Here is a 539,757-nt window from a genome sequence, read left to right as displayed (position 1 = left end):
CGAGTCTGAACAGAGTGTAATTATGCCGATAATTCAGATCCATTGCATTGCATCTTTGAGCAATTTGCCTTGTACTTTATGTACGCGGTGCATAGGCTATAATATACATATATTTTTATACATACATGTGTGAGCGGGGATGCGAAATGTTGGCAAATCGCGTGCCAACAGTATTTGCAACATATCACCTAGATATATAATATATTACTCGAATCGCATAAAGGCGCGTACAAAACGTTCGTAGCCAATACATATAATAGCTACGTACGCAAAACGTTGCATTATAGCCGTGCGCTTTTGAATTACGTATGCGATTCACGGACAGTTTATTTTCTAGCCACTCGTGTGATTTCATACCATGTAACTCGGACGGAGTGTCTGCTAGCTCTCTCTGGTCAAATGACGAACACGTTTTCTTGTTTACATTCGAATGTAGCAGTAGACTGTACCAATAATTGTAATAATTACGACAAAGAAAATGATAACCGTAGAATACACAAACTAACAAATTTCGGTCATCATATAGTTCTATTTTTACATACTTTTCTTAAAAATTAGAGGTAAGATTCCTGCAAGAGTCTTCACTGCTTATTATCGTCTCATTAAGGCATTAATTTGATTTTTTGACTGAATGTCCCTGAATTTTATAGTCAATAAGCTTCTTCAATATACGAAATTCATTGGTAATTCAGAACATTGTGATAACTGAACAAGTCTCGCGAAGCTTGATTCAATTTGCTAATCTGCCGGAAGATCCGGAATATTTTTTTACATAATTTTATGTAATAAACGACTTGATTTAAAATCGCAACATGACATGAATGTGTATTCCATTATTACGGGAAAAATTAAACTGGAAGTGAATCTTTCTTAGACCGTAAGAAATTTATAGTTTTACAGATTACGATGCACAGTCCTTATCTACTTTTATTTTTTACGATAAACGAAAATACAGTCTTGGATACGATATAAAAATGCAGATTTCTGTACCTGAAATCATGATATTTAGAATATAATAATATTTCGAATGAACGGTCGCATCGATTTGATTGAAATTCAGGAAAAAATATTCACTATTGGTTGCAAATCTGACAATTTTCTTAAATCTTTATCCACTTCCGATTATGAAATAGTAGCAGCTTGACTTCGAAATAATTTATAATTCTCAGAATTGTTCATAAATTATTCTGAAATGTTTTACATGACCTTCCCTTTTCAATTTAGATGTTATTACATATTTTATCACATGTTATACATGTGTATAAATTTTTATCAGTGTAACAATGGGTCGCTGAGATGCGAGAAGTACGTGTTTGAAATCCCGCAGACTTTGCTTGTGCCTCGACGTGTACGTATTCACTTTGTACAATTGCGGGACTCAGCGCTGCGGAGAATTCCTGAATATGTTATTTTTCATTGCGGAGACGAGCTCTCCGCACGCAGACTCGGAATCTCTGTGAAAATGGGTCGTCGCACAAATAATATAAGAGATTCGTGCATGAATTTTGTAGCACAACGGGCTGGAGAATTAAGTCCGGCAAGACTAATTACTGATTAACCTCACCGATCCTAAAATACGCGAAAAACCTGTTTCCTGGTAATTTTTTTTTTCTTTCCTTTCATAAGAAATGAACTGCACAAGCCCCTGAACTCTATAATTAATATATAATTTCGGTGAATATGCAGGGTTAAATATTGCCGGTAAACGATTTCGCGTTATTAATATTTTTGCACAGCACTTAATATAGTTGGTAATTTGTATGATAATCGAATGACGGCAAATCGTTGTTGGCAATGGTATGAAATTAGCGCGGGTTTTTAATCGAGATGAGAAACCGTAAGCGATATAACTTCTTCGGATTAACTTCGTCGCAGATAACTGTTATTATATACAGTGCGTCGAATCGGAAATTCCTCCTGGACCAAAATGTATCGAGTCTCCTGACTGGATTTCTCTCGAAGCTATAGAATACGAAAATTTTTTACTTCTCTAGCAAACAGTTTTTCTCTAATTCTCTCCGTCAAATAGTGACACTGACATCGCGGCGACAACTGACGAAATATCAACGGCAAATATATCAATCGCTAATTCGTTCGTTAGAGACTGGATACTTATTGATAAGTGAAACACAAAATGTTTATCGAGTGCGAAACTATCCCCGGCCATTTCCACCAAATGATTAATGATCACCTGCTCGGCCAAGTAGTCTCGCGGTTATGAAACTTCCCGACGTTATTTTTCATTCTTAAACTTGGGCCTAAAGTCATTAGAGTAAACTCAACTCATGACTGATGTAAGCCGCTGACAATTCAACCCGTGATTTCTCAAGGTGTAAATTCCGAAGGCTGTGAGTGTTTGTCTTTCTGTTTACCGAGCTGAGCGTGGGACGAAAAACGTTTTAATGCGGATCGAGCCAATTACGTTATAATGTATTCGAATTTTTAGCACTCAGGAAATCGAATTATATTTTGTGTATATGTATATAAAATGTGGAATGTATCAGGAAATTTACATTTAGAAAATCCGATCGCTTATCTGAAACGGGAGAAATTTCGTATAAAAAATTTCTCTTATTTTTCTTATCTCGATCAACCATCCTCCGGAGATGTTATCGTGTCCTCTGCAGAAAGCCAGGGCATATCGACGACGCTCACCTGCTACTCCGACGCTGTTCTAAAGCTTGACAAATCTTCGCCACTTACCGTGCCGCATGGAAATATAAAAGGGCCAGAAGCACCTATCTCGTGGCAAAAAAGGTGCTCTTAAACCTGGACACTGTGAATATTCCAGCATTTGCAACGAGTGTATGGATTCTGTGTGTTCTTATCCTGCAGGAATTTGAAATTAATCTAAATTCTGACTGATTCTTATCGGAGTGAGCTGAAATAGAAAGCATCGTAATTATTATGCAAGAAAAGTTTGAGCCTGGCGAGGAAGTTTAGTTCGAAGTAGATTCTCGAGACAAGATTTCTGAAAGTAAAATTTTCACATTTTCTCGTTGACAGATTATTATTATGCAAATATAAATGAGCCGGCTGTGCTTGATATTGTATAACTTGAATGAAAAACCGGCACTCTATTCCAATTTATTCGGCAAAATATAAAATCCAACTCCTTGACAATTCCCACGAGTTCAGAAAATGGTATACCAAAGCTAATTACCAGAAAATTGCGTACATTTATTTTAACATCTGCCGACTTTTCAGTCTTTCCAATAATCCGAAACCTGTGCCTAGTTCAGAATTAATCGAATCGACTGCCTGATCTAATTGTAAGGTTAGAAAAAGAGAAAATACAGCGAATTGTCTAATTAATATTCAAGAATCATCCATAGTTATAACGTACGACTATAATTCTCGACGAACATCTGTCGCACCCTACTTTTACATCACTTGTGAAGTAACTATTTGTGAAAAAATGTCCCCCCTCCCCCATATCTGGAGATCTTTACGTCCAACAAAACGCGTCCAAAAACATTAAAATCGGATCAAAAACATCAGAATCTAATCATTTCTAACATCGTGGTTGTAAAACCTTTTTTCAAATTGTTGATATCTTGATAGTCGTTACGTTCAGCCTGCGTTATACGAATTTGCTCACATTCACCGCCATCGAGGCAAGTTAATGACTTGATTCAGACTCCACAGCCGATTCATCCATTTGATAAATCCCGGTCCCCGTTCGGAGAGGTCGAAACACTGAGAATCACCAAACCAAGGCGGCACCGCAAGAGACGAGGTTCTAAAAATATCACGCCATCCAAAAATGAAAATTGAGCAGGGGTGTAGGGGGTATAATAATCCTCCGGTCGCGTGCAGGGAATGAAGTCTCCACCGGGTGGCGAACGCTCACCGTCACGGAGGCCATGACTCCCTCTCAGCAATCGATTCAGCAGCGCAGCAGAGGCCATGAACATTGACTGTTCCTCCACCCCCGACTACCCGCCACCCTCTGCGTCCCTTCGTATAGGTATTCCGCCGCCACCGTCGAGGCCGGCAGGTATGACGGGTCCTGAAGGCAGCCGGAGGTGTCTGGAGGGCACACGTACACGAAGCATAGGGGTGAGTATATCGATCGGGTAAGCCACGCCCACCACCCCCGCCACGCCACGCCCCCGGCCTCTTTGTCCTCAAGGGATGACGGGGGCGGTTGAGGGTCGAATGGATTTCTTCCCCTCTCGCCGCGCTCTTCTTTCATTCTTCCTTGCTTGTCTACTGCAGCGCCAATTTGTAACACGGATTCTGGATACTGGAGCGGTGTCCTGATCAAGGAGCCACGGGAAAAGGCTAAGCGATTCGGATAAGTCCAAGGGCTCATCTTGCACCCTTCCGTTTCTCTTAACCGGAGATAACAGCCGGATTCCGGTTTCTTGATTTTTCCATTTTTTCTTTTTTTCCGTGCCTTCGGTTCCCCTTAACTCAATCTTCTTCTTATCCAACAGCCTTCTATACAAAGTCCTTGACTTCACTGTCGGCTTCGATCTGGTTAAAATTAGCACAATCATTCACGCCCAAGGGCGGAAATATATTCTTTGCCTCCTTTTTCTTGAGCATTCATTCTCGATTGTAAAAAATCCTGTTTTTCAAACTTTCATATTTTTCTTACAGTGTACACTACCTACATATCATTGTGCCAGATCGAATTTACGATTCACTAATAAAGTTTTTAATTTTCGATTTCATATATTTTTAATTCTTCGCTTGAATCAGTTTTGGAAACTCTGTACACCGAAAAAATCTAACATCGACCAATTTCTACATTGTCTAACGGTATGGTTGAACAAAAGTTATACGACTTTTCAGATTGAATTTCGCTTAAAGGTGCCAGGTGCAGGACCTCTTTGAAATAAAATTAACAACTAATACGGAAAGCTGATTTCAGTCGCGTTGAAACTTTTTGATTAAAAAACGAAATATACAACGGCAGTGTTTATACTAATAATTACGTAAAGTAAATTCATTGTGGAGATGGACAATGCTGAACAAGAAGTAAAACGAATGGTCCGTAGCGAGCAAAGGTTTCGACCTCTGCCGTGTTTTCCTTGCAATATTCCATTACGAAATCCACGCGGTCACCTGTTATACATTACGAAAGTTTCCGCAACGCTGGACGCACGTGACGTTAATTTATACTTAATGGTATAAGCTTTATCGATCTAATGTTATTTATGGATGCCTGGTGCTACGATGTTCACAGTACATCGAACGGTCAAAGAAGCCTTTACGTCATTGATTGCAAAGAAGCTGGGTTCCTACAGGAATGTGATGAGAACGTACACGTATTATACGCGCGCAAACCGGAAGAATAACGTCGTCGGAATCGATCCTTAGATCAATCTAATTACTGATCAAGCTTTCCAACGACAAATTATATCCCAGCTTTTTGCCCGAGTGCAAACTACGTTTCATCTACCTGTTCATGCGAGGTCGTCCCGGGTGCAGGGTGCGAGGTGTACGTACTCGTATGTACACATACATAGTGATGCAGTATGTGTGTATAAACATGTAATAAGTGATAGACGTACACACCATGCACTGTTTACATACACCGTTAGCCGTGGAACAGCAAACCCATGCATAGCCAATTACCATAATACTTTCTCTGATCAATGTCCTCTTTTGTATGATGTACCTTCAGCCAGCGCATCGCTGCCACAGAGATATCTTTGCCAGTCCTCTCCGGAGAAAGTAACTTGCGGCAGTAGCTTTTCCTCCGAGGATCGTATTCTTGTGTGTATATTATCTCAGGTCGCAACACGTGTCGCACGTGTTGTGCTCTGTAATATCCTCACCCTTCATCGGGGTGAAACAGCGGCGTTGAAATCAACCGCTAATTGCCAAGATCGTTTTTCGGAGGAGACTTTTCCTTGGCGCGTTAATTTTTGCTCTGACGTTTTGAACTCGTGAATTAAAAGTATTATTTATATAGAACTTTTCGATTTTTGTATCAATCCCCAATAACTTGTTATACATATATGACATTTGATTTCAATTTGTAAATAATTTTTAAACAATAAACAATAACTTTCGATCAAATTTACGTTCACGTTCCAATATTTTTATACGTTTTCAATTACATTTTACCAGTTTTTTAATTCTTTCATACCGAGTTTCACTCACAACACATATGGGGACTTTCAAAACGTCACAAACTTGAATTTAAAATGATCGATTGCAACCTTTAAGTGAAAAAATATTACAGATCAGAAGAGACTACTCTCACGGAATAATCGCAGTCATCGTAAACTTACATGTCAAATTGAGGAGGTCAAATTTAATATGAAAAGTGAGAACGTCTATTTTCATCGAAAACATTCTCAAATGTCACTTGCAGAAATTCTAACACGTCGCATATTACCTGAACTATGAAATACTCGCAGCAATTTTTCACCTTCGAAAATCTAAATACGACTCTACGGTCGCCTCATTGTCAGTCTTGAGGTTTAGTGCGAAATTTAATTTTCAACTAAAAAGTGACGATCAAGCCGAGGACCGATCTCTACGAGAAAACTAAAGAAACTAATATTGCGGTAGGATTTCCTGTTGCGAACCGCACGGTTACGTACAATTTCACCGCTGAGGGGCTCGCCGAATGCTTATATTCAAACCGTTACATCTCCATGCAGTAGCATCGGTGAACCGGATCGAACAAGATTTATGAGACGGAAGCGACGGTTAGCGTGAGGAATGTTCTATTATTCTGTCAAAGATGCAGAGACGCGTTGGCAGAAGCCGCATTAGAGAGTGGCCAGTTGTTATCGTTGCCAGAAGCGATAATTATTTACAGAGCACAAACTGATTGGGCCTAAACAGCCTTAAATCCGTACAGTTTACGCCGTTTCACTTCTTTTACACGCCGGGTCTCATTCATGGATCCGTTTCTGTCCTTAAGAGGGTGTGTGTGTGACGTGTATTACCTCCACATCGAAGCCGCGTATTTCAAACGCAAAAACGGGCTTAACAACCCCGTTCTATACGCAATCCTGACTAAAAACACTTCAGAAAATTTTCATTTGACACAGAAATAAAGAAATGGCATGAACTCTACAAATTTGTACTATTCCGATTGCGTTTTTCGACGATATTTCTTTCTTTGATCACAACTTATTTCACAAGGCAATACATGGTGTAGGTTTTTTTTTTTATTGAAAATCGTACTTTTTCGCATTCATCTCAGCGTTCAATTATTTTGAAATCCTTCGGCCAATCACGAGATATACAGAATCGTTACTGTACTATACATAGTCCTAGTACAATTTCGTTTCCACTTGTGCTTAAGTTAATAACTTCCTTCAGATCAAAGACTGAACTAGAACTTGCACGACACTCGCATTGTCAGCTAGAGCAAAGGGATTTACGTTAGGTCCGTTAATTGCACGTCACGAAACCTCGCATGGCATGCCTGGTGCAGATGTTCGGTTTGGAACTATAGACATTGTACACAGCTAGAAGTGCACGCCACGTATATCTTGCCGTGCGTTAGTGCAGTCGCTGCAGGGGCTCCGATGCACGCAACAAAATCTCACGTCGTCATTTCACGTCAGTACCAGACGGCTGTTACTGCACGATTCATTCTCCTGCGCTCGATTCAAGTTTTCCGATTACCCGCTCAAAACACGAGTGTTAATACTGTTATATGACTGGTCATGTAAATTTTCACGTAAAATGTACGCTTGAAAAATCGCATGAATATCGTCACCGAAAAATTCAGACATTTACAATGGATCGCGACGATGACGATTTGACGTCGTGAATCCAGACGCTGATCATCGGCGAGAATTTTGCGACCAATAACAACGTTGCGCAATTCGTGATGCTTGACCTAGAGACACTGGCACCTCATTGCACCGATCCAAACCATACTTTGCTCATAACTTGTGACTCATCGTGTATAAGCCAGTTATTGGACGCCGGCGGTCTTAATATAACATGGTGTAAATTGAATAGTATAGGTACCTATGTAGTTGGGACGGAATTAAACGGTGATCAAGAAAGCGGAGACTTCGTCGAAATGGTCAACTTTTATTTTTCTTATTGTCGATTTTCCATACCAAGAAAGGTGAAGATTTTGAGGTTATTGCAGAAATGTGGATATTAGGATGTTTTGGAAAGAAATAATTTACGATTTTTCACCGTGGTATTGCTAAAAAGTTTTTTTGGGTTAAAGGGAAGATTCTATGAAAAGATGAGTGTTCTACGTTATATGGAAGAACATGCTCATTTGATTTTACAATTTTTTTTTTTAATTTGTAAAGAAACATGTTGTAGCACTTCAATATTTATTTCTTTCCTAACATTTATATTAAGCCCAAAGATCATGATCCGTAACCGTTATTCTTCTGAATTAAAAGTTTATATTAAATTATGGCTACCTTATAAGATTTAATTATTATTGAAAAAGTCGGCAGATACACTTCTCAAACATCATTTAGGGACTTGGTATTACAAGTGAAGGTCTTCTTTGTGGTGACGTAAATTGATATTACGATTGATGTGAGCAATGAAAAATAATTTTACTCACGATACTTCATAAGCTTGAAAACATGTATAAAAATGAAAAATCAACTGAGTGCGATCTTTCATTTTTTTACAGAATCTTTCGCTTTAACCGAAACAAACTTTCTAGGGGTTACCATGGTGGAAAATGGCAAATTATTTTTTACCAAAAAACCCTAGTGTATAATGAGTGGAGACATTAGAATACTGTTCAAAACGTAATCTAAAACTTGTTTTGGCAAAAATTTCTTGAGGCACACGAATTCGTTAGCTTTTCATATTGTCGAAGGCGGAAATTTTTTCTTTTTTTTAATCGTAAATGCACGCTACCATAACCTACAAATTTGTCGAAGGAATTTTACACCCCGGACTTAACGTAACCTAACCTAACCTAAGCTAACCTAAAAATTTGTCGAAGGAATTTCACACACCGGACTTATCCTAACCTAAAAATTTGTCGAAGGAATTTCACACCCCGGATTTAACCTAACCTAACCTAAGCTAACTTAAGAATTTGTCGAAGGAATTTTATACACCGGACTTGTTTCGATATGAAAACGAATATCCAATTAAATCGATCATAAATTTCACACTATGATGACTTGACCAAATATACCTACGTATAATGTCCATTATCTTCCGATTCTAAGAATTATTGTAACCCGGTTTCTCAACGCTCCGGATATCAGGGTAAGTCTATCCATATAACAAAACATACGTGTAACCGACGTGCGTCTGGTATAATAAAAAGTTGCATGCTAGGTATTCGATCATGCAAAAGTCGACTTATTCAATTAAGCTGTGTTACGAAATTGTCCGCATGTCAGGTTTTATTCGAGGGAAACCTTGAGAGGTGAGCACCTCTCTGTTAGTCAGCATTTTCTCATCGCGAATGAATCTTTCTTCCGACGTACCGCGGCACACTCGAGAGGCAGCCATTGTGCTCCTTAACGAGAGCAGGTGACTTACTTACCAAGTCTAAAGTAAAAAGTTTCTTGTGCAATCTCGACGCATTATATCTGTCTACGTGCCGCCTTATAACAGAAACTGCCATAGCGGCCAGACGCAATGTTCCTTCGAGCCGAGATAAGACAAACTTGAGAAACTCTTGGGACGTTATTCAAGCGCCCATCGAGCCTCGTGCCAAAGCAGCAGTAATCGCTTCTTTCATCTATTCATTCTCGACGTTGCACGAATTTCGAATTGCAGCAGATAGTAAAATCCCGCAATTTCCTTACCTCCTCATTTCAGCCGCTGATACGTATTCCTACCTTTTTTTTATATCATCGAGGTTAATTTGTTTTGCTTCACTTTTTTCGTTTCTCACCAGATAGAAATCTGCTTTGTTCATTGTGATAAATAAATTTCCTAACGGTCACGCGCTGTCTTCTGAACCCTTTGTATTAGTCATGGGGCACAGAAAAATAAAAATTAACCTCTATTTTAGCGATTTTTATTAATGAAACTCATTACTATTAACTCAGCAATAACAACCAACGATAGTAGTCAACGCTGTTCAAGAGGCCTCATGAGTTGCTATCGATCTTCGGTGACAAATCATCGGATCGTTAAGTTTTCAATTTTAAAACATTGAACCGATATTAATGATTATGATTAACAAACGGTAATATCGAATTTACTGCTGAAAAAATTCTTTTCTTTAACTTACTCTGTAGCAAATAGTCTACTGAAAGAAATGAACCATTATAAAATGACGTCGAACAAATTTTATAAATTTTTAACCATTTCAGGCGTTTTGAAATAAAGCATTATCATTCAAGCTTTTGTTTATAGTTCTAGTATTTTTGATTTTCGTAACGCATGAATATCATAATTTGAGAAATATTCTACCGGCGACTATTTCGTAATAAAATTAACAAAAAGTGTCAACTTTTCGCCAACCAACCTCTTTGATACAAGTTCTTACATTCGGTATACTAACGACTGCTTAAAGTTGATCATAAGTACTTAGATTTTGACACGGTATAAATTAAAGAGAAATATTAAATGTCTACGCGGACGTTCCATACGTCGAATTTAGATTTTTTGATCACTGAATTAATCAAGTCTACTACATTCATATCAGAAAAGACAAAGCATGTTTTTAACGAACTTTACACGAGGTCGAATTTCCAAAGAGCTGCAATCATCGATTAAAAGGCAAGGACTGTGTCACTGAATTCGTGTACCCCGCAGGCAATTACAGGGAAGAAAGTCTGTACTCCCCAGATTTTCAAGGAAAATATGTTTACTGGTGCATATAAATCTTGCCGTTGATAGGCACTAATAAACATTTATAGGTACCTTAAGCACATCCGTAATCCTTGACTGATTTATTTGACGAGGGGTTATTAGATGTCTGGTACTCTCAAGATTGACCACACATTCATCTTTCCGCTTGATTCAATGCCATCTCTCATCATTAAGTAATCGCAGATGTGTTCTTTTTATTCGACTGTCATTGTAAACTGCTGTATTCGTCAACAGATGGCGGGAAAAAATTCAAGTACACTCGAAAGTGTTTGTACTCATTTCCTGCTCTGGGTTCGCTCAAACGTACCAAAATAATGAATATTTTCACTCAAGTTCACACTGTGAAAATTTCGAGAGTCGCAAATAATGGAAGACACTATTCATACACTAAAGTCGATCGAAGTCGAGACGTTTGGTCGAGAATGCATCGCATGGCAATCTGGGCTAAATTTGTTACCAGACAAGGTCACAGACCAACGGTGACATAATTCTTTTAAAATCTCTCTACTCCGGGTCATTTGTCCACTGCACCTGTCTTCCTTCTGTCAAGCCGAGTGAACGTGCATGAGAACAAGGTCCATGAGATATGCAAACCGCATATAGACATCACGGTTGCACGTGATCTTCATAGCGAAATGATTCATAACGTTTCACGTATAAACCAACGAATGTTATTTTGGGACAACATTCACGGCCAAGCCGGCCAAAAAATATTGTAACCGCTCACCGACGATGGGTGATTAGTCGGTTAAGTTTTCCACACTCACGGCGTAATTGATTGAATATAAAGTGTCTATGAGGCATCGATCAAGCAAATGTTTGAATATGACGTATGGCCATAAGTAATTACACGGCAATTATTTAACAGTCGTAAAATATTCGACGGAAATTGCATATGAAGGGATATCGAGAATGTCGTTTCAGAGATACAGGACAATTAAATGAGGTATTAGCTCTGACAATGGCTCGTTTCTCGTTCCAATTTGTTACAATTATATGTATATTACGAATAGCTCGGAATATTGCACATGGGTAATTAAAGCCGCATGTGAATAGTGAATGCATTGCGGGTACTTATAATAAATCGCGGGTGAGTATATGTAGCAGCTTGCTATTTCAACACCATTCTGTGCAACCCAATTGCGACGAGTTGCCTCAAGATTCTTAGAACATTAACTTATAGATCACGCGTACGTACTGCATTATAGAATCCTTCAGATGCAACGGCGAAGCGTTTTGTAATTGAAAGGCACGAATGCAAAGTCGGCCAAATTAGTCGAGTGAAAAAAATCCCAAGACTGAACCGTCGTCATAGACTGTATTAGAAAGAGGTAAGGTTACACGGGATAATCTAATTCTGATGTTCGAGCTCTTGTTTTTCTTTATTAAGCTATTTAGAGAATTCTTCCGCATTCAAATAGTGCTAATTAATGTGTGTAATTATAATTTCGCACCATTATGCACGCGTCTCTTACGAGCTGGGAATACGATACGTACAATTAAACTCCGATCGGTATTATCTGCGATAATTTTAATTACTCAGCAGACAACCGACTAGATTTGTTTCACATTTCCTCAACTCATTCAATCACTCTGTTTCCCATTCTTTTTTTCACAACACCTTATGTGTACTTATTTTCTTCTCATGGTACAGGCTGTGATTTATAAACAAAATCGAATTTACCGTAAGTGAAATTTCTGTAAACCAGTTCGTAATTTGACACAACATAGCGCTTTGCTGCAGGATAGAATGCGACGTGATCTGGCAAAGCAGACCGAGTGCAGCCGATGACGAATTTCCAACTTAAGACACCTTCGACTCGCCGTTAGGAATATAAAATGTCTATGCGATGGCTCTCAGTTGCGTAACTCAACATATAACCGATTCAATTAGGTATCTAGAGAAAACGTTAACCTGTAGAACTAAAGCGAATTTGAAACATTATGCCTGCTGCAGCAGAACGCATCGGCGACTCACCGGATTTCGCGTTCACCTGTAAGCAAAAAGCCTCTGCAGCCAGCCAAGTCATGCAGACATACTGACTGTGAGTGACGGGAGAGTTTGATGCCGAGCAGTTGAATATTAATCCGGATAACAAATGCCGAAGATCTGTGCAACCCTTTCTAATACCACTAATTGCATACGTCTTGCATCAGTCCTGCTTGCTTGTTTTACTCGCGCAAATTCATTAAAACCGCCATCTATAAGGCTTAGGACGTAGTTTAAACTGAACACACTATTCCACAGTCTTGTAATAGCTTAATTTTTTCACCCAACAAACGAAGACTGCATGTTGGTGGATACTTGATGATTTATTGTGGCAGATTATTTAAGACGATCCTCATACAATGTAGCACAACGTTTGTCCATGACTCTCAGCAATGATAGTAACTAAAAACTATTCATCTGTTTATACGTCATCAATAATACGAATCAAAGCCTTTGTGTCAAGGGTAAGTACGGACCTTATGAACTCAAAATACAGTGAGGAAACATAAACCAAAGAAGGAGCAGATCAGGCGGGATTTTCACGGTTTGTCGAATTATTGATCTTTTTTTGTATAATACAGGTTGGAAAAAGCGATTCCACGCATAATTTTGACTGACGATACTGGCTGGCATGCCTTGAACTCATTCGAGCAGTTCGAATAGGAGATGAAATCTGTAATACACGCGCACGTACAAATTCGTTGAATGATTCGTGAATTCTTCAGAGCAGCGAGTTCGTTTTTTTATTTTATCTGTAGCGTTCACTTTAGATACTCAAGGAACCGACAAAACCAGGTTGTTAACTTGATCAAGATAAGAAAAAGATTCTCCTCGTATTCTACGGCTGCTAAACGACCGACAAGATGATATCGGAATTTTTTATAATCAGATGTAATCTTGAAGTTGTAGATGTAATAATTATTCGTTCGAAATGTTCCATAACCGCAAGCGTTGGATAACAAATTATTATTCGTTGAAAGTTGGAAGTGAAAATTCCGTCTTAATTATTACACATTTGCATGATAATCACAGATACTAAACAATAATTTTACACATTTTTTTGATATTCTCTTACGGTCTTCGAATATTATGCTAAAGTAAAATAGGAGAGAAAAAATTTAGACACGTTATTTCGTGATGGTTAAAATTAGATCGAAGCTGCAGTGAAATGTGTGATGGTTTGTTCTCTAGGTCGAGGACACGACGCGCATACATATTGCAATGAATACATGAGGCCGTTACGCAAGCGTTACCAAGTGCAAACTTAAATTTTACTTTTCATTTGCGTACGAATTGGAATGGGAGACTGTAAAACAAATTTCGACCGTTAGCAAACCGATCACGATCTACTGTATATCCTAGACGGTAATGAATCTGGAATCACCATGGATGAGCAAGGCTCTATAATTTCTCGTTACTTCGTGACGAGCGTTGAGGGACACGTACGCCTGTGTTTCATTCCTCATCGGATTGCCTCTGGTCTATGAAAATCTTGATTAAAATGCCAAACCGCTTTGATAATTGGGAATGGCTGACCTCTGCGGTTCTGAGACAACAGTTCTGTGGCATTATGGACACATCGCTGCAGTAGAACGAGCAGTCTGTACTGCCATTAGAGAGTGAAGAGCGTATAATATTGAATAACAGCATAACGGAGTGCGAAAAATGTGGAAATAACGAGTAGAATGGTGAAAAAGACACATTCCCTTTCTTTCGGTCTCGGCAGTGTCACGGCTGAAGACAGCCGACACTTAGTTCCGGTGTCCGTACGCCAGAATTTCCCTTTCGTAAAACAATCTTAAAATTTCATTCCGCAGCTGACACATACGCTAACCTCGTACCGAATGCAAATCACGTATTTCTCTTATTTCAGTTCCTAGCTGTTCGCCTTAATAACGCCGGGTAGCAAATTATACCTGGCAAATTGGCGTGACCGGTGCGACAGTTGAATTTTTTTTCTCCTATTTTTACTCGTTTCATGTTCTTTAATACCTTCTTGGTGTCACGAAATACCGGAAAGCACCGTCTCCACGAATTTCTACTGTCCGTCAAGTTCAAGCAAACGAGTAACTTGCAACGACGAATTGATAAAAAGTCTACGATGCGTCTGTTCACATCCCCCTCAAATTCATCGGACTGAGTATAAACTTCGAATCTACTGAAAGTATACAGAAGCAACATCTTTACCGAGAAAGATTTGCACTTATGTAACCGCCAAACAGTCCTTAACCTTTTAATGGCGGGGAAATATCAGTCCAAATCGACCTTTTCTTAGACCTGAAATTTATAAATAAGTTCAATGAATTTATTATGTGGAGTCCTCAACCTGACGACTGGTCGATGTATCGACCGGCCCCGCCGTTAGCAGACTAACTATATTTCCATTGCTTACCACACTGAGAAATATAGCTCAAACTGTTGCGATAATCTTATATTGGTGCAACGACAAATCGATGTTATCAAACCGATCAATTTATGAAAAAAGAGATTTGATGTTGCAATAATTAGAAATTGTGATATTCACAACTAGAATCACACCAAGTAGTTACTAGTTGTTCCAGAATTACTTGAACCGATTTCGAACCGATACACATTTTCCTAAAATTTTATTTGTAATTATAACAAAAGAAATTTTTCTCAGTCTGGTTGAAGTTTGATCAGCACCGATGCTACGCTCTTTTATCGTTTCGTTGACTGTGTTTTAACACCCTTGGACGAAATTTGTCAGGGATTTCGGCCACTTCGATGGATAAACCTTTTGCCCTGAAGACCAGGAAAGAAGACTCGACTCAATCGTCTCTACAGCGTAACCAGAGTGTGGAATATTGAACGCGGCATGATTCGAGCGTAAGGAGCGCATCTTTCCCCGGTATTCTGGCGTCCAAACACCTCGACGCCCCGCGTCCTCGCCCCACTCTCGGAGGTGGCATCCTCTTGTAGCGCCGAAGACTTTCTCCGAAAGACAGCCAACTATAAAAGCCAGATACGAACTCTTTGAAGCATGTTAGAGCAAACTAAACGCAGCTTCGAAAACACGTGGAGGATAATACTGAGTTTTTATACAGAAAAGTGATTCGGTCAGATTTTGTAATCGACGCGTCCAAAAGTTTAAAGCATGAGGCCTGCTAAGATGTGGGCTCTTTTGGCTGCTGCTCTAGTGGCCACCGCACTTCTACCTTCCAGTCACGCCGAGGGTAAGGATTAGTTACTTTAATCAGATGCCGAGAAATTGCAGTCATAGACAGATTTCGTGTAAAATTCTTTTCTCATCACGACTGCAATAATGAGAGAATTTGAGATTTTTGGTAGCGTTGAATCACAATTTCTTGAGGAAAAATTTATACGACCATACGGTGATTGCTTAACTCGTTAAGAACAAAATTACTGTGAATAGATAGTAATCACGATAGACTTTCTGAGACCTTGAACAGCTAATATACGTTATTCTTCCTCACTTTCGCTATCATGCATACTCGATAATCACCCGTGTAGTCGCGTGTTACGCGGTTTTTAAAACTGACTTATGCCCCATCCGCAGTGGAATAAGGCAAGTAGGTAAACCACGAATAAGCAAACCCCCACGAATTCCACATTCTGTTTGCTTACTGCACACTGTGACTAAATTTGGAACTCGTTTTATTACAAAAATATTAAAAACCGGTACCATATATACGTATATTCGTAAAAAGTCGTTACAATGTCGTACATAATGAGACTGACCATGTTTGTGTAAGTATAGGTACACGTAGCGCCGATATAAGGACCAATTAATCATATACCCCTCGAGCAACCATTACAGAACAAAAACATGACTCGGGTACATAATAATTACCATTGAACATTAAAAATCCTGAAGTTAGTTATTACGATACGCTATATATCTGAATAGGAATTTATTATGCATCTGCTGCTGCAGAAGACATTAGTACAGACCTCATGGGTGTTAACTACGGTAAAAATTAGCCGAAAGACCGGTGAATACATTCCTTCGTGTCAGGAAACAGAGAATTATACCAATAACGTCAATTTCAATCAGCGCTTCAATTCACTCTTCGAATCGTCGCAACTATAAGTATAATTTTTTTAATTTAACGAATCAGTATACAAGAGGTACAAAAATCACATCAACGTGACTATACTCCGAATGTGAATTTCTCCACAAAGGTGAAACACAGATTCCGTGATCGCGCACGTTTCCGCACATCCGGTGTCGAGATCTTTCAGTAAAAGTGGGGGAATAACGCATAAAAGTTCGAGTCGAGCGAAGGCTAGAGAGGAATTGGAGAGACTGGGATAATCGCGGAAACGACAACGGCAGAATTGCGCCTCTGAACAAACTGTACAGACTCCGTTGCGACTCCCACACTTTCACTGCGCTTCGCTCCGTCCATCTATTGCCCCTCGTGACATCCCCGTGACGTTGTCTCGGTTTTCTTTTGCACCGATATCGATCTACTTCCGAAGCAAGTTGTAATCCGTTGCTTGTACTACTATATATACCGATTCAGCTAGAATTCACATTTTCGAAAAGTTCATCAATCCGCTTCCCACAGCCTTTCTTCTACAACAAATTACTGTCAGCCTCATAGTCAGTTTCAGGAGTTATTGTGAAATTGCCGACTCCGCTGAAATCCCTTTGTGGGATGATTCTATTCCGCAAGATTTCATACAATTAGCTTGCTAAATCCCACTACTTGTGCTTACCCAGCTATCGACTTTGGCATAAATTCTACGAGCCTCTCCTCAGCTTCTAGTTCCATAAACACAAACTGCTTCTTCCGTTTTATACTTTCTCAAATAATTCTTGATTATTCCGTCACTTAACATGTGAATGCGACGGGAAACAGAGGTCTTTTGTACGGTACATGTAAACTACAAACCTTTGATGAGTGATTTTACTATGAACTCCGTGGTAACCTTCATTCTCACCATTTCGAACAATAGCAAAGCGCATGTGGAGCACTAGACTAGATTTATTCCACATATTACAGACAGCCTCCTTTTGGGCAAGGTCTCTTTCCAAACAAGGAACTGTCGCGTTTTCATTAGCAAACAATGGCGGAAGTCGTAATGGAACCTGGAGAAACGATGCATTTAATTGCCACGTGAACAGTATCATTATGGGAAAACTAAAGTTCTCATATCATGCTCGACTCGAGACCTGCACGACAGTGCTGGGATTAATATTTCGGTGTGAAGCGTTACTTGTGGGAATTCCAGACTGTTAGCTACAAAAGTAAAATTTCCAAAGTCCAAAATTAAAAGAGACGTTTATGACTGACGTGAATTTTTGGTATCTTTCATAAGATTTGGGCCTACAATCCCAGCATGATCTCGCCATGACACTTTACGACCTCGGAGCACTTTCGCCCTCGTTAATTCGCGGTCGTCATACTCCTGCACCAGACACTCTCCATGACTCGGCTAGTCACGTTCCGTATTCACGGGTTAGGGTCAGGCAATCTTCAACCATTTTAGCATTTCAGTTTAATCAATCTCTCGTGGTGAAACTGCAACGTCGAGCAAAATTCGATTTCATTTGGTGCTCTCCACTTCCGAGTTGCGACAGGTTGTGCATTACAGACACAGCTGCACTATGCCTTCCACAGTTCGTATTTTTCTCTCTTTTCAAATTGCTCACGTGCGACGGCCCGCGGCATAACCGCGTAAAGAGGAACGTTGAGTATAATAAGTAGTATCCGGACCTTCCGCAATCGTAGCTCTAAAAATAGCACCGTCTTGTACGCTCCAAAAGTTTTGTAGAAACGAGATAATCATCTATGCTCACTATATGTATTGGCAATTAGCAGTTTAGTGTTAACGATCTTGAAAGTTGATAACTTTATTATTCATTTAAGAATCCGTTTGAGCCTGCACAGGCCCAAATGCTACCTTTTACGATTCCGGAAATATTAGTGGTTATTTGAAGTTTTTTTATGAGCTATTCAGGATAGTGGAATTCGGACAAAACTGTAAAATTTTATCGATACTTCTTTTACCGGTTAGATTACATTCTACAAGAAAGCTACAAACTACCGTATCTAAATTGTCGTTTAGGTACTTTCGATCTCGTACAGCTAACTTTCAATTATGAAATTCGTATTCGATGTATACCTATCGCTCATTCAAGGTATATTAGGGTACCAAAGCAGTAATTCGAGTCCTCAATCGAAATCGAATTCGAGATTGATTTTCATCTAGCTAATCCATTATTACTAGCAATATCTATTATACTGGGTGCTTAGTTGCACAAATATTTCGAGTTTACTTGGGCTAGTGGGTTTGATGTAGCTGAATGGTGAAACACATCTTCTTGTGATATGACGTACAATGCTGATCTAAGATTTTTCATCTCCCATGCGAACATCATGAGACATTAAGAAGACCGTCGTAATCGTAAAATGGAATCAAAGTATCTACAGAAAATTCACAAGCATGTGCACAGATACTGTTGATCCACTGTAAAGATTAGTTCGTAGATGGAAAGTTTTAGTTCAGTATAAGGACACGTTTGAGAAAAATTATTACTGTATCCATTATTCTTTGAACTCCTGTTATATCACACAAAGCGTCAAATAAGAAAATTATCGTTATCATTCCTCTCACGAATTCAACGTTGATACAACGGAACATCCAGTTTATCTAAACGAAATCCAAGAGATATCGTATCTTTTGACCATTCGTCAAACATCACGAGTAACTTTGTATAATCATCCCACATTGACCGTGAGGACAAGTTCATTAACTGACTCATTCTTCAACAGCGCCGCTGACTGGCAGCTACTTGCCACCATCAACGAGCTACGGAACTCCCAACATCGGCGGAGGTGGTGGTGGTGGATTCGGTGGTAGTGCTCCATCCAGCAGCTACGGTGCCCCATCTTCCGGAGGCGGAAGCTTCGGTGGCAGCTTCGGCGGTGGATTTGGAGGCAGCGCACCGTCCAGCAGCTACGGAGCTCCATCATCCGGTGGAAGCAGCAGACCGTCCAGCAGCTACGGTGCACCGTCTAGCAGCTACGGAGCTCCATCATCCGGTGGAAGCAGCAGACCGTCAAGCAGCTACGGAGCCCCGTCTTCAGGAGGTGGTGGCGGATTCAGCGGTGGAAGCAGCAGTGGAGGTTTCTCAGGTGGATTCGGCGGCAGCAGCGCACCTTCCAGCAGCTACGGAGCACCGTCCAGCAGCTACAGTGCACCATCTAGCAGCTACGGAGCCCCGTCTTCAGGAGGTGGTGGCGGATTCAGCGGTGGAAGCAGCAGTGGAGGTTTCTCAGGTGGATTCGGCGGCAGCAGCGCACCTTCCAGCAGCTACGGAGCACCGTCCAGCAGCTACGGAGCACCGTCTTCTGGAGGTGGAAGCTTCAGTAGTGGATTTGGAGGTAGCGCGCCGTCCAGCAGCTACGGAGCGCCATCATCCGGTGGAAGCAGCAGACCGTCAAGCAGCTACGGAGCCCCGTCTTCAGGAGGTGGTGGCGGATTCAGCAGTGGAAGCAGCAGTGGAGGTTTCGGAGGCAGCGCACCGTCAAGCAGCTACGGAGCACCATCGAGTAGCTATGGAGCCCCGTCTTCAGGAGGCGGTGGATTCGGTGGCAGCGCACCTTCAAGTAGCTACGGAGCGCCATCTTCCGGTGGCGGAAGACCTTCGTCGAGCTACGGAGCTCCCTCGTCAAGCTACGGTGCGCCTTCCAAACCCTCAAGCAGCTACGGACCACCATCAAGTAGCTATGGAGCCCCGTCATCAGGAGGCAGCAGCAGCTTCAGCGGCGGGTAAGCCAAAGTTTTATGTCCGAAAAACACCAGAGTAAAAAAGCAAACCCGAATCAGTGAAGAAACGTTTCCACGCTTTCACTACTGCAACCTCCTTCTTCCTCAAAGTCAATCCAATTCATCAAAACTACAATCTCCAACTACGATGACACGTAGGGCATTGTCTTATCACGAAATCTATTCCTACAGCTTCAGTAGTGGACACTCCAGCGGCGGCGGTGGCAGCCGACCATCCTCCAGCTATGGCGCACCCTCTTCAAGCAGCGGTGGTTACAGCTCAGGCGGCGGTGGTGGATACAGCTCCGGTGGATCCAGCGGTGGATACAGTTCCGGCGGCTCCAGTGGTGGATACAGTTCCGGCGGCTTCGGTGGCGGCTACAGTTCCGGCGGCGCTGGTGGATACAGCTCTGGAGGAGGTGGTGGATACAGTTCCGGCGGCAGTGGAGGCGGTTACAGCTCCGGTGGTAGCAGCGGTGGACAAAGCTACGCCAGCAACGGCGGCTACCAATACTAAGCTAACGATAAGATCTATTAACCCATCAACAAGCGGGTAATCACCGATGAACTTGCTTCAATCGTTGCTTTTCTCTAACAGGAAATAAGTTGTTGAATCTGCAGGCATCAATTCTAACCATGACACTCAAAACTACAGATCCCAATTATTTTCTACTCTAACATCGATGCCGGATTGTTCAAAAATCATGTACAGAGAGGTTGAGTATTTTGTTCGAACCCTGCGCTATAATGTTAAATTAATATTCTTGATTTCTTTCTCCCTCTCTGTGACCCTCTCTTCAGCTCTTTCCCTGTTATGTTTCCTCTCTTATAGCTTGGATCCCGACGATGATGAATGAAGTCCATCAGGAGAAACCCGCGCTTCGATCCCCATTTCACTAACTGAGCTGAATTAATTATAGATACTAAACTATTTAGCTTCCACAGTAAGAAAAAGATATGTACATTTTTATATTTTTATACATGACAAAAAAAAAAAAAAAAAAAAAGGATAGAACAATTATCTGATCCAGCTGATAGACAAATAATTGTTTTGCACTGAATATGATCTATTTATTATTTTTGTGAAAACGTTTTTTTCCTATCAATAAAGCTGGTCTGCTGTGAAGAATTTTACTTAGATTACATTTTGTGTATCTTACCCTGCCCCACTTTGCATCGAAACTAATTGTAAGACTAACGCTACTTCACAAGTTAAAAACTACCAAGCCGTAAGTCACGTTACACTGCACCTTTAGCTGGTGGAAACTTTTCATCCTCCTGGCGAAAAATTGGAAGTAAAAACTTTTTGAAAGTATTGCAGTGAAATGACTTCCTGGAATTGAGGATCGACGAAGTAGAGCAATAAAATTGACTTCGTTACTCGGCTCGCGTAATGAGCACACACTAAATTCCTTCAAACCAAGATTGTCTATGAGCAATGTGACGTAATTTCATACCAACCGTGAACGCAGGTAAGAATAGCGGTCACGGTACTGATCAAAATGTGGGTAATGAATAATAAAAGAAATAAGAGTAAACACACGGAAAGAAATCTACGTGAGGAATAAAATTAAAGGACGAGCACTTTTTTTATACACCGTTTATTTTTAACATTTACAATCAACATCTTGTTTACGTGTTTATTTATTACGTGTTTTTTTTCTGTCGTATAACTATATTACGAGTAGTACATTATTAAGTAACACTTCGATATTATATATATATGTATACATGTGTAATATACTTTTGGTATTAGGTTTTTACAGGATTCATTTGATATATAGGACGCTTTTCTGAGAATACAATACATGAATTTTCAAAATAGTCGTTTTGAAAATTGTCGATACGATGTTCGAAAGCCTGCAAAGCTTCATTTCAATCTATATAGCGGCTTATAACTCGACTCAGTGCCGTACGAACGAACGGATCACGTGGATGGGTAATACCTATACGTTTACGTATATTACATATTATGTGCTAGTTTTTCACCAAAATTTCAATCCCCTCAATAAACTTTAAAAAACCTGCTTTCGAGTGGGATTAATTCATCTTTTACAGCGACATAAATGCATTATATTGATATGTTTATACATATATTTTTGTGTACTTATTATATGATATGTATATACCGTTTATTACATTGATTTGATGTAATTGATATGTAGGTGACACATGATAATATGTGCGTTCGGGGTTTCGCGTCATGTTACACAGTTTTATTATTATTAAAAATGATGAGATACACATATATACCTAGATATACATATATTATTACTGCAGCGCGCTACCGAAACCAACGCTATACATAACTTTTTCGTCATAAGTGTAAAACACAGCGATGTGAAGTTAATTTCAACATATACGTATCTATTATGTATATTGTATATACGTGCATGACGAACATTCCTACATAAAATAACATGCGCTGGATATACATATAATATTCATTCTGCTGCAACTATACAATTAATTCATTATTTTCATACCGCAATTGAATGCTATTGCACTTGCACGGCCCATACTTCCGTGTCTTGGAATTAAATAGTTTTTATTAAAAAATAGCATTTGTAACAAGGTAATACGAAAATTAAATATTCATTCATATTTCATAAAAACTCTCATATTTACTTACATTATAGGTATAATCTAATATCAACTATCTTCGATATGCACTTGATATGTACGGTTGGTAATATGTATACTATAGTATAGTCTTGTCATGGATATGTATAATTATACTTACTGGCTATTCATTATTTCATTCAAATAATATGGCAATATATACTATATAATAAACATAACTGATCAGCTGACTTTCAGGGCCTTGTGTCTATTACACGCCTAGCTGAAACCTAGAATTGTACACACACGCGATCATTAACACGAATTCTATATATAGCTTTCAAATTTAATACTGTTGCACGTCAAAAGATTCCCAAAATTTTCCGTCTCAATTATCGTATAATATAAGCTTGATTACTACGATCATGCGACGATTACGTAGAAAAGCTTCGATCTATAATCGATATTTTCGAACGGTATATTATATTAATACATACACCGCAGCATGCTCGGCAATAATTCCGAAATAAATGCCAATACACACATTCGGTGCCCAACTCGAAAGTCCACACAAGTAATTACAAATGACAGGATGATATGTATGTACACCGCTCGTTGCATGGAGCACGTTGTGGACTGTTCAGTAGTCTACCGTAAATCTTAGATAACACGTCATCTACTCCAACCAACGCCCGCCGGGAATTCCTTGCTTTTGTCTATTACCGGCAGAATTTATTTCAAGCAAGTACTTTCGAACGTTACATTGATCACTAGCGGCTACAATGGAGTCTTCGCAACGCGATCCACGATCGAGTTTTGAACCTATGAACTGCCCTGAAGCTCAGCCGATTTCAATATAATTTTTATCTATACATGTAATATGTATATACATATTTGGGTACGTGTGTGTGTGTTTGTATGTGTTGTGTATAATATATTTATTTTTTTATTTATATTTATTTGGTACTAAATATATTTAAAAACAAAATCACTAGGCCTAATAGGCGATGCGGTGTTCTCATTTCCCCGCTGTGCAAACAGCTAACAAGTACGTTATATGTATGTAATGGGTTACCTCCAAAATTATTGCTTAATTGAGACTACGATAATTGTTCTTGGCCACAAGTAATATGACCTCGGCGATGACCTCGACTCATTGATTAGACGTACAAAACGCGGCGCGGAATTTCCGCAACCATTCCCCCGTATTCTGCCGATCTTTGTACGAATCGTATCACGATTACTGTCGTCAGGACCACTATGCTTGAATCTCTATCGCCAAAAACCACGCGGTGTTATCACTATACTATACACGGAATCGCAGTGGCTTTAGAGAACCGTTCATCTTAAGAGCACCAGAAAGCATCCTATACAAAATTGCAGTATAGAATCTACACACTACACCTGATAAATTACGCAATAATGAAAAAACGAAAAAAGAATGAATGGAGAAACGAAGAAACACCGCATCACCAGAGTTATTGTTGGTCACAGCATCCGATCATGGAACCTGGAGTTAGAACGCGGTGCTGGATTGCGGCTGGCGATCGACGTGAGGTCCCAACTGACCCAAAACGCTGCACCCGCCACCTCCGCCCACGCCACAACCTGGTTCCATATCGTCGTCCGGCTCGAGCGCTTGATTCACTCGGCCGTTGGATTCATCTTTGCTGCCGTAGAGTCTGGCCGACCCGCCGGCCAGCACAGCCATTTGTTCACCTTCCGCAGGGTCGGGACCCACGCGCTCTACGTCCTCGGGTATGTTGACCACGCATCGAAATATATCGTAACCAGGCGCAAGCTTGCCGGTCATGAACGCGACCTGAGTGCCGTACGAAACACCCACTAATGTCACCAAAGACATCAACATTGCCATTGTCCTGAAGGGAAATAGCTGGGTGTCGGTCTCCGGTTCGTAACCTGGATAATGAATGAGTGCCGGCAGTCCCATCAGAGGCTCGCCACCACTGATTCTGACCATGAAAGCAATTATATACGCTGCAAGACTGCCGTAGGTGTTGCAATACGGTTTAAAGTGGACGACCATCAGCAGCTGAGGGAACAAGATGACGTACACCAGGTCGGAACACATCGACCAGAGCCCGTATATCGAGGGTATCGTTAACGCCATCACCGTGCTAAGGACCCCGACAACACCGATACCCGTCCTCATCACCCAGATTATCTCCATCTCTGAAGCCTACGCGAATAAATCAGCTTTAACCAACCCCAACCGAAATACGACTCCGCGAACGAAGTGTGGATCGTACGAGAGAGAGGGCTTGAAAATGGTTCGAAATTTCTGTGATTGTGACTAACATTCGGCTACTCACCCTCTGGCGAAAGATGAGCTTGTAGACGTTCCTAGCGAACATGGAACTCGCTGATAAAATGCTACTGTCCGCCGATGACATCACGGCAGCTGAGACTGCTCCCAGGCCGAAGAAAGACACAAAGTCCGGTGTCAGGTATTGGAGAACCATCGGCAGGATCATACTTGTCTCCGTTTCCGTCAACGGATAAGGTCCCGTGTACCCGGTCTCGTTCCACGCTGGAACACCATCGTAAATCGGTTCCATTAAACTTCCGAATAATACTTTCGCATTTTTCGTTACACCCGAAAAAATATTTATGCACTTCCAATTAGTTCCGGGGCACGGCTCAGCACCGTTCTTCTATCGACTATTTATATTTATGTCCCGTCACCCCAAGGCGCATTATCACCGCCGCCCCGCGATGAGCCACATGGCTCAGTCCCACGCTCACCACCCAGTCGAGCACGGTGCTATTATCCTTGCACGATCTCCCCTCCCGTTCCTCCCGCTCATGCGTACATTGTAAATACCAGCACCCTCCACAACAGCAGGGATCTCACCCACGCCAAATGTCAAGTAGCCCCCAAAATACCGCGGGATGGGCTGAAGGGTCACGAGCCCTCGCGACCTCCCCTGGCCCCAGACAATTCCGCAACGAAGCTAATTTAATCCCGTTACAATTGCGACGCAAAGGACCGTATGCCCGTGGTATCCTTACGCGGTATATTCTCAAGCTGTGCGCTATACGTGTGTTTGCAACGATGACTGTCGAAGGGCATTCCGTTGTCGAGTAGTTCAAACATCTGAGAAAACAACTTACGCGTCGCCTTGGCTATGGCTCCGATGAGAACTGGAGGAATGGCCATCAGGATGCATCCTACGGCAGCCACGTAGCTCAGGATTTGAGCCCTGCCAGCGGTCTTCGAGGAGAGAACTCGCTGGAAATAGACCTGCCAAGGTATGCCTCCGAAGACTAGTAGAAGCCCGTAGTCCATGTAGTACCAATATTCCGATGGTTTTACTTCGCCGATCCAATCCACATCCATCGAGCTAAGTGACTCGACCTTGGGGTTCATCCATGCAAAGGGAATGCACATCCACTGGAACAGACGTGACAGAAGTGTGTAAACACCTTTCCTTCTTTTGGCAACCATTATCATTACCGGGTTGGCAGATCTATCGAACACCAAGTCCATAGCATTGATTCGCAAAATGTTCGAACAAGGTGAAAAAGTTGAAGGTGGGTCTGATACGATAACTTGACTATAGGTGGTGCGTGTTCTTTATCCCTTGGAAATCTCTCTGTCCAAGAAAGAAACACCCCCACCCTTCCCCTTCGCCTCTCTGACCCGGTGAATGGAACTATTCCGAGGGATTAACTTTCTTTGACTTCAATCGAACTGTTGGCTCTTTTCATGTTCCTGGCAAGGGAACGCTAACTGCACCCAGGAGATCGACCATGAAAAGACTAATCTGAAAAGCGCCACCTAAAAGGTTTCCTTTCGGCACAACCCATTCAGCTACGCGCAACGTACGATAATCAAAATATTTCATTGTTAGGCAGGCACGGTGGGCAAGATTTATCGAAACGTACAGCAATCTTCTTGAAAATGGATGTTGCAGCTGAAATAGTAATTTTTCAAATTACGGCTACGGGACGCATGGTAATTTTCAACATTCAAGTATATCGCGTGATCCTGTAGAAGGCGGTGTGTATTTAAACGTGAAATGGAAATGAAAGGGTGAAATCTCGTGCTGCGGACCTTGGTAATTTGAATGCACGGAGAAACCGAGCCCTCGTATCGACCCGAAACCTCCGTTGCAATATTGCTGAACTCCGCCATGTTAAATTCAATATCTACACTTTGGGTGAATAAAGAGCCACCCACTTCAGCTCATCAATACTATTTGTAGGTGCATAGCCGTAATCGATAGAAAGAAACCGTCGTAGCAAAGAAGACTTACATTCTATGGAGTTAAGCAATTTATATCATTGTGAACGGTGACTGCTTATTATTAATACATTCAATGTACGGAAAAAGCCAGAGACTTGACAAGCTGTCTACCGAGGAATAATTGCGAGCCTTTTACGTCACAAAGATTGCACATAGTTATCACTTTATCAATGTAGAACACCTGCATTAGACAATTCCTGCTTAACAGTTGCATATTAGCTATCCAGAGAGACCTCAAGGTAGATTTTGTTAGACTTTCAATCTTAGGTATGGTATTCGGCTAGCACATAATCTATATTACTATGTGGTAGTGGAATAATCGCATTAGGCTGATTCTGATATATGTACGTTAGGTAAAACAATCTTGTTAAGCAAATCCAAATTTCGTTCAGTGCTCTCTAAAGGTATCATTTCCTTGTGTTCGGACGACCTCTATCCCATTGGATACTCAAGGTTACACTAATTCCCGACGGATTTTTCTAATCTATTTGCGGTAGGACATCGTAATAGAAACACCGAAACATGCGTTCACGACATTACTCACCAGGCCGATAAAAATGCAGAACAGTTGGATCACGTCCGTATAGGCGACGGAGTAGAGGCCGCCAAACAGAGTGTAGAATACCGCTATACATGCACTCAGAATAACGGATGTCCCCTGGTCCATGTCGATTATTACTGCCAGGGTGGCCCCGAGAGCAGCGAGAATTCCTGCCGCCCAAAAGACTTCGCCACATAGTGCTGGTAAAAAAAGCAAACCACCCATTCTCTCGCCAAATGCATCTTGCAGGGGGTCCAGCATAGTGATGTAACCCTGCTGCCGCATCGGGTTTGCAAAGAATATTCCTCCTGGAAGGAAAAATCTCGAATTAGAAAAACTGAGTTTGCAGCTTGATGCGGAGGCTACCGATTTCGTACGTCTGTTTACGGAATGTGTAAACTCACCGAAAACGAGACTTAGGGCGTATCCGAATGGTGCCTGACACCACACCAGCCCTTTGGTGTAGATAGCCTCGGCTGTTCCGTTGATGTAGCCTCCGCCGACCCACGTGGCCGTCATCGTGAAGATCCCGACGAAAAGGCCGATGGACCGTCCGGCCAGCATCACCTCTTCCTCGGAATCGTTTCCAGCCTCTTTTTTCCTGGCCGCCCATATTCCCACTCCCAAAATTAGAAGGTAAAATAAAACGATGGAAATAACCCCTGCGATGTTGATCATGTTGTTGGGTGATGATAGATCAACGGGCGTCAAGTCAAGTTGATGAAGATGCAAGTCCAAGAGGTTCGGTGCGTTCTCTGTTTTGGGAACGTTTGGAAACCTACGGAATATCAAACATTCAGTCATTACATTTACCAATCCACCCACTTGTTTACCAAACCGAATTCAACATGGCCACGCAAGGAACGTGCAATTATCCGCCATGTTGAATCCTAAGGTCTTGACTCGCGACGTGACCTTCGATTGTGAAACGCACCTCTGAGCACCTCTGGGTGTACAGTCGCGCAGCAGCGGAGGGCAGCCTCACACAGGTACAGGTGGCATGGCCAGGTGACGGCTCTTGGGTATGACCGATGCCAACGAGGATGCTGCCGTCGACGAGGGGTTCGGGTTCGGAGGGCAGCAGTCGCCCCACCTGAGCGAGGTCTTCTGGGAGGGGCTGTTCCTTGTTCTAAACGCGAGGCCGCCCATGGGCACTGATGGCCATCGATTCCTCCCAAACTTACTTCTCTTACTTCTCACTCTCTTACCAATATCGATAATCAGAGAGACCAAAACTATGCCCGTAGATTTTTACGTGACCTCAGATTGTACCTCTGGAATCAGGAAATATGAAAATAAGTTTCTAATTCCATGGTAATCGTTGGGTGTACCGTGAAACTATCTCGACAAATTCTGTTTTCTCGACTTCAACGGGCAATCTAAACGGGCGTATTCTAACAAGCCTTGCAATTGTATGCACAATTTTCGATTACATTTGAATGATGTCATAAACTGATTTCTGCAAGTCCAAAAATCTGACTAATAACCTCGTGGTCGACCTACTTGAGTAACTAGTTAACACCGCTAGTGTAGAATTAGGATTATTAGTGATATGAAATTTCAAGTACGATCTGTGATTTCAACTTTTCAATGTCACACTGAAATGCCAAAAAACTTTATTTATCCACTAACTTGTTATTTCGATTATAAAAAATAACCAATTGGTTGAAATTGGTGGTTTCATTCTGGTAAACTACAATTATATTACCACTACACATATCAAATTGGTAATCACTGCCTCATGAGGATATTTCCACATGAATAATTTTTTTATACCACAACTTGGTTTGCCGAATGTCAAAATACTTCGTATTTAAATCCTTCAGGCTATGTGTAGATAACCCGACAACCACGTGAAACATTCCGTTAAATACCAATAAAATTGATTAATGAATTATTTAAACGTTTGAATCCAAAAACAGTAGCTAATGAAAAATGGACCAACAAACAAACAACGTGGTCAGCCCATGGCTATATTTAAAATATCCCGAGACGGTTTGCCGTCGGGAATCGTTGCTATATTTTCTTGAATCAGCGAAAGCTGCGTGAACGTCAAAATTAAAAATTGAAAACGGTGAATGGCGCCTGCGATAATTTCACTTTAACAAAATTAAATATCCGTCGCTGTCAATCAAATGACTCACATTCTATTCTCTATACATATGTGGACTGGATAAAAATAGACACAAAAAATGATTACAATAAAATACGTATTGATAAAAATACGATAAAAAAAAAAAAAAAAAACTTTCCGTAAAATTTGAAAGTTGAGAAAAAATTTACTTACATTACGATTCTTGAACTATGGCGAGAAACACAGTCAATTGTCACTGTACTTTGACACAAGGTAACGTATAATTCCCTTTTTATTTATTTCATTTAATATATAACCGAAATAACTGAGAGGAACAAAAATTTACTTTATTTTTATTAATTTATTTTTACTCTTCATTGTTTTTTTTTCTGCTTCATCACTCAAATTCGGCGCCGGATTTCCGCGAAATCGTCGACGTACCCGGGCGGCGGAGAGACGGAGCGTCGGTAGGGTCGGCGTCTCTAGCGTCGCGGCGGCCTCCCCGCACTGATAGCTCCCAGCTCGCAGCTAGCTTCGTCGGGCGGACGGATGGAACGAGATATTGATTCAACCCCCGTGACGTCACGGGGGTACCTTCCCCTACCTCGCAATGAAGGGGGTGCGGGGCGTGGACTGGCGAATCTCGAGTCTGCGCACTGGAAGCAGCCCTCCGCGATGATGGTGATGAAAATGAGCAGAATCCCTAGGTCTGTGATCCTCAGCCAAGGAGGCAGCTTTCAGAATTTCCCACGACTCCAATATGGCGGCATATTTTACCTAGAATCGCATAGTTCGTCAATTTATTGCCATTTTTATTGCAGCACTTCTCTATCTATCATTTCTAAAAATTTCTTCTTAATAACTAAACGAAATATATCGATGTGTTCGTAGCCCAAACGTGAATTATTTATGATTTCGTCACTTGGTAATCGCTTCTCACGCTGGTTCAGATTCTGGTATGGCGGCGACGCCGTTCACCAACGGTGACTTCATTTTCCAATTTTATACTCTGGCGAATAGATTTTACGGTTGAGGTGCAATCCGTCAAAACGGTGGCGATGTCTGGAGTCGTAAATGAAAAAGGTTGATTAACAATGCTGAAATTTACCAGTAACTCGCCATTACTTTTTGGAACATTCCGAACAGAATACACAGTCAATTCTGAATCAATTCAATAAAAATGACACGTGAAATGATTGTTATAGAGACGAAAAATGCCGTGGTTCGGGAAACTTCGTTTTTAGAATAAATATACACGGTTAGAAAAAAAAGTCCCAAATAAAAGTTTTGAGTTGATATGACCATTTTTCAATGCATTACTAAGTAAACAGAAAGTAAAAATTACAAATTAGATGTTGCAATTTTTTAAATTTGTGCCATATTCACTAGCAGAAATGATACAAATAACACAAATATAAAACGGACTTGCTGGGATATTGTGTTTAGTTAAATTTTTCCAACAGTATATTATTGAATTACATAGGCTATACTTTTATTCTGAAAAAACTTGGCCTTCCCTCGAAATTCAAGTACTTGGAGATGAAAAAATATTTTTTAATACGTGGGTAATAGTTTTTAAAACGGTCCGCAAAGTTTTTATTTTGAAAAATCATCTTATATCTGTAATAAACGGAAATCACATTTATGAAAAGTAGTAGTCGCAATGACTCAAAGGAATAAGAAAACTACGGCTTCAGGTCCTGGAAGAATTCCACAAAAATTGATTTCCCTGGTGTAGTTTACAGTCGAGCGACATGAAACTCTCATGCAAGCTATGACGTATTAAACGCATGTGGTCTCAGAGCATGGCGTGCAAACTCGACTCCCAAGCTCCCGGGTGAAACTTGTTAAATCTATTTTTAACTCATCCAGATACTAATGTCGTTTTCTGGATTGAAGCAATTCGCAGAAAACTCACGTTACGTGAATTCGAATCACCACATCAAGCCCTTCGGATACCCAAGGATATACTTCACCTGGCGAATCCCCAGCGACGTTAAGATTCTGGGGAAAAAAATCACGCCCTTGGGTATAACGCAAAAACAAATTATGGCAAATTTGACTTTTTTTTATCACGATTGATCCATCGAAATCTTGCCACTCTCCTCGACAATCACTCTTCGGATTATCGCACGCGGACATGGTATATGGTCGGGTACCAGAGTCCTTTAATACTGACGTCAAGACCTAGCTACGGATCGCATATGGGATCGTCACGAACAGAAAGAAAAGACGTAGGCAGTCCATTAATACTCTACTGAGGCTATCTCAAGTCCTCCTGCTCACCTGGTCGATATGACTTGACCTAGTACTCGTGCTTCTCATCGACTCTTGGATTAGATATACAAGCAGGTTTTTCGTTCGATCTTTTTCCAACGTCTAAGTTGCTAGAGATTTTGGGAAACTGTGTTTATCACGGTTGCAGGTAAGCACGGCATTGCGGTTTCGAAAATTTTTATGATCGCAAATTTCCGCTGCACAAATCATGGAGACTGACGGGCTGAAAAATTGATGACAATTTTTCAATGAACATGTACCTACTTTTACAGGGCCAACCATTAGTACAAGTTAATTGTTATAGGACAATTGGATACGGAAGGATGGAGCGATTACTTAAATTAATTTCGGATTTAAACATATACCATTTATTCGATTTTGCAATAAATCTAGAAAGCGTGTAGCGAGTTCATAAAACCAGAAAACGTGCATTTCATGAGGAAAAGTTATTTCATACATCATAATGTGAATTAAATTTACATTGGTTTAACGTAATCTAATCGTGGGATCTATATAAATCATTCGGTATTCTTCCATATTAATATTATACGAACTTTTTACTGACTCCTATATTTAGAATGAATAGTAAACAGCTTAGTGATCTATGATAACTGAAGTTTAATGAATGGACCTGTAATTTGAGGGACCTGGTTACGTTCAAAAAACTACGCCAACATTAAAATACACATCACCCTTAACCTCTATACATCTTACCGAGTTTTTTTTTCATGAATTTTGCTGAAGATATTCTGAAAGGGGAGTAATGTTTGAAACGGGGTCTACAATGAAAATCCAAAAAATCTTATTGTGAATTCTTCTTTAACAGCAAAGATGATATGAAGAATCTTGAAACGCTATTGTACATTCATCTAAAGAGGCTTTTGCTTAAGTTGAACACTCGGTTTCATATTTTCAGGTACACTGCCGCTTTATAATAAATCTTCTCTTCCCACTGTGCACCACGACAAAGACTCTAAACCAATATAGTTTGTTATATCATTAGACTGTACCCAAACTACATATTTTCGTGACTCTTGAAAGGAGGAGAATTATGAACATTGCAGCCCACAAATATTTGAATCCCTTTGAGGATCCAAGTTAACGAGGTGAAATTAGTCGTGAGTGTTTTTCTCCGCCGCTGGTTAAGCCATGGCTGCGACTTTCTCCCAGGTCAAAGTTCAAAAAAACGAACTCCAAGTCTGACGCGTGCCTTTTACCCACGATGGCTCGTGCCGAGAGTCAAACGCGGGTCGCAGCTGCCTCCAACCCCCGATATCCCGACCCCTAAATTGTCCTCGTTGGTGGACAAAGATATTGAACCCAAGCGGCCGTCAACTTAGGTGGATTGAATTCTGTCACGTGGCAGGTGAAGTGGTGATACCAAGGAAGTACCGGATGTGGCGTTATGGCAGTCACGTGGCGCACTATATGCAGGTAAGACGATAACTTCAATCCCCACATTTGCAGTGAATAGAACGCGGGAGATTCGGGCCTCGTGAGCTTTGTAACTATTATTGATTCACTGTTGTTCCAAAGCCAGGAACGGTGAACTCCACATGAGCCGGCCACCTTTCGAAATCGAACGAGGAGCTAATTGAAGGGTCGGTTATGTCGAGTCACTTATTTTTCCGGAACATTCAGTGTTGTCTAAAAATCACACCTTGATAGTATACCGACCTGGGAATATGAACAAGATATGAACAAATAATGGATGAAATTGTCTCAGCTTATTGTTAGACTGAAATCATTGAAAGAATGTGCGCCGTAATCAGCGGGGTTGATAAAATTTTGATTACTAGACCTGACTGTAGTTACTTCAGACGATTTGACAAGTGAGTAAACCAGTAATGTAGCGAATTGGAGAATGACCGTCAACCCAAAGAAATGTTAAAGCTGTACATTCTTCCTACAACCATAAGCATCTCTCCCTGATGTCACAAATTCAAATCGACGTAAAGTAAGTTGTGGTAGTTTGCGAATGTGAACACAGAGTGCTACTTCAAAACCTCATCTCTTGCTATGTAGTATACTATGATCGATCCAGTATTTTTGACTCATCTTAACAATGTTTATAATCCTAGTCAAGGGCTGCCTTGAACATCAAATGAGACCATAGAGTAGATGTACCGGTTTTCGTCACCTTAGTCGGTACTATCCTGGCCATATTCATTACGGGTGATCGAATTGTATGGCCACAAATGGTACTCAAGGTTCTCTGATTTCCGTAAACACAAATTTTTCATCGATAAAGTGTATCAAGTATCAAAAAATTTGGTTTTGTGATAAATCGAGTGATTGAAGAGATTGAAAATCGCATTAACAAATGCAGAATTTAACTATATTTATTCATTCGCTTATAGTAATTATAAAATGATAAAACGAGATAAAAAAATTTGGACGATCTGACTTGAAAATGAATTGAAAAACATGTTTCACATTCAGATTCTGAGATATAAACTTTTGAAAAAATGACTGGCCAAACATTTCTTCGTTACTTTGAGGAAGAGCTGTAAAACAGTTGAGAGGCTTCTGGTTCTACACAAATTTATCCTACAGAATCTTTTCAGCAGAAATTTTATCCAACAGAGATATTCCTGCGCAATAAAAATCTCACAGAGTGCGGTCCTACGGAAAACATTTGACCTAAAAATATTATGTTTATCATTTTAAGAAGTGCCGTATAATTGTATAATGAAATTTAATACACGACAATTGGCCACTGTACTCCGATAAGTCATAATAATTATAAGGCGTTCCTAATTTCAATATATTGCCAACGACTACGAATATTTCTAAGCTTTGAGTATGAATATATTCCGTTTACTCTTGCTATAATTACAAAAGCTAATTGAAATACTAATTGGGACCATGTTTATTTTTAAGCCAGTATGCCTTCCACAATTTCTACCTACAGGAAATGAATACCGTCTTACATCGTGACCCCATTGAGGTGGAAGTGGCCCTCGATGGCTGAACTAGGTCAGAAGCTTCACCCTTTCCTTTACCTGATGAGTTTTACTCTATGTCACCATTTAATTACTCACACAGGTATTTGCACGGTAAAGCAAATGCAGAGGCAAAGGCCAGATCAAAATTTCGACTCTATGAAACCACGTGGAATCCGTTGATTCCTGAATTAGCTGATAACTAAATGAAAATGTTAGTATATCATAAGACATGATCTGAATGAACTGGCCATACTCGGGTTGAATAAAATAAATCCACCTTGATGGAATTTAGAAACGTCAATTTGAATAAGTTAACAGTCAAATTGGATTGAAAATCAACTGTGAAGACAGATATTATGCGAATTCTTCGTAACTCTAGTACTCGTTTACATTTATCCCGAAAAATATAGGTCAGATTTTTGATGGGAATAAAATCATTGGTTTCTTGAAAGTTTCTCCCCCACTACGCAATTATTATTTACAATGTATACTATATTTCTAGGATATTCACACGATCGTTATTTATTGTGATATATAAATGCATTGACAATGGATTTTTATAAAAATTATTGTCAGATTATTGGCAATTACGGCACAATTTATTAAACTATTAATAAGGATACCCAACATCGAATATCATGAACGAATTTGCAATACAACTTCATACGTTTACATAACACAACAGGTTATTTATTCCCCTAAATGACATTTCTTATCTACCTGTAACACACGATAAAAAGTCAACTGAATTGCTTAAATGCAGGCGCGTACGCGCTAAGAGTATCTCGAGTTGCCTAATTGCGGGCGGAATCACCGTGTCGAATGTACCATCGTACGCATTCGCAGAAACACATACAGGGTATTTCCCAGTGAACGCTGCGGTATGTTGGCTTGCCTACCACTGAGGAGAACAAGTATTTGAACCAGTTATCGGTACGTGGCACGTGTAAAGTCCTCTAAAGTGAATATATGACTTGACGCGGCTAAAGTGATTCCGACTCGGTAGGTATATCTGTTATAACTGTAAATAATCAAAGTTTGCGTAATTTTTTTTTATAGGGATAAAACAATCAGTCATTTCGTGAATCGACGTTAAACTCACTGGAACTGCTGTAAGCTAGAAACCAATCGATGGAAATTCGAATTTAGTAGTCAACGATTTAAATACGGCATACGTTCCCTCGATTCCAGAGAGCATAAAAACGACTGCATAATCCTTTCTATTCTATCTTGAATACCTATTATAGAGGAAATCAAGATCAGGAATATCGGATGTGGTTAGAAGTACTTCAAAATTACATTCCAAAGTCTGTTCGACTTCCACTGCCGTCACAGAATCCATCCCTAGTTTCGACAGTGTTCTGTGCAAACTGATAGCTTTGAGGTCCTTCAGCCCTATGAAAAATTAGACACAGTTTGAATAAGTTTTCGAGTTTACGAAGAGGAAAGAAACGTACACATAAACATAAAAGGGTAGTTCTTAATTTGGATTTGAAGTAATTATAATCGCAACACCTCCCAGACTTGTACTGAATTGTTCGAAAGTAATGTCCTTCAAGTTTCGATCTCTCGGGTTAATGAAAACCTTTGCGCGATGAAATTTGGAGTTTCTATAATCAAAGATGATTCTGAAATGTGAAAAGAAACTCAAGATGACAACATTGGTTTTTCTCATTTTGAAATTCAAATTGTGTGGTTACAAATATCCTTCGGCAGATCTACCCGAAGTAAACACAGACATATACAAGAAGTAAATTGAAGTTTAGATCCAACTAGTGGAAGAAACATGTAAATATTAATCCACCTCCACCAAATTAAAACAGATAAATATTTTTGTTATATATTTCTATATAAGTCAACTTCACATAGAGAATATGGAGACGGGCTGGCCATGTTCTACTTGAAACATCATACCAAATAAGGAACAGATATTAAATTTGGCCAACATATTTGAAATTCATACCTATCTGATCCACACTGTGCAGAATTCACCATCGCATCGTATTTTAACCAAAAAATGTATAAAATATTACGGCATAAGAATTTTTACTCGCAGATTACGTATATCTTCCGATGAAAAATTTTCATTTTACAATGAGAAATTTCTTCTTCCGTCCAAAAATTTTTCTCATCTGCGAATCAACCCTGAGTAGTGCACAATCTATCTTAACGCTGTAAGGGTTCTCATTGACCTACAGTGTTGGGATTTCAGACACATTATTTTTCAATATTTTGTGATGGTTTTGAGTGACGGTAGTCGTCCCGACTAAAATTTCTCATCATCCAAATTATGGACGACCTACCATAGTACATGTACTTTCAATAAATTACATCAGGCTGGACGTTGTAGGTAGAGGAAGAAAATGAATACTTATTGACTTGCATGAGTCATTGCAAAAAAACTGTCATTGGTGCATCTATTCGAACAACAATACTGAAAAGGATAAGACTGCAATCGCGTTACCATACCCATTATATTTAGGATTGCGTTGACGATATTTCCAGCCCCATGACAGTGAATAACTTTGTCAGGAACCACCATACTTGATACAACTGGACAGTTCTGTTGTAAGAATCCATTGAGCACTTGCAGACATGAGATAATTCCCTGTTGTAGGGTATCGCTCATAATAAGCTCCTTTAGATTTTCATTAATTTCAGCGACGAGCGACATGTCCAACGTTACCAATCGTCCCTCATTGAACGGCTAACCCAGGCAAGTATAACCGAGGCAAGTTCTCTACTGCTCTTCTCTCGCATATTCTTAACACGATAGAATTTGCCACTCCGTAATTAGTTTGTCCAACATTATCTTTACCACAAGAAACTGACGAGGATATCACAAATTGCTTCAGTTCTGGGCACAACGTTCTTGACAATTTATCCAACTGCTTGGTAGCCTCAGCTTTGGCTCTGAAGGATTTGTTGAATGATTGGACCTGCGGCCCTGGACCCGCTTAAAGAATAGACTCGAATGTTAGTTTTAGAAAAAAAACGATGGAGGATTTGTGAGAAATTGTTTAGCAAAAAAAGTGAAAAAAATATGCAATACATGCATGGGGTCTCTGAGACCCCAAAATTTTATCGTTACTTATATTTTACTAACACAAACAGCCATGATTCAAGCACTCTGACTTCAAGTACGCTAAAGACGGTATTAGGGTCGACTGGACCCCAAGGAGGAAAACACAAACTGCCCAAAAAGGGCACCACCCGCTCGCGCTGTGGTCAACATAAAACACTCAGCTTCTGTGCGTGAGTGATTCCCACTTTTTGAGTCAATAGATGTTACCACGGTTGAGTCAGAAACAAAGTCCTTTATGCAACACAGGAATAAAAGTCGATTATTCCCTTGTTGAATAACGTGCTATTTACAGTCAATTTCTGACTTTCTCTTGCAGCCTCAAAAGACAATGCCCTATGGAGACAATTTTCATCAGGGATCATGTTAACTCTGGGCCATTTTGAATTTTCCAATTTCGAGTTGAGATTCGTAATCAGAGAACTTGAAAACCCCCGAGTACCGAGTTTCATTAGAATCGAGTGAATATTTGAATTTCAATCCGCCATATTGGATCCGCCGTTTTGAATTTTCAAATTTCAAGTTCAGATACGTAATCAGTGACCCAAAAACCACTTACATTGTGAATGCTTCAAGTTACATAAAAAATGATTTGCTCTTACCAGTTTTGGCACAAGACGTTGATTTCGGCTTCACCAGCGGACCGGTTAATTCAACTCATATTATGTGCAGGCACGGTGAAACCACAGTATGGTAGGTGTGGAGTATTCCACACCTCGACATTTAATAGGTATAAATTCCATATCTCACAACCAGATATTTTCAGTTTCGAAAAATTAAATTTTGTTTCAGTTACTTTAATATCAACGATTCTGCGATATCACTTCGACGAAGTAGCTATAATCCATATTCACCAAGGTATAGCTGAAGACTTAGATTTTGATCTTCTTATAAACGAATTCGTCAACCTTAACAACTGCAGAAAAGCAACTTTCAGTCTATTAAAGTAAAATAAAAGTGTACTCTGTATAGAACAAACTGAAAAGTTCAACAGTGTTATTTCATGCTAGTCCAAATCACCTCCCCCCCCCCCCCCCCCCACACACACACACACGCACACACGCACACCTACACTCAGCTCCACACTTGGGAAATATACGTTTCGCCGTACCCGATTGCGTGAATAAGAAAACAACATGCGAAAAAATAATCAGATATGATCATACATGAGTGGATATGACGATACATCCCGTGAAAAAATTTTCTGATAAGCCCTGATATGGCTATGGGTAAATCGTCCATAAGGCATGGATATGAAGATTGGGTAGATCTGGCCTCATATCGATAGATGAAACTGTATGTGGGCATATCTAACGATATATGGACAGATCAAATTATATATTCTATATACAAATATTTCTCACATTTACGGAACATAGACGTACACCCTACACAACAATATCACGCAATAGAAAACATTTAAAACTTCAACTTAGTACAATACATTATACAGAACTACGATACACTTATAACTCAAACGAAGAAATGCATAACGGACCCAGCTATCCTTGTCTGGACGTTCTTATAGGTATAGGATTGATTTTATTCAAAAGAAAGGATGCTTTGTAAATCAGGATCATAGATTATGACAGCTTATATATATATTTATATTACATATTATGACACAATAATTACTAGGTTTACGGTCAGTTCTGGTAAGAGCAACGAATGATTGACACTCGTAGTGTCACGTCACGCTATTGTTCTACATATTTATTTGTTTTTTGGTTGGACAATTAACATATTATCCGTCATATTATTAACAAATTTTAAATTGAGGAAGAAAGGGGGAGGGATTAGAGAGTGAAGTAGATCGCATTACATTGAAATAGGAATAAAAACTGCGTGCCGATAATTAACCTGGATGCCGGCGGGGGAGGGAGTGGGATCCAAAATGGCCGAAACAGAGTGACGTAATATTTGAATGGTCCTGTAAACAGAAGGAGAATTGTATTCCACCAAATATTATTTTCACACTACCAAAAAGTTTTGGTGACTTTACAGTACGCAGAAAACAAATTGTTTTAGTAGTTTCTAAGAAAAACTTTAGTATGACTGCGAAATCAGATATATGCTGTGAAATCATTTTGTAAAGATTGAAGAATGATTTCTCAATTCTTGTAACTGAAAAAATTATAGATTAGTTGTAACTTATACTATATGAATTAAGTGCCACATCAAACAATGACAGAGAAATATGCCATTGTCAATTGACAGGCTGATTCAATGCTATCAGACCACGATTGATTTAATTCTGCTAGATAGATACCTGGAGCCCGTACTAATAACTGTTTACCTTACTCCTCTTACAACGCGCTGCAAAGAGTATTGTGCTACTTCAATAGAATTTTTTTTTTTTTTTATTTACGTAGCTCTGATGATTTTGTAAATTTTACCAATCTCTATCCACCAAATATACTTAGTGAACTGCACGAAACGATTTACTTGAATCTACTAGAGGATATTCAATATTTTGATAATACCATTAAAAAATTATTTTTTCATTAAATGGACTAAATTAAAACCGAGATTTCGTATTTATAGGTATATTTTATTCAATTAAATTTTTTTACGTTTTCGAAACAATTATTTAACTAATTTTGGTATATAGATAGAACAAAATATCGTGTTCCCACGAAAAAATTGTCTACAAAATCCATCTACAAATTGATTTTTTTTTTTAAAGCAAAAAGTTCTCTCTGAGTGTTCCTTATATTATTGACAGATTCCTACTTATTCTTTTAATTTTTTGTCATTGAAGTGTGATAGTCTGATCAAAGCACTCTAACTTCCTTCACTACTGCAATTTTTCGTGATAATTTGAGTCTACGTGTGTCACAGGAACTATTATATATTTGTTAAAAATTCAAAATACCTACTGTAATGGTAGTATCTCTTTATATCTATAAAGAGATCGTGTTACACCCCTGAAGTTACCTTTTTGAAAACGGAAGATGCATGAAGTTAGCTGTTTAAGACCCTCCAAGCCAGCCGTTTCGCTTCGTGGTTTTCGGCGTCCTCGTACCAGCGCTTCGTAGTATTCGTGGTCCAGATCGCCAGGACGATGTTTTTCGTCGTCCAGGTTAACGGAGCCAGCGTATTGGTGGTCCAGGTCGCCAAGAAGGTGTCTTTCGTCGACCAGGACTAACGCTTTCTAGTATTCTAAGGTCTTGTTTCTGCTTCGTGGTTTTCGGCGTCTAGATCCTGAGCGGCGAAGTTTGATGCTCCCAGGTCTGTCCAGGTCCTCCATAAAAAACGTGGGGCGCAAAAGGCCGAGGCCGTGGAGTTCGCAAAGGACGAGGCGAAGTTTGCGCGCAAAGCCCCTAGTTTGAACACAAAGAAATATCTAACAAGGTCACAATATTTGCAGACTGAAAATAACGAACCTCTTCGACGATGAGAAGATTACCAATGATTTTTTTGAAACGACGAATTTTCAGAATTGCAGCAAGCTATTCTGTAAAAAAATAGCCGTGTTAAAATTGACCAATAGTGGCTGGTGTGGACCACTATAGAACAATTTTTGTCGTCAATTCAGAACTTGAACGTCGAATAGTGTTGACACGAAAAAATATTCCACGGAAGTCCACACCGAATTTTTTTTACAGTGTACCAATATTTTTCAATATCATAATTGCGTACCCTCAGCTGCAAATAATAAAGTATAACAAAAATTGTTTGTATCAAAAACAAGGAAATTTTTTGTCGAACAAAAAAAATTGTGTGAACATATAAACGAGTGATCTGTTCTCATATTTGATTGTATTCTGTTACCCTCGAAATGTGGGCATTGTTACGTATTGTTTAATGATTTGAAAATGTCTAAATTTCTTTCCTAAGGGCTGCGAGCGACATCTCTGTCCCAGCCGGCGTACTAGAAAAGTTGTTAGTTTATGATCAATACACAAAGGAGGTAGCAACGCACCTCCAAAACTTTGAGTAAACTTTTGTATTTATTATAAATAATTGAAGTGACTTAAGGCTAGTTTTATAACGACGTAAAAATGGCATTATATGACAACCAGCATTGGCTTTTATCGCATATACGAGACAGCTTTATATTCACGGATGACACGGGTAAGTCTGATACATATTTAAGAAAAATGGAAGAACCGATTGGTTAGGTTATGAATTGAAGCCAAATAACACGTTGTCTTCACCTCGCTTTGCAATCAGCCCAACGGCAAGGTAAACATATCGCTGTCAAGGCCCGTATGAATTGAAATCAACCAATAACGTCGTATTCACAATCACAATTGTACAAATTTGAATAAACATTTCGACCACTGTACTCGATCTTTTGTTTTTCCGGCTCCAAAGGTGCCTGTGAAATGGTAATGCTTGGGGAAGACTTACCAAAACAACTTAAAGCCAACGGGATCCTTGACTGCTATCCAGGAATGGAAGATAGTGACGACGAGGATATCGATGCGATGGCTGAATCTTACGATATACAAATGGGTAAAATAAGTTTCAGTCATTGACACAATTCGACAATCAAGTTTTCAAAAGTGTGTAGCACATCAATATCCGAATTTCTATAACCTCATGTTCACTGATCAATGAATCAATTGCTGCCCTTTTCATATTTCAAGCTACTCCCTTTGCTTTTGCTGATGTAATTCCTGGGATTTGAAAGTCTATTAAATGCATGAATTCTTGTTGATATCGCCTGGTGATTTTAAATTCCAGTTATCCAGTGACACAGGCAAATTAACAATTACTTAAAAATCCATAATATTGACGTAATAAAAATTTGAACTTGTCGATACCAAAAAATATGCCATTTGAAGTGTATGAACCTAATTCAAATGTATTAAATTATAAAATAGTACTTTCGTCTACCACAAGAGACCATTTGAGAAATATATTCTGGAAAAGTTGCAGAATCCAAATTTTTTAGCACACTGATAAGATGGCAATCAACCGGACAAAACTTCGTAGCTTGCTGGATGATTTTGATAGCTGACAAAAAAAATGATGTAATTTTTAGATATGGAATTTGGGCACAGGCAACGCTCAAACACAGCACAGCGTTTAGAGAAAATGGATCTTGAACGAAAAAAAGCTGCAGAAATAAAACACGTAAAGTGGGAAAATAATCCAAGTACTATTTCAGTTGAAACCCAATCCGAATTGTTCCAACGAAAAGATTTTCGAAAAAAGAAAGAAACCAAGACTGATAAACGCCACTCACTATTAGCGGAACAATTGGAAAAATGCCCGAATCTTCCTCAAAATCCTTTCACTGACTATGCTAAATTTGATGGCAGTGTACGTCTCTCAACTACTCAAATTATCATACAAATTTCTATTTTTGTTCATAATTCTTCAAGACTACTTATACTTGGAACTCGGATTGCCTACACCATTGATGAGAACGGATTGTGAACGTAATAATTTCAGAATTATCGCAGTTTCAAGGTATACCTTGGATAAGCTTTCACTGTATAGTATCTAACAGTATACAAAATTATAGAAAATAATTTAGTGACGAATACCTCAGTCATTTACAGAAAAACTGCTTCGTTTTAATTTGTTCAAGAACCACTTATACAAATCAGATAAGTCTTGTAAAAATATTTAAGAAAGTTGGTCAAACAGATTATAACCAATCATAACTATAATAAACAATCTATTCAAGAAATATATTTGAACAAACGATTGAAAAGAAATCTCTCAGTTGCAAAAACTATTAAAATCCGAATTTGAAGTATACGATACAAGTCGCTGAGTAAAATATGTATCATACATTGAAGTAATATAAAAAGATTGACGAATTTATTATTCCCTCAGGAACATATTGGTACACCTGCAAAAAAGTACAGAATATTTATGTCTATGTTGCCCGAAGAACAGCGTATGTATCCCATGCAAATTGTGGTCGTTGCTACAGCCAAAGTACAAGAGTTTATTGGATTAATATGTTACAAATATGCTGCTGAGCATCCTGATAATCCTCTCAAGTTCGTAAGAGAATATTGATTACCGTTACTATCTTTTTTCTTAAATTATACATGTAAGGTGCAACACAGGTATTACCCTGTATAAGGTATCAAACAATAATTAGATAGGTTGTTCAAATGCTATTTTGAACTAAAATATAAATTATCTTGCGTAGGTTAGATATTACTAAATATGGACTGTACATCACGGAAGATGACGGGGAAGTAGATTGGGATTTACCTTGTTTAGATCCAAGAGAAACAATTGCCAAATTTGGATTCACGTGTCTTGGGCTGAAAGAAATGACAGCCAATGACAGAGCACGTCATAATACAGTTGTTCCAAAGACTGTGAGGTATGAAGAAAATCCTAAGGGAAAAGATATAGAACAGAAATCTGTTGATGAAGATTTAGCAATGATGGAAGATCATACAACTGCTATGGAAGCTCCTTTGTATCAACTATACAGGTGTGGGTTTCTATATAAACTTTGCCGAGTAATGTTAAATCACGAGTTGCATTAATGTAAAAGCACGTGGAAATATAATAATTTGTTTGATCTTAACAGGGTGCATATAATAAATAAGTTGAGAGCAAAGACTGAAATTCATTTAGGAATATCTGGAGAGAAAATTGAAATTGACCCAGTAATAACTGGGAAGGGAGCTGCACGCTTTTGGAACCGGCAGCGTGCCGTAAGTTACCACATAGACAACATCGCCTGGTGCGAAATAGTCGAACATAAAGGGCCAAAAACGACGTTCACACTTGTTTACACATCACATGCTAATCATTTGGATTTCCATATGGGTTTGTAAATATCAGATTTCTAACAAAATAATAAGTGAATTTGTTAATCGAGTGAATTTTCTTTATTCAACTTGTTGCACGTTTTATTTATATTTATAAAATAATTCAACTATTCGCAGAACTATTCCATTTTAATGATCCCCAATTTTTATGAAACAGGGTCATCCGGGCAAACCCCTTCTCTGCATCAATCGACATCGTTTAAAAATCACGATTTTGAAGCAGACTCAGCTACAGCAGAAGAAATAGTCCGTAAAATTAATCACATCCTAGAAATACGGAGCGGTACATCGAGAAAAGAATACCTGGCCCAACGGGAGAGAAAAGCTGCTCGGCGAAAAAATTTCCACTTGCACAGATGACAGCTCTGTCAATTATTTTTGTTTATTTTTGAATACCTAAAAAATTGACTTGCATAGGGTGCAACATTGTCGTGATAGAAATGAGAATATTGCACGTCATTAATAAAGAGTGCAAGAAATATCACTCCGATAGAAGATATTTCCGAAATTGGCAGAAAAACTTTCCTGCTAATAAAATCCATGTACGACTCTGAATTAACATTTGATAGAGGTTGTGAATGAATTCTATGTGTATAATGCACCATACCCGATAAGTTATTAATTACTATGTAAGAGCATTATTGTAAAGTTGATTTACAAAGTAATCCATACTCTAAAAGCATCAATATATCAGAAAGATAATTGTAAGTATGGTACACACTTTTTAACGCACGTAGTTTGCATTTTATTGTAACACCTGTGATATATTACGACTAGAAGTTTTTTCATCATTTCAGATTCCACGAATTATTACTTGAAATAATGAAAGTCATACAGAATGTGCTGATTACCTTTGGTAAGACAGAGCAATTTTTATACAACAACAATTGTACATAAATAAACGATTATTTGTTTTATGACCAAAATTTGTTCATACATAAATGCATACATACCAACGGATCGTGAAAGATATGCAGTTTAGAATCCGACTACGCACAAGCAAGATTTGTCTTATTGCAGGCTGGCCACCTCGAACTTTAGCTATCAAACATAGCTTATGATCGGTGTGTAGGTGATGCGAATTTTTGGAGCTAAGCAGACTTCAAATAGTTGTTGTAGTGATTTGGGAGGGCTTGGAAAACTTATTTTCAACTAACTAATGACCGCAACGAGCTATCATAACATCATTTCCATTTGCCACTCAATACTCGAGAATTTGACCTCACATACTCCGCTTCGAGTAAGTTGCTTCCCTGTCTTACAACGGGTAATATTTCCGCAGTACAATCTCCTTGACTAATAACATTTCAATTATTTTGCGCATGGACAGTTGCTCACTTTAAATACTTCACTATACTTGTGTTTGCAAACCATCGAATTTTTATTGGCACACTCATCACTCACTCAACTTCAAACAACCATACTTGCCTTAGAATTAAACAATTGATTAATCATATGCAAAATTGGATTGGTGTATTGTGCATTCCATAATATCCAATTTGATTTCGAAGCCATTATTTAATACTTAGGCTTGCATATGAAATAAAATATAAATACCATAAAGCAAGAATCTGTTCCAACGGTCTAGAGAAAGAAATTTTTGAATTCACACCATGAAAATATTTCAAATAGACTAATTATCATATTTGTGACAGAATTCTGGTTACAAGCTTTTACTGACTCACATAAATATTAATGTTTATGTTCATAGAGACGACGCATGAAGTGCTGGAGTTTGGTACATTGTCAGTCACCTAAGATATGTAGTCATCATCAAAGTTCGATTTCTGTAATCAAAATGTAGTAGCTGGGCAAAAAATTTAATATAAATCTTCAATTTTTTTGGTATATCATTCAAGCATCTAAAATTTTTAAATCCACATTTTAGAATTTACATAAGATTAAAATTCTCATTATGGAATACTATAGAAACAAAAAAGTTGAATTTGAAAAATCATTTGGAAAAATCTGAAACAGGTATCTTCAAATCTCATTTTCTACGACCACCCTAGACTCACTATCATTAGTTAGATATAAAAAAAAAAAAAAATTTCCAGTTATAATAAGCATAAAGTATATTGATAACAATGGAATTATAAAATCATTTACAAAAATACTTGGTAATTTTACTTAAAAGTCAAATTATAGATTTCCCCCCTCTTCGCCAAACTGGTAAATTATATGATATTTTAGTTTTATTAAATTAGACCACCTAATAGTATTGCAATGCACCCAACGAATGTAAAGAGTATTTTCTAAGTTTTTTACATGCATCTTTCACGTAGTACTTTGCCTTGCATAAAACCAAGTGAACATCTGATTCAATAAATGATCATTCAAACTTCAGGATTGTTGTGATTAATCCGAAATTGAAGCATTATTTCATTTCATTGTTACTGTTTTGATAATGACAATATTGCAGAGGCTTTGTCCATTCCAATTGCACACAATCAATCATTGAGATTTAAGATTTTACTTCAATTGTTCCAAATTTTTGTTTACAAGAAATGAGGAAACTGTTTATCAATATTATTCAGTTACCAATTGTGAATATTTCGGAAAATCTATACCTTATATAATAAACTCAAATTAATTCGTAAGCATCGCTCACGAAAATTTGATAGTTTTGTAGAATACATTGGCTTACTATTTACACACAACAAAAGTTACAATCTTTCATCTGAGGAATTATTTTCTTGGCTTTTTTGAGAAATGTGGTGTACGTGCCATAATTTTGACATACTCAATATAAAATTTAATTATATAAAGACCATTTACACTAAGTTAGAAAAGACATCCAACGGTAGATAAATTCTTGTATAGCAATTGAAATATCTAATCCACCATATCAATAATTTTTGTTGTGAGAGCATCAAGTTTTCTTCGGGCTCTTAACATGCATTGGTTGTGCAAATGTGTCATTTGGTTACAAAATATTCTAGTTTCGGCTGCCATAATACGTAACTTTTTAGCTTTCTCACATATGTGTTCGTAGTTTGGTCGCACAAGCAGAAACGTTCTCTCAGACTCAGATAACACATTCAAATCTAGATCCTGTTCACAGCGCTGCAGATTTGATGTTTGTTTTGAGATACTTTTATGTTGCCTTTTCCGATCCAGCAGAGTTTGTTTCCAAATTTTTCTTTCTTCTTCAAGATCAGCTATATATTTCTCTATATCGAACTGTGTCCCGTCAGTTTTCTTTTCAAGATCATCCGGAACAACATTTTCAATCCTTTCTTCCACTTGTATGCCATTATTTTCATTGTCACACGCATTCTTCAATCCATCCTCACCTGAGAATATACAACACTTATTTGTTTAATCATAATTCTAGCGACACTTCAACTAAATCAATAGGACAGATGTATAATCTAATTTCTAATTTGTAACAAGTCAAAATTGGATGTAAGATTTTATTTCAGTTATAATGTGAAGGCAAGTCAAGTTAGTTCAACTCATAAATAAATTGGATACTGAATTTCTGTTGTAAACCTCAAGAACAAATATACTGTTTACACCCTATGCATGTCTGGTTTACACTGTCACAGCACGGAACGAAATGTCTACATTCTTAAGACAACGTAGAGGTAGATCTAGAAAAAAATTCCTCCGCAGATTAAAAAGAAGTTTGACCGTTTTAGTTTCATTATCAAGACACAAACTACTACACACGATCTACATACAATTTCTAACCATCAAAATTTAACCTCAATAGAGATCATTCCTGAACTTACCCGGAACCTGAAGCGTTGAACGTCTTCGGAAAAATGTAGATCGACGTTGATTAGGTCTTTGCCGACACGGAGTCTCTTCCTCTTCAATCCTAAAGGAAGCAATATTATCTTCACTCATTATTAAAGCAAAATTGTTTGTTTACGAACGGTTACACCATTTGAGTTTTGAAATTCAAACAAACAGTCATGACAAACGAATATACTGAGAGGCGAGACTTATCAGGGTATGAACAAATAGTTCTAAGCATCGCCGAAGCCACTGTGTAGGCACATCACATACCGATGTGACGTCCTAACGGTCAATTCCGGACAAATAAAAGTTAGACTCGAAATTATTCTACAGTTAAGAATATTCTTAATATCACATAAGTAAAGTTAAGTAGTGGATTATTACAATGATTGCTGAATTTAATAATTGTGTGAAAGGTTTGCACAGGTGTGTAAGATTGAACAGGTTTTGGGGTGTATTGTACACAATTATATGTATAGCAACGTTTTACGGGGCTGCTTGACCTTCAAGGTTTATTCTTAATATTTTATATTCAGTATTAAAAGTAACGTGATATTGGCTGATAGGTTTTTTCATCTACGATTGAATATATGCTAAGTATTAATTTTAACGGTTGACACAATAACTGTAATTATTGGAAAGTAGTTAGAAGAGCGTAATGTAATATCTCTAGTAACTTTTAAGCGAGATTAAGGAGGAATAGGTAGCTTTTGAAGAAAAAATTCTCAGATAAAAGATCTAGGAGTTTTTTCAGAGAAAATTCGAGAAATTGTCAAATTTACGCTTTGCCTGCTAACTTCCCAGTTTTTACTGACTTTGTTTATTATTTTTTTATACAACAAGTACGGTGAACGAAAGGCGTCCACCTGAGGGGATAAGAGATTCTATCGGTAAAGCAAATACTAGAATTACTGGTAAAGTAGAGCATTTCAAATGTAGGAACGGTTTATTCTAATAGGTAAATTTTATTTCCACATGCCAATTATATACAAACTTGATTCAATGACATTTTTTGTCGGTTAAAAATTTTAGTAGGAAAATTAGGAGGATTTTCTTTGTGGGTAAGGAGAATCTTGGAGGATTTCAAAGTTACCCTAGGAGATTTGTGCAACAGCCATCTGGCAACACTGATACGGCATTGGAACTCATTGTCAGAGCAACGTGACGTGAAACGTAGAAAATCTAATCACGCATTTTGAGAAAAAAGTATCGGTAACGAAAACAATTAGAAAAGTTTTACCCGACTTTGAAATCAGTACAAAAAGAAAATGTCACCATCTAAAATCGATGAAGTAAGTACGCAGACTAGAATCCTAATTTATCTGAAAAACTCTTATAAAGCTTAACGTTCATAGAATGTTCTACGGCTTTCGGTTTCGATCTGTCAAATTTATGAAATTTGTCTTACTGTGAATTTAATATTTAGTTATTCAATTTACGTCTCAAACGTAAATTAAAAACTAGATCTAAATATTCTACCAAAAATTCGGTTTGCATAGTTATACAGACTGGGTAAATTTTCTGTGAGAATTCTTTATTAAAATGATTAACATTACAGATCAAACTGGATATTGAGGAGCTAAATAAGTTTATGGAACAAGCAACTCGACAAAAAACAAAGGATGTTCTTACATTGGAGCTTCGAAGACTTCAAACAGAATTGTCTAAGCACTTGGAAGAAAACAAAAATCCGGATGCTAAACCAGCTCCAACGCAAGTTTTTGGTAACAAATGTTATGAAGTTAAACTGAACAACTACGCATGGGATCAGTCGGAAAAGTTTATCAAAATATACATTACACTGAAGAATGTTCAATCTTTACCAAAAGAAGCGGTGTACTGCAATTTCATGGAACGATCTATTGACCTTCACGTCTTAGGATTGGACAGTCGAAATTATCAGCTTCCTATTAACAATTTATGCGAAGAAATAATTCCTGAACAAAGCTATACAAAAGTTAAAACTGATATGATTGCTATATTTTTGGCTAAAAAAATACCTAAGAATTGGTCCCATGTTACTGGTGTTGAAAAAAGAATAAAAGAAGCTAAGGCACCAGCAGTACCTGAAATGAGTGAAAATAGTGATCCAAGCTCAAGTTTGATGAGTCTTATGAAGAAGTTTTACGACGAAGGTGATGACGACATGAAGAGAACGATTGCAAAAGCATGGACTGAAAGTCAAGACAAACGGTCATCCGGCCTGCCTTCTGTTCCACCGCTTTGAATTATATATCATTAATATCATAAATTTATGTTGATATACTGTAGAAATTAAAATTTCATAATATATAAGGGATCTTTGGTGAAAGGGTAACCTCTTAAACAGGCGCGCACCGTCTGCGCCAATATACACACAACTTTAACGTGAGCCCAGCTTAGCAGACAGATGCTGTGATTGAAAACTTGTGCATGTGTTGACACTGACGGTGCGCGTGTGGCTCGGAGATTCCCCTTGCACTAGATTCCCTGTATGTGTACTGCTTTACAGTATAAGCTCTTATCGTTTTTCTAATGATCATAATTATCATTCAATCAGCATCGTGAAATATATGTTTCTGCTGTGTAGGAATATGTAACCTTGAGGAAGACCAATACATTAAATAAGTTATAAATATTATAATCGCCTTGTTGTTAATATTCCCGAGAGTTTATTTGTATATCTTCCTTCGATCACAAACCCCAGACAGCATTCAACTACTTAAATCCTATGGAAATGCTAAAATTTTAACGATATACACAAGCAATTTAAACGAGCAGAACTGTATTAAAGAGGACTTAAAATAAGTTTCTTTTTACTTTAGATTGATGATTACAAATTTTTTTAACCGGTGGTACGATATCTAAAATTTAAGTAATTTATTGCTAAAGAAAAAGAAGTTTGAAGTTCTAAATTTTCGATTTTATTTGGTTTCAAATGAATACAATTCGCTTCAGTGTATAATTAATGGCTAGTATAATTGGAATTTACAAAATACATAGATGCAGTATGGTATTTTTTACCACAGTCTAACCGAGCTACAAAAACTAAAATCCTGTTCAACCGATCATATTTTTATGATGTAAATATATATAGTTACATTTTCAGACCAGACTATTCATATTTATAAATAAATTTCATAACTCAAGACATGGTGGCCACTAGTCAGGAAAAACCGGGAAGTCCGAGAGACGTCAGGGAATGTTATGGCAATATAATGGGATAAAAAAGAATAGTTTTTTCGGTGGAAAAAATTTGAAGAATTTTTTTGTTGTGCTCCATTCCATGACCTTCATATAAATCATAATCGTGTTTTGAGGTACTGATTGATTCGGAGCTTCATTCATCAGATATTCGCATCTACACTATGACTTCGATTTCCAGACAGGATAAAATGATAATTTATTTGGTCAGAGAAAGTCAGAAAATCTTTTCGATAAGGTTGAAGTTAGTCAAGTAATCTTAATGATGCATGTTAAGGAAGATTCTTTTTGTAACACATGCACGAATTTTACGTTATTTTTTTTTACCCATTAAGTGGGACTAAAGTGACAGTTTTCAAACCGGCAGGCAAAAAAAAAAAAATTCACTGAAAACGCCTGCTACAATATTTTTCAATACTTAAAAAAAAATCATAAATAATTGAGATAAAATATGTTTTTTTTTTTTATTTTCCCAATAAAACTGATTAACAAATATCCACCCACTCTTTTTCTTTCTAATAAGTGAAATTCTTTCAAATAATGCGGCTGCTGTGTCAGAAAACGGTCATATCAACCCTGCTTAATATGCCGAAAAAACGGAAAAATAGCATAACATAGTCATATTTTGAAAAACCACCTATTTCAAAACTATTTTGTAATTGCATAGTAATGACCTAATATTTCATTACATTAACGGTACTAAGTTCAACGTAGATCTTTGCTGTTATTTTTCCTGGTCACCATGCAAAATAACCGAAGATCGAAGTTTCGGGGTTGAACAGGATTTTTTAAACTTGAGATACACACAATGGACGTAGATTTATGTTCTATTGATTGATGTCCCAATTGAGATAGTGTATCTTTTATTGAATATTTTTATTATTTTGTAATCTGCTAATTGAAATAATACGTCAAATACACAGACATGCGCGTATTTATATTATATTCACAACTTTCGATTTGTCAAATTGTTCCATAGACCATTTTCAACTTCACCTTATTTATGTGAAGCTGTATTTCATTCTAAATAATCCACAAATATAATATTGATCTATTTTACAGGATATCAGAATTTCAGAAATTTTATACCTGGAATCACCAATTATTTGTGAAAATAAACTAAAAAACGTAACTAGCCTGTCATTGGCACATTTGAGATCAATTTTCATTTTCACACACAATTATTGTTAAGTTGCTAGCAATCTTGATCTAAAATGAAACTACTTAAAAATGGAATATCTCCTTTGTCCTAAGAGTTACATCGATTGTATATAAGTTGCTTACAAAAATTATTAATCCTTAATTAAAAAAATAAATCTGTACTCCACCTACTTAAAACAAGTATTAGCCATTTACTTTCTTGGCAGAAAATCAAAATTGTACAAACTAGTAAAGTAAATAATTTACGAGCAATAACTATCATTGATAATAGTCCTAGAAAACATTATTTTTTAAACACAATTTACAATTTAAAAATGGTAAAATAAAAGTTTTCAACCATTTTCCGATACTGTAATTAATTCTTGATTAATTAACATATCAATTAATACTGTTTTAACAAGAGACATAAATATAATAATCAATTTAATAGAGATATTGTAATTCAACAATATCAAAATTTATAATACAAACAATTTTAGCAATTATCTTTGTGGAAATAAATTTACTTATACTGAAAGCAAGAATATTTCTCTTGAAAATTGTAAAGATTTTTTCATCCCGCATTGAAAATAAGTAAATAATATACTGGAACTTGCCCAGTTCCTTTCAATAACCACTCTTTTTATCTGATTATCAGTATACTGTATAATAAACTACAAAAAACTCGGTGATGGCTTTTTGATATTTCGCCTATACTATAGCTAATTAAAATCATTCATTGTAAAGTTTGACAGAACTATGCAAGTCACGTAAACTTATAAATTATTTGCTAAAGAACAAAGTTCACGTACAATAAAAGTTCATTATATTGTTTGTCTAATTGTAAGATTACGCAAGTTTGGAAATTATAATACTAATCCGAAGCTTGGGTTCTTAATCTTTGGTTGATTTAGTGAAACGCTTAACATTGTATTTTTTGGACCTGAGATAAATAGGGTTCACTCTAAATATAGAGAATCCTCTATCTTGACTATATTCGTACACATGATACTAAATTATAAGTCCAAAGTTTTATAGAAGTATGAGAATATTATAATTGATTTAGGAACATATCAACCCGAAGCAACCAAGAGTACTAAAGTCTTTTTCTAAGTCATTTGTGTATAACCTAAGACTAACTTATCAAACTACAGAAGATTGAGAACGACCTTTCTCTTTGTAATATAACTAAATTCTTCAGAAAGAATGCAACCTTTGGTCTCAAGTAAATTGTACACAAATAATTATTTTTCGCCAATAACTTGGGTGTAAACAAAAATATTTCCTAAAAATTGACTTATTTGCGTAATTAGAAAAAATTAAGATTTCAACCTTTTCATTTCACATGTTGTATCGATGAGCGCGAAGCCTGCACTTCCAGGCTTGTAGCGTGGAACACTTCTGACATAGATTTTCTTGTTTTATTCATCAAAGCTTCAATATCTGCTTTACCCAAGCCTTTGGTAGATATTGGTGGTAATGTTGTTATAACAACACGTCCTTCGAATAAAACCAGATATTTTATTATTTGTAAATAACTTGGAACACCTTTCAAATGTTCCATATTCATGAATTTTTTCTCATAAAACAGAGGGTGTAGATATAACTAAGATGAGTTGCGTTGGTTATTAGAGCTGGGTGTTAAAATTGTTGAGTATTACATGAAAAATTTGGTAACGAAATTTTTTTTACCTGGATCAAATCGTCTGTCTTTCGCCGATAAAAAATAATATGATGAGAATACAACAGGCAAAATGGGTAACTGAGAGCTTATGGCAACGTGAAATGCGCCCTTTTTGAAGGAATGTATTTCGCCGGTGTTGTGTCTTGTCCCTTCGGGAAATACCCACAGTTTAATCTGTTGTATAGGAAATAAATTTGAAATACGTTGTATATACTTGATTATAAAGTAAAGGTAGGAAATAATAAACAGTAAGAATCTAGCAATAATGGTTGAAAACAAGAAATACTACCTCAAAATAATACAAATTTGAAGATTGCATTTTTCTTTACCTTCTGCTCTATGATGTGATTTGTGGCCGTATTAATGACGAAGCGAGCCTTTTCTGAATTCATTCTATCTATGAAAATTAGACCACTCAACCATGCTGCAAGACCAAATGGCCAAGCATAGAATATTTCTTTTTTAGCAACTACGGTACATTTATCCATTATTGGCCATATATCAAACATGCCTAAAATATCTAAAGAGCTCTGGTGGTTTGCTACAATGATGCAGGCTTGTTCTTTTTCCAAATGTTCACGACCACGAAGTTCCCAACGAAGGCCAAGCAAAGTGCTAACGTGATGGCATACTGACGACGCCAGTCTAAAAATATAAACCTTGTTAATAAACGTAAATTTGCTTGACATGCAGGATAAAAATAATACTTTATTAATTATATCAAGGAATTTAGATGGTGCAGCATTATCTGTTCTCTAAACTATATAAATTATTTTTTAGTATGTTCAAAAAGATGATATTTAAAAATAAAAAACAAATAACTAAATAATATGATACGACAACTAAATTCAAAATCTAAGAATAATTTTGCTTACATGTAATGTATAATGGTTTACAGACCTATGACTATACATGGTAATCAATTACTGCGTAATGAAAATGATTCAATAATAACTCAAACATGCTATTGGTGGTCAACAATGTTACAAATAATGACGAAAGAAAGATGTGACATGACTTGAGATTTAGATAGTTTTTCTCTAGTTAGTTCATGATACCGATGATTTCGGGTGAGATGTACCGGTATGATTCATATCATCATTCATATAATATGATAATTGGTTAAATGTAATGATTCAAGAATGATGTACGTGTTAGTATTAAAAATAATTTATAATTGATTCCGTTCGTTATCGGTAAAAAATATACCTACTTTAAAAAAGAAGATAGAGCGTTCCGTATTGAAAAATCATATAACACCGCCATACGTATATTTATTGTTCTAATCAAAGCATCCCCTATTCACGCCACATCCGCGTCACTTAGGGAAAAGTCGCAGGCACCAGTAGGGAAAACACTATTTTTGCGTACGACTTCGCGCGTGTGTAAGTGTCGAATTACGAAGAAAAATACTTTGAATAACGACGTCACTTGTCACCGAGGAACGTTCCACAAAAACTGTGTCTACTGAGAAAATAAAGAAAAGTAAATACAGGTAAACAAATATTAACAATGAATACTAACAATAGATTTTTGACGTCTCCCGGGCGAAACATCATAATTGGTATAACCATCACTGCATTTGCCATCACGATACCATAATACATCAAAAACTTGAAGTAATATCTAAAACTTTTGCTTGTTTCATAGAGAAATGGCAAAACAAGTATAAACAATACTAATAATACTTCTAAACAAGACGGTGCCATTATTTCTTGCTAAAATACCGGTTCACATATTAATCTCACTCCGGGACATGGTGGAAGGATTACATCATGGTATGAGGAAACAAGGTGTACGCTAAATGGAGATGCGCAGTAGCAAAGTCACGTGATAGGCCGCGCGTGACGTCACGACAATGATAGGTTGAATATAAATGACGTCATGTGCAGGCATATTCTCAATGGCCGAAGCGGCAGTGGATAAACACCATGAAGTAAAAGGGATACTTCATGATAAGCACCTCTATTTGGCTAGAACCAAAGAGTATGGGATAGAGCGGAAGGTACCCGTATCACCCTATTACAGCGCCCCTAGTGGCTCAGAGGAAAAATATAACGCGTATGTGTAGCGTCAGTGAACATGCGATGTATGTAGTATTGTCGGTGTGATGACGGGGTCGCCATGGTCTTTGAGTGAACATTGGATAACAAACGAACTTTTTTCCAAAGATCCCAATTTCTTGTGACGTCAAATTATGTGACAATAACAAATATGTATAAAATCAAAAGCATAAGTATCATTTAAATTAATCATTATAGGAAATTTGACTTCCCGCACTGTAGAGGGTACGCGAAATGGCCCATTTCCAAACAGGCCAGACACTAGGGTGTGAGGGAATATATATTACCGCACGGTCTCTGACACGTTCGAGACTTGTTGGCCACTTCCGCGCATTTCCGACAGGAATGTAAAGTCAATCTTCCCATCACAGGCCTTACAAAAAATAGGATATGCGACTCGTGCACCGCCAACTTCCTGCATTCGTATCACTAAGTCTGAAATTACTAGGCTTGTGAAAATTGAGTACAAGATAACAATTTACAACTACACGAGCAGCCTCTAACCAGTTTCTTCAAATTGCATTCATTGTATTCATGATAAAAACAAACTCACATGAATAAAGATGATTAAGCAAATTTATTAAATGCTTTGTTATAAGTGCACGGTATGTGAATATTTTTACTGACCCCTGCGTGCTTTAGTAGCATCTTACAAAGATAGTTTTATTACGTGACTTTTGTTTGTTTCCCGGTTTAGTAAAGCTATTTCGTCTAACTCTTCAAGAGGTATAATTACTTTAACTTCCTCAAGCGGTTAGAATTAATTTTGCAATTCACTGATAATTCGTTGATCTCACATATTCAAGAACACAACAGCTTCATGGAACAAGACAGTATTTAGCAGGAAGTCGAAAAAACGATGTGGTTAGCTGTGGCTGCATTAATTCGGGTTGTGGTGCAACTACAGTGCAACCAGCATTTCATTTAGGGACATTCATTGAACGCAACGCTAGCTTCGCGACAGGCTTCTGCTTGGCTTTTGGTATTATAGTAAGTGATCCAGCATCAAATGCGGCAAAAATATTCCTGACAATTGTTGGTGATTAAGTCATTTTCTATTCAACTGTTTCGTAAAATGATTCCGGTTGATTCCAGTATCCTATTTTATAGACCTTTCTGTACTTTTCTTTTCGTATAGTTGTGTGAAGAGTAAGGCAATTCCTGAAATCGTAATGACATAAGTATATCCCGTATATGTCATCTCTAGTTGAATGTCGCGTTTCGTATGGAACGTAAAATCGGACGTGTACCATTTTTACTTCTATAATCTTATATCTTATCTTATATCTTATATATATAGTATTAAAGTTTGAAACCAAATTTTGGATGTCCGCATGTTCGGATGTTCAGAAAGTGACGTCACCGGAATTTTTTTTCTATTTACGTCATCGTCGATCTATAGTAATTGGCGGGGACAAAATTTAGCGAGCCGAAATTCTCAGTCCGGAAACGACCGCGCAGTCGAGAGGACGTATGAAAATCGCGCTACGCTCCAGGTACTTGACCTGGTGAATTCCGACTTCTAGGACCAGCGCACCGTAGTTCCTGTGCTCCAGGTCCACTACCAGGTGAATTTCGACGTCCAGAAAAAGCGCTCCGTAGTTCCTGCGCCCCAGGTCCAGTACCTGGTGGAACTCGACCTCCAGGACAAGCGCTCCGTAGTTCTTACGCTCCAGGTTCACTACCAGGTAAATTTCCACGTCGAGGACAAGCGCTCTGTAGTTCCTGCGCTCCAGGTCCACTACCTGGTAAAATTGGACCTCTAAAACAAGCGCTTCATGGTTTTGCCTGTCCCGGCCCTTGACCCGGTGACTTGTGGACCCTTAGGACTAATTTTGTGACGTTCTAGCTGTCTAGGTCGTTTATCTGGTGACTTCTGACCTCCAGGACTGATTTTCCGTCGTTACGGCTGTCCAGGTTCGCTACTTGGTGAAATCTAATTTTCACTGCCGCTATTTAGAAATTTTCATTGAGCAGATTAGATTTTTCATATTATTCAATAATACATGTTTTTGTTAAATAGGCCAGCAAAATTTTTGCTCAATTCCTTATAATCAACTTTCATTTTCAAAAATATCATCTAATTAAATATTAGCTCCACAATCCGGTGAAACTTGACTCCCTGTGAGGATTGAACTTGAGGACTGATAACAGGACTAACTAACAGAAAAGGAGGAAGAAGGCGTTCTGATAACGTATGCTTAGTAGTGTAGTATCGATGTGTAATAATCCTTATTATACGCTGTTTGTAATTTATGACCCATCTACCTCTCCATCGTCCCATGTTTTCAATATATCATGAGCTCTAGGGTCAGTTGACTAGTGAACTCTGGAAAGAATGGTACGACTGCTATACTTACGGTAAGAGAATGCTAATTCATATTTACAATCAGTTAATCAAATCGATCATCAAAAAATTCATGCCTTTAATATTTTGTTGTAGCAAAGCCGCATCAACGTTTCACAAACAGTATTCACCATCAAAATGTCCGAGGACTTTGAAACGGAGACTGCTGTTGGTGAGTTGATATACAATCAGTTTAAACGCATGGCAAGAATGAAATGTTTGCATGTGAATGCGATTTCGCGTATAGCGCGGAATTTCTGTACAAGTTCGACTGATAGTTAGCGTTTTATTCCTTGCATGGGTTGAAAGTGCTGGAAATGAAAGGGCGTAACCGCCAGTTTTTGCGACCTTTTATCGTTAGTTGATTAGTTTTGCAATTTTAACGTTAATAAACACATTTTCAATTTTTTCGTCGATACACGAAAAAAAAGGATTAGCCCTTTTACCATTATACATGGTAAAAGGTCGTATATTGGCGCATACGATCTTACACCATTAGACACGCGATAAATTGTGTTCATTATTTTTTACCATCGATCGTATGAATGAGTTAACTTCCATTTCTAAAATTGTTATTTTCTGTGTGCCAAAATAGCGGATGACTTAAGTCTCGCAGCGACCATCGCGAATCTTCCCGACGTCGAGAAGCATCACGGCGCGAGTCCTCTCGAGCCATTGGATGTGAGTTATCAATTTATCTATTATCATAAAGTAGGGGAAAGGGGGGTAGCCCCGCCGAGTTTTCTATTTTTATGATCATGCCTCAAATTAAGGGTGGAGAAATAATCGGAACTGCACAAAAATTATAAGCAAGATATATTTTAATGAAATATCGTAGAAAAAAAAATTATAAATTATCAGAAACTTGAATAAAGATATTTTTAACTTTGGCTTAAATTCGACCTCTCCAGAAAAGTGGCGGATAGCTCCGCCCACCGTAATAATTAACTGCGGAATCGATCTTTGGCGATACAAACGTCACATGTGTAATACAAATCGCCTGGATTTATATTAACACATGCCTCATGAGCCCAGTCTTCGCAGTTGCGGCATTGGATCTAGTCTTCATCAAATGTTTCGCCAAAAATGATGCATTCAACGTCTTTTTTTTTTTATCGCTATTTTCGTATTTTCTTCGCCCCAATTTCCTCGATTTGTTGTTCTCCCTTCGAATTTAGGCATTTTGACGCCCACCTACGATAAACAAAAGACAGGTAATTTAAGTAAATTTTTTGAATGAACTTTCGAAAAGGAATAGGCCTTTGAATAAATGGGTGGAGCTACTCGATTCGATTTTGAACAAAAACATGGCTTTAGTATTGAAACTAATGTTAATTTTTCCAAACGAAAAAAAAACTTGTAAGATATAATTATTATACTGTATTTTGGCCCGGTAAACAATATAATAACTTACGTTTTTTCAACGGTACACTCTTTTTAAAGTTGAGTGTGATGTGATCGTGTCGCATACAGTTCAGTACTGACACTTTCACGAGCAAACGCAAAGACAGGTCGAGTTCTACGAATTGCACGTTCTTAGTAGGACAAAAGCGAACACAGGAAAACAAAAACATTGGTACAAAACAGCAAGCGAGCATACATTTTAGACATGGTCGGGGCTACCCCCCTCTCCCCTACCAAGTAAATGCTACAAACGTCAACACCGTAGGAAAATAAAGAATCATCGTTATTGGTCATTTTGTTTATGTGATTCAATCAAGTTATTTCTATTATGGGTTATGAGATTTATATATTCTGTATATCATTGTGTACTATCGATCGTACGAATTACGAAGATATGAATATGGATTCCAATTTCTAAGATTTTCATTTCTTGTCTGCGAAAATAGTGAACGACTCTACTCGTAATGACCGCCGTGAATGTACATACATACTCGAAGTGAGGGATCATCACGGCCTGAATCCTCCCGAGCTATTCACCGTGAGTTACTGATTTATCTACTATTATAAAGTACCAAATAAATGTCATCAATGTTATCAGTGAGAAAATTAATTCTTTCCAATGGTTTTTGTGGCTATCCAACAAAATGATACGTCTCTATATATTATATAATAGAGACGGTTAAAGAGTTGCGGAAATTGCATGATGATTAGGATGTTTCATTTGAAACGAACATTTTGCAATGAAACAATCGATAAAATATGATAGATATCAATAATTTGCAACAAAAATTGATTCAACGTGTTCAATTCAAAGCTTTTTCATATTTGTATAGCAAAATTCAACCGCCGAGGGACGCGTGCTGGCGTAAGTGTCCATACCAGCACTATAAGCACAGGAGGGCGGAATATTATCGAAAACGTGCGGTAGCCGATAATTTTGCACTATTGCTGCATAGTATGTTCGCTAAGAAGAAATATTGAAGGGGTAAGAACTCAGCTTTTGCAAAATAATATTAACAGCTAAAAGAATCTGTTGAAGGTATCATTTTCTTACTTTCAAGAACTATTACAAAAGTCAATTGTCAATTTTTGTTTTTCAACTATTTTGTGTGCGGAGAGAATTTTATATCAGCGCTAACGATACTTGTTTTGTAGATTTCACTACCTTAGATGGTAATTAATTTTGTAGTAGTCAAGATGATATTTATAATAATTCAAATATTATGGTCAATACAATCATAAGATGATAATTCCTCAAATGGAACATAAATAATACACATTACATATAATGGAACATCTAATAAACTACACAGTAAAGATAAACACTGAATTTAATGATATAATAATAATAATAATAATAATGATATAATAATAAATAAGCCATGGCGGACACAAATTAAATATTTTTTACATCTCTATTGAAATTAGAATAGAAGTTTTCGTTCGGTATCGATAATTTTATCAAGAATTATATATCACTATCAAATAATTCAATTTAATTCCGAACTTGAAGATATTTTTTCAATAAAGCTAAAAAAAAAACAGTTTCAACTACTTTTCCTTGGATATTAATTTTATAGAATAAAGAGTCTCTTATCTATATCCATATTTTGGCTACATAGATTTTTTCATTCAAAACGTGAACGTTGGCGGGAATAGAAAGTAAAATAAAACGAGCTCTGATGGTAACGATTACGATCATTGATTATAGAAGTTTCAATATGTTCTTAGAAGTTATTATTCAGATATTGATTATTATTAGAGTCGATAGTAAAGGTTATTCACGGTTAAAGTCGAACTTATGCAAATATTCAGATTTTCAGACTTTTACGGTACAATTATTATTAATTAGATGAAATTTAGTGATTTATTTCTACAAATGTATAATCCTGACGATATGAGGGCAAAAAGTTGTGGAAAAGTTGAAAAATGTATAAGTCGAATGTAATTCGTACGACCTGAGTAGTACTTATTGTCAGTAGTAGTACTGAGTACGAAATTCATTCAACTTGTACATTTTTCAGTTGATTGTCAGGATTAGAGATATACAGAAACAAATCACTAAATTTTATCTGAATAACAATAATGTTACCGTAAAAGTATGAAAATCTGAATATTTACGTACATTCGACTTTAACCGTGAATAACTTTCGAAGGAGTGAATTAATCGAATAATTATAAGAAACCTATTTTGTAGAATAATCAATTTCCTATAAGAATATGCCTTTTTCATTGCTGTGTGTTCACTTGTGCGTGAAAAAAAAAATTAATTCAGAAAATTGGCGAATTCCAATGTTATTCAAATGGCAAATGTATCGTCTTTAGGGCAAAGTTTTACATAAAAATTAAGGGCCTATTCTGGTCTGATATTGTTTTTCAGATCATAAACAAAAAATTTGAGGAGGGCTGCAAAGAAACAAAAAAAAATTGGTGAATAACGGACACCCTATTGCATATGGTGTGTTGGAAATTGATTGAAATTTGTTATTTTCGTATTTCAGACGCACTGACAACATTTATTTCTCCGGCTAAAGAAAAAAGTGAGTAACAATATCAGTGCTGTCAGGTTTTATTGTATTGTAATCACTGTGCATTTATTGCTTTAGTTCGATTCCCTAGATTAAGTTGTTTTTTTTTCTGATTCCAGAATCGCGTAAAGTCTTTGCGCGGGCAGCTTGGCTGGCCATCGCTGAATTTAAAAAAGGTAGTGTGTGAGATTTTAAAGTTGAATTATTATAGGCGGATTTATAGTGTAAATCATAGCTTGATTTCAATAATGTTGTGATAATTCTTACCTTAAAAGAAACAGCTCATACATAATTAGAATCACCGCATGAATTTTGAAAATATCGATAACCATCGAAGGTGCGCATTGATAACGTTTTTTTATTTTTCAGGAGGTGAATGGGACGAAGGCATGGCCAACGCCAAAATTGAAAACATCATATAATGTGTTAATTATAATCGAGAATAACACGTTTTGTAATTTTCAAACTTAAAAAATTAAAATAAATAATTCAATTAACAATCATTATTTTACATGAATTTGAAATGTTTTTTCCTGTTGCTTTCAGAACAAATCAATTTAATGAACAAATGATTATTTTCAACTTTCAATTTTTAGTTTCACTTCTCATTCATAAAATATTATTTAATTTTGGCTACGATGATACAGTGTAATTAAAAACTTTTTTCTTACATTTTTTGACAAATTCGAATTATTATCATCCCCTATACCTATGCATAATTCTATATCAATTCTGAAATGAAATAAAACATAGGTTATACTGCTGACGAGGAGTTTATCGAATGAAACTTAATAAAGTCATGTATACTATTAGGATGAGTGTTTTTCACAAAGGTCAATTTTAGTTTAACCCTTCAGAACACACGTCCTCCGTACCACAGTCATTACTCCCGCGATGAGAGAAATTCTCACAGTTCTGCGCATTTGCTGACCGCGAAATATCAGATATAATAATAAGATATTAAGCTATAGGAGTTATAGGTATTAGGTATTAGGTATTAGAAGATGTCGAGTCGGTTCTCAGATTATGCGGTAAATGCATAGAGTATTTTAGAAACGGCGGTTGTTCAGCAGCTATTCTCCCTTGTGGGTAATAGCGCTTCGCAAATCAGCTGTCACTGCCCTATGTGGAGATGTGTGCGCTAAAAACTTTGGCTGCTATTTCATTATGTAAGTTGGTGGTGTGTATTGATCAACATTCATTACCGATTGAACAATCCTCAAGCAGTATGGGCGTGAGGTAACTCATAAATTTCGTTTCATTTGGTGTCACTGACAACGAGTAAGCGAGCGCAGCGAGCGCATGCACGAGCACAAAAATCAGCCAATCCGAGCGAGCTTTAGCGAGCAAGGGAATATTAGCAGCTAGTTTCCTTTAATATCTTATTTCCGCTTCATCCTTCGAGGAACAACACAAGGATAATCACTGAATCTGAATCCATTCTTGGGTGCGAAAATTCAATTAAACGTCTCTTTGGCATGCCTCAAAATTTAACATAAAGGTACTGGTATATATATATATATATTCAAACAAAAAAGCATAATTAAAAAAAAACTTGCACAAAATTCGAAATTTACATCTTCAATAACTTCACAATTATTAAACTTCAATTTGAAATTAATGAAGCGCAAATACACATATTCGGTATTCAGATGTTATTTGTAACAATCATATGTTACTTCTAACATATTTCTTGACCATAAATGTATCTCGCTAATTAATCCAACCGTTTCCAACTTTGTATAGAATTTACAATTGCTCATGGACATGATTGACATTGGTGATAGCACACGTGATCTAAATAGTCATTTTGGCTCACTATTGAACGTGTTAAAAGTCTTGAACAATTGAAGCTCCGGAATCGCCACCATGTTGGAAAAAAAGTGCTCTTCAATGGTTTTTGGCATATAACTCATTATTTATCAACTTTATCGGAAAAATTGTAGTTACAAAAATTGAAGATCATTATATTGTCTACAAAAAAGGTTTAATTTATTTTTCCCGTAAAACCAATATTTCCTAAGTAAATGGACGACGAACTTGAAGCAGATCGATGAATTTCCCCAACCGTTGGAACTTCAACCAAGCTTTCTACGCGTAAACTTACAAAGTAGCCAAAATTACAGCATGTTATATCTGAATATGGATAGTTTTAGGTTAGGTATAATACCGTTATAGCCTGTTGAAAGTATTGTCGTGTGTTTTTGGAAAGTATATAACTTGTAGCTCAGGGATACGAACTTCTGAATGATAATGTACGAAAAGAGCTAGTCTGGAAAGAAAGGATGACAAACATTTAGTGCTTGAAGGTTTAAAAACTGTAACAGTTCATGTCGCTTGTCGTAAGAATTATACGCGACCGGATAGCATAAGAGCTGCAATAAACAAAAGAGATATCACCGATTCTACGTCATCGTTTGCGATCCTCGTTGCCTCCATTTGATTTTAAAGGAAAATGCTTTTATTGTACACAAAATGTCATTGACGAATTTTATGAAAGAGAAAAAAAGCAGCCTATCGGTAAGCGCAGAAAGTTTATAATGTTCGCAGTATAACTTTGAAGGGAAAAATACTCGAGGCGGCAGAAAAAAGAAACGATAAATGGGGAGATGAAGTTAAGCATCGTGTTATGAATACTACTGATTTGGTTTCTGTCGGTGCCATATACCACCAATCCTGCTTCACCTCATTTTTTTTGCATTCTACGCCAACCGGTAAAAAAAGGGGGCATCCTGAGGACGAAGATGTGACAACAGCTATGGAAAAATTTTATTTGCACCTCGATTATCACGAGGATTCTCAAGTATCGCTATCCGAGTTGACATCCCAATATACGGAATATGTTCCCAACGAATTAACTGTGAAAAATAAATTGAGACAAAAATATGGCGACAGAATTATCATCACGCAAAATCAAAAAAGGGTTCCTGTCGTTCGTTTCCGTGACACGGGAATGAAAATATTGACTGATTCCTGGTACAAAATGAAAAAAAATTATGAGCGTGAGGAACGACTGCGCATAGTTCAAACTGCAGAAGCGATTATAAAAGAAGTCATTCAATCGAAAGTCTACGAGAATGCTGCGTATCCTCCAACTGATGATTTTTTCAGTAATGCGAGTACTAACATTCCTGAAACTTTCAGAATCTTTTTAGACCATCTTGTCGTTAAGAAGAAAGATAAAAGTAATGACAGAGCCAATACAAAAAGTGTTGCCATAGCTCACGCTATTATTTCAGCAATGAGACCATGTTCTTTTTGATCGCCTTTGCAAATCAGCCTCACTGTATTTGTATACAGGAAATATGAAAGCAAACATTTGGTGACTCTCCTCTCAAATTTGGGCTTTTGCTCCTCATATCATGACGCTCAAACATTTGAAACGTCAGCAATCTATCATCCTGCACAAACGATCCTTCCAGGATCATTCTGTCAATTTGTTTTTGACAATGCCGACTTTAATATTTGCACAATTGACGGTTTAAATACATTTCATAGCATGGGAGGCATCAAGTGCATCACACCTAATACATCACTTATCACTGGACAAGAGATAAAAAAATTAACAAAGCTTCCATCTACGAAGGAAACTTTCGAAAACTGCAAACGTTCGAAAATGTCGGAGGACCTCGATTGGAGAACATCATGATTGAGGATCTATCTTGTTTAAGGCCTTTAGAAGAAGAAGTTCCGTCACCTCAACCGCACGACATTTTATAGATGTGTGAAAAATTTCTGGATATCCCGTTTATTCCTGAATGCAAAGGATTTATGCGTAGTGCGAAAAACCTGCCCTATGAAGTAACGAAAGTAATTCCACTTCCTTTTGTAAATTCTCCACCAAGTAATCACGACACCGTTTACACCATACTCAATTATGCTGTCAAAGAATGACTCAAATTAGAACAGCGAACTCGTATTGTCACTTTTGATCAACCTCTTTATATAAAAGCACGTGAAGTTGTTGCTGCATCTTCAAAGGACTCATGGTTGTCCAATATTGTGGTCAGGCTTGGTGGGTTTTACCTTTTATTATCCTTTCTCGGCTGCATCGGATATATAGTGGCAGGAAGTGGGTTGAAAGAATTGTTGAGTAGAATTAATGCTCCAAATTCTCTAGATGAAACGTTGCAGGGCCATGCTTATGCTAGAGCCGTCCGAGCTCATTCATTAGTTCACTCAGCTTTAGCTAAATGAATTTTAGAGAATTTGGACATCTCTATTGCAAACCAAGAAACTATTAAATAAATTCTGAGAGACTTCATCATCGATCCTCCATCGGCAATGTCATCAGTCAGAACGACGTGCTGAAGAAACTTCAAATAAGAGTGAAGGAAAAATTACAGGAACTGAAGACAAATGGACCGACGGCTTCTTTCTGGGTTCAGTACTTTGATATGGTGACATTGATGAAGGAATATATCGATGCAGAAAGGTCGGGTGATTGGAATGAACATCTTCGTAGCGTCCAGCAAATGATTCCATTTTTTCATACTAGTGGGCATCTACTATATGCTCAATCTTGTCACCTATATCTGCAGGACATGTTCAAACTTCAATCCTCGATGACGAAGGTAGAATTTGAAAAATTTGTCCATGAAGGATATTTTACGATGAGAAGGACAAATTCGTTTTGGGCTGGAGTCTGGTCCGATATGACAGTCGAGCAGAAACTGATGCGAAGCATACATAGCTCAGGTGGTCTCACTCGTGGACGAGGAATTACAGTGGTTCAGGTGTTCTAAGTAGATGGATTCTAGGAACAACTGCTACACTTGAGGTTTCCGCATCATTAGAAGATTTCTGTAGTATAGTTTTTGCGATTTTTGAACAATACGTTGATTTTAAGGACTCAAGGATACAAAGAAACGCGATGGATACCAAAAAAATTTCCGATTGGTTTTCAAATCATCATCCATTCCCAATTTATAAAGACATTATGTCATTAGCTACCAGGCGAATTGACAGTACAACTATAAATTGTTACAACGCTATTGAAGTTGGTAAAATAGCAATGGAAAAGATAATTGGAAAAAAATTTTTCGATCTAAAGTTGTCCCGAAAAGACAAAGTTCTGTCTCTAGCTACTGTAAATTCTGCAGTGAAAATTCACCGGGAGGTTGTACCACTTGATCCCTTACTGATTGTTCAAAGAATAGCTGTTTCTAAAAAAACTAACAAAGAGCTCGAAAACCACTTGGAATACGAGTTAGCTCCGTATCCATTGTCGCTGTTCAACAATGCTGGCATGCGAAAAACAAAAAATTCCTCGCTGTATCATTTCTTTCAGTTATCGAACGGAGATATCATCCTACAAAATTGTGCTATCATTGTGGATGGTCGATTCCTCCTACATCGAGTCATTTGGAAACAAAATTCAACCTATTCAACCATTTGCGCGGGGTACATAAATTATATTCAGAAGCATTACGGTCGAATTTGCACAGTAGTATTCGATGCATATTCAAATACCAACAATAGTACAAAGAAAATGGAGCAAAATCAAAATTAATTTTGAAGAAGATATAGCGTCACCTTTCGGCAAGATCAGTTTTTATCAAACGATGAAAACAAGAGCAGGTTAATAGACTTGCTATCAACCAAGTTAAAGGATCAGGAAATAGGCTTTCGACAAAGCGCAGATGATGCAGATTCTTTTTATCATTAATACTGCAATCCAAGTTTCTTTGTCACAAAATAACGTTGCTATTATTGGTGAAGATGTTGATATTTTAGTTTTACTGATAGCGTTGACTCTATCGCAAAACAACATCTTTTTTGTTAAACCGGGAAAGGGAAAAACTCCGAGAAAAGTGTATTCATCACAGAAGTTGCAATCATCAGGACTTACGAACACCATTCTCTTCTTACATGCCTTTAGTGGCTGCGACACCACTTCAGCTATTTTCAATAAAGGGAAACTCAAGTGTGTCAAATTGTTCCAAAAAATCAAAGAATTACAAGATATCGCTGGAATCTTCAACAACCCCAATTCTTCGTACGATGTAATCGCTGAAGCTGGACAACGTTTTTTCCTTGCACCTACGGTGCACGGCCTACAGATAATCGTTTGAATAAATATCGATTTCATTGTTTCACTAGGTCGGTGACACAAATAAATCCAGATATTGCCTCACTACCGCCAACAGAAGTAGCATCCAGGCAGTATTCTTTCAGAGTACATATATAATCAAGTGCAAAAATGGCAGGGGAATGAATTACCTCCTGAATTATGGGGTTGGAAACGAGTCCAAGGGTACTTCAATCCAATTACAACGATGGACTCCATTGGACCTGAGGCTTTGTCGAATTTGATTTTTTGCAAATGCACAACTGGCTGTGCACGTTTATGTGGATGTAGAAAAGCGGGGATTGATTGCACAACGGTTTGCAATAATTGTCATGGAGTTACTGTCATCTTCAATGGACCCGAAATAGCCAATGATGAGAATGAAGATGAATACGATCACGATGATGCAGATGAAGAAAGGGCATCATTAATAACCAGCTTAAGACGATCTTCCAATGCAGAGAGCGTAGATTCCTATCCTGATGTGGTCGATGAGGATAGTCCCAGTATCAGTCGAACTGCAAAAAAGCTGCGCACGCGAATATGACACTACAATGATTATTATATATAAAGATATTTCAAAATTGAAAAATAAATAGTTCTACATTGTTTAAATTTTACGTAATAAATATAAATCTCTTGTTGCAGAGTTGCCGCATAATGATCTATATGGAGCGATCTGCGTCACGTTCGTCGTTCGTTTACTCAAGAAATATTAGTTTTACGAAAGAAACGAACTGAACCTTTTTCGTGGACAATTTGATGACCTTCAATTTTTATAACTACAATTTTTGCAATAAAGTTGATACAATGAGTTATACGCCAAAAACCATTGAAGAGCGCCTTTTTTCCAAGATGGCGGCGATTCCGGAGCTTCAATTGTTCAGGACTTTTAACCCGTTCAATAGTGAGCCAAAATGAACATTTTCACCGATTTTCAAAACTTTCGTATTTATTATTTTTATTTTCACTTCGTTGTCTGAACTAAAACGCAACTTCTAAGAGTTACTTCAGAATTTGATTAGAAAACTTTAATTTTTACACTGAATTCAACTTGATGAAAAGAGTGAAATTCGAGTATTGTGCCTGAAAATCTAGGTAAAAAATTATAGTAGAAAATATACCTATTAACATGTAAATAAGCTGGACATCAAGTGTCTATGATACACATAATGCAAATACATAGGTGTATATTACGAAATATGTAGATTACGTAACTAAATGACTATCAAAACTACGTTTGTTTTAGCTATACCATTAATATGGATAAAATAAACAAATAAATAGTAATAGACATATATTTCATGTTGCGTACGTAATTTGAATAGTCCAACAAAAAATATACATATATTACACATGCATGTATACATACCCATATACTTAACTCGACCACCCTTCAGACTTTGCCTGATTATTGTTTCTTCAATATTTGGAGTCTAAATCCGACATTCTCAGCAGTCAAACTTCAGCAAATGTTGAAAATCAATAATTTGCAACTACTGATATCTCGAAATTGAAAATTTAACATTATGATTGTTCACTCCATCTTGGTTTCATCTGTTTGAAAAAAACGGTTTATGAATTGACGCTTGAATTTTGGATGCTAAAATTTGAATAAAAAAAGAAATATCGATATTTTCGATTCGTTTTCTTTTTTCCGAAATTTTTCGTAGCTAAAAATTTTTAAATTCTATGCAAGGAGTCTTCGATGGTTCGGACGTTATAATATTTTTTAGTGTGAAAGAGGGCTAAAGTATCGTCAGATTTCTGGCAATATAATATACGTAAGCTTTACAGTTTATTGTATATTTTTAAATTTGTGGGATACAGCGTTTCAACTTTTTTGTTGTGAAGCAGCTATTACTTCAGAACCATTAAAGATATGTCCTAATTTTCCAAACATTACTTTTAGTCTTTCAAATCAACTTTCGGCAACAAAACCGTCGTTGCGAAATTATAAAATCAATTTTTTTGCTCCAGAGGTATCACGAACTGAAAATTATCGGTGTCAATAATCGCCAAATTTTGGTTGTGGACAGGTCCGAAATGAAGGGCTAAAAAAATCGTGCGCACAGTCGCATTGTATTACAGAATCACAAAAGGAAAAGAAAATCGAAGTCATTGACGTCTAAAAGGTGGCCGAGTTGAGCTGGATCAACAATTTCATGATATACGTATATCAGAATATATGTTGGTACTTGCGTTATTATGCGGAAATATGTCTGCCCGAGCGCGCGCGCGTGTGTGTGTGTAACAATATATCCGTCTCTGTCAAAGTTTCAATAAAGCACTTACATTAATATACACAATCATATCAATTCATGAATATACAACAATTGTATTTTAAGCTAGGTAAAAAGCTTTTGTGTATATTGTATACAGTAACAGTAGTAATTTAGGTACAAGATCTTCTGGCACTTGTCTGCAGGTATTCTACATATTTGCATGATAAAATTATGTTAGTATATAACTGAAAATATATTACTATTAAATCTACACTTTCAATGCATTTCTTTGTCATACTGGACTGGGTTTCGTACTGGTGTATATATAAGATGTCAGTCTTGAAGTGAATTAATAGAAAATGATTTGAAATTGTTTGAAAGCTGTATTAGAGAAAACTTTAGCTTATATAAAGGTATAAAGAGAACCGATGCTCTGCTTGTCTTATAATAGTTACTTCCGCATCTTCAACTAGATAGGATAAAATCTGCCGTAAAATACATCTCCAGTAAGTTTCAATTTATGGTGAAACTAGTTTGACTTGCTCTTCAATTTTGCTGCATAAAACCTAAACAGATTTGGAAAAAAATATTTGCGATTAAATTGCTTCATCACTGGAAATAATTAAAATCCTCTATTCAGATACTAAAATACAATTGTATACTATGCATGAAATTGTCGCGATGAAATTAAAACCAACTCTGTGGATCGACAATAATATTGCATGGATTGCATAGAACATGGTTTTCCTAGAAAATTTTTTAAACTAACCTGTCTTGTTTCGGGGTCTGAAACTAATATGATTTTTCCGTGATCAGTGCCACTGAAGAAGTTTCCAAGTTTCTTCTTCTTATGAGACTCTTTAACTGGAACTTCCACTCCTCTTTCGACTACCTTCGGTGTATTACCAACTTCTGGCCATGTGTAAGACCACTCAACCTGATTTCAAAACCAAATTACAAAATTAATATCACACCTCGTATTATTAATGAGATTTAGAACACAAATGATGGATAAATAAGGTAAGTACACCAACCTGCCAGCCGCCAAACAAATCGTTGTGTACAAGGAAGGCTATGCGTTTGTCAGTGAGCAAAACTACATCCTTGTTAACGTTGACATGATACACATAAATGTCGGTGTTGGCATATTTCCCTTTCTCCAATTCCTAATAGATATATGTTACATGTATTTTTTGAATCATTCAGTCCACATATTCAAAAATTCATTTATAATTAGCAAAAAACGTAGAAGGGATGTGTATAACATCTTTAACGTAACCTAATATACATTAAAGGTGATGAATTCTGAAGATAATCAACAGTGAATTTAATAACTTACGAGAAGAATTTTGTTGCCGTCCGCTTCGTGTCGAATATATGGTCTAACAAGACTATCCAGTTGTAGGAACCTTGGTGGCCTTACTCTTTTCACTTCTTCACCCATTTCTGTAGCCCTGTAACGAATGAGAAAAACTGATGTGCAATCGAAAAGTACATTGAAACTTATGGCACATTTTCACACATCTCACATACTTCTTAAATTTTACTTCATATCGATGGTCCTTCAAACGTCGAATTTTTGTAGTAGACATTCTTTTAACCCCTTGGGTACGGATTTATTTTAGAAAATATTTGCATGTGGAACGATTTATTTTTGGTTTGACGTCTTAAACACGTCATCCGCTCCTAGGGAAAAAAAGTGAATGACGTGTCTCAGACGTCAAATGTACCCAAAGGGTTAAATGATGCAAAGCTCATCGAGTTATTTTCCAAGTTATGAATACAAAAAAAAAATTAAGGAAAAAACTGTAAAAGTTTGTAATTGAAGCAGTTCAATAAATTTTGCACTATTTGACACGCGTTCGCATATGCATTAGCATAAAATTATCGACTGTATAAATAGCACTCACCGCTTAACAGCACCAAATGAACCACTTGCAAAATCTATGACACCGGCCGTCGGTCGTGTAACTAATCCAACGACACCTTTTCCAAATCCTTTAAAGAATCCTTCTACGCCTTCTTCTTTTGCACCTGATATTGGTTTCATGACAACACCCGTTACACCATCGAATACTCCCTAAAATTTTGTATACTTTTAATTTCTGCACTTCCTTAAAAGTTATATTTGTATTTTATTCCGAAATACTGCTTATGTGTTATGGTTTCGATATTCAGTACTACATTAATTTATAATTACATTTGGAGTTTATGGTATAAATGGATGAATAACATTACATGCTGGACTAATTGTATTAAATGACATAATGACTATATTTACCATGACCAAACCTTTGCCACTTCGTGCAAGACCTTCCTGCAAGTTAGCTGGCTGTTTATTTAATTGTTCTTGCCTCTTACGTTGATAGTCTTTGTCGAAGGTAAGGGCAGCAATACCTTTGCCTATGAATTATTGTAAGTTGTGATTAACTCGATCACAAATAATTGTTACTTCGAATAAAGTATAGTTTTTCCATGCAAAAAAATATTAATGCAGCATAAAATCAGAAGTATAATTATCTTGAATAGACCATTTTTCAATTACCCATGGCTCCAGTAATTTTTGATACAGCTCCTGCCATGCCGCCAACGGTATGTCCAAACATACTTCTGACTCCGAGCATTAAACCTTCAGCAAATTCACCAGGCCCTTGAATAGCACCTTGGAAAGGTTCATAGAACAAATCTTCAATTCCTTTCATGGTACCAACCACCAAACCATACGGGTTTCCAATAACGTCTAAGCCCAAGACAAGAACATAAGCCTGCTTGATCGCTTGTCCTACATAATGATTTGTTGCCTCTGCTGTCAATTGATTGTGAGTCATAAAGGTGAATTGTCTTTCAAAATATGCTAATCTGTAATAATGAATTCATTTTGTATTGTTCTATCTTTTTCGATGTAGTAAATTATTGGTGACATTGAAAACTTACATGATATAAAGCAAAATATATGGCGAATTTGAATTACAGAAATGCACAGTAAAAAAGAGTGCAGATTCTTTAGTTTTCAGCCAATCAAAATACAAGAAAACTATAGAACCCATATTCATTGTGACTGCACACTTTGACTGTAAGTCGAATTTGGTACTACTCACTTGAAAACAATGTCGTTTATATCGGTCAAAGTAACACCGATTCCTTGTAATAATACATTTAATACTTGTGGTAATTGTGTGCTACTTCCAGTCATTGAAAAACTTATATGAATCTGCAATAAGAAATGAAAACATGAACTCATGAAAAAGTAATCTGCGCCGGCGTTATTATAACGACAAATTATGTCGATCTATGTCTACAAATTATTGAATAATAAGCAAACCTTAAGTGGAGAGAAATGCAAGAGATCAAAAAAGTTCTTTTGTTCAGCTGTAGTTATTTGACTGACATGATACATCAGAGGTTCCGTGACTAGCTTCATGTCTTGTTGGAACAGTCCACTCTATAAATGAAAAATGTCACCTTGATTACCAATCGATGCCAATCAAATTGTGATTAAACGTCGCATAGGATATAAAACATTCACCTAGGATATCCAGTTTCAAATTGTTAAGGAAGCATTACATTGTTTTTAAAACTCAATAATATTGGTGGTCATTGTCAAAAAATAAAAGCAACATATATTTCATAACTACATACAACAGCTTCAGATATTTGGAGAAGTTATTCAATTTAATAGGTACAGAGATGGGTACATCACTTTCATGCAGTGAATAATACCAATGCTATATGCTTGAAAGGAAAAAAGTACTTCACCGATACTTCGGCTCGATTAATCGTTCAAATGAAAGTTTTCAGAAAATATTTTACAGTATCATTACCTCTTCTGCATCACTGGCCTCATCATCTTTGAATAAGTCCGTAATTGCACCAATGAATCCGATGTCGACCTTGATGTGGAATTCTTGAATGAGTACTTTGAAATATTTGAATTGTTGCACCGTACTGTGTTCCAGTAGACGTTTGAGAATGCTTAGTTCAGCAAACGGTTTCATCACTGAAATTATACGTATGTAGATACATTGGGCGACTGAGTTATTTTGCAATAGCAGAGCAGCAAAACGACCAGTTATTTTGCGGACATAATTGCAAATTCGTATGCCGAACTATTTGTTGCTTATGTAGCCATCTTACCCGAACTGTGAACAACACTCTTTGGAGGTGGAACTGGAGCTAAGATCACTGGGAAGACGCAATCAGATAATTGATTATCAATCTGAAGACGATTTATTTTGGCATGCAACTGTACTTGATGTACGGACGAGCGATATTGCATCCATAATCCTGTTTGGAAAGTGCGATGGATATATCGGCGATGTGGTTTCATCATCTGCATGTTCAAGTAATCAACCTGAATATGTATAGAAATTCGTTATTTCCTGAGAAATTTTGACACAGCAAATTTACTAATCATAGTGTAATTTTATAGATAATGTGATATTGCGGTTGAATCGTGTGTATATGTAAAATTTTCGCAAAACAGACCTCTAATTTAGGCTCCAGCATAACTCGATAAGGCGGATCTCTGCCAATTTGAAGTTCACGAAGATAATTTTGGTATCCATCTTCGATAGCAATTACATCTTTTGTACTCAACGCACGCCATTGACTGCCAAGAGATTTGCGTGTTTCCCAAATAACACCAGAGCTGAGAAGTCATTATTATGGTCATGTAATAATCATCGATTATTCTTTGCATCTCTATGCAATAAATTTCAAATAGCTTTTATAATTTAGCACAAGTATGCACAAACTGAAAGTTGATTACTGAATGAACTATGCAATAAAATCTATAACTTACCTGGCAATACACATGTATAGAAGTTCGGTTCTACTTATATTGTTCACTAAAGATAGTCCCACACCATGAATATTTAGTGTGATTTCTTGATCATTAGCTTCCAAAGCTCCAGCCAGTTCACAGTCTTCGGCAATTTTTAAATTAGCAGTAAACAACAGTACACGTTGAATGCCATCAAGAAACGAAACGTAAAATACCTCTTGCTCTACCTCTGGCAAAGTAAACGGACCTAGCTTATCCTAAAAAGATTCAATAATAGCACTTTGATAATAATTGAATAACGGTTTCATTTTTAGGGTTCCATACCCCAGAAGGAAAAAACAGAATCCTTGTAGGATCATTTGGTTGTTTTGAATGAATCCTATGCGGAATATCACTACTGGTTTCCTGAAATCTTGTAAATAATTGAGCTTACCTGCCGGAGATCATTTTCAATTTCTTTTTTATTTCCATCTTCCCAAACTAACGTTCTTGATCCAGCAGGGTTTTCCCACGTATAAAACATCCGGTTATACGATTGAATTGATCTGTAATTATTACATTTAAGTAACGAAACAGAAATTCTCACAATGCATTAATTGTGCCCTATATGGTATCTTAGTTGAGGTACCTGACATTCATGGATCCTTTTTCCCAAAGATTGATAGTATGCGAAGTATGATTGATGATAAGAGCGGGAGCATTTCCAGGAGTGTATCCAGACATAGAAATATATATTCCGCCCTCATTGATCTGCACGTCAACATTTATTCCACCATACTGTTACACAAAAATAAAATAATTCATCAGATTCTGTGCTCAAAAGTAGAAGTTGTGCTTTGAAATGCTAATACCTTATTTTCAAGTTTTAATAATGTTGTGTGAACGTCGGTGTAGATGAAGGCTGCTGTTGTCTCTGGATGACCCACTACTTTTGCTTTTAACGTTTTCACTTCGTGTTCAGAACGAGGCCAAAAAGCAGTACATTCACCAGGAGGTATCTATATCGGTTTAGATGTTACAGAGTGGTAGTTATTGTAAAGCATCCGTATTTTTTTCAAAAGTTGTTTTACTGACCTTAAACAAAGGGTCAGCGGGTCTCTCGCTTTCTTGGCATTCAATAAAGAAATCGGAGTTATTTATCAAAACATAATATGGAGTAAACGTAATTTGTTTCGTTAATGAGTTGTAAGTCAGCTGGTTATGAACGCCAATCTAAAAGAAGATATACAAACTACGTTACGTCAGAACCATTCAGGTATCTATATTATTTATATTTAATTACAATCATACTTTCTTTGAGCTATCATTATTAAAACATTAAAATCTCAGATCTGAATTCATTTCAATTAAGCGTCATCAATTTGTATTAAAATTTTTCGAACCTGATAAACGACGCCTTTGTATTTGCAAGAGACGACACCCTTGCTTCCAGCAACATCAATAGAAAATTTGTCTGACCATTCTCCCTCTTCAACTCTGATCATTGCTTTCTTTTTTCCAAAGAATGCTTTTTTACTAAACGAAAACAAAATAATCCCCTTGTAAGTTTCCGGGTGGTAGAGAACATTCAAGTTGTCCTCTGAACTCTGAAAAAGAAACAAAATATTTGAGAAAACATTATCAGTTCAAATTTTCTGACACTTATAGAAGCAAATCATATTTCAGCTGTAGAAATTCAATTAATTTTACATTCAATGCCTTTTTCCATAAACAGCATGGTGTGTAATTAGTTGTTGCAATAAAATTATGAAAACAATGAAAAAACAATCATCTTACAGCATCTGCATGTTTGGCTATAAACAATAAAATAACAGCATTGTAAATGTAACAAAAAAAAAAACGGTGATTTCATACGTTATTCAACAGTAGATCTTAACAGACTAGAATTTCCTAAGGCATATTATGGCACATATTGCAATGATAAAACCTAAAAATTGCCGAAATAATAAACATGCAAATATAAATAGGAGTTCCGGTATACTAAAAATGAATCAGGTAGATGTTAGTATCGTTACAGAGCTTTCCATTAGACTTCATGCTGCAAATGGTAGGTTTTCACTACCAACTGATTCTAACATCAGGTTTGGTCATCTTGTGTATGCAATTATCAAAGTATTGGTAGAATATGCACTTGACTCGTAGCTTTCTGGATGAAAAAAATTGGAAATGTAATTATAAATATTTGGAAAAGACTGTATTCAAAACTGATTGGAGAAAGAAACTATTATTTCAAGATATAATCTCAGTCTGTTGTACACGATTGGAAGATATTAGTATCTACATAACACAGCAGTTAAAACATCAATGGTACAACGATGTGGTAGAATGAAGTGTTATGGGAAAAGCTGTAATAAATTATAGCAATGTTGGCCACTTGCTCAAGAAACACTGTAAATTAAATCAAACATTTTGGCAAAAAATACAACAATAACTAATATTCAACAAACTACTACAAACTATGCGAATATGAATTGCCTGGAAGAATAACAGAAAATTGGGATTGTTAAGAATAAACCATTTATAAATCAAAAAGAAAAATTAAACCAACATAATCAAATCATATGTACTCAATCACCGATTTGCCTTTTCTCTTGCCATATTCACCACGGCGTGGATGAGGTTTTAAACTGGAAATCCATTTCTGAAATGTACCTTTCAGCATGAATTAAACAACAAAAAGATGTTCCTGAGAAAATTTTTCAGCCTAATGTTACATGAAAGGAAAATATTTAGCAATATTAAGTATAAAAAAACAATAAACTTTATTTGTACCAAGTAAATGATAGACTTGGTTTCTCGTCACAATTGTCCACATGCAACTTTTCAATTGCACAGTGCGATGTATAACCTACACCAGGAAGTGCACCTACACCATTCATATGCAGAAGCCGCCATCTCAACCTATTCTAAGTTAAGCAGATTAACACTGAAGAGAGTATATTAATTTCTACCTTGGTGGGACTTGAATGATCTTTGCCTGCGGACTTACTCGATTTCTGCAAAATAATTGTAACAAATAGTTATACTTTCATCGATTACTTACGAATGCTAACAACCACAAGATGAGTACAGATGAAAATTTATCCTACCAAAGTTTCTACAGAGTTAGTAACAACCAAAGCTAGAATAGAATATATTTAAAATGTTTACGTGACACGCTCAAAGAATTAAATAGTTATGATAAATTGAGGTAAGTTTTATACAAAGCTAACAGAATATCATAAATAGTGGAAAAATTATTCAAGTAATCATTATCTACTTATACTCGTTAGATTTAATGAAAAATTTTATTTACGAGTGATGAATACCATTAAAACTAAATTTTTTAATGTCCAACAAAATGCGTACACAGACCAAGTTAGCCAACGTTATCTCTGGAATTCTCCGTCAAACTAAGTGTATTTCATGAAAACAATGCACTAATGCATAAGTAACATGTAGCATTAGTGTAACATGTTAGGTACTTCATCAGCAATTTCTTCTACGGCGCTTAAAATTAAAAGGACTAAAAAAGAGGAATATTAATTTTATTATACAATATTAGTGTATTTAAAAATTTGAAACGCAAGCATAATTAAAAAATCGATAAACTTACCCTGTAATACAACATTAATCCTGTCTTATTCAACATCCAGAATGGACAGTACAATGCCATGATTAAAGAGCCGTGTTTAAAAGACGTATGTATGCCCAAGTCCATAACAACCTTTTGCGGACTGTCGTATGATTCAAATGAGCAGACCGAGAACTCTGGTGGATTCGCTTGAATTTCAACTCTGCATGACCAATCTTTTTCTAAGTACTGCGGTAACTGGTGTACCAAAAACATATATTAAAATGAGAAAATTATAATACATTATAAAAATTATTTATAAAGTAATTATTAAAAATAAATATGATATTAGTCTTAAAAATCTAATTACCTTGATAACGATACTAGACCGTCCAGGCTCAATTGTAGGTATCTGTAAAATTTTGCTGGCCTCCACAAGCTTTTCATCCATAATACCGGGCAAAGAAATGACAATGTCTATTGGCAGGAAATTTTTTAGATACACCGAGGGGTATAAGTGTATGTTATAAGAAGTACTCGACATAGTATGTCGACTTGTATTCTCCAAGTAAACTTGTTCAATTTCTCCAACTGCCTGTAAATTCAACATCAGTATAACTAATACAATTATATGAATCAATTTCTTTTTTTACTATTGTTGGTGCAAAACTCAAATCTGAAACATATGTATACACTAGCAACTACACACCGTTTGATTTACAGATACTTAATAATTAATTATCTGAATATATTATTACATAAATAATATGAAAGTGAAAAGTAAGAAAGCTTTGTCATGCGAAACCATCGTTTACCAAAGCGCACATTAGTTACAAAATAAGAAATTAGAAAAGATTTAGTTAATTACTTGTATAATAAAGGAGCACAAATAATTTTTAATTTTTACTGCCTTTGATGGCAAATATATTATACATATATATGTATATATATATACATTATATGCCATAGGCAGTAAGGTTCATGGAAAACATTTTCGTAATAGGGCCACCCATTAAAAAAATTTTGTCCACTTTATAACCGATATTAATAGATGATAATATACAACTTTGATTTTAATTTTTCACCTTTACATCGAACACTCGAAAATAGAAATGTTGCAGGCTCTTGAGTTTCATTACGACATTACTATTTGTTAGTCTCAAACTGAGAATAACTTTCGGAATTTTTTTCAGTTTTCAAAATCTAAAAATAGTTTTGCAATTAATTTTGGATTCGATCTTCTAAAATATGCAATAAAAAAAAAGTGAAAAACGAGCCAATTCAGCAGGCTATCAAAATATGCTAAGTGTATTTATAATTGGAATGTTTTTCCCTAATCTTTGTCACTGTTTATTCACTCGTCTCATTGAGGGTCAATGACTTGGAAACTGTCCAACAGGATGCAGAAAATTGTAATGCGTTAAAGTACGATTGATTTAAAAAAAATTATGATCGGCTTAACGATATCCGTAGGAATGTTTACAAAGATCCTAGGATAAATGAAATGAATATCACCGAAGGTATAGAGAAGAGTTATCAAAGCGATGAAATATTGGATCAAAGCTATTATTCTATGTGTTGTAGTGTTATTGAAAATCTACTACATGCGTAAAGATAATTATTGAGTAGCTCAGACAACTCTAGTAAGCTAACTAAAACTATCAAATTATCTTATCCAAATTGTCTAATCATCATTTAGGCAGTTTGAGGAATTGTTTACATGCATAAACTTCACACTCCATATTACTTGATAATCAGGGTGCATAGGCGCTGAGCAGACATTGATTAATGGAAGGTGGTACCTGGATAGGTCCTTCCAGATACTTGGGTACTTCTGATTTATTTAGACTTGAACATCTATGCTCGACATAAGATATAGAACGATTTAATATGTTGTGCCAGTCGATGACGTCTAGTAATAAACCAAGAGTGTTGTTATTATAGAGGATACTACCGACCATGATCATCATGAAAAACATCTAAAAATGAAGAATAGTACCGGTAGAGAAGTTCAAAAAGCTTTAAGAAAAAATTTTTTCATCACAAAAGTTACCACGCAAGTGTTAAACAAAGGCCAGAATGATATAAATGTTTATGTTATTCATTCCTTACACAATAAAATGCAATTTATCGTCTGAAAATTCTACTACTCGATTACAGCTATGAAAATTTCTGAGAAGTAACGTTACCATTTCAGCACAACAGTTACTGACATATTTGTAACGATATCGATTTTTTGCATTTCACATTAAGCAATACATCAATTTCTTAATACAGATGAGAGAATAAGAAGCCAGAATAGAAAATCGGATAAAAATATGTATTTCATACATTCCATTTTTAACTATCAAATTTTGAGATACGCGGTTGTGCACTCCATTCCTTACATAGTTAGCTATTGGTTTGGTTCACATTACACAATAATTTTAATCACTTTCACATTACTCAATAAAATTTTGACAGATATTTAATACCATAACACTAACTAAAATGCTGATACGGTCTACACAACGTCTCATTGTAGACTAGTGCGTTTTATATTTCACTTAAGTTTGAACCAACTTCCATTCGATTTACGTAAAATATGTCATTGCGAATTTAGTAGCGACAAACATTTCGAGTAGCATATTTACATCTCACTAATATAAAGAAAAATAATGCCTTAGCAAGTGAAAAAACATATAAAGGTATTTTTGGGAAGCACCAGGTATAAATATCTAACAGTATCCAGGTATATTCAAGGTATAGTTAACGCGACATGCATTATTTTTCATGTATACCTGGGTACTGTAACTATCATATAGCTGATGCCTCTGGCAAGAAAGTGCAAGTGTGCAAAGAAGGATTTTAGTAAAATGAAAACATTAGCCAATGCTCGTGAAGGATCAAAACCACATCAGAAATTTAACAGTGAATTCGGCGAAATAGAAGTTAATAAAACGGTCATTTAATGATCTTTTTTTTTACGTAATTGACTTGGTTTGATGAACTATTGATGTATTGAATTTACTTTTACAATTTGCTAAATATCATCACATGGCATCCCGATATATTTTTAATGATTATTTCGAGTATGATTGAAGGTGATATGATATCCAATGTGGTTTTGAACACACCTGAGAAAGTGAGTTATCTGGAGATCACGAGGTCTTACCTTTATGTAAAATGGTTCCACGTACTCTTGGCGGGATCGGGGCTCACATTGCAAAAGCTTTGTCATGGAAACTGTTTTTTGCAAATCTTTCCAGATAAATGGAATTATTGATACTGTGTATCTGTAATGAGGTTACAGTCATGTAAAATATCGACAGTTATTGAAGTTAGAAAAAAATTGATGATAATCGGTGCCTCCGATACATTTTACAAAATCTGCACAAAAATGCATTCAATTTCGAAAATGGTGATAAATTTACATACCCTTCAACGCTGAAGAATAACTCATTGGTTGGTGTGTAGACAGCATCTATTGGAAGGTTGAGACATTGATCAGGTTCTACGGTACCAACGCATTCAACTTCGTTTCCCCTTTTTGTCATGTAATAAACCGATATCGGCTCACTGAAGTGATTGTGTACCTATAACAATATTCGGCACAATAACAAGAGTAACGATCATATAGATAACGATAAATGCTTACCTGAAGTACACTTCTAAGAGTAATAATGGTGCTTCCACCCTCTACTACTACATCAGATATTATTCCCCACTCATCGGCTCCATCGCCACGATGCTTCAATGAGAAGTACCTCTTATCCGCCCTTAATACTGGTACCTCTAGTTTGTTTTCGATCCCTTTAAACTGCAATTTATTTAATAGACGTGTGCATAAATATCTTGAACGAAAATCTCTATGTTTTTGGATATTGATTATCAAATTATCAATGCAATACATTATTAACGACCTATAACAATATCACGATATTTGTGTAATTAGGTAAATTACATTAACTGTAACAAATATTATTATTGATAAAAAATCACTACTTTAAATTAATTACTTGGAACAAAAAGTCTAGTAGTTAAACAGAGTACTTAGATTTCAAGGAATTATGATTGTAGACTATATAAGTTGATCGAAAAAGTACCCGAAATTTTATTAACCGTTATTAGTGGAAATTAAATTATTACCGATACAACAAAGGTGTTGTCACTTTGGATTTTCACAGATTCAGCTTTAAGGTCATCAAGAATATGTGTCTTTGCCGATTTTACAACTGTAGGAGCCAATTCCACAGAGGCTCCAGACTCGAGGACTACTTCCATGTAAGATCCAGTACTAGAATTAGTTGCTGCTAACGGATCATCGATAACCTGTAAAATGAAATAACTCATCACTGGTTCTGATTTTTCATGAATTTACGCACTATTTTCCACATCTTTGCATACGATTATCGGAGTGCCAAAATAAGTTCGCAATTGATGCAATTCACTTCTTTCATTGGAATTAAATAGTTGTGTTTTTTTACCTTAAAGTAACCATGTTCCAAATGCAGAGTCATTGATAGGCCAGTCTCATTCTTCAATAGGTACGGAGCCATTTTGACTACCTGCATTTTGCCCGGTTCAATAGCATTTGAGAATGCATTGCCGAGTTGTTTCAGGACATCAAGACACGTCTTGGTGACGGTTAATTCTAAATTTTCCTATTTAAAAACGTATGAATTTAGTATTAATGATCTTATCGAACCATGTTCGTTAGATTGAAACGTTAGATACTTGATGGCAAGTAATGAGAAGCTTATCAAAAACCTAATCGATGTATTTCATGAAGTTTGTAATCACTTTTGTAGACTTTTATAACTTACCGTCGACGAAACATCTATAGACATTTTAGCTGATTGCTGAGATACTTCTGGGTCAGCCTCAGAACTTGGGCTTGCAAGACTTGCAGGCGGTGAGTCTATCGTAAGGTCGTGGAATTGAATCTAAATGAAACAAAGTGAGTTGAATAAAAAAAAATTGAAAAGCCCTGTTGTCTCAGAAAATTTTCAATAATTTACCTTGGTGTTCAGCTCCCACGGCGATGAAAAGCGCTTTCCATGTTTTCTTGATTCCATGGGTTCAATCAGGGGCTCCCATAAAGCTAAACAACTATTGTAGTACGCCACAGCCAAAGTCATAGTGCATTCTATACTCATCTACAAGTTCATTAACTTTACTTAGCAGTAACTGAACGACTCTGTGAACGATATTTCGTATTGATAATTAGATAACGTCTTACAGTCCTAGTGCTCCAATCGTTGACATTACTTTGGAAGCCGAGATAGAATAGTAACATAGGTAGAGTCTTGTTTCCGACTCCAGCCTCCAGAGTTAGAAGAATAGTAGGTGCGCTAACAACGGCAAGTTCATGTTTATAACCGCAATCTGTTTCTGAACCTTCATTGGCAGCCAAATCTTCAAATGCTTCAACCCCCGTTTCTGTAAATAAAGTAACTAACATTTCAAAACCTTTCGAAAAGTCAAGTGACAAAATGTGACATAAATTAGTATTTTATCTAGACATCTGTTACTCTTTCTATTTACTGTTACATAAGCAGTATATTACCTGCTTTGAGGAACCAATAATCATTCTCTCTGAAAGGAGTGATTGTCCAAACTCCGCTGTAATTTGGTTCTGACTTTACCAAATCTTCATTGTCGTCTTGCGTTTTTGTCACTGTCTGAACGACTTTATTTAATATCTCAATAACACCTGTGAAAAAAATTTTTTTTTGAATCTTAATACAAAAAACTTAGTTTTTTTCGTTTATCCAAGTGGTGGGAAACAGATTCTTGTTGATATGTAATGTGATGAAAATAAAGAAAACATATTTGGAACTTAACAAGATAACAATCACGATATTTTGAGATTTATCTTTACCAGGAGAAACTGAGACGTGTATGTCCGTACAGCAAATGTCGACGTGCAAACCCTTTCCTTCCGGTGTAGAACCTGCCAAACTAATGCTGCAGGGTCTTAATACCTTTAAACATGCCAGTTTTATTCTAGATTAGATAGATTTCGAAGTATTATCCTGTACAAAAGTCTGAAAGTTTAAGTTTGTAGGAAAATGTTGATGAATTAAAGTTCAGAGTCAATGCTATACCTGATATATGGAGTCTGATCTTCGTGGCGGATTGTAGATTCCAGTAAGAATTGACATGTCTTTGATCGAGCCTGAAATAGTTTGATGATCACCGACCATTCGCAACTTCAAAAACACCTCAGTCTGTGAAAGAAACAAATTGTCATCAATAATATTGAATTTTGTGTACTTATTATAACTAATGAGAAAAATCACTACCATTTGTATGCTGCATTCTCAAGTGAATTTATTTTCTTGTTTATATCGAGTTTACTTTTTTTCATAACTATCTAGCATATACTGATAATTGACGTGACCCTTACATTCAGTATGATGCAGTTAGAGTCAATATTGTCCATGTCTTCAAGGAGAATTATATCCGGTTTCTCAATGTGGAGATTTAATGTAAACATCGCAGCAATCGGTTGGACATTTATAGATGATTTATTTTTTTTGCTGTTTACTTCATTGACGCCCTTTTGTACAACGGTTGGGGGAATTTGGGCTGGCGGTGGTTGTTCAACATTAAAGAAATCTTTGACTTTCATTAGATAATCCAGCGACACTATTATACTGAACGAAAAAACTCGAACGTCAACTGTAAAATAAATTTAATCATATCGTTACATTTACTTTACCAAACTCGCAATTCATTCCAAGTTTATCAACACATTCAAACACTATCTGTTCGTTGAAACTGAATCAATTTTACTGAAACATAAGCCTAGTATATGTTCTAGCATAAATCACCTACCAAAAGTGTCATTTATTCCTTTTCGTAAAGTCATGTCCACCATACTTCTGATGGGTTTAGCTTCTTTTTCTGGACTTGATTCGTCACTTTGAAGTGGTTGATCGATCCTTTCCATTATTCTAGTCAGAGACCCTTCTCGGTTTAGTCTAGTGTCATCCAAAGTGCAATTCATCAAAAGAACAGACGTTGCTAGTAAACCATCACCAAACATTCGTCCCTTTACAGCGAAATGAGACAAACTAAACTTGGCCAGCCCATTTTCCGCCAGATGCAAAGGAGACGTATCAGACGCGAGCTAGAAAACAAATTTTATGGAGAGTATCAATAACACAAATTAATAGTGAATTATTTTACCAAATGAAATAAGAGTATAGTACTTGAAGATTACGGCGTACATAGTCAAAAGAGAGATTTGAGGGCTATCAAACAGAATGACATAAACAATAAAAGTTTAACTTCTTCTTGCAATTCAGTGCAAAAATAAAAATCTTGGACAAGGGGGTTTTATTTTCACAAGAAACTCGGGGTGGTTGGGCCGATTTTTTTCAAAGTCCGCAAAGTCTAATCAGTTCTAAGTTACATGAAGCCAAATAAATGGACCAAATTCCATTTAAATCGGTCTATTCATTTCCGAAGGGATCTAGTGAAAACTCAACTTGTCATTTTTGGGGTGATTGGAATAACTGCCTCTGTTATCTGAGAACGGAGAAGTGAAAAGTCAAAAAACAAGAAAATAAACAATTCTGTAAGCTACGTACCAATTTCGATCCACCACTAAACAAATTAATAACTAGACTGTCCATGATGAATTCGAATTTCACGAGAGTGTGTATTTGTTTTTGCTCCTGTGGTTTTGTCACTACACTTTGCCTTGTAACTTCTAAATCTGGCTTGACTGTGGATAAATGATGATATTGGTAATGATTCGTAAATTTGGTATTTTTAGACTTAGAAGCAAAGAGTTAAATAATACATATATCAAAAGAATGACGCATACTTTGATTCAATATGTGAATATATACGGACGTAGAATAAACTTCTCTCACTTGATTGTTGTCTATTCCATTCCACTGCTGGTGGGGCTTTAGAAGATTGGGCAATATCAGGTTCTGGATTGTCTACCGTTTCTCCCAAGTTTTCGTTCAAAACTTTCATTATTGTTCCATAATCGGCCTGACTGACTGACAGTTCAATTTTTTTCAATCTACCAGACATGTCAATGTCAGGGATAGCAGTGAACCATGCTGTTGATAGGTTCCGTTTAATTAGGAAAGTGAAGCTGAGAGGGTGCAGCAACAAAACTTCATTATCAGCCACAAATTCGTTTTTATTTAACTTGACCCTGCGAAAAAAGGAAAAATTTTGACTGTACGAAATAATAATATAGTGGATACTTACAGTTACATGGAATACAGAATATAAATTTTGATTTAAAATACAAAAAAAACTTATTGACAGATTAACAGGCTTAAGTTATATTGATAAATAAAGATGCACCATGTAATGGAACAAAATTTGATACCTTGATAGCTTGATATCTTGTAGATCAATTTTCATTTCATCAACTACAGGAGAGTTGCCATCTTCGCTAATAACTTCTAACTTTTTTAAAGTATTGGTCACAGTTAGATTACCCATATCGAGCATTAATGCATGTTCACTTTTAGAATTCATCGGTATATAAACTACTGGCGCCTATAAAATAACGAGAATAATAATCTTGATACCAGTGATATTCCTAATATACGTATTCACTAATCATCATGGACCAATGGAAAATCCTGAATTGAATGTTCCAAAATGGTACCTAGGGTTTCAATCTTAAGTACATCTGAGTTAGACGCAAGTATTCAATGAAATCTTTAGATTAAGAAGGTATATGCTTATTGCAGACACCAATAAAATATTTACAGATACTTGACAATGTGATCAACAATCAAACTTTTTTGATTTACTACCTTAATTTTGATGCCCAGTTCAATGCGGGTTGCTCCTTCTTGTACATCTTGAATATTTGTTTTCGCCGCTTCGGCAGCAGCAGCAGATGCCTCTTTAATAGCTTCTTGAGCTGCTTGAAAATGGTTCAAAAAGTTCTGTAAACAAACATTTTTAAACTCTCAACTGAGTTTTACATTTAGTCATGTAGCTAAGAAGCGAGACTAAATATTTCTATATTTACCATGACACGGGTTACGAATGAATTGAGAAACACTACTCTGTGGCAGCCCATAACTACTTTTATGGACATATTATTTTTATCAACCTCCCATGGTTCAACATTGTAAATTACAGCTTGAACTTGCAAAGACTCTGATGACGTTACCGAGATGATCTGGAAAAAAAATACAAAATGTAACTCTTTAGTTTATACTTTTTTGATCATAATATACGTTGTGTCACTTTTGAAAGGAATTAAAATTATTATTATTAATTAATGTACAAGACAATAGATGCTTACTAAATTTTTGCGAGGAATAAAAGGCATTCATAATTATTCTTTCAACCAAAGTATTTCATTTGAAATATTTTAAAGCATGAGCTACACTTACGTTCTCATAAATAGACGTTGGACTGTGATCAGCAATTTGAATTGAACCAATATTGACATTTGCTTGTGAGTAAGATGTCTTTACAATGTAACCGGCAACTACATTTTTTATGAGGAATGTACCGATGTCCACAGCATCGCTGGCCATTTTTATTCCTATTAATCCAACTCTTGCTTGAATCTTGAGATCTATGCATTCAACGACTATTCTCTTCTTACCTGTATAAGAAAAATTTAATTAGCGCTATAACGTGTACAATCATGGTACTAGGACTGAATAAACCAAAAATATAAACTCAGACGAAAATAACTCATGATAACAATAACTGAAGACAAAAATAACGCATGACAACAATAACTCACGACAATAATAAATCATATTTAATTTTTGTATTATTGTATACAAGTCCACATATAGCTGCTATATGTATGCCGAACTTATTCTACAGTGGTATGTTGTAGTTTCGGTGGTACCCCTGTCTTACGGAGATCGAACTTATTCTAATCTTGGACTGCGACAGTCACTTTCCGCGTTTTTCGTAGGAAATTGTATGGTTTTGGTTCTTTTTCTGAATAAATGTAACTTATAATTTTTTCTTACCTGATTACAAAATACAAATGTCATTTGTAATTTAAATATAATTAATTGCAAATTGTAACTAGGCGGTGCTTAACACTGTACATAGTGCACATGTACAGTACAGATCATGTTCCGAAGAAAACCAGTTGCTTGAAAGCAAAAGTACTCACGTTGGGTTGTTGCCTTAAGAATCTTTTGTTTGCCCACATTTATCAAATGAGGCCCCTCTTCGTGAATTGTCGCAAACCGATTTGGTGTTGATATAACTGCTTCAGTTTCAATAGTCTGTTCAGTAGTTGCAGATATCCTGCCCTGAATGTAATAAAAGATTTACATTAAGACAAATATTTGTCTGAAAATACGAAAATCTTGGTATATTACTTTTTGATTAGAATAAGCGGGAAAGACGAAAGTGATAAAATGTAATGAGTATTTCGATGAAGCAAGTTCCCGTTATTATGACTCAACCAACCTAATCTGTAACCTAATCAGCGTGTATACTGTATCGGTTAAAAAAATTCTCTAATTAGAAGTGTGTGGGATTCTCATAATGATTTTTTTTTACAAGTAGAAAACAGTTACCTGAACATTTGAGATAAATTTAAGAACATTGATGATGGCTTCTTGATGAAGCAATACATCCAGCTTGGTAAAGTCCATCTGTAATAACTGGAGAACAGAACCATGGACTGTGGTGAATTCTGGGGAATGCTTATTTACCTGAAAAGGAAATTTACATTGATTAAAAGTACCAGGACAATCCCATTGGGGGTAATACTCAGGAGTAATCCACTTACAGTTACATATTGAATGATAATAAGATATTCTTCAATGCCACTAGCCATGGGAGTGTTTATCATATAGATCTCTCCCTTGTCATGATATTGTGTGACTTGTATGCCCCCGAGTCTTAGCTTTACATCTTGGTCAAACGATCGCTGAACCATCTCTGCCTCCAACTTCAATACTTCAACTTTAAGGAAAGGCTGTTGTGTCTCAGAATCTGCAGAGCCTTCTTGTTGCATGAGTGTGACAACGAATTCTGCAAGTAAAAGGTAACAAACATTGCTCAAGATTGAATATTTCGAGCTGCAGAGATGGTTTTAGAATTTTTTAAATATTCAATTCTAATCTTCTTTTACAATTAAAAAGATTTTCATTCTCCCACCACACAGTTATACATAAAGCAATATAATATGTCTTGATGTCATTACCTTTCATTACAAACTTGGCTTCCAAATCAGTTGTTTGTTTTAGAGCAACCTTCGACTGTTTTTTCTCAATCATAGAAGGAATTGCAGATAACTCTTTCTTCAATGATAATTGTGAGGCTGATTTTGTCTATATAAATAAAAATGAAAGATTTACTTTGGTAACAAAAAAATTAATAAGATGTCTATTTCTATTATCTAGAGATTTGAAGGCTTCAGTCAGTCAGGTGTTGAAAATGGTTAATGAAAAATTAATTTGGGCAGAACATTTTTTTTACCAATGACCTGTGCAACATGCAGAATCAATTATGAGTAAATATTTTGTAAATTGCTCAAGAAAAAAAGTAATACATGATAAAAGTTTGGAATCTGTGACATAGAAAATGGAATAACATACACTCAATGGTTGCGGTACAGGGACATCTTCGTTTTGCGGTAGAGGAATGCTATGTGCAATTGTAATCGCTTCCAACAATCTTGAATCTGAAAATATCCTAAATCATATGAGCTAACAGTATATTACCTCGCTAAAGAGCGTACCTTATTATTCTTGTTGCATTAGTTATTTCACATATCCGTAATCATCATACCAATACAATGATAATCGCTCAACATTTACAGGCAAATGGATTATTAGGGTATTTGAAAGGAAAACAAGAACAATAGTGGGGTACAGAACTTTTCAATCTTTTGTTGTACAGTTATATAAATACTTTTGATAATGAGAAAGACGTGATGAAGCTTCAAATCACTCACCAGATATGTTGAGAGCTACGGATGGAAGCTGACCTAGAATTCTCATTTTAGGCAGTAAGGGATCGTCGAGAATCAAACATTTGTCAAGCTGAATTTCCAAAGTAGTTGGTTTCAACACGGTCATGCAACCCACAACACCAGTAGATAGAGTTTCACGCCAATTCTCATTTGGCAAACATACGAGTGCCTGTAACATTTTCGATAAGCATCAACAACGAAATCGCAGAATATAGCTGTAGCCTTATTAGTAGATCACTTAGTGTATTGCATTACCTGAAAATTCACTATTTTCATAATAAACTTGTCATAACTGTAGGTCCTGAGTTGTGCTAAAATATCTTCTTCGGATTTTCCCATGCCAACTAATTGCTTAACAGTAGCAGGTGCTTCGCTATCTCTTGGTTTTGCTAGAGAATTTACTTTCAAACTACCCAAGTTGAGTACAAACAACGATTCATTGCCTGTATAAAAACCTTTGTGCGGTACAATCAATTGAGATGCTTGTAAATCAACCTGTAAAACAATTATTACACCTAAATTGTCAATTTATGTATGGCAATGCTATCGCACTATGGACAGATCTGTACTTGAGAACCAGTAATATATTCAATTTTCATGACAGTGCGATCCAAAACTTCTCTGTCACTATTCATACCTGAATGTCTAGTATAGAGTGCTTCTCGATAGCATATTCTAAACCTAATGCAGACATCTCTTTCAAACCTTCTAGTTGCATAGCAGCTGCAGCTTGAATTCTGTGACAAAAACCAAGGCATTTTTCAAAATAGTAGCGAATTACGCCCAAGTTACGAAAAGTTTCAAAGCGAGTATAAATTCAATGGCGAATTATTTAGTACTTACTGACTCAACGTCGAATTATCCTGTACTTTGAATACACTAACTAATTCGATAATGGTATGTGCGTCGTAGACAACTTGTACGGAAGTAGACTTGATTATAACGCGATCTCCACACAATTTATCAATTGGATTTTTCTCGTAAGTAACAGCAAATAACATACTGTCAGAATTTTCCTCTTCGGATGACAATAATACAGGAACTGTTTCCTGTTGCCTGACACCAAGCAGCTTCAAATTGTTGATTGAAGCAGTAGCCCTAAAATTGTTAGTAAAATTAAGTGACAACATCTATAAAACAGCATTATTGGTAGTATTCGTCTATCACAATGTTCGTCTAAGCTAAAACTTTCTTGAAATTAGAAAACTTGGTAAGGTGAAATTTACGCTTACGTCATGCCATTACCAGATGGCCGTGATTTGAATCCAACCTGAACACCATTGAACTGCAAATCCAATACCTGAGGGAATTCTTTTTCAGTATCAAGTACAAAAACCTCGAGTCCATGTAGAAAGAAACGACAGTCAATGTCCTCGTATGTTTCAGGATAATGAGTTAAACCAGAGTTTTCTTGATAGTCTATAGCTCGATACAACTTTTCTTTCTCTTGCGGTGTCATTGCTTCTTCGAACTTACGCACTGGGAAATATTGAAATTTATTTAATTGTTTAAAATTCGAACAGGAAATTTGTGACCATTGTTGAACACCTTATAACTATTGTTAGCAGTTTTTGCAAACACGAATTCATCCAATCGTCTTCTGCCTTTTGATTAATAGACTTTACTCATTTTAATTCAAAACATATGAATTGACAATTAGGAAAAGAAGTGACAACCATATAGCTAAACTCACTAATAGCGGCTGCTGAAGTAAGATCTTGTTCCTCCTCTGTTTGACCGCTTCCCCACAAAAAACCAAACCAGCCTCTTTTTGCCTTAAGATTTTTTTCCTTCTCTGCTAGTCGTTCGACCTACAGATTGATATGAAATTAATAGGTAGAAAAAAAAACAAAAAAACTATTCACGCAATGAATTTATACCTCTAGTTCAATTTGCTGTCTAATGATGACCAAATTGAAGATGTCCAAGGTTTTCTCACATTCTGTAAGCTGATCGATAATATTCTGTGCAATTTTTTTGTTAGTTAGCTTTGCATGATAAGCTTTTGCATAGATACGACAGGTATCCCTGTGCTGTTTCATGTGACTCCAATCCCAATTTCTTTTGCTCCTACGAATTGTTTCCTCCAAAATGCAGGTATATGCAAATTTCCACCTGAATAACATGATTATCATTGGTTGTATGGATCAATTTATGTTGCACATAAAAGTGTCAAAACATAACGCCCAGTTTCTATTGATCCAATTTCTCATTACTTTCAAGGCAGCAAATTAATTTCGCAGAAATTTATATTCATTTAAAGAAATTTTTTATAAGGGCAAAGTATTCACTGGACTAGCAAAAAAATATTCGAAATATATGCCATTACCATTCTTTATAATGACCCCGGTAAGATGTTAGATTTGGTCTATATTTTCTATACGGGGCAGCTTTTTGTGCCCTGTCCAAGCCTTCGCCCAATCGCATTATTGTTTGATACTGAAGCTTTGTTAATCCTATTTTCAACTTTTGCATTTCTGCATCCATCCATACTTTAGGAATTGTATAATTACTTCCATCCGTTTCAGGCTTTGGATTCAACTTCAATTTTACCTTAGCATTTATTGGTCCCAGAACTAAAGTGAAAGTTAAAACGTCACTGAGATGTACAATGAAATTATGCTGTTGTCGCTAATAAAAATAAAATAATTATTTTCGTCGCAAGTGCGCATAAAATAGGGATTCGTTGACGAGTTTAAAGTGCCGCACACGAGTCAAAAAGTCCCTAGCTGCGCACATGCAATACATTCTATTTTCTGTGCTACCACCTATCAAAAACGAGAATATTGTGTAGTTTTTATAAGCACCAGTGCTTAAAAGTTGACGTTTAAACACTAGTGCTCTTAAAATCTACAAAGTAGTAGAGTTGTTGATGGAGGTAGCGCAGAAATAATTACTCACGATATTGGTAGCCTAAAGGTTTATGATCCGTTGTAGCTATTCCTTGTATAAAAAGTTCGGTGTATCGTTCACTGTATTGAAGCTGGTTACTAATCTGCTCTGATGTTGGATTCAGATAAACTCCTAATCCATCCAAAGTGCATAACTAGATGAGTTAATTATATATTAATTATCATAAGAACAAGTATTGCATATTATTCATGTTATTAATATTACAGCGATCAAAAATGAATATAGCATTCTGCGCACACCGATAATCTTATATAACTACAGATGTAGGAATTTCAACTCCAACTAACTTTGTAAATTTGTGCGATGGCATGCATATCTTTTAGATTCCCACTTGTTGTCCATGATTCGTTACAACTTTCAACAGTAAAGTTGTTCAGAGTAAAACCAACGGCAAACGGAGCGTCTTTGAATGACATATGATCTTCATATCTGACATGTATCTTTTTTATTTCTACATGAATGTTTTTTATCATCCGAGCCACCAACTTTTCGACCATCGAATCATCTAATTTTTCTGGACCTGTGAAAGTTGAATCAGCATGAATAATAATTCTGTAATGTTTAGTACTGAAGAGTAGGAGCTGAAGAATTTTACTTCTTTGTCGATCTAATAGAGTTTCACACTTGACATTGATCAGAGGGAGGAATTCGAACACTTCTAGACTATGATGTTCAATCTAGCACCTAAAGCTAGCAGTTAAACCATTTTCTCAACATTTATTGTTTATATGCCTCTATGTTTGAGGTACTTGATTGGTAGATTTGGCTATCATTTTCCGGGTTGGTAGATTCTTTATGAATATTTACTCTATGCACCTTTAACTTCGGCCTCGCGTTTTGTTTGTTCTACTCTAGCAATTTCAGCTTGCTTAGCTTCGAGTGTGGTTTTTGCTTCCTTTTCTGCATCATATTGCGTTTGACTACCAGGTACAACCAGCAAATAAAGTTCTTCGATAATGGCATCCACCTGGCCATTCCACATATCCTTGAAAGGGATCTTCAGGATTAATTTTCCTTGAAATTTGAAAAGGTCAACTTAGTGAAAATTGATAACAAGTTTATACAAAGAAAGATGTTTCGAACACAACTTAAAGTATGCAGTGACTTCGTGCCCAAAATATAACAAAATACTTCTTGAAATATAAATGAAAAGTCACAATTCTTAACACACTCATAGCTATATAAAACTTCATGATCTCAGTATTTGATATCAACATCGTTTTTTTGTACTATAAATAATCTTTGAACAGCTTGGACTTGAATTTTATGATGATCTCTATTATAAATTAAAAAAAATGCATTTTGATCGTACAAATGGTTAATAAGACTTTAATGTTAATGTAATGGGCGATATTTTTCCCCTGAATACTGATAAAGATGGAGTTCAGAATTTTTATTAATATTACAGGTTTAAAGACACCTGTAGTTGAAATTATTGACTTATTATTCAACGCATGTCTGAGTGCCAAATAAGCTCAGTATTTGATATCACGTTAAGCTACTTAAGACGAAGGTAGGACATGACGTAAAAAGAGTGGCACTACAAGCTAGACACGAAACATATTCTTGACCTATGACTCATCTGAATTACATCATTAATACTATATTAACTAACATAAGTGGAAATATTTTGGAAGTAAATAAGATTTTTGAACTCTTACAGCAATTAGAAAAACTAAATTGTTCATTAAATGCTCAAGGTGTGCTCATTGGAGCACTTAAGCAAACATTTAAGTTTACAATTTATACTGATTCAATCCTGAATGACTATTATTGTCTATTTTTAATGTATACTTACCTAGCCTGCCGTAGGCCAACTTGATGGGTTGGTCAAGTTTATCAAGAGCCGATTCCTTGATTAATAAATCTTTCAGTACTACATCCCCTGAAAAAATTACCAGTAGTCAATTTAAATTTACTTGTTGTATTCTAAAGTGTATTCAAGTGCAACTAATTCAACGAATACATTATTTAGAAATAATTCTGAGAAATGTATGATATTCTAAAATTAGCTCAACCGTTCATTTTACATCTCTGCATATTATACCATAAATATGTGAATATTATTATTATTGTCGTCTTAAGCTTGAAAAAAAGTTGAGAATTAGTGGTTATAACAAAAATTACCACCTTTGCAAATTGGATCATCTCTTTCATCTATTAATAAACAAAAAACCATGTAGGATCATTCAAAATCATGTCATGAGGCAAACTTAATTTCATCATGCTCGCCGTCAAAGAAATTTAGCTGAGCAAAGCTCTCAATTAACAATGCAGACTTCAAAGATATATGAAACATAAATTATAATAATCTTTGGAAAATTGATTACGTGTTATATTGACCAAAGTCAGAACATTTGGCAGCAGGAAAATCCAAAAAAACTCGTTCCAATTTTTGATTCTTGTTGCAAGAAAAGATAAGCTGATAGAATGCTAAGTTCATTAGTATGATAAGAATTTTGACTTTTATTAGCATCATTTTATTTATTTTTTTTTTTTATTTTTTTTTTTTTTTATTGTGCACCCAATGAACAACTGCGAATGAATGTGAGTATGCTTTGTCAATGGTGTGTACAAGCCTTATAAGAAAATGGTATTAAAGTTCTGAATTTCAATCTGAGACCTGATACTGTGACTCAAGGTCTGGATGAAACAATCAACAGTCCAATAACACTTCTGTAATGAAAACCTCTGATAAAGTTCTTTTAACATGAAGTGTGCAATTTATTTTTAATTTGGACTTTGGGCCAAGGATACGATTAGAGTTCATAAGAGCCACTCCTGGAGTTGGTTATGTACTATGATTTGTTTTTTAATACAGAGACAAGAAGAAAGGTAGAAAAAACAATTTGCAATACGTGCAGTATAAAAAAATTCTAAAACCACTTATGTAAGGATTGATCAAGGCTTGGGTCGGGTTACATTGGGAAGATATATTAGAATTAGTTAGATGACGTACTTCTTTCGATATTAGGAAATAAAGTAAAATCTTGTATTTATTTGAATTTATGAAATTCGACAAGCGAATTAAGTATACATCGTGCATATCATGAGTTCCATGCAAAGTTTATAAATATTTGTGACGATTAAATATAAAATATAGTTCTTATCCAGAGTTGTAAATATAAAGACATTGAACTAATTTAGAGCCAGCGAAAATATAAATATAAATAATAGTAATCTCCGTTGCATAACTGGGTTCAGTAGATAAAACCAGTTTATTAGTTAAATATTAGTATTCATAGTCATATCAACGAAATAGTTTTTCCGCGTGCCTGATGCTTTGCTCTTTTGACATTCAAAATGCTACTCGCTACAGTGCTACCAACTTTGCACGGAACGTTGACCCACTTTCGGTTTATTATTGAAAGCATCGACTGTGAGCCACAAGTCTTGTAGCGGGCTAAGAAAACCATTGCCAAATAAAGGTTACGATGCGGTATAATTCAGAAATTATCCTTACCTCCCCACAAGCTCAGCTTGAGCTGTTTATGGTCAAGATTTTCAATGTAGTCGCCCAACACCTTGTTGAGGAGTTCGGCGACGACCGATTCAAAAACCATTTTTGACGTATATTCGGTAAACGCTTCAGATTACGCAAAGTTTACTCGACGGTTCGCAGATAACTCATTGGGCAAAATAATTAGTTTTGCCCATTACCGTTGAGGTTAACACACACGTAAAGCGCAAGTTGCAGAGAACATTTCCGCATGAGTTTTAACTCATACAGGAAAAACTCGTGCCGCACACATCCGCACAGTTCTAAATTTGGGGCTGACGCGAATTGTGCGTTTCACTTCCAAGTTATTTCTAACCAATTACGCGGTCACGCTTTATTTGTGATGATACAGACCGTGGATCATACACACCGCACAGTGGCCCGTCAACAGTTCTCGATTTTAAATACAAGTTATTGAACACTTGAACAGCTGATGACACATTCACCGTGGCTTAAAAAATGAAATCAAGATATATAAGACAGCTGAGGCACTGCCGGCACTGCTGAGCACATGTAATCCGCCAATATTCGGCTCACGGCACTCGCTGCAGGTGGTGTAGGATTTATTTTTTAACGTGGAACGCCGACAAAACTAAACCGCCCTGTCAATGGCGCGTATAGGCATGTATTTACGCATAATATCCTTGCGTGCACGATGACCGTGCGATGACGGATGCAACATGTATAAAAATATCGAGCAATACAAATGATAACTTGACCGCTTCTAGGCCAGTAATTACCAACAGTCGGTAACATCGTTGTTATACACATCAGCAGATAACTGATGGCACCGGTCATCTCTCTATTGCTAAGGTAGATGATTATTATACCGACGTTAGATATAATTTGAACTAGGGATGGAAACGGCGCGAAAAAAGTCGCCTTTTGACTTTAGAATCGACTTGGAATTTTTTGATTCTCAAAGTCGATTAATCATTGCTAAAAGTCGACTTTTTAACAACTCATTATTTCTTTATTGTTAATAAGCAATTTATTTATCATTTGCTCATTTTATTTAAACAAATCACACACCAGCATTGTTCTTATTAATTTTATAAAATATATTTATTCTATATAAAAATTGCACGTAGTATGGCACCAAGAATAAGTTTGCAGTATTTAAATTGAGCATAAGTGAGACATTAAAATAAATATTTAATATTAAATATTAATAAAACATTAAAATATCAGCTTAGAATTTCAATGAATTATCCATGAGACATAAAAATATAAAAAATGTGTAATTTAAATATCCCACATATGGTGTCGTTCAAAAAAAGTCGAAGTCATCGAGTGAGAATCGATTTTAATCGAGTTGAGACAGGTTCAACTCGATTCCAAAAAGTCGATTATTTTGATAAAAAATCGATTCTTGACTAAAGTCAGAGTCGACTTTCGTATCCCTAATTTGAACTCCGATTAAGGAGTATGTCAATTCAAAATCTTGGCCAATTCTTTCTGAACTCAAAATAACTCCAATTCATGCATTCAAGTTCAACCAATCCATTCGAGTCGAACGATTTAAAAAAAAAATTGTTTTATTCGGTATACTCGCTCTCAGCTAATTACAGTAATTATGAATTGTTTTAATTAATAAAAAATAATTTTACGTGTTAATTTACCAAGTTATGTTCCCACGACACAGCTTAAGTTGTCTTTTTATGCAGATAACGTATTAATTCTAATTTATTTACTAGACTTTATATAATACATATTACATGATATATTTTATTGTACACAAAATATTACATCAAGTATAATAAAAAATACATCCTAAAATTTCAAGACTTGTTTTAAATCATTCAACTCAGAGTAGGTCTCAAATCATACTCTAAATATTATTACAAACTCAACTCAATAATCTCAATAAAACCCACATTCAGACGTTGGTAGTTTTAATATAAGTTATGATTGCGATAAATATTTGTTTGAATCGGTAAAGGGTGTGGTAATTTATTTGAATTTATAGATATCATCATACTCTCTTTTGCACATTGAATGAAACAAGACATCAATGTATTGATGTAGGATTATTGAAATCGAATTGACTTGCGATTAATTACATTTTTTAAAGATATTTTCACTGCCAGACCCACTTCAATTTTTCAAGATTCAAATTAATCATATCTTCAGATCTTGCAAAACTTGGATCCATCCTTCTGACGTATACTTTTCTGTTCCCAAGCTCTTGGAGTCGTCTGTAGTTATCAGCTAATGTTTCTTCCCCGCTGGAGAGCATCCTGAACTTATTCATCTGAAAATTGAATGATAACATATATTACAGATATAAGTCGCAAGAAAGTACATATTATGACAATTACAGAATTGTAAGAAATTGAAATCGCACATACTTGTTTGAAAGATATTGGAACAGGGGTAGGAAAAATATTCCATGTTACCACCTCGTAGCATGGGGGAGTAGTTAGCGAACCCCTGTAAGTGTAAAATATGTCGGTGTTTTCCGGCATGAGGGAAGCCAGAGTAATCGATACATTCATTTTTACTGTAGAATTAAACCATTGGACTGCTGGAAATGTGTTCAGTATTGGAGAAAGCTTATCATTGTCTTCTTCTTGTAACTGAAAGAAAGAATAAATATGTATAACTCCTCTCAATTGAGTGCATAGACAAACATTCTGACAAGAAATATTGTGCAGACACTACGATGTTGTATGTGAAGTACCGTTTTCAAGAATTTCACATTTCCCTAAGTATATTACTGGTATACGTATAGATACGGCTAATGAGAAACATTAAAATACTTTTGTATATCTTAATAATGAAATCCCTTTTGAAGCCTTTTTCCAACTAGCACGGGGTAAAAATCAACAGCAGGCAGAAGAGTTACTTCCAAACTTTTACTCTCATTATTATTATACTGTAAATGAATCGGCAAAATATATATATATAGTATTAATTTCCTGATTACATACATATTTGTTTTGCAATTTATTGATCAACGTGATTTGATCCCGGACTTTTGTTAAGAAAAAAACGCAAAGTCTAAACATGTGTTACAAAAACTGTGATGCGTGCTAAGGGCGAGGGGTCATTTGTGCACTTGGTGCTCAATATACTATTGCTTACCTGGAAGAAAACGGCCAAAACAGTAAGACCATCCTCATAGGAATATGCTTCATCTGCATTGGCATATTTCATATTCCTATGGATAATGTGCATCTCCATTGGAAATCTGTAAGAATAGACACATGAATTTTAGTTTCTGTGAGGGGTAAAAAAGATATCTAGTGTATTATCATTGTACTATAAAATTTAGTTAATGGTAGGAAGAAAAACTTTTGATCTTTCTATAATTTTGCCTCTTATATCTACCAGCCATAGTTTACATCTCAAAGATTTTCAGGTTTCATGTAAAATGCTGCAGTCATTATTTAATAGATACACAATAACACATGAAAACAAACGGGTTGTCCATAAAAAAAATTTCAAAGTGGTTCTAAAAGATTCATTCCAAAGCGATTGAAGAATTTAAAAAGACGAAACTTCCAACTATTAAATTGGCAGAACAATCCTTGAGTGAAATACCAAAAGGACTGCGATTTTACAAGATATATGCAGATGTTATGAATAATAAGCACTGTTACATTATTTTCAAAAATTGCTCGATATATTTCGACCCTAATTCTTTACGATAATGTGGCTACGTAAGTCAGCATACCTAATTCCATTTAGTATGTGTTCGGATCCTCGATTATTCTTCATACCCCAGTGAAAATGAAGTCCTTCAAGTTCATAGTTCTGACCTTTATTAAGTAATCCGCCAAATACGTACGGTAGACGTTTTTTTGAGAGATCCTTATGGATGGATAATGCCACTAGAAACATAAAGATTGAACATTACTGATCATGAGAAAGCCACACTATAATATTCACTTGCAGCCAGTATACATATTGAGCTTAATTCTAGCTGTTTACCTGAATGTCCATTGTTAGTCAATTTTATTGGACCAGATAACAGATTATGGTAACTAATTGTTTCTATAGCCGGCAACGGTAATTCTTCGGCATTGGCTGAGGATAAAGCTATAGGAGATTGCCACTTTCCTGCACAGTGCTTGTGTTGTTGCGCCCACGTATGCTGATCTAATCGAGATAATTATCAAAGTGTAAATACCTGTTTCATAATTTTCATAAAATTCGTTATTTGTTAATGCAATATAATTATTCAACACATAAAGATTATTATTATTAAGGTTTAGTCAAGTGATACTGTATTTGAATGTTTAACACTGTTACTTACGTCGTTTGCTATACCCGAAACCTCCATGCACTACCTGCACTAAGGAATTTCAATAATTACTGTTACAAATTCAGTCCTCGAGGCTACGAAAACTAATTTAAAACAAGAACTTACGTATTGCAAGTAGAGCAGAAGCTTGATATAGCAGGTACATGACAGTCTACTGGAGGAAAATTCTCTAACAAATCTGTTAAATCTAAACAAGTACAAAAGTAGAAACTTTATTTATATATGTTTTAGATGAAAATGAAGATTTTTCAGGCCGTAGCATATTATAGTATGTTTTCATGTATTGAAATAATTATAAATGATACGCATGGCAAACTTTCTTCATAAATTGAATGTAATTCAAAATAAAATAGACTGCGGACCATCTGTGTTAACAAAATAATTTTGGTCTAAGATATAATGAATGTGACGAAAGCTTGATTTAGCTAATTGTGCAAAAATTGAATACATTATGAGGTAAGCATATAAAGTGATAGAATTGTAAAAATCAAAATAAAGTACCTAAATATAAAGTTCATTACTTGTATAATTTCACTGCTTGCGATTCTTTGAAAAGTTAATAATAGCGGACAGTTAAAGGATCTATTGAAAATGACTTGTGAAATATATTGAAATTTACTTAAATAAAGTTGAAGCGTATACTATTAAGTACACAAGTAGAAGTAATTCGGCATCGAAAAGTATAAATACTCTTTTGACACAATTTTGAGAAAGTGAACTCTAGTTAATTAATGATCAATTTTATATACGGTAGTATATTGTGTTGTGTAAAATAAGTGTTTAAAATAATAATTGCTAATAAACAGAAAATAAAATTGTGACTTATATTTTTGTTGTCAGTGTTAAGGAGTATTGAAATATTTATGTAACGAAAGGTAGATCTCGAAAAAATATCTAAAGGAACCGACCTTATCCCCTCGAAGGTGTGAGGCTGACTGTGATAGCATCGAATAATTGAAACCAAGCTAAATACATTCTGGTACACATACCCATTACCATGCGTGTGAACCGATTGGTCAGTCTTCGTTCTACCAATCTAATGTAGATACATATAAAATTGAGGTGCCAAAAATTTAAGTCAACGTTCGGCATGAGAACATCAAATGAATGCTTGCAGGAAGTAATTTAATATCAAGATTTATGTTCTTCCACATATCTTCAATCGAATTTCAATACTCGGATTATATTTAAATACTTTGTGATGACGTTGATGAAATAATTAAACATGTGAATAGAATAAGATAAAACAACAAGAAAAAGAAACAAGAAGTTTGCACTATCATAAATCAGATCTGCAAAATATATGTGTTACAAGCATTTTTTTATGGAGTGAATCAAGGTGTATTAGTATTGAATTAAAAATATTCGATTACAATAAAACGGAAGTTAAATCTTGAGTGGTTTTGAGTATAGATTTTTCCTGAAGCAACTCAATTCGAAAGTAATACTAATTCGTGACATAACTGCTCAAATAAATTCTATATAGAAAATGTTTGCTTACCGAAGTTATCACAATATACACTCTATACGTATAAAAGTGTACATACCTATACAGATATTCAATTTGCTGTTATAAACTGTACTGTAATGTACTATATAATACATCCACATCAATATCATATTCCCAATTTCGGAAGTACAGACTTATTATTTGATAGTAGATCTGGTATAATGAATTGGATGAAACAATATTGGTACAATACGCTAATGATTAATTAAAAGGCACGATTAATAACGATATTTGTAACTGTGGATGGAGTTCATAAAAATAAGAAAATTCACTACCTCCACTAGAATTATCATGATGTGCAATGCGAATTAGAATGCAGAACACCTCCTGTTATGCAAGATAAGTACGCAATGCAGTATGTATCAAGGTTCCACATCATCTGTTAAAACAAATGGTTCTTATGTTCTAATTGACAGAATGCAAGGTGTTACCGCATCTAATCAACATGTAATGATCCAATTATAACAGATGCAAAAACAAATTTTAATATATAATTATAAATATTAATAACGTAGTAATTTTTTTCTATTTTATTCTCTCATGCAGTTTGCAAAATATAGATACAACGAGAATACAATTCAAATAATGAATCGATTTGATATTTTCGTAATTTCTTGGAAAATAGAGAAAAAATGTAGAAAAAAAAATATATACTTCGATAATACTTTCCTGTAATGATCTCGTGCCACATATGAGTACAAGCAAATTAAATTAAAATCTATTTCCTAAACTCAATTCTTATATTGAATTAAACGAATAATAAGATGAACTGCAATTTAAAGCAATGCAAGATTGATGATCAATTATCTGAACGCAAATAGCTAATTAATTAACATTTGTATGGTATGATCACAGATTGTTATACTCCAATAAAGAGCGACTTAAACATTTGAATGGCCGCGTGTGATTAGCATACGTAATCCAACTACAGGTATGTAGAATCTGAGATGAATAATAACGAACCTGTTGAAAATCTCCATACCGTTTCAACCGAGTATTTTCGTCCCAAGTTCTAAAAGCTCCGACCATCATTTCTGAGCAATCAGATCCATTTACATCTTAGAATACAATTTGTGCAGTTTGCACAAAATTAATCTTAATTGGATATTAATGTCTTGACTGGATCATTTTTTGACCCCATCATTTTAATTTAGTTGAAACTTTATCAGAGAATAGTAATAGTTTATTCGTACGGCGGTTTTTGAATTCTCAACATTAAAAAATTTTTGTCATTCTACATTTTTGAAAATCACCAAAAAAATTTTGCAAATTTGTTTTTTCAGCTGAGTATTTGAAAAACAATCACACGACGAAACGATTGTTTGTTACATTTTTTTTAGCACTTCTAAAATTTTTTATTTGTAAAAGTTAGTGCTAAATCAAATTTTAAAGGTTGAAAAAAATTTGCGTCATGTTTGAACCCATAACGGTCTTCAGAAATTGAAATGATAAAGAAGTAGAAATTGGTTTTAAACAAAATAACCATAATGAATACGACAAAAAGTGGCTGGAGAATATGTTTGTTATCGCGCCGTAAATATTTGAGAGAAGTTTTTAGAAATTTTAAAAATTTTTACAAAACGGATTCTAAAATGATCGAAACAATAAATGAAATTTCAGAAAAATTTTCGAAGCTTTTAGAATAATATGAAAAAATATCGAAGCATTCATAACTCAAAAACTGTATTATGAAAAAATGACAAATTACAAAATTGGGAATTGTAAACGCAATAACATGTGAGAATTTTTCCGACCAAATTAAAAGTGGTGAGTTTGAAACCTGGTTGAATCGGCATGGAATGTCGCGAAACACTAAACATTTTGAAACGATTGAGTATCCCATCGCGAATTTCGACCTGTTGAATGTAATTTTAAAAAGATGTTATCTACAATTGAGAGGTATCTCCATTGGTCTAGAATTGATACAACATACTATAGCGTTGATATTATACTACTCTTAATTTCAATCTGTGAACGTTATAAGTTTCAGTAAGTAACGTCAATTGAAAACGAGAGGCTAATTTAATATGCGACTCCTATAACATTAGCTTATAGACTGTATCTGAACCAAACAAAAGAAATATCTGCATATAGAATGGGCCCATCACTCTCTCAGGATGACAAAAATGTCAATGAGGGCACAGGTTGTGAATTAAAAATATTTCGACAGAGATTTCCGTCGCATTATGTGGCGATGATGCGCGAAAATCGAGGGTACATCGGAAAGTACGAGAGCTTTGAACGAACTCTATGTAAAAAACAAAAGAAAGAAAGAAAAAAAATTAAACGCTTTGCACATGCACACAAATCCATTCTAAGAATTTTGTCAATTGTAAAAATTGTATATTCGATGTTAAATATGGAATACTTGTACACTGAAAGAAATTTGCCGAGTTAGTATTGGAAAATGCCCTCATGACGTCAGAGCCTGGTTCTCGGCGCGATTTTATCATCACATAACCTAAGATCTTAATTTTAATCGAGAAAAATCGTAATTGTTGGGGTTTCAAATTACTCATGTTACATAAATTTATTAAACATAATCAATAATATATCTGTTCTACCATCCACACGTGGAAAAAATAAGGTCAACGGTCAGATATCAGCCTGGTTGCATTAGTTACATTTTTTTCCACCAGATGACGCATTGCAAAGTGACAATCGCAATAATCACTTGTAGAATATTTTCACAGACGGTATCCGTGAAACTGGGAACTAATATGGACTCCCGAAAAAGTGATGAAAGACTACTTATAGAAAAAATTAATAATTTTTTTCAGGGCGAATTACCCCACTTCCCCCCACATTTTCCGGGGCGAGATAACGCATACCAAATGGCTTTACATCCTATTATTAGTATGCAAAATAGTGGATCACTATGTAAGCAATGATATTATTGGATTGGAATACATTAGAATAGTCCAGTAGTACCTTGACCACTCGATGATCAGAACACAAAGTAGTACGTCATTCCCGCTATTACTACCCTCGGCATGAAACGATAGGCGCCGTATAATGCGCAATAAATGACTGCATCTTGATAGATGCCTCGTTAAATGTCTCTACGTTCTTTATGTTTGCGTAAGGGTACTGAATTTAAATCAGCTAGTTTTTTGTGGCCAGCTTCACTACATCAAAGATAAATTCGTCAACTATATTTGCTATATTTATACAAAAATATTATTTATTCAACAGTATCATACAATTTGTTAGTTCCGTAACGCAGATAGATTAATCTCATAGGATTATCATACCAGTTATCAACATATTACATTATTCCAGTACATTAAAAAAACTTAACTTATGAATAGTTGCATTTTCAGTTAAACAGTGCCATAATTTATACAATAGTGACGTCACACAAGTACTATCCTACAGGGTGTATACGGAAACCAGAAAAAAGAATACCGGCATTTTCTTTCATTTCTTAACTGGACATTTTTTCCCGGTACCTTGGCATCGATTACTGGTATCACCGAACCTATTAGCCAGGGCCCATCGTGATTACCTAACTTTTCATGATAGACTAAATTCCCTAACTTGTCCCGGTTTTGCCAGGCTTTCGCCACCGTGTTATCGAATAAAAAAACAAACATTTAACGTATTCAACCATTACTTTCGCGAGTATATTACAGATAATGCTGTATAACATTGTACCGGAAGTCCGAACACGTAGAGATTGATTGAAATTAGAAAAAAAAGTCACTTCAATTTAGTCACAGATTATCGATTGCAGCTGTTTTCCATTAATGACCAACCAAGAATTGAAAAAAACATGGACTACAAGAATATCATTTCGTCTTTTCGTTTTAGTTTTTTTAATCTACAATAATAAATCAAAAAATTGGAGCAAACAGAGTTTCTGTAGGCCCTGATTCTGATTCGACTTTTCCAAATACGAACAAGTCATGAAAAATTTGAAGTTTCCGCTAGTAAGACAAAATTTCGATGAATACTCCGAGGTACCAGTAAATTACCAGATTTTTTGAAGTAATCTCCTGGAGTGTATGCACCGTGTTATCTAGTATTTGTTTAAAATAGTGAATAAGTATGCATGTATTTAGTGTGTATATCAATTATTCTTAAATACGTATTTATCACAGCTCAATAATGACCACACGCATACTTATTGTGTGCTCATCAGGCTACATATAAATTTTGAGCGATATGCGTGACATAATACATTAATATCAATTCTCATTACATTTTAAAAAAGAAGTCATACAGCGAACCACAACGTAAACGATTAAGGGGGAAGGCCACTGTGACGGCCGAAGAAATAACTGATTTTTAAGAATACTTTTCACAGGGATAACTATTTAATGAAGAGATCGAATTGTTGGTATTTTATTAAGGGAGGTGGTGGGGGGGGGGGGGGGCACGATTAAAGTAGCTACCAGAACTATAGATCGCAGATGGCTGGCAATTTTTTTCTGAATGCTGTTTCATGTCCCAAAAAATATGCGTAAAACTCACGACGAGAAAAAAATGATTTAACCCTGGCCGATTTTGTACATACGACCTGAAACAAGACATCAAAAATCTGAAACGGTCGATTGTTCGGAACAGTAAACAGTGTCTGCAAACCAAATTTCAGCCAAAAATATTGAAAATTGTAGGAGGAAACACACTTTGAAAAATCCAAAGTTTCGATTTTTAAAGATTTTTCAATGCCACTATTTTTTTTCATAAGGTATAGCCAATTTTGTGTAAAAAAGGTCTGATACTGTTTATAGCCATCACGAATAGTTTAGGAGATATGAATTTTCTAAGATAAATTTTCAGCACCTGAAAAGTTTCAAGGATGTATATTTATTGAACATAGAAAAATCATTCTATAATACATCAAATTTTTTTAATTTCCCCGCACCGTAAGTAGGTCCCTATTGTTTGCGTAAATTCTGCTCTCGCCTTGATATTGGCAAATTTTATGAGACGACGCGCTCGCTAAAATTTTGTGATTCTTCGTTCGGCATATCGTGTAATACGAATACCCATAACGGCACGATGAAGAATCCGATCACAATTGGAAAAAGGTTTACAATTGCCATTAGACTAGAATTTATTTTTGAAAATTCATACCGCCTAAACTATCCGTGATACCTATAAACAGTATCGGACATTTTTTTTACATAAAATTGGCTATACTTTACGAAAGAATAGTAGTGGCATTGAAAAATCCTTCAAAATCCTAACTTTGGATTTTTCAAAGTGTATCTCTTCCTACAATTTTCAATATTTTTGGCTAAAATTTGCAGACACTGTTTACTGTTCCGTACAATCGACCATTTCAGATTTTTGATATCTTGTTTCGAGTCGTAATCGGCCAGGGTCAAATAATTTTTGTCCCGCAGTGAGCTTTAGGCATGTTTTTTGGAACATGAAACAGCATTCAGAAAAAAAATTGACCAGCCATCTGCAATCTATAGTTATGCTAGCTACTCTAGCCGATGGATCCCCCCCCCCCTCCTCCTTAAGTGTATTTTAAACTTGTTTTGCATAAATTTTTCTTCAAAAATATGTAAAATTAACAAAGATATGAGCCTTGACTTAAGGACTGATAAAAAAAATTTGTCTCCAACGTGGCATTGAAATGGTGAAGGGCTTTGAAGGCTTGGTGAAGGGTTATCTTAGAATATAAAACAAATTTTCGTAATTATCTATACAAATGTAGCTATGGTTATGCGTGACCGTTTTTTTTTTTCTTTACTATTCAATTATTTCCAAAATGCTAACGGCTTCAATAAAAAAAGAGCCTTGAAAATAAGACATTTTTTAATCCATCGCCATTATGTAAAAAAAAAAAAAAAGAAAAAAAAAACTGTCACGCATGATAGCTCAACATGTATACAGATATTGATAAAATTTTGTTTTTTATTTTTAGATTGTTATTCGGCCTTCCCCCTTAATTTTAGAAAAATAAGTGCTGACGAAAGCAATTACGCAGAATATTCAATATAGTCGTAAAATTAAAATACATCATACAACAACTAATTTCCAAACTAGCATTGACTGGATTATAGTCATTTTACACAAATAAAAGTTATGTGCATGTAATCTGCTGTTATAAATTCTCTAATATATTATACAATTATCGATAACAATTGATCTAAGACAAAATAAAACAAGTCCAGTTATAACTTTTTGGCGATAACACACGAAAAAATTCATAAGCAATATCGATTAGTGAAAAATTTCTCACATGACTCATTTTACCCATATATTACATTTGCTGCTATTATTGAGATACGTGTCAATGAATAAATTATAATTCTGCAACAAACAAAAAGTGCCAAAAATTCACAATATATGCGCAAAAAGATGAGAACTTTAGGCCATATCGTGAAACGCGTCCAAATTATTGAAACCTTTGAGCGTTTAATAACAAAATGAATCTATAACAGTGGCGTTGTTTACTTTGTATAAATAAATAAAATTGTTTCATTTACTATCTCATTTCCTACCTTCTCACGTTTTTGGAGTATTCTGTGGTGTTCTATGGGTAACCTGCAAGGGAACAGAAAAAAGATCCTCCCATGGTGGCTGGATTGAATTTATAACAGTTTCAACAGCGCCTGAGGATACAAACTCAATGGTCCACGTTTCTTCTGTACCAGCTACCTCATCCAAATAACTCAGAGTCAATGAAGTGCCATTGTGTTCCTAGCAATTTGAAGTGTTACAATCTCATGATTATCATGTATTATAAAATAATGAAACATAAAGTATTACATGTGAATGCCAACGAATAAAATTTTATTGGTGTAAGTAATGTACTAACCACTTCAATGAGATTGCTCATTGCCTGTTCAGTTTTTATTACAGGTTTTTCCGAACTTTGGGGTATCAGCCACTGCATATTGTCCTCCATTACCAACAATGCGGACATCGTCACTAGCAATCCAGCAACTTTAATTATTGTAGTTTGATTTTCATGTTTGATTGTACAGCGAGAAAATAAAGCAAGCAATCGAATTGCATCACCATCCTGATGACTCTTGGAAAATTTGAGGAGATCGTGTAATCGAGAAGTGCAATGTTCGGGAACTGAGTATTCGACTTCACAGCTACCCGGCAATGATAAGTCTGTGAATCAAAGATATTTATCTAAGTCATTATTGACTAATAGCTTTAAAATTCTACTTAGATGTTTCTTGCGCTCGTTTTAATTAAAAAATATTTTGAATACAAGTTATTACTGTAAAAGCCGATTGGCTTTATGTTACTTAGCATTTAAGGAGTTCAATAAAAGACTTGGTACCGGTGAGATATGATAGGAAGTTTGACGTCCTTTGAAAATCTTGAAGAATACACACTAGGGTTGTATTCGACGATACCTCTTCAAGTGTACCAGGTTGATAAAAATCAACTAGAATTCCCTGTTTATAAGGTAATGGAGCAAATGTCCGAAGTCTATCCATCGTCCAGCTACATTCTTTTTGTAGCCATTTCTGAGGATCTTCTCTGTTGGTGATGACAAAAAATACATTTAGATTTACACTCACTAAATAGAATAAAACGTAACAGATTTAGAGTGTTGATTATTGTTTACGTCTTTTTATTTTCTAGCAAAATGCCGTTTTCCACGCGTCAAATTTGCCATGAGATACAAAGCCGTGGTTAAACTTACCCTTCAGGTCCAATAATCTTCAAGAGGTAAACTTTAGAAGTAGATAAAATAAGACATCCTGGAATCGTTCTAGCCATATCTTTTGTCAATATATCTGCCTGCAGATGAAAGCAAAAAAAATTAGTGAAAAATGTCTATAAATTCAATAACTTTACGAATTTATGAACGACTTCATTACTCACTTTAAGAAGAAGAACGAGGTCTTCTTTTGGGTGTTCGAAAACGTGCAGAATAATGTGAAGCTTTACTCTGTGATCAATGCTGCTGTAATCTGTATATGAGTACTGGATACTACTGCCGACAAATGCTGAATCCGTCTCAGACATGGGTGATGATAATTTACTTGGTCCAATTTTCATACTGGATAACAGTCCTGAATTCAAAATAAAATAACACCCATAATCATATTTACCAAGTTCAATAGTTTTCATTGAACCGCTTTTGCATTTTTAACATAGTTTCATTATTTATTTATGACACTACAGTGTTAACTGGTTTTATCGAACACATTGGGATACACTACTTTGCACATACTCTTAGTAATTCGTATTCAAGTTTATTTACCCCCAAGAATAGAACTCAGATTGGTAACAGGTTGGGGAGTTGCATCTTTTTCGTCAACCATCATATCTGTTCCATTTCCATTCAATGGGTTTATAATCAATTTAGTGTTAGACTCTGCAGGCTTTAGCCGTTTATTCTCATATGTAGTGCACACACTATCGGTTAAGGAACCTATTAGGAGGCATGAGGACATCAGAGGGTAGATTATTAATTAATCCATCAAAATGCAATATTCCAATTTTTTAATTAATCCATTCAACGATATTCGAATAGTACTGACCAGAAGAACTGCTTTCTGTCAAGCCTGCGGGTAGAAGATTCACATCTGGGATTGTTAACAAAGAAGGAACTACTGCAATTCGCCTTTCTTCTGACGACCTTTTCCTACTCGGCGTTGAGGTTGATCTAAGGTAAATTTGAAATATCAGGTTCATATTTTCTTATTCAAGTTTTGAAGGTGCCAGATAAAATAAGAATACTTTAAGGCTGTAACTAATAAAAGTTACATCTCACGTTTGATGTACAATGTGGGATAGCACAGGATGTAATTCAAAAAATTATTGAAAATAATTTACTGTGGATATAAATCTCAGTACTAACTCCTCGATACTCACATTGAGTTTTCTTCCAATACTTCAATACTACTCTGACTCGGATTGCTCAAGATTTCAATATCACTTTCATATTTCTTTGTCACTGTTCCAACTGACGGGGTCGATTCTCTTGAGTCATCTAAACTAGTTGCTGAACCTGTGTTGAGAAAAATAAACTGCTTATATTTTCTATTACGCAATAATTATCGACATTCACAGGTCAATAGTAAATGTAACACAATTTTTTACATCCCCCACAAAATTCTAATTATTCTGTGTAATTTTTATGAAAAAATCTCATCTGCTCTTATGCCTTACAGAAAAAATTCTGTTTATAGCTAGGGTAGAACAGTATTGCATAATATATGTAACTAAATATCAAGAATAATAAAAATACTATTACTTCAAGGTGTTCAATACAATTGTCCATCTGTAATACAGGGTGAGGAAAAAGTATGGAAACCCCTAAAATAATCGCAGGGTTTGGTAAAAAAAAAAATTACCAAGGTTAAATCTTAGATAATTTTCAACAAGAGATTCAATGGTGACCTTTGATTTGACCTTAAACCTCATCTTCAAGATCATTTTGAGATCAATTTCAGAATCGGAAAGAGCGTGAAATTTTTCGAGCAAATATGTGTTAAGGTCTAGAGTCAACGTGACTTCTACAGGTCAAATACAAGTCAAAAGTAAGCTTTGTAACAATAAAGCTGTTAATTTTGAAAATCCACATATCACGCAAAAATGTTCCCAAAAAAGTTGTCAGGGTTGGTCAGGACGATCTGATTAGTTTTTGAAAGTTGATCTTGAAGTCAAATTTCAAGGCTCACTATTTTTTAATAAAAGTTTTGATTTCCATGGCCAGCATTATTCTTTTGGCACAACACAGCAACAACGACATGGACGTCGAAAGATTCTGTTCCCCTTGAGGTATTTTTTGAAGTGAGTTCCCCTTGCCTCTTGCTTTTGCGTACGTTTTACAATGGGATTGGTTATTGTCAAAAAGTTTATGGAGAATAATTCGAGCATCTATTGTGAATTGATTCATCTATTGCGACGCTCTACAAAAACAGCCAAAAGTGAGAGCCAAGGAAAACTCACTCCAAAAAACACCTCAAAGGGAACAGAATCCTTTTACGTTTATGTCATTGTTGCTGCGTTACATTTATAGAAGGATGCTGGTCATAAACCTTGAAGTATGACTTCAAGATGAACTTTCAACAGCTAATCTGATCGTTTTGACCAAACCTGGCGACTTTTGTGTGAAACATTTTGCATGATGTGCGGATGCTCAAAATTATCCACGTTATTGTGGGCCAAGCATACTTTTGACCTTTATTTGACCCGTAGAAGTCACTTTGACCATTTGTTCCATTTAAGAAATTAAATTTGATTTCAAAATGGCCTTGAAGATGAGGTTCAAGGTCAGATCAAAAGTCACCACTGAATACCTTGTTAAAAATTACCTAAGGTTTAGTTTTGGTAATTTTTTTTTTACCGCACCTGCAAGATTTATAAAGGCTTCCATATGCCTTCCTTACCCTGTATAAAAGTCAACCTGTAATGTAAAAAATTTCTGTAACGTCAATCACTTGACAGACAGATTATAATGTTATTCTACACAGTAAGCATTATTTGAACGCTGTTGTGAATTTAGCAATAAAATTATACGGATTACATAAGCATGCAAATTATAGCACAGAATAGGGTAAACACAGAGCAGAGAAAGTTTCTGTTTGAATAGAATTGACTACATAGAGCATTTTGTTAATATCTTAGGAATCCATGCTTTGAACCAATGTTAACAATACACCAAAAAAGTGGTTAACTACTGAAATTAAATTACTGTTATTACATTTAGACCAAATAATTTTCTGACATTGATTGATGTGAACAGTGTTTGACAAACTAATTGTTAAATAATATTGTACAAAAATAAACCTGAGCATTAAAATTAACGAAACTCAATTTTAATTGTGGTCTATTTGAATATTTAAACTGTAATTATCAGTTTAATATATCAATTAATCATATTATATTTAATGGTAGTAAGGAAGAGTTGCAATATTAAAAAAATCAATTTTCTGTTTAATATGTATATTGGGGCGTTTGAAAAAAAAAAAAAAATTCGATCTTTCAACGGGCCACACCTGAAATAGTTAGTTTAGGTAGAAACAAAAATTCTAGCGAAAGATAGGCATTGTCGGTTGAGTGGAAGATCGGGCGCATTTGATTATGCATTTTTTTTTTCCTTTTTATCAAATTTTTGATGGATAATTGTTAGTAAAAATTTTTTTGTGCTTAGAGCGGCCGGTGGATCAGTTTATGTCTTGAACGAGATGCTCCCGGAATTTTAAATCTTAAGTTGATATTTAATAGGGACGTCTAACGAATTTTCTAATTATTATTATTTAATTAAAACATTTTACGAAATATTAGGCAATTAACTCTTAATATCATTAATAATTGAACCTAATTACTTCCTAATTATATTGTAATGGGAAATGTGTAAATATTGAATAAAAAATTGAAATCCGAGTAAAAAAATGGTTTTTGTTATCTATCATAAATTCGATAAAAAAGGGAAAAAACATTAAAAATCAAATGCGCCCGATCTTTCGCTCAACCGACAATGCCAATCTTTTGCGAGAATTTTTGTTTTTACCTAAACTAACTATTTCAGGTGTGGCCCGTTGGAAAATCAGAAATTTTTTTTTTTGAAACACCCTAATGTATATACAAATACCCTATTTTTTTGGATCAGTTTTGACTTTATGGATAAAAGATATTATGAAGATTGTAGAAATAGTAACAGATTTTATAAAAGTATGCTTCCCATAGATACTAAATAATTCCGATACAAATGCGTATTTTTTGCAGATGTCAGATATAAGTTGACTACATACAAAGCAAAGAAGGAAAGAAAATGTGGAAAAATCCGAGGATCCAAGGAAAGTATAACATATGCGGTAGGAATGATTTGGATGACAAAAGTCTACAAATGCGTAAGATTATGAAATATTTCAACGGTGGCTTTCTTAAAAATTTTCCAAACACCACACTTTTCAATCTGATGGAAAATTTAGCTTTCACATTTATGGTTCTAGTAATTTGAAATTTTGCCATTACTTTCCACTATCAATCCTCTAGTAAATGAATCATAAAAATCCATATACTTGCAATAATATTCTGCTTTAGAACTGTATTATTGATAATTAGAAGTGGTTAATAATTACCCGAACCATATTTGGAATGTATAACAAATTTTTATGCTACCTCTAGTATTGGTGATTCTGCCCAGAGAAGCGTCAACACGAAATACTTTTACAGAATTTCTCTTTCCTCGTAGCAATAGATTTGTGTATCAAGAAATTATGGAAAAGAAGCTAGTCTTCTTGGCAGTAAATATCAAGTGAAAAACAAAGAATCAGTTGCCCTTTGCCCCCTAATGTGTATTTGGAAAAAATGCAGCGTATAATCATATTATCTGGTGTAAACATGAATCAAATGCGTGGATATATAAAAATTAACAAGAGGATAAAAATAAAATAAATGCAGTTTACGTGCATTTATTCCATTTATTTAGGGATAATTCAATTTTCAGTATAAAATAAATATAACTTCAATCAATAGGAACGGGTTTTAGGAATTTCTGTAGTTTGAATGTATCGTGGCATAAATATCTAAATCTTAAAATCGTGCCATCGTTTCATTCGTGATGTTATTCATACACATGTTTGTAGGTATAAAACATCGACAGACGAACAAGTTTAAAATGGAAAAGTCCAAAAGTGAAGGGCAGGAGGGTGAAATTTAATATTCATTATTATGATTAGGTAGAGCTTACACTGCACTTGGACTTTGGCTTGGGTGTGGAAGTCGGGGTACACCATAGAACTGAGAACAATTTGCATGTCACTTTCCATGGCACCTGCACCAGGGATTAGTAAGTTATATTATGTACTACAAATTAAAAGCACTAACAGTTTAGGAAGGCAAATAAGAGTTTAGGAAAAGTTTATTCTGAATGAACTTCGTAAAAGATGTCAACTTAACTGTGGATTATTTTTTGTATAGTATTGCTATGAGTATATAAAAATCCAAAGATAACGTTACAAAAAGTTCAGCTAATGCCTATGTAAATCTGACCACACCATATTTAAAAATTGCAAACCAATACTGATTGTGAGAAATGCAAATTATAATAAGCAAGATATTTAAATTCGCAATTTGTGCAAATCTGCTAGAGACAAAGTTAATTGGTTATAAAATTTTTGTATATACAAAGACCTGTCTACCTTAAATCAAAGCATATCAATTCATGTATAAAAGACTCACCAATACTCGAATGAGATTCTGAATGTTGCAGCCCTATATCTCTTGGCGGTTCTAGTGAGTGTTCCTGCGATAATTCATTGCAATCTTTTCCTTTAACAGCAGCACTCTTATCTACTTCAGGAGTCAGAATTTCATCCTCTTGAATGACTAAACTGCTTCCACATGTAGGGCACTTTGGTCCTTTCAAATCTGATTTAAATCATAACTTAGCAGAGTTGTTTAAGCACATTTTACTACTTTAAAAACATCAAATTAATCTATTTGATACATTAACAGTTAGAGTTTTGAAAAGTGATTTCATGAGCAATCGGAAGATGATCAATTACACATGAACTCACCTGATATAAAAACTGAAGCCAATGCTGTGCGATCTACATCCTGCGAGAAATGAGTCGAGCACTTCATGCATTTGAAAATTTTCAATGCTATTTGTTGTGCATTCATTATTTCACCAACAGTAGCTACCAATTGCTACAAGTATAATTCAAAATACACAATTATTATTATATATATCAACACAAAGGATTGCTTTATGTTTAACATTATCGGTACATGTGTAAATTGTACCTTAGCATCATTAGGTTCCATGAAATAAGTCCTATTTTGTCGATCTCTTTTAGATGTGTCAAAAATAATATCTACAGTTGTTACTTCCCCTCTACCCATTACACAAGAGAGAACCATGTTGGTTGCCCAGCGACATTTTACCCTGCCAGTCATTTCATCTCTTTCCTTTATATCACTGTAATATCGAGAAGAGTTGAAATTAATCAAGTTAAATAAACAATTGATTGAAGATAATTCGACCAATTTATAGGATGATTAACATACTCAGGTGTGACTACCAAAAATAACCGTTCCGTTTCATCTGTGGTCTTCTTTTTCTGCACTACATATAAATCGCCTTTCTCTAAACACAGAACAATACAGATAGTTAATCAATACTCGTTCTGAATCAAAATCAAGTATGAGTACTTTTATTACCTCAATACCTCACTGCTTGTGTCACAAGTGCATTTTATGTCGGATCATGCATATGTAGAATGAGAAAATGACTCACCTTCGTCGCGTTCATATGCAGGCTCCTGTTGAGAATGCGTAACTGTGGGTACAGCGACAATTTCATTCACAAGTAAATCATTACTGTCAAAAGTTTCTTTGTATTTCTCATCTTCGGCACCAATAGAGTCAGTGTCATCTTCGTCTGTTTGCTTAAATTTTTCTTCTATCAAGGGCTCAGGGGTGAGTTTTAAAATTACGCTCGAATTATCCAACTTTTTAGAAGGTGAGTCGTTTGCTGGTATATCGACTGGTGTGTTTGCAGAGTTTTCAGCTTGCTTGTAAGACAGTAGGGGACCAGAGGCACGTTCCAATCCCATGATGTCTTGAACAAATGTTCCCGCCTGCTCATGCAGCCAATCATTTTCACCATATTTTTCACGCAGTGCCTCGACTTGTTTTTTTATGTCCAAGTGCTCTGTCGATGCTTCTGTTTCGCAAAGTGTTACACGATTATTATCATAATTTAGAAAGGGATGAATACATGTTTATATAATTTGCAAATGCCTTTACCTATGTTGGAAATTAAACTGGAATCCAACTTGACATCTTCCTTATTATGATCAATATCTGTAATGACAGCCTCTTTTACGTTCTTCTTTTTTCGAGATTTTGGACGCTCGTCTATCGTTACATCTAAACGTTGGCTCTGAGTCAGAGATTCATTGAATATTATTGTCTCGGAAGAAGTTGATGTAACATCGGATCTTATAGAATTCGTTAATGAGGCTAAATCGTCACCAGATACAGAGCGTGTAGGTCTGATTGAGTACAAACGATTTTCAGTGACAACTTGCTTTTCAGCTTTGGAGAGTGGTACTTGATCCAGTATAAACTAGAACAAAAATAAAAAATTACTGTCATACTTTTATAGTGTAAATTTTAAATTCATATCCAGACATTGACATGATGAAAATTGTGTGCATTGTTTACAAATTAACCGGTTGACTGGCACGCCATTTTTCACTACTCATGCTCACACTAGCAAAGTGAAAAAATGAAGCGAATCACATAATACTTGAAATATAGGGATGTTTCGAGTCACTCAATCGTTTTTGAGAGTTTTTAATACGATTTTTAAATTTTCCCATTTCATCAGAAAACGTTTTTAAATTTTTCAATCGGAGCAATTGCAGCAGATACTCTAATTTTGTCTACTACTCTCCAAAAATTGGGGACAGGGGTGAAATCTTAAATTTATTCAATACCTTCGAAATTTCAATTTCTCCTCTATCGTATTCAAATATTTTGTACTGATGGTTTTTTGTGCATTTAATTTTATCGCAGTAATTATTTTTTTATCTATCATTCCTAAAAATTAAAAAATATTATTAGGAGTTGATTTTAATAAATCTGATTGAGTAGTTGAATAGAGTATACCAAAAACAGTTATACATAAATTTTCGTCCAAATAGATTAAAATTTGAGAAAGTTATTCAAGTTTGTACACTTATGATACAATACCAGGATTGGCACAGTTTTTTTTTCTACATACATGATACAATACCAGTCAACCGGTTCCCGAAACGCATACTATTTTTGATATTGGAAAAAATGAAATCTTCAGAGAAGTGTTTTCCAATCATTTTCTGCATTCGATTAATATTTTGCATTCTAAGAACATTAATGTTGGTACCTTTATTATACCAATTAGCATTTAATATAATTTTGTGCATCCAAATATTAGGGAAGTTGAAACATGTGGAGACAAAGAATATTCAAAGTATAATTAGTTCAACAAAGGATTGAGCAGACAGGCGTTATAAAGTACATGTTAAACTGTGTTCTAGATCAAAGGGTTCAAACATGACAAATAATAATGAAAAATCTTATATCATACCTTACTATCTGCCACGCTTGGATGCAAATGTTTGATAGAAAATATTCTGTGTCTTGGATGAAAAGCAAGAGGATTTCCTTCCAAAGAAACCCACAAAAGTACCGACATATTTTCTAAGGGCCACAATACCGAGTGATCCGTCAAGCAGTTATACGACAAATCAAGCTCGGAGAGAGATTCCAATCCCTTGAGTCCTAAAGAAATGTGATCAATAAATTACTCATATGAATATCAGCAGAGTAAATATTTCCCCATAAAATCTGAGGTTTCTCCAAATTGCTTGCTCACCGCTAATATTCTCTATGTAGTTATTTTTCAACACGAGGACTTGCAAGCTGTGAAACACAGGCTTACTAAATTCTGGTACTGATTCTAATTTATTATATCCCAAGTTGATGTTTCTCAAATTTGGTAAACATTCTATTTCCTTTGCCGATGTTATTAAATTATGGCTTAAGTTCAATGTTTGTAACCATGGCGCTAGCTCCAGAGACTTGTCTATTCTGGCCAATGCATTGTAAGGTAATGTCAGAGATTTTAAGGATCCCCATATGAAATCTGCACTTGCATCTCCGCCACAGGCAGCTATATAGGAAGACACAAAAAATGCATAAGTAATATTCAATTGATTTTGGTTTCTTAGTTACAACTGCCAGTAAGAGGTGTACAAAAGATTAATTTTTTCAAACATACCTAGCAGTCTTCCGACCGAACCAACTCCTCTGCCACCGGCACATACAACGTTTTCTAACTGACCTCTGACCCCTTGTAATCCTCGGACAGATTCAATGCAAACTTTTTGTAGTTCAAGGTATTTCAAGTGTCTAAATTTTGTTATATCGACATTTGTTTTGCGATCACTGAGTCTGTGGGTAATTTTCAAGCTGATTGTTTTCTGAACAAAATCATGGAGAAACTTGAGGTCTCTGAATATATCAATCTTTGAGCTATTGCATACTTGAAAGGAGGATTCCAAGTCTTCATTCTCCTCAACAATTAAAGTAAACGCTTCGTTTAAATTGCTCAAAAGCGAGGTTGACAAGGACAATTTGCTTGTTGCACTCAAGACTTTGTCACCATTCTGTCGCAAGAGTCTTGCCAGCTCTATTATTTCTTGCCTACCAGGCATATCCCGAGGATTGTATGAAGCTGCAGACATTTTTTTACCTGCGTTGCTCGAGTCGTTCAATTGTGCTTTCGTAACCTCGACGAACAGGTTATGTTTTTAAAAATATCATTATCTTCAGAGGTGGAAAGTAACTGCTGCTACAGAGATAACATCCGTCAATCATTACGGGTTAATATCGAAGACAAACCATCAAATATGCTATCATACTTGGAAACAAAAAATTACTTTCACCAAATGTCACAACAATAACAATGTAGTCTTTTTCACTTTTGTTATGTAATTCCATAACCTCAAACAACTAATCGTTGCAAAAAGGCAGACGTGTCAGGTAATTCCATCGTCGTTTGCAGGTCCTATGTAACTCCTTTCTTCCGTTATCCCTAACGAAGTATTATTACCATTCCACAAAACTTAACACCCCTCCGCACGCCGCGAACCGCTCAAGGGTCACACGCCATGCGCATTCTTAGGTGCGCGTTGAACCTGTTTCTTCTTTCTTTTAATCTTCTAGACCCTATGCATGAATTTTGGATGCGTTCCAAAATTAGCGGGCATCGCTGAAAACTCCCTAGGACAGAGACAGGATTACTCATGGACTCGGCAGTGCAAGAGATATGAAAGATTGGATTGTTGACAGCAATATCGGAATGCACCCTTTATAGAGGTCATTTAACAGTTTTAAATTGACCGCCGTTGTGACGTCACTGGCGGAATTATGGGTTTATTCATCAGATGTTGAAAAATTAGTGTGCGAAAAATCCAAGAGAGGGCAGCAGTGTATACCTTAGCAGCTAGCAGCTGATCCAATTGGCATGTGGCATCACGTTTCTGTCTGGGCGACTGGTGACATGTCACCTGACTGACGTCTGTGTACGAATTTCCCGGCGGGAACTGCGATCCATGACTAGCAGGCTATGTTTATACTTACATATTTGATGATATTTGTGATATTATTTTACGTTAAAACTATCGGATTGAATGACATTGACGAGAGTGATGACGGCGATCCTGGATGGGGTTTATTTGTCTCAGTTTCACAAGGATATGACGAGTATCCAAGCTACAACATTGGGCATTGGACCCAGCAGCTACATCTCCAACATTGTGCGTTCGTTGAAATTGGTGAAGAATTTTGCGCCGTATGTATTAATTCTCACATACTTTACTCCGATTGTCCGTAATTCAGTCTTCCATCATCTGGTAGAACCATTTTCAAATCTTTACCTTAATCTCACCAACATTTCTCTTTCAGTTATTCGTCGAACTTCGGAGCATTCCAGTGGAGTCAAAAGTCTCTGACAGTTCTGAAGTCGGCGAGTTTTTTCTTGGCATATGTAAGTGCGCCACTGTTCGTTCTTGGATTCTGTGTTCTGATCAGCTGATGCGACGGAGAAAATCAGACTGTGTTTTCACGGAAGCTATACCATCGGCCAATACCAGCGCACGCGTTCACAGAAGATTATGCGACGTAACACTGCTTACTAGATATGCCAAACCCTGCAATTGCTCCATACCAATGGCCAATCAACAACTTTATCGGACTGAAGGTTCTTGCTGTTTTAATTCATTACGATTCACTTAGATGTTCATACTTTTCATGAAATAGAATAATGGACAAGTTCCTTCAACAACAAATTGAGGCTGTGTTTATCAGAATTCAACTTTGCTATATTCATAAATGGAAACGTTTCACAGATCCCAATGTTCAGATTACTCTATTTTGTAAATCTTAAGAAACTAGTGTAACATAATTGTATTATTAGAGATTTTGATTGGGAAGGTTCAGTATATCAAAAGCTTTCTGTAAAAAAGTTTTATGGGTAACTGCAATAGATGCTTGTTCCGGAATAGACGTATCCTAGATTTCAGAGTTCATAATTTTACAGCAAAATGCAAAGAATATTTCAACTTATTCTGGCAAACGTACAAAAAATGCAATTTGAACAAATCATACGTTTTTATACTGTTTCTGAAGTTACGATATTTACGAAGAATCGAAAATATATAAAAACAGTTACATAAATGGCTTAATGTAAAGTACTGCAAGAATCAAAACAAAATCTCAACAATGTGCAATTTCAAAAATAATTTAATTTACAGATAATTGCTTTCAGCATTTTCGTGATAACAAAACTGATTTAATTCAATGACTTATGTTGTAATGTACAATAGCTGATTACTTTACATCGTTTTAATGTAGGGTTTCCAACTTGTTTCCGTACACCCCTACCAGAATCTCTGTGTTCACCACGAGGAGTTTGCGGAGTGGCTCAATGTTATGCCACGACAATTAGAGGAATTCATTCTCCACAATGCGATCCAGAATGTCATGAAAAACAGCCGGTACTGTTTTTCACTTGATTAAAAAAAAATTTTGATTCCAAGTGAATCTTGTGTAGACGGTTTTTTTTTCCACTTATTCCATACGTACATCCTCCTAGCGCAAGTTGTATTTACTTCTTACCATTGGACTTTAAGTTGGGCAATGATTACTTATTAGTTTTGCGAAGAGTTTGGCCCATGGACCTCGATCCCTCCTGAAATAACGTCTGTTTGGTCCCATTGGTCTGCTCCAATTTGTGAAAATAGGGACGGTAGAATTTTCTCAACAGCAACCGCGATATGCCGTAATCAGCTCACGTAATTACGAGATTCATACAAATTGGTTGTACAATTGATAAAAATGTTTACCAATGAAATTATTGTAATTTCTAATATTACAGAGGTAAACCAGCCATTGACTGTATCGGTCCAGGTTCATTTTGGTACGTCTGTTATATAGTATTTTTGAATAGTAAAATATTATTTTATTAAATTGTGTTGCTGATGATATCAAATTTTATTCCCCTTAGCTGCCCAGCGGACACCAAGAGGTGTACTTGCATTGTTCGGAATGAAGATGGCATCTTGAAAGCTACTCGCATAATTGAATTTGCACCTTGTCTAATTAATCTGAAAAAAGACAGTGCTAGGTCTTCTAGTAAAGCTCATTCACGACGCCAAAAAAATCACAAATCAAGATATGAATCCGATCACTTGTATCAGGAAAGACTGGGGCGTAAGTAATTCTCATTATTCTGAGCTAATGACCTTAATTATTATCAATTTTAATTATTTCATTGCACTATTACTGAACCTACAAAATCAGATGATATGAGGTTTTCTGATATTAAAACTGAATTTTCTCCTGAGACTTTGCGAAATAGAATTTTGATACATTGCAACAAAATGCGATAGTTACTCGGGTTGCATTAGTCAAGACGATCACTATTTCTATTTGAATCCTAGGTGAAGTACATGTTTCTGATCCTTGACTCATCTTTGCTTCAGAACGTATTAGATATCTGTCTGATATCGAAGCTGAGAATCCCGGAAGCCCTTTGCGTAGGCGTTTGATGTTTTCGAGCTACAATTATTTGGAAGAACACAGTTCAACTCCAGACACAGATGCAGAGCTTGGACCTCCAGAAATTAAACTTGTTGCTGAAAGTGATAACGATAATGTTGATAATGGCGACAATGACGATACTAAAAATAATAGCGAAAGTGACGATAATTACGAAATTGCCGACAATGACGATAATGACGACAATGACGATGATGACGACAATGACGATAATGACGACAATGACGATAATGACGATAATGACGATAGTGACGATAATGACGATTATACCGACAATGCCGATAATTCCGATACTGGCGATGACAATGAAGACAATTATCAAGAAGACGAGACCAACGACCCAAACGAGGATGATGATGGTGAATTGAACGAAAATGAGGATGATGATTCAGATGACACGGAGTCTCAGGAGTTTGGGGACTATGGTTAGTATGAGAGTCGTAATAATTTTTAGATCTTGTGTGAATTTGGTGTGGATCAACTGTCGACTGCAGCACGGCGAGCTCATAATCTACGTATGAGGAAGACTCACTTCAGAGGGAGCAACATAAGCCCACTGAGGTTTGTGCAAAGTAACCTCTGCGAAGTGTGGTGTACTTTCTAAAAGAGAATATAAACCACCTGCAGGGAATCCTGCAGGATAGTATGAAGCGGAAGAGGACTCAACTGGTCTGGAAGTAGCACTACAGTATTCTAATTATGGTGAGCAAACACTGTGATAATTTTTGCTGATTATACTCTCTTCACTAAACCAGAAAATTGAAGTATGTAGTAAAATTTATGATATACTCAACTTTCAGTCTATTGATTGGTTTTTCAACTTTGTAATTACCGATATATACAGTAATTGAAATTGGTATAAGCTGTAAATTACATTGAGTTTTCTCTTTGAACAGTTAATTATGAATTTGAAGAAATTGAAGTACTAGAAAGTTAATGTTGTGAAGAAAGTTTAAATTTTTTCTCATTGGTGTGCGAAGAGAAACCCTGAACTTGAGTAGTATATTGGGTACAGTATTTTACAGATACAAAATGAACAAGCTGGATGTGGGATAAACGGATCAAGAACAGTGTGAGCCACGCAGAAAATTTGAGTTTCAAGAATAATTGGAACAAACCTTGCATAGTATTGCATATTGTACATAGATAAAGAGAATTCGTGACCTTACCTATATCACTATATATACATGTGTACTTACGCCATGTGCATAAATTAATTGCAGTATTTCATTCAATTTAGATAACATACCATCGATATCTATTCATAATTTCGTTCAAACATTCGCATGAGCCCAATATAAAACAGTTTTGTACAGCCAGTTGTAACCAAATGAACAAATTGTCTTTATTGAATTCAATTTTCGTCCATTACTGTTGAATAAAATTTGGGTTCAATCTTTGTAGGATGATAATATGTGGGATTCATATTGGGACTCATCACATGTTGGATGTAGCTTGGTAGTGTGGCACCCAATGCAAGTAATTAAGTGATCATTTGAGCTAAATAATGGAAATATCAAGGCACAGTAAACTTTATGAGAGTTATTAGACTCCTATTCTGTTACTTTGGGTTATTATACTGTAATAATTAGTTCAAAAAGTAATTTTTACAACCAAATCTACCTGTTTATAACCAAATCGAGAAAAACAAGGCCACTTCCCATATATTAGATCCTAATATATACTGATGTTAAAAGTCTGTGAAGACTAATCAAAGTGTTAAACTAATAATCGGAAGAAATTTTATCCCGCTGAATTGGGGTTCTAAAAATACTGATGTAGTGTATTTTTTATGATTTTTCAGACGATGAGGAAGATGAAGGTCATGGTGACGGTGATTACAATTTGGAGATTTCAAGCGTAGCGGTAACTGGACGAATTTTACCACCCTGTTTGTATTATTTTCTGTTAACTTATATCTGTGTTGCTCCAGTTTACTTAATCTGAGTTATGCAGCTTACTTTGTACATAATAAACACATTAAGTGTAAGCGACGGATTTCACAGCCTAGACGATTAATATCTTCTTTGTGCTGTTCGTAAAATCTGCATAAACCTGAGTTTCATAACTTTAGCGTCGGACCTCTGGTGTTTCATTTTTTCCAGTAGGTATCTGTCAAAAATAGGCATCGAAAATTGAAGGGTATGCAGCTGCCGATCTCAGCTATGTAAGCATTAGTTTAGTATGGTTTGTTAAGATTGCATCTAAACTCAAAGAAAAAAAAAACTACCGTCAACGCGCAACGGGATATCGCAATCTCGCACAATTTGAAGGCGCTGAAAGAACACCGTCAGATCGGTATGCGGAACTCACAGGATGGGCTCAATCGATACTGCCATTTACGATGGTATTTCATTCCGCGATGCTGCCCCACCAGAACGCTTATTGACCTGTTACAGGTGACGCATGACGTCGAGTTAATCTATGTAATATTATCCAATTTTGAACTGAACTGAACGAAAATTAAAAGAAAAAAAAACAGAAGTCAAGTAGAATTGTTATTCTTGATCCATATTTATAATGATCTATGGTTTAGAAAAATCGAAATAATCTAATTTTTTTCAACTTTCGTACCGCGGTATATCTTACAGACTATGATCTGTCGTAAATAAGCGTAACGGGTTGTATTACGCATCTCATTAATTATTACAGAATGCGTTATCCATGTCCTTTCTTACAGTTTTTACAATATGATAACGATTTTTTGTTAAATATGATAATCAGATAAAGAAGCCAGACGCTTTTATTTATACATGCAATAATATAGTCTAGAATATAGTGCCAACTAAAATCCATACCGTCTCGGCAATCTCAGGTATGTTTTGCATAGGTAATTATCAATCTGTATTATACGACATAAGATATAGTATACTAACATAAAATCTCTCAAATATTTATTATGTACACGACAGATGAACGTGATTAATACTGGTTATGGAACTTTCATAAAAAGTGTATATGTGTATAAGTATTATTCTAAATTATACCATTTCGCGTATAATATAAAGATGAAACTTTTATTCGTTTCCGCACGTGTTCGTCGTGATTCAATTATCACTTCAATTCGTGCGTACAGTGTCTACGAACCTTCGTACTCGTACATATTTTTCCCCGTAAGTCTTATCGTTAGATATTCGGTGCCTCGCATATTTCACTGTGAATTGTTCTGCTCCATTTGTTTGATGCTTAATCGGTAGGCTGGACGTAACCGGATCCTCTCTAAGAACGTGTAGATAAATATATAAGTATACATATAACATACATCTGCCCGTCTTGTGCTATTAATTATTCACCACAAAGTGAATTAAAATTTCTTCTTGAGTAAGGTTCAAAAGTATAAAAGAATATCGTTGGTATCAAACAAAATAATAATAATTTCAAGTTCGAAATAAAATAGGGGATTCTGCGAATAATATAGTGCAGGATCTCATCACCGATCTGATACCCGTACAAATCGTATCAAGAAAAACTTGTTTACAATTCGAGAGAGCTGACATGGTGCTATGACGTTGGATAAATTTACAATTATTATCGGAAACCCAATTTCCAGCACTCGAATATACGCGACTGACGAGCTCAACGACCTCGAATATCCTCATATACATACTTACCACCTCGCGGTCAGTTTCCGGTCCGTAGTGTAAGCTGTTACGCAACAGCAACGTGCGCGTATGTACTCGTATGGCCGATGTAGGTACGCAGCTGCTAAATGCTGTCTGTGAATGAATGTACATTTTTAATGAAATAAACCTGTACTCGTGCGGATATTCCGAGCGATTTTCTCGTCTCTCGCACGCAAAGCTCTGTGGCAACAATCTCAAACGCGCTCGCTGCTGTAACGTTACACCGCTACTTTCCTGCAAGATCACACTCTATATTCATTGCACTAGATGAGAGGTTCGCTCTCTGATTACGCATAGTTTGTGCTATTTATCGCTTCTCAGATGATTACCAAATCCATTCACCCCTAACGAGCCTCTGAGGGGTCACTGACTGGTAATCAGATAATAAAAATACCTTTCAACGAAAAATAAACTCTTCTGGTTTTGGATATAGGATTAGTTATCATGCCTTCAGATTCCACTAAACGGTGTAGTTGACGAGAAAAAAATGAAAATTTTGCTTTGAGCAGGCGCGGTTATTTCCCGTGGAAGTGACTCAAAAAGATGATAAAATATCGATGTGTAAGAATACCGAGGGAATTCTTTTGATGGTTTTCTAAATATAACGTACGCACCATTTTATTTGCAAGTTTTTTTTATGTTTTGAATAAAGTTTCGTTCAAACTATCGTCATATTGTTGCATGCAAGGCTCGAACCGTATAGCCTGTGATACGAATAGCTGATACCACGATGACATTTGAAATAAATATCTCTCCCAAACTGTGCATCTATTCCATCTACTTTACATCTTAAATTGTGATGTTGTACCTACATACGGCCAGATGAAAGAGAGAATCTCATTGTTTCATGCAGATCACATCAAAAATTCGTTTCACGAAACCAGAACTACCTATTGGTTTAAAAGTTGCGTCTCTCTCCGCTACCACTTGCAGAAGTTTCTCATCCGAGGTCTACGCAATTAATTTCATTGAAATCAGTTCATTGTTTAAAAGTTATACACTAAAATATAGACTGACAACATTCGCAGAGAAAATATTATACATATACGTGTAGACTGTATTAGAGATAAACATATATTAGTTACAATATTCTTTCACACACATTTTCGTCCAGTTCTCATTTTTTTCTTGGTAATCTATGAAAATTTTTCAGCAATTCTTATCCCAAAATTAGGCGTAACAAATCAAAATTTCTTGGGGTGGGGTTAAAAGTACAGAAAAATCAAAAAAAGACGGGTCACAATATCGAATATTTAAAGACGCTCAAATTTAGCTTGCAGAATTTATGAATGTAGAAAGTCGAATTATGGCGAGTTAAAAAGCAGAAACATCAGAATATATAATGCCAAAATGTAGAATCCTCAGAATTTGTTTCGATAATATATCGTATTCAGATTTTAAATTTTGCCGTTATATGTTTGGACCTTTATATATTTTGTCTTTTTGTATTTCTACTTTCTATATTTTCAATTTTGTATACTTGGACTTTCCACATTTTAATAATTCCACGAATTGAATTTTTGCGTTTTTGAAAATGAGATATTTTGGTCGTTCTATCAATCGGCCATTCTAGTTTTTTACCTCCACCCGTTTTTTTAAATTTATTATTTTTTTTTTTTATGTGGAACTTAGAAATATACGACGGATACACAAGTTTAATTTGCCAAAGTTATTTTCCTATTATTTGTTTATTTATATCTATTATGTTATACTGAAATGTAAACCGTGTATAATCAGTCTCTAGTAGGACTGATGATCGACCTAATGGCATACATATTACGAACTGACACTATACATACCAGATCAATCAAGTATGCACTCGAAGAGACGAGTCTTGAATGCATGAATGATCTCGTGACTGATAAAGCCGTATTCTTAATGTTGGGGATACTTATTGAAATAAAAATTAATGTGCAATATATATTTCATAGCCAATCGAATGAAAACGGTACATGGATACAGCAAGACTTCTGTCCGTAAGTACAAGAGAATATTAAAGAACAATAAGTAATAATAAACAATGAAACCGCGCACAAGTTTAAAAATGTTGTTGATAGTGTACAATTGATTTACAACGTGACTAATTTTCGAAGTATTGAAAAACTGTATTCTCTGATGAATCGGGGACTAAAAGATATTATATCCAAGATTGAACCACGACAACCGTCTTTGCACCAAGATTTCCGAGGTTCCTTAACAAGCCGATAACAGCGAATACTTCAACAGTCAACGAAATTTCTACATCGCAATAAAACTGCAGCGTTATCAATAAACTCCATTCAAAACGAACACGCGAGTTCGTTGAAGGTGCCGAGGTATCTCATTTGCTCAATAATAACGGATAAGACATGAAGAAGAAGGAAAAACAGAACGGTAGCGTGAAACGGTATAAGTATAACTTGCGATAGTTTTCGAGGATATGACGATCCCCGGATAACCGATAACCGGATAAGATTGGCGGTGTATTTTTCGCGTAGACGAAGGCAGACGAAGGTGGGCAGAGCGGCGATGTGATGTGGTAAGAAAGCCGCATAACGTCGCGAAGCGCCGGAGGCTCTCTCCGTACTCCGCAAGACGCAACGGGAGTCGGCATTCAGGCTCTGCTGATCGTAAGCATGTTTCTTTGTATCGGGGAGCTCGCGACTCGGTGTGGCGACCTGTCAGAGGAGCGAGGCGGCCCCGTAATTGGCTTAGGGATGACCACGTGGTGCATTCGGCTCGGAGGGGATTGGCTGTCGGCTCGGAGGCGAAAGCAGTTTTGTTCTAGTATTTACCGTAGAGTAAACCGACTTTACTCTCCGGTTTACGTTCATTGTTTGACGCATTTGACAGCCACGGCGGCTGGCGATGGTTCGTGGAGCGAGTCGTGCGTTCGTCGCATATCCAGGGATTTGTATCGCAACAGGTGTGGTTTGTGCTTTGCAGATAATAAAATAATATGGCCGTTTGTTTGTGAGTGAGGTGCGATAATTACCTGCGTTATTTAACGCCAGTATCCGCGCACTCGTGCCACTCTATTCCGGCAGCGCACGTAGTATGCTTTGCGCAGAACAAGTGAGGAGCAGGAAGCTGTACCCTGAAAACAAGTGAATACAAACATACCAACCCCGGATCTGCGCCGACGATGCGGTCGGTCACGTAGCGCGCCTACGAAACACGCCGAGGAATGCGTCTCGATGCATGGAACGCAGCAGGTAAAACGCACGCTCGCTTGTCGGCTGATATCTACATCGGCTCCTCAACCGCGCGACACCCGCCAATCATCCTGCAACACTGCCCAATTTCATGTCGCAGTCGCATTTGTTCACCCCACTGCTGGCTGGACGGCGATTAGACCCGTCGCGCAGTGCGTCGAACGGTATATGAAATCGTTACGATCGACGATTCGCGCTTGTTTTCTTTTTAAACTCGGTCGCGCCGTTGCACTGCGATGGTTATTTTCGGCGCATTTCACTCCGTTCGGTCAAACTTTGAATCCAACTTCTTCCTGCGTGATTCATTTGCGCGAAGGAATGTTTATACATAAGACTTTCAAACGCTGTCGGGCTATTGTTGAAAGATTTATGTAGCTATAATCGCGGATCCATGATCGCTGCAACCCGTAAGGGAATAACAAACGGAACGTTCCAACCCGAGAAAGAATCTAATTAATTGCCGATCGTTGGTCAGTTCTAAAGTTCAGGTTTACGTCCTCTTGCCAATTATAATGAAAGCAAAGCTTCGATACTACATATTTCGTAAGGTTTCCGCGACTCAGCGACGTTGCACAAGCGCGTATTTACGATGGCGCAATCGTCAACGCGATTCGAAAAGCTCGTTTGTTATCTCACGTGTTGCATTGTACCAACCGCGCGTTAGAGAATTTTCCTCCTTCTTTCCTTCACACTGTTTTGACCAATTTCCCATCGTAAAGATCTTCATGTCTTCCACGCTATGCACGCGGGATATGTATATCGGGTGTATATTCTAGCCTCGAAATATACAAATACTTACACGAGATTCAACTTAACTGTACTTCGCTTTGAGCCGCTGTAGTATAAAGTATAAGCATCATGTGCGTGTGACTATACATGCAGCCGCGTTGTTACGGTAAACCAGAGAGCACGTTTCACCTTCTGTGACAGACTTGAAAAATTATCGGTTCGATAACAATTGAGACTCGGTTGCGCCTAAATTATTGCTGGGGGGTGACCGTGAAACTGAAACAACTCGAATTTCCGTTAACGATAAGATGACAAACGATGACGGTGACAGCCTGACGGCATATATTTCACAGCTGATAAGAGAGAAATGAGAGGTAAGGAGAGAAGCGGGTAGAAAAAAGATTTGTCGGTTTTTATCAGATTTTCGTCGCAATTCGCGTTCAGTTATTATTTAAGACCTGCTTTCCGATTTTACGATCGGAGATTTTTAATCAGGTTTTCTTATCAGTTTCAATCAATCAAGTATGATGCTTCTCGTGTTTCTCGCGGATTTTATTCGCTTTTTTCAATTCTCCTCTAACTGATTAAATATTGTTGATCGAAAAGCAGTGTGGAACGACGAGCTTCCGACAAAATTTTGTCCTCGGTTTTGATCCACTTTTTACAGTTTTTATTTGCATTCATAGATTGTGATGTAAAGACGTATCGATTGTTATACAAACCGGTAAAAGTCAGATCGAATTGAAATCCGCGTTGATTTATCTCATTCATTCTTCATTAAAAGAAAAAGGTTTATGCAACAATTGACAAAATCAATGGCAACTCATATTCAATCAAGTTTTACCGGTTTATTTTGTTTGCTACCCGGTTTTTTTTCAAGGTATGTATTAGAGAAATTATAACAAACGTCAGGGCTTTAGTGGAAATTCTTTTACATACTCAATGCACAAAATAGTATATAAAATTACTTGACCCTACAATCACTTGAACGAATCTTTTTCTTTCCAACATTTAGTCGTAGATACAGTTTTACAAATTCGCAATAAAAATTCGCGAAATGAATGACGACTTTTAGACTTTGTGACGCCTATTTATAGATAGTCGATTATCAATCGATAACCCGGTTGTCTACGATGTGACAGTATATGATAATTTTTCAGATTGAGCGTTCATTTCATCCGAATTGTTTGTTCGAAGAAACGTTCCACATCTTTTATAACATGAATACGGAAACAATTGTGTATAATAATATAGGGTTTAAACATCGTGAATTTCGATATATAGAAGAATTATCGAATTTTGTATATCAATCATGTGAAATACTTGATCCTACTTTATTCTGCGATAAAAAAGTTGAATATTGCAAAATACCAAAATTGGGAGATTTTTGTTATTTTGCTGTTACTTTCAATATCACTTTCGAACTTCCTTTATCATTACTTTTTCCTCATAGAGAGAATAAAAGTTCGGTTAGTCTATTTGATTTCCTTCAGGTATTTTTCTGTTGATCTTAACAAAACCGCCTTTTGTTTCACGATAAAAATATTTTCCCTGATTACTGCTGTTGTTGCTTTTTTGGTCTATTTTATTTCTAAATTTTTATACCGAAAGGAAATAATGAAACTTATCGTTAGCCGATTGAGCGTCCGAGCTTTGTTATCTTTTGATGCAGGCTGGCCAACCTAAGTATCAGCTGTCAAACGCGGTTTCTGGAGGTTATGTAGATGATGCATTTCTTGTTTTTAGGTTATGCAGATCTCCAAAAGTCGATTATAGTGCTTCGGAACGTTTTGGCAAACTCTTATTGTGAACTGATTGATGAATATTTCAATTGTTGTAAATCGTTTTAACAACATGATTTCAATACGCCACTCGACGTGAGGGAATTTGAAATCTCATACCATGTTTTTTAGTGAGTTGGCTGCCTTGCTTTGCAGACAAAAATATTGTCCAATACAATTCAATGATCTCGCGCATGCGTAGTCCGTCATTCAGCCTGTCAAGTTTCACCGTTTCCTCTCACTGTAAAACGTACCATTTCGAGTAGTCCTTAAATGGTCATTTTTTAATTTTGCGCAGAATATCTCGAATAATCTCGAAATATGTTTCCTCTGAAATGTATAGCCGAATGCCCAGGTTCTTATCTCAATCCTGCAGAGAATAAGTTCCACCGTAAAGCCTTCAAATTTACCTAATGAATAACGGAGGTTTGTTGGTGCATCGCGGTTAATTTTTTTCCTTTGTTACAACAAAACCTCTAAAATTTTCATCGAATACTCGCGCTTACAGTCAAAAAATGTACCAAGTTTCAAATATTTTGATGCAACGGTTTGGTATCGAGAAAATTTTTTTTTTTTTACCCTTATTCAAATAGGAAAATTCGAAGGCTGTCGACTAGAACTTGAAACTGAGATAGGTGCCTGGTATTTTGGTTTACATTTGTTCAAATATATTTCAAGATACCTTAACTCATGGGGCAAACAAAATTCGAGAACGACGACATCAAGGATCACCCTCAAAAAGCACCATACTCGTTAACAGAGTCGAAGAATGTGATGTGTGATGATGATACATGTATACTCTGCGCAGGAGATATGAACGAAGCAACGAGCGAATCGGTGCCCCTGCAGCAGGAAACGACTACGACGACGACGACGACGACGACGACGACGACGTCGTCGGGATCACCCTCGGCCTCGGAATCGGGGATGGAACTCGGGCTGAACTCGTGGTTTCCGGCCTACGGCTTCCACGCTCCTCAGATGCAGCTGCAGATACACTCGGCGAGTCATTACCAGCCCAACTTTCAACCTACGCACGAAGATCCACGCTCCAATGGTTCGTGTCCCCCTTCGTCTATTTTGGCCAACGAATTATCCCCCCCCCCCCATCGCCCTTTTTCCCCCTCCCAATCCCCTCGGGCATATTGCTTCGTTTTATTTATCTGCAACACGTGTCTAGGTATACTATGCTGACAGGCATATGTTGTGTTTACCGCTATAAAGCTCGGTACTAGGATAGACTTTGTTATAACAATGCGGCATGTCAGCACTAGCGTGCACTTTCTACTCAAGTGCCCTCCATCTTGCACGATCCTCACGAGGTATTTGGGTTCACTATCTCTCACTTCGGGATTTTAACACCCCCGAATTATTCTCTTTAACGACTAGAGAAATTTTTTGAGTTTTATTTTTTCCACGTGTTTTTGACTATTTTCAGGCTTTACCGTTACTAATATTGAGTACAGAAGTTCAGGGTAGAATAATATCGAATTTTGTAACTGTAACCAGAAAATGGAGCTACGTGTTAATATTCTATTTGATTATGGTCATTCGTACTATATTTTGATGCGGGTGTAACAATAAATTAATCGAGAGTCATTTGCCTGCAAAAATGCAGTAAAGAACGTACGCGCGTCTGCGCTGCTTCTATTGCATCTCAAAGCAGATAAATTCGAGTTGATCCATGGGTGGACATAAATTTGGCTATTCCGGTTAATGGCTGCAACATTACAACGTGTATTTGGTTTGTTTTCTCTTCATTTCCCCTTCATCCTCTACGCTGAGTACTAAAGCGTGTAAATATACGAATATACGGGCTAAAGGATTTCCGCGCTAATGATTCTACGCGATTCTGTGTACCTGCTTATTGTGCATTTCAAGCGCAGCTCACAGAATTAATGAGATATTAGGAATATTTCCGTATTTTCCGAATCATCTTTTATACGACTATTCATACTGCATGCTGTATTATACATATTTTCACTTATTTGTTTTGATTGAGGATGAATCAAAAGTTAGGAAGAGAGACAAAATAGCTATTTATGTGGCATGCCCGTAAACCGCCTGTTTTTTTGGCAAGGATAAAGATTTCAGGACGAGCTGAAGGCGAGCCGGAAGCGAGTACTGAAATTATCCGAGCCAAAAAACGGTTTACGGGCATGCCACATACAAGATTTTTTACGGTATGGGCATTGAAAAGCAAAACGAAGAGTGAGGTTATGTCACGATCTGTTCGACGAAGCTACTTTATTCGGCAGTTTGGGATGCGCACTTCGAACTGCGCATCAAAACTGCGGAATAAAGACCTTATTCCGCAACTTTGTTCGCTGCCGTATAAAGCGTCACTTTGCGGAACGAAAACTGCCACAAAAAGTGGACTTTTGAATGATGATAGTGAAAACGAATATGTAATAAAAATATACTCTGAAGTTAAGATACAATTGAGCGAATCCGACTATCACAAGTCAAGATATCAATAATTTGTGAAGAGATTTTATAATTAGAGCGTACAAAGTGAATATAAACGCTGTTGTTTTTTGACCGATTCCAATGTTTTTGCTCTCATTTTCCTAACTGAGAAATGGTCTGAACAATATTCAAAAAATCTCAGGGTATAGTAACATTTATCCTTGTGAATTTGGTTAAACCGTGAGAGTATTCTCGATATTCAGTTACTTTCAAAAGATACGTTTTATACCTACATGTATCGCAAACGCAGATCTCTACCGAGATTCTGAATAATCTGAAAACGTGTCGGTTTTATGCTCTGAATATTTTCGTCTCTTTTTCTTTATTATTCTCCCCTTCCGATTCGCAGCAGGAGGTATCATTATTCCGATTATTATTCCTATAATACATGAGTGTAATAACACAACCATCACCACTGCAGCAGCAGCAGTAGTAGTATTCCAATTTGCATATAATTTCACGTTGTTATAATGCCAAATCTAGGCTACTTTCTATAATTGTGTATACACACATAGAGGACGCGCTGCTGAAAATAATAAACCCAATTCATGAGGCTTGTCATTCATATAAAACGTAAGCACAGTCCATTGCAAGGTATTGCAATGCAATTGTCATCTGTTATAGTATAAGTATAAGTATTAAATTTCTGCAGAACCATTGCCGTAACTAACAACCTTTGCTTCTATATGATCCGTGAACAAGGATGACGAAGTTTACCTCATTCCCACAGCAACGTCGTGCAGATCGTACAATCTTGACAATGGCGCTATAATATTAAAAATAAAACAACACAACAACAGCGATGATTTTCATCGTTCCATGGCAGGGAATCAATGAGCGGTGACAGCTAGTCGATAGAGCTTAAAATTTTTATCAATTTCAATCGCTGCTTATTATCTGGATTATATTATCGGAATAGATGGGTACACTGTAAAAAATATTCTGATCTGGACTTATATAAAATACAAGTTGCTGTCAATTCAACAATATTGGTATCCATCTAACACTATCTGGTGCTAAATTTCCGGATTGACCCCATAGTATCGCTTGATTTGCCATTTTTTTACGGATCTCTCACGATGCGGTATAAAATTTTCGACCAATATTTCGTAGACTGGTGGAGAAGGGAGGGAAAATTGAGAGAAAGGATAATTGGAGTTGAGTTAAGGAAAAGGGCAGATGTTCACACGGATATAACAATTCTCTGAACTCATGTTGCATTTATTTCTGCTGATTCGGGTGAAATTTGCAAGAGTTTGTTTAATCGATTTGGAGAACTAAAACGCTTGAACATTTTGAACAGTCCCACAAGGGGTCTCTGGATGGATTGTCTTATTCCCCGGGTTGAAAAGTTTTCATCATACGATCGCGGTGAGGTTCCGTTTCCTGCGAATAACGGTGCGTGTTCTTTACTACGTTATACCTTCGTGAAATTAGAAACTAACCAGCATGATAATACAAGTTGATGGAATTACTCAGGAAGATGGTCGGTCTGCTGATTCATGGGGATTTCACAAGTCTTCATGTTACTTTATGACGATTTGAAAATATTTCGTAAGACTTCACTGAGGGGTTGCATAGGATTTCACAGGAATACAATTTAACAAATGCTGCTTTTATTATACGGTTTTGATAAAAAGTATCATATACAAATTACTGGTAAACGAATAAAACAATGCAATAGCAAACAATTTTATGAAAAAGAAAGATATCATTTAATCATAAATGATGCTACTTCCAGTAAATTAATTTGTTTTGGAAACTGATAAAAAGTACCACGAAAAAAATACTTTTTTTTTAACAATACACAACTGGGCAGTTCCAAATAGTTATCCACGGAATTCTTAGTTACGTCACAGAGTTATTAAGTATCGCCACTGGTTAAAACAGGGACATGTTATTACTCAAATACGAACACGGAGAGAATGCCAGAGTAAATTTTACTAAAAATTGCAGGAAAAGAGGGACAAATCAGGTTTTTTGGTAAAATATACTTCTTAAAGTGCAGAATGTATAATGTACTTTAGAAAAAGGGGAAACCACTGTGTGCTGAATAAAATTTGCTACAGTTACAGTGGAAAAATATAGTTAACATTGGTACTTGTTTTACGAAAAACCTCTTTTCCTGCTGTTTTGATTAAAATCTATTCTGTTTCTCCCCACCGTGTATTTCAGGAAAGATGACATTGCGAGAATCCACGAACCGCTTACCTATCGAGAATTGCAATGCCAATGACGAGTGTTGGGCAATTAAATTAAAAAACAGTCGCATGATCCATGAACCTAATATCTTCAGTTGAGGAGGAGGAGGAGGAGGAGGAAGTGAATTCTTGGCAGTTAAGTTATGCGATGAATAAGTATAACGCGAGTGCTGATTACGTGAGCACCTACGTAATTCAATTTCGAAGAACAGCAATGCACGTTGCATTGAAAAATTGCACATTTGCTTTTACAATTGAAACGCATTTGCAGAAGAAGCGAATGAAACTATCTGCAGTTTCTTCGATGATCGCCAAGTCTTAACACTCGTCAGCCACGCGGTGTTATGTCATCATCACTAACTATAAAAATTCTATCCTGTCACTTGTATGTACATACATTATACGCAAGCGCACGTCACATACACGCACGATATTGTTATCCCATCGAATAGTCGAAGGTACATATATTTTGCGTGGGCATGTCAGCCTCTATACTGCAGGCCAATGAAAATAAGCAAAGAAATCACCGATTCCTGATTTATTTACACAAAATCCCACGCTAATTCCGAAATAACGTACACGAAATTCAATTTCGTACGTACGTTTTCATCATTTTCGTATAGGATTTTCCATCTTTCAAGCTATACCTACGATTATATTGCTTTTTTATTCAGCTGATCGTAGTATAATGATTTTTCTAAACACCATGTTTAGCGACTGGGCTTCTCTAGCTCAGGATCAAAGATAAATTCAATATATTGATGAGTTTTCTACGAAACGATTGATATTGTGTCAGCATACATACCGTCCTAACTTGATACCGTTTAGTTGAGATAAAGTCATTCGATATTTTCTGGCTGGGAGTGAAGAGACCAGTTTGCGACTATCATCCTATGACTACGTATGACTTTGAAATTATATATTTCAACGAACTTAACGTTACGGAATAAAATAACGGGGTTCGTTGAACGAAAAGAAATGATCCAACAGGCACAAATAAATTTTGTAACAATATGTATAATATATATACATATATTAACATTGGACTCGTGAGGAGAATTAAACATAAAAATAGAAGAGCTAAGGTAGTTAGTGAGTTTGAGAGCGGGATGCGGTTAACTTGTCGACGTATATCAAGTTTATGACAAATAATCAGCAAGTTTCGGACGTTTCCTTTAATGTATATGGCTGAAAATAACTAGATTGGTATTCTTTTTTTACTGTTGAGTAATTTTTTATGGTTAGAATATATATTTACAGCGATGATCTAATATTTTTTACTCATACAGTATATTTTAACATGAATTGTGACGAGAATTTTTAAGCTAAAATTAATGTTATTTATTCCGTTTCTGCAGTAGCACGTGGCCGTCGAACGATTAGAGTTTCGAGGAGATTATAAATAACAATTTGTTTATTGCCTTTGTTTCTTTTAGAGTTCATTTCTCTGCAGGCGATAACACTGCGACGAGTCTTATTATTAGGTATCATCATCGGAATAACTCTTTAACAGCATATCACTAACCGTGCTTTGATCATTCTAACAATTAAACTATCGATCGATCTTATTACAATAATTCGTAATTGTAACCAGATGTGAGTAATTGTCGCGGACTTTTGAATATGGAATTTGAATCTAACGATCAAAAAATTTCCGCAACGTTATTTGTTATTATTTTTCTTTTCTCGATACACATTCAATTAGAAACCTACGGGTTTCTAATAATTATTATATCTCTAAAGATATTGTTGATTAGCAGTTTACAAATCGATATTGATGGAAGAAAATTAATGAATAAAAATACTGAAATCTGGAGCCCCTTCGGAGGAAAAATTCTTGGCTATAATTTTCTGCATACATTTATCGGTATTTGCTTGTCAGTAGGATGACTCAGTGCTAGTTAAACTTTACTTAGGTCTGTAACTTGAGTTATAAATTCCGCAATGCTTGTCGTTACACGTATGCGTTATACGCCCACCGCATACATCGCACTTGTAAACGTTCGATAAACAAACAATATCCATAAATGATTTTTTCTAATTTTAGTCCTAAGCGTTATACAGGGTGGTCCATTTAACTCTTTCTTCTCGAATAATTTTGTCACTTTCGATTCTACCGAAAAGTGTCATATGGAAAAGTTTTTGCATTTGAAGAGGGAAAATGAGTCAGTTAGACCCGTTTCGATGTCAGCTTCCTTGTAGTGAGCAAGAAGACAGGTAGTCCCATTCAAAAAACCATCGCGACTTCTTTCAGATGACATTCACTTCCAAAAATCATTTTTCCCCTACAATGGAAAATAAGCAAGTTATTCGAGATGAAAGAATTAAATGGAACACCCTGTATATGCGTGTAAACGGGGAGCAAATAAGTTGCCAATTGACTCGCGTTTCGATACTTATTGTATATCCATCGTTTTCATATGCGCGACGAGGTGCATCCCTTCGCCTCAGAATTACCTACCAACGTATCTAGTTATCTTCAAAGATTTATTGCTGATCCTGACCCCTCGAGTTGCTCCTGAATACAAATATTCCCTGATTATAGAGTTAAGTGTGACAAATACGGAACGACCCACAGTGAATTCGTGATTATACCAATATGTTCCATATGATACGAGAAACTAAGATCAGCTTTTCTTATCGTTAGCTCGGTTTTATCTTTCAAACCGATTTTTCCGACAGATTTGTCCGTCCTTTTCTATGAAAGAATTCTTTTCGTAAGAATTCGCACTTATAGAACTTTGCTGGAAAACTTGAATTCGATAGCTCCTTTGTTTAATAAAAAGAAAAAAAAAGTATAAAGTGAAAAAAATTCTTTACACAAGCATAGATTTTGAGTTGATTGTACGATCGAGGAATGCTGCAGTGAGGTTTATGTAATCATCAATTGAAGTTGAGAACTATAGGTATTTATGGTTGGCTGATATACGAAGCTGAAGCAGGCTCCAAATATGGAACTCTCTTGAGCATGGTCTCTTGAGATGATATTTTGATATTCTCTTGTCCAAGCAGCTGCCACCTACGTGTATTTTTTGTGCTGCGTAAATATGCAGGATAAATCAAAATGCCGGGTTCAGATATTTCATGATATGTATTTCTCTGGTGTAGAAAATTTTTCAATTTTCTTAATATTTTCTTCAATATTTCATTTCTTAAAGTTTACAAGAATATTCTAGTAAAATACGTGCGGTTACAAGAACCTTTCAAATATCGTTGGAATTGCAAGAAAATTTGAAACAATTACTAACTGTTCAGTGTATAAATTATGGTTGTCGTTGTCGACGCTTCATTTTTTACTACAAACTCAATTCCATTTTGTGTCCAAAGGACAATATAATATGGAACAGATTTTTCTCTCCTAACCTAAGCATGGATTTCGTACACCTACGTTCGAAGGTAATTGTTCTGCGTCCATGTTTAATTGCTCTGTGCTTGTAGGAATTGTAACACATGTGTGCACGATGTGCGATGCGTTGTATACACAACCCAAGTAACGCGAGTTTTCACCTCTGCTCTACACTCCGGCACGACTTCCTGGAAGCCTTTCACTTTTTGTTCGCTACTTACGGTGCCGAATATTATATTATATTATATGTATACATGATTCAGCATTCGCTGAGCCAAGTTTCTTTCGAGTCTGTAAGTATCCTTGACTCGTTCAGAATTCGTCAAATTCAACAGTATATATATACGTCATAACGATTAATCGTTCTATAAAGGTCGGCTTCGAAGCTCGTCAGAAAATTAAGCATAATTAATATAGACCTCATATATTTCTTGTCAACGTAATTATTTGTTACAGGTTCTTGATACTTTGGTCAATATAAGTTATATAGAAATCAGTAAATGATATACAAGATCTACGAAAAAACCTGAAAATCTTTTGGCACATTTTATAGACTGCTTGCAAAGTTGGATTAAAGTTAAGATTTTTCGCTTTCTTTTGTAAAGTCATACCTAGATAAAAATAGAATATGGTTTCTTGTCCGATTTCAAAACTTATGTTAGAAAAACTTAAGACCCAGTGAAACTCAATAGATGCCATTTTTCTTACCATCATTCTGATCACGTTGAAGTTAGTAACGTTATTGTAACGATTCCTACTGAGAAACAAGCTTTATTCCACGATTTTGGATTTGGTTGAAATTCGGTAAACCGTAAGCACAATATATATTCATATTTTGAAATTATAAATCCTTTAAAGTCGTTGTAAAAATAAAAAAACAAATGAATTTATTTATCTCCCAATGTTTCGTTACGATAACGTTGATGACTTTAACCTCGTAAATATCCAGCATTTCTTATTAATTATACGATATGGCCATTTCTGTAATATCATTGTAATGATTTTCCATTTTCCACTGTATCACGTACGTGTTTAAGTGGTAAAGTTAAACACACACAGTTAGGAGGCCAAAGAAGGCGATTTTTCAAGGATTTTTCACGAAGAAACTTTTCAATTGATTAATACAAAACTTTATATACTTATTGGGGTAACATTGAACTTCATTCTGACATTTTTTATTCGTAAAAATAATGATTTTTAAAGCTGCTATAGCCGAATTCCGGGACTACCTAAAAAAAGGTGTCTCGCAGTGAGCAAGATTGGATCTCTGGACTGGATCATCGGAAATGAAAAAAAAAAGAATTAGTTAATATAAGGTATTATATAGTCTTCAACCAAAAGAATATTTTAATTTTAACAAAACGATGGCTTCTCGAAAACCAAAAAAAATTCGACATTCCCTAAAAATTTTCGCTTTAATTTATTTATAAAATGGAAAATATTTATCGACAAGAAAAAACCTTCGATCAAGGACAGAAAAATGTGTTCATGTAACTTTTGTAAAAATTCGAGACTGATTGGTTCAGCCGTTTCCGAGAAATCTTGTTCACAAACTTTGAAAACATAGTTCGGAGAAGAACGCTCGTTCAAAGTTTCAAAAGCACTGTCAAACGATCCGGAGCGTTTTTGCAAATGTGCGCGTAACTTCGAAAATATTGGTTAGATCGACAAGAAATTTTCTGTGTATGTACTTGAATATATGCACATTACAAAAATGAAATGGATTTTCGAAAAATCCTTACTGCATAATAACTCCTTAAATTATTCCGACGTAAAAATACGTCTGACTTCGGGACGTCTGTAACAACAACAACAACAATAATAATAACAGTAAGCTGCTATCGAACTTTCGTTGAGATAATTATGATATTTTCCGTTGAACTCGTAAAGCCAGCAGGCAGTGATGAGATCGAATTTACGAATTGCACTCTGTAAGTATCTGCGCCTTCTTCCCAAGGGAATGTTAAGGATGTTGGTCGTAACCGACGAACTTATTGCACGACGTGCACATGGTGTGACCTCTATAAGAGTAGTTACCTCGAAAGCCATGGCACGTTGTGTGAAATAGGTGCGCGGAAGTGACGGTGGCAATAGGGCCTTGAACCGAGCTGGATAAACCGTGAACCGTGAACCGTGAATCGTGAACCGTCAACTCTGAATTCAGAGTGTTACTATTGCTTACACACATGCAAAGGGCATCAAACCCACGGAATGTGCCGTACGCTATGCGGCTACCGTCTCTCCCTCTCTCTCTCTTTCTCTCTCTCTGGCTTTATCCCATGATCAACCGCGTACTGGCGTATTCTGTATAACGAAGCCTCAAATGTAACCCAAGTAACCACTCTTACCCAGTATGGGAACGGCAGCAAAGTACGTGAGAAAGCGTGTTTAATCCTTCGATTACACTCTGGATCATCTGGACCTCAACTGTAGGCTAAAACAAGGATTTTTGACAGAATGAAAGAAATGGGAACATTTTTCCAAAATACTTGAATTTCTTTTGTGGAATTAGTTTTTCATTTATGTGATTTCTTGTTGTTGATACTCTTAAAATACACTGTCACATTTTTTGACAGTGAAAGTATATTCCCGAATTTTCTCAGCTTAATCGGACACGTATATTTTTACTCAGAGTTGTGTGTGAATGGACCGATCATGCGACATTTTGGTTTAAGGCGGTTGGTTGGCTAAGAATCGATACTTGTCATTAATTTTGCTATACTAGTCTTTCAATAATTTACAACTAATGAAATGGCACTTATTTCAGAAATCGATTTAAATTCCCAATAAGATGTTTGCTCAGTCGGTAAAATGGTGAAGGAAAGCAGGTTTAGTTTATTGAATACGTCGAGCGCGGTTCGTTCTGCAACATCTAAATTGTTGATTGATTAAAGGAAATTCGATTTTGATATTCTGTTCAAAGCTAATCGGAAAACTCGCAATCGTGGTAATTTGCTTGAGTATAGCATAGCTTTGAAAAAAAAAAACGCAGGGGGAAATGGCTTGAATGAATAAGCTTCACTTTTTTGTCGCACGAAGCGTTTCACAATCACACGAGTTGTCCGTGTTCTTATTAATAAAGTTATTTGAAGATTTCAAGTCTTTCATGCCACTGTATAATTATTTTATCATTTTGAATCCTGAAAGTGATTTTTAAAAGTTTCGTTATTCGTACAAAAATCGTAATCGTATCTGTCGTAATCGATGCCTGTTTTTAAATCGATCTTCACTCCGTTCCATCGCTACCTTATACGGTTTACGTTAACCGTAAGTCGTACTTATTTCCTGACTCTGGAAGAAGATTCCATACCTATGAATCTGACGCCCTCTTCGTGACGGATGTCTTATGCATACTAGTCAAGAATTTTTTTTCTTTTTTTTCCGCCCTTCTTCAACAATAATCGCTTGGTGGTGAAACTGCCTTTGACGACGATGATAATTTCCGATCGTACTGACTCTCGCAATTCGTAAATATATATGTATAATTGTATATATTATATGTATATTTCATATGTAGACCTACTATAAAATATATTGGATTCAATTTCCTCATGGAATGATAAATCTTTCTCTCTGTGCACAGTGAATGATGACGAATGATCCACCACGTGTATTATAAGAAAAACTATAAAGAATTGACGGAAGCAGTCAATTGTATGCGATACAGTGGAAGCAAAGTACCCTGATACACTGATATGTAGCCGCCTTGTTTAGGTCTGACATTGGGGTCGGTTTAACGATGTTTAATTGGATCAATTAACTCGGTTCTATCAACCATGCATGCGCACATTTGACCCGACGCTTCGGTCGTTTAGAAGATGGGGAGATGGAAGATCTTGTGTACGAGCTTTTAAGGATGAATCGGCCGTACCGTCCGAATCAAAAGTTAAAATGGGAGAAACAAAAAGTTGAGAAAATCTTCAGATTCATGTTATTTGCGCCAATGATAATGACGTCGAACGAAACAACATCACGATCATGCGATAGAAATGAATCTAAGAAAATTCGAATGCCACTAGCTATAATGATAACAATTTGAGAAAAGATTTTATAACTAAAACGTTTAAAATAATTAACCGCTGCTCTGTTTTTAATCCGATTCTCACGTTTTTCACACATTTTTATTCGTATCTGTACACATTTATTTTTATTGCATATTAAAGATATTGTTTAATTCGTGCTAACCATTATTGGAACGATTAGTAACATTACTGGAAATAATTTACAGGTTTTTTTTTTATTTTCCTATAACTTTTTATGCAGATAATCCAGCCAATTCATCATTAAACTTCCGTTATGCTGTGTAGAGAGATTTAAAGTGACTTAGGCAAAAAAAGTGAATTTTGCTTCGTCACATTAGAGTCCTAAAAATTCCGTGGCATGAACGAAAATTCCGGCATCTTATTGTTTTAATCGTGCAGATAATATCGCAAATAAGAATTTCCTTGCTCTTAGCTGTTTATTTTCTCGTATTAGAATTCATTATATTTTTTATTGTCTTCTGGAGAAAATTCCTCCGCGGCAGCCGCAGCGAAGCTCGGCATCTATATCGCGATTAAAGATCGTTAACGTGCACAACCATTAACACACTTTCCACGGACTTATAAACTACACGTCTGTGACTATATTATAACGAAAATCAAATATATTGATCACGATCACAAAAATTCTCGTAAAGACTTCTGTATAATATAATCTTTATTAATTCTTTTCAATTTATTCGTAAACTTTGACTGTCAGATAAGATAACGAGAAAAGTTTATTGAAACTTCTGTAACACTGAAATACAAAGCTTATTTCTGCACCATCACATTCACTTTTGACGTAGATTTTTCGACAATTTTTTATCATCTGATTTATCAATGGTCAGAAATAGCTTCTGTATAGTCATTTTTCAGATTAAGATTGTAAATGTGTGATTTTTAATTTTCTCCATTTCCGTCAGAGTCATTATGCCACTGTTAAAATCAGGTCAATTTTGATGCTTTAATGCGCTCCATTTCATACGGAAGTGTATCAGCTGAAACTTCTTACGGTTGTATTACGTTCCCTTATTCCTTACTATAATAGCTATTTATGTGGCATGCCCTTAAACCGCCTGTTTTTTTGGCAAGGATAAAGATTTCAGGACGAGCTGAAGGCGAGCCGGAAGCGAGCCGGAAGCGATACTGAAATTATCCGAGCCTAAGAAACGGTTTACGGGCATGCCACATACAATATTTTTTACGGTATGGGTATTGAAAAGCAAAACGAAGAGTGAGGTTATGTCGCGATCTGTTCGACGAAGCTACTTTATTCGGCAGTTTGGGATGCGCACTTCGAACTGCGCATCAAAACTGCGGAATAAAGACCTTATTCCACAACTTTGTTCGCTGCCGTATAAAGTGTCACTTTACGGAACGAAAACTGCCACAAAAAGTGGACTTTTCAATGCCCATGCCGTAAAAACGAATGATACGTATCTTTCTCGTATCTTCCCACAATAATTGATTATCGTAGCTTTTTCTTATTTACAGATGCTCTTCTGGTACGGCAGGTCGAATTTCTGGAGACGATCCTCGAGGAGACGTCGGACGATCTCCAAAGCGACTCGGACCGAAGCGGGACAGCTTATTGGCTGGGTTCCGATTCTGAAACGGAAAGTGTCATTCACGTACGAGCTCGTCACGCAGGTAAATAGCGAAATTGCACGTTTGGTGCTTATAATGATGACTGCACGTTTGTACCTACGCAAGGTATATAATAACATCCGAGTCAATTATGCTGTGATGAATCAGCCGGTGATTTTCAAGCGGAAAATTCATGCTGTGACTGCAATATTAAATAAAAGTACAGAACGACGTTGAGAAAATTTTCTTTGCTAACAAAGAGGGAAACTTCAATTATATTAGAAACGGTTGACCAACCTTGAAATCTGCTGTGCACCACTCGTGAAATCTTGTGAAATCATTTGAAAAGCCTGAAATCCTGTGGAATATTATAAGATTCTGTAAAATCTTGTGACCGTCTGAAATCTTTGAAATCACATTGAATCTCTAAAATCCTATGAAATCAATTGACGTCCGTCAAAATCCATGTGAAATCCTAAAGAATGTTTTAAAATCTTAGGAATTTTCTAAAGTCCGTTATAATATTTTGAAATCCTTTGAAATTCTATGAAATCTTTTGAAATCCTTTAAAATCCCATGAAATCCATTAAAATCCTGGAAGATTCTTTCAAATTTTATGCAATCTTGTAAAATCTAATAAAATCATTTGGATTCTATAAAGTATTTGAAATAATGTGTGCTATTTTAAAAGTGTGCAGTTTTGAAATTTGCCGTATATTCACAAGATCCGTTGACATCGCTCGTTCAATTTTCTTGTCGATTATACATGAATCAAACGCAGTTCGTTTCCACACTGATAATTACGGTCCTTCTTCACTATTTTTTTTTAATATATTCACTCACAGTTGACAGCTGCAAATTTTTTTCATATCTTTGCTCTACATGTGAAAGAAACTAGGCGTATTATTGATATTTATTCATGGCAAATTATACTCTCTTCTTTTTACGTGCAGCATAAATTGGTAGGTAGATTATGTTCTCAGGTGTGAAAGAATGATGTTATTTTCTCTCATAATCTCTGCCAACTGCTGCCAGCAGCTACTTCGTATAAAACTCGTATTTCTCCCGTTATATGATGTATTGAGTGAATGCGAGTTGCCGTCTAACGATAAGCAGTCGAGAAAAACGTATTATTCAAACACCTGGGAGTAACTCGTCGGTAACTTCGAACAGATAAACTTCGTATCCTTCCGAAAAACACGATGGAAAAATAGCCACATTGTTAAATTTCACGTAATGAAACGAAGTAAATATTTTTCTTCTAAATATTCGATGCATGTAATTGAAGGAAATGTACGTGTGTTACATTTGCTCGGCATTCGAAACCAGTAAAATTCAACGATTTGTTCAAGTAGTTACTTGGACCTAAACTTGAACTTACGATACTTAACTAGATTTAAAAATGTATGGTTTTACCACTTGGGCGGTTAAATACACCCTAAATAATTCAGAGTTAGGATTTGTAGTGAGGAAAAAAGAATTCATACGAAGCGAAGACTTGCACAGTTTCGAACTCTCAACGTTGACCTCTTGCCGTATGAAATAAACCTGGGAGTTTTTTTTTACGAATTAGGAGAGTGAACATTTTTTAATTGTTTTTGTAAACTTTGAATGTATAGTTGATTATCGAAAAGTTCATTCAAATCGCAGACGGAATCTAGATCAAATGTTCTTCTCTTGTAATGAACGAGATTCTGATTCCATGTGCAACGGATGAATTGTGGCTTTGAACTCTAGTCTTATATATCAATAATAGTTCGTGGTATCGAGGTCAGAAGGGTGAGATAGTACGAAGATCATCAGTTTGTCAGTCTTTGGCTGCCGGCTGAATCACACCACTTACAAAAAAAAAAAAAAAATTATAGTCCATCGACGTTACGAATGAAGAATTGTTATTACATTTGTGGTATGAATAACAAGCTGCAACGTTTCATTTCTGCATAAATGTAAAAAAAAAGTCAAAACTTTGCTAACTGTGCAGAAAAAGTAGGTATGTGTTTCAAAGTCTATATTACTTCGTTACATCATTCTGATAAGAAGTCGATAATGAAGAACGATAGCTTTATAGTTGTCTTAATATGCTGTCAGTTTGACAATTAAATAGAACTCTCTATACCTTTTCGATAGGATCACCTTATGAGCCAGAAAAGCTCCAAGGACAGGAAGTTACGAAGAGTTGATTGTACAAAATGTGTGTTGAAATTTTTTCTCAATTCTCGATCTCTCTGCGACGAGAAAAGAGAGATTCTTTTGTAAACGGCTGACGGAATACAGCTTCAAAGTTGACTGGAGATAAGATGTCAAGTGCTGCTCAGAAGGCGGACGAACCCACGTATAATAAATACTTGAGCGACAACGGTTCACGGATGGAAACGCTGCAATAAAGATCTTTAAATATTGTACAAACCATTTCCGAGTTTCCAGGAAACAAGATAATTTTATCAGGACTCAGCGCGCGCATTTACCTGACTGTTTTAACCCCTCAATTTTCTCTTTGAGCTTACGTGCATGTTTTTCTTGTTGCTTCTTTGAAAATGCAAAATGTCCAGCGATCCTAGATTCGTTTTGGAAGCTTCCGCTCGCCTGGATAGGCGTTTCTATAATAAACACCATGCACGTAACACACTTTCGTATATATATACAAGTCGGGTGAGGTATACGATTTGGGACCTAGCCAAGTTGTTCGCATTAAATTATTCGCGTGAATCCCGTCCTTCACTTTGCTTCATGTTCTCTACTCTGCTCAGCGTGAGTCTTTGATTAAGCAACTCGCGCTCGAAATTACTTCCTAATCGTTTTAATTAATTCACTAACTAACCAGTGAGCCAGTCCACCGACTTTAAATGTATTTCATTCAACTCTTTTTAGCCCATAATTTTTTTTCCTATTTTTTTTTCTCTGTTTCACCCTGCTCCGCCTGTCGTTTGTTAGGAAGTTTGAGCCGACTTGAGCCGACGCTCTCATTACGCACGTATAGTTATAGTACCAATACCTATACTCAAGCGTATTTATATAAACCTGCAGCTAATTTAAGTCTAGAATTTAATTAATCGTTTCTCAAAATAGAAATCTCTTTAGCTGCTAAACAATGATCAGGAGTGAATTAGTTTTTGTTAATTTTCTTTTGTTGATGCAATTTTTAAATACAGATCTATCAATTTCTCAAACTAATCTTTTTCCGTCTTTGTACTGTTTATTTTTCTTTTGTCAATTATTACAACGAAAACGTCAACTTCGTTTCGACAATAGTCCCTCTCACGTTGTGTTGTGCCTTATCTTAGGCATCCAGACATTCACGGTTGATTCTAGACTCTCGACCCCGCGACGCGTGACTGTAAGTTGAGTTGCATAATGAAAGGCGTCCGATTGCACACGCTGATCTCTAGGTATACTAACAGAATTAATTGAATGCGGTATCTCGTGTTCTCCGTGTTGTTTTCTTCCGATGAATGAAAGCTATGAAGCGGCCATGCTGCTTGTAGTCAATTCGTGAAAAATCGCGGGAAATACAAATAATCGTCGAAACAGTTCCATGGGAAACGGTGAAAATCTTGAAAACTGATGGTATTCGGAGAATTCTTTTTACCTCGAACATTTTACTGAAGTTTTAATCGTACTTACTATCAAATTTGAAATGAAGAATACATTTTCAATTAATAAACTCTTTAATTAAAAGTGTTTTAGAACTTGTAACACGGATAACTAGAAAATAATATAATTTTTACCAAATCTGTTGATTTTATTTATGATCAATATATAAATATAATCACTCCAAAAAGCACCCCTGATGCAAAAACCTTTCGCCAAGTACATTAAAAATGTGTTCTCATCGTTTATTAAAAAAGATTGAAATGACATACTACCGCCAAGTACATGTCTGTTAACTCACAATAACAGCTTGATTGGAAAACAAAATAAATCCGCATTAATGAAATTCCATAAAAAAAAATTAAATTAGTAAGTGACACTTGACAGGCCTCTTTCAAGGCATGATGCATACATGAAACGATAACGATAGAATTTGATTTATTCCTTAAGATATTTTTCTGAAAAGGCCCATCAAATGCCACTCACTAATTTAATTTTTTTAATGGATTTCCATTCATGTATGAGTTAATTTTTTTCAATCATGCTGTTATTGTGAGTTAAAAGACATTTACTCAGCGGTAGTATGTGATTTCAATCTTTTTTGATAAACCATGAAAACACATTTTTAATGTATACTTGGCGAAAGGTTTTTGCACCAGAAGTGCTTTTTGGAGGATATCATTACTTTTTGTATAAATTTATTTCCTACTCTTCCTTTAGTCTCATATATAAACTTGAAACTACTTTTGGTAGACATTGATAACTTCGGAATGCAGAGAATTGTTTCGCGCTAAAATCGTGGTTATATTTAGACGGTTTCATCGCAAGATCTAGTTGATTCAAAGGTGCCATAGAATGTCAAACCAAGTTTACCCGATTACATAAGCATAAACTTAGACTTTGCAAGACTACTAACGTTGCGTTTAGCCTCATCAAAAGCTCCGCTGTTCATCAAATCAAGTTAAAGTAGTCCAACAATGATGAATAATTTGTATATTTTTAACTAGTTCTGAACCTATGACTATGAAACACATGAGCATCACTTTCTTACATAATATTACACGAATTAAATCAGTGACCAAAAATAATATTAACACTGTGACCAGTTATATTTGATGGAACAAAGTCACTCTACGTATAATTGAATCGCTTAAAACAACTTTTGTTTAATGTTTGATCAATAATTTGTTCAGTTCAGTTGTTTGTAATATCCTCATTAGAAAGCTGTGTTTATAAATTTTATTCAATTCTTTTATTACTGTGAGTTTTATTCTAATTTGATAACCTTGAATTATATTGTTTCAGTTACATATTTATCATGAATCTGGGTATCAATACCGAATTGAGTTTTTTTATTAAATTTCATCTATCGGAACTCCAGGTAAATCTCGTTTATAAATCAGGCACTATGAAATAAAGAATTTAGTTAACAAATGTCATATCGCAAGATTTGAATCTTCGGAAGCTACACAACAGCAAGAGTAAACATGTTAGAATTATCTTCAATCGTGTGAATTTTTACCTCAAAGTGACCAGCATTTAATTATATAGAAATCGGTACACATGAAACTTTACTGATAAATTGGTATCACTATAATCTTGCCGAAAGGCTCGACTTCAACTTCTGAATGTGTAAAGATTTCATATCTTCCTAAAGCGATATTATAAAACTACTTTTGATGCGCCTTAAAGTTGTACGAAAAAACCTGTGGACAGATTTTACGATGATGGTCGAAGGGGCCACGCACTTTGAAATTATCAACCATTTACGAGTGACTTCCTGGTGATTTCCAATATTGAAAAATAGTTTCAATTTCACTAGTTTTTGAGTGGTTCCTAGGCGTTTGAAGATGTTCGCTATATTACTAATCAGCAAGTGATTTTCAATATTAAAGTACATCTTGAATTCCAGTGATTTTTAACTAATCTCTCAAGTAAATGGTCATATTGCATTGTGTAACATAAAAATTTCCAACCCCTATGATGATAAATGAATGAATAGAAAGAGAAGAAGAACAGACCTGGGACTATTTCGCATAGAAAATAATACAATCAAATTTTTCGGGGTAACAAAACCGAAAAAGGAGACACCAAGGACAGTAAATACTTGTACGGCAACACATTTGACGGATTGTTTTTGAAATGTGCTGTTCAACGAGAGCACAGTTTTCTGTATATTCCAACCCTTATCCTTCGCATTTTGCCAGTATCACTTGTTGAACCATCGTCGGTTATGATTTCGCAAAAACACTTACTTATACGAAGCAAAATTACAGAAAGACTTAGCCGTGTGAGTCCGCCTGTATAAACAGCACGTATTGCAAGTAGCGGTACATTGCTTCGTTACTGAGTTGGTTTGAAAAATAAATATTCGACTTCTTTGGGCCATCTTAATGTACACATGCCCGCATAGGTTCTGAAACTGCTAATTTTTTCTCCAGTCCATAAGGTTGGCAATGGAGAATTTCAGCCCGTAACGTTGCCGCAGGCCGCATTTTCGATATTTGCAGACATAACATAATTCATGACCGTCGAATCTAACTCAAGAAGAACGTCCAAGAAAACAAATGATCTTACGTTTACGAAGATTGAGCCTGTTTCGCACCGGCCGGTGGCGGCACTGCGGACTGAAATTCACCATTGCCAACGTAATCGACTAGAGAAAAATCAGCTGTTCCAGAATCCATGCGGTGACGTGTACATCAGACAGGTTTCTTTAACTTCTTTAGTTCTTCTTGAGCAGGCCAGTGACACCTGTGCAATAATCAATTCCACCTCCGAAATTCTTAAGTGTCATATTCGAGATTTATTATTATATGTGTCTAATATGTATAATCGACAAAACCTTGCGAAATATCCGTACTGTTTATTATGACAAATGTGTCATTATCAGCTATGACTGTACACTGTAGTTTTGTTCGAACAAATAGACTAAACGAGAGTTAATTTCTAGAGATAATACGTGTTCTGGAGCACAATGTACTATGTTCATAAGCCTTTCCATTGTGAGACAGTGGCATAATCTCGGATGGACTGAGCCATAAATACCAGGACTTGCAACACATGTCAATGGCTTTGTGTATTAATATCATAATGACACATTCGAACCTTTAGGTATCGATTGTGAAAATTGGGAAAACACGGATTTAGTCGTATTTTCCCATTGTTTTTCTTTCGAGAAATTTTGTTGTTGCGTTGTAATTAATTTTTATCACTTAACTATCGACAATTACTGCTGCAGAATAATGTAAAACTATTTTCATAAAACTCGTACATTCTTCTCCACAAATTACCGGATAGTTTCATGAGGCAGAAAACACACACACGCACACACACAGACACCACAAACTCGTCTTAATTATTACGGAGATGATGAACTTTAGCGCGTGCCGCTATCTGCGTGATTCACGTTCGTCTTAACTTCGTTTCGAAATACTGCACGTGGGTCGTTCTGACACGAAGGAGAGGCGTCCGATAAGACCAACGACTTTAACCACGGAATGTTAATGAGATATGACTGTATCGCCCACGTTAAGGATCGCGGATTACGCTGACGTAATTCAACCTCGTCTAGCGTTGAACCGTGACATGCGAGACATTTAGTTCTATCTTCGAAAAACACCGGGAATTTCAGGTAACGGTGGAGTTTTACATTGTCAAGGTCTGTCTGCAGGCGGAACGACGCGACATTCGGAACCAATTGATCAAATACTTGGCATTATTGTTTTTTTAAATCACCTGGAGAGACCAGACTTTGACTCGTGGCATGGTTTTGAACAGAAAAATCATTTCACATCATCTTTCGCAAACCGCACGTAAATAGGAGTTAAAAAAATTTCGAAACTTTTTACATCACGGATATATTCATGTGTTTAAAGGTTTTTGGATTCTCAATTCGGTGAAGTTAGATAATGGTTAGTAGGATTTTAAATGATGACAGTCACTTTGGACAGGACATTATATTCTTTCTCTATTACTTTTTACAGATATTTAATATTGTTGAAGTGTCGTTCACCTAAAGAGTCACTCGAAGTTTTTTCGGTACGTTTCTTTTACTCACTTTCTTACAGATAAGCGGTTAAGTGTTACGCTGGAAAAGCATGTCTTTGAATTGAATGGATAAAAATCTAAATGCGATTATACGTGTAACCGGTTTTTGCATTGAGAGAAATTTATTCTCGTGCGGGTTAGCATATTTATATTAAATTTTTTCACCATAACCAAAAAATATTGTTTTGAGTAAAAAAACTGTAACACTTATGCCATTCGTGGAATATACCTAATTCAATCCGTTTCTACCTTTTCTTTTTTCCTTTGTTTTTTTACTCTTTTTAAAGGTCAATTTGCCACAACGGACACGCAACGTGCGGACTCTCGTCTTGTTTCCGGAAATACCGGAAATCTGGACAACATTACAGGACATTATTTTACCTCTTTAACGGCACGCGTTGAAACTTTAATCGTTGCGTGTTGATTCAAACGTTACTGAAAATAAAGAATAAAATACTGGATCGTTGATTTCACGCCAATTATCTATAGCAGTTATACAGAAAAGTTGCGTGCAATTTATTCTCTATTTCTCGTACAGTCTCGATCGGTATCGTTTCACGCGTGCTTATCGCTCGTGTCGAGCTTGGTTACATAATTTTTCCCAACTTTCCCACTGAGAAAGCGTAGCTTCCGGTTCCATGTGAAATCGAAACTAAAATCTGTGATTAAACGATAATTTTCGTTTATTATAATAAAAAATAGCACAAACTGTTTCTTTCGCGATTTTAAAACAAATGCAATATTTGTTAACGTTTTTTCAAATTTTTCATCAACTAACAACATATTTTTACGAATGAACACGAATACAAATTTCTTTTCGCATAACGTTGTGATACATTTTTTGCAATATTTTTACCTTTTCAATATAGTATAATATACGTTATACGTTGGTACAAAAAAAATCGACTTTTTTACCTAGTCACATGTTTAATAGTTGCAGGAAGAGGAAATAAGACGCCCGTTTCAATTTCAGCCCTTAATATTAAAATTTAGAGGTTCCTGAACGCAATTTTTTATTTTCCATATGATTAACATTAAAAAATACTTTTAGTTATTTCGGAATTTTGTAGCTTAGTTAAAAGGAAATATAAATAAACGTCCGATATATATTTTTGTAGAAAATTCAACGCTCTACAAAAAAGGTCTGTTATAATTTTTTGACAACTCAACTCTGTCAAAAGTTATTCGAAGTGTAAATTTGAAATCGTAAAAATTCGCTTGTTTCGAGATTTGCAGCGAAAATACTAGACTTATCACAAATATTGTGGGATTCTTTTGTACAGCATTTCAACCGCTATAAAATCATGTCATTCAATCAATTTCATGCACCGTAGACAATTGCACATGCAACTTATGATGATCCACCTTCAACGTTTATTCGTTTTCACTCATGCGATTTATCGCTCCACCCTTTTTGGTATCCTATAACATATTGGTGACAGGATAACACAAGTCTATGGTAATTGTCGACTATTGTTTCCGCCTCTACCGTGTCAGCGCGATCGAACGCGTGTATGTACATATAATATATAGGGCATTCTATGACAAGTTGACCAGGTTTTAAACTCACCGTTTTCAATTTGGTTGAAACAATTTTAGGCGATTGGAGTGCCTCTAAAACCGTCAGTGAATATTCAAGTCTTTCCATAGGCTCACGGATTTTTGAAATCCTGAAAAAATTATGAGACAGAACAATTTTTTGTTTTTGTCATTTTAAGATTGGCCTCGCAACGAAATCGTTTCTCAAATACTTTTTTCAGTACTTTGAAAGTCTTAGATAGAAGAAAATGCATGTTTCAATATTATCAAAATTTTGGCAAAATTTTCAAAACCTTTCGTCTCTCTTAGCATAAACATGCCGAAATTGAGTAACAGGTGAAAATGCATTTTTTATCGTCTTATGATTTTTTTTTTTCCAAAACTCACTTTCACTTTATATTTAATGTGAAAATGTTTGTCACAAAATCGAAACAGTTCGGGAATTTTTCAGTATTTTTAAACGTTTTTAATATTTATATTTTTAAATGCAAAATTGTCGAAGTGTTGTAAGTAGTTGAAATTCTCGAGCTAATATTTTTTGTGAAAATTTAAAATTGTTTTAAACTTAATGTGAAATGGTTAGAAGAAAAAAAGGAATTACCACTGCCTGAAAAAATTTCAGCAAAATAAAAAATTGTGAGGTCAAAACCTGGTCGCGTTGGCATGGAATGGACCATATAGACAGCCACGTTGCTGTAAACACACGTACGATACTCAGGACTAACACAGAACCGGCCACAGGTTCGACTCAATCGTATAATACTTATTTCTGCTCACCTGCGGCGCCGCTCGTGTCAGCTAATTTCCAACCAAGGAAGCGGCTTCGAGTGCCGACGCACCCACTCCCGGAAGCCCCTTAACTTGGCCGGAAGTATCGCTTATAGAGCTGTAATATGCTATTCCAACAGATGATCAGCCTGCAGCCACGCGTCGCGTCGTCGCCTCGTTGACAGTTGATCATCATTCCGGCCATACCTGTAATGTTAATAATATACCTGTACAATCGATATGCAGGTTCAAAATTTTTTGTTTACCAAATGTTTTAGAGATTGAAACCCCCTAAAAATCATTGTGTATACTTGATGTTTTCTGACGCACCTGCCAAAATGATATTGTTGAATTGGCAGATGAAAACAATAATTTCATCTAGTTTAAATATAGTATACACCTTGGACTTCTAAGTATATCGTCATTGTAGAATTAACAAGACCCGATTGTGAGACTCGTGACCGCAGATATTTAGTCTCGTAAAATCGCAAAACACGTGCCAATAATACGCAGACGATGATGATAATGATAAATTGCGAAGGAATGAATATACCCTGTATAACTAACATGTGTGTGCCTGACATGTATGTATACCTTATTCCGGGGATTCCCCGTTTGTCGTTTGCTTTACAGAGGAACGATTGGACGGTAGCGGAAGCGAGTGTAATTCGGTGGTGCCAAAGAAGCGTAGACGAAAGAACGGGGTCGAGGGGGATGAGGACACGGTGATGATGTACGGTGACAACGAGGAGGAAGAGGACGAGGAGTTTTCTTCCTCGTCTCGGTCAAGTTCCCTCCTACAATTCGAGACCTTGGAAAGAAACTGCGCGACAACGTGCCGAGACTCACCGTCCAGCTACAGTTTCGACTCCCTAGACTTTGCGAATCGCAGGCCGAACGGCAACTTCGGCAACACGTCGCCGGACAGTCTGGAGGGTCGGAGTCTCGACAGTGACACAATCGTGACGATCGGTACGTCGCACCACGGAGGAGAACGTCTGGCGAATGGTATGCAAGGTAAGATCCGTCCGTATCGCAGCTTCGAGAGCCTTGAGACCTGCCAAAAGTTGGAAGACCATAGACTGGCCAACGGTGGGTTCGCCATTTACGCGAACAACGAGAAGCATCGACTGGCCGGCGAGTATTCGGACGACGAGTACGACTACGACGACGACGACGAAGAGGAGGATGATGACGTTTGTCTGGGGAGAAGACTATCGGCACGTGACAGGGACTTTTGGCAGGGTGAAAACGGCGGCGATATAAGCGAATTTAATTGTAAGAAGTTCGAGGACAGTCTCGGCTTCGCCGAAATTCCATCCAGCTACTCGACCTCTGTGGACTGTCGGAACATAATCGATCTTCGTGAGATCGGTATTGAAACGAAGCGTGACGCCGTCCTCGAACTAAGGTCTGGCCAAACTCTCGGGTCGGCCGCTTTGCTGCAGAGCAGGATAAATATAGCCAGCGGCATGGGTCGAGGCGGCGGAGGCGGCAGTTGTGGCGGCCAACAGGGGTGGAGCGAACAGGGTTTTAATTTTAGATTCACGGATAAATCTCAGAGCGTGCCCAGTCTGGCCAGCGACGTCTCAACGCACGGTGCAGCGACACGTCGTTGCAGCATATCCCCGTCCCAGCTCCACTTCGAGGCACAGGACTTCGAGAATTTTGTGCAAGTATCCAGCGTTCCCGTCGGGCTTCATCTCTGCGGGCTGGCGGCCCAGAATGTATTTCGGTCAACGTCCGAGGAGCCGGGTGTTACCGATCACGAAATGGCGGAGATCCGTGGGTGCGAGGAAGAAGCGACTTCGACTTCCTCCCTCGAGGAGGAGCCTAAACGACAGGTAACGTCGACAGTCAGGACGCAGGACAGGACCGAAACGAACCTGGTCTTGGTCCCAGTCGCAATGACGGATCTGCAGGTGGATTCCATCGTCGACGAGGCGATCAGGCGGCTCGAACGCGAGGACGAGGCTCAGAAGCCTCAGGATACCGGCCAGCAGCGTCCAAGAAGAGTGAAGAACAACGCGAGCTACGAACTCGCCCAGCACTTCGAAATCGAGGATTTTGCGAGGAGGTTACCCGCCAGCTGCTATCCAACCGTCGCTGAGGGAGACGCCGAGGCCCCAAAACCGACACCCAGACGTCGCGTTCGCAACAACGCTAGCTACGAACTTGCTCAGCAGTTCGATTACGTAAGAGCTTTCTCAGGACAGAGACCCTTCCAGCGGATGGACGCCTGTGACGAGCTCGAGGAACCCGGGACCTCAGGGCTCAAGGTCACCGACCTTGTTGAGGAGATGACGAAGAGCTTCGCCGGCACCGGTTCCGAGACGAATCTCACCACCGTTAATGGGTTCGGACCACCCGAGGCCAGGGTTTACTCGAAATCGAGCGAAAACGTTGCCTCGGATCGAGGAAGGAACGTCCCGATTAGTGAGAACCACGTTCAAGGCCACGGGAAGATTTCGGAGGCAAAAAAAAAAGCTGGTAACGCGATGTTGTTCAATCGTGACGAGAAAGTTGAGGGAGAAACGCTTCTAAGTCAGATAAAAAAAAACTTGGATTCATTTTCAACGTATGGAGAAAGTGCTAGCGCACAAAAATTAGACGACGAACCAGATCTACCGTATCTCGAAAATAAATCCATAGCCGCAAACGTAACCGATCATCATCATCATCATCACAATCATAACAGTAATAATCACACCGATGACAATCCACAAGAAATCAACCTCTCGGAGGACAGTGACAGGGAACTCAAATCCACAACAACAAATCGCGAGAACGTGGACGAAGGACACGTCGAAGAGGAGGATGAAGAGGATGAGGAAGTCGAGGTAAGAGTCAAGGGCGAAAAACCGAGGCTAAAATTGAACGTCAACGCGGTGAGTGACTATCTGAGTAATAACGGCGGAAACTGCGGTGCAGTGGGTAATGCGGTCACGGATATGTTCATCGCCGGAAAGTTATCGAGCCTCGAATCGTCCTCATCAAGATCGGCAAGCAGCACGCCGAACTTGCACAAGATGTCGTTCATAAGTGAATTTTATCCGGAACAAAACGTAACGACAACGACAACGACGACGACAACGAATCCGGTTCACCAGAGTTCCGGTGGAATTTGCTGCAACGATGATCCTTTCATCGATGACATCGATGAGGGAATCGGCAGCGTCAAAGACTACGACAGACTGTTTCTCCACGGCTCGGTGAGGTCCGAGTCAGCCATTGATCTGATGAGGTCCTCGAGGGATGGGGGTACCGGAAGACCGGAAACCGATGACCATAGACGAGACGACGTTGGTGTTGCCATCAGACCCGGGAGCAGTGGCGATAGGAATACGGAGAGGCGATCGAGGGCGGGCAGTTCCACCACTAGCGGAAATACCAGCCTTGGAGAAGGCAGCACGGCCAGTGAATGGCCGCAGAGACCAGAGGCCGACAATGTTTACCCCCCACTTCTGCAAACACAAGCCTCAGAGCCGCTCCAGCGGATCACCAGTCTCAAACGGAGTGGGACCGTCGAGGCAAAACAAACCCAAAGCAACGCGACTAGTTATACGGGTGTCACAACGCGCGATATGTCATCAAAGTTGTCGTCATCCGGGGTGTCGACGATGCATCAACACCAGCAGGACTCTAATGGATCCGAGAAAATTCATCAGGAGAAAAAAAAGGGTCTCGGTGGTTTTCTTCAGAGGTTTTCAAGGTTACGGTTTAGTGGTCGTTCAAAAGTGCCAAGGTCCGAGTTGGTTAAGAAGGGCTCTAGTGCCACCGAATCGAGACCTAACAATATTAACAAAGTGCAGAGTAAATCAGTGACGGATAATAGACAGACCAAGGAGCCGGAGTACGTTATCATACCGCTCCATGGACCAGCAGACGAAGAACGAAACGATCATCTCGCCGTCGTCGAGTCATCCGCGCCAGATTCTACAGGAAAGTCGACCGATGTGCAGAGGAGCGGTTCAAATTTGAGGTAACTCGTTTTTCAAACTATTCCTAAAGCTCATCCGAAACCTAGAATTTATGTCATCGTCTATGTTCTTCCTTCAGATTACACGTCGGCCACGTCGGTACGCCTAATTATAATCCGATTGCCTAATTCTTGAGTTCAAAGTGCTCTGTTTACATCGTCATTGTTTATCGTACATGAATTTCCTCCATCAAATTCGCAGCAATTTTTTTTTTCTTCTAATTGTTTTTCAAGCTACCCGTCCGTCAATTCAAACATCAATCTTCACTCTTATTCCCCATCGCGACGTTTATGCAAAGTGTGACTTTGCTGAGGCGCGATAATAGAATCGATTCATTATACAATGGCCGATCAGTTTGTAGCTAATTATACCACCGTTAAATTAAATTGGAATCCATCAACGAGGCGCAACAAAAGAAAACCGAATTTAAATACAACTTTTCAAACCGATCCGCAACAGGTATCATTCCCACCGCTTTGTAACACCATGCACACTTAGTCTTTCAACAATGCAACTGGGTTAGTCGTACATGTGCGGCATCGTCTATCGACTCGAAGTAGGTTCACCGTTGTATTGTAATAAAATCGAACTCGAGTAAATCATCGCTGAATAGTGGACCCGGTTTCAATCCATTGGTATCAGACTATTGCATTCTCAGCTGTGTTTTTGTTCGGAAAATTTTAGATCATCTTGAAAGTACGGACATTGCGGGAAACGCATTGTCGAATAAGAAAAACTCGTGCTGCACTTGCCACCGGTGAAATTTCCGAGGTCGATCGAACAACGACTGCGTAACTAACGTATTACCATGTGTCACGTGTGTCACGTTCAGTCTAGAAACAGCTGGGTACTCTGTACTGGTAGCCCCATTCTCACAGGAATCAAACGTAATTGGTTAACAAGCTTTTGAGCTTTTGTTATTGTTCCACCTCTTTAATAAATAATCATAAACCGCGCATCAGTCCTTTCCGTATCAAATAATTCACTCGGAGGACGAACAATGGCTGATATATGTAATATGTAAATACCATAATACCGTTTTAATCGTTCTTTACATCAAGTTATTCCTTTGAAAAAAGAAATCTGGGAGATACGCAATCGTCGGAATGATCGCCGTGATTTCATCGCTATTTTCATCGTCCACTCTCGTTTTCACCAAAATACGATTCTCGAGCTTTAGTTATATGATGTATGTTTACATTTGCTGCATAGTTTCCACGAACGTCAGTTCACCGTTAAAACTTTTGATTTATATAAGACTTTTCCTGTTTAATTTTCGTACGATTTGTAACGATATTTCCATCGTTCAAATTTTGAATTGTGCTATATACCGGGTGATTCAAAGTCAACAGTTCAAGCATGCTCGCAGGATATGATTTGATTATCATTTATATTGCATTCGAGTACATTTCGAATATACTTATGTAGGTATAATGAAGTATAATATCCGCACTTTCAAGGTAAAATTAGCATTTCATGGATTTATATTGTACACAAAAATGAGTGCGAACAACAATTTCATTAGATAATAGATTGATTCAAGTAGTACTCTAAGTAGTCAACCGCAAACACTACTCTCTATGCTTACATCCCGGTCTCTGACCTCATTCCGGACATTATTTAACAATACAGATCCGAACGCGCGGCACGAATTTAATATTCCAGCGTAACAGTCTTGCGAATTCTTTCTAAATAGTCGAGGACTTTTTTTTTCCTATTACGGTGAAAATTATTTCATACTGGTGAATGCCTAGATCGCTCGCAAATTTTTCTTCTCTCATTTTTTTTCTTTTTTTCTATCTCTTAATTTCATATACTCTGTAATTATTATTCCGTTTCAATTCTCGTCGTTAGTGCAGCGATTCACTTTGTGTTTTATTGTTTCACGTACTATCGCAGATGTGTTTTTCTGATGTTTATATTTAGCACTGGCAATAAATTATATTCAAATGAATGATTTTCCATGATCAAATATCGTGGCTTGCGTGTACAGATGATAATCATTCCTACAATACAATGTAGAATGTTTCTATTACACATTTATATTTCTTCATAACACACAATCATTTCGTGGTATTAGCAGTAAGTAAGAACGTTGCGGTTATTACGTTCACAGGCTAGCGAAAGATGCGAGGGAAAACCAAGAATTATAGTCAGAGAATCGCGATCATTTTTTCTCTTTTAATCGGCATCAAGCTTCGGTAGTTAATTTGTTATAAAATTTTGACGAATATAAAAAATAAAAGCTACATATTACGTCCGAAAACGTTATTTTCTGAACGTCGCGTGTACAGAATATTTTTCTTTTTTTTCTCTTTTCATTCTACTAGTTTACTTTTCTCCAGGCTGGAAAGTATCACTTGAAACTGAGTCGTATAAAAAATTACATGTGGAAAATCTCAAGCGATCGTGATACTTTTTTACTCACTGTTTAACATACCCGCAGCCTTATCTCACGCACTGTCCATAGAACTACTCAATATCTTCTAGTTAAAAACACTTGCAAGTTGGGTATTGGAATCATTTGAACATATTTTCATTTTGAATATTGAATGATTGTTTTTTTTGTAAGGCTTTCATTGAAAGTGAAGAATAATATACACACGTTTATACTTCAAGCTGAGTTATTTCTCTGTAATTTTGGTCGACATGAAACAATGCTCGGTAACACTGTTGTTGATTTTCTGCCAGAATTTGAATTCGCACGTCAAACAGTTTGCAACTACATATATTGTTTCCGCGAGACTAGCCAAGTTTCAAGTTAATCCTACCTCCCTTTTTTTTTTTTTGCTTAATATCTGTACCTTCGAAATCGAATTTCGGAACTATTACAGACTCGTAAATAGTTATGTATTCGTTCAGTAACGGAAATTTCATTTCTGAGTAACTCACACGAGAATATCTCCAAGTGTATACATTATATTTGCCCCGAGTTAGTCGGGGGTATGGTTCCGAGTCTTAAAGACGCGTTGGGTGTACAGTCTGCTGGGGAATTTTCCGAGGACAAAACGGAAGTGGGATGAATGAAATTTGAAAAATGTGGAACTAGAATTTGTCGGAAAGATGAATTTGGTTAAAGTATTCCTTCAATGTAGGAATATATATAGAAAGAAGAAAAATTGAATTTAAACTATACCAGAGTCCAGCTGTAATTTCATGGAAGATTGGTCATGAATTCTTTGAAAACTGTGTTAAAAACCTAGAAAAAGATTGGATGTGAAATCGGTGTGAAGTATGAAAAATCGATTTCTATTTGTCTATGTGAAATATGAACGAATTGCAAAGAATTTACTTATTGATATAAAATATGGCTCGTCAATGGTTCTTATAGTAGGTATATGTGACATTTGAACAAACTATATAACTTTGATGATATGAAAAAAATGTAATGACTAGTTGGGAGATGGTTTGATTGAAACAGACGAGTTTTGAATTCAGTATCTTGAATAATTTTTTGAGCGGACTGTACACCCGACGGATCCTTATAGAGCCGAATAAATATTTACCGGGCAAACAGACCACGATATGCCTATAGCCTAATGAAGGCTACGCCTAGAAGGTTCACTGCTTCTTGAAAGAAATATGAAGAAGGAGGTGAGAGGCGCAATTGCAACTAGGGCGGTTGTGGGTCGAAGCATACCAGGGTGTATAAGAAGGGTTATTGATGCGCGTAGAAACGTGGAATCCTAAGAAGGTCAGGAAATTTGACGAATAATCTGAAGTTTATATCGGGGTTTGATTATTTTTAAAAACCTCCTTGACTCCCGTGGCATAAGGATAAATTATTAACTTATTTCTCTGTCCTAGATGATCAGACTTCATTTTTAAACTATGGTTGCAGAATTTGAAAATTTAGGAAGTCGAACTATGTTCAAAGATTTATTTAACTTTTTGTGTTATTGCACGATCCCGAGACGCGCGGTATTTTATAAATGATAAAAAATTGCTTTTTTATTTAATTCGTACAGTTTAATAAATCCTTGTGTGTAATTGAAATAATGAAAGCTTATTGTTACTTAGTATCTTTGCACAGATCATGCGTATAATATAATGAATTATGTTTTACAAAAACTGGATGAAAATCAAAATCAAAGTAGTCTACAATTTAAAATTACGATGGAAATATACACAACGCATAAGAAATTTGGGTACATGAATAACAAAACGTTGCTAGTATTACTGGATAGGTTGAGTGCAAAGGACCTTCTGTGACAAAATTGTCTTCTAGAATAGTAGATGTAAAAAATCAATTTTCTATACTGATATTGATGATTTTATGACTTTTTAAGGAGGTTTTTTAGATCAATCCACCTTAGCTTCATAAAATCGTTTCATGCGGCCTCAAGAAAAATTTTGATAAAGCTGCCCCGCTGCCCCTTAAATAATAGCGGAGTTTGATGTATCGAATTAATAAATTGATGATGCATGAGTCCAAATTCAATACCTATGATTTTAATTGATTTTATGGGAGATATTCGAACACTGACGATTTATCAAAGGGCATAGCCGAATAAGCATGCCAAAAGTGCCCTTTCACCAAATGGATTCTTTCGATGACCAACTGTTTCCTCTTGGTGAATGACCCACCCATACCAAATTTTAGCCTTCTACCTCCATTTTGTTCGAAGTTATCGCAAAAAACGTGATTTTCAGCCGTTTCGCGATAACTCCGCTATTTCTACTCGAAAAATTCCAGAAAAAATCACAAATCCAGCAGACGTTCGTACACATATTGAGAATTTTTTTCAGACTTTTTGGTATCAACCTGGATCTTACAAAAATTTTTGAACATTTAGATCGCTGGTTTCCGGTGGATTTTGAAAAGGTACCACCTTGTTCTTATTACAGTATACACATCTGCATTTATGTGATTTTTTGTAATTTTTCAGATTTTTACGATTGGTGCGTCATTGTCAAAAAAATCAAAAACTGACATTCTTAACTATTTTATGGGCACGACTTCAAGATAAGGGCACAGCTAGATAGGTCGGTCGAAAGTGCCTTTTCGCCACACGATTCGCGGATCTGAATTTCGTTCCGAAGCAAGTGAAATACATATTTTCACATGTAAGTTGATGACCCCCTCTTCTCAATTTTTTTTCGGTGCGACACCTATCATTAGAAAAAATCGGCCAGAATAAAAATGTTCCTGTTTGTGGAAAACGTGAATGAGTGAATGGAATTGTGAATACGTGATTCACTAACAGAATCACACTATGCAGATCGGCATGGCACATGCCCCTAGAGGGCGATAGCCATGATTTTCTGGAGGAAAATTGGTCAAAGTGCAGCTCCTCCAGATGGCATGTCGAACCCCATCATGGCTATCGCCCTCTAGGGGCATGTGCCATGCCGATCTGCATAGTGTAGTTTTGTAAAATTAGTGAATCACGTATTCACAATTCCATTCACTCATTCACGTTTTCCACAAACAGGAACATTTTTAATCTGGCCGATTTTTTCTAATGATAGGTGTCGCATCGAAAAAAAATTGAGAAGAGGGGGTCATCAACTTTCACGTGAAAATATGTATTTCACTTGCTTCGGAACGAAATTCAGATCCGCGAATCGTGTGGCGAAAAGGCACTTTCGACCGACCTATCTAGCTGTGCCCTTATCTTGAAGTCGTGCCCATAAAATAGTTAAGAATGTCAGTTTTTGATTTTTTTGACAATGACGCACCAATCGTAAAAATCTGAAAAATTACAAAAAATCACATAAATGCAGATGTGTATACTGTAATAAGAACAAGGTGGTACCTTTTCAAAATCCACCGGAAACCAGCGATCTAAATGTTCAAAAATTTTTGTAAGATCCAGGTTGATACCAAAAAGTCTGAAAAAAATTCTCAATATGTGTACGAACGTCTGCTGGATTTGTGATTTTTTCTGGAATTTTTCGAGTAGAAATAGCGGAGTTATCGCGAAACGGCTGAAAATCACGCTTTTTGCGATAACTTCGAACAAAATGGAGGTAGAAGGCTAAAATTTGGTATGCATAAGTCATTTACCAAGAGGAAGAAACAGTGTAAATTCAAGGACAACAAATACCTTTCTTGTAAGCCTGAGCTTGGCCATCTATTTTTAATTTCAAATCGCTTTCAGGATAGTTATTAAATCTAGTAAAATCTTTTGATTTTAGTCTACGATAACTCATTTTATTCAGAAGACTATTTTCTATAAATTTATTGAAACATTTTTTTTTTGCAATACCATCGTGAAATATTTAATTTTATAACATCGCGTCGATTATAATTACAATCAAGAAATTGTAATACTCAATTGATTTGCGGAAACAAAAGAAAAAAACAATTTCAGTGACTATATGTGGAAAATAGTCTTGTGAACGTATGAAAGATTCTATCGCAGAGTAAAATCGAAGGAATGTACCAAATTTTTAGCCATTAAAAAAGCGATTTGAAACAAAGCAAAAAAAAAACTCGCCATATGTATTATTTTAAGCATTTATTTACGATTCCAGTATTTTTCTAATGACACACTTTTGAAGATATCTTCGTACTTCTTGAATATATAATAATTTGATAAATATCGAGTGTAGGACTGTCTCGTATTGAAACTACAAGTAAGGTGTCTACTGCTCCATAAATATCCTTAAATCCTGGAATTATCCTTGAAAACAAAAATTGCTCCTTGAGTCCTGGAAAAATCCTGGAATACTTTGATTTACTCTGGAAATTTTTGATTGAAAACCGCGACATTTCATTTGTAATACGCAGCCTTGAATGCCTCAAATTTTAGCAGACGACAGACCATGCATTCGTTAGCACTTCACTCCGTACATTATATAAACTAAGGTATATATTTTTTAATTCAAAGCTTAACCAATTTAAATTTACCTTAAACCTTAAAATTCATAATAAATCGAAGTCAACTGTCTCGAGTACTCCTGTAATAGTCCTGGAATCTGAATTCTCGATTGTATTAGAGTAGCAAATAGTGTCTGTGCAATTGTGTAGTAGACACTAGTGCTGTGTAACCAAACGATTAATCGGCAGATTCGATTAATCGAACTTTTTTATTAATCGTTTTTCCATTCAATGGATTAATCGACGATTTCAGTTAGATAATCAATTAATCGATGATTTCAGTCAATCGTTTTTTCCAATTAATCAATAAATCAACGTTTTCTATTAATTCCTTTTTCCGATTGATCGATTAATCGAAGTTGCCTGTTAATAATTCTGCAGGTCAATCATTACACCGAATAAAAAGCATCGAGTAATCGATTAATCGATTAATTGGAAATACAATCAATCAATAAAAAATTGAATTAATCGAAAAACCGATTAATCGACTCATCGCACAGCCCTAGTAGACACCCAGTATGAGGTATCGACTTTTGGCCAACCAACCACCTCAACGACAGAAACCCTGAAGCGTGTATAGTTCCATTTTCTAATATCGCATTCATACGAGCTTGTTTCAAGGGCGAAATTAACGATGTAATACACTTTTGTCCGCAGTTCGAATTCGCGGTCGGCGATTTCCAGTAAACCACCCCTTCCTCCGCACCCGCCACGAGCGGGGGCGCTGATGGCGCGGCCACCCTCAGGCGTCGGGACGCGCCGACGCGCCGCAACGGACCTCGGCAGCCCGACGGCCATCGAGATGGCGAAAGCTCGCGCGATGCAGGCTGGCTCCGAGCGCCCGGTCGGCCTGCTCGAGACCGACCTCGACGCAGCCGACGTCGCCGACGCCTCCGTCGACCACCAGGTGGGCGTCGCGACGCCCGCGACTTCCAACAACAAGAAAACCCGGAGTCTCCTCAACCTGAATCACAGTCGGGCTGTTCCTGGTGGACGAAACGTACTTCACGCCCCCCAATCGCCGGGAGGTACTAACGTCGAGGGCGCCGTTTCCTGCGGCCACCAACGCCCCCACAAGTCCATGGAGTTCCTCCTCGACAAGGAAAACCTCCACTTCGTCAAGGTCAGTGTATAAACTCTGATGTCACTCATCCCCCCTCGAATCTTTTTACCACCACCTTTACGTCGTTCCGTCTTGCATAATTTTTAACACTCTATACCTCGTCGGATACACCCTTTTTTATTATATACAAATTCTTGATCGTCTTTACTTCGTACGTCGATGAATAATCGCTGATCTTGACATACGAAGTAGGATAGAAAAAATCTTGAAAAAAATCAAAAAGCGATATCGTAAGCAGTATAGTCGCAATTCACTGGTTCAAACGACATTCTTCGGTTGATTAAAGTTGGTGTATTTGATAAATTCGAGTCTGTTAAACTGCGTAGAAAACTACATTTCAGAATATTTTCATTTATCGATATATTCTTTCGACAGTTCAAGAAAAGTTGAATTCTTAAAAACACATCATACACATTCTTCCGGAAAACTGGCGGAAATGAAGCCACCATTAAAACTGTTCTTGGAGTACAAACGTTTTCTAGAAGTTTGTTGGTACGATTAATCATCGTACAGAAAACATTTTGGCATCCATAAATATACATACAAATGCAGAAGTATAAGGTGCCCTTCCATTCACTTGATTCAACTTTGTTACAAATGCTGTAATATCGTGAATTTTGTCAATATAGCTCGCGAATCTGGCACAGTTCCGCGGTTTTATGATTGGTAGGTGAGTAGTCAAATGCAGTACGAGGTTTGTGATATTGTATATGCGCAGCGTAATGGGGTCGCTGCAGCGTTTTATGGCTTTTGATATCAGTATACGTGTAGGTACGAATACATATATTTATACTTATAATGCATGTAATATGTGTTATATATACTGGTTCATGCTTCGAGACGTAGTTTAACGTCGTTCACGCAATCCATACGTGGAGTCTACTCTCATCTTGAATTTATGAAAGGAAAGTACTAAAGTGTACTATTATATGTGTATTATATATATATACGTTCGCTTTAACAACGCGTTTCATTCATTTTCGAGAAGCTAAATTATACGAATCGTTTATTCATTCGTTACTCTTCGTTATATGTTTTCTGCTTTCAATTCTTTCACTTTAATGTACCTCCCATGTCGTCACTAGAGTGTATAAACCGGTATTATAACTCTTAATTTGCGATTTACCTATAACCCACCATTCAAACAGGATAAAAATTTGTGCGGATAAACCGTTGTTGAAACACTGCTAAACGATATGTCCTTTGCGCATCACACTTGTGACTAATCATTTTTTTGATTGTTTATATTATCGTTATAATTTATCATTTTACGAATTACTACGGAGGAAGCTTTCGTCTATCATTGAGTAATTGTTCCTCTCATAAATAATGATGAAAATGCTTTTCGCAAGTCACTTGTCAAATGTTACCGACCTAGTGAATTCTTCGAATAATCATTAACTCGTTTAACTACAAACTGGACAATCTACTTTGTAGAAACAAAAAAAAAAAAACAATTTTTCATGCTAATCCGTGCTTCAACTATACAAATTCACCTAAAAAATTATCAAATATAGGTATATTGATGAAATACGTGTTCTGAAATTATCATAAAGACCCTTTCCGAATGGTAAACCATTGATGTTGATTTTCTGCTTCTTATCTCATGCTTCTTCTCTAAAGATAGAAAATCCAACGAGGTGACCTAGAGACCAGAATTCTTTGACCCTTATGACACTGGCGCTCCTCCACGTAAGCAAGAGATATTACAGTGCAGCTGTTGAAGCGAAGTGCTTTAGTGAGGAAATGGGTTAAAACTAAACGCTATTAATTGAAATCCTCAACTACTATGGCCTTGTGCGTGCCTGGTGTACAGGGTGAAAAAATAGCATTCAATGCATCCTGCGATTTTAATAGTCATTCTCCGCCTTCGTATTTTGCATGCTCTGCCATAAAATCGCACCATTTTAACATTTGAATTCATATCGCTGTTGGGAAAACCAGACATTTCACCATTTTGATATCTGTCAGGTGATTTCGAAAAGAGGAAAATTCATTTGTTCCAAATTATGACCGCAAAAAGGTTTTGAAATGGTTCGAGATACCTGAAACTGTCACGTGAATTAGATCAAATAAATTTTTTGCATCAAATTGCGCGATCCCGACCCCTACTGTGTAGTGCCTTCGTTGAAAAATGATCCCGTACAAGCTCCAGCAACCAGTTCTGGATGCAGTAAGTATACGTCGTGTCAGCAAATTTACCGTCAAGGAGATCCTAAGTTATTGTCAGGAGAAAGTGCTGGCTCAACTTCTTTATGCAGTATACATTCTGAAGTAGGAGTGAGATTTACAGTTGAAATGTCAAAGCTGCATTGTAGGCGGAAAGTAGGAATTGCCTCTTTCCAGTTAATACCGCAGGGATAGATCCGTGGTTTAGCTGATTACTTTTGGTCGATAAAATCATCGAGATCGAACAGGGCCGGTTGAACTAAATGAAGCGAAAGTTAATAGACGTCTGAAGACATGTTGCATTAGTCAATAGATTAAGAATGAATTCGGGGAATCGAATTACTTTTTTAAGTAATCTGAATAAAACGAGGGGATAAAAAATATTTACAATTATATCCAACCACGAATGCCAGAGTTCAAGCATTTTTAACAATCTGTTAAGTAATTTTTCTCAATTGTTCGTATCATGGCTAACCATGCTATCAGAATTTGTTCAAAATCATTTCCATTGCATAGTAGGAGAGATATCGTTTGATTCGTGTTTACCATCATTGACACAAATGACACTTTTTAAGATCGTTGAAAGGTTTTTTCTGCTTTCCTGACTTTGGATTCAGACGATAAGCCTTACACGCATCATCAAGTAGTCTCAACGTGCTCCACACCTGCGTGTTGACGTGTGACAACAGGATGTAGTCGCCTGTCACCAGTTATTTCCTGCCGTAAGTGCAATCTCCGTCTAACTGCACCGCCTCCACGGGTTGACAGATTGGGCTTATAATTTTCCGAAGTACAACGCGATGTTGCTCTTTGGAAGCTAATCAATAACACGTTAACAGCGTGGTAATTGGTAATAAGAGGAAGCCTGTAACTATGTACATACATACCTCGACTTCCTATACATACGACACGAATTCGTGACGTTTAATTCAACTTGATATCCCCCCCCTCCCCAATCGGATATCTTCTCTCCCTCAACGTCAATAAACTCCTGTTGGTCCTACGCTTCTGCTGTATTATAGCAGCATTTCCACATAGCAGTCCAAATAAATTGTTCAACTCTGATGATGATGCTCCGCTGGCCGTCACCACGCAGTCTTGTCACGCAGTTATCGCTCAATATCACCCGTTTATTAATACCGCACCCCCAAACTCCCCGAATACCCATACACAGCTATACTCATATTAGTTTTCAGAAGTTGGAACCGCGATATATAGGGTAATATCCCCTCGTCACTCTGCGTGTTCCGAACGATATCCTGCAGTACCTACGTCGGGGATTATGCTATCAGGGCAAAGTGCCCGCGTGCTAACTCAATTCTCCCTGAAATGTATACCCATATCGTGTATACATCTTGCTATTGCAGCATATCGATCATCGGCAACTGACAGGACAGTCACAAGGTGGAAAAATGGCTGGTTGGCCAATATTCGCACGGTCAAATTAAGTCCAAAATCCTTGGTTTATGTAATAGACTCTTTTCACATCAGTATTGAAAATTTACTTATTCAAAAAATAATTGTAAACTGTCCGAATTCGGATTATTTCCAATGCATTTTCGCCAAGCCGGTGCTATTGAAGCGGGATCGCGTTACAGACCCAAAAGGCAATTAATAGAAGGAAGCTTGCGGTAGGCAGATGCATTCGTTGCTTGTGTGTTTAACTAGAATTCCAACCAACTGATAATGAGACGAAAATGTTGATGGTGCAGACACGACGCCGGATGAACATACAATTAGTGATTTGCGGAATATTCTGTCGAACCGATCATTTCAAATCAACAACCTGAGAGAATGAAATGTCCAAAATACCGTGCTCGCAATTCTCCGCTCTTATTCATCATCCCCCTTCTCTTTTTAACCTTCCATTTTATCCGGCTCACGGCACGTATTTCATTTCCAGAAGCTGAATTATACCTTCGCTCATTCATCCAGCGTGCAAACATCTATAACCTATATTATCGTCCACTCGCGAGAACACAATTTGTTACATAACCTTATACTTTCATCTGGGACACGCTGTGCACTCTGGTTGACTCAGAAGTCTCAAAGTCACAATACGAAGGTACTTTACTCCGATTCGTACAAATTGATCAAGTCAAATCAAGTCGTGGAAAATTAAGGACTTGCAGTAATTACTATGCATTATAGAAAAATCTCAAAGCTCCTCAGATGCTGCACCTGAAATTAGTATTTTTCAATTTAGACTCAGTAGACGTTATATTCGGAAGTAGAAGTGGAAAATGTGGCGGGTATCATTTATGCAATGTACCTACTCCGTAAAATTGGGGACCTCGCTGGGAACTGCTCTTCTCGTCGAATCTGACCTAGTTCCTCCCCGACGTGCTATTAGTAGGTTGTTGTTAGGTGGAGTTCTCGTCTTTTAACCTCCCTCTCCCTCACGTGAGAAAACTTATCGAATAAACAGTTCGGCGAAACGTGATCCAACTCCAAAATTCTTTCGAAAGGATCACTTTTTTTCCTCGACCATCCATTTCAGCTTACCTCACTCACGTTGCTGGGTCTGAACAGACCAGAAACATCAATCAGAAATATCACCTGACAGGTACTCAATAATCCACTAGAATGCCCAGAGTCCTCTACTCTTGTGATACATCGTTTTATTATGTCATTGCTCGAAGTCGGAGGATATAAAAACTCACTTTTTATACGACTTGAAACACCGCACTGATATATTGCCATCCCTAGGCGTTCATCTGTTCAAAAGTAACCCAAACTCTAGTTACCTGCATATTTTTCACGCTATAAGTACCGTAAGGTTCATTACTGTCTTGAGCTTCCGACTAACTTGTTTTCGGCCCAAAACAAAATTGGAACTCGATTCTATACGAATTATGTGACAATGACTGGCGATGAGATTCGGAGTCAGATCAAAATCGTGTTAGTCGAAAACCCAATGCACTAATGAACACTACTGTAAACAGAGAATAAAAACACACAAAACCCTCGTATCTCGCTACGTTCCTTTACAGTCTTGCCACATTTCTTGGTATCCTGAGATCTGGACCAAGGTGCAGGTGATAAATATTTCAAAGGGTTAGCGGATAGCCGTATTTTTCATTCTGTCGCTTTATCCGCGATATGAACAATGTTCCTGCCTACATGCTGTATTGATCGGCCCTTGACTTGTTCCGGCGCCGCACTGTGGGTACTGTATGTTGGGTACTGTACGTACGGCATGGAGCCCACTCTGAAGCCTCTTGTGTTGTGTGTATGGATCCACCAGTACAGATATCCTAACTGCGATGGAGTGAGAAACTTGAAGCGAACGTGTATCGTCTAGAGGTTCAAGTATAGACGATCTATGTGTGTCACGTGTGCAGCCTGCAGGCGCATGGCAGGTTTCACGCGTGGGAAGCACGATAGGGACCACCGTGTACGATAATTTGCCTTGGTGATAATCTTCGCATAAACTAACCGTAACGCTGCTGCTGCTGCGTGATGATTTCTCACAAGGGAGCTGGAAATTCGTTGTCACGTTACCTTTGGTTTTTTAATTATTGTTTTTCATAACCATTCGAAGCCAAGAATCGTTGGGAATTCGATGGACTAGTTGCGGAATTGTAGTGGTGGATTTGCTGTTTTGAATAGACCAATCGTTCGACTGTTTTAGAATAACCGCAACAAGTTCTTATAAAAATGAGAAATCCTCAAATCACACAGCCTTGGAGAATTTCATATTCAACGCGAATTAGGCATTTCGCAAAAAAATGTACTCTTGCAACGTATGAAGAATAAAAAATGTTTTAAAAAACCGCAATCTCGCACCGAGTAAACCTTGAATTTATTAAGACTTCTGGCAAGCTAAAATGTTTACTCTCGTGCTGGTAAATTTATATGAGGCATTCCACAACAAACCGACCTACGTATGACCCTCATCGTTGGTGATTATTTTTATTTTTCAGTATGGTGTAGAGTGTACAAGAAACATCTTACACCGGGTTTTAGATTTTTTAGACCACTGGTTTGATTTTTAATGCTCAAAAAATAAAAATTTTCACACTGAGATGGAAGTGGGAAACAAGTTAATTGAAAAGTGAGAAAAATCGAATGAATATAAGTTTTAAAAAAATACCAATTTATATTTAATTCGATTTTTCTCATCTTTGCGCTTTTTGTTTAAAAGCTACAGGCGAAAAAAGCAATTGAAAAGTAAGAAATAACGTATAAAATACAAATTTGTACTTTTGGAATTTATATTCAATTCCACTTTCCTCACTTTTTAATTATTCGTTTTGTTCGTATTTTCTTCACCAAAAACTTGCCCACTTCCATCTTGGTCTCCTAGAATTTATGAAAAAAATTTAAAGCCAACTGATCAAGGCATGTATTTTTGGAAGCAGTAAAAATCAAAATTCCGCGAAAGATGATTTTTTTACACTCTACACCATACTTAAAAATGAATAAAATCACCGATAGTGAGGGTCAGACGTATGTCGGTTTGGGGTGGAATGCCTCATACATCATCGTTGAATTCAACTTCATTAACACCTTCAGTTCTATCTACTTTTCGCACACATTGCCACGTCTCATTTTCATTTCTGTACTTTTCTTGCGCCACAGCATACTAAATTATACAGTCCAATCACCCTTGTGTATCCATATACATATACTATAATTCCATAGGTATGAGCAACTCACCATAAAAAAGGTTATTCTTAATTGCAATGACGTACTTTGTCACATTGTAGAGAATAAGGGTATTTTCGGATGGGTTAGGTGCGGTCGAAATCCTCACGAGTATTGAAAAGACTCTTCCCTTTGAGGGACAGCACGAAGAGTGCTGGTGGAAGGCCTAAATCCAGGACAACCCGTGGTGACTTCATTCCTGGGTCTCATTGTCATTCCGATTCTACGGTTGCCCTGCTGGCAGGTATTCTTTTCCTACATATATTTGCGGCCATAGTATTAGTCATTTACAAAAATCCAGTAGATAGGTATGTCTGAGTATTATACCTACGAAAACAATAAAGTTTTCACGACGTAGCAAGGCGCTTTATACGTTGTTAAAATCGGATAAAACCGTGTTTGTATATTTTGTTGCTTTCACAGACTCGACTCGACTCACCGTCGCACATTGATTATGGTTTTTAACTCGAAAAATGAAGTTTTCCGTTACTTCAAGGATATCGCTAATTCGTACTACGACCGCACTTTATGGCCTGAAAACTTACATTTTTAGATGCTAAAGTTCGTCCGAACAACGCAAAATGCCAATTTATGAACGATGACTAATCTATGCGAACACGCACGTATAGTTAACGTACACATATATATACCCATAATTATTACATACCTCCCATGAAAATAGGCGGCCATTATGGATATACGACGCGTTGAAATTTCACTCTCCATGTATATGTATATACGCGTACATATGTATTACATATTGTATAGCAAAAGCCCGATGATTAAAGGCTTTGAAGATTTAATATGCAATTAACGTGTTTTATATTCTTATTTTTTGTTTCATTCGCAAAAATTGTTTGTTTGTTTTGTTTTTTTTCTTTGCGAGTGTAAAAATATCTCATCGGTATATAACGTTTATGTCAATTACAAAAAAAATCCAATTGTAACCGGCCACTACGGAATATAAAATTATTCAGAAGTAATGATAAGAAACTTTGGTAATTTTATAGAGATGATGACATGTGATCATAGGAAATATGGAAAAGCGCATTCCATGTATCGCAAACAGTAGAGCGAGAGCAAAGGTGCGACAGAATGGAAAGCATGCTGCTGGGTTCTTTACGCTTTCTCTCTCCCTCTCACTCTCCTCTGCAGCATCACGTCTTGCCTCTTTAGCCACAAGAAGCTTTGCACTTCGTTCAGATGCAGGAAATTTTGCAACTAATATACGTGTTTATAAACAATCGTTGCAAAGGCAGAGGAAAGCTTTCGCCTATGATATTGTGCAGTTTTGATAATGTTTAGTATGGATGGTTTAGTTACATTTGTGCAAGTTTCATTCGCAGCCTGTGCCGGATTGAAATGATCGCTTGAGACGAAAAAGAAAAACTGTCACGTGGGCATGCGGGGAAAAAGAGGCTCGAGAAAAGATGTATAAAAATATTTTCTCAGGCATGCATGTATCATGCGAGTGAACCAGCACCAAGGACGGTGGGAAGGCTTACAGCGTAGGCGTCGCGACGCAAACTGCACATTTAGCTACAACGCAACGTGTTGTGAAAAGTTGGTTCCAAGCAAACTAGAGGGGGAAATGAATTTCGTGTAATTTAATATACATCGGATCATTCGAAAGCTCTATTCGTCAACAAAACGCTGTTTTTTTTATCTCCTCTAAGATGGTGGGTTTGCCAAAAATCGATATTACGAGACAGTCGTGCATCGAGTATTTGCCAAATTATTATATGTGTGAGCTAGGAAAATCTGATTAAAAATAGAAAACAGAAAATACTGGCATTGTAAACGAAAGCTTAGATCACGATGCTCATTTTTAAATCACATGAAAATCGTTAGTAATCTTAATAGATTCGTTTAATTTCAATCTACGATAGCTGATTTTATTCATAACACTCTTCAATGCGAAGACATATAATGCATCAGATTTTTTTTCAGTATTCAAGTCGACAAACAATATTAGTACAATGTGATAAAATTGAATATTCAATGATGGCAACATGGTGAAGAAAAGTGTTCCAGCAAATCTGTAGAAAACCGTCTTCAGAATAAAATTCTGCAGTGAAATCGAGCTAATCGAATAGTGAAGCAGTTTGAAACAAAGCATCGATATCTAAGCTTTTATTTGTAATTCGAGTATTTTTTTAATTAAGCGAAACGAAGTACTTTGGTTTCAATCACATTTTTAAATTATTGGTGGGCTTTAATGAATCGATCAATGAATTCCCAAGACTGATTACGAGTTTAGCGATCTACTTTATTGTGACAATAGGTACATGTAGACCCGGAAGTCGGCGAAAAAACAGGAATTATCGAGCCAAGCGACACATTTACTTACCATCACTAAGTAAATTGTCTCAAATATCAATGCCTCACACTGTAACGAACAACTGCAATTGAACACACAGCTTACACTTCGCTGAAACTTTTATTCGGATTAATTACACTCGAGAAAAGTGTCGATTTAACATCTGTTCAATCCGACGTGTATCAGCTACGTAAAGCGCGGAAAGAAAGCTCGTTGGAAAATATCTGTATCTTATATTTAATTTTGTTTATACGTGTACATATTTAATCGTGTATTTTGAATATTTAATGAGAAGATAAATTCTTGCGAGTACGAGTGACTGCGAAAAAGGCCTTCGGACGTAATGTATTCCCACAAAAGGAGTCACCGATCATACATAGTGAAACTTGTTTTGCTTAATGGCTAAGCGTGTGTCAAGAAATCATTACTTACAATCAAGTATAATGATTGTGCTAATGCCAAAACGTTTCAATGCAGGAAGAGACTATTCGAACGAGCTTCCTCTGCCAAAAAAACTCTTTCATAATTTAATTTATCATCCAATCTGCTCGCAATCAGTACCATTCAAGTTTATAAGTAGTTGAAAATTCTGAAGATCTGCAGAAAATTATAAGCATCTATACCGTACATAGGAGAAGAATGCATGCTAAATGAGATTCTTTGAAAGAGTCATTAATTATTTGCAAGTTCTAAAAAATGGATACACGAGTACGGATAAAAAAATCTTTTCAAATCAATCAAGCCAAAAGCGTGTTCTGATTTATTACGCAACAAGAAGATTTTTCGCTAACGAGACTTGCGCAAGAAATCCGATATGCGTAATTCGACTCGATTAATCCTTCGCATTTTCTAACGTACGTGCAACGGTGAATACCTACATAATAATTCGACAGCTTCTGCAGGGAATATATTGCAGTTATTTTTCGTCGATCGCAGATTTCCGGCAACAGGAAATTAGATGAGGAGGATTGTTAATGTCCGGATCAGCCATTCGTGAAAATATATTATAATAACACCTCTACTAATGTTGAGATATTTTCTGTTTTCATCGACTGTTATAAACAACAACGAGCTGTGTAGGTAGTAGGAGGTTACTTCTAACTAACAACATCTAGGAATGTTAAATTGTTCCTAGTAACCGTCGTCCCATTTTGTCTAATCTAAACTCTAAATATAAACTCCGATCTCGCTACTAATCCGTGAACTTAAATATACTGCGAGTATCAATCCTCGTCAGAACGTGTTTATTCCTAATTTACTTTCAGCCAACGTATCGATACTAACGAAGTAAAGGGTAACGGGACTTTGAAAGAAAACAAAGGGTATGCTGCAGTGCAGGCGGACGATAGCCGTACCCACGTTTCTCGGTTTATACACACCGATATTGTATACCCAGTGCTTCCAAATTAGGAACAGTTGTATAAGCCATTCAGGCTTTCCAGTTGTCGTCATACAATTACCCCAGAAAATCATGAAATTTTTCCTTGGTCAGTAGTTTTTGTCCTACCCGAACGATATCGAAATTGAATTAAGAAGTCTTGAGGTTAAAAATTTTTTTTTTTCAAATTTGTAGAATTTATTGATCCACAAACTTTCCAAATTTGAACTCTGAACTTGTTTTTCGTGCAGAGGATCGTTAAATCCGACGATAAAACGTACAGAAGCAGACCATTTTCTGTTTCAAATATATATTTAACGGGATTGAAGTTATCTTCGAGTAATCGCAAAGAGCTGGCGTTACCATAATATTTTTTGTTAATGTTAATGTGTACACTGGGTACACTGCAGTAATTATGTGGAGTGAATTGATGCGCTATGTGTACGATAGATGAGACATCACATGGGCCATCAGCTGTAATTTGATTTCTTCGTGCTTCGTTCGAATCTACTTGTCTGGTATTAAAAAAATATCATCTAGTATCTATGACTCTACCCGGTGTTTTATCACCAACAATATGATTCGCTTTTCATTATACCCATACTAGTGAAGACAAGTTGCACTGTCAGGGTTGAAATCCTTCAACAAACGAGGCAAAGTAGTTCCTTCTTAACAATCAGATCCTCAATTCAACATCCGTGTAATAAATGACAAGTTTTTAGGTTAAATCATCGACATCGATATCGTAGTCGCTGGCTTTCAACTACTCGAAGTATAAACTACATCGCAAAGTTCCAAATTTTCGGAACGTTCAAAAAAGTATTCACAAAATGTCTTCTCTCCGATATTGTATTGATGGTATTCAGATCCAACATCGATTTCCGGACAATCTTAAATTTACGTATATACATGCGGCGCGTGTAGAATCAACGTGTCTGCAAACACAAAACGCACTTAAAATATATGCGTACATTTAACGTGTACGTGTAGTACAACAATATGGTCGACCAGTGACGAGGCCAGGCAATATCATGTATCGGCACAGGCAAAGTGTAATGGTGTCACAGTAGGCGGATTAGCTGTGCGTTGCATAATGATGCGCGTTCCCTTTGTATGTCGTCATTGTAGCGACCTGATGGACGTCACGTACTACTGGATAAATAATATTTAATGGCTGTTCTTTTTTTCCTTTAACTTTAACACGCGTCTACACATTTAATGCCAGCTGCAACAGATGCTGCACAGTTGATTCATCTCTGTATATGTATATTGTATGTACATACCTATAACCAGTGAATAAAAAAATATCAAGAATGACGACAGCACAAATTTATTAGATTACTTCGGACCAGCCTCGTTTATCTTTACTCCTTATTCTTGGTTTTGTTTTCGTTAATCTATCATCGTGTTTCTTAGGATCGATCAGAGTACTCGAGCAATTAGCTAATTGACTTGAACGCCATGCAATGCCAGCGGAAAGGAACCAAACGGGTTCGTAACGGTGATTGCTGAGCTTATTATCTGATATACATGTATGTACATTGTACATACATGAACAGATTATAGCGGAAAGGATCAATTCGTTTTTGTAATATCAACTGAGTAGATCCATCCTGCAGTGGAGAGCCAGTCGACCAACCATGGGGAAATTTATACGTTAGATAAGCTACGATCGGCATATTTCCTTCTCATGGACGGACGGATCTGATAACCAGATTGCTGGTGGGTGGGCTCGAGGTCTTGTTAACGTTAATAAGCCTGCACGGAGATATTGCAGACTCCTGCAAAGAGTTTAGAGCGCGAATTTTGCGCGCCGTCTTATCCGTCTTCTCAAATAATTAATCACACGTTTTTGAACGAGCGGCAGTTTTCATTACGACACGTTATCATGATTTTTGCATTGAAATTGTATACTGCAATTTCATCGATGTAATAGTGATACTCGATTGTCGATTGCGGATTGGATGACCAGAATGAGTCAGCGGTCACTGTTTGCGGTGACCCGATGTTTGTTTCAATGTTTTCCCGCGGACTATAGAGGCAACCTAATAATAGCGACTGGACGCATATTTCTACACAGAGACGCATGAGTCAGCCATTAGGAATGTCGTATTATAAACCTATCAAAATTAATGTATAAGCTGTGAAGGTAAAATGTATAATCGAAAATTACATTAACGAAAACTAGGCTAGTACAAGCATGCGATAAGTAATTATAACGCGATGTAAGTACTCGCTGTGTCATCGCGAGCGACGAAGCTGAAACGGAAAGTAAAAGTAAAAGTCATTACTAACATTGTCTGCTGCACAACATTTTATATATATGTGTATGTACCTATATTTGGGCCCGTCTCCGATTCGATCCATTTTTTGATATGTCGTTGATCTAACTCTAAAATATTTTTCTGAATTTCTTTGGATTTTTTTTTTACGGTCTGGAGGTGTGTCGTATTGAGGTGGATAGCCCCATATACATACACCTATCCATATACCTATAATAAATTGTATGACTACTGCGGCTACTACAGTATCGATCTCAAGGTACATTTAGGCTAGAAGCACCAGTGAATAAACTAACATGTTAAAATGACTTCATATAAGTATACTTTTCTGTAGTTTGTTCATTTACTGGTGCAGTCACTGTATAGGGTATTCCCAACTGTATTATTCATTGGGTAAGGTAACATTGGCTGAGGGTTTTCTAGTATAACTAGTCCCTATAACAGTCCATTTAGATCCCATTTTACCAACCAGTTCAGCACCCATGACCAGTAAGCAAACCATTGAACAACTCCTGGGATAAGTAGACCAACCCCGAAGCACAGTTAACTCACTTACAATCCATCTGTGAAAGTGCTCCTATGGAGGGATGAATTGTTCCGCATATGTTACATAGTCGGATTACTGATTGCCATGTCTGATGGCGTGCCGTAACTTTTAATCGGAAAATACTCTCCACAATCGGCATAGAAATGTGTAACAAGAAAACATCGTTAATAACAGCACGTCTCTTGGGTAAGGTTACGTCACGTACCTACTGCATGTGCGTATGACGTAAGTGAAGTTTAACTTATCACGCACAAATCTTGTAGGCAGTATGTATGCCGATGTTTACGATGAAATAGAAGAAGATCGAAGGATCTTGAATTTTCGCTATACCTACCTGTACTTCGTTATTCATACCCTAATATTCAGATATGGTCAACCGAACCGACAGATGGTTTTATTTATATCAACATTAACGGGAGTTTTATTGAAGTGCAAATCTTCAATCTTCTGTTACTAACGTATGCATGTAACAAAGTGTCCAAAAAGTACTCGCACGTTTTTTATAGGTATATATAAAATGAATTCATCGAAAAAAAATTCATTCAAGGATTCACAGAACGAAAAGTAAACGATAGTACAATAAGTATAAGATGATTAATATTTTCTATCGAACGAATAATGAGGTTTTGATACCAGTAAAGAAATCCCTAAAGAACGATTGCATTAAGATGACCTCGTAGACTGAGAGCAACGACATCCTATCTCAGGTTTGATTCATCAAAACTCCATCTCAGAATTTCGTACAAGAACGTCGTTTGCCCTCGGAGATCACATTGGACATACGATATTGTTTAATGTAATTCTAAGATGGGGTTTTGTTGAACCAAAATCTAAAATGAGATCTTGTTGAACCAAATTTTGAGATAGAATGTCCTCGCTGTAAGCCGACGATACGATACATGTCACCATTTTTACGAACCTAAACAATTTCATGTTTTTCTCTAACTCCTCTCAACTTCATACAACACCACAGCTTAAATTACGATACTAGTCTCAAGTATTCAAAAACATGATTATGTCAGAAATGTCAATTCTCTCGACAGCGCACGTGAGATACATGATATTGGCACGATAGTTGCACGCTGTGCTTTGCAAACACCCGCTATATTTGTCTACACGAGTAGAACGTCACTGCAAGTGCCCCTCAACTACAAACAGAATATCAACGATGAGGGAACCGCCGGGGCTAAGCGACTCCGAAAACATCATCAAGACCAACATGTCTTCTCGTATATACCCACACGTCGTGTGATTTACAAGTTGAACATGCAGGTTTAGTAGATCTATGCATGTATGCGGTGTACACGTTGAGGACATGAAAGCCTTTGGATCTTGCAGTTACGTATGTACATCATGGTGTCCCTTATTTAAGGTGTTGATGAATTTTTGCTGCCCCACCCCTAAATCAACTTCAAATAATTCGAAAACAATTGCCTAATTTTTTCAGATAGTAAGTAAGGGACACCCTAATGTACATACATAATTCTATTATCGGGTTCCTCAGCGCTCGGTTCGGTGTTGAAACTCGTGAAAAGTGAGCTCCTTTCGTTGGAATGAATCATTTATCGAGACATCAGAAAACACTGGGTGAGTGAAAATTCATCACGTTTTGTTCGATAACTACGTACAGTTATGATTCATAGATCATCTTCGGAATAGATTCATACCTTCTTAAATAATGCAGGGGTACGAGCTTGGTATAATCCACCAGCATGTAGCATTAATACCCTGGAATTACCCTGAGAACATGATAGCGTGACTGAAAACGCGCGTTCGGCCAAGTCCGTATTTTCATTTTCCGGCAAATGAAACAGTTTGAGGATGAATAGGTGTAGGAATGACTGGAACATGGCGAAGCAACGTGTTCAAGAAACAAAGCTCAGCGGCGTGAGTTGGCAAACATAGTCGTGATTGTACGTAACTCTGTATGTTCTTTCCGGAATAAATTGTGTGTCTCGTATACTTGGAAATACTAAAACCTCGGTGAAATAAAGCCGGAATTGGCAAGATGAAATATTGCTCTTGTGAAAGTGTAATTGAATATCTCAAGGCGGATTTAGAATCCCTTTATAAGGCTCTTGGGGCGCGATAATGGTCCAGCAATCTGGCGAAATCAGATACTATTTTAAGGCAAAATACGAACAGTCGAATAAAAACTATTTCCGTAGCTGTATAGTTGAGATGTAACTGACATAATAATTTTTTGAGTTGAATTAATTTAAGCTAATTCGTGAAATTGAACTTGATTTTTGTATTCTAAATTAACTTTTTTTAATTCAGATTAATTTCTATTATTCATTTCAATTCATGAATTACCATTTTTTTCCGATAATTCTCAATAATTCACTCTGATTCAAGTGAGTTTAAAAAAATTCAATTCATTCATTTGTATTTCCTGTCAATTGGAATTATTTTATTTTAATTCAATCTAACTTTTTCTCTTGAAAATTTTATAGTATAATAATATAATCGTTATGGATCATGGACATTTGTAAGATCGACATTATGCGAACGAGTTTTATTATTCACATATATTATAATGCGAATGTGACTGGAAGGTAATCAGTAATTGGATATCCGGAAAGATAGTATACGTTTCAAAGTAGCGTCTATGCGATACTTATCCACGTCAAATAAATTTGCATTTATTGTATGATCGTCCAAGGTTAAGCCTGTATGTACAAAGACAAGCGAGGAATAACATGTTGAACGTAATTCTCGAATACTAATCGGTGCACCTTTTTTCTGCAGCTTTAAACAACGATTTCTGCACTCATTTATTTCCTACTCTCGTTCGAAATATTAAGTAAATCAAAAAATTTATCTCAAAATTCACCCAGTATCAAATTTTACTTCTGAACAAGATCACACGGTCTCTTCAGGTTTCATTCAAACGTACTTGATCCATCGTAATTCTGGCTGGAAGCATTTTTCGGAATGATACGTGTTTCTACCCTCAGTGGGTCGAAAAATGTCAGATACAAAGTAATTCAGATTTAGCTGCTCGGACGCACATTTTCAACAGCGAATAAATATTCACTGAGGTGTGCTTGTACAGACAATGAAATGATAATATCTTATACTTGAGATGGTTGTTTTGTCCTTCCTGATTTCAGTGTTTCTCTTTTTCTCCGTCGCTTTTTCTCGTTTCTTTTTTTCCTTTTTTTCAACCCCGACTCGTAGAACACAAGAGACCGAAAACATGCGTCAACCCTTTAAGAGGCAGTGGGACTATTTAGTCTCAGTTGTTTTCATAATTCTAATATATTTTTACACTTTTTATATGCACATAAACGCTTTTTAAACTCTTAGTTGCCTAAGTCATTAAAATTTGATGGGAAATTGCAACAATTTATTTATTTACATGCTTGTTATAAATAATTAACGTGAAAAAACTCGTTTGGTTTCTTAAAAATAGATTTTTCTTATCGTGGTCAGCTGAGATTCTGAAATTTTTTTTACGTAGTCTCCATATATAGTTTCATAGTCCGTCTTATACAAAAGAATTTTTGATACACTACTTTTTTCAACAAAGCAATTTGAATGTTTCTGAAATTTCTCGCCATTTTGACTTCAGAATCGTAATCGGCGACCCCGAAAACCTATAAATCACCTAAGATTTTCTAAATTTGTTTAGTGTAAAAATGTGTGTCTCAATGGAGGTTAAAGTAACTCGACGTAATACCTGCAGCACGTGACGACCACTCAGGTCTCTGATTACGTTTGCAACTCGAGCGAAATCTATTCTTACGCTATTATATTCCAGCAAGTGAAGTGTGTTCGTTGTACTCACAGATGGCTGGTGAAGTTTGTTACGTTCAATTTTCTTTACTCGTACATTCGTTTACGCTGTTTTTTTTTTTTTTTTTTTTTTTTTTTTATCATTTTTACCAAAAAGCCCATTTCTCTGCCCTCGGACGGTTTAATTGTAATTTTTGCATTAAAGTGAACAAGTTACGTTAACTTTCAAGTCGACGAAATTCTCTTTTCATGATGAAACACCCCATTAATTCCAATCTAATCGGTAAAAATCTGATTTCCCGGAACTTGATGAATGTATACGTCCTTGTAAAGTTCACTCATTCAATCAGAATACGGTTTGAAATTTATCTTCGATAATATTACCAGCCGATGAAATAACTGAAGATGAAATTGCGTTACCGTGACGACGTATCACAGTGTTAATAATTGCTAACGGTAGACGTTACTTTCGGTTGAAATCACGCCGTGAACTTTATACTATACCTATGTATACATAATACAATAAAATCCTAACCTAAATTCAAACATTCTGTGTGAACATCTCGTCTGTATTCTCGTGCCTAGGTATAATTTTTTTCGCTCGAAATGAAAATGGAGTCCTCGGAAGCGGCGGTAAATTACGCAGAGTACTCAGTTCACTTTCTTTTGAAAGCAGGCGAACGGAAATTCGTAACGACGAAGGTGAGGCCTACCGCAACTTTTGCTATCCTTCAGAAAATCAGAAATCCTACGGACACGTCGACGCTGAAAATAACCTCGTTCATATTATACTCCTCATAATTTCCACATCGGTATGTGACATTTATAGAGTAGATGCATTTACTCTCATCTCCATATCCGTCAGCCGATTTCTCCGTCAACGTTACTCAAGCCCCGTCGATAAGGACACATTTCGCCACTCGTGGCGCTACTCATAGGGTAAGTGTACCAGTTATTGACACGTTTAGACCCAATTATTGACCCTTTTATTTTCCAAAATTTGAACTTTACGGTACAAATTGCAAATTTCTCAATGACTAAAAGTAATTGCTAAAGAGTTAGACGCTACAAATTTATTTTTTGGTAATTTTACAACTAAAGATCACGGAGATACAACCAAAAAAGGTCAATAATTGCGACAGAGTCAATAACTGGTACATACACTTACCTTGTTCGCGATCTGTCACTTATCCCGGTTCTAAATGAAATTAAGAGGGTATTTTGGTCCAGACGCCTAAATTTGAGGTATTTTTACAGTCAGATAAAAAAAAAAGAAAAAACATTTTTACCATCCATTTTTTTATATAATATTTATTGACATTTTAAGCACACAAAAAAAAAGTCAAAAATTGGTAGAGTTATAAGCTGCTGATGTGGGGGCTACAAAAAAAGGGTGCATCGTGGTCGACGTGATTCAAGCCCTTACAGTAGTCTGAAACAAAAAAATTTGAAAAATTCTTAATTAGTAAAGATCTCGCTACGGTTTAACCCTTGGAAGAGAAAAAAAAAGAAAATTCACAAAATGGCGATGATATGAAAAAAAAAATTTCTTTACCCGTTTTTTTTATCTTTCCGATTTTTTTGAAAGTACTAAAAAAAACTTTCTCCAAATCCAAGGGTCCAACTATAAAGGGATATATAAAGAATATTTTCACTAAATTTCGAGATAATCGTTCGAGTAGAACTTGAGATATCATGTCGACCAGCTCGAAAAAAGTAGTTTCGAGAGAAACGCGTTTAAAGATTCGTTCCGGCCGGACCGGTTTAGTTGACGCGTCACAAAAATAACTGTACTCAAAAAATTATTTGAATTTCCAAAAATTCTCGTAGAGGCTTATTTTTAAAGGTCTAAACTTTGAAACTGTGGAGAAAAAAAATGGATTTTTCAAATTTATAAACCAGAATACTCCCGTAAGGGCAAATGAGATGTACCATCTGGATCAAAGGTTAGGATAGGAGAAAAACTAGTTTGAAAATCGTCAGGAACGTCGTTTTTACCGAAGACAACGAACGTGAATAAAATAACATATTATAACATGATAGGAAAATTCGAACGACAGCACAAGGCTGAAATACGAGTAATTTGAAAAGGTTGAAAATGGTTATACTCTGTTGTTTTTAGGGTCATTTTATTCATAATAAAACTTTCCAGAGTGAAAAAAATTCCAAATAGCTATTTTCTTAGTGAATCAAAGGAAATGTTTATGCGTTACTATACGTCAGATTTTCGTCGACAATTACAGTCGTTCGTTATAACATTATTATAATGTAAAATTTCTCGAATGTATTTGCGGTGATCTAGATAACAAGCAAATTATAGTTCAATTATTTTGAACATTCTGATTATAAAACTTTTTATCAAATCGTTGATATCACAGTTTGTGATATTTGAATTCGTTGGAAAAGCTTTTCTCGTACATAGCGGAAATATCGTTTTATTCGTGTTTATTATCACTTACGTAAATAACAGATTTTTTAAACTGTTTTTTTTTCTCTTATTTTAACTTTTAAATCAGACAGTTCGGAGCGTTCATCCTTTACCCAAATTCGAATACGTTCTTTACGCATTAATATGTTTGAACCAAGTCATTCCTGTGTGAAAAGAAAATGATCTACTGTCCAAATTTTCAGCTACACAACTTAAAACTTTTAAAATAATTTCTTTTTTTTTTAATGATAATAAATGAACATGGTTTACTGCGATACAATAGCAACAAAAGTACGCGTTAGCTTTCGATGACATATCTTTTGTACGATAATTTGATTCTGACAAGCCGTTTGTCGTAATTTCAGTGAGAACGAAAAGAGGGCACATTTCTCGGTACTTCTCACCTTTAGAGTAGTCACCTTCTACCTCGGCACGGCATGTCCGTTATACTGCATGCTTGAAGATTCCAAGAGCGAAGTAGCGTTTAACCATGCTCGTGTTTAGCTTCCTCTCCAAGTAATGTGCCCCTTCAATTCTGGCCTTAAAACGAAACGCTAGCTTTTTAACCTTATTTTTCATTATACTTTCTCTTTCATCCAGATAACGCGTTAAAAACTACTGCGAGACTTTTGAACTGACAGTTCGTGCTTGTGATAAAAAAAAAAGGTAACTTGATGCGATTTTTTTTTCCTATCTAACAACAAACTTGAAACCATCAGTACTGGCCGGTTTTATAATATTATTCTTACAGTCGGTGGTCTTGCTATAAATATAAAAGTAAAGACACGCTAATACTCTCACTCTTTTTATCCTTGTTGTCAATTTTTAAACCTACCTTTATACATACATATAATACCAGTAAATGTAGAACAATGGGATCGATTTCTTTCTTTGCTCGCGTACTATTATTATTATTATTGTTATTGTTATTGTTATTATTATTATTATTATTATTATTGGCAATGTGAAAGTTTTTCGGCCGAGTGTGTTATACATATGGCACACGCGTTAGCACCCAAAATTTCGCAATAACTACGTATCGGTCTGTGATAGTTTTTGTTTTACCTTTTTTTTTTTTATTCCTCAATATTTTTTGCTTGTTCTTATTCGAAAGTTGGCGGTGACCGCTCACCGCTAAATCGTTGTACGGACTTCGTTCTCATTTTAATACATCGTTATATGCATGGCAATAATTTTTTAAGATTTATCACTTCTTATGTACTTGCTGTGAGATTCGCGATAGACTGTAGTTTCGGAATGAATTATGCACCTTAAATATATGTATAATAATTTTAGCTTGTAAGAAAAACATTTATGCACTGTTGCATATATACAGGCGATGAAGGAGAACAAGAAAATATTTGCAAATTTAGAAAGAAAAAGCGCAATAAAGTGACAAAAAAAAAAAAAAAACTATAGGTATATATGGCTTTTGGTATATTTTACATTTCGCAGCTGCCTACCGTCTGTGGAAAGTAAAAACAACCGGACGCGTATACTACTGCGCGTAAAGTAAATACTCGTGCTAAATTCAGGCCCCACCGCAAGCATTTCAGATCCAAACACCTCTGCATGTCTACAATGTACCGTTTAAATTTTTCATTCTCTCCCGATGGACTTGACCTCGTCCAAAGTCGTTTTATATGTATAAATGCTAGCTGGCCTGGCGGACGTTGTTCCGTCCTATCCGGTAAGTGTTCGATAATGTGTTAACAATATGAAAAATAAGTTTAACAATCGCCACTCAGCGGATCTTAGCATAGCTACGAACCATCGGATCGACAATACAAATATATTGTATGAATATGACTTTAATCGGTTAAATCGTTCAGAAGTTACACGATATGAAGATATTAAATAAGTTTGTAATGTTCAATAATTATCTATTCGCTTTAATTGAGCTTTGTATTCCATTGCAATTTTTATCGCAATATATTGCATACTTATATTATAGACACAGGTGTATAGGTATATTGTTTAGATATTTGTACCTGCATCGATAATGAGGTGAATATTTTAAAGAGATTGGTTCAACATTATGTTCCTCTCGCATTGTGGTGCGAGAGGAAGTTATCGAACTATAGGTGTGGCTGTACCTTTGTTATCGTAATTCAATAATGACATTCCTCAGCAGCTAGAAGCTTTTCTATGGTAAGGTTCGAGAGGAGACCGAATCTAATTTATATTAAAAGCTCGATCAAGGTTAAAAGCTTCGGGCTGCTGCTAAACACGATTTTATCACCGTTCTCGAGAACGGATTCCTCATGATATAGCCAACTTCCGCTGCGGCAAGCAAACCCGGAGTACGTAATCCGCGATCTTCTCATTCAACTTTAAATTTAATAATACCAGACCTCGGAAACGTGATTCCCACAACCATCGATCATCCTTGATCGCTAAGGGTTCAGATTTTTCCTCTGCAAAATTATCATCTTACGCAAGTGGATAATGCATTTTCATAGGAATTTATCGTTGATCGAATACCGCAGATCACATGCAGATGTACACGAATTTACTTGCCCCGTATTGAGGGGATGCTGTGTTAAAGCTATCGCCAGTGAAGTTTACCGATCGAGTAAAATGTCATTGATATATTTTTACTATCTTTAGAGCCTTACACGCATCACCGATACGTAATAACGCCGCAAAGAGCGCAATTCTACCGAATGCAACATGCCGAACGAAAATATGCAAAAACTTTTTTTGATCATTTTGTGAGAATTTTGCCAGAAAATACATTCCTGTGATTACTGATGCAATTCGATTGCGGGAATGCATTTTCTGGCACTATCTTTACGTGAGACATAAGATTTGCTTTAGATTAAATTTGTTTGTGGCATTGCATGTATAAAATTTCACTTCGAGCTGCGACTTTTTCGAGTCTACGATACACAGGCTCTTCAATAACAACCAATATAAGTGACATTCTATTCGGATGGTAAACACCGACTTCATGTACCTGTTCGGATCGATCAACTTTGATCGAAAACTCAAATTATCACTAATGCCAAGTTTCAATAATTGGTACATGAGGTGTCATTGAAACCTGGTGAGCATGGAACAGTGAACTTCAGCCCAATGACCTGTTACCTACTTTTGGAACACGGTATTGATGACCATTCGAGTCTTAAATCGCAACTTCAGGTTGATCTGACTATATCATCCTCTTAAATGTTCAACCGCACTTCAATACCTCTTCTTTTTCGACATAATAAGACATGTTGCACAGCTTGAGTCCCGATGTTATTCGAATTCTGTAACGATTTTTTTTATTGCTGTTTTGCTGTTAACAGTTTTGCGGTTGATAAAACCCCCAAGACACACACAAGAAGTCGTATCTATGTACGAACATTCACACGATCCATCGGGAACTGACGCTCGAGTCATCGATCAGAGACGGACTAATAAACCAAAATTTATAGTCAATACAATTGTTGATCACTCAAATACGAATGTAGGTATCGTTTTTGTTCCAGCCGCCAGAGAACGAGTTGCAGAAGGTCGGAGAACGCGTTCCTAGCGAACACGAACTACGAGTACAGCGATCATTGCAGAGGCTTAACGTCCCTGAATGGTACAAGAACTCACCCGCGGCTCGTGACGGTTTCCGGCTGAAGAGGCATTCGGACGCCTCGCAACATGGCGGATGGCGCACTCTTGGATCGAAAACTACCTCCTTATCCTCCCTGTCCTCTTCGAACAAACCACCACCTGGTGAGTATTCTGTCCTTTCGTTTTATTCGGCATAATTTTTTTATTCTGTAGTTATAGGCTGGATACGCCAAGGAAGGTAGCCTTGACTTTTGCATTAAAAGATATAAAGCCAGCAGAAAAGTTACGCAGAAAGCTTATCTGCACGTTATAATTATAAGCGGGATTATTCAAGACACTTTACGCAATTCAAACCGAGGCTAATTCGTCTCTCGCCTAATGAATAATTATTGTAATTTTAAACTCTCAACTGAACTCTATCAGACACTTTGTAATGCGAATGCTGTAATTATGGATTTATCCATTTTCTCCTCTTTATTCTATTTCTGAAACGTAAGTTCTTAAAAATTACTCATGACACGGAACGGTGATGATCGTTGAAACAGCTACATATAGATGTCAGTAAATCATACAGAATAATATTCTTGTTTTTCCAACGCATTCCGAATGTATTCAACAACCTTGTTCGAGTCAACTATAGATTCATATTTTTGGAATGTGACATGATATAGTTTTTTATCTTCGTCTCATTTGCGCACCGAATTCACGATCTAAAACATCCGATAACACTCGGGGTCTCAATGTCGATAAGCCCCAATTCTGCACTATGTACTTGTATAACAAAAAATATGAGATATCTTAAAATAAACTCTTTATCTTTTCATATTTCTCAATCGTTAATTCTGTCGCGAAATTGACGGTGATTATTCCGGGTCATACACAATTCCTTGGTAAATGTTTTGTGAATTGGCAAACTAACGTGATTTTATAATTAAATTCTGAAAAACAAGCTGTTGAAGAAGACTGCTTTCCAATTTGTTTCCAACTGTTTTTGTTCCTCGTTAAATTTCTTATTCGTGAAATGCTGCAATAATAATTGTCAAACAGTTGGAAAACGTACTTTGTGCGTTACTTTATTGGGTATCAAGCATAGGCGTCTGAGATGCAGGGAACGCATTCATGGCCTGCAAGGTTCTATAAATAGACTCCAGCAACAGCAAAGTGTATAACGTAGCCAATCTTGAAACAAGGTTTGCTTTCAACTTTATCTCGCGTTCCTTATTTTTGGGTGCCTTCGCGAGTGGAGTAGGATCGTGCTTACTGTATGTGGGATGAGCCAATGTAAAGCACAAAGAGATCAGACAAGCGCCAAAGATCGAATATTACAATTGTGACTTTCTCAGCGGAAAAGCGGACGATTACCGTGCTTTGACTGTTTCTGCACCATCGGTTGTTTCTCAGAAAATGTTTTTCAGGTTATGTAGAAATTTATTGGTAACATAATATTCCGGCTGCAAATTTCAAGAGTTATTCCATGGCAATTAATTCGTGAAATTTCGTCAACGTTCATGACATGCTGCTAATCGTATGATCATTTATGAAGGTTTGAGTTGTGGTTTCATCTCCTTGAAGTTGAAATCTTCGAGCATATCGAAGTCGATGAAATTCAGAGTCTATTCTTCTACACTCGAAGTTTGAGATGTACAATGCAAAGTCAGAGCACAGCTCGTTGACTCGACTTATTTTGCCACCCTTTTATAGGTGCCTCTACTCTGGACAAAACAGGACAATAGTCGGCTTTTTTTCATCCTCAAATGTCAGCTCAGTTTAACGGATTTCATCTTTGCGACGTTTTTAATCCTGCGGGGTTCCATTGAATTTCAAATATCCTTGGAATGTTACCAGAGCCTTATTCGATCTCGGCAAACAGAGAGGCGACTGCTATCAGAGCTACACTGTTACATAACTTTCAACTCGATCTCTGCAGTACCTTCCTACTTGTAAAAGGATTAACAATTTCTCGCTGCTAAGTACGGACTATATATTATAGACTAACCGTAAAAGATCAGGATTTGCGTTTATTTAATTTAAACGACGTCTCAATTCTCCAGATTCCACTCCTCAGTCCAGGAGAAATTCTCGGTCAAGTATCTTGGCCTTTTCACTTTGAAGACAACTTAATACAGACAAAAATGGGAGTACGTTTGCCGAGTCAAGAAGTTCTGCTTGTAAACTCCGTCATTTTATTCTCGGGTGAAGCTGAATATTGTACAAGAAATGGCGAAGTGGCTTGAACGGAATAAATTGACTTCTGAAGTATTCATTTTGTGTAAAGAGAGAAACGCCTTTACTGGTCTCCCTTTCTCGGGTTTAACGAAATACCTATTTTCTTTACGTTGGAGATTCAAAGGGAATGTAACTGCAGTTAACTTTACTACACAGAGATTTGCGATGTTCACGGGTCATATATTTTCGTTATCTGTCCTAACATTAATTAAGACGTGTTATAATATATTATAGTTTTGAAATGAAAGTTTGTTGCATGTTTACATTTGAAATGATAAATCAAGGTCTTACGATACAGACCGATATAGATTACACATTTGTCATCTGATCCTATTTGCCCTTCTCACAGTCAAATCCGCTTGACTGAGTGACTGCGGCAATCGCGTTGCGAACTAGTTTTATAACGTTCATGTGTGTTTCGTTGGACCCGATGACGCGTGTCCGAAACTCAGATATAGGAAATACCTCAGAACTTTATTGGGGTAGATTAATTTAATTAATTTAATTAACCCTGACCCAGTTCTTTCCACTCCAACTATATTGAATTAAACCCACGGAACTATTACTTCGTGGATACACGTAGGAATGTAAAAATCGAAGCCACGTCATCTCCTAATCATTGAAACGATGCTAAGTATATGTATACTGTGCAATCTCAGGAACCTAAATCTCCAAGCGCGCATGCGCCAAGTTTGTCGTCTGTTCTGACAGGCTGGCCAACTCAGTTTAATTAAACCGCGGCAAAAACTGTCAATACGAACAAGATTTTCGAGGTTATATTGAGCTAAATGCTGATCTGACAGATTTTGGCTACCCGGAATGCTCAACGCAACGTAACCTCGAGACGCCGGCTAATTTTGATAGCTATAAGCATTTTGTAAACCTGACAAGCAGACGAAAAACTGCGCAAATCAGTTAATCAAATCTACGAATGAAATCATACGATTTGGCGTGTGCGCATTTGAGTGTTCGTCTTCCTGAGTCTGTCACAATGGATTTTGATCGAGAGTTAATTTCGTTCGAATGCCCAAAGTATGCATAACTATAACAGTATAAATTATCCTCTAAAAAAATCTTGATTCCGGAAAACTATCAAGACATCTTATTTTCTGTCGAACAGGCCCACTTTTGAGTCCAAGTCCCACGCCACCAGTATTTTCAAGATGGAGCACAAGTCTGCTGAACAGTGCGGGCAGTTCTCCAGCGAGTTCTGCGAGGTCGTCGTTCAATCACCGGCAGCCTTACCTCGGCTGGAGGTCACAGGAACGACTTTCGAACCCTCGGACCCCGGCGGAACGACTTGCCCAAGGAATACTGCCCAACGTGCCACCTACGTCTAAGGTCTGTATCATTATACGCTGCACATCATCGAATCATTTTTGGCTCTTACAATCAGACAAAGACCGGTATTCCTTTTTTCTCCTCTCACCACACTTAACACACATTGTCATTCCTGCCCTAAGGTGCGTTTGCTTTGTGATTATGACAATATTTTTTTACTATTTTCTTGTAATAGTCAGTTTGAACAGCTTGGATTTGAATTTTTTTGTCCTAACATATCCGAACCAGTGTTAATACCTTTGTTGAAGAACCTGGGAGACTTTTAAGTCGGTATTCGTATAATTCAAATTTTTTCTTCTTTACTACGCGGTATTATTACCTATACGCTGCTCGTTTTCCCGCCCGTAAAAAGAAATATGTTTAAAGAAATTCATCAAGATTAAAATATGCCAGTTATAGGTAGTCAAGTAATGAAATTTCATATAAATTTGTTGACTACTATGGAATGAGTATTACTAGAATCCTTCCTTTTAAGGTGTAACACCACTCTAGCGGCTGAAAAAAGGCCTAACTTTGACGATTTATTTTGGAAGTATGGAAAAAGGAATAAGATTTCTTTTCAGAGGGCTTATTTAACATATATTGAAGTATGAAAGAAATCTTTTTCATTATCATTCTGATGCAAAATGGCGTCGATAAAGCCAAGCTTATCTTATCGAATCGCTTTTTTTAAAACTCATTAACGGGAGGACGGACTTCTCGTGAAGTATAAGACCTGAAACAAATAACAAAAAATTTTTATAATCTATATACTATTGCCTATAAAAGTGCGAAGAGGTTTTTTTTTTAATGAAATATTGTACAAATGGTGCACTTTTAAAGAAATGTATCAATTTTTGACCAAAAAACAAGCAGTAAATTGCTTGTAAAAAAAGTCTACACTGAATAAGAAAACGGCTACATAATTTTATAGAGAATGTAATTGTGAAGCTATGGTTGAAATTTCAAATCAATCCATGCAACGGTATTCAAGTAATCTGTCCTCCCAGTTTGAAAAAATTGGTTCGAGAAAAATGCTCCGAGGCACTATGGCAAAATCAAGAATCGAACCTTCTAAAAAAAATTTGTCACTATAAGACCAAATGGATATTGCTTTCATGACCCTAAAGTATCGTTTAATTGTAATCCAAAAAAAAGCGAATTTTCAAAAATCCTAGAATGGTGTTACTCCATAATTCAGCACCGTATTAGATTTCCACCCCTTTAAAACGACTTTACTTTGAGATGCACTAAAATTCAATAATTCCCGCGGTTGAAATATTTTAATTCCTCTTATAGCGAGGGTACGTATAAAGTGAGTTGCTCAATTCCTGAATTTTTTAAACAAACACGGCAAGTAGGTCAAGCAGATCGTTTCATTCTCGTAGAGTGGTTGCCGAGGCGAAGGAGAGGAAAAAGGGCAGCGGGGAAATAATACAGAACATAAAATTTCAACACACGAAGTGAATTCTTAACGACTGCTGGCCGGTCGTCTGCTAAAAAATAATGCGTACGCACTACCATCTGACAGCAGCCGTTTGCCAGAGCGACCAACTGTATCTAAACTAAAAAATTTCGACTTTTGTAAATTGAGCACACAACTGCTACCAGCAATTGTAAAATTTTTTGAGGTTATGTACACCGCGGCGAACTATCGTCTAAATTTATGACGGTTGGTCACCCTGGCAAAGAGCGCTTCTCAAATTGTAGCGCGTGCGCATTAAATTTTAACAGACTGTGGAGCATGCGGTCGTTAGAAATTCACTCTGTACACCCTGAGGCTGCAGCGAACGACTGGCTGACGTGAGCAGGTATATACGTACAAAGTTTGCCAGTAAAATGGATATACAGACACGAATTCAAAGATATCATGCCAAACGGCTATATTATTTTATTTCTCAATAGAAACGCGCGTCAAATCCTCCGTCAGAACAGTTCTCGATCTTCCGCGTCCTCGTCCTCTTATTCTCGCACGTCCCGACAAATCTCTCTCATACGTATTTTTAATCCGTGCAGACGCTACGTAAATGCGAAGAATTATTTTTAGCTCGACTCGACTCGTCCGCAAACGTACTTCTGATTTTCTGAGACGTTGTCGATCCATTCATGCTTATATTGTCACGAATAGGGTGAGCTTTGCAAACCTTGAAAGTAGGCGTGCCCTACATTAGTCTATCCAAAATACCACCCTTGTAGCGAATTTGGGCAAGTGTGATCAAGGTGAAACGACGCGATGACGTTACAACAGAAATTATTGTGATTCAACACTTGTTTATAATAGTGAATAGTTACAATAACTTTTAGCAATTGTCTTTGTAAATTATATCTGATTTCGAGGTTTCATAAGTTCTCACCCTGTGTGTATGAGTTTCGGTTATCGAATAACTTTGAAGAAAGAAGCCTTTGGTGTAAAATTTCGATCGAAAATTACTTGAACTATTCGCGTTTGTTTGTTTTTTGAAATACAAATTTTTTCTTAGCACTCATTAGTACTTACACATCGGGATGGTACATAAACATATGTATATTATACATTGATTGTAAAAAGCATTAGATTATTATTAAAAAGATATTTCGAAAATGGCATTAATTATTAAAAAATATTATTTCGACCATTGTAATAATCGCTTATTGTTGACGAATAAACACCAGTAATAATGATACGTAATACAAATCAATATTGCTGTTGTATTCGTGCATATGTAAACGAAGTTTTAAAAAATTTCTAGGTCGGGCGAACGTTTTTATATGCGCATGAGAATAATAAAGCACCTAATTTATCGAATTTGCCACATACAAGAACTTTATACGGGTTATTATGTTAATCGTTTCATTATTCGCTCATGCTGCCAACAGCTTGTTATCAACTCTTTCAAATTGTATGATATTTGCATTACACTCTGTGTTTATCTTACATCTACATAATATGAATTTATCAGGTGAACAATTCCGGCAAAACAATATGTCACACACAACAAAAGTATCACGACATAAAGGATGAAAAATTGCGAAACAATGCCCAGTCAGTATGAAAAAACGATAGAAACAACGGAGAGAACTCAGTTATTAACATCTTTTCAAACATCATACTATATGGTCGTTTAATTTAATGAAACACTACATCAAATATTCAATTTCAAAAAATCATAGCTTATTTTGTTTGTAATTAGACGGCTCAAATTTGAATTCCTATTATAGGTCTGATGTTCACTGTAAAACAACTTATATAAAGTTATTGCATGTTGGACCAAACTTGCGAATTTTACTACAAAAAGTGAACGCTAATATAAGCCGTCTTGGATTATTAATAACTGAACTTGTTCCATAAAAATTCACGGATTTCCTTTTTTGTTTACATACCAAGGTTAAATTCTCTCACTCAATTTTTTTTTTTGCCAAACTTTTTTCAATAGATCGTGCATCAGATACATCCTTAATATGTGATATTTGTTGATGAAAATATTTTAGTCACTGGAACCGGGGATAATTATTTCAATCGTATAAAATATTTAAAAAATAAATTTAATTCATTCGTTTTATACCCGCGGTTTTCAGCCTTCAGTTAATAATGTAGTTTATATTCACACGAATTCCGAATTTCGTTTACTTGTAAGATCCGATATTTTAATTTTATTTAAAAAAGTAAGAAATCTTACATCCGATATAATTCATCCAAGCCTGCATTTTAAGAGCCACCCTTTTAAGAATCACACACATACATAAGTGAAGCCGTTTGAAAAAATAAAATAAACAAATAAATAAATAAACAAATAAATCGAACATTGGGTTGTGTTATTGACAAACTACAGAAACAAACAACGAGCTTTGGACCAGCGCAACAACTCGAGGTGAGGAATTCGATAAAAGAAGTGACGTCGGCAATAGTACACTATGTCCAAAGCGGGCAGGAAGTGAACGGTGGTCGTCTTTCCCCGCGACCCGACAATTGGGAAGGCAGGGGTGGCGCGAGGTCGACAAGCCCCAGAGGTGAGCACTAATTCACCCCCGAAACCATCCCAACAGACCAATATTCAATGCGTAAACAAGGTAAATTTTCGTTGTTTCTTTATCCTACGATTATACAATATTTACTGTCGGCCCGACGGGCCAGTCTACCGCTGATTTATCATGACCATGATGATGATGATGATGATGATGATGATGATGATGATGATGATGATGATGATGATGATGATGGTGCTGATAATACTGCTGCTGCTGTTGCTCCTGCTGTTTTCACTACTACTGATGCACTTTCAACCACTTCCGCTATCACTAACAACGATTTTCCTCCTTCATCTACTGATTTCATTGAGGTATCTCACTCTCAATGGTGCTTCAAACCACAACAACAACAACAACAAGAACGCTTTCGTTGCATGCGTGCACGTGCACTTAACATCAAGGAGTTTATACCTATAGGTATTCGTATTCAAGAATCGGTACAGTGAGAAACATTCCATTGTTTATGGTTACTGGACAATTCCAATAAAAATGGTATCGTTACAATGACGGTTTAAGGATTGTTGGATTTACCAGAAAATATCATACAACTCACTATTTAAGAGTGATTAGCATTTCGATACTTCATTTTCTGGCTATTACAATTGTAAATCTATGGTTTTTTTTTTTTTGGCTAAAATTTTTTTTCAGTCAAGTATGGCTTCGAAATTAAATTATCGTTCCGTCAATATAAAATCATCGCAATAGCTACAAGAGTATATAAACGTAGTACGATTGACCGAGATAAAAACAAATAAAAAAAATAGTATGACATACTAGATTTCGTACGGTTATAGCTACAAAACTAATTTGGATTTTGTATCCAGAACTGCTATGTAAAAAATCAGTTACGGTAAAAATGGAAATACACTCCGCGCGTTTCCTTCGTTTCTAAGTGAATTTCAAGAACAGTATGTCCCCATTCAAACGGAGACTTTGGCTTGGATTTAACTTCGCAGAGCAGCCGAGCTTATGAGAGGTCGCGCAGCAAAATAAAGAGAGAGACAAACGAAGCAGAGAGACGTAGGGAATAGCGCTGTCAGACTGTACTTAAGGATTGTATCATGACCAAAACTAGAATTATTTTTCGGTCTGCATCGAATTGACCGAAATCTCTCTCTTTTTTAATCATCTCAATTATGCCGAGCAGCATAAACTGATTCGTTCAGAAAGCGTCAAGGCGCCGAATCTCTGGAACGTTTTTGAACCTAAAATTTTTTTAAATATTAAATATCGCAATAAACAATTCCGATTCGATAAAAAAAAAAATTCTTGTTACCCTGTTTCGCCAGAACTACGGCATCGATTTTTCAAATGATTTCGCAAGTTTCCACGATTTCTTACTGTTGGGTATCGAAATTAATGTTTATTCAAACCCGTGAGATTTATTCACATCAGTATCGTTATCCTTAATTTGTTTAACGTCCAACTGGAGCATTGATTTCCAAACTGAAAAAAATTATTAACAAGGAATAACCTTGAGAGCGAACTAAATTTGCCGACGTTTATAATTGATCTTAATCTGATTTGGCATTTGATTTTATTTATAGCGAATGACCGTTGGCAGAGAGATTGAGAGCGAAACGACGCGTTGCATTGTACGTGCACACAATGATTAATCGTTTGATTGTCGTGTGGCGTGACATCGCAGGTCTTCTCTGTATGATACAGCTGCAGCATGCCAATTGTATTATTCGTCGAGATCACGTTGCTCTCCGCGCATCCCCGTTATTATTACGTCTTCTTGAGTCACAGGATCCGGCTATTGCAATTCATATTATAGGTTACACGCATTTTGTATTTTGATACCAGCCCTAAACCGGGAATTATTTCTCCTAAACTGGGTCTGCCGTGTGTAATAAGATTCTTTTACATTCACATCCTAGATTTGAAACGATTTGAAAAGATGTTTACCCTTGTTTCTTTTTCAAGGAATTCATATATAAGTAGTTAACTGCGATCTAGCAATGTTGGAAAAGCTTTTTTTCCATAAACTCGAAAATATACAAATTCTCTGTCTGAGGAAATACTTGACTTTGGGAAGTTGATTTCTTAATTATTTATTAAATGAATAATTTTTAATCAAATTTAATCAATAATTTAGTCAAATTAAAAAGTTTTCTTGCTCAGTGAAAATGACCTCGAACAAAATAAAAAACAATACCCTTCATTTAAAAAAATTTAGGCCAAAAATCTTACCCCCGCAAGTCTACCAATGTACAAATTTGAAAAAATATGTCCGAAGCTAAACCGGTGAAAAGGTGAATTCGAACTGTATTAGAATGTCCATGATTGAAGACATATACATAATAACAAATGAAAGTCACATTTCTCGCTGTCTCTGCGGTAGATGAAATTTAAGTCTATGAATGGAAAACGCAAGTGTAAATTAAGAAGGCTGAGCAACACTGTGAAAGGTTTAATCTGTTAACGAGGACAACTAGCTGGCTGGACGGCTACTAAAACGGTTTTAAATGGCGCAGCCCCCTAACCGAGTCAACGAGACAATAGAAATACTTAATTTCGTTCTCTGCAGATACCGATTATAATCTCACCAAAGTCAACTCTCGAGTCTCTCGAGTTCCTTGATCCCCTGAGACTTGGACTAAGTAATTATTCCTCAGGTCAGGGGCCAACTGATTCCGGCTAACAAGGCCCCCTTGTGTATAACTTAATTCTGGAAATCTATACCTACCTATGTATTTCGTGCGTTTATGTAACTCGCTCCAGAACCCGAACTTGTTTTACTTATCAAGAAACTATAAGAAAGTCGAATCGAACGGGTTAGGTACGAATAAACTTTTCCGCATTGCAAGATCGTAAACATCCGACACAAAATTCTTTAGCTGGCAAACTTTAATTCGAAATAGTTATAGCAATGGTATTTGATTCTATTTTATTACCATCGTGCGTCTCCTTGGCTATTAAAGTATTATTACAATTAGATAACAAGCTATACTATGATTCCGAAGTGCGTGAACCAACAGCAAAACGACGACATTTTTTACACCGTCCGTTAAGAGCGTTTTATATTACAAATCTCTCCTCGTATTTCGAACCATCTGTCTGGCGATTTTAGGTGAAAAAGAGGTGAATATTTCCAATATATACAATTTATATTTCTCATCGTCTGTTGAAAAATTTATTGGAATGGATCAGCCGTTACAAATTATCGGCAGGTGCCTGCAGTGAGTAAAGATGTTACGTATCGCACGAGAGCGAGAACATATTTGAGGCACGATTCAAAAAGAGCTAAAGCTCGCGGATCTATTTCGGTACGTGGCATTGTGACGACTGAAAATAAGTCACCCTGAGATTCAAAGTCTCGGTCCGAGGTCACGGGGTAGCAAATTTGACATTATACTCTTAACATGCTCGTTTCTTTTGAACAGATCTAATTTTGTACCACTTGAACTTTGTACCTTCGCTTTTGATTATGCGACATAAAATACATATAAATCAAATTTTCCATGCAATCCGCGCATTGCAGTTTGGTTTTAGGTTCAACACAGGGATTTTTTTTATCGTCCATTTTCTCGTGTACATTAATTATTTACAAATTACGCTATTTACACGTTTACCTCGCACGTGCGCGATTGGAAAGACACATAAAAACCATTTCATACAATACGAGTATACATGTGCACAAAAGCGTATCATATTGGATAATCACATTTTCACTGGAACGCTTTGTTATTAGATATTATTACTCACCTTTACTCTACCTAAATGTACGTTCAGTTACTAATGCTATTCTAATCACGTCTCACACATACAATTTTCTTTCAGAATCTACGACGCAGTTGTGTTCATTAAAAATTCGCTTAAATTGCTTATAAAGACTTGTTGTACACCTCGAAACCGCGGGGATGCAAAACTCCTATACCGCTGATGCGTTGAGAGTAAAACTTGGGCAGTTAATGCCTTATTTTAGCAAAAAGTGGAGCGTCTTTTTACTTTTTCAAAATTTGGAAAAAAATTTTACAGATTGGTTACCACCCACAGAAATTAACCAAATTTTCACAGTTGCACTGAAAGGCTCGAACTATCCGGTACGATGCCACTCGGCGGTGACGAAACACACATTTTGAGCGCAGTCCCATGAGATTTGATGGTGAAATGACGAAATGGTAGCTGATCTGGCTTTCGATTACGAAGTACACGGAAAGCTCATTTTGCGACATTTGTTACCGACATTACGCGAATGCTAGTAATGTATGCGTGTAATGTCGGTAAAAAATTATCGACATGCATGAAAGGTCGATAACAAATGTCGCCAAAATGAGATTTCGGTGTACTTCGTAATCGAAAACCAGATCAGCTGCCATTTCGTCATTTCACTATCAAATCTCATGGAACTGGGCTCAAAATGTGTGTTACATCACCGCTGAGTGGCATCATAACGGATAGTTCGATCCATCCCGTGCAACTGTGAAAATTTGGTCAATTTCTGTAGGTGGTAACCAATCTGTAAATTTTTTTCAATATTTTGAAAAAGTCAAAAGACGCTTCACTTTTTGCCAAAAGAAGGCATTAATTGCCCAAGTTTCACTCTGATCGCTTGAGCGGTTTAGGAGTTTTGCATCCCCGCGTTTTCGAGGTGTACAACGCGTCTTTATAAGCACCTCAAGAATCTGGGTATTATCCTAATTTTTCGATCATGTAAACATACGTCATCAAGCATTTATCCAAACGACCATTATAAAAATAACATACATGAAAATATATGCACTAATGCTATTTGCTTCTAATACTATACATATATTATTGACATTGTTTCATCTCACATTACTGCATTTTCGTATACAAACTAGCGCTGAGTCTTTGTTCCCCCCCGATACGAATTCATTTTACAGACAATCGAGGTTCTACTGTACATAAAATTCAAATGTGCAGTTTATTGCAGATTTTCAAATCATAATTAGGGGCCATTCAAGTATGAGCTAACGTTAAAACAGAGGTAGGCATCCAGAGAAGCCTTATCGGTACGCATTCCAGGCAAGCTTTAGCTAACGTAGGAAATTCGAAATGCGTACTCAAAGCCAACACGCCTCTTGCTTGAGAATAATTAAAAAAAATTCTTTAAAAGGAGGCGTTAGTAATGCATGAGTTACTCAATAACAATATCCTAGCGAATATAGTGCTTATTACAAGCATTTAATAAGAAAGACAATATATAATGTACTTAATACTCAATGAATAATAAATTCACGTTTTACTGAACATGTTGATGTAAGTTAACAGTTAATAATAATTAATATTTAATAAAGCAGGATTAAATTGATGAGGATGTGACTGCAAATGGCATTTCTACTATTTTCAGGTATAACGAATCGATTTGCCAATAAATTTTTCAGAAAGTATTAGCTAACGTTAAAAAACAGTAGCGGGCAAAACAAGCAAACGTACAAATCTTTATTACTAGGGGCGGGGTGCAAAAAATTGCAAAAAATGTATTAGCTAATACTTGATTGGCCCCTTATATAATGCAATTGTGAATCGACTATCGACACGGTTACCTAATTCATTAATACATATGTAATATAAACAAACACACTGTCATGATGAGGAAACTATGGGAAATTATACATTATATTAGGCGTGCAAATATTTTTCACCTCAAAATACGATTTTATTTTACTGCAGAAAACCAAAAACACAATAAAAATTAATTCGAGTTGTAAAAGTTTTCCCATCACGACGAGATAAACTTTAAACTTAGTCGAAAAATAAATTTCGAATTAGTTTTCGTAACGATATATAAAACATATTTTCATTTCGTTAACTCTGTAAAATACATGAAAATGACACTTGTGGTAATTCAGGGAACGTGAAATTATGTTGGATGGAGAGTTCGTTCGTTGGTATGAGACCGGTGGACTCGCCGAAAACCCCGATCACCCTGACAACGGATGTGGAATGTTGTGCTGTATGCAATTCGACGCTAAACGAACCCTGCACCTGCGTCGACACCGCGGTTTCCGGTCTTTTCTTGGACCTGACACCGAATGATGGTCAGAGGATGTCGCCGTCACCCTCCTCGCATCATCATCACCATCATCCTCACCATCGTGGTGAGTTACTCCTCGCATAGCGAAGTCCGAACGGGCGAGTTTCAATCGATTCGACTACTTTATCAAACCGTTTTCTCTTTTCCGTTGGTATTTTTCTTTTTCGATGGGACTCGATCGTACAGTCAAGAACTCGTGTAACGATGTGGAAAAAATTTGTTGTCCAATTTTGCCGTTTCGTCACGATGCCAATTAATTGTTAATTGTTAATTGTTACGAAAGTTGATTTTTCATCTTCAAGCAGATCTTAATTTTCTCGGCTTAAAATTGAGGCGACGGATGGAAAACGGGGAATGATTAAGTTGAAATTACCTTTTTCAAGCTTTCAAGCAACACGATTTAGTGCAACCAAAATTAGCTTTATTAGATCAGATCTCGTTACTTGTTTCTAAATTAGTACAACAAAGTAAATCCTAGTAAAATCGCACAGTCCGAAGCCTCGAATCTTCACTTTCCTCGAGTTCTTTAAAGTTTTTGTACACATTGAAGCAAAAAATTACTGTATTTTCGCTGCAACTACCTGAAATTATTACTTTGAAGAGTCGTTAAAACAAGGAAACAAGCCGATTAAGTCCAATTTTCTATCCAATTTTTAAATCATCGTAAGAGTATTTAGAAAAATACTTAAATTCCGATTTATGATTTAGAGAAAATACGCAACAAAAACGCGTCTGTAGTAGTTTGTCGGAATTTTAAAAATCCAGAAAGGTCGTCGAACACCAAAAAAACACACGGACCTAAAATTCCTCCTTTTTTTTCCTCCCACCTAAATGGCCTCGTGTCCAGTTTCCCAGCGTTAAAAACTTCGCCTGTATTACTTATACCAACCCATGCAGTGCCACTATGGCTTCTTCTCGTGCAAAACCGACCCCCGACGACTTTCATCCCTTGGCGAGTGAGCAAATCGATATTTCTCGGTGTTACGGCGCCCTGAATCCCTCTACCTGTACCAATACGGGGCGACTGTCGTGTAGGTGATGCGATCAAGACAAATCCGATACTCAAATTGCAAAGATCACCCAATTTCATCAGCTATATATAGAAACGGCCTCCGGTCACAATTGCATCACGTGATTGACACGTTTTACTGCTGCATTTACGACTTTGCAAGGTTTAATTTTATCCAGATAATAGCAGGAACTTCACCTGGGCATCCTGCCTATTTTTCTTCCTTCTTTTTTCCGCGATTTGTTAAAGACGCATGTTATTATTCAGGTCGTATAATTGTACATTACTGTAACCTAATTTATCGTTATTGAGAATTTCTGCTGTTATTCCTTGAATTTTTCCATGTCAGAAGCGCGTATCAATAATTACATCGCGCGTTTATAAAAGCAATATGCTATCGATTTCTATTGATTACCGCCACCGCATTTTTCTTTGGTGCGAGTAGAGTTAATAAACGACTTGATGATAATCTTAATCTTTATAACGTATTTATGTACACATATACATTATAGCCAGTATAATATTAATTAAGTATGGGGAATGGGTTTTATAACTTTCGAAGGAGAAGAAAGATTGTTGTTTTTTTTTTTTGTTTCTTTTTTTCTTCCAATTCGTGCTTCTTCTTTTTTCTAAAATCATATATACCCAAGTCTTTGCCACTTGAAAAAGTTTATCGAAATACAGCTACGTTATACATGTTTACAAATTATAATAATATATATGTATATGTGTTATTAGATACGAATACATCATACGCAAAACATTGAGAAAGGCATGAAATCTAACACTAAAAGCAATATATACAAATTTTAAAGAAAAACAAATTATCTTACATAGATTTTAGTAATCGTAAATAGTGTTTAAATTAATAAAAAAAAATAAAGTAAATAAAAGATTGGCTGTAAATAGGTGCTCGAAATCGTGCAGATTGTTATGCTCATCAGTATAGGATAGGTGCATAAAATATCCTCAATTGTACATAAATATCGTCAAAGGATAAATGAAAATTAAAAAAAAAAAGAAAAAAAAAAGAAACTGTTCAAAAACGCGAAAAAAGATAAGATTTTCAAAGAATATTTATTCTTAACAGCTGAAATTTATATATCGGTCATCATATATATGTATTATATATACTTACCTATAAATATAACGTCTAGATTAACACCAATAATGGAACGAAAAATTACAAATTCGTCATGACAAGTCAAATTAACAGTTAAATTATACATTGAAAGAGAATATAACGGTATTTAAAAACGAAAAAGAACAGTGAGAACGTTATAGAATATAACATGACGTAACGTACACGTTTTTCTATAGTGTATCTTCGTATAATTACTACACTCGACCCGGTTTATTTCACCAGGCCAATGACCCAGTGTTGTCTTTGATGCATCATTGCACGTCATTGCTGCACACAAATAGTGGTTTTATTAAATTTTTTTTCATCTTCTTTCTCCTCCATTGTCCTATCGAACGTAACGCGAGACGATTATCGAGGACGCCCATCATCGTGCACACGATGAAATTGACCCAAAACACTTATCAAATCGACCATTAAAATTTCAGTCCATTGGCGTTGCAATCCGTGTAAAATTTGATTTACTATATTTCGCTCTAAATAATAGAGACCAGACATAGAGTGATGAAAAATAAAAAAAATTAAATAATATTTAATAAAACTTTGATAAGAACGAGGAAAAGGATTGAAAGAAATTTGAGAAACTCTACCATCGACACTGTCATTCCATATGTAAATTATTTTCGGGTTTTTTTAAACGTTTTACACGATATTGCACTCTCAGGTTATACAATAACTGTTGCTCATTACTTATCGACCGATAAACCTGTACATTTGACAAATTCCCTACTTCTTGTTCTTTCTTTTGACGATTCAATGTCATTCACGAAAGATGATGATCGTGTTTTAGGTATACATACATATAACTACTTCTTTTGTTGTATAATCTTATTTAGTATTTCATAGATTGTGTTTTATGTACGTTTAGACTGTAAAATTTCTCCGCTAATATCTTGACGTATACATGTAATATTATACATATTATTACACACTGACCTTATTACTGTGTTGCAGATATGTTATTAAATGATAGGTATATATTATTTTAATTTTGGCTCATTAGTTTTGAAACTTATATACCTATACACATACCTTCGTATGTATCGTTCAAAAGATATATATACATATACATACATATATATATATAGGTACGCGCGCATAGAATAATATTGACCTTTTAATTTATTCTACACACAAATAACATATCAATCCAATTTCATCTGCCAATTTCAAATACGGATAATTCTTCATCCTTTTTTCTCAACTAAACGCACTTCAGTTTCAAAACTAATTTGCAACTTTTAAGTATTCTGTACTTATTGTCAGATATTCATTTATCATTTTCTGTAGATGTTATACCTTTAAAAATAAATTATTGTTTGTATTCTGCGATGTTTCATTTATTGTTTTATTGTTTTGTCCTATTTTGTTCTCCCACATGTATGTTGTATGATTTTTTTAGTTTAGCACACACGGTAAGTGGCCTTTTATATTTACTTTTCTTACTTATTACGTTTGCAGAACGTTTGTACTTACTTGTTTATTTTGTTTTATTTCTTTACTTTCATTTTTGTTTTCTTGACACATCTGTATAAATCACACAACTTTAATGTGGAAAGACATTACACACCCAACGAGTCAAAGCTATTATTCGCGTGTAGTTATTATCGTTTTGGGCGTCGTGGTTACAAAACGTGAATATTTATTCAGTCGTAAAAACAGTCTGAATCATCATGATGAACTTGATCATGTGTAATGTTTATTTGGTACCTAATACACAGGTGGGGTAATCGAACGCGACATTTATCCTTGAATTTATTGTATTATTATTCCTTACTAGGAGAAAATAAAAACTCGGAGTGGCGACGTTTTTTCTCAAATACAATTCCCTGAATTTTCCCTGACTTTTCCTGTCAAAAAATTCAGATTTCCTTGACATTTTCCCAAGAAACTTGAGTAATGTTGGGCAGCTTTTACGACCAAAAGCTCTAGAAGTTGTGTACTTTAAATATACAAATTTGGAACTAAAAACACATAGCATTGCTTTCTTTCACATAAATAATTAGCCATTGAAAAGTACAATTTGCGAAAGTTAGCTTAACTGAATTTACGAAGCATAGCTGAAGTTTGAAAACCCTTAATAAGAAAAGTCCGTTTTTCCCTATGGGTCGTCATAATTCCCTAACTTTTTAGTGACTTTTCCCGATGAACGAAATTCCCTGAGTATTCCTGATGTTTTCGCGGTCTGTCGCCACTCTGGAAACGTGTCGCCCCAGTAGATCGTTTATTTCCATGCAGCTACAAGGAGATTTTATCGGATCTAGTCATCCTTTATCAGTCGTCGTGTAAAAGCAATCGCAGCGTACTCATTTGCGGAATTCGAAGGTATAGCTAAAGCAACCAATTAAGCCTGCGAATAGAAAATACAATAAGAAAGTTTATGAATGGCGCAAATTATGTATCTACAAAATTGTTCGACAACAATTTGCTTTTGGACAATTTTACCACTTATTATAGATAAGAGATCGTCTGAAAAAATTCCGATTTTACTGCAATTTCCATGTGTTATCAGATATACCAAGTAAATCGAAATCCCCCAAATTTTAGACCCCCTTGCAGACCTAACCATTTACGAGAAACACTTAGGCTCATTTTGTCATCAAATTTTTAACAATTGCAACCGACATCGGAAAGAAAATACTGTCCGTAGTACTTTTTCTACAAATTTTCTGAAAATTCTAATCTTTCGAAATTTGAGATCCAGCAACAGTCATAAAAGCGGTAAAAAAAATTATGTGTACGGTTCCATCATAAATTTGGGTCTTTTTCCGTGCGGATTTCAGGTTTTTCAATTCCAAAAATGATGACTGATTATGAGTTGAAAATGTGGTAAAACAAGAAATATTTTTTTAGGCTGTTTCTGGAAACCTATCTAAAAATGAACTTCTCATTTTTAAAAAGAAGATTTTCCCACAAAAGATAGAACCGGTCATCTTTAACTTTTTTCCCGACGCCAGCAAGTGCTAAAATCGCAAAAAAATCAACGTAAAAATGAATCAATGATAAGTTTCTCGTAAACGGTTAGGCCTGTAAATCTAAAATTTGGGGATTGTTCATATCTTGGTACACTTGATAAAATCATATGTATGAAAATTTCGACCCCTTATTGCTTGCACCTATAATAATTAACGAATTGCTATTTTATATAAATTAAAACTAAAGAATAAAGGTCAACGCACACTGCTGCAGATCCAATCCGATGTGTCCGAACGAAACAGGTTCGACTGGATGCGCACTTTCGGTGTAAAACAGTAAGTAATAAGATCGTTAGAAGCAAAACGATATAGTTCATTTCGCTATAACTCTAACTTGTATGAGACCAAAGATTTTTTTTCAAATTATATTCGCAGCTGATCCCAATAATCAAAGATGAATCGGTCAATCATACCATTTCTGAAGTTTTCACTTTGAAAATGATAAAAAGAATTTCAATCATGCCAACATGAATTCTCTGCGATGCCCATCAATCTGAAATGTTCAAAAACGAGATTCACCAATTCGTCTTCGACTGTTGGAATCCGCTGCGAATATTAATCGTAAGAAATCTTTGGTCTCATACAAGTGAGAGTTATAGCGGACTGATCTACGTGCGTTTCACTAAAAGTGCGCAGCCGATCGATCCGTTCTATTTCGTTTGAAGCGGATCGGATCAGCAACAGTTGGCTTTAAATCGATTTCAATTCTCTTCATCATTGATATTGTAATTTACTGTAAGATTGAAAGGCGTAAATTGAGTGTGGAGAAAAGATGAACTAAATAAATAACCGACTGAGCTATAAAAGCTGAACGGATTTCTAATAACGAATATTCGTTGGGGGGATGGTGGGTGATTTTTGAAAACTGCTAGGATCAGGATCAGGGCATAGTGAGACGGAGGAGGCTATGGCGGCGGCAGCTCTTTTGCGGAACAAACCAAGCCCAGGGTCGACCACCCTGGAGGACGTCCTCGACTCCCTCCTCGGCCTGCCCCCCGCCTCTCGCACCCCAAGCCCCGGCCCTGGTCCCACCCGCCGATCCACCGCTGCCGGGAAGAGCTGCAGCACCCTTCGCCAAGACCTCCAAGGTAGGAGGACTATGTAAGTTTTGTTCAATTTGACAACCGTCATTGTATCATAAATCATTGAAAGAAATCTCATGAGTTTAACACCGATGAACGGCGATGATGATGAAAGGTTATATGGTTATTATTTCAAATTTGTTTCACACGTTGTCCATATTCGATGGAAAACCGCGTTATCAATCTTTCAAGATGTATCTTGTGGTCAAAAACTACTCTCTGGTCAAAAAAGGTACGATGAAAGAATATGGTGAAATTGAGTTAGTTTTTGAAGGTGCAATCACGAAGTGAATCGAGTTGAATTTGATTCGGGGCGTGCCGTATTTGGCACATTGGAAAAACGACTATTTTCTTAATAAACTCGTGGATTTCAAATGAATCAAGGAATTCTTAAGCATGACCAAACAACTTCTACAACCAGTAATGCATTAAGAAGTTACTTTATTCAGGTACAAACATTGATAATCCGAATTTATCAAAACTAACTTTTTTCACATATTCTAACTCGGGGAGATACTTTGGTATTGAAAAAAAATAAGTCCTTCTTCAATTGAAGTAGATAGTTGAAAAAATCGGTTAAAATCATTCCTCTCAAATATAAGACGAAAGAAAAAAAAATATGAAGTTGGAGTAGCCGAGTTTGGTCATCAACGTTAGAAACATCACGTTGCCTTGTTATGTTTTTATAGTAAATTTGTCCAGTTTATTTTTGTTTCTTCTTTTTTTTTAATTTTTACGATGATGAAAGCTCTATAAATCTGTTTTTTTTTTTTGTTTATATTCCGTTTCTCCACGGTTAACATAAAAATCGAAAGTTTCAATACACAAGAGTATACAAAACCTTCATCAATAATAGTGTGATCTGGCTGAAATTGCAGATAGGATGTTGATCCAACCAAATTCAACTCTGTTAACTCGATTGTTAATTGATCGTTCTAAACCGTTTTCTCATATTCAATACGCCGACAATTTTTTTTACCGGGCAGCTGCACCACCGATAGATACGGAAATCGGTCAACTATAACAATAAAAGTAATAGGCTTGTAAAAAATGTAGGAAGAGTAAACTGGGCAAGGTGTTAATCGAGACGCTCGTTTGTGAAACAGACATAACAAGGGAGGCGATCGCGTGCGAGAGAGGATGGAATGAAACTTAGCATGTTGGAAAGCCGAGTCCTGTCCGACCTGTTCGCTTTTCTGCCTTAGAGTCCGCTAGCACGATGCTCGAGGCAAGTCACTTGGGGGATTCGACGTCGTACTTCGCCCAGGGTGGTCAGCTGCAGACCCGCCGTAAAAGCGAAGGCAGTGACTCTCTACCTCCGAGGAACGCGGCGACGTCTTCGAGCCTGCGGAACCGTCGCGTGTCCTTCGACAACGCCCAAGAAACACCGGAGAACACCAACCACCACCACCATCACCATCACCACCACCAGCAGCAGCAGCAACAGCAACAGCAATACGACAGGGCGACAGTGCGTTGCCGATATGGCAAATGCACGAACTCAACCTCAGCCGGCGAAGCACGCAGGAGTTACAAGACCTGCCATAATTGCTCGTACGCTTATTGCTCTCGAGAGTGTCGCAGGGCACACTGGGAGCGACACAGACGCACGTGTCTCTACTCGAGGGCTGGAACTCTGTGCCGGCAGGTGTTATCCGCGGCGAAACAGGATGGACACAGTCTTCAGCACATCTCGAACCTGGCACGTCGTGGATACGCATCTCATGGTCGCGGTGCCGTCAAGTGCTTTTTCACGAGCCCCGAATCGGCCGAGAAATTCATCAGCAACGGCTTCATAGACCTCGGAGAGCCCATCTATGTTCGGTGGTCGGATCTCCTGCCGAGCGAGATGGGAACCGAACTTCACGCCGAGCTTATGAGGCTCTGCAAGTTGTACAACCCGGAGACGAGGCTTGTGCTCTACGTCGCGGTCTGCGTCGTCAGCGAGGTGCCGACCTCGGGAGCTGTCAAGTGGGAACGTCAGCTCGTCTCGAAGTGTGCCAAAATCCGGCTCGCTGGATGCTGCAGGGAACTTCCGACTTCCGTTAACACCCAGCAGCCCCAGAGGCAGTCCTCACCCTGCAACATTACGCGAGACATGGACTCGCCGGAGACTCTCGTCCTCACCTCCTTCCCCGGCAACAATGGTCAGAACACTCCGCAACGCGCCAGAGAAATAAGTTTCACTAATATTCAGAGGCAGCTCAGACTCAGGGGCGTCTCTCTGCGGAGACACTTTCCACAGGTTTACAAAAAGCTTTGCTCATACGTCGACGGCTCCGTCGACAAGTTCGCACCCGTCACTATTTATCCCCGTGATCAGGCCTCGGGTAAGAGCTTCATGTGCATCATTATGCTCGACGCCGAACCTGAACGACTTCAACTACTGCCTACCGACTCTTCGAGGGTCAGGACGGTGGACATCAGCATAGAGCAGGAGTGAAGCAAGTTTTATGGGTCTTGAAAGAGTGGATAAGGCACTCTTTGAGTGGACATCCATTGATCGCTCTAGTTTTTAGAAATGTCGTATGTCGAATCAAATATCATCTTTATGGGAAATTAATTCATTTTTCAACTAACGTTGAGTGATTCGTTTTCGTTCACTGGACGTGATCTGAGGGGTCGTTGTATCAGTTTCAAATCGTAATATCAAATAATGGTCGTATGGTTAATGAATTTCATGCACCAAGGTGAAAGCCGTGCGATTAGACTTTTGTCTCCCGGACAAACGATTATTAATTATATCAGTGAAAATTTGAATGCATGCAGCGGTTCTACCAAAAATATTGGCATGTGAAAAATGAACCGCAATTGTCACTCTGATTAATCGAATCCATTTTGTGACGACATGCAATTCACTGATTTACATTCACACAAATCGACTGAACAGCTGATAGGAACAAGAGTTCAAGTTTATCAATTTTGTATTTAAATAATTTTAAAATGGGTCAATTTTCCCATGACAATGTGCCAATAACAAAACTTTTCAGCGACCCCATCCCTCTCTTTAAAGTCAAAGGCACCTGATCCAGCATTATTTACGGGTATACGAATTGCAAATTTTTCTTGTTTTTGATTGCGTCGAATTTGACTAATTATACGTCTACTAGTAACCTCTGACGAGAACGAATCAGATTCCTAATCCCCTTGAAGTCTTGTCATTAATATTGAAAAGCTCTGTGAACTCAAAGTTTGTAAAAGCTGACCAAGGTCGATCTATTCAACGAAAGGAAGTAAATGGCAGCATTAAATTTACAAAAGTGGTGGCTAAATATGTATTGCAGTTCGAGTCGCAGAATTAATTCTTCACCGAGTGAAACTGACGCCAACGAGAGCAAATTACGAGTTCAATATTATCTCGATAATTACAATCACGCAAATCGGTTATTTATCGTAATACCTGTTTCATTTACGCGGTGTTCACAGGGATTTATAAACCTCGCGGCACAAGATTCTATAAACCGGATGATAATTTGGTTGAGCTTATATACGATAGCTGTCGGCATGGAAAAGAAAGCAGAAGATTTTCTTAATTAAAAATTTCGCTCTCTATAAACATAATTACGGTGCATAACATTTAAACTTTTTGAGATGAGAGAAACTCTGTAGGATATCTACCTGCAAGAAGGACACGTGAAAAATGTTGTAAACTCTTCAAGGCTTCTTGACAGCACTTTTTAACACTCTAAATCATCGACTTGTTTAGGGGAATATTCATTGTAGCTTGGCTTTAAATATGCCTTGCTGTTTTCTGCGCAGACACGTAAGTGTATTTATTTCACCTGTAAAGTATAACTTGGACGTTGGCACTTGATTTTATTACATACCGATTCAGTTGAATCGCCTCTATGATTCACCGTGTGATGCTCACTTTATGAAAGTATTGTGATTTGATTACGCTGCGGGTGTTAAATAGACAACAATATTATTATTACTTAGTATAATAAACATTGCAAGATAACGATTATTCTTATATGCCAGATCTATTGAAACCCTAGAAATATTATATTATACGTGACATAAAACGAATTGTATTAAATTATGAAGAGTTGATAGGTACTGCTACTTGCATATAGTTTATTTGTAAAAAGGTTCATTTAATAAATTACGTTTATCTACTTGAGTAGTATATTTATGAAATTCTTTAGAACTGTCTTATCGTCAATTGCACGTAACGATTTGCTGCGTCAAATTGCATGTATTGCGATTCTCCTAACGCAATTTACAATACTATAATAACGTATTAAATTAAGTTTCAATCTTATGAATAATATATTATAATATCTTAGTTATGGTCTTTGTATAAAAAATATCCGCATTATTGCATACTGCTGAAGTTCTTTATAGTTCCTTTATCTATCTACATGATGACGTTGGACGTATTAAAATTATGTATACTGCAACTATGATTAATTATTTTATCTAAATATTAAAACATCGCATTACTTATGCATACACGTATGTATGTATATATATAATATTATACTGCAACATACCTACTTACACGGGCTATTTATATGTACCTGTGTATAAAAATTATTCATGTTGTGTCAGCCGCGCTCTCGATATATACAAATCGTAAATAATTCTAGAAAGTACTATATATACATATGTATAATACTCATCGTATTACACAATTTAATCAACGATTAACATTCCTCGTAAACGATACAGTAACGTACTTGTTTCACGTTTAAACATTAGACGGAGTATACAAAAATGTCCTTCCCAGCGATGATTTTCATCTCTGTCGAATATACGTGTAACGAGACGATATATATATTATACATAGAATCCGCTTCTTTTAGATTATTATACATCAAGATTAGGCGATTCAATATGACATACATAGTATATTAAAATATTAAATAAACTGCGTTTGAACCCCTCAATACGAACGTATAGAATTTTCTATAAACAAAAATTATGTAAATATATCTTCGAAAACAATAAGAAATTTATCATTCATCGCTTTGAGGAAGTTTTAATCTCTAGTGAATAATCAACAAAACCTCGTGAGTCATGTCGTAAGTCACCGCAAACGGTTGAGGTATACGTATTATATAGCCGTTATCATTTGTTCATACATGTTAAGCATATACCCATCTATAATGTGTCAAGTATTATACGTCAAATTGAAATTTCACAAATAGGACAATTTTTTTCCACTAATCCACGGTGAAAACTTTCTCACAAACTTCTCTGCATACACACTCTTACTTAAAAAAAAAACTTACGATTGCAGAAATTTGTAAACTTATAACAATTTGTACAAGAAATATCGCAGTTACATTCAGAGAAATACTACGTTAATTTTCAAGGAATGTACATTCTTGTTCGATATATTTTTGTTCTTGTTTTTAAAACTTACTATAAAATTCTATGAGTTTCTACAACACTGCGTGAGATTTTTTCATTTTTCTGAGGTTTAACCTACTTTACTAATGATTTTTCCTTTTTGGGCTAAATTATAAGTTAAAAAAACAAGCGTAAATCGTGTTTTCAATTTTTTCGAGCAAATTCTGCATAGAACGATGAATGCACTGGTCAGTTTCACTTCTTCATGAGGACCTTTTTGACTGATCTGAGGCCTATAGATGGAGCGCGAAAACTGGTCCCGTAACTTCGGTAACGAGACCAGTCATTGAATTTGAGAGAATCTGACTTGGCAAAGTCTTGCAGAGAAATCGTAATGAGCATTTGGAGAAAAAATCTTCACCGAGGATTCGATCCTTTCGATTTATATTTTGTATTTTTATAAAAGCAACCGTTGGCTCAATAAAATAAGTGAGTCATATTATAGTATGCTCTTTCGAAATTCATACCGAATTATTAGCTTATGTCTTTAGTATCCATTTTAGAAAAACGTATGAACTCGCATTACGAGTATGTATACCATTTATCTTGAACCAAATGACTATGTGGAATTCACATGCTCAACAATCTATAAAGGCGTATAACAATACCTGTTCCGACTTCTTATTATCTGATGATTACATTAACTAGACGATGCAGCGTTAAAAGTCATAATATAAACGCTGGCATAATGTAATAGCTGAATAAATTGACCTGTGTGTGCCAAATGAAGAGCAAGCAAAAGGAGACAAACCTGAAACTATAAATCAAAAAACAAGTCTTCGGAAGTGGATGTAAGAAAAACTGTAGCTAAATTTATTTGTCAGTTTTATACCCTGGTGAAAATGATTTCTGCAATCTTTGAACGAATGTTCAGCGAAATTGAGACATTTCGTACAATTCTGTAAAAAAAATTGTTTTCACCCAAAATTGTAGATATGCATAGTTACTCATAAAAACCTGTAGATTTTCTTGAAAATTTGTATTTTTTCAGTAAGAAATCTACAAGCCAGTACTATTTTCAAAGTAAATTAACAATTCTTTACGAAAAACAATGCATATATACAATTCTGCACGAAAGAATACAAAATGTTACAATTTATCGAAAAATTCGTTGCAGTAGAAATTTTCACCGGGGTAAAACGTTCACTGCATGTTTATGACTAACCAGAGAGCGCCGCTTTTAACAGAAAATGCAAATCACTGTAATACTCATACCGTCGAAAACTGCAAGTGAACCGTTAAGTGCTAAATAAAGACGAGTTCATTTCCCTGAAAAATATTGGCAACGTAGTATACAGACTTCTCTATAGAAACCTTGTAATGCGTAAGCCGCAAGAAACTCTTTGAAAACCCATTGATAATAATCGATTAACGATCTCAAGTCGTGCAAATAAAATTACCGATAATATAAATCTATTATTTTCGCATGTAAGAATACTATAGTTACATACTGTTCGCAATGATGCCACTCACATTATTTTAATATATAACATTACATCAAATTGTATTTATCGGTGCTATCAAGTGCAACCACTTTGTTCTTGCATCTATGTATGTCTCAATTAATACTTTTCAAATAAAACTTTAATTTTACTAATATTATGTCCATAATATATCAAAATCATGATAGATACTCGAGTGGATACTAGCGAGTCGACTTCATCTACTGCTAGATTAGGAATAAAATAATTCGCGAACAAATTTGAACATTTGCTAAACCACAAAACATCATTGAAACGTACAAGCAAATCAGTTGTAATAAGCACATGGATATAATTACCGACGTTGAAATAAATTTGGAATTTTTATTATACGCTCAACACTGTGACTGAATTATTCTGCCTTTATTTTACGTGTGTAGAATTTTGGAATGTAGAAGGGTATATTTTAAAATGTACGACGAGTAAAAGTAGATTGAATTTATTGAAAAAACTTCATTGCTGATGAAGTATTATCGACTATAAAGAATATAATATTGAATATTTAATAAACAATTATTATTTATGGTACAACTAACGTATAGCTCTACAAACTATAAAAATACAACACTAATCATCACGAGTATCAAAATGTAAAGGGTGATACATTTGTGGGGAAGATTCACGATTTTCAGAATCCTAATAATAATGTCCATTTCACATATGCCGTCTAATTCGTCTATATAATTTGATAATTAATATTATGTAGGGTTTAGATAATTAAATAATTCTTGTCTATAATGTTAGTATAAATCACTCATCCAGGCACTCTATTACTTTTCACTAGCACTAAATCATTATCATTAATTTGATATTTATATTTAAAGCAAAATTCAGCTGTTTCGGTGCTGAGCTTATTCAAGTCTGCCGTTCGACTCGAAAATCGTAATAATACTGAAACAATGAAATCGATATATTAAAACCAATTTTTTTTCTCTTATGCAATCTTTGGAACATTTGTTTTATTTCGAAAAGTAGCTGTACAGTTCCAATAACAAGATGCTTTCCACCAATAGGATTCGTCGAAAGCGGCCAAGTACCGGAACTGTCCATCTACTTGTACGTTTACTTTACACAAAATAGAAAAATACGAACCTCTTTATCCAATTCTTTTTGAGTTCGGACTTTTATTACTGGCAGGTTTTTCTGTAAATACAAAATAAAATTTTTGTCCAAGATCACAAGATAAAGTATAATTTCTAGAATAATTCCAATTTATATCACTTCTTAGTCGATCTACTTTGTTCCACTTACAATGGCAGAAGTTGTCTCTCTACTGATGAGGGGAGTAATGATAAAAGGCACCCCATCAAGATCCGATGTTCCAGACATGGTAGCATATATGGAGTTGCCAAAAGATGACGTAGGTGGAGGACGCGGAGCAGGCCTGGTAGGCCTGATTTTCCCTGCACCAGGGCTAAGCACCTCATAATCAGAGTCTCCGGCCTCATCTGGGTTTGATTTGATATTGGGATAAATTGAACCGTTTGGAGGTTTCGGAGAAAATTTGGGCTTTGGAGGCCTCTCTGGTGCTGGCCTGTGAGGTACACCCGTTGACGGATTTGGAGATACGTTTTGAAAAGAGCTGGAATTCAATTGTTTCGAGATGTAGCTGATAAATCGTTTAATTTCACATCATGCATCTAATCTCATTACAGTCACTTACTCAATGTTGGCGTATGGCTGCAGAGAACTGGAATTGTTGTTTGAAATTTGACTCGTTTTGTAGCACACTGTAACTCCATTTATTTCTCTGAAACAAAGGTAACAAAATCAGGATTGTGATTAATCTTAGAAATACAACTCTCTCGATTTGCAGGGAATTGCGGTATCAAATTAAGTTTTCAACTTTTAATTTGTTTTCACTTATCAATCTAGTTATTTCCAATGAGTGGAATAGAAACACAATGGTGATTGTTGTGAATATTGATATTGGACGTAATAATACGAAGATTTTGTAAAATGAATTTATAATGAATTCGCAAATATAACTAGTGATTAATTGTTACAAAAATTCGTCAATGGAATTGTTGTTATTGAAAATCTCGTATAACTCGGTGTGGTAACTGAATTATTTTATACTTTCATACAAACATAAATAAATCTTGAATGGACAGAAAGAAATTATTTAGATACGTTTATTCACTTATATTGACTAGTATATTTGATGAAAATCACATTACTAAACATCTTCAATACTACGTTGTAAGCCTATCTATGATCGAGGAAAATACTCACCCAGCATAAGTAAAACCAGGTGGTGCTTTCTTGATGCGACTACATATAATGATATCAGTGACAGCTACCGAGCACAAGTCTTTGTGCCTAACTTTGTAGCACAACTGTCGTTTCCGCCAAGCTTTTTGATCTGTAATCCAAAATAATAGAGTACAAAATTTCGGTGTAACACTTTTCGGTCGAGTTATCACACTTCACTTCTGATGAAAATTTAATCAGTGAACCTGAATGCTTAATATAAGAACTTTCACCAAAGTACAATCTGCACGAGAGTGTACAGTGAAGTGTATCAATGTTTGCTAAACTCTGCAAAAAAAATCAAAATTCTCATTCACCGACGTATGTTTGGGTCATGACTTTTCAATTAGGCATTAAAAAAGTTACTGACCAGAATCAACGGTACGAGCAATCATGGAATATCCTTCCGGAGGTAAATCTCTTTCGTTAATAATAACAATGTTTTCTACAACGCAATCGGCTAATCCTTCAGTCTTGGAAAGGCAGATATACCTGCCCTTTCTTTTGATAAACAACCCACTCTCTCTCCATAAATCAGCATCAGAGTCTTGGTCATAAGTTCTTGATACCTGGAATTAAAGAATAATATAATATAATATAAAATAAAAATTCCATTACCCATTGAGATTAAATACAAAGTCTGAGCACAGCTAGAATTCTAGAATGACAATCGCAGAGTCACATATAAATGTGAATTATGTAATTTTGCATTTAGGGGATACTTCATTCTCACAATTTTTTATCACATTACAAAAACTTTCAATTTTTCTGCACAAAATGATTATAATAATGGTAGCTTTTTGCTGACAAGCAATCTACCAATTTACCAATTATCTTAATAACTTGACAAACCAAGGTGTAATTTACAGGAAAGCTGTATACTAAATAACATTGTTAAAATAGCCATATCATAAAATGTCAAACAAATTACCACAGTAAAGTTGGGTGGACACTTTTCAACATCTTCGACAATGCCGATGGCACTGATTGGTCGATCGTCAGGCAGCAACGAGGACAGTTGGCTCAGCATTTTGTTATTACTTCAACGCGATACGTAGCTGTCTGAAACTTGTTTTAAAGTTATGAAAATCAGCATGTTCACATGAATTATTAATACACTACACCGATGGTGCAAAAACATTCGTGATAATTTCATAATTGACTCTTCCATTTACCTCACCAGTCTCGCTCGATTGACAACGCAAGACACGACAGATGACCAATAACGCATGAAATATAGAAATACCAAGTAATGAATAGATAATTGGGAAGTTACGGAACATAGATTACTTTAGAATTGCAAGATATTTCAATCAAACCTGATTATTTTCTTTACGTCTTCACTTACATTGATCGAGGTTATACTTACTGTACCACCTTGCGTGTCAATGAACTGAACTGAGAGCTCTTACCAAGGAAGGAGTGAAACTTTGCTGCTGCTGTTTATGGTAAGTATAAAAGAGTGTTTAAAATATTTTATCATTATTATTCATAACAAGTGCTTAGTAACTATAACAAGGAAACACCCTCAATTGCCATGGCAACAATCAAATGAAAAAAGCCAAAGTTCAGATCAATCTTGCTATAGGTGGAACGGGGAGGGTCGATGATTACAGGGAAAACTTATATTCCATTATTTAATCACTCGATATGCTGGCGAATAACTGATCGAGAGCCGTGATTGTAAACTCTAATTATTTGCGGTATATTTATAGATCGTGAGATATGTATGTATGTACAAAGACCGCGCGCAGGGTTTATCTCGACTGCAGGAATAACAAGGAAATTTTAGCAGCACGTCTGCAGCATAGTTATAATCTATAAATAAATATCATGTAAGGAAGAATTTCAATGTAAACTTACCCCACGATAACAAGTGCGATGCAAGGATAAGATCTATTGGTCCAATGTTCGCATCTCCGACGATGTCTGGTACATACCCCCAGGTAATTGCTTGATTAATTTCAATTAGACGATCCGCCAATTTGCTTCTCAGAAATTCGGACACCACTGAGTAATTCAAACCACACCGAATCTACAAATACACCACAAGCTTATGCGACGACGAAGGAACAATAGCACCTATTGAGCAATTCCTCTAACCAAGGGTCATTCTGCCCAAGTTAAGTTCTGCCTTTGTGTTACTCAAATTGATCGGCACTCATGTTATAATTGGTCGGGTACCCTCTTCGGCGGATAAGACGAGGAACCGTGTTTCATCGAGTAAAAAAGGGGGACGGGTTTTCACGCGAATGACATCACCTGCACCTTGCCCGTTGCCGTAAAACTGACGGACTGGTGTTCGATAAAAGTACACATCCCTACCTCACCACGTCCCACCGTCTCCACGGCCACGGCTGATACGTGCTAAACTGCTGCATATACATATACGCGATGTGATACTTACGCGATACGCTGCTTGCCGTGCGCAAGAAACCTAGAGAAAGAGAGCAAGGAAAGCTGTTGCATTGAGACGCAAGTGGGAGAGAGACGTCGTCCAGTGCTGTTGCGTCGAATGGTGTCCTCAAACCTGTCTGTCCGTGTGTTCGTTTATTACTCCAGAACTGCTGAACCAATTTTGATTTTTTTTTCCTGTTGATAGCTACAACGTACGGTCAGGTTTCAGGCTATCTCTTGATACAACCAGATCAATAGTTTTGGAGATATAACGATGTTTGTGAGCCAAGTCGAAACGGGATCATACACTTATTCGAACGCTGACTATACGCTTGCAGATGGAGGGGAGTTATCTTCAAGAGTGTCAAAGTCTCGATGAGTTCTACAAAAAAGTCCCTGAAAGCATATAGCTATGTCTAATAGTTTTGCCACAAGAATCATTTGAAAATATTCGCGATCGGAGCCTCAACTGGCTGCTAGTAATTCATATGCGTCTGTATGTTGAAACAGTAGAAATCTGTTCTGTTCACGGATTACTTGACCATGACCGCATAGCGGAATTCGCAGTATTTGCACCCTTGAATTCATTATCTTATTGAATTCCTGCTAATGGGATTGCGCAAACCAAATATACGGACATGCGGGCGTGCAATTTATCGATGAAATCATCGCTACTTCTTTTTTCAGTGGTTTCTCATAGTTTTCCTCAGTCAACGTGGTCAACGTATTGAGTAATACCAAGAGTAAGACACGGAGAAAAAAATTAACAAATCTCAGAACGCTGCATAGTTTTGATCCTGGGAAACGTGGCACGTCACCAAAGTAATATAACTGCTTGCTAATGACATATGACATAGATATTTTCTAAGCATTGGTTGAAACAACGCTTTGATTCTATAGGATCCCTGTCATCAATTTAAAATTGCTGTATTAATCGTAGATTTTCGTCATTACATTATATTTGCAGCCAAGCAGCAGGTTGTTAGCAGATTGCTAGATCAACAATTGTGATCCATCAATTTAAAAGAAATGAGACCCCTAACCGCGGTATTCGACAATGGTAGATTTTTACCGACCGAGCGAACTCATCCATATTCTTCCTATATTAAATAAACAAACGAACGGAATGGGTTGAAATTTCGACGGTGCATAGCTCACTTGTAGCGGAATCGAAGAAGGCTACTCATATCCCGAAAATCGTCAGAGAAATGTATGGTTTTTTGACACGTATCGCTATTCTCATATTTACCGCATTTCAGAAGTGACAAACTGCATATTTGAGGAACTTTCCGCCAGAGCGAAGATAATGAGGATCAAAATGAGCCACTGCGAGCCTGTTTTCATGCAATATTGAGGCCGCTAGAAGAAAATTAGTGATTAGATTCATTTCGTAAATGAAAGATGCTCTCGCCGTCAGCTGGGCGCACGCACTGAAACATAATGCTGATCGCGACAGCATCTTTTATTTGCAAAATTAATCTAATCACTAGTTTTCTTCTAGCGTCCGCAATTATTGCATGAAAACAGTCTTACGATGGCTCATATAAGATGGAAATATAAGATCGCTGAGGGGATTTGGAGCTAATTTCAGAACGCACCTAAAGTCACAAAGTCACGTTCCTCAGCTCTGTAGGATTTTGTCACAGATGCAACCGATATGCATTTAGGAACGTGATTTCAAGTGTCTAACTGTCAAACATAGAACTTAAAGTTCTATGCTGTCAAAACAAACTTTTGTGATGTGACAAATTTGTTCTGTATTCAACAGTAAAATAAGGTATTTTGTAATACAGCATCTACGACATACAAGTGACACAATCTAATCGCTAAATCAGCAGCAAACTCGTGAGTTTGCAGGTTAGGTAAAACAATGATTCCCGGTATTTCAACGTTCAAATTATTGCACGTGCAGAACTTTTCGAGTTCTTCGAGAACGAATTTCCTGCGCGCATTTGAAAGTTTAATTGACTTTGCGTTCTTTCTCTCAGTACCCTGCCAAAATAAGGAGAATCATGTGATTTTATTGTTGCAGTAGACAGAATGGAAAATGTTTTAACACAGCTGTATGATTCGCTAAGCCAGTTACGCTATCCTGAAATAGCAAAGATAGACTCGAAAGACTTAGCGACAGTGGTACTCGCTGGTCATAATCGAATCACCTTATTAACATGGCTTTTATCCCGAGCATCTCCCACACTTTCAACACACCTTGAAAAGTTTCAAGGGCAAAAGTTAAAAGGTTTGTTTAGTAACAACGTACACTGATATTTGAAAATTTTGTTTATATGTCGTGTGACGGCAGAGATGTGATTAATCCATGTGTTTTGTATTTATTCTTTGACAAATTAAAGAAGAAATAGTAAAATCTTACTTTCAAATGGGAATTACAAATGATGAAAGTGTGCTACTGGTGAGTTTTCAGAGATTTATTAAGAAGTAATATTTTATATTTATTATTAGCGAATAGAAAAAACTTTTTCTGAGATATACTTAAAATATAAACTATATTTGAGTTGTTTGCAGGGTAATTGTTGTATACAAAAACAACTGTCATTTTTAAAAGCATTATTCTTGTTCACGAAGAGTTTGGACAGCACAGATAACTTACCTGATGATGAATCTGTTGTTTGCAAAATCTTGGACGTGAGTTCCTCGTTATAATTAACTGTGTGAATTCATTTAATATGATCGAGTATTTGGCAGATTTGAACAAGAATATCTCATTGAAATTATATATTACCAGGAACTTGTAAACAAACCTGCTAACATCATTCCTGCAACGTTTCATGTGAGCACAAAACTAACAAAGTCCAAGGTAAAAAAGTATCTGGATGAAGTTGGACGAAGCATAACAGAGGCGACTTCTGTTTCGCCCGTACGTGAAACTGCAAAAGTTAACGCTTTGGCAATTAAGGTAAGATGAACATGGATTATGTAGCGCGCAACAAAAAGTATTTTACAATACTTGGTGTATCCATAGAAAATCTTGGTCAAATATAGTCCCACCACACCACAATAGTAATTGTTTAAGACATATATTCCGTTGACAATCTAAGTCTATCAGTTGTTACCTCTTCCACCAGATCAAAAGTTGAAATGAAATAAACCGCTGCACATAAAATACCCCCTTTGAAATGGTTTCCAATCTTAACGCCATTACCTTGATTGTTATGCTCTGCTCATTTCTAGGATGAAATTGATTCGGATGATGCATTGGAAATTGAAAATGGACAGACGCTATCATTAGAGTCTATGGCAGTGACATTCAGTACAGCTTTTGCGTCCGCTGAATTTGTGCAAAACACAAAGCAATTGAATACCACAACTGAGGAAATACTTTGCATAGACGAAACTATTCAAAATCTGTGCAAGGATTTGAATTCGTTTGCACAGGTCAGTACACGTTTTAGACATTATTTCATTATTTTGTTTCTAAAGAACAGAAAATGTTTTTGCAAATTAAGTTTTCTATTCTGTAGATATTCGAATCGAAAGAATCAATTCTGGGAAAGAAATTGCCAGAATCTTTGGAAAAAAGTGAAACACCGCTGAGTCTGTTGATTCAGGATAATGTGATACTTTCTGAAGAAATAAGGAAGTTGTATGATCATAGCCATCTTGAAAACTAAGTACGTAATGCATCGCTACATTAATAAATTATTCAAATATCTAAGTTAAGAAAACAGTAGACTAATTGAAAATGGCACAAGCTTTGGTCAGGTGATCTATCTATTGATAGGTGTACATTGATATGTAATTGCATCAATACTTTTTCCATTTTATGCAAGCAAATGTTCACAATTTACTAGTTTGCCTGGCAAAATTATTGACCTTTTTTCACTAGGCAGGGTAATTTTTATACATCTGAGATAAACGTGCAAAGACTTTATTCTCAAAATAATTTATTAAGTTGTCGTACTAATATTAATTATCACACTTATGTAGTTGTATTTGTATACTAAATTTACTTATCCAATAATCACAATTTGCCTTACATATAAAACTGATCATACATTCGTATAAAACCTATTTAGTTATTAGTCACACTTTGTATGGATACTGCCAAAATAAAATAAAAAAAATCTTTTTCAATCAGTGCGTATAGAATAATAACTAGGTTTTCACAAGTGTTATATTTAATTCAGGTTTTACCTCTAATTATCTTACTCGTTCACTTAATTTAAAATTTTTAATGTTTACAAGAATATCAGTAAGAAAGAAATAGTTTAACACATTTCAGTATTTAAATTCTACGTTTCATTTATAGAAATATACTTCCGCACTTTCCGAATTATTTCCAAATTTAATTAGGATTAGCCAACTACAGAAATCGAAGGGAAATCCAAATGATGGTCTAAATACCATAGGCACGTGTGATCGTTTTGACAACTTAGAATTGACCAAAAAACATTTGTAAACATTGCGTTGGGAAGAATGATTTGATCGGTTTGATAATCACTTTTATGAATAATACCTTTATACAAAATGTCGTTATAGTACTGAAGAGTAGATTTGGATATCGGCCTAAGGCACGAAAATGTAATGCGAAACATCATTCGCGTCCTCCATAACTTTGGATTGTAATAATTTAATTTCAAGCCTCAGCTTCTCTTTCTCCATCTCCTGTTTTCTAATTTCGTTTGAGTAGCAATTCATCTGTATCTTTAGTTTATCCTTTTTCAGCTTAAGCATTTCAGTCTCATGGTATAATTTGCCCCGCTCAGCTCTTAGCACTGCCAGTTGTTCTTGTAGAAGTTGATGGCTAGTTTCTTCAGATATAATAACATTCGTAGGTTCAACATCATCTTTGTAGCTCTTAGGCGACTTGATCATGTTGGACTCGCTTTCTGGACTACTTTCTGGCTCTGTCTCAGCCACCGCTGCTTCCTTCATAATCCAAATTCTAGACTCTGCAGGTTCGCTGAATGTTTCAGATGATTTTGGGTCAAATTGCGATCTTGGGGACAATGACCTATGCCTTTGCATTTGATTAGGAGATGCTTGTGAAGTTGTTGTTATTTTGTCGATTTCCGAAGTCCCCGTCAACGAACTAATGTCTATAACTGTCATGTACACAATTATGGATAATTGATTTACTCAAAAAATATAATACAATTTTTTAACATTTTACTGCTGGGTGAGAAGAAATTCACATTTACCTGGTGGAGTAGACGACTGACTGTCATCAACAACATGATGGGACAAATGATTATCGCAGTAGCTGTTGAATTCCCGTTCATCAACAAACACAGAACCGTCTGCATTAACAATTGATTCGACTATTACCGATGGATCGCCATCCTCCATCACTAATTCTCCAACTATTTCCCCATCGGCGGTCATTATTTCCCCTTGATTATTTGCTGTTAGTAGCTGTTCTTCAGATACATCTATATCGTCAACCACTTCCTCTTGCGTGAGCTGAGCCGTGTAGCAATCCTCTCCGTCATTTTCCTCACTTGCATCCAGCTCCGCCAACCTCTGTTGGGTAAATGAACATGATTCTTCTTCTGAAGTTCAATTAACTAACAAGGATAAGGTCAGGTGTCCAGTCGAAACTATGATCAAATCTGTTTGTTTCATTTGTGTGCAATATTAATCGATAAAGCCCAGCTCTAGATTTTCTTTACATGCATTTAAAATTTAGTGTGCTACATCTCAAAAATAAAACTGTTTAATGCATTTATGGAGTTTGGATTTGTATATATAAATACTTTGATTCTCTCAAAAAGGTCCGTAACAAAAGCAAACAATTTGCAGAACATTATCTGTAAAACTAATTAGTAAAATCAGATCTCGGTTTCTATTAGAAAAAAATAATGTTCTCAGAAAAATACTAACGAAAACAAAGCTAGCGGCCAAAGTTTTTAATAAAACGTCCTAAACTTCTTTAAGTGAGCTAATGCAGTACATTTTTGAGTTTCCAATTCTGTAAAAGTATTGTTTTACGATATTTTGGAAAATTCTCATGGGTGTGCTTCACTCCCCCATTTTAACTAACCATACGTTTGGCTGTTAGCTTTATTTTCATAGCAAACTATGATTCTAGTGATGTTGATCACGTGTTCATTGAAAATTCTTACATCCTGGCCCCAAGGTGATTCATGTTCCTTTTTAATCTTCTTAATGCTATCTGATATCTCATCTTCAGATTCTGAGTACCGTTTTGATCCACCGTCACATCCCTGCAACTTTTCTATATCGTGAATCTTTTTGAATAACTGGTAGGCTCTTTCTGGGGTAATTTCTCTTTTTTGCTTGTTCGCAGCAGCGATGTTGAACAAATCTTTAGATCGCAATACTTTGTTCGTACGTAAGCGTACGTATTCTTTGAGCCTTTTTCGGTCAATGTGCAACTGCATGAGATCTTGTACTTCCTGCTTTATTTCACCGCAAAGTTTCCTTTCCTGCGGCAAGTTTTTGAAGAGTTCCTAAACATTGCACACGTGCATATACATCAAAATTAATGTACATTGTTATGGAAAATACAAATTGAAATCTGACGGCACAATCCTCACCTCTGAAATTTCATGATTGTGTTCGTTATTGACACTCGTCACCTCTAATTTTTTTCCATCTTTCGATGCTCTGAGCATAATGTGTGCAGGACAATTGGTTCGAATAGACCTAGAAAATAGAAAATTATCACAATGTAGAGGAATTATATGGGAATCCCACAGGAAATGATATTTATTTAATAAACAAAGTTTTGAAAATTGTCGCAATTTTGGTACTGCTCAACTTGCTCTTCGAATTATGCAATGAGAACTAAGATTTTCATACGTCATTTTACTTGTAGCGTTTTTTAACGTTTTATTGATATTCTTAGGGTGTAACATTTTCTTTCCAGCAAAAGGAAAAGTTTTCTAGCAATAACACAAATCATGTGGATAATCCAGGACAACACATGATTGTTGATAACTTTCATTTTCAATAGCTATTACATACATCTTTTGGATTCTGAAAAATGTTATTGTTCATAATTTGCACTGGAAATTTTGATTCAAGATAAAGCATTGTTTGAAATGTTGAGGCGTTTAAAATTTTGCTTGTGCGTTGGATGTAAATAAATGCAACCATGTTATTGCCATTCCTCGTAGTATGTATGTGTAATTTCACTGTTTATAAAAATTGAGGAAATTGAAATATTTTTTACAGACTATACCGAATGCGATATGACAGTTTTTATCGATAATTAACTAGATAATTTTGCGTAAAACAAGTATATATGATGAAGATTTTTTTTTCCAAGTTATACACAAGTCTGGCTTTATTTAAAGCTCTACTAATTCAAAATCAAAGTACACGTACTAGGTTCGAAATGAAAATTACTTAGAACCTTAAAATTCCAGTTGAAGCGATAAATAGAATAATCGCTAGGCTGTTTTTCGAGGTATTTTTTACCCTGATCTTGACATTGATACGTGTGTAAGAACATAATTATAGTTCCCCTGCGATATCGTCGAGGTAACGTAGCTCATTGCCTTTTACGAAGTGACCATGATCAGGTGACGATCAGTCAGCGTGCGAGAGAAATGAAAAAAGCGAAGTATGTATCGAAGATTTAAAAACTAACTGGGACTGCCGACGGCCGGCTCCCCGTGGGAGGAACTTTTGGCCGCCGTAAATACAGGCATATTTGACGGAGTAATAGCGTAGACGTTCGCTGATCGGTCGTGCTGTTTTCATGTGCGCGCCGCTGACCGTTCTGCTGTCCCTTCGCCAATAATGGACCAAACTCCGCCTAGAAAATGATTCTAACTTTTGCTCGAGTTCTTCATAGCTGTCGAACATTTCACCGAGTTGAAATGAAAGGTCCTCCTCCACCGCTAAATTAGCATCCATGCTGCTACACTCGATTTTCCCCTGAATCGGTGTTTCGGTCGAGTTTAGGGGTTATGAGTCATAAAATAGTAGGCCGTGTGGAGTTTGATTGGCGTGGCACAAGACAAGATGGACGACCGTGAAAATAGACGAAATGATTTTTCCTCCGAGACTGCGACCACCGTTCCAACGGCCATCCGAAACTTCAGCTCCCGCACTACATTCTTGTTTTACTTATCATTTTGCCGAATATCTTGACCATTTTTAAAATTTTTATAGCCAATCGGAGTACCGTTTATTTTATACACTTGACTACTCTGAACTATTTGACATGGATCGCACACCAGAACGATACTCGACAACTGGCTAAGAACGTCTTGAACACGGCGCATCCATACAAGCTTTCACATTTCGATATACAATTTTATGAGAAATTGTGCCAAGTTTCAAATTTCATATTTTCGGGCGAATTTTCATTTTTAAACTTGAAAAAGTGTCATTTACCTTGCGATGTATTAATATTTCTTTCTGTTTCTATTTTATCCCCGATTTACGATTTATTTCATTCGGCGTAATTAATCTATGAATTTTAAACGGCCCTAGATCATTTTTATATGTATGTGCGTATGCCTAACTAACGAAATTACCGCTTAAACAAAGATCTTTGTAATTAGCGGTATATGTTAACAAGGTCCGTGAATTTGGCTACCTGCTGAGGTGAATATCTGAGAATGAGATCGCAAAAATTGACATTCGCTTAAAAAGCCCGTTTTCTTGTATAATATATAAGTTTAACTTTTTTTATTGCTGGACTTACAGTTATTTTTTTTTTTCCATACGTTATTTCGTTGTTAACATAATAATATTTAATATCTTGTGATAAACTATGTATACATTTACTGGAAAAAAAATAAGTATTTCTATCAATGTGGATAATACAATATTTAAATTCGATATCACATTATTTGACAGAACGTATTGATGATGTTCACGGTGTACGTTTTTCACTGGTTTATTGCTTCCACGTCAAACTTTGGTACAGGTGGTGGTTTCTTCCCAGATTCTGAAACAGTCTACAAACCACATGATAAATTAAAAATTCTCGTTTTTCAACCTGTAGTTATGATATATCAGTTTACATATTAGGTTTACTTGGGTTCTAAGATTCTGACTACGTTGGCATAGTTTACCCTATTCAAGAATTATTTAGAACTCAGGTAAACATAGTTGTATTAGTTATATTGACATGAGTTGCTGATAAATTTACACTGTCACTTGATATTGCTGGTAAAGACAATTCTTCTAAATCCTTATAATTATTGTCATTTCTTGCAAATTCTATGTCTGGCTCATTCTCTTTGGAAGTCCCACTGATGTCAGATTTCGATATTGACGCATCAGTGTCTTTTTTGCTTTTTGTCTTCTCTCTTTTTTTTTCTTCCTCCTCGCGGACTATCCTTAATGTAATGCTCTGTAAAATAAAATAGTATCACATCTTTTTACACGTTTTTACGCAAGTATTTGCTCAACATTCATTGTATTGATTCATACCCTCATTTTCTTGTAAATCACTGACTTGACATAATCAGTCGTATATTGATCCTCTGTAAAGCATTCGTACAATTCTTCCAGCATTTCAGTCATTATCTCTTTGAGTTCTTTGGATTTATCGACCCACTAAAAGTAACAACAAACATTTTTAGCTCGGTTGTTTAACATTCGTAAAAATTGAGGTCATATTTTATTTAGTCGCACATCATTCGTCTCAGATTTCCACATGTTCTCCATCCCTTCGTATTTCGATGTTAATTGTGCTACGGAATTCTCCAACTGTGAATTCTTTGCTAGGTATTTACTTTCTGCATCTTTATATCGTTCACATTTGCTGGATAATACTGCAACTTTACTCTGAGATGACATTAATTCCTTTTCTAACTCTTCAATACGATTTTTCAATGTTAAGTTAGTTTGCTTCAAAACATCATTGTCACAATTCAATTCGGTGATGCGTGATGATTTTTCGTTCAACAACTCTGCAGAATACAAGATTCCTCTAAATTATAATGGTACTAATGATGCACTGTATTCTAAAAATTCATCAGAATGAAAATAAGTAACTACCAGTTGCCTGTTCTAGTTCGTTTTCTAAAGTGTTTAGTTTTGATTTCAGTTGTTCGGTTGTTGTAATTAAATTTTCGTTCCTTTGAGTTCCCTCTGCTTGTAATGTAGACTGTACATCACGTTCCTTAGATTCAACGTTCTCTTTGCTTTTATTTATGTCTATCAACATTTTCAAAGTTGCGTCCAGTGACTTATCGGTTGCTGGAGTCGATGCTTGTTGGAGTTCGAGAACATGGAACTGTTATTTATTTCGATTTAATATTCGGAATCGCCAATGAGGCATTCACAGACGTTTTAAATGTTTGTTGATTTACCTTGTCAAGAAGTTTCTGAATGTTATCACCAATCTTAGCTAATCCCATTCTTAGTTCAGTGTTCTGTGTCCTGGTTTCTGATAAAAAAACGTTCAGACTAGGATCCATTGATGGAGGTATTGGTTGAGCAAAAGTTTGTTGCTGCATTGGTAATAGTTGACCATCAATAGACACATATTGCTGCTACAATTACAAACGATTTTCAACAAAAGTAAGTGAAATAAAACTCGCTTATCCTATCTGCTTCCTTACCTGAATTTGACTAGGAGCCCATTGAGCTGCAAAAGTAGGCACAGACATGACTGGCCTTTGTGTCGCTATTGACAGAGTTGAAGACATTAGTTCTCCTCGGTTCAAAATTTTTTTTTGCGATAAAGCATCTAATGGTGGGTTAGAATAAGAGTGTTTTATTGGTAACGTTGACTCTGCTGATTCAACCTATGAACCAATGTATAACTATTAAAAGTCACTGTCTAGCACTAACGAACTTAGTTCTTATATCAATAAAAGTAAAAATAACATGAAATTCAATGTTTGTCTAATAAGGGTAAAAAAAATTATATTTTTTTAAATACCTACTTTTTTGTGTCTGGTTGTCTTATGAAATACTTCTTCCTAAAAAGGAAAAACGAAAATGATTTTGAAATTGTTTTTCTCTTCCCATGCTGCGTATTATTTCAGAAACACATTCGTAATAAAAATCAGTAGAATTTAGTTAAAATCCTTCATCTGCACTATTTAGAATTTTGGTAATATTAAGGTACCTCTGTATCTTCAGAATCGGTAGTAGTAGATGTTGGTAATTTAGGAAGTATAGACTGTCCCATCTTAGCCATGCGTGATATTATTGTTGCTTTTTGACAGACTTCAGGGGTCTTTGTAGTCGATAATGGCGGTTCTGCTTTTGCGAGTATTGACACAACTTCTATCTCCATAATTATTTCCTTATCTTTCGGAAAACTAGGTCCTAAACCAATCTGGAAAAAATAGATATGTAATACGCTTGTGAATTGACTGCTGTGGATAAAAAGTGAAAACTTTAGATAATATAATTGTACAAGAATATATAGTTCCTTCTACATCTAACAATATGTAAGAGCTCTGTACACACAGTAACATGTAAAGAAATTATGCACTTTTACTGGTCTACTGAATTTAACCGTATGAACAGTTCAGCATATACCTGTTTACTTGATGGCAAAATCATCATTCTCCTCAGTCCCGTACTTGTCCCAATAAGTAATCTTTCCCAATTGTCATCCTTAGAAATTTCCAAAGTTACTGTTTGTTTAAAATTCATGTCCATTTTCAATGGCTGAACTATATCTACGTTTGTGGTATATTTTATTGAAATACCATCGCCTTCTTTGGCAGTGGCGATGTCCTTCATAGTTGCGTTAAGATCTTGATGTATAACATTATTATCTATTCTAACAGGTCTGGAAAAATACCTAGAGAGACAAATCTCCCTTGCAAATTGAATACTTGATTCATTATTCTCAAATAAAATTGACCAATTATCTTTGTTGGTATCATAATATGATGCATAATTGTTGACTTGTACTGTGTAGATGAAGTCAGGTGTGATTGTAGCCACAGATAAGTAGTTCTGGGTACCTTTGTATAAAATAACATCATACTGTTTAGCTGAAACGTTTCCTGTCAGCGCTATGCCAACTTTTCCAATCAATACATATTGTCCATTTTGTCTGAAATAGTGCAGAACTTTAGTTTATTTTTACATACACTTCTGAATTAAGAAAATATTTCAAAGGCATATATTTTTTCCTGAAGTGTGAAGAAACTTTGCATCATTTGTTTAATAATAAGTGTTTGCACAACTCTTCAAAAAATTTTCTTACAATTTAAATGCATGCACAGCCTTTGCAAGTATGACTTCTTTTTTAGCTGTCAACAAGGAAGATTGTGATTGATTCCGATCACTGATGGACTGTTTCATAGACCCAAGCCGCGATGGTGAACTACGTGCACTTTCTTGAGTGTTTTGTGGGGTATTAAAAATCATGGCTAAATTGGATCTGAAAATATTAAACGACACATTAATATGTATACATTTGAACAAACAATATATTTTTGTAAACAATCTTATCATAATATAAGCAAATTATTTAAATCAGAAAAATAAATAAGGATGTAAAGGGAAGTAAGTAAAAGTCGAATTTTGTAAAAAAGTGTCCACGTTAACCCTTTGCAGGGCATTGGCACTCGGAGAGAGCCGTTCCATTTTATGCTATTTTTTTCTTCATTTTTCTGTAAATAAAGCATTCAGAGTCGCTGCTTTTCAGTCTTTAGGATAGTGATTAAACATAAGTTACTTGTTATTTTACAAAAGTATTAATTTTTCAATTGTTATAAAGAATTGAAGTGTGAACAATGTGATTTTAAATTCTATGAAAGATTCGTGATCAGCGACCGGAAAAACGCCCCTCTACGAAATTCCACCAAAATCCGTTCGGTAGATTTTATGTGCCTTTGAAAGGGTTAATTGAAAAACGCTTTCTAAAGCCTTATCTTATAATTAGCTGGACAAGTGTGTGGTATATCTCGTGGGAATTCATATAGACACCTTTGCGACATATTCATGTAATATACGATGCAGCGGTGCGCTTATTCTAGATCAGGTTACAGTGAATAGACATAACCTAATCGCGACGTTCGATACGAAAAACGCTGAATCAGTTATATGTAGAGTAATGATAAAGTGGAGATGTCGTTAGGTTTCGTCTTCTGAACATTCTTTATTGTTAATTGAACCATTTATAGCGTATTACACGCACCCTGCGGGAGATGTAAAATCGTCCTCATCTTCAAGCACTTCTTTGAACATTTTTTTAACATTAGGTAATTGACCGGTACCGCTCATTTTCGCTCGGTTATTCATATCTACATTGCAATTGTCTTACTGAAGTTTTGAAACAGAAAATCGACTAAGATTTGGAAAAAAATTTTAAACCCGTTAAGAAGTTTAAATTCTGATACAGAGACTTGTATACGCAATATACTTTTGACAGTTCTACAAAATCACTATCCATCGAACATCCGACTGCAAGATATGCTATCTGCAGGAACCAATAATCTTTTCAGTGGCGAGTGGCGACAACCTTTGGTTAGCCCCTTATGATTGCAATTAGCGATCGAATTCAGTTTTACTTGTATGGAATCGTTTGTAGGTTGTTTGTAGGTGATTTTAAATGATTTTGCGTCGTTTGTAACTCAATAATTCAGTAGTTATTCAAGAAAAAAATTCACCTAGGGAGTTCCCGTGACATCACCTTCTGATAACACCTGCAATTTGCGATTGAAATTAGTTCTGCAGGTTCTGCTTGCGCGGAATCATTTGGAGTTGTTTGTAGGTGATTGTGAGTAGCTTTTCGCTGTTTGGAAGTTAATAGTTCAGTCGTTATTGATGAAAAAAATTCTTCTTGGGAGTTCGCGTGACGTCGGGTGATTGTGAAATTTCTCGACTTTTGTAAGTCCATGGTTCAGTCGTTATTAACAAAAATTTGCGATCGAAATCAGTCTATCTATCATGTAAATTTTCACATTTCGCATTCGCACATTTCCCACCATCCAAGCGTTCTGATTGGTGTGCAAAGTTTAGTCAATCAATCAGAATGCATGGATGGTGGGAAATGTGCGAATGCGAAATGTGAAAATTTACATGATAGATAGACTGATTTCGATGATTATCATGTAATTATTCACATTTCACATTCTCACATTTTCCACCATCCAAGCGTTCTGATTGGTGTGCAAAGTTTAGTCAATCAATCAGAATGCATGGATGGTGGGAAATGTGAGAATGTGAAATGTGAATAATTACATGATACTGATAGATGGCCAGTTCTTAGTTCAGTCGTTATTGATTGAAGAAGTTCGTCTAGGGAGTTTGTTTCAGCCCCTTACATCCCTAGAATAGAAATTTTACTTACTCCTACAATTCACGATCGAATTGAGTTCTGGCTCGCACGGAATCGTTTGTAGGTAGTTTGTAGCTGATTCAATGAACAAATTCGTCTAGGGAGTTCGAGTGATGTATTGAATTTATTATTCAGCATTATAAAACCGGTTTATAGTTATTTGCCAATTTGCCAGATATTCAAAATTTGGTAACGTTTCGTCATCAAAGATGAATGAGACCTTTCAAAATAAGTAATTAAGGGCAAAATCTTGTTTGAATTTCATGTCCTTAAAGTTGATTCTGGGGACATATTTAACCCGATTTCAATAGGGTTTGAATATTAGATTTGCGAGAAGATTTGTATGAATTGAATCTAACCCTTACAATTGAGGTTCTCTAATGAAGATTTCAGATCATACTAAACGAATATTTGAAATTAACACGAATACAATGTCAGAATTAAAATGCTCAGGAATTTTTTATTATACATTTTGTATGATACGACAATACTGATAAATGTTATTAAACTATTAGAAATCAACAAATTAATACACACATAAAAATTATTACTATCTTTCGTACCTGAAAGTACATGCTTTAGACCTAGTTCAAACGAAACATACATAATGCTCTTATTTATTAGACTTATGTAATTACAATATAATGGACAAATTATCGGATTTCGTGATATAGTGTAAGGAGTGGTGATATATTGATACTGCCTACCGAGTGACGTTATCAACACCCTTCATTTACAACGTACAACCAACAGACACAGTTTTCGCAACAATCATCGTCAGTCCGTATCTCGACAAATCAATGACAGCTATCAATAATCGTGTGTACGTGAAACTAATACTGTAAACAATAAATACACAAGTATTTTGTCACAGTGGATAGAATAAAATACACAATATATATAAATAACGAATCCGATTTCATCATCCTTTGATGCGCCAACTGGTCGATTTTTACCGTTAAATGCCATACACTAATCCTCAACTAAAATACGATACATTTAGGTCAAAATTCGCCCACGTCGCCAATTGAGGATTAAGGTTGAAATAAATATGAGTCAGAGAAATCTGACTTAACTAGTTGCCGGCGGTGCGTTCACAGCTTCCGTTGTCGTACTATGGCTGTCATTGACTGGCTGTTCCTGTAGTTCTAGCCATGGCAATCGTTTTTGCAGCTCCAGTCTAGGGCATACATCGCGATTTGTTAACTTTCTTTACAAGTTATTCGTACTAACTAACAAATGACATTGAGGAATGTAATAAATGTAAAACTTATGGTTAGAATTTTTAGAATGACAAAAATCTTGAACAGATGCTTTGAAATGCAACTGTTGGCAAACGAATAAGATGACATTGCTGTACAGGTATTCTTCAATTTCGAAACGTAAAATGATTCCAATTTTCATATAAATGAATGACTTACTAATCAACAGAGATAAATTTTTAATTTAGTTTCTACTTGATGGAAAAATTCATCTCTGAATACTATCAAATGTCTGTTAGAAAATTTATTTACATACAAAGTAAACCTTAATTAGCACTACAGCAGGCCAAACCATACTTTCGGTGTGCTGAAAAGAGTTGCGATATGATCTCTAAGATGCTGCTTCAATATTCAGTGACTTGTAATCAAAACTTGGCGTGTTTTATTGCTTTTTTTTTATTATGAGTAAATAAAATGTTGATATTATCATTTTCGATTTGATGAGATTCTATAGTTACAACTTCTAAATTGGTGCCGCATAATTTTATACTCATTATAAATCTTATGCATTTTCAAGAAAATCCAATATTCAATTTCAAGATGGTCCAATAATTTCGACTCACCTGTATCTAGGATGGCTTATAGCGTAAACGTAGGGGTCAAGACAAGCAACGAATTTGCAGGCACATGCAGGGAGCATTGTTACTCCCGGTGTTAACAATGTTCTGTTCCCAAACGCTCCAATTAACGCAGTTACACCATAAGGTGTCCAGGCAGAGACGAAAAGGAAGCAAATTGTTATTGCAGCCTACGAGAAAACGAATTTCGTTCACATTAATGATTATTCAGTTTACAAACTAATCACAGCTGGACATACTTTGATTCAAAATCACATAATAAAATTCTAAATGAACAAAATATGTTAATAATTGCATATTGTACAAGGCACCTTTGCAATGCGAACTTCGGCGCTTTGCGCATTGGCATTTGTGTTGCTCCTTAGACTGTCAACATTCATCTTCTTGGCCTGTTCACGTAACGCTTTTTCGTGGTTTACCACATGGCTAACGATTTGACTGTAGTAATAGATTATCAGAGACATTGGAATTGCGTATGAGAATGTGAAAATCGTCGCGACAAAGTAACGTATTTCGTTGGTGTCGGTGAGATAATCGAAACTACAACTGGTCAGAAAACCTTCGGGAACAAATCTTCCCCATACCCCCATGAGAGGCATTAATGCCCAGGGTAAAACGTAGAGCCATATCACTGCTATGAAGAGCATCACTTGTCCGCGTGACAATTTACCATCCAATGGATGAGCTATGGTGCTATTTTTGTAAGAAAAAAAATCATATAGTTTAGAATCATAGAACAGGCATCCACAGAAGATTCAAGCGATAAAACTATTAAATTCAATGTATGGCGTTACCTGTATCTGTCGTAAGCAATTGCAGCATTAGTCATAGATGCTCCAATGCCTGATAAGGAACCAATGAAGCCAAATATTTGGCAGCCCAGATTGCCCAAAGCGAATCCAGTGTTGAAAGAATTGTAAATGAAAATAGGAGTCTTCAGCATCATGAAAAAGTCGCACAATGCAAGGTTCACTACAAACATGTTCGACGGAGTCCTGAGTGACTTGGCCCTGTTAAAAAATGGAAAAAAATTTTTGTCTGTGGTCGTTAGCTGATGGGATAAAACGGTACAAATACTTACGAACAGAAGATCCATATCACCAGTCCATTGCCGAGAAGAGCGACAAAAGTGAACAAGATATAAAGGAGAGCCAGTAGGTAGTGAAGGGAGGGGTTTGGCTCTGGGTAGACTAGCCAATGCTCAGGTATATGTATCAGCTCTTCGGGAGGAACGTTCCATCCAAGCAGGCGTGGTGGTCCCGCTGGAAGAATCCGTGCTTCCCAGTGAACGCTGATATTTGACATGTTAGCCTACTGGCAGCCAGCCCCTCACCCTATCTGCGATAGCCCATGCTGGCAGCTTTTATATCATGTATTGAGTGCTCACCCCCATCCGAGTCTTTATCCATGCCTGAAACCCTAATCCAGTTAACCCAGGTGGTAGGGCTTCGCCCAGCTGAGCTTAGGATTATCTGCTCTTATCCCTGGTCAGCAAAAATTCTCAAAGTCAAATTCATTGTCACTAAACTATGCTAGGGGAGCAATTCTTTCTATCTGTTGTCTGTTGTTAGTATGATTTTTTTTTTTTATGAGAGGGAGAGAAAATTAGAATCCAATACTTCAACTATCATACTGTTTCATTTAGTACACCTATCAGCTACTCTCAATTTGAAACTATTCATACACAGTCTCCATATATGTTAATGATTTTGATAAGTTTTAATCGTAATGGTCATTAAAAATCATAGTATTGCGGAAATTTAAATCACTTCTCTTTCTTAACCAGTGACAAATGATATTGAAAACATGTGTTAGTTTTCGTCAGGATTGTTTACATCATAAACAGGCAAATAATCAAGACATCAGATTGTGACATCTAATGTACTGTATCATGTATTATCAATTTCTTTCGAACAGTCTAAAGAACAGAATGAAGAATTGTTCAATTTGAAGATCAATTGATTAACATCATACATATTGCTTTAACGTAATAATTAGGAATAGGTAACTCTAATAATAAGACAAAAATTCAAAATTATACTTGCATCCAGAAACTGCAATATTTATTTAGGTACATTTTACAGTCCAGACAAAAAATCCGATATTAAATGTAATACACAGAAATTTTATCTATTTGTTCATTTCTATTAATCTATTGCAAAACAAAAGTCTGTGCAGTGTAAAATTCTGTCCAAGATGCAACGTGCTTCACAACCAGCGCAAGCTCGTGCAATAATTAAATAACTATTTAAAATGAAAGTTCTTTATATCGCATAATCCCAGACAAAAGTTCAAGTGTCTTAAGGATCAGGCATTGAAAATACTGTAATTTTATCCTCTGCCATGCCGTTCTAGAGAATCATCAGTCAATGTATATGCTGGCAAGTATTGCGTGGGATTATCGGGGTCTTTTAACAAAGGATTTGGCTTTGTTGTTGCTCTAGCACCTATACTGGTATATCCTTGATCGTACAAGGAGCAATAGGACACATTGTGTTTAATCAAAAAGTCCCACACCTGTTTATACGTCCAATCTAAGATAGGATTGACACGTACCATGGATGGCCATCCATTGTCTGTTGGTGAAAAAAAATCTAACTTATCTGCGCCAGGATCGCCTCTCCGCATCCCCATTATTCCAATTTTAAGATTTTTATGACTATCAAGAAGCAGCTGTACGGCTTTCCTTATCGAACCTTTCATCTTCAGTATTTTTAACCCATAAAAATTCACTGCATTGTCGACAAACTCGTCTACCTAAAAATATGTACTCAAAAGTTGGTAAGAATATTCGTAAGAAACGGCAGACGATTTGATAGTTTTCTGTCACGTACCTCAGGAAATGGATCGTCTGATACATAAAGGCATACAGGCGTTGGGGCTCCTCTGAGCTTGACAACGGTAGCTAGGAGATGAAGTACCACGGTACAATCTTTACCTCCGTTGAAATTCAGGAATATTCCATCAGCGCTCCTAAAAAAACAAATAAGTTGACATTTGACATTGGCATTATAACACGATAAACCTGTTTCTCTGTAGTCTTATCAAGTTTTACAGAGTTGCATAATTTATAATTTCAAAAAATTTTGGGCATTGACGAAATCCTGTAGATTTTAGCAGAATCTTATGGAAATGTGAGACACTTATACAATAATGGATTTGATGCAGGTGTGCAATTTTTTGAAGTAATTAATTCTTTCATAATACACACTGGACTTTGTTCTCAGTATTACACTTGCAGGTATATTTACTCGTTATAACTACGCTGTAGAATATCCAATGCAGCTTTGATATGTGGTTGCTGTTTGCTACTCGCTTCAACGGCACGTGCATGACTGACAGTAAAGTGTTTGCTAGAAGAAATCTCTCTAGACATCAAAGCAGACTGGAGATCCATTTTTGCTTTTTGAACTGCAGATTGTCTTCCTTCAATTGTTATCCTAGTTACTGTGGTAGATTCACACTGTGGATAACTTCCAATGCTAAGCTGGCCCTCCCATCGCTTAGCAAAGTCATCCAAAATGTCTACAAATGCCAACTCTTCAAGATTCACGTCAATAAAATCTGTATGCACAGGTGTTCCCCCCTGTAGTTGGGGAACGATAACATCAACCGCTTGAGAAAAGTACAATGGAGAACCAGGCAAAACATAGATGTTGGCAGCTTTTATCACAGGATACGTTTTTCCTGATAAATTTGTCAAAGCTGTAGTAAAAACGTTGATATGAAGAGTTACAGCTATTATTCACTTATGTTTCAAGTCATAAAACAAGAATGCAAGTCAAAACTAACGAATGTAAAATATAGTATACCTGATGAGGGAACGTGAATTATTTCACATGGACTGGGGACCTTGGCAAGTCGCCTTGCCTCGGTTTTTCCAGGAAAGAGTTCCGCATAAATGGTTACTAGTTCTTTGTTTTCTTCCAATTTAAGACCTAGACCCTTGGCAACTGCTGAATAGGTAACGTCATCATGAGTAGGTCCAACTCCACCAGCTGTAAAGACTACTGAGAACTTTTTTGACACAAGTTGGACTTCGTCAGCGATCTCATTTACCTGTGAGAAACGTACTCGTTAAATTGATTTAAACGAGCATAATGATTTGAGCAAAAATGTCTAGCTATAAAATTTTTTCAAGAAGAAGAAAGCATATTCTTAAATCATCAGTTATTGATGTAATTTAGTTCTTTGTAAATATGGGCATAATAATATATTGGGCAGTTTCACTGCAAGTATATATTTCGGTCACCAGTTTCTTGGGATGATTATGATTCACGATCTTTCAGTATTCTGGGTTCTAAGCAAATCTAATGACAATCTCGGAAAGACCAATATATTCAAATTGAATATGCTGTAAAATAATATTGCTTTGTTTTACATACCAAATGTCACGACTGTCACATTTGCTAGAACATAAAACAACTGTTTCAACTGGTTGCTGGCAGTAAAAAATATCTTCCAATAGATATGAGCGATACGTGTAATGAAAGTTTGGTTGTGTAACCAGAAATCAACGTTGAACACTTTGTGAAAGATATAAAAAATGTTTAATTAAAATATAAATTCTTTGTCCCGTATTGTACTTTCCTAAGATATGAATCAGTTCTGTACCGAAACTGATGATCAAATTTTAACAGGTAATTAAAAGTAATGCGTACTACGTCTGGAATGGTGACCACTTTGCGCAATTTGATGCCGATTGCTGCTAGTCTTTTTGCCAAGTAAGATGTGTTTTTGTCTATTACTTGGCCACGCAAGATTTCATCTCCCACAATTACAATACCAGCTGTGTGCTCCTCCATTGTGTTATTCAATTTATAAATCAAGATGGTGCAAGCTGCTAAGATTAAATCACGTGAGATGTCAGATCATATAATTATTATGATCTACATACACATAACAGTAAGCGAAGTAATATGCTAAGTTCTGCAAACAAGAATGAACTATTTATTTCAGCAACATGAGATAGCAATGATTCTTTTCAAATGGCAAGCTAAGATTTGACTAGATACCAATTTTAAAAATATTTCCTGAAAAAAATTCCAATGAAGTCATTAAATTAAAGTGAATAAAACTTGATTTTTTTACTGGATTCAAAATAAAGGTGCGGCTCAGAAAAATGCCGCCAAAAATTGTAATCAGTTTATAATTTGGGAGCAATTACAAAAACAGTATACTATATAGTGTAGAAAATGTTGTACGAGCTGTTGAGTTACTACTTTTTGCCGCAGACAATGTAAAAATAGTTAAAATAAAATTATAGGAATTCGTTTATTTTCGGTAAGAAACTAACGGTTTCTTATAAAAACAAATACTTCTATTTGTTACCCACTGAAGAAACTGTTTGTAATCTTATGATTCAACTGCAGTAATCATAGTTGTAATAATTTATTTGCTGTTGCTAATACACTACCTGAGTAACTAATAATACACAGACTGATAGATATTGGAAAATGGAATGCAACAAGTGTAGAAGTGGAAAAAATTGTTATACATTTGATAATAAAACTAATTTATTTATATAATCATTTATAAATATATGTATAGAAACGCAAAACACCTCAATTAGCATTCAATTAATTGCAGAGTACCATTTTACGAGAAAAACATGTAAATTTCACCTAATTAATAATAGGTGAGCGTTATTATAATCATATCGGAGATCCACTGCCATTTTATATAAATTTATATTTTTTATGTAATAACAATTAACAGTAATGTATGTATAAATTATTTTTACATATTTTTAAATCGAAATAGAATACAAGTGCGCTTTGACATGTTTATTTATATTTGCATCCCCTCGACTAAGTTGGCCGCTGCTTCAGTTTGAGCTCTTGTCGCCATTCGAGTGTTGGCCTTTGCATTCTGTCTGGCTTTAGTTTTTTTCCCCGTTTCTTTGACAACCTTTCCTGGTTTTCCCTGCAGCATTTCTTTGCGTAGCTCCACCAACTGTTTGTCCACCTCTGTTGTTTTTCCTACCTTACCAGATTTCTTCTCAGATTTTACGTTCAACTGTGCAGAGAGATTTGGTTCATTTCAACTTTCATTATCCAAAATGACTTCAATGTTATTATTAAAAAGTTTGTCTTAAATTTTGAATCCCCAACTTTTGGTGTCAAATATTAAAAATAAAATTGCAACTTTATTCACATTCTGACATTATTGGTCCAAAAATTTTTGTAAAAACAAATCCGTTTTATTTTTTTATCTGTCTTTCCCAAGGTGCATTTGACTTACTTTCTTCAGTTCTGTGGAGACCTTCTGCGCTTTAGCTTTTTTATGCTTGAGGCTACGAGCTCCGGCTACCTTGAACACATTTTTGGTCTTGTGGTGTGCCTTGTTCTTTCCCATCTTTTCCTATAACATTTTCATCAACAAATAAACCTGTATTATCAATTTTTAACTTTTTAGCCACTGGTTTGTATCCGATTAAAATATCTCTAATCAACATAAAGGACACTCTCATCATTTCCTTGTTGGGAGAAACATTTCTAACATTGTGTATAGTTAGTAAGGACTCTGGGGTCAAGGCATGGCCAAGTTTTTCCTCGACAAGCAGTTTGGCAAGAGCATGAGGGTCTTCCTCTTTTCCAAGTTTCACAAAGCAGTAAAGGTGAACAATTGGGGGGTTTGTGCAAACTTTTTCTGCTTCTTCTCTATTGAACCAATCTGTGAATACATCTAAGAATTCGACAGCCATCCCTGGAAGGTTCATTGCAATGTGCTCAGAGCCTTTGGCTCCAACATTGCGTCTCTTTAATATATCGTTACGTACTTCAACATTTAGAAACTCCCTCCCATCTTTGTTGAATGCTGTTATGTTACCACAAGTCTTGTTTAACTTGGCATTCTCTGTCAGCCACCTATAAGATTCAGGATTTAAATCATTGGCCATAACACGGTTCCCTTTACAGCCAGCTGGAATAGCGAATGGACCAACACCCGCAAAAACGTCGTAAAGCACATCGTGAGGTTTGATGAATGACACTAGGGTTTTGTGCTCAGTCGACAAACGAGGGTTCCAATAAACCGTAGCAAAATCAAACTTGTACTGAAACCCGTATTCAGACACGGTAACCATCGTGTCCTTGTCCCCAGCTAATACTTCCATGGCAAAATGTCGATACGTCGTATCAATCGTATTCAATTTGTTGACCACTGTTTTAGTGTTTGGTACTTTGTCCAAAAATACTTCTCCGATTAGATACTTTTGCGATAGTTGACTATCTCGCAAATTAAGGTGCACAAGGTGGCCGATTTTGCTGTAAGAATTTGGGACCTCTGCTCCCTCTGGAAAAACTGCTTTCAGGACTTGGTCATAACGCCAGTTATCATAATTGAAAGAGATATACTTGTTGCAAAAATCAGTTACATCATTATCACTGAGCAGCTTTTTGTCTGCTTGATCAATGTCTTCAAACTTCTGGACTTTGACTGGATCCAGATAAGCTATTTTGCCGTCATCGTCATTGGCGTCGTCGTACTTTTGGATTGGCTTGAAGTTTTGCATCTTCAACGTGTACTTTTTCAATACGGGCATTAGTCTGCCAAGATTGACTTTACCCAGACGCATCACGGGCAACTTTACTACTATTGTAAACTTGCTACGATCCAGCTTTGTCATTCCTCTCACCGACGCTGGTGGTACAAGCAACGAAGCCATAACGGTATTGCATATATGACGGGGCACGTCTCTTCAGTTACAAGTAGCAAGAGCAGCGACCAAATATCCAACCACAGCCATTAACTGGTACCAACACTGCCCAAAAATACCAAATATCTACTACAGTCAATATTCCGACTTTTTACGTCGATGTAAATTAATTACAAACTTCATTTTGAAAGTCTCTTACTCTTTATCAATACTAAATATGATCAAAGGTCCATGCAAGTCAGGTTTAAATATTCAGTTCAGACGCGAATTTTTCAACAACTAGATATTTGAAGCTAGGTTGTAAAGCAATCTGAACTATAACCTATAGGATACTAATTCGGTACAATAGCTTCTGATATAAACAAAATGTAAAAAGGATTAATACCTTTACGAAGTTAGTAAATAAAACTTTGGCATTCTAGAGCAGTGTGTCTCGTGATTTTGACAAACACACAAATTAGGCTCAATTCATTTTATGATTATGTGCAAAACATTAATTATATTTTAGAGACAACAACAGTAACTTATTACTTTTTTCTCATTCAGTTTCATTGTTATCTTTTCACATAAGGCTCTCAGGTATTAGACATTGTCGAGGAGAGCTAAATCTTTCGTTTCATGAGTGGAAATGAAAGGGCAACCCCCAGAGTTTATGCGTTAATTATATTAAATTTAATGAATGTATTTCGCCATAGTTACCTCAATTTTTGTCAATGAACTCGTTTAGTGGCGGTACCGCGACAACTGGACTGATCCTGTCCACGTGCACGCGAGCCAGCGAGCCTAACGATTAATCCAGCATTCCTGTTTATATTCCTTCGTTCCTTTGTTTACCGGTGCACCGAAAACGCGCGCTGTATGAAATTTTCGACACAGTCTGTATTCTTTCGATAACGCATTCACCGAATATTGATTCGATTGAAAATATTGAAATATTCTTTTTATACGAATAGTGTCGATATTTTTGACATAGGAATAATCAGAATCCATCTCACAACTCAATAAAATAATGGTATAACGCAAACATAATAGGAATTCACCAGCTAAATGCTGTTTGAAAATATCAATTGTTGACTGAATACGTTCATTCTAACGCGATGTAGCAGTCCTACCTTTACTGACCGAGCGAACTCATTCGTTTTCTTCCTATATTAAATGAACAAACGATCGGAATGGGTTGAAATTTCGAGGGTGCCTAGCTCTTTTGTAGCGGAGTCGAAGAAGGTTACTCATCTTCCGAAAATCGTCAAAACAATTAAACACATGAATGTGTATCATTTATATTTACCTGCATGTATCAAATCTTTTATAGGTAACAATGGCATCTCTAAGATGTTCAACTTACTTTTTAAAAGTTTTTTTTTGCGAAGTCAACGTTGAGATGCAAATACTATGGAAAAGTTTTACACTGCTTCATTTTTAGTTCCAATCGTTTCAAGAATATTCGTATGAAGAATTTTCTTTGCATTGTTGAGCACTATTAAAGTTATGAATTGAAAAAATTCAATGTGTTAACCCTCCGCCCGTAATGTGGGTCTTTTAGAGAACTAGCCAAATTTTCAAATCGAATATTTTCGGAATTAGGAGAGGGAGGATTTTGGCTCCCTTCCGTGAAAAAACTAGGTAGTGGAGGTAAGTCGTACGCAGAAGGATGCCAAGATCGATCAGTTTGTGTCTGAGCAGCAGAGAGTGTAAATCATAAGTGTGCCCTAAAAGAACCATATTCCGGTCGGCCACGGTATTTCGTGCAAGTAAGTAAAATGAAATTTATGCCCTTTTTCGACATTTAGAATAATTTTAACGTCCTTGAAATGATTTTTATCGCATGCATATGTACGTACAACATGCATGTACTGTATGATTCTAATTAAAAAATATATTATTTTTTATGTGCATTTTGATGGGAAGGCTAGAGAATATTCGTTATTGGTTGAGAGAACTACCCAAAATTGTTGAAAACGAAGTTTCGGAAGGTGGATCAGACCACGAAACTGCCGAGGAGCATTTCTCTGACATCGAAAATGCTAACGAGGATTCGATTAAATAATTGAAAGCAGGTTTCTATCGTAATTCCGTAAATTAATAAATTACTCTGACTTTGAAGAAGATTTTTCATAAATAAACTGAAAATAAAGCAAAAAGTATTATTTGTTCTGATTTTTTTTTATCATAAAAATACGACCTTTTCGTTGATCAAAATAATTGTAGTTTTTGAAAGTAGCACTTTTACTGTATTTTTTCCTAACAGTACATATATTTAGCTCTGCAACCCCGCAAGAATTTTATTTTTACATAAACAATTGATTTAGCTATGATTTTTTGAATGAAATGAAAAATTTTCTCCATTTTCTTTTGCATTCATTTTTTTTTTTACGAGAAATTGCTAAATCAATGATGGGATAATAAAAAAGGATATTCTAAAAGTATTTCAGAATTTTTTTAGATTTTTTTGACGTTATTTTCTAAGAAACAGTATTAGCCGAACTTTTAGGACCCATATTACGGTCAGTGTACCAAATAAAAATTTCATATTACGGGCGGAGGGTTAAGTTTTGAAAACATCCGAAAAATTCTGAAAGACTCTTCTCTTTGCTAGAAGTACGTTGAAGATATTTCAAAGGCTCAATCTATTTGATGAGTTTTCCTCAAAATTTGGAAACGATAATTGGGTTGTAATTGAGAAAAATCACGCAAGTCCTTGAACGAATATGAAAATGAATAACGAAAATGAATATACCATGAAGTATATTGCAAATTAATTGGAATGCAGAATAAAAGTCTTGTCAATTTATGTTAAATATTGATCAGATGTTAACATTGTCTTTCAGCAAAGAACTTTTTGGAAATGAAGCGAAAAATGGCTAAAAAAAATTTATATTACCTACTGCATAATATTGAGGCACTCATCAAACTACATTTTTCTTCTGTGTTATTGACATGCTGAATATTCATTATTGTCAATTCATGGTTTTACATAGAGGTAAAAAAATGGGAAAAAATCGTTCCCTCGAAGGGGATCTTTGAAATGTTCAAAATTACATAAATAACATTATTGTAAAATCAACGACTGTTTTTCATTAACTCATTTTCAAGCGGACTAATCCGATGGCTTTCAAATCATTAAATTCTGTTTCCAACGCCACATTATCCGTAAAGTCAATTTTCAATCTGTCGGCTGTACGTACTACCGTTATCAAAAGTTATTCATAGTTTTAATTTACTATTTCGCATCGAAGGAAGTTGAAGCGGGTATACGTAGTTACACCTCACACTGTTGCACATTCATTTAATTTCAAGAAGTGAGAATTTGACTATATTGTCACGTATCTGAAAGGCAGAGTTGAAAAAGTTGAAGAGGCTGTTAAAAAAGAAATATGAGGTTTGTAGGCACCTCCAATGAAAAAAGTACGAAAAACTGTAATCGAAAGTAGTATAGCAAAAAGATAAACCGAGAATTTGTCTGCACATATTTATAATTGAACATACAGATCACTTTGTCACAAACTATGATCTTCCTTATTATATGAAAATATTTTTTCTGGAATATTAAGTGTTACAAGCACGCGTGATAGGTTTTTACTATTGTTAAGTGAGAAACGTGTCAGCCCAAAAAGTATAGACACGTGGCTTTGGAATTTGATGTACGTGTCAAAAAAGTAGATGATTGGTTGCAAAATATTCCGAAAGCTTGGAGTCTACTGTGTCCAACGATCCCTTGCTCATCTTTGAGAAAAATTATCGACGCTAGTTATTGCCACCGATATGTCGGAGACGTGTTTTTGTTTGCAGAACTATGCGAAAAATTTGAGAAACGTTAGAAACCTACACTTTAAATATTACTCAAGGCTCGACTCAAACTAATGCAATTTAAAATTTTGAAAAATCTCGAACGACTTAACTTCCAGGAGTTTTGTCCGAGGTTTCGTCAGCCCCTGCAGCAGCTAATTGGCCCCACCCATGAAGTCGGGCCAGCGAGCGTGTCAGCTAACATATGTTAAGTTGGCCCCCCCACCTTGGATTTTTGGACTTTTTTTTACTCGTTTGGTGGTGTTTGGTGGTCCACTTTTAAGGTTTGGTGGTAAATAGTTTGTTCCAAATTCGAAAAACAAAATTTCAGCGTGAAGTCAGCCCCGACACTATGACTTTTTGCAAATTTTTTTGTTTGGCATCGTTGGTTGGTGTTTGGTAGTCGAATTTCGAGGTTTGGTGGTGCATGATTTTCATTTTAATACCGAAAAACAGTAGTCGATCTAACTCTAGTCCCTTTTCCAATTAGTAAAATTACTCGTATCTGCCGACAAATATTCATTTTTCATCAACATATTAATTTAGCCAACTACTATTGCCAAGTACGTAGGCGAGAGCGGGGCAAAGGGGGCACCACTTACTTACTGAAAAAACGATTTTGATTGAAAGATCGAAAAGCTAAATGAAGTGAATTTGAATGAAATCGTGTCCATTGTGGCCCGATTCTCCCTGTACAGCTGAGGTTCAACATTGCGCCGTTCTTCCCTAGGGATGTGCAAGTGGTTATTATTGAAAAAAATTTCGGAATTTGTATTCAACAAAATTTCAGGCACCTGATACTTGTCGAATTGACCACCAGAAAATCTAAAATAATTCAGGGAGTCTTTTTCGGTAGTCTTTTTTTTCATATAAAAAGTTTCAAAGAAATCGGAAAAGGTGACGGTCAGGGGGTGGCACAGATGACGTGGAACGCCCCATATAATGAATCAATAATCAAATTCGAAAAACTTCAAGACAAGAAATTGACGAATTCCTAACTCTTCTTTTTTTTCTTCCTTAGTTTCTCTCCATGCACTCCTACATGAAGTCTTTTACGCCTTATTCCATGTCGATTTGTCTGATGCTATCTATAGGCTACAGACTCCAAGAATTAAGTCAGAATTCGGAAACAGTTTTTTTTGCACTGAAAACGAGGAAAATCGAAGTGTTACGGAAATATGTTAATTGATTCGAATCAGACTATTGCTTCAAAGTGAAATTGATACAACGTGTCTAAATTCTGAAGTGCTATTATGACAAAACAAAACTTGAGGTTCAGATATTTTTTATACAACTTTCTTACTTTTGTAGAAAACGAAACGGTATTCTGAATCTCAAAAGTATACGGATTGCAGATCTCACTTACCTTAGGTTTACGTGCACTGCCGTTTTAAAGTTAATGAGGAGAGTCGTAAACGAATATCTCATGTTCCACAAAAGTTTGCTGAATAATGGCGTATAACTAAAATCGATATTTGATTTGTTCTCAGATTTGTTGACAATAAGCGTTCATTATCAGTAAAAAATTCGCTGAAACTTTCACATACATGTATTATGTGTTTATGATTCTCACAGTTATACGCTATAGGCATATGTATGCAATTATGCATATACTCACGTTGTAAATAATTTTCATTGAACTCGCTGAATAACACATTGACTGATTACAATGTTTTAATAATTTTTCATCTCAATATTTCCCGGCTGATTTTTCAAAATTCGTGTAGAGACGTAGATATATGTTCTAAGTTCCGAAAATCAAAATTCAACGGCTGTGCCGTTGCCTACGTCGAATATGTAGACATTCTAGTGTAAAATGCGTTTCACGTATGTTATGTATTTTTCAGCGATTGTTAATATTCTTCAACATACACGGTGACCCCAAAGATCCGGCTCATTTTGAAGTTTGAATGAAATCTGAACATTTGAGCTGTGGATCAAGAATTTACTTTCTGGAAATAAGAGGAATTATGCATTTGTTTTGTATGTTAAAATTCTGAAAAATCTCTATACATCCCAGAGATGCACGCTCTTGAAGATGGGTTTTTAAAAAAATCGCTGCCGGGACATCGAAAAATATTTGTGGTTGAAAAATAAAATATGCAAGGTTTTTCATTTTCGTTTCAAATACCGGACAATTAATGAATTTTGAAAAAGTTTAAAATTTTTTCTCATTAAAAATAAACTCGGATTTTATTCGAAAATTCGCATTTATGTTGAAGAACAACCTTTCTTTTACGCCAACAGCAACGTTGTTGAAACTCATTTATCGCAATTACGCTCCGAGGAATAGCGCAAACCTATATTCCCTTCTTACGTAATAGGTAATAGTTCAGAAGGTTATTCAATTTTGCAATGAAAAATTATTCGATTCAAATCTTTCGGCATTAGCCCTCATCGAGTTGTTTACAACCATAACCCAAGCTGGTCCTGGTAGTATGGAATATACCGCGATTGCTTGATCGAACGACCAGTAGAAAAAGAGAGAATTATTGGTACACTTTCCGATCGATTATTGTTTTTCGGTATTAAAACGAAAACTATGCACCACCAAACCTCCAATTCGGACTACCAAACACCACCAAACGACGACCAGACGATAAAAAAAAGTCCAAAAATCCAATGTAGGGGGGGGGGGGGGGGCAACTTCACACAGGTCATCAACTCGCATCACGATGTCGTGACATATAATGTGTGCATTTACACAATGGATATCAATCGCAGCTAGCCAAAAGATGTTGACGTGAAGAGGTATGAGGAAACCGTTTTGGCGGGCCACGGACATAATGTATAAAACTAGGATGGAACCCACTAAAATTATATAAAAATATAAAATATACTAATATTGTTACCAAGGGTGAAATCACCCGTTTTACCCCCGGTTCTAATGATCTAGTAGCGGGCATATGACGGAAGAAAACTAGGCGTTCTAGTGTAATAAAATGAATAGGGTTGCTGTATCAACCACTATTATTGTAAAAACAGACTTGTTTTAGACTTTGATCTGAAAACACAAAGCCTTTATTTTGTACTCTTTAATTGCTCGCTTAACTAATTAGCTCCGTACCCATACTTTATTTGAAGCACAGTTGTTACAATATATTAAAATATAATTTCAGTGGGTTCCACCATCCTGGTTTTATGCATTATGTTACGTCATGACAATCGAGAGAGAACAAGAACAGCGAGAACAGCGTGAGCTACAAGAGGCAATACTCGAGGCGCATTCACGCTCCGAAGACAGGATGCACGAGTTGTTCCGAACCACGCTGGCGGCTCTTCGAACCGACAGAGAGGCCGGAGGATCCGAAGGAAGTCCTAGAACTCGCTGCCAAGGGCGTGACCGAGAGACCCGTTCAAATGACGTTAGAGAAATTCCCCAAATACCTCAAACTAGGATTGCAGCGCCCGTAAAACCTCCTACTTTTGACGGACAGATTTCTTGATCGGACTTTGAAAGTCAGTTTCTAGCAGCCGCTTCCCATAATAATTGGAACCCCGTAACTAAAACGACTAATCTCGCATGGAGACTGTTCTCCATAAGCTAACAGGAAAAATTTGCCTCGTTTATTTGGACGACATAATCGTCTTCGCGACAAACTTCGAGCAGGAAGTGAATCACCTCGAACAAGTCTTCTCCAGGTTGAAACAGGCAGGCCTGAAAATGAGTCCCAAGAAATGCCATCTTTTTCAAAGAGAAGTAAGCTTCGTCGGCAATATCGTTTCGTCTCAAGGTGTGAAGACCGATCCATCCAAGATCGAAAAGGTCTCTGCTTGGCCGGCGCCGAGGAATAAAGAACAAGTTCAAAGCTTTTTAGGTTTGTGTACCTATTACCGAAGATTCGTAAAAGGATTTGCCGCCATTGCCAAACCTTTACATCATTTGACCGGATTGAAGATTCCTTTCGTCTGGACACCCGACTGCGAAGAAGCTTTTAAGAAGCTTAAAACTTGCCTAACTTCTTCACCTATTTTAGCTTATCCCAAAGTCAGTCATCCTTTTATTTTAGAGACTGACGCATCTCTCTCAGGGATAGGTGGAATTTTATCTCAAGTACAGGAAGGCCAAGAGAAAGTCATCAGTTATTATAGTAGAGTTCTCAGTAAGACTGAGAGGAATTGTTGTGTTACCCGTCGAGAGCTCTTAGCCGTAGTTAAAGCAATAGTCCATTTCCATCATTACTTGTACGGGAGGAAATTCTTGATTAGAACAGAGCATGCTTCTTTGAAGTGGTTACTTTAGTTTAAATCCCCCGAAGGTCAGGTAGCTAGGTGGATTGAAGGGCTCGGACAGTACGATTTCGAAATTCGTCATCGAGTGGGTTTGCAACACGGAAACGCTGACTCTCGAAGGAAATCGGGAAAATCTAAATCGAGCTGGCCAAAATGATCCGGGAAGAGGACCACGGGGACAGGAGAGGTTCGAGCGGGAGTCTAAAGGAGGTTTCGGGGCGTTCTCACCACTCTGAGGAACGAAAAAGAGGAAGGTGGCGGGCCGGTTCCAGGTTTCCTCCGGAAGCTGCACACCCTAGATTGGGAGGACAGACGTGAACGGTGGTCGAACGGTCAAAATTCGCTTAGCGAATTTGAAGATGAATTACTCGGATTTAGATATTGCAAGTATAGATATTTGATAAAAGAATGGCCTTATCTGATTGAATCCGGAACCGTTGACCACTGTCCTCTGAAAGAGCAGAGGGGTGACAGAAAAAAGGTTGTGTCACGAGACCTGGAAATTCTCGTAAAATCTGCCACATGGGTTAGAAAAATACTAAAATCAAATAATCGCTTGTCGACCACGAAAAACAATCGTGGCTCCATTCAGGCTATAAAGAAATCAGAGCCGGTCCGACACAAAACTCGATTCAATAGAAGAAACTTCTAGAAAGAAACGAAATCGAGAAAAGAAACAAAACCTAATCACATAAACAATCTTAGAAGATTGAATCCTCGATTTGGAAAGAAACTGTCAGGAGCAAAAGAAAATGCAGAGTACTTCCCATACTTTTATTAACGCCGGGGTTTTGACGACCAGATTCAACCTGGCCGCCAATCCATTATCCTCCTTCACTAACTTGGAGGAAAGACTCGAGGAGGAGTGGGCGACGTTTTGCTGTGGATTCTTCCACGGCCTGGTAGTGGCTAATGAGCCCGGTTTTCTGTGTCGTTGGTGCCTTGAGCGGTAAGGAATCAACAAAATTGTTTCATTTATGAATCTTATCAAGATCTTTATTATCTTCAGTCGGAGTTCCGTGACTGTTGTCCAGGACATGGCGCTTCACCTCACTTTCGGGAGACCAGGTCCACTCTGCAGCGGATGCAGGGGGGATTTTTTCCTAATCATAAAGCCGACGGAGGGATGCCATGCCTGCACTATATGACGCGAGAAAACTAAGCGTTCTTATATCATAAAATGAATAGGGTTGCTGTATCAACCACTATTATTGTAAAATCAGACCTGTTTCAGACTTTGATCTGTAAATATGTTCTTTGTGATTAAACACATTTTTTCCAAAGCCTTTATTTCGTGCTCTTTAATTGCTCGCTTGACTAAACTCCGTACCCATACTTTATTTGAAGCACAGTTGTTACAATATATTAAAATATAATTTCAGTGGGTTCCACCATCCTGGTTTTATACATTATGTCACGTCATGACAGTCAGCGAAATCGCCAGGATCGACGATCGACTCTCCCCAGTTCACCGAACATCAGTGGCGACGTCACACGTGCCTCTCGTTCTACCTAATTTCTTCACTAGTCTGAATCAGTTTTACCAGTATCTCGATGTTTTCTCTCTCTTTTATCTGAACATCTCTGCACTATCGCCTCTGCATTACTATTCCCTAAGGCAAGGTTTTTTCGATCTTGTGAAGCCACGAATTTACTTGAGCATATTTTTTACTATTTTTTTTCTTTGACGTAGCTTGACTATACCGACGAACCACGAGATCCAATTATCGCAAGTGACTTCGTGACTAACTAGCTCTCTCAATTTTATCGTAACTTCTGTTAACTTTGGACTTCAGGTATAGGTGATTCTCGGATTAACTCTCAATCTTGTCTTCTTTTTGCAATTTAGCACTTGATCTTGTGATTGCTCTTGCCTAATTTCTGCTGTCTTATCTTTATCGCATTTCTTGTGCCTAATCTGTCAATTTCTTTCTATCTAATGCCTCACTTCTTTACTTGAAATCGTAGTATCTAATTGTCTCATACCGTATATAACTTCTCTTTAAGTCTCGCATGCTTACTGTATTTTGCTTACACTTAAGTTTACATATAATTTCTATACCTGATAATTATCTTTCTCATACCTTGATTTATCGCTAATATCTTGTCTATAATAAGTGAGTTGGTTTAGCCCAGAACATCGGAACCCCTGTCGCAACTGTGGCCGTAGATTAATCGACTTTGTAATATCGGTAACAAAATCATGCAGCGTAACTTCAATATCGTTTCTTCTCGTATCTATTGTTAATTCTCTTTTCTGTAGCGAATTCTTCAACTATCGCAACCGATTCCTTACCGTAGTCTAGATTTCGACGGAGCACAATCGTTAATTAATAAGTTTACGCGACATTTCGAACGTTCCGTATCGTCTGTTAAACAATACCTTAATACTCAGTCCGTAATTCAAATTACTTAAAAATTCGTGAATGCTCCCTAAAATTGATAACATTTCTTAACAATACCGTGGGTGTTTTAATTTAGTATATTACTCTTTAATCATTTTTCAAGCTATGTCAATTAATCGTATTTTTTACTTTTTTTAATCCTCGTTGAATTTCGAATCGTTGTTATTCTCGATTGTATAGAAAGAAGATGTATGGGACATTTCATTCTAGTGCTCAAGAATTAAGTACAAAAAAAAGCCAGCAGAAAGACTCAGCGCTCAAAATAAAAGTCTGAAAAAATTTATAGATTTGTTTTTTTTTTACTTGAAGCCGATCTACGAGCATCCAACATTGAAATTCCAAAAAAAAAATTGACGACTACCCTATATACACACACGCGCGCACACACACCAAGATCGGCGGTAGCCGACCGCGTCAAGTTCACTAAAAAAAAAACATGAAGGCGCGCGAACCAACACACTATCTTTTACCATGATTCGATAGTCACGACAGGGGGTGTGTTTTATTCGACACGAAAGAACTGAAAGAAAACTGAAAACCTATATGATTGGTTAATATGTATTTAAACTGATTAAAAATCAGTCAATCGGCAGCTTCTTCAAATCTTTCGTTTCCGAAAGATTGCAAATAAAACACACCCAGGGTTTCAACCTTCTTACACGTGAAGCGTCATCTGTCCTCGGTTGCGCTCAGTTTCTACAAATACTCGTTACTGACAATTGGTACAAATGTAGTCTTGTACTACCAAGGACGATTTTTCTTACCGACAGCGGTAAACGGACATTCCTGCTGCACACGATTCTTCCTTGGTCATCTATCAATTAAGCTTGTATGGTTAGATTCTTCTATATTCTTACTCATTAGTAAAATTCCTACATTTGCATAAAAAATAATACTGACGGAATCTTCCGACCCGTACAAATTCATAAAGAACGGCATATTTCAACTTGTTTGTTTGGAACTGAGATTGAAAGTAAACCTACGAATCTACAAAGAAAAAGAAAAAAAACTTCGCTGCTTGTGATTTTTATTAGACTTTCATATAAATGCAATAGTAATGTTCGTGGAAAATGAGCACTTCGAGAAAACGGAGAATTTTGGAGAAGAAGTGTTCAAAGTCGAGTAAAATTTTATCCAGATTTTTTTCTTATATGTGCTTACTAATAATAAGTAAAATGAAAAATTTTTACTCTGTTAGATTTACACTAAATAAATGAAAACTTTCCTGACTTCACCACTAGAACAATTATTTACGAATTAAATAAAAAAAAAAAAAAAAAAAAACATTCAAAACACCTGATTTTGTTCAAAAATAAATTCCTCTTAGTTTCGAAACCTTGAATGTATAATATAATCGATCAATCCGTTTTCGTCGACCAAAATGAACGAGCATGTCGTGCGTAAGCGACGGTGGAATCTGGGACCTCGTGATTGCAGTGCTACCGGCAGAGTAGGCAGTTGCGCGGTTGTTTCAGTTGTTTGAGGACGAGATGGGATATATTATTTTAGTATCGGGTTTAAACAAAAGGTTCTTCACGCTGTTTATTTAACTTGTCCGTCTATCCGACTCGCGTTCATCCTCCGCAAGATTACATCCTTCTCTTGTCCCTCGCCGCCGACCTCACTTCCATTTTCTTCCCTTCTTTTCCCTTCCCGTCGACCTCACGTTCCCCTTAACACATTTCCGGATACATACTATGGTAATACCTTTGACTTTTTTTTCATCGCTTTCCAAATAGAGTAGACACACAACGATTAGTTCAAACGCAACGAATCAATCAGAGTATGCTTGCATTATGTTTATAAAGTTTCTTGTTTATAAATTGTGTGTTTTATTCGACTAGCTGCAGCAATCTTTGGTTTTACATTCGTAAATATAATATTAAAATTACGGCTTTACTAATAATGATAGTTATTGGTTAATAAATAAGGCACACTGGAATAAATATAATCTAAGTGTAAAAATCTTCGTCCCGTTAATTAGTAGTATTAATAATAATAGTAAAAATGGTAATAGTAATAATAATCTTCATATATACGAAATATTCTTCGTCGAATTATGAGTCTATATCTTTTCACCTCTATAAAAGCCTCTAATTTTACTATATACCATATACTTACGATATCACTATTGCTTAAAATTATTTTTTCATAATTCGCATAAAAATATTTGACCTTGGAAATTGAATTTTACCACCATTTACAAAAATTTTAAACGACTTTTGTAACAGTACTACGTTTAAATCAATCTGATTCCTATTTCCTTGTTCTTGTGAAAATTTAGAACATGTGCACCGCAAGTAGTACAAAACTTGGATTATTTTTTCTCATAATGAGACGATGTAGAAAAATACGTGCTTACCAAATTGATAAATACGAGAGGTGCTCGAATTTCTCGTACCACTAAAGAAATATCTAATAATTGTAACGTATGTATGATCAGCAATGATACGAGTAACCCAGGAAAACATCAAGGAGTAGAAATCATCTGCTTTCGTACTTGCTCAATATTAAATGATGTAAACGAGTTTTCATAAGTTTTTCTTGCTTAGTTGTGTCTTTTCGTTATATTCTATTTTACTTTTTGGCACCATAATAACTTAGAGAAATTATATCACCAGAACTGTGTGAAAAGTCGAACAGTTATCAAAATTCTATTTTTGTTCTGATTTTAAAGAATAATAACGTGATCTTGTCAGCTTGTTCAATAGTAAGGAAGCTGTGGTTCATGATTATGACGAACGTGAATGGGCTGGTGATTATGATGATGATGATGATTGTGCACGTTTGGCTGAACGTCGAGCGGCGACTGCTGGTTTCGGTATTGTCCGCCTGGTGATGAAGAAGTCGAGGATGATCCTGACGTGCAATTATTGTTCATCAACATCGGAGCCCCGGTTCCTTGGATCGCAAAAGGCCACGACTACGACGCAAAATAAGATTTTTAATCATTTAAATATTGACAGTTTTCGCAAATTCTGGTGAAAATTTTTATGCAGAAATCGGTTGTTAATCAAACACAAGCACTTCCAGGAATTATGCTGAGGGTAGAATTGATCGAATTACCCCGAAGTGTTTCGTCAATTTCTGAATCTATCTAAAAATGTATAAATTTCTTTGAAAACGTGTATATTACTTTTTTATCAAAACATAAATTCATTTTTTTAATTCCGTAAGTTCATTTACCCTGATACTATTTTTGAGATTTCAATGTATCGAGTTTTTTTTTTTTTGTAGATAAGACATTTTAGCCAAATTCACAGATCTTACGTAAATTTCATTTATTTGGAAAGAAAGGTTTTCGCTTATGATAATAATTTATATTTATGGAATAAGAATAGTTTTAGAACATTTCATAGTACTTCCGAAATTCTTTCAGAATATCGGTAAGCATTGAAGGAAATCTGCAAATAGATTTTCAGGAAATGGAAGTCCACGAGTTTAACAATAAGTAATATTCAAATTCCACAAAATTGAGAAGCAATTCTAAAGAATCTTCTGAAACATGCGCTAGAGTCGGGTAATTTATCCGGATATAGCAGGAGAAGTTTTTCAAAAAAAGACGTTCATTAATACTTGTTAATCGGACGATTTCAGATAATTGCATAGTTGCATGCGGATGAAGTTTTACGCAGTCAGGAATTATCGGGCAATGTGAGTGAATTGAACTTCTCAATAGCGTTTGTAGAACATTTTCGTGTAAAATTTTTTCACTACAAATATAAGTTTGCAGTGATTTTTTTATGTCAGTTCAATTTTAATAGAATATTCGAAAAAAAAACTGCTCAGAGTAGTTGAGTAGAATTTTTCCACCCCTCGAATAACGAAGGATTAAGGCCGGATGAGGAAAAGCGGTAACCTCGAAAGTAAGAAAGTAAGTTAAAAACGGATTTTGTAAGCAAAGGGATTAAAAAAGAGGGAAAAAACGTAGTGAAGCGTCATCACAGGGGAATAAATAAGACGCGCGTGAAATGTGATGCATCGCATCTTGCGGGGCAGTAAAGAACGGAAAGTCGAACAACGGAACTATCTTGGAATTAATGGGCCGAGGGAGTGACGCTGTGATCTGGTCCACCTGGACAGACGTAAACAGGGAATGCCTCGGTGATGGCTGCCGCACATTGCGCCTACGTCGCGACGCCGATTGGAGCCACCTGGCTGCTCTCCTCGCGCCAGCTCCTGGTGCTCGGAACCAATCTTTGAGCCACAGACAAACTCGCACTTATTGTATTCCCGAACAGCTCACTTGGAATTGTTTTTTTTTCTCGCGGTTTTTGCCACCATGCCAAAGAATGCGCTTCGCGGATATGCAAAAATAAAGAGGGGGAGTAAGAGAAGATTGGAAAAATACTCGGCGGCCATGTAAAAGTTTGAGGAAAGTAAACCGAGGAGAATTTTTTGTTGAACAGCTTTTTCCTCTCGCATACTCATTTCTATAGATATTCACTTGCATGTTATTTTGAGGACTATGTTTATACAATGCTTTTAAGTGAATTGTATTGGTAATTTAAACGTGATGTGATTTGTACAATTGTACACGTGTAGAATTTGTGTAGAAAATGATTTATTTTTGTGACGATGAATTGTTTCGAATTTTCGGAAGTAAATTGAATTAGGTGAATATGAAATATTAATTTTGACAGTTAAATCTCACAACATTTATGCAACTTCAACATTCTTTCGGAGAATTGACATGAATTTAATAACGTTATACCGACAGTTAGAAATACTTAACTTTTTGCGCGATAAAAGGAACATTATATCTTGATTTTGAATTCGCTACATATCAAAGACGGACAGAATCTATTCGAATTTCTATTCGCCAATGTTTTATTTCCGATGAATTATTTAAATTATTGTGAATATTAAACCCGTTGAAAGATTAACACGAATCAGGAGTGAAATTTTGCATTAACAGAATAATTTCAAGTTTCATTATTTACATCGAAATTCTTAGTTGAAAAATGTGAAATCAGAAGCTCACATCAAGGATAATAATTCTTTGCGTGATCTCAACAATCCAAGTTTTTCGAGAAAATAAAATTCAACTACAGTCCTGCCAATTTTTACCAGACACTTCAGTAGAATTAAGTATTTTGTCTATATTGTCTATAAACATTTTAATGTATGCATCTTGGACCGTGATGTGGAAGTTTTACTTTTTAGCCTAGAAAATTGTCCCTGTAAATGTTTATGTAATCGACTGTCATGAGAATTTGACTGAATAATACCTGTATTGTTATTCAAATAATTGAATACAAATTAAACTTGAAACAATTAAATTGTAGATTATTTCTCTCTATTTATCAACTGCCTTTTAAAAGAAGTATTGTTCAATTTCAGAAAATTCTTCTCGCTGCTAATTATTTATGGTTCTGATTTCTATAATACGTTTTTTATAGGTATTACGCAAACATGTATATTCATTAACTAATATTTCAATGGCAATGAGAAATCAATCTTGGAATAATTGACTGACCGAATTTTTTTCGGCAATACGGTATACAAAACGGATTATACCGTCGCTGGCACGAGCCAGATGATGGTGAAATTATTCGCAAGTTATTGAAGTTCTCATAAGTAACGTAAACTTTAAGAAGTTTAAAACCCGAATTTCTCGAGCTATCAATTTGCAAATTTGTAATCAATTTATAAATTTAAATAGACAGTTCTCACTTGATCAGAATAAACTTGAATACATCTTCGTTCTTTGTGGGTTTTTTTTGTAAAATTTGATCATACTTAATAAGTTCAGAATCTAACAAGCATTTATTTATTGCAGTGGAATTTTTTTTTAGATATTGGAATATAATTCAATTTCAATAGTACGATCTGTAATAGAAAATAAATTTGGTTTTTAATAATGAAAAAAATATTTCTTGGAATGTTCACATCAAGAGAAAAAAAAAGTTTAAAATCACGGACTTGCAGATTCAAAATTTACTAGCTGATTAAAAAAAACGTTATTAAGTATAAAAAAAATCGAAATTAAAATTGAGTTCATTCTAGTAAAAATAAAACTGTACACGCTCCATGTAATATCGCAAGTAAAAAAAAAACAGAGCCTGATTTATTCCAAGTGGGGATTTGTGGGCGTCATTCTTAAACTTATCGAAAAAAAATGTAGGCAAAATTTTAGATAATCGAAAATTAAGATAATTGTATCCAATTTTCTAGCTCACCAATGCTAGGGAGAGCGATCTGGTGGTTTCCGGATGGGATTCACCCTCGTCTCGAAGAACGGCGCGAAGGTGCGCGATGTAGGTAGCGGCGAGCCTGAGGGTGTCGAGTTTGCTGAGTTTCGTGTCTGCCGGAACCCAGGGAAGGGTTGTTTTCAGCCTGCAGAAAGCCTTGCTGAGAACTCGCATCCGCGCCCGTTCCCTTGCGTTGGCTGCGTTCCTCGGCGCCCTCACGCCTTCCATTGCATCCTGGATATGGCCTCTGCTGCTTCCTCCGCCGTACTTTTCTTCCGAACAAAAATCGTCATCCTCAATGTCCTGCAGCGAAACCGTCGAGGTGCGTCGTTTTCGAGGCATCCTGATCCGGATCCAGAAATCTCTCCCTATTTCTTCTTCTTATTTCCGATAAAATATATACACGGTTTTTGTTACACAAAATATTTCGCTTTCAAATTAGTATAAAACTATTCTTTTTTTTTCGTCCTCTTTGTATACGTTTAGCTTCGCATATTTACACTTTTCTTTACGATTTTATCACTGTTTGCGTATTCGACTTATGTTACTTACGTAGATATTTCGATTGTAAATTTTGGGAATTGTGATTCTGTTGACGAAAATAAATCGAAATTTTCGACAATCGGGCTCATACGGTAGAAAATTCTCGGTTAAAAAGCTTACAGAGGTTTCAATTACCGAATTCTAATAAAAAATCTATTAATCCATAGAACGATATTATTAAATAACAAACCAGCATCGTTAAAAAATGCTCACACGTCTATTTCTGCATTAGAACTGCTACATATGTGTCGCTGAAGATTAGTAAATTAAAACGGAACCTTCGTTCATTGCACCGATTTTATTCAATGATTCGCGACACTAAGTTTCTCCTTGATATATTTCAAACTAAAATATGAATACGTCTCCTCCAAGGTGTAAAAAATATCGAATAGTCTAACGCATTCCAAAACTGCGATTTTTCGTCCCTGTTACATCGTCCTCTTTTTCTGTGCATAGTTTTCTCCCCTACAGAACAGCGAAATGAATGTAGGGTGCGATATCAACGGTTTGTCTACTTACGACCGATTATATGGGATATATATCCTTCCACCCGCGCAAACTGCACCGATCGCCAGTCAGGCGGAACTAATTGTTGGCGCTAAGAGATTTCCCTTGACGAAGAGGGAGCGACGGGAGCACGCGAAGACGGGGCCGAGGAGGGGACGAAAGAGGAACGGGAGGTGGGCGGGGGCGGGTGCGAAGAATACACGCAGCAGTTAAGAGGGATAAGAGAAAGAGGAAAAGGAGAAGGATGGAAGAAATGGGGAAGGGAAAACGAACAGAAACGGTCTCGGACGGGGTTTGGGAGGTCCCGGAAAACGGGCGGGGCTCTTTGGATGGCGAGCCGCCGCCTCTTATTCGGTCGCGATGCGCCGACGGCTGCGTCCACCTGGTCCTCGCGCAATTTCCGCCTCGGGCTTCACGAGCCATCATCCACGCCATCGCCATCGGGTGGAACTTCCCAGACAGCGCCGAAGCCAGAAGTTGAAAATGTCTTTGCATTAGGCCGAAGGAAGTTTTTCAAGTTAGTTGAAGAATTTTCTTTGCGGAGATTGGTTGGCCAGATATTGATACTTTTCATTAATTTTCTCACATAGAGAGAAAGTTTTTATGGTTTGGTTATTAAAAAGAACCACCATAACGTGCACCGTCACAATAACGATTCGAATATTGGTAGAATTATCGGAAAATGTGGTTCAAGTAACTATTTAGCGTCATTATAGTTGACAATGCTATATTTTCTGCAGGTTATTGCAACGTTACATCTGTTCGTTTATTTTTTGTCATTTTTTTTTCTTTTTCAGTTAAATCAAGCCTTAACGTCAATTTATTGTTGTAACAATATCAAATTCTCGCATAATAGTTATCAGATTAAGAATATATTAGTTATACTACGAGTGTAGCGTGATAAAAAATAACAGTAACACATGGGTACTAGATTTTCTGGTTATATCTACAAAACTCATTTTTGTGTAGTACCTAACATTATATTTTTCGATTATGGTAAAAAATGAAGACTTAAGTTAGAGGTTGTAATAGTGTAACCACGGTTGCTGGAAATATTCTTACTGCACGAAATTGTTATACGTTGATTATTTATCAAATTATTATATTCATAAGCAACGGACGTTTGTTCGAAATTCACAAACACCAGAAAATACCGGAATTGTAAACCAAGGCTCACATATCGATACTTCATTTCCAATTATTTCACAATTGTTAAAAACCCATCAGATTCATTCAATTTGATTCTACGAATATGACTCATTTTATTTAGAAGATTATTTTCAACAAATTCGGTCAATACTTTTTATTGTGGTGGCGCCGTTAAACATTTAAATATACAACATTGCACCAATATTAATAACGATCAACAAATGGTCGTATTGAATTAAGGCCTCACATACGTCTAGCAGCGCCAAAAATGTGGGACAAGAAATTTTTTTTTCAGTAGGTATAACAATATAAATTAATAGAAATAAATAGTACACATTGTTCATTGGTATTTAAACTTTATCAAAAAATTATATTTTTTTTATTCTTACAAAAATTCCTATATAAAAAATCACGTTATCCACAACTCTATGAAAAAAAGTTGTTCCACAGTCGACATCAAATCTCCGGTGAATGTTGATCAATCTAAAAAAATTTTTTTAATTCTTGTAAAATAAAGTTGTAGCCTGTCGAGCCGGAATTTTAAATTTCGAAAAATTTATCAATTTATGGCAGTTAAAAAAAAGTATGCGTTGTACGTCATAAATTTTACACTTTAATTATTTTTATTAAATTTTGGAATCAAAATATCAAAAATCCGACAGACTACAGATAAAACTATTTCGAATATTTAAAAAAAAATCGCATCAAAAAATATTAAAAACTTTACGAGTTATCGTGTCGACTGTGTCGGAAAAAGTAGTTTTGAGAAAAACGCGTTTAAAATTTTAAGTGCATTTTGCTCGAAGTCGCGGGCAGCTAAAGCAAGAACTTTATGAATTTTTTTATTTGTTTTGTAAACTTACGTTTAATCTCCCATTACGACCTCGTCTTGTGTACCTTCCTTGTCGGCAGTTAATTGTTTTTGTTTATTTTTTTACAATCGACGAGCTGTTCTGGCCTCTTTCGTCAGACAGTCACATTTTATACCATAACTTTGGATCTATGGGGAATTTTTGCAATCGACTTTCACAGAAATAAGGCTAAAACTATAGAGAACAACGATCTGTTTAAAAAAATTTTTTTTTTTTTCTAATTCTGGACGTATATAAGGCCTTAACGACTGAAGCTAAAAAAATAACGGTTTCAGTGATTTTGTAGGGAATAGCTTTCTAAGTAAACTGAGCCACTGTCAGTACAAATCTGCTAGATTTCTAACAATTTCGAAGTGGTTTGAAATGAAGCATGGATATCAAAACTTTTGTTCTTAAGGCAAGTTATTTCTATTTTTGTATTTTTCAAGAGATTTTCGTAGGTCACGAATATTAAAATTTGATAAATACTCAGCGTCCGATTTTCTCGTGATACAATAAGTAAAACACATCGATTCTTAGCCAAACAACTTTCTCGAAAGGTTACGTCAATGAGACATCAGACGTGAAATTTCAACTTCCCATAAATCTTCATGCCACAAGGGTTTTCCAGCCTCTTTGGGTCGTTTGTATTCAGAACAAGTTCATAGTTATTAATAGGTTCAAATAACATAGAAAATTACGGTAATTCTAAAAAGGCTTGCTTCCCACTTTTCCCCATCAAAATTTAAAATAATTTCACTCATATTAAATTTTTTATATTTATACGATATACTTTTCAAAGGAAAAAGTATAGATAATTCGTGTAAATGTGTATGAAAATTTCTGCAATTTCATCTCTAATGTACTTACGTATCACGGTATAATAGAAGTTATAGTTTTTCACCAGTATAAAGACTTGGGAAATTCACTTTACTTACACACATTTTTTGTGCCGTATATATATGATCGAGTAAACTATACGTCTCACTTGGTCGGCGGAACGCCACCGCGCTTCGTCACTTTGAAAGTTTTTATTCTTCAAAGCTAGAAACGAAATCGTTAAATCTCTAATTTTTTTTCCTGCTAGCACTGAATGCCGGTTTTAAGTTACTCGCTTTCTTCACTCGCCGTCCGCTGTTCAACGCCGATTTTATCAACACAGCCTGCGGTCTTTGGCGATCTGCCTTCCACGGTTCGCATCAAATCGAATTAGTGTGATTTTTCAATCGAAAATCAATGAATGTCTCGAATTCTGTTATGCTGATAGAACATGAATGGGCAGGCTCGCATCGACGTCTAATCAGAAATATCTTGAACGAGAATTATTCACTTGAAATCAACCGTAAGACTTTAAATCATTTTGATTCTGAGGTATCTTTATGGAAATGGAAATCAATGCAAGGTCAAGACTAATTTTCGTCCAACCTGATTTATGTTATCCAGATTTATACAGAGATATCCAAAATTTAACCATTATTTGGCCCATTAAGTGCACTTCATTCATTTGATTTTGACTTGGATCTATTTTTTGATGCCGTTACGTGTGAATCAACGACATATCATGTAATAAAAACCACTTGCGAGATACGAAGTCGGAAAGGTTGAATACACGTCTAATTTGGTGTAAAATCCAACTACAATTTGTGTTTTTACACATAAAAAGAATGTAAATAATGCATTTAATCAACATACATTATTTGTTCACAATTGTGAGTGCTGTTATAGTGCGTAATACTGTATAGTATCTTATACCGTGCTGCTCTTGGTGTCTCAGAATTATAAAAACAAGAAATATAAATTAGAAAATGAAAATTCCAAACTGGAAACGAATGATTCTTAAATCATAGGTATATAAAAATTGAGATTTTGTATAAATTTGCTCACTCTTGTACACTTATAGTCACATTTAATTACAGACATTCATAAAATTGACTTGGAAACAAATAAACGATTCGAGAAAATTTCTTTTCCTTGAAAACTTGGGAAAAACAGTTTTTCTTAATGGATGGGCTTCCTTTTTTCTGACTCTCTTCTTGCCACGGGTGAAATGGAAGTGTCCCGTGTCGTGCGTATTAATCCGACTAAATACCTCATTGACGTAGTGTCATTCGTTTCTTCGAAACAAGGACCGAGGGAACCGGGTGCGAATCCTGTAACACGAGGTGGAGCATGTACTTCTTCGGATATCTTAAGACAGGAGTAGACGTGGAAGGCAGAGCCGTAAGTCAGTCTGACACGAGCTAGGGTTCTAGTCTAAGCTCGACCCGGAGTTTAGCGGTTGACAAATTTCGGAAGAACCCCCAGCAATCCGACACTCTCTTCACCCTCTACTTTCACTTTTCACCACAAAATAATAAAACATCGGCCTCCTCTCGTGTTTCTAAAACGGCCGACAATCCAAATATGATATATGTTATGTATATGTAAAGTATATACGCATATCAGCGTCTCCTGATGTGCTATTTATGACTATGCAGTGCAGTTTTATTCATTCACATCATTTTATTCATCAATCGAGAAGTAATAATCTAGAGCATGTTATCATTGTTATTACTACTTTTATTATAATCCTATACTCAATGTAATGAAACTTTTCAAAAAAATTTGTCGGATGCCGGATGCATTATTATGCATAGAAACCTGACTTACCGACGTGGAATCGATGAAGGGTTGCGCCTAGATGGAGACATTGCAACTTTCAAAGCACCTGTTGCTTATCCCTTTAATTCAATATGGCGGCATCAAGCTGACAGAGTTCAACGTCTCCGGCAACGCCATAAACAACAGCTGATGACTAGATTTACCTATTTGAATTTATCAAAAAATTGGAACTTTTGTTGCTGCTTGAATTATAGCGAAAGTACTAAAATTGCAATCGCTCTACATATATTTATTGATTATTATTCAATAATATTTCAAAACTTTGAGGTAAAAAATAATCGAAATGTTAAACACTAAAAACTATATTTTGTACAGAAATAAAATAATACAATAATGTTGAACGAAGTTTACGACGGAGAATAATTCCGCTGCGTTTTCGGCGTCGTGAACTAAAAATTCGATAAAAAGTTATTTGAAAAAAACATACACGTAATGAAAAAATATTATACTGAGTTCGTATGGTATCAATAATCAACAAAATGCTGATTCTAAATAAATATCATGTTATATTACATACATTCAAAAACATTAAATAAAACTGAGTTATAGTATTATAAAGTACACATTAATAGTGTACTTGGGCATTTGTTACCCAAGATAAAACTATTTGCCATTGTTCTTAACATGTAACAATATTTTGTGACAAAGGTTACTAGAATTTGCATCCCAAGTGAATAATAAAATAAAGAGGAAAAAAGAAACTTATAGAATGTAACAACTAACTTTATACTACACATAACATAAATTACGTGGTTGAAGTTAGTAATTTTATTACAACGCAACATTGGCAAAAGATTCACTATTTTCCAATTTCAGAAAGAATGACATCGAAGAAGCTAAATTTTCAAAATATGAACAAGTGTTATTTTATTATGAATTTACTGAATTCCTGAAAATTATAAATTTACGAAATGACGGAATTCCTGAACATACATCAGTAGAATAACTTTACTCATTTCGACACGATAATAACTTATCTATTTAAGCTGCCTTGAAACTATATTCAGTAGTAAGTTTCGTACATCTCCTACAGTTGAGAAATGTTAATACTGTTTAACGTTCGAAATAGTATAACTAAAACGACACATTAACTATGTAATAATACTAGCTAATACCATCTCTAAAAAATCCATACAAAATAAAAAAAATTAAATGTTGCGAATTACTTATGAACAATACATGTTACGAATAATAAGAAAATTTAATTAAGCACTTCAAATTGAGATCGCTGTAGCTCGAACAGCTGCGCTAAGAAGTGGATTAGGATCTGGTTCCTCGGTTAGAACGCAAACCTTAATCCATTCCCTCCTTCTATTGCTTTGTCTAAGAGCATCAATAACAGCTTGAACATATAGACCGTCCTCAAAAGTAGCTGCAGAGGAAACAGGCTCCTTTATCCAGCCTTTCTTGTCTTCGACCGGCTGAAACGCTTCCCGCAAAGCTCCGATCAGCTTTCTCAACCCTTTGACATAGGGCAGTGGAATGGAGTCGGTGACAGAAAGACTCTGCTCTTTAATATCATCGACATCAAGATACAGAATCTCCTCTTTACCGTCATTGTTCACTCCTTTCTCTCTGAACCCATACAAATCCCCACCACGTACAACTAGGTGGTCACCACCCCCGCAGACCAATACTTCCTGATTTAATTGTCCAGGCAAGTGATTACTGAGGGTGGCTGTGACCAGTGCTCCTCCGCTGAGCTCAAGCTGGAAGCTGCAGAAGTCTGGTGAAGAAATATGCCTGATTCCATTGATGAATTTTGTTGTTCTTGTGAAAGTTCGGACCACAGCGTGAACCCTGATAGCGCGCTGCCCGACAAGGTGGAAAATCAAGTCGATAACATGGCTTCCAACGAGGGCCAGGATCCCGCCACCCATCGTATCGTTGCAAAGCCAGTCATACCCGTCGTGCAGCAGGCTGCCCATCTGCACCCGGACGTCGATCACAGTGACAGGTCCCCTGAGGTATCCTTCGTCCAGCGATTTCTTCATCCTGACAAAGGCAGGAAGGAAGCGGAGGCTATGGTTCACGATGCTTATCAACGAGGGGTAGTACTGGGCTGCACGTACCATCTTGAGTGCCTCATATTGACTTAGTCCTGCGGGCTTGTCACAGACGACATGCTTTCCGATGCCCAGAGCCTTGACAGCAATCTGAGCGTGCAGGTTCGGCGAACACATTATGAATATCAGATCGACGTCCTTCCGCAGCAGCACATCGTCGATTCGACTTGTGTGGAACGGAATGTCCAGAGCGTCTGCTACCTCTGCCGCTTCTGACAGAGTTCTTCCCCATACTGCCTCGATTTTAAAACCCTTCTCCCGCAGGAATGGGACGATTACACGAACCACATGACCCGTACCGAATAATCCGATTCCTGGCAGCATTTGAGACTAAAGGACTTGGCGACGTCAACGTTCACCGCGAACTGTGGTTATTATCTACGATTTGTCCTGTGACGCGAGTCATTGATTCAACGGTCGACAAGATCGTGACGAATTTTCAGCTCAACATAACCTCAAAGTCTGTTTGAATCATTCGCAATCTGTATTCCTCACTGACGAAGAACTATAATAATACAGTTTCGGTTTTTTTTCAGGCCACAATTTCCGCGGTTATCCGTTCAAGATGATCGCGTCATGAACATTCTTGCCAACTTTATTGTCGAATGAATAATGTTCGTAGAAATTTGGGAAATTAGCAGAAACCAGACATGGGTATGTTTCATTCGTGGTTTTATTGCTTGTAACCACGGACGTAAGAAATATAAAGACGGAGACTAAAGTGCCAATATTGGCTCGGCGAACGGGCTACGCGGAGGGCCGGTCGACCATATATCCTCCAGTCAACGCAGTCGAAAAGTAGTTTCACGCATTCGCTTCGTACCGACTCGATCTCGAGCTTCCATACCGACATTACTTTGGTTGCTACGAACTCGATACGAGCCCGTTGGATAGAGTCGATAGAGCAGGAACCTCCCACGCTCCCAGACCGACCTTGGGCCGCTTGCCCAAGTTTTTCTCCGGATCTATTCGGGAGCAATTAATAAAAAGTACGGAGCAATTAGGAGCAAATCGGGAGCAATTTTTTGGTACATTAATTATTTAAAAAATCTTAAGTTGCAGGCCAGCTTCACATAGGTCGCTTGCCCGCCGAGAACTGCACAGAAATTTACCCACAATCCCCACAATTAACAATCTTTATATTCTTCAGTCAACGACCTAGTCAATGGCGATAGTGGCGTCATTGTCACTCGGGGAACCCCTCAGATCTGAAAATGAGCTAAGAATACACCCTTAATGAAGATTCGAAAATGCAGAGATGCAAAATTCCTATACCACTAGAGCGATCGGAGTAGAACTTGGGCAGTTGATGCCTTATTTTGGCAAAAAGTGAAGCGTCTTTTTACTTTTTCAAAATTTGGAAAAATATTTTACAGATCAGTTACCACCCACATAAATTGGCCAAATTTTCACAGTTGCACTGAATGGATCGAAGTCTCCAATATGATGCCACTCGACGGTGATGAAACACACATTTTGCACCCAGTCCCATGAGATTTGATGGTGAAATGACGATGTGGCAGATGATCTGATTTTCGATTATGAAAAACACCGAAATCTGATTTTGTCGACATTTGTTACCGACCTTTCACGCATGCCGGTAATTTTTTACCGACATTACACGTATGCATTTCAAAATTTGGCCAATTTATGTAGGATAGGAGTTTTGCTGTTCATAAAACGCGTCTTTATAAGCACCTTTAACAAATCATACTACCCTTAAGTTGCGTTATAAAAGATTCACCTGTTCCCTGGACTATTATAGTCTTTATAAAAAAAATGGACGACTCAGATAAAAACACACCATCGAAGAAAAATGATTTGTACACCGTCTAAATACTAATGAATATTTATCAATATAAGTAAATAAAAATTAATTGACCTGGTATGTATCGATACGTTTATAAATTCAATTATTTATACTTCAACCTACGTTACACAATTCTATCCAAATTGACGATAATTTTTTCAAATATACTATAAGTTTGCCGCTCTCGTAACGTAATCTTGTTCCAAAGGTTGCCAGTACTGGCATGAGTACACGATGTACACGTGACCAAAGTGATCGTGTCTGTGGCGGGCACGTGGCGGGTAGAGAGAAGGACGCTGAACTCGGTGCTACACGTGATGCCAAAACTCAGAAAATAGTCATTACTCTTTTCGCCGCTACGTGGCGCCTACAACGCTTTTTCTCAATGTGCGTTGTTGCGTTCCATGCATTCCACTCTACTGCCAGTCGCGTCGGTATACAAGAGGTTCAGTTAAATTCTTTGCGCCAATTTACGTGTTTTTTGACTCGGCTAAAATGGAAAATCGCTTAGCGGAATTAGCTGTGGAACTATTCGAAATGAACGCCGTGAAGTTTGGCAGCTTTGTAACTAAAGCCGGCCGGCAGACACCCGTCTACTTTGATTTGAAAGTAATCATTTCACATCCGCGGTTGATGGTAGGTAATTTATATTTTGTTACTTCTATTCCAATGATGAATTTTGTGTGAAAATACACATTGGTTGAAACGTACACGAAGAAAAACATCGTGTGAAACGAATGATCGACTACGGATCGCTAGACAACGCAGCCTCATAGGACTTAGATCCCGAAGTTCTTGTCGGTTAGACCCACGTGAAGTCATGTAAAGCAGTTACAGCTATGAAGTCTCATAGTGGTTTCAGCTTGCACTGTTTTGCTATGTTCTCTGCTGCACAGAACAGTAATTATGTGTGTAAAATTGGTGTTTCGGTGCAGCAGAACAGAACACAACAGAACGATGCAAGCTGAAAACACTATTAAAGTTAAATATATACCCAACTTCCGGAGTGGTTACACCTCGAATGTCCCTGCATTCCGAAAAATGTGCAAACTATGAGTTTCGATCACCAAATATCTCTACCCATTGCAATGTTCTGTTGAAAGTAATGTTGCTTGGTATTCTTAGACCACACTTCTTTAACTGACGGAACCTAATTTCACATGCTGACTAGTGTCCGAAATTTGCAGAAGTCTGTATCCACCTTACTCTGGACCCTGGCAGAAAATGGCAAAAGTGTATCACAAATCTGTGGTATGCCGTATACTGTGTTGCCAATTGCTGCGTTGATGTCATCAGAATCAAATATACCTCTGCTAATAAGGACAGAGACTGAATCCTCTGGGTCAAAAAAAATAATTGAGGGCCAATTCAAACAGGGCGAAAATTGCCTCATAATTGGAGACATTGTGACGACTGGGATTAACGTATTAGAGGCTGTAAAGGACCTAACTGATGTAGGGTTGAAGGTTAAGGAAGCTATCATTATTCTGGACCAACAGCAGGGTGGTGATCACAATCTACGTACAAAGGGTATCCAAATGAGGAGCTTATATTCTCTCACTAGTTTGATGCAACACCTATTGAATGCGGGCAAAGTGACGTCCGCCATCGTCGAAGACATCAAATATTATGTGGAACAAAATCAGGCTCAATTATCCTGCAAAGGTAAGTGGTGTAATTGAAGAATCAGACACGGCCAAAATATAAAAATTTACCTTGGGCTGACTCGATGTTATTAAAAAAAAAAAAAATCAAACTTTTCCAACCTGGGTACTGTCAATTATTACTTATCCGCATAGAAAATTAAAAATTGACGAACTAGAAATGACTCATATTCTAGCCTTTTCTTTTCATCAAATAGGGCAATAATCTCGGTTGGGGCATTCTTAAGACACGTTATTAAAGTTCAAATATTTGACATTTTTTTCGAAGCCCAGCAACTGAAGTTTGAACATAACTGGATTTTCTCTTAGGGAACTCAGTAAGTCGATTGAGACTGGACTTCGCATCACGAGCAAAACTTGCCAAGAACCGAGCAGCAGCAAATCTGTTCAATATAATGTCGGCAAAGAAAACTACTCTGTGTCTAGCAGTAGACCTGACAAAAGCTGATAAAATTTTAAAATTGGCTGAACTAGCAGGACCGCACATAGCTGTTTTAAAAACTCATATTGACGTAGTTGAAGATTTTACATCTGAATTTGTTGATAAATTGAAACAGCTATCCAAAAAGCACAACTTTCTGATAATGGAGGACCGAAAGTTTGCCGATATTGGCCACACAGTGTCCTTGCAGTACAGAAATGGGATTTATAAAATAGCTGAATGGGCAGATTTTGTTACTGCCCATACCGTTCCTGGTTCCGGTGTCATCTCTGGCTTACAAGACGGACTGAAGGGGATTAACGAAGATCGGGGAATATTTTTGGTCACAGAAATGTCTAGTGAAGGAGCCTTGACCATAGGAGAATATGTGAAACATTCTGTTCTTTTGTCTGAAACATCAAACCTGATAGCTGGTTTAGTGTGTCAGTCTAATACGTTCGACGATCCAGGTTTGATACAGCTCACACCAGGTATTAGATTGGAAGAGTCCCGCGATGATTTGGGACAACAATACAGGACTCCTCAAATGGTGATTAATGCTGGGGCAGATTTAGCCGTTGTCGGTAGGGGTGTTACAGCTGCGCAGGACAAATTGTTAGCCATCATTCGGTACAAAGAAAAACTGTGGCAAGCCTATAATGAAAGGATTAGTAGTTGAAATGACACGCATCATTCTGTTTTTTGTGATGTGAAGTATGAGATGAAAGTTGAGAAACACCTACTTGACTTGGACAAGGAGACGATTCGTGTTCACCTGGATCGGAAGAGCTGACAGCTGATCATGTACAATATACGTTGCAATAAGTAATTTGGAAATGTATTTCTTATTCAGTGTTTCATCAAATGGATATACACACAGCATACCCAAGAGAAATTATTTTTAACAGAATAAATCGATGAAAGGAAGCATTTACGGAAAGTATTGGTCATGAAGTTCCTCTGCTAATATGTCACAAAAGATTGGGATGAGGAACTTCAGTCACTCAAATTAATTATTGTAACAATAAGGCATGGAGTTGAATGGTGTTGGAGAAATTCACGATGAGATTTACAGTGCTCCACCTTCACATTGTGTAACAATTCTGAAGCATTATCGTACATCAGACATAAAATCTTTTGCTGGATACATGCAGTTATTTTGAGCTTCATTGTCAGTTGAAAAGTAAATGTCTAAATTTACACCACATTGTTCACTACAGTTAGAAGCTAGTCATCAAATGAGATCACCTATTTATAAATAATGGATCTCGGTGTACTTGAATCCAACATACATACATGACGTTTGTACTTACTCAGGTGTTGCAAAATTCAAGGGGGAAAAAAAAAAGAAAAACGGAGCTCACTATCTCGGATCGGCGAAAACATGATCAAATGTAACAAAAATATATTTTTTAAAACATTGATTGAACAATCCCTGATGAAAATAGAGTGTGAATCAAAATGTGAACGAAGGTTCAATAAAAAGATGTTTGGTAATGTGACCAAAGCGTTACAGAAGTCTTTAGTAAGATGTAATGGAAATGTAAATTGGAACAAGAAAGGTGTGACAAGATGTGCAGGCAGAAGTGTGCACAAAGTGTACCTGATTGTAGCAGAAAGTGTGCGCAGAATTTGCACACTGTAAGACCATTTGTGCGAATAAACGGTAGAAATATGTCAAAGTTTCATATGTTTTCGTTCGAAAGTAAATGGCATGAGAGTCGAGATCTTCACAAACACATAGAATCTCATAAATAATATAGATAGACACGTGTACTCCACGACAGTATCATGCAACACTAAATTCAAAACAAAATTCAGAACAAAATTTCTATTGCAGTGCTAAATGTATGAATTGTTACATGCAAATGTGTTTTCTTTTGATAACTGCATTTTATATTCCTGTATGTAAATATCACCACACTACGATAACATTACTTGCGTTTCTACCTTTTACCTTTGTTATTATAAATCAACTTCAATGTCATTACCTTTGAAAAAACACCCCTAAATGACCTAGTTGATGTTTCGGTTGTTCTTCGAACGGTTTTTCAGAGATGGGATTTTCGAATTTTTCTGACCTGTCTATGCATTTGCAGGTTGATAAAATGTATCTGACATCACAATTCACCTCCAAAAACAGCCCTTAGTGCAGCCAATCATCCTAAGCAGTCGAATCTCATATATTAGATTGCGCGAAAGAACGGAGTAAATGTGCCATCTAATATTGATAGAGAACGTGTTCGGCACTAGACACACTATTTCCGGTAGTACGATAGCATACAAGAATGGCGCGGGTACATCCGGAACGAAAAACTTCCGTTCGAGAGCGAAAAACCCGTTTTTGAGTATGACGCGAGTGAAGGTGGCATCTAATATTGATGCGGAACGTGTGTCGGAACTAGACACACCATTTCCGGAAGTATGATAATTTAAAAAAAATGGCACGATACACCTGGTACGTAAAGCTACCGTTCGAGGGCCAAAAAACCGTTTCTGAGATAGAAGCCGGTGATTGTGCCTATCAATATCGATAGAGAATGTGTGTCGGAGCTCGACAAACCTCCATGGGAATTTGAATTGCTCACAAAAACCATGGGATTGTACGAATCTCCGACAGGTGAATAAGAGCTCAGTTATGCATAGTCATATTTATTTCAAAGCTTTAATTTTTACGTTCCATGTATTATTGTTCCATGTATATATATATTATTCTTTTATTTTGCAACATAATACTTGTAATTATAGGTAATTGTGTTTTTATAGTATGTTGACGCCGCATACGGCCGATAATGCCCCCTCCCCCCTTGCCCACTTCCTCCACCACCACGCGCACCTCGTCCTCTCCAACCCCTTCGACCCCTTCACTTTTCTCGTCCTCTCCGCTGTCCCTGTGCTCCCCATGCACCTTGGTACCCTCGCCATTGCCCGCCATACCCTCGGACGTCACCTCCGTAGGTGGAGCCCTCTGCCTCTTGACGGTTGATTTTCCCCGCCACCACGGCCTTGTGTCGATGGTTTGTGGAGCTCGCTCGCCTCCATCTCACTTTCATAGCTGTCCTCGTTTGCAAAACAATTTAGAATTCATAATTGGCACCGCCAAAGTGACCTAAGGTTTATTTACTGACGAACATTTCCGGATAATTCAAAATTATGCACCAAACAGGCGGAATCTACAGGTTGAGGACAAAGTTTGGAAGCACTTGAATAATTTGTCAGGGGTGGCCGAATGAAAAATTGTCTTACGTCAGGTCTCTTGTACTTAGCAACAAGCTACTGCATGTCAACTTTGGATTTAACCCCGAGGTACGATTCTAAGGCCATTTCAAACGACACTTTATTCTAGCAGAAGTCCTGTCGAAATATGTCGTATCTTTAATTAATTTGACAAAAATGAAAATTAAATGGTACATTGTGTAGCAAGGGAGGAAAGGTGCATTCCGCCCGTGGTGCACACGATACTTTTTGTCCGACCCCTTTTGAAAACGTGAAATACTGAGAGAAAAAAAACCAGCAACGGAGACCCCCCACCTAATAATATACTTTTCTAAGCATAGAATGAAGATGAAAAAAAAATTAAGAATGCAACAAATCGTATTTTCTAGTAATACGTATTTGTAACGTTCAGACGCTGTATTCGCTGCGGTCTGGTTACATTGCGCCCGCTGAAACGCGCTTCTCGTCCGCTTTACATACACGAAATGACGAATTTTCAAAGGAGTCATACAAAATATCCCTTTCTTTGATGAAATTAAAGGGCTACATTCATGCAAGGATGAAAACATTCCGAAAAAAAAATAATTCAAATTTAGAATTTTTTCTATAAAAAATCATCAAGAGTCTTCGACTATCGTCATGCCTTGCGTGACTAAAATGACCTTGTGTTGTAGGTCACTGAATTTGACTCGAAGTCAGTAATAATATCATCAGAAAAAGTGCATGGCTGCATTTAAAAAAGTGGAGTTGGCCTTGACGTAGATTCAGGACCTCCACCTAAAAAAAAAAATTCGGATCGTCCAGTAAGATGGCTTGTAACTTTCATCTGAAATATTTTTCGATATCATCAATAGTTTCAGTGCTACTGCTCTGTAACACTCCAAGTGTCTCACCCTATATGTAAGACATAACCGCTTATATTACTTATATTTTAAAGGGTTATAGTTTTTTTCATCAACAGTGTCAGCTGAGCGTCATTCATCGTTATTATAGGTGATCTAATAAATACTATTTCTTCAAATTCCAGCAGAATATGTATTTGTTTTTATCTATCGCAGAACCAAAAAAATTAATATTAAATAGAAGGCGAGGAGATTTTTTTTCTTTACGCAATACAATCATTGTATATTAGTGATTCCGCGGGCAAGATACTTTCCAAGATTCAAGAAGTAATGATTAGTCAAATAAGGTATCGCAAAATCATTATCATATGATACTGGGGCCAGGAGGAGTGAGCTGTCGAGATTTAGAAAAACTTTGGGCGTGGGCGGCGATGAGCCTAACATCTGCTGTCTTGATCACCTATTAATCGAGACTAATGACCCAACTGCAAGCAGTACTTCGTGTCGCAGCTTTTACGCAAATCAAGAAACCGCCCAGCTGAGCGTAGTTTATTCGCAAAATTATTATAAATCGTGGTTAAATTCTACTTCGTATTACTTATCAAATAGTGGAAAGTATTTCACCCGGAGATCTTGCTATCCCCAGAAACTGTAACAAACGAAAATAGCGATATGTAGGAAAAAAATTTTCTTCCGTTTCCGGGTGATAATGGTATTACCAAAAGTGATGCAAGAAAAAGGAATGTCCTGTCGAAATTTGCATAAATTTCAGTTACTGGCCCAGCTATAGTAACAGAAAACGAGACTTTATAGGCACATGCTCTTAGCTCTCGGAGTACGCCTTTTTTTAATTACGGAGTACACTCTCTTATTCTGTAGGACTCAGTGCTTTATTTACGGTCCACTATTTTAAAACTACTTATCCGATCAACTGAAAAAAAAATCTCAAATTTTCTTCAAATATTATAGAAGCAACCCCCTCAGCTCAAACACCTCGCTATAAATATTTAAATATCAAAAAAAGAATCCCGGAATAAAAATTTTCTCTAAAACAACAGGACATTCTGCAAGAAATGTGCTGATGTAATTTTTCATGTGTTGGGTAGTAAAATTTTTAAATTCGTCCAAAATAGTATTACAGACCCAATGTGTTCTCCGAGGGTTAACTTTGTGGACAAGGCTATTTTCTATAGAGTTCACACTGCGTACAAGATTCTGATTCGACCGATGTTAGCACACGTGCTTGAATATTACACATACCACTATTCACACACTATTCTGGTATTATCGCCAATCATAATTGAATTTAATCGTTACACGGTTTCAAATATGTATAACTAGAACTTGATTTAAACCTTTTGCATACAAACGAACCACACATAACAAAGTATGCCACCGAAATAATGTGACAATGGCATGATTTTCATAATATTATTTTTACGATATTAGACGTCATCCCGAGAAGTTCATTTATCGAGAAAGAGTAATCCACGCAGTCATCTCCGAGAAAAAAATCCTGACCTTCGTCTCTAATTTCGCGCCGAGAAAACAGTGGCCCACCACAATGTCATCATTATAGCGGCAGGGGCACTATGGGCAGTCGTAGCGGCGACTGTGCACGCACAAATCACCCGGAATATTCGCGATATTTCAAATACAAAAGAATATTGATTGACTTTAATTAGAAAAATTTCCCTATATACCTTTGCTCTTGGTATCCCAAGTTTATCAAAAGTTAATAAAATGCAACATTCGGTTTGCTTGCCAATACCCGACTCTTCTCGCCACGCCATCAATAATTATGAGGCTGAAGTTAGTAACGCTATGGTAACGAGATATCAGTAAAAATCATTATTGTGCAACGTTAGAATGACTTTTCAAACTAAGAGTATGCTTTGTGTATCATAGTTTACTAAACTACGAACATTTCAGAAGCTGCAAGGTAAAGATTTTTCCCGAACATGCATCGTTGCAGTAATGTAATCAACTTCATCCTCATCAATATACTTGGAGTTGGCGTACTCATATAAGCTTATCGTAGAAGAAATCTCAAATCATCTGGAGGCTGGGGGTCTTCCTCAGCAGATGTTTGCGTTTTTTCTGTAAAGGTCGATAAAATTTACAATGTATTCAACTGAAGGTGATCATCTGATTGTTCATATCAACGTCACACAGAGAGAAAAATCAAGCTTTGAAACGATGAACCTTCATGCTTTCGGACCTTGTAATGTTTACATGCTTTTAAAGCATGAATTTCACGAGTTTAACCGGTGAATTCATCGTTTAAAAGCAAGACACTATTCACGGGTTAGAAGGAGGAGATCCATGCTTTAGCCGCATGGACTTTGTGGTCCGAAAGCATGGAGTCTATCGTTTGAACGCTCGGAATGATTCAAGCCTCCATACCATGAACTCCACCGCTTGAAATTGCTTGAAACTGTGAATCTCGAGCGTTCCCCCTGCCTGCTCCAGCGGCTCGCGTGGCCCTAAAGGTGCATATAAAGACCCGTTGTACACCTCGAAAACGCGGGGATGCAAAACTCCTATACCGCTCAAGCGATCAGAGTGAAACTTGGGCAGTTAATGCCTTATTTTGGCAAAAAGTGGAGCGTCTTTTTACTTTTTCAAAATTTCGAAAGAAATTTTACAGATTGTTACCACTCACAAAAATTGTCTAAAATTTTCACAGTTGCACTGAATGGCTCGACCTATCCGGTATGATGCCACTCGGCGGTGATGAAACACACATTTTGAGCCCAGTCCCATGAGATTTGATGGTGAATTGACGAAATAGCAGCTAATCTGGTTTTCGATTACGAAGAACTAACCGAAATCTCATTTTGGCGACATTTGTTACCGACATTACACGCATACATTACCAGCATACGCGTAATATCGGTGACAAATGTCGCCAAAATGAGATTTCGGTGTTCTTCGTAATCGAAAACCAGATTAGCTGCCATTTCGTCAATTCACCATCAAATCTCATGGGACTGGGCTCAAAATGTGTGTTTCATCACCGCCGAGTGGCATCATACCGGATAGGTCGATCCATTCAGTGCAACTGTGAAAATTTGGCCAATTGCTGTGGGTGGTAACTAATCTGTAAAATTTCTTTCAAAATTTTGAAAAAGTAAAAAGACGATCCACTTTTTGCCAAAATAAGGCATTAACTGCCCAAGTTTCACTGTGGTCGCTTGAGCAGTATAGGAGTTTTGCATCCCCGCGTTTTCGAGGTGTACAGCGGGTCTTTATATGCACCTTAACACTCGAGGCCAACAGATTCACAGTTTAGAACCGTGAAAGTCTTGCTTTCGGACCATCAGCTACTTCAAGCTTCTGCTCGGTGGTATTCATGGTCCTAAACGACGAGGTTCTTGCTGCAAAAGCATGAGTTTCATGCGTTTCGAGCAGAACACCTTCCAAGCTTTAGAACGGGCCTGCGATGGTTTCCCCCTCATAAAACTGGGTAGTAATCTCGGTAGGAATTCGGTACGTGGTACGTAGGTAAGAAAAATATTTAAAATAATTCTATCACGTGAATTTTCTCAGAAATTTTTTTATGTTTACTTAGTAGTACTTGAAGAGTTAATTTCCAACTGCTGTGTTAAACGCATGTATTAATGGTAATCTTGATATTTGAATATTCGTCAACTCTCACTAGTTATTGTTTATGGCTATTTTGAGCATATTTAGAGCTCCGTAAGTACAAAAAAAAAAAGATTGAACAGGAGTCTTGATGAAAATAGAAAAAGATGTCATGTCTTTTTGATTGATCTAGTCTCTTGAGTCTTGTTTAAAACTAATCCTTAGCATTCAGTTTTATAAGTATATTCTTTCTTTACAATAATCGATCAAAAATCTGTAAATATACGAATCTTGCATAAAAATAAGTATCGATGTGTTGTAAAAAAATAGTGCTATATTTTAATTCAACATACCTAAATACTTTAAAAAGAGGTAACTCGGCGGCGATTCGCTGCCGCGAATCTTGATATAATTTTTCTGCGAAACGTGTAGCAATTCGAAGCTGGTGAAAACATACTGGAGGATATATGTAGAATGTACCATACCTTGTAATATTAAAGGTACGGAATCGTTATGAATTCGATTGGTATGATTTATGAAGATTTCAATTTTAACAATAAAAGCATTTAATTCCCTGAAAGGAGCAAAGCAAAATGTAGCCTATGATCTAAGTAACGAATTCTTATAATAGTATGAATGTATATTATATGAAACACCTTTGGATTAGAGTTTCGTATACTTGTGCTATAGTACAACTGGTAGTATAGTACACGTGGTAATTACAGTGGTATATTATAGAATAATGGTATTACAGGTTGGAGAATATTTGTTAGATTTTGCCCGACACTTAGTAATCCAGTGCCCATTCATTTTCTTGAAGAAATGCGTCAACGACTTCTTTCATGGATAAGTTAGGTATGAGCTGATCTTGGGTTAGGCGAACTCGGGTCACAGGATCAAAATGACCCACCCTCTGCAAATGTTCCTCGATGTCCTTTCGTTCATAGGTGATACCACTTGGCGTTATCACAGGTTCTTGAAGGATTTCGAAACTGATTTTGCCACAGAGGTAGTCTGGTACTTCCCGCACCTGTTTCCCAACAATCAGTGTAACTTTATCAACTACTCCAAGTGGAACATTTCTTTCAATACATTAACTTAAAAACAGTCTGAAAATGTTACACCGTGAAAATTAATTAAAATAAATACGTATTATATCAGAATTTTCAAATAATCAGTGGACATACTCTGACGAACTATAACAAAATCTCAGAAGGAAAAAAAAATCGAAGACGTCGAGGTGTGGGGGGTAGATAGGTGAATTTTATCTTTGTTAATTTGTCAAAATGTCGAAAACAAATATGTAATGTTGCATGAGAAAATATCTTGAGAGTGTTCTAATCAAGATCTTAATAAGAAGGCCGGAATTGAACAAAATATTTCGAAATATTTTCTCATTTATTTGTTTAAGAAGAATGCTATACACAACCTCAAAAGCGATTGCAGCGTTTGCAATCAAATGTATGGAGTGGGGGCACTGAGATTCATACAAAGAGGAGACGAAAGATAGGGAATTTTATGTATAGTGTGGTCTATCTCATTCTCTCTCTCTAACTTCTTAGCCGATTTTAGGTGGAATTACTCTATTTTCACTAACAAGGGGACCCCCAGCATTGCAAATAATGGACTTCAATGGGACTGAAGTATATTGTAAAGGTATTTGCCCTAAGTACCAGACTAGCAGGAAGTTCCGCAATGCGGCTTGGTTTCCGAGAAAATAATTTTTTTTTGTATGTTTTACAATTTTTCTTCTAATTAGTATGGCTTTTTTCTCGTTTGGGTCGTAACTTTTTGCATTTCGGCCAATGATCAAATAAGCGTGGTTTGCATTAAAATTAATTGCTCAAAGCGACATATTTTTTAATGTAAATGATCTTTGTTTCCTCATCTCACTCTTAAAACAACCATGCATCTGCAAAGCAGAAGGCTTCATAAAATGTGCATGGAGTAACACCGTATCATGCTTTGCGTGTTTTTACAATAAATACCATTGGAGCGATTGTTCATCGAATGTACACGGCGATGACGAATAATTCGAAGGCCTGCATTTTAGAATTTAGGATATAACTGTTATTGTTGTTGTTTTTGTTATTATTATCATCGTCATTATTATATACAATAAATAACATGAAAACGGCACGTTGCTTATAAATTTTTTTCCCCGCAATGTTCTAATGCATTGTGTGTTATTGGGTGTTTGAGTACGTAAACGAGAGAAAGAACATACTAATTGGAAGTAAATTTATAAAAATTAAAAAGAAAAAAAAATTATTCTCTTGGGAACCAAGCCACATTTCAAATGTTCAAGCCAAGCAAATTTCTGTTAGCCTGGTATGTAGGGCAAATACCTCTACAACATGCTTGAGTCCCATTAAAATCCATTACTTGCAATTTTGGGGGTCCCCTTGTAAGTGAGATACTTTTCATCATTCCATTCCGCCTCAGTAAATTAGCTTTCACATTTGAATTAATTCCGTTCATTAGTTTTATAAAAAAAGCTGGTAAAGAAGGACGATTGCATACCCTTAATGAGATTTCATATATGAAAAATACAATCACTAATATGTGAATCACTAAATCGACAAAAAGCAAATTAGCAATTTTGTAAGGATACTAACTCTTCTTCGTTCATCCACTTTAGCAAATAAATCGTTCAGATGAGCAATACAGTTGTCTCGATACTCTTCAGCCTGTTCTTTTGTCCTTCCTGTTCTATTAGTATCTTCTTCATTCTCTGTGACTTCACTGTCGTTGGCCTCAAGACTAGCAATGTTCCGATCCGCGTCCTGAATGATCAATTGATTAAGATAGGATTGCAGTTCAATATCTTGTGCCACCCTTTGTTCTTCCCGCAATTGAAAACGTCGTTTTCTTGCCTGCCTTAGCACAGCTGTCACGTCATCTCCATAATTCAGCTTTTGTTCTTTGGCTAGGTCCACCGCTAAACATGAAACAACAATTTTTAGCCTTGGCATTTCTGCAATAATTTGAAGTATCATGGTGGAAAGAATACCAGGTGCACCATTGCTCATTATCACTGATCCGGCCAATGAGTAGTCATGCTGTCAGGCGAGAATGTAGCCAAGTTTTTTGAATATAACATACACTATGTTTACGTGCACCGAGTTACTAATTGTCGTAACTTGTGCTACTTGCCAAAACATAAACAGTTCGTATTTTTATGAGCACTGGGTTAAATGTTATGAGCCAGTGATAATCGGTAATGCTATCTGTGGAACATACTGTACACCTCATTCAAGCAATCAGTGTTACAGCTTTCATTTCAGGTTGAACATGTATCCCGCCACGCTCATCCCAAATGCTGTCAACAGAAATAGTTTCCGGATGACTGTGGCAGGATACGATGCTCAACTTGAACATGAGTTGTAACTCTGATTGCTTGAATAAGGTGCACACATTGGTCCGCAGATAGCAAAACGCATAGTATATCCAGCTATCGGCTGAGTCATATGGGATGCGCAAACCAAGTTGAGTTTGGACCCCACTATTGCCATACCTGGTATTCTTTTAACCATGATAAAATATGTAAATGTGCTGTAAGGTGAGTCGGAAAGTAACTGAACGGCTAAAGTCAGTAATGTTAGCTACTACTAAGAAATTCAAAAAACAGTTTTTGGCACAGACTCAAATGTCAAATACAAACAAATAACATCTGTACAAGTAAATTTAGAAACAATGTTTAGAGAGTTGTCATAAAACCGCATAATTGTCTATCGAATTGAAAAATGTATCTGCCAAATTATCGGAGCCTACATGCAAGTAATTCACTCAAGGAATTCGATTTCACTTAGTTGTCAACATTCTGACATATTAAGATACTAGCATAAGGATTTAGTCTAAAAAATACGTCAATTTTCAATATTCAATTTACGTGGATATTAGAAGGACAAGGTCGGATTTTTACACACAGTTGGTACAAGGTTTTTGAAAGTTTCAGTGTTTTTTATTGTTAGTACAAAAAAGATATTTGGCCATAGTGTGGTCCAACGGTGTGGACTGTTGTAGCTGTTATGGTGATCTGAGATCGAAAAAACCAAACATTTGCTTTTCGCGAGGTAATAAAACTGCAGTATGATTAGATACTTTGTAGAAAAATTTAAACTGGAAATATGGTGACCAGTGAAAAAAATGTTTGATTTTCGGCGAAAAAAACGACCTCAATCGTTTATTATTAACAAATGAATGAACATTTTGTAAATTTGATCGGTCATTTTACAGAAAATGTTATGATTAGAGACCTGATTTTTAGATTGATGCTGTGTGTGTGTGATCAATTTTTTATTCGATGAAATCTCAAGAACCAATGAACAGATGTCAACGATTTTGATTTTAATCGATGGGGCTTCTCTTAACTTAAAACTGTATATATTTTGATCTAATCAATCCAGTAGTTTTTGAGTTATTCGAATGACAAAATTGCAATAAGAATTTGATTTGATGTTTTATGAGTTCCAAACAGATTTGATTATGAGTGAGAAATTCTGAGGCTAGCCCATCAAAGTCAGTGAGATTAACCATTTGTTTTATATGATATTTAAATGGGAAATAGTCATATAATGTGAGGCACCTCCTAGTCTTGAGCTGAGAATCCATTACTTTGGGAAGATGTTTTGTACATCACTTTTAACATTACAAAGACATTCAATCAACTAACCCGAGAGTAGTCATCCAGATTCGAACTGTAAGCAGAAACCAACAGCTAACATGAGCTAGCAACAAGTGTGGATGTGCAAATTATTGGTTTTACGAAGTCAAGAATATGTCTTATGTACAGAACAATGCAAAAAACTGCATCGTGTCATATGCATCGGGAAAGAATCCAACTACAGTGACACAAGTATAAAAGTACCTAAAACATATGTATGTGAAATATCTGAAGAAAATACCTTCAGAGACTGTGAAAATGATGGTGACACTGATATGCGCACCAGACAAGGCGCTGGAAGAGGCAATACTGATGTCGAAAACATTAAAGCATGCATGGCACAATGATCAAAAGCCTGGGTAGTGAGCAAGAAATAAAAGAAGTTGTCATCGCAGGCAAAAATGAAAACAAAGTGATGAAAGTCACGCTTAATGCTATAAAAGAATTCATGAAATTTTATTTTGACAAAATTGATGATTTAGTGAGGAAAATAAGGAATTACGGTCACGCAAATAAAATTCTTTAAACATCGATCACAAAGCTCAATGACAGAAATTTGTAAACAAAAAAAAGATGCGAGATTCTTATTGCTAAAGTGGAAGAACCGGAATAAAAATTTAAAAAGTAACGTTATCAAAATAGTCAGTACACCAGTCACTAATAATTGCAATCTGAGAGGAGTTATTGGCAATATCGCCAAAGCTAGCCAGACAAAGTATGTTAACACAGACATAGTTGATATCTATTAATTGGGGAGCTGGTGGTTCCAAGCTACAAGAAATTTTAGAAAATCTGAAAAAATTCGTGTAGCTTATGCTTGATGTATAGGTTAACAATACCCAGTCAGTCTGCAAGATTTTGGGACACCTGGCCATAGTCACCTGGTGAATATGTAAAATGACCGATCCTATGCAAAATCAGGAAATAAAGGCTGAAAATTGGCATACTGGTGTATAAAAACATCACTAACATACATCCACTAACCAGTCAGTCAGCATTTCGATGATACGCGCATACATGCATACATACATACATATATACGCGCATACAGCGCAGTAAGAATTTTAGCCAGCATTTGCGTTGTAAGATTTCTTTTCATTATTCATTTTTAGTCTGGTTTTATCGACAAGACATAAACTGAATAAAATCTTATTTACGAAATTATAAGAGATGGGAGGAGGTAGCTGAAACGTTGGTAGTTAAAGTAAGTTCTATCACCTCAAACAAGTGCGAGTTTACGAGTTGCCATTCAGAGTCTCATTGACAGGCCGGGGACTTGAACTCAAGTCCTCCCGCTCCATGGACTCGAGTACTAGCACTTGAGCCACTGCGGTCGGAAGAGAGAGAGAGTTAGAAAGAGGGATGTAATATATCACAGCCGCCTTGTCTGGTCTTACAATTAATAGATGAATTTTTAATATACTTCAAATTATCTATATATTTGTTGAACGTTGTTACTAATATCACCCGCTACACTAAACTACTCAATACTGCTGATCACAGTATTAAATTACTTTAGATGAACCTTGCTACCTGGAGCGCAGCCTGCTTTCGCCCATCATCGAAATGCTGACTGAGTAGGCTCTGTCTCAGAATCAGACTGACCGACACGTGCATTCAATACAATGACAGACAATACGAAAGAAATAACAGCAGCAGTATTATAGACGGTGATAACCGATCACTACACGACCATAATCTAGATGGGAAGAGAAATGATGAAGTAACTTTACTATGGACTCATACGTGCCATAATAGAATATGGAACAACGGTCTGTGGAAATTGCGTACAAAAACCCATTAACCGCCTACAAGTGATCCAAAATAACGTTCTCAGGATATTATTGCACAAACCACAAGAGTACCCGAACCAAGACCTATAGGAAATAACAAACATTCCGGACATTAGGCGGACATATCTAGCAAACATAATGAGGCTTAAGGAAAATTAAAAGGAAACTCAGGAAAGACGAATACAGCATGAATATACAACTCGAATAAGCGTTTAAGGAAATATTGCACATCAGAGGGTGTACACAAGCACAAGACTGCGCCATAAAAAAACGGATTGCAGCAGAAATGTATAATGACTTACCAGTGGAAATATGACACAAATCTATGGAACCCTTTAAAAGAGAGATCAAGAATTGGGTAATGAGGAAGATATTACGACAAGACATTCAGAAAAAACTAATAGAATGGAAAACTGCAATGATGGGAAATTTTTTTTTAATGTTTACTTTACTAACCAAACTACACTAGGAAGGAACAACATTAAAATAAAATGAGTTAAACAGACAGTGTCAAAACGAAAACTCACCACATACAAGCATGAAATAGCTCATGTGGGATGATAAACCACATCTTGGACAGACAGAAGAACAAAAGAAGAATGTAAAACTAAGATAATCGCAAAACACGAAGACAACGTCAGAAAACTCATACCAAATGTATCTTATAAATGAAATAAACCTCAACTAACGTAACAGAACCTTGAACAAAAATTCACTAATTTGCAACTTCACAATGAATTTGAATGAGTTGAGAATGGAAGATGGAACTACATTCTGCTGCGTTCCCCTACATTAATTACATTAACATCACTAACTTCGACCTCATCTTGTAACCGCTTCAAAATAAAGAAAGCAAGAGATGCAATAAATTCAGGTGCGCTAATGGACCATACAATAAAAGTGTCGGAAGATTTAGGACATTTGTATATTTTGAAACACCTATCACGGCAATGATCGGAAAAGAGATACTAGGGCGCATAATGTAAAAGTTTTTATATGGGGGATGAAGGAATTAAATGGAATATTAATTACAAGATCAAGTTTTTAAAAATAGTTTCAGTAGACATTACGAATAGCTAATTAGCTCTGCAAGTTACTTTACTGAGGAAGATTTGGTATGTACAGTTAGCTACGTGTATAATAGGTCAATTCCTTTAAAACAGTCATAAGAGTCTGGAAGATAAGAATTCTACATGGTTCAAGATTTCATTTACAAACTAGTCAATTCTGCTCAACAATAGTTTTTAATTCAGCAACCGTAATTTAAAAACTGTGGAGGTATGTAATTTTAAAAACTAATATGAGCTGTTACCTCGTTGAAGATGCTTGACAGCCTCGTCAAATAATTCCAATTCAAGGAGTGCTTGACCCAAGAAAAAATGACCTTTGACCAGACACGGATCTATGTCAAGAGCTCTTCGACAGTCTTGACAGGACGAGTCCCATCGTTTCAGTTTAAGGTGGCACAGGGCACGATTTGTGAAATATGTAGCTTGAGTTGGATTTTTGATCTATAACAATGAGATGTAATGAATAACTGTCTTTGAGCAATAATGTGAACCATAATTAACATGGGAACTGAAGTCGAAAACTGAACCAATGATCACAATAAAATGTTGGTATTTGTGGTGGCTATTGCACACCTCTATGTTTTGAAAGGATCCTTGGTACATCATGCAGCGCGAAGTGGCATGAGAAAGTTATTCCACTAATACAAAATTGAAACATGTATAAAAAAGTCACAAGGTTGAAGTTTGAAACATTTAAATAAGGCACTGAACAAACAATAACTCATACGATCAGACTGACTTTAAAATAGCCAAGTTTACAAAATATGAGCATGTTCCGCTTCGTTACGGTTTATCAAATGTTTTTTTTCTGATACTGTATTATTACATCAATGCCATCAAGTATGGCTTCATTAAAAGTTAGTCATATGCAGTTATCATCGGCTGGTGTGTTTGGCATCCTTCAAAATATGAAGGCGTACAAAAATACGTACACTTGATAAAATAATCCAATATCTCTTGCTTATAGTCATCGAACAATACCTACGATTGCTTTTGTATAACAACTGGCTGCATCCTCGTATTTGTGCAAATTGAACAAGCGGTTCCCCTGTTCTTTCAACTCCTTATCAGAAAGGTTAGTTGTTGAATACATCTTACTCATGTCGATAGGTATGTCGGATATAGGGCAGATGCGCAATTTTCAATAGAATATAGTGCTATGCGCGGTTCTTCCAAGGAATATAAAACTGGATTTGAGTTAAATCTGTCATTGTTGTATAACCTCAACCAAGCTCGCTTCCATTTTGTTTATTCATAACAAACCATCAGCATTATCCGCTCCACCCAGTCACCGTTGATTAAAGGTGCGTTTCCAAATTAGATCCCAGTAAGATCCCAGTCTTGTCAGCAACCTTTTATCTCTTTTCTGCTAAGTCCGCAACCACGGTGTTTCGTACAGGTTGGAAACTCTGGTGGTGGGAGCTCCACATACTTGGCCCTTCACTAATAACCAAATGAGTTGATTCTTTTTTCAATCGTTAGTAGGTCGTTTGTAGGCGATCGTAAGATGTTTCCCGCCGTTTGTAAGTGAATAGTTCGATTGTTATTAATAAAACAAATTTCGCTAGGGAATTCATGTGATGTTAGCTCCCCTATGATTGCAATTCGCGATCGAATTCCATTCTATTTGTATAGAATCGTTTGTAGGTCGTTTATAGGTGATTTTAAATAATTTCGCGTCGTTTGTAAGTCAATAATTTAGTGCTTCTTCATAGGACAGAAAGAATTCCGGTATTTTCTAGTTTTTTTTCTCGATGTTTCTCCGCGCATCTTATTCTAGATCTTTTCTTACTACTATATCTACTGTCTAGATTCTGGATCTAGATCTTTTCTTACTACTATATCTACTGTCGGTAGGTTAGTTTCTTTTCTTACCCTAGGATAATCTGTATTGCTTTCTGCATAATTAATGTTAATTAGTATGTACTTTTAATAGTTGGGTGACAACTATGATAATATTATGCTTCTGTATGAGAATCTTGCGACGTTGAGGTAAGTCCAGCTTTCAATTAATGATACGTACTTAGATGGAGATATATTAGAATAACTAGGCGCTATCTAGTAACTTTCGGTTCGTCGCGAGATTCTCGTACTGAAGTCTGAAGTTAGGCGTAGTTAGTCGGGCTATGAAATAGAAAAGGAAAAAATTATAGACGACCGTTGGTCGTCGGATGTGTAAATATACTTATTACTTAGGTCAACGCTTCTAGTGCACGCAACTAATCTTTCCACCCCGTGCGTGTTCCACGGAATGGGTTAAATTTACCAAACGTATCCATAACCTCCACGTGGTGTACCCTAACCCTAATCCGGTGTGACCGAACGTTTTAGAAGATCGTTCAAAATCCATGGTAATTCATGGAATTAATTAACCATTTCACATCACGCTGGATAAAGATACCAACTCAGTGCAATTAAGCCATCTAACAATGAAGTCCTACTTTATGTGTATTGTGATTTCCACACCTGTGCTTATTATGTATTTACTTGGTACTGTCAAGTTTATCTTCGATCATGAGGGTAACTCATGCGAGATGACCTACATGTTTGAATATCCTGAATATGTGGTAAGTTGTCAGCTTCCATGGATATTCAATTTTTTGTATGTAATTACCGCTCACCTATCTCCCCTATTTTAATAGCATATTCCACTACAAAAAGAAATCCAACAGCAGTATCCAAGATATGGATTATACGTATATGGCGAAGGCTTCACTGTATCGAGACTTCGAGCCATGCACTTCTCTGGTATTCCAGTATTATTCATTCCTGGAAATGCTGGTTCACATCATCAAGGTGAGATTCTCTATCGTTCAAGTTCGAATTTGTGATACTTTCTCAGTTCTGCCAATCATCTGTCCTTCGTGAAATATGAAAATCTTCTTGTACAGCAAATATCCAAAAACGAGTCCAAAAACTCTTGAAAAATGTAACATCATTATAATCGATTTATTGGCAATCAGTTAAGTCCGGAAACTTCAACACAATCATTGCATTTTCTTAACCCATATACTACAACTTATACCCATTAAGAATTACTGCAATAATACTCTAGTCGAGGCGTGACAGACTTATCAGGAAAAGTTAGCGAAAGTCAGGGACTTATGATGGACCATAAGGAAAAACGTACTTTTTTATAAATCGTTTTCAAACTTCAACTATGCTTCGTTAATTCAGTTGAGCTAATTTTCGGAAATAGTATTATTTAATCCCTAATTATTTGTGTGAAATAAAGCAATACTATGTGTATTTCAGATCTAAATTTATATATTCAAGGTGCACAACTTCTAGAGCCTTTGGTCATGAAAGCTGTCCAACATTACCTAAATTTTGTGTACATGTCAGGGAATTCTGTATTTTTTGTGGGAAAAGTCAGGGAATTTCATTTGAACAAAAGTGTCACTACCCTAATCAAATGAAACATAGGCATCCATATGTATGTGAAGTTTCAATCTATCAAGCTAGATCGAAAATAGTTCTGATAAAAATAGATACATATGTGACCTTTTAGAATTTGCTTATCCGAGCTCAGTAACAGTGGAAACTTTGATTGTCAATAGAATTTCATCGATCAAAACTTCAGGTATGCCTCTCTACTGTCTCAACTTACCTCACCCTTCAGTCCTTTAATGGTAGAGAGCTTACAAAGATCTGATAATTTCTTTAAAGTAACAAAATTCTGATACCAAACCACAGTTTGAATGAATCGAATAGAGCAGGACTATTAATTCCAAGTCGGAGTTCTGCATATGGAGAGTAAGATGTTTGCAGGGTTGAGTAATGTGGATCAAGTAAGAGAAGTCACTAGTACATGCGTAATTAAAGATACTTGCACTGAGAAGTTGCTTGAGTGAAAAGGTTTTTCAGGTTTGACAATTTTTTGTAGCCTTTTTCTTCCTCGTACTTGACTTCTCAACCTAATTCTATCTGAAATAGAAACATCATCTGTTCTTTCGACATTTTGGCTCCTTTCATTTAAAGAAAACTTGAAGAAGCTATTAACCAATAATGAGAAGTTGTTTACCAAATTCTAAACCTAATTTTATAAAAAATGAAAAAAAATTTCAGTTTAGTGAAGTTTGGTAGTCATACTGTATTCTATGATTAGAAGTTACCTGTCATAGGTATGTACCTGAAGTTACTTGTGTTACTGCTATTTGTCAGAATATTGCAGCTGCAGTCAAATCTTTTCCAGAGACTCCAACATCCATTGCAATAATAAGGAAAAGTACAGAGAACCATGAAATTGAAGTTTGTGACGTAATAGTAATGATGCAGTTTTGGAAAAATCGTTTTTTCACCACTTTAGGATTGTTTGTAATTTGGTACACCAGCGCAATGCAAATCATAACCATATTTTTGCAAAGTTAATTCCTTCAAAGTCATTCTATCTGAGGTTTAAAAATATCAATTTTTTGTACAGGGTTTCTATACGCTAACGTTATTAATTTCAACTTTGTTCGTGGAAAATCAGCCACTGTAGCAGATTCGACTTCAAATTTCTGATTATTGGTGTGCTGCCTGATTGGCTGAAAGCCCACAGACGACTTCCAAAAACTGGAAAGCCTCTTGCCATAACACCAGTAAAACCTTAATTTTACACCAGATTTCATCTGATGCAGCTAAATAATTTCTTCGAAAATCAGAATTTCGGGTAAATACTTTTTTTTTTTTAATAAACACATTTAGCAGGTCCAGAATTTTTTATTGCATTCTTTTTATGCTGATGTAATTATTGTATAAAGCAGGGTGCCGAAACGAATGTAAAATCTCCTAAAAAGCCATCATTATGAGTGTCCTAAAATTCGAAGTGTAAAGTTGAACTCAATGATTCGAGGCTTGAGACAGTGACTGACCATAAAAGCGGAGATCTTCCGCTACTGAATTAACACCCCACAGAACATCAAGCTCCAATCCTGCTCTCGAAGTAAGTTAGGCCAAAGTACATTCACACCTATCCACATATATCGATTTGGATTTTGAATTGTGAGGCCATGATAAGTTTGATGGTATTGCCTACATTCTTACTTCAGTTAAATCATTAATAATTGAATGTCACAGTACACATTTTTGGCATGAATTGATATCGGAGATTAAAAACCAAACAGGCGCAACTTTTAACTGTTTTTCAGCCTTTGATGTCTGTGATCTTACTACCATAAGGGTGTATGCCCTGATTTTTCAAAGTGTATCTCCTTCTACAATTTTCAATATTTTGGCTGAAATTTGGTGTGCAGACACTGTTTACTGTTCCGAACAATCGATCGTTTCAGCTTTTTGTTATCGTGTTTCGGGTCGTATATACAAAATCGGCCAGGCTCAAATAATTTTTTTCTCACTGTGAGCCTTAGGCATGTTTTTTGGAACACAAAACAGCACTCAGAAAAAAGTTGACAGCCAGCTGCGATCTATAGATCTGGTAGCTACTTTAGTCGATGCCCCCCCCCCCCCCCCCCCCCCTCCTTAATATAGACTTCTATAAGAGAAAAATTGAGCAGTTCTCAGTGAGAAGGACATAGATCGTACTTATTTCGGTCACGATACTGCCAGAAAAGTTTAAAAAACTAGGGTTACGTCTCGTTCACAAACAGCCGGGCAAATGTTGTTGAATGGAAGGAGGAAAGGTGGAGTAGAGTGGTGAGATTTTAGGCTGGGAGATGAAGTGACGGGAGGGATGTATTGGGAGAAGGAGGAAAAAAGGAAGTGCAGGATATGTGGATATTCTGGTGGGAGGTCAGCTCGATTCTGAGGGGTGGGCGAGCGGGGGGGGGGGGGGGGCAAGGGGAGAAGAGTCTGATGGAATTGGAAAAGGTGCGAAAGGCAAGGGGGGAAAGTGTGATAGGGATCAAGGTAGGTGTGGAGGAAATGAGCGGCGGAAACGGAGGTCAAAGATGAGAACGACGATTGGAAGAATGAGAGAGACCGAGCCGAAAAAGAGTTTTTTTTCTTTTTCTTTACCTTCTCTGGGTTTCTTTGTTTTTCTCTTTTTCTGTCTTTTTGCGTATGAAAGCATATCTGTGGTATGTGATGGGAATAAATGAAACGAGAGAGAAGATATAGATAGACTAAGCTTTGTATCTTTAAGGAGAGTATATAGGAAAAGGTTTTATTTTATATTATTATGTAACTTTTACGATTTTAGATATCGTTTCATTTTTATTCTATATTTTTACCTAGTTATTTGTCATCGTGTTTTATCCTGTGAACGGAGTGGAAGTCCGAGCTGTACCCCGCAAGGGAATTAAATAAAGTTACTATGATGATTAGAACTGGAGATAACGGTGTTTCAGTTTTATTTTGTTTATTGTTGTTTTAATTGATATTGAGGGGAAAAAATATCCGATTTCTCTCAATACCCCAAGAAATTACCGTGAATTTTTTCAGATTTCTAGGTGCGTTTTGTCTAGTAAAAAAAATGATTGAAGTTCGTCGAGCGCCGTCAGTTGGGGAAATGCCGTCGGGCGGCGCGGTGGGGGGGGGGGGGGGGGCTTCGCGCCCCCGGCCGGCCGTTTTCTTAACAAATTGATAACTCCTTTGATAATTATCGTACAATGATTTTTTTTTACAACTATGCTACCTTTTTCTCAACAATTCGAATCAGCAATTGGATTTGCAATTTTTATGATATTTTACTTTCTTTTATGGTTTAGTCATATTCTTAGGAAATATTGCTATGGATAAGTTTAAATACATAATATCTGTGAATTTTAAAATAAAATGAAATGAAATAAGACTTAATTGGGGTGGTGTGAGTATATATACATATATAAAGGAAGAGCGAGAGAGAGAGAGATTCAAAGCGATGTAACGGGTTTCTGCTTTATATTACCCTGTCTTCTCGAGCTGGAGGCAGATGTTTTCCAGGAAGGGTCTTGACATAGTCCAATTGGAATAGCCAAAATATGAAATGACTGTTATTCAAAGACACCACCACTCCGCCAATTTTTTTATAGGTTTTTTTCGACCTACAAGAACCCTCAAGTTTTCGACCACGTGCTAGTTACATTCTAGCAATGAAAAATCATTAAAGATTATAAATTCGATTCTTTTAAGTTATTTTTTTTAAAATGCGTTTTATCGAAAATGTATCCCACAAAAATTGTGCGTTATAATGTCTTCTATGAAATAGATCCTATGCAAAATGACTTAACATTGTTTGTTAAGCAGTTAATTGCAATTGTAAATTTTTTTTCTCATTTTGGTTTTTGCATTCGTTATTGGTAATTTATCAACATATATTATCAAAACTCATCCATTATATAAAGGAAACCTTCCACAAGAGATACGTGCAAGTTTTATTGATTTATGTTATATAGTTAAGCTACGATCTACGAAAATCAGGAGTTTTAAAATTCCCTTTCGCGATGAAGGCTCACAGAGTCGAAAAAAATCGAGGAGCTGTGTTTCGTCATGTATGTATGTATATTCACGGCTAAAAAAAAATTTCATTTTCGTTGAAAAAAAACACCGTTTTTCGACGATTTAAGATTTTTGCTTATAGATAAATAGAAATAACTCCTCAAAATATCTAGATATTTGAAATATTCAGCAAGTTTCTGATACATTTTTTTCAAGACGAGCAATTTCAAAAAAAAAAAACTTGCAATATCTTAATTACAACCAAAGATATTGATGTTTAAACGTTTTTGCAATTCAATATTGTTGCAATCATGATACGTGAGCCTTCTCTACACTTTCGGGCATTAGATTCAATATATGTAATACCAACTCTTTAGAGAGTTGGTCTTATTGTAGGTGATAATTGATTCCGATCGCCCGCGCGCGGATCAGCGAGCAGCGTCGGCCGCTCAGACAGGCAGCACGGTGGGGGCAGCGTTGCCAGCCACAGATTATGGGGCGTACTAGATGGCGCTCCGAAGACGTACTAGATTCGACAGTTCAGTACTAGATTACGAGATGTCAGTGGAGCGGTAAAATTAGAAAAGAGCGTAGCCAATATTTGGTTGGTATAAGGTTTTTTTTGTTTATTTTTTATTTTTTATGAATGCTAAAGCTTGCCTATGCATTTGTTATATTATTTAAATTTATATGACTCTCACTCTGATATAGAGTGCCGCGCGAGGCTGCCGTCGACCGTGTTGTCGGTGACAAGAATACGCTGCACCGGGAAATAGAGCATATCGAATGTGCGCATGCGCTACGAATCTTCCGCACCGGGAAATAGAGCATATCGAATGCGCGCATGCGCCAACTCTATTATTCAGGAATAAGGCACTTCACGCACGCTACACGACCCTCGAAAATGACACTTTCCATGCAGGTGTTACAAAAACATAGTTTCGTCCAAATTGCTTTTCATGGAACCTACTATCGTCCAGAAGCTTACAAAATCAAGATCGCGATACTGCTCCAAATCCTCTATATTTGGTAATAGTCGCCACTCTGCATCTAGCTTGTCGAGATCAGTTATTTGGAATAATTTTGGGAAATTTTTCATTGTTGCAACGACGATGGAGGGAATTTCCCCGTTTATTACGTTCGCAACAGAAAACATTTCAACAAACTTCAGCATTGGGCTATTGAAGTCAAAACGACGCTGTATTTGAAGACCAAGCTCGATGTAAAAATCAAGGGCACGCAATTTAAAGTTAGCTAGTTCTTGAGCTTCTACGTTTTTCTCAGATATTAAAAGTTCTACTTTTGCTCCAAAATGTATCTTTTCGATCGGCAAGAAATTACGGGGACCGTTTGGACATATCTGATCCAAAGGGGTGTTATTAATATAAGATTTCAGCATAAAGTTCCCCAGAATAGTCTTCAGCAGTTCAGACACACGCTGGTTGTGAAACTGAATTTTCGGCGCCTCACTCTGAAACTCCAGATTCAGTTTGTTTACAAAATCTAAGATGTATGAAAGAAAGTTGAGGTACAACTTATACACAGGATTTTTCAAACAAGCAAGCACATTATCCGTGCTGTGCAGATTGTTATTGTACGCTGCATTAGTGAAGAACAAAATTAAGGCATCCCAGTTCTCAAGAACTCGATTAACTGCAGCCTGCAAACAAAAAACAAAAATGTTCAATTCAGAAATAGCCAAGCACTATTAAAATTACTTGTATATATTTATATAGACGAAAATGCGGCCAACAATAACGTACCTGGAGGGATAACCATCTCGTTTGGCTTGGTCTGAGCATTTTATTAGGTTTCAACTCAACAAATGTCTGATATTCAGCTAATTCTTCCACTCTTTTACTGCTGTTTGAAAAGTGATTGTATATGCTTCTGACAAAATCCTCTATAGCTCTAGGAAGTTTTAATGCAGCAGCCGAAGCACATAAATGAAAGGAATGGCAAACACATCCCAACACAAGAATGAGTGGTATGATTTCCTTGAATCTGGCCTGAACACCTTTAATATTCCCCATCATTACTGACGCATTATCTGCGGCGAAACCAATCAGTTTATTTATGTCAATCCCCACTTTCTCCAAACACTTCGTAACTTCTTGAAAAATACTCTCTGCAGTAGCAGTTTCAATCCTGATCAATCCTAAGAAATGATCGACAACCAGTTTTTGATCTTCGTCAAAAAACCGTATCACGATAGCCAGTGACTTTGCAGTATTCACGTCAGTGGTCTCATCAATTATAAGAGAATAAACATTATCTTTTAATTGTTGGCGTATTTCCTCAAAAGCCTCTGGAGCTAAGCAATCTTTTGTTATCGCTGTGGCTTTGGTCCTGGCGCGTGTTATTTGCTTGGCAATTTCCGAGTCAGGACAGATATTCCGTATCAATGATGGTAGGTGTTCCGCGATTAAAAATGGTAGATTATGTTCGTGTAAAAACATAACCATTTTCAATTCACCCTCTTTCGCCTGTCAGTTGAGCTGCTTTTGTTTGTTGTTTCTGTCGATGATTGTGTTGATTTTCGGGGTTCTTGCACTCTTTTCTAAGTTTGTCAAGTGCGATTTTGTGAGAGCATGACGCTGTATATGAGAATAGCCACCTTCGAATCGTTTATTACAAAATTGGCATTTCGGCTTTCGACTGATGGGGGACCGACATAACCAAGATCCGAATTTACCAATCCATTCGTCGTTAAATTTTTGTCTGTAGATTTTTGTGTCTTCGTCTTTTCTTTTGTTTCTTTACGGGATGATTCTGCGTCGGATTGATCCATGGGTGAATCAGATTCTGCATTACTGTTTTCAATCATTTTTCACTTCTAATTTATCTCACAACACAAGCAACACAAACACAGGATGTCGATCAGTTGGTAAGGTTAGTCCCCGTATTCATTTCGTAACGCAAATAGTGGGAATCCCGCGAAAGCCAATATGCAGTCCATAGTCTAAGTTGTAACGAGTTCAGCCAATCAGATGCCCGTTTGTAGACGGATCGACGAAATACGGAAAAACTGAACCGGAAGTACGGAACGCAGACGAATTCCACGAATTCCTAGTAAATCAAGTTTGCATAGCATAGGGAAATGGAAAAAAGTACTAGATTCCATGTCGTCGTACTAACGTACTAGAGGAAAGCGTAAAGTACTGGATCTAGTACAAATGTACTAACCCTGGCAACGCTGGGTGGGGGTACCGCGTCCCGCCCGCAGCTCTCTCGAGCGGCTGCATTAGTAACTTCAATAACTTCCTTGAAAATGGTCCTAGATAGTTGTTTTTCTTTCAATTTTGCTTATTTTTTTCTCGCGAAAACGATAGTATTCCCCCAATAAGTATTGTGTTTCCTCGACTTGAATACGGACATGCATATAAATAATTTTTCTATGAATGGGGAAGGGTATAATAGTGTAATTATATTTTTTGAAAAAAAAAATCAATTATGAATTAAAAAACTAATTGAGATATTTTTTCGTTTCAATTACAAATTAAAAAAAGTAATTGATATTTCTCTCCGATTTAATTACAAATTAAAAAAGTAATTGACACTTTTTGTCGAATCAATTACATATTATAATAGAAGATAATTGACACTTTTTTTCGATTAAATTATAAAGTCAAAAAGCAATTGACATTTTTTCGATTCATTTACTAATTAAAAAAGTAATTGACATTTTGTTCGATTCAATTATACATTAAAAAAGTAACTAACTTTATCAAGTTTCATTTCTTACACTTTTCGTTATCCTTTTTCGCTTAGGGTGTTTTCTGAAACTGGAAATCGGTCGTCAATTATTTTTCAGCTCAGTCGGGCGCTGACACATGCGCGTTTTTATGGAAATCGTTTAGAACTCAAATTTCGCGGATCTAAGAATCATTATTCATACTTTCCTTCGCCATTTTCCGCCTGAGATGTTTCCCGAAACTCGGAAAGGGTCGACAATCGTTTTCTAGCTTCATTATGCGCTCATACACATGTGATTTTACGGAATCCGTTCAGAAGTCTTCTCGGTCCTCAAAGTCACTTTCTTCACGCTTATAACATCATTAAGACTGATGACTATTTCAAACTTCGAATAATCCTACAGTTCTTCTACATTATTTTCGTTTTCTTGTACACACGTATTCTCAAGGAATTCGTCGAGATCCCAAGCTCTGAGCTTCTAAAAATGAATTCCTCATACATGTCTCACATTTATTAAATTTTTACCCTTCATAAAAATCATAAATGGACGTTGATTCATCTCGTGCAATTCTGAGTATTGAAACTAGATACGAAAAAGTTTTCGAAATTACAAGCCCATGTTAGTTCTCCGATCCGCGATCGATCCAAACTTCAACCAGCTACAAAAAAGTGTGAGATACTTTTTTAATGTGTAATTAATTCGAAAAAAGATGCCAATTACAATTGTAATTTGAAATTGATTTTTTCAATTACGAAATACGATTATAATTTGTAAATCATTAATTTTAACTTCATAGACCTCTAACATGTTTTCAAAATAATATTTTACACATAGAGATAGGAAAGGTGTTACGTGCAGACGATGATCTGAAGGATCTCGTCCACCGTAATCTTAAAAAAAGGAATATATAATATATAATCTATTTCCGAGCGGTTAGAAATAGATTACTTTGGGCTTCGCTCGCATAAAGTGTAAACACACCTGCTGTGATGAACGCGCACTATTCTATGTGACAGGAATTCAGTGGTATGGGCTTAGACAAATGAATGAGAATTCGGGATTGCCCGTTAATAGTTTATAATTTGGAAAAATGAAGAAACGAACGAAATCAATTAGACAAATACAAATATAAAAGAGAGGTTTAGAATAACCAAGCTAATCGGTCAATGAATTATCAAGAACAAAAGAATTGAGTACTAAGTTACAGTTTTGAAAGAGGTGAGTCAGGGAGTGGGCCACCTTGGGTAACGCGAGGGTGACTCTTGAAATCCTGAGTCTCCAAATTAGTCAAAACTTGATGGAAGGCCCCTCCAGTTAACTGGTTCTAGCAATGGGGTGCACCGTTCGGTTACCGCAAGGCTGGGATCTCGTTGAACCCACACTCCCCAAATTGGACTGACTCGATGGTGTTGATCGATCCAGAATTACGATTCGGTTTTGTCGGCGGTGGGGTGTTTTTTTTGTCGAGGCGCCATCGCGCCCGTGACAATGCACTCCCTGACCGACCTATAGTCAGCACGAGGAAGCGGCCGTCGCGTCGCAGGAATGCGCCAGGCCAGCAGCTCGACGTTTGGCGCGTGTCGCGTGTTTTGAATGCCGTTTGTAACAGAGGTTATCCGTAAATTCAAATTTCTGAACAAACAGAGGATGGACGTTCAAAACTTTTATTACCAACACGTCACTGGTAAACAATTATTTAAACCCATAGAAACTGAAAACCGTAGATAGAAAAGTCTATTTCAATGCATTAAAAATAGCAATGCAAAATTTGACAACCTTAACAACCAGAACGTTGAAGTTGATGTGAATGGTTGAATTTGTAGTACCACTGATATCGAGTTGACTCCACCTGTTGGACACTTTTAACGATGGGTCCTAAACATGGTATAACTTTTGTACCAAGCAAAATTCCGATAGACGATATGATTTGTGGCACTGAATCTGGTTTGAAACGTCCTGATAAAAATACAAAAGATATTGTACGTAGCAAAGTAACTAATGAAATTTTAGCACATAAAAATAACTCATAATTAAATATAGACCAGAAAATATCCGAACATGAATTTAAGGCTTCAAAAAACTTTTTAGACAACATCCGGAAATAACGGCTACTAAAACTGACAAGGGGAATAAAACAGATGAATATCAAAACAAAGTTTCCATAATGTTAGATGATAACAACACCTACAAAGTACTAACAAAGGCTCCTACAAAATCTTTTGAAAGTCTGTAGCTGAAATAATAGATAAAAATTTGAAAATTTTGAAACCCCGAAAAATGTACTTCCTTCTGAAGATACATGAAGTAGGCATACTGCATAGACCGATCGTATCAAATATCGGTGGGCCCACTTACAAATTAGCAAAATTCTGTGCCTTAGCCATGATTTTGGGTAAATCAGAATTTCATATTAAAGATTCTTGGCCGTTTGCGGAGTTTATCTACAACAAGCGGGTTCCAGACAATCACGTTTTAGTATCTCTAGATGTATCGTCACTTTTCATTAACGTACCACTGAACGCAGCCTTAGGTTGCATAAATGATAAATGGTATGATATCAAACGGAATTCTTCTTTACCAAAAAATGAATTCTCGAAAGTGAGGTTATGTCTCGATTCAGCCTTTTTCATATTTAACAACAAGTTTTACCAGCAAATTGAAGGAGTTCTTATGGGTTAACATAGCTAATTTAGTTATGGAAAAATGAGAAAAACAGTCATTTATACTTTAGATTATTCCTGCCCATCTTGTAAACGGTATGTTGATGATATTATAAATACTGTACAAGCCTCAAATATAGATAACTTGGTTAAAAAATTTATAGTCCAGGAACTTTAGACAAAAAATGGGCTAATCTTCGGAAAAAGTCCAACCAAGCTGAAAATTGGTATACACTTACCTTTCAGCTCTCCGAATAAGGTGTAAAAAGTCCCCTGAATTCGGTTGTACGCATAACTTGTGACAGCCCAAAAACGGTGAAAAACATGACCTTTTTTAGGTTTTTTGCGAATATCTCTGTTCCTGTCGGTCTTACGGTTATAAAGTATACTTATAAAAAATAAAGAGCGGAAAATTTCCTACAACAAAGGTCGAATAGAGTTTATTGATAGAATTAGTAGTTTTCACGTAATCTGGTATTTAAACTGCAATATAAATTTTGTATGGGTATCTAATTGCACGTAATAATCGAAATCGAGGTTTCCGTGCCGTATCTTCTCGTTTTGATATTTTTATAGACATTCGGGTATAAATAATAGTAAGTTTAATAATAGTATATAAAAATAGTACTATAAATAATAGTACAGTTGTCTTAGTCTAACATTATATAGATGTTAAGGTTTACCGTATAAAAATGGTATATTCAATTGTGCAATATTAACGTTCCTGTTTATGATCTTCTTATTCTAACACTGAAAAGATGTAAAAGAGTACCTCAAAAAATAAAGCTTGTCAGGTTAGGTATAATCTAATATTTTTCTTGGTGAATATTTAGGAATAGATAACTAAAAAAAATGAAGGTTGTTTATGTAACTAATTTCTGACAGCTTATTCTCTTTCAGTTTCTTCCTTTTCTCTCTCGAATTGTTCTTAATTTTCCCACGAGACTAGTGGGAAATTCCGAGATTGCTCAGAATCATCAATAAAATCGGTTTCTGGGTCTTCCATATCGTCCGCTGAACTGTTACAGATTCGTCATCTGCGAGTGTTTTGTCACATATAGCGCACAACTGTTCCATAATGAGTCATTACACTGAAAAAAAAAAATTTGTTGAATTTATAAATATTTACTTGAATACGCATGACTAAATATTTTTGGACTTTTTTGGAAAATGTTGTTATTCCAACAGTACGTGTATCATTCCAACAAAATATACCGTTGAGATTTCAAAAATTTAGTCAATATCGACAAATATTTAGTTGTGCGTATTCAACTATATATTTATAAATTCAACAAATTTTTTTTTTCAGTGTAATGACTCATTATGGAACAGTTGTGCGGTATATGTGACAAAACACTCGCAGATGACGAATCTGTAACAGTTGAGCGGACGATATGGAAGACCTAGAAACCGATTTTATTGATGATTGTGAGCGATCTCGGAATTTCCCACCAGTCTCGTGGGAAAATTAAGAACAATTCGAGAGAGAAGAGGAGGAAACTGAAAGAGAATAAGCTATCAGAAATTAGTTACATAAACAACCTTCATTTTTTTTTTATTTATCTATTCCTAAATATTCACTAAGAAAAATATTAGATTATACCTAACCTGACAAGCTTTATTTTTTGAGGTACTCTTTTACATCTTTTTAGTGTTAGAATAAGAAGATCATAAACAGGAACGTTAATATTGCACAATTGAATATACCATTTTTATACGGTAAACCTCAACATCTATATAATGTTAGAATAAGACAAATGTACTATTATTTATAGTACTATTTTTATACACTATTATTAAACATACTATTATTTATACCCGAATGTCTATAAAAATATCAAAATGAGAAGATACGGCACGGAAACCTCGATTTCGATTATTACATGCAATTAAATACCCATACAAAATTTATATTGCAGTTTAAATACCAGATTACGTGAAAACTACTAATTCTATCAATAAACTCTATTCGACCTTTTTTGTAGGAAATTTTCCGCTCTTTATTTTTTATAAGTATACTTTATAATCGTAAGACCGACAGGAACGGAGATATTCGCAAAAAACCGAAAAAAGGTAATTTTTTTCACCGTTTTTGGGCTGTCACAAGTTATGCGTACAACCGAATTCAGGGGACTTTTTACACCTTATTTGGAGAGCTGAAAGGTAAGTGTATACCAATTTTTAGTTTGGTTGGACTTTTTCCGAAGTGAAATGCTGAAGTTCCTGGACTATTAATAGATTCCACTCAAATTTACAATTCACGTTCGGAACAGAAGTAAACAACTCACTCAGTTTCTTTGACATATTAGTCACAAGAAAAAACAATTCAATGATCACCGATTGGTACAGAAAACCAATATGGTCAGTCGGTATTTGTATTTTTTATCACGTCACCCTTTCATTTACAAAAAAAGTGTTATAACAGGATTAATTGACAGGCTCTCAAACTTTGAAATCCATCACTCAGAAAGAGAAATCTAGATTTACTTCTAGATACTTTAAGAAAAATTGGATACCCATCTCAACGTAGTAAACACTTGCAATCAATTAGAGTAGAAAAGTTATATAACTCCAAAAAGTTTGAAAAATCACAAATAAATAGTTTACCCAATTTCAACTCTTATACTGTAATACCATACCTATGTAAAAGGATTTTCCGAAAAATTCCAAAAAATTATGAACAAACAAGGGGTTCAGTTAGTATACAAAAACCTCAACATCACCTCGATTATTTACTAAACTAAAGGACAAGATTTCAATAAAAGACGTCTCAAATATGGTATACCAGATTGTTTGTATGAATTGTGATGAATGCTATATTGGACCAACATCCCAACACCTACATAAACGAATTTACTCTCGTAAATACGATTGCAAGTGCAAAGATTTTGAAATATCTGCTCTGGTAAACCATAATCTTACTCTTGGATATACATTCGATTTTGAAAATGTAAAAATGGTCGTTTCTAAAACTAATTTTATTGTTGGGATAGTCTATGAATTATATTCAAATTATATTTTTGGCGCCATCTGCCCTCTTTGGTACAAGATACGCCAGTCAGGCCCACGCGGTGTAAGCGAGAGGATAATCTCCCAAGATAAAAGTAAAAATTCGATCTCCTATGACCAGAACTGTATTCATTTAGTACCAGGTTGTCCATAAATATCCTGAACAACACTTACCACAGATCGATACAAGAAATAAGAAGCATTAAAAAAACATAATGCAGTCGACAAAAGATTGAATAGTCGAAGTAATTTATACCCTCCATCATTCTAAATAAGGAATATTATATGCAGAATATTTGGTAACCTTCTTTTAAAATTTCGTGCCGTTACATTTCGATCGTATGTACGACCATCGATTATCCAACTAAATCGTCACTTCCCTGCTCAGCCTTCAACAAACAACACCTCAAGCGCGCAAAAACGTTATTTTTGTCAGTTTTAACGCAGATAATATCTCTAGAAATCTATTCACAGCTCTGTTTTTATTCATTATCCAACTTGTTCATATTTTTATCGTGTTCGAAGAAATTCTTCACAATATACGTATATTTCGACCATGTGGGTGATTATAACCTCTCAATCACTTTCGGTCCTTGTTTCGATATATTTAATCATGTTAACCTTGATGATAGATAAAGAAAATTTATTAAATCTTAATTTGTGTTTTAACATTTTCCTCCATATGTTTATAATTCTTAAAAAATTCCTTCACATTGTACGTAATTTTGGTCATGTGGCTGATCATAACTTCTTACTCACTACCGGTCCCTACTTCAATCAGAAATGTTTATAAATTTAATTATGTTAACCTCGTTCTTATAGATAGATTGTGAAAATTGTTAAATCAAACATTTGATTTATTGCGGCTACAGTAACGTTAAGTTCCCTTCTCAATTAATGGAAGAAAAAAATGGCATTATGTACAATTTCCTTCGCAGGCTCTGGTGAAGGTCGACCTTTTGCATTGACCGAAACGTTAGCCAAGTTTAATAAACAATTGTGAGCGTCCATACACACGAAACTTCTCAATTAATGGAAGAAAAAAATGGCATTATGTACAATTTCCTTCGCAGGCTCTGATGAAGGTCGACCTTTTGCATTGACCGAAACGTTAGCCAAGTTTAATAAACAATTGTGAGTGTCCATACACACGAAACTTATTTTTTTCTCATCACATCCACGGTCAAGATTGCGGCCAGTTCTACGTTACTCCTCTCGGAGTGCACCAAGAGGGCCGCGTAAAGTAGCGGGAGTTCTTCTTTTGGGTGTTCGGAAGCTTGCTCATCGATTCTATGCACTCATGCTTACTATGGACGGGGTCGATGGGGGAACGGATTGGTAGAAATAAATATTCGAATTATCGCGAATCAGTCGGGCTCTAAAACACTTCACGGTCACTTACATGCGGATGATAATTTGTTTTCTTTTTAACAATGTTCACGGGTCCAGGCTGCAATGGGAACAGGACGAGGAACAGGAGGCTATAGACTAACCGTTAGCTAGCCTCCGAACTTCCCGCTGTCACACCTCAGGTTTCAAGGTCACGGAACAAAAAAATTATGATATCAGATTTGAATTTCCAACTACGATTTCAGATTGAAGATTCAAAATCCCTTCGATACCATATTACGTAAAAATATTAAAATTTTTTTTATTTTGAATCAATACAATAGATCCACCATTATAAATTTTTGAATTCTCACCTTGGATTCGTTATTGGTAACCCAAAAAACCTCCGCCTACTAATTTACATCAGATTCCGAATATTTGTAGATTTTTTTCCCACCATATTGAATTTGGCATTTTGGATATTGCAAATCTCACCTCAGATTGGTGATCAGCGACCCCAAATTTCTATGGTACTAATTTTCATTCGAATACGTTCATCCATTTTCAAGATATCATCATTCTTATTTTATTTTCTGTAAATTCATTATTACACCTATACATTGTAACACGGCGATTAGCGCCGCGTTATGTGACCTCCGTCATCCCCGTTAAATAAAAGGTACCAAGGAACACAGTCTGTCGATATGGTCACCTAGGCAATTTTGAGTACTATTACTAACTCTTTTGATTCTGTTTCCCTTTCTCCACCTATCCTGAGTCATTTATCCTGAACACGGAGGTGGAAGACGGAGGGAAAACGACGCAGATACCGGCATCCCGACTCCGAGGTACCTCTTTGAGGATGAGACCTATTCTGGCAGGTGGCTCAACGCCTCGCAGTTAGTATCCGTGCCTCCCCCGCAACTGTTAGATGTCATCTGCGGTGCGAATGATCACCACCAATCTCGAGCGAGCTGGCTCGAATACCGGACGTCTTGCATCCCGTAACTGCAATCGCCATGGTCCGATACACCCAAAATCGGCCAAGCTAACTAACAGAAATATCTCGTGACTAAGGATGTTTGTACCATACCGAAAAACACCAAAGAGCCCGCTACCGGCTTAACACCGTCGGAGCTGTCGTCCACGCATGCGCGAATACTGCGAGTGCTGCGAGGCCTGCCAGAAAACATATTCAAGAGGTGCTGCCATCTAACGTACCTATTGAGAAGTTTTGGAGGACGACGACGCTATGACGACGACGCTGCGCCGAGGAACCCCCGAACTCCCCACTTCTGTATCGTCTTCGCTTGAGTGCAGACGTGTTACTTTCGTACCTTGCTACCTTTTTGTATCTTATATTCCTTTGTTTTAATTCCTCGCCTGTTGCCGTATTTTACCTTTCCGTTTTTGCATACCTGTGAGCCTGTGCTAATTACTAACAACCAGGGCTCTTTTGTTCTTGTGGATGTGGTTCCAGTCTATCTAACGTAAGTGAGCTTTTGTTACTGCTCGAACCCCCGAGACGCTTTGTCTTACCTTGTTTCTTTGTTGACCGTTTAGCTCGTCTAATTCCGTATCTCCGGTTTTTGTGTGGCTTATTATTTCTGTTTAATGACCATTTCGACGAGCCTGCTTAAGATTGTATACCCCTGATTTTGTTCTCGAATTTTATAACTCTGTTAATTTTCTCCCGCATGGCCCCCTCTCTTCGCGTCCGCGTGGCGACGGCGTCATTATCTTGATCTCCTGCTTTGGATTAATTATCTTCTGGCTAGTTTTGGTATATCGTTTTCGCGTGAATAATTATCGTAGCTGATCTCGTTCTCTAATTCCTGTAGCCTGAAATCGCGTACCGAGTAATTGCGCAACGGTTGTAAATTATTGCGTCATAGCGTCGGTCGGCCATCTTTGTAGCATCTCCGTTTCAAATTGATCTCGCGCTAACTTCACGCTGCCGCGTGGCGCTGCTTCGAGATATCGCCGCCGTAGATCGACGCCGTGCTACACTCATGCGCTTCCTCAGTGTACGCGCCACCGTGCGCTCCCCTCCTCTTTAACCGAGTCGCACGAGCGTACAACGTACGCTCAGCTTTAAGATACGACAGACGCCTGCGCGTTATGCTGACTCCTTGTTAGAATACTCTCTAGCCGTCTCTCTATTTTATTAGAATAGTCCAGTCAAATTACGAAATAAATAAACATAAAATACCCTTGTTTGGGGATTATGAAGGATCGATAGGGGGGTGTATTCTGAGCATAAATTCCAATTTGAGGGGTTCTCCGTGAATAAGGATTAGAAAAAAAAGTAAATAAATAATTGAAACTGTTTCACACATTTATTCATGAAAAATAGATCATACAATTCGTAAAATTAAGCACCCGAGGTGGATGGAAGTGGATGGAAACAGTTTCAATTATTTATTTACTTCTTTTTCTAATCCTTATTCACATTATTATCCCATTGAATGGAATAAAAAATACCCAAATTGAAGAAGTACAATATTTAAATGATATTTGCATAATTACAATATTTAATATTTAAATGAAGTACAATTTTTAAATAGTTTAATCGATTCACCTTTCGATACAGGTAAGTTGGCTAATAAATGATCATGGAATACTTTAATATTTCTTTCAAGTACTGAATACCCACTGATTTCGATGATATTGCGACATTGGCGCGGATTTCGCTCGGTAAAGTAAGGTATAACTCCGAAGATATTGGTATTAGAAAAAAAAAGTTACAGGAAAAAGTTGTTCATAATTAAAGGATCTACAACTTTGATAATCGGTAAAATTTCATAAAATTGAACGGTTGGGGAGAAAATGGCGAAAAATGAAAAATAGGGAGAAAAAAAAGTAAAATTTTTGCCTTTCGGAAGTAATAAATTGAAAAGCATTGATGATAAAAAAAAAGTTTCAGATAAAAAAGTTAGTTAATTTAATTTAGAAGAGAAAAGATCTCTACATTTTTTTGCCTAACACTAACCGTTCTCGAGATATCGAATTAAACGCGTTTTCATCGGAATGACGTTGAGCTGACCTTCGGAGAACCCCTCAAATTGGAATTTATGCTCAGAATACACCCCCCTATCGATCCTTCATAATCCCCAAACTAGGGTATTTTATGTTTATTCAACCCATTTTCAACCGTAATTTTACTGGACTAGAATACCTTAACTAATGTTGTATAATTTTACTTTGCCTACTCCACTCTACTACTGTCATTTGTTACCGTTTGTGAAGTAATTATTAGACTGTTTGTCAGATTCTATCGTAGTTCCCGACTGATTAAATACCTCTAGTCTCGCGACAGCTGACTTTTGTATCCCATCTCTAACTCAGTTGCATTGTATTGAGCCTTTTGCTGTCAGCTGTCACGTCTTTATTATTTCGTACTTTAATTTGTTAAGTTTCTTTAACGTTAATTCCGGAAATTACCTGTAGTCCGCTTTTCTATTATAACTTACTCGGTTAATTAATGTCTTGCTATTACGCTTGTTATTACCAGTACCTTTAGTTTAGCCACTTGCTTGTAACTAATACTTGGAATCGTGTCCTTTTGTTTTCTTATTGTGTTCTCATTATCGAGTATCTGTATTATAATCTACGTTATTATTTTTCGGTTTGTATCGAGTCCTTTAAACTATCCTTGTTGGTTAACACTGCTTGTAGAAGGCTGTGTACGATTTAGGTGGTTTTGAGACTTGTTTCTTTCTCCCTTCTGATAAATTAATTTTAGTTCACCTCTAATTTGGCAATTCAAAAAAAAATGTGTCTAACGTTCTCTATCTGGCCACTCCCCTCCGCCGAATACTGAGCTGCTGAGTTCCCTTCTTCCTTCGCATCTTCTCCTAGTCTCTTCTTTTAGGTTATGGTGGTACTTCGTACCTGCCCAACTAAAATTCCTTTTTTTTTTTTAACTTTCTTGGATTTTTAATTTTTCGAGTGATTACAGTAACTTCCTTTTTTCTCCGATATAATAGAAACAGGAAGTCAAAAAAAGAGAGTCAACGCACGGCGCGTCCCGCAGACAATTTTTATATACTATATGGATATGAGAATAAAATATAAGAATTCGTATATGTATAAAATTTAAAAATCAATATAAGAATTAGTATAGCAAAATTGATATGAGAATGAAATATAGGAATATGAGATTTTAAAAAGATCGTAATCCCTGAAAACTATACACACAAACATTATGTAATATCGTAAATACATAAAACTTATTATGAAACTCAGTTATAATTTTACAATTATTATTACGCCCTGTATCCTTTAATTTGACAAGAAACATTCGTAAAGTAATCTTCTACGGACACGGGTAGATGAAAAAGAAAAAAGAAAAGAAAAACACCGGGTCTTGAACATGGGGCGCAAAAGTATGAAGCCGGCACGCTAGTCGCTGCACCACCGCTTTGGTTGAACATAATGCACGCTAAAAGGCACGTAAGGAACGTCGAAAACTTTGATCGTCATTTTCTCGGAAACGGTTGACTGTCTACGGATAAGCCGAGACACGTGTCCGCTTATTTTGACCCCTCTTCCACGATACGAAGTTTCCAGGAAATCGGGTTAGTCCAGTCCTGGTGTTCTCCTCGTTAGTCCGATCACCGACAACAGAACATATGACATAAACAGACGGTTTATATTAGCATTCCGATTGTTAGGAATTGGCCTAAGAGAAATGCATCATGGATTTACCAAATGCAGCGTATATCAGTCGTACTACGATACTGTCATGCGTCGGGTCGTGTAGGTCAGTGGATGGTGTTTCTGGACCTCAGCCTCACCTCGGAGTCGGAGTCAAATAGATGGAATTTGTAACAATGATTCCGGTCCCTCGGTCTCGTTGAATTTAGAATTTGTGTTGTGCCGAAAGTTATTGTTCAAAATGTTCAAATGTTTCACTGGCGATTGATTAATATAAGATGATTGAATTACATACTACTTTATTGGAAAAGGTTATCAACTAGAATTCATAATGAAGTTAATTATTATAACAATCACCTAATATTACCTGATTCTTATGAATCAAGGCCAAACTTGATTTGCTTTAAGGAAAATGGAATATCATAAAAATGTCTATTCGCGAAAATATGAGAATCAGTAAAGAACAGAAAAGATTTGAAGTTAAGAGACAGTAAGTCCTTTGCAGTTAACAGAGTAAACTGAATACTCAATTTTAATCAATTAGCGAGAGACTTCAGGTCGGTCACAATTAAGATTTTCCAGACACTACTATTGCTCGGAAGGGCTAACTCGGGTTGAAGCCCACGCACCTCGCGGCTTGACCGACGAAAGACATAGCTTTCTGGGGCCTGACGGTCTAAGAGCCCTCGGTTGCAACTAAGTTGTAGAGTAATTAGCTAATGAGGCGCGAGGGTGATCCCCCGGATGCCCGAATCCACATGGTCAGTGGTACTCCGACTGCTTCGACGGTGTTCCGACGATTCTCAATCTAGTCATTAAAATAATGACGAAAGATATGTTAATGTAATTTTCACGGTCTAAGAGCCCTCGGTTGCAACTAAGTTGTAGAGTAATTAGCTAATGAGGCGCGAGGGTGATCCCCCGGATGCCCGAATCCACATGGTCAGTGGTACTCCGACTGCTTCGACGGTGTTCCGACGATTTTCAATCTAGTCATTAAAATAATGACGAAAGATATGTTAATGTAATTTTCACACATACATCCATACTGTACATGAATTACTTTATTATAATTTAGTGCTTTCAATGTAAGCGGCTTGTCCTAATTATTGGTGGAAAATACTTCTTAACAAAAGAGATTTTTAGGTTAAGCTAATTGGTACTAGCTCAACGTTTCTTCGCGCAGTTCTTGGTACCAGTCAATCCGATACAAAGTTAAAACTAATACAAGGGACTATACGTGACTTTTTCTAGGTGGGGTGGAAATATCCGTGAAATAAATATGAGCTTCAGCGTTATTTAATACGCTGTTTATTACGCTAAAATTGTGAGAAATCATCAAGTACTGTTGAGTGGACCAAACGTCTGCCATTTGGTTACAATTTAGTTTTTAAAAAGAATTTGAAAAAGGTTCGCCAAGGCGTTACGTCCGGGCATAACAGCATCAACGGCACAAGTTGGCACAATTTAGCACAACTCAGCACAATTTTGATAATTATTATCTTCAAAAAATACTGGGCCAACTTTACACCCTGATTTAAATACCTTGAAAAAAAAAATATAGAATATTATTACGCAAAAGATCTCAACTTGGATGTAAAATCGTGTGTTCAAATTTTTTGTGTAGGAGGTTTAACATCATCTACAAGTTGACGGTACGAATGTACAATTGACAACCAGGTTGCGGGTTTTTTTCAAGGACCGTGTGGAGAGCATAAATTTTACTATGGAAAGCTTAGCCTGTACGTTGTATTGATTGTAGAAATACGGAAACATGGTTTGAATAAAAGTAGATTTAGCTTCGCATTGAACTGATAGAAAACAATACCACGTATAATATTTGCGAATACGTATTATTATACCTGTCGGTGTGGAATGATTCGTTGAATAATTTTTTTGTGAGTCTGTAATTGTTACGGGCAATGGTTAACGACAAGGAGTCCTATTCATATCTTCGAACTTTCCTAATACTCTTATCAAAGTATAATTTTCAGCCAAATTTCCAAATTCATGAGGTAAAGAGTATCATGCTATATGTTATTTCTGATTATTTATGTTCACAGTGAGATCCTTGGCATCGATTAGTTTGAGGAAAAGTCTTAAGGACCGGACTCCCTTCCATTTTGACTTTTTCACGGTTGATCTGCAAGGAGAATATTCTGCATTATATGGTGGTAAGTAGGCCAATATCTTACTTTCTTTGTGTTGTTTCAGTATATGTCAATTCAATGAAGGACAACTAGTCAAACCACTTTTTAAAATATCACAATTATAATATTATAAGTGAGTAGTTCATAGTTCATAGTACACACTAGTAAAGCAGATTCCGACCCGCCTCATTTGAGCGGGACAAAAATAAGGTTGACTCAGCGGCCTCTTAACGAATCGCAGCGGCACATTGCACAGCTATAGGGGGTGTGTTATTCAATAGTCAGAACTTTGACCATGTGTGTAACCAGGATCTGCTTGGGGGGGGGGGGGGGGGGGGGGCAGGTATATAAAATACTTATTTGAAAATGGTTTTATTCGAATTTTGAAATCATTAAAACTACCAATTGCGATGCTATTCCAACCAACCTAAATCTTATCTCCGCACTAGCTTACTAGGCTTCTGGCGAAATCTTGGAAAAATTTCTTGTTCGCTTCCAGAACCCTCTTTTGATGCACGCTCATCGTACAGATTCTGACAAGCTGGCTACCTGTCACTGTTGACCGTAACGAAGTTTTTCATCCTGCGCAAGGTGCTGATAGATCTCTCGATAGTGGACATTGTGCAGGACTGTGCAAGTGAGATGTGTAGCACCTATTTTATGGCTGGGTAGAACAATTGCAGATCTCTCACTAGTGCAGTCACTTCTATTTCCGTCAGTTTGGTCTGTGACATTTTTTTCTTCATCGTTTGTACCAAAGTTCAGTTTCACCGCGGAAACCATTTAAATTTTAGTAACCACAAAAACTTGGGAGTTCTTTCTTAAAAAAACTTTATACGTCATGTTAAGCATTACCTGAGGATGAAACCTAGGCAATGAGTATGCGGGTCAGTTCTCCTCCGGAATACTCTGTTCCAGAGACATTATTAACGAATACGGAATGATTAGTGATCTTTTCCAAAACTCGCTAGGAGTCTGTGCTGGAGTATTTGCATGATGGTTTTGCCGATTTGTGATTCACGACATTCTGAACTTTGTTCCAAGGTGCTCAGCCTCTACTATAAACCTTTGGCTTTCGACATCGGCATTCTCACGGTTTCTTCTCAAGATGTCTGTGATTCTAGTTATATAATTTGCACATTGAAATCAGACAATATTTTTTTGACTACAGATTTTACTGCCGGTTGCAAAAGTGCCGAACATTTTGCTATCAGCCAAACACCAACACTGAATTCTCAATATGTGGCAACGCAATGCATTTGAAAGACGAGTCATGACGATTTGTACATAATGTTTATTGAATATCCCGATACTTTCATATTTTCGAGACCAAGTAGCTTCGCTGCGAATTGGTATATTTGGTATACATTTTTGACAAAGGGCCGGTTATTATCGAAAAAATTTTATTATTTCATTTATTGTGGGAACCGTGTTTCGTATCACTGTTATTTGGTTGAAGTCACAATTAAATTCAATTTGTGACTAGCATATTGACAGCAGCCTAGTATACAGTAATACCTCGACCTACGCGAATCCGAAGTTGTGTGATTTTTAAACCTTCTCTCGTGGATTTTTCTTTTGTTTGAGCGCCGTGCTCCCGTCGATAGATTCACACCATTAGGCGCTAACAATTGATGAGCTCAAAGAAATGTGTGAGCAAGAGCAAGACTTTGAAGAACCTGATTCTTCAGACCCAGTTCGATTAGAAGATCTAATGATAGTGGGAAACTTGGCAAAATGCCTTAGTTCAATTGGAAAAGGGTTACAAAATTTGGACAACATGGATTTCAACAAAGAGCGCATTTCTGCTGCAAAACGAGGAATATGAATATCATTAGCGTGCTACGAGAAAATTTTGCGTGAGAAGAAAAAATCTTTGATCCGTCGGATGATTTTTTGAAATTTTATGAAGCCTACGTCAAAATAACTTCGATTTAAGTTTTTGCAATTCATCGTAATATTTGTTGTATTATTTAGGATTTTATTACACGTTTTCTCTCTAAATTATTGTTTTCTTCAGTCTCCGGTCCAAATTAAACATAATATGTATGTATTTATATGCAAAATTCTATTCCGTATTGACCTTGCAGAATGTTTGTGATACTGAACGGTTTTCGGTTCGGTCATATACACCTTAGAAATGGTGGTGGGGATATGCAAGTGATTATTAGAACAAAGCGAATCAGGTAGAGGATTACAGTTTTCCGGTAATAAAATACTTTCGGCCATATATTGGTTGCGATGCAATCTGAAATTGCACTTCTTTGCATATAAAGCGGTCGACGAGGTCAATGTGAATATCTGAGTTGCGGCTGAATGCATATAAACGACTAACCATAAATACAAATGACTGAAATACATTATAAATTGGAAGCGATAACAATGACCATGTACACGAACGACTTATTAATAACCTATTTTAAAGTATACGTTGCGACCCGTCAATCGATGCTCGCCTACTGGGGATCGTGTCAGCAGCAAGGATGAGAACAAATGAGGCTTACGATACGTCACAAAATTAAGGAATTGTTAAATCGGTGAATCAGGCTGCAGAGTAATAATTCTCCGAAATAAACAGAAGGAAAATTTGTTGGGCGCCAGGTACGCTGTACCACGATAATCTGAAAGATAATAGGGAAAAAGGGAAAAGGGAACTCGGTAGCTCAGTATTTGGCGGAGGGGAGTGGCCGAATAGTGAACGGACAACACACTTTTCTATTATAAAAATTGCCCAAAGGTAATGGTAACGAAATGTTAGTTTATTAATAAAAGACGGAAGTATGTTTCAAAAGTCTACCTAAATCGTACACAGTCCTCGGTGAAGGATGGTAACAAATAACGGGTAATTCCACAAACTCGATACAAGAAACGGAAATAATAACGATAACTAAAATTGAAAGACAATCTTCGATAAGTGAGATACAAGATAGCTTAACGGAATAAGGTACGGAATAAACGAAACGTGACAGCTGTTAACGAAAGACTCGATATAATCCAAAGGAGTCGAAAACGGGATATACAGCGTCAGCTGTCACAAGACTAGAACTCGTCTAATTACAAAATAATGGTAACAAAAATCTTAACGTTAAATTATAACCGGTAACGATATTTTAAACAATACGAGATATACTACTTATTGCGCACGCGCTGAGTCTACATTAAAGAGGAGCGTATAGTCGCGCGGCCACGTCACAACGGGAAGAGGGTACGGTGGCGTAACCACTCAGGGAGCGTCCGATTTACAGCTCGACAGCTCTCGAGAAGCGCACTGGCGTAGCGCGGCTTCGATTCACCGCGATATTTCGATATATCGAACTTAGCGCCACGCTGTAGCGGGAGATAGCGCGGGGACGATTCAAACAAGGACGCCACAAAGATGGCCGCGACCGACGCTATTGCGCAATTATACAAGATACAATTTTTAATGCACGGTAACACGATAATGAGATCAAATACAATATTTAATTAAACGAGAACGATAACTGAAACAATATTTCTTCACGATATAACAGTTAAATTACCCGAAAACACGAGAAAACTAGAATGACGCCGTCGCCACACGGACGCGGGGAGAGGGGGCCATGCGAGGTAAAATTAACAGAAAATTCGGGAACAAAATCAGGGACGTTAAGCCTAATTAGTTAGGCTCGTCGAAATGGTCATTAAATAAATTAATAAGCCACACGAAAACCCGAGATATGGAAAGTTACGACCCAAACGGTCACCAAGACAAAAGATAAGCAATTGCGTCTCGGGGGTTCGAGCGGTAACAAAAGCTCACTTACGTTAGAAGAACGGGATCGGTGTCTCACACACAATAATTAGAGTCCTGGTTAATAGTTTATGACACAGGCTCAGCAAACGACACAAAACGATAAAATAGAAAAGTTCGGTAACGATAAAAGGGATTACGATAACAAAAAGGAACGATAAGAAGGAAAGCTAACGGCAAAGGTAGCAAGGTACAAAAAACACGTCTGATCGGACCAAGTCAAGATGCAGAAGTAAAACGTTTGGGGACTCTTCCGCGCAGCGTCGTTGTCGCAGCGGCGTTGCCTGCCGAACTTCTTAAGCGGGACGTTAGCTGGCAGCACCTCCTGGGCATGATTTCTGGCAGGCCTCGCAGCACACGCAGCTTTCGCCGTGCCTAACCCCGTCAGAATGCGTGGGCGGTACTTGCAGCGGTACTGAGCCGGTAGAGGGCTCTTTGATGTTCCCGAGGTTGTTGGCAATCATCATGTTATGGCCGTGGACATCCCTCATGACTGACCTGGCCGATTTTAATTTCATCGGACCAGGGCGACGAAACAGCTGAGTGGGCATGTCATTCAAGCGAGCAGATTCGCTTGCATTTCTCGGCTCCGTAGATGATGTTGTTGGCGGCAGCCTCGCAGCTCTCGGGAACGTATGCGGGGGAGGCACGGGTACTAACTGCGAGGCGTTGAGCCACCTGCCAGGGTGGATTCATCCTTGTAGATGTATCCTCGGAGTCGGAATGTCGGTAGCTGCTCTTTTTTCCTCCTCTCTCTCCGCCTTTATCGCTCAGGATAGCTCGGGATAGGTGGGAAGAAGGGAAACAAAATCGAAAGAAATTAGTAATAGTACTTAAAATTACATAAGTGACCATATCGACTGCCAATAATCCTTGCTGCCTTTTCACGATAACGGGAATATCGGAGGTCACATAACGCGGTGCAAATCGCCGTGTTACAACGTATACTGCGGCAGCATTGGGATGACTGCACCACTAACCTATTTCGAAGCGGATACTGCGGTACCAATAAGACCCTGTTGTAAATGTTGAGTTATGATCGGTCGAGTACTTGTGCGAACTTCTGCTCAGCGATTCCGTATGCTGTTCCACTGACTTGACTTCACTCTTCGTAAAAGTGTGCTTTCAGGGTCTCCGGTGCATGTCATCTGGTGTACCCCAGTCTAATTTAATTTGGACGCGAGGACCCCAATGTTGATTAATCGATGTCTTTCGGTAGCCATGATGAGGTTTAGGGAACTAATGATTTTGAACTGAATTTGTTCTCATCTTGATTGCTTTTACTTACTGCAACGGTCTGTATCGAAGGGGAGTGAAAATCTCGGCACAAGTTTATTAATTTGGAGCGGAGCTTGTTGCTGGGCGAAATTGTATGCGGCTTTAGGTGTAAAAATAACGATGTTAGGTGGGAATCGTTGCTGTAAAAATGGCGTGAGCAAATTATCGAGGCAACACTGGTGACATCACGCGAGATAAACAAAACGATTTACTAACCCTGAATCCATTATACACTCTACTTACCATGCCGGAATGGTAATTTGCACTCTATTTACCGTGGTGGGATGGTAACCTCACACCCACGTTCACACAGAAAAAATCCACTCCCACCACTTCGTCGGATTCACTCATAAATGCATAGCTCACACGTACATGTTCTAACACTAGATGTTCCAGAAATCCCGTACCCACTCTACTGATGCATGAAAAGGCATACTTGCGGTGCACGTTAAAGAAAATGGTACTTTGACTCGAGCACGCCCGTAAAATGAGTGTTTTTAGTATGAGGGTAATGATTTCAGCACGAGCTAAGGGCGGGCCGAAATCGATTACTCAAATCATCATTCAAGCCGAAAACACTTTACGGGCGCGCCGTATACAATGTTTTGTCCGATACAGGAACGAATTGTCACTTTGACGCCAATTGAGATCCCTACGTTAAACTGTGCAACAGAAATTCGACCTGCCATAAAAAGACTTTTTATGGCAGTTGTGAGATGCGCACTTAGAACTGCACATCAAAGCTGCCATAAAAAGACTTTTAAGGCAGTCTGAGGTTAACGGTGTAAAGTGACACTTGACGGATCGGGAACAGGTGTAGAAAATAACTCTTTAATGCCTCTGCTGGAAAAAGACTGTTTTTTCGGCACAGGCATGGAAAAGTCGCTTTGTGGCATCTGTTTTCGTGCCGCAAAGTGTCACTATATATGCATGATTTCAAGAATGCAAATAATAGTATATTGTGTATTTATTGCGGGAAGTTGGCGATTCCGGACGAGTGTGAAGTATGCATTCACACAATAAATATTAATCGGACACTTCGTGCAGATTTTACCGTGCGAGAAATCAAACTCCCTATGCAGGTGTTACAAAAATAGCTATTTGTGTGGCATGCCCGTAAACCGCCTGTTTTTTTGGCAAGGCTAAAGATTTCAGGACGAGCTGAAGGCGAGCCGGAAGCGAGTACTGAAATTATCCGAGCCAAAAAACGGTTCACGGGCATGCCACATACAATATTTTTTACGGTATGGGCATTGAAAAGCAAAACGAAGAGTGAGGTTATGTCGCGATCTGTTCGACGAAGCTACTTTATTCGGCAGTTTGGGATACGCACTTCGAACCGCGCATTAAAACTGCGGAATAAAGACTTTATTCCGCAACTTTGTTCGCTGCCGTATAAAGCGTCACTTTACGGAACGAAAACTGCCACAAAAAGTGGAATTTTCAATGCCCATGCCGTAAAAAAGATTTTATACTGCAGTTTCGATGAGCAGTACGAAGTGCACATCTCAGACTGCCGTATAAAGAATTCAACATTCAAACCAAAAGAAAAAACACAGGAAAATCAGAAACAACATAACGAAGTATATAAAAAAAAACGAAATGCGACTATTACAAAGATAAAATCACGGACACCGAGAAAGACAAAACGAGGTTATGGGAGATCATACACGAAAAAAGAAAAATAGACAACGACCGAACACATACCAAATTACTCGATATCAATATAAATGAACGAACCACATCAGACAACAAAGAAATTACAAATGGATTCAATGCTGTTTTTATCGTGATGGGACACAAAGTAGCGCAAAAATTCTTAAAAGCAGAAAAGATACCTCGAAAAACACGAAAACACTCCAACAAAGTATATTCCTTATCGCGATAAGCGAACCGAAAATCGCTAAATACTTACAAGAACTTGAAACAAATACAGCTCCCGCGGCACAAAACAAGCCGAAGACAGCAATACCAAAAGAAGTAACTATCACAAGGCACCATTCTCCATGCAACATTTAAAAAATTCTACGCAAACGAACTGACAGAAACAAAACTACCAGCTGATTTTATAGCATACGCCGATGACAGTAATCACCACAAAGGTAAGCACATCGGAAGAAGCTTGCTAGGAAACGAACTGCAGCATAACTGGAATATACCCCTAGCTGAAGAGCCTTAGATACCTCTTGATATCAATAAAACAAAATACGTGATTTTCGAAATCAACTAAGGAGAGGCTTAAGAAAAATGAAATGAACAAAACTAAACAAGCATGCACGTCTGCAATCACGATGAATGAAAAAATACAAATATCTCGGATTAGCGCCAACCCTGAAGTGCCAACACACATCCAAAATACTGCCAATAAAATTAGACAAACACACTCTATTCTCGACGTAAGAACCCCTGTAAGCACGGAAACAAACGCTACACTAAAAGAAATAAATACGCCAGATGTCCGACAAACATTTATGAAAAACATGCAGGCAACAAAAAGTAAGACAAACAATGAAAAAATTACAAACACCATACTCAATCAGTCACCAATGAAGAAGTAATATTCAAGAAGATCCACATTGCCAAATGACAACTGCAAGTAGAGTACATAGCAGCTAAATTATGAAACCATATGCAGGTGAATATCAGAAAAAAGGGTAAGCTGGCATTCGAGAAATAGATACAAACATGGATAGCGGAGAAGGGAGCAGGACGTTTCGGTGCAAGATGTTTCGGCGTTCCCACTTTAGCGCGGGGACGATTCTAAAAAAACATTTTTCTACGCAATATTTTTTTTTACAGAACATATTCCTACATTACATTTCTATCCGAGGTCAGAGGACTAGCTCTACATGAATCGGATCTGTAAATAAAAAGTTATACAGGTTCGTTGTAAGGAGCAAAAAGAGCATCGTTTAGACGTTGTTATTTATGAAAGATTCCAACATGTGGATGATGACTATTGAAAAATATGTCACTAGACATGTGAATGACAAAAGTATTGCATAGCAGCTAATTGCCGTGCGAATATCATGCCAAAACGTTTTTGCGTTCAAAGAGGCCGTGTGCCCAAATATTACCGCGCCGAAACGTCCCCTCACCATAACGTTCTCGCGTCGTAACATCTCGCATCAAAACGCTTCGCGCTGAAGGGTCCTCGTGCCAATATGACTGCGCCAAAAGGTCCTGCGCTAAAAATGTCGCACCGTAAAATAGTGCACTCAGCGGAGAAAGGTAGAAACTTCTATGAAATACTATTTACTTATAAAGTTAGACCTAAAATGAAATAACAACTGCATCAAAAGTAATAGTCACTACGATATACACCTAAACTTCACACTAACCTACAAGACCAAGAATAAAATAGTAAAAAACAAACAAAATAAAGTTGTCACGTTCAGACGATGATCTGAAGGATCTCGTCCAGCGTGAGCATAAAAGAAGATATGATCTACTCCCGAACGGTCAGAAATAGATCACTTTGGGATTCGCTTGTATAAAGTGTAAATACACCTGCTATGATATTTGTACACTATTCTGGGTGACAGGATCTCAATGGTATGGATAAGACAAATGGATGGAATTCGAATTGTCCACAATGGTTTATATTTGAACAACGAAACAAATCAATTCAACAATTAGAACTACCAAAGAGAGATTTAGACAACTAAACTAATCAAACAATGGTAAATGACAAAGAGAGAGAAAGACAACTAAGTACTACATCACATTTACGGGCCATCTTGGATAGCGCGAGGGTGACTCTCAGGACTCAACACCGATTAATCCAGCCGTACCGTTAAGAATTCTGAGTCTCTACGATTGCCTTTGTGCGTGATGGAAGGTCCCTTCCCGTGGCTGGTTCGATCGATGGGGTGCACCACTCACTTGTCTCCAAGCTGAGATCTCGTTGATCTCACATTCCTCAATTTAGATTTATTCGGAGGTGTCGGTGGATTGCGAATTACGGTTTGGTTTCGTCGGTGCTGGGGCGTTATTCTGCAGAGTAGCCATTACGCCAGTTTTCCGGTGTTAATGTATTCCTTGACTCATCTAGTTGTGTACGGGGATGCGACCCTTACAGAAATGCGCTTGGCAAGTAGCTTGACGTTTAGCACGTGTCGCGTGTTTCAAAGGGGCTGTTCGTAACAAAGTCAATATATATAAAATGAACCCGAACGTACGACAAAAACACAATCCCTGATACGAGTGACAGATTAAAAGAAGGAAGGACAAGAATTTGTAAGATCGATGTAGGAAAGTTAATATTGAGTGGATAAACAAACAAACAAACCTCGAAATCATGAATCACGGAACAAGAACAGAAACTTGAAAACAATTATACCATAGTAATAAGTATGGTACATCTCAGTCCCCATCGCGTTATTACCGGAATTTTAGATAATGCTTAGTGCCAGAAAAGGTAAAGGAAAAAAAAATGGCTCAATTTTTTTTGACACGTAACTGAACATTCTGAAGCATAATCATTTTTAGAAATACATTGAATGCGAGCATAAGTAGTATACCAAGGGGCATTCTGGCTGAAGATTCTTGTTACCGACACTTACCGACATCTTCCCGAGACTCAAACCCTTTTCCGCGATGGAGTCACAGTCTGCTGCGCCGACCGAAAGTCAAAATGGCGTTGCCTTACCAATAATTTGATCTACCGAAGGTCGAAAATGCGCCGGATAATTTTATCGATCGAAGGTCGAAATCCCGCTGTTTTAGCGGCAATCTCGCTGTTATCCCCACTACCGACGATCGAGGTGTAGCGAAGACGCAAACCCTTCTGTTCTCCGTGCGATCAGCCTGCCAATGTCAGGAGAACCTTGGGCGGCTTTCGATGTGATATCAGACACCCTACTGTTATCAACCACCCCACATTCCGTCCCCACGGGGCTTCCCAAACCACGTGACGTTTTTTTCGAGTCCAAAGTCCGGTGCGTTATCAACCACGTGACATTCTTAGCAAAAGAACTGTTCAGTCGAAAGTCCGATGTGATATTAACTACGTGACATTCTTTTTCCAGAACTCTTATCTAACGAACACTTGTGTTTATGTTTTACAAACGAAGAAATGTGATATCGTATGGTGGTCCTCATGTTCACCGAATGTCACTAGCTCGCTTTTCAAGCATATATAACTCCACGCGCACAGATAGACGTACAGCTGGCCCGATAAAAAGGATTACTATCACGGCAAACGATCATTCAAGTTTCAACTTGTCAAGCGCACGTGAGAAGTAACAAAGATGGAATCCGTGAAATGTTTGAAATTGATCAACATTATGGAATCTGCTTACAAAATTTTGGACAAATCATTGTCAACAGCAGAAATTAAAAAATGGATTGAATTTGGAATGCAAAATATCCGGTTTCCAAACAAAATTCTGCAAAAAGCTTCAACGATGGGTAAGAAAAACGAAAATGATCACAACGAGAATAGGGATAAGAAGGCTGTCGTAAACATTGAAAACAAAGACTCCTACTGCTTTCTTTGGTTGGTCACCGCAACCCTGTTCAGCCAACAAAAATTCCAACAGAACCAGCCTGTACCCACATTTCAGCCCAGTGCTACGGTATGATGGTATGAAGTTTCCTGTATCTTATATAACAATTTACCAAAATAATATTCCGTACAGTATAGCATATTACCTTCACTGTACTTTCAAGGATTCCATTTCGACGTGCAAAATTAATCGTGGAGAGACTTGCATCGAATGGCTTGCGAATGAGGTGGAGAAATTTGCACATTCGTTGAAAACGTATTGCGAAACGGTTGGACCTATGGAACCGCTGAATCTTAATCAACTTGACGAATTTGATTTAGCAACGGTATCACATTTGCGAAAAACCGTTCATGGTCGAAGACGTCAAACATCTTGATCACTGTCATTTTACAAAAAAGTACCGTGGTTCTGCGCATCAAAGCTGTAGTCTTAATTATCAAAACTCACATACTATCCCAGTGATATTCCACAATCTGTCAGGTTACGATTTACATTTTTTGATTAAAGCATTGGCCACGGCTTTCAAGGGTACTATTTAGCTTCTACCCGCGAACAAAGAAAAGCACATTTCGTTCACAGAATTTGTTAAAGGAACAGACGTAAAGTTTAGATTTATAGATTCGTTCTGTTTTATGCCCGGCAGCCTCGAAAAATTGGCAACGTATCTGGGTGATGGTCGAAACGAAATTATACGTAAATTTAGCACTAGATCTGAAAAATTCGGGGTATTAACCAGGAAAGGTGTTTTTCCGTATGAGTACATGGATGATTGGGGGATGCTTGAGGACGTAAAGTTGCCACCTAAAGAAGAATTTTATTCAAAATTGATCAAGCAAAATATTTCGGATAAAGATTACGCACACGCATGTAAAGTTTGGCAAGCTTTCAATCTTAAAACGTTGGAGAAATATTCACGACCAATACACTTCCGTGGGGCTACAAGGTCTGCAGATAAACTGAACCTCACACTAATTAGATTGTAAAATAGAATTGTATGTCTATATGTAGGGTGTAAAATAAAGACATACATATTATAAAAATAATTTCGTTTATTCAATGTTACATATCAGATTCATTTATCCAACTGTTGTGTGTATTGTCAATACCTAACCACTTGACGTATAATTTTTTTCCGCGTTTCTTGAGCACCTTCTCCACGAGATAGTTGTCCGGATGTTCAACCTTGAGGATCTCCTGTTGGTAGAAACCACCAGCGATGGGTTGATTTTGATAGTCCTTTGAGCTTGTATGTACGTCTTAGGACTGGTATTTTCCACTTGGAATATTATGAATATTTCAATCGTCCAGATGGGAGCGTAACCTTTCTCAAAGACGTTTTTGAATTTGCTGATTCGAACTTTGTCACTGGTTTTGAATTTTGCCGGTTTGGCAGGTTTCGCTCGAAGCCTTCCATGCGCCTGACGTAATATCCTTTCGTTCGCAACGGTGACCTCCGTTCGTTTCAATCTTATGGTTCGGTGTTTGGTGTTGTTGTAAACTGACACCAAATAAAATATCGAGCCACTTGTAGCTTCCTTGCATACTGAACCGTTTCCACATCTGAGTTTTGAGCGTACCATTAAAGCGTTCACAGATCGAAGCCTTCAAATTACTGTGCGTGGAGTAAAGTTTGATTCCATAGCGCGACACAAGAGATCAAAATTTTGAGTCGTAGAATTCCGTTCCTCTATCGACGTGTAATTTTTTCGGTACCCGTCCTTGGGCTAGCACAGATTCCATCGCCTTTGTAACATTTTATCCCCGGATTTGCTCTTTATTGGTCAGCTCACGCATACTTTCAAAAGATATCAATCTTAAAATAGAAATTTATAGAAGCGTATCTGCCGTGGTTTGAGGTGGGACTGAGTTCGGTTGCAGTCAGCGCCATTTGCCTTGCCGTGGTTGTGTGCAGTATTAAAAGATCAACGAGGATTCAATGGCGGGAGATTCGAATTCAGAATAAAGGTATTGGTTCAGTTATTTCCGACGGATGGGTATAGGTAAAATATTAAAAACTTCAACAGGCTGATTAATTATCATTACGTAGTTATTTATATTCTTTATAATCAACAATACAATCACTGATTTCTACATTATAAACTACGTAATAAACGTCAAATATGAAAAACTTCAAGAGACTGATTAATCATCAATAGAGTTATTTATATTCTTTATAATCTACAATACAATTACTGATATCTATATTATGAACTACGTAATCAACTAGATGTTTGTAAAATATGAAATACAGTAACAGAAATACAAATATTTTTGACCTAATCTATACATTGAATAACGAACCAAGTAACTAACCAATTAGACTAAACTAAACTAAAGCGTAGTAAACATATTACATTGCAAGGAATAGGTAGCCTGAGGCGCTTGTATAATTTGACGGATACTAAAGTGTAGCTATGATTATGTAATTAGATGGCTTGAATTCATACATATGGATTATATATAATCTATCATTACTTAATTGCATTACTATTAACAGGTATCTTAGTTATTATTTTCTTTTCTTAGTTTTCAAGTACAAGTTGTGCACTCGTTTCTTCAGTTTCTTACTGTTGGGGATTTTGTCTTCGGGTTTGAAATGTGCCCCGCACATCGTATATACTTTGTAAATATGGTCATCGCTGATTTCGTTGAATCTCGGATGTTGTGCTCGTTGTTTCCAAATTTGAAACACATTTTTTTCGTTTTTCGGAAATCTGTGCCGGATAGATGTTTTATCACAACAGTTTAGCACACAGCACTTTGCAACTCGAGACATTTTTGATCTAACACTCTTCGTCAACAAACATTTCAAATAATACGGCAATGCGACAAGCAACAGGTGATTCCAAGGTGATTGTCGAAAGCAGAATGGCTGACAAAATGGCGGTGGCTGACGTTGAGGGCATCCAGGAAGTAAGAGGGAGGCGTCGCACTGGGATTTGGCCTGCGACTGCAGCGCCAAGGAGTGTGCCGTGGTTGTGTGCAGTACTAAACACGGTATCGGTCGGCCTATCTTAGATTCCAGGCCCTGATATCAATGACTGTGTGCATATAGTTGAAGCCTTTGTTTTGTCCTGCGTATAAAATCATATTAACAAGACTCGCCTGCCAGGTCTCGTCGATGCCACGCACGTCTACACGGTGACGCGGGTTATTCTGGCGTGCAGGCTTATGCAATTCCGTTACCAACGCTAGCTTTTCATCGTTCACGTACCAGTGCTCTTAGTCTGATGTCCGATTTGGAAATGATTTGAGCGATTTGAATCGACAGGTCTGTGACTGTTCTAAAATCTACGTAGAAGGTATCCAAAGCTTTCCCCGTGGTGGTCTCTGAAGCTTTGATCATTTGATCGAGGTTGTCGATTTGTTTTTGCAGCAAGTTGAATTTTCGTCGTAAGATTTTCAAAGTTACAGCATTGCTTTGCTCAACTGGTTCTGCGACATTGCACAGTCTTTTATTCTGTAGATCGTAATGCTCGTCCGCGATGATTTGAAATCCGACACCGGGAGAACCGAGACCACCTGCAGCTGTGTTTTTATCCAGGTGCCGTCCAAACACGTCGACGCTCATCTCAGAGATAAATGCAAAAGCGATGGGAGCTGCTTAATAAATGATTCCTGCGTCGCGTGGTTCCTCGATAATGGACATTATTTCGTTGTTGTGACTCGAATTTCCCGCCGCCTGAGATGCTAGGAGTAGACGAAGACTCCATTAACTCTTTTGGATCATCCCAGAAAACGTATTCCGTTTGAACACCTTGTCGAGCAATCATAGCTTGCAGAAATAGACCTTTACCCTTTTGCTGAGGCGATGGAAAATAATTCAACTATTCGGCAATGACATTTTTCAATATGTAATTGTTATCGTTTTGTACAGCCACATCAGATGAGCAATACTTTTTATGTGCGTTCGTAGTGAGGATTATGTTTTCAAAATTTCCCCGATCTCCGGCGCTAACATAAGACCCGCCTGGCCTCTTTTTGAACAAAAGTTCCAGCAAACCCTACGTCTCCGGGTAAAGCGTATCGCTAATGCAGATACGACCACTCTCCAAACTTATCAACGAATCACCAATCATTAGTCCGTTTGACAGGTTGCGTACACCGCACACGTTGTCCAATTCACTTTTCCTCTTCTCATCTCTCATAATTTCAAAATACTCATTCTCAGTTTCATCAACAAGTGTTTCTACGATTGTTTCATCTCCTACCGAAGCAAAGGAATTTTCTTTTCCATCCATTTCTGAGACTGTGTCATTTTTCGATTCATTTCTCACCTGCTTAATTTCTTGTTTAATGTCTTCCACTTCTTGTTTCACAGGTTTCCTCTGTTTTGTAACATTCACCAGTTTTCGCAACGGAGTCACTACTGGTTTGACAACGTCGCTCAATTTCTGAGCCGTAGGTTCCTTGCCCGACTTGAGCAATCTGTGTTTTCGACAGATCATCGCACTTGCTTGAGCGACCTGATGTAGGAGTTCTTTTTGCTTATAGTTCGGGAGCCCATTGTCCAAATGTCTACGTCATAAAACATCTGGTTCATTCATAGTTTATTTGAAAGGATATACATATACCAAAGAATATTAAACCTACGTTACAAAACATCCGGCTGAAATTCATACACAATATAGATAAATACCAGTCATTTGAAACTGTCTTGGTCTGCCTTGCTTCACCCTGGCGAAAGTGCTCGGCAGACCACCCTAAAGGGGTGCATTTTCAATATCTCACCTACGTCATCAAACATCCGGTTTTTTTTTTATGGAAAGTTCTCACTATCTAGAATAAAAATATTTTGGCCTGTCTAAGTAAAAACTGGCGCATGTGCGTGGCAGACCAGATTTAAAGGAAGATTTGTCTTATCGAGAATTTCAATTGAAGTACTGTTCATCGTGCAATATCAATATGTAATCTAAGTGCAATATTATCATGCGATTCAAGTAATGAAGGAACATAATATTTATTAACCTAATTTTTATTCAGGACATAATTTATTATGTATAATAATTATACATTACCGTGAAATGAGTAAAATATACAAATATTACAGTATAAAAATTAAAATTATAGTTTTATAAAATATGCGAAATATTATAAAATAACGAAAGACGTAAAAATACATTATTATCTAATAATGACTTAAAACTAATTTTTTACACTTATTCATTACTGTCAGAATCGTAAAAATGTAGTGTATAAGTTTTCAAAATGTGTAAATTCAAGTATAAAAAACCTAATATCACGTGAAAACGCATTTGGTCTATACGTTACGGTAAAAGGAAATTATGCTGAGCTGGAATGACGACAAGCGTATCGTATTCCCAGATAGTACCGGCACACTTCCATGAGGCTACTGGTACAAGCTGTGCACCTAAGCTATAAAACCAATATTGTGCAAAAGACTAAGGAAATTTTGTTCTTCAAGTTGAATGAATTAGATAATTTACAACAAATTATTAGTGAAAGATTTACCTCTATAACTGTATTTTGTGAGTATTATTATTATTATTTAAACCTGTTAGTATCTTGCCAAAATAAAAAATTGGCGCCTATATTGGAATAGTTCAAATAATTTTATGATACCAAGCTCAACCACACTTTAAAATATCATCCCATCTTTGACAGAGCTGTACTCGAACCGAATTATATTTTGCATTCCGAGAGCGATAGTAACCCGACTGTATACTACCTCAGCTGTTGGTCAACCTTGCACTCTGTCCTTAACTGTGCCCGTTCAAACTTTATCGTAGAGTTTACATTAGAGTTATATTAAAATTACACGTAAACGAATTCAAGTCGATTGAACTTCCCGCCCAGATATCGCAGATGTAATCGAAAATCATTGGTGGCTGTCACCATCTGCTGGAGCAGCTTTTCGTCTTCTTGAATGGCTTTTGTCAGTCGGTTCCGTAGGAAAGCCGTAAACGAATCCTCCAAGTCCATAACTACTATATCCCCAAATTTTGATTAAACTTCACGAATTCCGCTTACACGGTGGTCAAAGTAGGCTTCCAGATCTGCAAGCTTCTTTAAAGGGAGAGATGTCTCCATCCGTGCGACCTCGTTAAGTTTCGCCAAATCCATAATTTTGATACTTAATGTGCAGTTGATCCAATTCTCCAGGAAGAACAGCTCTAGATTGACGATGAAATTTCAGGTTCTGGCTTTAATAACGGGCCAAACCACATGCATTTGGAGGGGAAAAAGAAGGTCACATTGTTGATATCACATCGCACTTTGGACTGAACAGTTCTTTTAGTAAGAATGTCACGTGATTGATAAAGCACCGGACTTTGGACTCGAAAAAACCTCACGTGGTTTGATATCGTGGGAACAGAATGTGGGGTGATCGCTAACACGTCGGCATACGGGTTAGTAAAAAACAATTCTCAGAACTCTTAATTGTAGAATATCACGTGGTTGATATCACACCGGGACTTTGGACCTCACAAAACAGTTCTTGGTCATGGAGAAGGAATGTCACGTGGCTGATATCGCGGGAAATGAATGTGAGATGGTTGACATCACCATAGGTATATCGGTTAACGAAAACAATCCTCGGAAGTATTATTATTGAAATTTAGGGTGTCTAATATCACACCGGAAGCCGCTCCAGGTTCTCCTGACATTGGCAGGCTGATTGTACGGAGAACAGAAGGGTTTGCGCTACACCTCGACTGTTGGTAAGAGGGATAATAGCGAAATTGCTGTAAAGCAGCGTGATCTCGACCTTCGATCGACAAACTGGCCGGTTACAACACGATTTTGACCTTCGGTAGATCAAATTGCTGGTAAGGCAACGCCATTTTGACTTTCAGTCGGAGCAGCAGACTGTGACTTTATCGCAGAGAAGGGTTTGAGTCTCGGGAAGATGTTAGTAAGTGTCGGTATCAGGAATCTTGAACCAGAATGCTCTTTGTTATACTACCAGCATTAACCAGCATTAGTAAATGCAATATTTTTGGAAGTGGTGACTGATCGAGGCTGAAGTTAATAACGTCACCGTAACAAAATTAAAGGGGCAAGTTCATTATTGTGCAATTTTAGGATTACTTCGAAGAGTTAACTTTTCAAAAAATAAGTATGTTTTATTTATTATAGGTTACTAAATTTCAATCCTGTACTTGTGAGATAACGATTTTTCCTAAACGTGCATCGTTACATCGCGTTAATACCTCTAAATACCTCTGTATCAAATTCATCTACTTCCGCATCTTCTTAGACGCACTAATTTTCCTCCGATCGCTATTGACACACGTCCGAGGGGTCGGCCGCTTAGTAAAAATTGACCCTACCGGGATTTTCGAATTTCACATAATTGAGATCAAAGTTTTAAAGACTCCATGATTATTGTAATCACAATGGCTACGATATGATTGCAGATGATTAAATTAATAAAAAATCAATGTTAGATTGCAGACGTTTTCATGATTGTAACGCCGTCAGAATGATTACAAAATGACTACAATAAGGGGTGACACAATGAATGCTTTATCCGCTGACCCCTCGCATACGAAATTAATTTACATGGTGACTGTATTTTCCCTAGGGTATTAGTTAACATTCTTACATAATTCAGTTTTTCGAAAGTGATTTTCAATTTACAGAAATGTGTAACATTTCATATCGTACCATACTACCACATAACATATCTGTGTAATCACGAAGTTTTTTTCCCTTTCAGGTGTCTTGAAAGAACAAATTGAATTTGTGTCTCATTGCATACGGAAAATTCTAAAATTTTATGGAGGCAAGATAGACAGCGTAATAATCATCGGACATTCGATGGTACGTATTTTTGAAGCATCCCAATTTGGTCCAACGATATGAAGTATTATTTATTTCTTATTTCCATGCATACTATTTCAATTTTTTATAATATTGTTCTAGGGGGGCATTGTGGGCAAAGGGGTCCTGCTTGATCCGAATATGATCAGTCAAGTCAATACAATAATTATGTTGGCCACGCCCCATGAAGCAGCATTAGTGTTTGACACTTCTATAGCGACGATTTACCAAAAATTACAAAGCTCCGGAGCACCTACTAATAAGTCAGAAATGTTGACTATTTCTGTTGGAGGCGGGCCGCGTGATGTATTGGTTAATAGCAATCAAATTATCGATCGGACAGCTGATCTCAACGTCCTCACGACGCATGTTCCTGGTGTTTGGAAATCTACTGATCATGTATCCATACTTTGGTGCAAGGAATTCCTTCTGGCCATAATACGTGCTCTATTCGACTGTGTTGACATGGTTGCAAGATATCCCAGAATCAGTTCAAACAAGCAACACAGATTAGAGGTCTTCAACTATCACCTCTTACAGGTTTGTAGATACATAATTTATCTAAAACTCTTAGAAGGATCTCCGATAAATGTACAAACTCATACTTTAAAGGGGGGACCCCGGTTTAGAAGGTCCAAAAAAAGCTTTATTCGAGGATTTCTTTGTAAGGGAAGAAAACAACTTAGTCCAGCAAAGTTTGGGGTATATATTCTTATGTATTTGAAGTGTAAAAATAATTTCTTTCAAGTAGACACAATAATTAACTGCAGAGCAATCAGCACTTTCCGTGAGCCCTTGCCACTTTAGTTTCCAATTGGCGAGAATGATGCAGTTCGTCATTCTTTTCTGATACAAAAAACGAAAAAATCTCCAATTATCATTTATTTTTTTTCTGGGTGAACCAAGAAAAAGTTTAAACAATCATGAACTCACAACATTTTCAGGATTGAAAGAAAAATGTCTTGTCAAGAAAAAAATCAATTTAACATGCTGTAAAAATTATTTAAAAATATTTTTTTAATAATTTGGTTGGTTCTCTTGGAAGAGAATTTAATACAAGAATGAATAAACTTTGGTTCGAGTCGATAGGTCGTTTAGTCTTTTGGCTAACATTCACCTCGAATCCAGAAAACGCGCCTTAAATTTTTAAATAGGAGAAAATATCAATTTTTGGTTTCTTACGCTAATGATCGGCTAATCAGCTATTTTTGGTCCATGCAGTAGTCCCTCTGCGTCCTCAAACAACTCGTTCCGATGCATTTGTCGAGTCTACGAGCCGTACGAGCCTCCTTGGTGCTAAGAGACTGGCGCCTGGTCTCCATTTCGATCCGTTGCGCGTCAGCGGTATCAGTAAGCCATTGACACATAGTATGGACTGCGCGATCCCAACATAAAGGCCTTGGAAAAGTGTCCGCTAGAAGTACACAAAGAGGGAACGATGTGGCTGCCAATCGCTCTCTCTTTCTAAGAATTGTATTGGCTGTGTGGATTGTTGAGTAGAGCGCGTCAGGAACGTAATAGACACAAAAGCCCCCCGTTGCCCCGTATGATATCAGTCACGAAACGATTTGCCGTGCGTAAATATAAGTCCTCGAACATTTTCGAATAAAAATTATAAGTTCTCGAAAATTTTCGAGTACGAAAAAAAATTGTGGTCGGTAGTATTTCGATGGCTGTAAGCTTTATTTGTAAACAAAGATCGGACAAATCAGAAGACTTATCATTCCATGGGTAAGTTGTTTATGTTACATTTATATTATATTCAGGTTATGTTTAACTAATTCGGAAACTGTTCATTTTGTTGCGAATTTTAGAATTCCCGTTTACTCGCATAATAGACAGCAATGGCTCAATTGCACGAACAATGAGAATGATACATTTTTATTTATCTAAAGCCTGCTTCTGGGCGCAAATACTTATTTAGCTCCCTAAGTTTGTTATTTGATTAAAGTTCATTCAACTGGGTCTTTCTGTTTTATGGGCTTATCGTTTTATTGCAAATCTCAAAGCGCAGTGCGCGGGCCAAAATTTGTGTTGCCCAGCGCGAGACCCTAAATCATCTTGCTACGTTCCTGAATAGAGTGAGACGGAGATTGGCAGCCACCAGTCGCTATCTCTTTCTACCAGCCGTACATATTCTACACGCCTAAGCGTAGTCCATACTATATGTCGATGCAGTAAGCATTCCGCATTACTGGTCAATATTCATATCCAGTAACTCTATGGTATTCAAAATCGCTGAATACCCTTTGTTGAACATGCCTGCAGCCAAGTAGGCGTCAATTTTAATGATTTTTTGGTCAGAATGCAGGTGCTTCGGAGTCATGCATCAGACAGTTGATTTGAACGAGCCATTTGAATTTTGCATATGATCGTCTAAGCATCATGTGTGCATTCAGCTTTGCGCCATTCTCACCAGCTGTCGAGCCTGCTGGACAATTATCGTGTGAGGGGATTTGTCTGTGGAGCAATAATAATCCAGCGTTGCTATTACAGCTTTGTTCATTTATTGAACACGATAAATATTTCTTATAATTGCCAAACCATAATAAATCGTTAGATTTTTTTATGATTCTTTCCGTCAGTTGCTTCTTATCACCGAGCTTCGCGCGCCACAAAAGGTTACACAATAATCCAAATGTTTGCTGTACCTACCATTTGATTGGATATTTTTCACTTCAAGGAAAGAAAAATTGTTCACATCAAATTTTGAATGCGTCAATAAAGCTATAAGTAATACAACATTAGCATACTAAGAAAAAAAATGGAACATCTTCTTTTGGTAACAATTGTAAGCATTGTAATTGTTACATTATTGCTGACGCGGTCGCCGAAAAAAGTTGTCATAAAATTGAACATATCAAGTTGTGTTTATCTCAAAACGCAAAAACCGAAAACTCGAATAGAAATCTGTTTCTGTTCAGCTCGTCATTTGAAGGTTCTAATGCATAGATACTTCGCACTGCTTAAATTGCACGATAGGATCATGATAGGAGCCTAGGTTTGTCAACTTCTATCCTCCAGATTCCCGGGTTTTGTGTAACGTTTTCGTTCGCCTCCATTCATAATTTTTTCCGTGCCCTCATCCGGAGCCATGCGCAATTGTTCAGCAATTGTCAAATGTTTCGAAATGTCTCTCATATGATCTAATTCGTTAAGTATCCTCACGCAATGTATTTTGCAAATACGATCCTATTCGGAATTTAGAAAATTTTTAATTTTTTTTCCATTTTTCATCTTATCACTATTATCATTACTTTATTTTGTTTGATTTCGTTTTTTTCAAAATTATACATATTATTACTATTTTTTTTTTCTTTTATGATTTGATAAATTACACATTCAGAACTTGGGTCCGAACACGACCACAGTCTTTAAGCAAGTGCGCTAACTACTGCGCCTCTGACTTGCTTCGTAATATAGTCTAGTCAACAATCACCTTTTTACGATTCTCCGTCGGACTTCTCCGAAAAATATGGTTGAGGTTTCATTCTATTCGGAATCGCGTGCAGAAACTTTTTGAAAAAATTCAATTTGGGGAACGAAAAATTGCAAAAGTTATTAACAATTTAGTGAATTAAAAAAAAGAGTTTTGTTTTTCGCAAATATCTCGAAAACTACTGCAGACATCACAAATGTAGAAAAAGATTCTTAAAGAGCAGGAAATTTCCCACAAAAAAATCTAAGCTCCCGGAACTCTACCTCCAAGATTTATCCGTCAGCCTTCTTGACTTGCTCGGTTACCGCCGGCATCTCTCCTATTTCGCTGGCCTAGGCTGGGCACCTGATCTATGTGGGGTCCAAGTCATCCACTTTTTCTTGACAGTGGTGGCAGCTTGGTATAGCTTCTTTTCCGATTCTGAGACTGGTTCACTTGACCGTTTATGGCATATAACATTGGAGACTGATATCTGTCTCTCCATGACTTTCACTAAGAGGGGCGGGAATGGTTCTTACAAGAATATGAGGATAAAAGTATTCGCGTGAGAACATGCAACGTGAGAAATTATTTTGAATAAAACGCAATTTTGAAAAAGGTACGTCAGGGCCATTGATATACGTATATGAGGTATTACATGCGGTTTTGAATAGTCAAAAAGTTCTCCCCTCTCAGAAAAATTGAAATATTGTTAAATTATTTAATCATATGAAAAAGAGTAGTGTACATTTTTTCAACATTTTTGGATCGCATTTTTTTGAGTTTTTCAAAAATTCAATTTTTTCAAGTACCGTTATATCTTGAAAGCATACGATTGAACAGATATTGTCCAGACAAAAAAGTTGCAGTCTTACATAAACTTTGTGGAAAATTTTGTTTTATAATTTTTCGAGTTGATAATGTTACGTCCGACGTCCCGCCTCACGTCTCTCCCACCTTCCTCGACGCTTGTCTTTACCTACCATTCCCACACTCCATATCTTGTCATCCTATTTCCATCTTGGCTTACACCACTTGCTATCGCCCTTACCTTGCTATTTCGATCCCCCTCTAACCTGTATCCTCGCTCATTTTCTCATGCAAAAGACTCTCTCTCATTCCAACGCTCTTACCTCTTACATTCAACTTCAACTCCCGTTCCCCAAAACCATTGCCTCAACTACTCCTCATCGACTTCACTCAATTTCCAAATCAAAATAAAAGTTATAATCATTCTCTAATTACTGTTCTTTCCGTTCCGTTCCCTGAACGAAAACGGCGACGACTACGAACCTACAAAAATAGCACCCGAACCAACACCATCGGGTGGGTACATGGACTGCCGTCCCCCTGTACCGTAACAATAAAATGACGAGTTCCATCAAAAATATAAGAAAACAAATTTTTTTGGTTGATATGGCCGTTTCAATTTATATAAAAAAAATTCAGAAAATACTCTGAAGTGTGTACAATAGACACGTATTTTTTTTAGATGGCCCGATTAGTTGTTCCACCAGTGTTAGCACTCGATTTTTGATTTTGTTTTTGTGCCCTTTTCTATACGTTTCTTCTTTTCTTCTTCGAATACATTCTTTATGGGTGTACTTGTCAATATTTCAAATGTTGCTTCTGCCTTCTAGCTTCCTCGTAGCGATCTGAGGTAATAGTTTTGGGTCTAGAACGGAAAGAGCAGAAGCAAAATCAGACAATGATTGATCGTCACCAATAGCGGGTTCAGAAGGGCCTGGGTGTGATTGAAGTTTTTTGAACTGTCAAAAGTTATAATAAGCCATAAAAGGCTGTTCAATGGCTGGCTCCTGTTGCGTTTCATTTGATGAAGACTGTATAACAACATCAACGTTAGCCGAAGCTGCTTGTTCGATATCGTCAGTATCAATGAAATCTTCATCATAAAAAACTACAGAGTCCATGGGAAGCATTCTCGTTGCTTTGAAACCTGAAATTCACTTTTCCAAACTTGCAACTCTACTATAAGCCTAATTGAAAGCCCTGCGATTCCATATGGAGTAACTTTTACGATATTTTTCATTTAACCTACACATAACAATCCTTGTTGTATGCATCGTTAGTGGCTCAAAAAAAAGTAACATCTAATAGTTGTAGGCGGTGGGATGAATGTGGTGGAATGGTTAATTTGATTGTGTGATGACTCTTACCCAATCCCCAGGCTTCCAAAGTAGCATGACTCTTTCGATTATCAACCACAAGCAAAACTGGTCTTTCAGCAGTAGGCTTTGCGTGCTTTATAAAGTGCCTCAATCACAAAATGAATATATTTTCGTTTGTCCAAGCATTATTTGAGCAGGTGTAGGGAGCTCCTCGTGGTCCATCTTTTTCCAGATGTAGTCAGTGACATTGGCGTGGAAAAATGAAAATTGGAGGCATGAACAATCCTGAAACGCTTATGGCACATAATACTGTAATATTCTTTCCCCTCTCCCGCGATGTCACTGCTCCAACACGTTTCAATCCTTTTGGAGCTTTAATTTTTTCCATCTCTTCAACTGTTATTACGTCAGTCTCATCTACATTGTAGTTTTCTGCTAGTACGAGAGATGTCTAAAACCCTCGGTCATCGCTTCCCGGATAAAACCATATAGAATCGATAGATTAAATCACCCTGAACCCGACTAGGGGGGTAGCAACCTCCAGAAATGCAGCAGGGTCGCGGGGGGGTGATTTCTGCTATGCAAAAAAAAGCCGATCTTGGTCATCACTTCCCGTCTGATATTGAAATTGTACATATATTTTGTTATTTTGTTACTAACAATGCTGTTTTCAGACATTTTGTGCGGAGTGGCTAACCTAAGCCCATTTTCAAAAATGTCAAAAAAATCTAACCTCGGTCATCGCTTCCCAGTTCAATTTTTTTTAAAATCTTTCGTATTGCTACCAATATTGCTGAAATACAGTTTTCAGACATTTTTAATACCGCTTATTATGTTAAAAACAATAAAAACGTGTCGAGAGCGCCCGAGAAATGCCTCACCGCTTGTTACGCTCCTGAGATTTTTAAAATATTGATTTTTGTATAATTGGCAAGCATTTGAAAAAAACTTGATTTTTGACAGAAAGAAGGACAATTTTTCGTTAATAATGTTTAATTACATTATTTTATAATTAAGTGATGAGAAATCCCGTACGTAGTTCATTTCGGAATCTTATTCTAAGGATGTTCTCAAAATTTGGAGTGAATAGAATGAAAATTGTTCGAGTTATGCGTGCTGTTTAAAAATTTTGTGTTCTGAGAAAAATGGGTTTCAACGCGTTTCAAATTTGTAAAAACGCGTTAGAATTTGTTTACATGTACCAAACTTTTTTCCCCTTATTAAACATGGTTCAAAGCATCTCAAGCCAATAAAACAAATCGATTTTTTTGAATTTCTACAGTGGTGTTACCCTTTAATACATCTAAAAACACCATTTTTGAAAAATTTTTGCCATCGAAAAATTATCTGATCGAGCCCGTGCTGTACTCGATTTATCTGAAAACGATTTTTTCTATATTTGGGCAACTCATTTTATCATGTCCAACTGTTTTCAGACGTGAAGCTATGGCCGAGTTCGGTTAGATTTTTTAAATGCTCTCAAAATGGCCGTTGATGAGATTTTTGTCTGAGAATGGGTTACTTCGCATTAACTAACCGTAATTTACTTTACACAATGATTTTCAGACGGGAAATGATAATCGTATTGTGCTTCGGTCATTTTTTTTTATACTTTTATGGGCTGCCGCTGCACGATTTACGCGAAAACCGCGTTTCCGGTATCTCAGGGCTACCATTCAACTACATTTAGAATATCAGACGGGAAGCGATGACCGAAGTCACCTTTTTTTTGTACATTTTTGAAAATGGGCTCAGGTCAGCCGCTCCGCACAAAATTTCTGAAAATCGGTTTTTTGAGTTGACGGTGGTCTATTCTATCGATCTTATATGGTTTCCTCCGGGGAGCAATGACCGAAAAATCTTGGTCGTCATCTCTCGTACTATGCTCTGAACTTGTATTTTACCATAACTGCCTCCAAGTTTTCAAAGAAATGATTTAGTTCCATTTCATTGAATCTGAGTATTCTGTTAATACTTGTTGCTTCCGGTTTTCTGAAACTAAAATCGCGATGTCCATTCCAAAAATCATAGAGCCAATCTCTACCTGTTGTTTTATTGACGTTACGAAACTTTTTTACAACACCAAACTTCACGGCCAGGTCGTAACATATTTCTCTTTTTCGTGGCATCTAAAAATACAACAGAAGTTACATAGTTACGTGAAAACTAATAAAAATAAACTAGAAACTATTGAAGGCATAATATTCATTGTCAGTACGAACTGGATGGAGTAATGAGAGCTACAGTAACTTCCATTACCTGCTGTGACGAGCAGCTGGCCAGGACGCTCACACTGCCAGCTGAGCCGCATACATTAGGAGGTGCTACGAAGATACCCGAGCCAAACCGACGGTTCACGACCGCACCCCTAGTTGTCTGTGACCGCACCGGCGAGAGAGACCACCGAGAGGGTCCGAGATGGACGACTCGACCAGGACGACGACGCGACGCACGTTCAACCTTACCTAGGGACTGACAGTGACGACGCCACTCTTGACCGGTCCAATTCCGTATAAATAGAGGTGCTTCGCTAGCAGTCGTCACCAGTAGGCAGCACAGCGCTGAACTGGTTGTGAGTCGTTTCTACATAATCTTGACCAGTGGGCAGTAAAGCACTCCTTTACCTAATGGCTTTGAAAAAAAAAGAAAGTAAAGCGCTCCACTGAGTCAGAACTGATTTTTGTAGGGAAAAAAGCAGCGTAGCGCTCCTCTGCGCCTCTGATTTATTATATAGACCTAGCAGGCGCTACAGGAACCTCTCTACGTCACCGACCAGTAATGAGTATAGAACTTACTGTGTCACAGATAGATATAATAGGTAGTAGTAAGGAGTATAGCACTCCACTGCATAAAGGTTAGATCAGGAGGTCAGATGCAGCAGAGCACTGACTGATAATAAAAATTCTAGTCATTTCATTCAAATCAAGTTCGTAGATTGCATAGTACATTCGTTTCGAGTTAGCTTAACTTTAACATATGGGCCAATCTAGCAATTTTCAACGAATGATATGGCGTCAAAAAATTGATTTTTCTGAAAATCTATTCTCTTTTAGTGTCGACTAAAATTGAAAACTTCACCAAGTTTTAATATTCTAGAATTCACCGTTCGACAGAAATGCCACATCAAAGTTTATCATTTTGTTTCTTATGTGAAAAACTCTGACTTTTCCGATTGTATTACTCATTTCTAGATAACTTTTCAAAATAAACCTCAAAACACGTTTTTAGACAGAAAACTGCTTTTTCTCATGTGCCACCAAAATTCATCTTATTTTGGAGTTTTTCATGTGAAAGCCGAAATTTTTTCAGTAAGGAACGCAAATGGCCATGAGATCTCACGTGAGACACGTTTAATTGATAAAACTCTGTTAATAATCCGCTCTTTTTCACATTTAACGGAATATCTTTATTTCCTCGATGACAACTTAACCTGTGACGTGATGGTTCTTAACCTGTGATCAAAGGCCAAATCTTTCCTTATTTCATTTTATCAAGTTATAGGTATATAATATCTAGGCAAAAACATTTGAAATGTAAAAAAATCCGCCAAGTTACCCAAACCAAATCACAATAAAAATTCAAGGACAACTTAGATATGGCCAGTCTCTGTCGTGAAATCAGGAAAGAACCGCAAGCCCTACGATCTCTCAGCAAGTAGGTATACCTCGTCAAGTCGGACCTCGCTGTTTCGTGTAGTGATATCGAAACATCATTCCAAGCGCTACGAACTTGGCGGGCACATTCGCTTGACATTTTTTGTATCGAAACGGTCTTACTTGTTCCTGAAGTGTGTAATCCCGTCCAATAATTCCGTCTTCAAGACTATCCATTAACAACAATAAATGGACTCAATTTTGTTTTTTAAAGGAATAATCTGTGACAATATACGTCTCGATTTTCTAATAAGTAGTGAATACACAGCGAAGTGAAAACGATAGATGACAATTTTTTTTGTGATTTCATATTTTCAATCGCCTAACGCAACAAGTATAGCTAAAATTTGTCAATCTCAGTACATGATTCTATTTTATACAGTTTTAAATTCTTAACACTAATTTACCAATTAACAATACATGTCGCTGTAGCATAGGTTTTTTCGTGAATTTACATTTAGAAATTTTGCTATAGCTCTGATAAAAAAATAACAAATCGTAGTAAAGGTTGCCATCTTTCTGTTAGAACACTACAGTGAATAGTCATGATAGTGTATGTCTAAAGTACAACACCACAAGTGTTAAAATAACTTTAAAAGTAACACAGTACCTAATACATATTTAACCAGATACTACGGTGAACCGAGAATTTAATGTATGTGTAAAGTACTATAACAATGAGTACTGTCCGTATTATATGTATAATCTATTTCGTGTGTTACTTCGCAAGTATTACAGGACCTAATTCAACCGATTGGAGAAGTCTCATAGAGTTTAGAAGATTTCATACCATTCTGAATGATTTCAGCATTTTCAAATTGATTCTAGCTTTGATTATACTTATTTTAAATAGTTCCACAGGTTTAAAAATATCAGCTATTTCAAATGCTTTTAACAACTTCCAGCGATTTGATGTAAACATAGGTAGTTGAACAACTATAAAGATGTCATATGTTTCAAGTGATTTTGGAACGATTTTTCAAGTTTGTCGGTGATGTAGAACATTTAGAACAATTTTATTTCAAATACAAAAACCATCGGTAGATTCTAATATGACAAGGTTTTATATATTTTTAAAACAATTCGAACAATTCTGTCAGAATCTTTATGATTTAAATCTCGCAACAGTTTATTTGATATTCGTTCAGCTTCGAGATAAATCCTACTACTTGTGTCTTTGATTTGCCAGTGTATCAACTATGACGATGAAGTTAGTGATGTTACGGTAACAATGAATGTTTAAGAAAACTCGTCAGTTTACATCAGCAGAAATGTCTGAGACTTAGGGAACCATTATGAACAAAGTAAACTTTAATTTTGAAAAGCCAATTCCACAAAAGTAGTTTTTAAATTGTCTAATAATGATGATTTTTTAGTCTGAGATTTTGCTACACTATAACTTGTGACGAGGTTTTTCGCCGCTCTTGTTCACCCGGAGAAGTTCCCAAGAGTTAACCTGGTGCACAATGATTCGGCAACCCGCGATGCACTCTGCAGCTTACCAAAGCTATCGCGAAATTTTGTTGGGCGCCTGGCGTGATAAACACGCCTCGAATCTTTACCTTCGCAATTCCTCGGCTATCCTTCTCTATGCCAGGTAGCTCAGTACCGCGGAGAGGGGGGTGGGTAGTTTTGCGGAGAGAAAGAACGGACACTCGACACGATACAGAATTTAACAAAATAAAATAAAATAATATATTCAAAAAAAAAATTCGAAGCGATACAAAACAAAAGAAAAAAAAGAAACAGATACTCAATTCGCCTCCCGCGATTCCACGAACAAAATAGAAAGAAAATCAACTCTTAAGTAGACCTTAAATCTACGTGCGCTAGTAGCGTTCCTCGTCTCAACGAGATCAACAAAACCAAAATCAAAATACAGAAAATCGACAACGATACGAACACGCTACTCGTGATCGTCCTTCCCTTAATTATAAATATCGGCGCTATTCGTCAAACCCTAACAGAATTATCGCGCTAATCGCAAAACATACCCTACAAGTACTCGACAGTAATTCTTACTTAACAACTTAAATCGAAGCGATTAATCGCGACGCATCCGAAACTTTACTATCTTCTGAAACAAATCAAACAAGGAAACCAGAAATAATAACCCAGCCAAACAGAGCGCTCACACTTAGCGATACGCGACCTACACGAGAGGTGACACTTTCTGAACACGCGAACGCGACTTGACCCTGTGCAGCGGAATTTGGGCTGCTCGCAATTAACGAAACGACTGACTCTACTCAACATGTACTATAGCCAAAATTGACTCGATACGTTATCGCAAAACAAACAAAATAAAAATCAAGCTCCGGCCACCAAACAAGGAAGTCGGCAAACGAATTTCGAGTAATTTCGCAATTCAGTCTTACAATGGCCAACCGTTACTCGGTGCGCCGTTCTAACTCGTTCTCGAAATTAGTCCGCAGAAATTTATAAGCGCTTACCACTACGCAGCCACGCCAAAAATGCCCCGACGCGATAGTCTGACATTTCCCGGGTTTCTTTTTTTCTTTTCCTATTCATCAACTTCTTTTACTCGCTCAATTTTCCTCTTTTTCTCATGGACTTCGCGTTGCTTTCGCCACCAGGACTCAAGTGTCGAGCTTCCGCCACGCGGAGCCGGAATTCCAGCTTAGCCTCCTCGTTTTCGAAATTCCTCGCATTCCATTGGGTGGTCGGTTACGCAATTCTTAAATCTAGCTTATCGCTAACGTAGGTTTCCGCTGTCGCGGGTCGCTGATTGGCCGTCCGTCTCCCAGGTTCTCCGCCGTCGCCAATGACGTGTGGATCGTGCGGTTGTCGACGGGATGGTGTGTCGCAAGGAAGGTAGGCTACCGTTCGCTGGCCAACAGCGGGAATCTCGTCCGCCTCGGTTTCCCTCGGGGCAGAGCTCTACGTTGGCGCTCCCTCCGTAGTCTCGTGTGAGACCCTCCGCTCGTGATGTACCCTCCGTCGAGGTCCTCCGTCGTGACGGTCTCGAGGTGGTCGGATTCGTCGTCCATTTCCCTGTTTGGTGTCGTATATGCTCGAAAAAAAAAAATAAACAAAAGAACCTGTAATACTTAACTCGCTAGCCTGTAAAGTGTCCTCTCTCAGAGTTTCGGATGCGTGACCCTTGTCCTGGCGCTCTTTACGAATTAGATAATCATTCTTGTCGCGAAATCCCTTGTTAGAGTCCCGCCTAAGGTTCGGGGAGCTACTGGTAACGAGCATCACAAAAAAAATGCCAGGTTACAAACTTTACTATCTTCAGCCTGATTATCAAATTGTGTGTTGTACTTTCTAATACAACACTTGTACTTTAAATGAAGCTGAGGGTAGCAGCTGAAGTTAGCAGTCAAACGTGTTCAACTTTCTGAAAAAGAATGATGCAGTTCAGTTTTATCCTCATAATTCTATAATAGTGTTGAGGATTCAAGTTATATCACAAAATTTTGATTTTAGGACTTCACTACCTTATTGGAATAAACCTTAGAACGTTTAGCTGCTAGTTTTGGCTGCTAGCTGCAGCGGCGTGTACTTCGACAGTCGAAGTAGATACACACACTTGAAAGATATGATTAGACAAGAGTTCCTAATCCGCACAGAAATTCAGAAGTTCTTAGTGGGGCATTCACCATATTTCATGGGTGTTCAACTCGTTCATTCAAAGCATCCAGTTAGTTCACATCCTAATTTTCACTGTCGTTAACACGGAGCCCAATTTCTGTCACAAACGTGTTAATAAGAATAATGGAAGTATCTGTAAAAAACAAACAGAACAACAATCACATACAAATCGACAAACATGCAATTAGTCAAGCATTTGTACTACAATTGTTTATAAAGTCTATAGTTCGTTTCATATCGTAACAGGCGGTTTATTAGTAATAGTATTGTGGTTAGTGCATACCCCTTGTTGCTGGAAAGTTAATGGTGCTAATAAACTAACAGGTTGTGCATTTGGTAGAGATGAAGAGGTTGAGGCTAAGCTATTCATATATTAAGTGTTCTGTGTATAAATATAATCCAATGAGAATTAACAAAATAACATACCGTCCGATATGAATGAAGCATCGTGAGTATTCTTCCAATAGTTTTGATTAGCATTGTTTTATGGCAACTATGATGAATGAACAACCTTCTTTTGGCATTTGCTGAATAGCCATGTATGCATGTCACAAATGTGGATGATTATATTTTGTTTGTTATTCAGGCTGTTTGTTGAATTTGTATCCGATTGCAGAATATCTCATCTTTTCTTTGGTTCGATTCTGAATTTGCACCTACCTCGGACGATCCGTTTCGTAAAATCACAAGAGCCCGCAATGCCCCTAATAATTGACATTTAGAAAGCTGGACTGGCTCTTTCAGAAGTCAGTAGATAACTCGGAAACTCCACGAGATGTGTCGACTATTTATATACACAAATCATACCTCTAAAAAATATCGAATTTCAAGGGAAAAATGCCAGCCCTCTGAAAGTCAATGATAACATTCTGCTTGAAACCACAGTTCGTCATTCTGTTTCCCTCTTACGACACGCGATCACGGATTCACTCACTCACTTATTTCATAACACCATAGGCATAACCGATTTTCACGAACTTTGCAAATTGATTCTAAGTTTCGATGATGTAAATAAATAATAAGTTATCATAAACATTTCACATTGACAGCGTGACAGTGGCATGAGGCAGCCATTTTGGTTAAGCGTGGGCAGCGCCATCTGGCTGTTACATTATTAATTAATAACTGCTTCACCCAGCGGCCATTTTGTTTTATTTATATATTATCGACCCACTTCGCAACTTTATAATATTATAACGGCCGAATACGGATTCAGATCTGTACCAAAATCAATAGGGGTCGAGATTTCGATGCCAAAATTCTGTGTTTAAAATTTAGATTCGATTCATACACGCGTTCGGGCGGAATCGTGTCTACAAGGCGCTCTGGCGTGGAGAAGAAGAAGAAGAAGAAGAAGAAAAATAATTCTCATTTTCATCATCTTTGACAGCTAATATTGCGGAAACCACTTGACAGATTTCGATCGGACTTTCACACTGAGGTTATATCGGCTGAGAGTACCAGCCGTGTGAATCTCATTCAAAAATATTCACGTCTTCCTGAGATATAACGATATGCTTATACACGGGAAGATAGGGAAGTAGTTAGGCCGGGTAAATAATTCTCGGCTAGCTTTCGCCTTTAAAGTATATATACCGGGACCATCTCTAGAAACTAAACAGGAACTGCGCATGCGCGAATTTAAATCCGCCGTCCGTGCAGTCTGGCCACCCCGAGACCCTGCTGTCAAACTCTGTTTCTGTCGGCGATGTAGTTCACATGCATTTTTGAGGTTAGAATCTCAAGTCATTGAGATAGTCACTCGGAAAGGCTTGGGAAGCATTTGTTATTGAAAATTGATTGTTCAAAGAACGGTCGGAATTTAATGCTGATGCTCTTTGAAAATTCGTCCTATTCGATTGAAACAAGAAATCTGTTCAAATGTTGGGTGCTTGGAAGAAACGAAGCAGGTAGGTGGGGACAATTTATTCAATCATTTTCATTACTTCATACATTAAGAATAACAATGAAATTTTTTTCTTTCAACAGAAAATACAGCCAAAATAATAGCATCTCTGCTGTTAGCTGATGTCTTCTCTTCCCATTCAATTCGTGACACATGCAGAGATCATCGGCCACTTTTGTTGGTTGGAAAAGGAAGTTGTAGATCTTACGGTTTCTTTCAATTTCAAATCTAATCTCAAGAAATCTAATCCGAAGAGTAAAACTCAGAAACATTCTGTGACACAAGTTAAAAATCAACATTTTCAAAATGTGCCTAAGTAATTAACTTTAAGGATAATCATGTTTTAGAGTAATGTTCAGAACATTCATATGAAAATATTGACTTATCGGATTCAACATTGTACCCCTTGTTCCTTTGAAACAAATGAATATCTAATTTTCACTGAAGTTCATGAAAATATTTACTTAAACCTAAATCCAATACAATATCTTGTTCATAGTGCTCCGAACATCATCCAGTAACATGAATATCCGGAAGGAATCCCTCTGTCGCAGAAACCGTTATAAGGTTCTTTGTTTTTAACTTGTGCCACTAGATAACTTTTGCATTGCAGATTCCATTTCCAATCTTAGGATGAGATTTTTTGTTTCGAACAGTGTTAACATGGGATGCAGAATTAATTGTAATAAATGGAGATTCACAAACTCTCAGTTTCAATGAAGGACCATTGTAAGAGTATAAAATTGAATCTGGTTTCAAGCTTTCAATAAGTTACCGGATGACTCCCTGATAAAGATTCATCATAAAAAAGTTAGCCAGCAAGTAAGTCCTATTGTAGACAAAGTGATCATTTGTAACGTGTACTAGTAAGTGAATGCATTCCTTAGACCTTGCTGGGGTTGAACGAGGCTCAAGCACGGATGATAGCTGCAACTAGCTAGTCAGATGATACTGTCGATTAATATTGATTTTAAAGACATTTTCAACTGAAGTTATCCAACATTTTTAGATTGAGATTGGTTCAGTTTACACATCAAAATTCATCCTTGGAATCTGATTTAACACTTGAAACACTATTCATCTGAATTGAATACCAAGAGAGTGAAAAATAAAATATCAAAACTGCCGAAAATAAAATTTGAAAAATAATGCGGGCCAATAATACTGCTTGGATTACAATGGTGCACGGAATGATTGCTCTGTAAAATTAGTTAGCAGCAATTGTTGAATAACAAACTTTTTACTATTGGCTCGATAGATCTAAAATGATGGAATATTCAAACACCATGATCTGTAGTGTGTCGTGCTCTTCAATTTTGCCACGACTGATGTTCAGAAGGTGGCGATGACCAGAAGAAATTCCTTCGGATACCTGTTGTCTAATGGAACAACGGAACAACCAGGTTCGATGGTTGGAACAGTGGCACCAATCGAGAAACTAGGGTCCTAGCCACCAAAACGTTTTGACCATCAGGTAAGGTATGATTGTCATCCTATTATCCAAACTTGAAACTTCAAGTCTGTCAGAACAAACGAATTTTATCATTGAATACATGTGAAAATATTGTAATATGCAAATATCATAGTATCAGAAATTTACTTACACGCTTCAACGCCTGACAACTTTAGTCTCGCTTCGATGATGTTTGTTTCCCACCTGAAAATATTAAAAGATATTATCATCAGACAAGAGCTTCTAATTGTTTTGAATACCACTAATTTTCAATAAATTGCGACAGAAAAACGAATTGCTACTTTTTGTACTCCTAAGCTTTGTGTTTCAAGATACACTATTTCTTTTATTCCTTGTTACTGATTTTATTTTAATATTTCATGTTCATTGGCACTGATTACTGGCTTCCGGAGCACTGCACTGTAACAAATTTACTCTGGAGCAACCCTCTACTGGGTTTCAACAATCCATTTATTTTTAATTTTATGTAAATAAAGAATCTGTTTGAAATAAACAATATTTTTACTTACCTGCCTCAGTTTGTCTAGACTCCCACTCGTTGATGACGTTCCACATTTAATTTCAGTTTTCTTCTTTCAATAAATAACTGATCCAATTTCTGTAGCTTTTGATATTTGTTTCTCCATTGACGCCTTTATTGTGTCGATTAAATATCTGCTAATATCAACTACGGTATTGCTGAATGACACTTTTCTTAGAAAATTCACGATAAGTAGGAATAAATAACAACCTAACCTCAATACGCTACTTTACGCGCGAGATATTCAGAGCCTTGTCACATTTCGTGTACGTTGGTCGCCTTGGTTAGCTGACGAAAATTACTCCGCGGGGCAATTTCGCTGGCCAATGAAATTGAATCATTTGGCGCATGCGCAGTTCCTGTTTAGTTTCTAGAGATGGTCCCGGTATATAGATTGATGTCATATTCATGCTTTTCGTTAAAAGATGCTATACTCAACTGGTTAAATGTTATGAATAGAGTTTTCGGTTTATATCAGACCAAAATTACTGTAAAATAGATAACCTGTCTGGCATTCAACAGTTTAAAACTATTTCCGGAATGCCCCTTGCTGCGGGAATTTATCGAAATTGAAGAAAGAAACTCAGCCATTTTTGACATCTAAATTCACAGTTGTAACAGAAAATTGTGACGAAAAATGACTCTTCACCCTGTCCGCGATCGAACGGCAAATATCCGAACGTGTGCACAGGCACAAACGGGCCGATTTCTCGTGCGCCGGCGCTCCACGGCTCGCCAGCATGATGCTTTTTCTCACCTTACCTCTTCGTTGTTGAGTGCCAGGTTGGATTAGAATTTTCTTACCTAGCTCCGCGCCAAAGTAGGATAGTCGCTAGTTTAACTAGCTGCAGTCAGTTGTCCGAGGGTCATGTGTTAGTGATCGGAGCACGGCTACCGAGCGATGTATTTGTGATAATTTGAAAAAGGAGTGAGGAGGAGCAGTTCGGAATCCAAAAAACTTGACACAAGGTATAGCGGTGATTAATTTATTATTTTATTACTTTAACTTTGGGGTAATAACCTGAAGGAATAATTCCCTGCAACTGACACACTCAACACAATTGCACTCCCGATACCGATTGTTTCTTGACTCCGCACGAGGATCTTACTTTGTAGATCGCAGACTGACTGACTTCCTGGTCAGAGGTGCCATGAGTCGTGGGCCGACCCCCTCCCGGTCCTCTCATCCGAAGGGTACGCGGACTCGAACCGCGCTGACATTTGAACATTTTTACGTTACAACATAGAAGTATGTACTGCTATTGGAAGAAAAGTTTTGTTGAAGATGGTCGTTAAATAATATTTCTTTTGTTCAACGTTTCGGAACGGATCTGGCCGTCCATCTTCAAGCTACAAAAAAATAGAAGGTAACGAAAGATAACAACAATGCGTTGTTTCAATAAACCCTTATACTCGGTATTTGTAGAACAAAAATCATAGAAATTGTTCTATCATATGTCAATTTTACCAATTGGAAAGAACAGTGGAAAATGTAATTCTAAAAACTAGATTTTCGCTAGCTGTACTGCAATTTCCATACCTTGGATCAAAGTCTCTGAAATAGGGATTGAATTCTTGACGCACTGATCAACCTAGGCATAGGTCGTCTCTTCCAATACATCGGAAGATGATAATTTTTTACACCTTATTTTATAAGCTAGTCAATAAGATAAGCACTGTCTTTTTTTAACTTTGAGCGATTTTCTTTCCAGCCTCTTAACGTGCTCTCCAGAATGTTGTTTTTCAGAAACGTCTTTGATTGATAGATTTTCATCTAAATATTTTGAAATGGATAATTTCTCCAATATGCTTACACTTTTACGTTTTCTTTTTTTTGATACACTTAAATTACCTTCATTTGCATTTATTGCCTAAAAGTGTAATCAATTGTTGCATTTGTTTTCGTTTGCTTCGATGTACAAACTACCGGTGGGAATAAGCTTCGAGGAGAAATTTACCAACCGCCATATACCGAGGCGCGATATATGGAGGGAGCACTGTATAGAAAACGTAATGGTTTCAGTCGAAAACAACTTTTTTTAAAATTTAGATGAATGTTTACGTTTTCAAATTTCTACATATGGAGAAAGGATTTGTTGACTTTGCGAATATGGCAATCAAATACGGACAAAGAAATGTTTTTTCGATTCAGAGAAATATTAGTTAACCTAACCACGAATTGGTCGGAACAACAATTTGTTGAATCGAATGAAACCAAAACTTGATTTGACAAAATTTTTCATTTGCTGTATTTGATCGCCATACGTGGTAAATACAACAATTTTACTATATTACTTCCAGTAATTGAATCGGCTCACAAGGTAATGAAAAATGCAACAAAAAATATTATTTTCACCGCTTGTTTTCATTCCTGATCACAATGAACCATTGAAAATAATTATGCTTAACGAGGTTGAAGTTGGTTGCGTTAACGTAACGAAACTTTACATAAAAAAATCTATTTTATACTATTAGAATAGCTTTGTAAAAACTGAGTTTGCAAAATATGTTACAAAATATGATGTGATGTGTTCAAATGCAGTCATACATAATTTTCGTAAATTGGTTTCAAGCAAAGGTCATTTCTACTGACTTCGATGCAATCGACATGACTCATACTTTGATTCCCGCTCGTTTAGTTGACGCGTCAATCGCTACAAGTTCAAGGTATGAGTCATTTTCTGCGATCAAGAAATGCAACTACTTGTACCAATGAAAACATAACTTTACTTACATATACCGTGAGTAATTCTAACAACGGAACGATCCATGTATCTTAGGCAGGCAACGGGAGTATCAGCTCATGTTCAGGTTGAGTACCGCATCCCACCACAGTCATCCCAAACGTCAAACATTATCTGTCAAAATTGAGTCCGGACAATCCAGTGAGGCCATATTGAGGCAATTGAGAGTAAAACTGTCATCAAATTCAATTTGATGTTCAGGGTGGCGGTGGCGGGATACAGTGCTCAAATTGAACATGGCTGGAATTCCGGTTGCCTGCCTCAGGCATACAGGTTATTCCACTGATAAAAAAAACTTACAGTATGTACATATATATACATATATGGCTATGGCACGCGCGCGCGCACACACGCACACACACACACATGCGGACACGGACACGAACACGGATGCGGACACGCGCGCGCGCGCACACACACACACACACACACACACACACAAATTTAGTAATGGTAATTCTAGTACTTACTGTAGTTGAAATATATTACAGAAATAGGATAAAATTGATTTTTCCTTTATTCACCAGCGTTGTTGCGGTAAAAAGATGGATCAGTATCAGGCCAAAGTACAATTTCGACTTGGTGGTGAGTGGGTCGAAGATATTCGTCGACAGTACACATGGAAAGCCGCAGACCGAATCGGCTCTAAGAATATATCGCAGCTTTATTTAATGATCAGGTTGATTGGTATAGAAGATCACTTAACCATTCAGACAACTAGATTGGAAGTCAAAGATTGGTTGTTTATCTGCTCTGCATCTGCTATACAAGGTCATTCTAGAGTATGGTAGGTTGAGAATATAATTATATTTAAAATATTCGGAAAAGATTTGTGATGAGAACTGATGGAGAGGTTGAATTTTTTAAGCATATTATATTAATGATTCGGTACTGTAAAAATTAAAGTGCTTTTTTTTCTAATCTTTGAAAACTTGGCGCCATAAAGATGTGGTCCCTAAACTTGCAAACAGATTTCATCACTCCCACATTTCTTTTCTAGCAGTATACAACATTTATGTACGTGTGCGTGTAGATTTATATGTGGGTGTGTGTCTGTATGTGTACATGCATCGTGTACGTTCGTTACATTATTACTTCGTCAAAGCCATGTATTAGTGCGCGCACTGACCTTCAGCTGATACCTACTGCAAGAGTATACGACTTTCACTGTTACAGACTTTGTACCTGAAGCACAACCAACAGCTGAGATAAACCTTTTCATACATAGTGCATTAGCCTACAGAAACTCCAGCCACCATTTGTTTCCAAACGGCCCGTTTGTACACACGAATATTTAAACACAGAAAATCTAATACATGACGTTTTTACATATATCGTATGAGACACACAGAACTTGTCTTTCGTACGCCCGCTCCTTAAGAGCATGCTCTATGACAATTGAATCGTGAATATCGATCTAATAAGGGTTTATCTAATGAAATATGAAGAAAAGCCTGTGAAATTCACCCCAATATAGAAAACCGAGCGTTTTTTCTATCGTCAAGTGTGGGCACGTCACTTGTTTTCACTGAGAACATGGACTACGGCTCACGGACGCGGAAAAGAAGATGATAGCACCCTACAGAATAAAATACCGAACATAAATACATCGAAACCTGATTGTTTTATCCAATAATAAAAGAGAGATAGCGTATTCTACCGATGTTGGTGATTTTCGACTGTCAACTGCCAAATGACGACATTATCCGTAGTTTTCGAAGCCCGCGACAGACGGCGTTGGGTGTAAATTACTGCGAGGCTACAAGGATAGAAAACCATAGAGTACTTGCAGCTGTTGCGTTGGCCCGCTTGGCACGTACCAAGTGATTCGACCAGCGGAGATAATAAATATGAAAACACGAAAACGTGGATATTATAAGATAATAAATGAAACGTGTATATTGTAATATATATGTGTATATATATCTTGTCAATAATTTCTTGAACCTATTGGTAAGTAACAATTAAATTATTATTTGTCGAATGGTGCCTGAGTATGTATTGAGTATGCACAGTTGTTCTTATTACATTTATTTATTTCGATAATTTTGTTGAATCATTTTATAATCACAACATTATGACCATTCTTGAATACAATTGTAGTTAGTAACATGTTACAATATTCATATACATGGTTTTAATACATTTGGTACATTCCATGACATCTCAATCAAGATTCTCAGTGGATGTTGTAGATTGGTTTTATAATTTTTCGTATGACGAAAATCGCCATTGTCTGAACTTCAAAAGATGAATAAGAAAAATAACAAGTCAAAAAATTATTATTAATCGATTGCATTTTTTCATAGGAATGAACGTAAAAGCTCATTACAATGGGGGCCGAATAATTTCTACTCGGACAGTTACAGGGAATGACTCATATTATGAAAATGTTTACATTTATAAATTTTTATTTATATTTAAGATAATTTATAAATAATTATTTATGATATTCATGATAAAATTTATATTTACAAATTTTCTTTTATCAATATTATCATAATGTATTTGATTCCCTGTAATTAACAAAATAGGCATTTTGCGGCCCATATTGTAATGCGCTTTCACGTTCATTCTTATGTCAAACATGCAAACGAATAATAATTTATTTTTCGTCTTATTTTTCTTGTTCATCTTTTGAAGTTATGAATTCTCCGTCTTCAAAGAGATGTTCAAAATTTTGTTACGTTTTATACGATTTTTCCGTATTTTTTTCAGATTCTAAAAAGTGGTGGTTTCTTCTCTTCGAGTTTTTAAATTATACTTCAGATACCCTGGGTCGAAAAATTCCGAAAAAATAGCGATTGCGTTGTACGTCATGTACTTTGATACAAAAAATTATACAGCCAATCTGATACATCGACTTAGAATCTTGATCGAGATGTCATAGAATGTCCCATTCGCATGGAAATCTTGAGAGCAAACTAAAATTAGTGAATAATCAGCTGAACCAATATTTATATGTTTCGCAAACGAATGCGATTTTAACAATGTGAGAAGCGGTATTTTCTCATTTTTTTTTTTATAACTCGATGCACAAGAACCTTTAAAGCTAACTGGGTTCGTTCAAAGCAAACATTTTCTCTTTCCACTGAATTCAAGATTCTCCAAGAACTTTTAAAGAGAGGATCAAAGATCTAAATAAAATTTTGTCCGTATCCGGAACTTCGAGGCTGTTTGACAATTAGTCATACAGATATCGTGCTGACCGTGGATGTATCGGAGTTGGCGGTCAACGTTTTTCACTGATAGTGCGTTCGACGATAGTCGATAGTGTTATCAATATCGTTTCGGCTTTTGCATCCTTCGTCGGCAGATTCGTCGTTGCTGTTTCAACAAATATTACCTGTAAAGCGCCCCAGGTCTGCGGATATCCTCGGTTGAGATTCAGAATCTTCGCATCTATTCAATCAAAATAAAATTCCTCAGACACGATTCCTCTTGAAAGGGGTCCCATAGTATATTTTGACTATAGTATATTTTGACAGAAATAAAAAACTTCATGCATCTCCGGCACAGTACATACTAAAATAAACACTCACCTGTGTTCTAAAACCACCGTCACTGCTATATCTTCGTCGACAGCTTTTCCACCAACTCGCCCACCTACATTGTGATTATTCGACAATCCTTGACTTCCTTTCCTAACGTCGCAGCTCCTGTTGAAATTCTTTCTCGTTCACAACTTCTATGTCAGCTGTCAGAAGAACGGACTTACAGATTGACACGAATTAGCGATCGCAAGGCTCTGCGAGATTCGACATGCACGCGATCTGGTCGATCCGAACGAACGTTGTGAGAGACGTGAAGGAGACGTGTCAAGGTAAAGCCACAAGATGGCACAGGGGTCTCGTTTTTATTTACCAAATTTACCAAACCCACCTGACGAGTTGCTCTCTTTATTTCAAACTAATCATTTCAAGTCAAGGCTCTTGACTTTAATTTATATTTATCTTAATTTATCAATCAAGTTTAATGTATTGTGGCGACACTTCAAAAAAATTAAATTGAAACGAAATATGCGCGTTTTACCATAAGAAGTAGAGTTTTCAAAATTTTTGATAGATCTTGGCGATTGGGATCTTGGATTTATATAACATTTCCGGTACGTTGTATTATTGATCAAAATTTGAACATAATAAATATTATATATGAAGATTACATAAGAGAAAAACGCTTCAAAAAAGTATCAAAATGTGCAATACCTTCGGCCTGCAATGTCGATTTTGATCAAATGAATAAAGAAGTTGTAGAATTACTTGACTCCGATATTGAAAAAATACATACCAGCGTAAATAATATTGAGAAATCTGCAAATAACGAGAGTATCGGAGAAACAATTTTGACTGAATACTTGGCGACTTTATCCCCACCTGCATTACCCCCTCATGAATTACGAAAAAATACCATTGTCATGATCATCCGAAATTTGAGCATACACAAAGGTCTTTGCAATGGTACAAGAATATTAGTTTTTGAACTCGGAAATCACTTGCTGAAATGTGAAATTTTAACTGATGAAAATTGTGGACAAATCATATTTTTTAATCGAATTACTTTATATTGTGAGGATGTATATCCGTTTACATTTAAAAGACGACAGTTTCCTATTGAAATAGCATTTGAAATGAGAATAAATGAATCTCAGGGACAAACTTTTGAAAGAATTGGAACAGATTTGAGAAAAGACGTTTTCAATCATGGACAGTTGTATGTTGCCTGTTCAAGAGTTCGATCATGGAATGCTCTAAAAGTTTTCACAGGAAAACAGAAAACGGGAAGTGAAATAAAAAATTATGTTTACAAAGAATTTTACAAGGATACATAATAAACGTTTTTGTTTTTTGATCAATCTTAAAAACTGGATTAGATTTCGATTGTTTTTTTGTCATGACGTCAAATTATATCACACATCTGAGAATTAGAAAGAATTATAACGAGAGTATTAAATTGATGGGAATTGGGATATCAGGTGCGAATAAATTCAGACTGGTAGCAGAGCGTGGTTTCTAGAGTTAAATATATTTATTTACGATATCGCATTCCTGAGCAGTTGAGCGCTATAGGTCTGAGACGCGACTGACTACAGTATCCATACAATAGATCGCGTTCGAACCATGTACACACACATGCGCACGCATGTACGCTCCTTATTAGGGGATCCAATCGCTCACATGCTCCGCATTTTCTCAACATAAATGATGAATCATACAGGATTGGTCTAAGGATGAAAAAGTGACGTGTAAGATTTTTTAAATTTGTAGTAAATATCAAAATCAAAACTGAATCTATAAAGTGTGATGTATCAAAATATAAACTGAGAATAGAACTCATTTTATGATACCAAACTCAAAACCCATGCAACAGAATTTATAACAGAATAAAAGAATATCAGAATCAGAACCTACATCTCAAAAACCATATCAAAATACCATAATTACATATTCCAGAATCTGTCAAAGAATTAAAACATGATGATTCTTCAAGACTTAATTGAAAGGACACAATAATTAGAGCAGAAATACTGTAATCATTAGTTGCCAAACATATATGAGTACCTAATGATTGAAATAAGTACCACAATGAGAACGATGTGTAACCTTTGAACCTTCACGAGTTCGTTCATGGGACTTTGAAAATTTACGTCAAATGAACAGGGCGAGAATATTTCCACACGATTTTTGTGCAAATTTTGTCACTGTATATATACATAACGAATCATTACAATTTCCCTTGTTTTGTTTGGCAACTGTAAGAGACAAACTGAAATCTGTTATTAACATATAATTTTGAATATAATTTTCAATAAGACGGATAACAAATGTTAAATCATAAATTGAACGAACGGTGTGGAAATCAAAATGAATTACGGAGCGTCTACAAGCACAAGTAAGTATATTTTAAATGAAAAATGTATCTACTCGAGTTATTTCATTATAACCGTATGAACTTTTTCGATTTATGTGCGTAGAATTGTTAGAAGACTTATAATTGAAAGAAGATTTGAACGATGATACTGAAATAACGGAGGACATGGATCAAGCAAACGTGGCAGACTGCGACGTGAGCGATATTGAATACACCTTGGGAAAATAACTACGAGCAATTAAAAATTGAAGAAAATGGTAGAAAAATAATAATTACGACGCGACTGTGTGAGCATATCCTGAATTTCAAATCATTTCGCTATTAACAAGATAATAGTTGAAAATAGAGAGGTTCTTTTCTACGTAAAAAAATTTATACAATTTTTTTTGTACACCACAATTGTTCTACACGCACCGGTTGTACACAATCAAATTGCAAAAGAATCGTTAGTAATATTTAATAATTAATATCCGCATAAATACAAAAAATATATAACAACTGCTCTCGTAAAAACCTAATTATATGTGATGTGTATGTGTATTTCAAAAATATAATGTCGTACCGTAATAAATATGATATCGAACAATATCATTGCAATTAATTTTAGAACAACAGAAATAATAATATCCATAATACGTATATTTTCGAGTTATATTTGAAAAATTTGGAAGAAATGTGAAAAATAATAAACATTCAAAATCGATAGAAAATCTGTGTATCTGTATGGAAGTGAAATTCAAACATATTAGTTGATTCACCGATCATTGACATCCAATCTTGATGTTATTAAAATTCATGTGGAACAGAAAAACCAAAAGCAGACGCGCGCGAGGCACGCGGGTGACCTGGTATATCATAATATCCACGTTTTCGTATTTTCAAATTATCTCCGCTGGTCGGGTCACGTGGTACTTGCCAATCGGGCCAACGCAACAGCTGCAAATACTCTATGGTTTACTATCCTTGTATCCTCGCAGTAATTCACACCCAACGCCGTCTTTCACGGGCTTCTGAAACTACGGATAATGTCCTCTTTCGGCAATTGACAGTCGAAAATTACCAACATCAGTAGAATACGCTCTCTCTCTTTTATTATTCGATAAAACAAACAGGTTTTGATGTATTTTATTCCGCAGTGGGCGAATTTCACAGACTTTTCTTCATATTTCATTGAAAAAACCCTCATTACATCATATTCAGGATTTATTTGTCATATGTCAATAAATCGATCATTCCGTCGGTAAAGACTGACTAGAGCATGCTCTTAATATATTGCCGCTACCGGTTCATGCTGTATAGGATTCACGTTAGCATAGCCGACATTAATTTGTCTCAGAACAATGTGTTTTCTGCCTGCCCGCTACCTTAGCCTGCCATGTGGCTTTTTGGTGTACCTAGTCGCCAATGCTCTGTACGGAACTTACCTATAGTTGAATACAAATATATCACATCTCTTTACCGTATATGGCGATAGATACATAATAGACCAAGAATTTTACACATAAATACGGCTTCTGTTCGAAAAAAACTGGAGCTGCAATTTTTTTTTTTGATTGCATTATTTTGACGATCTAAGAACATATTAAAAATCGAGAACGAGTTCGCGTTGGCGTTGATAAATATTCAAGGTCAAAGGTCAACAAATTTCGTTTTTTCTGAATATCTCACTTTCTGTGGCTCGGAGAACAATTAAGGTACTTATCAAAATTGAAGCTGAAAAAATTTCGCACTAAACAAGTCCTTTTCATTTTTTGAGTACAATGGACTTACGAAATATAAGGCGAAGAAAATCCATGACATTCGTAGTATCCGTGGCCGCACCACTTTTTACGTATTTTTACGAATTCTCGCTTCCCACAGCTCGGATAAAAATGGAAGTAAGAGTGTAAATTGAAAAAAAATAAATTATAATAGTAATTTTTTATAACAACAACAACAACAATAACACTACCAATAATAATAAAAAGCTACGTACAACGATAGCTCCATTTACACAGGTATTGTTTAAATTCGTTTTCTTATTTTCAGATAACCCTTCACCGAGATTTCAGTGTCACGATGGAGGGAAAATTTTTTATAAGTCATTAAGTGAAGACCCATATTCCCAATTAATTTTGAACATTATTTAATTGAAGTTTGGATGAAATAAGTTTAATATACACTCAATAAAATATCAGCAGTCCGATTCCTTTATTAATTACTTATCTCTCTGAAAAAAAGTCTTAAGAATTGGTCATTTTTTCGGCCATCACAGCGACTTTCCCCCTAATATGGATTAGGCCTACTGGGGAAACCATATAAAAAAACATTCGTCGCTCTATATCCCGTAGATGGTCCACTGTACGTGAAAAATGAACACAATGTTTCTGACGTAAAATTTTATAACCTTTAATTTTGATCTGATCCTCAATTGGTCTCCGAGCCATAGGAAGCGTGATATTCGACAAAATAGCTCGAAAGTGTTACGAAAACGGATACTGCACACGTTACAACGAAGCAGGTTTTCCGATAAACACTTTGTTGTACGTAAAAAATGAATGGAACCTTTCTTGTGGGAAATTCTAATCTTTCTTTTTGATAGTCACCTCAATTTGTCTCCGAGTTATGGGCAGCACGATTTTCGTAAAATCACGTAAAAATGGTGCGGCGACGTATACTACCAATGTCATGAATTTTTTTCGCCCTGTATTTCGCCCATTGTACGTAAAAAATGAATACGAGTTGTTTGGTGCGAAATTTTTTCAGCTCCAATTTTGATAACCACCTTGATTGGTCTCCAAGCCATAGGAAGCGAGGTATTTGCAAAAAACGGAATTTGTTAACCTTTGACCTTGAATATTTATTAACGCGACCGCGATCTCGTTCTCGATTTTTAATATGTTTTTCATAACGTCAAAATGAAGCGGTCAAAGAAAAAAAATTGTAGTTCCGATTTTTTTCGAACAGAAAACGTCAAATTCCCGGACTATAAGCTATCTACTTTTAATTGAATATTAAATTGAAAAAAAAAATTTTTAATTAAAAATTGGAATATTAATTTCGTTTCAAAAGTGGGTTCTTCATAGTGGTGAGTTGGTCAAGTTCCATGGTTTTTTAATGGTGTTGATGTAGCGGCTAGGTACAAGAATTACAGATAATTACCCTGCAATGACCACCTCGGCATATGGCAACTATGTGGCTGAAAGATATTGACATTTTGTGGCAGTTATACAGCAACAATATGGTAAAACTCATCAAATTATAGGTAGCCGCTATATAGCAAGTTCAATGTTTTATGCCGGTATACACCGCCTACACATGCGGCAACGACAACCGAACTTATGCCTTCTAAGTGTTGGCAAGATGGTCAAGATACATACATGGTTTTGAACTGGCTTAGCGGTGGCAATCAGATTGGAAAAATTTCTAACATCCAGGTGTCATCGACAAAGTAGCCTGATACTGAAAACTTGTTGCAGCCTCAGAGAAACTTCATAAACACCGGATAATTCTTTGCCAAGTTGCCACCTTAAATCCTTGAATAAACTATAAATCTTGGTAAAGTGGCTACCATCTAAGAACCACGAGTGTTGGTTGTCATTGTCGAGTACATGTCAGGATAACCCGTCAACTGGTCACATAGCGGCTATCTTGGTAGTTGGGTTTCACCTTGTGGTCATCACATAGTTGCCACTTGAAAATGGTACCTAGAATGATTTGATTTTGTGTGAGAATACATTTCAAAGCAATTGTTCTCGCAGGTTTTTCTTGGATCTATGCTGTGTTTTTCCCATTCAACAGTGGTATTTTCTGAACTGACTCACTAATGCCACAATAATGCTGTCGCTAACTCGTTTCCGATAAAAATGGACTAAAGTAGTTTTTCCCCTGGACCATTAATTTTAAAATTATAGTGAACCTTGATTGCATGAAGTAGATAAATCAAATTTAGTTTCATATTTTATTGTGCACAACTATTGATGATAAACTGCAGCGTTGTTCTGATAAATGTTGATACGTCCCTAAAGAGGAAACGTTTCATGGTACACTATAGTCAAGGTAAAACAGTCTCCCCCACCTGGTAAAAAAGATCTCGTAACCATTCGCAAAGTTAATGATTTAAAGACGTAAGTCCAAAAACAATTAATTTGTTTTAAGCTGCATATAAAGACCCGTTGTACACCTCGAAAACGCGGGGAAGCAAAACTCCTATACCGCTCAAGCGATCAGAGTGAAACTTGGGCAGTTAATGCCTTATTTTGGCAAAAAGTGGAGCGTCTTTTTACTTTTTCAAAAATTTGAAAAAAAATTTACAGATTAGTTACCACCCACAGAAATTGGCCAAATTTTCACAGTTGCACTGAATGGATCGACCTATCCGATATGATGCCACTCGGCGGTGACGAAACACACATTTTGAGCCCAGTCCCATGAGATTTGATTGTGAAATGACGAAATGGCAGCTGATCTGGTTTTCGATTACAAAGAACACCGAAATCTCATTTTGGTGATATTTGTTACCGACCTTTCATGCATGCCGGTAATTTCCTACCGACATTACACGCATACATTACCGGCATGCGCGTAATATCGGTAACAAATGTCGCCAAAATGAGATTTCGGTGTACTTCGTAATCGAAAACCAGATCAGCTGCCATTTCGTCATTTCACAATCAAATCTCATGGGACTGGGCTCAAAATGTGTGTTTCGTCACCGCCGAGTGGCATCATACCGGATAGGTCGATCCATTCAGTGCAACTGTGAAAATTTGGCCAATTTTTGTGAGTGGTAACCAATCTGTAAAATTTCTTTCAAAATTTTGAAAAAGTAAAAAGACGCTCCACTTTTTGCCAAAATAAGGCATTTACTGCCCAAGTTTCACTCTGATCGCTTGAGCGGTATAGGAGTTTTGCATCCCCGCGTTTTCGAGGTGTACAACGGGTCTTTATATGCACCTTAAGGGGTACCACTAGTGTTACTGTCCCAAAAATGGTTATGTACGGAAATTCATTGAAAAAACGTTTTTGCATCGAATGTTTAGAAATTCTGAGGCTATATTTGTGTACGAATTATGTGTGTACAGTAATTGTTTTGTTTTTTTGTTTAAAAACATTCAATTTTCCGCAACTAATGCGCCGTCTCCCGAGACTGTTCTCCCACTGCTGCAGTGATTGCGGCCTCCAGAGTGCCTGAAATAGAAAAATGAAAAAAGTCCGTTAAACTAGAAGGTATTCCTAGAAGGTAGAAGGCCTGTACAATGACGCAGGGTTGTAAAAAAATTAAAATCAAATATAATGACGGAGTTTTGGAAAAAAGTTTCCAATTACGCTAAAACATCTGATCGCTTTTTGCATGGCAAATTGAAATTTTTTACCCAATCGAAAAACTGGAGGTTTATTGTATGAAGAAACAAATACTAAATACTCTAAAACAAGATTCGAGTCCATCAGATGATTTGTATTCAAGTTAGAACTGCAGCAAATTTGAGAAATACCATTCTGAGAAAAATGCATTGAGAGATAAAAATATTGATTTCATTATTATAAATCAATAGATCATACTTAGAGATAATCGGCTATTCCAGGCCCATACAATTCACCTTACTCTTCGTTGAAAAGCACCTGCTGGGCTGTTGAAGCTCTCCTTCGAGGTATTGACCCTCTTTTGAGTCAGCCCGATGACGATACTCTGCTACACGCAGCTTCGTTTGCTCGTTAGAAGTCTGTAATTCAAAAACTATTCGAAATTCGTACTTGAATTTTAGTATGTTATTCTTGAAAGTATAGACGGTCGAAAAATGAAAAGTAAAAAATAATCTCTTCAAAGTGTCACACTTAAGATGCCCCTTAACTCGAAAGAAGCTCACATTCTTCTCAAACAGAAATTTCTAGATGATAAACTTGGTTTCTCAAAATTTGGTGAGTTTCGCTCAATACAGTGGTTTTTCGGTCAGGCATCAGAAGCGTGTAGCTCTTGCATTTGCAAAACTCATCAGAATATTGAACACATACTGTCACTGCAGTTCACCGAGCATCTCAATAAGAATTCCGAGAATCTATTTCACTTTTAGAGGAGTGTTCGACTGTAAATAACCAGTATATGTAGTCCAAAAACTAAGTCATAAATTAAAGATTTATATAATTATTTTTTAACTTCGTGAACTTTGAATTGTCAACAGTGAATGGGGCTGGAATTTGACGAACAAAAGTAGAATAATACCGGATGGCACATATAAGAAAAAGACAGCAGACTTGGATCTGGTGGAGCTAAAGACGCAACGCTTGACACACATCGTCATCAGAATACCATCCTCTATTTTTCATAAAGGGCTATCCATTGATGTAGACCTTCATCGAAAGAGTGACAGAATATTAAAATTCCAAAATCAACCTATGGCGGCGTATTGGGGTTTCGGAAAATTAGGCACAATAGAATCTAACATTGGAGATGTTAGATATGAAGTGGATCTGGCCAGCGATACAGATTCCGTGTTGCTTAAAGTAATCAACGTCCAGTGCGAACAACAGAATCATCGCCATCACGCAACAATTGAGCTTCTCGAGCCATGCTCTAATGGTATCAGTCAAGTTCGGCACTTTGCATATGAGTAAGCTTTCTTTTCTCTATTTAAGTGCATGCATATACTAAAGTCACCTTCTCACCTTTATTCTTTGCATATTTTTCAAGTATTAGATTTTGCTTGTTTAAGTTTCCGAGGAGTTTCCATGTCAGGTATTTTGTCCAATTATATTCGTCTATTGTGCTAAAGGTATTTGATAACTGTACCATATCTTAGAGTCATATTCTTGAATGTTATCCATTTTGAGGATAACAATCAGTTATCCCGGCGTCAGCAGCGAATTCCGAAGATTTTAGTTCTGATAAGTTCAAGTTTCATTGTTAGCCTCATTTCGTAAGTCACTGTGTTCTATCGTTTTTACATAATGTCGCACCGTCACCATGACCAATTTTGCTGCAATTGTAGAAAATAACGGTACCCGTAGGTATATTTAAAAAAATTGTAAAATCTAAAAAATCTGAAAAGTGCTGCTCTTCATTGTGATCACTTTGGTATAAGACCCATGATGGCAAACGATCTTCCTTTCGACGGAAACGTGGGGATATGTTATTTTTTTTAATAATTATTAATAGTACATTGTACATATATTAATTATAACACAAAATTCAAACAGGCGACAGCTGTACACGAAATTGATATACTGGACAAATGGGTGCCTGTCTACCTCACTGTGTTTGACGAAATATATCTATGTACATACAATTGTAATTGGGTGCCAGGAAGGAAATTTTCTATTTTGTCACCTTATCTTGGCCACGTGATCGGCTGTGCTCGCGGTTTGGACGGCTCCCGGCAATCGAAGTTTAGCAAATTTCGGGAAAGATCGGGAAGGTTCATAATGAATCAACGATTATTTTATGATCACTTTACCTTTTGTTCGTCTCTTGGGGTTCTGCGTCAGTTTACACTTTCACCGCAGACACTCGCACCGTGCTCCTATTACTTTTCCTTTCATAACGTGAAAACGTGCGCTCCTGAGCTGTCCGAATACAAGTCAAGACTCCTCGCCCAGCCGTATTGCAAACGCAACCCCGGCGTGTCGTCTGCTCCATGGAGATTAGAGTACAGGAGTCCAATCTCTGTACATTTGATCCGGTATCAAAAATCCGTACAATAAGGCTTGCGCAGGCTGACGCTGAACGGCGCTGATAACGCAAAGATCCAACAAGTGGTGGAAAGACTAGGCAGAGACAGATGTACGCATTATTATTATTATGCATCTATTTCATAGAGGAAATGCTTCAACATCACCATAATAGATATAATTTTAATTTTAATGCAATTTCCGGCATTTTGGAGTATATAAGCAATAAGAGTGCGGCATAGAGTCGCGTGTAAATTTGCTGAAGTTTCTTTTTTAATATTTCTAATACTTGGCGTCGAGACTCTGCTGCGCAACTTATTTAACACGTTGTACTGTAACTAGTATCATGGTTTTTTTCTTCCTATTTTTCAAATAAATATTCATTTTTGTCGCATTTCCGAGCGTATAATAGTCATAAAGAGAGAAAAAATGTCACATGTACAAACGATGTTGTTGAATTCATATTATATAAAAAACATATATTTCGAAATCGCAAATTTTCCTGACCACCAGAGACTTACCTTAAATCTAGAAATCATTTAAAGTATCGTTTAAAATTAGTATACCCTCTTATCTCTTATCGGCTATTATAGATCCTCCGCCGTTGTCACTGCTTTCTTGAACGGCATCATCATTTATTATATGCGTTTTCCTATCCGCATTCCTGACTGGTAAGGCATTTGAGCTTAGTAGCCAGTGAATACGGGGTATTACATGTTTTGTGCCATCTGATAGTAATACACTATCAACTTTTTAAATATCTTGGTCCAAAAAGTGGAGCTCGCAAACGAATCCTGAATCAGGCAGATGACAACCAAGGAGATTACTCCACTGCTTCCGCTTTTTCGGGCTCTAAAAATACAGGATATAAGTATCCGTAAGCACATCTTGTCTTATCTTGTCATAACCTCGGGTGTCTTGAATAGTGATACTTGTCGGACTGCTTGCTCCTTTTGCTGTATCCTGTTAGCACAGCTGCCACTGTGGCAGTGTGGCACAGCGCACACTTTACCCATCAAACGAAGGACCGTCAATTGCTAATATTATCGACAAATTCAAGTTGTTCAATTGAATTAATTGCTCGGACAATGATTAAACTTATTTTACTTAAGAGGAGTAAACACATACTAGAGCAAGAATTGGACCCTTCAAATTTTTAACTAATATTTCTCCAAACAATTCTATGAAATTAAAAAAAAACGAACATTGAGGCTGTCTACGTGTAAGAATTTCGCAGAGATCACACTATCCGCGTTTTTTCTTTGATGAAGCCGTCTTCGCCAAAAATGTGTAATGAGTTTGTGAGGTTATGTTGATCCTCAACTTCTACTTATTTTTTTAATAAAGATACACAATTAAAAATCATTATTTTTTGCTATCTTAGCTAAATAATATTCGATTGATTCAATTCCCTACCTCAATATAATAATGATCATTAACACTAATTCGAAAATAATTAACGTGGGCACGCGTGCTTACCTGTATGTATATCAAGTGAGGAGCAATATCATTTTGCTCATGATCGATGTTTATATATATTGTAACGTTAAATTCTGTTACCCTCTGACGAGGACTTACCGTTGACACTTTGGCGCGATTCTATAATTATGCGATACGGTATTTAAAGATAACAAAAGGTACTCGTTGGGCGCCAGACGCTTCAGCGTCAATTTTTAAACAAAAAGGAAAAGATACGATACGGTAATAATAATTATAGAACCCGTTGTATGGCTGGCTAGGTTCAGGTACTCACACGAACTGGTAGAGTGGCGGTATCCAAGGTAGTTACAATAATTAAGGAAATAAGGGAAGTAAAGAAATCAAGGAATAAGCTCGAATCAAAGAAATTGGCAAGTCAATCAGTCATGTATTATCAATCAGTTCACAAGCTTTAGATTAGTCAAATTGGTTATGAAAGATAGCAATAAATAATTAGTGAACGAGAGCGGTTTACAAGATTTTTGATAGATCAAAGTTGAACACTAGCTTGAACAAAGGTGACAGTCAACAAAAGGAAAATTAAGCGTAGGTTGGGATAAGCGATATAATGCAAAAAGACTACTTAAGCTAGACGTCACTGGGCGACCTGATTTTACCCAAGTTTTCGACGAACGACATTACAAGAATTATTAGTTTGTTAATTTAAAGCGAGAGCGAAACTTTATCGGAAAACAGTAGTTGACGGAATTGACGTTAGCTGAGAACGGTAGTGATAAGAACATAATATAGAATTTACAATAAACGGTAAATAATGAGAGAGATTGACATGGTTTAATAGATTTCACAGATCGGTAGCTTAGACGAGAGAATATTATTCACAATAGTTGAATCGATAATTTATAACGGTCAAAATTACGAGTTTAAATTAACAAGGAAATTCAAAATTACAATACCGAGAGAATACAAAAATTATGCGAGAGTGAGAAATTCAGAGAAGGGTTCGCAAGATAAAAGTAATACACTAAATACACCTGATTACAATAAGCAACTTAAGATAACAAAGAAATACGATATTCGAAAAACAAGAAAATATTACGAGGTAACAAAAAATACAAAATCAATAATAAGCGATAGAAACAAAGGTGCGGTAGTATTTAGCGGCTTAATTTACGCTCGGCTGTATTCCAAGTAGCTTGATTTACGATACAAAATTTCATGCACAAAGCAAATAAAATAAAACAAGCGATACGATACAAAAGCGGTAGGCAATACTAGTACAGAAAATAAAGGTAGCGATAGTAAGTAATGCTAGAAATCACAAGGCAATTCTAGAATAAAATTACGAGAAGCAGAGAAAATCAGAAATACAAAAGATATTCATTCGGTAGTTACGAGGTCGCTCAACGATAAGTTTTCGGAAATTAATTACTCAACGAAATCATGTAGTCACATGGCGGCTTACAGCACCTCAATGTCCGTGGACCATGATTCACAACGATACTGGCATCATTTGATGCAACCAAAACATTAATTAAGATACGATTAGTGCAACAGAAATAAGAGCAACTTTGTAACGATACTATATAGAGGCAAAAGCTTTACCTTAGTCGGTGACGGTGTTAAGGGACACTGATTTTAATTTAAATTAAACTTAACAGTAGAAAAAGTGGAAGAAAGGAAGGAGTTGAATTCACTGAAAGGAAGAAGCTAAGCAGTAGATCAAAACGCTAGAGGACGAAAAGATAGAATGGTAGCGATAGAATGAACTATAAACGATGAAAGGAAACGGAAGAAGGAAGGTTAGAGAGAATCTTGGCACGAGAGTGAGGATACGACATGTTTCCTGGCGGGTTGAGCGTAGAATAGCCAGAGTTCGAAGTTCGGATCAGCGATCTCGCCGTTGTCGTCAGGTGATTCTTCCTCCCCTTGATTGGTCATTCCTTCCCCACCATAATTGGGTCATCCCCCTGTGGCGAATATCGGCTACGCGTTGTCGATGATTACCGCTAGATGATGCGTAGTTGATACCAACACGTACTCTTCTCCGGCTGCTTAGTTATACTGTCCAGGTTGCCTATCACTGGGGGTTTCCTTGATGAAGGCAGGTACGTAGGCTACCTCCGGAAGGATACCGGATGGAGTGCAACTCCTCGTTGTTTGTCTCCACCGGCTTCTTCGTATAGGCAATGGCCTTCTGCCCACGATATATCACGGAGACCATGCAGTCGCACGGCGGCTTACAGCAACTCAATGTCCGTGGCCCATGACTCATACTGATTGTAGCCCTTACTGATAGGAAGGCTGCGTCGATCCTCAGAACGAGGGCTCTATCAATTCTGGACGTAGTGTTTTGAGTTCGACCCGGCACCTGGCCGGTAAGTCGGGGGACGACAGGCTGCGGTCTGCCCTTGATGTCGACCTTACGGCATCCGAAAGAGTTGGCAATCAAAGTTGTACGGGAGGTTTATAATTACGGAACGGTAGTTGAATTCGTCGGTAGATGGAACTGTAGTTTTCGGTAGATGTTGATCTCTCGGTGAATCAAAGAAATGTGTTTATCCCTCAATGATCGTGGTTGTGGTCGTCCTGGTACCTGGTTAGCTTGCGCCGAAGCGCGGGATTACAGAATTTATACAGAAAATATTAGTAACTAGTATTTATCGCCTGTGTTGTATCGAGTTTTCTCGGAGTACCCCGCCAGGGACGCGTTTTATGATAGTTTCCTTTAGATTTTTGGCCTTGTAACGGGCCATTCCAAAATGCCACGTTACAATCAAAATTTGATAATAGATTTTGTACAGATATGAATTTAGCGATCAAAAGATTAGAATGACACGTCCTTCCACTCTAAATTTTACGTGAAAATGTTCTGTTTCAAGGACGAAATGTTTTTTCTTGGTTCACTAAAGTCAGTTTAGGAATTTTCAAGATGGGTTTCAAAATTCACAGGGTAAAGACCGGTGACGAAATCGACGTTCGTGGATGCGCACAATTGAAATCGTGTATTGTACACGTTAGGGCTTTGTTTGGCATATACGTACCTCCGAATAACTAATTTTTATGAATTATTTTATTCAGCGTGAGTTAATTCACCCGAAGTCTACGCGCTCTCAATGGCACGTTCTGTGCTTCTTGAATCAAACTTACTTTCACAGGGTTTGGAAAAAAATAGCATGTGTTGCTTCGGGTCCGTTTGGGGGATCGTACTGCGTTCATATACTAGTATCTACTTGTGCGATTATAACACTCGCCTTTACGGCTCAAGCTACAAACTTCACACTCATCGGAAATCGCTTACTTTCTGCACTTGTAACAAAATACATTATTTTTCATGGTTCGATAAAATAAAAAATGTCCTTGGTGGCTCGACGTCTAAAAGAGATTGATTACCATCATGGGTCGTGTGCCAAAATGATCGGATTGAAATACAGAAGTTTTAGTAATTTCTCAGCTTTCAGCAAATTTGACAATCATTGCTGGTAGGGCATTTTTCAAAAACGAACGAAACAAATCGTGACGACAGATTTTTTTAAGTAGGAGAAATATGATACTGATAGAATTTTTTCGTATTATATGGGGAAATTTTTGTTCAGCTAATTTGATGTTGTTTTTTAGGGAATTGGAAAATTAACGACTAAACTAAGAACCTGACCTATTATCTATAATATTTTTTCCAGAGACCTACACCGAAAAACTGGTTGTTCAAAATAACCAAGCCAAAAATCTGCTTGCCTATCGCATTATCGAAATAGGTTATTAGTAAACTGCAGGCCGTTTATTTTCCAAGTCAAAGAACAATAGTACGTTCGAATATACTCAAGTTCGAAATGCATATCTCATTGCATTATATTCTGGCGACGCGACGTACAGTGTTAATAAGTGCGTATTGAAAATGGTTTTACTATTGTTTTGTAGTTCGTACACGCGTATTATGTACCACAGTTACAACCACATTAGTGGCCCATTAACCAGACCTCCACTATCTTGAAAGGTATCCGGTTCCTAATTGTTTCGGAATATAATAAAGGTTTGAATGTTGAATATCGTTCTGTATACCTACAGTGATTCTCTGCATCGTATTTTCAATGGTCACTAGACTATAATGTGGTATTGATAAGATTGATTAGTTCGTGTTTAAATACACAAAATAGTTACATTAGACAGTTCGTATATAAGATTTTTTCAATGATAACTCCAAACAACAATATTTCATTTCAGAAATCTGATGCCAAAGACACTAAAAGTGCAAACAAAAAATGCGGTGGATGGAGGCAAAGGTGTTGGCAATGTACCTCTCAAGCTGAAATTCACATTAGATCCAAAATGTAGATATACTATTGAAGTGTTCAGTGGTGGGTACATAGAAACCCTAAGCACTGCAGTGAGAGATCGTTGGCCAAATCTTTATGGGGTCATGGCTGGATTACTACTGCTTGCTTTAGCAACACAACTAGATCACGAAGCAGGATTGTTCAAATCTACCATCACCACTGTGGTCACGTTAGCTTTATGCGTCGGTATTGGCATTGGTCCAGAAGGATTTGTGTCCTTAGCTCTTCTACAGATATTTGCAGTCGTCATTTGCTGCGCTGTTGTAATATTTGGATCAACGGTGTACAACATGGCTCAACGGTTTGTATTCAAGCAAGCATGCACATACACATAAGTACAGAAATAGATTCTGCGATAGATCATTTTTGTGCCAAGTCGATTACGTTAACAATGGAGAATTTCAGTTCGCAGCGCGTTCGTGCTTAACGCATGCGTGGCGCGGCGTGTTAAGAGCAGAAGTTTTCTATAGCCAACGTATCGACTAGGGAGGGAAATTGGCTGTCGCAGAATCAAATTCTGTATGTGTACACTGATACCAGTTTTAATAATACTTTTAATCGCTCAATGATTTATCGAGTGCATGCGCAGCAGAAAGCTAAGTTAAGACTCATCTTTCCGCAAATGGTTATAACGGTAGAAGAAAGATATCCAGTGATTTAATTATGGCAAGAAAGAATGATCAAAGTTTCAGATTTGAGACAAATTGAGTGTCTTACTGCACACGCGTGGATTTTGTCGTCTTTTCATGCATGTTGGCCACTTTAAGCTTCAGCTGTTTACCGTGGCTTATGGGGGTTACGTAGGTAAGGCGAATTTTCTAGGTTAAGTAGATATACGCAATCGATTGAGTGATTCAGGAGGCCTTGGAAAACTTTTTCTGTTAACTGAATGATGACTAATGACTGCTGCGAGTCATTGTAACAACATAATTTGAATTCGTTATTTGACACGACAGAGTATGACATATCATATCTCGTTCCAAGCAAGGTGTCTCCCTTGCCTCGAAGACAAAAATATTGTCTGGGTACGATTTCGCCGACTAATAGGCCCATGTTGCTCATGCTTAAGTCAGTTACTCAACCTGCTGAGTTTGACCATTTTTTTATCGATGTTAAATTAGAGTGCTAAAATGAAATTGGAGGAATTTTTATGAATATTAAATTAATCAGCTCTCATAGATATCGTTGCGTCCTGTACACGGACGTGTGATGTATGCTACTACACTGAAACAAATGATATAAACTTATAAAGTCGGAGAATATAATTTTGTCAGAAATGCCGGAATGTAAAAGGCTCGTGGTTTACTCTCTTTACTAAATCATCATGTGTGTTGGTTTACGTCAAAAACTCGCTTACTCTTTCAAGCAAGTCTTGATGCAAATTTCTAATGAAATGCAATAACTATCTAACGTTTCAATAGGTCTAAATACAGTCTGAATACCATTATTTATAGTATCATGTGCCTTGAATAGGAGACAAAAAAGGAAAAACTCATTAGAGTCTGTCAATAACAGCACATGAAAAATGAATTTTTTTTTTTGCGAAAAAATAGATACTGGCGGCTTTCTACTGTGTACCCCCCCCCCCCCCCCCCCCCCCACCACAGTGAATATTTTCTCCTATAATTAATTGGTGTCATTCCTCAGGTTTTTAACCCGCGCTCTGAAGTTTTCGCCGATGTGGTCAGAATGGTTGATAGGAGCCTTAAATCAATTACCTCTGATTGCTCCTACAATATTATTGTCTATGGTACCTGTCACGTGCGGAGCTTTATCCATGTTCATTTTCGTTGGATTACAATTCCTCAAGCTCACAAGAATATATGAAGATTATCTGGAAGAACTGTTATTAGCCTCGCTGCGATCTAATTTCATCAATAGATTTCGAGATAAAACAAAGAAGCCGAGTAGTGGGGAGCAGATTCAAGGTGACACTCATACGGATGGAAAGCAGATTGTATTTCAGTTGATACTATTTCTAACGTGGTGCATCGCTGCCATTCCTGCCATACCTTCAGTCCTCACATGGGCCAAGAATTACAGGTGATGAATTAACCCGTTATATACGAAATTATTTCATAACGTAGAGTGATTCATGAATTATTCAGAAATGGCATTTTGTAAGTATCATGGAGTTTTTAAGGTGCATATAAAGACCCGTTATACACCTCGAAAACGCGGGGATGCAAAACTCCTATACCGCTCAAGCGATCAGAGTGAAACTTGGGCAGTTAATGCCTTATTTTGGCAAAAAGTGGAGCGTCTTTTTACTTTTTCAAAATTTTGAAAGAAATTTTACAGATTGTTTACCACTCACAAAAATTGGCCAAATTTTCACAGTTGCACTGAATGGATCGACCTATCCGATATGATACCACTCGGCGGTGACGAAACACACATTTTGAGTCCAGTCCCATGAGATTTGATTGTGAAATGACGAAATGGCAGCTGATCTGGTTTTCGATTACGAAATACACAGAAATCTCATTTTGGCGACCTTTGTTACCGATATTACGCGCATGCCGGTAATGTATGCGTGTAATGTCGGTAAGAAATTACTGGCATGCATGAAAGGTCGGTAACAAATGTCACCAAAATGAGATTTCGCTGTTCTTCGTAATCGAAAACCAGATTAGCTGCCATTTCGTCAATTCAGCATCAAATCTCATGGGACTGGGCTCAAAATGTGTGTTTCATCACCGCCGAGTGGCATCATATCGGATAGTTCGATCAATTCAGTGGAACTGTGAAAATTTGGCCAATTTCTGTAGGTGGTAACTAATCTGTAATTTTTTTTTCAAAACTTTGAAAAAGTAAAAAGACGCTCCACTTTTTGCCAAAATAAGGCATTTACTGCCCAAGTTTCACTCTGATCGCTTGAGCGGTATAGGAGTTTTGCATCCCCGCGTTTTCGAGGTGTACAACGGGTCTTTATATGCACCTTAAAGAGAAGTGGAGAATACATTCCTACTGTCGACTTAAAGGAACAAGGCTCTCTTAGTTAAGTTGACTCGAGTGTCAAACTCCAGCACATCGGGTAGCAAACAACTAGTACTCACGAGAAAAGTACCCGAGCTGTGACTCACTGATTTTCTTAATTTTGTGATAAGTTGCCATGCGCGTAGAGAAATAGACGGAACATTTCTTCGTGATTCTTGCGTTATATTATCATGAGTCTTGAGTACTTTTTCTGTAATCAAAATACACCAAGGCCATCTGCTGAAGCGGTTAAAAGTCTGCCCCTACACTTCCTATTTGTACTTACGATGGACTTTCACCGCAGATTAAACTGTTCACGCAGAAGGTGTTTTTCACAATTTTTTTCAGTTTTCGAACCACGAAACCACTTATTTATGCCAATGTCTTATGCATATTCAGTTAGATTCCCATCATAGAATATAGTATTCCATACAATTTATTCCAAATTACAGAATATGTTATAGTAACCGTAATCGTCAATGTCAATACTGAAATCATGCTCAAAAATGTTGTCAGCGTCCCCTATTGCTTGTGCAGAACTGTTATCTATGTGTAAAACTACAGTCTGCTCAATATGTGGGCTGCTAGCATTTTCCGAAGCCTGTATAACAGCTCGCGCAAAGAATCTTTTGTAGCCATTTTTGAATTGCCTAACAGAGGGATTTGAGTATCATGAGACTGAAGTTAGTAATATTAACATCAGGGAAGAAATCATTATTGCGCAATTTCACCATGGTTTTGAAGGCGCTGGCTTTTCAAAATAAGAGTATGTTTTGCTTATCATTATTTACTAGATTTCGGACATCGCTAAGGGTCCGAATTAACCACTTTTCCTAAGCTTGCATCGTGATAATAATGTTACTAACTTCACCCTCATTATATATCGCATGTTTTCACCTTGAAATAGTATTTTACTAATTCCGACAATACTTTGTAAACACACAATCAATACAATAAAACCTGTTTTTCTTTTTGAAAATGATATGGATCCGTCTGGTCCTTGCAAGGTGGTTAGAGCCAAAACCAAATCCGAAATTTTGTTTCAAACTTTTCCTAAATTTTCACTACGTACACACACTTGTGTGGGATTTTTACATAACAAATTTCTACTACTCAACATGTCCAAAATGTTATTGATAGTCAAACAAAATGTAGCGTAGCTGTGGAGTTTTCGAATTCGGTAAGTTGCAAGTCTACAACAAAAAGTCAGAGCTTTGGCCACACTTGTGCTCAAAATTTCAACTGCGTGAGAAACCGTCAACTTCCCTTTTTCAAATCAGTGGTGACGTTGGCGAATCTTAATACCAGCATGGCGGGCCTCTTTTACTGAAATTTGACCAATCGTTCTTGGCATTCCCAGTTTATATTATCATCCTTGTCGTCTATTGAGATATGCAGGTTTGAAAATGCATTTTTGACCAACTTTATCGTGTGAGAAGCACCCAAAAGAATGTGTATTCTTATAGGTATTTGTGACTGAATGTGAAAAGAAATGTTTGAGCTCTGCACCCATGGAATTAAGCATTGCAATTTTATTCGGTACATTACCTACTGTTACCCCAATCAATTGGGATTCAGTATTATGCAATTCAAGTAAACATTGTCGCTGCACTTTACTTTTACTTTAGCCCGTTCAGTCACAACTTTAATTGAATGATAGGCAATTGAAATTTTCCAGTGGCCACACATGAGCGAAGAAACTGAAGCATAAGAAGCTATTGGGTGGTCACAACTATTGACATTTGTTACTATATCAACATAGTCAGTGTTCTATTACATTTAGTTTCTTTTTATTGATATTTCATCGATAGTCAAATTAAAGTTTAAAATTTTCCCTACTGTTTTACTTTTAACTTCCTTCTATTGAACAGCATTTAGAGCTTGTTTAGTAATGCCTCGATTTCCATCAACACTAGTGTACCATTTTGAGGTTGTTTTCCGAGGAGGCAGCAAATTCATGAAGGTTTGGCAGACGTAGGTGTATACTCTTGTTGAGAAGAAGTTTGAGGTTGTTGCGTACGATTTTAATTTCTTGGGGAAAATTTCTTTGCATTTTTTACTTATGATTTGTTGAAATATTTTCTCGACAATACCGGTTACAGATTTCTTTGGACAAAAAAAAAAATTAAACCGCGGTCACTCGTCATTTGAAGCATTAACATTAGTAGTTAATACAATATGTCAGTATCTGATGTGTTAGTGAGTGTGTACGTATGAGTTACCGACCGCAATGGTAACCGCAGTGATAATAATCGACCCAATTGTAACCGCAGTGCTGATTACCGATCCAATGGTAATCGTAGTGGTAATTATCAACACGAGCCTCAACTTCAGTGGTAATTTCACCATTGTAAAATTCGTGAGAATTCACAATCGATTATAGCGTGCTTACTTCCTTGTTGACCCTCCGATAGCCACCTAGGACAAATTCGTCAACTCGTACTTTCACCAACTTCGATATCTCGCGCGTGGTGCATGGGGGTTTCCTCGGACCACCCCCTAAAAAAATTTCTCTCACCACAGGGCCTCATGCCAAAGCGCAAAGCTGCAAATTGCAAAGTGCAAAGCGCTTTAGTTTTCGTGCAGCCATTCTTGTACAGTGGGCGTTTCAAATTAGCGAGAGAACGAATTCGTCCTAGGTAGCCAACGACGTTAGGTTTTTGCGTGAGTAACAGTTTTGTAAACTTTGTATTTCCTTATTAAATTTGAAATTTTTAACAGCATTAACCAACTGAAAAAAAATCATTTACAGTGATCTATACGAAAAAAAATAGGTATGTTTGAAAATATGGAGGATAAAATTAACCAAAGTTGTTACCTTTTGCGGCATCATCCACCAGTAACGTATGATGAAGTAAGCTTAGCAGAGAAGAGTGGATGTGAAGAAGAGGCTCATTATTCATATAAATTTTATGATTTTTTTCTGTAAACATTTTCTTCTAGATCTCCTCACATTAAAATTTACTCTTTATAAATAAGAATTAAATTTTTTTTCTAATAAAAAGTTTATTCTTTGAATAATACTTCAATTTTATTGCAATTTGTAGCTAAAAAATACCGTCTTTTCAGACAGCTATATATAAACAGGTTTTTTAAGCCAGGATCAATACCATCAGGTTTATTTGAATGAACATATTTTCGAATGTTAATCCCTAGAATATTTTTTTCAACGCTTTAGATCCGAGATATAGATTGTTTTAGTAAAATGGTCACTCCACTCGATTTTTTATTGTTATTTATTACATCACTAAATATTTTATTATCATGGCTATCGGAATACTAAAAAACAACCTCAATTTTTCTAGAATTTCCGCTCACCCATAAGTGGGTAAAAACAGCTTAGGACGAAATGTTCCTAGATGGCCAAAGGCGTGATTGAGAATATAGCTGGCCAATGAAAAGTTAAATGAAACAGTCGCCATAATAATACTAAAAAAAAGATTTATACGCATGCGCGGACAGAGCGAGGGCGTAAATGTTCTCCCGCTTGTCCTCCTCATTCGCTGGATTAAACAACTTACATACAAGTGGGGGTCCATGCTCTATTTATTCCTCTACGTCAATGCATGCTGCAGTATATCAAAAAACATTAGACACATATTATTTTACGTACTTTTTCGGCTCTTCAAGAGGTCAAGGCTACTCTTATAGTTTACCCTCAAAACAATAAGAGATGTAACCCCTAAAGATAATTCCTAAAACATATCACAGAATGCAGAAAATCAGTAAAGTACACCTGGGTTACTGTTCTTGTGAGCTCGAAGATTGAAACGAGCAAGGAATTTTTCCCTGCTTCACTGGTAATGTAATTATCATTACATTTTACCCAAAATGATAATTTTGCATGTAATGAAGCTTTTCTCTGGTAATTGCGAAAAATTTGCAGATTTTTCCAAAATATATTAGCTAAGAGTATTTTAAAATGTTCTCAGTGACAGGATTTTTTTAAATGACGTTAGCCATTATTTTTCTGTGTTCTCTCGCCCGTTATAATCAGGTCATTTTACACCATGGCAAGCTTGGAACGTATTTATAATTTTTGTATATTAGAATCATAAATATTTTCTGCAACTGATCGATCTTCACAACATTCCTCAGAAGCAGATACATAAAAAAGTGAATATCGCATAAACACCTCACCTAAGAAAAAGAAATATCGTCATCGGATTTGTGTGCCATTCCTCTGGGGACATGAAAATGAGTCACTAATTGTTATATACCATAAGTAGCAAAAGCATTGCATCATTTCTCTGGCAATAGTATTTCTGGGATGAACGATAATTCTCTCAAAATCAGAAAATCAGTTTGTCCACGGGATAATTAAGCAGTATTCAATTTAACCTAAAAACATTTCGAGTGTGATAAATGAAAAAAAAAAAAAAAATTTCTTTGGTACTTAATGCAAAATGATCATCTCGGGAGAAACATGAACACTGTATAATAAAAAAATATCATTTTGAATACCGGTATTCGCCATCCATCGAAATCATTTGAAACTTCATGAAATTCGTATCTAATCCTCGAGATCTCTGGAAATTACAGCAAATCATTGCAATCTAATGAAATCATACAATTCACTGATAATCTCTTGGAATGCATAAAAGTCATTCTAATAATGTAAAATATTTTGAAGTTTATGGAAGTAATTTTATGAAATCGCTGCCATCATTTACAAGTATCTGTAATCCGATATAATCTTGAAATTTTGTGTATACCAAAATTGATGAGTGCATTAGACTCAAGTCGTACCTTTTTTCAGATTCAGTGTCAAATTGAGCACAGAAGATCCTCTCTTAAAGACTTGCTGGATAATTTTAGTTGGTTGTGGTTCGACGGGCATCAAATGGATTCCTCCCAGCACACCTGATTACTATTCACAAGCAATCGCGATTATAATCCGAATACTAGGATGGACAGCGCTGGCAGTCACTGGAATTGGCTATCCCTCTCAATACCAGTATTTAATGCCTCCGCTCATTACAGTAGCCGTTGCTCTTATTACCATCCGTTCTTTAATTAACATTTCCAGCTGAGCGTAATGACAATTTTTAAATATTATCTGACCGGGGATCGATCACGTAACTTCAATTTGCCCAGAATAATTATGAAAATGAAACACTGGCGTAATCACGTCAAATTTTCATTTGATGAGAATGAGGAAAATATTAGATTCACGAAGTCAAAGTCGAGTCGTGTTGTGTAAACGTCAAATACAAGAACTGACGTCTTTATTTGAATATACGAAGCAATAAATTCTGATTTACCCAATACTCTGAAAAAAAAACTGGACATTACACAAAAATTTGAAGTCTGCTGGATTCATTTTTTGAATCCCTAAATGCAAAGTGAAAATGATATCTTTGGCGACCAGCTGTAACTGTTTTTATCTCAATAAGTGGTGTGACGTGCATTTTCGTGGGTCCAGAAAAAATATTTCACGACTTGAACTGGACCGGAATTTGAACCTGCAACCTTTGGCTTTCCGGGCGACTGCTTCACAGTGGGGAATTTTCACGAAAACGTGCCTGGCCATAAATCAGGGTATCACCGAAATTTCGGAAAATTTGATATACTTGGTATACGTTTTACAAGTACCTCAAAATTTGGAAAAACAAAATGGCGTCTCCAATGAGGCTAGTTAAAACAAGAATTTCGGAAAAAATTCGATTGCAAATTTACTTTGCCCGTGTTTCGGGGTCACTTATTATAAATCTGATACCAAAATTTAGAAGACGAGACAAAATGCAGGACTCAAAATATGGGAAATAGGTTCCCAAATTTTCGAGGAAAATCATTATTCTTCGGTAATATGGTAAACAAATTCTTCATTGCTCTCTAAGGCCAAGTACTTCTGCATTATTGAAAAGATCTCCCTCCGTTGGAATATGATAAGGGTAGTTTCAGAATCTACAAGGAAAGAATAGCATTTAGCATTAATTATAAATGGCATAGTGATCGGAAATAAGATTAGAAATATGCGACTCCTTTGTGCATTTGGTTATAATTCATTAAAATAAGGATTTGGCGTTCTGAATACATATGCTAAAATCAGGTATCAGAATTTTCATGAAGAATATATTTATGTTTCAAATCTAGTATCAGAATAACAAGGCGACCTATTCCGTGTATATAGGGTAAGGCAGCTAGGGGTAAGCGCGCAAGCTCGGAGGGTTTTCTCGGAACACGCATACACTTACAAAACATGCTCTGGAACGCGCCTCATACCTCAGCGCACTCTCCGTGACACACCATCGAAAGCTGATATTCGAAGCTACAATTTAAAAAAAGAACAAGGACCGGGTCTCGCCGCACTACGTACTAAAAGTCTACGCAAAGTCAATTTCCGAACGAAGACACTTTTTAGGATAATCGTTAGATTATAACGTAAACGTGGATGAAAAATATTTTTTTTCGATTGTATTTGATTGATTGAATAGGCAAAATTGTCTACATCATACGTTGATAGTCTAAGAACTGGCTACAGAAAAAAGCTTTTCATCATACAAAGATCAAATCGTTTTGTCTCCCAGCGTGAACTCATGGCTTAAAGCGGGGGCGTACGGCAAAATAGGTCAAATTTCGATATTAAAATTTTTATAAGATACGTGGGTTATAATTATGAAAATAGCTTTTACTTATTATTAAAAAACGTGAGAAATTGTTGACCGACAATCTGCTAATGGCTGAAGCACTGTAAGATTTTGAAATGAGAAAATCATTACATACATCAATGCCGATTGATTCAATATTATATTTATTCATTTAAAAAGCCCTATGCAAAATAGCAGACAAAAAATCGTGACTAAAATCGCGGTAGACATAGTTACCAACAGCGCGCTGTTGCTCGAATGCTTTCAGCGAACGCTCGCAGCTGATTAGATTATATGTAAATACATAAATACAATTTTATATTACATATATTTATATTCTTATTGTATAACAAAAGCGGTAGCTTATATGCTGTTCGGCTTCACTATTTATATCCAACTCATAGTATTGCAGATTCTCGCACTCGCAAACGGAGTCTTCCTCCAAGTCGACTTTCGCACCGTCACCTTGAACATATTATAATTTTTAAGTATTTAAGCTAAAAAAAAAAATTCTGTGACATGTGTAAAAAATATTTTACCGTCAATGGGCTCTTCATCAATCACATCCTTCACTGTGCTTAGTAACGGCCGACCATCAAACCATTTGAACATGTACTTTTCATCGGTGATTATCTACCCACAATTCTCTGGCTTTGAACATATTGGTACTTTCTTGTACGCGCTTCTCGATATTGTTGTAATAAACCACGATCTCAACAGATGTTACGTCAATTCCGAATGAAAGGGTGGAATGATGAAGCATCAAAATTGTGTAACTTTTTTGACGTGATAATGTCTTATAAATCGATGAACGCCGGCTGCACTTACGAAAAAGCATGACTCATAGTAACGTTCCGCCTGAGCCGAGCGTGCAAGCGAGAGCGAGACACGAAAAAAAATTATCGGAAAAATTGTAATTTTCGATTCACTCCTTCTTTGTATTATACAAAATAATGATAATTCAGTGATAATAATTCAATTCAATTCATAAAAGTATGCAATTTTTCATCAATGTTTTCTTATGACGTTATCACGTAAAATTATTGTCCGTAAACCGACTTTACAGACGACCCGTTTTTTTTTTTTGAAATGGTTCATCTAGATTGTTGCTCTCTATTTTTTCAAAAATAATGCAAACCGAGTGCTATTCACTGAATCGAGAGTTGTGAAACTCTACAAATTGCAGATGACTTTTTCAAGGACGGGAAAGAGCCTATTTCGTTGACTGCTTTTTGGAAATCTTCGCTCTTTCTGAGTACTTGTAAAGGCCGTATCTTTCCTTTGCGAAACACTGTCGGGTTGAAATCACATCCAGTTAATGCGTGAAATCCTGCTAATTTGCAAAATAATTCCCCAAGCTCTTGATACAACGCCAAATTTTAATACCATCTTGTGCATGATTCATATTAGCTAACATTATAATTAATATATCCATATCGGAGCATTTTGTTGTAATATTAGCTTTTGATTCAATACCACATGCAAGGTATACAACTTTTGTATCAGCTTTTTCGTGACACTCAAGTGTATATTTATCGTTGATTGAGAATGAAACGTTCTCATTAACAACCTCATATTGGTAGCATTGATCGAAGTCAAGTAAAACTGTTGTTTTTCTTGGACGCTGAACTGACCGTTTAAATGAAAATTGGGTTATAACAACAATAATATCAACATGACAATTTATTAAATTCTATTTTATTTATTTATGTTATTATTCACGTTTTATACTTTTATTGCATTGAAAATAACAATCAATCTATAAAAATTAATTTACATCGGCATATTTATTAAGCTTTAAAATAATAAACGAATTTTTTGTACTTACATTTAATTTTTTATACTTAAATCGAAAATGCAGTGAAATTTCGCTGAAAGCGCTCGAGAAACAGCACGCTGTTGATAACTGTCTGTCGCGGTTTTAGCCACGGTTCTTTTGTTTGCCATTTTGCATATGGTTTTCTAAATAAATATATATAATATTCAATCAATCGCAATTGATGTATGTGATGGTTTTTTCATTTCCAAATCTTACGCCACTTTCATGCTGACAGCCAGCACTTTAGCCATTAGCAGATTTTCCGCGTTTCTTAATAATAAATAAAAGCTATTTTCATGATTATAACCCATGTATCTTACAAAAAATTTTAATATCAAAATTTGACATATTTGACCGTCCGTCCCCGCTTTAAGCCACGGAGCCACGCTGGCAGCCAACACGATTTGAACTTTGCTACACCAAGGGGACCCCTTTTGAAGTAGGCATAAACCATGTTATCGGTGACAAGCGATTTCATGTAGCCAGCTCTCCGTCTATGAAGAAGAGTATCCATTTTGTTAAAATTGATTATCACTTTACACTGTTGAGTTACAAGTGTTCAAAGTTAGCTTCAAGAAGAGAATGACGGGTAACTTTGAACTGAAATATCTGAAAGACTATGTTTCTAGTAAAAATAAAACGTCGGGGCAGCCAGGACTTTGGACGGAAACTAGTTCTTAAACAATACCTCGGGTTTTCATACCTGCATGGGAAAGTTCGTTTTGTGACTTGTGGCCACATTTTCGTGAAAATTCTCCACTGTGTGCTCTGACTACTAATTGTAAGCCTCCCAGGCCGCGACCGAAACACTTGCTTGGACCACTTTCCGAATAACGTGAGAAATGCCACGTTACAGTGGTAAGCAATTAAAATTGATTGAATTCAGACTATCGCAATCAGCAATCAGTTTACACACAGAAGGTGTCTACGATTCATGGCACTGTATTACTGTGGTTGCAGTAGATTCAATAAATGGACCCAACTTGTGGAGTACACAAAATTCAATCCAACCAACATCCAATATTTACACAATGAGATTATCGTACCGAATGTTTACTGACCTAGAATCGTTTCGCCTCAAAGCGGAACACAAAACATTACAACCACATGTATGCGAGTGTTCGACTATAAAAGTACAGTATTTCACACACCGACACAAGGGCAAAAGTAACGCATTCCTAACTCCACCCAGAAGCGATAAAAACGAGGAAGGTACAATACTTCAAAGTACCGAGTAGCTTAGACTATAAGAAAGTTATTGAGTAAGCTACTATTTTGTTTATTTTCTTACTTTGTATATCATACTACGAGAACTGTGTTTGAGATCATCGTATCGTGGAAACTGAAAACCGCATCGCAGAACTTCCAAATCAGATCGACACGAACGTACAACCAGTCAAAAAACTATTTCAACTGTGTACAGAGTCGTAAGTGAAGCACAGCAAAAAACTCCAACTACATAGACTTCTAAGCCAGAAGCCAAATCAGCAAGATACCGCTACAACCGCTTGAATACTTCGTCAACGGCGTACAGGGCTGTGCTAAAAACACGTCAAAAGCCTCCTACTGTCGAATCTTATTAGACTGGAACCGAATAAATCATACCAGCTACTTGATTATCAAGCAAGTCGTGATTGTATTACCGCTCATGACTTATCAATGGACTGCAACGTGACGGCAAGCTTATCGTAACGGACCACGCTAGCCTGATGGACCCAGTATGGGAATTAGGGATGAGGACCATCGCCATATAGGTTTCTCAGTACAAGGACTTCAATGAGTGAATGTCGAGGTGCAGCATCGGAGAAATAATCAGCACGGAGAATACCAACGGAACAAGAAGTTGGATAAGGATCTTTCCCTGTCGTCGATACCGCAATACCGAGAGCAGGAACATTTTTCTTTATTGTGTCTCAAAATAACCGACTGCACCCTACTTCTCGCTTCAACTATATATATATATTTATTCAAAAGTATATTAAAAAAAAAAAAAAAAAAATATACAGTATATTTCAAAAGTAAAACAGAGTGGTTAAAGTGCATATGTATACGTATATATATATATATATATATATATATATATATACGTATACATATATACACATATGTATATTTCAAAAGTAAAACAGAGTGGTTAAAGTGCATATGTATACGTATATATATATATATATATATACATATATACACATATGTATATTTCAAAAGTAAAACAGAGTGGTTAAAGTGCATATGTATACGTATATATATATATATATATATATATATATATACGTATACATATGCACTTTAACCACTCTGTTTTACTTTTGAAATATACTGGCAATAATACTAAATTACGAGCACAATCAAGTAAAAATACGAACGTCCAGGAGTTATTAATTTAGTAAGCCTATTTTTGAATGAGCGTTGAAGTGGTACGGTAAGCTTTTATGAGTGAAATGAAAACGTGAATGCTAAACAAACTCTTCGAAGTTACGTGATTGATTACCTGGTTAGTTGAATTATAACTCAATTCATCATATCATAATACAGAAAAAAGTATCATGACCAAAGTATGAATTATCAAGAAATCAATATTTAAGGGTAACTGGGCGTGAAAAAAGGCAATTTTATAAGAATTTTTTTTAAAGAAAACTCTAAATGATACTGTACGGATTTTTATGTGTTTTATAAAAAGGAAACCCGGTGAAAGAAAAAATTATGTCGGTTCATCAATTTGTATTATTTTTGTCATGCCTTGTTAACAAACAATTGGAACAGCAACATTGATCACCAGAAAAGTAAATGCTTCAACTAAAATATTAATTTTATGCTATTGTTATTATATAATTATATTAAGACGATTAGTATAGTTCCTTGATTTTTATGTAATTTATAAAAAGGCAACCCGGTGAAAGAAAAAATTATGTCAGTTCATAAATTTGTATCATTTTTGTCATGCCTTGTTAACAAACAATTGGAGCAGTAACATTGATTACCAGAAAAGTAAATGCTTCAACTAAAATATTAATTTTATGCTATTGTTATCATATAATTATATTAAAACGATTAGTATAGTTCCATGATTTTTATGCATTTTACAAAAAGGAAACCCGGTGAAAGAAAAAATTGTGTCGGTTCATAAATTTGTATTATTCTTGTCATGCCTTGTTAACAAACAATTGAAGCAGTAACATTGATCACCAGAAAAGTAAATGCTTCAATTAAAATATTAATTTTATGCTATTGTTATTATATAATTATATTAAAACGATTAGTATAGTTCTTGGAGAAAACTGAGGAAGGTGAAACAGAATTATGTCGTACCAAAAATAAGTTGGAATGTCATTTTTACAGCTGCATGGAGATTTCAGTTTACAAGTTCTTGAGGCGCGCAAAAAAAACACTAGTCACGTGAACCATATTCTGGCTGAACCCAATCATGTTGGATTTCAACTTGGGCATCTACCATATCAGAGCGATACTGAACCTATATGTATATTGATACGACGATATTGTTAACTCCACCTCTTTTTCGAGAACCTTAAGCTTTTGTAAAAATAACATTTTTAAACTTAATATAGATATTAGATCATAAACTATCTTGACCACTTATTGGGAAAATTCTGTTATCCCAAAAATAAATGAATAGATCTAATCTAGGCAAAAACATGTGAAATGTAAAAAAAGCTGCCAAATTACCGAAACCAGACACAATAAAAATTCAAGAACAACTTAGATATTTCCAGTCTCTGCCGTGAAATTAGGAAAGAACCCCAAGCCCTACGATCTCTCTCAGCAAGTAGGTATATGTCGTGAATTTGGAACCTCGCTGTTTCGTGTAGTGATATCGAAACATCATTCCTAGTGTTACGTACTCCGTGGGCACATTCGCATTGTATTTTTATCGAAACGGTCATACTTGTTCGAGACGTGTGTCATCCCGTGTAATAATTCCGTCTCCTAAACCATCTCTTATCATCAATCAATGGACTCAATTTTTTTTTAAATTCTCGTTTGCATATTTATTTTCTGTGTGTCATAAACAGATAACTATAAATATATTTGTCAAAGACTGTCATAAACACCCGATGACAGCTGTCAATCACTTGACACTAACTTCATAGCAAAAGCAATTTTATTATTAAATGATTTTATTTGAAAATACTCCACGTTCGACTTCTCAGCGCACATCTTGTTATAAACCATACTGTATGAACATAGTAAGTTTTGTTTGCTAGATGCTTTTTTTTTGTATCCGGCGTCTCACCCCACCGCCAACTTCATGCGTATACTATTGTTATTATAATCTTTTTTACCTGTTGCTGTGCGGTGCAGGATTTTTTTATTAGATAGAGAGAAAAGGAATTGTGCATCGGAATTGTGCATCGACGATGATTGTTTAATATTGCCAACCTACCGGACTTGTAACTTTTTTTCGCCAATTGCAGTTTAATTGCATATTTTATAGAATTGAGGACTTAATGGGATTCAGTCTATTGATCAGTTAGCTTTGAACAGTAATATTATCGTATATATTAAAAAATTTTGACTGCACGTATGCAATGCATTTCATTAATTTTTATTAAAATCATTTGTTGTTGATTGTAGTCCGAAAATCGGCGCGTGCGAGACCACGGGAGAGCTGGGGTGCAGGCGCCTACGGCTATGCTTATTGTACCGAAGTTGTGTTCACACCCCTTATACACCCTGGCATGGTTGATACCGATATAATTGAACGATCAAACGAACTTACCTGTATGTGAAGTTCGATCGTAATTGTACTACGTCGTCTCGTCCTCTGAGATCAACTTGTAGTAACGCCAATTGCATGATCGTATCACAGCAATTTCAAAGAAATGAAAATTTGCACTCCAAATCGCAGCGGCTCCGTCATTCCTCTTTTGTTCATTACGTTTTGCTGTGCGATCGTAAACACAGGCGCGTGTTACTCCGTTCGTTTTCATTTCTATATTTTTATTGCTCACTATCCTTTGAGGATGCCTAATGATCCGATAGATCAGGGCACCCCATCATCGTCGGTTCGGCCAACCGAAAAGATGCTTATAGACGCGTTAAAGTGTCTACAAAGTGAGGTGGCGGACCTAAAAAGAGAGCGTGCCGGGTACGGACAAGGATATCTCCGTCGACGAGAAAATGCGGATTCCAGGAGCCCCTCGAGGTATTCAAACTTATGCTTGGATAGTGATTGTTCCCGTCAACACAACTCGCGTCCCCGTTCCAGTCAGGGACGCCAAGAACATTCTCGAGAGCGAGGACGCCATGAACGACGCCATCGCCATTTTGGTTCATCTCGAAGCCGATCACCATCACGGCTATCATGCAGGGAAGCTCATACCGAACATCGCGATTCCCGTTCGAGGAACTCGCACCACTCGAGAAGTGGAATTCGAGACAGTGTACTAAGAGATGGTGTTGATCATCACCCGAGAGGTACGACACATCATTGAGTACAGTCAAAGGCTCATGTCTTGCATCAAATTCTGAGGCTAAAGTCTCGTACAGTCAAGGCTCATGTCTTGCATCAAATTCTGAAGCTAAAGCCTCTAAAAATTTGTTGACAGCCAATCATTTGGTGCGTTATTCCGTTTTTTTTATAGTTGAGGCGCAGAACCAGAGGCCTCTGCTAACCGAGTCCCCAGCCAGCCCGGAAAAGGATCCAGAAATGGACAATTTATCACGTGAAATAGCGAGTAGATTCATTGGTCAGATGCAGATAGAAAGTACATCAGGCCCGGACCTATTCACTCCTCTATCCGAAGCCTGGTCCAACATTATCAGGGTCGGTATTCCAAAGGACCAAAAACAAGCCCTGATATCAAAATTTCCTACGCCAAACAACTTTGAACTATCTCGAGCTCCACCGATAAATAAAGAGATACAATCGGCATTACTTTCGTCAAAAGCTGGAATTATCACTAAAAGAGATGGGTACCAGGTGGACATCCAGACTCAGCTGGGAACTGGACTCTGTGCTCTTGGACAAGTTTTTTCAGACCTGTTGAGAAAAGAAATTGATAAAGACTTTGACTTAGATTTCACCAAACTTACTACAACCCTGGGTGAGGCAGGCAGAATTCTAGTGGACGTACATCACGAGATTTGTCTCTCCCGTAGAGAGTGTATCATCCCGCACCTGAGCCTTACAGCCAAACAGGTGTCTGAAGGGGGTGAGATTGGTGCTTTTCTCTTTGGCGAGGATTTTTCGGACCGTTTCAAAAATACCCTCGCTATGGAAAGATCAGCTAAGGATCTTATCAAAACGACGCAGGCTGCTTTAATATCTCGAAAAACAACAGGTCGACAGGAAATTCGCCAACACAGTGAACCTTTAAATGCGAAATCCCCTGGCAAGACGAACAACAATTACCGCACGAATTACAAGAAATTCGGCACATTGTCAGGGGAACAAAAATTTCAGAGCAATTATCATCAATCTCCACACCGCAGCCCTCGTCGCAACCATTACAACAAACGTCGTCATTAGACCAGGTACAGCTTATAGCTGGTTGTCTTGCTTCCTTTTATGAAAACTGGCTCAATATTACGTCAGATCAGGCCGTCCTTGAGACAATTTCGGGTTATAAAATACCTTTTATTTCTAAGCCAATTCAATACAAGATTCCTGAAATTCAACCCTTTTCTCCACAAGATAGGTTAGCTTGTATAACTGAGATACAAACATTGATTGCGAAAGGCGCGATCTCAACTTGTTTACCGGTCGAGGAAGGCTTTGTATCATCCTTTTTTCTGATTGATAAACCCAATGGAGGGAAAAGATTTATCTTGAATTTGAAAAAACTGAATAAGTTCATGGTTGCTCCACATTTCAAACTTGAGGACTGGAAAACTGTAATTAGATTAATCTCCCCAGACTGTTTCATGGCAACAATTGATCTTGAAGATGCTTATTTCACGATCCCAATAGATACACATCTTAAAAAATTTTTAAGATTCAAATTCGAGGGCGTTATTTACGAATTTAATTGCTTACTCTTTAGATTGTGTACAGCACCCTACGTGTTCACGAAAATTATGAGGCCTGTTTTATTTTCACTAAGATCACAGGGTTTTCAGTCTGTAAACTATTGAGATGATTTTTTACTTTTAGCACCTTGTAGTCAAAAATGCCAAATAAGCGTCTGTGCTACCAGGGAACTCTTACAGTCTCTAGGGTTTAGGATCAATTTAGATAAGTCTCATCTATTACCAGCGACAGAACAAAAATTCTTGGGATTTATTATAAATTCTCAGTTGATGTCAATTAGCTTGACAGCAGAAAAACGGACAAAGATCTTGAATCTGGCAGTGAGTTTTAAGAACAGAAATTCTTGTCGTATTAGGGAACTTGCCCAATTCATTGGAATTTTTGATTGCAGCCTGTCCAGCAGTTAAATATGGCTTCCTTTACACAAAGATCTTGGAGAGACAAAAAATTTTAGCATTGGACAAATTTTATAGTAATTACGAAGCTAAAATGACCTTAGCCCCCCTGTTAGCTGCAGATCTCAATTGGTGGATCAATAACATAAACAGTACTTCCAGCACAATCAGAGACGACTACTACGAGATGGAAATTTATTCAGATGCATCTCGTTCGGGTTGGGGTGCCGCTTGGGAAAAGAAAAAGACCCGTGGATGGTGGAATTTGGTAGAGCAGAATTATCAGATTAATTTTCTCGAACTAAAGACAGCCTTTTACGGGTTGAAGTGCTTTGTAAAAGATCTCAAGTCATGCCAGATACTTTTAAGAATCGATAACACCACTGCTATTTCTTACATTAACAAGATGAGTAGCATTCAATTCCCAAACCTGTCGACTCTGAGCAAGGAAATATGGCAGTGGTACGAAAAGAAAAACATTTGGATTTTCGCATCTCATATTAGTTCGAGCCGAAATTTTATTGCCGATGAAGAGTCAAGAATTTTATCGGAAGAGACTGAGTGGGAGTTGGCGGATTATGCATTTAGGAAAGTTAACCTTATTTTTGGCAAGTTTGATATTGAAGGTCCGGATTTGAAAAGTAATATACGCACGCGTTAACTGGGTAATACAATTTTATTTATTTTTGATCGTCACACAAACAGCCCCCTTCTCAGCGTAGCGCACCGTTCGACCGCTCGTCGAACACTGAGCTCTCGAGGCGCCCCCACCACCAGTGTGGGACCTCTGAGAATACATATGTATATACTATCGGTACTTCCTGGAGCGCATTTGCTTATTCCTACAATTCGGCCGGCCTGACCCAAGTTTGTCCTCGAACTTGTGGACACAATTTTTTTTTTTTTTTTTTTTCATTATAACAGGAAATCTTGTCTTACCTCTAGTGTATACATATATATATATATATTTTTTTTTTTTTTTCATTAAAACAAGAACTTTCACCTTACATCTAGTTATACATTTAAATGGTTACAATGTTTACATAAAAATACTGGGTTGCTCGTACGTACGATCGGTATTATCGAATCAATTATTCTCGGTTCGCGATGTGTCGTTGGACAACCACGGGCGCATGTTATCGGCTTCCCATATACCTTCGTATGGTCGCTGAGTATTTTGGAGCCCGTCAACGTCAGCCACTTTGTATCGATCATTTTGAAGGACTTCGATTACCTCATACGGGCCTTTGTAACGCGGTATCATTTTCTTTGAAATTCCGGGCGTGCTATCGAAGTTTTTGACCGAGATTAAATCACCGACTGTATACACGCGCGGTTGTTTATGTTTCTTATCATATGCCCTTTTTTGATCAGCCTGTGCCTGACATGTTTTTTTTTCAGCCGCGGAACGAATATTATCAAGATCGCGAATCTCAGTACCTACGTGGTCGCGGACAAAATCTTTAACGGCGTCAATGTTGGGGCCGCGCTGATCGACTCCAAATAACAATTGGCTTGGGGTTTGCCCGGTCGATCTATTTACAGTGTTATTGATCGCGTATTCAACGTCTACTAACATCTTGTACCATTGTTTGCGACTTGAATTGTCCGTTAACTTAGCGAGCATCGGCGCAAGTACACGATTTACTCGCTCAGCCTGTCCATTTGCCTGCGGGGAACCGGTTGCGATCAGAACGTGCTTTATCTTATTTTCGGTGACAAAATCTTCAAACTCACGCGATGTGAAGGCGGTCCCACGATCAGAGACGATTACCTGGGGACGGCTGTAACTTTGGAAATACTGTTGCAGACTATCGACGACCTCTTTTGAGCAAGTACTTTTCGTCGGATAGAGGCGAACAAACTTCGTAAACCCATCTACGACTAATAAAATATGTTTCTTGATCGCGACGCGATGATCCACCGGCCCGAAATGGTCGATGTGCAAGGTATGCCACGGAATATTGCCTTTTGGAATCGGATGTAAAACGCCTTCTTTCTTTCCCGAGGGCGGAGAGAATGAGATACACTTCAGGCAATGCCGAACATGCTCCTCACATTTTTCGCGTATTCGCGGGAACCAGTAGGTACGTCGGATCGATTCTATCATTTTACCAGCTCCTACGTGGCCTGTCTCGTTATGATAATGAATCATCACGTTTATTTCCATCTGTTGCGGCACTACGAACAGGAGATCGTCTCCTTGTTTCCGATATACTAAACCGTCCCGAAGTTCAAAAAGCGGGTCCTGACCTTTCTCGAGTTTTTGCGCGATTTCGTAAATCTTCGGATCTTTCTTTTGGCAAACCATGAGGTTCCATTTGAAGGGATTATCGTCAACGACCAGAATGCCAAATGACCGACTCAGAGCATCAACGTGTCTCATGCTTGATCCCGGTCTATGAACGATTTTAAAATCGTAACTTTGCAATTCGATGCTCCATCTAGCTATCCGATTATTAATATCGCGTTTCTCTAACGTTTGTGTCACCGCGCTACAGTCAGAAACGATGGTGAACTGAATGCCTTGAAGGTATATCTGGAACCGGCGCAACGCGTAAACAATCGCGAGGGTTTCTAGCTCAAAGCTATGATACCGAGACTCGACTTCAGTCGTACGCTTGCTAAAATAGAAAACCGGATGCATAATATGGCTTGGCTGAAGCTGCAATAGTACCGCACCGAAACCGTGTGAGCTCGCGTCGCAGTGTAACTCGGTGGACGCATGCGGATCATAGATTGCCAATATTGGAGCCTCCGTGAGTTTTTGTTTCAGACTCTCGAACGCCAATTTTTCCGCGGCACCGAACGTAAACGTTGCATCTTTTTTGAGTAGACTGTACAGTGGTTTTGCGATAACCGAGAATCCCGCGATAAACTTACGGAAATATGACGCAAGCCCGACAAAACTGTGAATTTCCTTGATAGATCTGGGCTCAGGAAAGTTTTGCACCGCCTCTATGCCACCTCGGGTTGGACTTAGTCCCTTTTGGTCAACTCTGTACCCCAGGTAATCGATCTCGGTACATAGAAAAACGCATTTATCGAGCCGTAGCTCCAATTTGTTCTGGGCCAGCGTCACAAATACCTCTCTTATAGTCTCGAGGTGCTGCTCGAGGGTTTCGGTGGCAATTAATATGTCGTCCATGTAGACGATAACCTGACCGGATTTGATCGGGTCAGCCATGACTTCGTTGATAAATCTTTGAAAACATTGCGGGCCGATTTTAAGGCCGAATGGCATGCGTACGAACTCGAATTGTCCCATCGGAGTGACAAATGACGTATATCGAACCGAGTCAGGAGCCATGGCGACGTGATAAAACCCGTCTTTCAAATCGAGCGCACTAAAATATTTTTTACCTCGCAATTCGTCCAACTGGTCTTCGATTAAGGGCAATGGGTAATTTTCTCGTGCCATGATCTTATTCAGTGCTCGAAAGTCGATACACATTCTGATCTCACCATTTTTCTTCCGAGTCAAAACGATCGGAGAGCTATACTCGGACGTACTTTTTCGAATTATCCCCCTCTCCATTAATCGATCCAGTATTTCGTTGACCTTGGCCTTATCCGCGTACGCGAGTCTACGAGGACCGAACTGAACGAGCTGTTCACTTTTCAAGACGATATGAGCTTCCGCTTGCACCTTCGGAGTGCTTGGTCTTTCCGGTTTTTCATAGTTCTCGACGAATATTTTCTTGAATTTAACGCGATGAGACTCGGAAACGCTCGGATTTACTCGAAGATTATCGGTAACGGATTCTGGTCCGATCTCGATATTCAGTATTTCCGATACCGCTTTGTCGTACATCAAACTTTTGGTAAGCTCGTACCCGAACAACTTCAACGTATCTCTACCCAGTAAAACCGGAGGAGACATTGTCTCATTCGTCACGACCCCAAGAGTAACCTGCCTAGCATCACCTTCCAAAGTAACTTGAGCAACAACAACCCCGATTACAAGCAATCTCGATTTGTTTAGTCCGTGATATCGCTGCCAGACGCAATTCGCCGGTTGAACGCTTTGACTACTTACATACTGTTCCTTGATCAAACTTATTGGACACCCTGTATCTATCCTGACCGTTGAAGAGAATCTACCGGTGTCCCTAATGTTGAGCTCGGCAACCTTCTGGAAATCGTCGCTTACTTTGGTGTTCAGATCGACGAATAGTATTTCGTCGTCGCCGCGGGCTTCTTCGTCCTCAAGGTTGTCTTCGTCCCCGGATGAGTCTTCTCGTTCGGAATCGTTGCTTACACAACCAATCTGCCGTTGGTCGGTTTTGCCGGAGTTTCCTTTGGAGAATCGGCCGTGATCGTCTGACCTCGCTGGATTTTTGCAATCCTTTGCATAGTGGCCCGTTCCGTCACACCGGTAACACTTGACGTTACCGCGCGATGTTGCTTTGTTTTTTTCAGCTGTCTCCTTGCTCGACGTGGTTACTTGAGACACTTGATCTTGCTCATTTCGAGGTTTGTATTTCGAGTCTTTGTTGGTCGAGAAATCGCGCTTTGGACCTTGCTGCTTTGGAACCTCCAGTTTGATTTTCCGGAAAGCCCTCAATAGCTCATTGACCGAAGAAAATGAGTGCATTCGAGCTTGATCCCTTAGCTGTTCCGACGGAATTCCGTTTACAATGTAGTCGATCATCTCTTCGCTGGCCACAGGAACCTGGTTGCCAAGAATGAGCTTGTCGTGGCAATAATCGCTAAACATCTCGTTACGGCGCCATTCCCTGGCCTCAAATTTTCTTCTCAGCTCGAGTCTCGAGAGCCGTTGGTCAAACATAACTCCCATCTCCTTGAGTAACTCATCGAACGACATCGTAAAATGCTCTACTCGCGAGTGATACCAATTGAAAGCCCTTCCGCGAAGCTTGGAACCCACCATGATCTTAGCTGAATTATCTTCGAGCTCGTACGTTGTTCGAAGCAGGTTTGCTTGCGTTTTCCACCGTTCGAAATCAGCACCCGATCCGTTAAACTCACTCAACAACTCACCTACATTTTTGATACTCATTTGCGGGCGAGATGTCACCGTCGACGATGTACTCGGTTGGGGGGAGGCTCTTAGTAGAGCACTCTCACGCCTTAGCACGTCTATCTCTCGCTGCATTAGCTCTCTCTCTCTTTGCATAAAATACGCTTCTCTCTGATCAAACGTATTTGCGCTGTGATGAACATCGGCGACGACCTCTCTTCGATTATTGTTGTTGATGAAACTTTCGTCTCTGGTGTTATCGACTTCGTTTACTCGCGATTGCTCACCGTCGTCACCGAAGGTCGCCCCGGCTCGGCCACCGTTTACTACACTACCGCCGTAACCATTATTATTATCCTCGACACGGCTTTGCTCGTTTTCGTAATCCTCGGTGATTTGATCGTTCGCCCGAGAATCGTCGTTATTCGCTAGCATTGCCGGGTCTATAACTTGCTGAGCTTCGTTGACCCACGCGTCCGTAGGATCTAATTGACGCAGACGATATATTAAATCGGCTTTTCGTCCTCCCGTAGGTAACTGTCGCCTTTGAAGTACCTCTTTTAATTGTACAATTTTTAGTTTATTTGGATCCATAACGTATTATTTGCTTAGATTCGAACCCACGCACTCTCATTTACCGTCACAAATTGTATACGCAGTCTTTGTCCAATCTCTACACTCCGCGGAGCGCACGGCGTTGTGGCGTTGTTCGGCCCGCGCGCATGAATACCAATATGGCGTCTCGAACGAGAAAAACGCGGTCGAGCGACTTTTTCGTTGTCGCTTACAACCACCGGCGTCGCACAGTCCCGAATGTTTTTAACAGCACCAAATTACGTCGCAGCACACAGCGTAACGACGATTCTTATTGTTTTTCACGGCACCCAGCACAATGAATGTTCTCGAGGCCCGTCGAAGCACACAGCTAGAACGACAGCACGATTGTTCTTGAAGCTTGTCGAAGCACACAGCTAGAGCGACAGCATACAACTTTTTTTTTTTTTTTTTGCGGCACACAGCTCGGCGAATGTTTTGAGTTCGTCGAAAGCACACAGCTGACCGTCTCTTCCGAATCCCACTTCTGATTTTGAAGGTCCGGATTTGAAAAGTAATATACGCACGCGTTAACTGGGTAATACAATTTTATTTATTTTTGATCGTCACACAAACAGCCCCCTTCTCAGCGTAGCGCACCGTTCGACCGCTCGTCGAACACTGAGCTCTCGAGGCGCCCCCACCACCAGTGTGGGACCTCTGAGAATACATATATATATACTATCGGTACTTCCTGGAGCGCATTTGCTTATTCCTACAATATGGACTTATTTGCCACCCTTAATAACACTAAATGTTCGACCTTTTTCTCATGGTTCCCAGATCCGCCAGCTGCAGCAGTAGATGCATTTACGGTCTCGTGGTCCCGTTTCTTTTTTTATGCTTTTCCCCCGTTTTCTCTCATTATGAGAACGTTGAGAAAAATTACTGGAGATAAGGCGGAGGGAGTTCTTGTAGTCCCTCATTGGCCCTCTCAAGCTTGGTTTCCTCTTTTTAAGAGCTTATCTATATCTGAGCCTGTATATTTCAGCCCTGATATAGACTTATTATCTTCTCCTTTCAGACAATCTTTTCCAACATGGCGCTCACTTTCCCTGGTAGCGACCAGATTATCAGGAAAGCCTTCCTCCTCCAAGATGTACCGAGATCGGCACTAGATACTACTATGGCCTCCTTAAGCCAGGCAACATTAAAGCAATACAAGAGGCCAGTCTCACTTTGGTGGAAATTTTGTCAAGATACACAAGTTTCGGTTTTCTCTCCACCTCGAAGATCGGTGTTGGAATTCTTGACAATATGTGCAACAAACTTAGGTTCTTACAGTTCGTTAAATACATATCGTTCTGCCATTTCCTTGATAACCATGACTAACGTAGGCCAGGATCAGTTTGTAAAAAGATTTATGAAAGGATTTGCAACTCAAAAACCACCCAGACCCAAGTATAACGAAACCTGGGATCCAAGTAAAGTCGTGGACCACATTTCTCAATTTTACCCAAATTCAGAATTATCATTCGAGAAATTATCCAAAAAATTGGTTGTACTTTTATCTCTTATTACGGCTCAAAGAGTTCAGACATTGTCTTTTATCAGAGTCGAGAACATTCGGTTTCTAGAGGATAAAATACGGATCGAAATCCCCGATAGAATTAAGACTTCAGGCCTGAATCGTAATCAACCCCGGTTTATCATTCCGGCATTTAAGGAGAAACTTCAGCTTTGTCCAGTACAAACCCTACGCGACTATTTAGATAGATCAAAAGCCCTTAGTTCGCCCAGGGATCCTTTTCTGATCGTCATTACTAAAGCGCCTTATACTCATGCCTCATCTCAAACGATTAGCCACTGGATTAAAAAAGTCCTCAACGACAGTGGCATTGACAGGACCTTTGCGGCCCATAGTACTAGACACGCCTCTACATCAGCGGCTGCACGCCAAGGTTTCAATATGGAAACAATTTATAGAACAGCAGGCTGGTCAGGGGCGTCACAAGTGTTTGGCCGTTTTTATAATAGGCCACTAGCAGACAAATCTTCGTTTGCAAGAGCCGTATGCAACTCTTAGTTAAGGATAAGTTCAACGTATTTTGCAATATTATGTTTTCCGTATTGTATGATATTTATTGTTACGAATAAAATTTTAAATGAAATTGTTATTCATAGCGGGGTGTCAAGCCCCCCACCGTCCAAAGATGACACGCAACGTTACGAGCTTCGCAAACGCATAACACAATACGCGGTCAACGACGCGGAGGGGACAATAAATTCGTTCAAAGAATGGCATGAAAACTACCGTGCCATCCTGGGCACCGACGATGCTACTCTTCCCGTGGAAATGCAAACACGGCTATTGTTCCAATCTTTGGAACCAAAAGCTCAAAAACAAATCAGAGAACGACTATCACCAGACGACCCTCTGACGAAAACGGTTGAGGAACTCGTTGCATCACTGACAGATCTGTTCAAAGACCCTCGGTCAGTGATACGACGACGTATCGAGTATCTGTGCTACCGGCATAACGACTCGATGACGCAGACCGAACACGCGTGCCGCGTAAACGATAACTGTACGCGATTCGACTTTGATCATTGTTCCGTGGACGAGTTTCGAGTAATCGTTTACGTGTTGAGTTTTTGTTTCTCTGATAAACACGCGCACATCAAACGCTTACTACTTAAAACTCTCGACGCGGAGCCGGAAATTAAACTGTTCGCGCTTATGGACAAAGTTGTGGCGAGTGAACGCGTGGACACCGAAGTCAAAGCATTCGAAAATCCGTCGGCAACAACACCGTTGAACGTTCACGCCATACGGAAGAATCTCGTTCAAAAAAAGGAAACAGACACGGTGGAAAGCGATGGCACGGCGGATATGGTTTTAAAGTGCCGTGGGTGTGGAGCGAAACACCAACGTTCTGAGAGTCCATTCCTAGAAGCAGTGTGTCACAAATGTTCGAAAAAAGGTCATATCGCGAAAGTCTGCCAATCCGGGGCCAAGGAAGTACTGAGTAATAATCACATTACCGTACAAAAGTTAACCGTGTCACACCAGAACCGCCGGGTATTTCTCGACATGACGCTACGGGACATCGACATTCGCATGCAACTGGACTGTGGATCAGATATTACGGTCATCGGAACAAATATGTGGAAGGCAATGAATAAGCCATCGCTGATTCCCCCGACCATCGTCAACCACGCGGGAGGCTCAGGCATGCAGCTTCTTGGTCGATTCCGAAGTGACATTGCAGCATTCAACAAAACCGGCATAATCGACATTCACGTCGCCAAAACACCGAGTCTGAACCTTTTCGGGTTGGATGCAGTCGACGCACTGGACTTATGGGAAAAACCATTGGCGGGGTTCCGTAATCGATCTGAGACTCGTGAAAAGGAAACCGAGAATTCCACGGCACAGGAAAGTTCGGGGTCAATAACTACTTTCGCGATATCTAAAGGCACAGACTCATCGCGACCGCAATTTACCGAAAATCAAAACAAAAAAGGATTCAGCACGGAAATGCATCATCGTTTCCCCGCCCTATTCGTCGAGGGGTTGGGAAAGTGTCGGAATTTCGAAGTCTCGTTCCGACTCAAGGAGGGCAGCACAAGCGTACACTTACCCTGTCGTTCAGTACCGTTCGCGATGGTAGAAGCGGTCGGAGATGAGATAAGCCGGCTTCAAGGCCTGGACGTACTACAACCGGTGAAGTTTTCTGACTGGACGACGCCGATTGTAACCGTCAAGAAACCATCAGGGAAAGTCCAAATTTGCGCTGACTATTCGACGGGGCTAAATCGGGCTTTAGAAGATGACAAATACCCATTACCCATATCGAAAGCGTTTTCGCTATGCTCAACGGAAACAAATACTTCAGCCGATTGGATTTGAGTGACGCATACTTGCAATTACCAATAGCCGCAGAGAGCCAGTCGATAACCACCATCGTTACGCCCAAGGGTTTATTGAAATTTAAAAGGCTACCGTTTGGTATCAAGACAGCTCCAGCAATTTTTCAAAGATGCATGGATCAAACGCTGGCTGGTCTGCAGGGCACATTCGCATACCTGGACAACGTACTCGTCATGGGTTCAACACGAGAAGAACACGATAAGCATCTTTACCAAACACTCGAACACTTGGAAGACCGTGGTTTCATACTTAACATCGACAAATGCGTATTCGCCGTAGCGAATCTAACGTTTCTTGGACTATTAGTCAATGCCGACGGAATTCAGGCAGACCCAGAGCGAACTCGAGCGATCGCCGAAATGCCAGCTCCACGAAATGACAACGAAGCTCGTAGTCTGCTGGGGATGGTCAATCATTACGGTAAATTCGTTACACATCTATACGAGCTGAAAGGACCAATCGAAGAACTCACGCGAAAAGGGCAACCCTGGCAGTGGGCGGAACAACAAAAAGAAGTTTTTTCCCGCATCAAAGAGGTGATGCTCAGTCCACTGCTCTCAGAACATTACGATCCTAGCAAGACACTTGTCGTTGCGGCCGACGCGAGCGCCACGGGGATCGGAGGTGTCCTCCTACAACGCGATGATAATGGACGAGAGAGGGCTGTATACCACATGTCGCAAAGTCTAACCGAGGCACAACGTAACTACTCCCAACTGGAAAAGGAAGCGTTGGCTCTCGTAGTAGCCGTGGAACGGTTGCATAAATTCGTTTGGGGCCGCGAGTTCATTCTACAAACGGACCACAAACCACTCCTAGCCCTTCTCCGGACTGACAACTGTGCCGGATTCAAAGCAATAACGGCAGCCAGGCTCAAGCGCTGGGCATTGCGTCTACTCGGCTATAATTTCACCATCGAATACGTGAAAACAACGGAGTTTGGACAAGCCGACGCTTTGTCACGACTGATAGCTGAATTCCGCAAGGACAACGCCGAGGAGCTACAGGTTGCCACGGCATGGAGGATTGAAGAGGAAATGCACCAGCTTCGGGACAGCATCACTGGTCAGTTCGGGCCCGAAACACGAGCGAAATTACAAAAATTGACAGTGGAAGATAAAACTATGCAAATTATCATGGAGAAGATTCGCTCCGGCTAGAAGAAAGAGGACATGAAAGACACTAAGTTGGCAGCGTATGCGAAGCGACGGGAAGAGCTGTCGATCATCGAAGGCACGATAATGATGAACGAGTGCGTCGTAATACCGAAAATACTGCGACAAAAGGTCCTTGAAGTCCTACACAAAGGACACCCGGGCATTCTACGTATGAAAGAACTAGCACGACAGTACGTATACTGGCCCCAACTGACGGACGAGGTGGAACAATACGTGCGGGCATGCAACCCATGCGCTCTCGCTCAAAAATTACCCGTGAAGGAACCACTGCAGCCGTGGCCTCCCACATCGCGACCACTCGAGCGTGTCCACATTGATTACGCGGGGCCAATCAACAATCAGTATCTGCTCATCTTCGTGGATGCGTTCTCGAAGTTTATAGAAGTGGAGGTCACGAACACGATCTCGGCCGAGCGGACAGTAGAGTTGTGTCGCGAATTCGTGTCAAGATACGGGGCTCCAGAGATGATAGTCAGCGATAACGGCACCCAATTCACGAGCAGTTTGTTTCGAGGATTCTGTCAAGAAGTGGGTATCTCGCACCTATTCAGCCCTGTGGGACATCCTCAGTCCAACGGTCAAGCCGAGCGGATGGTAGACACAGTAAAAAGAGCGATAAAGAAGGAACCAAACGAGTGGAAGAAACATCTGCAAGAATTCTTGTTCAGCTATCACTATACGCCGTGTTCCGCCGCACCGGAAGGAAAGCCACCAGCAGATATCTTCTTCGGAAGAACAATAAGATCACCTTTGTCGGCATTGTTACCGCCAAAGATACAGTCTCCATCGGCGAAAGCGATAGCACAAGCTAGTGACATGAAGCAACAATTCGATCAACACCATGGAGCGCAACGACAAAACCTCGTAGTCGGTGACAACGTCATCGTACAACTGCGGGAGGGGCAGCGTGAGCGGGGACGACTAGAGAAAGTGGCAGCTGCAAATAAATCCAAAGTCCGCTTAAGCGATGGTCGCCTGGTAGAACGACATAGAAATCACATGTGGAGGGGTGGTACGGGACCGGACATTCAACATTGTCCTAGAGATTGGAGCCCGATTAGAACAACGAAACGAACAGCTATACCCATACGCCCATCGACACCAGAAACATCGTCATACAATTCTGTTGTATCGAGCCCGACAACCTCCATCAACGCAGGCTCTGAAACCTTAGAACCTCTGCAGCAAGAGCCGCATGATATGCCTCAAGATCATCATCAACCAGGTGCGCTGAACATACTCCCCGAACCGCCACAAGACCATGTATGTCTGGAAGTGCCCGCGCCGCCAGCGACGCCGCGACGCTCTACGCGCCAACGCGCTCCACCCAGGCGTCTGACTCTGGACCCTAATAAAATAACATACGACTTGTCTTAAACCATCCTGGGCAACGAGGACGACGACATCGAATCATCCTGGGGAGGATGATGTTGGGAGCGGGTGAGTGGCGCCCCTAACCGGCGTTTGTAAGAAACGTGAGACGTTGACCCGAGTGGCGGTGGCGCCAGGGGTCAGTCTCGGCCCGACCAGCGGCCATTAACATTCGATGTAAAACAAATAAAGTTACGCTTATGATTAATCCGTTTTGTTTAACCCTACATTAAAACCCAACAGGGAATGATACCGCTTAGGTGGTGAGCAACATTGTTGGGGGTGGATTTGAGGCAGCCCAGACAGATCTTAATAGCCATAGACTGTACGGCATCGAGCCTTGCTAAGTGGCATCCATAGACTTATAGAGATAGACTGCGCGCTCCGTGCACCGAGTTGAAGCGCAACGTAGAAAGAGAGGGCAACAGCGGGAGTCCGACCTCTCACTTTAATCGACGACTTGGTGGGGGGAAACAGCGTGTCTCTAGTCCTATCTTGATAACTACCTCCCCGCTTGCCTTATTGCTCGCGGCGCTGCTCCGGCTGCTCCCCACTCTTTCGTCCGTGCAAGAGAGAGGTCGGACTCCCGCTGGTGCCTTCTCTTTCTACGTTAGGCTTCAGCTCGGTGCACGGAGCGCGCAGTCTATCTCTATAAGTCTATGGTGGCATCTTGAGGGACTACCAAAAAATTGGGCCCCTCAGTCCAAAATGGCCCTGATAAGCCCTTTATAAATGATGAGCATAGTGGAGGGGTACCCAACCCACGAAAATCCAGAAATAGTTTTTGAAATAGAAACAGCCTGGAGGGCCTTAGACCTGGTATATTCGATATGCTTTTTCCAAAGTAACTTTTGGTCAAGGAAAACCCCTAAAAATCTGACTGACGCGACGGGAGGTTATGAATAGGTGAGTTTCGAAAATTGATAGAAATAGGAAAGTTATTGATATGATTCTTAGTAAAAATACAAAGTTGTGTCTTTTTACGACTTACGGCTAAACCTCTGTTTAGCAGCCAAGCAGAGATGGTATCTAGAGAAGATGAAACAATCTCTAGAGCTATATTTAACGTCCGATGAGAGAAGTAAATGACCACATCATCGGCATAGGTTATGGTTTTGGTATATGGCTCAATATTATTGAGAATTTGTCTGATGTAAAGGTTAAATAGGATTGGGCTCAGATCGGAGCTCTGAGAAAGACCGAGGAAGGTAAACCTGACCCCGAGGTCTGCCCCCTGGGATCTACCGTGGAGAACTCTGGACCGGATGACGTTACCAATGAACCTAACGAGTTTGTCAGAAAGTCCTGAATCTGCAAGATTTTGAATTAAAATTTTAGGAATGACGTTATCGAAGGCTCCTTCAATGTCTAAAAAAATTTCGGCAAGATATTCTTTCCGTAGGAAACTTAAGTAGATATCAGAGGTAAGAACCGAGATATTGTCCGTAACCGATTTCCCCTTCCTAAATCCGAAAAAACATTTTGGGAGAATGTTACGGTTTTCGACCCACCAAAGTAGTCTGAAGTTGATGATACGCTCTAAAGTTTTCAATATGACAGAAGAAAGAGAGATAGTGTGACGTCCCCAGGTAACGTCCTATATATATTTTTCACAACTATATACATTATAATACTGATGCTCTCTTTCTTACCCTTTGTGGAAATATTGTGTATTAACTAAGGTACACATAATAATTTTTGCTTATATATTTTATTCATTATAAAGAAGACGAAATAACATGGAAGAGAAATAACATTAATATAATGCATACGAATATGGCTCGTCTCATGAGATTCTCAGCGACCATCTTATTCCGTCTTCACTCTGCAACATACATAGACACACATACGTATATTAAATTTGTAATACCGCTAAAAAACTGTATTATTGGGAAAAAATATATAATCATTAGAATTATAACTAAGTTGCGAGTAACAATACTCGATATTCATACAATAATGGATATCATTATATTAACTAAGAAAATGTATTGAGAATAATATCAAACAATATCTAAGGAGACGAGTGTACCTCGCGTCAAAGAAAAGCCACATCCAAGAGCGTTGGTGTACACCGAGTAAATAATTATATTTCAATATACAATTGACCACACGATTTGTAAACGTTTATATTAAAATATACTTTTGGTTACAATTCATAAACGTTTATAGTAGAATAAACTCGCGGCCACGATTTCTAAATGTTTATGCCAAGATAAACAAGTATTAAGTATCTATCAATAAGGCGATAGCCCGGCGCCCGGGAACCGAGTCGAATAAACATTCTCAGGCTCTCGGACCACCGCCATCTTGGAGTGGGAATGCCACGCGGGAACCCCCGGACTGGAGAAAGGGAAGCGGCCATTCGCAAAAGCACCTCCCACCACACGGCCGAGGCGGTCGACTGCGGAGCGCGGACTCCTCACTTCTTCGCCGAGTTTTGTTCTGTCTACACGCTTCAAAATTTGTTCTCTTGAATATTAATCTTAAATATTAACTTTAACGTGTAACTTCATCATCACTTGTACATTTATTCATAAGATTTAATTGAAAGAGTTTGTAACAATATATGGGTTACAGACCCAAAAGTTAAACAAAGTGTATTCATTTCTTAGAAAATATTTAAAAACTAAAGTCAGTGAAATACCCAAATTCGAAGTTATCCAATTCACAATTAAGAGTCTCCTCTACGGGCAGATCCAGGCCCTAGTTCAACACATTCCGACGACGGAGTAGTCCACGAGGTCACCCAGCAGGTGATCACAATACCTGAGGTTATTACGATTGATTAAAAAGTAAGTAAAAACATTCCACGTTACTATATTCCATAAAGTCTCATTCTTCCAAAAGAAAACCCGTAAAATATAATCCGTAGCAGGGGCCCGGGTCCCACAAATAAAAATAGGGCTCCTTAGACTCTCAGGCGACGTGTCGGTCGCGACTGTAAAAATAGAGAATTTGTTTTTTTTTATTAAACATTCGCTCCGGGACGTCACAATAAGCCTAAAGCCCTTAGATCCGGGCTTAGGAATGAAGAAAACAATTTAGTGTCTCCATTCCTCTGGAAAATCACCTGAATCAAGAATTTTATTAAATAAATTTAAAAGAAAAAGAACACCCGCTGGAGGAAGTCATGTCAGCAATTCATTTGTAATTAAATTCATGCCGGGTGCTGAGTAGGGTTTGGAATGAGAAATTGACCATTTCAGTTCCTCTAGAGTTAGGTCGGCATCCAGGACTTGATCGGAATTTCCAGGATCAGGTAAGGAAAATTTTTCCTCAGCATAATAAACGGAAACCTTATATAAAGCATCAGCATTACATTGGTCATCAGGAGAATAGCATGTGATCGACTTAGGAATATGAAAACACCTTTTAAATGCTTTTATCGAACCCCAGATTTCATCAAAAGAAGTTTGAGGACTCAAAGTAGAGCAGAAGTTCCGAAAACCCTTCCTTTTGGCTTCTTGAAGAAAATTTTTAATCTCTCTAGCAACGACATTATATTTTTCCAGGTTTTGGGGGGTGGAGTAATTCCCGAACTCCCCCGCAGCAGCCCTCCTGGCAGCCACACGAACAGAGCATTCGGGAGTCCACCAGGGAGCCGCCGGAGGAGAGCGCCTCTCTGGAGGTGAAGGCTCAGGAATACCCCCACCTGCGTCCTGAAGAGAGTCAAATAAAACATTATTAAATTGTGAATAGATAGAACCTACATCGGTATCTTCAACAGGGATACGAGATATCTTGGTGGAGAATGATTTATTGAAATTAGACCAGTTAACTTTATTGAGTATTTTAGCCCTGCATGAAAATCTTTGAATGGGGACGTTACCGATTTGAATATATAGAGTGAAGTGGTCACTACCCCTGGGTATCTCGGTCCCAACCTAATCTTTAATATTAAACTCAGAATCCGATGAGAGAGGGAACACTGAGGAGGTATTCAAAATGTATTCAGTTTCCATACGAGATGAAGAATCATCAGTATGCTGGGTAGGAATAATTGTGGATGAAAACTCATCACTAACATCAAAAGAAGACACGAAGCTCCTCCTCGAGCTGCTATCAAAATTACAAGGAGCAGAAGAAAGCTTAGATGAATTTTTTTTTTGGGGTATTGCACCAAGGTCCCCAGACGCAGGAACATGGGACACCAGCAAAGAAGGGCCTGAAGAATGGAGGGGGGGGGGGGGACTGACTATTGAGTACAGATGAATTGGCAGTGTTAAGAAGAGAAGGAACCGATTTACTGGATCCCTTAGTGGCATTAGATTTGAAAAATCTCTCGCGGACTACCCCTTTTTTCCTTAATATAGACCGGACAATTTTTGTCTGAGGCTCTATGATTGCCTTCACAATTAGCACACTTTGCATTGATAGGAGTTCTAAGTAATTTGCAAGCTCTTTCATTGTGGAGATCACCACAGTTCATGCATCTTTCCTTCCCGCGACACTGAGATTCTACGTGACCAAAACGTAGACATCTCTTACACATTTCAACTGATGAAATATAGGGAACTACATCCCTGACATTTAAATAAATAGCAACTTTATCAGGCAGAGCATGACATCTGATGAAAACTTTTATGCGAGAGGAATTTTCATTGTGGTGTATACCTTCGCTGTCTCTATAAATCCATGGAATTCTCTCAACGTGTTCAATAGAAGCATTGTCATCCCCGAGAACCTTAATGTTGTCCAAGATATCTGACTCAGTAAGAGAAGGGTCAACTCCCCTGATCAGCCCCATTTTATAAACACACCCGTCAGGGATATAAGCGTCAAGGGAAGACTTGAGGCTTTCAATTCCTTTGTCTACAAGGGAATTTGCGGCCGCAACATTGTCAAAAAAAACATTATAGCGATTAATCCCAGAAGATTTGATATTGATAACCCCTTTAAGTAACTCTTTACTATCTAAGATTTTCCCAAAACTCATGGAGTGCAAATTCCCGAGATTGCCACCTTTTTTGTCAAAAACCTGAACTAGGAGTGGAGCGCAGTTACCCTGGGCATATCTATTGTTTCTCACTCTAATAGAAGGAACCCACGGAGTAGTTTCAACCGAACCTTTCTTATTTGGAGGGTAATCGGATGAGCCGGGAGTCTCCTCAGAGGAGTCCCTGGGTCTTTTTGGATCGGAAGGATCGGAAGAAGTAGAAACAGTAGCCATGATGGGAAGATGGTTAAGCTAAGACTCCATGTATGCGTTGAGCTCCGGCAAATGCTGCGGTGGCCAATCAGGAGCCCGGCGCAAGTCCGGCAGCGGCAACGTGGCGGCAACCTCCGGCATGCCGCACCGCACTGCGTTGAGATCAAAATATTTTAATTTTTCCGCAGTACCGCACGTCACCGCACGTCATTCGGCTAAAGTCGAGAACCTTCTGGGCCATTCGGAATCTGCCAAGACTCAAAAAATAATAGTAGTCGACGTAGGTTGTGTCGTACAAAACAAACCAGGTATCAATAACATCAGCAAAGATGGAAGTGATGAATATTAATCAATTTCCACTATTGTCATAGAGTATTCCTTTTTTTTAGGTTATGTAGTTATCGTTTGTATATATGTTTACCACGCATCTTCGATTTCCGTACGTGGCGTGGCGCTAAAGTCTGCCGCGTACATGGAGTCGCCTTCCGCATGCGTTTGCCGGAGCTCAACGCATACATGGCGTCTTAGCTTTGATAAATAAAAAGAGAAAAAAGGAGAAAAACAAAAAAAAAACAAAAATAGGAAAAAAGAAAAATTGAAGAAACAACACCAAGAGAAAGGGGAAACGCCACAAACGATCGGATCCCTTGCCCAGGTCCAGACGGGGATATGAAAGAAAGGAGTACACCAAACTTTATTTCAATCCTCCGGTCCTGCGAAACGATCAGATCCCGGCGGCGGATCCGGCCAATCTTCTTAGGGCTATGGCGGAACTGGCCTTACCACGTGGTGCGGAGATTATATGTACCGATTCCAGAGGTTCGTGAGCTCGGTTCGTAAAAAAAAATAGATCTTATTGTAAAACACGGATGGCGAACACAATAACGATAAAAAAAAGGACGCAACGAGGCGAAAAAGCGCTAGGAAAATCAAACTATGCTCCGGAGCTATGACACTCGCATGTCGTCAGTCGTCACTCGTCAATAGCACTCGAAGTACGAAGCTTCAATGAAGAAAGATAAAAGACCATGGACAAGTTGTAGTCTAGAGAGTCAACTCAACCTAAAATCTATCTATATAGATAGACCTTTACTTATTGCCTTATTACTTTACAACACTCGCCCTTAAGGACGTTCACAGGTGACAATCGGAGACAAAAGTTTGGCATACGCTCGGTTTGGTTCAACTGCGCTGTGTATAGCGCGCCGCTCCCCTCCTACTCCAAAACTCTTAGCACGGACACTACGCACCAATGCAAATAAGGCTGTGGCGCGCCCTATACATATACACTGACACAAGTACCCCTAGAGCGACGCAGGTAGTAGCGTTGCCGCTATGCCACAGCGTCATCCCCTCCATGGTATTACACGGTCGAAAATACCGTCGAATTTATAACTTTGAATCGCCATTACGTAAGAACGGCATGGCTGAATATTTCTATTTTTTTACATTTTGTTCCTAATATCATCACCTATCATAATGCAGTTTTTTATCAAAATCTATAGAAAATTCGAATTGTTGCGAATTAAAATGTCTCTCTAGCTCATGCCTCGGCTATACTTTACGTGTATAAACTCGTAATTTTAACAACAAACATCTCCACTTTGGTATGGCTGAGGTCCTTGAAATTTTGTAAGTGCATTCAGGATGTTATAAATAACGCGTGGTTCAAATTTTAAAAAAATCTATAGAAAGTCGATTTACCTGTGAACGTCCTTAAGGCCCCGCTGACCTGGCATGTCATATATATATTTCGTGACGTCAGAAGCGGGGAAATTGGGTGAAAAAGCCTATACGAATCCTGCGATAACGAGAGTATGAATCTTATTTGGAAATATTTTAAATCGTAGCTTGAATAATAGTGTACGTGTGAATCTCAGTCACTGCTCAGGCAAATCGCTGATAATGTTTATAATAAAGAATGATGAAGTGAATAAAATCACGCGACAACAAACATGGCCGATCGGAGCTACCGCATGTTGAATATTCACTGATTGCACTGTTCCACAATTTCTTTCACCCTCGCCAGGGAGATTCACACGTACAAAAGCACACACGTTATCCGGGAAAACTTATACTATCAGTTATTTTTTTGTAAACATAGCTCGATTCGTATACGAGGGATTCTCCACAAAACCGGCCACTTTTTTTTCGACCATCTCAGATCTTTTCCATAATTGGGTATATGAAAGTACTACTGAAAGGCACTCTGCGTGATTTTTTTCAGATTTTTAAATTCATTATTTTGGAAAATGCCGTTTTTTTTCAAATTAATATATCTCGGAAACTTGAAGTAACTGAAAAAAAATGTCTCAACATAAAAGTTGTATTTTTGTGTAAGCTTTCGAGCAGACGACTTGAAATAATTTTCACGTTCTGGTAATGCTAATTTTTCACGAAAAAAATTGGAAATTATTTTTTTATTCCAAAAAGGCCACTTTTTTTTTGCTGAAAAAATTACAGGGTCTTTCAGTATGTCTGAAGATATCAGGAAAAAATCGCCAGAGTGGCACCGCCAGAGGTTCCGGTATAAAAAAATTAATTTGCGTGGTTTTCGGATCGAGGTTCTAGGGTAAAAAAATGAAACCACACAAATTAATTTTTTTATACAGAAACCTCTGGCGGTGCCACTCTGGTGATTTTTTCGTGATATCGTCAGACATACTGAAAGACCCTGTAATTTTTTCAGCAAAAAAAAAGTGGCCTTTTTTTGAATAAAAAAATAATTTCCAATTTTTTTCGTAAAAAATCAGCGTTACCGGAACGTGAAAATTATTTCAAGTCATCTGCTCGAAAGCTTACACAAAAATACAACTTTTATGTGGAGACATTTTTTTTCAGTTACTTCAAGTTTCCGAGATATATTAATTTGAAAAAAAATGGCATTTTCCAAAATAATGAATTTAAAAATCTGAAAAAAATCACGCAGAGTGCCTTTCAGTAGTACTTTCATATACCCAATTATGGGAAAGATCTGAGATAGTCGAAAAAAAAGTGGCCGGTTTCGTGGAGAATCCCTCATACGCGTTTTTCATGTGACAGCAGCCCGTTTATGGTCCACAAGAAGTATGTTTCGATCTGTAACTGACATCATTGGTTGGATCTAACAGAACAAGCCAATGAAATCAGCGGCCTTAGTTCACCGTTCAACGTTCAGAGGCGCTGCACGTATTTATGACGTCACGATTTGATATTTTCAAGTCAGGTCAGCGGCACCTTAAGGCAATAACTCTGACTTGGAATAAACATTTTAAATTTTTCTTTGGCATTACATGTGGATTAAATTCTTATATTGAACTCCTTATTTTAAACTTATATCTTATAGTACGCCTAAAGCTTTTGTTAACAGCATATGTTTAGGGCCATTCAAACCTTTTGTGCAAATGTCAGCTATCATTTCACTTGTAGGCATATATTTCTGTGTTATTTCACCTTTTTCAATCATTTCTCTTATGAAATGAAAACGAACACTTATGTGCTTTGTCCGTGTGTAACATATTGGGTTACTAGCAATTTTATGTGCACTTTGATTATCATTATTGGGGATTATTCAGTTTCATGTTCGCATCTATAGGACTGTTTATAGGCTTACAATCTATCATTCCAAACTTATTTAGAATATCTAGGATATCCTGTTATTGGCTTATTTTAATTTCATGTTTTGACCTATCGCGTGTAACTTGCATACCTAGACAGTGCGTAACCGGTCCCAAATCCTTCATTTTGAATTTATTATGCAATTTTTCCTTCAAAATCCGAGCTCCTTCCTTGTCTTTATAGAGTAAGAAGAAGTCGTCCTCGTATAACGCTAGTATTATACCAAAATCGTTTTCAAATTTCATGTATACACATGGTTCATGCTTTGAGTTTTTAAATCCTAGTTGCATTAGGACTTCGTGTGCCTTCACATTCCATGCACGAGCTGCTTGTTTTAAACCGTATATAGAACGTTTAAGCAAACAAACTTTATCCTCGTGTTCTTTGGTTTCTAGTCCTTCTGGTAGTGACATATAAATTTCTTCTTGGAGCTCTCCATTGAGGAATGCTGTGCAAATATCTAGATGATCCATCTCCAAGTTCTTCTCTGCTGCTAGGGCAGAAGCATTCTCATCGATGAATATCTAACAACTCGAGAAAATGTTTCGAAATAATCAATACCGTAATGTTGACTGCAAACTTTAGCTACTAGCCTGGCTTTGTGACGATTTACGTTACCATTTGCATCCCTTTTCAATTTAAACATCCATTTACATTTCACGATTGGTTTGTCGACAGGATTGTTAACAAATGTCCAGGCGTCATTTTCTTGAAAAGAGTTCAATTCCTTTTGAATCGCAAGCTTTCATTGCCTTTTATCTGGCCCTGAGACTGCTTCTGAATATGAATTTGGCTCCGCAAAGTCAGTTATTGCTTGAAATAGCATATGGTCGGGGCACTCTTTTGTTTCGGGGCCGACGATCCCTTAGTGGATATCTTCGTTCGTGTTCAGGGTTCACATCTTCATTGTCTCTAATTTCTACAACTTCTTGATGTAAATGTTGTTCCTCTTGTAAGTTTTCTTCCAAATTTTCTGGCCTCATATCTCCATCATTGTTTAGCATTCTCTCACTCTCTTCAGGCAATAGTAAATCTGACAAAGGTACCTTGTTGACTGGTGGGATGCTTCTGTCTTCGAAAGGTGAATCTTGTTTTTCCAGAAATTCTACGTGTCTCGCACGTACAACTTTTGTCAGGTCCTCAGCATCTAGTAGTCTATACCCTTTAGTTTCTTCACAATATCCTACGAATATGTGCTTCCTGCTCGTGGGATCCAGCCTTTGACGTTTTTCTTTTGGAATGAAGACATAAGCTGGACATCCGAAAACTCTTAAATGACTCAGATTAACTTTTTCACCAGTCCATATTTCTTGAGGAGTTGCATCTGGAAGTTTCTTGTGAGGTGATCTGTTGAGTGTAAGGTACAGTTAATTCGTGCTTGATTCCACAGGATATTAGAAAATTCTGGAGCTCGTTATTACAGTACTCACCTCCATTGTCTGTACGAAGTCGCTTGATCCGCTTTCCAGTCTGGTTCTCTATCATTGATTTGAAAGTTTTTAATGTTTCTGTCACCGTATCCTTTCTTTTTAGAAAGAACACAAATACTTTTCTGGAGTGATTATCGACAAAAGTGAGCATCTATCTTGCTCCGCTCCACGATCCGACTTGAAATGGCCCGCAAAGGTCGCTATGTAATAGCTCCAGTATCTGTGTTGCACGTGTCTCTGATTCTTGAATGGTTTCCTTGTCATCTTGCCTTTAAGGCATGAAATACAGGCATTTTCGTCAGTCTCCTCTGCGTAGTTTACACCTGTAGCTAGACCATTTTTTAAAAGATTCATGCTGACTTTGTTTAAATGTCCTAACCTACTGTGCCATAATTGTTGACTCGGTTCCGCACTGGCTGAGTTTGCAAGTTCCCTGATGTTACCGTTTAGACTGTATACGCCGTTAGAGTTAACAGCTGTTGCTATAACTTCGCCATTTATATTACAAGTTTCTGCGTCATAAATTGTACAATCTTTTCTGTCAAAACGATAGTAAGTCCCTTTTCGATCATTTTACTGACTGATAACAGTTTAGCAGAAAGATTTGGGACATATAAGATATCTGATATAGTTGTAACATCATTGGAATTAACGCTAATAGGAACTACACCTACGCCATTGCTATAAACTTTGCCGTTACCTGCTACTGTTATTTCATGAACGACACCAGAATGTTCGGAATAGTTGTGCATCCATTCCTTCTTATAAGTCATGTGATTCCAAGCTCCTGAGTCCACGTACCAACTGTCAGAATGAGTGTTTACTCCTAGCGCTGTAAGAAGTGCTCGGTCTTTACCCTTTTTATCCACGTTGGTATTCTTCGGATCAGGCTTCACCTCGTTGTTGGTTTTCTTCGGGCAGTCCGGTTTCGAGTGGCCCCATGCCCCACATGTCAAACATCTAGGTTTCTTCGATTTCCTTTTAAAGCTTTAAAGCCAAGTCTTCGTTACTTGAGTTTGCAGCGCCTTTATAGTTTTGATCTTGCAATAATTTTGTTTTTATGTAATCACTAGAGATTTCTACGTTGGAATTCTCCATTGCCATTATCATAGGCTGGTAGTCACTCGTTAGACCTTTTAACATCAGAACACCAAGCATCTCATCGTTCACAGGTTTTCCTATAGCACTGAGTTTTAAGGCAATTGACATGAAAGCATTCACGTAGTCTTGCATGTTTTGATAACTCTCAAGCTTCACTGAACACAGTTCTTGTAATAAACCTATTCGACGATTTACACCTTTGTCTTCGAAGGCTCATTCAAGTGCTGTCCATGCCTCTTTCGCTGTTTTGGTTAACGTGATGTACGGTTTAACACATGGCTCTACCATTAGGCAAATCAATGCGCGTGCTCTATTGTCTTTGGCAATTCTTTGTTGGTCACTTGTTTGATTATCTTCCGGATAGCCTGTAATGAATATCCAATAATTTGCAAAAATTAAAAAATTTTCCATATCAAACTTCCAGTCCTGATAGTTGTCACGCCCTTTGAGTTTTTGTATACCAGCATAAAGTTTTGAACTATTGCTCGCAGCTTCTGCCATTTTTGTTTAACGGTCACAGCACACGTTTTCACAATTCTTGAACAAACCGATTGCTTCGTAGATTAATACTCTTCTGGGCCCATAACCTGTTGCAAAGTATTTGATTCGGACAGGATCTAATTAGCAATACTGTTTATCCCTTTATTATATATTTATTAACATTGCAAAACAAAGATATTAGCACAGCGTCTTTACAGCCACGTACATATATAATGGCGTCACATCGTTGCAAGGTAGAAGTACGATGCTTCAATGAAGAAAGATAAAAGACCATGGACAAGTTGTAGTCTAGAGAGTCAACTCAACCTAAAATCCATCTATATAGATAGACCTTCACTTATCGCTCTATTACTTTACAACAAAATATACGGGGTAACCTTCTTGAGATAGTACGGCTTCCATCGTTTGACGCGTCGGTAGTTACGACGTATTTTTTCGCTCGGTCTGATCTCACAAGTATTGGTGGTGTGATCAGTTTTTCTTTCAGGGTTATCCGTACCGGCACCGCCGATTTAATACCCGTCATATCCTGTCTAGTACGTAAAGATATTCTTCGATCTGTTGTAAATATATATATATGTTAGTTATAATTATTTATTACGAGAAACCAACTTGATTGCAGCATACGCTTTTGTATTTCTGTTTCTCCTAGTGATCAAAATGACGCTATGAATAAACTACAATTATTACTCTAATAAAGTGTCCAATTATTTCAATTACCCTACTCCTTCCTAAACTGACCCTGGTCGACTCTGAGCATCCGGCTGGAGGGGGGTGCAACCGCCACCGAAGGGTAATCCGACCGACCAGGACCGGTAACAACGTTACACCATGTCTCCCTCCTGTACAGCGAAGATATTACTGATATCCTGGAGAATATTCCAAATTTCTTTATCGTATTCCTCAGGTAGATGTTCCAAGTCAATAGTATGTTTGTGGGCCTGCTCTCTTTCATCACGTGGTTGTTGCTATACACCTTGGGTTGATATGCTCTTTGTTTCGTGGACTTGGACGTTCTCCAGTCCTAGCTCGATATCTTCATCTTCGCCGGTGGTATTGAATCCATAAGCAGTACCATGATTGTTTGTGTGCACAATAGAACTGGGATATTTTCCATAGGCATTCCGTATAGACCATGCGTAACATGAGATCGTGATTCCACTCGTCGGTGTCGATGGCAATTTTATTTACCGAATTTGGTTTCAATCGAATCTTCCGATCGCTGGGATGGTAATGTATTTTATTCTTCAGTACGAGCGTCGAGGCATTCAGCTGAAAGTCTCGTCTCCTCATGAATGGGTTTCCCATGATTCCGTGTTTCTCGTCTGGAAGATAATCATCTGGTATTATGACGAATTCGTCCTTTAGCCCCATGTGGGTTAGTGCAGCAATTTCATTCGGATATTCAGTGCTTTGCCTGCTTAAAGGAAATTTTAAATAACCGGACGGATAAATAACCTTTCTTTTTATGAGTTTCATTGATACGCCGGTATCGACCATAAGGGCTACTCCCTTCTTTGTCTCTCCAAATTTTATCAAACACGCTGTAGCAGTCCCTGTGAAACTGAACACACGCGGGCTCCTGCTGTTACTCTTCCTCTACTTGGTCCTCTTCACTCTCCGTTTCCTCTTCCTCTGACAGGGGTTCCTCTGACGTATAATTTACCTGATCGTTGGGTGGTTTGCCTTTGAGGCTGGCGTTTCGAAAATTTACGTCTCTATTATTTCTGTTGGTAACAGGGCGTTGATCATTCTGTGGTCTACGCGGAGCGTAGCAGTTGCGGCTGTAGAGTCCTTTAATTCCATAATTATGACAGAGTGTTTATTGTTCATGAGCAGTGCGATGTTCGTTACAGGTGTGCCATTCGCATCTCCGAAGTCCTCGATCTTCTACTTGTTTTGCTTCATCGTGGTGATGGACAGACGCTGGCGGTCAAGAAGTCGACCTTGGCGAGTTCGTTGAGGTTCCTTATTGTACCTGGAATCTTCGCGTGTATGGTGCGATGCCTTGCGCATAAACTTGGGACTTGCTTCAGAACGCAGACTTCGAGTTCATAGCTTCTAAATTTTGCTGTTGGCGCCGTATTTGACCTTCTTTTGTTTGTTCTTGCGCTTGCGGCTCGGCTTTCACTATGCGAGTTTCGTTATCTTGCGCAGCGTACAAGTGCGCTCCTGATCCAACCGATATTCCTAACATGTTCATAACTTCCAATAATAAGGTGACACCATTGCTGAACGTGCATGCTGCAAGAAATACAGCAATTTTAACTGTTAATGTAGAGTACGGATTGCGCAGGAAAGAAGGAAAATTAATACACGGCTCGTTGCTAATAACACGTATAATTTCTTTATTAAAAATATTCAACGGTAAGTATGTAGATATAAAGGAATGTGCTCTGTCGCTCGGATTTCGTAAAACTGAAAAACGCTCATACGCTATGCGACGGCCAACGGCCACTTGTCGCGACACCAACTTCTCCCGCGCATTCCTCTCGAGTCTTGCTAGTACAGTCAGCGTACAATTACAGTGACCGTACAGTCGCGTACAAAAATGCGTGATCACTCATTCTCAATATTAACGATTTTGGCCCCGCTGTTCATCGTTTTCGGAGCTATTTTCTAAAGAAGTTGGTTGAAACTCTCATTGCAGTTTTGGGTATATTTGCCAACACAGCGTTCTAACAATTTGTCATTGCTGAGATCATCGTATATTGGTTTGATGACATTTAACACCATTTTTGGCAATGCAGAATAATCGTGACGGAAATTTTTCAGTTATTTTTTAGCTTTCGCTTGTTGCCACTTGCACCACGATTCGAGACCTTCGGGACAGAAATGATGTTGAGGCTTGGTGTCTGTTGAGCCGTAATGGTAGAATGTTGCCCATATTGCTTTTTTCATGTCATCCTTAGAGTTACAGTTTCTGCGAATAGCTAAACCATAGTAAATGCTCAGTTTATCTATAAGCTTTGCCGTCAATTTGTTTTTGCCCCCGATTCCAGGATTGTTTTTCTTGCATCCGCGCAGACGGGTTTCCATTCGCTTTTCAACGTATCCCACGCATTCTTTTTTTACAATTTCAATCTGATCACCATACGGTTTCGCATTTACTATTCCCGTGTACGTCTTAGAGTCGCCATCCCCCACTGCCTGTCGGCTCGGTGCCGCAAAACCCATTTCACTTTTTCGGCTGTAACTGGCTTCTTTCTCGAAATATTAACTTTCCATTTTGACCAGTAATTCTGGTGTTACGGGGTAGGTTGCGTAGGTTACGATGAGCGGTAACCGAAACCTACTCTACACCCAGCCAAGATGTTATTTGGCTATTTAGGGGTTCGTATACGTCGATTGTGCACTTGCGTGCGTCCTTTTCCCCAGTGCAGGAAGAGAATTGAGACACGGGTAGAATAACAGTGTTGATTTATTATAAAGGTTTGAATGGACGTCAGCGAGTCAGTTACCGAGGAGAAAAGTCTTATGTGTTGCTTGAGTGGGAACTGGGATTGAAGTGAAGTACGTTAGACGGGCATGGAGACCTAGCTGGTCGCGAGAGATGGGCATGCTGACTAGGCGAGGATAAGGACTGGGTGTAGGGTAACTGTGAGACTGTGGGAAAGCAATGTAACGTCTTCGGGACGTAACACGCCCCCCCTTCGGGAAGAACATTCGGTGAGGGTACAGAGCCGAATGTTCGAAGGAAAACCGAGTTTTTGGGTAATGTACTGACTCACTTACGAAAGATTACAATATAGTTTGCCTTAAAGAATATAGCGCCTAGGGTTAATGCCCGTTTAAGCGGGTTAGTATACATTTTTAGCAGAAATGTTTGTTTTTTTTCAAATTTTGAATGTAACAATAGATATGTTTTCATAGTTTAAGTATGTAGTAGTTACATAACCGTGATAGGGAAATTACAATCATAGTGAAATTATAATTTTAGGATTATAAAGATACAATTATAATTAAATTATAATTTTAGGGTTTTGATTGTAGATAATATAGATACAATCAAAGTTAAATGACAATGTCAGGGGTATAATTGTAGATGGTATAGATACGATTATAGTTAAATTATAATTTTTAGGGTTTAGATTGTAGATAGTATAGGGTAAGTCCGGGGGAGATGGCCTTAAGGGAGAGATGGCCAACTCAAAAAAATTCTATAAACACTCGCTTAGTGTCGCTAGTTATCACTCAGTTCGCTTCAAGTCGTGCGTACGAAGATCTGCGCGCAAAAATATTTGCGACTAAATGACCAAAGGTAAGTAAATCCACCTGTTTTCTTTTGCCTCGTGTGAAAATTAGTTAAGGAGTTCATGTTACCAGTTCTGGTTGGCCAGCTTTTGAAAAATAATATAATTTCAAGTGTTTTCGGAACGGCTCATGAGTCGAGCTTGAACATAACCTCAAAATAACCACAAGAACTCATACATTTTGTCTCGTGGCTAGTGTGGCCATCTCTCCCCGAAAATTAGGAGAGATGGCCACATTCGGTCAGGGTGTGATGGCCTTACTATGAATAGCGATGTTTTTATAATTTTTGAATTGAGAAAACATGTTTACGTTAATTTCAGATGCCAAATAAATACCAAAGACAAGCTTTAGCTACCCGAGGGAAATGGACCGAAGAGTCATTAAAGGCTGCAATAAACGCTTTGAAAAATGGTGAAATGTCAGTTTATGCAGCTGCCAAAGCCTATCAAATTCCAAGGAAAACCTTAGAAATGCGTTTCAAAAACAATAACGACAAAAAAGGACCTATGGGACCAACTTGCTTTTTTGGCGACGAAAATGAAAGGAAGCTCGCAAACCACATTAAAGTCATGCAAGCGAAAGGTTTTCCTTTAACGATTGATGATGTCAGAAAGGTCGCTTACCTGCTGGCTGAACAATTGAATTTAAATCACAGATTCAATAAAGAAACTGGAAAAGCAGGCTACGATTTCGTACGATCGTTTTTGAGTAGGCACCCTGATATTGCAATCAGGAAGTCAGAAGGTGTTTCGTTAGCGCGATCGACTGCTATGAACAAGGCGGAGGTGGACGCTTATTTTAAGCTTCTGGAAAATGTTTTGACGGTCGACGACGTGATGTTGGAATCAAGTCATATCTTCAATATGGATGAGACAGGGCTTCAATTGAATAACCGTCCTGGATATGTACTTGCTGAGAAGGGGTCCAAAGCTGTGTCGACAGTTACATCGACTGAAAAAGGAGAGACAATAACTGTTATAGCCTGTTGTAGTGCTGAAGGAACTTTTTTGCCACCTGCTTGCATAATGAAGGGTAAAAATAAAAAAGCTGAGTTTGAGGACGGAATGCCTCCTGGATCGAGGATTTTTATGTCTCAGAAGTCTGCATACATAACTTCGATCATATTTTTGGAATGGTTGGAAACACACTTCGTCTCAAGGAAACCTGCAGGAAAAGTTCTTTTGTTGTTGGACGGCCATTCAACTCATTGCAATTCTGTTGAAATGTTGGAATACGCAGAAAAAAATGACATAGTTTTGCTATCAATGCCGAGTCACACATCTCACTACCTTCAACCGTTGGATCGTGCAGTGTTCAAGTCATTGAAAACCCATTTCTACGAACAATGCCGACTGTGGCTGAAACAAAATACTGGTCGTCGTATTACAAGACTGTCGTTCGGAACATTGCTTAATAAAGCGTGGGGAAAAGCAGCTTCTGCAGAGAATGCTATTACAGGATTCAAAGCTACCGGAGTCAGTCCTTTCAATCCAAGCGCAATCCCAGACTATGCTTTTACACAAGAACCAAGGGAACTCACATCGACCTCTCAAAAAGACTCCCCAGCTACAATTACAGATTCGATATCAACAAACCTGGAACAAGTTTCACGAATTTCAGAAGAGCCAGTAAGCGAGTCTGTTACAGTCTCTGAGCAAACCTTTTGTGCTGAGGAACACCGAATCTCAAACGCAAACCCTGAAATGTTTCCGAAGAAAAGTCCTACTGAGAACATGATTAGCAGTGGTTCTCAAGTTGCCGCGATGCTGTCGTCGACCTCAAGAACTCCACCAAATAAAAATGACGTCCCAGATTTAACTCCAACGCGAATTTTAATGGAAATATCTCCTGTTTCACAAAAAGTTTTCGAAGTACGTAAACGGGCTAAGCAAGTCGGCACACTCCTAACATCAGAAGAACACATTCAAATGAGAAAATGTAAAGAAGATATGAAGTATGCCAAAAGAATGATATCTGACAGCAGCGGCGATGAAGAACAGCCAGTTCTATGCGATACATCAGACAAAAAGGGTGAAGGGAGAGAAAAAGAAAACTGTGTGGGCTGTGGAGAGAACTATTTCGAAACACATCTTATCGAAGACTGGCTTCAGTGTATCATTTGCCAACTTAGGTTGCACGAGAATTGCACTGAATTTGACAACATGTGTTCAAAATGCGGACAAAGGAAAAAAAGAGAACTGAAACTCAAAAAATGCACGGTGAAAAAGGAGAAACAGTAGAAGTATTTACTGGCCAACTCTCCCGTACTACTAAGGCCATCTCTCCCGGACGCGCCGGGAGAGATGGCCAGTTGTGATTTTCAAATTTTATTGTTTTTAACGTTGATCCTATTAGAAATTATTAGATTTTTGTTATTCAATTTATAGTATAATATTCAGAGTTTAAATACAAATAATAATTACAGTCTATATAAATGTAGTTTTATTTTAACTGAACCTTGGAAAAACTATGGCCATCTACCCCGAACTTACCCTAGATACAATCAAAGTTAAATGACAATGTCAGGGGTATAATTGTAGATAGTATAAATACGATTATAGGTAAATTATAATTTTAGGGTTTTGATTGTGATACGGAATACGGTTATTATAATAGTGTAATTCGAGACGTTTTTATTAAACGATATTTGGGCATAACAATGGGTATGTTCTGTAACGTGGCATTTTTTTTGATGCTCGTTACAAGTGGCTCCCCGAACCTTAGGCGGGGCTCTAACAAGGGATTTCGCGACAAGAATGATTATCTAATTCGTAAAGAGCGCCAGGACAAGGGTCACGCATCCGAAACACTGAGAGGGGACCCTTTACAGGGTAGCGAATGGAGTATTACAGGGTCTTTTTGTTCAATTTTGTTTTGAGTATTTGCGACACCAACCAGGGAGATAGACGACGAATTCGAGAGTGTGGAACCGGCCGTAAAGAGAGACCTCAACGGAGGATACACCGCGAGCGAAGGGTCTCACACGAGGCTACGGAGGGAGCGCCAACGCCGAGCTCTGCCGCGAGGGAAACCAAGGCGGACGAGATTCCCGCTGTTGGCCAGCGAACCGTAGCCTGCCTTCCTCGCGATACACCATCATGCCAACGATCGTGCTGCCTCTACGCCACTGACGAGGACTGAACACCGGAGAGTCCAACGACCAATCTGCGAGCCGCGACAGCGGAAACCGACGTTAGCGATAAGCTAGAATTTAAGAGTCGCGTAATTCGATACCCAATAAGATTCGTCAAATTTCGGAAACGACAACGCCTCGGTTTGAATTTTTGGCTCGGCGTGACGAAGCAGGACACTTGGAGACTTGAGAAACACACATTCCTGGTGCTGAATCTAGCGAAGGCTGCGAAAATTTTGTAAAGATAGTTTTTTGGGTTATTGAGAGAGTTGAGCGATTGGTGTTAAAATTTTGGGATTCGCGGAAGACGGGACTATTGTCCAATTATCGTGACGGAGATTTTTCGGGTCTGGATTCATTGCGGTAAGCGCTATTGCTTCTTTGCGGACAAATTTCGAGAACGGTTTAGGTCGGCGCACCGGGTAACGGTTGGCCATGTTGAATTGGGTCAAACAATACTCGAAATTCGTTTGCCGATTTCCTTGGTTGGTGGCCGGAGCTTGATTTTTTTTTGCGATAACGTATCGAGTCAATTTTGGCTATTGTACATGTTGAGTAGAGTCATTCGTTTCGTTATTTGCGAGCAGCCCAAATTCCGCTGCACAGGGTCAAGTCGCGTTCGCGTGTTCAGAAAGTGTCACCTCTCGTGTAGGTCGTGTATCGCTAAGTGTGAGCGCTCTGTTTGGCTGGGTTATTATTTCTGGTTTCCTTGTTTGATTTGTTTCAGAAGATAGTAAAGTTTCGGATGCGTCGCGATTAATCGCTTCGATTTAAGTTGTTAAGTAAGAATTACTGTCGAGTACTTGTAGGGTATGTTTTGCGATTAGCGCGATAATTCTGTTCGGGTTTGGCGAATAGCGCCGATATTTATAATTAAGGGAAGGACGATCACGAGTAGCGTGTTCGTATCGTTGTCGATTTTCTGTATTTTGATTTTTGTTTTGTTGATCTCGTTGAGACGAGGAACGCGACTAGCGCACGTAGATTTAAGGTCTAGTTAAGATTTGATTTTCTTTCTATTTTGTTTGTGGAATCGCGGGAGGCCTTTTTCCTTTTGTTTTGTATCGCTTCGAATTTTTTTTTTTTTTTTGAATATATTATTTTATTTTATTTTGTTAAATTCTGTATCGTGTCGAGTGTCCGTTCTTTCTCTCCGCAAAACTACCCACCCCCTCTCCGCGGTACTGAGCTACCTGGCATAGAGAAGGATAGCCGAGGAATTGCGAAGGTAAAGATTCGAGGCGTGTTTATCACGCCAGGCGCCCAACAAAATTTCGAGATAGCTTTGGTAAACTGCAGATTGCATCGCAGGTTGCCGAATCATTGTGCACCAGGTTAACTCTTGGGAACTTCTCCGGGTGAACAAGAGCGGCGAAAAACCTCGTCACAGTTCTTATAAGTCTGTAGTAGAGGGCTTAGTCTGTCCAGATGAAGAGGGAGTCGGAACTAGCGTCAAGGCTCTGATCGCGGGGCAGTTTACGTGGGTGTTGTCGTAGCTTGGATATTTTCATCATTTCAATTTATGAATGAGCTCGGAGCAGCGACGAAGTGCGAGGAGCCAGGTCGTTAGGGAATGGCCTATTTTCTAGGTGAGGGTGGGAAATGACATGGTAGGAAAGGGTTTGGGGTCTTAGATGACGTGAGTCGAGGTTGTGGCGTGTCCGCCTGGATTTACAGCAAGAGTATACTTTTCAGATTTTACTGAATAATGAGAATTTGTAGTAAAAGAAAACTGCTGAGAGGGACGCAAGGCGATTCCGCCATAGCTGAGGTTGGTGGTGAGGCGATGCATGTTACGGGTAGATTGATAATATACGGCTGTTGGCTTCTAAAGGGGGTTTAATTTGAATCATTCTCTTCCTGTGCTAATTTGAGTTTATTCAGATGGACAATTTTGGTCTTATGGGGGGTGATGAAAATTTCGGCATTGATATCGTCAATTATACGCTTGATCGTATATGCTCCTTTATAGTGGTCGTCAAATTTAGATCGGGTTTCGTTTAGTAGATAGACCTTTTGACCTGCTTCGAAATTTTGGTTATTGGTACGACGGTCATTGTACGTCTTGGAACGGTGCTTTGCTAAAATGAGGTTAGCCGCGGCGTTTTTTCGTATGCTGGATAGGTTGGAGATTAAATCTAGAAGGAAGGAATCGTAGGAACGGGTGTAAGCGCTGGCAGGGTTCGCGTCTGTCGGAAGTCTGGCATGGGAACCAAAAATTAGCTGATGGGGAGTGAAGTGAGGGCCTTCGTGCTTCGCGGTGTTATAACAGAAAATAGCAAAGCGGATGTATTCATCCCAGTCTTTACCAGCATTCGTGTAATGCTTGACGTGTTCGGTGAGAACAAGGTGACTGCATTCTAGCGATCCGTTAGACTGTGGACGCTAAGCTGTAGTTCGAATTTGTTTTATTTTAAAGAGTTTACAAAGCTGCTTAATGACTGTGCTCATTAAATTCTGTCCTTGGTCTGTAAGTATTGCTCGAGGGGCACCGTAACGTGTAATGTATTCTTTCGCGAATGCTGCACCTATTGTTTTGGCAGTGGCGTCAGGTAAAGGGCTGGCGTCCAGAAATTTCGTCAAGTTGCATTGTATCGTCAAAAGGTATTTGTTGTTTGATTTAGTAAGGAGGAGAGGTCCAACGATGTCTAGTGCTACTTTGTCGAATGCATCGGCAGGAGTATCTGTTATCACCTTCGGCAACCTGGTTTTTACTCTTACTAGTTTTCTCCTTTGGCAACTCTCACAAGTTCTTATGAAGTCTTGGATTTGTTCTTTCATGTGCGGCCAAAAATATTTTTGTCTAATGCGGTTGTATATTTTTGTGACGCCTTGATGACCGCCAATTATCGATTCGTGGCATTCTTTAATTATTTCTTTACGTAAACATTCGTCTGGGGTGACAGTCGTGTTGCGGCAAAGCGTGATTGGAATTTGTAAGTCTGCGAAAAGGTAAGATAAGAGTTTTCGGATAACACGAGGATCGAGTTCACCTCAACTATCGTCCGTTATTGGGAAAGCAAGGGATTTCGGAATTGAATCGGTCAAGACTGTTTTCAGTTTAGACAAGAGTTGAAAAATATCATATAGGTTGCTTTCATCTGATTCTTTTGATTTTAGTACTAGAGTAAAAATCCGTCGGTTGTTGTGCTCGGATTCGATAATATCAAATTTCTGTGGACGGGGCCTCATAACTATATCTGGGTCAACGATATTATCGTGGGCAAGTTGTGATGGTATGCCTTTAGTCCAAGAGCAGTCTGTTGATATAAAGTGTGCATAATTGGTTTTGAGCATCAAAAGACCATCATTGGTGTCTTTGACATTGTCAGATACCGGTATGTCGTCCAAGTTGTCAACAAAGTTCGTGAAATCGTGGGAGGTATCGATCAAATCGTCGTCAACATTGGGATCAATGTCATGGTCAGAGTGTGTGGTTTCCATATCGGAGTCGGATTGTTGGGCGCATGTATGGTATTCGGTATCCGTGAGCAAGTTGGAGTTGTTGTCGTCATCAGAGGCCAGTGTGGGTACTGAGGGAGGAGGTGGAGGGTGGTGAGTAGTAGAGTTCGCTGGCCTGGGAACAGCTGTTCGGCGTCTCTTAGCACGACGCGGGGGTCCTACAGGCGGAGGCATGACGACGTTCGTGGCTGGGAGGGGAGGTGGGGTCGCAAGAGGTGCGACTGATTTGGTAGGAAGTTGCGGTTTCTCACGCGGCGGACGAAGAGAAGGAGCGGGGTTACCAGATGTGGAAGGGATGGGGTCAGGTGAGGCGTTATCAACGGACACCGTTGTGTCGTCGTGGTGTGTGGGGGTTGAAAGCGGAGGGTCAAGGCGACAAACGGTGATATTCATTTTTGAATCTTTGAAAATATAGTGGATCATTTTGCGCACCGTGCTCCATTCTAGTTTGTCGAGTCCGCAGCCTATTAACGGGATCGAGACAGATGTTACACCATCTTCTTCCAAGGTTTTCCTAAAGTTGACCAAGGTATCAAAAAAGACGTGTGGCAAGGGTTTGTCACTGTACTTTTGCTTTGTAACTAGGTTATAAATTTTCCGGTTTCCGTGAGCGGTAGGAATAACGTCGGTCACAGACGGGTCGTATTCTCTGAGTTGTTCGCGGTTTATGAATTTACGTTCTGCTAGCTGCGACGCGATTCTTTTCGAGATTTGACAGTCAGCTGATATACAATGAGCCAGGTTATCTTTTTGTTGTAATAGGTCAGCTTTTATTTCTTTAATACGTTTATTACGCGTAGTGGGAAAAGTTTCGCTTTCTAGAAGGAAATCGCTGTACGAGGGGGTGTGGGTATGTGGAGAGTCCGGTAGGTCGGTGGCTGGTTCAATGTCATCTGTTTTTGAGTCGGTTTCCGGAGTTTGTAGGTCATCTGAGTTAAAGGGGGAATCTGAGAAGTAGCTCAGGTGCGATCTTTTATGTGGACCAGAATTTGTCGGAGAGTATGTTTCACGGTGGCGTTTAGGATGGCGGTGCGTCGGGATCGATGGGGGGGCGACGGCAGGGGGTTTAGAAGGTGTCGGGGTTTCTTTATCGCTGGATTCGTCATCTGAAAGATCAGAAGAACCGGAGGAATATATCATGTGGTAGGTGGGATGGGAGGTTTTTGGGTATTTCAGTGGGGCTGGGTTTGTAGGTTCGTCTGTGGTCTGTCGGGGTCGTCGGGGGAACTGATGAGTGTTTTTAATGCGTTTTTTTTTATCTGTCGCTAGAGGATTCAGTCGTGGGACGGGGGCGTTTTGCGTCTATAGGGAGGATTTGGGCGGTGTCGGGGGGCGTGTTTCTGGACAGAGTGTCGGCATTGGTATTAGATTTGCCGGATTTATGTTTTGTATCGAAATCATATTCTGCCAGTTCCAAACTCCAACGTCGTAAACGGGAATTCGGTTTCTTGACGCTTTTTACCCATTTGAGTGGCTCATGGTCTGTCACTAAAGTAAATTTCTGGCCATAGATATACGGACGGAAATGGTTGATACTACAGTACGCGGCCAAGAATTCTTTATTGGGCACTGAGTAATTTAATTCAGCGGATTTGAGTGCTCGGGATGCGTATGCTACCGGTAGGTCGGCGCCATCCTTATCTTGACTTAGAACTGCACCAATGGCGAAATTTGACGCGTCGGTAGTGAGCGTAAACGGCTTGCTGAAGTCAGGGTATTGAAGGATTGATTCCGTGCATAAACAATCACGTAAAGTTTCGAAGGCAGATTGGTGCTCAGATGTCCAATTGAAAGGAGTATCTTTTTTTGTTAAATTATTAAGGCATTTCGCAATTTTTCCGAAATTCGGGACAAACCTACGGTAGTAGCCTAGCAGGCCAAGGAACTGTCTAACATTTTTGGGTTTTTTGGGGACCGGGTATTCTTTTACAGCTACTAATTTATTAGGGTCAGGGTTTACTCCCGACTCAGTTATCAAGTGACCGAGGTAAACGACTTCTTTGCGCAGAAATTGGCATTTGTCTGCCTGCAGAGTCAAACCAGCGTCAGTTAGTCTCTTCATTAACTTTCGGAATTTAATCTCATGTTCTTTTAGGTTTCGGGCGTAAATTACTATATCATCTAAATATACGAACATTTCGTTGCCGTGTAGGCCTAGTAGAACTTGATCCATGAGCCTTGGGAACGTGGCAGGGGCGTTTTTTAGTCCGAAACTAAAAAACGGGGGGGGGGGGGGGGGGGGGGTAATGAGGCGGGCGGGATATGTGGTTATTAGTAGAAAGAATTAATGAATTATTATGAGAAGTGGTTTGGGTAGGAAGGGGGGATTTTTGTCCATTATTTTTGTCGGAATTATTCGGCGGGGTAGACGTAATTTCGGGCATGGCTGTGCTCAGTGGTTCGTCGAATTCTTCCAGGGTTACCGTTGGAGATGCTTTCTCTACGACAGATTCGTTGCAATTGAACACGTAGGAATAAACGATGCCGTTCTGATTTCGAACTATTGCTTCACCACAAAGAACATTGTTGCCTAAATTAATGCGTTTAAGGTAGCCTACTTTGATATCTGGGTTTGCAACTATTATCGGGATGACTTTCGCGGTGCGGGCCTGTATTGTAATAACACGAGTGGTTTCAGGAGGAGGTTGTTCGACTTTGCTGAAGTGGATTGGCAATGAGGATCCAAGCATTACCGAGTTTGAGTTGGACGAGATAGTTACTTTCTCTTTTCGTAAAAAAGGTTGGCCTAAAATACCGTCATGTGGGACTGGGAATGAGTCAGGGACCAAGTGAAAGGTATGGGAGTTGTTATTAAAGCATATTTCCGTTTTTGCAATGGTTTCCGTCTTTTCATCCGTTATACCAGTTAATGTCAAACGTTCGTCTGTGGTGCGTCGTACGAGGGGCTTAACACAACTTTCTTTGATTAAGTTTACGTCTGCACCGGTGTCGATAATAAATTTAGAAATCTTTGTCAATTCAGGGGTATCGATTGAAATTAAAGGGGGATCAGCTTAAGCTGTTATTAAGATGTGGCTTGTGGATCGGAACGCTAGTTGTTTGCATAGCTCGCGGGCGCGTTCTCTCCGCGGGTAGTGTTGCCGTTTAAATGTTGATTCGAACTTACACGGTTTTGATTATTACGCGCGGGAGATCTACATTGGTCTGATGTGTGGCCTCTGCGCTTATAGTTATCGCAGTACAGTTGTTCGCTTCTGTTGGGTTGGTTGCACTCATTGTAAAAGTGGCCCATTCTGCGACATTTGGTACAGTATCTTGTATATTGCAGGCGATGGCATTCCGTGATCGGGTGATCTCGGTGGTTGCAAAATTGGCAAATAATCGGTCCTCGTTCGATCTGCGGGAGGCGCGAGGGTGCTTGCACCGAGGGCTTGGGCGTAGGACATGGGTTCGATACGGGGCGCTTGCTGATGCGCGTAACCAGGTGTGGGCAATGACATTAGAGGGGGAATGAGGGAGGGGTTTATGGACACCTGAGGTGGGGGGGCATCGTTTTGGCAGGCAGAGAGGGAAATTGGGGGATACATAGGTGTAGGAGGGGTACAATATTGTGCAAAGGATTGCATTTGACGGTTATTTAACTCGGTCTCCTCGCTTTCGGCGAACCGGACGGCGATATCAAAGGTCTGATAAATTGGTCTGATGGTAGCTATTCTCCACTCTAATCCTGGTCTAAGCCCTCTAATGAACGTTCTAGCAGTGTCTTTTCTTAAGTCATTTAGCAAGGCGGTTGCTATGTCTTGCGGGTATTTTTTTTCGATAGCTTTGCTTATTTCGTTTGATATTAAGTACTCTTATTCTGCATGAGTAATCGATGATGCGCTCACGCGGTTGTTGGGTAATTCTATCTAATTAAGTTGATAATTGACGTACGGGGATATTCGGACGGTATGCTCGGCTGAGGGCCGTTATAAGGTCTTCGACGTCGTTGCAATTAATGCCTACTAAATATCGGAAAGCGGGACCGGTAATTTTTGATTGTGCAAATTTAACAAGGGTCATTTTGTCTGAAACTCTAATAAGAGTTTCCACGTGGCGCAATTGTTCCACAAATTGGTCAAAGGGCATGTTGTTGCCATCGAACGCAGGGATCGTCAGTAAGACGTCTTTTACCGACCAAAAAGATGAACCGGTCTCATTAGTTGGTGACATATCGATTTTCGTAGATGGGCAATGGGTACAGGGATAAATATCAACTTTTTACTAAGGATTACAACGAACTTACAGAGCAAAGATGAACACAAACACAAGGTACAGCATGGTTGTAGGCGACTGAAGACAGGTGAGACTTGAAGAGGTGATGCACGTCGTCCGTCGGCACGAGGAGGGTGTAGGTGGGGAAGTCCGCTGCGTGTTGAAGAGTCTCGGTTTGGTGTTCCAGGTATCTGAGTGATGCCAATCTTGGGTCCAGATTCTTGTTCCAGCGTCGTAGGGGTCCAGAAAGGGGTGGGGGCTAATCACAATTTTGTGTTCCGAAAGATGATGTGTGGTATAACTCGGCTGTCGTCCGTATATTTCCACTCGTTGCACAGTTCGTTGCGAGTTCTGCATTTGTCAGGTACACACTTGATCTGCCGGCGAACACTCTCGACGTGGCTATTACTTATTGATATGGTATCGGGAGTTTTGCGTATTAAGGGGTAAGGCCACTGTAAATTTTTTGAAAAATCGATTTTTTTTTTATTGGCTTAAAAAATAGTTTAAACCCTTTAGAATAAGAAAAAAAAGGTCCCGTGCGAGAACAATTTTTGTTCCACGTGTCCTTTCGAGCCTTTTGAGCATTATGAAGAAAAATTTCGTTAGTTTAGCTGCAGCAAGCGCACAGTAAAGAGCGATTTATTCTTCATAAGTGACGATTTTTGCGTGTTTTCCGTGGTTTTTTTTTCCGATTTCACTGTAAAATTTGCGAACGCGTTAGTTGAAATGGGTGATCGAGTGTATCTTGGAAAAAAAGGTACGAAAACCGCGTATCCAACGCGGCGTCGATCAGGCGGGATGAAACGACGACCCCTGACGGATATCATATTCAATGGCGGCCTTACCAACGTCTTGCAAATATTCAAGATGTTGGAGGTGGAAATTGGTGCCCAATTATATAATTTCTGCATCGAAGCCGACGCCGAACGCATCACGCACGCCGAGGCATCTCTGAGCGACGCGGCAAAAAGTGCGCGCGCGCTCCAAAAATCGACCAGGAAAGACGAAGAAGACGAAAATTTGGCCATCGAAGGACAAATGTATGGTGCTGGAATTGCAGACTAACGGTACAAATTTTTTTTACCTCCTTTTTTTAATTTTTTCCCATAAAAAACTAGTCGTAAAACTTTAAACGCGTTTTTCTCGAAACACGGTTTTTCAAAATGGCACGCAGCATCACTCGAACAATTTTCATTTTTTTTACTTGAAATTTTTACCAGATGTGAACATTAACATTATCTTGAGAATGTCGATCGGGATTTTCAATAACTTTATTTATTGTTTTTTTATTAACAAAAAACTAGCCGTTTTTTTCGTAAAAAATCATTTTTTTTTTTCAAACGCACGCCAAATCCACAAAAATTAATACTTTTTAAAATCCGATCGACATTCTCTAGCTATAACCCTCTAGATTAACGGTTTTTTTTTTTTTTGTTCTAGATTCAAAAGTGCAGCAGTGGTGCTGCGTGCCGCGGAGCCCTGCAAGCAAAACATGCCCCGGGAAGATGGCTGTGGAACCGCCATTTTGTTTTTTTTTCGCTGTAAAAAAATTGGATAATAAAGTTTAATGTATGCCCGATAACACCCTTAAAAGTTTTTTTTCAATTACCTTCAATTTCGGAAGCAAAAAATTCGTGAAAAAACCTTTCTTTTTGGACCGTTACAGTGGCCTTACCCCTTAACACTTTTCTAGCGTAGATTTTCCGAAGCACTGCACAAAGGGTAGGTCGACGGCAAAACCGCTGCTACCAGAATGTTATGGGGTAGGTTGCGTAGGTTACGTCGAGCGGTAACCGAAACCTACTCTACGCCCAGCCAAGATGTTATTTGGTTATTTAGGGGTTCGTATACGTCGTTTATGCACTTGCGTGCGTCCTTTTCCCCAGTGCAGGAAGAGAATTGAGACACGGGTAGAATAACAGTGTTGATTTAGTATAAAGGTTTGAATTGACGTTAGCGAGTCAGTTACCGAGAAAAGTCTTGTGTGTTGCTTGAGTGGGAACTGGGATTGAAGTGAAGTACGTTACACGGGCATGAAGACCTAGCTGGTCGCGAGAGATGGGCATGCTGACTAGGCGAGGATAAGGACTGGGTGTAGGGTAACTGTGAGACTGGGAAAGCAATGTAACGTCTTCGAGACGTAACACTGGGGACCGTAAACTTCAAGAAGATGCAAAAAAATCGATTTTTTCGACCATCTAGGTGTATACCTCCCCTTAATACCTTGATGACCCCAGTCTAAATCGACTGGAGCGCCTGTCTCATTGATTCGTGGTGTTGGCGGCAGCAATCGGTTCTGATCGAGCTCGTATAATGCCGAGTCACGTGGTGGGTTTGTTACGATTGAAGGAGCTACCTGAGTAGGACCTTCTATCTCCGATTCTACGAGACGCGCGGTATCCAATCGAATTCGCGGTATCGCTCCGGTATAATTACCGCGAGGTCTCGAAATATTAGAAACATTCGGGTTGTCATTAGTTGTTAAACGATAATAGTGATCGACCGTTTCCTGATTGATATCAATATTCGTATGAGCTTCCTCTTGCCGATTTTCAATGGTTAATTGATTATCTGCTTGTTGCATTTTGGAGCTATCTCGGTGTTTAGATTTGTTTCTACATTATTGCAACGGATGAATTCGCGTTCACAGCGTTCTTGATTTCGTAATTCAATAAAACAGGTCTTCTATAGGCAAGTCATCACGACGAGCAAGTTGACGCGCGGTTAACCTCTCCTCGTTTAATCGGTCTAGACTAAGACTGTATATACCCATTCAACCTATATCATTACGTTCGGTGGTTTCTTGGAGCCTATTTACAAGCTGCGTCATTTGGCTTGTCAAATCCTAGAATCTCCTTTCGAAGTATTTCCTTTCCATCATCTGCTGTTTCAGCAATAGTAGGAGTTATATTGCTGACCTTCGATCATTGTTTTCGTTTAAATCCATCGTGATTTTATTTTTAATTTACCTTGAGTCAAGTTTTGACCTTATTTATTTGAATATTTCAAGTTTGACCATCAAATTCCCAATTTCAATCACAACTTTCTTTGATACGTTTATGGTGACTCGAGTAAGTAACAAAATGCTTGTAATTACGTTAGGAGTAGCCATGACATGACAGTCGAAGATTGTTGTAGCTGTCGGTACGCGGCTTTGTTATCCTGGAATCTCTGACAGGCACCGGGGGTGAGAATATGAGAACAGTTCGAGTCTGAGTGTCCTTATTCTTATTTCACTTCACTTAGATTATTTAAATGCAAAATTCATTATATCTAATGAGTGCAGAATTTATACGTGCTTACCTTTTTAATAAATACACAAGTTCACTGTAAATATTGTCCAGTGTAGAGTCAAGCGGTCTACACTCAGTTCTTGATTGTCTACGCAAGGCGACCTTTCGCTCTATTCCTTCTTAAGTACAATACGTAATAATCACTTATAAACACGAAGCGCGTATATTTATTGAATTTATTCCCTCACTTCCAAAGTTAGTCACTGCGATTTGGCCGTTTTATACACGCGCCGCGTTCGTTGGTTTAAACCGAATCCGGGCAGGATCACCAAATTTGTCATGAAGAATTACACACAGAGATGAACAGTGTATTATACGGTTTATTAAAAATAGAATTAAGTACGAATTCAATACAAAATAAGAGTTTTGATCAATAGTGTTAGATCTATGTATAGGCTAACAAGTTAGAATATGTGTGCATTACGTAGGGAGGCAGTATTGAGACTCGCTACCTGACTTCTCGCCGGGCGCGGCGTGAGCGCATACAAGATGCATATAATCGCGAAATTTGAGCGCTTACACTGATAAAACAGCCAACCGCGCGAAGCCGGATGGATTGTGCGATACATCGTCAGTGACGACTCAATTAAACAATCTCAATCTCCTACAGGTTTCTTCGAGAGGATGGTAAAGGTTCGAGTTCTATTACACCGTAATGGGTGGCTTGAAAGTTTACGGATATCTCGTACAGCGGTGCGAAGCGATTATGACTCATGTCGAAGTTCAGGTTACCGTACGGATGATACTCGGAATTCAAGAAGAGCTTGACGTCGATGATGTTAAAGTGATCAAGATGACTGGCATTTATGCCGGCTTTGTTTTTTCGATTCGTTTGGAAACCGAGAATAACAAATCGTGGTTTCTCCAAATGGGTGAACATTTTCACAATCCACACGTGTTTCGTGGTTGCTGGTAGCAGAGGATATTCTTACAGTTCCCAACTGTGGAAACTCATGGAGACGGGCGTATCTTTCTCGATGAAATTTAACGGCGCAATTTTTCGTTGATCCGAGAGCTTCACGTACGGTACTAACCATTCTACTTGATCGATCAGGACGCTAAAGTCTTCTTCTTGACTTTGAACGATGGCATTTGAATCACTCTTTGATCTTGTTAGAATCAGCTCATGCTTCGGGTTAACGATGATCTTGCGATAGTCTCCGGCAAAGCCGAATATCATGCTCAAGGGAATAACTACGTCAAAGTTACCATCGGCGTCACTTAATTTTTTCGTTTCTTGAACATCCAGCCATCCAGCGTTTTCCATAAGTCAACTCTGACCCAGGGTTGAGCGAAGCGAAACCCTTCAGCAGTCTGGTTAGACCAACGTTCTTGCGTTTATCAATCTCAACAGTGTTTAGTTCGTACCGTACATCTTCGAACAAATAGCAGGATGGCGTTATTGACCAAGGTTGTGATCGCTGCTGCAGTACCGTCCGATTTGACCAACTTTCCAGAGATATGCAGCGAACTCTTGCTCGGTAGTATGCATAAATCCTGATGCTGAACGGTGATTCGAATCTCATCGCTGTTGTTAAAAGTTGACGATGCGTACGGTTTGTGCGCATGTATTTCTTGGTGTGCGATTGATTCATCGAAAACGACAGGCGTTTGAATGCTTAAGATTTCCTCCTCCATGGTACGTAGCAGACAACGAAACAGCAAAATTGCAGTTTTATTTCTCGGAAATGACCTTTCTAAACGGTGTCAGTTTCAGACCCAGTGTTAGCAGGAACTCCACGTTCCGACGTGTTAACGGTTGGGGAATCGGTCGACGACTGACTTGATCGCGATATGTCGATGACCTATTATAACTCTTCCTAGGTAATCTGTTATATGCAATACCCATCTTTTATTGCGATTTGATCTGCAGTCTCACAGTTATAACTTCCCCGCGAAAATTAACCAGGTTTCCGTCTTGATCGTCTAACCGAAGATGTACGTGATCTATGGTCTTGACGGTGGTCGGAAGGTAAATGACGTGCTACGGCACTTCCACAATCTTATATCCCGGTGGAACGATAAAGAAAAATTCATGAATAGTATGCACCTTGTGCTCATTAACGTAGGCACCCGTTGTAATGCTGCATTCGACTTGCAACGCGTTGACCTTGAGAATAGCGACAGGCATATCGCTCGTTGTTGACTCAATAGCTAATGACGCCATTTTTACTGCAATTTTGTCGTTTTCTTTTGGAATAAATGAATCATACATTAAAGTCACTACGTCGCATGAAAAAGGACCTTGCGACGGTTTAGGAGTCACAATCAAAAGATTAGCTGCAAGAGCGAATTAGCAAAATATAAACAACCCGATCAATAACCCTGCCAAATTTTTCATGTGGGTTAACGAAAATATTAAAACTATTAATACTGAATTCTTTTTTCTTGATGATTATAAAACGGAAGCTCAAAAACTCCAAAACCGCTTCCAGAAAGCGAAGACGATTCGCTGAACTTTATTCCATCATTCATTTATTCCAAACAAAAACGACAAAATTGACGTAAAAATCACATCATTAGCGATTGAATCGACTATTGCAAATGTGTGCAAAAAAAAAAAATAAACACTCACTTGATTCGTTAATTTACGTGTTACGCTATTTCTGCTTTATCTATCGTCCCTGTGTAAACGTAGGTACTCTGCGCGACGACACCGTGCGACATGTTAAGCCTCCGCGCCGCGCGGTCCCACTCTTTTCGAACAATAAAAAAAAATTTACCCCATTCGAACTCGTTTTCAAATTTGACTGTTTCGTCAGGATTGAGGTGGGAACACGTTGATATTTTTTGAAAAATTTTAAGTTGGTGAGTTGATGATGAAAATAGCAAATGAAATTTATCAACAAAATAATAACTATTTAATAATGTCAAACGCAAATTTGAAATATATCACTGCATAGAATGACTCAAGATCTTCAAAATCGATCTGTCGCATTATTTTGTACGACTAATGGATTCGAAGATACCGCAGTTTGAATGACGCATGCGCGACGTTTTTTGTGATTTCCTGCAATTTTCAACTATGCATATCTTCTTCAAGGAAAATCGCAATTTTTTGCGAAACACGTGTCCCATTATTTCATCAGTAAAATGCGCCTGTAAGATTTAAAAAAAATCGAAATCATTGCTTAAAATTGAGTGTACGGTTTCACGCAGAACGAGCGATATCCGAGTGGTGAGTTTGGTTAGCTGCCAATACGTGCAGTGTAAATCCAAGAAGCTGGCCGATGGAATCGTCAGATTTTTTTAATACATTTTGAACGTATTTTTCAATATCCTAAATTTCATAGCTGCCGGTAGATATGGTGACTACTTCATCACCGACGTACAATTTATTGTGACCGACGTCAACGTTAGGAATAAAATTGAAGGTTAACAATTCGAAAGACCGAGGACGTAATTTTTGTTGAGAGCAAGTTCGATCGGAGGAAAATTTTGTGCTTCGAGAATCGTAGACGTTCCCGATATCGTTAACGTAAATAAATCATCCATAACTGCAAGTGTTGGACTGACATTATTAAATTACGTATTATGTTTATATAGCTCACCGCTTAGAAATTTCAAACAGAGGTGTCCGCAATCGAATGTATCGTAATCCTGATATCTTTTATCATTGTGCTTAACGCTACCAACACCGAGATATTTCACGAGGTCGAACAGAGGTTGAAGGTGGCCGAAACTGTCGAAATGAACGACATCGTTGCCACGTCTCTTGTACGCAACCCAGTGTGTCCCGGGACCATCCTTATCGTCAAGATTAACGACAGCTGTCTCGTTTTTACGCGGTCCGTTTTTGGGCATTTCGTTGCGCATGAAAACACCTCGGAAGTATAGAATTTTTATCATTTTTGCATACTTCAACAAATCCCAGTTAGTTGACGCTCGACGTGGTAGCTTTACATTTAGTTTTTTGAAAGTCAAAGACCAAAACCCTTTTTGTACGGCTTCAGGTGGAGACCTTTACCTAACGCGATCGCTTCCATCGTTTTGTTATGTCGTTTGGATACCTCAAATTCTCGTTTAGCCGCGCTCGCATCGTTCACAGCCTCCGCTATACCAAGCAGCACCCCCTGTTAACTCACTCGTAGCGCTGAGACCGGCAAATATAGGTATGAGAAAAGGTAGAAATCCACCAACCTTTAAGGGTACCGGTAGAATGCGTGGTTATCGAAGGTTATGTTTGACGCCATTTTTTTCACATCTTCTCGAGCATCTTTAAATGCAGACTTAATGCTTGTTTTTGTGTTGTGGCTCGAAATCATAGACTGTTTCGCCGCGCATATAATTTTGTTCAAGGGGACGTTCTTCGGTTTTCAACACCCCATGACTAACTTTGTTTTCCCCTTCATCGTGTTAGCTACAGCTGAAGCGGTTGCTTTTTACCCCAAACTTGCATCCTTTGCAAGAACCCGTTTCCAGACTTTTTCAGCTAATATTTTGTCCTCGGCACTTCTAGCCTCAAGGCTCTCACGATTTTTCGAATAAGCTACATCGTGTTCCCTGGACGCTGTCAATCTGAGGATTGATACCAGAATCGCCTCTCGCGAGTCTTTTCGCCAACTTCGTACCAGGACCGCAGTATTGATAACCGGGAACATGCAACTCGATCAGGAGTTTATTGATAATGCTGTTCATCAAACCTCTCCCATGTGATCGCTTTTTCGAGGATGGCTTACGATCGCGTGTGTGCACAATTATGTAGGCTCTTCGACTGCGGGAAAGTTATTATAAACGATGCATTTATAGAAAATCCAGCCAGTCACGTTCGAGATGAGATTCAAGACACAATCAACCAAGCTGCCTGTAGAAAACTTTGACAAATTTACGCAGCAAAGTAAGAAACAGCAAAAACGTTACGGTGAACTGTTGCAGAGTAGTGTACGTGCGGTATTTTGCGGACCTTCTAACTATGGCAAAACCAATGCATTATTTGCACTTATAACACATCCAAACGGTTTGAGGCTTGAGAACCTTTACGTTTATTCGAAATCTCTCAATCAACAGAAATACAAGTTTCTGAGTCAAGTGCTTGAAAGCTTCGACGGTGTTGAGTACTTCCCCTTCAGCGAGCATAAGCTCGTCATTGCAACAAAAGAAATGCCACCTAACTCAATCATGATATTCGACGACGTAGCGTGCGAGAAGCAGGACAACATACGCGCACAGTTCTGTATGGGTAGATATCATGACGTAAACTGTTTCTATCTTTGTCAGACGTACGCTCGAATCCCAAAGCATCTCGTGCGCGACAACACCAACCTGCTGGTCTTATTCAAACAAGCGAAATGTACCTGAGACACATATACATCGAGCATGTGAACACTGATATGCCGTACACACAGTTTAAAGACTTGTGTATGATATGCTGGAATGGTGAGAAATATGGGTTCGTTGTGATTGACAAGGATAGAGAGTTCGATAATGGTCGATATAGGAAGGGATTCGACAATTTCATAAACATGACGGGGAAATAAAATACACGATCATTGAAGAAAACGAAACAGTAGCGTTGCAGAGCTAGTCGTGCCAACATGCAGGAAATTTGTAAGGAATAAGAAGTCTTACATCATATTACTGAAGCGGGTAATGCAATTCGTCGTAAGCATAGAATCCTCAAGACGAGAAAAGAGTCGCTGCAGGAAATAATGAAGGATGTTGTAACCCCACTGCAGAAATTGGTCAGTGTTTCTTGAGGTAGCACGAAATTCGTCAAGGAAGAGGTAAAGAAAGAAATTAAAACTGAAACAAAGGATGAGCAGACGAATGAAATGGAATCAGAAGCAGAAGATTCGTTTGCAACTGCATAGGAAGATGATCAAACTATCACAGAATCGTCGGTGAGATCAGAAGATGAATATCTCGAAATGCTCAACAACAAACAAAGACTTGCATGAGTTGGATACCGTGACGGGGTGCGGAGTCTTTCTACTGTCGGGCTGATGGTTGGTGACTCACCGATAAGCTTCGAGCGGAATTCCATTCGCATAGGTGGTACGCTCTACCCGAAAACTCAAGGACTGCTGAAGTTGTTGTTTAAAAAGATGCCCAGCAGCGCTCTCGTTACCCCCAACCACAAGGAGACTTACAATAATATCCTTCTCGCAACAAATGCCCACAGAAAGTATTACAGCGCCACCAAGCCTATCCGAAACACTTCGAGCGCCAAATTCAAGCATTTAATTGCAGAGCTGCTCAATATTTCTACGTTAGGCAAAGGTGTATCATCGCCATCATCATCATCATCATCACAGATGTTGAAGCGTACAGGCAAATGTGTTTTGCTACCTCAGGCTTGGGTTACTCGGCAAGGTGTTCAAACAGATGATATTTTCTGGGACGACGCTAACGAGTTGGTGGAACGTCTTCGTTTGCTTATGGCATCTCAAGCGGCTGGGAATAGAAGTCACAACAATGAAATTATATCGATTCTCGAAGAATTACGGGAAGCTGGAATCATTTATTAGTCGACTCTCGCCCTTGCTGCAATCATTTACGAGATGAGCGTGGACGTGTTTTGGCGTCAGCTGAACAAAAACACAGCTGCGAGCACTCGTGGTCCTCCAGGTGTCGGGTTTTAAATAACAGCAGACGGGCATTACGATATACAAAACAAAAGACCGTGCAACATTGCAGATCCCGCGGAGCCAAACAATGCTATAACTTTGAAAATCTTACGACGAAAATTCAATTTGCTGTGAAAATAAATTGACAATCTTTATCAAATGATCAAAGCTTTGGAGATCACCACGGGGAAAGCCTTGGACACCTTCTACACAGATTTTAAAACAGGCAGAGACCTGTCGATTCGAAACGGTGAAATTATTTCCGAATTGGACACCAGACTAAGAGCATTGGAAGATGAATGAGGAAAGTCTAGCACTGGTGACGAAACTGCATAAGCCTGCCCGCCGGAATTACCCACGTCGACGTATCGACGTGCGCGGCATCGACGAGACCTGGCAGGCAAATCTTGTTGATATGATGCCGTACGCTGGACAAAACAAAGGCTACAAGTATATGCTCGCAGTCGTTGATATTTTTTCAAAGTATGCGTGGGCTGTACCGATAAAGAGCAAATTCGGGGATGATGTTACACAGACGATGGAATCTGTGCTAGTTCAAGGGTGTATACCGTAAAAATTACACGTCGATAGAGGAACGGAATTTGACACCTCAAAATTTGAGTTTCTTATGTCATGCTATGGAATCAAACTTTACTCCACGTACAGCAATTCGAAAGCTTCGATCTGTGAACGCTTTAATCGTACGCTGAAAAGTAAAATGTGGAAGCGATTCAGTATGCAAAGAAGCTACAAGTGACTCGACATCTTATCTGATTTAGTATTGGCTTACAACAACACCAAACACCGAACCATATGAATGAAACCTTCGGATGTCACCGTTGCGAACGAAAGACTATTATTACTTCAAGCGTACGTAGGGCTTCGAGCGAAACCTAGCAAACCGGCAAAGTTCAAAACTGGTGACAAAGTTCGAATCAACAAATTCAAAAACGTCTTTGAGAAAGATTACACTCTCAATTGGCCGACTGAAATATTCACAATAAGCCAAGTAGAAAATGATAAGACAGCGTGCGTGTGAGGTAGGGAGGTGGTTGGATACAGAATTAAAAGACTCAACTGTTGAGCAAAAACGTTTTATTTAACGCAACGTTAATGGGTGTTCGGATGTATTGCAAGATGCACACTGAGGAGCGTGGCGTCGCCAGACCAGCAAGCTGGCTTCGGCTCTCACCCGAGCGTTTCGGGCGTAGCCCGAACCAACGAGACAGTTCTGTGTGTCAAACTTTTATTTAACAGAAAATACTCATCCTGTCACGTACAAGCTCAAAGACTATCAAAATCAACCCATTGCCGGCGGTTTCTACGAACAGGAGCTCCTCAAGGTTGAACATCCAGACATCTATCATGTGGAGAAGGTTCTCAAGAAGCGTGGAAAAAAATTGTACGTGAAATGTTTAGGTTTTGACATTACACACAACAGTTGGATAAATGAATCTGACATGTAACATCATTATTAATTAAATAAATGAGATTTTATCGAAAAGAGGCATGCGTATTTATTTTAAACCTTATATGTGTGTATACATCATTGTACAATTATATATTTCATACCTTATAGACTGCGATGCGGTACTTACAGAGCCAAAGCGTATATATAAGGTCCATGCTATTATAGCCCCATGGAAGCGTGTCGGTCGTGTTGTGAAATACGATCCGCTTGTCGTCATTCCAGCTCAGTGGCACCTTTTTCTGTTCTACAGTATATGAAGTATATATAGCTTTTATGTATAGCATATATGTATAGCTTTTGACTCAATATTAGGTTTTGACTTTTCATCAGATTTTCATGTTGAAAAGTACACCCCAAATAATCATTAAACGTTATTGTTCTTAATGTTAATCCCCCCTTTAGCACGTTTTTGTCGTTCTTATCTCCTAAAACTCGAAATAAATACAAATTTGCTTTTAATTATACAAATTCTAACATTATTCGACCGTTCTTTTCATCCTTCATTAAGCTGAGGACTTTTTTATTCGCTAAAGGCATTCCGTAAGCGTTATCGACTGACAAAATCAAATGTATCGAAATTATGCAAGTCCTCTTCCATACACTGGTATAAGTCAGGGACGGTGATGTGATATCCTAAACTATCGGTATCAGTGTACATTAATTTCGCTTGGTTGCCAAATCTATTTTTAATATAATTGTAGTGAAAATCGTAGGTATAAGTTTTTGAAAGATCCAAGATAGAGAAACCTGTACACAAAGGTTTGTTCAGTTTGACTTTCGTTTTATTCAATTCGACCATCATCATATCTTTGTCAAAAATGGTGCAGCTATGAAAATTTGGTTTGACTATAGTAGCACAAGCACCGTATCTTCCATCTCATTTCGTGATCAACCTGGCATATCTGTATTTTCGAACATTTTCCATTGTTTTACCGAAAACTGCGATATTGATTAATTTCTAAAAGTTTTTTCAAATTCGTTGTTTGACCTTTTCCGTAAATCAATATTTAAATCTATGTAATTTTTTAGCCATGGTGTTTGCCGAAGTTTGAGAACTTTGTGAATTTTAGCTAATTTTAAACTTAATTGCAGACACTGTTTTAGAACGCGGCAATGAATAACATAGTTTTGTTTGGAAAGTAGCGTGGTCGACAATTTCGGGTGCTTACTCTTTGAGATCGAAGGTATGTAGTGCTCCGGACAGAGCGGTAAGTCTTTGTGCATTTCATGCAGTTCCGCAAAATATTCCAAATCTACCTCTAGTATATAACTGAACTCCGCAGCGTCCAAGATGGTAAGAACGTCGCATTGTTTGAAGTCTGATACCCATTCGAAGGAACTGTATGATAGAGCAAAGCTCATAGCAGCACCGTACAAATTGTTAACATCAAAGTACATGAGATAAGATTCTTCGACTTTTGGATCGAATGCCTCTCCCATATATCTATTGTTGGCCTTTCCGTATCTGTTCGAACACTGCGACACCCCACCTCGAATACCTTTTTCTATAAACATAATCATATCCATATCAGTGAGAAACTCGAGCTCGATGCAGGTACATTTTAACATTTCATCAAACAACAGACCGGGCGCTGTGTGGTAAATGTAATGGGTCCAGTTTGTACGTTGTCCAACAATTCTGTCGAAAATTTTGAAATACGTCGGCCAGTAAGAAAACGTCCGTCTGTAGATACAAGTCCGAATACTCTCCCAAAGTTTGAAGGTTGAAAGTTTTCCAAACCTCACATGCATGTACATAGTTGTCATCTGATATATCCTGATCGTTTAATTTTTAATAAAATTGTTGTTTGGAGGGTAGTCGTCTATCCTCGAGCTTCTTCCAATTATCTATATACTTATACGGAAAAACACTTTTCTAGTCAATAACTGAAATCTATCTAAACTATGGCAAAACTTTCGTGTGATTGATTTTTAATCATCACCTAGATACGTTGCTAACTTCTCAAGACTACTGGGCATAAAGCGGACCGAATCTATGAATCTAAACTTTATATCTGTTCCCTTGACATATTTTGTAAAAGAAATGTACTTTTGTTTGTTTATGGGGAGAAGCTCGATTGTGCCCCCGAACGATGTAGCCAACGCTTGAATTAGAAATTGTGAATCATAACCCGATATATTGTGGAATATCACAGGGATAGTAAGTGAGTTTTGATAATTCAGGTTGCAATCTCGATGAGCAGCACCACGGTATTTTCCTGTGAAATGGCAGTGATCACGATGTTTGAAGTCTTCAAGCCTGAACGGTTTTTCACAAACGTGACACACTATTGTTAATGAAATTCGCTGATTTGATTGAAATTAAGCGGTTCCATCGGTTCAACAGTCTTGAAATTGGTTTCCAACGAATGTGCCAATTTCTCCAACTCAGTCACAAGCCATTGAATGCAAGTCTTTCCACGGTTAATTTTGAATTTTGAACTTGAATAATTAAACGCACAATGTAGATAATAAGCTATACTATACGGCAGATGCTTTTGATAAATTGTTCTATTTTTCCCAAGACTTTTAAGAGTGGGTTCCAGTGAACATCCTAAATCTGCGTAAATGCAAAATGGAGCAGTTTCTGTGTGTTCAAAATTTTTAAATTTGAGAATCTTGACCTCTTCTGTCGGTAAAACAACTTTGGTTTTGTTTAAATTCCTGCAATCTGAATTGTGCTTCAACAAACATCTTTCAGATTGAAAGTGTGACAGACACCTATCGCATAAATAAGTACGCATAATAAAGTACGAGCACGGTGACTAAAAATTTGAGATCCTGTTAATTGCGATAGATTCCAAATACATGAAAAATTATGTGTTCCATTCTTTGTTTAATTTTTCATATCACACTCTATCACTAAAAGATGGATTGTAGGTTTATCAGACTTGTTTCGACTTAAGTAAACGGGTACAATTTCACTATGCTTTTGTTTCTCAGTACAATCGGTACCATAAACAGTAATCGAAAGTTCGTTTCTCAAATTTTGGAATGAATTCGAATTCTGAAGTGCGGATACGAAGAGATTACGCTGGGATTGCTGTTGGCTGGAAAAAGGGCTGCGGTAACCGACCAAAGAAAGTAATACGAGACGCTGTTACGGATGTCGAAAACGGCCTTCTTATCATGAATATCTTTGGGTAGTGGTGTATTTAGTACTTGTTAATATTCAGAGTCAAATTGATTATTTCAACCAACGACCAGCCAGAGTCTTTTTCTTGGAAATCTTCAACCTTGGCCAATACTTTTTGCTTGATGTTTTCTTCGAACCCCCTGTGTATGTCTGTTGGTTGGAGGATAATTTGATTTTTAGTATTACAAAATTTAATGTCTTCTATAATTTTAGCGTTTTTGTTACACTAAATCTACAACACAGGACACGGTTTGCTTTTAAATTTTCCTTCTTTCGTAGCATGTTCTTCAGTCTTGCAACGACGAGGTGTTTTGCATCATCCAAAAACCTGTTCAAATCTTCATGTCGCAGATTAATAACAGCTCCTGTTCTAATTCAGCTCTCGAAAGCTGTCTCCAAATCGTCCCACCGTACTCGATCGCTTCTCCGTCAGCTTGGTAATCCGTTACCTACTTTTTGAAACTGTTGAGCTGTCTTCTCTCCGATCGTTGAGACTTTCTTTCGTAAGAGTTTATTCAGAAGCTTGGTATTTTGGGTTCCAAATCGAATCCACTTTTGAATTTCTGCCAGTGACGATTGTTCAGTTAAAATCTTAAAAGCCGTTCCCGTGATTTTTATTAATTTCTAACACTTTTCGGAATCCATGTTTGTTTCTTCTTTCGATCGCACACTTTATAAAGTTACAGTTGCACAGCTTGCATTTGAATGACTGCTCTACGCTGGCATGGTCCCATTTATGGGTGAAAAACATCATGACTCACACATTGCCGAAAATTCGTAAACAATAGACGAAAAATCACAAGATATTTCTCGAACGAATCTATTGCGTGTGTAAGATGGTAGAACAGTTCTTGAAACTTGGTGAAAAAGTTTCGCATGCCTCATGTACGAGAAACAGTGCTGTGGTGGTGAACAAATCGTCCAAGTGATACATGGAAGTGTAATAGTTTATTAGATATCGTTCACCGAGAGCGTTACGAGGATTTTTTACTTTGCCTCCGCACTACTGCAGTAGGACAAAGTAAGATAGAGTTATCCTGCAATCGTAACCGACAAGCGTTCACCACTTCGTAATTTGATATGTTTTTAATTGTGAACCTGAAGAAACATGTAAAACTGTAATCCATTTATCAATACAAATTTTTTTCACTAACATTAACCGTTAATTCAGAACCTTTACCCTGCTAGTCAGGAGTTCGCGTTCATCAATTTCAGAACCTTCCAGAATTCAACGTCGCGCCGAAAACTGATGCACGCAGGCCTCTCGACGTCAAGTCGAAACTCGTGGGACTTCCGAGAATCCGAAATTCCGAGAATCAGTTCAGAGTCGCAGGTGATCTTTCTCACGGCTCCGGAACCTTCCAGAATTCAACGTCGCACTGGAACCCGATAAATGCAGGCTTCTCGACGTCAAGTCGCGACTCATCGGACGATTCCGAGAATTAGTTCAGGGTCGTTGCATGAGCCTCCCAACGCCATACCTCTCCTCGAAACCTCTCGATCGTCGGAGGGAGAATCTTCCAGAAGCTGACTCACGGAACCTTCTGGAAGCTCAACTGAAGACGTGTGATAGTTCGAGTTTGAACGGTTGAGGGTTCGCGGCTGCGCTCGGTGAAGCAGTTTCACGATCCCGTTCGATGAGCACGGTAACTTAGAGCGCAATTTATCTGGTAAGGGTAAGACCTATGATAACTCAAAGAGAACTCAAAGGCAATTTGCGGCATTTTTTATCGATGATCCTGCTAATTTGGCAGATTTCTTTACCGACGATCGATCGACAGAGCACATCTTACTTGACAAGGGTGGGGGGTAACCTTCGGGGGTTTGCGTCTGGGATGGCGGGAGGGAGCTTGGCCGGTAAAGTAGGTGTTTATATCCAGAATCCCCCTTGTATTGCTATTCAGACGCAATTCTCAAATTGCCCTTTATTACGTTATTATAAGCGTCTTCAGACATATAAGTTGGTGAATATCGAACTATTTTTTTAGCTGACAAGTAAGAACAAAATATTAACAGGTAACTTGTACATATTACAGCTTTGGTTGCTTGAGCCACGTAATGTATTCAAACATACTGTTTCCATATAGTACCGAGTTTTTATTTTGTGCGATTGAATAAATATTATCCCACGCTCTAAGAACATGTATAATTTACATTTTCACGTCATAATTTCGCACAGTTGATGTGATGGATTAAACTCCATAATTACTGTGTCACTATACTATTTGCAATTGGTTTTCAACAAAAATGTGCCTAACAAGTACGTAGTACTTGGAATGATGTTTCGATATTACTACACGTAACAGCGAGATCTGATTTCACGACGTATACCTACTTCCTGAGAGATCGTAGGGCTTGAAGTCCCTTCCTGATTTCACGGCAGAGACTGGCAATATCTAAGTTGTTCTTGAATTTTTATTGTGATTTGGTTTCGGTAATTCGGCGAATTTTTTTACATTTCAGATGTTTTGCCTAGATTTCATTACTTTTTGTAAGTATGCGGCAACGATACTGCTGTACCGTAGTAACCAATGACGTAATTATAAGGGAACCACAACTCTTATACCTGTTGAGATATGTAACATTCATAGTTGATAACGTTATGATTTATGACTATCATAAGAATGCAAAATAATAAGACAGCTGATCCAATTAGCACACGTTTACGTAAATAATAATAATAATATGATCTGGTAGAGTAGTCTTCCGGAGACTTGTGCGGTGCAACGGATCACATTATGCGTCTGCAGACCGTCTCAAGATTTTTAATAGAAACACCCGCTTCGCACGAGAGACAAAAAAATTACAGGAAACCTTACCGAGCTGTAGCCGAATCGAATCCAAGCCTCAATTCACCGATTTAGCGCTCGAACGACGCAATTCGTGACCACATACGTCTATCTCAATTTTTTTTTAAATAATAAATATGTTGCGAGGTGAAAACAACGAATGAAAATTATTTTTTCGAGTATTCTATTTAACTGCCTAGCACAACAAGTATAGCTAAAATTTGTCAATTCTAAGCACTTATCTTTCAATTATTAATACATGTCACATGCTCAGACCAACGTTGCAAGATTTTTGACATAATATGTTATTTTGGGAATTCGCGCAAACTTGAAAGTAAAAGATGCAGTACACGCAATGTCATGTTATGTTTTCTGAAACAACATTTGTTCACGATAGTACAGATTGATTTCGGTTCCGTGACGTGTTTGAATAAATGAATCAAACGGAACGGTCAACAACTGTGGCGCTCGATTATTTGTGAAATGTTCATGAAGCTTATTGATTTGTAATTATGTTACTGGTGAAACATAAAATTCGAGCAAACGTTACAGCAGATGAAAGTGAGATTCATCTATGATGTTTTCAAAGGTATTGTTTTGCATGTTATACGAAATTGGGGGTGTACTTCCGAAAAGCGCATACCGCTGATCGATCTGAAACTTGGTATAACAATGTATTTTGACCTCCTTATCACGAATATCATAACGAAAATTGGCGCAAACGCCATTTTGAATATGAAAAACGAAAAGGAACCACAACACACACGAGGGTACGAACAACGCGAAAGGTGATCGCGGCACCCGGAAGGTTGGAATAAGTTCGGCGACCCGGCGAACACATAGCGAGCACACACATACGCACACAAACACAGCGGAGAGGGTTTTGAGTTGTTAAAAATGTGGGCGTGACGCCCCACAGTTCCTAATCTCCGCTGTACACGCACACACCTTTTCTGGGGAAAGCTAAAATAGTCTAAGTCGGTTAGGAATGCGCGATTATGCCGCCGAACGAAAAGAGGTTCTCCTTCGTTTTTCATATTCAAAATGACGTTTGCGCCAATTTTCGTTATGATATTCGTGATTAGGAGGTCAAAATACATTATTATACCAAATTTCAGATCGATCGGCGGTATGCGCTTTTCGGAAGTTTATCCGAAATCGGTGAGTGTATGGTCGGAAAACTTTCCAACTTGGAAGGCTTCCGTGATTTTATGTAAACAAAATGAGGATTGGAGGATGAAATATGGATCGAAATAAATTATAAACACTCAATTGAGTCAAGGAAAATTGTTGCAATTTATTAGCTCGCAGGAGAAAAGCCGCTGAGGCATAAGAACCCCTTAATTTGTATTGCAGTAGTAAAGTCATATCAAGAGTATATGAGGTGTAAGTGTACGATCAATGGTTGTGTCTCGCAAGTGGAGAGCTGCCGCAAGATTTACAGGCCCGAAGGCGTAAATCTACGGAGGTTCGATCACATGGCGAGAACCTACTGTTTTTGACGAGAGCGGAGAGGAATAGAGGACTCAATTGTGAGGATGGGGAAATAGGGATACCTAAGAGGATCCGTGGCGATGCTATTGAAACCGTAGACTCGATCAAACTGACTCTCCGAGCGTCGATTCCCGGTCAGTTATTTTATTCTTCCATGGATCAGCGCCATCTTTCGCGATTAACGACGAACCATCCAATCGCGTACCCCCATTATTAAACCACTTCTGGCGCTTTTGGAGCTTGCTGAGATATTCGACTTGTCACCTCTACCAGAAGTACTGCCGAGCTCTGGAGATGCGTTTCCAAGAAACGAGTCGGTTTGAGTGAGAATACAAAGATTACATTGTGGGTAATGAAATGTATCGGGTCTCGCATCAATTTTTTGTTGATTATAAGCGTTACATGAGTAAAAATGGAATTCGTGTTATTGAAGTTTTGTTAGTCGTCGGAATGTGATGTTTGAAACGTCGAACATCAAAGCGCGTATCGCTGAATTCCTTGAAAAAGAGTAATGTAGCGCGGTCGATCCGCGAAGTCTTTAGTATAATATACTACGCTATTTACAATACCTTGATGTTAACGCTAGTCTAATGAAACATTCACCCACTTTTGCTTTCAACTTAATTTTCTAATTTGATGTCAACAGGCTCCGTAGATTACATTGTTCTTTGACGTACAGTTGGGAGACGCTACATTATAATATTCTATTGCACCGAATAGTTGTCACTGATGAGTGGTGTACGTCAAGTTCGACGAATCCTAGTTTTCACGAAATACTGACTTCCATGCATCGTGTCTTGTTGTACGATCTATTTCTGAATTCTGAATCTGAGAGTTACTCAAGTCCGTTGAGGTGCTGTTACAATTCACTCGAAAATTTTTATACAACTGCATACATGTCTATTAAAGTCCAGAGAAGGTTCATAAGCATGCTGATCTGCTCATATCGTTGATTTGACACCGCCGTAAATCTGAAACAATTTGTGAGGTTGGACTGACCATGGAATATAGAATCAGCGTGTTCAACTTTATTTGCTTCAAATATCTAGTTTTCACTTGTACCGTACATGTTGATGACTTGGTGTATCGATTAGGTAAAATCAAATTTGAGTCTGTGATTGTTGTACAGCATTGTTTATGAATAGCAAATTTATGTAACAGTACATTTAGTAAGCAATGATACACGTGTTGGTTGCAATATATTTGACATTGCAACCGATCAGTAAACATCATGATCAACAAAATTATGCAAATAATCTTAATTAGTGAGCATATTACAACAACAAAGAATAACATGTAATATCCTATTTGAAGATATTGGTATTGGTTCGATTTACAGCACAGGTTCTTTCGTGAATTTGGATTCAAAAATTAATCTACAGTTATGATAGATAAATAACAAATCTTCATGTAAATCATCATTATTCTATTAGAATACTACAGTGAAGGTCAAGATAGCGTATGTGTAAAATACAACAGCAACGAATACCGTTCATAGTACACATTATGTTAAGACTGAGTATGATTTCTGTCACAAGCGTATTAGTAAAAACAACGGAAGTATCTGTAAAAAAACATACAAAACAACAATCACATACAAAACAAAAAACATTCATGTAGTCATGCAGTCGTACTACAATTATAACTATGTGTGTCGAGGATGACAAAAGAGCAGAGTTGGGGTGACTTTCTTCTATTATTTCGAAGGGTGGCTGTTTCAAAAGAGAGGAATGAAGATTTAGTCAATAAACGAATTTTAGATTGCATTCACGTGTCTAATAAATATTGTTTATTGAGTCTAACGGTAGTTCATAATGCATTCCACACGCCAAATACGAAGCTTACGAGTGTTATCTGGCCATTCCCCGACATATGTATATAATTATTCATAAACTGAGATCTAGCTTGTGCGTTTGATATCACGCATCAACCGATCCATATCGTGAGATCGTATTTCTAATATAAGTTACGTTGAGTCTGAAAAGAGAGATACACTATAATATTATAATACCGACCAACCGTAGAACTAATTATACTTCAGTATAGATGTTCTTGCTACCGATGATATATATGTAGCATTTTTAAGTAATATCAACAACATTTGCTTCAGAACGTAAACGGTTGAATTTAACTTGTTCTGCAGTTTCTCTGCATTTGATTGTAAATACGTCTGTCGACATTACCTTTCTATAAACTCATATACTTTAACAATTAGAATTTCTCATTAGACTTTTATGTCATTCATTTCTTACTGTTCATTTTTCATAACGAATCGTCTGAAGAATATATTTCATCTTCTACCAGATTATTTCCATTTAACCATTTATTTTGAACAATCACTTATCTCATATTACATTATTACCCACATTACCGACTTATCGGAAGGTAGGTCTTTCTTTGTTTTAATTTTTATTCATTTTCGTTACGCAGGAGCAATGTTGATTATTTATAATCAATCATTAACACACCACCGCTCTTTCATGTCTCACCCCCACGTAACAATTTCAAGACTTTCTTTGACTCTATTCAGTCTCGTCAATCGAAATTTATATTAATTCTAATAAAACATCACCTTAGTTTATAACCTGAGTATTTGTTTACCCGAACGATATGAGACTACAGTCAAGGAATAAGTTGTTTCAAACAATGAATCAAACACTACTCTGAACTGAATGCTTAGTTGCTTGTACCTAGCTGTTATTTTTCTAACTAAATATTCCGTCCCGTTAACTGAGATTTTTTTGAACCCTCAGAACATTTGTTCAATCAAAAAGTAGAATATCCAGATTAACGAAATGATTTTCATATGGACTATATAATACAGGTCGTTCAACTCAAAATTTCGTTAACTGTACATTCTCGTATCTGTATTAAATATTAATTTAGTCAACAGAAGTGTTTTTCATTTAGATCGTGCAACTTGTAAATCGTTGTAATAACTAAATATTCGCCGCTCGTGAACGCGCATTTAGTTAATCGAAACAACTTCTTTCGCTCCAACAACTTTTTTCTATTGGTGTTTTAATACGAATAAAATAAGGATGCGAAATTTGTGTTCCATATAGATAAAAAAATGGATAAATCCAAAGTTTAACACTTCGATTAATAGACCCAACATTTTAGATAACACTTCATAAACCTATCAAATTGTCTTATTTCAGTCATTTGAACCTCGTCATATCATCATCTTCATTAAATTTCTTCGTTATTATATAGAATGTCATGATAAATGATTATACTTCTTCCATCATCGTGTACCTAATCATTTTGATCAAATTTAGTCGCCATTAAATATGCAAGTGTCAACTCACGTGACACCCAGTTACAATAAGAGCCGGTGCACTAACAACTTCACGTCACCGCGTCTCCCGATCCAATCAAATTTACAATGAAATTTCGGTCACGAAGTATATCATATAATAAAATATCAGACACGAAGTCGGCAGATATATATCAAAACACGATTAATCTCAATAATCTATTTTTTAATTAGCAATAGATAGACAATTAATACTTAGGAAGCATTGTAATCAACAATAGCTTCAACTATTCTACAGTTCTCTGCGATGCTCATGATATCTCGAAAATGACTCAATCGATTTAGTTCAAACTTAGAGACAGTAGTCTTGGATGGTGTTTTTTAAATATTATGTTTTGATTGTCAGTTAATATTTGTTATCCAAACTGTGGCATTACCGCAAGGTGATCATGTGGGATTCTTTATCACATGTACAATAACATCTCTCCCTCCCTCCCTTGGGCGACAAATTTTCCAGAGGATAGGGGCGCCAAAATTATAAATCTGCGTTTTATGTCTAAAGCCATTCGATAAATTTATAATCTTTACGCGCGACGTCATTAATGCAAGTGATTTTTCAAGAGTTTCTGGAGGGGTTGCGTTCGAGGTTTAGTGATGTCATTGAGATGGTAATTTGCGAGCAGTAGCAGCTGTAGAGTCATCGAGAGGGCCGGCGAGAAAGACGTCAGCGGCTAGGGGAGCGACTTCAGTGGGGGGGTCAGGTCAGTAGTAAGAGATGAGTAACATCGATCCTTCTATGACCAGGGGTTCGCGTCTGGGAGTAAGATGTCGGTAAGTGTCAGTACAAGGGATCTGTGTCCGGAACTCTCCTTGCCAACTACTTTGGTTGTTTTGTAACTATCTTTACTTGAGTGGAAGAAAAAATTCAAGGTGTGACAATACTTTTAAAAAATTTATAACTGTCGAAAATCTGAATTTGCAGACAAAAAGTTCAATGTTGACTTTATTAGGACTTTTAACAGCGCGAATAAGATAACCCATGCAAATCTCTATTGGTACATCAAGATGCATTTCTTGTGGGTGTTTATATAGGAATGGTTAAAATTATCAATCCCAATACTCTACCAGTTATCGTTAGGAATTTCGTAAACTCAAAAAGTGGCCATTTATAGTATCATATAATGTATAAAGAATTCAGTGTTTCAGAGGTCAAATAGTGAAAGTAATGTTTTTGAGTGATTGATAGTTTATTACTCGATCGCTGTGAAATTACTTATCCATCTGTATTTCAATGAAAAAAAAAGAAAATTAAATATCATTACAATCCGGTACGGAACACTGCGAACTGGTCCAAACATTTCACCCACCGTCAGACGACCCTGCGTCAGGATTAGCCCAATGATGGGCTAATAATGGGCTGATTGTTTACTTACACATGGGGTCTTCTTTGAGAGCGCCGCTGCTTTGTTTCTGCATAATTAACAATCGGTTGAGAAGGACGATACAAAAGGAATGATAATAACGGAAATATTGGGTTTTTTCACTCTTGTTTATTTAAGTCAACACTGCTTAGTTTCAATATGTGATCGTAAAATGAACAGGTTCCAATTAACACTCCTGTATCCAGAGCACAATCCGCAATCCCCCGAAGTTTGATTTCACTGCTGCTCAAAGATGACCAATCGCAGCCGTAGGATATACTTTCATGTTCCGTATATTGGGCGATAACATTAGGTGCCCCTGTATCAACACAATCGATTATCTTGAACCCACCATACATACATGCAGCCAACAAAAATTTATGATGTTTGGGCTCCCATTTCAAACGCCAGATACCACCGTTGAGGTTCAGCTCGGAAACCGGATTACGCAATTTGCGCACATCCCATAATCTCAAGATTTCGTCGTAGCTGCAAGTACAGAATAGACATTGATGAAAAATACACAGTATACATGAAGCTTTCCGTATTAAAGCAAACGGCCGGTTCCCCCGATCACTCTCGAGGTTTTTACTACTTCACGTGATTCAAATACATATCAAAGGTTCAACCACTATATTTTTTTTTTTTTTTTAGATTTTCTGGATCAAGCGTTTTCCCGTGGCACCCGTCCGAAAAATCGGATTTCAGCACTTTTCAGATCCATATAGCTCCAAATCTAGGTGAAATGTCAAAAAATTCTTATGCAAAATTTTTGCTATTTTCTATGAAATTTTCGATAGTCGTTTTCAAAAAAATTTCTTCACCGTTGGAGTGCAGCTTGTGCCAAAAATTGGCGGAAATCATTCAACTTAACTTAAATTTATACACGCAATGCAAAATATTCATATTTTACGAGGGGCCCAAGTATTTTTGTTTCATAGTAATCAAATTAATTTTATAAAACCAATAAGTACAATTATTCCTTGATGCTTCAAGTATATTTCTACTAAGTTTAGGGAAAAAAAATTCGACAGGGTTATCGCCATTTTCTCCGACCCTGGTTTTTAAAACATGATTTGCGGTGACAGCGATTACACCCGCCTTGTTTACCCGAAATCAATCAGATGAGAACAAATCATTAGTCCAATAGTTAATTTAGTCTTTAATCGAAGCTTTTTTGATTTTTTTGAAAATTACCAAAATGGTGGCTTCTGAAAGTTCTTTCGTCGATTTTGAAGCAAAAAAGTTTTTTGATAGCACAAAATAGAAGTTTTTTAATAAAAATTAAATCTTTCGATTAAAGACTAGTTTTTGATGTTCTCAATAAGCTGTGTAAAATTTTATCAAAATCCGTCCACTGGTTTTTGAGTTACAGCACTGGTTCTTGCAAGCTGCATCAAGAGAATTGATTCCCGGATCACCTCGCGCGAGTCTCTTCGTTTACTTTGTACCAGCTCCACAGTACTGATAACCAGGTACAAAGATGAAAACGGCATGGTGAATTACTTCCGAACAGTGTGCGTGCAATATTCTGCGGACCGTCGAATTTTGGTAAAACTAATGCGTTGCCCACACTTATAACACATCCCAATGTCCTTACATTTGAAAATATTTATATCTACTCAAAATCCCTCAACCAACCGAAATACCAATTGTTGAAGCAATTATTGGACAACGTCGAGAATCTGGAGTATTTTCCTTATACTCAGTGTGAGCAAGTGATTGCGCCGGACGAAGCACGACCCAACTCAATATTTTTTTTTTATGATGTAGCGTGCGAGAAGCAGGCCAATATTAGAGCCTACTTCTGCATGGGCAGGCATCACAATGTTGACTGTTTCTATCTCTGTCAGACGTACGCGCGTATTTCGAAACATCTTGTGCGCGACATACTCGTGTTACTGAACAAGAACCTGTGATGCGTATATAACAACCATGTGAACACCGACATGTCTGACACGGAGTTCAAAGATATGTGCTCTGCAAGGTGGACCGGTGATAAGTACGGGTTTCTTGTGATCGACAAAGCCAGCGAGCCCAACCAAGGACGATATAGGAAGGGATTTGATTCTTTCATTAGGCTGGAAAAATAATAAAATCTTGCGATTCCAAGCGAGACGCGCAGTAGCGTTGCAGACTCGGTCGCGTCCACATGCGAAGCTTCGAAATTTCTAAGCAAAAAGAACTCCTACATCAGATCGTTCAACGTACACGGTGTACGTAACGTCTCAACCCGACTAATGATTGGTGATTCGTTGATGAGTTTTGAGAGTAACCACATCCGTATTGGCGATACGCTTTACCCAATAACGAAAGGTTTGCTGGAAATTTTGTTCAAAAAGAAGCCAGACAGGTCTTATGTGAGCGACGGAGATCGGGAAAATTATAGAAACATAATCCTCACAACGAACGCACATAAAAAGTATTACTCATCTGATGGAGCTGTTCGAAGCGATAATAGCTACGAATTGAAAATGCCGAATTGCTGGATTATTCCCCATCGCCTCAGCGAATGGGTAACGGTTTTCTTCCGCAAGCTATGATCACTCGACAAGGTATTCAAACGGGATACGTTTTCTGGGATGATCCAAACGAGTTAGTGGAGCGTCTTCGTCTACCCCCAGCATCTCAAGCAGCGGGAAATCCGAGTCACAACAACGAAATAATGTCCATTATCGAAGAATTACGCAAAGCAGGAATCATTTATTAACCAGCTCTTATCGCTTTTGCATTCATTTCCGGGATGAGCGTTGACGTGTTTGAACGGCATCTCGATAAAAACATAGCTATAGGTAATCGTGGCCCTCCCGGTGTCAAATTTCAAATCACTGCGAACGGACATTACGATGCATAGAATAAAAGACTGTGCAATGTCGCAGAACCTGTTGAGCAAAACAATGCTGAAATTTTGAAAATCTTACGACGAAAATTCAACTTGGTGCAAAAACAAATCGGCAACCTTGATCAAATCATCAAAGCTTTGAAGATCGCCACGGGGAAAGCTTTGGATACCTTTTACGCAGAACATCAATTTCGGCTGCTTACTATTCGAGATCGGAGGTATGTAGTGCTCCGGACACAGTGGCAAGTATTTATGCATTTCATGCAGTTATGCCAAATCACGATATGGCAAATCTACCTCTGATGTGTAGCCGAACTCCGCTTCGTCTGAGATGACAAAAACATCCCAAACTTTACATGCGTGTGCCTAATCTGTATCCCAAATATTTTGGTTGTTCAATTTTGTATAAAATTTTTCTTTAGGTGGCAACCGTACGTCCTCGAGCTTCTCGCAACCTTCCATATACTCGTACGGAAAAACATCTTTCCTGGTTAATAACTCGAATTTTTCAGAGCTAGTGCAAAATTTACGTAATTGCTTCTTGATTATCAGTCAAATACGATGCCAATTTTTCGAGGCTTCTGGGCACAAAATGGAACTAATCTATAAATCTAAACTGCACGTCTGTTCTCTTGACATAATTTGTGATGGAATTATACTTTTCTCTGTTCACGGGTAGAGGCTGAATAGTACTCTTGAAAGTTGTGGCCAATGCTTCAATCGGAAAATGCGAATCGTAACCCGACAGATTGTGGAATATCACTAGGATAGTATGCAAGTTTTTATAATTAAGATTACAGCTTTGATGCGCAGGAACACGGTAATTTCCTGTGAAATAACAGTGATGACGGTGTTTCACGTCTTCGCGCGTGAACGGCTTTTCACAAATATGACATACCTTTGATTAATTAAATTCGTTGATTTGATTGAAAGTCAGCGGTTTCATAGGTACAACGGTTTTGAAATACGTTTCTAACGAGTGTGCCAATTCCTCCAATTTGTTCACAAACCTTTCGATGCAAGTCTCCCCACGGTTGATTTTGAACGTTGAAATGGAATCGTTAAAGGTGCAATGAAGGTAATATGCTATACTATACGGAATATGATGTTGGTAAATTGTTCTATTCGCAGAAGAAGAACGTCACGTAGTTGATATCACATCGGACTTTGAACTGAACAGTTCTTTTGCTAAGAATGTCACGTGGTTGATAATGCACCGGACTTTGGACTCGAAAAGAACGCCACGTGGTTCGACATCGTGGGAACGGAATGTCACGTGGTTTACCCCAGCAATTCTCGGAACTATCAAGTGTCGAATGTCTTGTGCTGGATATCATACTGGCCTTTGGATCTCACAAGCAGTTTTCGAGAAAATAATATCACGTGGTTGATATCGGGTCAACGAAAACAATTCTCGGAACTATTAATTGTGAAATGTAAGGTGTGAAATATCACACTACAAGCCGCTCAAGGTTAACCGTAATATTCCTGAGATGGGTACGCCGGAAACAAAAGGGTTTGCATTTTTGCTACACCTCGACGGTCAGTAGGGGGGGAAATAGCGAGACTTATGGCAAAGCCGCGTGATTTTGACCTTCGGTGGATAAAATTGTCGGTGAAGCAATAAGATTCTGACCTTTGGTTGATAAAACTGTCGGCAAGGTTGAACCTCCGGTCGATAAATAGGTAGCGCAATTTCGACGTTCGGTCGGTACAAAGGGCTGTGACGTCATCGTGAAGAAGGGTTTGAGTCTAGGGAAGATGTCGGTGAGTGTCGGTAACAGAAATCTGTGTATAGAATGCCTCTTGTATCACTACTGCAGAATGCGTCGGGTATGTACAGAAGCATATGAGAACTAGATTGCGGAACGTCAAGAAAACCTCCGGAATCGGTGGAAAAGGAAAATCGACCGACGTTTTCATCAAAGAATTAACGGTGTATTGTAGCAAGGCAATTCGGAGTAGCAATACTGTGGAAGAAATGAAGAATATCTAGGCAACATTTTACCATAAATGGTCTTCCGACCAGAAACTGCAGCCCGATCACTGTCCATCCAGACAAGACAACTAGTGTACGTCGCAAAAAGCCAAATGCGACGGCTCACTGAAGGAATACAAACACAAATCTGCACTGCGTGTCGCTATCCAAACAGCTATAGAACCAGTGCACTAAGCTTTAACTGACGAGAAACTATTATTGAGATGTGTGGGATGATTTGAATTTTGTGATTATACACAAAATTCAAACACATCATTTCATTGGACTGTGTGAAAAATTGTTACGAAATCATCATTCACCGTAATTGATATCGTTGAAATCGCAACAAACACGGTAACTTTATTATTCAATGACAGTTCGATTCATCTGCTGGATGTTATGGATGGACTAAGCTTGGAGAACGGAGAGCGTGCTTTGAAATGTGCAAGTTATGTGACCAGGGACGCTTGTTGGATGCAGAAAAAAGATCAAAGGCATCAACAAAAAAAGCCAGGTCAGAAAAAAACCGACGTTCCGCAATGGCTGCAGCACAAGCAGCGGAAATCCAGACGTCCTTCCATAGCGCCGACGATTTTTAATGTACGTGAGTTGCAATATTTCTGCCGTAGTACTGCGCAAAAACTTTAAACGCGTTTTTCTCGAAATTGCATTTTGCAATAGTTTTGCCACTATAATTCAAGATCCATTCAAGATATCGCCTGAATTTTTTTTTTTAAATGAAGATATCAATTTTCTCTACACATTGAACCAACGTCTATGAAAAAAAATATTATTTTTGTTGTTTTTACATTAAATGTCATCTATTTTTCGACGTTTTTTCAATTTTTTATAAATTTTGACGCCATTTTATTAATTTTTATATTTTCCCAGAAATTATCGGTTCAATCTGTGGAGGAACATCCAACGAAAAGACTGGTGCGTGGAAATTGCGAAAAATTAAGTCGTCCACTCAAAATCGTGGCAATAAGAGAGCGACGCGTGAGGTGCCGGGTCTTCTGTATCCGCCCATATCTTCCTTAAATATTTATAATTTTCAAACCTCAACCATTGAATTTGCTAGCCGCAACTCCAATAAAAACGTTACGAGAAAGAAAATGTATCTATGCTGTTTCAGTGTTTCACAAATCCTATTTGCTTTTTTTCCCAGCTCCGGCCTATTTTCGCTGCCTAGAAGAACATGACGATTGCAATGTGAATCATTTTGGATCAGCTGAAAAAATGGAGGTTGTTAGTGCGAAGGAAATGGTTAGTCGCTCAATCGATCAATATGGAGTAAAATATACGCGCCATATTGGCGACGGTGATAGTGCCACATATAAAGGTTTATTGAATTTAAATCCGTACGATGTACAATGTAGAAAAACTAGAATGCTACTTACATCTGAGAAGAAGAATGGGAACGTTATGCCGCATTCTCAAAAAACAAACCAAAGGCTTAGGAGTAAGGAATAAGAATACCGTGAAGCTATCTGATAAAGTTGTTAATAAACTCCAGAAATACTATGGATTGGCAATTACGAGGCATCAAGATAATGTTGATGAAATGTATCAAGAAATTTGGGCTACCTTGCATCATTTATCTTCTACAGACAAAAATCCGAACCACGGAAATTGCCCTGAAGGTGCGAATATCAAAGTTCAAGCATGATTATCTGCCACTTGACAAGGATGTTACGAAAACTTTGTAACCTATTTATATTGACTTGAGTACAAGGGAATTACTAGAACGATGCAAAGGAAGGAATACGCAGAATAACAAGGAAAGTTATAACGGCTCGCTCTGGCACTTTGCTCCAAAGCACCTTCATAATGGATTGAAAACAATCCAGTTCGCTAATTTCTTCGCAGTCTCAATATTTAGCGATGGTTTTATCCTATTCTAAAGATGCTGCAAGTAATGGACGTCATCATTGGTCCCATTGCAAAAGAATATGCCATGGAGAGAGATGACAGCCGAATCAACCAGACGGAGTTCCGTCACGAAGCATCCTCAAAAGAGGGACGAATAGGAAAATTTTCTAAAATCACCAAAATTTTCAGCGTTCACACTGGTATAGCCAGAGATTTCCACTTATGAATTGAATGTAAAACAGTTAGATCGAAAACCAGAGAAAGCAATTCCTTGATTAAAGTTTAGATTTAGCCAAAATTTGTTTTCTTGTCTGAACACGTCAACAAATTGCTTTATAAAACTCGAATAGGATCAGATAGTTACAGCAACTGTGAATCTGTGTCCCATGATATTTGTTTGAGGATCCTGAGTTTGATGGATAGCCCTGGTCTGTAGATAGAAAAGCTTCAGATAGGAATAAAAATTCAGGTACGGCATGCTCGGTGGTTCATTACGCAGCTCGGTGGAGCTATCTGCCGACAGTAGCTAGTCTGCGCAAGTTTGCGAATTTTTGTGGGTAATGATCACATTTGATGTGCTTGGCAAAATGTTCTACACCAGAGGTACTTTTTGGACAGATGAAGATATAGTTTATGAGCCAGCGACCGCCAGATTTACGTCGTAGTAACAAGCTTCAGATTTTTACGTAAGAGTACAGCGTAGTAGTTTAAAACGTTTGGGTATTACAAACCTTGATTCAGGGGGACTTAGGCAGGTAACAAGTATTTAACGTACATAGAACCGGTGGAGTAAAACTTTACAATATCAAGCCTGGTTTTTTAACGTGTTCAACGGTGTGACATTCTGAACACCAAAAACAATTGCTAGACACATATCACGTGGGGTTACTTCCGCCAGTCACTTTGAAGTTAATAGGTCTACCATAAGTGCGAGCGAGGAGCATCATTCGTGCACGTTAGCATTAGCTTGTAGGTATTTGTCTGGTTATCTGCTCCAGTAACAGCCCTACTAATTTGAAGGATCATACTCAAGAGAATAATTGGTACGAAGGTAAATAAAGTTTTATTAACTTTATTATAACAACAAGATGTATTTGAACTGGGCACCGGATCAAAAGCAGCTTCTTCTACTCTTACTACCAGAATTAAATGAAGGCTATGATCACCACATACTCCCCCCCGAGTGTCAATACAATGACTCTTTATTTCCGTTAATTAGCGAGTACATTTCCACATTTTGAAATTACTTGTACATTTGGATTTTTGAATTTATATACATGAACATATATACAGCTGTAGTCGACATGACACCGAGGCCCGAACCTCACTGAAAGCCTCCGAAAATCTACGAAGACAAACCGCCAAATTCGCCGCAATGACTGACGGAAGTCCAAAACCGTCAGCATGTGACGTATATCCGCGCGCCAAAACCTCACCCACAGGCACGCGCAGAATGACCACTGGCCAGGAGGACTGGACACACGGACAGAAAAACTGACAGCAGCGCAGCGCAGTGTGACGATGACGGACGGTGCCACTATAAATAGCGGCACGCGATCAGCAACGTTAGCAGATGTACGGCACTAGGCCTACCTGTGTCACCTATTTGCGAGGCGTGTGACTCATCTTTGAGCGCACGGCCTAATTTAGCGTTATATAAATTTTCAGTAAAATTTAGAAAGAAAGAAGTAGTGGCCGCGGGAGGCACATGAGTTGATCGAATCAAGGGAGAGTAAAAATTTAAACAAGCTAAAGTGATAGGAGCCGAACCGACGAATTCTAGCATAATTTTATTTTTGATTTATTTAGTTTGTTGAATTTTCTTTGTATCATAGATTTTAAGTTTATTTTATGTTATATTCTTTAATTTTGATTGTATCATTTCACGTGATTTTAATTTCATTAAAATTGTTAAATGAATAGTAAAGTGCATAACGGGGTTTGTTTCTTTGTCGATCACCATCGTAAAGATTAGATTTGACAGGCAGCCACGGCAGTCCCTGGTCTGCAAGTCTACAGCTGTTTCTGGATCTTCTATCCGCAGCTGATTGATAGGGAGACGGCCTCTGTTGCACAGGTCCGTGATTAGAAGGGCGTACCGGCTAACCAGTGTCGTCGACAGGTGACATACGCTGCAGTACTTATCTCTAAACCGGTCGCACCTGTTGCAAGTGTCGACAAAACGAGAGTAATTGCTGTAGTGATTGTTCATAAATTGAGGCGGCTTACCATTACGGCTAGTCCGCATAGCTAATTTCTTGGTCTTTTAGGCGAGTTTTATTAAGCCATCTTTTTCCCAAATAAGAGGAGGTCCATAATTTAATTATTATTTAATTCGATAGAATTCGGAAGAACTCACTCGGCACGGTTTCTCTCAGGCTGTGAGCCTCAGAAACTGGGTTCGTTACAACCTATTGTACCTGCTGCGTCGTGTGCGTGCGTGTGCGTGTGTGTGTGTAAATATTAAGTACACTTCACTACATCAATAAGTTAGGAATTTATTGCAACCGCTCTCCAATAAAATTATCATAATAATCCGTTACACAATACACTTCTATACTTACCAGTAGTTGAATGAATATTGTAATACACATTGTAATACTTGTTCAGTAGTACCCTGGAAAACGTGGCGCCTACGTCCCTAGTGAAAATGGCTTATGGAATCCAACTGGTTTGTTTCAATTTCCGATGGGATCCCATAGGTATCCGGCAAATCCGTAAGAATTTGGGACGGATTTTAATGGATTCTATGGATTTACTATGGAAATTTTCAATAGGGGTGTGAACGGAGTTGCCATTCAAGACTGAAGACGGATAGTTTATAATCGATGTGTGTCGCATCACTGTATCGTTTAATCGGTACATTTTGATCACCGGTTGTTTGACGTTGAAGCAACTTGTTTTTGGTTTGATTGTTTCGTTTTTATTTAGCTTAGGTACTTCTACTTGTAATTCTCTGTATAATTCTTCGAGTAACCGACATCAGAAGTGGGCTACAGCACGTTTAAACACGTTACAGTGAGAAGTAACAAATTTGGACATAGTGATGGAAGGAAGCGAAGAGAATATCAGTGTGGCTGAAGACGTTAGAAGAAAGTGTGAGAAGTGCAGAGCGTGACACAGACAAGGTAGAAACTTAGCGAAAAAGGAAAAGATATTACCGATCCCCGACGACATCGGAACCCGAACATAATTCTGATGATTTGATGCGAAAAAGGAAGCATGGAAGACGTAGACACAGTAAACGTCAGGCAAGCTAGGATGAAGAGAATCTGCGACTGCTTGCACTGCTCTCCAGACGAGGACATGTTCCGGTGGATCTCGTCAAATGTCATCCAAAGACGACTGACGCAACTGGTTGGGTGAAGATGGTTGACGAGTGGATTCGCCGTTATAATTCTGATGATTATGAAGTGGTCATTTGGCCAATGTATTTAAGGGCGAAGCGGCTCAGTGGTTTACGAGTATAGATCCCTCCGGGAAAAGTTGGGTGGTAATACGTTCCGAATTTTTTAGCGCGAATGTAAAAAATAAGAACGTTGCGTCGAAGCTGCACACAATTTGGACGGAGGACGCAGAGTTTACGCTGGAAAATTTTATGAAGAAAGGGAGAAAATTAAAAGCGTGGAAATGAGAGAAAGACGGTGGATGGGACTGCCGCTCAACTAGCGGGATTATCTTATTCGGTACAAAACAGATTCGTTTGCAATATCTTTGTACGTGAACCACCGAAAAGTCTGCAATAAAATAAAAGTCCACATACTAAACTTTGGCACTACGAGATGATGAGTCGCACCGTTTTGACATCGACTGCCACAATTGTGGAGAAAAAGACATCGGAAGGCCGAATGTTGATCAGCTCTGTGGACACAGAATGGCAGCTACTCAGGGGTCCACAAGGGATCGGATAGTAGAGGTTTGGGCTCAAAGAGGCCGGTAACCTGCTCAAACTGTAAGGAAGACAGAGAAGGTAGTGAGGCTTTGTAATTCTTTCTCCACCGAGAATACTCTGAAGCTCGGTAACGGTAAGGTGTTGACGTTCATCTCTGATTCTGGTTCGGATCGTTTTCGTGTAGCAGAGAGTTTGGCAGAGAGGTCATCTGGTAAAAGACAATTCGTTGGTATGCATTTGAGGGGCATAGGAAATGGGTATGTAGATTGCCGTGAGATGATCTCCGTGTGTGCAGTTAAATGGCATCAATGTTGAAGTACCGGACGAAAGTTTATCCACGAAAATAATTCTGGGTAAAGAATTGCTGGCAAATGGTATCTCAGTCACATTGAACGGAACCATGGTTAAATTTGCGAAATTATACAAATTTATTGGCGCGTGTGCTGTAACAACTAATTTTGACATTGTAGATTGTGATGTGGATGAGATGAGAGAATCACTTGCAAAATTGTTGAAACTGTGCGCGGAACATGTGAGCATTCAGGCTCCTAAGATTCGTGTAACATCTGGTAGTTTTGGGATTGGACTGACAGATGAAAATAAAATCATACAAAGAACAGCTTATAAGCTGGGAATTGTAGAGCAAGAAAGTGGAAGAGGTTTGGTATACACAATGCTCGAGGCAAGAATCGTTTGAGAAAGCAGGAGCCCGTTTTCTAGTCCAATTATCTTGGTCAAGAAAAAGGAACAATCGGATAGATTGTGTGTGGATTTTCGGGAATTAAATGCAAACACGGTAGCAGATCAATATTCGTTACCGCTGATTCAAGATCGATTGTGCGGCGCGTACTATTTTTCATCATTACATATAACGGCGAGTTTTCATCAGATACCCGTTAAAGAGAATTCAATAAAGAAGCTTGCTTTTATTACACCAGACGCACAGTTCGAATACTGAACAATGCCATTCAAGCTAATAAATGCATCTGCCATGTATCAAAGAGCAATTAATTACGCGTTCGGAGAATTTCGATATTCTTTTGCGATTGTTTATTTGAATGATCTCCTTATACCCGGTAGAACTGCACTGGAAGCTTTGGATAGGTTGACAGTCGTGATGGCAAAACTCTCGCAGAAGGGATTCTCATTTAATTAAAAAAAATGTAAATTTTTGAAAGCTAAAATTGATCACCTGGGGTACATTGTGTCATATGGAGAGTTGAGGCCTAACCATCGAAAAATTGAAGTCCTTGTGCAATCACCTATTCCTCGGACACAGACCCAGGTAAGGCAATTGATGGGGTTAGCATCCTATTTTCGTAGGTTGATACCGAGATTCTCTCAAGTGGCTGCTTCTTTATATATAAACTTACCGCAGGTAGCACCAAGACGATTACATGGACAGACGAATACTGACACCAGGGCCAAACTTGTTAATTATTTAACATCGGAACCGTTATTGCGAATTTTTTACCCTAATCTTCCAATTGAACTACATACTGACGCTAGTGCAATCGGGTATGGTGCCGTATTGTTACAACGTGTTGATAAATAAAAACATCCAGTCGCTCATTATAGCAAACGTACCATAGACGCTGAAACTCGTTGCCATTCTTATGAGCTTGAGACTCTTGCAGTTGTTAAGGCAATCAAACATTTTAGACAGTATTTAGTAGGACGTAAGTTTCTAGTTGTGACTGACTGTAACTCGCTTGAAGCCGCAAGGCTTTGCAGTCGTTTGAATTTGAAATAAAATATCGCGCGGGTGAACAAATGAAGTATGCGGACTTTTTATCAAGAAATCCGGTTACAGAAAAGATTGTACTGAAATTAGTCAAAAAAGGTTTGAATAAAATAATTGAATTAGCTGATGACTGGTTGATTGTTGCTCAGCAGAAAAATGATGAAATAAAAACTTTGTACCGAGAGGTAATGGAAGAGTCGGAGAGAGCAAAACATATTCAATTAGAGAAAAGATCTTAATGCGAACGATAAACAGAAAATCGAAACAGCTAATGTTACCTGTGGTGCCGAGACTGACGGTATGGTCACTTATACATCACGTACATTAGAATATCTGCCATTTGGACTGAAAAAAGACTTTAGATAAGTTGTGCGAGCTGTATTAGTTTCCTTATATGTCAAAGCGTGTTAAGAAATTTGTTGAAAATTATATTTTATGTCAGACTTGTAAATCAGTGTCAAGACCGATACAAGCACAGCTGCATCCTCGAGAAAAACAAGATATTCCGTCGTATACAATTCACATAGATATATCCGGAAAATTAGCAGGTCTCTCTGACAAGAAAGAGTATATTTTTGTAATTATAGGTGGATTTACGAAATTCGTAACGCTAATTTTGATTAATCGTTTGGATACAGAAACAGTAATCAATCAGTTAGAGAAACACTCGTTCATTTTTGGAGTTCCGAGACGAATCATTTGTGACCAAGGTTCAGAGTTTACGAATGCACGGCTTAAGAAATACTGCGATGAAAAGAATCTTGTGGGTCACTTAATAGCTTCGGAAACGCCTAGAGCTGACGGTCAAGTTGAAAGGGTTCTATCTACCATCAGGAATATGTTGTCAGTACGCAAAGCTCAGGGGAAGCGATGGCATTCCGAGATAGGTAAGGTACAGCTTGCGATCAATTCAACTGTTCAGAAATCGTTAGGAAACAGTCCCGCTTGAATTTTATTTGCACAAAAATAAATTCAACGGAGATTGAACGTATGAAGCATAGGAGCGTAAAGACCGATGATGTAGATTTAACTCAGCTCAGGGCAGAGGATACAAGTAGCATTACAGCAAAAGCCATGACAGAAAAAGAACGGTTCGATTGAAAGACCAAACTAGTTACACCATTTCAAATTGGGGATTTCTTAATGAGTAGAAAATTCAATAATATTAAGACAAAGTTAGATGCAACATATCGCGGTCATTTGGAAGTTGTCATGGAGCTTCCGCATGATAGGCATCTAGTTGAAAAAGTAGGCTGCGCCGGATTTAGAGGCCTTAATAACATTCAGGTGTCTCACGATAAGCTGATCGCAGCTCCTGGACATAGTGCGAGTCAGGATAGCTGTGTCGCAGAAAGCGAAGAAGGTAAGAACAAGGTCGCGAAGTACATGGTCTATAAGACCAATACCTAATAGTTTGTAAAAAAAAAAGAAGGTCTCGCAGTGACTTGTTTGGTTTAAAGAGAAAACTGTTGTAGTGCCCAAAGGTTTTGGCCATGAATGCAAACATGATTTGCCAAGATGAATCCTTGTGGGTGAGACAATAGGTTGTTAAGAACAGATGTTGCGATAAATTGCAGAAACATTTGATTTTGGTTGAGTCGGATTTAAGAGTAGAAATCTGAAGAGAGCATGGGACTCTGTTAATTGGTTCAGCCGGATTTATTTATAGAAATGCGAAGAGAGCATGAGACTCTGTTGGTTATCGTTGTTTCAATTCGAGAGTGCGACTTTCGAGGCTAGCTGGACTTGATCACCCAGAACCCTCAAACCCAAAGCCTAAATCTAACTTGAGAATGATTCCGCAAGTCACAATAGTTAGAACATGTATGGATGCATAAGGCACGCCTACAGAGCTATTGTGAATGAAAGCAATAGTTAGAACGTGCACGAATGCATAAGGCATGCCTGCAGAGCTATTGTGGATGGAGGCTATAGTTGGAACGTGTACGGATGCATAAGGTATGCCTACAGAGTTATTGGTGCCTTGGATATGGAATATGAAAGATGTTATGAAACAAATAAAACGACGCACATGGTTGCACACAGGATGTAGAGATAACATGGGATTTCGTTGAGCGAAGATGCCAGACTTGTATGATCAGGAAAGCCAAACGTGAACTAATGATGGTTTTTTCGATGCCTGTGTTATTGTTTCAGAAATGAATTGGAAGAATTGGAAAACTTGGCACTCGAGACGCGTGCTAGTCAGTATGGCCGTGTCGCATCACTGTATCGCTTAATCGTTACATTTTGATCACCGGCGGTTTGACGTTGAAGTAACTTGGTTTTGTTATGATTGTTTTTTTTTTTTTCGTATAGTTACTTCTTGTTTGGAGTATTTTCAAAAGAGATAAAATAAAGTTGTGTTTCCTTGTCACTGCAGCCTTCAGTGGAATAAACTGTGTAATTCTCTGTATAATTTTTCGAGTATCCGACATACATGACGCGCAAGCACTTCCTACCAATATGGCCGCTCTAATGCCTCATCTACTCCCCGCGAGGCTACTACGCCGCGCTTATAATGCTACTTTGGGCTCCGTCTGTGAGTCCGTGTTAGCCTCGCATTTTGTGCGCACTGGAGTTAGCGGATCCTTACGTTACGTAAGCTATCGCCAGTCTAAATTGATCATGTCACTTCGATTGTCTATTTCGGGGGCGACAGATATCGGGACGGTAGTGTGGATTTCCTAATTTGCTCACGAAATTTCATGTTGAATGAGTTTGTGACAGTGGGAAATTTCTACACCAAAGCCCCTTGCCCAATTGCCTGGCCGCGGCGAGCTTAAACAGGCTCTACTTAACTAGCTTTCTCTAACAATCTTTAGTCAGTATTATAATGCATCTCTCAAACGTGTGATAACATGCACGGGTGAATACTGGTGTGAATGTAAAAATATTCTTTCTATTCTTTCTTTTAATCATCTTCTTGCCTTCAACTTTCAAAACTTCATTTAACAACCTCACAGAACTCTCGGATCCGTTTAACCCTTTCAGCCACGAATTAATTGTGTGGACCAATTTCGATGAAAATTGGTGTGTGAAAGTTTTTGGACTCGCTAATTACGAATCCGACATTGGATTTTCAAAATTCAAAATGGCGGGTCCAATATGGCGGATATCAAATTTTTAAAAGAAATGAAATTTTAAAATTTGATGTCCGCCATTTTGAATTTAAAAAATCTAATGCTGGATTCGTAATCAGCGACCCCAAAAACTCCGATATCCAAACTTTAGTAGAATTTGGTTTTGAAAGTAAAATGAATTTTCACCAAAAAACAAGCATTTTTTGGGTAAAAAAATTTGCAATGTCGCAGGTATATTAAACCTAAAGACGGTAGAAAACCTGATTACAAATGGTTGGAAGGACGTTTTAATACCAAGAAACTAATAGGATCAAGGTGGGTCACTAGGTGAGGGAAAGGGTTAAACAAGTTCCAACCTGTATCGAGACTCTTCTAACTTCATTTATTTCTGTTATTTTCTACTCACCCCTCCCCCTTTTTTTACTGGAAGAAAAAATTTAGCTACGCATCTTATGTTAAGCATCTTATCTGACGAACGCGTTCTCCTATTTGTCAAAATAATCTTTGATAATCCTAACAGCTGAATGTGGAGTAGTTCAACTTCCCGCGATGTAAATTCATTCGACTTAGGTTGATTTTGCATTGATGTACTTAATTACGTAGACTGAAATGTTCACCTTCCAGAAGCCAATGTAAATTCTTGAGCTGCATTACTATGGAGACTTGTGACCCCAGCGCCGTGTGTTCTATTAATTCCAGCTGGTTGTGTACCCATCCTCATGTCGAACCATTGAAATTTACAATCATCTCCACCTGTTTAAAATAAAAATGTTGTATGGAATCAGTGCATAACCTGTAAAATTAGACATTATCCAATCATCTACTTTTCCCATGCATTAGATGTCTTTTTTTTAATGAATAAACTGTTTCGAAAAAACAGCAAATGAAAGGCGATCTCCAGAAACGTATTATTGGAATCTAGCAACCAATAAATCGGTGAGTACGGTAGAAATTCCACTTTCTTCAAGGTTAGAAATGTGTAGCCAGCACTGGCCAGAAATCAGCGAGTTATCAATGCTCGAAAAGTCAGTGTCCGAAGTCAAACTGTAACAGCTAATCTCTCTTACTTGAAAATGTATTTTTGGGCTCATTTCATTATATCTATGAATTGAACTATCAGATGGTCGACGTTTGGACCAGAAGAAATGCATAAACATTAAACGGCACCGTTATTGAAGATTTACAAAATCCCCGCTGCTTTCGCGTCAATTAAGTATACGACACCTTCAAATTCGAAAAAAGGTACACACAATTTCTCTTTGCAATTTGCATCAACAAATCCTTTTACTTTTCCGAAACTAATTACTGTCATCATTTTTCATTTGTGTTGAGTAATCTGTACATTTGTCAAAATTTCAACCTTACAATCAGAACAATTTTCATTTTTAACCTACGTTAGATTTCCGTGGTTTTTCAAAAATATAATTTATTTGCAGCGGAAAACGCAGACCTTTCTACACAAAAATACTACTTGTACATATTTTTTCGAACAAGTGAAATTTATAAATTATTATGAATAAAAGTTAATAAAAATCATTCATTGACCAATTCGGTAGACAATTGCTAGTTAGATGCTGAAAGTCCGAGAGAAAGAAATTACAGCATTAATCCAATTGTGGGAACATGCAATCCAAGTATACACAGACAAAAGGTGACATTAATAAATAGTATTCAAATATATATAAGGTTTCGCCGAAGTAGAGTAATGCAATTGAACGTAATTTAATGTTCATCAATCCCTCGTTTCACTCATAAAACTTTTTTGAAACGTCATATAAATTAATTGCACTTTAAATTGGATATAAAAAATGAAAGACAGATATTACTTAAAGATGGTTTTTCCGGATTATTTATCATCGAATTCTTATCAATTATCACCAATTATATACGGATGGTTTCACACTGAACAATTTATCGCTCGAATGAATGCGTCATAGGTCGATGCAAAAAGTTTGGACACGTGCAGTCTTTGAAATACGATATCTCTGTCAAAAAAGGATACAGAAAATGTTATAAGACCTTTCGAAAGCTTCAAGAGTCTTCTAGTGGCTGGTTCCATTTCAAACCACCCAGCAAGGTCGGGACAAAAAATTCAAACGACTTGTAAATAATTTATATGATTCTTTGGGTAATTTAAGGGGACCCGTATTTGGTCATTTTGCTCCAGAAAAATTTCATCTCTCTGCACGGCTATTACCATTTTTTGTCAAAAACTCGTTTTTACAGATTGCGTAAATTTACTGTTTTTTAAAAAGTGCTATAACTTTCGAACGAATTAACGGATTTGAGTGACTTTTTTTTCATAATGTGCGTATTTTTATCTTCTTTCAGAAAATCACAAGTTTAGGAAGATCGACACAAAATCGCCGGAGTTATTCAACGTAATGTAAAATAATCCGAAAAAATCCAACCCCGATTTTCGGGAATTGCATTTTTTTTTTTCACTCACCAATTTTTTCTCGAATAGTTCTTTAAAGATACTAACTCTTCGCACAAGTTTCGTTAGCTGATTAGTTCTGTAAAAAGAGTTATGAATTTTTCAACATCACGAATTTTTTATATTTTCATTTTATATATAGACACGAACTGTACCTTTACTGCAAGAACAAGTCAGCACCCTTGGGTTGAAGAAGCAACAATTTAAATGAATTGACGATGCATGAGATGCTTCAAACATAGTTATAGTGAATTCATGTTTATTGTAATATTGAACTGTTTTGGGATTAATATAGTCTTATTTTTGAATGGATTTTTCATACTTCTCCTACCCACTTATTTCGTCGTATACATGTATTAAACAGAAAGAAAGAATGTAGCGACATAAAGAAATCGATTTACGGTACAAAATATAAGCTACCTGTAAATATAAAAAATTCGTGATATTGAAAAATTCATAACTCTTTTTACAGAACTAATCCGCTAACGAAACTTGTGCGAAGAGTTAGTATCTTTGAAGAACTATTCGAGAAAAAATTGGTGAGAGAAAAAAAAAATATGCAATTCCCGAAAATCGGGGTTGAATTTTTTCGGATTATTTTACATTACGTTGAATAACTCCGGCGATTTTGTGTCGATCTTCCTAAGCTTGTGATTTTATGAAAGAAGATAAAAATACGCACATTTTGAAAAAAAAGTCACTCAAATCCGTTAATTCGTTCAAAAGTTATAGCACTTTAAAAAAAACAGTAAATTTACGTAATCTGTAAAAACGAGTTTTTGACAAAAAATGGTAATAGCCGTGCAGAGAGATGAAATTTTTCTGGAGCAAAATGACCAAATACGGGTCCCCTTAAATTACCCAAAGAATCATATAAATTATTTACAAGTCGTTTGAATTTTTTGTCCCGACCTTGCTGGGTGGTTTGAAATGAAACCAGCCTACTTCCAACAAATCATTGGCCTTGTCTGAGATAAGATTCCGACCTTAGCATGTCAGCAGCAATAGGTTGAAAATTGTGGTTTTCCATTTTTTCATTTTATTTTGCCGACGGTTACCGTAAGTAGGATGTGTTCGTCGCCACTCGTTGGAGTATCCATGGAAACCCAAATAAGAATCAGAGACTTGCTCTAGAAATTATTCATGGTCAAACTAATATTGATAATAAAAGGGTACGATCTTAGGATCGAATGAAGCTATCAGACGAAGCTGAATATTTGACAGAATAAAATAAAAATTAACACTATTTAGTTCATAGGGATTTTAGTGAAAAACACTGCACATGTAAAATACTTGTCTCATTCGGAAGATATGTTCATATTAAATAACGGAAGAGCGCTCGAGTGCAAGTATGGCGAAAATCGATCCAGAAATAAGGTATTTGGCCTCTGTTCAAAAGAAATTGAATCGGGCTGGTATAATATACTGTTAGTGTGTGCACACTCGACCGCTCTCCCCGATCTGGCGCGCTCGAAATGCGCCTCACAGAAAAGGCGAAGAGAGGCGTAACACCCATCGATGTGCCGCTTACCTCGGCACTCACAATCAGTCTGGCTGCGGCCGTGTAATATTTTCGCCCAGTCGCTGCCTCAAACCATTCGCTATACCTACTTGGGCCGGCAAACCCAACTGCCTGTATGTTTTTGACACAACTACGTAGTACAACGTAACAGTGTCGGGTTATTCTTTAGTTTCAAACTAGAAATTACGGTTAACACCGTTCATTTTTATTTACGCTAATAAAGTCAAAATTTTCAAAACAAAAAATTCCTACCTCGAGTTTTCGAATTAAAAAATTGGAAGTAATTGTAATAATACGAATTTGCTCATTGAAGAAGAAGATTTCATTCTCAATTAAATTTTAGACAAAGAAAAGAACTCATTTATGATTCATGTTCCAAATAAAGAGGATGAAAATAAATTCCCATTAGAATTTATCGAAATAAAAAGTGAAAAATAATTCCTACTTTAATTTCTTGGAGTACAAAAAACTAATCACATCAAATTTTTTGAATCAAGAAATAAAAAATATCTCAAAATTTATACTTTGCTTTTACATTCAAGTATGTACTGGCTTGCCTATCAACGCTAATGTATACTTTCTATGTACAAAGGACTTTTAGCTCGAAAAATTCAACAATTTATAAATAAGTACATAAACAAATAAATAAATTCATAATTCGATTTGTGTTTTAGGGGTAGTGAACTAGTTCCGACGAGCGGCTGTCGAACTCACGGGTTGAACTATACCTTGAACTAGACGGACTCGTCACCTACGCGTAAATACACGTCTCTACTCTCTAATTCTCTACGCGGGGAATGAGCGGTCAGAAAAATAAGTAGTACAACGGACAAAACTACTTTAAATTGATATCAAGCACTGTTGAGTGTGGAATTATTATTCGTAGAAAGTTGATTCGGAAGTTTTGTAAATGTTAGAATCGATACTTCCAGAGTAATTAGGACTTGGAGAATAAAAGTTGAACTCGATGAAGGAGTTATATAAATTGACTTGTTGGAGTATGGAGTTTTGCATGTTTTCCGTTGAGATATCTGAACGAAACCAATTTGAGGATGATTCTCATGGCGAATAATGAAAAATGGATGTGTATACAAATTATTTACCATTAAGAAACTATTAGTCATATTTAAATGCAATTAATTGCATTTGAAAGAGAAGAGGAAAGTAGGGAATGCGTGGTTTGGCGTTTTTCAAAATAATGTCACATAGCGGTTGAAGTACCCCTGCGCACGTGCAACCAAGAAATAGCATTTATTTAAGAGTAAAAAATTTGTTGTATCATATTGGATTCGCCATCGTGAATTTTCAATATCTGATTTCAGATACGTAATCAGCGACCCCGAAAACATATAATTCATGCAAAACATGTATATGTGTAGCGTGGTAACTTTCTCGGAAATGAATAATTACTTGAATTTTCACAATACTTTTCAATCAATTTGTTTTTAATAATAATTTACATTATATCGCGATAATTACTCTCGAGTATTGAAAACCGATTAGTATCCTATCAGACATGGCAAAAAACTGCAAATAAGTATGTCGAAGGTTCTCTAAATATACAAAATATGAATATGAAATAGGTAGTACAACGTATGTACCAACTTGCAGAATTAATTTTTGCAAAATTGTGTTGGCCATTTTCAAACATCAGTCCCTCCATGAACCTCATTGATACACTCAAGCCGCAGTGGAGCAGCTTTCTAAAGTCGAATACCTCGATGAAAATCAGCCAAGTCCCTCGATGTGCCTCAACACCAGAAAGCTGCTCCGCTGCGGCTTCAGTGTATCGTCGAAGCTCATGGACAGACTGATGTTTGAAAATCACCGACACAATCGTCCAAAAATTGATTCTCTTGGATTTCTGACTATTATTTTCGAATAAACAATTTGTTAGTAATCCATCATTTAAATCCGAAGAGTTTTTTAATTAATTTATTCATTATTCGTTGTTTAATCACAACTGCGTGTGACACAAAATTATTATCAATTGTTTATTGTGATTATTAATCATTTTATTCTTCCAACGATTCAACAAAAACATCTTAGGAATGACTTGATTCATGATAAATTGACTGAAAGTCAAACTTGACATTAATTAATAAATTTTATCGATCGATTGACTTAAATCATCTTCCTTATCTGGTCCAATTTTTCCGCAACTCCACTTGTTCACAAGATGAACTTATTTTTTATTCGGATAATGCACCTAATATCACAGTTACATTAATTGATTTACCATAAATATTCACAGAATAATTTCGGCACACCAGTAAACTAACTCATTGTACTTTTTTCCATTCAACAAAATGCCTTCAGCCATCAAATTCAACACGAGCTATACTCGAGTTCAAATTCCACGCGCACTATTCTCGAATTCAAACAGAATAAAGGTAGCATAAACCGGGTATGGCTGGACGCAATCTCACGAGACCGCACGAGTTTTGGCTTGATATCCCCGGCGTTTACTATCCACGAAAAGTCACGGTAGGTACAGTAATGTTCATTAATGCCTACTTTTTCCAACTAACTTGTTTTCGATCGGAAACAAAATGCGAGTTCGATTCTATACGAATTATGTGACAATTACTGGCGATGAGAACAGGACGTTTCGGCGCAAGACGTTTGGCGTTCCCACTTTGGGGTGGGTACAATTTGGCGTGGCTACGTTTTGGCGCGGGCACGGTTCGGCGCGGAGCTGACAGAATATTTGTGTATGAAACATTTTCCTATAGTGTATTTTTACGGCAGGCCGAAAGATTTCTTCTACATAAATAAGCCATAGAAATAAAAAGTTGTACAAGTTTGTTTTACCGCCAAAAAGAGCATCATTTACGAATTGTGATTTTTATTAAAATCTCAACATGCAAACGATGACTATTGCAAATCGGAGGTTCGGATAACTAAAGCCTTCATATAACAGGGGCATAACCGAAACACGAAACGTCCCCGCGCTAAAATGTCCCCGAGCGTCCTTATACCAATACGTCCCCGCGTCAAAACGCTTTGCGCCGAAACGTAGTGTACCCACTGGTGATACAGCAAAGGTAAAAGATTAATAGTCATTATTACATAATTCTTATAAAATCAAACTCGCATTTTGTTTCGGATCGAAAGCAAGTTAGCCGGAAGGGGAAGGCAATCATTGATGAACACTACCGTAACAACCAAAACGAGTGAATAGTTAATACTTCAAGACTGGTGGCGAGTGATCATAAGAAATGTATATTGTACTCCTGCCTTTATTTTTCTCGCCTCATACATACTGATCACAAAAAGCTTAGAAGAAGTAAGAGGTAAGGACGGTAAGGCGAGCGGTAAGCGTGAGAATACTCAGCTCACCCAAAACAATAAATTTAAAAAATGAAATCGTCAGTAATTAGGACATTTACCCTTCTGACATGCATATTACACAAGCACTCTTGATTGTGGCAGAATATTAATTGCTATTCGTCCAAACGATCATCATTCATAAACTTACCAGTGTATATGACATTAGTATTCCAATAATCGAACGCTGCAATCCATGCTTCGTAGCCATGAGCATTCCACAAATACTTGTTCACTAGACTCTCGCCACGAAATTCAAGTACTGAAATAGAACCATGCGAATCACTGACTACAGCCTTCACATCTTGATCAGTGTTGTTACATACACCGGATGACCAGTCTAAAGACAATACTAATATTTCACCATGATCTGGATTAACTTTTTGTTCTGTGAATAATTTCAATGAAACATTATTCTCATCCAAGAGTTCATAAATTTGTATGTAACCCGATGCATTGGCAACACCGAGTAGTATTTTGTGATTCATTTTTACATGCATCCACTTCATATCTAACACAGCTGGAACATCCAAATGCTGTAGCAAGTTCAGTTTTTTGCCACTGTTCACGCGGAATAGATAAATCCTTCCAAGGCGGTTCGGGGACTTTGTATTTTCCGTATCACCTCCAACTTCCTTATTGGAGAGTTGATAAGTACCGCATACAAACATATCGGTAAACGGTTCTATGGGACACCATTCCACAGAATCTGCAGAGAATTCTGTATCAAACGTATCCAACGTCGTAAAGCATGTTGAAAACATATTTCTGAAACACAGAAAATTACATCATTCACATTAGGTGTTGATTAATTGTATGAAAATATTGTGAAGATTTTTTATTTGTAATCACATGACCTGCAGCGCAATTACTACTACTTACAGCTATATCACCTATGTTACCTGCTACAATTTGCTAGTGAAATAATTGATATAACATCTATGGCAATAAACCTTGTACACTTTTCTTTCAAATGTATTTTTACAAATTTTTATAGTTATCCCACATTCTGAGAATCCGACTATGCTAATATAGTAGCTCCCCAACTCAAATAGTACCGTGGTTATAAATTTTCAGTTTCTGCGAAATGGGTAGAAAACCACTCAAATGTAATTCATTCAGGGCCTGTACCATGTAAACAGATTGATGTATGAACTGACAGGTTTTATTTTAGAGCGGATTTAAAATACTGTACTGTACACAACGTTCCAAGAATTGATCAAATTTCATGAATTTAGTACATCTCTAAACATAGTACCAACAACGTGCAAACCCCAAATTTAACATATCCCATGATTGATCTAATGGGTGTAGGACAGAATTCCGAGTGTTTCAGGTTCAGATTGACCATTATCTCGAACCCTAATAGCATGAAAAGTAGAAACTCTGAATGCTTAGAATTTCCGAAAGCTCAAACCTCGAAATAATGAATGTTAGAGATCCCAAATAGTCGAAATACACAATGATTCTAATTTTTTTTCGACTGTATGGAGTGGATCCTCAGTACCTCTCGCAACTTATTAATAATGACGGTAGAAACGTTTTATATTTAGACTCTTGGAAGATCTGAACCATTTGAAGTTCTGATAATACAGGCTGATGAAATTCGGTGTGTGTGTACTACTAAATTTCGAATTTCCTAAAAACTTCCTACTTGACCGATGCTCAACCCCATAATTAAGTACTAATTATAGAGTACTGTAATGCCAATTTATAGCTTATTTCTTTATGATCGACATTTGTGACGGTGCGATTGCATACGCCTGAGACGCAGAAATGTATAAGTATTTCTCTTTCGTATCATGATTTTTGCATTTCAGGTCGATTATATTTGGATATTGAAAATATGTGCTTGTTCTAAAAATGCCCGAAACCTTGAATAAATTTGCATAATCAACTTCTCGTGGCAATTATTGAATACAAAAACTGTCAGCGTTGAATAGGTGGACTTGACCATAATGAATTTGACTTGCAAGTCAAGTTTCTAGGTCAAACCAGTTGTAATATAAGGGGAATTCTGCGCACAGATTCCCGTTACCGATACTTACCAACATCTTCCCTAAGTAATACTTTTTACGTGCGTTTATTTTGAGGATTATATTTCTATAATTTTCCCGATCTCTGTCGCTTATATAAGACCTGTCAGACTTCATTTTGAACAAAAGTTCCAGCAAACCCTTCGTTTTTGGGTAAAGTGTATCACCAATACAGATGTGGTCACTCTCAAAAATTCTTAACGAATCACCAATCATTAGTCCGGTTGAGAGGTTGCATACACCGTACCTGTTGTCTAATTCACTTTTCCTTATCGCCTCTCATAATTTCAAAATACTCATTCTCCGTTTCATCAACAGGTGTTTCTACAATTGTTTCATCTCCTGCCGAAGCAAAGGAATCATCCATTTCGGAGAATGTTTCATTTTTCATCTGCTTCATTTCTTGTTTAAATTCTTTGACTTCTTGTTTCACAGGTCGACTTTTTTGTAACATTTACCAGTTCTCGCAACGGAGTCACTACTGTTTTGAAAACGTCGCTCAATTTCTGAGCCGTAGATTCCTTGCCCGACTTGAGCAATCTGTGTTTTCGATGGATCGCAGCACTCGCTTGAGCGATCTGATGTAGGACTTATTTTGGATATACTTCCGAAAACCCCTCACCTTCGATTGAGCTGTAATTTTGCACAGGCTTTCTTTTCGCTGTTTTGAGAAGTTCCCTCAAAGGATTTTTGGCGACTCGAAGCAGTTTTCAATATACCGAATTTTCAAAATATAGATTTTGACATGCGCATTTATACCTATACATATATGCGATATTTGCGGTCATTCTATAGTAGTATGCAATCAGTTTTGGCCCAAAAAAAACCAAAATAACACAACGCAATAACATTTTTTTTGGCAAGAGTACGATTTCCGGGGCGACGTGATTTGACGATTGATTCTGATGTATTTCGACGAGGAAAATCGAAAATGAAAAATTTTCGATATCTCGCTTAGTTTTCGAGATATCATCGATATTCTCACGCGCGCGCACACACACACACACACAGACCTGGTTTGGAGTACAAAATATCACACGACAAAATATAACCACGACAATATTTCACAGGACAAAATATCATAGCGACAAAAGTGGCCGAAGTTATTCTAACCTTTCGGGTGCCACTGCCACCTTCCGCGTTGTTCGTACCCTCGGGTGTTGTGGTTTCGGGGAGCCAAAGTTATTCTAACCTTCCAGGCACCACTGTCGTGTGTGGCCCAAGTTATTCTAACCTTTCGGGTGCCAGTTATTCTAGCCTTTTTGGGTGTGTGCATGTGTTGGATTACGTCGGCTCGAACGTATCAAAAATTCGGGAAAGTTACCTTACCGACTATAGGAAACTCCACACTATATAGATATACCACGCGCGCTAAAATCCAATTTTGAAAATTTAATTTCTCGGAAACTATTGGCAGGCGCCAAAAATCCCTTTAGGGGTTGTCTTAGAACATCAAAAGGAAGGTCTGTGCAATGTTTAAAATCTATCGGAGGTGGGGGGTTTTCGGAAGTGCACCCCTTAGTTTTGCTTATAAATTTTGCAACTCTGCATATTAACGCATCTGTATACCCACAACACAACTATAACGTCCTTGGTTGGGGTCGCTGTCTTTGTCGATTACAAGAAACCCGTACTTGACACCGTTCCAGCATGCAGATCTTTGAATTCTGTGTAAGACATGTTGGTGTTCACATGGTCATTGTATACGTGTCTCAGGTTCATAATTGTCTTGTTTGTGTAACCCGAGTAAGTTTACATTGTTGCGCACGAGATGTTTCGGAATACGCGCGTACGTCTGACAGAGATAGAAACAGTCACCATCGTGATGCCTGCCCATGCAGAAGTAGGCTCCAATATTGTCCTGTTCGTCGCACGCTGCATCATCAAAAACGATTATTGAGTTGGATCGTGCTTTGTCCGGCGTAATCACTGCCTCACGCTCTGTATAAGAAAAATATTGCATATTCTCAACGTTGGCCAACAATTACTTCGACAATTGGTACTTTGGTTGGTCGAGGGATTTTGAGTAGATATAGATATTTTCAAATCTAAGGCCGTTCAAATGAGTTATCAGTGTGAGCAACGCATTAGTTTTATCACCCGTCGAATGTCCGCAGCATATTGCACGCACACTGTTCAGAAGTAATTCACCATGCCGTTTTTGTCCTTTCACATTTCGCTCTGAAAGTTTGTCGAAATTCATTACGGGAAGCTTAGTAGGTTGTTTCTTAAACCGCATCTCGGACACGACTGACCAAATGTGCTATAAATACCCCAGTTTTGAACCTTTTCCATCAGTCAGAGTCCGAACACGATCGTGTACAGAGGTAAACGAAGCAGCAAACGGCAACATCGCGGCAAGGGTCTGGTGAATAAAATCATCAATCGCCTCCCAGTCGAATTGCACGTACCTGGTTATCAGTACTGAGGACCTGGTACAAAGTTAACAAAGAACTCGCGGGAGGTGATCCGATCTTGGGAACGGGTTTTCGCGACAGATGCCAATTTAGGTGAAAAAGCAGCAGCTTCGGTAGTAGCTAATACAGTGGAAGTGAAATCAAAACTTCGGATGGGAATTCGAAAACCAAGAAACTTGACCTCGAGCCAAATTTTAAATGCTGTAAAACGATTCATGATTCCGAGCAACGATGCAAAAGTAGCTATCGAGTTTGCGCTTAAGGGAGCTGAAAGCGCTGATGAAAAACGGGTGGTAAATGTAAAGTGCAAACACTATGCATGTACCTTCAAAATTTTGTGAACTTCTACCATTTCTGGATCAAATTTTCGCTGGACCAGCGTTAGCTGGTGGCGCGGCAGGTATAGCAAAAGCTGTGAACGATGCGATCGCTGCTAAACGAGATCTGGAGGAGAAGAAACGGCACAACAAAACTGTAGAAGCTATTGCATTGGGTAAACGGCTTCATTTAAAACCGTATAAAACGAGTCTCTGTCTTCATCTTCCAAAAAACTAGATGCTAAGCTACCACGTCGAGCGTTGACTGATTAGGATTCGTTGAAATATGCAAAAATCTTCAAATTCCGTATTGCGGCGGTGTTTTAATGCGGAACGAAATGCCCAATAGCGATCTGTGAAAAAATGAGTCAGCCATAGTCAACCTTGACGACAAAGAGAGTCCGGGAACACACTAGGTTGCGTACAAGAAGCGTGACCATAACATCGATTACTTTGACAGTTTCGGTAACCTTCAACCACCCTCGGATCTCATAAAATATCTCGGTGTTGATAGCGTTAAATACAATCATGAAACGTACCCGGATTATGATACGTTTGAATTTGGATACTTGTGTCTGCAATTTTTGAGCGGTGAGTAGATAAGTATGGTGTATAATTCAATACAACTAGTCTATCACTCGCAGCCATGAACGATTCACTAACGTCAACAATTTCGAGAACCTCTTGGGTTCTCGAGGCGTAATATTTCCCACCGGTTGAACTTGCTAGTGATGAAAGTTATGCTATTGGTTTGATAGAATTGTTGACCTTTAATTTGACCGCCAACGTTGATGTTGGTCACAATAAAATTTACGTGACTGATACAGTGATCACCATACCTACCGACAGGTACAAGATCATAGGCATCGAGAAATATCTTCAAACCGTGCTAAGAAATACAAATATCAGGCTAAGCATTACGCCCAACAATAACACATTACGCAGCGAAATCACATGCAACCACATTCTAAACTTTTAACCAAACGATCCCGTTGCTCAACTTTTGGGATTCACACCGCGTGTATTGGAGGCTGATAGAAATCACGAATCAGGCGTGCCTGTGACTTTACTCAAGGTCAACGCGTTGCGAGTTGACTGCAGCATTACAACGGGTGCCTACGTCAAAGGACGTAAAGTACACACTATTCACGAATTTTTAGGGACCATAGATTACGTTCAGCTTCGGTTAGTGGATCAAGACGGAGACTTGGTTAATTTTCGTGGTGAAGTTATAACTGTCAGTCTACACATCAAATCGCAATAAACGATGGGTATTGTATATAACAGACAGCCAAAGAGTAGGTATGTCAGTAAGTCCACATGTCCCGATCAAGTCAGTCATCGATCGATTCTCGAACCGTCAGCATCAAGATTTATGCATATTACCCAACAAAAGTTCAGTACATATCCACGGACGACTCGTCAAAGCTGATAGAACAGCGATTGTGAACACGCAGCTCGTAACCAACGCCATCTGTCATTTATTTGAAGAAATTCGCTATGAAATCAATGCGGTTGAGATCGATAAAAGCAAGCATGTTGGCTTGACAAGTCTCATACAAGGTTACGCTTCTCTGAACCTTAGTCAGAGATGACTGATGCAGAACGCAAGACGACTTGACATAGAAGAGAAGAAAAAATCAACCGAAGCCGAGGGCAATTTTGACCTATTGATACCGCTCAGCATGATACTGAGTTTTGCTGAAGACTACCGCGAGATCGTTGTCAATACCAAACAAGAGTTGATTTTAACGAGATCAAAAACCGATGTAAAAGCAATTGTGCAGAGTCAAAACGAGGAATACAAAATTGTGATCAATACAGTGGAATGGCTCGTACCATATTTGAAACTCGCGGATCAGAGAAAAGTTAACCTGCTGAATTTCATTGAGAATGATCCGTCTATTTCGATGAGCTACCGCAGTTGGGAATTGTACGAATATCCTTTACTTCCCACTACATCGAAACACGTTTGACTGTGAAAACTTCCACTCAGCTTGAAAAACCTCGATACGTAATTTTGGCTTTCCAAACAAGTCGAAAGAACAATACCGGCAAAAACACAAGTGATTTCGATCACTGCAATGTCACCGACGTCAAGGTGTTTTTAAACTCAAAATCTTATCCGTACGGTAACCTGAGCCTAAACACGGGTCGTAATCTGCACCCGTTCCTGGACGAGATGTACGCAAACTTCCAAGCTACCTACTACGACCAGAACCCCGAGCCATTGCTGACAAAGAGTAAACTTCTTCAGAATGTCCCCTTATTTGTTATTGCCTTTTCAAAACAAAACGAATCTCTGAAGTACGGGCCTGTCGACATCCGTCTTGTATTTGAAGCTTAAGCCAACTTTCCCGCTGAAACATCGGCGTACTGCTTGATTGTTCACGATCGTGTTGTTGAATACAACCCACTCAGTGGTGGGGTGAAAAAGTTGGTATAAAAGTTGACCGATTCCCACCATCTCCCACAGTTCAAAGGTGGAGCTTATCGTTGCCATACAAGGCTTCCGTAGACCTTACGACACACCTTTACGTTGAAAGAATTGACTGTAATTTCGATCTACTCGGAAGCATCACCATCAACGTTCTTCTTTAAGTCACCTTACGAATGGGATTGTCTACACGTCAATTACAAAAGCCAAAATTCCGAAAGTATACCGTTTGAGAAAGTAGAATGAAATAGTTGAATACGAGCTGTGCAAGGATCGCAGGGTGTGCGTGAAGGGAGAAGAAAAACAAACTTGATTGCTTAAAATTGTCCCCAAAGTTTAAATCATTGATTTGCTGGACTTGGGCTGTCCATCGCTTCAAACCATTCAAAAAACTTCGGCTGTGCATGTACGATGTGACGCGCACACAATAACCAACGCAAACTGTGCAGTTCAAAACGTTGTGTTACTTCAAAATTGGTTACTGCATCACCATGTTGTTCAGATGGCGACGGTGGCGATTTGTGCTACTGCGCAGAAGCATCTATAAAAACAATCCCGCATTCCTGGCGAAAATATCATCCTGGTTACGATACTGCTGAATAAAATTATTGTACTAAGGTTATAAAGTAATTTCAGCTCGAACCCAAAAAAATATCTGAATAAAGTACTTTGTTTGTTAAATATTCATGAATTTATTTCACACTTTTACATTAGTTCTAAAAAAAAGGATTTTCAGCAGCTTGGTTCTGCCGATCGTCACGTCAGAGCTGACAAAGGTTTTCAGAATAACCCTGGCTTAGGCTATTACAAAGTATACAAATTTGTTGGGTTAAAAGTGGACAGGATGGCTTAATACTGAGTGACAAATATGTATAATTTTGATCGTTTTCTTCAATATTAAACTTAGTACTATTACAAGGTGTGTATGTGACACTTAAATTACACGTAAACGAATACGAATTGATTGGTGCCAAAATCTTCTAGAACAGATCTTCATCTTCTTGGAGGGCTTTCGTCAGTCGATTCGGTAGAAAAGCCGTAAACGAATCTTCCAAATTCAGAACTATTTTATCACCAAATTTTGTCTTAACTTCACGAATTCCGCTGACTCGGTACTCGAAGTAAGCTCCAAAGTCCGAAAGCTTTTTCAACGGGAGAAATGTCTCCAGCCGTGCGACCTCGTTTAATTATGAGAAATCCATGATTGTCACTGTCAATTCGTATTTTCTCAAATTCTCTTGTGAGTAAATTCAGTTCACACCTGATTTTCAGCAAATGTTTTTCCTCAATATTTTTTATGAACAGGGTTAGTCGCTTTTTGAATTCACGTTGTTGTTGCGGAGCACTTTTTATTTGCAGGAAGACCAACTTCAGACTGACGATGAAGTTTTCAGTTCTGACTTTTACAACATCCCCACCACATGCATTTGAAACTTCGTAGGGAGAAAGAACGTCACGTGGTTGATATCACATTGGACTTTGGACTGAACGGTTCTTTTGCTGAGAATGTGACGTGGTTGATAACACACCGGGCTTTGGACTTGAAAAGAACGTCATGTGGTTCGACATCGTGGAAACGGAATGTCACATGGTTGACCTCAGCAATTCTCGGAACTATTAATTGTTGAATGTTACGTCGTGGATATCATACTGGTCTTTGGATCTCACAAACGGTTTTTGGTCACGAGAAAAAAACGTCACGCGGTTGATATCGTGGAAACAAAATGCGGGGGAGGCAGGTTGATATCACCGCAGGCATCTCCGTCAACGAAAACAATTCTCAGAACTATTAATTGTGGAATGTAGGGTGTCAAATATCATGCCGCAAGCCGCTCAAGGTTAACCGGAACATTCCTGAGATGGGTACGCTGATGCACGAAGAACAGAAAGGTTTGCGTCTCCGCTACACCTCGACCGTCGGTAGGGGGAATGACAGCGAGACTGATGGTAAGGCCGCGTGATTTTGGACCTTTGATCTAAAAAATTGTCGGTAAAGAAGCAAGATTTTCATCTTCGGCTGATAAAATTATGGGTAAGGTTAAAACCTGCGGTCGGTACAGCGGACTGTGACGTCATCGCGGAAAAGGGTTTGAGTCTAAGGAAGATGTCGGTAAGTGTCGGTAACAGGAATCTGTGCACAGAATGCCCCTTGTATTGCTACTCAAACCAATTTCTACTTGAAAATTTTGGATAATTCTCATATTTTTCATATTTACATTACCTAGAGAAGAAGTCACCCACACATATTCATCCATATAAGGACAATAATTGGTCTATCAATTTATATCGAAAGTGCATCTGAAATTAAATTATATGAGATTAAAGAAAAGTAAATTGTTGATATTATGAAAATGAATCGTCCATTTATACGATGTTCGGAGGTAGAGAAAACCAAGATTATGAAGTTGACGATCGAAAAGATGTAGATGGATGTCGCGTTCAAGGTTTGAAATTCCACGATCTACGTGTACGTGGTCCATTCGATTCGCTTTTTTAGCTGGGCAAGATACTCTGGCCTACTGCGTGACACCTTCACTTTTGTGTTCAACAAGTATTGTTATCAACAATAATTTTATTGATGAGACACGATATTATTGTCAAATTGAACGTGGTAAATCTTAGAAGCGAAATTGAGTCCTTTTGAACTGTCTGTAACGGCGTCTTCTCACAAAGTAGGCCAAGCAACAGGGAGATTTTCATGACATAAATACAAGCGGGAAACGGACTGTGCCATCATTTAAAGGATAGTACGTACGTCAAGCCTCTTACGTTTTGGACTCGCAAATGCTACTCACAATTCTTTGATACGCATTTATAACAAAAAAATCGTACTGTTTTTAGTTTGTCGTTTATAACATGAAAACTGTTGAATCAATCGTAATGACATCTCAAGACAAGTTGTAAGTAATTAAAATACGAACAAAATGAACGGCCGTTCGACCTGATCGGATAATTTTAAACGGAGAAAACTCGAAAAAACCGGAAAATTTACCGTTTTAAGAAAAATTCATATCGCCGTCATTTTTCAACTTGTAGGCTGAGCTTTAAGGAAAATTTAGTAATCCATGTGTATTTCAACCGTACGTAAAACTCACGCTGAGCGATAATTCGTTTTGGCGCAATCGCGTTTACAATTATTCGGTACTGTTAATTACATAATGGGTGGATGCTTCACGAATGGTTCGATTTCAATTTTTAAGACGGGTTTGAAAAGAATATGAATAGCGTAGCAAAACGTATATTTTCAATTTGCACTGAAATGTTGCAAAATAGACCACAAATGTTTGTGAACGTGATTGAAAATGACTGAGCGCGCGAAAACGCTGGAGTAGTGGGGGGAACAGGAATCAAGGCGTGGTACACATACCTATACCTATAGGTATAGAAACGCGCTGCGGCCAAGCTGTGGCGCAACAATTAAATCTTTCCGTTTGATTATTTCAGCATCTACTGCGGATATATTAGTCATTTTTGTTCTAATTTCGAGTAACGAGTCAAGGTGACCGATTGTTGAATAATATTTTAGAAACGATGAAAAAAAAGCGTTATTGCGTGATTTTTAAAAGCCATTCTCAAATGAACATTATATTTAAATTATTTTTTCCTTGATATTTGTATTGTAATAGGTAAATGGATAGAAAATTTTTCATTGAATACAAGAATGATTATTTTTATTATAAAATTATCGAACAATTCAGCTGATGTATATACAGACAAATTCTCGTTAAACAGGTATTTTACAAAGTATTCACAATATTCATCTCCTTTTCGCAGGCCCCGAACAGTCTATTTCCTCGGCATTTTCATCAATATTTTCGTCGATTAAATCATCATCATCCTCGAGAATACACTCATCCTCCGACCCAATCCATTGATTGTTCGATTCTAAATTGAAGTAGGAGTCTTCCTGACAATTTGCACAAAGATTAGTACATTTCACACCATATTTTTTACAGCCACAGGAAGCATCGATACAACCTTTTTTACTACACGAACACGAAATTGGATCAAGCAATTTTTGAGGAATTGGTGGATCCGTCCTTCCTACAGGTATTCCTACAGTGGTTGTTTGTCACTTGCCAACCCAATCTGTTGCTTTTAAACTTGTGTTACCTTACCAAAGTTGCATTTGATAAAAAAAAACTCGATAAGCGCGTTGCTTTGCTGCTCCTTCTGTTGGCGGCAATGTTTCCAAAGCAAATTTTTTTTACACTTTAGCTTTGCTGAAATGTAAATACCGCAGATCATTTAATGAGCAAGGGCTCGATGTTTCTATGAATTTTTTTCAGCTTTCGTACTGTACATCCCTCGTATTGTATCAAACGCAGTATTGGCTATATTATCGATCGAGAGAATGCGTGACTGCTCAACGCTTTATCAACTGCTAACTCCGCATAGATAGTGCAAAACGCTTCCTTCAGTCCGCTACCTGCGGCGGTGCTTTTATGAATGTTAATGTAATGACTCTTGTAGTGGAAAAATCGGTGTTACAACTATGATATACGTTCTTGAATGCGTGCCAATTAGCAGTATTTTTTGGCATAGTGTGCTTGCCGAAAAAGTACAATAAATCGATTAGTTCAATTTTGATCGAGAAATCAGCTAATTCAGTTTCTTTTCAATTATGCACTGTAACAGTATTTAATTTAAAAGGCCTATTACTTTAAAAAACAATCAGTAAATGAAAAGTAGATGTACTGCTAGTGTTAATTTTCGGTAACGCTTCTTTCAAATGAGAAACAGCCTTGCTCAATGCTACCGACGATGACGATGTTACGCACATAATACCACCCATACAATGGTAAGTATTTTTACCGTCAACAGTTGCCGTATTCTGATCTGCGTTATTAAACTAAACTGTAAAAACGTGTCCGAAACTATTTCAAATATCTCTGGGTTGTGAACAACCGAACTTTCAAATCGTACAGTTTCGGAATGTGAGGCACAGTGACCGATGTTGTATAAAAATTGAATGAGACCGCATGCCGCAAATTTCGTATACGTCATACATAAAAGCCTTAATAAAATGGAGAATCAAACGATCGTCGCCCAACTGAAATCATTAAAATGTGAGTTGCAGTGACAATTTTATTTTCCCATTTTACTCCAAATACCGGTTTTTGGAGTCCGTTTGTGCGTTTTAATAACAATTTCCAGAAACAGTTTTAAAGTCTTTGGAATGTCTTCCGTAACACTATTCAAAAAATCAGACGGTGAGTTGTAATTATCTTTGTTACATTTAAATGCGCGAATATTTTGTAGTATTATATGTGCTGCCATTTCGAATACATGTTCTCTATGTTGTTCTTTAAGTAAGGACGGTATGGGGTGTACGTAAGATGTAACAAACACGGAAAAATAAACAAGGAACAGAAGGTTGTTTATTATTATTAGAGAGGGCACTGTTTCTACAGAGTTCGTTTCTACATAGTTCGTTCCTACAGAGTTCGTTTCTACAGAAATTCGTACTACAGAGGTTCGTCTCTACAGAGCTGACTAAGGTTGTCGTTTCTACAGAGGCATTATTCCCGAGGTGATCGTTTCTACAGAAACGACCATCTCGGTTAATTTCTGTAGAAACGACCACCTCGGTTAAGTTCTGTAGAAACGAACATTTCGGTTAATTTCTGTAGAAACGACCATCTCGGTTAATTTCTGTAGAAACGAACAACCCGGTTCATTTCTGTAGAAATGACCACCTCGGGAATAATGCTTCTGTAGAAACGATCACCTCGGTCAGCTCTGTAGAAACGAACCTCTCTAGTACGAATTTCTGTAGAAACGAACTCTGTAGGAACGAACTCTGTAGAAATGAACTCCGTAGGAATGAACTCTGTAGAAACGGTCCGTTTCCTATTATTAACTTCGATTACAAGCGACCGGGCTACTCGCGCGGTCGCGTTCCGACTGATGGGCCTTAGTCCCCCCGCCCCGCATTGCGGGTGTTAAGTTGACGCCGCTGCACCGGCACGTGGCGCCATCTATTGGCTTATGAGCTACTTATACTCTTACGTTTTTTACTTTTTCGATGAGAGTACCAACTGTCTTCAACACATTTTCTTAACGTTTGTTTGATAAACAAATCAACGATCGTTAGTACTAGCATGAATTACTATCTCATCCTCGGAATGTTGTTTTAAATGATTTTCTATCCTATCTAGCCGAGGTATATCAATTGGCCCGTCTAAATCTTCAAACTTTTTTATTATGTTTATGAGTGAAAATTGACACTCGTCACTATTCTCCAAAAGATAATTTATACTAAAAGCTAATAAATTCGGCACACTTTCACTTACCGGTTGCCCTTTACATTACTCGGACTATATAAGTAAAAACCACTCAAACATGTTCAATGATAAAGTACACAATTGTCGATGCAGTAACTGTCGTATGTAGGTTTCAATTCTTCTAAACGCGACAGTATAATTTTATTTGCTTCCGTTTTTGGATATACCTCTATAGTTACACTAAAACATTATCCACCGTCAATTGCTTCGGTACTCGAGTACTTGGCTTTGATGCGAGCAAAGATTGGAACAAAAAAAAAAAACAAGTTGTGAAAAAATCAAACTCACGCCCTTCTCGACGGCGCCTTCAGTGTTTCCGCCATGACTCTGTCGATTTCTTTAGCGCTACTTTAATATTCGACTCCCTCTTATACATATGTTGACACGTTTGATGTACTACAATTTCATTCAAATTTTGTAACGCAACATGTTTATTGTCCTTACGTTTAATACTCGCTTGTATAAGACTCTTGATTTCTTTGTTCTTTTACGAGACACGATTTGGAAGGTTCCATAGCTTGTTCGCAAAGTAAACATTGACCTCTAATATCTTCCCATTCTTGACCAATAGCCTCCCCTGCGTTTTCAATTTCTGCATTGCCATCTGATGCGTTTTTATTAGTATCCTCCTCTGCGTTGTCAGCGATTGCATTGTCATCTGTTGTGTAAAGATCGGGCTTGAATACAAAATTTATTCATCACAATAAAAAAAACGGCGAGATAAACAATTACATCGAGCGAAAAATTATGAAATTGTACTTACCGAACGTCGACAGGTGTTGATGCTTCTCTTGTAACACTCTTTTCATTAGATTCCATTCTTATCTCAATATATTTTATAGATTTGCGCTAATGCATTATCAGTTTAACAAATTAAACCTTCGATTTCATTATAAACTGCAAATAACACACAACATAGCCGCTCAAAACTGTCTGCGGTAACTGCGCAGCCGTTGGCGTCGCTCTCTCCTGCTGTGATGCTGAATGCAGCTAAGCGGAAGAGAGAAAGAAAGATAGATAGATAGATGAATAGAGAACCATAGAAACAGAGCCGCAAGAGAGGGGATCTACTGAATCATCTATAGCAGCTGCTCCTAAATCGAAGAGACTATACACAAACATAAGAATGTATTGTAAAGATCACGAAATAAGAGCATTGTTTCATAGTTTGTATAACAATATTCAACAATCGGTCACCTCGACTTGTCACTCGAAATTAAAAAAAAATGTCTAATATATCTGCAGTAATTTCCTGCGTGTATGTACCACTCCTTGATTCCTGTTCCCCCGCCACTCCAGCGTTTCAGAGCGTTCACAATCAGTCATTTTCAACCACGTTGGCAAGCATTTTGGCCTATTTTGCAACATTTTAGTGCAAATTGAGAATATAGTTTTGTTACGCTATTCATACACTTTACAAACCCGTTTTGAAAATTGAAATCGGACCATTCGTGAACTATCCAGACATTATGTAATTAACAGTACCGAATAATTGTAAACGCATTGCGCCAAAACTAATTATCGCACGGCGTACGTTTTACGTACGCTTGAAAAACACATGGATTACTAAATTTTCCTAAAAGCTCAGCCTTACAAGTTAAAAAAAGACGGCGATATGAATTTTTCGAAAAACGATAAATTTTTCGATTTCTCCGAGTTTTCTCCGTTCAACATTATCCGATCGGGTCGAACGACCACTAGTTTTATTCGTATTTCAATTACCTACAACTTGTCTTGTGATCAGCGCCGGCGCCAGGTAAGGGCGGACCGGGCGGCCGCCCGGGGCCCCGTGGACGAAGGGGCCGGAAAATTACGCAAAGCAAAATTTTTTTCGTAAGTTATGATAAACCAAAAATAAATAATCATGTATGAAGACCTACGATTGAGTACTATAAATGTTGAAAAAAAAAATTATGAATATCAGGTTGAAGGACTGTTTAAGGTAGTTCCTTCAACTTTTGTACACATAGGTATATGCGCGGCCCACTTACACGGCCATGCACGCGCGAAAAGCTTACCCCGCTAAGCGCTGTTTGTGCTCTCTCTCGGTTTCACTGATTCGCGTCATTGGCATCGTAAGATCCTCAACTTTGGACAATAAATTAATACTTCGAGATTGGAACGGCCAAGTTTACTTGGATTTCGTCAGCGCATGTAATATATTGTAATATAAATACATGTTTTTTGTTGGAACGATTGTAAGAAAATGCATTTTGGAAGGAACTCGAATACAATTGTATTCGATTTCTAGTATGGTACGATGTACTGCAAATGATCAATAAAATCAGTAAGGTCTTGCAATGTCCCAAAGTTGATTTACATACCGCGATAAACATGATCGATGGTGCTCTCGTTCAGTTACAAGTCTTCCGAGAATCCGGTTCCAAAAAATGCGTAGCAACTGCTAAAGAGATAGCTGAACAGTTGGACGTTTCGCAAACTTCACCCGAATCACGTACGCCACGGACGAAACGATTTTTCGATGACGAATCTCAAAGTGATGAACGATCAGGCGATCCAATGAAAAGGTTGGAAATTGAATTTTTCAACAAGTTATGCGATATAGCTGTATCAAGTTTACGGGAACGTTTCGTGATGACCAAAGACGCTTGCAAACCTTTTAGTATCATCCAAAACTCTAACAACTTTGTCCTATTGGATAGATCCCAACTTTTGAATGAATCACAGACTCTGGAAAATTTCCTGAGAGGAGAAGATGAAAACAGTCATATTGACGGTGGAGAGCTGGCCGAAGAACTGGAATCCTTGAAGGGTTACTTTTTAACATCTAAAATGGCCAACTTAAGGGCATACATGATGTTGTCGCACATTATTACCAGAAGTCTTGATGAAATATATCCAAACTTTATCGTGGCATCAAGGATTTTTCTAACATTACCCGTAACTCCCGCGTCAGGAGAAAGGACATTCTCAAAACTGAAGCTAATAAAAACTTATTTGCGTTCCACTATATGCCAAGACCGGCTGAATGACTTAGCTGCAATGTCAATTGAACATGAAATCAGCAGCAAGTTAGATTTTGCGTATATTATTTCCACTCTTGCAAACAAAAAGTCTCGCAGAGTGAAATTTTGAACTTTGAGTAGTCCAAAATTTACCCAGGGGGCCCGATTTTCAAGGGCCGCACGAGTCCTGCCGTAAGCTAGTGCCGGCGCTGCTTGTGATGCCATTACGATTGATCCAATAGTTTTCATGACTTAAAAAATACCTTATACTGTGCACGCTAATATTAGTAAAAAGAAAGGAAAGTTCGTCAGAGTAAAATTGAGACGAGCAATAGATACTGCTAACAAGAGACTCATCGAAAATTAGGAAAAAGAGGTTAGTTATATTTATCCTATGTTATTATTACGAATTTAATTATATTATTTTGATGTAACTGTTCGACAAAATATTTACTAGTTCAATAAAAACAAAAAGAAAAAATACTTTGCCGGTGAAATGAATGTCCATACCTTACCATCTTTCAGAATGAGAACTTAGTCAAACAAACATAACTTCGAAGGACGCGGAATAGTTGAACGCTAAAAAGTAAGTCAATGAATTAATTTTTTAAGGTATTGCAAGTTATGTTGCATTCCAAGCAAACTTGAAATGCAGTAGCACTTGTAATACTACGAAAACTTCAGTCCTATAATGCCCTGCCTAAAACATTATCGTGAGCACTCCATAAATACAAATAATTAGCAGTGGTAATTTTTGTGCAGCGTTTGTCACCCAAAAACTCAGAAGACATTTATCTCTGATATCATTTAGAACCAAACTATATATTTTACACACCATAAACAATTATACAATAAAATAGGTTATGTATTAATTTTTTAACGAATTTTTTTCCATTTAATTTTAAATCAAAAAGTCGACGTAATTTCTGAATTTTCAACTTAAGTGGAAATTTGAAGAAAACTGTCTCCGCCAGTTCTTAAAACCGATTTATACATGTAAGACGCTTAATACACTTTATACAATTATACGTTACAAAAATTAATCTATTCATTTCTTATACGGTTTTACTCTGTATACCTGGTTTATATATAATTACTAATGACATTCGAATGATATACAAATACAACAAAATCTTTTATATTGTTATTAGTACTTATGCTTTTGACGAGTAGTTTGATCACAAATCAGACATTTATATTAATGCAAGCCACGTAATTTGATTCGCGTAATGTTTGACTCAAAGTAGCGTAGTCAATTATCATTACTTTATGTATGGGATTGAGTAAAATTTGGAAGATCAAAGTTTCAATACGTGTTATTGATGAAATTGAACTTTCATTATAGTAATAATAACTGTAGTTTTGTTAAAGTAATCATGAGAATGAAATTGAATTATGTATCTTTAATAATGACTTGTATGCGAAATTGAAAACTTATACTGATTTGTAATAATGCATTATACAACGGTTTATGAAATCAGGTACCGGTTTTCATCTGCAGCAACAAAACCGACGATCCACACTTAACAGAATACGACTGTTCCAATTTTAATACGTAAGAAAAACCTACATCCAGTTCACTGAGTAAGTTGATCGCTTCAGTCGTCGCTGGGTGGTAGAAGCGAGACATCGGTTACGAATACAACAGTTTATCTGATTATAATATACACAATTCATCCAGGCATATGCATTTTAAGGTGCAACACGAATATTTCTGTGACAAAAGTTATACCTATATTATATAGGTCAGAGTTTACTAATCGGCTACCATATGGGAAAAATCTTGTCCTACTGTACTCGCAGTAAAAGGTGTTAACTATGTGAATCGAAACATCAGAAGGAAGACTGCAGTTGCAGACGCAACTTCTCAGGATCTGCAAAGATGACTTTTGCACTATTGCAGCAGTGCGTAAGGCAATTGGAGAACAAATAAAAAAGAGGTCGAATTTTAATCAACATTAACTTTAAAAAATGTACTATACTCCATAAAATTGCAGCCCAAGTTAATCCAATACTTTTCCAACTGCTTTTCTTGCGGAGTCAACTAAATCGAGGGAAATCCGGTAAACACGGAGGCTTCGCTGAAAAATGTACCCCATACATTTAGCGATCACGATAATTGTGGTCAGTGGTGCGGCTACAAGTCCACGGGAGACGATGTTGTTAGTGCAAACCTTTCATGGGAAACCTCTTTTCAATTCAAGTTTCAAACGTTCAATGTTAAAATTATTTGACCGTTTTGCTGCCAATGCCAGCAAACTAGCACACTGCACTTCGAGCCAATCTAATGAGAGTTTCAATAGCATTATCGCCAATAACCATCCCAAATCGCGATTCCATGCACGATCGGTATCACTTGACACAAGAATCGTGGCTGCAGTAAATCAAAAAAATATTGGTACCAAATATATTCTTGATGTAACTCTCCAAGCAAGTCTCTCGCCTGGGAAGGAAACATGAAAGTATAGGGACTAAAATACAAAAAATGAAAGGTTCAAGCAAATTCCAAACGGTCTATCGAGTACAAATGGAAAAGGCTTTTTGCAGAAAAAGCAAGATCCGCAAAAACTGCTACAACATCAAACGTATCAGATGGAAAGTGGACACAGTAATGGTTTAGATTTGATAGAAAATCTAACTTCAATTAATAAGTAATTTGTAAATGAAAATGTGTAATCATTATAATTACTAGATCAGCAGAATTGAAATAACTATTATGTAATCAGAACCATAGATTATGGCAGCTGCTGTGTACTAATTTTTTAATTGAAAACAACTGGTCTACACGAGGCATTTGAAATTTGCCGGGTGAAAATTACTTTGACATTTATTATGACCATTCATTTCGTTGAGACCATTCATTGAAGCTATTAATTATACAATTGATTATAGATTGCTGCATGGACCAAGAAGGGTTTGTTTCATTCCTACAGCATACCATGAAAAGGCATAACACCAGGAGCAGCTCAAGCCACTGGTTTGCACGTTTCAACTAGTGAAATGTATTTGAGGGATGTGAGGTTGAACACAGTGCCTGCCAGAACTGCATTTACAGATTTTATGCATTGTTTACAATCTCAAGTGTTCTTAGCTGTTCTTATCGACCACAACGCCTTTAGGTGATTATTCATTAGGTAGAATTTGTTAAGCTCAAAGAAAATTATACAATACTTACACATATTTGAATAATGATTGGCAGGTTTGATGTGCCAAGGATGTTATGACTAGCAGTCAATTTGAATAGAATTAACAAATTCATGATAGTTGAAAAAAGATTCGCTGACGCATTGTATGTTTATCAAGAAAAACTACCAGAACTTACTCAAGAAGCACTAGCTTCTGATTTGATCGACGTTAGTGACGTACAACACTATCAACGACGTGCAAGTACTGCAAAAATTAATACCGAGAGTCGGTGTCGATACATCTCTCATTACAAAATATATACAAAGCGTACTATGTATCTTGAAACCCGATTAGGCTGCTCAAGAAATTTCATGCATCAAATCCTCCTTGGATAAGTTCACTGAGGTCTCTAACCACATGAAAAATAAATTGTCTAAAGCTAGAATTAACGAAACATTGCTACAGAAAGCTTCTACAACTTGCGGCAACAAAGGCAAGCGTATTTTATTGGGAGAAGATATTGGAGGTTGAACCAGAGACCAAAAACAAAAAGATTATTGACAAACTAGTTCAGCAGCTTAGACAAACTTATATAGCATAGAGTTATATAATCATGTCTTGCTTCAAAAAGTCTGGTGGTGATTCTGCAATTTATTCAGAAATTTGTTTTGAAGATTACTATATTTTATACAGTTTCATACATTCATATGTACTGTGCAACGAACATATATTTGTCATTATACTTATTAGGCTAATAATTCACCAGTCTCATTAATTAATTAATTTGTATACGTCATTCATAAACGAATTGTAAAGGGTAGTGCTTTATTTGTGACAGTAGAATTCTCGAGCATTCGCCTCTACGCCATACAGACCACGTGATTTCGGCGACGCTACAGAATCCCTGCATGGTTACGAAACCTTGGTCAACTGCAAATCATTTTGAAATTCTAACATTGGATATCATTTCACGGACGTTGTCGACTCCAAACTTTATTGATGTATTTGGAATCCTCATAGCTTCATAGACATTACTCTAGTTTTTTGCCAGGATCTGTTGCGTTAATTTAACAATATTACTCGACTCAAGTCTTTAGAGGGTGAAATTTCGCTTACATGAAAATGCGTACTTTATCTATGATATGCTAAAAAAAGATTTTTTTCTATTTATAAGTCTTGTGCTGAAGCCACCTTAAACTACTTGCCAGAATAATAATCACAGAATTGTATACAATAGTTTTACCGATTTTTCATGTATAATGTTCACGACAGAAACCTTAAATCACATCTTATTGTTAGATTGATATTCCATTTATGTATCATATGGTCAGTAAGGATCAGTCCATGGGATTGCTGTTAGCTTTTCATTGAAATCTGAACATTTGATGTCGATCATAATTTCTATCTAGTTTTAAACGAATCCTATAGACTGATATTTGGATGAACAAAATATTTACATGAAAAGCAAATACGATGCCACAAAGACAATTGCCATTACAAATACATGAACAAAAAATGATTGTTTATGAGGTCAAAGAATGTCGTAATAAGAAAATGCTTTACTGATGATCTGTCCGATGCGGATTACCTGGGATTACCTCTTGCAGGATAAGCTTGGCTAGTTTAAGTTATCACTGTGTTAGGTTAGGTGGCTAATAACTGAAATTTCATCTATAGCACAGATGGAATTTTTTTGACAATACCTTGTATACGAAAAGTTTCAACCGTGACAATTTCATGCATCCAAGACGATTCGGAGGAAGATTGTTCAACAGGTTCCAAGTATCCGCTTAAATCAAGCGATGAAGTGCGACAACCCGAACTGAAAAGGCAAGGTACTACTCGCAGCAATCTAAAAGTAATATTTAAAATCGGATAGGAATGATAAACCACCAGGAACGAACTTGAATATTCACGATCGCAAGTAAGGTTGTATTACATTCTGCTTAACACGCCGCGTCATTCGAATTTCGAAGCGCCGAGAGGCTGTCGTCGTGGTTTCTCCTACTTCTCCTGTCGACTGCTTCACCGGCCATAGGCACATAAAATACGAGTAGAAAAGAAACAAAAGTTGAAAAAATAAAGTTAGCCACAGTGCATGCATCGATGAACATTACTAATCTCTGTACATCACAGACGTGCAAAATCATTTTCTGCTATCATTTGCTGGTGTTGAAAAAGCTTTGGAACGAAAAAAAATAGGAATAAATAGAGGTTAATAAAAAGAAAAGAATAGAACTGTAAATATTGTAAATACCGAAACTGTAAATAGTGTAAATAGTGTAGATATGGAAACGGACTTACGTTTCTAAATAAAATGTGATTATTAATACACGTATCACTATGATTTTACATTTGTGTTAGTATTTTTTCACTCGTAAAAATATCTAAGATTGCAATATTTGAATTTGAATCTACCGCTACTGCTAAATTGGCGAGTGGGGGGTCACTAACTCGTCGAAATTATACATGGGCGCTTTATGGGACCTTCCACTCGGCCTAATCCTCTTTGGCCCCCAGAAGTGTAGATGCGATCACCCAGTTGAATCTGCAAATCACCTGTTCTGGGAATGCCCTTACTTTAGTGTTCCAAGAGTTGAATTCAAACCCTTTTTCCAATAAAATAATATCGTTCCGGGTATTGATATCCAAATCTTCAGTCAACGTCCAAATGCTTTTCCTTACAAACCCACCTCGCGTAATATTAGTCCTGGCAGATTTCATTTCCAAAAAAAACATCAATCTATAATCTTTAATCATGGCACAGTAATCAACTAAGTCTATCTTGGATCTGTTTCAGTGTCTTGTGTTGTCACAACTAAAATTTTTTTTTTCTCTATATTTTTTTCCCTTTTTGTTAACTTTTTTTTATCTGTTTGAGACAACACCTTCAACCTCCCACCCAAACCAAAAGCCTTTCTACAACAGCTTCGAAGTGAGGAGAGACGACACCGTCAAATTTTATCCACTACGCAAGGAGAGTTCCATTGCTTTGAAACCACCGGATATACCGGGGGTAATTAAAGAGTACCTTGGCACATCCTCATGTGGGGTATGGCCAGAAGGAAGAAGAAGAAGAAGAATGCTACTGATTTTATATTATATTGATTATTTATCTTTTGCATTACGGTCTCATCTACCTCCCAAGTTATAGGGTGTGGTGTAGCTTGCTTTATAATGTGGCTCTAAGCTCGGTGTTTGCAACTAATGCAAACTAATGTTGTGTAGTATTTGAATATAATAGTATCAGTAAATTGGAATGATAAAATAATAATATTATGGTCTCCTATAATGTGAGGATCCTGTCATACGGTTTTTAGACTCCTGATTAATGATATTTGTTGTTATACCTCGTCAAGGGATATTCGAATGGTTAGGCAGTTTTCTTGAATGATTTAGTTACAGAATTCTCACTTTGGAGTTTGGTTAGTTGGTACTAATGTTAGGGAGTAGTTACAAACGATCAAACATACGACACAGATTTCTATGTATAATAGAGATCAGTGGTATGTATAACGTTTTGGTCGGATGTTACAACACATACATCCCACTTCATTTTCGTGATTCAATTTTGAGTCCAACTCTTAATTTGTCCGGAATTATCATTAGACGTCACAACCTGTGTGTATGTAAGACCGTGGCCTAGGCTGGCTACATTTGGCTACTTGTGCGCCGTTTTTGGCGACTTTCAATACTAATTATCTGGCAACCCTGGACTTAAAATATGTTAAGTGTCAAGCTATGGTGTCAAGCGTGTCAAGTGACAAGTGTTAGCACATCCTCCTCAGGGTGATAGTTAAACGGCAAAAAAGGAAAGACGGAGTGTCAAGTGCCTGCACACGAACACTTTGGATTCCAAGCTTTTTATTGTCACTGACGTCCAAGAAAAATAGCGTCAATTGGGAGGGTTGGTGGAAACTAGTTATCCTTTACATTTTAAATCATGCTTGACACGTCAGAACACAGGTTTGAAATCGAATGCAAACTAGAAGCTGAGGTTGCTGGTTTGTCTGCATTGAAGGCGGAGATTGATCGCAGTAAACGTGTCACTGGCGGTATCGTTGGGATTTTGTCATCCTTAGAGCAACGCCTTGCTAGACTCCAACGTACCATTTTACCAGTGTATACGGAGACTGGAAATCTTCAACGTCAACAACATGGTAAATCTTACAAACAAATTTCACCCTCAAAGAGTAATGCATCAGCTTTGGTTTTTTTTTGCTACAAGTGCTCGTCGGTGAGTTCTTTGACGCAAGCAAATGTCAACTACAACCTACCTGAAGTTTCTATTATTTGCATTTTTCCGCCTTTCGATCCATCATGTACCAGCAGTTTTAATTGATCAAACTTGATCAAAAAGAGGTCAAAGATCACAATTGTATATCAGTGCTACCCTCAGCCATAATCTTATAGGTAACATTTACAGTTTAGAAATGTTCATCATCGAATCTCAGAATTAGCAGCAACATAAGTTTTCAATGGAACTTGTTCGTTGTCAACACAACGAAGCTGACAATTAACTTTCCCAATAATAAAATTTATCCTGAACAAATTCTAATAACAAACACAGATATCAGTCTCAAGAAAAAGTTATTACTATTATCACATTCAAAATGCTTAAACCATCGTAGTTTTGATCTGAATCTAATAGTTTTGGGCCTCGCTGCTTGCTGACCTGATCCTGGTAAATTTAGAATAGAATATTCGAGAAACCTCACATATATCATATTATAGCATAGTTGTAATGCACAAAAATCTGTTATAACATTCAGACACAAATGTATTTTTGTGCAAACGAATCCAAAGGTATGACACATAAAGTAGGCGGATTCTAAAAGCAAGCAATAAAAGTTAATCAAAATTACCATTTTTTTTTCAACACACAAACATTCCAACATTTTATGTGCGAAGTATAAATACGATTTTATCGCTAATCTCTTACAAAATTAGGCCTTGAAGATACTTTTCAAGCAAAAAACGATTTTGAGAAATATGCTTCAAAAATACTAAAAATTAATTTTTCGGGGTCGTCTTTTTTTAATACTGAATGTAAAATTTGTTATTTTTTACCAAATGTAAGTTTCTAAAATTAGTATCACAATGGATTTTTAGGAAAAATTGCTACTCGCAATATTGCAGTTGACTGAAATTTAGTAAATTTCTATGAAGATAAACATACCCAAATTCTTCAAAGTCAACTTCAAAATTATTGCAGTACAATAATTTAGTTCTTCCTAAGTAAAATAAGCATTAAAAAATTCGAAACAAGTATTAGATTCATAATCATAATGTAGCCACAAGATAAAAGTAGGATTTTTAGTAATCGTGTTAACTCATAAATTTTATTTCAGACATAGAAAAAACGCTATCAATACTGGACCATGCTATTGGTTACTATGGCGTTTGCCAAGAGGTTGAATTGGCGATACGCAATGGACCTGCAAGTCCCGGTGGTTTGGATGCCTTCCTTGATGCCATGAATCGGTTACACAATGCACAACGATATTTCCAGAAAAATAATCCCAGTTCTGTTGAACTGGAGAACGTTTCAACAATGTTTACACTTGGTTCAGAATCCCTATATGCTGAGTTCAAAGATATTCTAGCACGTCAGAGCAAACCAGTGCTGCCCATCGCTTTACTCGATTTAATAACATCAGATGAAGATGCGAGTGGTGGTGAAGAGGCATACCAATCATTGTGCCAGTTGCCAGAAGGGGTCCTTGACGATTTAATCAAAATTGCGAACTGGCTTGAAGAAAGGGGTTACAGAAAACACGGACAAATTTATGCATCTGTTAGATCGGCTATTGTTCTGAGGTCTCTTCAACTTCTCAAGGAACATCAAAGGAGCGCCAGTGGTGGAAGTATTCATGCCACAAGTCCCATGCCTGTAAGATCAGTTACTTACCACTTACATAGAGAGGTTCTCTTAAAAGGACTTGTTCATCAATTGCAACTCGCCTACTTTATATGCGTAGCCAACATTGCAAAAATGTTACTAGCATGGTAGTCAGAGTGACCTTTGCGTAGAGGTTCGTAGTGGCACCATGATTCAGCCATTCTTAAAACACGAGAGGTTGTGATTTTATGGTAAGCAAGTTGAATTGCGCGTGCTACGAGCAGGCCCCCCCCCCCAAGTATGTGTACATAAAATTGCTTCAACGTTTCACTGATGAAAAAATAATTTTTATTCATTCATTTATTTATGGAAATAACTCTTTGCAATAAGAACAATACCTACACAACAATCTACATTTAACATTTCTCTTTCTTATGACTATGTAGAGCAACACAATACACACGACAATGTCCATTTTACATATCTCATTCTTATAACTATGTAGAAGCTAAGTCCGATTGGCCATAAAAACATATTAAGTTAATGGACAAACGTGAAATCAGCCAAAAGTCAGCAATTTGCCCTAGCAGTTAGTTCTTAAGGATGAAACGGTGCAGCCAAATAGTTTAAGCCTCTCCATTACTGATCTACAGCTAAAGTCTCCAGGGTAAATTGCAGCATAGAACTACTATAATGGTACGTCATAAAGTAAATAATCTGCATTTACCCTGTTTGGCCTAGAAAAAGATGTGACCGAGTACTTTTTATCATTGAAACTAAGGCCATTATCCCGGCACCAACGACAGACGCTGCTAATATTACTCCAGAGTTAGAAAGCGTCTAATTCAGAATTGACTGTTTTATTAATTTTGAAGTTGTCCTCGAACAGTAAGAAATTAGAACTGATATATCTTACGCCCAATATCATTAATCATAGTTAAAAACAACAGTAGCCCTAGATGAGACCTGTAGGGAACATCCGATGGCACATGAATTTTACTTATTAGGAAACTTTGAATTTCAATATGATGTTGAGTTTACTGAGCAGCAACTTGTGGTTCACCTTGTGAAAAGCTTTAACCATGTCGATATAGAGAACATCTGTCTGACCCTTTTCGACTAACCCCTTTACGATATGATTAAAGTATATAGCTAGATTACTAACAGTTAATCTCTGTGGCATAAAGCCATGCTGCTGAGGAATAATGTGAGTCCTTAGGCATAGAGAGAGTTTACACTCAACTGCTGCATAGAATACCTTGGCCAATAAATTCAGCTTAAAGATGAGACAGTAATTACCGACATTCTTCTTATCACCAGACTTATAAAGTTGAGACAAGAAGTCCGCTTTCCAGATGGTCCAGAATATCCCGTTGCTGAGAGACTTATTAAGAATAGTAAGAAGAGGCTGCAATTGCACAGAAGCATCGCACAGTTCCTAAGGAAAAGGGATATATCCCATTAGAGCCAACACTAGAATCAGGTTTAATCTTCTCAATGCAGCATTTAACTTCAGTAAAGTTAAGCCGCAGGTCAGATACACATAGGTTGTTACTGGAAAGAAATTTGGGATATATATAAAATGTTCTACATAGAAATTATCATTGTCAATCCCTTCCTCAGCCACACGATCAAACAAGCGTGTATAGCCTGGCATGTCATTAGCACTCTCATGGTTGTTCACATACTTCAATCAAACAACCACTAACATTATATTCGATACAAGCCTCTGGACTATCAATTGAAAATCCACATCCATAAAGAGTTTGCATCTACTGCAAGTTAGTTTAAACTTAGCGTAAAAAGAACCTAAACAAGTCATTTTGTACATCTTGTAGTTTTTTTTTCTTCTCACTAATATTTAGTTTCATTAAAAACATTGAATGTTTAAAAATTTAATTATTTGCTGCTAAATTAGGAGCATGAAATATTTTTCCATTATGACAACATCTCCCAGCATTACCATAGACTGAAGTAACATTTACTGTGAATTTTCTGGCATACTGTTGATAAGCAAAGCATATTGCATTATGTTCACAACTATTTGACAAATCAGGATAAAACTTTATACGATTTCCTTAGTGATGCATCATCTTACTCGAAAGGTGTAAATTACCTTAACTTCAGTAGAATCAAACATCATATACTTTAGATATTCAATATAGCAAATCACAAATTTCAGAACATCCCATAGTGTTGTTCTGTTGAGAGTACATCATTAAAATTATTTAATGATTAATCAATGTATTGAGTTAGTCGAAGTTTCAAAACAATCCTATCACTGGTTTTCATTTGTGGTACAAATGTCAACAAGAATATCTCAACTCTCTTTGGCAGTTTCACAACATTACAAAAATTAACAAAGTAAGACTGCAGAATTCCAAAAGATCTCTTCACTTATTTCTGGGTGAGATACGAACTATCACAAAACTATCAAAAATGAGTACGATCAAATCTGAATCCACTTCAGTTCTCAGATGTCAAATGTCTTATTAATTGAACAAGTTACCCAAGTAGAAAAATTTCCACATTGTCATCACAATAGCCCTAAAATTTTAGATTTTTTTTTTCTTTACTCAAGTAATTTGAGGTTTAGAAAATGATATGAAGTATCTGAATAAATTTTGTAACTTTGATATTTTCTGATAAGACATAATGCCCTGTGTCATCATTTGACGTGAAACCATGTGTGCTATGGATAATGCTACAAGTACTATATTGCAGTTAGAAAAGTTTCATTCGTTTTTTTATACCATAAGCGTGATACCGAATTTTCATTTGAGAAAAAAGTTGATCCACAGACTGTTTGCGCTAACAGAAACTACAAATATTACTAACTTCGCATTATCGTATTTCACATATATGCTCATGAGTAGAAAAAAATCATCTGGCCCACTTTCCCTATACGTTACTTCATTGTATCCTCATGGCTAATTTCTGTCACATTGAAGTACTGCGTCTCCCCCCCCCCCCCCTGGAAATTTTCAAATTCTTTCATGTCCTTCCCGAACCTTCCCTGGGATTCTTCCACCATATTCCACAACTCCACTTGCCTTCTAATTTGAAATGCAAAAATATTGCTCATAATTGTTGCATCTAAATGAGCATGTTTTCCTTGTGAGTCACCCCCAATCACAATTCAGAATCCGTGACTGATATAAGTTGCTCTTCAAGTTGTTAGAATCATGCAATTTTTGTGTAAGCCTATATTCACTTCAACCTTTTTGCAATGAATAATAGATATATACATATATCTGAGGTGGCTAAAGTTAGTAACGTCGATTGAATGAAACATCGAGAAAAAAAACAAAATCTTGCAACATTAGAATTGAGAATTGAGAGAATGTTATGAAAATAAAATCAAAACATTAACGTTGCTAACTTTAATACCATTATTTCGTCGACTTAATCACAAAACCTATACCACAAACCTACAAACTTCCACTCACTATTGCAGGATATTTACAATGATCAATAATTACGCCACGTAAATGCAGGCTTACACAAACACTACTTATTTTCGAATATATTTCACAAACAGCTGACAATATCAGGGTATTACACATCTATTTTTATTTAAAAGTTGACCATCATCTGAATCATTGACTAATATTGCAGAGAGCCAAATTTCCGAACAGGCATTCTCTGGCTGCACAGGAGAATGCTGGACGAAGAGCATCACGAAGGCTGCAGCATGTGCTGGAGAAAAAAGCTACCAAAATGTTATTCAAAGCCTCACAAACAACAGGATTAGGACTCTCTTTACCCTCGTCTCGACGATCACAGCCTCAGCTCTCTGGTTATGTAGCGGAAGATGCTGCGCCAGACGAGCAGGAAATGGAAAATTACCTATTGCTAGCTGCTGGTCTCCACAAACTTATGCAGGCTGAACGAGGTCTTCTTGCTCGTATACTGCCTCCAGCTTCGTGTCCACAGGTGCTAGAAGCTACTGTACGAGATGCAATGGACTTGGTAGCACATGACGGTGAAAGCATTGCTGCACGAGCCAAGAGATGTATCGCAAGACGTGATTTTTCTGCCGTCTTAGTTGTCTTTCCAATCCTCAAACATCTTAGTGAATTACGACCTGATTTGGAGAGAACTGTAGAAGGCTGTGACTATGCACTAAGGTCCAAATTTGCCTCGGTACTCAACACGTTAAATTCCACGGTGCGTCTAATATAAATGACTTTTAAGTAAGCTTCTAAAATTTTTTAGAGTAAAATTTTTTTTACTAGTATCACACAAGTGGAAATTACACCATTTTTTCCAACCGATTGAAATATGATGTGGTAGCCTTTAGTTCATTTCATGTGAGAATCTTATGGCAGAATAGTGAATTTTGCAATTGCTGTATAATTTGGCATGACTCCAGCTCTGGCATAATTTGCCATTGAAAAATATTTCTAATTTATTTCTTTCAATAAATAATCAACTAATACTATATGTATGACGTGATGATAGATGTTATGTCAGTAACAGTCAATAATAATAAATAATGGTTACTAATAATATCAATGGACGGTTTATAGTTCAGATGCAGTGGAGTAATATAGAAAATAATGTTGTATTGGCAATATTGGCAATAAATTTGGTATCTCAAATATTTGTGGGCGAAGTGGTGATTCAATAATAACAGTGATAGGGCCAATGATTCTAGTCTAATATTAAGGTATCTTTAATTATTAGCAGTCTCTAATTATTCTATTGTTAATGTGCTAGACCTAAAATGTAATATTTCTTGTTGACATTAAGGGTGCCAAAGCATTGGAGGATTTCGCCGAAAATGTACGAAATGATTCAGGCACTGCTTTACCTAAGGACGGAACAGTTGCCGAGAGTACCAGTAATGTTCTAGTCTTTTTGGAACATCTTGCTGAATGCGCTGATACAGCTGGAACTGTCTTAAAGCGTAGCACTGGTACGGAGTCTTCATATGGAAATGCATTGGCTTCATCGTCTCAGCAAGGAGAGGAAAACCAAAGAATACTACTTGGAGTATATATCAGTTAGTAATAGTTTCTTATTAAACTTATTCTGAGTTATTATTTATACTTTCAATCAATTACTTGAAATCAGGTCACTAGTAAATTGATAATCATTATTTCTACAATTGAGCGGATCTATGTCAGCCACTTGAAGTAAAGTATAAAAAATTGGTCGAAACCGAACTTTTTATAAAATTAAACATCCTGCTAGTTTCTGCTGCAGAAAAATTTTTCAAGGTGCCAGAATCAGAGAAATTTGAATTTTTTCGATTATAATTGACTCTGTTTCTTTGCATATACACAGATTATTTTTTGAGTTTAATTGGCTGCTATAGTTGAAGGGTTTCATCAAGTTTTTTAAATAAAAATTCACATACATTCCTTGATGTTTCTCCTGAAACTTTGCTAGAAGAAAAGTTTTGAGCGATCAACAGTTATAAAAAAAAAAGTTACTGGGGGTCCAAACATGTTCCGTGGGGCCCACATGGTCCACTTATTTTACAAACTTAAAAAGTTTTACGGTTGATGTTTGATCTCCACATGATATTTAGCCTGAGTACTTGAAGTGAGTGAATTTAACGTTCTATTACAAAATTCATTTCGTAAATATTCATTGGTCAAATATTGTCTTCAAGCGTGTGTGAATAGTGGTATCACTGAATATGATAATAGTTATCTCAACAAAATATATTCTTTCTTTTTTCTTGCAAATTGAAAGAACAATCCTAAATAATTTATATATGATTGTCCGCTTCTCAGAGCTTTCAAATCAGGAAATTTGATGTTTCATTGATGACACCCTGACACTGTAACGATGTATAAATTGCAAGTAGTAAGTTGAATCAAAAATGATTTTGAAACTGAAAATGTTGGCCTCATGCTCCATTTTCTTGATTAAGCCCATACGTATCTCGAGTTATCCTATCTTTAAGTCACTCGTATGAAATTTGTAAAATGAACCTTTGAACTCGCCCGATGAAATGTGATGAACTGAATTTCGTCCTATTGCATTTTGTAATCTGAAGCTTTCCCTTCAAAATTGTTTTTTTTCGATTGCTTAGCGATTTTTTCTTGCTAAATTTATTCTTTTTTCTTTATTCTTATGTCATAAGTAAAAAACCTTGGGTAATTCTAAGGCTGGAGGTAAGCATACAGTCGCTGCTTTTCGTTTGACTTTCAATATCTTTGGTATTAGAAAACACAGGAAAAATTCAAATATTGGCTTTTGAAGGAAAATCTCTATTCTTCAAAATGGTATGAATCACCATTTTTCCATAAGCTGTGTAAAGTTTAAATTTCAACCTCTGAATTTTAAGGGCCACCTTTGGAAAGTTGTTTTGCCAATGACGTTGACGGTAATTTTTGATGAAAGATTCAGAAAGGGAACAATCAGGTTCAATCTCATTTTTCTTCAAATGTCTGTACAGCTGTTTTTTCATTTGTTATGTAGGATCAAAGTTGTTTGGACACTATTTTTTTGTTATTAGATAATTTGGCAGGAAAAAATCGTAAATGAAATTTAAAGTAAAAAACTTGAAGGAAAAACTACAAGCTACGACACGACTATCTTGAAAATCTAAAAAAAAACCTGTACAACAAAGTCGAAGGTTCGCTTTACAAATTTAGCATGAGTGACTTTAAAGCTAAGGTCACTCGAGAAAAACTATGTATGCACTAAATGTAGAAAATGGAGCTTGAAGTCAAGATTTTTAACTTCACAATTATGTTTGATTCAATTTTCTACTTGCAAAAACGGGCAACGGGGAGAGGGACCCCTTCATTTTTTTAACTGAGTATTTCAAATATCAAATAGCTCAATTTACTTATGAAATCTAAATTTACTATTTTAGTGTAAAATGTGTTTTATTGTATTTATAAGAACGGCAGGGTGGCGACAAAATCAGGAGATTCGAAAATCTGGGAATTCTCAGGGAATTTTTGGGCTCTAGAAAACTTAAAAAAAAAAGCCTCAGGGAAATTCGTGAAACTCATGAACGCAAGGAAATATTATAGAAATATATCTGTTTTGTTTGCCAAAATCATTTCAATTATAATGATATTAATTAACATCAAATTAAATAATAATTCGTTTGAAATAGAACAAACAAATTTTCGATATACCTTTTGATGTAACATCTGCTTAATTTTATTACATCATTCTCTAGAAATTAACTTGAATACCATTTATACAACCATTTGTGAAGTACGATAACGGGTATTAATGGGAAAAAAATTCAAAAAATGTGCTCTGAAAATTGGGGATATCTCAGGAACTTTGTACTCCGGCTTCTATCACCACCCTGAATCTTGTTTGGATGAAAATTGACAAGATTTTTTTTGTCCACATTGCATGACACAGAAAAAGTTCTTGCACAACTTAATTTGGCTCTCGTGAACAGAAGTGATATGTCCTATTCTGACCCAGCATTACGAATGCTTTTCCGCTTAAACAATCACAACCATGTGATAAATGCATTGCATCGGAGCTCACTGATGGAGTTACTACTATTAGCTGAACCATCAGCTAAAACAACTTACCAGGATTTGTTGGCTCGGGACAAAATCAATTACGTCACAGCGACATTTGCCAAAGCAATTCCGCATCTTGAAATAACCGATGATTTGGGTAAGACTGAGCAAGTACATTTATGAAGTTGTTAAGTTAAGATGAACAGTCGTTCAGAATTCGAATAGGAAGATAGTACTACATACTTTCAAGCCTACTAGCAAACAGAAACTTTGTCTTTGATCAGGACAAATAGGCAAAGACGATAATAGTGGCTTCATTATATAATCTTTCGAGCTCCAGCTTTCAAGTTTAACTGGATATCTACCGTTGGGTGAGATTTTAATACTAAAACCAAAAATATCTTTGCCAAAACATGTGGCATTTCATAAATATTCTCAAATGTTCTAACAAAATCTATTTGAGAAACCCTGGTGAAAATAATCTCCACAACATTTTAAGAAAATACGGAAAAATAGAAAATTATAGAAAATCGTTTGTCATAGGCACTTATTATTTTTTTACATCTCTCATAGCAAACGCTGCAATATTATATCAAATTGCAATAATCAACAATCACCTACACAAAATACAAAATCGACTACTCCAAACAGTTGAAATAAAAATGTGAATTTTGATAAATGAGTATGAACTTCTATGAAAAATTATGATAATCGACAGTTTTCTCGAGCAAAATAAAACCATCAACTGATCATAAAAATGAATGTAAAATTCTGTGCACTCTTGTAGAATTGTACGAATTTATACAAAAATCAAAGAAATTGAATAGCAGCAGTTATCCTTTTACACAGATAATTGTAAAAAAAATCGTAAAGTTTCACAAGTCTTCGTGAAATCTACGACTTGAAAACGTAGAAATTCTTTTTTGTGGAATGTTGTAGAAAAACATCTCTTTTTAAGAATGATTTTCTATGACATTACAAATGTGAAAAATGGATGTGAATAATGAAAACAATGCACTACCAATCTTCAACCAAAGCTAGATATTGCATCTTATCAATCTGTCATATATTTTTCAACTCACCTTGTTTTAACAGGTGAGTGTAATGTAAGAAAAAACATCAGTTGTTTGTTTTAGACTGTTACGATACTCTACAAAAATTATTGCCATTTTAACAAGTGACGTACGAAAAATGATCGCTAATCAATTTTTATAATTATTTCTACAACTATGTCTGTCGAACCACAATATTCTACGAAAAATTTATGCAAAAATGACCATCGTGTTCCAAATTCCCGAGAAATCGTGGATTTCTTGTCAACTATAAAAACAAATAATTCGAAATCAAAGGTACTGAAACTGAATGCCAATTAACATTTGTAGGCAAACTATATATGGCTAGAACAGTGTAGCCTTCGAAATGGGCCTGGGTTTAATTCTCAGCATTCCCGTTAATTTCGCTCAATTTTTCTCAAAATTACCAGTAATTTCCGATTAAAATAAAACGCTCACAATCAATGATTCATCTTTGTACTAGGATTGTGCGATTAATCCATTAATCGTGGAATTTGATCAATTGATTTTTCAAATAATCGATTAATCGCAGGCTTTGATCAAGTGTTGTTCCAATTGATCGATTATTTGATTGCTTGAAAAATAAGTAAGCGGAAACCGGTTAGTCTGAAGAACTGGTTGTTCGATCAATTGGAAAATCACTCAATCGATGGATCAATCAATTGAAGAAATAATTAAATGAAATAAATGACTAAACGATTAATCGCACAGCCCTAATACTTAGTTAAAGGTACTATTAAATAATTATTATCGTAAAAATTTGACATTACAAAAACAGGGTGCCTTATGAATACATCCTAATACGTATGTACAAATATTTCTTGCGATCCAAATTGTAAATTTTGTTTACAGATTTGGGGTCCAAAGTCATAAAAGAACGATTCGCAGGGTTTACGAGGGAATTCGAAGAAACTGCCAAGTGTCAGCGTTTATATTCGGTTCCAGATGCCCGACTCCGGGATGAGTTACGTCACGCCTTACGACAATCATTACTGCCATTGTACAGTACATTTTATGCTAAATATCGCAGTATCCCATTCTCCAAAAATCCTGCAAAACATGCTAAATATTCGCCGGAACAAGTTACTTCCGTCATAGGAACATTTTTTGATACCGCTGCATAACTGAATGAAACAGCTATTCCAATATGCAATAGTTGACATAAAAAATCCTAAAATGTATCAATTTCCTTTGAAAATAAAGTCGTCCAAGCAATATAATATTCGGGAAAGAGTGTATTAGTTTACTTACAAAAAATTCGACTTTAAACTGTAATCATCCATGGCAAATCAATCCACAACGTAGTTGACTACTCACTCTACTAGAGATTTAATATTCTTCTATGGTCGTTTCGAGCTTTTGAGGGTATCATTATTAAATTTTTACATTATTACAGTGTTTTTTCTGTTATTTTCAGGTATCACTTAAGAGTCTCGAACACCTAAAATAAAACAAGCAGTGCTGTGCCCATGATTAAATATCGTTTTTCTAGATCTGGGAATTCGAAACTTTCGATGTTCATCACAATTAGTACTATTTAGGAATTTTATGAAAACTTTTCTGATATGATTAGTAACGTTACGATTTACGAATTGTAAACTTTAGCGCTAATTGATCACTTGGGGTGAATATCACTCCAAACGATTTTCAAATTCTTTGTAGAGTTCAGGAATGGACTTTCATAATGTTTTGCTCTAAATCAATTCTAGAAAAAAACAGTTTTTTCCGTGAAAAACACAATTTTTTTCGTTACCTTAACTTTGCCGATGTTTTACGATATTTAAACAATCAAAACAATACCTAGATTTTTTTTTCTAACTCATAGTTGAAGCAGGATATCACATTTTGGGGTAAAATTAACCCTGTGTGACCGTTATGCGATTCTACTGAAGTGTGACCAATTAGGATAAAAACACCTCTGTTCGAAGTCAATCAGGCCAATGCGATATAGAGCGTTCTAAACTTTTCTAGCCATAGCTCAAGTATGTTATCTCAACAGCTTACTTCTCTTACACTTTCGTTCAGTTCTAGAATCAGTTTTACTCTTATCAGAACTTGCTTTTGATGTGTGGAATTATGGTATAAGCCTATTTTAATGACAAACTAATTTTTCGAAACTGGCCCTTGCCAGTTCAACAATACTTGCTTGATTTTAAATTCCTTGATGCAAATAATGACAACGATTATACGATATTTAAATTTGTAAATGAAATAATCTAAAACTTTTTACTCTTTTAGCTTAAATTAACTAATATAATTGATGTATTTTTTAAACACCTATCGTCGATGATAAAGTCAGAATCCTTCACACATCTTTTGAATCAACTGCACTTCACTGAAAACAGCCTTCATGTGCAAACAGATAATTATGATTATACTGCAAAATATTGATTTAACACATCTTATAACATAGGTACATATTTACAAAGTATGTATTTTTTTCTACGATTTCAAAAATTTGAAAAATTTTGACAATGTACTTTCAACATTCACTATACAGGGTGAGTCGCTTCAAGTATCGAAAATGGGAGGGGCTTAGTAGACGCGAAGGCACATCCCTTTAGCCAATCAACAGGATGAAATTGTGGTAAGCGGTACTAGTTGGACGATTGATAATCAAAGATAGTTCATCAGATGAGGGATCCTTGAAACATTTATTCCGAAATCTATTAAAAATAAAAACGTTACCTCAATTAGTCGTTGTTGAGACTTTTTTCTATAACAAGAAATTAGATATCCTTCGCCCGTCATGATCACAGTCTGACGCAATTGCTTTGACCGTTTATTCGCTGAAGGGATGTGCCTTCGCGTCTAGTCAGTCCCTCTCATTCTCGATACTTAAAACGACTCTCCCGGTATAAATAATGTTACCATTGCTAAGTGACTGATGGATTCTAAAGTGGAGTAGAACTTCGACTAGCGGAGGAGATTGTGACCACAAGCGTCCAGGAATAATAAAATCCACAGATAATTGGAATGCGATGCATAAGCTCCTGAAATTTGAAAAATAGTTAATAATTGACTCTGCAAGTATCCAAAACGGTAACGCATGAATAAAAAAATATTATCCATAACCATTCCATCATCGCTATATCACTAAAAAGATATAAAATTTATATTTACACACTGGCTTAAGAAGTCTCCCAGTACTCCTCCCCCCCGCCCACCCACCAACCCTTATGTGTACACATGTATGTAGTGAGTGTTGCAACCGACCTTCGTTTCTGCTTCCGCAACTGCGGAAGTTCCGCACTAGTTTACTACTAAATTACTTGTTATTAAATATAAGTTGCCTTTGTTAAATTTCGAATATTAATTTGATGAAAAAAATAATAATTGACAAAATATTAGTTTTATTTATAGTATTTATACCTCCGCTTCCGCATTCACTAATGTATTCACTTCTGCAAAGATTTACTGTTGACACTTGTTTCTGCTTCTATTATGACACTTTCGTTGCATCACCACAATATATTCTACAGCTTATTGATGCTAAAATGATTTTTAGAAGTAAACACTTGAACAAAATATTTCAGTTAATTCACAACTCAGATGAACCGCTCCTGCTTAATCTAGATTACAGTTGGAGTCTTAGCCATTCCATTAATTAATAAGCCGATTTATAACATACTTTGACACTGACACATCTATTCTGCGTAAATACCCCACGCATATACACTCGAAATTGAATAAATTGATAAATGATATGATATAAATACAAACTCATGGAAATTATTCGAAACGAAGCAAAATAAAGATAAATGTACTGTCAACTTGGATCAGTCTTATATGTGAGACAGATAAATTTTAGGCAAAAATATAATTTTGTTTCAAGTGTATGACACGGCAGGAGGAATTCGTTGGGGTAAGTTAGAAAGGCTGTTTTCACTTTCAAGTGACGTTCCTAATATTAAATCGATCTATTACTTATATTTAAAATTACTATAGGAAAGATTTATTACATATATACAGTATTATAAAACAAAGTTATAGAACATTTTTCAGTGAGTTTTTTTAAGTACAAAAGATTCAATAAACCAAGGGTCCTAAAAGCTGCGCTGAGAATAGCTCAGAGTCTAGTTCTGTTCCCACATAGCATGTATCTGCATCTGTCCCGCTACAAAATCAGTTGTTTTCCCAGTCAATTTACACACACACACACACATATATATATGTATATATATATATATATATATATGTATCTTTCTCAATTTCAGGGAAAATATGCAATCAAGAAAATAATTTTCAGACAATTCCTTTAGGAGCGTACAAATGAATGATAGGCGACAATGCAAATATTCATCTTGAATATTAAAAATCTGTTCATGATAGTCCAAAGCAATAAATAACAAATGCCTAAAGTAGAATGATTACTGATGATGATGTTGATGGTTGCGCCACACAATTATAAGACCTTGATGATCGGCAGTCGCTAATAGAGACTCGTCGTAATTGAAAGAAAGAGCTAGTGTGGGTGCAGCATGACCTTGGAGACGATTCACTCGAGCTCCTCTGCCTTCCCTTGATGAGTCTATCAGATGGATAGCCCCTTCCTCCGAGCCAGTAGCTATTAAACATGCCCCCATTTGTGGACAGAATGTTGATCGGACCAAGTATTGCCTGTCAACAACATTACCATAACTTATCTATTGATTTATTAATTTTTCAACATTCTGTATTGAAAACATCAAATAATAATTTCAACAAGATATCTAAAAAATCCAGAGATTAAAAGATTAGTAACCAAGTAGTGGCCAAATAACGAGAGTGCTGAAACCAAATAGATAAACTATACATGTGTACAATGCAAATCCTCTACTCAACTACTACGTTAACAAATTTATATCACATATGTGGTGATCAGGTTTATCTAAAGATATAGAATTCTCAGTCACTGAATACCATACTAATATGTTACGACTAATAGTAACGAAGTATTGATTGGAGCCCTAGAATATATTCATGGTACATGTCATGCTAACTAGATCAACATTTGATACTCATCCGTTCTAATTCATTATTCAACTTTTCATTACACATCTTGAGCAATAATAAGAGCTAATCGGTATTTTTCAGAATTTTATCTTGTTAGAAATTTTGGTATGCCTAGATTGGCCGATTTTTCTGAATTTGAAATTAGTGAAAGTAGTTTAAATTTCATGAGACTTCATGGGGATTGTATATTATCAAGTGGTTAAATAATACTCTTAATAATCGGAGTAATGAAGTAACAAAGTGATATAATTTTAATGCCAGCAGTTGTCAGAAATTAATTAAGACACACCTGTGAATTTCTATGGCTTCAGCAAGATTCATATCGAAAATTGAATGAGATGACCAAAAAATTCTTAGCTGGAGTATTTTAAAAAGGTTTCTAAGGTACACATTTCTTAGGTACACAATTCAATAGTACACATTAATAAATGACTGGTGACATTTTAGTACATGGGTAATATGATAGATATGCTTAAAAATTACTTTGCTCTTTGTAGGATTAGGGTAAACGAAAAATATAGCACTACACGGAAATAGCGTACTTGAAAAGTTCTATTCCATGCTATTCATCCATAAAAGGCGCTGTAGCAGAATTGCACCCGCTATTCCCCTTCAATGATATGTTAAACATCTGCTAAAGATACGCTATTGCGGCCTCTTAGAAAGTAAAGGAAACTGAGATCATCAGAAAATGTGTTATAGCTTTCGAAAAACCCAAATCCTGACTAATGAAAAGATATGATACTTTTGGTAAAAAAGGTTGAAAATATATTTACAGATTACCTGTGTCTGACAGGGTACTTTCTTACGAGGGATAGCGTCCCATGTTGATCAATTATTCGATAAAGGCAAAGACTGTTACAGGCACTGTTCAATAAAAGTGTAGGCCAAGGAGATTCTTTGGACAGCCAGGATCGCCAAGAAAGACTCGTTATTCCTCCACCAATTCCATCGATCCGTCGAAGCTTTGTTAAACGACCCGAGCCCACCTCGAGCTGACAAGATATTACACTTCCCCTATCGTTTCCTGCCCACACCAAGGATCCTCCTCCGCTTTCTTCACATGCTAACGACAGAATCTGAAAATTCACCATAATAACTAACAAGTTCGAGCTGGTTTTTTTACAATGTCATCATCTTCGAAAAAATTCATTCAGTTTCTTATGAAATTGCAGAGGTGTGAACGTCTAATGTAAATTGCATATTTTGAAGAATAATTCGGAATCCACAATTTTTGTTTTCTAGGCCTTGCAAATCGTTTATTTTTCATTTTAGTGATTTCTTTGTAAATCGGATTATTATTTAATATTCACTTTTCGTGATTTGCAAAGTTTGAATATTTCAAGTTTGATTATAAAACAACTTATATTTTCAGAATCTCTTCAGAATCATTCATACAATAAGACACGAAAACAATTAGAGATTTTTTTAAGAAAACAGTTCAATCAATAAATCTTTACAGCGTTCATCAATTTGCCAATTTAACTTAAATAAGTCTTTGAGCATCTAAATTTTTTATAAAAAAATTATTGAACAATTCGAGATTAAAAACAAAAATTAAACCAAGTTGAGTATTGGTACTGCATTGGATCGAAGGATTGCACAATGAGAAATTTTTTCGTTTGAATCGCTTTGATCGATGCTGCCATTCCACAGATGTTTTGGATAAACGTCATTCATCCTTTATTCATTCCATTATATTATTTTTTTAAACTCAGGGCTCAAAAAAGCATAGCTAAAAGCTCACCTGACAATTAGTAACAACAAAGCCACAGCTGCTTTGACAGTTTCACAAAATTTTCTTAGTGCAAGATTTTGAAGAAATCGCCATCATTGTATTAAATATGATAAACATTCTTAGTATCAAAATCAAATGAAAAATGTATGTTCCCCAGGAGGAAAAGTTCAATAAAGTACTTGAAAACAGTATGAAAAATTTAAAATCAAAGTCAACGAAAATGAAAAATGAAATAATAAAACGAAAAAAATTAAATTTAAATATATCTCTAAAACTTTCGAATCTTTTTATGACATATAGAATAAGGTGAATAACTATAAACAATTTGGAAAGTACTTATACGGATGATTAATGGCCATGTTTACAACCAAGAATACGATATACATATCAAATACCAAATTTTGAATCAACTAGCGGATTTCTCCAATGAACATATCATAAGATTAGTAAATTGCTCAGATATTTCCTATCAAATCTTTATGATGTATATATTGCCAATAGCTCTAAGCTTTATGAATTAAGATTGAAACCTTTCCGCCAATTTTTGCAGTGCCTTCCCGTGGATAAATTCCAGTAGATACATTTAGAACTTGTAGTAATCCATGTGAATTGCCAGTGATAACTAAATTGTTATTGGCTGGGAGGAAAGCGCAACACAAGATAGCGGCACGGAGCTGATCCTTGACAATCCGTAAACAATTTGTCTTTAAGGAATCAGATTGAAATGTCTCGGGATCCAACGATGTGTATTGAATACTCCATAGTCTAATAGTACCATCGAGTGAGCAGGAGACTACCAAATCATTGCTGACACTCCAATCAATAGCTGTAACTCCTTTCTCATGACCTTTTAGCAGTGCAACTACTTTGGGTGGAGTTCCAGTAACACCGGTTACTTCGCAGATTGAAATAATGCCATCTAAAGAAGCACAGCACAACTTTGATCTATCATTGTTTGCAAATTTCAACATTGATACAGCAGCAGAATGTTGATCAAATATGTGATGGACACCAACAAAGGCATAGTTTTCAGCAATTGATCTTCTCGTCTGAAAGACAGTTTGTGTTCCGCCCATCCCATCCATCAATGATGACTGAAGGCCTGAGTTATTTACATTTGTTTTAAACTCCTGCTCAGACAATCGTGAAATACTACAACTGCGAATACTTGTTGAACGACTTCGACTGCTCACACTTGTGCAGCTCTGATCTGCAATATTTCCATACCTACGTTGCAATAATTGAGAGCGTATTTTCACATAGTTTATGTGAATTTCAGATTCCTTTGGAAAATTCTGTCTGAGCAATTGACAACGGCGTCGTATATACAAGGTTCCTGTAAAAAAAAATGCAAATATAGTAGTATAATTTCAGTGCAACTTGAAAATTCGATTTTCATTTCAGATGTAAGAACAGAAATAGGTGGCTACGAATAGATAGCCTTAAAATGTAACCGGTGAGTTACTTCGGTGCTGGCAAGAGATATGGTCACAATCTTGGAATCACGAATTTTCTCAGGATTCATAGAAATAAGTACTAAACTTGAGTCAGTTGGGCAAAACAACTCTTAGCTATTGAGGAAAAATGCAGTTTTCAAGTAAAAGTTAGATGCTTGAATTGAAAGTACAAATGGCCATTTCAACACTCTTCTTTATTTCTTACATTATTAAAAAAAATTCCATAGTTCAGACTATTAACAGTAGTTCATTATTTTGTGATTGAGAATAATGTTAGGAGCTACATCAAAAAAATAATATACAGTGAATTCACAACGATATAAAATCTATGAATTTATCTGTCACCAAGCAGCTTGCCTGAAGACGATTACCATAGTCTTTACAAATTAAATTTTGCATAATAAATTCAAATGTTTATTTTTATTTTGAAAACATGCGCGATTCTCACTGTTTTTTTTTTCTCACTGGTTAAGCGAAGAAAAATATTCAATCTTTTTACAAAATCTCTCATGTTTAATAATTTGGTTAAGCCTGAGCCTTTGCTGTTGCATATGATTAGCATGGCTTCGCAAGATTAAACTGAATGTAAACTTATATGATGTGCAGTACACTTCATTGGGTTGCTCATTATGCCTGTTACCAGCACTCACAGTCAATACTTTCTTCCTTCGTCCCTGTTCAATAGTGATATTAATGCTGTTGATACACAATTCAAAAAGCTCCTAGGATTTGATTTGGAATGATTAGTGAAAATATTTGCGATTTTGCGTGCGCTTGTTCGGAGCCGCAAGTTATACAACTCTGGGGAAAGTATTCTCTAAAAAACTCTGAATTTATATGATTTACTCCAAAAAGTTTCACATCTTTGCAAACTTTGGAAGAATTTTAGCAAATATTCTGCATGGCAAAAGAAAAATTTGTACAAAGAATAACTGGGTTTCTGGAATTGCTCCAACTTTCTATGCTAATTTACAATCTCTGAGTTGTCTCAAAAAGACTCAAGTTTATGAGGAAAATATTCATTTCTGGACTTATTTTTGTCAGCATTTAATGGTTCAGCGACTTTTTTTAAAATTACTCTGTAAAAATTCCGATTTACAAAATTGTCGACATTACTCCAGATGATTTTGGGGTAGATGTGCGAATTTTTCAGCAAATTAAGAAAAGCAGATTGCTGCCAAGGTCATGAGAAAATTTGAAAATATTCGTCATTTAGTAATCCAAAGGTAGTGTGGCTACTCTGGCTTTATTACTTCACATTTTATTCCGAAAGACTGATTTCTTCTGTATCTGCAGTGCATGACTACTACTACAACTAATTACAAATTTAATGTCGCGGAAAAGCGCCAACGTGCTTTTAGCCTCATCTAGATGTAAAATTTCAATGCATTTTGAGTGCACGTATTACCATTTTATTAACGCTCTCTATCAGACCCCAACTATAATTGGATAAATACCCTCATTCAAATTGCGCAAGTAAACCAGGCATAAGGGGATTTGAAAAATCGACTGGTCAGCGTATCGATACAATAATCGAAATTAAACAATCGGTGCGCACCTTCGGGACGTCATCATGTTTGACAACTCCCAAGTGGCATCTGTCAAATTTATCCGCTATGCTTCGAAATGATTATCCGAACAAATTTTTACCGAACGTGCTTATGCCTATCCGATGCAAGAATGTTTAGACTACGTACTGAGATTCGGTTGATTTAAGGCTCGGTGAGAATTGTACTTGGCGTCAAGCGCAAACACCTGCTGACGCCACATGGCGCCCATTTTGTCAGTTGTGTCCTTTAGTGTTTATCCGTCACCTACGGCCGTCAAAATGGCAACTAATCGCATGAATAAATGCATTTACTTCAAGTAGAGTTCAACGTGATACCAACTTTTAATTATATCTAACCGATGGATACGAGAATTTTTTTACTGCCGCGTTACCATTCTTCTCGGGCATAATTAAATCCATCTGACTAATATACATGTGTATGATGCAGAGTTATCAAAATACTCCAGCAGTGTATCTCCCGTGGCCGTCTCCCCGCCCTTTACGTGTGGTCTAGTGATCTAGTCTCTGTTACATTTCTCGTCCGTTTCGTGCGATTTATTCAACAGATTATCCGTGATAATGCAAGCGATCAAGTGTGTTGTGGTCGGCGACGGGTGAGTTGGTCCTACGGGTTTCAAATACTGTAATCACGTTCTGGTCGAGATCTGCTAAGCGTAACAAAAACGAGTAAGGGGGCAAAAAGAGATGCTTTTCTGACACTGTCTTCTTGGTGTGTGGTCAATGGTCATCGTCGTGTCATCGTAGAGGCTGTTCCTCAAAATGTTCAGTCCTTTATTATATGGTGAAACAATTTCAGATCAACTAGTTGTATTGACTTGAGAAGAAAATCGGCATTTTCCACTTTCGAACTTTGATGCACGAAATCTTAGAGCAATCAACTTTTCCCTTGCAATTAGACCACACACCTCCCCTTTCCTCTGCAATATGAATCTCAACGGATTCCTTTACCCACATGCATTCCAACCTCTCTGCTATACTTTATACGGGCAAAATCTTACTCTTTAATCCGTTTACAAATGCAGCTAACCCAGTAAAAATATACGACATCATTAACAATGTTTCAAACTCTTCGAAGGTAGTTGTGCTGCTACACCCAAAACCATGTTTTGGTCCCCATTCATTAATGATAATGATAATTAAAAATTTTAATTAATGGACACATGTTTCCAGTGAAAACAAAATTAGACTGTGTTAAATTTAAAAAATATCTACACAAAACTGTGTCTCCAAGACCAACTGTCATTGGTAGTGATAATTACAGTTTATTTTTTATGTGCACTATTCGAATGGGAATGAAGTATGTTCAAAATGAAATGAAAAAATAGTATTTCTAATTATTGAAACACCTGTTTAAATTTAGCACTGACTGTTACAATTTTCAAACAGGGCCGTGGGTAAAACCTGTCTGCTGATTAGCTACACAACAAATGCATTTCCTGGTGAATATATCCCAACGGTATTTGACAACTATTCTGCAAACGTGATGGTGGATGGTAAGCCGATAAATCTAGGCCTCTGGGATACGGCTGGTCAAGAGGATTACGATAGGCTCCGGCCGCTTTCATACCCACAGACTGATGTCTTTTTGATATGCTTCTCGCTGGTAAATCCTGCTAGTTTTGAAAATGTCAGAGCCAAATGGTATCCTGAAGTCCGTCATCATTGCCCAACCACTCCCATCATCTTGGTTGGTACCAAACTTGACTTGCGTGAAGACAAGGAAACCATCGAACGACTCAAGGACAAAAAGCTCGCACCAATCACTTACCCTCAGGTATATCAGATCTTTTTGCTTATTCAACAGGGTAGTGACAAAGTCTGCAAATGAGGATAAAAGTCATGTAATTCTTTGATAATTGAAAAACTCTGGTGAAAGTCAGGGAAATTATATACCGTATTGGCCCGAATATCAGTCCAGGTTTTTGGTAAACGAATTTACCCTCAAAAACCATACTTGACTTATATTCGGGCTCAACCTATTTTCGGGACTTTTCAGGGGGTCTGCATTATCAACTCGAAATTTCGTTATCAACTGATAATTGTAATGTTCTCGCAATGCAATATCCGCGCACTGCGCATGCGCGCCTAATCTTGAAGATCGAAAATTCAAACCTCAATTTTTTAGAGCATCAGTCTGAAGTTGGAATAAACAAATTGTTTATAAGATGTTTCGTGCATGGAGTCATTGAGAAAATGAATGTTTGGAATGCAGATAGAGTGGAGTGTAGGGGTTCACAGCCAAATCAAGTGGACGAAACCTTTGTCATAGTTATGATGTGAACTTCAACCTAATAGTTGTATGGGAAGCCAAAAACACCAACAATTGCCAAGCTGCGTTAAAATACGGTATACCAGAGAAAAAATGTACGCGATTGGCGTGAAATGAAGCAAAAGCTAAAGTATGCCAATTGAACACGTCGTAGTTTTAGTGGACCTAGATCCAGTAGAAATGTAGAATTGGATAGTCAAGTTGCAGCCTTTGTATTTGAGAAAAGGAACCAAGGTTTTGCAATTACGTGCAAAGTTTTTCAACTGAGGGGATTGGAAGTAGCAAGATTAATGAATATTCCACGAAGCCAATTTAAAGCTAGTATGGGATGGTGTAAGCGTATGATGCGGAGACACGGTTTAACTTTATGGGGAAGAACAACGTCGGCCCAATGATTTCGAGAAAAAACTAGACAAGTTCTAACAATTTTTATTAAAATTAAGGTAAGAGCTTATCTATCTACTTGGTCAAATAGGTAATGTTGACCAGACTCCAGTATATTTTGATATGTCATTAAATACGACTGTCGGTCTGCAAGGTGCAAAGAGCGTACTCATCAAAAGCTCTGGGAATGAGAAATTAAGAATTACTGTTATGTTGGCGGTGCTAGCTGATGGCACCAAACTTGCACCATACGTTGTATTTAAACGCAAACACCTACCGAAAGAAACTAGACCATCTGGAATACATGTTCGCTGCCTAGACAATGGGTGGATTTCTGAAAATTTAGTGCAAGACTGGTCGAGAGTGGTTTGGGATAAACGACCTGGCTCTCTACTGAGGCAAAGAGCAGTGCTAGTTCCGGATACTTTCACTAGGCACACAAGTGGCGCCGTAAAGTGTCAAATTCAAAATCTGAAGACCGATTTAGTCATCATTTCAGGAGACATGACGTCTCAGTTGCAAATCCTGGCCGTGGTGGTGAAGAAGCCGTTTAAAGACAGATTGAGGAGTTGTTAAGCTGCTGGAAGCAGATCATGCTCTTACTCCGACTGGAAAAATAGAGAAACCATCGTTTTCTCTATTGTTATCTGCTATGAAATCGATGGAACGGAAGATGACATGATATGGGAAAATTAAGATGATCCCATTCTAGAAAACGAAGATACCTTGAGAACATCTGAAACTCAGTAAACTATAACGAGGCAAAAAATACTCACGTTCTGCAATCTCAACTATTTAAAAATTATTCTTTTTTTTGTAAAGTTTTCATTTTTTTTTTTTTTTTTATAATCTCTTGTTATAAATGTTACATGAAAACTTAATCAATGGGCCATAATATGTTGTCTTCAAAGTATATTTTTCTATTTGCGAAGTACAATATATATCATAAAAAAAGGTATTGTTTTCAGTATTATTTTTTTTTCTCTTCTGCCAACACATAATGGGTCGTAAACTATGGAAATCCTGATTGCAAACGGTATAGATGACTATTTACCTTCAAGTAGCCTAATAATACGTGGAATACGTGTATTTTAGCAATAAAAAGAAAATCAACTTACGGCAACAAAACTTCAATGGGAACTACAGACGGTTGGATATTAATTACACGCAAGCCTTACGTCTACCATTGTCACTGCAGGCGGAAAATTGATAGCGCTATTGACCTGACTCTAGTTTTAGAACCTTGAACTGAATTATAATGAAGGTTCAGAGTCAACAATGTCACTCACTAACTCAGTAGTTTAAAGACTGCCTTGAGTGGATATCCACCCTAGTCTGTCGTTCTGGGGTTAAGAATAATCATAATAATAAATACATCATATTGTGTTTACTCATATTACTTTTTACTTCAACAGGGTTTAGCAATGGCTAAGGAAATTGGAGCTGTCAAGTACCTAGAGTGCTCAGCCCTGACGCAGAAAGGCTTGAAGACCGTGTTTGACGAGGCGATACGCGCCGTTCTCCGTCCACCTATCCATCCCAAGCCAAGACGCAGGTGTTTTCTGCTATAATATTAATTGTTTTAACCAATGGCAGTATATATACCTATATATCCACTTTGTTTTTCCATCCCTCTCTCCATCCATTTGTTCCGCACAGCGTACAGACCATCTTCAAATAGATAACGCTAAAGAGAAATGTTGGATATACGTCGCAGTCACTACTGAAGCTAGCACAAGTTCAAAATGCACAAAACAGTGTGCAGCTGCACATTGTAACTATATTTAAACACACGCGTATTATCCCTATGGATAGATAGTTAGAAAGAAGAAACAACTAACTTAATTTCACAATTCATTACTTAGTAAAAGACAATAGAATGCATTTTCAGAGGGTAATGAACTTTGTTACTTTTCTATGGCATATTTTGTATTTGGATTTTGTCTTTATTTATATTATTATGTTATGAAGTAGTGTTGACAATACGAGGACAACCATTACCGAAATCAAATGAAGAAAGTGTTGTAGCTATGTGCGTTGAACACAGTTAAGGATGTGAGAACAGCTTGGATTTAAATATGGTGGCTTGGATTATGAAACAAGAGGGATGTAGAAGGAACCAAACTGATTGTGTACAGTATATTAGAGTATATTATTAATAATTATATGTAAATGATGAAAAAAATTAACCCTACTATTATTATATTATACATACCACACAAATTATAGATATATAGATTTTACGTATACGCGATTTTAATAACATTATTTAACGATAAACCAATGCCATTGCTGTCTCCAACACACGTATAATTACTCCTCATCAATTACCAACCTCTGTGCATATGATCAAATCATTTCGTGGGAGTTGAATAATTTCCACTTTGTGACTCATTTTAAGGTTCGCATGTACATTCAATGTTATTGTAGACAAGTTTGGGCTGACGATTCTTTATGATTGATACTTAAGGGCTTGGACTAATGGCAAAGAAAAAGTATTGACAGACCATAATAGACAGGCACATCTCAAGTCAGTAGCAAGGATATTTTTTGTAATGTACTTTACAAATAGTAAAGAACCGCTTGGCAATCAGTAGTTGAAATTCTGAATTCATCCCGGTATAATATTCCATCAAAAGGTTTATTTATTAATTAACACTGTTTGCCACATATAAAGTGCAAAAAGCTGAAACGTGCGATTGTATTTCTTGATGAAGAATTATATGACAGTACGTTTCACAGTAAACTATGATATTTTTAACGTTACAAAATTTTATTGAATTTCGTCAACATTGACTATTGTTAAGAATTGAAATCATTTTTTTTTGTAATAAACCGTCTTTTATTCTGAACTCGGTAATCGGCTGTAATAACAGCTTGTAATAATTATAGAACAAATCAATTTCAAGTTAATAATAAATATTAGAAGTGTTTAGTGGTTTCAGAGAATAAACAGAGAGAGAGAAAGAGTGAGCGCACGAAGGAGGGAAGTAGAGAGAGCGAGAGAGAGAGAGAGAATGAAAAATCTAATGTGGGTAAAAGCTCATTCTAATTGTATATAATTGCTGACGTTAAAACTTATTCCTATTATTATCGTAATGTATTAGCTACTAAACGAATATAAAATACACGTTGCTTGTTTTTATAGTAAACAAAATCCCCACGTCTCTATCACATCTTATATCAACTGTAATAGATGATGATCGTGTAGCAGTTGTTCTTTTTCTCATACTTATTTCTTTCAATTAATGATTTTAAGCTTTCAATAGATGTATTACGAAAGAAAAATGTCTTTCATCATCAAATATAAGCAAAATGTACATTACATACATGCATAGATACATACAATCGATACGAACAGCTTTAGCACCCGAGTTGCTAGAGCCTGAAAACGTTAGAATTCGATTGTAACGGGTTTCTAAAGACTGACATTTTTAGTGCAAGTTCAATTTAAAAACGAGGTAATATTTATTCATAGTTAAGCTCGAGATACATCAGAGGAGTGAAAGTAAGTTCTGTTCTAAATTTATGAATAATTTGTGGGCTAAATTCATGGAAATTGAAAAGAATTTTCTCCAACACTGGCTTGGAAAGTTGAGTTTTTAAAGCTAGCGGAGCGTACACGAAGTGTCTCATTTCTAAACAGTGCGGTAGAACGATGCTGGCGCATGCTCTTAGCTGGAATTCGCAATTGACCACTGATTTATCACTGATCTCTACTATAGTAGAGTATCCCTTTTTTACACAAAAACGATCGTCGCGCTACCTGAAGGAGTATCAAGAAAATTCTTTTAAAAAATTAGGCTTCTTTGAAGTGGAATGAATGCGAAAAAAAAGTTATGTAAGGATCTGAGGACACGAGGCAAATGATTCCTCGATTTCACTTAGAGTGCCCCATATATTTATGTATATTATATATATACATGATATATACATACAGCGAGAAAAAAAGAGAGGGGCTTCCTCGCGGGAGACTACAACGCTGCGGAGACCCTAAGGTAGAGATCTAGATCTATCAGTGTATCACTGTATCCTACATTACCGATGTGCAGTTACCATAGGAGAGCTTTAGGAGCTCTTACCCGTAGTTCTTAGACTAATACCGACATGCACAATCACAATCATAACGTGCAATATTCTTATATCGATAGTTCTCTACGCTATATTAACCGTTATTTCATCAGCTAAACTTATATACATATATGGTACATATATTTTTCTCACATTTGACCGTTATATTTTTCAACATTAGCTTTCAAATAAATCCCTAATTTACGATCGCAGCTGCAATGCTTCAAAATCATAAACACTTGCAATAATTCAGGGCAATGAACACTTGCAATAACATAAAAGTAATAAACACCTGCAATAATTCAAGTCAATAATCACTTGCAATTATCACTCAATAAAGATAGTCGAGTAGACTAAACAGAGGAAACGTGGGAAGAGAAGTCTTGAATAGCTCTCAGATAAAGAAGCCTTATTCTCAGAATTAGGAATAGCGTCCTTATTTAATGATCACGCGGCCAATTAGCGTATCGCCGCTTGCTTTCTAAACCAACCACCTCACGCTAATTCCCCGCCAAGATCCTACGCACTAATCAGAAACCTTACCCCCATACTAATTAATATCCTCATCCAATCATCCTAGACCCGCGAGAAACTGTAACCCTTTCGAACTCCTCCTACTTTTTCCACCTCTTTTTTCAACCCTAATTCAAATTAGATCAGAATAAATCCAGACATCAGTGAGAACAGTTTTAGACGTCATAGAAAGCAGAACAACTTTAGAACAGAGTTTAATCCAGAAATCATAGAAAAGTTTAGACTCAGTGAATAAAGTCAAACTCAGAACCTCGAAGATTTAATAATAGTTGTGATTGTGATAAGGAAAACACCAGTTTATAAACCATTGTAAATTCGACAACTGAGAAGTTGACGGAGATTGTTGATTATTAATAAATGTTTATTCTAAATTAAAGTGTTGTGTGAAGAGAATTATTTCAATCACGCATAGTGATGGTTGGCACGAGCCTAATTACCTTACAAACTCTCAGAATTAATTGAGCCGAACGAGAAGAGCTGAGGAGCTGATCAGCAGATTCCCGAACATCAACTACGTAAGTCAAGAGATTAACCAAAATCACGCAGTGAATCATAATCGACTCGTGGCGTTCCTCCCAGAACGTAACAGCGTGATTTTATTCACTTCATTATTCTTTATTATAAACATTATCAGCGATTTGCATGACCAGTGACTCAGTTAGCCACGTACACTTTTGTTCAAGCTTCAATTTAAAAATTTTCCGAGTAAGGTTCTTGCTTCCGTTCTCGCAGGATTCGTAATGGCATTTCACCCAATTACCTCGCTTCTGACGGCTAGAAATATATATGTGACATGCCAGGTCAGCGGGGCCAAAGAGCTCCATTCTACCCATGACTTATGGATTTTCAATCTACACAAAAATCCATAAGACATAGTCCATGGCATAACGAACGAGACACCTATGCGCCCTATAAGTTGACCGGCAGTCAACAATATTTACAATCACAGACGCTGCCACAGACAACTTATAGGCTGCTCATTCGTTACGCAATGGACTATGGTTTATGGATTTTTGTGTAGATTGAAAATCTATAAGCCATGGGTAGATTGCAGAAGCCATGTGGGTGGACTGGACACGCACATACACACACACATATATATTGAAAAAAAGCGTTGTCGGCACTATGTAGTGGCGAAAAGAAAAGTGACTATTTTCTTGAGTTTTTGCATCACGTGTAGCGCCGAGTTGAGCCTCTTTCTCTCTGCCCTTCATAATTTCAGCATGGGACATGGTCTATAATCACTGATCTCTACTTTCAAAAAATAATAACAATTTTACCATCAAGCTTATGGGACTGGGCTCAAAGTGTGTGTTTCATCAGCGTCAAGTGGCATCATACCGGAGAGTTCAATTTTTTTGGTGCAACTGTTACGTCTTTAGAGGGACGTTGCGAGATGGTTCTGATTCACTGTATGTTTTATGTGAATCTCGTAAATCTGTTTATCAGCTCCTCAGGTCTTCTCTCTCAGTTCACCCACAAATTCAAAGAATTTGTTATTTTTGGCTCGTGCCAACCATCACTATGCATGATTGAAATAATGAATTACTGACGACAACACTTGGGTTTAAATATACATTTATTAACACAATCTTCTCAGGTTTCAATTGTAAGGTTTACAATGGTTTATGAGAGTCTATGAGATCTCGGCGGGGAATTGGCGCGAGGTGGTTGGTTTAGGAAGCAAGCGGTGATGCGCTAATTGGTTGCATCGTCGCATCGTATCGTAATACAAAGGCGCTGTCCCTGGCACTGAGAATACGGTTTATTTATTTGTGAGCTATGCATGATTTCTCTTCCCTCGTTTCCAGTGTTCAGTTTACTCAATTTGGGTGAGCAATAACCGAGCTGTAAAATTGTTTTTCAAAATTTTCGAAAAATTAAACATCGCTCCACTTTTCGTCAAAATAAGGAATCGATTGCCCAAGTTTTATCCTGATTGCTTGAGCGGTATAGGAAGCTTGGCTTGCCGCGTTTTCGAGATAAAACGCAACTTTATGAGCACCTTAACGGGGTGCCCTGGTCGATTTTAACGTTGTCGTACATATCTTCGTATGATATCGCAGATATCAAATTTCACGTATTTTAAACTCAAAATAGGGCTTGACAGCCTCATTCTGTAGACAATTCTGAGCAAAAAGTCTCCAAAACATTTTTATTTGATGTAGAAATAAAGAAATGGCACGAAAACTAGGAATTTACTATTGCGATTTCGTAATTTTCGTGTGATTTCTTTATTGTTGCATCAAATGAAAATTTATTACAGTCTGTTTGTTTAGAATTATGTAAAGAATGGGGCTCGTTGCATTTAAGGTGCTTATAAAGACCAGTTGTACATACACCTCGAAAACGCGGGGATGCAAAACTCCTATACCGCTTAAGCGATCAAAGTGAAACTGGGGCAATCAATGCCTTAGTTTGGTAAAAAGTGAAGCGTCTTTTTACTTTTTCAAAATTTTGAAAAAAAATTTACAGATTGGTTACCACCCACAGAAATTGGCCAAATATTTTCAGTTGCACTGAATGGATCGAACTATCCGGTATGACGCCACCCGGCGGTGATGAAGTACACATTTGGAGCCCAGTCCCATGAGATTTGATGGTGAAATGACGAAATGGCAGCTGATCTGGTTTTCGCTTACGAAGTACACCGAAATCTCCTTTTGGCGACATTTGTTACCGACATTACGCGCATGCCGGTAATGTATGCGTGTAATGTCGGTAAGAAATTACCGACAAATGTCACCAAAATGAGATTCCGGTGTTCTTCGTAATCAGTTGCCATTTCGTCATTTCACCATCAAATCTCATGGGACTGGGCTCAAAATGTGTGTTTCATCACCGCCGAGTGGCATCATACCGAATAGGTCGATCCATTCAGTGTAACTCTTAGAGCATATAGTAGATGGAGGGAGCCTGTCCTATCCTGGCCCATAAGTGGCGATGTTACCAAGGATAGATATAGTAGCATGAGAACCTATTGTGACGTCGGAGCGGCACTCCACGAAAATTCCCCAAAACTACCACTAGAGATTATCGCGGATGTTTAGCTAGACTTCACATCAGTAGTTGTGGGTCGCCAATATCGATTAATCACTGAAGTGAAATGGACAACTTGATCGAATTCGCGTAATTGGATATTAACGGAGAGTTGGAAATTGTTATAAATTATTAAAATAACATTTACCTTACCTTTTATGAGACGGCTTCTTCCGGAACTGTGGTATAGGCGTGATGAAGGAACTTGTTTTAAATGAACACAGAATTTAGATTTGGAATTGGTTTAAAGTAGAATATATTTTGATTAAACACACAGAATAAGAATGAACAAATTTTAATAATATAAAATTGGCTAATGAATCAGGTAGAGATTCGTCGTTGGAATGCAAATGCTAGAGGATTTTACCGCGAGGATCTACTGAGTAATTGTAGCTACTGGAGATAAAAACCAAGAGAGCGAATGAACGCTGGGTGCTCTACGCTATTTATTCAGAGCGGTAACGATAGGGGTGTGAAATCCTCTCCTCGAGCATTGCCCCACAAAACGCATTTCTTCCCCTTATTCTAAGAATTAAGACTAGGCTGGTATGCTATGCTATGGGATTTATTGGTGTTGGGTGCAAAGTTGGACTTTGGACCGTGCCCCCAACTCTTTGCTCCATACCCCCTCTCTAAGATTGAGAACTAGAGTGGTATTCGTTTTTTAGGATTTGAATTAGTGTATGTTATGGGTATGAGTTTCATGTATATGTGTGTTGGTGCAACGCGCTAGTGTATTCGTCGATAGGCGCGCGGTCCCTTGATAGTTGTACTGAAGGAGTAGGGGGTCTAACACAACTTTATGAGGTGGCCTTCGGGCGCGTAACGCGCGTATGCTCGAGATCGCCGCTTCCTAGGGTTGAATCCGTGTGAGCTTTACCTACATCATTATATTGGTTTTGATTTTATACAATGTCGGCGTTCTTGAGCGTACGGGGCGTTATATTACAAGCGTACTTTTATTTCTAGAATGTTCTAGTATGCTAGGGAATATAATGAAGGGTTGTATAGAAGATAATTGATTAATTTGCTTGCTTAATGTTTATCTGCGATACAAGAGCGTTCTCTAATATAATATTTGATATATTTTATAGAAGATAATTAATCCTGGAACACTATTATACTTCGTCTCCAAAAATAATGTGGATGTTTTGATTTTGATGATTTAATAATAGTCTATTCATTATTATTTTCCTGAGTTACCTTTTGATTGCCTCGCCCTACAGAATCATCCCGTGAGTTAGGTTACCTTCGGTGATTTTGTTATTATGTTACTGATACACTCTCCAGGTGGCGTTCTGTACGGTTCTGCAATAGAGGTCTACGTTACCTCCAAAGTTTAGGCGCGTTGCCTACAATACGGCGTTTTGGAAGGGAATGTTGAATAATTTGTATTTACGTATTTGGAGGTATCGCAGTCCCTGGCCTTTACAGGTTATTTCTCTAATGTTATTAATTTTATATTATATTGATTATATATCTTCATGTTATAGTCTTATCTATCTCGTGGGCTGTAGGCTGTAGCATAGGTTGCCTATAATGTGGCTCTAAACTCCGTGTTGCAACTAGGTATTGTATAATATTTCGATATAATGGTGTTAGTAAATTGTGATAATAAAATAATAATATCATAGTCTCCTGTAATGTGAGGATCTTGTAATATGGTTTCTGGACTCTTGATTAATGATAATGGTTGTTATGCCTCATCTAGGGGCTTTCAGATGGTCAAGCAGTTTCCTTGAATGACTTTCTTACAGAGTTCTCACATTCAGAGTTTTGGTTAGTTGGTAACTAATGTTAGGGAATAATCATAAACAATAAAACATACGGACGTTCCGATCGGATGTTACACTATCTCTCTCTTACAAAATGTGATTGGTCAGTTCAAATCAGCCACCAGACTACGTCAGAGCTGTACCAAGCGTACGGTAAGGGTGCAGTGCCCGATGTGCCCATGTAGTGAGGCCTTAGAGCTAAGAATGAAGCAGGATGCATTCCAAAGCGTACACTATTGATGAAACATTAACAACCGCGTCGGTAACCAAATTTCAGAATGGTTCTGAAATGTATAGTTTGTAAAATAGAAAGTGATGATTCAAATCACAAATTCGGAAAGCAAGTTTTCTTTCGAAAGAAAATTATCCTTTTTTGTTACAATTGTGATCAATTCTTCAGTGTAAATTTATTATGTATATTACATTGAAATGTATGTACATAACATATTATATAAGATATACAACAATAATGAATTTCATAAAAAATTTTAGTTAGGTGTCTATCATTGACGTGGGTACTAAATTTACCACGCTACGCTCCTGGCTTAGAAAAAGACAGGTTCTCAAGCTACTCATTCCCTCTCTGTCGTCACACTTTTCGGCCAGAAGGCTCCCTCTATCTACTATATGCTCTAAGGTGTAACTGTGGAAATTTGGTCAATTTCTGTGAGTGGTAACCAATCTGTAAAATTTTTGTCAAAATTTTTAAAAAGCAAAAAGACGCTTCACTTTTTGCCAAAATAAGGTATTAACTGCCCAAGTTTCACTCTGATCGCTTGAGCGGTATAGGAGTTTTGCATCCCCGTGTTTTCGAGGTGTACAACGGGTCTTTATAAGCACCCTAAGGCACGTAGCTTCGATGCCTGGAGATATGTAGTACAACTTACACGAAATCGACCGGGGCACCCCCCTAAGAATGTAGTCACAACACTATATGCTCTAAGCAACACTCTCAACAACATCACGAATTTCGTGACATCGCTGACTGGCGGCAGTATTACTTAAAGTATGTTTTGGAACGCACTCTCTGTTCCTACAGTTTTGACTTCTCTTTTAGCGCTTTTAGCTTACCATCGCGAAACATCGCACTAAGTCCGTGCACTGCACATCATTGCTAAATATTTAAAGGGCAATGATCAGATTTGGACGTGTCGCTTGCAATGGATGGAAGAGATTCCACCTGCGACATTTCACAACTGAATTATCACACTGTACTGACAAAGTCGCTCCTGTTATAGACAGTGAAGCCATCGAACAACTGGAGAGGTTATCATTGGTGAACTTCGGAAGCGTGGAAGGTATCGCCAGACTAGAAGCCGCAATAACGTTTGCTAAGCAACTGTGGTTGGTAGAACTAAACGCCGACATCCAGCCGATGTATACCGTGCTCGAAAATCAAAAACTTAAACTTAGAGACGATCTCATTGTTGATGGTGGTTATGCAAAAAAGGTGTTGAAGAACGCCGCATTAACAGAGGAAGATTACTTCATAGCTCCGCCGGGCAACGTTCCAGTTAATCTCACTACCGACAAATACTAGCCTCTGTAAATTCTATATGCAAACTGAAGCAGCACGATGAAAGCCAATAAGATATTGTCTGCACTAGGCACAGACTTTCTGACCGTTTCAGAGACAGAATTTATTTATGGCCCTTCTGGACAATTCCTTCGACGAAACGTCGAAGATGTTTGGTGGAAATATTGCGTTGTTTCAGAAAAATACAATGTTTATCCGGCTCAGATTTCGCAAATCTCCAGAACCTTACGATATCTCAAAGACTCGAGAAGTGATGGCCTGCCATTTGGTCTAGCTTCAATAGAAACCACTCAAAATGACAACCAACATAGCAAAATGCTTGACCTTCCGCTGCCACCACTGTGCACAAGAATGAGTGTAATGACGTTTGGTGAAAAAAATTCTGCCAAAGATTTATTCTATAGGAAACAGAGAGAGCGAAAGGCTTGGTGGCGCAAGTTCAGTAATAATCCATCCCGATTTGTAGCAACAAATTCTGAAAAAAATGAAAATCGTGAAGTCATGAGTATTCAGGCTCATTTGCCATCACAAAATCTAACTGTTGAAATTGTATCATTTGGCAAAGTGGAATGTTATTTGCAGGTACGATGTAAATTCTTAAATCGTAACTATGATATCTCGATGTAGAATATTTATTCCGATATGGATGAAGTTAATAACGTTAATGTAACGGTACATGTTTAGAAAAAATCATTGCTTCCCATCTTTAGCAATGTCTGAAATTTTGTCATCTATGACAAATAATATATACTCATATTTTGCAAAAAGCCAACTCCTTGAAAGTCATTTCAAAAACGTGCAATAATGATTTTTCCACTGACGTTTTGTGACGTTAACGTACTAACTTCAGCCTCATTTATGCCCTTCTTCATAAGTACAAGTTGCTAGACAAATGATTATTTTATGTTATAACTAATATTTGCTAGTATTGCAGTTACTCTGGTACAAATATTTCTCTAATAATTTCAAATTTTATAGTTTTTCAGAGAACTTTTGCACTGCACATTTTATTTTTGAAATCAACTGCTCTTACAAAAAATTCAAAATTTTGCTGCATTTTTTACACTTTGTAAAATTTCACTCCAAGTCTCTGCAAGACTTCAACTTCAAATCTATTCCGTTTTCATTCAGTAGTATAATAATCTCTGAAAAGTTCTGCAGATTCTTGTATAGTTTGCGCGATTCGTACAAAAATTCCTTGAAATTTATCACTGTCATGCAAACCGTATCGACACAGAAAAATGTCGGACGAAACGCCATAGTCTAGTGTTCAACGTGCTCTTCTAACTAAAAATGAACTGAAAATGGCCTTTTAATTGCGCGCATGAATTAATTTAGTCAATATCGATTGCATCGGAAACATGCACCAGTTCTTGGGAACATGAATTTTAATTATGTATAAAAATGCAGTCAAACTAGGAGAAATTTGACCAAGAGTGCAGAGTATTTCGACCGTGGATAGTCCGTCGGTACCTAAATATCGTAAAAGTATCTACAGAATTTGAGATCAGAAAAATCTGGAGAAATGCAGATGATTCTATTTAGAATGAGTACGTCAGTATCTATTTAACATCAATCATTTTTCAAGATTTTTCAGGTAATATGTGAACAGTTACAATATTGCATAGAAAATAAGGTAAAATATTGGCAAGGAATTATAGAAATTAGCAGAGAATTGCACTCTAGCAGTATGAATTGGAGACTGTGAAAAAATTCGGAGAATTTCAGAATTAGTTTGTCAAATGTGTGCCCAGAAACAAAGACTGGTCTAAATAATTAATACGATATTCCACAAAAAATTTCGACGAAAATTTCAAAGACTTATCACCAATCCGAACATGACCTAGAACTTTTCTTAATTTTCTTGCATAGAATTCGTAGTTTTTTTTGTAAATTACGGTAGTTTATGGACATTCTGTGTACTTCCCCTGCTGAAAATAATTTCTATGTCTAACTACAAATTTAATTTTACGATTAAGTAAAGAAATTTGGAGTGTGCTGAGTTTTGACATCAAATTTCATCCTAGATTTTCTTACTTTTCTGTGAAGTCTTGGTTTTTTAGAGATAATTTTAGAACTGCTCGCATTTTCACGATCATTGTTCTTATATCGAATATTAAAAAGGACATGAATTGCTGTCGATTATCATAGAATTCCTGTTTTATTCTTAGTAAAATACCAAATTTATAAGACTAATTGTGTTGTTTTTGTAAAATGCACATTTAGAGAAGGTGAGTTCAAACATATACCACAGTTCTCTAAATATGTCTAGATCATACTCAAAAGATGAAAAGAATCTACGCAATGTAGAGCCAAATTCTGCGGGGTACTTAATTTGTCAGGAACAAACTTTCCTTGGAAGAGAGATACGACATCTAGCAGTGGTTCAAAAATAGTATTTCATATTGTCACACACGAATTTGTAATCTTATCGACAAGCATTGTAAGAAATTAATATTTTTCTAAGAAGTTCTATGGGAAACTTTTTTCATATTGAAGTTGTAAATTTCCTGGATACTTGCCAAAATTCCCAGTTTCTATTCAAAGCCAGAGATTTCCATGGAAATTCGTATAATTCTACAAGTTCACGAAATTTTACTTTCAATATACAATGGCTGGTGGTCTTTTTTATTTTTGTTTTAAAAAATTGTCTTTTATGAGAATTCATAGTTTTATAAAAAAAATTTTGATTTAATTTCTTAATTCGTAATGTTTCATGGCTATCTATGTGATATAAAATATGTGTAGCAGAGTAGCGCCAGGAATGGAGCGGCGTGAAAGGAGCATGAATAAACAGTTCACTTGTATATATCTGGTATGAGTATATTCATATATACTGATACGGAGGTGGCAAGTGGGTGTACTGAACAATACAGGTATAGATATTGACTGACTGACTTGACGGGTAGATAGGCTCAAGCCGCAACCTACAACCGAGTAGTGAGGTAACGGTGTACTATGTTGATGCCATCGATTACATACGTACATATTCAAATAGCAATACTATGAATAATCCACACAATAACAACTATTGCTTACAATTTTTAATAACTTGCACTTTATAGCAGTTTGGTGTAGAAATTATTTTCATCACGGTATCCCAATAAATATTTATGCACACATGATATGGATTATGGAATAAAGTATGATGTGATTAATATTTAATTTGATAGCTAATTAACTTTCAGAAAAATTCTTAAGTATAGTGATATCTATCATTGTTATATATTGTGCAAGTTCAAGAAAATCGGCGGCTTATTTGCATGGATAGCAACATATCATTTTTACTACAAAATTGTAGAGTGTCATACTTTTTGAATAGAAGTTCTTGTCTTACAAAAACTTTATGAAATTCTATTCACTGATTTCATAGCAGACTCTCGCCAATTCATAGGAAATACTAGAATTTTTATAACGAGTCGTATAAATTTATGAAATTGCAAAAATTTTTACAAGTTAAAATTCCGTGACTAGTGAGATTGATATTAATTTTTCTTAAAAAGCTGTGATTCATTGTATGATTTTCTGGGAGACTCTCAGTTTTTATGTAATTTTATGAACTTGTATTCCATCATTTTTCAACTTGAAGACTGTCTTAGATTTTTTAGTTCTATTAGAGTAAGTCGTATAAATCCATTGTTGAAGATAACTATTCTTAGAATCCTTCGAATTTTTCAGGATGATAAATTTTTTCTGTACGAGTAGCAACAAATAGTTATTTTTGGTAGAAAATTGTGAGTAAAATGAACGTAACGAAATATTGAGAAAAGATCAATTTTTTGCAAGTTTAGAAGTATGAAGTAATTGACCAGGTTGTAAAATGTGAATTCTTTGCTTCAGTACAGTTTACTGGATTTTACACAATTCTGAAAAGTTATGGAATAATAATTTCACTAAATATACACTGTTACACTAATGTCACAAACTTCAACCTCATTATTTATTCCAAACATGATGAAATTGAACTTCCTAACATTGATGCATCAAAACGGTTTTTATTTCTACAAAGTAATTCAGAAATTGCAAACCACAGATTGCTTTTCAGAGTTTCGTAAGATAGACCCCCTATATGGGATGTAAAGCTTTTACATTTTTTATCATAGGATGCAGGGAAATATTTTATCCCATTATCATCTTCTATGTATAGGGTATTCTATCCCAAATTATATTTTCTGCTCTGCCACACAAAGCATGCAGGCATAGGAAGTATTGACTATGAATAATTTTTAATGTTTACTTAGTGACATCTAATCAGAATAATCAATTACAAGTGCCACCTTGGATTTATTTGCTCCAACATTGATAGTTTCCGCTGTACTGTTGGTTTTTTATATTTTACCAATAATTCAACTAAGCGATTGAATTTTTGTGCTGAATCGTTTTTCATGATAAACGGATTCCATTTGGTTTTCATTTTACAACATACATCATGCTAAAATTCAGACTATGTTATATCATAGTATGACATTGAAGCAACTTGCTGATTAATATACTGAGCCGCTAATTATGGAATAATACTGAAAATAGATTGCAAACCATATGTCTATTTAACTTAACCAATACGTATTTAAATTGCAGAACTGTCAGAATAGCAGTATCAGTGAGGGGTACATCGTTGAGCACGCAACATCTCTAGAGCTCGCTGTTTTGACACTATTATGTGACGGTTACACGGAGGATAAGCAATCATTACATCTTCACCCAAAACTTGCTCCGTACAAAGCATTAATCATGCCAGACAATCCTCGTAGTGAAGAGTTACTTCAGCTTGCCGTTTACCTCAATAATCAATTGAAGTCAGAGAGTCTAAACACAATTGTTTCTTCACCCGGCAATGATATGCATGTTCTTCAAGTTCCATACATTATCTTAGTAGATAATGACAGTCTTAAAACTGGTATTGTTCAAGTAATAAATCAGTTGACTACCATCAGTGAAAGTGTACATATAACTGATTTAGTCAAGAACATTACAGCATGTTGCTCTTGAATGATGAACGATGTACTTGGAAATAATAATCGTAATAATAATAACAATAATCGCAACCAACACCCGTCAAATCCGATAGAGTAAGTCTCCAGGAAGTCTTCTATAGACTATCATTATGTGTTTGCACCCGTCTAAAGATGTTTAACAGAAACACCCACACATGTATGAGGGACAAGGAAAACTGTAGAAAATATTCCCATGAGTAGCCGGACTGAGATCAAATCTCAGCCTGCCGATCAGGTGTATGAATGGCGTACCTTTAACATAGCAGCCATGAGAAAATTGATTCAGAAACACCACAAGGTTTTTTCTTGGAGAATTGTTATGGGAACCATATCTGATTCTGAGTACTCGCAAAGGTTGTCAGTGTTTCTTGTTATGAAGCGGTGAGAATATATAAGGAAAGCGGGAACCGTGGGAACAGATTGATTTAGTTAATTGCATATGAATTTAGAATGTTTGTGAAAAAAAGTGAAGAAAAGTAATATATTGATAGCAGGTACAGAGGAAAACATGTTGCTGTTAATAAAGACGGTATGGCATAATTGATGTTATCATTGTAGTATGTTTCTAGCACGAGAATTTTGATGTGCCATTAACTGATCATCTTGGGTTTTGGGGTGCAGATTAGTAATCACGGTAGTGACAATTTTTCTGAAATAATATTCTCTGACTTTTCTCTGGTTTTTACAACCAGAAATGTTAGTATTTCCTGATGTTTTACTACCAGCTTTCGAAATATCGAGCAGCTTTTAAAATCAACAGGGCCTAACCAGCGATTGTTTGCCAAGAGAGGGGGGGGGGGGGGGGGGGGGGTATGATAGTTGAACAGGTCTATTTTTAAAAGTAAGTTTGGCTGAATTTACAAAGCACAGTTTGAGCTTCCAAATGATTTACGAATAAAGCAAAGAATGAATCCATTTTGCTGGCAAGACAATGTAATTTCCCACAAAATTTTCCCGGATAGTCACCACCGCAGTAATTGAGTGATATTACATT

General features: G+C 37.4%; 36 protein-coding genes and 2 long non-coding RNA genes across 67 annotated transcripts; 17 read left to right on the top strand and 21 right to left on the bottom strand.

Annotated features, from left to right (window-relative positions):
• The first annotated feature begins 15,751 nt into the window (after positions 1-15,751).
• LOC124407536 (pro-resilin-like) lies at positions 15,752-21,630 on the top strand. The gene is made up of 3 exons (XM_046883771.1): positions 15,752-15,933; positions 19,504-20,503; positions 20,693-21,630. The coding sequence occupies exons 1-3, from the start codon at positions 15,855-15,857 to the stop codon at positions 21,015-21,017; spliced, it is 1,404 nt and encodes a 467-aa protein (XP_046739727.1). The 5' UTR covers positions 15,752-15,854; the 3' UTR covers positions 21,018-21,630.
• A 2,368-nt stretch (positions 21,631-23,998) lies between these two features.
• Positions 23,999-30,286, bottom strand: LOC124407531 (high-affinity choline transporter 1). The gene is made up of 7 exons (XM_046883765.1): positions 30,161-30,286; positions 28,808-29,147; positions 28,278-28,651; positions 27,877-28,181; positions 26,198-26,477; positions 25,396-25,613; positions 23,999-25,262 (listed from the first exon to the last, which is right to left on the bottom strand). Exons 3-7 carry the CDS (start codon positions 28,549-28,551, stop codon positions 24,579-24,581), a joined length of 1,761 nt encoding a protein of 586 aa, XP_046739721.1. The 5' UTR covers positions 28,552-28,651; positions 28,808-29,147; positions 30,161-30,286; the 3' UTR covers positions 23,999-24,578.
• A 6,111-nt stretch (positions 30,287-36,397) lies between these two features.
• On the bottom strand, positions 36,398-37,846 carry LOC124407492 (fatty acid synthase-like). Its single transcript, XM_046883674.1, has 2 exons — positions 37,642-37,846; positions 36,398-36,567 (listed from the first exon to the last, which is right to left on the bottom strand). The coding sequence occupies exons 1-2, from the start codon at positions 37,844-37,846 to the stop codon at positions 36,398-36,400; spliced, it is 375 nt and encodes a 124-aa protein (XP_046739630.1).
• Positions 37,847-42,149: 4,303 nt separating this feature from the next.
• LOC124407532 (target of rapamycin complex 2 subunit MAPKAP1) lies at positions 42,150-45,955 on the top strand. The gene is made up of 7 exons (XM_046883766.1): positions 42,150-42,331; positions 42,575-42,715; positions 43,248-43,528; positions 44,051-44,220; positions 44,376-44,669; positions 44,769-45,010; positions 45,170-45,955. Exons 1-7 carry the CDS (start codon positions 42,259-42,261, stop codon positions 45,370-45,372), a joined length of 1,404 nt encoding a protein of 467 aa, XP_046739722.1. The 5' UTR covers positions 42,150-42,258; the 3' UTR covers positions 45,373-45,955.
• Positions 45,956-47,629: 1,674 nt separating this feature from the next.
• Positions 47,630-48,888, bottom strand: LOC124407535. Its single transcript, XM_046883770.1, has 2 exons — positions 48,750-48,888; positions 47,630-48,308 (listed from the first exon to the last, which is right to left on the bottom strand). The coding sequence occupies exons 1-2, from the start codon at positions 48,865-48,867 to the stop codon at positions 47,848-47,850; spliced, it is 579 nt and encodes a 192-aa protein (XP_046739726.1). The 5' UTR covers positions 48,868-48,888; the 3' UTR covers positions 47,630-47,847.
• A 1,012-nt stretch (positions 48,889-49,900) lies between these two features.
• Positions 49,901-51,382, top strand: LOC124407534 (calcyclin-binding protein). Its single transcript, XM_046883769.1, has 2 exons — positions 49,901-50,051; positions 50,318-51,382. Exons 1-2 carry the CDS (start codon positions 50,028-50,030, stop codon positions 50,984-50,986), a joined length of 693 nt encoding a protein of 230 aa, XP_046739725.1. The 5' UTR covers positions 49,901-50,027; the 3' UTR covers positions 50,987-51,382.
• Positions 51,383-53,784: 2,402 nt separating this feature from the next.
• Positions 53,785-56,536, bottom strand: LOC124407533 (1-acyl-sn-glycerol-3-phosphate acyltransferase alpha). 2 transcript variants are annotated; one of them, XM_046883768.1, is made up of 5 exons: positions 56,455-56,536; positions 55,980-56,230; positions 55,096-55,411; positions 54,775-54,940; positions 53,785-54,582 (listed from the first exon to the last, which is right to left on the bottom strand). In XM_046883768.1, exons 2-5 carry the CDS (start codon positions 56,030-56,032, stop codon positions 54,419-54,421), a joined length of 699 nt encoding a protein of 232 aa, XP_046739724.1. In that variant the 5' UTR covers positions 56,033-56,230; positions 56,455-56,536; the 3' UTR covers positions 53,785-54,418. The 2 variants fall into 2 exon arrangements, with proteins under 2 accessions (XP_046739724.1, XP_046739723.1); XM_046883767.1 differs by lacking the exon at positions 55,980-56,230 and having other exon boundaries at positions 56,291-56,475.
• Positions 56,537-59,695: 3,159 nt separating this feature from the next.
• LOC124407537 lies at positions 59,696-63,110 on the top strand. Its single transcript, XR_006929317.1, has 4 exons — positions 59,696-59,857; positions 61,027-61,118; positions 61,414-61,565; positions 62,961-63,110. It is a non-coding gene; the product is annotated as an uncharacterized LOC124407537 (long non-coding RNA).
• Positions 63,111-71,675: 8,565 nt separating this feature from the next.
• LOC124406615 (vacuolar protein sorting-associated protein 13) lies at positions 71,676-98,567 on the bottom strand. Of its 2 annotated transcripts, XM_046882081.1 has the most exons (60): positions 98,051-98,567; positions 96,386-96,472; positions 95,404-95,601; positions 94,875-95,107; positions 94,576-94,720; positions 94,004-94,250; positions 93,555-93,789; positions 93,368-93,485; positions 92,907-93,153; positions 92,518-92,772; positions 92,312-92,411; positions 91,930-92,169; positions 91,657-91,843; positions 91,298-91,383; positions 90,904-91,030; positions 90,487-90,731; positions 90,272-90,409; positions 89,860-90,001; positions 89,111-89,328; positions 88,741-88,893; positions 88,520-88,654; positions 88,084-88,256; positions 87,608-87,903; positions 87,320-87,456; positions 86,562-86,856; positions 86,131-86,405; positions 85,829-85,951; positions 85,603-85,705; positions 85,288-85,434; positions 84,961-85,160; positions 84,740-84,877; positions 84,545-84,664; positions 84,206-84,382; positions 83,868-84,050; positions 83,377-83,538; positions 83,157-83,314; positions 82,894-83,014; positions 81,542-81,718; positions 80,110-80,334; positions 79,782-79,997; positions 79,138-79,182; positions 78,762-78,827; positions 77,569-77,772; positions 77,261-77,398; positions 77,038-77,184; positions 76,815-76,963; positions 76,620-76,731; positions 76,205-76,443; positions 75,889-76,051; positions 75,538-75,754; positions 75,225-75,400; positions 74,726-74,845; positions 74,502-74,614; positions 73,949-74,262; positions 73,685-73,806; positions 73,314-73,483; positions 72,743-72,857; positions 72,438-72,569; positions 72,173-72,340; positions 71,676-71,969 (listed from the first exon to the last, which is right to left on the bottom strand). In XM_046882081.1, the coding sequence occupies exons 1-60, from the start codon at positions 98,148-98,150 to the stop codon at positions 71,922-71,924; spliced, it is 10,020 nt and encodes a 3,339-aa protein (XP_046738037.1). In that variant the 5' UTR covers positions 98,151-98,567; the 3' UTR covers positions 71,676-71,921. The 2 variants fall into 2 exon arrangements, with proteins under 2 accessions (XP_046738037.1, XP_046738038.1); XM_046882082.1 differs by lacking the exons at positions 78,762-78,827; positions 81,542-81,718.
• Positions 98,568-100,017: 1,450 nt separating this feature from the next.
• LOC124407215 (carbonic anhydrase 2-like) lies at positions 100,018-103,924 on the bottom strand. Of its 3 annotated transcripts, none has more exons than XM_046883114.1 (8): positions 103,904-103,924; positions 102,462-102,543; positions 102,348-102,386; positions 102,023-102,190; positions 101,766-101,922; positions 101,174-101,279; positions 100,438-100,665; positions 100,018-100,340 (listed from the first exon to the last, which is right to left on the bottom strand). In XM_046883114.1, the coding sequence occupies exons 2-8, from the start codon at positions 102,499-102,501 to the stop codon at positions 100,167-100,169; spliced, it is 912 nt and encodes a 303-aa protein (XP_046739070.1). In that variant the 5' UTR covers positions 102,502-102,543; positions 103,904-103,924; the 3' UTR covers positions 100,018-100,166. The 3 variants fall into 3 exon arrangements, with proteins under 3 accessions (XP_046739070.1, XP_046739068.1, XP_046739069.1); XM_046883112.1 differs by lacking the exon at positions 103,904-103,924 and adding an exon at positions 103,265-103,305; XM_046883113.1 differs by lacking the exon at positions 103,904-103,924 and adding an exon at positions 103,185-103,293.
• Positions 103,925-109,777: 5,853 nt separating this feature from the next.
• Positions 109,778-121,424, bottom strand: LOC124407213 (serine/threonine-protein kinase 11-interacting protein). Of its 3 annotated transcripts, XM_046883107.1 has the most exons (18): positions 120,584-121,424; positions 120,179-120,475; positions 119,891-120,084; positions 118,564-118,885; positions 118,052-118,480; positions 117,823-117,901; positions 117,559-117,733; positions 117,330-117,462; positions 116,992-117,180; positions 116,501-116,584; positions 112,675-112,810; positions 112,341-112,465; positions 112,061-112,231; positions 111,679-111,869; positions 111,497-111,594; positions 111,128-111,330; positions 110,648-110,952; positions 109,778-110,529 (listed from the first exon to the last, which is right to left on the bottom strand). In XM_046883107.1, the coding sequence occupies exons 1-18, from the start codon at positions 121,047-121,049 to the stop codon at positions 110,335-110,337; spliced, it is 3,792 nt and encodes a 1,263-aa protein (XP_046739063.1). In that variant the 5' UTR covers positions 121,050-121,424; the 3' UTR covers positions 109,778-110,334. The 3 variants fall into 3 exon arrangements, with proteins under 3 accessions (XP_046739063.1, XP_046739065.1, XP_046739064.1); XM_046883109.1 differs by lacking the exon at positions 112,061-112,231; XM_046883108.1 differs by lacking the exon at positions 116,501-116,584.
• A 386-nt stretch (positions 121,425-121,810) lies between these two features.
• LOC124407214 lies at positions 121,811-126,417 on the top strand. The gene is made up of 8 exons (XM_046883111.1): positions 121,811-122,158; positions 122,272-122,566; positions 123,220-123,362; positions 123,520-123,659; positions 123,743-123,784; positions 123,872-124,077; positions 124,350-124,850; positions 126,218-126,417. The coding sequence occupies exons 1-8, from the start codon at positions 121,934-121,936 to the stop codon at positions 126,370-126,372; spliced, it is 1,707 nt and encodes a 568-aa protein (XP_046739067.1). The 5' UTR covers positions 121,811-121,933; the 3' UTR covers positions 126,373-126,417.
• Positions 126,418-130,672: 4,255 nt separating this feature from the next.
• LOC124407212 lies at positions 130,673-214,769 on the top strand. 5 transcript variants are annotated; one of them, XM_046883102.1, is made up of 11 exons: positions 130,673-131,242; positions 134,561-134,809; positions 147,285-147,440; positions 157,956-161,304; positions 168,786-169,251; positions 192,243-192,480; positions 195,665-195,885; positions 199,674-199,851; positions 205,692-205,940; positions 211,874-212,089; positions 213,289-214,769. In XM_046883102.1, exons 1-11 carry the CDS (start codon positions 131,215-131,217, stop codon positions 214,524-214,526), a joined length of 6,588 nt encoding a protein of 2,195 aa, XP_046739058.1. In that variant the 5' UTR covers positions 130,673-131,214; the 3' UTR covers positions 214,527-214,769. The 5 variants fall into 5 exon arrangements, with proteins under 5 accessions (XP_046739058.1, XP_046739059.1, XP_046739062.1 ...); XM_046883106.1 differs by having other exon boundaries at positions 130,676-131,242; positions 211,874-212,102; positions 213,289-213,428; XM_046883104.1 differs by having other exon boundaries at positions 130,676-131,242; positions 211,874-212,102; positions 213,190-213,328.
• Positions 214,770-219,345: 4,576 nt separating this feature from the next.
• LOC124407211 (multivesicular body subunit 12B) lies at positions 219,346-223,536 on the bottom strand. Its single transcript, XM_046883101.1, has 8 exons — positions 223,039-223,536; positions 222,107-222,243; positions 221,546-221,744; positions 221,158-221,287; positions 220,586-220,672; positions 220,174-220,504; positions 220,015-220,065; positions 219,346-219,813 (listed from the first exon to the last, which is right to left on the bottom strand). Exons 2-8 carry the CDS (start codon positions 222,203-222,205, stop codon positions 219,778-219,780), a joined length of 933 nt encoding a protein of 310 aa, XP_046739057.1. The 5' UTR covers positions 222,206-222,243; positions 223,039-223,536; the 3' UTR covers positions 219,346-219,777.
• Positions 223,537-225,237: 1,701 nt separating this feature from the next.
• Positions 225,238-227,889, top strand: LOC124406986. 5 transcript variants are annotated; one of them, XM_046882743.1, is made up of 7 exons: positions 225,238-225,349; positions 225,605-225,811; positions 225,924-225,982; positions 226,096-226,215; positions 226,316-226,486; positions 226,762-226,965; positions 227,052-227,889. In XM_046882743.1, exons 2-7 carry the CDS (start codon positions 225,613-225,615, stop codon positions 227,199-227,201), a joined length of 903 nt encoding a protein of 300 aa, XP_046738699.1. In that variant the 5' UTR covers positions 225,238-225,349; positions 225,605-225,612; the 3' UTR covers positions 227,202-227,889. The 5 variants fall into 5 exon arrangements, with proteins under 5 accessions (XP_046738699.1, XP_046738695.1, XP_046738696.1 ...); XM_046882739.1 differs by having other exon boundaries at positions 225,306-225,429; XM_046882740.1 differs by having other exon boundaries at positions 225,307-225,429; positions 225,608-225,811.
• A 26-nt stretch (positions 227,890-227,915) lies between these two features.
• LOC124406984 lies at positions 227,916-231,781 on the bottom strand. 4 transcript variants are annotated; one of them, XM_046882733.1, is made up of 5 exons: positions 231,149-231,781; positions 230,091-230,199; positions 229,656-230,003; positions 228,732-229,056; positions 227,916-228,635 (listed from the first exon to the last, which is right to left on the bottom strand). In XM_046882733.1, the coding sequence occupies exons 1-5, from the start codon at positions 231,415-231,417 to the stop codon at positions 228,097-228,099; spliced, it is 1,590 nt and encodes a 529-aa protein (XP_046738689.1). In that variant the 5' UTR covers positions 231,418-231,781; the 3' UTR covers positions 227,916-228,096. The 4 variants fall into 4 exon arrangements, with proteins under 4 accessions (XP_046738689.1, XP_046738690.1, XP_046738692.1 ...); XM_046882734.1 differs by having other exon boundaries at positions 228,732-229,053; XM_046882736.1 differs by having other exon boundaries at positions 230,884-231,290.
• A 582-nt stretch (positions 231,782-232,363) lies between these two features.
• LOC124407112 (FK506-binding protein 15-like) lies at positions 232,364-236,897 on the bottom strand. Of its 4 annotated transcripts, none has more exons than XM_046882943.1 (12): positions 236,630-236,897; positions 235,694-235,870; positions 235,015-235,540; positions 234,596-234,808; positions 234,411-234,446; positions 234,084-234,269; positions 233,832-234,011; positions 233,518-233,755; positions 233,152-233,429; positions 232,948-233,073; positions 232,637-232,867; positions 232,364-232,469 (listed from the first exon to the last, which is right to left on the bottom strand). In XM_046882943.1, exons 1-12 carry the CDS (start codon positions 236,731-236,733, stop codon positions 232,401-232,403), a joined length of 2,364 nt encoding a protein of 787 aa, XP_046738899.1. In that variant the 5' UTR covers positions 236,734-236,897; the 3' UTR covers positions 232,364-232,400. The 4 variants fall into 4 exon arrangements, with proteins under 4 accessions (XP_046738899.1, XP_046738898.1, XP_046738901.1 ...); XM_046882942.1 differs by having other exon boundaries at positions 233,832-234,014; positions 236,630-236,896; XM_046882945.1 differs by having other exon boundaries at positions 232,364-232,459; positions 232,664-232,867; positions 233,832-234,014; positions 236,630-236,896.
• A 1,315-nt stretch (positions 236,898-238,212) lies between these two features.
• On the bottom strand, positions 238,213-240,917 carry LOC124406487 (opsin, ultraviolet-sensitive). The gene is made up of 5 exons (XM_046881916.1): positions 240,694-240,917; positions 240,407-240,622; positions 239,924-240,305; positions 239,598-239,782; positions 238,213-238,952 (listed from the first exon to the last, which is right to left on the bottom strand). The coding sequence occupies exons 1-5, from the start codon at positions 240,915-240,917 to the stop codon at positions 238,844-238,846; spliced, it is 1,116 nt and encodes a 371-aa protein (XP_046737872.1). The 3' UTR covers positions 238,213-238,843.
• Positions 240,897-244,575, bottom strand: LOC124406486 (FAD synthase-like). 3 transcript variants are annotated; one of them, XM_046881914.1, is made up of 5 exons: positions 244,274-244,575; positions 243,425-243,671; positions 242,864-243,317; positions 242,447-242,585; positions 240,897-241,023 (listed from the first exon to the last, which is right to left on the bottom strand). In XM_046881914.1, exons 1-5 carry the CDS (start codon positions 244,415-244,417, stop codon positions 240,976-240,978), a joined length of 1,032 nt encoding a protein of 343 aa, XP_046737870.1. In that variant the 5' UTR covers positions 244,418-244,575; the 3' UTR covers positions 240,897-240,975. The 3 variants fall into 3 exon arrangements, with proteins under 3 accessions (XP_046737870.1, XP_046737868.1, XP_046737869.1); XM_046881912.1 differs by lacking the exon at positions 240,897-241,023 and adding an exon at positions 241,651-242,369 and having other exon boundaries at positions 244,274-244,557; XM_046881913.1 differs by lacking the exon at positions 240,897-241,023 and adding an exon at positions 241,651-242,369 and having other exon boundaries at positions 242,864-243,299; positions 244,274-244,556.
• Positions 244,576-245,387: 812 nt separating this feature from the next.
• On the bottom strand, positions 245,388-248,084 carry LOC124406489. Its single transcript, XM_046881917.1, has 3 exons — positions 247,972-248,084; positions 245,856-245,975; positions 245,388-245,630 (listed from the first exon to the last, which is right to left on the bottom strand). The coding sequence occupies exons 2-3, from the start codon at positions 245,967-245,969 to the stop codon at positions 245,403-245,405; spliced, it is 342 nt and encodes a 113-aa protein (XP_046737873.1). The 5' UTR covers positions 245,970-245,975; positions 247,972-248,084; the 3' UTR covers positions 245,388-245,402.
• Positions 245,974-247,936, bottom strand: LOC124407491 (tRNA (guanine(37)-N1)-methyltransferase; the record flags this gene model as incomplete). The annotated part of the gene is made up of 2 exons (XM_046883673.1): positions 247,658-247,936; positions 245,974-247,398 (listed from the first exon to the last, which is right to left on the bottom strand). A coding segment is annotated over exon 2 (1,308 nt), but the record flags the coding sequence as incomplete, so codon positions are not given.
• Positions 248,085-259,956: 11,872 nt separating the features above from the next.
• Positions 259,957-265,519, bottom strand: LOC124407093. The gene is made up of 3 exons (XR_006929287.1): positions 265,508-265,519; positions 264,794-264,795; positions 259,957-260,195 (listed from the first exon to the last, which is right to left on the bottom strand). It is a non-coding gene; the product is annotated as an uncharacterized LOC124407093 (long non-coding RNA).
• On the bottom strand, positions 260,321-265,004 carry LOC124407092 (twist-related protein-like). 2 transcript variants are annotated; one of them, XM_046882912.1, is made up of 3 exons: positions 264,953-265,004; positions 263,879-264,270; positions 260,321-260,619 (listed from the first exon to the last, which is right to left on the bottom strand). In XM_046882912.1, the coding sequence occupies exons 2-3, from the start codon at positions 264,230-264,232 to the stop codon at positions 260,401-260,403; spliced, it is 573 nt and encodes a 190-aa protein (XP_046738868.1). In that variant the 5' UTR covers positions 264,233-264,270; positions 264,953-265,004; the 3' UTR covers positions 260,321-260,400. The 2 variants fall into 2 exon arrangements, with proteins under 2 accessions (XP_046738868.1, XP_046738869.1); XM_046882913.1 differs by having other exon boundaries at positions 263,879-264,267; positions 264,953-265,002.
• Positions 265,520-270,476: 4,957 nt separating the features above from the next.
• LOC124407091 (glucose-fructose oxidoreductase domain-containing protein 2) lies at positions 270,477-272,305 on the bottom strand. The gene has a single exon (XM_046882911.1). It carries the CDS (start codon positions 271,989-271,991, stop codon positions 270,816-270,818), a length of 1,176 nt encoding a protein of 391 aa, XP_046738867.1. The 5' UTR covers positions 271,992-272,305; the 3' UTR covers positions 270,477-270,815.
• Positions 272,306-273,879: 1,574 nt separating this feature from the next.
• On the top strand, positions 273,880-276,849 carry LOC124407178 (uridine 5'-monophosphate synthase). The gene is made up of 3 exons (XM_046883043.1): positions 273,880-274,113; positions 274,665-275,142; positions 275,451-276,849. The coding sequence occupies exons 1-3, from the start codon at positions 273,973-273,975 to the stop codon at positions 276,239-276,241; spliced, it is 1,410 nt and encodes a 469-aa protein (XP_046738999.1). The 5' UTR covers positions 273,880-273,972; the 3' UTR covers positions 276,242-276,849.
• A 7,016-nt stretch (positions 276,850-283,865) lies between these two features.
• LOC124407057 (E3 ubiquitin-protein ligase CHIP) lies at positions 283,866-292,013 on the bottom strand. 2 transcript variants are annotated; one of them, XM_046882864.1, is made up of 4 exons: positions 291,723-292,013; positions 290,980-291,178; positions 285,827-286,149; positions 283,866-284,238 (listed from the first exon to the last, which is right to left on the bottom strand). In XM_046882864.1, exons 1-4 carry the CDS (start codon positions 291,837-291,839, stop codon positions 283,996-283,998), a joined length of 882 nt encoding a protein of 293 aa, XP_046738820.1. In that variant the 5' UTR covers positions 291,840-292,013; the 3' UTR covers positions 283,866-283,995. The 2 variants fall into 2 exon arrangements, with proteins under 2 accessions (XP_046738820.1, XP_046738821.1); XM_046882865.1 differs by having other exon boundaries at positions 291,670-291,797.
• Positions 292,014-292,960: 947 nt separating this feature from the next.
• LOC124407064 (GPI inositol-deacylase) lies at positions 292,961-381,085 on the top strand. 3 transcript variants are annotated; one of them, XR_006929280.1, is made up of 10 exons: positions 292,961-293,304; positions 293,380-293,533; positions 315,514-315,624; positions 333,845-333,948; positions 334,051-334,488; positions 353,938-354,197; positions 365,437-365,865; positions 372,581-372,994; positions 374,341-374,836; positions 375,642-375,804. XR_006929280.1 is itself a non-coding variant. In XM_046882874.1 (10 exons), exons 1-10 carry the CDS (start codon positions 293,167-293,169, stop codon positions 380,703-380,705), a joined length of 2,718 nt encoding a protein of 905 aa, XP_046738830.1. In that variant the 5' UTR covers positions 292,961-293,166; the 3' UTR covers positions 380,706-381,085. The 3 variants fall into 3 exon arrangements, 2 of the variants coding, with proteins under 2 accessions (XP_046738830.1, XP_046738831.1); XM_046882874.1 differs by lacking the exon at positions 375,642-375,804 and adding an exon at positions 380,432-381,085 and having other exon boundaries at positions 374,341-374,736; XM_046882875.1 differs by lacking the exons at positions 315,514-315,624; positions 375,642-375,804 and adding an exon at positions 380,432-381,085 and having other exon boundaries at positions 374,341-374,736.
• A 21,003-nt stretch (positions 381,086-402,088) lies between these two features.
• On the top strand, positions 402,089-404,774 carry LOC124407487 (uncharacterized protein K02A2.6-like). Its single transcript, XM_046883668.1, has 2 exons — positions 402,089-403,357; positions 404,634-404,774. The coding sequence occupies exons 1-2, from the start codon at positions 402,089-402,091 to the stop codon at positions 404,772-404,774; spliced, it is 1,410 nt and encodes a 469-aa protein (XP_046739624.1).
• Positions 404,775-419,726: 14,952 nt separating this feature from the next.
• LOC124407470 lies at positions 419,727-421,740 on the top strand. The gene is made up of 2 exons (XM_046883612.1): positions 419,727-419,747; positions 419,821-421,740. The coding sequence occupies exons 1-2, from the start codon at positions 419,727-419,729 to the stop codon at positions 421,738-421,740; spliced, it is 1,941 nt and encodes a 646-aa protein (XP_046739568.1).
• Positions 421,741-434,534: 12,794 nt separating this feature from the next.
• On the bottom strand, positions 434,535-435,281 carry LOC124407466. The gene is made up of 2 exons (XM_046883605.1): positions 435,018-435,281; positions 434,535-434,718 (listed from the first exon to the last, which is right to left on the bottom strand). The coding sequence occupies exons 1-2, from the start codon at positions 435,242-435,244 to the stop codon at positions 434,535-434,537; spliced, it is 411 nt and encodes a 136-aa protein (XP_046739561.1). The 5' UTR covers positions 435,245-435,281.
• An 18,533-nt stretch (positions 435,282-453,814) lies between these two features.
• LOC124407131 (diphthine methyltransferase) lies at positions 453,815-497,821 on the bottom strand. Of its 2 annotated transcripts, XM_046882980.1 has the most exons (5): positions 490,433-490,444; positions 489,290-489,292; positions 476,594-477,210; positions 469,771-469,906; positions 453,815-454,231 (listed from the first exon to the last, which is right to left on the bottom strand). In XM_046882980.1, the coding sequence occupies exons 3-5, from the start codon at positions 477,204-477,206 to the stop codon at positions 453,862-453,864; spliced, it is 1,119 nt and encodes a 372-aa protein (XP_046738936.1). In that variant the 5' UTR covers positions 477,207-477,210; positions 489,290-489,292; positions 490,433-490,444; the 3' UTR covers positions 453,815-453,861. The 2 variants fall into 2 exon arrangements, with proteins under 2 accessions (XP_046738936.1, XP_046738935.1); XM_046882979.1 differs by lacking the exons at positions 489,290-489,292; positions 490,433-490,444 and adding an exon at positions 497,732-497,821.
• Positions 482,811-483,559, top strand: LOC124407452. Its single transcript, XM_046883581.1, has 2 exons — positions 482,811-483,080; positions 483,209-483,559. Exons 1-2 carry the CDS (start codon positions 482,811-482,813, stop codon positions 483,557-483,559), a joined length of 621 nt encoding a protein of 206 aa, XP_046739537.1.
• Positions 492,271-493,144, top strand: LOC124407449. Its single transcript, XM_046883571.1, has 2 exons — positions 492,271-492,968; positions 493,060-493,144. The coding sequence occupies exons 1-2, from the start codon at positions 492,271-492,273 to the stop codon at positions 493,142-493,144; spliced, it is 783 nt and encodes a 260-aa protein (XP_046739527.1).
• A 2,032-nt stretch (positions 497,822-499,853) lies between the features above and the next one.
• On the top strand, positions 499,854-511,919 carry LOC124406933 (exocyst complex component 7). Of its 2 annotated transcripts, XM_046882620.1 has the most exons (6): positions 499,858-500,188; positions 501,380-501,921; positions 505,489-506,040; positions 506,626-506,878; positions 509,218-509,484; positions 511,253-511,909. In XM_046882620.1, exons 1-6 carry the CDS (start codon positions 499,972-499,974, stop codon positions 511,522-511,524), a joined length of 2,103 nt encoding a protein of 700 aa, XP_046738576.1. In that variant the 5' UTR covers positions 499,858-499,971; the 3' UTR covers positions 511,525-511,909. The 2 variants fall into 2 exon arrangements, with proteins under 2 accessions (XP_046738577.1, XP_046738576.1); XM_046882621.1 differs by lacking the exon at positions 509,218-509,484 and having other exon boundaries at positions 499,854-500,188; positions 511,253-511,919.
• Positions 511,920-514,631: 2,712 nt separating this feature from the next.
• Positions 514,632-520,390, bottom strand: LOC124406612 (WD repeat-containing protein 13-like). Of its 2 annotated transcripts, XM_046882078.1 has the most exons (5): positions 520,288-520,381; positions 518,365-518,469; positions 517,664-518,052; positions 516,179-516,474; positions 514,632-515,020 (listed from the first exon to the last, which is right to left on the bottom strand). In XM_046882078.1, exons 1-5 carry the CDS (start codon positions 520,367-520,369, stop codon positions 514,771-514,773), a joined length of 1,122 nt encoding a protein of 373 aa, XP_046738034.1. In that variant the 5' UTR covers positions 520,370-520,381; the 3' UTR covers positions 514,632-514,770. The 2 variants fall into 2 exon arrangements, with proteins under 2 accessions (XP_046738034.1, XP_046738033.1); XM_046882077.1 differs by having other exon boundaries at positions 517,664-518,469; positions 520,288-520,390.
• Positions 520,391-520,595: 205 nt separating this feature from the next.
• Positions 520,596-525,673, top strand: LOC124406613 (ras-related protein Rac1). Its single transcript, XM_046882079.1, has 3 exons — positions 520,596-520,753; positions 521,547-521,934; positions 524,229-525,673. Exons 1-3 carry the CDS (start codon positions 520,719-520,721, stop codon positions 524,382-524,384), a joined length of 579 nt encoding a protein of 192 aa, XP_046738035.1. The 5' UTR covers positions 520,596-520,718; the 3' UTR covers positions 524,385-525,673.
• Positions 525,674-533,316: 7,643 nt separating this feature from the next.
• Positions 533,317-533,772, top strand: LOC124407101 (glutamyl-tRNA(Gln) amidotransferase subunit C, mitochondrial). Its single transcript, XM_046882926.1, has one exon. The coding sequence runs from the start codon at positions 533,365-533,367 to the stop codon at positions 533,770-533,772; it is 408 nt and encodes a 135-aa protein (XP_046738882.1). The 5' UTR covers positions 533,317-533,364.
• A 36-nt stretch (positions 533,773-533,808) lies between these two features.
• LOC124407100 (DNA polymerase subunit gamma-2, mitochondrial) lies at positions 533,809-539,224 on the top strand. Its single transcript, XM_046882925.1, has 3 exons — positions 533,809-534,351; positions 538,348-538,770; positions 539,213-539,224. Exons 1-2 carry the CDS (start codon positions 533,809-533,811, stop codon positions 538,756-538,758), a joined length of 954 nt encoding a protein of 317 aa, XP_046738881.1. The 3' UTR covers positions 538,759-538,770; positions 539,213-539,224.
• Positions 539,225-539,757: the final 533 nt, after the last annotated feature.

The sequence above is a fragment of the Diprion similis genome, chromosome 6 (genome assembly GCF_021155765.1).
Source record: "Diprion similis isolate iyDipSimi1 chromosome 6, iyDipSimi1.1, whole genome shotgun sequence".
In the NCBI taxonomy this organism is placed as follows: domain Eukaryota; kingdom Metazoa; phylum Arthropoda; class Insecta; order Hymenoptera; family Diprionidae; genus Diprion; species Diprion similis.
This window is presented reverse-complemented; position numbering and strand designations above follow the sequence as displayed.

Excerpts from the sequence above, each read along its gene's own strand:
- LOC124407536 (XM_046883771.1), top strand. The coding sequence starts at position 15,855 with ATGAGGCCTGCTAAGATGTGGGCTCTTTTGGCTGCTGCTCTAGTGGCC. Across the intron at positions 15,934-19,503 it reads ACCTTCCAGTCACGCCGAGG|CGCCGCTGACTGGCAGCTAC; the intron begins GTAAGGATTAGT and ends ATTCTTCAACAG. Across the intron at positions 20,504-20,692 it reads AGCAGCAGCTTCAGCGGCGG|CTTCAGTAGTGGACACTCCA; the intron begins GTAAGCCAAAGT and ends CTATTCCTACAG.
- LOC124407531 (XM_046883765.1), bottom strand. The coding sequence starts at position 28,551 with ATGATCAACATCGCAGGGGTTATTTCCATCGTTTTATTTTACCTTCTA. Across the intron at positions 28,182-28,277 it reads CGCCCTAAGTCTCGTTTTCG|GAGGAATATTCTTTGCAAAC; the intron begins GTGAGTTTACAC and ends TTTTCCTTCCAG. Across the intron at positions 26,478-27,876 it reads TCTGCATTTTTATCGGCCTG|TGGATGTGCATTCCCTTTGC; the intron begins GTGAGTAATGTC and ends CGTCTGTTCCAG.
- LOC124407492 (XM_046883674.1), bottom strand. The coding sequence starts at position 37,846 with ATGTCGCTCGTCGCTGAAATTAATGAAAATCTAAAGGAGCTTATTATG. Across the intron at positions 36,568-37,641 it reads CGCAATCCTAAATATAATGG|GGCTGAAGGACCTCAAAGCT; the intron begins GTATGGTAACGC and ends AATTTTTCATAG.
- LOC124407532 (XM_046883766.1), top strand. The coding sequence starts at position 42,259 with ATGGCATTATATGACAACCAGCATTGGCTTTTATCGCATATACGAGAC. Across the intron at positions 42,332-42,574 it reads TATATTCACGGATGACACGG|GTGCCTGTGAAATGGTAATG; the intron begins GTAAGTCTGATA and ends CCGGCTCCAAAG. Across the intron at positions 42,716-43,247 it reads ATCTTACGATATACAAATGG|ATATGGAATTTGGGCACAGG; the intron begins GTAAAATAAGTT and ends TGTAATTTTTAG.
- LOC124407535 (XM_046883770.1), bottom strand. The coding sequence starts at position 48,867 with ATGAGTGAAGATAATATTGCTTCCTTTAGGATTGAAGAGGAAGAGACT. Across the intron at positions 48,309-48,749 it reads TTCAACGCTTCAGGTTCCGG|GTGAGGATGGATTGAAGAAT; the intron begins GTAAGTTCAGGA and ends GTATATTCTCAG.
- LOC124407534 (XM_046883769.1), top strand. The coding sequence starts at position 50,028 with ATGTCACCATCTAAAATCGATGAA. Across the intron at positions 50,052-50,317 it reads CACCATCTAAAATCGATGAA|ATCAAACTGGATATTGAGGA; the intron begins GTAAGTACGCAG and ends TTAACATTACAG.
- LOC124407533 (XM_046883767.1), bottom strand. The coding sequence starts at position 56,475 with ATGGCACCGTCTTGTTTAGAAGTATTATTAGTATTGTTTATACTTGTT. Across the intron at positions 55,412-56,290 it reads GGAGACGTCAAAAATCTATT|ACTGGCGTCGTCAGTATGCC; the intron begins GTTAGTATTCAT and ends TTATATTTTTAG. Across the intron at positions 54,941-55,095 it reads ATCACATCATAGAGCAGAAG|ATTAAACTGTGGGTATTTCC; the intron begins GTAAAGAAAAAT and ends CCTATACAACAG.
- LOC124406615 (XM_046882081.1), bottom strand. The coding sequence starts at position 98,150 with ATGGTTTTTGAATCGGTCGTCGCCGAACTCCTCAACAAGGTGTTGGGC. Across the intron at positions 83,539-83,867 it reads ACAACACCTTTGTTGTATCG|TTTAAAGGGATCGAAAACAA; the intron begins GTAATAATTTAA and ends AATAAATTGCAG. Across the intron at positions 83,315-83,376 it reads CTCTTAGAAGTGTACTTCAG|GTACACAATCACTTCAGTGA; the intron begins GTAAGCATTTAT and ends ATATTGTTATAG.
- LOC124407215 (XM_046883114.1), bottom strand. The coding sequence starts at position 102,501 with ATGTACCTGCTATATCAAGCTTCTGCTCTACTTGCAATAC. Across the intron at positions 102,387-102,461 it reads TTCTGCTCTACTTGCAATAC|TGCAGGTAGTGCATGGAGGT; the intron begins GTAAGTTCTTGT and ends GAAATTCCTTAG. Across the intron at positions 101,280-101,765 it reads CACATACTAAATGGAATTAG|ATTTCCAATGGAGATGCACA; the intron begins GTATGCTGACTT and ends CTATTCTTACAG.
- LOC124407213 (XM_046883107.1), bottom strand. The coding sequence starts at position 121,049 with ATGTCTGCAGCTTCATACAATCCTCGGGATATGCCTGGTAGGCAAGAA. Across the intron at positions 120,085-120,178 it reads CTACATAGAGAATATTAGCG|GACTCAAGGGATTGGAATCT; the intron begins GTGAGCAAGCAA and ends ACATTTCTTTAG. Across the intron at positions 117,734-117,822 it reads TTTTTGGTAGTCACACCTGA|TGATATAAAGGAAAGAGATG; the intron begins GTATGTTAATCA and ends TCGATATTACAG.
- LOC124407214 (XM_046883111.1), top strand. The coding sequence starts at position 121,934 with ATGTTTATACTTACATATTTGATGATATTTGTGATATTATTTTACGTT. Across the intron at positions 123,785-123,871 it reads ATCGGTCCAGGTTCATTTTG|CTGCCCAGCGGACACCAAGA; the intron begins GTACGTCTGTTA and ends TATTCCCCTTAG. Across the intron at positions 124,851-126,217 it reads TCAGGAGTTTGGGGACTATG|ATGATTTTTCAGACGATGAG; the intron begins GTTAGTATGAGA and ends AGTGTATTTTTT.
- LOC124407212 (XM_046883102.1), top strand. The coding sequence starts at position 131,215 with ATGCGTCTCGATGCATGGAACGCAGCAG. Across the intron at positions 169,252-192,242 it reads AAAACCTCCACTTCGTCAAG|CCGCCAGAGAACGAGTTGCA; the intron begins GTCAGTGTATAA and ends TTTTTGTTCCAG. Across the intron at positions 212,090-213,288 it reads CCTTCGCCAAGACCTCCAAG|AGTCCGCTAGCACGATGCTC; the intron begins GTAGGAGGACTA and ends TTTCTGCCTTAG.
- LOC124407211 (XM_046883101.1), bottom strand. The coding sequence starts at position 222,205 with ATGCTGAGCCAACTGTCCTCGTTGCTGCCTGACGATCGACCAATCAGT. Across the intron at positions 220,505-220,585 it reads CAGCCATACGCCAACATTGA|CTCTTTTCAAAACGTATCTC; the intron begins GTAAGTGACTGT and ends ATTGAATTCCAG. Across the intron at positions 220,066-220,173 it reads GAGAGACAACTTCTGCCATT|AAAAACCTGCCAGTAATAAA; the intron begins GTAAGTGGAACA and ends TTGTATTTACAG.
- LOC124406986 (XM_046882743.1), top strand. The coding sequence starts at position 225,613 with ATGGAAAATGTTTTAACACAGCTGTATGATTCGCTAAGCCAGTTACGC. Across the intron at positions 225,812-225,923 it reads TCAAGGGCAAAAGTTAAAAG|AAGAAATAGTAAAATCTTAC; the intron begins GTTTGTTTAGTA and ends GACAAATTAAAG. Across the intron at positions 226,216-226,315 it reads TTGTTTGCAAAATCTTGGAC|GAACTTGTAAACAAACCTGC; the intron begins GTGAGTTCCTCG and ends ATATATTACCAG.
- LOC124406984 (XM_046882733.1), bottom strand. The coding sequence starts at position 231,417 with ATGGATGCTAATTTAGCGGTGGAGGAGGACCTTTCATTTCAACTCGGT. Across the intron at positions 229,057-229,655 it reads AATCACCTTGGGGCCAGGAT|CAGAGGTTGGCGGAGCTGGA; the intron begins GTAAGAATTTTC and ends TCATTTACCCAA. Across the intron at positions 228,636-228,731 it reads TCAGTCGTCTACTCCACCAG|TTATAGACATTAGTTCGTTG; the intron begins GTAAATGTGAAT and ends TGTACATGACAG.
- LOC124407112 (XM_046882942.1), bottom strand. The coding sequence starts at position 236,733 with ATGAATAACCGAGCGAAAATGAGCGGTACCGGTCAATTACCTAATGTT. Across the intron at positions 235,871-236,629 it reads GATTTTACATCTCCCGCAGG|ATCCAATTTAGCCATGATTT; the intron begins GTGCGTGTAATA and ends TAATATTTTCAG. Across the intron at positions 232,868-232,947 it reads TGATTTACAAGAAAATGAGG|AGCATTACATTAAGGATAGT; the intron begins GTATGAATCAAT and ends TTTATTTTACAG.
- LOC124406487 (XM_046881916.1), bottom strand. The coding sequence starts at position 240,917 with ATGTCAAATATCAGCGTTCACTGGGAAGCACGGATTCTTCCAGCGGGA. Across the intron at positions 240,623-240,693 it reads GTGATATGGATCTTCTGTTC|GGCCAAGTCACTCAGGACTC; the intron begins GTAAGTATTTGT and ends ATTTTTTAACAG. Across the intron at positions 239,783-239,923 it reads CCGAAGTTCGCATTGCAAAG|GCTGCAATAACAATTTGCTT; the intron begins GTGCCTTGTACA and ends GTTTTCTCGTAG.
- LOC124406486 (XM_046881912.1), bottom strand. The coding sequence starts at position 244,417 with ATGGAGGAGCACACAGCTGGTATTGTAATTGTGGGAGATGAAATCTTG. Across the intron at positions 243,318-243,424 it reads AATTCACGTTCCCTCATCAG|CTTTGACAAATTTATCAGGA; the intron begins GTATACTATATT and ends TTTTTACTACAG. Across the intron at positions 242,370-242,446 it reads CAGACGATCCATTTCCTGAG|GTAGACGAGTTTGTCGACAA; the intron begins GTACGTGACAGA and ends ACATATTTTTAG.
- LOC124406489 (XM_046881917.1), bottom strand. The coding sequence starts at position 245,969 with ATGGGAAAGAACAAGGCACACCACAAGACCAAAAATGTGTTCAAGGTA. Across the intron at positions 245,631-245,855 it reads TCTCCACAGAACTGAAGAAA|TTGAACGTAAAATCTGAGAA; the intron begins GTAAGTCAAATG and ends CTCTCTGCACAG.
- LOC124407092 (XM_046882912.1), bottom strand. The coding sequence starts at position 264,232 with ATGCCTCGAAAACGACGCACCTCGACGGTTTCGCTGCAGGACATTGAG. Across the intron at positions 260,620-263,878 it reads GATCGCTCTCCCTAGCATTG|TCGTGGCCTTTTGCGATCCA; the intron begins GTGAGCTAGAAA and ends TTTGCGTCGTAG.
- LOC124407091 (XM_046882911.1), bottom strand. The coding sequence starts at position 271,991 with ATGCTGCCAGGAATCGGATTATTCGGTACGGGTCATGTGGTTCGTGTA.
- LOC124407178 (XM_046883043.1), top strand. The coding sequence starts at position 273,973 with ATGGAAAATCGCTTAGCGGAATTAGCTGTGGAACTATTCGAAATGAAC. Across the intron at positions 274,114-274,664 it reads TTTCACATCCGCGGTTGATG|AAGTCTGTATCCACCTTACT; the intron begins GTAGGTAATTTA and ends CGAAATTTGCAG. Across the intron at positions 275,143-275,450 it reads GGCTCAATTATCCTGCAAAG|GGAACTCAGTAAGTCGATTG; the intron begins GTAAGTGGTGTA and ends ATTTTCTCTTAG.
- LOC124407057 (XM_046882864.1), bottom strand. The coding sequence starts at position 291,839 with ATGAGTAAGATGTATTCAACAACTAACCTTTCTGATAAGGAGTTGAAA. Across the intron at positions 286,150-290,979 it reads TGTCAAGCATCTTCAACGAG|CGGTGGACCTAGCCAAAGAA; the intron begins GTAACAGCTCAT and ends TTTCATGTTTAG. Across the intron at positions 284,239-285,826 it reads AAGTGGATGAACGAAGAAGA|GTGCGGGAAGTACCAGACTA; the intron begins GTTAGTATCCTT and ends GTTGGGAAACAG.
- LOC124407064 (XM_046882874.1), top strand. The coding sequence starts at position 293,167 with ATGAAGTCCTACTTTATGTGTATTGTGATTTCCACACCTGTGCTTATT. Across the intron at positions 354,198-365,436 it reads CAAGGTCATTCTAGAGTATG|TGAATGGGGCTGGAATTTGA; the intron begins GTAGGTTGAGAA and ends AATTGTCAACAG. Across the intron at positions 365,866-372,580 it reads GTTCGGCACTTTGCATATGA|AAATCTGATGCCAAAGACAC; the intron begins GTAAGCTTTCTT and ends ATTTCATTTCAG.
- LOC124407487 (XM_046883668.1), top strand. The coding sequence starts at position 402,089 with ATGAAAGACACTAAGTTGGCAGCGTATGCGAAGCGACGGGAAGAGCTG. Across the intron at positions 403,358-404,633 it reads CCGAACCGCCACAAGACCAT|GATTGGGCTCAGATCGGAGC; the intron begins GTATGTCTGGAA and ends AAGGTTAAATAG.
- LOC124407470 (XM_046883612.1), top strand. The coding sequence starts at position 419,727 with ATGGCCACATTCGGTCAGGGT. Across the intron at positions 419,748-419,820 it reads TGGCCACATTCGGTCAGGGT|ATGCCAAATAAATACCAAAG; the intron begins GTGATGGCCTTA and ends CGTTAATTTCAG.
- LOC124407466 (XM_046883605.1), bottom strand. The coding sequence starts at position 435,244 with ATGGAGGAGGAAATCTTAAGCATTCAAACGCCTGTCGTTTTCGATGAA. Across the intron at positions 434,719-435,017 it reads ACTGCAGCAGCGATCACAAC|AAGATCAAAGAGTGATTCAA; the intron begins CTTGGTCAATAA and ends GCTGATTCTAAC.
- LOC124407131 (XM_046882979.1), bottom strand. The coding sequence starts at position 477,206 with ATGTTTTCAACATGCTTTACGACGTTGGATACGTTTGATACAGAATTC. Across the intron at positions 469,907-476,593 it reads TACTAATGTCATATACACTG|GTGGAGATGATTGTAAATTT; the intron begins GTAAGTTTATGA and ends TATTTTAAACAG. Across the intron at positions 454,232-469,770 it reads TTTACATTGGCTTCTGGAAG|CTACGACGAAATCTTGAGAT; the intron begins GTGAACATTTCA and ends CTGTACTTGCAG.
- LOC124407452 (XM_046883581.1), top strand. The coding sequence starts at position 482,811 with ATGCAGAACGCAAGACGACTTGACATAGAAGAGAAGAAAAAATCAACC. Across the intron at positions 483,081-483,208 it reads AACTCGCGGATCAGAGAAAA|CTTGAAAAACCTCGATACGT; the intron begins GTTAACCTGCTG and ends ACTTCCACTCAG.
- LOC124407449 (XM_046883571.1), top strand. The coding sequence starts at position 492,271 with ATGATCGATGGTGCTCTCGTTCAGTTACAAGTCTTCCGAGAATCCGGT. Across the intron at positions 492,969-493,059 it reads GAACATGAAATCAGCAGCAA|GGGGCCCGATTTTCAAGGGC; the intron begins GTTAGATTTTGC and ends AAATTTACCCAG.
- LOC124406933 (XM_046882620.1), top strand. The coding sequence starts at position 499,972 with ATGCTTGACACGTCAGAACACAGGTTTGAAATCGAATGCAAACTAGAA. Across the intron at positions 500,189-501,379 it reads TCTTCAACGTCAACAACATG|ACATAGAAAAAACGCTATCA; the intron begins GTAAATCTTACA and ends ATTTTATTTCAG. Across the intron at positions 509,485-511,252 it reads TGAAATAACCGATGATTTGG|ATTTGGGGTCCAAAGTCATA; the intron begins GTAAGACTGAGC and ends TTTTGTTTACAG.
- LOC124406612 (XM_046882077.1), bottom strand. The coding sequence starts at position 520,369 with ATGGGCGCCATGTGGCGTCAGCAGGTGTTTGCGCTTGACGCCAAGTAC. Across the intron at positions 516,475-517,663 it reads CTGCAAAAATTGGCGGAAAG|ATTCTGTCGTTAGCATGTGA; the intron begins GTTTCAATCTTA and ends GTGAATTTTCAG. Across the intron at positions 515,021-516,178 it reads AAGTACCCTGTCAGACACAG|GCAATACTTGGTCCGATCAA; the intron begins GTAATCTGTAAA and ends TGTTGTTGACAG.
- LOC124406613 (XM_046882079.1), top strand. The coding sequence starts at position 520,719 with ATGCAAGCGATCAAGTGTGTTGTGGTCGGCGACGG. Across the intron at positions 520,754-521,546 it reads TGTGTTGTGGTCGGCGACGG|GGCCGTGGGTAAAACCTGTC; the intron begins GTGAGTTGGTCC and ends ATTTTCAAACAG. Across the intron at positions 521,935-524,228 it reads CACCAATCACTTACCCTCAG|GGTTTAGCAATGGCTAAGGA; the intron begins GTATATCAGATC and ends TTACTTCAACAG.
- LOC124407101 (XM_046882926.1), top strand. The coding sequence starts at position 533,365 with ATGATCAGATTTGGACGTGTCGCTTGCAATGGATGGAAGAGATTCCAC.
- LOC124407100 (XM_046882925.1), top strand. The coding sequence starts at position 533,809 with ATGAAAGCCAATAAGATATTGTCTGCACTAGGCACAGACTTTCTGACC. Across the intron at positions 534,352-538,347 it reads AAGTGGAATGTTATTTGCAG|AACTGTCAGAATAGCAGTAT; the intron begins GTACGATGTAAA and ends TTTAAATTGCAG.